This window comes from Equus caballus, chromosome 6 (assembly GCF_041296265.1).
Source record: "Equus caballus isolate H_3958 breed thoroughbred chromosome 6, TB-T2T, whole genome shotgun sequence".
NCBI classification, from domain to species: domain Eukaryota; kingdom Metazoa; phylum Chordata; class Mammalia; order Perissodactyla; family Equidae; genus Equus; species Equus caballus.
The window spans coordinates 59,441,890-60,017,978 of NC_091689.1; the positions used below are offsets into that span (position 1 = coordinate 59,441,890).

General features: G+C 37.4%; 2 long non-coding RNA genes across 3 annotated transcripts; both read left to right on the forward strand.

Moving 5' to 3' along the window:
- Positions 1–48,860: 48,860 nt before the first annotated feature.
- Positions 48,861–376,669, forward strand: LOC138924775 (uncharacterized). Its single transcript, XR_011439992.1, has 9 exons — positions 48,861–49,154; positions 69,863–69,914; positions 145,067–145,153; positions 145,287–145,391; positions 222,163–222,288; positions 321,181–321,394; positions 348,373–348,514; positions 354,182–354,279; positions 375,022–376,669. It is a non-coding gene; the product is annotated as an uncharacterized lncRNA (long non-coding RNA).
- A 2,222-nt stretch (positions 376,670–378,891) lies between these two features.
- On the forward strand, positions 378,892–459,758 carry LOC111773938 (uncharacterized). Of its 2 annotated transcripts, none has more exons than XR_002808676.2 (3): positions 378,892–378,965; positions 401,359–401,458; positions 459,644–459,758. It is a non-coding gene; the product is annotated as an uncharacterized lncRNA (long non-coding RNA). The 2 variants fall into 2 exon arrangements; XR_011439991.1 differs by lacking the exon at positions 378,892–378,965 and adding an exon at positions 392,646–392,856.
- Positions 459,759–576,089: the final 116,331 nt, after the last annotated feature.

The following is a 576,089-nucleotide window of genomic DNA, read 5'->3' on the forward strand; positions in this document are numbered from 1 at the left end:
ACTTTTGGAGGATTGTTACTTACAAGGAATTGGTCTATTTCATTTAGGTTATCAAATTTGTGAGTAGAGTTCTTCATAATATTTCTTTAATATCCTTTTAATTTCCGTGGGATCTGTAGTGATGAGCCCTTTTTCATTTCTGATATTAGTAATTGGTGTCCTCTCTCTTTTTTCTTAGTTCGCCTGGCTAGAGGCTTATCAATTTTATTGATATATTCAAAGAACCAGCTTTTCGTGGTGTTGATATTCTATATTGATCTCCTGTTTCCAATTTTATTGATTTCTGCTCTAATTCTTATTCTTTTCCTCTGCTTACTTTGGATTTAATTAGCTTTTCTCTTTCTAATTTCTTAAGTTGAAAACTGAGAAGATTGATTTTAAATCTTTCTTCTTTTCTAATATATGCATTCAATGCTATGAATTTCCTTCTAAGCACTGCTTTTGCTGTGTCCAAAAATTTTGATAGTGGTGTTTTCATTTTCATTTAGTTCAAAATATTTTAAAATATCTCTTGAGATTTTTTTCTTTGACCCATGTGTTATTTAGAAGTGTATTGTATAATCTCCATGTATTTTGGGATTTTCCAGCTGTATCTCTTCTTGATTCCTAGTTTAATTTCATTGTGGTCTGAGAGCAAACACTGTAAGATTTCTATTCTTTTAAATTTGTTCAGATGTGTTTTATGGCCCAGAATGTGATCTATCTTGGTGAATGTTTTGTGTGAGCTTGAGAAAAAATATTTATTCTGCTGTTATTGGATGAAGTAGTTTATAGATATCAATTGCATCAACTTAATTGATAGTGTTGTTGAATTCAACTATGTCCTTGCTGATTTTCTGCCAGGTAGTTCTGTCCATTTCTGAGAAAGGGGTGTTGAAGACTCCAATATGATAGTGGATTCACCTATTTCTCTTTGCAGTTCTATATAACTTTTTGGCTCACATAGTTTGATGTTCTGTTGTTAGGTACATACATGTTAAGACTTGTTATGTCTTCTTGGAGAATTGACCCCTTTATCTTTAGATAGTGCTCTTATTTATCCCAGATAACGTTCCTTACTTTGAAGTCTGCTCTATCTAAAATTAATATAGCTACACCTGCTTTCTTTGATTAGTGTTAGCATAGTATATTTTCCTCTATCAACTTCTTTTTTCTTTGCTGAGGAAGATGGGCCCTGAGCTAACATCTGTTGCCAATCTTTCTCTTTTTTGCTTGAGGAAGATTAGCCCTGACCTAACATCTGTGCCAGTCTTCCTCTATTTTGTATGTGGGTTGGTGCCACAGCATGGCTGGTGAGTGGTGTAGGTCTGCTCCTGGGGTCCAAACCCACAAACCTGCATCACCAAAGCTTGCTGAATTTAAGCACCATGCCATGGTCCCGGCCCCTCCATCCACTTACTTTTTAAAGATTGGCGCCTGAGCTAACAACTGTTGCTAATCTTCTCTTTTTTTTTCCGCTTCTTCTCCCCAAAGTCCCCCAGTACACAGTTGTATATTCTAGTTGTGAGTACCTCTGGCTGTGCCATGTGGGATGCCGCTTCAGCATGGCCTGATGAGTGGTGCCATGTCTGCACCCGGGATTTGAACTGGAGAAACCCCAGGCTGCCGAAGCAGAGTACATGAACTTAACCACTCAGCCACAGGGCCGGCCCCCATCCACTTACTTTTAATTTATGTGTGTCCTTATATTTAAAGTGGGTTTCACACACACACATAGTTGGGTTGTATATATAGTTAACCAACATATATTTGGGTCATGTTTTTTGGTCCACTCTGACAATCTCTATCTTTTTTTTCTTTTTAAGATTTTATTTTTTTTTCCTTTTTCTCCCCAAAGCCCCCCGGTACATAGTTGTATATTCTTAGTTGTGGGTCCTTCTAGTTGTGGCATGTGGGATGCTGCCTCAGCATGGCTTGATGAGTGGTGCCATGTCCGCACCCAGGATTCGAACCGATGATACCCTGGCCCACCTGCAGCAGAGCGTGCGAACTTAACCACTCGGCCACGGGGCCAGCCCCCACTCTGACAATCTCTATCTTTTAATTGGTGTATTCAGACCATTGACATTCAAAGTGATTATTGACATATTTGGGTTAATATCTACCATTGTTATTGTTTTTTATTTGTTGCCCTTGTTCTTTTTCTTCCAGTTTTTTTCTGCCTTTTGTTGTTTTAACTGAGTATTTTATATCATTTTATTTTCTCATCATATGTTATACTTCCTTTTATACTTTTTTAAGCGGTTGCCCTAGAGTTTGCAATATATATTTACAACTAATTGAAGTCCACTTTCAAATAACACTATACCACTTCAGGTGTAGTGTGAGTACCTTATAATAACAGAAGAATCCTAATTACTCCCTCTCATCCCTTGTATCATTGCTGCCATTCTTTTCACTTACATATAAGCATACCTAAGCAGGTATATACATAAGATATATACATAAGCATATATAATTGAATACACCATTGCTATTATTATTTTGAACTGTTATCTGTCAGATCAGTTAAGAATAGGAAAAATAGGGGCTGGCCCAGTGGCGTAGTGGTTAAGTTCGTGTGCTCTGCTGTGGTGGCCTGGGGTTCTCAGGTTTGGATCCTGGGTGTGGACCTAGCACTGCTCATCAAGCCATGCTGTGGCGGTGTCCCATATAAAATAGAGGAATATTGGCACAGATGTTAGCTCAGGGACAATCTTCCTCACACATATGCAAAAAAGAATAAGAAAAATAAAAGTGTTTATTTTACCTTTATTTATTTCTCCTTCAATGCTCTTTCTCAATGTAGATCCAAATTTCTGAGCTGTATTATTTTCTTTCTCTCTGAAGACCTTCTTTAGCAGTTATTGCAAGGAGGCCTACTGGCAACAAATTCCCTCAGTTTTTGTTTTTCCTGAGAATGTTTTTATTTCTCCTTCACTTTTTTTTTAAAGATTGACACCTGAGCTAATATCTGCTGCCAATCTTTTCTTCTTCTTCTTCTCCTCCTTTTCTTCCTCCTTCTCTCCTCCCCAAAGCACCCCCCAAAGTACATAGTTGTATATTCTAGTCGTAGGTCCTTCTGGTTGTGCTATGTGGGATGCCACCTCAGCATGGCTTGATGAGCGGTGCCATGTCTGTGCCCAGGATCCGAACCAGTGAAACCCTGGGCTACTGAAGCAGAGCGCACAAACTTAACCACTCGGCCATGGGGCCGGCCCCTCTGCTTCACTTTTGAAGCATAATTTCACAGGGTGCAGAATTCTAGGTTGGTGTTTTTTTTTTTTTTTTTTAAAGATTTTATTTTTCCTTTTTTCTCCCCAAAGCCCCCCAGTACATAGTTGTATATTCTTCGTTGTGGGTCCTTCTAGTTGTGGCATGTGGGACGCTGCCTCAGCGTGGTCTGATGAGCAGCGCCATGTCCGCGCTGAGGATTCGAACCAACGAAACACTGGGCCGCCTGCAGCGGAGCGCGCGAACTTAACCACTCGGCCACGGGGCCAGCCCCTAGGTTGGTGTTTTTTCTTTCTCAACATTTTAAATACTTCACTCTCTTTTTGCTTGTATGACTTCTGAGGAGAAGTTGGATGGAATTCTTATCTTTGTTCCTCTATAGGTGATGTGTTTTCTTCCTCCGACTTATTTTAGAAATTTTTCTTGACCTTTGATTTTATGGATTTGAAAATGACGTGCATAGGTGTAGTTTTTTTGGCATTTATCCTGCTTGCTGTTCTCTGAGCTTCCTGGATACATGACTTGGTGTCTGACATTAATTTGGGGAAATTCTCAGTTATTATTGTTTCAAATATTTTTTCTGTTCCTTTCTCTCTTTCTTCTCTTTCTAGTATCCCATTATGTATATATTAAACCTTTTGTAGTTGTCCCACAGTCCTTGGATATTCTGTTCTCTTTTTTTCAGCCTTTGTTCTCTTTGGTTTTCAGTGTTTGAGGATTCTGTTGATATATCCTCTAGCTCAGGAACTCTTTCCTCAGCTGTGTCCTATTTACTGGTAAGCCCATCAAAGGCATTCTTCATTTTTGTTACATTGTTTTTTTTATGTCCAGCATTTCTTTTAGGTTCTTTCTCAGGATTTCCATCTCTTTGCTTCCATTGCCCATCTGTTTTTTCATGCTGTCTACTTTATCCCTTAGAACCCTTAGCATATTAATCATAGTTGCTTTAAATTCCCAGTCTGGTAAATCAAACATCCCTGCTGTGTCTGGTTCTGATGCTTGCTCTGTCTCTTCAACTTGTGTTTTTTGCCTTTTGGTATGTCTTGTAATTTTTTCCTGATAGCAAGAAATGACGTACCAGGGAAAGGAAGTACTGTAAATAGGCCTCTAGTGATGTGGTGGTGAGGTGTCGGGAGAAGGAGGTCTCAGTCTTTTGTGAGCCTGTGTCTCAGGACTGGGAACTTCACAAGTGTTTCTGAGTCCCCCTCCCCCGGACCAGGTGGAACATGATGGCTGGTGTGGGCTGGAGTTGGGTATTTTCCTTCCCCCGGTGAATGAAATTCTGATAATCCTCGAGCAGGTTAGGCTCTGCTTAATAGTTTCCTCTAAGGGCAGGCCTTGTTAGGAAGAAAAGAGTGGTCTCATATATTTGAAAATGGTTCCTTTTCCCCTTCCTCTGCCAGACACAGATTTTTCTCCTATATTTCTTGTGAGAATCTGGTTGAGCTCCTGGAGGTACATCTCACAATATTGTGGGGGCCACCCTGTGACTGAGTCTCCCTGAAGTTTTTAACTCTCAGACTTGTGTGTAGTGAGCCTCCAGCAATTCATCAATTACATTTCAAGTTTTCCCACCCCCACACGGGTTCCCACAGTGGTTTCTGCTTGTAAGTCCCTGCTCCGGTAAGCCATGACTCAGTCTGTTCACCTGTCTGTCTCTCCAATCTTGAGACACAGGTTTGTCCTGTGCCCTCCTCTCTCTAAGGATCCAAAAAGAGTTGTTGATTTTTCAGTCTGTTCAGTTTTTCACTTGTTGTTAGGACAGAGTGACGACTTCCAAGCTCCTTACGTGTGGAACTGGAAACCCACTGTCATTATCGTCTTTTCTTGATTGTATGTCTGCTGTGAGTATTGTGGCAATGTATAACCCAATGTGTTGTTTGGCACTAGAGAAAACGCTTCCATAGCAGCATGTTCGATTAATGCTGTATCTCGTGTTTACTTTATATTCTGGGGGAAAAATGCTTTGTTAACACTTTGAATTTACCCTTATTCATCACAAAGGTCAATGCAGAGCCCTTGTTCTCTATTGCTTCACTGGATCTTTTTTCCTTTTACAAGTTTCTGGCTTTTTTCTCTAATCACTTTTATCTCAAGGATCATCTGTTTTTTATGCATCTCTTCATTTTATAAATTGACCCCCTTCTTATTTTTAGTACGGTTTGATCTCTTCTGTAAGCAGTTTTTGCACTTGGTTGGAAGGCTCCTTGAAACTGTCTAAAGAATTGCTTTTTCTTGTTTTGTATAGAGCATCTGATGAACTCTATACCATATCTCCTGGCTTTGGCTGAATTCAACATTTCATCCTTTAATTTATCCCAAACTTACATTTTCTGGCTTCTAACCATCTCTTCTTTTCTCTTAGATTTATTTACTTTATATTTTCTTTCATCATCAGCTAACTTTGTTTTTTGGGGGGCCTGTGGGAGGGCATTTTCCACAGAAAATCAAAGAAAGTTTTACTCCTTCATAAGAATAACTCCAGAGATCGGACTACAGCAAGCCATGTTGAACTGTAGATTTGGGGCCATTGTCCAGACCAATCACTAAAATTATACTCATCTTGCATTCAATTTAATTCCTTTCTTTGCAAAATTAGACATTACTAATATGTCGTGAAACTTCAGTGTTTTTCACATATAGTTGAACCCAGGGATGCTAAATCCTTGAATGTCAAAGGTAGAAGTATCCAGAGTTTACAAAGTACGGTGGTTTAGAATGCTAATTTTAGAATCGACTATTTTTATGACTTAGTATTAATTGTCATAATAATAGCTAATATCTATTGAATGTGCCCTCTTTATTGAGTACAGCTCTCAATGTTTTCCATGTGTGAACTCCTTAAATTTCGTAATGATTTTGTGAGGCAGGTAATGTTATTGCTTTCATTGTAAACATGAAGAGCCCGAGTCATATGGGAGTTTGGAAACTCCCTCAAGGTTACAATTTTAAAATGTACCTGGAATTTGTTTTAATCAGCTGTGGTAAGATGTGCAAACATGGAAATGACAGTCATGAAGCAAATTTTTACTCACAGTTCCTTAGAAACAGGAGGCACAGCACATCATGCAGGGCCACATGAGGAAGCACCAGATGGAAAGCATGGGAAAGAGCTTTTATTGTGGTGTCTTTGGAAAGGAATGGGAGAGGCAGGGTAAGCTGGTTTAGGATTGGGTAATTTGAATAATTTCAGTGGGCTGTGGGGCATAGGGACTGCTCCTAGTTTTCTGGTATCTGGCCCTGGGATGATTAGGGCAGAGGATTATTTCCCCCTGGCGTCTCAGAGCCAGACAGAGGGGTTAGTTCGGTTAGTGTGGGGCTCTGCATTCGTTGGTTTGCATATGAAAGGTGCACTTTGAATTGACTAGCCCAGGGAGGGGCAGTCTCTCTCCCCTTTTGGTGAGGACCTAGATGCTGGAGCATCAAGAATACAGAAAATAAGAAAATATAGTCAATACAGTCACTCAGCTAATAAATAGTGGAGCAAGGTTTCCTCAGAAATATTTTGATCTAGGATCTTCTGAAATCCTCTGGGTTGCTACTAATGGATTCTAGACAATTCTAAAATATGACAGATGGATTAAAATGCCTTCCAGTGTAATTACTGTGCTCCCACATAACTGAATGAAGAGCTTCAAAAGAGATTTAATAATGCCACTCTAAAGCTGTTATTTGACATTTATTGGATCCCAGCAGTGTACTCAGTACATCCTCATATACGAAAGTGGAGGCGGCAGCTGGTCCTACTTTGCAGACTTTGATTGACCTCCATGTGAGCATCAGCCTGGCCACGATGAGCAAAAAGCTAATAGATTCATGGCATTTTTAGGCTATGGGAACCACTATACAAAATAATGATCCTGACATATATTTCAATGCAAAGCTATAATCAGTTGTAAAAGGGCCTTTATCAATTAATTTAACTTACTTTAAGCTAGAATTTTTAAACATTTATGCTTTTTCCAGCCCTGTTCCAGATGCTGTAGGAAAAAAAAACCCCCTCGAAATTTGGTCTAATTTGTCCCACAATTTGGGGAACAAAGTGATCAGGGGGACAATAAATAAATGTCCAACTTTGGGTAATGCAGAGTAAAAGTACAATGCAAATTTAGGTAAAGGAATTCAGATCATTTTGAGATGAGGTTAATCAGTTTACTTAACATCTTTGAGTTTCAGTTGTCTTATTTGTAAAATCAGAATAATTATACTTAATTCCTAGCATTGTTGTGAGATGTAAGTGAAATTATGTCAAATACTTAGCAGAGTGCTGGCTAATAGTTATGTCAGTAAATAGGAGCTACTATTGTATTATACATAGATCTGTACACAAATGGAGTATATGTACATTCTATCTATCACAGATGGTACAGCTTCACTACTAAGATGTTATCTCTCTTTTTCCCTCCCTTCCACTTTATCTTCTCTTTCGTATCAGTAAGGGTAAACGCGTGTTATTCTGAAGGCTCTGGCAACCACCATTCTACTTTCTGTTTTTATGAGTTTAACTGCATTTGATACTTCATATAAGTAGAATTATGCCATATTTGTCCTTCTGTGACTGGATTATTTCACTTAGCATAATATCTCCTGCTATGGAAAACAGTATGGAGGTTCCTCAAAAAATTAAAAATAGAACTACCACATGATCCAGCAATCCAACTTCTGAGTATTTATCCAACAGAATTGAAATTAGGATCTCAAAGAGATATTTGCACTCCTATGTTCATTTCAGCATTATTCACAATAACCAAGAGGTGGAAACAACCTAAATGTCCATCAGTGGATAAATGGATAAGGAAAGTGTGATACACACACACGCGCAAATATTATTCAGCCATAAAAATGAAGGAAATCCTGTCGTGTGCTACAACATGGATTGTAGCCATGTTTTAAGGAAAAACTTCTAGGAAGAAGTTTATAGCTTTCTATCGTATTCTCAGAGGGATCTGAGATCCAAAGTTAAATATCACAGCATCAGGCCAGGCCTAACCTTCAACAAACTTGGGATAAGTTAAACTAGTCTTTGTCCTCCATGTTTGGGCCTACTCCAGATAATTAATGTGCTCATGACACTCCTCTCCCAGCCCCAACTTTAAAAAAGTCCTCCTCTGTAGTTGCTTTCTCCAGTCTTCTCTTTCTAGATGAAGCCCCAATGGGATACTGCTGTTCTATCCTTTGAAAACTCACGTGTCCCATTTTCTCAAGTACTACAGTTTGCTATGGAAATGAAAATGAACTGAGCCCAGATGTAGTAACTTGCCTTTCTCAGATGCAAATATTTCTATGGAATTTCAAGGACTGAAGCTGAAGAAAGAGAATAGTAGATTTGGGGCACAAGAGCAAATTAGAGTGGTGGAAGAGATTATGAGAGGGAAGCTCTTCTGAGCTTTTTTAGGTCATAGGACATATGCATCCTCCACATGCAAGACAAATCAGCCTACTTAAAAAACAAAACAAAACAAAACAGCCAGCCCTGATGGTCTAGTGGTTGGTTAAAAGTTCGGCATGCTCTGCATTGGTGGCCCAGGTTCAGTTCCCAGGCAGGGAACCACACCACTCATCTGTCAGTAGCCATGCTGTGGTGGTGGCTCACATAGAAGAACTAGAAGGACTTACAACTAGAATATACAACTATGTACTGGGGCTTGGGGAGGAAAAAAGAAAAGAGAGAGAAAGATTGGCGACAGATGTTAGCTCAGGGCAAATCTTTTCCAGCAAAAAAAAAATTTTAAGAAAAAGAGGAAAGAGACAGATCCATTTGACATCATCTAAAATTCATTTCTACATCTTTAAGAAGGTCTCTTTAAAATGAAGATTTTTTTTTTTTTTTTTTTTTTAAAGATTTTATTTTTTTCCTTTTTCTCCCCAAAGCCCCCCGGTACATAGTTGTGTATTCTTCGTTGTGGGTTCCTCCAGTTGTGGCATGCGGGACGCTGCCTCAGCGTGGTCCGACGAGCAGTGCCATGTCCGCACCCAGGACCCGAACCAACGAAACACTGGGCCGCCTGCAGCGGAGCGCGCGAACCTAACCACTCGGCCACGGGGCCAGCCCCTAAAATGAAGATTTTTTTAAGGAAATATATCCATTAATATAGTTGCCTTTCTTAGGACCAAAATTTCAGTGGTTAAGGGTTAAGGGCTGTTTTGGTTTTTCCTCCCTGTAAGAGCTTGTGGCTGGAGGTTTCTGTCACGTGTGACTGAAGAACAAATCTCCAGTGAAAGTTTAACTGTTTTCCTTTTTTTCTTTTTAACACTCCGGACATTTCTCATGGACCTAATTACTTCCGAAGCAGTTCTCTAGTAACATTACAACAAGGATTTGGTAGTGAGAGCTTCCAAATTTGTTTGACTTATAGCTCCCACCTGCCTTTTAATAAGTTTTGTTTTTTTAAGGGATGCCTTGCTCTTTTGCATGATCCTTATTTGTGTATATCGTGTAATGAAAATGGCTAAAATAAAGTTACATTGTTTGTGTGTTTCCTATAGATTTTAAGCATTGGATAAGCTCAAGTATATTCTGTGTAGAATAATTTCTTCGTAGAATTGAAATCACTTTCTGATTTAGAAACTAAAGAGAAGCCTGTAGTGATTGCCTTAAAGATTGATTAGGAGTAGATTTGTAGAAATAGTGCTTTCCATCCCAACTTTGTTCTTATTTTACTCCCATTTTTTTCTTACAAAACAGACATGACATTTAAATATTTCTCTAATGTTTTTGGCATAACCAACTTTGTCAAAGAGCCATATGGTTTATGCAAACACAAAGATAATCTTGGAACACTGACATATGTAAGCTTAATTTCAAAAGCTTGTGAAGATAGTGGGAAGCAGATGGGGAGTTGCCATGGAAATCAGTAACACGTAGAGGAAGAAAAATCTTACTTGGAGATCATTGTCATTTTCAAGGGAATGATCAGACTTGCAAGGGTTTTTTCCCACCCAATTGTCAGTAAGAAAAAGAGATGCTTTTGGGGGACCCTCAATACATTACAAGTATGCATATTTTCATTGGTAAAGACTTTTTGGTAGTGGGAGAGAATTAAATTCATTATTATTTTAAATTAGAATGCTCTCTTCCATTTTTTTCTGAATGAAATTATAAGTTTGGCTTATTAGTTTTTAGTCTCCATACGGAGGTTTTTATCTTGGTGTAACAGAAAATTTAGTCTCAGAATTACATAGTCTTTAAAAGAAGATGACTCAAGTGTGCGTTATGGGTTAATTGTGTTACCTGTCAAAAATAGAGACTTCAGTCTGGATAGCTCAATGAAAGTAATAAAAAAAATTGCATAGGCCAGATCCTTTATTAGAAATTATAATTGCTAGGCACTGTTCTTTACTATAGCTTAATTATAAAGAAAGTTTAAAAACCCCGGTAGGAAGTCATTTGCATTGCTCATTTTGCACCAGTGATTATTTACTACCTGATTGTTTTATATACTCATTACCATGCCCTTTGGAAAAGTCAATAACTAAATTCTAATTCTCTCTCCTCAGGGCAATTTTAGTTGCTGTGGTTCTGATGGAATAGACTCATGAAAAGTGGGAAAAGAATGAGAGTGCCGCGGGGGATTTAGAACATCAACATAACATTTAATAAAATGTGAAGTTGAATTGATGCTCTTTTTGACCTTGAAAATGGACTGTGAAGAATAAAGGGATAAATATCTAACAGTTAGTCCAATTTGCAGTAGGAATTCCTAAAAATTTGGTTTTTTGGCAAAATACTAAAATTACGCAATGAAAATCAATGGGATTTCAAAATGAGAATGCAGGAATCAGAGTAAAACCATGCTAAATTTTTAAAAGAATACAGATGGGTTAGCATCTAAATAATTAGTTTTTGTGTTTTCTTGGTAATTTTGGATGGCAAGTTGCCTTTCTGGAAATGTTTTGTCTATCATTGCGATTAAGAAATGGAAAATGGACTTCTGAGATCTGACGAAGTCTAGTCTCATCAGCATCAGAACCATGTAATGAGAGCAAAAACAAAACACAGACTTAAGAAGATGGGAAAGAGAAAACCCAGCAAGACTGGGAAGAACACTCATAAGCAGTGTGGCTGAATATTGAGAATAAATCAGCCTTAGGAAAATTGCAGCCTGAGACTGCAATTTGTGTATGGGCAGTCGTTTAGTTGGCTTCATCCCTGAGCTAGGAGTTCCTGAGATCTTTCATTTTTTTGTGGGCAAAGAAAAATGAATGCTTCTATTTTATGGCATGCTTTGGAAATTTTTAGAAAAATTAATGTTTTATTCAAGTATAATATGCATACAGAAAAGTGCACAGACCATAATGCATAGCTCAGTCAATTTCCACAAAGTGACGGCAATGTACCCAGAACAAGAATAGACTATTGTCAGAAACCTGTAGGCCCCCATGCCATAACCTTCTAGTCACTACAGTCCCAAATGTAACCATCATCCTGGCTTCTAAGCTGTCGAGTAGTTTAGCCTGCTGCTGAAATTTATATTAATGTCATTATAGAGGATGTACTTTCTCTATCTTTGTTAGCTGAATGTTGTGTGAGATTTATCCCTTTTGTTGCATGTAACAGTACTTTGTTCATCCTCAGTATTCTGTTGTATGAAAAGTCCACAATTTTTGGTTAGTACTAATAAAGCTGCTATGAACATTCTCATAAGTGTCTTATAGGAAACAGAAGTGCATATTTCTTTGTATACACCCCTAGGAGTGAAACTGCTGGAGCAACATGGTAATCATCTTTAGTGGAAACTGCTCAACAGTTTTTCCAAAGTGGTTTTGTGAGAGTATTGTTCCACTTGCTTCTCGTCCTTTCCAGCTCTTGGTATTGTCAGTCATTTTTATTTTTAGCCGTAATGGCAGATGGTAGTGATATCTCACAGTGGTTTTAATTTGTGTTTCAACTGAAGAAGTTGAGCAGCTTTAGATGTTTATTGACCCTTCAGATATCCTCTTTTGCAAAATGCCTGTTCAAGTTTCTTGCCCAGTTTTTCTATGGGACTGTTTTTCTTATTGATTTAGGAAGTTCTCTTGATTCTGGATATAAGCCTCTTGTCAGTAAGACATATTGCACACATCTTCTTCCACTATGGGGTCTTAATTTTCACTTCTTAATGATGGCTTTGATGAATAGATAGTCTTAATTTTCATGTAGTACAATTTATCAATTTTATTATGTTTATGGTCAGTGCTTTTTGTATTCTGTTTAAGAAATCTTTGTCTATCCAAAGGTCATAAAAATATTGTTATGATTTCTTCCAGAAGCCCTAACATTTTAGCTATCAGGTTTAGATCTACAATACATCCAGAACTGATATTTACATGTGGTATAAGATACAGGCTCAAGATTCAAAATTTTCATATATGGATATATACAGTTGACTCAGCAACATTGACTAAAAGCCATTCTTTTCCTAATTCACTGTGTGTTACCTTTTGTTATAAATCGAGTGGGCTCTGAAAACATTAATCAAACTATCAAGTTCCTTAAAAATTATCCAGCTGGGATTATGATTTGGATTGCCTTGAATCTATAGATCAATTTGAGAGGATTTGATATTTTTATAATATTGAATCTTTCAATCCATGAATATGATATATCTCTCCCTTCCATTTCTTTCATGCCAGTATATACAATTACAATTGATTTTTGTATATTGGCTGTGTGTGTATGGATTTTGTTAAATTCCAATCGTTTGTAAGGTTTTGGATTTTCTACATACACAATCATGTTATCTGCCAGTAAGGACAGATTTACAGTTTTATTTATTCCCTTTGAATACTCATACCTTTATTTTATACCTATTATTGTTTTCTTGCCTTTTTGCACCGACCAGGTCCAGGCCCCCCAGTGAAATGTTGGATGGAAGTTGTGATAACAGGTTTCTTGTCTCCTCTATCTCAAGGAGAAAGCTTTCAAAATTTTATTATTACATATGTTTTCTGTAAGTCTAAAAAGGTTTTTTTTGTAAAAATGTTAGCTTTATTATGTAAGATTTTAATTTAAAAATTTAAAAAATTTTTTAAAAATTGAGGTATGATTGACATTAACATTATATTAGTTTCAGGTATACAACACAATGGTTCAATATTTCTATACATCATGAACACCACAATAAGTCTACTTAATATCTGTCACCTTACATAGTTAAAATAAATTTTTTTCTTTTTTGTGATGAGAACTTTTAAGGTCTACTCTCTCAGCAACTTTTTTTTTTTTAAAGATTTTATTTTTTTCCTTTTTCTCCCCAAAGCCCCCTGGTACATAGTTGTATATTCTTCGTTGTGGGTCCTTCCACTTGTGGCATGTGGGACGCCGCCTCAGCATGGTTTGATGAGCAGTGCCATGTCCACACCCAGGATTCGAACCAACGAAACACTGGGCCGCCTGCAGCGGAGTGCGCCAACTTAACCACTCAGCCACGGGGCCAGCCCCTCTCTCAGCAACTTTTAAATATGGAGATATGCAATAACTATAGTCACCGTGCTGTACATTACATCCCCAGGACTTATTTATTTATTTATTTATTTATTTATTTATTTATTTTTAAAGATTTTATTTATTTTTTTTACTTTTTCTCCCCAAAGCCCCCCAGTACATAGTTGTATATTCTTTGTTGTGGGTCCTTCTAGTTGTGGCATGTGGGACGCTGCCTCAGTGTGGTTTAATGAGCAGTGCCATGTCCGCACCCAGGATTCGAACCAACGAAACACTGGGCTGCCTGCTGTGGAGCGCACGAACTTAACCACTCGGCCACGGGGCCAGCCCCAGGACTTATTTATTTTATAACTAAAATTTTTTACCTTTTGACCCCTTCACCCATTTCTCCTTTGCACCCACCCCCAGCCTTTGACAACCACCATTCTGTTCTCTGTATCTATGAGCCTTGTTTTTTCGTTTTTGTTTTTTAGATTCCATATATAGAGGATATCTTATCTCACTTTTCTGTCTGACTTATTTTACTTAGCCTAATGCCCTCAAGGTCGCAAATGGCAAGATTTCATTCTTTTTTTAATGGCTGAATAAGATTCCGTTGTGTTTCCATTCATCCCTCCATGGATGCTTAGGTTGTTTCTGTATCTTGGCTACTATACATAATGTCTCAATAAACATGGGGGTGCACATATCTTTTTGAGTTAGTGTTTTCGTTTTCTTTGGATAAATACCCAGAAGTGGAATTGCTGGATCATATCATAGTTCTATTTTTAATTTTTTGAAAAACTTCCCTACTGTTTTCCGTTGTAGCTGCACCAATTTACATTACCACCAGCAGTACACAAGGATTCCCTTTTCTCCACATCTTCGCCCACACTTGTTATGTTTTGTCTTTTTGATAATAGTCATTCTAACGTGTGAAGTGATTCTTCATTGTAGTTTTGATTTGCATTTCCCTGATGATTAGTGATGTTGAGCACCTTTTCATGTGCCTCTTGGTCATCTGGATGTCTTCTTTGGAAAAATGTCTGTTCAGATCTTCTGCTCATTTTTTAGTAAGATTTTTATTTTTAAGTGATCTGAAATTTTTATGATATCTCCAGGGAGAATTTTGCCATTTCTATCCCTACATGAAGAAAACAAATTGTTCCTAAGATCCTAGACAATATGTGCAAAGTTGTCTTCAGAGCTGTTTATATTCTTCATGAGATCTGAAATTCTGGAAGCTGCTATCAGGCTTAGGGTGGTAGCTGACTGTATTATTTGGCTAGCTTTTTACCCTAATGTGAATGTTAGGAAGAGGAAGAAGAGAGAGAGTATGTTATCTGGTCATGCTTTTTCTAGAATGGTAGAACTTTAATAAAGAACAAACATTAACTATTTATTTCTAACATCGAATATTGACTAATTATTAATGACGTATGTATTTCAAAGGTAACATCTGTAGCAACACCTAAAGTCTTGAACTGTTCCCTGCCTTTGCCTAGTCTGATTATAGTTCTCATTCTGCTTTGAGGTGAAACATGGAACAGTTGCTCTTTTGAAAGGTCATTCATGGTGGAAGATCCCTAGGCCAGTGCATGATTTCCAGATCTTCTAAAAGTTGCTACAACTTGAAGCTATTGTCTGTTACATATTGACAGACTTTTGGTGACATACTCTTGACTGGTGACCAGCTCTTGGTAACTAACAAGACCCTTTTTGTGTCTCCTCTTCCTTTTCGCCTGAGGCAGAAATTATTTTTCTCTACAACCAAGGCTATAATTTTTTCCTTCAGTGGGAAGATATTAGGAGTTTCATCTCCAAATCCATAACTCTCTTTTGTTCTGATTAGGAGATTTCTTTTCTGCTCACATCTCCCTTTTCCTTGCTGAGGTCTTGAAAGTGCGAATTTGTAGATAGAATATTTATTTCAATTTAGCGTACCTGTTTTTTTATGCACACACACACACACACGTATATCCACTGACTGGTTTAAGATTACGTTTTAATCCATTTCCTTTCTCAAACTATGGTTAAGAACCGCCTGCATGAGAACCAGTCATGGTTCTTGTTAAAAATGCAGATTTCATGGCTGTCCTCTGGAACTATGAATCAGCAGTTCTGGAGATGGGGTTCAGGGACTTTGTATTTTAGAAACATCATGCCAGTTAATTCTTGCAGACTTTAAATGTGAACATTATTACTTAAGTCACTTGTGTAAGCTTCTAGTGTATTCCAAATGTGTTATATATTTTTCTAACTTGCATTTCAGAATTTGATTTTTTTGGGAGAAGACGAGGAAAAGTGTTGTGGAAAATGTAGCTTAGTTGAAAGTCCAGCCCTGTGGGGGTGATGATGGTTTATCTTCATCTGTGCATGTGATGCTGTTAACCTCCTATCAGTAGGATGTGTCCTGTCTCTTTGGCCAAGGGTGTTAACAGGTGGTGCTGGTTCTGGTCCCTCTGTCTCCTTCTGCCTAACTTTGCTTGTCAGTCTATGATGGTGGAGCAGTGATTTATTTCTTTCCCTACTCTCTTTAAAGAAAATCCTTACGTTATTCGTACCAAAAAAATGAATACAAAATCTGTCTGCAGACTAAATGGAAAGTATTAAAAATAACAATTAGCAAGTAATTAAAAATTTCATTTTGATTAAAAGCTTTCAAGATCAAATGATATCAGAGGATTTCGGAAAAGTTCTCTCGCTCCTGTTTTCACTCTTCGGACTGCTTCAAGAAGAGGAAAGGAAGCAGACTGAGGGCTCTCAAGGCTTTGCTTTTACTCATTTTATGATGGTAGGAATGTCTGATACCCCACTAAGCTTCAGTTTCCTCATTTGTAAAATGGGAGTAAGACAAGAATCTACTTTATAGAGTTGTTAGAAGAATTAAATTAGATAATACATGTAAAGTGCTTGCCATAGTATGTGACACGTAGTAAGCCATAGTTTTTATTATCGTATGCAAGATTCGTGATGTGTCTGAATCAGAGGTTTAGGAAAATGCCTGTCTCAAGTTGCTTATGTGCTGGTTATGAAGACAATGCAGAGAAATTGTCGACGAAAATAATCCATAACCAATCTATAAATGAAAATTTGGGTGAGTTTATTCTGAGCTAAAATGTGAGGATCATGGCCTGGGGTCTTTCTTCCCGAAGGAAGAAAGGGCCCAAAGAAGTGGGTGGACAGAGTGGCTGTATACCCCCAAAGAGGATGTTTCACATATGATTGAAATGTCCTTTTTACAATAGTCGTGAGGCTGCTCTGTCGGCACAGCGATTGATGGACACAGCAGGTAGGTCTGCCATCTCGGTGAACACGGCAGGGTGGCAGGTCTGTTTTCTTGAGCTGGGTGGTCACAGGTGAGCTGGGTGGTCAAAGGTGAGTGCAGCAATCAGTTCCTAGCCTAAGGAAAGATGCTTATCCTTAAGGAAATGCCAATGTCGGGGGAAGTTGCACCTTTTTCTTAAGGGCATTTGTTCTTGCCATAGGAAATGTTTAAAGCAGACATACAATGCATGCTCGATGGCCATGTCAGGCCCTTTTGGAAAAACAAAGTCAGACCAAATTAGGTTTACACCAAATGGCTTCCTCATATACTCCAATATATCCTATTGCTTGCCATTTCTATTTGTCAAAATAAAATAATGGAGGACTCTAGGACGAGGGTGATGACTTTGCATGTGTGTACAGAGTCCTTCTGTTAATATCTTTCTGTGTCATTATTATGACCCCTTTTGATGGAGGTGATGTCCCTCCTATTTTACTAGTCAAGGAAACTGAAACTCAGAGACACTGAAATGTTCAATATCAGAATCTAAAAGCAGCAGAGGCAGAACTAGGCCAAGGATATTTGACTCTAACGGTAGTATTTGGCATCCTCTCTACAGTGCCATCCACTTCTCATGGCTGGTTATGATCTCCTTAGACATCCTAAATGCCCCCCCTGGTTTGGAGGTGCCAAGATATGATCTCACCTATTCTATTTGTCTAAATACCTATTGAATCAGGCAAGCTAGAGAAAAGGGCCATTTCCGGGCTCCTGAGAAATTGCAATGATTGTTCATTACACCCCTCTGTGAAAGGGCTATAGTGTGTGATTGGCATAAGAATCAGAAATTCTCCTTTCTCTTTTCAAAGAAACATTATTAAGGGAGAAATACATGTATTAATTACAAATCTTTTAAACAAATAAAATGACCAGTTTGGAAGCAGTTTCTTCTGATTGATCAAAACTATAAACACGAAGAGGCCCTAAGAATTGTCATTTAAGAGATTAGAAATAATTCCACATAGAAATTCATGCTTCGTGTTAGTGGTGAATCATTCCGTAAAAATCCAGTGCTCGAAATGGGAGGAAGTGAGAGAGAATAATGTTGTGCTCTTTTTGGCAATGAAAATTGCTGGTTCCCTACTGAGAAATACTCCGGCTTAACTCTTCCCATCTTTTTTCCTGTGAAAGTGTGTGAACTGGCTGCTGTGACGTGTGCCCAGGTCCCCTTTTAGGACTGAGGAACTTATTTAGCCATTGGCTGCCTTTGGCTGAAGAAAACCACCTCACCAAGTTCATGATCCCTTCCTGGGGGTAGCATCCAATGATAGGTTAGTACCAGGTATAAAGACCTAACCCCCTCGTCCCACTCAAAACAACTCTGAAGAGCTAGTCCAGCCTCGGAGCTCCGTGTGAATCAGCTGGTCTTTCTTGAGATGGAATCTCAGCCCAACTTCTCACTCTGCCCAATTCTGCTTTATTTCCTTACCCTGCAGTAAACACTCCTCAGTAAACTTCCTGAATGCCAATCTCTAACTTAAAACCTGTTTCCCATGGAATCCAATCCGCAATAGTGGAGAATTGAGAAGGCTTGTTCTCACAGCTGTAGAGTGGTAGTCACAATTAGTGTGCACAGTGGGTGTGGATACTAATAAGCCTAGTAGTAATTCTGAGTGTAGAATATTAAAGAGACTCTAGAGAATTTAGAAGTTATTTAGACCAGTGGTTCCTAAACTTGACACGCATATCAGAATCTCTTGAAGAGTTTTTTTTTTTTTTAATTTGACTTTCCAGATTTTCTGAATTATAATCTTTAGGGGCAGGATCCAGGATTAAAAAAAAATAATTCCCTAGTAATTCTGATGAAACCAGTCTATAAATTAGCATTTGAATGTGACTGACCAAGAAAAAATACTTTATTTATAAGACAGAAAAATTATAATTGCAAATGCCTATGCCCTAATTTTTGCTGTATGTGTTTTTAATGACTGAAGATCAAGGTTCTATAGAATAGGAAGGTGTGTAGAAAGTGCTGGGTAAATGGAATGAATGAGAGAACATACCTGTCATTTACATAGAGGTTAATGATTGCTACTCTGTGGAGGCACACGTGTCTAATAACCCATGGGACATTTAAGCAAACATGACTAGACTCTGTGACCAATACAGGGAAAAATTCCGACTAGAGCTGCTGCTACAAAACACAGATTGGTGTAGGAAGTAATAGTAAGTGTTCCATCATTTGAGGCTATTCAAGCAGAGTGGGGCCTGTTGTTCCTGCAGTGGGGATTTCTACACAGAGAGCTATGTTTAACTAGCTAGTCTGGAAGAGTCTATGCTGCAAGAGGCAGATGAAGAATTTATATCTTCAGAGAAGACAGAGGACAATTTCAGTGAGATTGCTTAAGTGAGGCCTGACAGCATTTAGCTATCATTTTCAGCAGATCAACCTTGAATTAGCACATGACCTTTGCTGGATCTCTAGTCAAAAATGAATGAATGCTGTGATATTTTTCTTATGTTTAAAACAAAACAAAAAACCCCCCAAAATCCCCCCAACTTTGGTCAATTTCAAATGGAAGGACGCCACAGGAAGGCTATGTGTGTGTGAGCGTGTGTGTGTGACACAGCATGAGTGGTCCTTCTCCTGCCCTATGCCCTGGACAGTTCACGTAGTCAGATTCCTCTGGGACTCTAATTGGAAGAGCAGAGCTGTTTTTCTTAATGAAATTCAATCTTTTTGCTCCAGAGATGAGCTCAGAACAGAAATAAGATTATATTGTCTTATAAGACAACTCAATATAGGTCACAATGGGATAAATTTCATATACTTAATTGAATCTTTTTATGAATGGCATTCCTTAATGAATTTTTAACAGAAGATATAGTGTTTTCATTTACTAGCAACAAAAGGGAGAATTGCTTCGTAAACATTTTAATAGAGAATTTATATATTGAAAGCTGTGCTACCTACTCAGGTGATTGTTCTGTGGATGTTCCCCAAAAGCAGACTGTCTATCAGTACGTAGCCTCAAAGTATTGTCCTGAAAGGGCTCCAGTGTTCAGAATCATGTGAATGGACATGTGAGCCTGTATTTTTAAAAAATCTTTTTTGAAAAGAAACCATTTGGGAAGGAATGCATTATCAGGGTAACTTTTGAAGTCACATATTCAATCATTTTGATTTGAGCTTAGTAATTAGGAATTGAAGTATGAGATAGTGGAAAGAATGATAAAACAATAATTCTGGTATTGATGTCATTCCCGTTTTCTAGATGTGTTGTCATTAACAAATCTCTTTTTTCCTGGACTACTGGCATTTCCTTATCTCTAAAATGTTGGAATAGGTGACCCTCAGGGACACTTTCAGTTGTAAAATAGAAGCTCATATTATCTGGGTAGGTAGTTTAGAACTTATCAGCAAACCTATTTTTTTGGTTCTACTACATGTAGACGAAAAGCCATCGATCCATTCTCTTAACCATTACTGCAGATAATGATATCTGTGTTGTAGAGTTACTCGGAGGATTAAAAATCAGATAATGTGGGGCCGGCCCAGTGGCGTAGTGGTTAAGTTCATGCTCTCCACTTCAGTGGTTTGAGGTTCACCAGTTTGGATCCCAGGTGCAGACCTATGCACCACTTATCAAGCCATTCTGTGGCAGGCGTCCCACATATAAAATACAGGAAGATGGGTACAAATGTTAGCTCAGGGTTAATCTTCCTCAAAAAAAGAGAGAGAATGTAGAGTCAGGCCTGATTGCCTAGTGGTTAAAGTTTGGCACACTCTGCTTTGATGGCCCAGGTTTGGTTCCCTGGGTGTGGAACTACGCCACTTGTCTGTCAGTAGCCATGCTTTGGTGGCAGCTCACATTAAAAAGAAAGAGGAAGTTTGGCAACAGATGTTAGCTCAGGGTGAACCTTCCCCAGCAAAAGAAAAACCAAAAAATACATAATGTATTTAAAGTAATGAACACAGTGCCTAGCTTTATCATAGAAAATGTACAATAAATGTTATTTTTTATTGTCTTACAAGTTATACTACATTAACAAATTTTTTCCCTAAATCTCTTTATTATTTAGACTTGTTAATTTTAGTGACAATAAGCCTATGTGTTTTCTAGGTCTAAATTAAGATTCCTAAGTGGATGTTTCAATTTTTTTGGTAGTTATGAATGATGTAAAATTATAACTAAAGTCCCCATTTTTCAGGGCTTTATTTGAAATTTAGTGGAATTTCTCTGATCAGGAATAAGATGTATTGGCATTTATGTGCAAATATAAAATGTTTTTATTTACAATTTTTCATTATAAAACTAACTTATACATGTAAGATAAAACTTAGGATATAGGGGGGCTGGGCCTGTGGCTGAGTGGTTAAGTTCGCGCGCTCCGCTGCGGGCGGGCCAGTGTTTCGTTGGTTCGAATCCCGGGCGCGGACATGGCACTGCTCATCAGACCACGCTGAGGCAGCATCTCACATGCCACAACTGGAAGGACCCACAACGAAGAATATACAACTATGTACGGGGGGATTTGGGGAGAAAAAGGAAAAAATAAAATCTTTAAAAAAAAAACAAAAAAACTTAGGATATAGGGAAAAATTTGACCATCAAAACACAATGACCATTAGCATTTTAGTATGCTTCCTAAATCATTTATTCTATATTTAAATTTTCTTGCTGAGGAAGATTAGCCCTGAGCTAACATCTGTGCCAATCTTCCTCCACTTTATATATGGGTCACTGCCACAGCATGGCTGATGAGTGGTGCAGGTCTGCACCCAGGATCTGAACCTGCAAACCTGGGCTGCCGAAGTGGAACACACTGACCTTAACCAATATGCCATGGGGTGGGCCCCTATATTTAATTTTTTAAAACTGAGATTAAATAATATGGTAGGTACAATTTCGAATTCTGTTTTTATTACTTAATATAAGCATATCTCATGTAGTTTAGTATCTTTACAAACATTTTAATGGATGCAAATATTTTAGCTGTTCTAAATTCTTATTAATTTTGTGTTTTTCTAATGATTTTTCTAGGCATACAATTATATGATCCACAAATATTGCTTTTGTCTTTAAAAACCTCACATTTTCCTTTTATTTCTGTTGCATATCATGTTGCATTGTCCAGAGATCAAGAATTGCAACTAGTTTCATATGGTTGAACTAAGACTCTACAGGGTGTCAGTGAGAGATAGTACACGAGAGATAAAGTGCAGCTGGATCATGACATGCCTTGAAGGTTATTCTAACAATCTTGGACTTTATTCTGTAGAAATGAAGAGATGTGTGAAAAATGAAATTAGATCCTTCCTTTACATTATTTGGGTCCATGTGGATTATGGTGTAGACATGAAAGGCAAATATGGAATACACTTAGAAGAAAAGAGAGAAGACTATCTTTATGGCCTCAACGTATGAAAGAATTTCTAAGACAAACATAAAAAGCATAATTTATAGATTCTTATCAACAAGTGCTCATTGAATGCCTACTAAGCCAAGGACTGCTTTATGTACTTGATGTATCAGTGGATGGAACAGACAAGACAAAAATTCTTCCCTTTATGGAATTTTACAGTCTTAGAGTTTATAAAAAATAAAAATAATATATAATAAATTATATAGTATAAGAAGGTAGAAAGTGCTGTCTTCTCCTGAATTGTTCTCTAGAACTGAGTCTTAGTTGTCTTTGTTTTTCCATCAATCTCCTTCCCTAGGGATCTTAATGCAGTTCCCAGGCAGGAAATACCATCTACGTGCTGATGGTTCCCACATTTTTGTCTCTGGCCCAGAATTCCAGGTTTATATATCCAATTGCTTACGCGACAACTTCACTTGGATGTCCTATAAATATCTTAAATCTGACATAGTCAAAACTAAGTTCCTGATTTCATTCAGCAAACCTCCTCCACACAGTCTTCCCCCATTCAATTGATATCAATTCCATCCTACTGCTTGCTCATAATTTGGCTCTCTGTTACAATCTGGTTCCATCTCCTTTTGTTTTTCCTAGCCTTATTTGGCTTCTTTTTGTTCTTAACTCTTGGGCAGACTCCCATTGAAGGGCCTTGGCAATAATTGTTTTCTCTGTCTGGAATATTCTTCCCTCAGCTATCCACATGGTGAATTCCCTCACTTTTTCTAAGTCTTTACTCAAATGCTATTTTCTCAATGAAGCCCATGCTGACTACACTATGCAACTGTCTAGCCATTGACCATTATTGCCTAGGTTCATGATTTCATTATTAGTTTAAAATGATGACATTCTAATTCTGTAAATTCTTCCCTGGTTATTGGTTGGAATACTTTTTATAAAAAGGAACAGTCCTGTATCAATTATTTGGCTAGCCTGAGGTATAATTATACAACAAAGGTGGGATAAATGCTTGATTCTTTTTATGAGAAAGACTTTATCTATCTATTGAATGCTGTTAATTACAGGATTATTCACATCCTCTATCAATTCTCTTCAAGTTATATTCTAATTTGTTCTGAATTTTATTTTTCTATTAATTTTTAACACCATAAACTAGTCATTATATTATTTGCATTTTATATTATTGTTAAAATAGTTTTAATATAAACAGTAAATGGATGATTTTGTCTTTTAAGAAAATAATTAATTCCATTTACATTTAGTGTAATTATTGATGTATTTAAATTCGTTTCTACCATCTTATTTTGGGCTTTTGTTTAGCCTACTCTATTTATGTTTTTCTTCCCTGTTATTGTCTACTTTTGAATTGTTTTTTTTCTTTATTATTCCTCACACCTCTACTATTGAGGTTATATAGACTTTATTCTAATCTTTTTGTAGTTACCCTCCTCCTGGACAATATAAAGACTTAGAATGTTCACATTTTGATCAGTATTTTAGTTCTATCTTAATATTTTAACTGCCACATTAGATGTTATTGCTATTGATTTATACAATGCTTTTTCAGATTCATCTCATGTTTACCATTTTCTTTGATTGCTGATATATCCTGCATCTTAGCCTTTCCCTAAGAAGTGTTTTTTTTCCGTAAAATTCTTACTTTACACATTCCTCTAGTGATGGCTATTGATATTAAACACTTTGAGTTTTTGTTCTTTTGTAAATACCATTATTTCAACTTTATTCTTGAAAGACAGTGCTGATGAAAATACAATTTTATCTGAAAATTGCTCTTAGCATTTTGAAGATATTCCACAATTCTTCTCACTTCCGTTGTTGCTTTTGAGGGAAAAGTGATCAGTCAGTCATTCTGTTGCAGGGAATCTGTTTTTTCTCCCTGATGGCTTGTAAGATCTTCTGTTTGTTTTTAGTCTTCTATAATTTCACAACAATGTATCTCAGTGTGGATTTCTTTTGATTTACCCTCCTTGGATTTGTTGCCTCTTGATTGTGAGGACTTATATTTTTTTCACTTAAAAAAAAATTCTGGGAGGCTTCCCTGGTGGCATAGTGGTTAAGTTTGCATGTTCTGCTTTGGCAGACCGGGGTTAGTGGGTTTGGATCCTGAGTGCAGACCTATACACTGCTCATCAGGCCTTGCTGTGGTGGCATCGCACATACAAAATAGAGGAAGATTGGCACAAATGTTAGTTCAGTGACATTCTTCCTCGAGCAAAAAAGAGGAAGATTGGCAACAGATGTTAGCTCAGGGCAAATTTTCCTCACACGAAAAAAATTCTGAAGAATTATTAGCTCTTGATTATTTAAATATTGCTTTTCCTGATCTCTCTCGTCTTTCTTGAAGTTTTAATTATTTTGTCTTATATACTCTACCTCTTCAATTCTCTTTTATTTTCCATCTCTTGGTCTTTCTTTGACGCATTCTTTGTATTTTCTTGGTTTCTTAATCATTTTTCCCCCATATTTTCCATCTAAGAAATTTTTCTGAACAATGTCTTCAAAATATTTTCGAGCTCTCTAATTCTCCCTTTAACTTTATTTATTCATATATTGTAACCTATGTTAAATTTCTAACTTAAAATACACTTTTGTTTTAAAAGTTTTATTTGATTTTCTCTTCAAATCTGCATGGTCAATTTTGATAGTCTCTTATTCCTTCATTTATGCTTTCAGCACACTATTTTATTTCTTATTTATATATATAAATGTATATATTTATAGTATTTATATATGTATATATTTATAGTATTTATATATGTATATATAGTATATAAATGTATTGTTTATATTTATTATTTATATTCTTATTATAGAATTATCTTTTATTCAGTATCTGAGAATTCTAATGTATGTAATCGTTGCATATCTTTATCTTCTTGATTCTGTTGATTTTTGCTCATAGTTGCATGTTTCTCCTTTTCTTTGATTGTTTTCGTTGTTGAGCTCCTAACGTTGGGATTATAGTTTTGGAAATTGAGAACTGGGGTTAAATGTGCTTCTCCAGTGATAATATGTGTTTGCCACTGCCAGGTGCCTGGGGTCACTACTGACTTAGGACTCCTTTAAACTTAATTTCAGTTTAGAGTTTGTCCAGTGACAGAGGTAATATAAATTCCATTCCTGATCTCACCCAAGTGAAGGCCTATGAATATGAGTTCTCCAGGAAGAATTTCTATCCTCCTTCCCCAAAGCCAAGGCTATAGCAGTAAACTTCTTATATATCCCTGTAATACTTTCCCCCTACTTCACTCACTTACATCTTTATGCAGGATTCTTGGATCTGATTCTCTACTTTGTAAAGAATCTAAGCTTAGCGTTCCTTCCCTTGTGTGTGAGACCCATTAAAACCTGTATCCAGGCCACCAAGGAACAATCCGGCTGGATTCCAACTTTTGTGTGAATTTTGGCCTCTTAGGATTTCTTTGTCCTACTAGCTCAGTCATATATTTTAAAAGATGGTTGAGCATTTTATTTAGCCATAGTTGACATGGAAGGAATAAAAAATCTTAATGGATGAGAAACAATGGAAACAATGTAATATTTTAAAGAACTACCTTAAAAAATGAGTTATAGACTCAGAAGATATTATGGGCAAGTACTTGAAACTATTGTGAAACTCCCTTCTTGTGTTCTGTAAAAATTTCCAGGGCATAGGAAAAGAATAACCCTAATACAAAACCCAGTGAAAATAGTTTCAGTAAAATTTGTGGGTCAGTTGCGTTTGTGCATATTGATTTAGAAATCTTGAACAGAATACTGTAAAGCAGTGTGTTGAAAAAAACACAACATTTAAAAGCAGGATTTATTACAGAAACATAAAGATAGTTGACTATCAGGGAGTCTAAAATTATAGTATAGTATGTCAAAAGATAAAATCTATATTTAATCTCAATAAATCTTGAAAAGATATTGATTATATCCAACATACATTTAGCATAAGTACTTAATAAACTGGGAATAGAAATATTCACAAATAATGAAGTATCATTATTTTGAAATCAACAATGAATATATTGTTTCATGGTAAAAACTTGGATTTAGAGCCCAAGAGAAAGTGTCAAACTGGTGATTTCATTTTGAGAATCACATTTTTTATAGTTCAAGATGGGGAAAAATGGGATCACTGAAGGAGAGGAGGATTTGAGTAGGAACAGAAAAGAATCAAGAACAGAACTTTGGGAGTGCCTATAATGGGTGGTAGAAATTGAGAAAATATGATTAAAGAGTTTGAGAACCTGGGCACTACAGCTTCTTGGAACATGTAACGAGGAAAAAATTTTAAGAATAAGACAAGGCCAAATGATGTAACTTACTGTAGAATGGTTGAGAAAGAAAAAGACTAAGGAAAAGTCATTGGATTTGGCTATTGGGAAGTGATCGGTGACTTTTCAGAGAGGTGTTTCAGTTGAGAGCTGTGGATAGAATATAGATTATAGTTTATTAAAATATGGACTCAAAATTTGAGTAGATAATCTACTCAAAATAAAGTAGATTATACTTTTCTCCACCTTGTTTGTTTGGAAAGAATAGGAGAGAAACAAGATGACATGTTAAGGAAAATAATAGACCTCAAGGTTTTGTTTTTGTTTTTTAAATAAGCAATGGTATTTATAGACTGAAAGGAAAGAAACTTTTGTATGGAGAGATTAAAGACTTTGATGGAATAATGTTTTGGATATTAATAAACTCAAAGGAAGGAAACTTTCAGATGGAGAGATTAAAGACTTTGATGAAATATTGTTCTGGAGAAGTCAGGAAACCATAGGGTAAAGAGCTAAATAGTAAGAATTAACCTTGGCATGGAAAGAGACACTTTATTATCTGAGAAAGGAAGAAAAGAGAAAAGTATGTGTGAGCACACAAAGAAATTTAAGAGTGGGAGGAAGTAGGTTAAGGGAAATAATGTTTAGCTTGATTTCAGTGAAATAAGATCATTTACTGAGACTAAAGAAAGTGTGAGTAGGCTTTTGGAGACTTGAAAAATGTAGGAAAAGTTCTCAAACTTTATTTGGGGATGTGTGATAAGGTGATCAGGAATGATTAAGTCAGCAGAATTAAGAGGTGAGCTGAAGTAAGGTTAATTTATAGATAGAAAGCTTAAAATGCAGTGTTGTCTAAAATTTATTTCCATTATGGTATAATTGTAAATGTGGCAGATCAGGTTGCCCAGAGAGCAAACTTTGAAACAGAAATTTGTGAACAGGGCATTTACTGGGGGAGTGCTCTTGGGATCAACAGCTGAGGGGAAAAGAGACGGGAGCAGGATTGGGAAAAAGAGCTAGTAGGTTGTGATACAGTCTCAACAAAGGCCACTGCTAACCCTCCAGGGTGGGTGCTCTGCAGAGCTGTCCTGCTTTGAGTTGAGGGCGTCAGGTTGCTATAAGCCCATGTTCATCTATCATTGATGTAGGCAGCCCCTGGTAAGGGGTTGTAACTTTGAGCAAGGAGACTCTTTAGCTGAGGGCACTTTCTAGAAAGGCCTGACAACTGAGGACCATTAGGTGACAACACTTCCATAGCAGGGGAAATAAGTCTTCAGTCCTGTAGGAACTGGGCTTCACATCATAGTATCCGTTTCAGTCTACCCCTTCTGTTACTCAAATCTACTTTATCATGTAACGTCTGGGAGTGAGTCCCCCAGATTCTGTTGGACCACTTTCTATGGGGAAAGCCTACAAAAGGACACTTAATGGGCTAAACTGTGGTCCCTATTACTGATTGTAGTTGATAGTCGTCAACCCCCTTCTCTTTATCCATTAATATGTTCCCCTCATCCTCAGCGTGCATCTCTTCTATTCTAGGTGGCTTATCTTTTAAGGTACCAAGACCTTCTTCTCTGAGATATTTGAACCCCTAGTCACCAGGCCTTTTCAGGCTGTGGCTGCTGCACTCATCCATTTACCTTTGAATTCGAGTAAAAGAATACCCAGCGATGTCCAAATGGATCACCTGGGTGCCAAATATATTCCTCCCTGCCCTACTTTGTCCTGATGATCAGGACCAATTCTTCTTCTTTTTTTCCCCCTGTTTTTTCTCCCCAAATCTCCCTAGTACATGGTTGTATATTTTAGTTTCGGGTCCTTCTGGTTGTGGCATGTGGGACGCTGCCTCAGCATGGCCTGACGAGTGGTGCCATGTGTGCGCCCGGGATCCGAATCAGCGAAACCCTGGGATCCCGAAGCGGAGCATGCGAACTTAACCACTCGGCCATGGGGCTGGCCCCAGGGCCAATTATTCTTGATAGGATGATGATGGCTCTTCTTGCATGCTACTTCTTTGGCAAAAAGATGCCAAAATGCTTAGTTATCAACTATATATATGAAAAATTTCTGGATCTCCTTTGGGAACCAGGACCTATAAGTTGACAGAAACCAGAGCTGCAAAGATAGGAAATGTAAATTCCACAAGTGGGTCACTGGGAGTCAGGGTAAGTGGAGACACTCCTACTTCAACTGCTTGGTTCTCAGACCCATGGGTTCTTTCTTTTGGAGACACAGCATCATTAATGGTCATCAACTTGGAATGTATAAGTTACATGATTGGCACCCCATCCTTAAAGAGTGTTGTCTCTGAACTGAAAGCTTAGCTGTAACTCTAGCAGCCTGTTCAGTTGCTTTACTAGGCTGGCAGCTTCTAGGTGGTTTGGTACATGGTGGTATGGTGGATCCCACTGCCACACCTTCTTTGCTATAAAATAGATCTCTTGGTCTGCTGCAAGCTATGTGGGATTCTGTGTTGAGTGGGTCAAATACTCTGAAAATATTTATATGGTGGTACTGGCTGATGCCCTGTAGTCAGAGAAGTCAAACCCATACTCATATTATGTTTCTGCTCCAGTCAAGATGAATCACTGCTCCTTCCAAAATGGAAAGGGTTCAACGTAGTCAGCTTGCTATCAAATGTCTGTTGGTTTCTTTGAAGAGTGGTGTTCCATGTTGGTGGAAATTTGCACATTCTGCAGTGCCAGTGGATAGTAAGCCTTGGTGAGTGGCAGGTGTCGTATTGGGACCTTCATAGTTTCCGTCTCTGCCACCATGACCAGTTCATTCATAATTCACTCATAATGCACCCATAATTCAGCACTGGGCTGGCCAGTGACAGAGGCTGGCTAAGGTCAGTTGGTTGACTAATTCTGCTTGGTTGTTGCATGATCTTTTCTATGCTGGATGCTCTTGGAGGGCACTACATGAAATGCAAATATATTCACATTTCATGCCCATTCCCATACGTATATCCATATGCCTTTTCCCCTGACCTCCTGATCCCCGTTCCTTAAATTTTTTTGCTTTCAGCCATTTTACCAATTGGCCAAGCCATTTGCCACTGCCCACTTCTCTTTCCACATGAAGTATATTACCCGGCACACTGCCTGCAGCTCTGCTCATTGAGAGGATTTCCCTTCCCTTCTGTCTTTTAAGATCAGCCTATTGTGCAGCTGCAGTCTATTTTTTACCTGCTTCCACATAGTGAGCCGACCTTTTGTGAACGAAGCTCAAGTTTTATTCCTCCATCGTAGAAGACAGCCACACAGCCATAGGTTGAACTGAAGCTTCAGTAAACAGTAGTGGATGATAGGAGGATCTGGGGCACAAGTAATGTGTCCACTGGCCTTGCTTGTGCCCAATCTTAGATGCACCATTTCCACCTAGCTCTCGCACAAGATGGCAAATAATACTGTTATCCATTCTTAGTGAACGAGAACTTCAGATTCTCCTTTCAGATGAGGATGAGAATGAAAAGAACATGTTCACCACATCAATGGCTGCATACCGTGTAGCTGGGGCATGTTATCTGCTCTAGCAGAACCCATATCTGGCATACCAGCTGCAGTCAAGGCTATTTGTTTTGAGTTTGTCAACCTTCAGGTTCTCTCTAGCATTTGTAGGAACTAGACTGGGGAATTAATGGAGATATAATGGGGACTGTCACCCCTGCAAGTCTTTAAGAATGCACTATTCTCTGTCATTCTCCTATGGATGTGACACTCACCAGTACATATTTGATTCCTCTGGTCAATGGAGTAACACTTGGGCCCTTCCATGGAGAATAGTTATCTGGTGGGTTTTCTGACTTACAGTTTGTCTACTCCAGCCTCCTTACTACTCTAAGCCATGTGATCCCTTCTTCCGCTGTCTGCTGTGGAAGTTCTGACAATTCTATTTCACTAAGTATGGGCCATCGCTTTCTATAAGCTTGTAAGAGCCATGCTAGCAGCATATTAATATCATGTCCAAGGGCACTGCCAGAATATTAACTCCTAAATTAATATTTAGCATATCAATATTGATAAGCTCTCCCATATGTTCTGGCCCCACCCCCGTAGATTCCTGTATTTATTCTCCTGGCTCCCATCAGTACCTGTAGGCTAGTCCTGCAGTTCCTTTGGGATATAGTCTCTTTCTCCTTTAGTAGGCTTAGCTCTTTCCTGATGGATAATGTTGTGACTCAACCCTAGTTTTTGATTTTATAGCCAGGGAAAGGAAGAGTTCTTGGAGCAGGGCCGCTTGTTTTCTTGCACGAAGGAGGCCTCCACATTGTCTTTGAGTAAAGAGAAAGCGTTTTTTCTTAACAGAGAGGAGTGGGCCACTTCGGCAGGCCTGGAGGACTCAGAGGAATCTGTGGATTCTGGATTTTTAATGCATCAAGCTGTATGATTCCCATCCCACATTTTTGAATCCCATCCTTTGGCAGTGATGGCTTTGACCTTGGCATAGTCAATTTGCCTAGATTGAGAATTTAATTTTCTTTGGAACTCTGCTAAGAACTGGACCTATTCCTCAGCTTTCTCTGCCCTCCATCTGCAGGAGATAAGATTATATTAATGTGCTGCCAAGGAGACCCTTTGGCTTTCAGACTTATCTGTTTATTCCCACCCCCCAAACCTCAGATTTAAAAAAATTGAGATATAATTCACATACCATAAAATTCACCCTTTTAAAGTTACAATTCTGTGGTTTTATTCTATTCACAAAGTTATACAACTATCATCACTATCTAATTCCAAAATATTTCCATCACCCCAGAAGGAAACCATGAACCCATTAACAGTCGCTCCTTGTTCCCTTCTCCTTCCAGCTTCTGGAAAGCACTAATCCACTTTGTGTCTCTGTGGATTTGTCTATTCTGGGCATTTCATATAAATGTTTTCATACACTATGTGGCCTTTTGTGTCTGGTGTCTTTCACTCAAGATAGCGTTTTCAAGGTTTGTCCATGTTATAGCGTGTATCACTACTTTATTCCTTTTTATGACTGAGTAATATTTCACTATATGGATATACCATATTGAGTTTTTCATTCATCACTTGGTGGACATTTGGGTTGTTTCCACTTTTTGGATGTTATATATAATGCTGTGGACATTCATGTACAAGTTTTTTTGTGGATATATTTTTTTAAATTCTCTTGGGTATATACATAGGAGTAGAATTGCTGATCATCTTGTAACTCTATATTTAACTTCTTGAGGGACTGCCAGACTGGTTTTCAAAGCAGCTGCATGATTTTACATTCCCAACCGCAATGTAGGAGGGTTCCAGTTTTTCCATATCATGGCCAACACTTGTTATTGTCTATCTTTTTGGCTGTAGTCATCTTTGTGGGTGTGCATGGTATCTCATTGTAGTTTTGATTTGGACTTCCTTAATGACTCATGATACTGAACATGTGCTTATTGTCCATTTGTATATATTCTTTGGAGAAAAATCTGTTTAATTCCTATGCTAGTTTTTTTATTTCGGTTGCTTGTCTTTTTGTTGAATCTTAGGTGTTCTCTGGATATTAAACCGTTATCAAACGTATGATTTGTAAATATTTTCTTCCCTTCCATGGGTTGTCTTTTCACTCTTTTGACAATGTACTTTGCACAAATGTTTTTAATTTTAATGAAGTTCAATTTATCTATTTTTCTTTTGTTGCTTGTGCTTTTGGTTTTATATTTAAGAAACCATTGCCAAGTCCAAGGTCATAAAGACTTGCTCCCATATTTTCCTCTAAGGGTTTTATAGTTTTAGCTCTTAAATTTAAGTATTTGATCCATTTTGTGTTTTTTTATATGCTGTGATTTAGAGGTTCAACTTTATTCTTTTTCTTGTGGCTATCCAGTTGTACCAGCATCGCTTGTTGAAGAGACTATTCTTTCCCTATTGAATGGACTTGGCACCATTGTCAAAAACCAATTGGCCATAAATTCATGGGTTTATTTCTGGAGTCCATTGATTTATATGTCAATTTTTATGCTGTTATTACCCTGTCTTGATTAGCGTATTTTTGTGGTAAGTTTAAAATCGGGAAATGTGAGCCCTCCAACTTTATTTCGCATTTAGCTTTTAATTAATAATTTATATGAGACTTTCATTATCTTTTTCTCTGGCTCATAAATTGTCCCCAGAAACTGCCATCTAATTTTATTTTTCTTAGAATTTATATTTCCTCAAGTTCTCCAAGTCCTGATACATTGCATCAGCTAGTCCATTTCCTTCCACTGGTGTATTATCCCAGTTCACCACTGGTGAAAGTGACAGTTGCACTGTCCACTTTGATCCAGCTTCATACATCTTCCTTAGAATCCAGTTTCATGCATCTTCTCTGGCTCCTTCTGGTACACATTGAATAAGTAGGAGGTGGGTATGGAGGACCTGAAGTTATCTGGGATTCACCACTAGTGGTAGGGTTCTCATTGCCAGTTAGTAAGAGAATATTCAAACACCAAAACCTCATCTTAGTATCTGCTTTTCCAGAAGGCTCCTGGTACCAACTGAAGCCGACTCTGAGACAGAGACCAGCATACAGGAAAATTATGAGGGAGTGTTTTGGGGCCTGACATTTGTTGGGGAAGGAAAGGAAGAAGTATTGAGTAGGCAGAGAAGTTGGACTCTGATGCAGTCTCCCATAGTCTCAGCCAACTTCACAGGGAGGTCAGAATCTGGGACCTTCAGAGTTGTCTTGAGTTCTGGTGAGAGGGCCATTCGACTTGTGTACTGACTGGTCATTTTATAGGGTTGTATTCGTGGGTGATGCAGCTGTCTTCAGCTGAAGTCAATTCCTGGAGAGAGCTACAAGCTGAGGATTATCTGCCAGCAGCACTTCCAGCCGCTGAGGAATAAGCCCTTCAGTCCTGAAAGGAGATTGAGTGCTTGTCACAGAGCCCACTGTAATCATCAGTCACCTGACAAACATAATTTCAACGATACGCCTGAGACATTACAGGCTTTCAGTATCAGTTTATTTTCCCATTGGAATGAAAGAGGGAATTAGAGAGCAGGAAAGCGTGAGGCACTGAAGGCAGTAGAGGCCCGCATGTGATGGGATTGTAGAGAAAGGTAAGGCTGCTAAAGGAGACGAAACACTTCTCTGCTTCCATGATTCTGTCTAGATTTTGCTTGTATTTAATCATGAAAAAATGGAACTAGAGGCTCTATTTAATTAAATTAATTTATTTTTTTCCCTTAAAACAACACAAACTTATTTTATCGCAGTTCTGGAGGCCAGAAATTCGAAATCGTGTTGTCATCAGGGCCTTGCTCCCATTGAAGTCTCTAGGGGAGGATCCTGCCTTGCCTCTTCCAGGTTCTGGTGGCCCTAGGCATTCCTTGGCTTGTGGCTGCATCACTCCCATCTCTGCCTCCATCTCTATCTTCTTGCCTTCTCCTCTGCCTGTTTTCTCCTCTTTTGTGTCTGCTTTGAGGTAGTTTTCTTCTCGTTTGCCTGGTGTGTAGTTATTGCTCATCCAGCCTTTAGACTTTTTTTCAGAGGAAATTGTTCCATATGTAGCTGTAGACCTGATGTGTCCATGGGAGGAGGTGAGGTCAGGATCTTCCAACATCACCATCTTGAACCAGAGCTGCTATATATTTTTTTATATCAGTCTTTGTGTTTTTGTTCTTCAGGAGCTTAGCAACTGTAACACTGGTGTGACTTTGCATGGTTTGCGAAGATTTATTAGTCTAAATAAAGGACCTTGATTTTCAGAGGATTTTTATTTGGGATGTCATTTTGTTGGAGTTCACTTATAGTGTCCATGACGTTTATTTATTGGTGTTGCATGTTTGGTTCTCCAGGATGCACACTCTGAGATAGTGTTTATTGTTAAGGATGTGCATTAGAGAGTTTCCTTGGGGTTAAACCTGTGGACAAGAGGTGGAAGAAGCAGGGTTGGACAGAGGAGGAGTCCAGCTGTGATATAGGCCCAGGCTGGCAGTCTCCGCTGACCCTATGGGGAGCTCTGGAGCTGAAAAGGCCTATCAGAGATGTCTCACATTGGCCCAAAATTTCCAGCCCATTATCAGTCATTGTACGTAGGCTACCCTTGGAAGGGTGTGACTTTGGGTGAAGGAGTTTTCTGTGGCCGAGGTGGAGGTGGTTCCTGAAGGGGCTGACAGTGAAGGCCACTAGGGACCATAAGGGCTTCCTAGTGACTTTCTTAGCATCACATGGCTCATATGAGGTAAAGAACCTAGGTTTTCTGACTCTTCCTTAGGAGACTTTTCCTCTTTTACATGCTGCCTCTCACGTCCTGTGACTACATAGTGGGCCAGTGCAAAGCTTGCCAATGTGTTCTCTAGGCCTTGTTCTTGGCAACAGTGGCTGAGCTGTGTGGACTTCTTGTGAAAGTAATACTTTTGAAAAACCTCAGGTGGCCTAGGTTTAGCAGGGTAAGCTCCAGGATTGGCTGACACAAAGCATTCCTGGCATGGAGTCACTGCTAATTCACCAACTTCTCCCAGACAATTTATTATAAATCTGAAGGGACACTGAAGAGGCCAGCTTGCTTCCCATTTTTGTTCATATCCAGGGTGGATACGGAGTTTGGCGTCTCACTGGCTCTTTTTGCTGCCTGAATATGTCAGTCTTGATCTAAAAATAGCCTGCAGCTTACTGAGGTCAATGTGGGTTGACAAGTGCTCAACTTCTTTGCAACCCTAAGTCAGTTGGAGAGGAAGATGAAGGGAATTATTAAAGAAAAGAAGAGATTTTATTTATCGCTTAATATACATGGCTTTGTCTGAGCTTCAGAAAATGAGTGATTGTTTTATGAAGTCTAGATTAACATAAAAGAGGTTATTTGTTAACCTTGAGACAGCAAAGAATTGTTATGCAGATGTGTAGTACAATGGGAGAGAGACAACGATTGATGGCTGAAGAGACAGCAAGGAGATAAAGCAAAGAACATGGTCTAGGAGTCAGAGCTCTGGAATGTAGTTCTGACTCTACTCTTTACTAGCCTGTACCTTTGGGTCAAAGTCTTGCTTTCTCTTGGTTTTAGTTTCTTCATCTTTAAAATGGGTCTAATGACATATTATTTGCCTTATTTCTTTGCTTGTTATAGGGAGCAAATGAAATAATAGATGGAAATGTGTGAAGTTCCATACACAAAAGAACAAATTTCTGGGGCCCTCTCTCATCAATTTCAAGACTTTGGGCAATTCTTGAGATGCTGGAATATATACAAAGTGGATAGTAGAGTTTGGAAGATCATAAATCCTGGAGGCCCTAATTGTCTTTGGAAGGATGGTTTAGAGGAAGAAAATCAGTTTAGCGTCCAAGAGTCTTGGCTCATCTATTCTTTTGAAAGTCCTCTGGAAATTGAGAATTCACTGGGCCTCTGTAGGTAGCTTTAGTCTGTTTGACCCTGTCTCAAATCTCTTGGACAAAATGAAGTTCTCTTGGAGCAACTGAACGTTCAGGAAATGAGTCAAGATGACCGAGAGCAGCCAGTGGTGCAACATGACGTGGATCCAACAAAAATATATTCTTTGTGTAGAAATTTGTTAAGGTTTGAGAACAATCTCACATCTCTTGTGAGAACTCACTTAGTCAAGTAATAATGAAATTTTGGAATGAATATTCTTTACAAACTCCTGATGAAGATACATATATGAGAATCCCGTAATATTTCATAGCAGACATAGCAGAAGCAGGACTCATCTGGTCTACTGAAGTGGCCTTCTGACTCATCTTCCTATGTCTAGTTTCTTCTGTTCCCATCCATTCTTCACACTGTCAAAAGAGTTGTCTTTCTAAATCTGCTTGTGCTACTTTTCCTGTTTAACTCTGTTGTTTTTAGACTAAAGTCCAAACTCCTCAGCCTGGTGTATACTAGAATCTAGGGTGGGTATCTTGCCTGCCATGTTCCTGGCTGTGCTTGCATTACCTAGGATAATTTCTAGCACATAGTAAAGTGCCTAACAAATATTCGTTTATGAATTAATAAAGGACATTCATGATTTGTCTTAATCCACCTTTCCAGTTACCTCTCCTAACTGCCTGCCTTAGCTCCACCTACTGAGGATAGGCTGCTCATTATCCCCAAAATTAGTATGCTTATCTCAATCCATGTCTTTGAAATACCTTTCTTGCTGACTGGAATAACTTCCCTTATCACCTGTGTGTCTGAAAAACATTCTGTTGATTCTCTAATATTCAGCTCAATTGTCACTACTTCTGTGATGACTTTCCTGGCTCTCATGGTCTCTTTACATTTCCATTCTACTTTGTTCTACAAAGGTCACACTTTGAATGTTATAGAGCAATTGTTTCCACTTCTGTCTCCCTCATGAGATCTTATCTTATTCATCTTTGTGCTATTCCAGTTCCTGGACATAATAGGTGCTTAATTAATGTGCATTGAATGAACAAATGGATGTATTTTATGATGAACCAGATAGCTTGATTTGTGTACCATGTTCTCTCCATGTGTTATAATTAAAGAATTGGAAGGAAAACTGAAAGGTCAAACAGTAGGTACTTTGCTAAAAAATATTCCTTTCATTTTCAGTTTCTGAGATGAGAACTAGCAACATATTTCATTGTCACAAATTTATGGGCTCAACTGCTAATCACAAGTTTAAACTCTGGTGCTAATGAGGTTTCTTCTTCCCATGAAATGTCCTCTGTCATCCTCAGAAAACTCTTCTGAGAGCACTGACTGCACCACCAAGCTTTGGTTCAATATTTCACACATTCTCAAAGCAGACAATTTAAAAGAAAGTAATAACTCAGCGCAACTTTTTATTTTCACCTCTATTGGAAAAACAATTTAAAATATTTGTATATAGGAGGTAGGACTTTGTGTAAGGGACTAGATTATGTAAGACAGTGGCTGAACCAAAATAACATGATTTAGTGTCTGACATAGTACCTAATACAATAACATATTCAATACTATTAAATTGCCTTGAAAATGAATTCTTACCTGTTTGGATCTTTATTGGAGAGAGATATTTATAGTATATGGTAGAAACAGAGACATATTTCAGTTAGGCAAAATCCTGGGGAAAATTTTTCATTTCATTTCTATTTTCTGTGTTTTCTGTGTTTCACGTTTACTAGTCTTAAATAGCTCTTTAGCTGTTTAGTTGGTTAGGACCTCTTTAATGATAGCCAGGATGCAGAATTGATTAGTGACTTGTTAGTATTGTGACAGCTGGGGACAAAACACAATGTTCTAGATCCTCAGTAATTTTGTATTGTCATGTCCATTTTGAGGATCAAATACCATATGTGATGCCAAATCACCACGTCGTGATTATTGTGAGATACCTGGAGTTAGTTTAAGACTAAGTCCTTTACTTTCTTACCACCTCTCTTGTTCCCCATATAGCAAGAGTTTAGTTAATTCCCACTTCTCTCAAAGTAGACTGTTCAAGTCTGCTGTTCCACTCCCAGTTTTCCTATTCTAGTCTACGTACTTGTATATAGGCTCTGGGTTATCTATGTGTTGCAAACTCTCTGTGCCAAGGGAACCCATCTCTGTTATGAATGCTCAAAGGTTGACTATATTCTCTCTCTGTTAACATCTTTTTGTTCCTGTTATCACAATTAGCACAATCTCCCTAATCAAAAAAAGAGGCACTTACTATTTCCTAAAGACTTTTTAGGAGCTTCTGCATGTGTCATCTAATGTAATCTACACAAAGATCTTATGAAGTGAATATTGTCATTCCTATTTTGTAGAAGGAAAAATGGGCTAAGAAAGGTTTTGTTATTTGCAAGACCATATTACTAGTATTCGTTCATTCACCAAATATTCATTGAGCTCAGTGAAAGGCATTGAGTTTACAGTTGCCAAGAAGAGTTCCTGGTCCTCACGGAGCTTGTATTCTAGTGGATGTAAGTTATAGAGCCTTGGACTCCAAGACTAAGCACCCTAGACTGTAAGCTTCTTGAGAGTAGGGACCATATCCAGGGACTATGTCAATTCAATTGTAATGAATTGAATGGAATTCTGGCAACTAGGGTTTATTCTTATCTGCAATCCCTTGTTTTCTCCTTAGTGGATGTTTGAAAAGGTGAATACATATGCATGGGTAGAATAAGTAGATAGCCACCTCCTAAACTGGCTTCCTTCAGTGACTTTTGTCTTCCCAAAATTCCCATCAGTGGTCACTTAGCTGAAGGCACTGTAATTTCTGGGTCCCCCTAATAAGCTTCAAATGTATATGGTATGGGAAATGCATAATCCAGTAACTTGTCATTAGTATCTCAGTACAAATTAGTTTATCAGGTCAGCAGCCGTGGCTATTTTGGCTGGAGGGTCCCAGGTCTAAAGCATTTACCAAGAAAGTAGAAGTCCGGGTAGGTTGTCTGACTGAGGCTATTTCATTTTTCTGCAGGGGAAGCCAGGTATAGTCTAAGTAACTAGGGCGAATCACAAGGCCTGTGACAGTAGTGTTGAAGACGTATTTGAAGGCATAGACAAAATGCTAAGGAGCTTTGGGTGATATATGGGAAATGTGTGCATGCTTGTGTGTTTGGCAGCTTTGTCTAAAGCACAATTCATGTCCAAGAGTTGTCACTTGCAGCTACTGAAAAAGTGGCACCCAAGTGAAACTTGTGTTTCTCTTTGGATTTGGCTGCTAAAAGACTATACAATTTATGTAGTGCTTTCATGTCATGGAACACCATTATAGTTCTCATGTTAGGTTGGGTCAACAACGCATTAGAAAGCTAGCACTGTATATTAATTATCTAAGAGGATGCTCTCACTCATGTATTACCATGAAAGTACTTGCTTCTCCATAGTGCCCATCTTTCACTTAAAGAGGAATCAAGGAAAGAAATGGAGGAAAGGTGTTTAATGGATATTTTTGCTTCATCTAAGCTGCCAAAGTAGCTTTGTGGTCTTAATTTAAAACCTATTATAGAGAAGGGATGCCTAGAGGTGGGAAATAAGAGGTGTTCTACACAGCTAACTAAACTAAATGAGATTGTGATTCTTAATGACTCTTGAGACAATGCTGAGGAGAATAAGGATTCTAATAGTTTTGAAAAGCAGCCTGCAAATCCAATAAAGGAGAAGAAAAGATTTCTCATTTAAAAATTTTTGGAACCAGTAGGATTTCCAGCTGCATGTAATTTCAGGAAGTGATGTGACTATTCAATAATACTTTGCAAGTTTCCTGGGAAATGATGGAGTAATTCTGATGAAATTAAAATGGCTGTTGAAATATATGCCATACTGTTTGCCAAGTGTTATTTCTTATCTGTTTAGCCATATTAATTCATTTTAAAATGAAGGTAAACTCTTAGTAAATAGTTTATATAGGCATATTTTCCAGGAGTGAGAACATATTGTCAAAATTTAGATCAACAAAGCCAACCAAATTAAATAAATAGTTATTGAGTGCCTCCTATGTGCCAGACATGATGCTAGGTATTGGGAAAACAAAAAGATACTTTTTTTCCCTGAGCTCATGGAGCTTAATGTCTGGTAGCAAAGATAGGTATTGAAACAACAGGGCACATAGACACATGTGAAATTACAACATTGGTAAGTGCTATGCAGGAAAGGTACATGGTGCTACAATGACATCCAGACCTTCTGGAAGTCTTTCCGTGAAGGTGGCGTTAAAGCTGAGACCTAAAATATGAATAGGGGTTAGCTAGGTAAAGACGAATGGCAAGAGTCCTCAGGGATGGTGGACAGCATCTTCAGGAGCTGGTGGTGGAGGGGAGCAGTACAGAATATTGTGTGGGGATGGTGGGAGGGGCACATGATACACAATAGGCTGGAGAATCAGAGGTTAAGCCCCATGAAGTTCGTACGCCCTGTGAAAAATCTTGTTCTCTGTTTTAAGAGCAATGAGATGCTATACAGGAGTTTTAATAGCAGGGGTGATACAATCATATCTCTGCTTTGGAAATATTAGTCTGGTTGCAATGTGGAACCTGGATTATGGAGAGACAAGAGTTCAGGTGGTGAAGCATTTATGAGGCTCCTGTAGAAATCCAGATGAGAAATAAGGTTAGCTAAGACTATGGATGTGGGCATACTTTGTAGTTTGGTGTAAAATGAATTCACAATACTCTTACACCAGATTCTTGTCTATACTCACACCAGCACACACATGTGAAGCTGATGGTTTGGAAGATGTTTGAGAACCTGTTCCTCAGGGTCCAGTGCTTGTTGTCTTCTCTTGCTCTACATCAAGGAAGACAAATGGGTTTTTAATTCGTGTGCCAGCTCTGGTTGATTGGTAGTGGATGCTGGAAGAACAATACTAAGAAAATGTCTGGAGTCACATTTGGGCTTAGCAAGAAAGAGTGCTCCAGTAGCTGTGGGATGCCTTTCCTGGGCACAGAGCTGAGAGTGGTGGCCCGTGTTTGCCTCCTCTACATGCTCTTGTTTCCTACCCCAGCTTCATTATCTATGTGGTGCTGATTCTCAAATCTATACCTCCAGGTAAGTTCTCTTTCTTCAATTGTAGATAATTTTGCCAGCTTTCCAGGGAGAGATGTCCTATAGTAACTCAAACTTGTGTCTCAAAATTGACTGCATTGTTGTCCTTTGTCAAAGCGATTGTTTCTGTAATGTTCCTTATTTTAGCTAACAGTGTCACCATCATTCCCAGTTCCTAAGCTAGAAACAGAAGATTCATCTCTGCCTCTTTACCTTACCTTACCTTACCTTTCCCTCTTACGTGCAGTTGGTAAAAATATTCCATCAATCCTGCATTATAAATATCTCTGGAATCCTGACTCTCCTCTATCCTGTTAGTATTGCCTTAATTCTTTCTGTCTCCAGTTTTTCTCTTAGAGATAAGTAAGTCAGTCTCCCAGCTGGTTTCTCATTATTACATTCTACCTCAATCCTGGTTATCTTTTATGCTACAGCTAGAATTGTCTTTTTAAATCTGATCATGTCATTCTCCTGTGGAAACTCCCTCCTTGTCTATAACATGCAATGCAATCTTTTTAGCATATAAGGCCTTTAATGGGTAGTCCTTGAACTTCTTCACGTCTTATCTCACTCTTCTCCAACCCACGCATTCCACTTGTGAAGCATACTGAAGCTCTTGCCACTCCTCAGACTTGCCATACTCCTTCATGACTTGTGTCTGCACACGCCATACCTTCTGCCTGGGCTGTCTTGCTCATGCTACTCAAAGTTGTATCAATCTTTTAAGAATCAGTTTAAAAATCGGATCCTTCTACTTAATCCAGTTAATGTCTCCAAAGATGAGTCTTTTTTGTCACCTGTTGGGGGTATAAATCTGGCTGCCAGCATTCTGGAAGCCTAGGGCTGTCACCATTCAGTATGTAGACTTTTATGTCATCCCTTTGATGGCACTTCATGTCCTCCCTCCATTCTACCTTTTCAGTGCCTTTTGGTTCACATTCTCCATAGTAGACTTCCTGTCTTTTTCCAAGCTACAGGAGTGGTACTTGCCCCAGCCTTCATACCCACTTTCATAAACACTTTTGGCCTCTAATTCCTGTGCTTTTCTGGGATTCTGCAGTGCAACTGGTCATAGGTCATATTCATTCTTCTTCTGAATGCACTCAGCCTTCTGTGATGTATTAAATTGGTTACCATCCATCCATTTGCTTTCCATCTTCTAAAATTCTAACTGTCTCATTTGCTGTTGTATCCATTCTATTCTTGTTCTTTAAGTCACTCTGTTTTTATTTATTAACTTTTCCCTTTTAGTTCCCTCTATTACTGGGGTTTCATTTATTCAATCTTCTATTTGTTCAGCCTACCATGTTTAATTAGAATCTGTGCAGTGTTTTTCTAATTATGCTCTTTGGGATATACTTATTTGTCTTTAACTGAGGGGTTATGAGAGCATCAAAGAATATTGGTGAATAATTCACAACATATATTTATTAGGGAAAGTGGCTTTTGGAATCCAGGCTTTGGCAGTCTTTCCAGCTCCATCACTCACCATGCCTCCACATGCACACTGTCATTCAATCACACCAACCTACCTACCTATAGTTTGCTGTTTTGATACAATTTTCTAAGGCTAATTGTTGATTATGTTCTCTGGTCTTGGAATGCCTTCACCCTAGCTAAAATTTCTCACTCTTTAAAATTTAGTTCAAGGGCCTTTTATTCTGGAAACATTTCCCTATCCAACTGCAGGGTGTGATTCATACGCTCTCTCTTTATCCTCCATCTAACTGCTTCTGCTGTGCTCTCAGAATGTCTTTTGCCTAAGATTTATCACTGTATCATAATATTTGGTTTTCTTGTCGAGTCTATGAACTAGGCTGAGCTCTTTGAGGACAGGGCCTGTGTTCATTCATACTGTATCTCCATTCCCTGACTACAAATGGGCATTCAATACCTGTTTGTTGAATTAATGGTGACATGGAACCCCACCCCTGGAAGTGATCTATTTTCCTTACTTCAGGAAGTCTGTCTTACCAGGATGCTTTCTTCGCAATTGCAACCGCCCTATGGACTCTACTGATCAGGGAATAATCTGCAGAGAATACATGTATGTGTAGAACATGTGGTGACCGAGGGCCAAGCGCATGTGCATGTTACTGTGGCACAGGGAAGCTCGGTGAGCCTTGAAAGCACAATTTAGAAATTTTCAATTCTATATACTGCAGGTGAAATACATTTTATGTTGAAACAAGTGGCTAATTATCGAGACGATTGATTATTAAGGCAATGGCTTCTTGTTCAATCTCTGTTGATGATGCAAATAGAAAACATAGCTAAAACTGTCATGCTCTGAAAAAGCCAGTCTAAAAATAAGTGATTAGTTTGAATGACTGGAAGCATATTTTGCCAGGATAAGTATTTACCAATATTTGAATAATGTTGGTTCACAATTTTTTACTTAGGGTAATGACATCACTCAAATCCCAGAGGAGGAAAATTTCGATCTGCTAGATATTTTTCTAAGCATTCCCTTTCTTCCCTCTTCTTCCTCCCCACACCTTCAATCACACACTTAGAAACCTACAATATAGAATGTCAAATAATTCAAGGGCCCAGGAGGGAAAATAGGGAGGCAATATAGTAAATTATAGGGTGCACAGGCTCTGGGCTTAGGTTGCCTAAGTTTGAGTCTCAACCTCAGTGGTACTAACTGTGTGACCTTGGAGAAATTACTTAACCTCTATGTACCTCATTTGTAAAATGCGGTTATAAAGATACATCTTAGCATTTTTGTAGAATTAAATGAGATAATACATGTAAATTTCTTAGAGAAAAGCTTAGCGTGTCATAAGCACTCAATTATTGCTATTATTCTCCTTTAGTCTTGAAGTCAAATATCAGTATTGATCCTTTTTCCAGGCATGATGCTAAATCTTCATTTTCCCCCCATTGTACAGCAGAAATTATACTGACCTATAATCACGTCAGTAACATAAAGAGCTAGTGCCAAGATCCCCTTTGTGTGCTTTGATTAATGCTTCATGGTATTCATAATCTCTACCTCCATTCTAGGATCCAGTTTTTAGCTCTCATTGAAGAAAGGAAGTGTCTATGGCCAGTGATAGAGCGTGACCTTTCATCAGTATCCTGCTTAATTCTTATATCAAATGAATTTTTTTCGGTTGCACTCTTTACATTTGAACTTAGCAACCTCAAATAGGAAAGTAGAAGTCATTAGGTTGGTCAACCTACAAGAGTTTCTGACCAAATATCTGTGACGCAGTGGCTGTATTATAAAAGCTAATACAAAATATCAGAATGGATTTATACAATCCCAGAATACTCCTGATGTGGTATGAGATGTCATGGACCTGAGCTGATAGAGTATTTTGTACATGAATAGCAGCTGTTCAAGGGCTTGAGAATAATTTGCTTTCTTAATTCGTATAAACCCTTCCTCCATTTTATTTATACTATACTTTGCTCAGTAAAACCATCTTTCATATATTATGTGAAAGCAAATTTCAGCTCTGTTTTGATGAATTATGATAAATTCCAAGAGTTCAGAGTACAAATTAGTATATATGTATGCTCCTGCATATGCACACCTATGCTTAGTAAAAAATGACTGCCTGTGGAGATTTCTCTGGTTATAGATGAAAACAGTAAACTGCTATTAATTTTTTTTAGTATAGTATACAACAATAAGCCGCTAAAGCTAGTATTCCAGAAGAAACCAATTGGATGTCAGATAGGCTGGTAGAATCTTTAATAATGGAGAGACTTACTGGACAAACACTTTAACAGGATAAGTCTATTAGGGAAATGTAATATGATTTCCCTATGAGAATTTTTTTCTGAATGAAATTACCAGGCCCATTAAGAAGTAGAAGGAAAGTTTAAATACCTCCTGAAGACTTTCAAAAACTCTTTGAAAATATTTTTAGAACATAACTATCAAAATAGTCACTGTAGAACTGGAGAAATGTTCTATAATGTAGAGAGAATTTGCTAAGAGGTAGAAGATAAGTAGTAAGGAGAAACAGGTACTTCTTTAGGAGAAGAAAATTAATGGTGTTGTGTGCCAAGATTTGGAGGAAGGAAGTGAAAGGGTGTACATACCCAGAAGCAAAGTAATGTAGTCTGCTTCCAAAAGCTGACTCAGTGGTTGAAGCAACTACTCAGGCATTGTCTGTGTTTCTAAGGGGTAAGAAGTGGAACACTCCAAGGGTATCGCTCTGGGATCATTAGGATGGCTTAGAATCAGATATCCTTAATAGAAAGGCTCCCTCTATAGTCAACAGCCATTGGAAGTGTGTCACTATTCCCAAGAATAAAATCCACCTTAGCTTAACTATACAAGAAGGAAACTTATTAAAGTATATTTGGCCCACCAAAGAATCTCTAATAGACAGGGTTTCTGGCTTAGCCACTACACAACCAGAAACAAGGCCCAAACCAGACCTTTGTGGCTACTCCAGCAAAGACACGAATGCTGTCACCACTTGGTGCAGACATTGCATTTTGTCTTACACATTGTAACTTCACTGATGTTACTGCACTGGACTCCGGAAGTTCTGGGGTTTCTGACCCTGAAAAGCCAGATGCCTCTGCTGCCATGCTCACTGAAAGATGGATTGCATCTGCATCTTCTTTCTTATGGCACTAACTGCCCGCACTGCAGTCCTGTGTGGGTGCATCATGTGCTTCTACCTAGCTGCAAGCAAGATGGGAGTTCTGGCTTCTGTGTTGAAGAGACGGGACTCAGAATGTGTGAAACGTACAGACAAAAGAAGAATGTTCAAAAGATGCCACATACATCACAAATGTTCACCAGAACCCCCAAAGTGATAGTTAGATGGCGTAAGGGAGGGGTGTTCCCAGCTTTGTATACCAATCATTTAATTAATGCTGTTTTGTATTAAAGTATATTAATAAAATACTGTAATATGAATATGTGCTCTGTATTTTAGGTTATGTCAAGAGTGCTGAGAGTGGAAAGAGAATATGGTGGAGGTTAGAAAAATGGTTGCACTTGATCCTTAAATCCCAATATGTGAGATAAAGGAACACTTGGGAGATCATGAAAAGGCGAATACCAACACATAGTTTACAGTAGTGAACGTGCAGCTCTTATTTAGAGAAACTTGACAGTTTTCTCCTTTGCTTTTTGTTGAACCATGTACCTAATGTTACCATAGCAATTATAACACTTTATTCCATGTATTTCCTCAAAAATCTGTCTCTAGTCTGTTTTGCATAGAGTCTAATACCAGCACATAGTAAGAAATTAAAATGTTTGCTGAATAAAATAATGGTATTAAAGTGCAAACAGGGATGTCTGGGGCATGCCCATGACTTTTTTGAGCCAGATATCATAATTATTAGCAATGTTCTTCCCAAACATACCTTTCGGTATTATAGTTGGTGAGAAGATAGACAGGCCAGTGAATCGGCGATGGATAGGAGCCAGGCAAAGTGAAGGCAAATACACTGTGTGATAGGATTTAGGCGAAGGAGAGCTGGGCATTTCTCGACTGGCCAAGAGAAAGACTCATTCCTTGGTTTTGTTTTGCCTTTGATTGGATGACTAGTGAAATGGTTATTTATATAAAGCTAGGGTAAAGCTGACCTGATCACCACAGTTAATCTTCTAGACAATTTTATTTACGCCATTTCTAAGAATGCAGTTGAACACCTTATATAGGACATTTTCAAATTCGAGGTAGAAGGGTTTTGATGTGATTCAGAGCGGGTTACATGTTCCAATGTGCAGCACACAAAACTAGATGGACTACCTGTTATAATCCCTTTGGGAAAGGATTGAAGTGTTTATTTTAGTTTAATATATTGGGAGACTAAAGATATTTTTGAATAAAAGGAAGCATTCTGCTTCTAACTAAAGCTTTGTTACAACCAATGAAATGATTCCTCTAGAACAGAGCATTATAGGATAAATTATTATTGTTTTATCAAAAACACTTGTTATCTAAATACATGTTATGAAGACCCACCTCTTGCTGGATATAACACAGATCTCAAACAAAATTGTATTTTTATTTAATTTCATACAGTAGAATATGATTTATCACAGGGTTGATGCCTAAAAGTTACCAAAAGAAAGCTACCAATTTCTAAGACGACAGTTGACGTTACTGCTCAATATATTTCATGAGGTCTTTTATGTAAGGATTCAAATGACGCTAAATTCCTGTTTGACTATAGTTCCAGGGGGAAAAAAACCTGTAAATAATTTAATGTGTTTTCTCTTGATAGAAAAAGGAACTTGCCACTCCTTTTTGCCTTAACATCCAGAAAATTAAGAGCCAGATAAATTGTCCAAGTGCTAATCTGTGTTCGACTGAGGAGCCTGAAAGCATTGCAGCCACTCATCCTCCCAAAGCATAAGTCTTGTTTATTCCCAAGTGTCTCACCTTGCCTTGGTTTAAATAAGATTATTTTCTCTGGTAAAAAACCAAATGTGTATTCACTGCAGAAAATTCGAAAAATATCAATTATAAGAAGGAAAAAAATCAATAATTTCGAATCCAAGTCTTTTTATATGTGTATTAGTGGCCATATATTTGCTAAATACATGTATTCACAAATATTGCCTTCATTAGGATCATACCTATCACGTTGTTTGTAAACTTTTTTATATCAAAATATATCAAAGGCACATATGAATATATCAAAATACATGTAAAGCATTTTCCAACTCATAAACTATTCTCCTAAAACATGATTTTTTTTGGCCGCATAGTATGTCATTGTAATGAGAGACAAAAATTAATTTTAATTTTATCACCTTGGTATAGGCACTCCTTTTTATTATTTCCATTATTTGTTGCAATTAACTTTGAGATAAACGACCTTATAAATAATTCTATGTTTATCCTAGAAATGGGGTTATTGGATGAATGGATATGGGTATTTGTATATTTTTAAGGATATATCAATATCTATATCATCTATATCTTTATCTATATCTGTATATAAATGTTGTATCATTTTACTTTTCCAGCAGCTGCTTATGTGAGCAGTAGGTTTCCACGCACTTGCAATAATTAAATTCTCAACTTCACTAGACTGGTGAATTACAATAGCTTGTTGTTTAAATTTAAAATTTTTTGGCTACTGATTTGTTGGCCACATATATATTCTCTCACACTGTTTCAATCGACAACCCTACTTTCTGGACTCAAGGTTAGAATTGAGTTTCAGTCTTGACTCTGCTATTAAACTTGATAAAATATAACCTTTTGATGTCTGTTTTTTCCTGTAGATAATCTCATATATTTTGATACTGACATGAGTTTGATATATTCAAAAAGCAAATTTGTGTTACTCCATTGTTTTCACTCCATACTGTCATCCGTCAGTCTAGAGGAAAATGTCTATCTTGGGCACCTGTTCTTTGTCATTTCTTGCTGGGAGTGGCAGTGCCAGCGCCAGCTATTTGGCTGAGAGATGAATTCCATCAACAGAGCATGTGGCAGTGCTAGCAGATATCAATTTTGTCCTCCATTGGATTATGTCAACCAAGTTTATGGTTTAGTGTTTACTAGTATATTATTGACAAGCTCTACTGGGTTTGGGTTTTCAAGACTTACAGTAAACATTACTCAAGTGGAGAAACCCAGTAGCTATTTCCAACTATGAAACACTGAGTCCATGATCTCAAGTGATTTGTAAAATGGTCTGCTTATCTTAGAGGATATCTTGAAAAACAAATGGGAAAATATTTTATTATGGAGTATAATAACAAATATAAATTATGCTTGGTCTGAATTTTGTCACTGTAGTTGATCTGCGGGGGTTTTCAATGTTGAGTGAGTATGAAGAGTGGCATGTGTTACATAACTAATTTCCTTCAAGTTGTCTATTATCATTAACTTGGTGTAAACTCACCATTGGTTTCCTGCATTCTTGTGGATGTGGTTTCAGAGCTCTGTCATTAGTACATTGGCAAAGTTGGTGGAGGCACACAAACCAATCTAAAGACGTTCTCAAAGAACCAGACGCAGGATGTGAGCTTTAGGCAACTGCCTTCGTATATCCTGGTACTGGTTATGAAAAAGCTGTGAAGATATGTCACCAATACTAGCTGAAACCACACTTTGATCATGAAATAGCTTTAATTCAAAATACAGACTGTGAGTAATTTGTAGTGTGGCTTACTCACACTACTCATCTTCGTACACAGAGGAAACAACACAATTGATGTCATCTTTCAACAAAAGGACAGTAAGTACATTGTTTTCTTTCTATACAGATTTTGTTTATGTCTATGCCTGAATTCATTTAAAGTATACTGGTCACTAGATTTAATATTTTAATAATTAGCTTTTCCAGACAACTTCACAGCATGGCATCACGAGAAAATAAAATGCCAAGAATCAGTGAATTGTTAAGAAATCTTTACAATATAATTGTTATGTTATCTTTACAATATAGGTAAAGCAGAAAATTAACAGGAATGCCAAGGAGTTAAGAACTGTGCTAGTTCTTAAAAACTGTGCTAGTCCCTCTCTTGGCTTCTCAGTCGTATTGAATCTCATCTATTTAGAAAGATTATTTTCTTCCAGTTAAATACTTTCTGCATAGAAAGTCTCGTGTACATTTTTGAATAAAAATGTTCCAGTTGCCTCATACATCTCCTTAGATAATTTCAGGATTGTGCTAAACAGTTATTCAACATTTCAGGCAAGGGAGTAGATTTTCCTGGGAGGATCTCGGGCTTACTGGGCTAAGAAATTGGTTGGAATTTTTTGTTTTTATGTGAAACATTCCCTGGGCAGCTCTATTGCTGTAGGGGGTTCCCTTAAAAGAGAATCTTTTCTGAAGGAGGCGTTGGGGGAGGATTAAGAAGAATAAGCGTGCATTTGGTGGCCCAGATGTTAACATCACAGCACCTCATAAAGGAGAGTCACTAAATGCTTCAGTCTGGCCTTCATCTGCCCACTGACGTCAATGCGGAGGCGAGAAGTGATGGTCATATCTGATATATGACTTTTCAACTTCACTGTGTTTTCTTTCTTCCTTCATTGAACTCTGTTAACAGACCTACACCTTAGTTCACTGCTTGCAAGCTGAGGACACTTTTGACAGTTGACACGACTTCCTACATATGAATACTCCAAATATTCTAGCTTTCTTAGAAGCTGTTAAAGAAAGACATTAGCTACTTACTCTTGGAGCTGATAGGTTTATAGTTTTTTGACATGGTAAATATTGTAGGATATAATTAAAAGAAGTATTTATTTAGTTCACAGTGGGTTCGTATATTTAGCATATATTACTATATTTTGTGTATTTTGGACATTAGGACAAGTGATTTTTCTATTTAGGCTCTGTACGTCAAACTATTAAGGAACTCAGAGTTTTCATGAAGCAGAGTGTAGACTCAAGTTTGAGAAAATATTTGTGGAGTAAAAATTTTATTGTACATATCAAAGTTAGAAAGACCCCAATAGACAATGGAGGCCAGTAGATGGCACTCTTACCTCTGTGCTTATATAAAGAGATGCGGTGACTTTTCCCACAGCTAGATCTCAGAAACTGTTGAGGATTGCATCTCCCTATTTTTATTCGAACACAGTTTTATAACAAAGAAAATAGTTATTTTTACTGTTATAGAGAAAAGTGGATGAATAGACAAAACCATTTCTATAGATAGTCTGTTCAATTATTTGTTAGCACGTGAAATAGTTAAGATCCATGTGGATGAAAAATGCACTTCCTACAAATACAAGTTCTATATTGTATCAGTGTCTTTTCTTTATTTATGACTCAGAATCTTAATATGATAAATCCAGCTGGGAGGACAATAGAATGAGAACAATGTCCCTCTTCTCCTTTGTTTTTGGGATTTCATAATATCTTGGAATCCTAGAATTTTAGTGCTGCAAGGAATCTTAGAGATCATCCAGTTGAATACGCAGAATTTTAGTTGAGGAAGCCATGGCTCGTAGAGTTTAAACAGTCTGTCCAATCTGAAGGTAGAAACGTTCACTTTCAAGTAAAAGCAGAAAATGAGCCTCACTCTCTTCCGAGCAAAGTTGGCACAATAACCTAACGCTCTATCATTGCATATTACTCCGCTATTCTCTGATGGCATGGAAGGCAAGAGCTTTGACCACTGGGCTTATTGATGGAGACTGATGTTTGCCATGCTTTCTCTGCTTTTGCTTTGCTTCATAAAATTTATGCACAAAGCTGCTAAGATTCTAGAAATGCACCTGAGATATCTCTAATTGTCCAAATCGGGCAAAAAAAGTATGGCAGGAACAACCTTTTCTCATGGTAATTACTAATTTAAAGAGGGCTGCACGTATCTTTAATCAATGTAATTTAACCAAAGAGGAGCATCCCGAGACCTAGGGTAACCTACATGTTGCAGGTATAAAATGTCAAAGCCCTGAGCCGGTTCACTAAGCTTGACTTCATGTTAATTCATTTGCAGTGGAGATGTTTGTGGAGTCAGGGAACATTCATAGAAGGAGTACAGATTAACAGGATAGGATTTCCAGTAGCCTAAGGCAAAGGAGGATGGTAAAAAGCCCTTCCTGCTACAGTCAAGGAACTCCAAGATTTTCAGCATGACACTGAGATGCAAAAAGCATCTCATTTCTTTATTATTTTGAAACAAATGAAATACGGATGGCTCCCCTTGCCTGCCTGGCTAGTAGGACAGTCAAACTCAAGTTGTTTTTTCAGGAGACCCTTCCCCTGTCCCCACCTCACTCAGAACAGCGAAAGAGCCAAGAGGGCTGAAATGAAGCAGAAAAATTGGACAAGAGGGCCTCTGTTCTCTGTCCTGCTTGATAGTCGCTGACGTGTTTAAGCTGGTGTTTAAGTTTGTGTAGCTTGCTGTTTAAGCTTGTGTAGCCCATTTGAAGGTGGTTCCCCATTGCTAGTCACTTCCTCCATGGGACATGGGCTTGGGACATTGACTTGGGACATTGGCTTGAGCCTCTGAGTTGTGTGTTGTCAGCATCCTGATAGTCACACAGAAGTTCTGGGGCTTCTTAGATGCCACGAGGGAGCAGTGTGCAGGTGTCTTCTGCTCCCAGCCTCCCACCTCCACTTGAGGCTGTCATCCCCAGCTTTCAGTCCCTGGAAATCTAGCTCTCTTCAGGGTCTTTTGGGGCAAAAACTTCCAAGCCTTCCACCTCTGAGACCGTATAACTCAATCTACCTTCATGGATCTGAAACCAAAACTGGCTTATTTTCTCCCAGGGAATTGAGAATACAAAGGCATATCTAGGAGAGGAGAAAAAAACTTTTAAATTCTTCTGGCCAGTGAATTTTCAGCAAGAAGGATAAGACAAATTTTAATTTCTCAGTACTGTGGCCTATTTCATAAGGCTACAGTTTATTCTAGCTGTAAGTTTTTAGGATGGGTGACAGTATCTGAGGAGGCCGAAGGAAAATTCAAATTCACAGAGGCTGCTGCTTCTAATTGTTTATACTCCCCCAGTCCCTGAGCGCCTGCTGGGAAGAACAGGTTGAGTGTAACTAGAACAAGTGTATTAAGACTGGAGTGTGTAGGGGAATAAAGATGGCTTGTTTTTCCCAGAGGAGTGGGTCTCTTCCACTCTGCCGCTAAAAAGAATTTTTGCTGCTTAATGTTCTATTGCCCAACTTAATTTCTTATCTTCTCAGAAACTCTGCCCTTCTTATAAAATGGAGTTCACACTTATTGCCTACTTACTCCTCAGGGATCCTTGAGAATTCCCTGGTTAATTTATGCTAAGTGCTTTATTCTAGTCAATAATAATGCTAATAAGGGCTATTAAGACATCCTATAGACGAGTGAACTCTCCCCTCCCCTCCCCCACCTTTTTTTTAGTTGTTCTTGATGTATCTCCTAGACTAGGATATGAGATAAATGAAGACTACTGGAAAACTTTCCAGTGAGGCAGAGGAAAAAATCATTTTGGATATACTCACCTACCTCTCTAGATGTTGGATAATGGCTGAATTTTGGGGGTGTGCTTCATCTTGTAGGTCAGTCCTGCTGGCTGTGTTTGGGAGTATCAGAGTGGGTTCATACCAGCTTGTGAGAGCCTGTCATGTGTTCCTCTTCCAAACACTGTGTTGGGGGCATCACGGTGATAGCTTGAAATCAGCCAAGGTGGGAGTATTTACAAGGAGGGGTGAAGACTACAAATGATAGCCGAATGATAAACATTTATCAGCACATCACTGCCTAAAAATCACATTCAAGCGAGTTTAATAAATAATTTATTTAAAAAAAATGATTAGGGGCTAGCCCTGTGGCATAGTGGTTAAGTTTGGAACGCTCTGCTTCGGTGGCCCAGGTTCGTGGGTTTGGATCCTGGGCTCAGACCTACACCACTCCTCAGCCATGCTGTGGAGCCCACTGATGTATAAAGTGGAGGAAGATTAGCACAGATGTTAGCTCAGGGTGAATCTTCCTCAGCAAAAAAAAAAAAAAAAAAAGACTGGAAAGACCTAGAGGTTTTTCATTTCAACCACTTATGAAAAGAGTGTCTATAGAGAGAGTCTGAGTGATTCATAATAGGACTATTCATTGCCTCCCCTTTAACATACATTGATAGTAATAATTTAAAATGCCGCTATATTTGTTTAATAAAAGTTAATTGCTTATGTGCCAATGATAACATATTTTTAGAGTGTGGCAAGATTTTCTCTCTAAAAAGAAAAATATAAGAAAGCAAAGAAGAAAATCTTCTGAACCAAAGTTTTAAAAAAATGTATGAAGAGGCAATAAGGAGTACAATTTAAATTCTATTGCAGGTAACCTCTACTTTTGGGAAGAGCTATTTGTACCTTCATGTTCTTTTTTCCCCCAGCTCTGTCAGAGATATGTCCTGTTAAACCTAAATTACTTTGACAATTATCACAGATTTTAAGGAATATTGTGCTAAGCCTCAGGGAATGCACACGGATTAAATGGAATAATTAATTAATGGCTGCAAAATATTGTGCTGTTGGAAAAAAAAAAATCCTCTCTTTTCCCAAACACCACCAATTCCATGAACAAAAAAAAATTCTGTGCTGACTCAGTAATCTTGTATCAGCATCAAATGTGTCTCTGTTTTCATTAGAACCATGGAGAAGGGCAAAGAAATGCCATTCTGTATATTGCTGTATATTTTCTTTATATTTCTACCATGTTTCATAGCAGGGTTACTAAACAATATGTATTGTCAGTTAAGTCTCTAGGAAGCTCAGGTGTCAAATAGTATTGTTGGAATAAAAAAAGAAAAGCCCTTCCCGGGAAGTTAAGTGAAATGGTAGGAGGCCTTTCTAAGATGCGGAACGCTGCATCCTTCCTGGTGCGGTTGTCTGCAGTTGCTGATGTTCACACTTCAAGGACTGTCGGCCCCACAGGCCATGGACTCATTAAGCAATGCTTCCAAGACCCTCAAGAAGTTATCCATACTGCCTTCTTATTTTAGAAACATCTCATGTTGGGTTTATTCAAATGTCTCAGGGTCCAGTGTGAACCACAGATGCACGGGAGCCCTGAGCTTCTATTCAGAGGGGAAGATGAGCGTTGCAGGAGCTCTCCACATGTGCCCTTTTGTACAGGTGGCTGGATCCCCTCCTCCATCCCTCCAGAGGAGGAGTCTGGTTAGAGTACCAGAAACTTATCATGAAGTTTATACTTTATAGTCATCTCTTCTAGTTCTGAAACGGGTATCCAGAAGTTATCCCCTCATTTCTTATATCTTATTGGAAGTGAAATTATGGATGTTTGAGGATTAGGGTCACATGAGTGACTGGGTTTGCCTGACCATGTTAGGTCTTAGAGTTCATGGATCTAGGCACAGACTCCTGAAGTCGATGTAGTGCGTAAATCTAATCTTACCTACCCAACACAATATGAGAAAAATGCTCAGAATTTCTGGCACACTATAACAATAATGCTCTGAATTTCTGACATCTGGCCATTTTTAAATTAATATATTCAGGTTTGATCATTATATTTCAATGCATTGGAATTTATTTTTGAAGGCAGTTATTTACAGTAATTTCTTGAGAGCAAACATAGGAATATGACACAAATCCATGAGAATTTAAAACAATAAAGAAACCACAAATAATAATACCTAATATTTACTGTCCACTTTTCCTGTGCCAGGAACTGTAACAAGGGCTTTTAAAGGATTATTCATTGAGAAAATCTAGGATCACACAACTTGTAAGTTTTCGAGCCAGGATATGAGCACAACTGCTGTAAGTCTGTGGGCTTAACTTTCTGCAACATAACTATCACTCGTACAAAATAATATAAATGGGCACCGAGGAGACAGCTGCAGAGTGATCTGAAGAGGGAAGACTTCTTGAAAGACATAAATTTGGAGCCAATTTTTGCCCTATATTCTTGTGACTCAGTGCCATGGGATATATTAACAACTTAAAGTACATAGATTTACCAATTTGAAAATCATTTAAAATTTTGGAAGGAGCAAATGCTACATGTACTAACTTAAATTTACAGGCACAAATAATATATCACCATTTTCCAGTCCTTCATCTCTCCAATGCATCAAAACACCACTGGCAGAATTTTCACGAACTGTCATTTCAGCTTAAATACCTTTCCACCATCACCTTCCCAAGCTTTGGTTTGCATATTCCTATTAGTCTCTTTTGCAGTGGGTCTACAGAATATTTTCATGATCTTAACCCTTATCATGATGTCTGGCTTATCGTAGGTTCTTATAGATATTGGTTGAATGAATTGTAGTGTAAGATTGTTTTATTTTAATGTTTTCAGTTCTCTTTCTTGTTTTCAAAGCTACGTTATTTTTATTAATCAAATTTTCTCATTCCAAACTCCCTCTACCTCCACCCCCCTGCAAAGAGGAAAAATACTACAGAATAGTGAGCTTTTGAGGAGAAGGATAGGAGGCATTACTAACAACCTTTCCAAGACTTGTGGTGAACGCAATTCTAAGACAGGAGACTGAACTCACATGAAAGATAAAAAGTTCTATTAAGACAGAAGGGCTTCCTGACTCTCGTTTGTGTTTAAGTGGTGTGTGTTGGAAGGTTGTTCAATCAATGGCTGCCAGATAGGATCTGTTGATGTTTTGACTCAAAGTGTTCCAAGGAGTGCCTGTAGAAGGGGTCAGGAATTAGCTAACTGCTTCTTTAGACTGGACAAATACACTTCTTTCTGGACTACACTCATGCTTTTCCCAAAGGGACATTGTCACATAATGTTTGCACAAGTGCTTCCTATTTGTAACTTTGCCAGAACTGTGATCTGTGTGATTTTGCTTACATACCCAAGACTCCTTGAGTTACCAACATTCAGACATCATTAATGACCTCAGTAATGCCATTTTGATAAAACGTTTACATCATTGCTTCTCTTATATCTTGCTCTTGACGCATAATGGAATATCTGTACTGCTTTTCTTCACGTCCTTCATTTACCATGTATTTGTTTCATGGGGTGTTTTTTGAGTTGTTAGTCTTCTGTACTTTTAATTCCCTTTTGGATAAATCTCAAATGTTTGGTTCACCAGGTCATAAGCCTTGCACTTTGACAAGAAAAATTCTCCTACGGGCACAACACTGAGGAGTTTGCCCTTTCAGAGGTCTCATGTAGTTCATCTCTCTGCCTCCTTGTTATTTTGGGAAGATTCCTTTTCTTCTCTTTGCTTCTATACAATGAAGACAGCCAGTTCAACTTGAAGAGGTATCTGCAACTGCTGTCATTTCTCGTACCATTTCCAGCTCATTTCTTTTCCACGATGGTTCTTTTCTAGGGGTTCAGAGTCACTTATTCTCTGGAATCAGTTACTTTCCTAATAGAAATAGCTTCTGTGTCAGTTCACTGTCAACTCATGGTCCCCTGGGTCCTGATATTGACTTTGTCTGTTCAGATTCCTGAATGACAACTTTATCTTGACCTCTGGGGTCTATGCTCCTTAACTTTGACCTTATTGAGCTTCCTGTTTTATGCTGGTATAGCTCATCTATATCTAATCTATCTCAGAAATTCCTATAAGAATGTTGGTCTGAGACTAGTAAAAGGGGCTTTTGTTCTTTATGCTTCACTCGGCTGTTAGCTCTTCCTTTTGTTTTGTTTGCCATGATCCTTCTTTGTTAAGCAGCCAGAAAAAACATTAAGTAGCTTTCTTTACTGTTGAATGTTTAACACGCAAATGTGCACGTTGAACATTTAAAGGGCTGTATACTCTGTAGCTGTATCCACTACATTATCCACTTCTTGCTTATCTTCTAAACATCCCCACCCCCAGCTTTATAGGTGCATTCTAATTACTCTGAAGTGCTGTTTTTCATCTCTGGCTGCATATTTGAATCATCTGGAGTTCTTAAAAAAAAAAAAATGATGCCCCAGCTTCCCCTTCTCCCCACAGACATACTGAATCATAGTCTCTGGCGTATGGGAACAGGGTGTTTTAAAAAATACTTCCTAGGTGATTCTAAAGTGCCGTTGTAATGGAGAACCATAGTTTCAGCCAATCACTGTGCTATGACGTTTCCCAGGTGGCTGTTGTTGGTTCACTTAAGGCAAGGATGCATCTTCACACTTAAGGGCAAAGCATACCAGGAACTTTGTGGCCCCAGTTGCTGCTGGCTGTCATCTCATGACCAGCCTGAGGATGAAATTGATGCTTTGGACAATAATGCATCAACTTTGGACTTCCTGTTATGTGAGAAAATAAACTTCTGAGCCAAGGACACTGGGATCAGAGAGATTAAATGACTCATGGAAGAAACCAAAACCCAAGTTATACAGTTCAGTGTTTTTTCTGCTCACTCTACAAAGATATCTCTCAAGAAATGGGTGAATACAAAAGAAATGAGAAAACAGTACCTGTTCCCAAGAAAGTCACAATCTCTTTGAGGGAGATAAAACACAGTTGTTGGAAACCTTATCAAACAATCATAGCAAACTCTGACGGCATGTTAGAGTTTACCTAGAATTTTGACATTTGTTATCTCTTTTTATCCTCTCAAGAAACTCTTAAGTAGGATGTTATTGTACCTACTTTACAACTGAGGAGATTCAGGCTTAGAGAGGATTTACTATTTGCCCAAGATTATCTAGTTGGTAACCTAGCTAGGAGTGGAACCCAGATCTTCAGACTCAAAATTCAGGGTCCTTTTTGCTATACCTCTAACTGTGAATGGTCTTTATGTTTTGGAATTCCACCATCTCTTCCTTACCTGGATATAGAGACACAAGGATTCAGGAGAGAGCAATGCTCTACTATCCCCGGAAGCAACAGTGACTTGGCACACACACCAATCTAGTATACATGGGGAGTTGAGGATTTCTCTTCTTATATCTGGAAGGTGGATGAAGTTCGTGGAAATTGTTGAGTTCAAGAGAGGGAAGTTTTGTTTTAGATTGGAGTCTAGGGTTTCTGGGGAGGGTTTAATCTAGGTTAAATGGCTCAAGATTGCCTGTAAATGGGAATTGGGTTCGATTGTGGGAGCAGGAGACACGCTCCTATTTTACTCCTATATTCATTTTATTGTCTGATCTTCTGCACTTTTGTTGCATTGTTTTCTGGATCCAATGGCCACATTCTTGATATGCACAGAATGTGCAGAAGTTCCTGTCAACTGTGTTCTGTAGTTTTCTACTCTTTCCTCCAGTCCACCAAACTCAAGGTAAACCAGTTGCTTCCATCTGTAAACCAGACTACTTCTGCGACATTTTTCCCTGACTTGCCACAGGATGAAAAGAACAGTCTAGCAATCTTCCCCTTGTATTGCTCAAAATTCTGGGAAGATAGTAAACCAATTAAATAGTGCAGCTGTACAAACATTCCAACTATAATCTATGAAGTTCAGATCATGAACACATTTTCATTGTCTTCTTTCCCCTTATGGAATCTCATTGTTTCTTTTAATTATATTTTTAAAACATGTTTATGTAAGATGGAATGTTCTTTAGCTAGTTAAAATAAATTGAAGCTACACTTGAAATGTCAAAATGAGTTTTTTGAGGGGGAAAGATTTTTGGGAGAAAATTTCTTAAGAATAAATAATAGTCTTTGGGAAAGAAAATGATTGAATTTCTGATCTAGTTTAAACTATGTCAGCATAAGATTCCCCTTTCACATTTCTCAGTAGTGACTTGGTGGAACCACCTTTTGGGAGAGGTGCCTAGCTTAGTAACCCAAGTCACTCTGCTAAAGGTATAATCATTGCAATGAATATTTATGAGCATTTACTATAAAGCAGAGCCTATTTCAAATACTTTACATGAATTATGGTTTTAATCTTCAAAATGACCTGATGAGGTACTTACAGTTACCATTCCCATTTTGCAGATAAGGAAACAAAGGTTTAGAGAGATGAGTAAATTGCTCTTTGTCATCTAGCAAGCAAATGTTTAAACCCAGGCATTTTGACGCCAGATCTATATTTTGAACCAGGATTCTTTATTACCTTCCTTCAAAAGGAGGCAACCCATTTAATTGATTTTCCTTTAAGTAACCTCTTTCTTCCTAGAACTCCTAACTGGTTGACCAACTAACTGGTCAATTAGTCTTCAAGTGACAGTGACACAGTTTTCCTTATCTCATTACCAAAAGGTGGACCAGAAGAAATCGTTTCCTGGAAGCACCTAGAGAAAAAGAAATAAGTTTCGCAGCTCGGTTTTAAACATATGGACAAAATTACCTGTTAAATGTTTTTCTTTCACTTCTTGACTGTTGAGACACTTCACTTTGCATATAATCAAAAATAGAAGCATCTGTCAAATGTTCCATATCCCATACTTTTGACTTTCCTGCATCCTTCTAGAAAATAACTCATTGAGTCTCAAGGACAAACTCATTCTTTTTTTTCTAATTCATACTTGTGACTCTCTAGGAAGTGACAAATTTTCAAATGAACTGCTCCAATTGGTTGCTAATTGTTCGTATACTCTGCTTGTTAGGAATGTAGCTTTGCTCCTTCTTGGAAGACAAGTAGTGTATTAGTGGTGGCTAATGATTGAAAGGAATACACTTCCCCTGGTTCTTGATATTTCTTTGTATAAATCTAACTTTTCCCAAAGCATATTTTAGATACTTTAGGGATGGAGGCACGGAAGATAAATGAGCTTTTCAAAGCTCATGCTTTTAGAGAGCCAGAGCTAGAGTCACTGTCTTAGCCTAGAACACTTTCAGTTAAATTTCTCTTCCTCTCATGTTAATTGTACTTTACTCATTGTAGATACCAGTCAGGCAAGACCGTGTGCTTTCATGTCTTCTGCCTCTTTAAGGGCTTGTCATTTATATATCCTTTTGAAGATGTACCAAATATAAGACCTGCTATGTTCTGAGGAGCTGAGGAACTCCTGCTCTAGCTTCGGTGGAACTCTGTTGATCACGTAACCAGGGGTGGTAAAGCTTTAACAAGCTGAGTCACACCAGCAAGATAGAGAAGAATACTTGGCAAACAGGGATGCTGGTTAGCCCCACCCTGGCCCTTTGTTAAGCATTGCTCCCTTGAGCTGTTATTCCTACATTTCATGGAGGAATGCTACAAGAAACATACTTATGAAATCTGATACTACATTTGCAGTGGGAATGTTGTCAAGGATGCTGCCTACAACATGGCTCCGTGTCCCATGAGGGAAATCCCATTTAACTCTAAGTGCTAAGGAAAATTGTGCTTTCTCTGAGGAATCATTGCATCATTATTCCTCCCTTTTAACAACAAAAAGTCAACTATAATTCCCTTTTCCCTTTGACTACCTTAGAGAGAAAATGAATTATATAGACACTTAGGATCTGAATACTTGTTTTACTCCCTTCCGACGCATGCCTTAAATTTTCCCAGGAATGATTTATTACTATGAGAGTTTATTATTTTACTATATGTGTTTTTGTTGAGTGTTGCTTAAAATTCTTTGTAAGATTTAGTTGGAGTATAAAATATCTATAAATTGATCTTGTGCAAACAACAACTGAGTGAGGAATAGGTTTTATTCTTTCTCTTGTTCTTTTTATATAGGAAATTCTTTTGTTCCTTCTTTTAGGAGGAAAAACTTTTTCTCTACCCTCTTAGGTTTAATGTTTGGGGGTATGTGAATTAAACTGACAAAAGACAGATTAGCAAGAGAAAAAACAGATTTTTATTCAAGTACATACAGGAATGTTCACAGAAAAATGTGACTCGAGGCAGTTAGAATTTGGGGCATAAAAGCCATTTTAATAGGGGAAGGGGAGAGGGTGAAGGGCAGTTATGGGAAAACATATGACTTTTAGGAAAGATAAATGGGCCCTTAGGAGAATGGATGGGAGATGTGATAGGTTTGTGACAATATTTGTTTAGGCAATTTCTTATCCTGGTGCCAACTTCTTGTCTCCTGTGAGAGGAGTCAATTTTTCCTGGTTACATAACTCCTAGGGAGGGGATTCATGTATGACAGATGAATTCTTTTAGGAGGCTCTGCTGTTAGACTGATAAGGGAAGTTCAGAAAAAATAAAAAACAACAAAAAACCTTCGCAGTGGTATATTCTAAATCCTTTTACTTCCAAAGAACACTGCTCTCAGAAAGGAAAATTAATCTGGGCAGACCACTGACATTGCAAAGTTTGTTTGTGGGTTGGACTGGGCTCCAGGTATGTATTTCTTCAGGTTTTAGTCAAATCTGATAGTTCAACACACCCTTTCTTAGCTAGTTGTGGAATTGTATCCTCTGGTAAAATTTCCTAAGTCCAGGGCTGACATTCTGATTTCTTCAAGCTGTCTGTTTCTCTACCCAATTCACCCCATAGATGTTCAAGATTATGGTAGTTCCTAATATCTCATTTCCTGTTTTTTCAGTTGTGAATATATTCTCCCTTCTTGCTTCAAATGACAAATTTATGCTCATTTTGTGTCAACCAACACTTCTTTTGAACAAAAACTAATGCTACTTTGCACTTCTCACATTAGAGTAAAGCCGCCATTTTTACTGAAAGAACCACATATCAAAAGGAGTCCTTTCTTTTTGGACTTTTACTTTGCCCTAGATTTGTTTTGTCTTTGGTCTAACTAGGTTCACAGGCTCCTAATTACTTTATTCCTGCCAAGATTAAGGAGTTAAGTAGTAAAATAGACAGAAGTTACTTCAAATACATAGAAGTTGCTGAACCAAAAATACATAGTATCTTATGAAAGTGTATTGTAAATATTGTCAAGTCCAAAATACTTCCCCAGTCTGTCTACTTCTGTGTGTTCTAATTGTTAACCTGGTTTTTACCAAATCAATTCCCATTGGTACTACAATAACTTCCTAACTTATCATTTTGCTAATTTTCTTGCATTGCTGCAACCAGTCCATTTGTCCTACAGTGTGGGTAATGTAATCTTTTAAAGGTAAGAGGGGTTATTAAAGGTCAAACCTTTTCATGGTTATCCACTGCCCTTAGAATAAAGGTCTAGCTTCTCAATGTGGCCCACAAAGCCCAACACAACTTTAGTGCTGCGTCTTATCTTGGACTGTTACCACCTGAGAGGAGAGTTGTCTGCTCCCCACAAGACATGCCAATAGTCAAGAGGCAAGGTGGTAGGAGAGAAAGGACTTTTTATTACAACTTGCCAGCAAGGGGGAAGATGACTGACTAATTTCCGAAAGAACCATCTTAAGTGGGGCATAGAATCTTGAAGCAGTTATATAGGCCAGTGGGTTATAGGGGAGGGGGTTAGGAAATGTTGAACCCCCTGGTGTTGCAGACTGGGAGTTGCCACATCAGATCTTTCAGTTGTCATGGATATCAGCATAGAATCTCTGTCCAGAGGCTATCACATTCCTAGAGAACTCAAAAGAACAAAGTTATCATCTTATTGCATCTGGGAGGGGCCATCAAATCTATAGAGCCTGCAAATCCCCTGAGACAGACCCTTACTAATCTAGGCAAACTAAAGCAAAGATTCCAAGGGGTCAGTGATTCAGGGTTATTCATAGTTCCAACATGGCTTTCTTCTATAAGATCGCTTCTCTTACGCTAACTGTGTTGAGCTGGTATTAGGGCTTTGTTTCTTATCATCTCCCCTTGCTTGTTGCTTTTCAGACACACTGGTTGCTCTTTTCTTCCTGCATTTCTTGCCTAGGGCTTTTGTACGAGGTGTCTCCCTTGCCTGCACTGTCTTCATCCTTTTCAGGAAGACCCTCTCTGACCACTTTCTTTAAAGTCACCCTCTCCCACTCTATCCACTTTCTTTCACGTTACCTTGTATTGTTTTCTTCATATCACAATCACTGTCTGAAATGATTTCTTTTCTTATTTATTGTTCATCTCCTCTACAGAATGTAAACTCAATAAGACTAAGACACAGTCTACTTTATCTTCTGCTGTGACCTTATTACCTCCCCTAATATGAACTCATTGACTATTTGCTGAGTGAATCATGTCAAATAGAAAAAAAAAGATTGTATCACTTTTTAAGTAGTTATGAGTGATTAGTTTTCCAATCAAATAGTAAATTAATGGAGCAGATGTGGAAAATTGGTTTTGAATTTATTTTATATGAATATTTTGAAAACAGTTTTACTCAAATGCTTGGGTGGGTTTTCATAGATATAGTTTTCAAAACTTTGCAATAAGCATAAAGTTTTAGAAAAGCTGGAAGTATAGTACCAGAACTATTTTTTTCCTGAATCATTTGGTACTATGTTGCTCACTCCTGAATACCTTCACGTGTATTTCTTCCTAATAAGGATATTCTCCTACGTAATCAAATTCAACCACCAAATCAGGAAATTTACATGGATACATTATGATGGTATATTCCTTAGAATCCATTTAAGTTTCATCAGTTGTTCCAATAATGCCACTTATAGCAAAAGGATCCAGTAAAATCACTCGTTGCATTCAGTTGTCATCTCCTTTTAGCTTCCTTCACTTTGAAACAGTTCTTTAGTCTTCTTGACTCTTACAATCTGAACACTTTTGAAAATAAAAGGCCAATTATTTTGAAGAATATCTTTTAATTTGGATTGTCTGATATTTCCTCAAGATTAGACTCAATTGTGAGTCTTTAACAGGAACATGCCAGAAGTGATGCTAAGTTCTTATTGCATCTTATTGTATAGCATATAATTTTGATTTGTCCCATTGCTGATAGTGTTTGACTTTTTTCTTAAGGCAGTGTCTGCCAGACTTTTCCACGGTAAAGTTACTCTGTTTTCTCTTTGTTTTAAGTAGGTATTTTGTGGAGAGGTACTTTAAGACTATATAAAATCTCTCTTCTCATCAAACTATCAATTTATTTAAATATGATTGTTTCCTATTTTATTCAATGGGTTATACTTCATTCCTGTTATGATTTGATATTATCCTCAAATTGCTTCCAATTTAAGCAGTAGAAGTATGAGTAGAAGTTTGTTCAAGCTGGTTTCTCTGTCCTTTTAATTTATCTCCATCATTATTTGTGCACATCTTTGCTCTCAGGTATAACAAGATGTTCCAGGCTCATCTGGTACTTTCCCTGCTTCAATTCTGTGTATAGTCAGCCATTTCACCAAGGAGGCTTAATTTCTGTTAGTGGGGAATGGTAATTAGAAACCAAGATCTGGATACTTGGTGTGTTCATTGTTATTGAGGTGTCATTGCTTCCAGGCACTCTCAATGGGCAGATCTAGGCAATAAAACTATATATAATACACATATTTATATCTATATTTCTGTGTGTATGTATATATATATATCTCTCTGTGTGCATCAATGTGTCTATCAAAAACCATATATTCACCTAATTCCTCTAATTCCCGTCTTCCCTAACCATATCCTAATCTGTCCCATTGGGGGAGTTTACATATGATGACATTATCAGTCTAACTGTACCCCAAGTCTAATCTGACATTCGATGGCTAACTAAAAAAATCCCATCCATGATGAGTATTGTACTCATTGTCTGAGAAAAGCAGTGGGTAGATGGGACATTTTGGGGCAACACCTAGGGGAAAAGATTGAGAAATGTATACTAAATATTAAATGAATGTATGATAAGTTTTCAGAACTATCTTACTTTATTTGTTAAAATTCGTAAGAAAGTAACATTCTTTACCCATCTTTCCATCTGGATTCAAGGAATCACTGCTTGTGCTTTTGCTGCCTTTTTGGCTAAAATAAGTTTCTTGATGCTCTTAAAATTTGTACTAATTTGTTTGCTTATTATATATATGTATTTATCATATATTTATATGATATATGAAATAGTTGTAAAAAATAGGGTCAACTTATGATCTGGAAGTAGGTGAAATGAGATGTTTAGCAATTTCAGCCTCCCTCATAAAAATCAATACCAAATCATCTTACAACTGGTAAAGGTTGAGCAGTTGAGGTGGAGGACAGTAAATATTTGGGTCTTCAGAAATAGGATACCCAGAGAAGTAAAATACCAACATGCCTGATGACTGGGTAACAAGTCCAAATACAATGTTAGTGTTTTCATAAACCAGTGTGAGTGCGAAGTGACCACAAAATATGGAAGCCCATCTTTATATTAGTAAAAATGGAAAAATATGGTAATTATGAGAAAAAAAGGACTGGCATTGGGACTAGAAAAGCTGGAGATACTGTAGTCTGATTCCACTGATGGTAGAGGATAATTCATGTTTTGAAGGCAAGGTAAAAACAAAACACCTTGCCAATGAAATATCCATTCTGGAGTTTAGTCTTGAGCAAGATTAAAGGTCAGTCAGTTGAAATGATTAAGGTTGTTAATTAATCTGAAGTCAAAACATTGTACCTGTTGTCCCTAATAATACACTCCTTTTGAGACTCAGATCTAAATGCTCACCCTTTTCCTGTCTTTTGTGCCACAGTTCTCCAGGAAAACCTTAAAAGCAGGTGCTTTTCCTGTTCCAACAGGAAAGAAAGCTAATGGGAAAAATTGTATTTTGCACTGAAGTTAAGTTTTTGTTTAACTTTTAATCTCGTTTTAAAGAAAGAAGCAAAAATATTTCTGTAAAAGAGGCACATAAGATAATATCTTAAGGATACTGAATGGTTTAATTAAGATTCACTGTTATTTCATTTTACTGATTTCAACCATGATATAGATCATTAGTTTTCTATTAGTTTTTTTATTATAGTCATATTGCTTTATAAAGTAATGCTATTAAACTAATGTTCTACAACATAAAGGGGAATTGGTTGATTCTGGATTTTGATGTTTCTGGAAAGATTGATTTTAGTAAAACTGTTCTTTTACTTCTTAACAGTACTATGGCTTGAAAAAATAGAGAAACCTGGTGGGAACAAATCCATCTTGACTATAAGCTAAGTTTTATTATCGTGAAAAAAGAAGATTCACTTCAAATTCTTTGCTTTTTAAAGTAATTTTTTTGTTGATCAAATGATGTTATAAATACTGTAAGTGTCATTATCTAGAGTTCAGGTGTTTTTTTCCCCTTGATATATGAAGATGGAGCAAAAGTAATGCTCTAATGTTGTCCCGGAGCCAATGACTGCATTGATTCCTGTCTACCACTAGATGTCTCTGTATAGATGCTCCTTCTTCCTTCAAAAGAGATACCAACAAAGTCAGACTGATGTTTGCTGCCCCTAAACATTACCCTGGTACTGACCAGAGGCTTTTCCCTTCTTTCTAGAGGATTAATTCCAGAGGACCAGACAGGACTGGAACTAAACAAAAACTGAGTAAAATTAGCCTTCGGCATTGGTCCAAATACATACATCTATTAACTACTCATCTTAGAAAATGTGAGAATCCTTATAGATATAATTTAGATTTACAGACAACTTTGAAATAAACATGCTAAAATGAAGAAGGGGTTGGGCTTGAATTAGATAATCAAAATGGCAGATAATTTAAAATTATATTTGATAATAAAATATGTTTGTGTTTGTATTTTGAATATGGTGTTCTGGGAATCAGTGAAATTTGAATAACAGACATACAGATAATACTAGTCCCCAGAGGAACTTGGAGTTGTTGAGATTTCTTATACAGCTTCTTATCCCATAACTCTTCTCTGTTTTCTGTACTTGACAAAGATCAACCATATTGGCTGCCAGCACAGTGTGACATGATAGCTAAATCTCAGCTTATTTCTTCATCAGTTTGTCTAAATTTTGGTTCTGTTTACTTGCAAAATGAGGAGTAACTGAATGTTTGATTCAAAGCATTCACAGAAATAGAACAAACAAGTCTAAAATTTGTATGGAATCACAAAAAAACCCCGAACAGCCAAAGCAATCTTGAGAAAGAAGAGCAAAGCTGGAGGCATCACACTTCCTTATTTCAAACTATATTACAAAGCTATAGTAGTCAAAACATATTGTATTGTATTGTATTGACATAAAAAACGGACACATGGATCAACGAAACAGAATAGATAGCCCAGCAATAAACCCACACATATATGGTCAATTAATTTATGACAAAGGAGCCAAGAATATACAATGGAGAAAGGATAGTCTCTTCAATAAATGGTGTTGAGAAAACTAGACAGCCATGTGTGAAAGAATGAAACTAGACCATTATTTTATATCATACACAAATATCAACTAAAATGGTTTAAAAACTTGAATATAAGGCCTAAAACCATAAAACTCCTAGAAGAATACATAGGCAGTAAGCTACTTGACATCAGTCTTGGCAATGATTTTTTGGATTTGACTCCAAAAGTAAAGGCAACAAAAGCAAAAATAAACAAGTGAGACTACGTCAAAGTAAAAAGCTTCTGCACAGCAAGCAAAACAATCAACAAAATGAAAAGACAACCTACTGAATGGGAGAAAATATTTGCAAATTGTGTATCTGATAGGGGGTTAATATACAAAATATATAAAGAACTCATACAACACAATAGTCAAAAAAGCAATTTGATTTTAAAAAGGGGCAGAGGATCTGAATAGGCAGTTTTTTCAAAGATGACAGACAGATGGCCAACAGGTACATGAAAAGATGCTCAACATCACTGATCATCAGGGAAATGCAAATCAAAACCACAATGAGAAATTACCTCACATCTGTTAGAATGGCTCTTCTCAAAAAGACAAGAAGTAAGTGTTGGTGAGGATATGGAGAAACGGGAGAAAACCATTGTGCACTGTTGATGGGAATGTAAATTGGAGCAGCCACTACAGACAACAATATGGATGTTCCCCCAAAAATTAGAAATAGAACTACCATATGATCCAGCAATTCCACTTCTGAGTATTTATCCAAAGAAACTGAAAATACTAATTTGAAAAGATATATGCACACCCATGTTCATTACAGCATTATTTACAATAGCAAAGGTATGGAAACAGCCTAAGTATCCTTGATGGGTGAATAGATAGAGAATGGAATACTATTCAGCCATAAAAAAAGAATGAAACCTTGCCGCTTGTGACAATATGGATATGAACCTTGAGGGTATTATCCTAAGTGAAATAAGTCAGACAGTGGAAGACAAACACCGTATGATCTCACTTAAATGTGGAATTAAAAAAAAACACCTGAAACAAAAATCCAAGCTCGTAGATACAGAAAACAGATTGGTGGTGATGAGAAGCTGGGAGTAGGGGGCGGTGGGGGGGGGGGGGAATCGGCAAAATAGGTGAAGATAATCAAAGGGTGCAAACTTCCAGTTATAAAATAAATAAGTCCTGGGCATGTAATGTACAGCATGGTGACTCTAGTTAATAATACTGTATTGTATACTTGAAAGTTGCTAAGAGAGTAGATCTTAAAAGTTCTCATCAAAAGAAAAAAAACCCTTTCTATAACTATGTTTGGTGACAGATGTTAACTAGACTTATTGTGGTGATCATTTTGCAATATATGCAGATATTGAATCATTATGTTGTACAAATAAAACAAATAGAATGTTATGTCAGTTGCACCTAAATAAAAAAAAGACTCTTGCTCAGTTTCAGGTTTTATGGAGTCATAAGACTGGATTGGAATAATAGTGATATTTCTTGTTAAACTCCTTGTTTTGAAATTATCAGAATCATTCAATAACTTTTTGGTAGTAAAATACACTCTTTGTGGAGTGTCCCTTTTACCATTATATACTGCCCTTCTTTTTCTCTCATTGCCTTTTTTTGTCTTTAAGTCTATTTTGTCTGATATAATTATGGGAACACCTGCTTTCTTTTGTTTGCCATTAGCTTGGGGTATCATCTTCCATCCCTTGACTCTAAGCCTGTGTTTGTTTTTAGAGCTGAATTGTGTTTCCTGGAGGCAGCATATTGTTGGGTCTTGTTTTTTAATGCATCCAACCACTCTACGTCTTTTGATTGGAGAATTCAATCCATTTACATTTGGAATGATTGCTGATATATGAGGGCTTAATGCTGCCATTTTATCACTTGTTTTCTGGTGGTTCTGCATTTGCTTTATTTCTTATCCTGTCTATTTTGGACTGCCAATTCAGTTTGGTAGTTCTCTACGTTGGTTTTCTCAGTTTTCTCTTTATTTATCAATTGTGTCTCTGTTCTGATTATTTGTTTTTTGGTTACCATGAAGTTTGTATAAAAAAATCTTGTAGATGAGATAGTTCATTTTCTGATAGCCTCTTATTTCCCTAGTCTAATCAGGTTCCATCCCTTTCCCCTTTCCCTCCTAAGTTATTGTTGTCACAACTTATTCCATTTTGTATTGTGAGTTTGTGGTTAAAATAATGAGAATATAGTTATTTTTGATGTTTTCCTCCCCTTTATCTTTAGTATTATAATTGTTTGCTAACTTGTTCTTATAGAGAGCTGCAAGTGTCTGATTTTGTCTGCCTGTTTATCTCCTTGCTCAAGACTTTGTAAACCCCTTATTTCTTTTTGGAGGAATAAGGGGCTTTTTGACCATTTCTTGTGTGGTGGGGTGTCTTGTGTTGATAAATTCCCTCAGCTTTTGTTTATCTGGGAAAATATTTCTCCATCACATCTGGAGGATATTTTCACTGCATAGAGTATTCTTGGCTGAAAGATTTTGTCTTTCAGAATTTTGAATATATCTTTCCACTCTCTCCTAGCCTGTAATGTTTCTGCTGAGACATCTGCTGAAAACCTGATGGAGATTCCTTTGTAAGTTATTGTGTTCTGTTTTGCTGCCCTTAATATTTTATCTTTGTCATTGACTATGTCCAGTTTTACTAACATGTGGCTTGGAGAAGATCTTTTTTACATTTATGTAATTAAGAGTTCTATTAGCTTTTTTTACTTGTAATTCCAGCTCCTTCCCCAAGTTTGGGAAGTTCTCAGCTATTATTTCTTTGAACAAGCTCTCTGCTCCTTTCTCCCATTCTTCTCTTTCTTGAATACCTATAATCCTTATGTTGCATTTCCTAATTGTCTCAGATATTTCTTGGAGAATTTCTTCATTTCTTTTTAGTCTTTGTTCTCTCCTCCTCCATCTGAAGCATTTCTATGTTTCTGTCCTCCAAACTTCTAATTCTATCCTTCATCATATCAGATCTGTTATTCAAGGACTGCAGATTTTTCTTTATCTCATTCATTGTGTTTTTCATCTCCAACATTTCCAATTGATTGTTCTTTATAGTTTCAATTTCTTTGTGAAGAATTCTCTCTGTTATTAATTTTGTTTCTGATTTTACTGTACTATGTTTCTGAATTTTCATGTAATTCATTGAGTTTTTTTATGCTAATTATTTTGATTTCTCTGTCATTTAGATTGTAAATTTCTGTGATTCCAGGATTGATTTCTGGGTGCTTTTTACTTTCTTTCTGGTCTTGAGTATCAATGTATTTCTTCATACTATTTGATGGGGTGGTGTTGTGCTTTTGCATAGTGATGGTATCTGGTTGCAGATTCCTCCTGCCACCACTGGGAGTGTGTGTGTCAGGAGCTGTGTATTCTGAGCCAACAGCAATCCCTGACATCTGTGCCTGTCCTTTGGAATCTATGCTGACAGGGCCCATCTGCAATTTCCAACTCACTGCTACTACTTTACAAATGCATGTGCATGCACTCTGGTGGGCGTCCCTTGCTCTGGCTGAGCTGGTATGCTGGGTGGGGAGAGAGGCACTTTCTTTTGCGTGGATGACCCTGGGGGCATTCTTGCTCTGCCATTGCTATCTACCCTTCTGGGGTGCTGGGTTGATGAAGACACACCTGCAATTGCTTAGCCTTCTCTTTGTGGAGCTTTCCAGTGGCCAGGAGGCAATTCAGAGAATAAAGGTGTTCCTGCAGAGAGCTGCCTCTCCCCCCTCTCCTTTCAGAGCCATGTGCAGCCCTGCGCCCTATGTTGCTGCCAAGGAGGGAGAGGAGATCCCCTTGCCTCCTTCTACTTCCTCCTGGGGGGTCCATCCAGCACCTCCACCGTCAGACGTTTGGTTGTGTGGGTCTCTCAGATGTCTATTGTGTTATATGAATGTCTTCTGTTGGTTTATGAATGTCCTTTCTGTTGTATCTTAGTGGGGAGGGTCTAAGGGAAGGGCTCACTCCACCACGATGCTGATGTCACTCTGAGATTGTCGCTGAGCTAACACCTGTGCCAATCTTCCTCTATTTTGTATGTGGAATGCTGCCACAGTGTGGCTTGATGAGGTCCACACCTTGGATCTGAACCCATGAACCCCTGGCTGCCAAAGCAGAGTGTGCAAACTTAACCACTAAACCACCAGGCCAGCCCCCGTTTGTTGTTTTGTTAAGGGCTAGTAGCAATTCAAATTTATCTTGTAGACTCAAAAAATGGTAAATTATGCTTGGGTTTATACTTTTGATTCATGATGCATTTTTGGGAAACAAAAAGTTGACTAATACTCATAGAAAGCAATGGCTTTCTAATTGTTTTAGCCAAATGTGTTCCTCAAATGAAATCTCATGTGGAAGCCAATATGTAAAACAAATTAAAGTGGAGTTGCTTGGTTTGAAAGAAGAAAAGGAAAATGGGGTCTGGTATTCTGCAGTGAACTGCTAAAAATCTTCCTTAACACCTGAGGCAGCCTTTGAGGCATCGCTGGAGATACAAATTGTGGAGAACAGAGCTGGCAAATCTCTTGTATAATGCAAAGGGTATTAGTTGGAGTTCTGGATTCATCCTTACAAGTAATTAGTTAGGCAATTCTAGATAAGCCACTTTATCCCTCCGGATCTTTGTTTTCCCTGTGCCGTAAATAAAGGCGTAGGATAAAATGGATTTTAAGGCTCTTTACAGCTTGCACACCTTTGGATTCTGGACCTAGGCCTCTTAATGAAAACAGGTACACAAAATATTAGATTGAGACTAGAATTTGGCTAAAGACTTACAGCTATGGGAAAATTTAATTTTAATTCAGTGGTCAATATATAAAAATCCAGAGAATGATTTTTTAATTTATTCAGTTTTTAAGTTCTAGAGCTGTAAATCTCTATTAAATATTAGCCGGGTACCAGCTTTGATATTTAAGAATTCTATTCTAATCTACTTCCACTTGCGGGAGTTAATTGACAGTGTATTTCTGGTGTTTAAAATTTTTACCTTCTTTTATAATCACTGAGCTTTAAATTTTATATCACAGGCTATAAACAGAGGAAGAAAGTTACCTTTTTGATTATTTTTGAATGACTTTTCATTTATGCTAACAACCCCACTTTTTTGATATGATGCAGTGTTCTAAGAATCACTGTGACAAGTGCAAGCAATGTCAGAGCCCAGGAAAGACACTTTCTTGGATGAACATTTCCACTGTGTGCTTCATTGAGGCTGCAAAGTGAAATATTCTGGCAGGGCACCAAAGCAAAGAGCAGATGGATGGGCTGTGGTCTGAACAGTAAACTGGAGACCTGGTCCCAGGTTTCTTCCTCATTATTGCTATACACATGTCATGCAGTGTCCTAGTGTGCAGGTAAGTGACACGGAGGTATGAGGATATTTTCCCTACTTACTACATTGAAAGAGGCAATGCTATTTTTCAGAACTTTCTTTCAAAATCTCCCTCTGGGTTTCTGTAGTGCTGGCAATGTTCCATTTCTTGACCTGTGGTGCTGGGTGTTATATGGATGTTTCCTTAGTGATAATTCATTGTGCTTTACATTTATGTTTTGTACCTTTTCTGTGTATTAGACTCCAATAATACTAATTGAGAAAAAAATAGTTAAGATAATATCAACCAGGTGCTAAAAAAACCAATGCAACGGATATCTTCCTTGTGATCTCCAACTCCTGTAGGAGTTCACATCCCTTCACTGTAGGGTCTTCTCTCTGCTTCTTAGATTCTTTGAACAATTTTGCACCTTGTCCTAGTTCCTCATTTTAGGAAATGTCTCAGTTGAAACTTTTGTTTTAACCCTTGTACATTCATTTTAACTACAACCTAGTGAATATTAATATCAAATACCATATTAAGCCTTTTACCTACATCATCTCAAGAATCTTCCTACAAACTCAAACAGGTTAAGAATTGTTACCCTCATCTCACAAAGGAGGACACAAAGGCTCTAGGGATTAAGTAATTGGCCCAAAGTTGCAGGACAAATACTCGGCTGTGCCAAGATTTGGACCAAAAGTTCTCTGATTCCAAAGCCTATGCTTTTTCCTGTAAGAGCATTTCACTCTGAGAAGGAGGACTCTTATGTGTGTGACTTGAGGATTGTCACAAAATGTGCAAGGGAGGTACAACTACAGGCCATGTCAGGTTTCCAAGTATCTCTCGTTTGCTGGGGTCAGAGTGCAAGCCTTTGCGTACCTCAAGTCTGGCAAACAAAGTCTGCTTAAAACCACAAATAATTCTCTGGGAGGTTGTAACTCTTGTGATGGGCAATGCTGAGCCTGTCCTAAACTAAATGAAGTAAAAGGGTGAAAAAGGAGAAGAGATTGTTCTCAGAAACTTACTCAGACACTGTGGTTGGTTGACACAATTTTATCCCGCAAAACAAGTTATTAGTGGTCTCAGGACTGAGACCATCTATTTGTGAGCTTTAGAAGGGTAAATAGTTTAGCTTTCTGTCATGGAGCCTGGCAGGGATTGCCCATTAGGCCAATTTAGGTAAACAGAACTTGTGCTCCAGATGAACCAGATATCTGGTCTGGCGATAGCAATGAACAATGGAGCTGGGGAGGACTAAGTGACTAATTGCTGTTTTGCAGAGTTTTCTGTGGTGCTGAAGTGTGAGACCTCACAGTAGCGATGTCCATGAGTTGGTTAACTCTCTCCTTGTTGAACAAAATGTGTAGGGTGCTGGTGAGTCTGACAGTAGTGTCCATGTGTTAGAACCAGATGTTCATGCATTGCTTCACTTCAGTTTCTTGGTGAACTCAATCCATTGAATTTAAAATGTATTCTGAAAATATTTCTTCTAAAATATGACTTCCAATTTTTCTCATTACACACATAATAAAAAAGCACTATAGATAATTGGAAAAATTAAAAAAGGATAGTATAATTATCTATGACTCCACCATCCTAACACAAACATTGTTAACCTTTTTCATTTTAATCTTTTTTTGATATAGCTGAGCTCACAGTGTGTAAGCAACTTCTTTCTTTTTCTTTCTTTGAGGAAGATTAGCCCTGAGCTAAAATCCACTGCCAATCCTCCTCTTTTTGCTGGGGAAGACTGGCCCGGAGCTAACATCTGTGCCCATCTTCCTCTACTTTATGTGTGGGAGGCCTGCCTCAGTGTGGTTTGATAAGTAGTGGATAGTTCTGCACCTGGCATGTGAACCGGTGAACTCTGGGCTCCCCAAGCAGAGGACACGAACTTAACCACTGTGCCACTGGGCTAGCCCCTGTTAGAAAGTTCATTGTCTTGTTTTTCACTTAACTTTGTAAGATAAGCTTTCTTCCTTGCGATTATAAAATTTGTTTAAAACGTATATATTTTAATGTTTATATGATGTTTTCATCATGTGGTTAAATCACAATTTACGTTAACATTCCCCCATTATTGGATCATTAGTTTGTTTGTGTTTTTCCTGTGCTGCTAAGGCTACAATAAACATATTTGTGTATAAAACTTCTTTTTGGCTATTTCTTAGGCAAAATTCTCAAGAGTAGAATTAGTAGGACAAAGGGCAAACATATTTTTAATTTTTAAATGCTGTTTCTCGAGAAATGGCAGAAATAGATGTGATGTAGAGATATCCATCAAAAATAATGATTTTCTTAAGAGCAAGTGGTTAGGATATAAACTACAGTTGCCATTTTTTCCTTCTTATATTTTCTTTTAAAAATAAGACCTAAAGTTAATAGAATAGTGTGAAACAACTTTACTTATTTTTAGAGTGCCTATTTTGAAAGATCGCAAATTATTTTATCACATTAATTCACGCAATTCTTTGAGGTGGCAAGACTATTATATCATAATTGAAAAAAATGAAGCTAATGCTTTTTTCAAATTCACTCAGCCAGGGTTTGACAGAGCTCCAAATAGAGTCTTTATCTTTTTTTTCATAAAAAAATATAACCTGCTGTGTATTTGTGTTATTAATATAACTTCTACCAGAAAACTATTTGTATAGCAAAGGGGAAAGTTATAGATGGCACAAATACTTATCCCCCTTAATAGAATTTCAGCAAAGAAGGGGACACGTAAAGATGAAATTTCCCCTTTTGAAAGTGTCCTAAAGATTTCATTTAAAGAATGGATTAGCCCATGCTGTTTTTTCTTCTTGGATACATTTAAGCATATTTAAAATTGGCTTTATTCACCAGTAATGCAAAGCTTTCTACTTGTCTTTCTTCTTCCATATTTTTTCCTTGAACTCTAGATAGATAAGTGTATATGTACATATATTTACAAGTGTGTATAGACTTTTGCAGTAAAGCCTTTATTCAATAAACATTTATTTTAAAAAGCTTTTCTTCTTTTTCTTATTATAGAATAACACCATATTCTTGTGTTATAAAAAGACCACAAAAATATTAAAACTAATAATATCAGGTTCATTGTGAAGATTCAGTATCTGAGACTGAGCACAATACTGTGCATCTCATAGATAAACAACAAATATTAGCTACTGGGGATAGTAGACTTGCACATTAATGCAGCAGAAAGCCAAAGAGGTAGGGAAGTCTAGATAGCAGGGATGGAGTTGTTGAAGTGAGTGGTCATGTGGTTCAGATTAGGAATCTAGAAGTATGTTAACAGGAAGGTAAGGTTGAGTATCTTTAATTAGGAGTGGAGAGAAGAGTGGATGAAAGGGGTCTTTCAATGTATTCAAAGCCTGTTCAAAAAACTTGATAACAGAAAACCTCCCTTGGGGAGTCTATAGTTATCAGCAAGACTCTGTTTCTTAAGGTGGATGGCTAGTATAAAGGTGATCATTTTATTATTTCTCCCTGAAACGTAAACAATTAGCACACTCTTTTACATATGTGGTAAAGGTATTTTATAGCAAAAATGTAAAAGAAGAAAGTAAATAAAAATAAAGTTACGTTTGTTTGGGGTTTTTTTGCTGAGGAAGATTCTCCCTGAACATCCATTGCCAATCTTCCTCTTTGCATGTCTGAGGAAGATTCGCCCTGAGCTAACATCTGTGTCAATCTTCCTGTATTTTGTATGTAGGTCGCCACCACAGCATGGCCCCTGATGAGTGGTGTATGTCCACACCTAGGGAGTGAAACTGGGCCAGCGAAGCAGTGTGTGCTGAACTTAACCACTAGGCCACTGGGCTGGCCCCCCAAATAAAATTTTTATGCTGTCATTATTAAAGAATAGAATGTATAATAATCATAACGTTATTTCACTTCACTGATAAAGAGAAGAAATTTGTACTTGGAAATCGGTATCTTGACAAATCTCTGAAATTTCCAGAAGGAAAGTTTTATTTTCATAATAAGATTTTCCAGTAGCTATTGGAGAGAAAAGATGGCATTGCACAATGAGAAAAGAAGCCCAAAAACAGCAGATGAAAATCTGCAAGAAAGGAGAACACAGGTTGAACGTATCTTACCAAAATACAGTGAGAAAATTTTTCAGAGTCATGAGCCAAAGATTACACAAAAGGGCAATTCATTTTTATATCTTGAGTTCATATAAAAATATGCTTCACTGATCATTAGTTAGTCTGTCCACGCAAATAAAAGTAATGTGTGTTGTCATTTTAAACAGAGGCAGTAAATCTCCTTGGGTGAAAACTCCTCAATGAGTTTTTACCATAGAGATTCATTTATGGAGGGAAGCTCAGGAAAAAAGATGTGATCATTTCAGGAAAGAAAGGCTTAGTTTGCAAAGGATGCTGCAGAGAGGATATTCTGCCATCTCTGATGAGAGAAGTTGAGAGAAGACAGTGTTATGTAAAGGGTAACAAAGGTGATGTTATAGAAAAAAAGCATTTTATGCAAATCAAAACTACAATGATATGTGACCTCACTCTGGTCAGAATGGCTATAATTAACAAAACAGGAAACAACAAGTGTTGGAGAGGATGTGGAGAGAAGGGAACCCTCATACACATCTGGTGGGAGTGTAAACTGGTGCAGCTGCTATGGAAAACAGTATGGAGTTTCCTCAGAAAATTAAGAATAGATCTATCATGTGATCCAGCTATTCCACTGCTGTGTATTTATCCAAAGAACTTGAAAATGCAAATGCATAAAGATACATGCACCCCTATGTTCATCACAGCCTTATTCACAATAGCCAAGACATGGAAGCAACCTAGGTGCCATCAAGGAAAGAATGGATAAAGAAGATGTATATATATATATACACACACACAATGGAATACTACTCAGCCATAAGAAATGATGAAATCTGGCCATTTGTGACAACACGGATAAGTCAGAGGGAGAAAGTCAAAATGCCATATAATCTCACTCATAAGTAGAAGATAAAAATAATGACAAACAAACAAATAGCAACAGAGTTTGGATGGGTGGTTACCAGAGGGGAAGGGGGAGGGGGGGAGGTGAATGGGGCGATTAGGCTCACGTGTGTGGTGATGGATTATAATTAGTCTTTGGCTGGTGAGCAAGATGTAATCTACACAGAATTCGGAATATATTATGATGTATATCTGAAAGATATATAATGTTATAATCCAATGTTATTGCAATAAGAAAGTTCATATTCTATTGTGTTCCTATAAAAGTATGTTAGACATCTCAATGAATTTGAAAAATAAAAAAAAAAGAAAACAAGCATTTTAGGAATAGAAATGTTGGTTTACGTATGTTCCTACCAGCCCATTTGCAGTGATTCTAGACTTAAAAATTAAACCTGATTATCAAGACAGTGGCCTTGGATGTCAGAATTTGCTAAAGAGTGTGTTACAACTCACCTGCTGAATCAACTAGTCTTGAAAATGGATGGTGCTAGACTGTCGGGCCCATAACTGGCTGTTGTTGGCAATTAGTGATGTGCATAAGAGAATGAATAAAATCAGAAATGAAAGAGAAGTTACAATTGATACCAAAGAAAGAAAAAGGATCATAAGAAATTACTATGAATAATTATATGCCAACAAATTAGACAACTTAGAAGAAATAAATTCCTAGAAACATACACTTTAAAATTGAATCAGGGAGAAATAGAAAATCTGAACAGACTGGTTACTATTAATGAAATGGAATCAGTAATGAAAAATTCACAGCAAACAAAAGTCCTGGATCAAATGGCTTCATATTTAAAAAAGAGTTAATACCTATCTTTTTCAAACTATTCCAAAGAATTAAAGAGGAAGGATCACTCCCAAACTCATTCTATGAGGCCAGCATTACTCTGATACCAAAACTAGACAAAGACATTACAAAAGGCGAAAATTAGATGCCAATATCCCTGATGAACATAGATGCAAAAATCCTCAACAAAATGTTAGCAAACTGAATTCAACAACACAACAAAAGGATTATACACCATGATAAAGTAGGATTTATCCCTGTGATGCAAGGATGTTTCAATATCCACAAATCAATCAATGTGATACACCATATTAACAAAACAAAATATAAAAATCATATGATCATCTCAATAGATGCAGAAAAAAGTATTTGACAAAATTCAGCATCCATTTATGATAAAAATCCTCAACAAAGTGGGTATAGAGGGAATATACCTCAACATAATAAAGGCCACATATGACAAACCCACAGCTAACATCATACTCAATGGTGAAAAGCTGAAATCTTTTCCTCTAAGATCAGGAATAAGACAAGGATGCCCACTCTTGCCACACTTACTCAACATAGTATTGGAGGTCCTAGCTATAGAATCAGAAAAGATAAAGAAAAGACATCCAAATTAGAAAGGAAGAAGTGAAACTGTCACTATTCGCAGATGATATCGTACTATATATAGAAAATCCTAAAGACTCCACCCCAAAAAAATTACCACTAATAAATGAATTCAGTAAAGTTGCAGAATACAAAATCAATATACAAAACTCAGTTGTGTTTCTATACACTAACAACAACCCATCAGAGAAATTAAGAAAATAGCCCCCTTTATAATTACATGAAACAAAATAAAATGCCTAGGAATAAATTTAGCCAAGGAGGTGAAAGACCTGTACACTGAAAACTATAAGACATTGATGAAAGAAATTAAAGATGACACAAATAAATGGAAAGATATACCATGCTCATGGACTGGAAGAATATTGTTAAAATGTCCATACTACCTAAGCAATATACAGATTCAATGTAATCCCTGTTAAAACACCAACAGCATTTTTCACAGAACTAGAACAAATAATCCTAAAATTTATATGAAACTACAAAAGACCCCAAATAGCAAAAGCAATTTTGAGAAAGAAGAACAAAACTGGAGGAGTCATAGTCCCTGATTTCATACTATACGACAAAACTGTAGTAATCAAAACAACATGGTTTGGGCACAAAATCAGACACGCAGATCAATGGATCAGAATAGAGAGTCCAGAAATAAACCCACACCTATATGGTCAATTAATCTATAGCAAAGGAGGCAGGAATATACAATGGGGAAAAGACAGTCTCTTCAATAAATGGTGTTGGAAAAACTGGACAGATACATGCAAATGAATGAAACTGGATGACTTTCTTATACCATATACAAAAATAAGCTAAAATTGGATTAAAGACTTAAATGTAAGACCTGAAACCATAAAACTCCTAGAAGAAAACATAGGTAGTAAACTCTTTGACATCGGTCTTAGCAATATGTTTTTGCTAAGCAAAAGCAACAGAAGCAAAAATAAATGAGACTACATCAAAGTAGAAAGCTTTTGCACAGTGAAAGAAATCACCAACAAAACGAAAAGGAACCTACTGAATGGGAGAAGATATTTGCAAATGATGTATCTGATAATTGGTGAATATCCAAAATATATAAAGAACTCGTAAAACTCAATATCAAAAAACAAACAATCCAATTAAAAAATGGGCAGAGGACCTGAATAGAGATTTTTCCAAAGATGACATACAGATTGCCAACAGACACGTGAAAAAATGCTCAATGTTACTAATCATCATGGAAGTGCAAATCAAACCACAGTGAGATATCACCTCACACCTTCGTAATGGCTATTACCAGAAAGACAAGAAATAACAAGTGTTGGCAAAGATGTGGAAAAAAGGGAACCCTCGTGCACTGTTGGTGGGAATGTAAATTGGTACAATAACTCTGGAAAACAGTATGAAGGTTCTTCAAAAAATTAAAAATAGAACTACCATATGATCCAGCAGTTCCACTCTTGGATACTTATATGAAGAAAACAAAAAACACTAATTTGGAAAGATATCTGCCCACCATGTTCATTGCAGCATTATTTACATTAGCCAAGTTATGGAAGCAACCTAAGTGTCCATCAGTACATGAATGGATAAAAAAGATGTGGTTCATATATACAGTGGAATATTACTCAGCCATAAAAAAGAATGAAATCCTACCATTTGCAACAACATGGATGGATCTAGAGGGTATTATGCTAAGTGAAATAAGCCAGACGGAGAAAAAAGAATACTATGTGAATTCACTTATGTGTGGAATCTAAAAAAGCAAAACAAATGAACAAACAACACAAAACAGAAACAGACTCATAGATAGAGAAAAACTGGTGGTTACTAGAGGGGAGGGGGGTGAAGAGAGGGGCAAAATAACTGAAGGGGATCAAGAGGTACAGTCACAGAATAAGTAAGGCATGGAGATGTAACACACAGCAGAGAGGATATAGTCAACAATATTATAATAACTTTGTGTGGTGACAGATGGTTACTACTCTTACCAGGGTGACCATTTTGTAATGTGTATAATTGTCGTCACTATGTCGTACATCTGAAACTAATACAGTATTGTATGTCAACTGTACGTGTATGAAAAGAGAAATGAACAAATAAAACAGGCAAAAAAATCCAACTCGATTAAATAATTCACCTTTACAAAATTAAAATTTTTCTTATAATGAAAATAGTGCTCATCAGCAAGGAGGGGGTTCATTACAATTTTTTTCTAGAACTTTCTCTGAAAATTTTAACCTGGGAAAGATTTATTCTTAGTATAAATCTTGATTGTTTTTAATCTTGTGCAGTTTTTGTATTCTTTGCCTCAAGACAGGTACTTGTTTACCAGTATGCAGGTAAGCTGCGTTTGGAAGATTAATAGTTAACTGGCAGGAGATGAAACCAGGCAGGTATAACCGCTTATTGAGAAATAAACTTGGAAACAATCCTGAAAATGCAAAGGGAGATCTTGCCTTTGAAAGTGAATATGACTCCGGGAATGAGCAGAAATGGCTTGCTGCAGGTGCAATGGCAGGCTGCTCTCTTATTTTTGGATGGTATCAGTTTGGAGAATTTGGCTTTTATCATTTTATAGGCAGAAAGGCCACAGGGAACATTCTGATAAGGCAAAAAATGTGCAACAATGTTACTTTTAAAATATCGAATCCAGGTGGTCTTTTGTTTCTACTTAAAATTCACTTAGAGTTGGTGCCCCTCTAGGAAACACCAATCAAGTGCTCTGCCGTGGCTGGCCAACTGCTAAACCCTTTAGTTCATTCGTTCATGCCCCAGATATTTAGTGATTGTCTTGTGTGTGGCTCTGTGAAAAAGCCTGGGAATAGAGCCAGCAACAAGACAATAATGTAGTCCTTACCTTTACGTAGCTTAGTTTATGATCTCTTGGGGCAGAAAGACATTAAACAGCTATGAAGGAAACATACAGGGTGCAATAAAATGATAAAAGAAGGCATCTAATCTACTTCGGAGATAACATTTTGCTGAGGCTGAGAACATAGTAGTTATAGAATGAATAATTTTTTTTTTTTTAAAGATTTTATTTTTTCCTTTTTCTCCCCAAAGCCCCCCAGTACATAGTTGTGTATTCTTCGTTGTGGGTCCTTCTAGTTGTGGCATGTGGGACGCTGCCTCAGCGTGGTCTGATGAGCAGTGCCATGTCCGCGCCCAGGATTCGAACCAACGAAACACTGGGCCGCCTGCAGCGGAGCGCGCGAACTTAACCACTCGGCCACGGGGCCAGCCCCACAATGAATAATTTTTGATTGATTCAATGCCAGTTGCATTATTGCAGGTCTAGAGTTTTTGAAAATTATTCAATTCATAAAGTTTTACTTGTCAAATTTCCCATCTTTTCTTAGCTCTCCAAATAACTAGTCTAAGAAGAAATAGGCATGTGCCTCTAAGAACAATCTAAGAAATGCCCCAAGAGTGCCAATCCAAGGAAAATATAACTAAAGGCAATAAAAAAGATGAGGTCAATGTGATAACTTTCTTTTTGGACTGCTGCCATATTTTTATTTTACCAACCATTATTTGAGTCTTGAGAAACATTCAAGCAGTGTCCATTGATGTGGTGGTTGTACAGATAATTGTATGTTCTGGGAATAATTTTGTGAACCTTATTCCCTCCACACAAATCAACTGTTTATATTTAAATGTATTTGGAATGAGAAAGTTGACCTGCTGGAATCCCAAATTTGCAACCTGTTGCATGAATTTGAGTACGTCTTAATCTCACTGAGTTTCAACTTTCTCATCTGAAAAATAGGCATCTTCCATTATTGCTGTGAAAATTAAATGAGATAATATATGCAAATTGCTTATTACAGTACCTGGAGCCTGATAGTTTCTTAACAAGCATTAGGCTTCCCCAGTTGTAAAGGGCCTTAGCCCATGATAGGTGCACAGTAAATGTCAATTTCTTCTTTTTCTAAATTTTATTAGTAAGGAGCAGTTATTCAATGAAGCATTCTTTTGGTAATTCCAGAGAAGAAGATAATTGCTCTACAATTATCAGGAGATAAATCAAGACTCCCATCCCAAGAAAAAGTATTTCAGGCAGCAGTAAGATATAAAGTGTTTGACATAATCACTGGGTACCCAAGTTTTAAAAAAATACTTCACTGTTTCATAGAAGTTGTTGGACAAATTATAGATTAAGAGTGTGACATATGAATACACAATAAACGGCATACTGTGTGCTGGGCCTGGCACTTGGCACAGATTATACATATATGTGGCCTATGGATTGTGAAAGTATAGCTCCCTTCGTCTTTTAAGTATTGTATCTTTATTCTGCATCAGAAAGTGCTCCGTTATTCCACCTTCTAGGTGGATTTTGGAACAGAGATAGGTTGTACTTAAGAGGACATGAAATTGATAATTACTCAAGTAATGAAAATCAAATAATAAACATAGTAATTCCTTCTTTTCTATAGAATTCTGTACTTTGCAAAGAACTTTCACATAATTAATGTTTTGACCCTCACAGCAATCCATTAAGGCAAGTATCATACAGATTTCTTCTTCTTCTCTTCCTCATCTCCCTCCTTTTTCTTCTCTTTTTCTTTTTTTTTCTTTTTAATGAGAAAATTAAGCCCTAGGGAATGTAAAGGACTTGCCCAAGGGCATATGGACAGGTAATAGAAGAACTGGGGACGTGAACACATGTTTTTATAGACCAGGCCAATTTATCCACTGCTTGCTCTGTCTAAGGTAAGCCAGTCATGTCCACTCATTTCCCACATGACTTCTTCACGAAAGAAGACTGTTCAGTTTTACTTTCTTTCCACCTTCAAAAGTTACTTTTATTTTGCCTTTGGCACATTCTCCACATGAAAAACACTGAGGACAAGGAAAGTTTGGCCATAATGCCCTATGGTTTAATCACAAGCCTGTGAATGCCTCAGGAGCAGCAGCTTAGACATTCCTACTCAGGGGACAGTGTTCCTTTCAGTTCTTGAAATCGGGCTGGAGTTACTGAGATGGGCAGTGAAGGTGGGCCTCTGTTTCTAGAAGAGGAACTCTGACGTAAATACTTCATTTACTAGGCATTGTAAGAATCTTAAAATGGTGTCATTTGTAGTGGTCATCAACAAGCAATGCTCTATTCCAGTTGTTTAATAATTTGCTCAACAATTACCTTGTTGCTAATGATGGTCTTGTTGGGACACAGGGAATTTAAGGTGATCTTATTTTCCCTTAGGAAAGAATTCTGCATCCAGATTCTTCCTAAAGAAAAAAAAAGGGTGTAGTCCATCATTTTCCTGTAAACTCTGCCCTCGATAGCCCTGATTTCCAAGGGTGCATTCTGAGTAAGTCTTCGGGTCAGTTTCCCCTTCCTGTTGTATGTGTTCATTCATTATTAATTTAGAACGTTGAAGTGATGACGTGGGTGTGGATTAACTATGCTTAGTTGCAGTTTTGTTTTATCCGTGATTTGGAATTCAGTCATTACCTTTCTCCACGTCATTAACCCATTAATCAAGAGTTGACTGCATGGATTTTTTGGTTGGAAAAATTAACTGCTTCCAAATTGTAGAGATTCTCTTTGTGACTTCAAATACTAGTTTCAAGTATCAAAGAGTGTCCAGGCAAGCCAAGACGTCCTTGAACAATAGAGGTCAGTCGGTGGTGGTAGCTCAGTCTTGTGGTTCTCTGCCTTGACTGGAAGTTATAAAGCTGGAGCCAGAACCAAGACATTCTGTCTCCTTCAGAGAAATCCTAAGTATAAATTAGTCAGAAATTAAATAAATCCTGTTTGGCAAGGGCATGAAAAATGTCCTAGAGTCTTGAATATATTTAAATGCCGTAAATGGTGAAATTTGCAGCTCATTAAAGATGAGGAAATGATTTAAATAATAAAACCCCAAACTTCAAACTCACTATTATTTTCTTTCCCACCTTCAATTTCCAGCCAGGAAATAGTGTCATAGAAAAACAATCTTGTGGTTCAACTCCCTGCGGCAGAAGAAGTGCATTCAAGTTATCTTAAACTAATTCCTTCGAATGAGTCTAACTGATTCTTAAAAACCTCTGAGGGACATTCGATAAACTCCTTTGGTAAATTCTAGCAATGTTTGAATGACCTTGCAGTTAGAAGGTAGGTGCTGATTTTTAAACTGACCTCCCTTGCTGATGTCAGAATATCATCAATGAATTCATTTTTGTGCATATCAGATATGGAAAGGATCTATCTTGAGACTACAGGAGAAGTAATTAAAACAAAACTTTTGGAGGCTAGTCCAGTGGTGCAGTGGTTAAGTGCACACACTCAGCTTCAGCTGCCTGGGGTTCGCCGGTTTGGATCCCGGGTGCGGACATGGCACCGCTTGGCAAGCCAAGCTGTGGTAGGCGTCCTACATATAAAGTAGAGGAAGATGGGCATGGATGTTAGCTCAGGGCCAGTCTTCCTCAAAAAGAAAAAAGAAACTTTTGCATTTACTAAGTTATTTCTTGGAAGAAAAGTTTTTTATCCTCTTATTGTTTCAACTATGTTGTAGGAATAGCTCTTAAGTTTGTCCATTTAGGATTCTGATTAAATAGGTTGTATTCATGATATGTAATCTTTATGCAGTAGTAACATTTACAGTGGGTGTTGGTTTAGAAGGATCTGACGGCACTTTCTATCCTGACATTTTTATGATTTTTTTAGTTATGACTGTGAATGATGGGGGTTATTCAGAAAAGCCCATTTTACCCTAAATGTTCTAGTTCTGTTTCTTGGACTATAAATAGTGCAGATAAGATTTGGACAAGTCTGTGAACTTTCCATTGACTTTGTTAGAACAGTGTTTTCCGCTGCTTATTCCTGAGAGGCAAAGTCAGATATGACATGAGATTGGCTCAGCATAAATATCGTGTATACTGAGTAAACACGAGAATGAAAGCCAGAATATGAGAAATGACAGACGTTTGTAGACTTGAATAGTATTTTCAGATTCATACCATGGGTGCCCCTCTACTTTATATTTGTTCCTTGGATGAGCTCAGCCATTTTTGAGGTTTTATATACCATTTGCATGTTGTAGATTTCCAGATTTTTTGTTTTTGCCTAAACCACTCTTCTGAGAGTGTCTCTACTTGGATTTTTTATGATCACCCTATATTCAACACATCCAAAATTGAGCCTTCCACTCAAATGCACCCTTTTCTGTCTTAGCAAATGGTACCACCATTCATCCATTCAATTGCTCAAGCAAGAGACTTTTCTCCATTTCATATACCTTTATTAGTTAGGAAATAGGTTTTACTCTACGTTACAGAAGGTTCCTATTACTAGTGGCTTAAACAAGATAGAAGTTTATTATAGCTGCACATAAAAATCTGGGTTGGTACTTGAAGACTAATATGGTGGCTCTATAACAGGTGAGACAAAGATTCCTTGTATCTCATTGCCTTGTCATGAGGGTGGCATCTAAGTTCCAAGCAGCAGGTTGGAGGAAGGGAGAAAGAAGAGAGCAAAGGGCATACATCTCTGTCTCATCAGAAAGGTTCCCATAAGCTGCTACATAATAGCTTCTGCTTACCATCCCATTGACCTGAATTTAGTCATATGACTGTATCTAGCTGCAAAGGGCAAGTGGAAGCTACAGTCTCCCTTCTGGGAAGTCCTGTGCCAAGCCCCAAATTGGAAACTCTATCACGATTGAAAAAGGGGAAAATGAATATTAAAGGACAACAAATATTTATAAGCGCACTTCCGTTCACTCATAAAACACCATCAGCTCCTCCATAAGGAAGATAACGCTCAAATTCCATGAAGTTACTCATCTAACGCAAAGTTCCTGATCTCTGGGTGTGCCTAGTGTTCTCCATCAGGGCCAGATGAAGCTTCTTGTGGTTTGGTAACCTATAAATTAAAAGTCATTCTATTTGACCAAGGAGCACTCAAAATCTAATGATAGAGGAGTAGGATAACTGCTATAAAATTTCCCATTCGGAAAAGAGGGAAATGAGACATACATAGAAGTCTCTATCCATCACAATTATCAAATTCTGCTGGACAGGAATTCTGAAGAATCTCATCCCTGGCATTAGAAATCTCCTTGATTAGTCTCTCTGTTAGGTCCTGGCTTTGCTTGCTGCGAGGAATTCCTTGCTTTATGTTCTCTGTGCCTTCTGACTTTGTCCTTTGGGAGGTCTTTTTCACTCCACGCTCCTTTGTAGCTGCACTGAGTACACACTCCTTGAGGATGTGAAACTTTCATAGTTCATTTCCTGCAGGTGTAGATTAGGGGGCCCAAGGATTGTTTTGTGGGCAGGAGGGAGGAGTGGAAAGATGCATAGGGGTGAATTTCCCTAGATCTTTTACTTCCTTTGTTAAATTTTATTTCTAAGTATTTTATTGTTTTTCATTCTGTTGTGAATGGGATAGTTTTCTTTATTTCTTTTTCAGATGTTTCATCATTTGTGTAAAGGAATGCAACTGATTTCTGAATGTTGATTTTGTATCCTACAACTTTATTGAAATAATTGATTAATTCCAATAGTCTTTTGGTTGACTCTTTGGGGTTTTCTGTATATAAAATATCATCAGCAAATAGTGACAATTTCACTTCTTCCTTACTTGTTTGGATGCCTTTGATTTCCTTGTCCTGCTTAATTGCTCTGGTTAGGACTTTCAGTACTATGTTGAATAGGAGTGGTGAGAGTGGGCATCCTTGTCTTGTTCCTGATCTTAGAGGAAAAGCTTCCAATTTTTCTCCAGTGAGTATAATGTTAGCTGTGGGTTTGTCATATATTATCTTTATTATGTTGAGGGGTGATCCTTTTATACCCAGTCTGTTAAGGGTTTCATCATGAAAGGATGTTGTATTTTGTTAAATGCTTTCTTTGCATTTATTGAGATGATCATGTGATTTTTTTTTCTGAGGAGGATTAGCCCTGAGGTTACATCTGTTGCCGATCTTCCTCTTTTGTCACTTGAGGAAGATTGTCCCTGAGCTAACATTGGTGGCAGTCTTCCTCTATTTTTTATGTGGATCTCTGCCACAGCCTGGCTGATGAATGGTGTAGGTCTACACCTGGAATCTGCACCCATGGACCCAGGCTGCCAAAGCAGAGGGCACCAAACTCAACCACTAGGCCACGGGGCTGGCCCCAATTATCATGGGATTCTTATCTTTCATTTTATTGATAAGATGTATTACATTTATTGATTTGCATATGTTGAATTTTCCTAGGAAAAGTGAGAAGAGAGAGAAAATGCGAAATGAGAGAAAAGAGCCAATGATGGTACATAATCCTGGGAACATCAATATTGATGAGTTAGATGGAGAATGAGGACCCAACAATGAAAAGAGAGAAAATGGTCAGGAATAGAAGGAGAACCATGAAGCCACAAAAGTGTGATGTCCTATAAGTCAAAAGAAGAGAGAATTTCAAGAAAGAGGATGTGTTACAAAACACATATGTTTTAGAGTGGTCAAAAAATATACAAATTAAAGTGTCCATAAGATTTAGTAATTAGCAGTTATGTGAGACCTTGCAAAGCAAGGACAGTTCCAGTGGAGAGCTGGTGGGCACAAAACCCCCCTGTGGTGGGTGTTGGAGTGTAAGGAGGAAAGAGAGATAGCAAGTTTGATAAAGATCTGGTGATAAAGAGAATGGGAGGTGTGGGGGGAAATCAGGAAGTTGAGATTCACTCAAATTCTCAGATATTTTTTAGGAAGGCAGAATTTCAACTTGCAAGATGATAGGGAAGATGTCATCATATTCTACTTTGTTCTCTCTCTTAGCTCTGGATCAGTTGATGCGCTCCATTATGGCAGGTGGCATTGACTGGGAATTTAGGGATTTTTCTTCCCTTCTAAGGTAGTTGGAAGAATGGGAGAGGAGAGCCTTGGCCAAAGCTCAGGAAATTTACAAACTGTGGAAGAAAAGGAGAAAGGCTTTGATACCCAGAAATATTTATTGAAGGGCATTACTTTGTAACAAGATCAATTAAGCATACCTATTTATTACGTGCAAGGCACTGTGCCTGGCACCAATACAATGAACCTTCCCTGAAAGAAGAAATTATCTCTGTAATTCACACTCTCCTGCAGTCAAGTTTAATGAAATGACTCTCATTTAAGTCCTTGATATAATGATCCACCCAGGAAAAATTCCCTTGGAACTTGGTAGTAGCGTTAACGGTGTCTTTCCAGAGAAACTTCACTTGTCTTTTCTTTTAGATAATAATACCAGATAACATTCTTAGACGTCTCCCGTGTGCCAGGAACTATGTCAAACACTTCACCTACTTTTCTCCGGACAGTCTCACAACATCTTTTTGAAGAAACTACGTAATTCCATTGGTGAAGTTAAATAGGAGTCTATTAAATTCTCCTTTCTTTTTAGCTGCCAGGAAGCTTCCAGCAAGGTTTTAAACCCAATCATAGTAACTGTAGTGACCTCTCCTTTTTTTCTTTTAGTGTAAAAGACATTTATTTTGCCCTAGGTTATAATCAGAACTCATAAGCATTCAGATAGGGTGACTCAATTTTAGTTCAAGCCTGCTAACATGTCTATGTCTGTATATCTATATCTATTTGACTATTTTTCACATGTTATTTTCTCCTTTAAACCTTTTTATCCCTAATAATAGTTGTACAGGAGTCCCCCTTTATCCACGGTTTCGCTTTCTGCAGTTTCTGTTAGCTATGATCAACTGTGTCCAAAAATATTAAATGGAAAATTTCAGAAATAGACAATTCAAAAGTTTTAAATTGCACGCTGTTCTGAGAAGTGTGATGAAATCTTACACTATCCTCTTCCATCCCGCTCAGGATGTGAATCATCCCTTTGTCTAGAGTATCCAGGCTGTGTACACTACCGCACCCTGGTCACTTAGCTGCCGTTTTAGTTATCGGATTGACTGTCATGGTATCACAGTGCTTTACTTAAATGTTTATTTAAAGTGCTTTACTTAAGTGTTAACTTAATAATGGCCCCAGAGCAAAAGGGCGGTGATGCTGGCAATTTGGATATGCCAGAGAGAAGCCATAAAGTGCTTCCTTTAAGTGAAAAGGTGAAAGTTCTCGGCTTAGTATGGAAAGACAGAAAAATAGTATGCAGAGGTTACTAAGATCTACGGTAACTTACATGACAGTAGATTGTTATAAGTGTTCTGTTTTATTATTAGTTATTGTTGTTAATCTTTTACTGTGCCTAATTTATAAATTAAACTTTATCATAGATATGTATGTACAGGAAAAAACAGTATATATAGGGTTTGGCACTATCTGTGGTTTCAGGCATCCACTGGGGTCTCGGAACTTGTTCCCCGTGGATAAGGGGAGACTACTGTATTCATCATTTTTTAGTGATCAAATATATTTTTGAACAGAAACAGGGTATAAAATAATTGAATTTTACATTTAATTGCATTCATATAGTGCTATTCTATTACAATTATGAGTTGAGCTCCTAATTTGGGTCTTAGAGTGTTAATATTTTCACTAATTAAATAATGACCCAAACAACTACTATAACTTATGCTCATTTAGGTCAAGTTTATCTCTTTATACATATTATAGCACTTGCAACCATATAAGACATTTTACATGTAAGTTTTTAGGAGAGAACTAGTAAAAAAAAATGGATACTTAAAATACAATTTTGAGCAAACAATTGTGAGAAAAAATTGGTACTTCATATATTAATTTTCCTGGTAGATTTTTTGGTCTGGGGAAAGCTTTTCTCTGATCCTAAACTTTGAACAATTTTCTTTGTTGTTTAAAATATGGAATTATGGAATTGTTTCTTTAAGCATGCATTTAAAATAACATATTGACATTAATTCTTATGTTCTGTAAAATTTCCATTCAGAAATTTCAATGAAATATTACATAACACAACCTTCAGATGACTTTCAGGCTGTCGATATGCACACAACTTATTTGGCCAACTGTAATTGGTCAACTTGAGGAAGTGTGATTTACCACCTAAGAGATTAAGAAACTAACCTTAATCTCCTTAAGTTTGTATTTAATTTCAAGACATTTAATAAAAATGAAATTTATAATATAGAATATTTTCTTCTATTAATCATTAGTCATTGTAATATAACTAAGGGTGAATAACATTATCACGTTTTCATCATCAGATTAGTTATACTTTTGAGATGTTGATTATAGAGATAATTGCCTTGAACTCCTTGAAGATTTTCCCAATTTAACATAAGTTGGGACATTTTTCTCAATATAGAATAAATTGGAGGGCATATGTACTGGATTGGATTGTAAATATTTAACACAATTCCATCAGTTAACCATTGGTTCGCTAGGGTGGAAGGCCTTATATCGGTCTCCAAACTGTAATTCCAGGGCTAAATAACCCAATACTCAGATCACTCTTTATTAACAAATGTATAAGCAACTTTTTCATATACTTACTTTGAAATAGCAGTAAAATACATGAACAAATAGCTCATTCCATTAATATTATTGAGTAGCCTCTGTATGTAAGGCACAGTGTTGGTACTTTAGGAATAAAAAGATTCATCAGACTTCAACTCTGCACTCACAGAGGTATCAGTTTAATGGGGAAGATTAGGCATTTTCACAAGATCCATAAAGCCCTAATATAGGAGCAGATGAAGGGTCTTGGGACTTAAGAATTTGTGTATCCTGAATCTCAAAAAATATTTGATATGACCAAGCTCAAAGTGACTAACCATAGAGTTTGGAGACAAATAAAACAGAAACAGATACAAAACCCCCACATGACTATGATAGAAAACATGTTAACATATATATATATAAATAGTTTATTGGACATTGTGAACTTGATAGGCTACAAATAGAAATGGCTTTATTTTCTCCAATCACTTCTGCCATGTCATGGTAAATTTCTTCTTGGCATTGCTTAACAATAACAGTTTGCACCTATCTCATATTTTCCAGTCACTTTCAATTATTAAACACTCCGTCTGGTCTAGTGTGGAGCATCGATCTTATATTCAATTCCATGAATATTTCCTTCTCTCCCCACCGCACCAGCCAGGCTTAGGCCCCAAAGAGGTTTCCCTTTCCTTTTCCAGGGAGTAGAGATGGCAGGATGGGGAGGGGTATGGTTCCCCCTGGGTCATCTCCTTTTCCTCTTTTTTTGGGTGGTTCTCTGACTGGTCCCTCAGGAATATTTGGAAAAATGAGAGGAAGTACAAGAGAAACTGCATTCTCATATTTTGTATGTATACAGGTTGTCTGTTGGTGTTAAGAGGGCAGCCTGGTCTTGCAGTGGCTCCCTCTGGTCCTTCCCACTACTAGATACGCCCGTTCATGTGATAGTTCCTGTACTGATAAGTATTGTTTTCTTGGGGAGGTGTTTGGTTTCAGAGTAAAGGGGCATCTTTGGGTTCCACTGGGGGCTGTGATGTCATCCTCTTTTCCTAGTGGGGGATCTGGCAGCTTCACAGCCCGTGTCTCTATCTCTGCGCTATGTCACATGGACTCATAGGAACCTCTGCTACTGCCTGAGGGTGTGAGGGGACTGTGTGTAGGGTCGTTGTCCAGCTTTGTCTCAGACACACTATGTCCCTTTCTGCCTTGTGATAACTGGTGCTCCTGCATGCCTCCTTTCTTTGGAAATATCTAGTGCAGAAGTGGACTATATATGTTCATATATGGCCCAAGAAACATATGTCATGCTCCCTCAAGAAGGCCATTGTTTTGCTGCAATGATAGGATCAGCATGGATCCACAGATTCTGTGGCCCCATAAGCACTCAGATGGTGAGCTCCTTCACTATAGGCAAGTGATTCTCTGGGGGTCCTGTTTCACTTGATTTCAGGGGCCAGAAACCCCATTCACCTTGAATAATTTATTCCTTATAACTTGGGTCATCTCTTCCGTTTCTTGTCCTTCTCTTGATTGTCTGCTTGTTTGAATTAGATAGAATAGCGGTAGGGTGAAAGATTGAGCGGCAGAACCAGCTTAGCTTCTGTTTAATCAACCCTGAGGTTGTGTTTGGCCCCGTTATTTTTGAGCCACTTAGGACATTTTACAATTACTTCATACATTTGTCCTCAATTTTGGATTCTGCTTGTTAATTCCAGGGCAATGGAAAAAAAGGATCTTGCTCAACATCATGTTACATAGAGAAGAAATTAAATGTCACCTATGTTTCCATACCTAACTGTGGATATTTCTGTCATTTAAAATTTCTTTTTTTATCTTTAAAATTTTATATACACTGCTTATTCAGTTTTTTTTGTTCTGCCTTTTTCCAGTTGAGATTGCTGTAAAAAATAATTTCCTCATGTTATTACAAACTTTTTTACAAAAATAATTTTCAGCATAGAAAACTATTCCATTATATATTTGACATTGATCGTTTCACTTGCTAATTAATCATTACTTCATTATTTCACAATTTTAAATCATTTAGATCGCTTCAGATAAAAAACATTGTAAATAATGCTGAGAAGAACATCTTTGGGCATACACATTTTTTCTCCTATATTGGCTTATTCGATTTATGTGAGCAATACTACCTACTTCATGAATACCGAGTTTATGTTCCTTGGAACCTTGGAAAACATTCTGTGTTAAATACAGCTGTAATTTGGTGTTGGTCATACTTTGTAAATGGTATCCCCTCTGATCCTGGAAGAGATCTTCAGATTCTTTCTTTTGGTTGTAACTAGTTTCTGTCTTTAAGCTGATTTTCAGTGGGGTATTTTTATTATTTAATATTTTTTTCCTGGTTTGGCAGCAAGTGATATATTTATTTATGCTCTGGGATTTTGGCAAAAGCTTTCTGTAAATCTTAGAATCACAACACCTAATTTGCATTCTCTGCCATGCAAGACCATGCTCACTTCTCTGAATCTGAACAACTTGGGAAATTTTGAGGGAGCTTCATGAGTGCCTTTTCTGGAAACCCTATTGGAGGCCCCTGATTAGGCTTCTTTTTTTTTAAACGCATTTTTCTAATAGCATAGTTAAACATTTATAATTTTCTGGAATACACCCAGGCCTTTTATTTAATAAATGCTTTCCTGTTAGAGTCTCAAATGAAATGAAACAAAATATTGGAAAAAGATAATGGTAAAGCTCTCTGTTCCTTGTCACAGCACAGGTGGGCTGGGCTGTGCAGCTTGTCAAGGAACTGAAAGAATGAGCAGAATGAACGTATTTCTAGAGCATGAACTGCACGGCAGTCCATCTCTGAAATGGACAGTTATCAGAGTGGCCTTTTTACTGCCCGTCTCTGCCTTTTAGAGCTGGAGAAAAAGGGAGGATCCTTTTTTTTAACTTGTGCAGCTTAGCATCCGCTAGAATTGCAGTTGCTGATTGAGCCGACTATATTCAGACGAGCCAAGTGGGTGGATCTTGGAAGCTGCCTGACCGAAGGGCCTCCATTCCTGAGTCAGCTGACTGCGGAGGGCTGTCATGGCCGGGCGTGGGTGGTGAACGGGAATGGCCTGATGATCGGATCTTTAATCAGGATGCTCGGCTAACGTCATTTGCTAGAACTGGAGGGAGACCTAAAATAATGGGAATTTTGCAACAGCGGGCTGGGTCCACAGGGAGAGGATCCAAAAAGAATAAACAAGAGGCATAAGGGGAGAAAACTGCAGGAGGTTAGAAGAATCAACAGTATGGCCCAAGTGCGGAAAACTTAGCAGGTTGTTTTCTCAGCAGTGCTTTGCGTTTCTCTTGCGGGGAGTGACACAGGAAAGGAGAAAGCCAAGTGGAGCTGTTTTACTGTCTCTTAAGATCTTTTGTGGATCATATGGATCTCTTCAGTTGAGGAATATTATCTTTCCATTTGATTTTGATAGGCTAAATAAACCATACTACTTAATGATTTTACTATACTTTTATGATGTCAGCCAGTTAAAGCAGAGCTCACTCAGTTAAGACAGCCCAAAACAAATAACCCTCCTTTGCCCACATTCCATTGAGGATCAGCTCAGTTCTTCTGAGCTTCTCCTTGTGTCTCATAATGAGGGAAGATAGCTGAGGAAACTCATTCATTGGAGGATTCTTCGATAGTTATGCCGAGAAGGGAGAAGAGTAAGCTAGAAGAAAGTATGTCCGAATCAAGCTGACATAGACGTGATGTCAGAAAGCTGATTAGGGACACTGTATTTGGCTTCTTGGATAGAAATCTGGGTGGTTTAGTCAAAGTCAGACCAGGCACGTTGATAAAGTACTTCCTCTGACTATAATCTCTTGCCCAACTTGAACATCTTAGATTATGGTCTAACCATGAATTTTAGAATAGGGATCGCCTCACACAGAGATGGGACACTACATACCCTGTCATGATGACTCTAGAGTAAGATATTTAGAAAATGAACAACATTATAAAGGGAGGCCCTTTGTTAAGTAGGGGTGGAGAGGATAGTGGAACTGGAGGGGGCCCGGGGACAGCGGAAGGAGAGCGCGTCTCCAGATTCTCCTGTTAGCGTGATGTGTATGTCTACTGTTACCACCGCCTTGACCACGCTGTCTGCGGCCATTGGAAAGGCAAATGGTGACATGAAACTGAAATAAAATTTAAGAAAGGAGAAGAGAAAACATTCGATTAAATTCTCTACAACATTCAAAGCAAATAAGGATTACATAAAAAATGAGATAAAAGATTTTACAAACCTAAACAAAGAAAAAGCTAAAAGAAATAAAGATGAAAGTTTTTATAGAATTTATTGAATTTAAAAATAAAATGGAGAAAAGACTTAAAAGTAATAAAAGTTAAAGAGAATGACCAAATCATGATATTTTTAAAGAAAGGTAAGTAAAACCAATAGAAAAAAGAAAGGTGAGAAAAAGACTGGTAGGGAATGCAACAAAAACGATTAAACATAAAAATGTGTGATTTAAAATAAAAGGTAAAAAAGACAAAAGTAAAAGCAAGAAGTGGGAAGATGAGAAAGATGGACGGTAAACATCCAATGGGGTAAGTAAAGCAGTGTAATTGAGCAGCAAGCTGAAACAGTGCTGAGCTGTAAAGTAGCGATGGTTTGTAAAAGAGAGGGTATAACCTGAAGAAAATAAGAAAGGAAATGTGCGGACCAACCAGCTAGAAGCCAGCAAGGGCCAGGAGTCCTTAGCAAAATTCTCGGAGTTAAAACAATTTTTTATTGCATGAGGCCCAATTTAATAGAGTCCATAGTGAGAAGAGAGAGGGATAGAGAAAGAGAAGTGTGCGCCCTTAGACTCCTGCCCTTCAGCACACCTTGGGCGCCAGAGCCCTCGTCAGCATTCTCGGCATTAGGAGTCCCGGGGCAGGGCCCTGGGGACCCACTGCCCCAGCCGGGCCTGGACTCCTGGGCCCAGCAGCCTCCACTGTAAATCTAGGTGAAGCACGTGTGGTTAATCTCTGATCATCCATAGTTATGGAAGAGAGCGCTGGTTTCTGTAATTTAAAATAATTTATATTTGGCCCTCAGATGTATGGATTTTTTAAAATTAAAACAAAAAAAGATCATCCCACATCCCACATCCCTTCTCTCATGTCTCCCTGCTGACACTTTCCTGTGTTTCATTCTTGACCTTTTTCTATGGATTTAAAACACACTTATACATATAATTGTATAGGATTTTGTACATAAATAACAATCCAGGCTAGCATATATGAAATGTTAGCAACACGCTAAGTACTGGAGATGGATTATACGGTGTCATGGGCTTTACACATGTTAACTCACTTGATCCCTGCAACATGATTATTTTGATCTTGCAGATGTGGAAATCGAGGCAAAGGAGATGAAATCACTTGTCCCAGGCCACCCTGCAAGTGAGGAACGGAACCACGATGTGCGCTTAGAGTCCCTGCGCTTAAGCATTATGATTTTCTGCTTCGCTCATTGGGATCATGTTGTAACGGTTTTCTATGCCTTATTTTTACTCTTAGCAATATTTCGTGGGCCTCTTTCTATGTGAGAACATATGGATCTACTTCATTCTTTAAATTGCTGTACAGTTTTCGGCTGTATATTCAAAACTTTATTCCCCATTTATGAGCGTTCAGGTAGTTTCCAATTGTGACTACTTGGCACATTTATTCCCTTTAATAGATGTTTATTGAGTACCTACTATGTGCTAGGCATTCTTCTTGGTGCCAAGGAATCAACAGTGAACAAAACAGACAAAGCTCTTACTGCCATGGATTTATTTCCTATTGGGAGAAACAGACAATAATCAAATACATGTGTCACCTATATGAAAACATGTAAATCTATCAGTTTATGATCAGGGCAATGAAGTTTAATAGAGCAGAATAAAGGCATATGTGGTATGGAGGGTGTCATTTTGTACGGTGTGACAGGGTGATTGATCATCTATTTTTTTCTCACTTAAAAAAATTTAATTTTGAAATAATTGTAGACTCACTGAAAGTCACAAAATAGTACAAAGAGATTCCTGTGGGCACTTTACCCAGCATCCTTCATGGTAATATCTTACATCACTGTAGCACCATACCAAAATGAGGACATTGACAGTGGTATAAGTACAGACCTTATTCAAAGTTGGTCAGTTTTTACATGTACTTATTTGTGTGTGCAGCTCTATGCAGTTTTATTACATGTATAGACTTGTGTGACCATCAATTATCTACTCTTAAGTTGTTAATTGAACGAAACTTCAAGGAACTGAGGGGCTGGGCCAGGGCGTATCTGAATGTAGAGTGCTTTTGGCACAGGTTAGTATGTGCAAAGGCCCTGAGGCAGGTGGGAAGCAAGTGTGGCTAAAGAAGAGCTTCAAGGGGGAGAGTGATCAGAGAGGTAGTGGGATAGAGGAGGGAAGTCAAACCATGCAGGGCCTTTTAGGCCATGGTGAAGACTGGTTTTACTGTGAGGGATATGTGTAGCTGCTGGAAGGTTTTGAATAGAGGAGTGATAGAATTAGACTTCTGTTTTAATTGGATCACTCTGGCTACAGTGTGGAAGCAACTAGACCAGTAAGGGGTGGGAGTCTATGATTATTTGCAGTTAATTACACCCTTCCGTCCCTAAGAGAGCATTATACATCCCCACTTTGTTGCCTCTTGATATGTAGTGCCACCTTGTAGGAATACTCCTGCCTCTCCCCTCCTCCCGTTATCCATCCACCCACTTGTCAAGATTGGACCACGTAACAAGTCAATGGAATGTGTGCAAGCATGACCTATGAAAATCCTTCAATCAGATTGCATGGTTCAGCTCAGCCCCTTGGTTCTTCTCTCTGCCATGAAAATAGTCGATTCAACTGGATTCTGGAATGAAAAGATATGAAGAAGAGCCGCAGCCTGTAGCAAATCTTCAGCCCATACATAACATACCTGGTGATAGACACAAGTTTGTTAGTATAAGCCACTAAGATATTGGGGTTGTTTGTTTTGCAGGAAAGTTGACTATACAGGAGTGTACTGCAATAGGTCAGGTGACAGTGGTTTGGACTAAGGTGGTAGCAATATTTTTGTACACATAAATTAGGATCTCTGTGGTATAATTGCTGGGTGGAAAGGCATGTGCATTGCTGGCAATTTGTCCTTCTAAAAGATTGTGTCAATCTATACACCTATTGATTGTGCAAGAAGATACCCATTTCCTCATATCTTAGCAAACAGTGGATGGTATCCAGCTTTCTCATTTTTTTAATCTGATGAGCTAAATATGTTATTTCACTATTATTGTAATAAACATTTGCTTGATCACTAGAGAGATTGAGCAGCTTTGCATATTTCTTTTTAGCTCTTCTTCCTAGCTAGCTAGATTCGATTATTATCCAATCTGAACATACTAACCTAGGGCTTCTCCCATTTCTGCCATTATTCTCCAGTTTAATAATACATTTAATTGACCTCTATGGTGTGATAAGTAGAGCCCTAAATCTTCTACATTTATTACCTAATTTAACTCTCACAATACTCTTATGAGATAGGTATCAAGACAGTAGATATTAACTGCCACTTTTGTGCATGAGGAATCTGAGGCCTGGAGCTATTAAGTGACTTGTTTAGTTATGCAGCCCGTGTTAGAGTGGGACTGGAGCCCAGCTCTACTCAGACTCCAGTATTTTTTCTAACTTTCACATGGCCCCTAAGCGTTAGCTCCACCCGGGCTCCTCATCGTTCCTTGAACAAGTTTTGCTCTCCCTGACTCTGGTTTGTTGCTCTTTCCTCTTGGCGTGGGATGATTTCAGTGCTGCCCAGGTCCTTTCCAGTTCCCACTCATCTTTATAGATCCTACATATTTCTTTCCTCCATTAAATTTTAACGTGAATTTAGCAGCTGAAAAATCTCTTTGGGAAGACAAAATAAGTCCTTGTGAATGTACTAAAGGATATTATACAGCTTAATTATGTAGCACAGAGCAAGGCACAAGGCAGGCGTACAATATTTGCTGAATTGTCTTGAACAAAACCCTTTTAATATTATTTTATGCAGATTTTTAGTCCTTTAATGTGTTGTCAATTTTTTAGTTTCAATTTTATTTGTCCATTCCCATTTTCTGTGTGTGTATGAAGAATACTGGCCCTGAGCTAACGTCTGTTGCCAATCTTCCTCTTTTTGCTTGAGGAGGATTGTCGCTGAGCTAACATCCGTGCCAATCTTCCTCTATTTTATGTAGGACACTGCCACAGCATGGCTTGATGAGCAGTGCTGGGTCCGTGCCCAGGATCCAAACCTGTGAACCCCAGGCCACCGAAGCAGAGTGTCTGAACACTGGGCTGGCCTATGTCCTCTCCAGTTTTTTTTCTTGGGTGCCAAGACCCCTCCTTGCGATGATGTAGTTTACCAACTGAGTGAGGAAGCCTTTCAATGTGGCACTTACTGCCTTGTGTTCTATTTTAGGTATCTCACCTATTCTGTGGCCTCTCATGTCAACAATCTGTACTTGTCCTCTCGTTGCAAGGAAGGGTATTGGCAGAAGGCACAGTATGGGTAAGAAACCTAAAGTAGAACATAAGGCAATCCATGCCTGTTGAAAAAGTTTCCTCATTCCATTGATAAAGTACATCACTGCCTCACACATGCTTTTCTTATGCGTCCACTTTCCATGTTATAAAGACATTATTGTCACAAGAGATTAATAAGGTATTATAGGCTTAAAATAGTTTCCTCTGACTTTCTCCTATTGAGTCATTTAAAAAACTGTATTTCCTCCCTCCTATAAATTTAGTTGAAAAGCATAAATAATAGGCTTCTAAATTTTTTCTTCTGTGGAAGTGTGTGTCTGTCTTTAGCAAATTCATATTTCTTCCCCATTCAATGGCAATAGGAGTGATTCCTCCCTCCCTCATTTCTTTGTGGTCTGTATGTGTCTCTCAAAATATGTGTTGTAACTTGATTTTCCAGTGTGTTGAAACAGACAAGTGTGTCTAACACGTAGTGAGCAGGAGTTAAGAAAATATTTTTATGCACAGAGGATGTCAGTGCCATCCAAAGTCAGGCAAGCAGTTAATTAAAACACATCAATCAATGCAAACATAAAGAAATGATCCAGCTGGGAAATTGGGCCAATTCAGAATTCAGTAAAATCTACTTATTTTCAATGTGTCTCTAAATTTAGAGAAAAATTTATGGTTGAATGTTTGCATAAAAGTGTGATGGGATATTTCTCTAAAAATATTGTCATTACCAAGATAAGCATTTATTCTTTTGTTTAAAGTTTACGTAAGGTAGGGCTTTGTGCTTTGGAAATAATACATACAGATCAGAATACTACAAGGGCAACAATTTTTTCTGCATCTGAACTCAATATGGGTGAAATCTTAGATTACCATGGTATTTTACTTTTCAGATTAGCATGGAAAGATTCCTTTTTTAAACAGCAAAGAGCAAAGATAAGCTCTGAAAGAATTCAGATATTTCTATCTGGTTGTTATAATGTTTTGATTTTCTTTTTTTAAAAGAATGAATATTAATTACAAATCCTCTGGTAATCAAAATACAAAAGAGGGGCTGGCCTGGTGGCATAGTGGTTAAGTTCGTGTGCTCTGCTTCAGTGGCCCGGGTTCACGGGTTTGGATCCTGAGTGTGGACCTAGCACCACTTATCAAGCCATGCTGTGGCGGCATCCCACATAAAAGATAGAAAAATTGGCACAGATGTTAGCTCAGCAAGAACATTCCTCAAGCAAAAAGAGGAAGGTTGGCAACAGATGTTAGCTCAGGCCAATCTTCTTCACACACATGTGCACAAAAAACATACAAAAGAAAAGGAAATATAATCAAATTTTGGTATATGGGCCTCACTATTGTGAGTCAAATAATGTTCTTACGAACAATGACAGCTTATTTATCTAAGCTCATTGTTCCTTATAATGACTTTTTGGGATAATTAAGGCAGACTCTATTAAGAATATGAATGGTTTTAGTAGAAAAATTTCTAAAGTACCCCACATCCTTTCTTTTCTGTTAAGCTATTGAAGATAAATTAAGCTTTTCCTAATGGTTCAGGGAAATCTCATGAGCATTCATTTTGCAGTTCTCAAGAACACTAAAGATAACACTAACAGTCATCATCATCATCATTTTCATAATAGCTAACATTTGTGATGCTGTAGGATATTGGGGTCAGGCATACTCTTAAGTGCTTTACTTATATTAACTCATTTAATTCTTATTAGAAAGCTGTGAAGTAAGTACTACTACCATTCTCAAGTTGCAAATGAGTTCACTGAGGCCTAGGCACAGAAAAGTTTAGTAACTGGCCTAAGATGTCTCAGCTCACAGTCCAGAACCTGTGCCAGAGCCCAACCCCTCAGCCTCAGGCCTTAAGACCTCTACGATAAGCGATAAGCATGGGCTGGGGCTCAATTCAAATTCTGGCTTTGCCACTTGGTAGTTGAGTGGGGAGGTAAGCAGCTAACTTTTCCAAGTTCCAATTTCCTTATCTTGAAATGAGGATGATAATGGCACTAACGTCGCACGTTGTCACAAGGAGAGAATGAAACAGTGCAGGCAAAGAGCTTGGCACTTTGGACTTCCTCAGTAAACACTAACTTTTGTTGTTGTTGCTCTTTTTATTTCTCCTGTTATATAAAAGGGTGAGAATTTACATGCACTCTTGTGACACGGAGAACTATTCGCACAATGAAAAATGGCCCTCAAATTACTAATATTTTGATTTCTTTTTGAATCTACATTTATGGTTTTTGTCCTTGTTGGTTGCCTACTGTCACTTTTTGATGTTTTCAGTGGGCAAGAATGTAGACTCCAGAAATCCCGGGTCCACCGTTGACTCGTTTGGCTGAATGTAGGCAATTTACTTCCCTTCTCTAAGCCACAATTCTTTTTCTATAAAATGGAGATCTATATTGTTAGTGAAACAACTCTACAGATTTGAAAATATGGTATTGTCCTTATGTGATAAGAATTTTGAGAAAATATTCTAAATCTTAAGATGCCCTCAATATAACCTTTCTACTACGTGATGTTTTGTATTCCTTTATTTCCAAATTTGTCTACTTCAGCATTTTAAATTCATTCAGAACCAACTCATTCATTCCTGCTTATTTTTCCCAAATGCTTGATTGCTTTTGAATGTCTCCTGTGTTTGTGTTTCATTTCTTAGTGCTGGCAGATTTGGTGTATCTGTTGCCATCAGTTGGGGTGGTTTGGCGGGAAAGATTTCCCCAAGGGAGAAACCATTCTCCATCTCTTTTGTGGGGAAAGCAGGTTGGCTTCTGTTACTCGTTTTTGACACATTAATATTGTTGAAATTGATTGTATGCATCTGTTCTTGAAATACTTTGATTCCACTCTATTTTCCTGACTGCTCTTGATTCAAGCCTATTTCCTCTGGTTCTTTATTGTACTTGCATAAAGCATATTGCTGCTCTATAGATATGGAATATAAGTAATAATGATTATTCCTTTAAAAGGAAAACACCACGCTGTTGTACTTGGGTGAATTGTTAGGTGTCAAAACAATAGGCTCACATCGGCTTTTAAGCTCTTCTCTGCCTATGTTAAAAGCTCCTAAGTTTATTAATCAGTCTCTTTGCTGGCCAGGTGAAATGGTATGGAGGATACTTGCAAGGAAGCTGCCGTGGAAACAGTGACGTCACAGGTAGAAATCATCGATGAGTATGAAGCATAAAATCTACCACTGGCTCTGTCATCTTTATGCTGTTATTTGCATAGTTCTTAGTTCTCCATTTTTATGCCAATTCTTATTCTTTTTAGTTTTTAAAATTTGGTGATTGTTTTATCTATTGACATTTTAGGCTTTAAACTTTTTTGAATATGTTATATTTTCATATGGTTCCAAAAAAAAGCAATATTAAAAAGATAACGTTGAGAAGTCTCACTTTTACCTGTTTTTGACCACTTGTTTTCACACACTTGTCCCATCTTCTTTTGTTAGTTTCTTACGTATCTTTGAAATATACAAATATGAGCAAAGATTAATATATATTCTTATTTTATCTCTTTCTTTACAATTTGCTTTTTTTTTTTTACTTAACATATCAGGCATCTTTCTATATCAGCATCTAGAGATAAGTGGATATATCACTGTTATGTAATCGTTCTTTTATAGAAACGCATTTGGTTGTCATTTTTTTGCTGCTGCAAACAATGCTCTGGTGAATAACATCATATGTATGTCATCTAGCATGGGGGAAGTTTATCTGTAGGTAAGTTGCTAGAAGTGGGATTTCTGGGTAGAGGAAAATTGCCTTTTGGGGTTGAGGTTAAGGTCAGATGGCTCTCCATAGGGTACTGTGCGCGTCAGTCAACAAAGTAGGCAGTGCCTCTTCCTTTCAGCTTTACCAACGGAGAAGGTTCCCAAATGCGAGGCTTTGGACCTGCTCCTAGATGAGAAATGGTATATTAGTGCAATTTTAATCGGAATTTTGTTTATTATGAGTGATGTAAATATCTTTGCATGGGTTAAGAGTGCTGGTCTCTTTCCCCTCAATCTCTAGGAGTTCTTTAAATATTAGGGAAATTAAACTTCTGTTTGTGATTTGGGTCACAAATATATTTTTTGCCAGTTTGTTACTTATTTTTTGGCTTTACTTAAAGTATCTAGTAGAAATTTTAAAATTTTTTCTATAATAAATTTGTCAGTCTTTTATGGCTTTTGGAGTTTGATTGCTGGTTAGAAAGCCCTTCTCTTGTCCAAAGTTACAGAGGAATTTATCCATGTCTTCTTCTAGTAATTTTATGGTTTCATTTTTTTATATTTAAATTTAGGATTGCCTTGGATTCAACTTTATTTTTTCCCAAGGTGGTGATTCATTGTCACAGTACCATGTATCTTAAAAAGCTGTCTTTTTCTCACTGATTTGAGATGCCGTATGTATTTGGGCCTGTTTTTGGGCTTTCTGTTCTGTTCCGTTGGCTTGTACATCAATTTCCATGGTTGTAATATAGTACTTTTTTGTGTATGAAATTCTAAATAGTTTTAAAAGTTGTAGAAGCCCACCAACCACAGGGTCCTGGGATTTTTTACATAAAATGCTCTGAAATTTGACATGCAAAGAAAAGTATTAAAATGAAATAACTGAGAACTGAACTCCAAAATTGTAAAAATAAGTAAAAGAAAACTCATGAAAATCTACAGGAAAGAATGAAATGAAAGCAAAAGAAATCTTTCTTTAGGATTTTGATCTAATTCTATATCTCCTAAATTCTCCATTGCAATTATAAAAATAGAACAAAAACTAGGATTAAAATCTCATTTTCAAAATAAAAAAATAAAAATGTTCCAATTATTTGACATTGTTTGTAAATCTGTGATATCTGGTGAATTGACTCTTCTGACTAGAAATGAAATGCTTGTATGGACGCAGTTTGTTGCCTCTCCTTGCTTCCAGCCTAGTCCTCCTCTTCATTTTTGGGACTGCTGCCAGTGTGATCTTTCTTAAATGTGATCATGCAAGTCTCTTATATGATGGTTCAGTGAAACGCCATTGGCTATGTGATAGAGTGAAGCTACTATGAATGGCAGCAAAGCCACCTAAAAGTCAAAAAAAGAATTTTTAAGCACCAACTGTGTTTTATACAAGAGTGATACATACAGGAAGGAACAGAAGAACCCTTGTCCCTGACCCCATGGAGCTTACGGCCTAATAGGAAAGACTGATAGTAACCAAGAGATCACAGTGAAGTGTAAGGTAGGCTATAATAGGATATTAGGATACCCATGCTGACTTGTAACCTCCAAATACCTGACTTGCCAACTATGACAAACTATTTGCAATGCCCCGAATTAACCATTGTTGCTCATTGCCATGCTTTTTTGCATTTGCAACATTTTCTTGAAATACCTGGATGCATTTGACTGAGTCCTTCATGACTCAATTGAAGCAGCATCTCTTCTGGTAAGTTTCTCATGCCCTCTGCCCTCTGCCGTGGGTAAGTCGGTGCCCTCCCTCCTTTGTGCTTCCACGTTATTCTGTGCATACTTCTATTGTTCATTTATCATATGGCATTGTAGTTGTCTGCTTCTCTTATCCTTTTCTCTAGACCGCGAGTTATCTGAGAACAGGGATGGGTCATCTTACTTAAATGATAGGAATATTGTGTATTGTCAAATCTTTTGAGGAGTTTTATTAAATAGAAGTGAGGCAGTAGCTGGAGGGAAGTGGGAGGTTATTATGTATATTTATTGGGCAATAGACATGATCAAAAGAGAGTGCAAATTTGATATTTACTGTGATGTGAGTTTCTTGCTCCCAGCACCAGAAAAACATGGCGATAACTATTTAATCTTACTTTCTCCTGTTATCTTGCTTTGTTTTTATTGAAAAGTTAGGAAAAGTTCAATTCTATCTATACTAGATTTATATTTAGTGAAGATTTATTAACCTCATTCCATGTACACATATTTTTTCATATGCAATCGCATTTATTCCTCACTATTATCCTGAAATGAAGATATTTTACAGATAAAGAAACTAATGACTACATATATAAAGTAACTTTTTTGAAGGTCACAAAGCTTGTAAGTGTCAGACATAGGATGCACCCCAGGTCTTTTTATACCATTGTGACTACAGGCTGGTGACCTAGTGGCTTAGATACTATATTCAAAGCATTCTCTGCAGTGGTTTATTCATAAAAAGCCTAAGATGTTTCAAGTGGTGGCTCACAGAGGTTGTTTTAGGGCATTCTTTTAAATATTCAAATTAGTTGTCTGAACAAAAGAGATCAAGTGATATTTTAAAATCAAATTTTCACCAAGAAAGTTATTTAATATGATTAATATTTGAAATTCAAAATAATCATGACAATAAAGAATATGATTATTTAAAACTAGAGCAAGGTTCTCTGTGGAAAAAACAAAACAAAACAAAACCCACAACTCAAGCATTAAGCTCCAAGGTAGTATTATTTAGGTGTAAGGGTAAAAGGAATAGATCTGAAGAATCCATTTCAACACATTCTTAATAAATACTTAGTATGATAATGTTTTGGTAAACGGAAATTTGATTCTAATGTAATGAATAGGATATTATGTATAAGACTTTGGAAGTAATTCTATTATAATAATTATTTAGATGCTTAGTGAAAAAGCCTTAATTAAAATATTGCGTCCCCTTTGGTTCACCACATTTTAGGTAAATGATGATGAAACCAGAGTCACATTCTAGGATTACTGAGGGAAATGACTAAGAGAGCATAGCCCAGTGTTCTATGCAGGTAGGCCTTCAATGAATATTTGCTAGTTAAATCATGGAAAAGAGGTAGAATTGCTTAATGTTGGAAGGTGGCAAGGGGAGAAGGTCAGTGAAGATACCCTAAACGTATGAAGGCAGGAGAGCATATTAGATATCTCCTGAGGTTCTGTGGATTCATCTCTCCTATCCCTCCATCCAATCTATCTATCCATATCTAACTATGTGATTACATTCATCTATTCAACAAATATTTTTCCTAAAATTAATAGCTATCATTTATTGAGAAATATGTACCAGATTCAGTCCTAGGTGTTTTATTTGTCTCTTGATGTTAAAAAAATGGAGTAGGTAGTAATAGGTCAGTTTTCTGGGTGAAGATATTAAAAAGTATATGTCCAATGTCATATGAAATGTGACAGAGCTGAGCGGTAGCACTGGACAGATTTTGGAGAGTTGTCCTATGTTTTAGGCAATGTGGGACATTGGTCTTTCAAGGAGCCTTCTGTTTGCTATATCTGCAGAACCCAGGACTCTATGACTCTTAACACTATCCTTTCAACCAACATTCTTTTTTCCCTCCCTCCCTCCCTCCCTTTTCAATATTTACTGTGTGTCTGCTATGTGTCAGGCCCCATGCTAGGTGCTGGAGATAGCACAGTGATCCATAATGGTTGAATCTTTGTTTTCACTGTGTGCAAGACGCTATGCAGTGCATGGAGGATACAAATATAAATATGCAAGTTCTGTTTCCAAGGAAATCACAGTCTACTGGGGAGACGACACGTAAAAGAAAACTATAAAACATGACAGCAAGTGAAATGGTGGAGATATTAGGAGGGTGTTATACAGAAACCTAAGAGAGTCATTTCGGGGAAATGTGGGTTCAAGTCAATGATTCTGGAGAAGGTGGCCCCTAATATAAATCTTAAAGAATGATTAGGTATTGACCAATTAAAGAGGGTGGGAGTATGAGGGGGGCATTCCTTGGAAGAGAGACAGTGTGAACAAAAGTAATGGAGGGAGAACCAGCAAGAAGAGCACAGTGCACTGCAAGCAGTTTCTTGAAAGCCATTTGGTGATGTAACTGATGAGGCTGGAGTGGAAAGCAGAGCTCTGGCACAGAAGGCTTGGGAGGCCCTGGTAAGGAGTCATTGACACATTTAAGCAGGAAGTGGTGTGGTTAGATAGATCATCCCTGGTGGAAATACACAGGGGAGATTTGAGAATTATGAGGTTGGAGGAAGGGAGGCGAGGTTGGAGCCGCAGCAGTGCTCCCGGTGAACGACCGTGAGAACTTGAACCAGAGTTGTCAGAGTGGAGAGGAAGTAGAAGGGGGAGACCGGAGAACCATTTTAAAGGTAGAATGACAGGACTTGATGAATGGTTAGATGTGACAATGACTGGGACAAAGACAGGTTCAGAAAAGACTATTGCTCTTCGGAGCATTCTGTGGAGAACATGGTGGTTTTGCGTGATCATCTCTGTTGAGATCCTTTTGCCCATCTTCACTGTTGTCTCTCCTCTGCCTTGGAGCCTAAAGCAGCACAGCCAATTGACAAAAACAAAACAAATTCCCCCAAATGCACATCCAACTCCAAAAGCATTGATGGATAATGTAGACTTTGGGGCTTCCTAATTATCCTTCCTTGTGCTTGTGTATTCTTAAATTTCTTTTATATCTCTAACATTTATTAAGAGCTCAGTATGTGTCAGGTGACTGCTTTAAAAATTTGCATGAATTAACTGATTTATTCTAACAACAACCCTATGAAGTAGTGGTGGCGTATTTCCATTTTCACAGAAGAGGCAACTGAGACACAGAGTGAGTAGGTAATTTGCATGAGACCCTCCCCTCAACCCCGAGTTAGTAGGGGCAATTGGACCTTGAACTCAAGCAGTCCACCTTCAAAACTTGTCACCTTAATCCTTATATTTCATAAATGGAATTGTTTTCTTAATTTCTTCTTCAGATTGTTCATTGCTGGTGTATAGAAACACAAATGATTTTTGTTTGATGATTGAGTACCCTGAAACTACTGAATTTGTTTATAGCTCTAGCGGTTTTTCCATGGATTCTTGTGGACTCCTGCTCAAGAATTTTGTTGTGATATTTTTTTTCTTTCCTAATAGGTTGCTATTGACTTAATTTAGAATATCTAGGACCTTAAAAAAATATCTTTTGTATTTTTAAAATGTTACACAAAATTTGCCTTTTTTTTTCGCTTGTGTTGTCTTGCTTAGAGCAGTTGCATATTAAAATAGAAAAGACATAAAGCTGAATAACGTCTCTAGTCACATTTTTAAGCGCTAAAGAAATAATGTGCCAAAGGCAGACAATACTACCATCAGTTAAGACCACCGAAAGGTTTTGTGAATTGATTTGTTTTGGTTGGAGAATTAAGTGGAGTTAAAGCCATATCAGTTGCTATGATCAAATGACCCTCATCCAATTAGGTAATTTAGGTAGCCCACTTATCCTGGCAAATTGTGGCTGCTCAGATCTGTTCCTGATTTGAAAGAAATGTGGCTGGTTAACTTCCTTTCATAGTAAAAAAAAAATAACTTGTTCCTCTCTCTCCTTGCTAATTTATGGTGCCTTTAAAGTCAGAGTTTATTCTTTGTTTCCCAAACGGGTCTTCCCTTGCCCTGTCCCAATTCCATTTTGAGTTTTAAAATTAATTTCCTTTCATTTTTATTATCCACTCATAAGACATATGTTGAATTTTATTGACTGTTAATGTAAGATACTGAGAGCACATTCTTTTCCCACCATTTTAGTGTCTGACCCAGACCAGTGCTTCCTGCTGTTGCAGTCTTGACCTTAGCCCCTTGGTTATGATGGATGTACAACAAATGGAGCATATCATAGCATCTCAGGACTCAAAGAGACCTTGGAGGTCATTTTCTGGTGGGAAATTGTAAGCCTCACTCCACACTCCTAGTTTCAGGATTTCAATGTATCTTTCAAACATTGACTCATATGGCTCAGTCCTTTTTCTCAGTGTCAAAATAGACAAATGGAGACATTCACATCCAAGTCAACGTAGAGGAATAAATAACAACTAATTACTTATATTTAGATACAATGCTTTGGCCGCTGGGTTCTCAAAGAGAGAAAGAAGAAAAGAGCAGAAACAAAAATTCACAATTAGGGAGAAGGCTTAGGAATCTCCATTGTATCTTTTCTAAAGATCTGTCACTGAATTTATGAGCATTTGAGCTCATGTCTAGTGTACTATGTTCCCTCTGACCGCATCATAGTTTAGCCCTTTACCCGTAAACTCGTATATAGAGGCATCCAAGTTGCAATCTCCCAACCCCCTCACATATTCTTACTGATACTGTAGTCTGTGACTTCCCAAGTCTTTCACATGTATTTTGTACTAATTTAAGATTATCTCTGCAGATTCATTTCTTTATACTTAATAAACTTTAATATTAAAGTGGAAAAATAATAATGTTCCTTCTTTTAAATTAAACTAAGTTACACTTTCAGATATCCTGGGCAAAAAAAATCCATTGTTGAGTCCATTGCTGTGATTTAATTTTTTTCCTTGTATTTTGCTCACTTTTCGTATTTTTGTTGAAATGCATTTTTTGCATTTGAAAGCCTCCATGACCTTCTTCCTACTTTTCTTGTTTCTAGCCACAGCTTATACCATAAGCACGGAGGGACTATTTAGTTTTAAATATTTAGTAATATTTAGTTTTAAAATAATGTTTTTATAAATGTACTCTCAATAATTTAAAAACAGATATTAGATTATTTCTGTAGATCTGGGACTTCAATATAAAGGGATAGATGTTGCATGTAATTTATTGATATTTCAAGATAACTGTTTTTCCCAAATGGCTTAAATCTCCTAAATGAATGGAGGGAAAAATGGTTTTTAGATGTTCTAGCTTATATGGCTCTTTTGGGTTTCAGCTACATTTTGACATTAAGATGGCCCAAGAAGGCTCTGCACGATGGGACCCTGTGGGCTCCCACTCTGGGCTTCAAGCTTACTCTCCATCCCTCGTACTTGACCTGCTGCTTCCTGCCTCTAGGCCTTTGCAGTACCATATTCCTTCTCCCAGGAATGCTTTTTCTTCACCATTATCCAAGTCTTCTCAAGCCTCAGGTCTCAGCCTGTATATTACTTCCTCAGGGAAGCATTGTCTAACCCTCCACTCCACCCCTCTATATTTGTTCCTCTTTGGTTCACAATCATAATAACTTGTACATTTCAGGAAAAGTACTTACTTGTATATTTTCTGAAAAGCATACTGAATTGTTTTGCTTTCCATGTTAGTCTGTAAACTCCAGAGGGGTTTTCTCTCCCCAGTACACCATAGGCTTGAAGAGGTTATGGAATGTGTATTGTTCATCACTATATCCCAAGCCCTGGCAGAGTGCGCAGACATGAATAAATACTTGTTGAATGAATGGGTGGATAAATAAACAGTTTGTGTACTTCAAGGAGTGATGAACTACAGTTTCTTCCTTGACTTCCTAAAATGATTAACACTTTTGGTGAAAAGGGCATAAGTGCAGCATGCAGACAAAAGTGAGAAGTAACCGGCCCCCAGCAGAGTAGAGGCTTGGGCAGTTATGGTAATGTTGACTTGAAATGTTCTAAGAATATGGAAGATCTTAGGGAAAATTCTCAGTTTGAATTTCTACAAATGTGATTTTTAGATTTGTATTGGTGGCATCCAAGACTCTACGGGTAATAGAAAAGTAAATACAATGTGTTTTTCTCTCCCTGTTATTAATATTATTTGGACTGTGACTTTAAATTTACCTAATTCATTCTTTGGTTCTTACTACATATTATTTTGTGTGAATGTGTGCCTTCTATTACAATGTATTAAGTTCAGTATTAATTAACAGCAATAACGTTCCAGTTCTGTTTGCTTCATTTGGCTTTATTTTAAACAACTCAGTGATAAATCCACACCAATGTTAAGGATCTGCCTCTGGGGCGTGGTTCTCTACATTCTGTCTATAAGTGCACGTGGAGTTTGGAATCTGGTGATATTGCACTCAGAGAATTTGGGACTGAGGGTCTTATTTTTTCAAAGGAGAGTACAAAGAAAACAAACATTTGTAGTTGAAATAGTCTACTTGGTTCAAGTGATGGCATTTCCTTGGGAATTGGGAAAGAAAAAGACTAACTGATAACCTTGATGGTTAATATTTGTGTCAAGTTGGCTAGGCCACAGTACCCAGCTATTTGGTCAAACAGTGGTCCGTATGTTGCTGTGAAGATATTTTTTAGATGAGATTAGTATTTAAATCAGTAGGCTTTGAATGATGCAGATTCCCTGCCTTAACGTGAGTGGGCCTCACCCAGCAGTTGCAGGCCTTAAGGGAAAAGTGACTGATTTCTCTCAAGGAAGAGGGAATTCTGCTAGTGGATTGCCTTTGAACTTGAGCAGCATCAACTCTTCTTTGTGTTTCGAACCTGCTGGCCTTCTCTGCAGAGTTTGGACTTGCCAACAATCATGTGAGCCAATTCCTTAAAAAAAATCTCTCTCGCTGTATATTTCTCTGAAGAACCCTGACTAATACAATAACTACATTTAAAATGACATCTCATCAGTTTGTGTGGTTTTCTTTTCGTAACTGTTGTTCTAAAACTTTTGACATGTTCAGTAGGCCCTTACACCATTCTGTGCTAGGGGAGCAGGTTGGATTATCATGCTACAGCAGAAAATTTTTTTCCCTGCTGGATTATAGAGGGCCTATGAGCTGTATCACAGAAAGTTTCTCCAAGTTAGCTTGGAGAAATGGGGAAAAAATTGACGATGAGAATCCTGTTTTCAGTTCTGTTTAAAGGAGCCTGCAGTTTGAGAGAGGCCATGGTAGAGAAATGACTGGCCCCACATGAATAACTGAGTCCTTGGTCATTCCACTCACTCCCAGTTAATGCCAGGCCGGGCTAATGGGAGGATGCCTCCAGAGCCCAGGCTTGCAGTCTGTACCCACCCCCTTCTCCATTAGCTGTCTTGCAGCTTCTCTCTTCCTTGGGTCTGTCCCCTGCTCTTTGTATCCCCACCCTCTGCTTTCCTTTATTCCCTTATGGTCCTCCTAAAAGACTGGAGATAACATAATCAAAACATTTACCTAATACTTGCTATGTCAACTACTGTTCTAAGTGCTTTATATGTCTTAGGCCATTAAATCCATATACAGACCCTGTGGGAGAGGTATAAAATTGTCCTAGTTTGCAGAAACATCAGGAATTTAAATAAATTCCCTGGGGCCACATACATAATGGCAGAGCATAGATTTGAACCAAACTAGTTTGAGTTTAGAGTTTATATGATTCAACTCCACACATTACAGTTAATGCTAAAGTGTAAATGGATAACCCTAATTAGTGTGCTGTCCTCTTCACTCAGGTCTGGATTTTATGATGGTGCCCAGAGAACAAATTATACAGGATTTCCAGATAGAATGAGAACTGGGGAATGTATAAAAGAGACACTCCAGCCTTTCACGATAGTCCTCCAAATATACTGGTAGATTGCATCTTCCTTCCCTCTTTTCATTTTTTTTTTTAATTGATAAATGATTTGCTTTTATTTGATTTGTAGCAATAATACTGTAATCTACCACTCTTTCCAGCCTCTGAATTTCTAACTTACAGCAAAGCTGGGATTTCAGAATTAAGTAGCATTTTATTGCTCGATGGACAGAAACGTACTAGCAGTCATTAGATGTATCTCTGTGGTTTTTGTCAGCCCTGTTAGCCTCATAAAAGAAAATAGAGACTTACTCATCAGTTACCAGGGAAGCACACTTTGGTTTGAAGAGATTTCTGCTGGAGATGAAGAATGACCAGCCCACATATTGCATATGAGAGCTCTGAAGTTAGAGAGGTGAGGTAATGTGTATAGGAGCGCATTACTGTTGATACTTGAATGTAATCTTAAAAGATGAATAGGGATTAACAAAGTGGAGAAAAGTAGAAAGAACATTCCAGGGAGGAGCGAGAAGACGGGGGTGTGTAAGTGCCTCGAGTGTTGACAGAATTGTAAGAGGTCTGGGGTGGTTGGAGGTGGGGTGGGTGTTGGAGGCAGAACAGGAAAGAGGGGCAAAGATGATGATATACATTACTCTGAAAATTAAAGGCAGCTGCTAAAGGACTTGGGGGAGGCCAAATGGTGACAATGCCTGTGGGGAAGACTAGTCTAGCAGAGACTTGGTAAGCGGGTAAACGGGGTGACAAGGTGAAATGCAGAGAGCTAAGAGCCCATAGTTGATGTGAATTTATGTGCTCAGTATCCCTTCCCCACTGTCTTGCTATCGGCATCTTCGTCTTCTTTGTCTGAGTTTTGCTCCTCTCTTACTCCATATGTTTTGAGGAGGCTTCCAAGTGCTGCCCCTCGCCCCTTCTCTTCAGTCAGAGAGAAGCATACATTTCCTAGGCACCGACAATGATGGCAACCCATCCCTGGACAGTCTGATCTGCCCAAGGATAGGCATCTGCCTTGTGTCAGATGAATCAGGTTCTGGGGTTAGGATTTTAAATATGCTAATATGGAAGACAGAAGCATTCTTTCTTTCAGGGTTCCTAAACAGAAATGATGGAAGCCAAAGTCTGCCGCTGGCCATTGTATTATTTTGCTAGAGTTGGTGTAACAAAGTCTCACAAACTGAGTGTCTGGTAACAAGAGAAATGTATTCTCTCACAGTTATGGAAGCTAGAAGTCCAAAATCAAGTTGTCAGCAGGGCCATGTTCTCTCCGAAGGCTCTAGGGGAGGTTCCTTCTTGTCTCTTCTAGCTTCTGGTGATTACTGGCCATCCTTGGTGTTCCTTATCTTATAGATGCACCACTCCAATCTCTGCTTCTGTTGTCACATGGCAGTCTTCTTACTGCATCCCTCTGTGCCCAAAGTTCCCTCTTATAAGGACATCAGTCATTGAATTAAGGCCCACTTTAATGCAGTATGATCTTGTCTTAACTTGATTACATCTGCAATGATCCCACTTTCAATTAAGTTTCTATTCACAGGATTCTGTGTAGACATGAATTTTTGGGGGACACTATTCAACTAAGTACGGCTATATTCCCTGATGCCTGGGTAAACCCATTGCAGTAGGGCAGAAAAAGGCCACAGCACACAGTGGAGCAGAGATGACAGAAAATTACCTCCATCCACCTTTTTGTTTTTTTTGCTTAGGCTAGATTGAGTTAGGTTTCTACCCCTTCCTACTAAAACAATTCAGATAAATACAGAAATTATTGGAGCATTCCAGGTACAAAGAGAAGCAGATCTGAGACATGGCAGTGGTAACAGGAATTGGTTTGAGAATTTAGAAGTTGGAATCAATGGGGCTTTCATTCTGTTTAAATGTTTGCATTAAAGGAGAGGATAAGTCTGTAATGATCCTTGGGATGACTGGGTAGATGATGGGGCCATTCTTTGAGAAAGAAAGTAAAAGAAAAAAAGTATAAAAATGCATGAAATTTGCAAACTTCCTTAGACTATTATTATTTATAAGTCTTCTGAAGACTTTGTGTCCTTGAGCGCAGGGAGCATATCTTATTCATTTTTATACCTGCAGTGCTTAATATTGCTTAATGTAATATATTGGGCACATAGCGGGTATGCCACATGTTTATTCAATTAAATAAAAATATCTGGGCCAACTGACCCATGAAACAATGCTCAACATCACTAATTATTAGGGAAATGAAAATCAAAACTACCATGAGGTATCACCTTACACTGGTCAGAATGGCTATAATTACCAAGACAAAAACAGCAAATGTTGGAGAGGTTGTGGAGAAAAGGGGATGCTCACACACTGCTAGTGAGAATGCAGACTGGTGCAGCCACTAGGGAAAACAGTATGGAGATTTTTCAAAAAGTTAAAAATAGAAATATCATAGGATCCAGCTATCCCACTATTCTGTATTTATCCAAAGAACTTGAAATCAATGATCCCAAGAGATTTATGCACCCCTGTGTTCATTGCAGCCTTATGCACAATAGCCAAGATGTGGAAGCCACCCAAGTGCCCTTCTACAGAGGAATGGATAAAGAAGATGTGGTGTGTATATATTTACAATGGAATACTACTCAGCCATAAAAAAAAGACAAAATCATCTCAAGCATCAACGTGGATGGATTGTGAGGGTGTGATGTTAAGTGAAATAAGCCAGACAGGTATAGACAAATACTGCCTGATTTCACTCGTATGTGGAAGATAACAAATACGTGGATAAAGAGAATAGATTAGTGGTTACCAGAGGGGCAGGAGGTTGGGGGTGGGCGAAAGGGATAAAGGGGCACATATGTATGTTGATGATAAGTATTAGACTACAAGGGATGAACACGATGAAGTGTATTCAGAAATTGATAAACAATAACGTACACCTGAAATTACACAATGTTATAAACCATTATAATCCCAATAAAATTACTTAAAAAAAAATTTAGAGCTTGAAAAGCAAACTCTCTCTCTCTCCATCCAATAGAACATATAACACACATTCTTCGGCCTGAGCATGTTTATATCAATACTCAGTTCCCTGTAGTATCTCTCATCGTGTGTAGAAGATTGTATGCCAAAGGTCACTGGAGTTGTATTCATATAACTATTTGAAAAAAAGAGAAAAAAAGTATATCAATGTCACCATTGGGAAGGCTGAACATATCTGAAATATGTTAGGATAAAACAGAAGATACCGTCTTTGGATAAACAAGTTTAAATATTTTGACTCCCCCGCTCACATTTCTTTCTTTAAAGTATATGATGAGAGAAACCCCTTGAGGCAAAAATCAGGTTTTACAGCTGCTTATAGCAACTCATAGCCCCATTACATATGACAGGGTCTCAATAAATGATTGCTGAAGATGTCTGTGTTTCGAAGTCATTGATAACGTGGGGACAAGGAATCCCTACTCTACGAGTGTAGTGCTTAAATGTTCATAATTCAGCCTGAACATCTCAAAATGCGCATTTGGACTCTACAAAACCTTGCGAGAGAGCTTGGAACAAATGCATTCAATGATAAATGAATATGTTTGTGCGTGAATTGGTCAACAGATTGAAACTGTCGTGGTTTTATTTTTTATTTCTGAGAGTGGAGGTAGGACTGCAGAAGGACATTAAGACCTTTTTCTTAACTTGTGAAGTCGGTGACACATTTGGCAGTCTGAAGAAGACATTTTGGATTTAAAACTCCACTAATAGTGCAGGGAAGTGTGCTTGCTATTTATTTTTGCACAACACAGTTATAAAGGATTTAAAAAATATCTATGGGTAAGCCAACAGATGAATTACTCTTTCCGTTCAGTTTGACCATAAAGAAAATAAAATAGCTGTAGGACATAAAAACCAGCAGTTGTTTTACCGAATCTGACAAATTTTATACTTTGTGAAAAACCACATGAGGTGAAATTAAACTCTTGCATCTACATCATACTGCTTTTCTTGTGCACATCATCTTGCAATTACTTGTCCCTTCTTTAAACCAGAAGGCATGTTTATAAAAGCCAAAATACATGTATTGAAAGAAACTTTTCCTGAATATCATGCATTCTAGCAAGACTTGAGAGTCTAGAAACTTCATGGGGTTAATTTAATCAGCTTGATTTGAGTAATATCCCACTCCTGCCCTACCTTTTAATTTCTTTCGCAGGTCTTAGCTTTTATTTTCTCTCATTTTTTCTATTGTATGAAGGGTTTTCCAAATTAAAATCTTTTTTTCTTTTTTATAATTTCCCTGAGGTTACAAATAATGAGCTAGGTAAGATAAAAAATTCTCGTGGGCAGCACTTTTTAAAACAAAATGACTTCATGCAACGAAATCATTCAAGTGCTTCCGGTTACATAAGGACTCTCTGGGAGTCAGGCACTTAATGAGAGACGTTAGCTTTCCAGGCCACTAAGTACCAATGAAGGAAAGCGCTGTAGTGAGTTACCATACAATAAAGGAGAATAATGCCTTGCAGTTTTACAGTACTTTTCTTCCAAAGAACTCACAATGCTTTTACATAGACCATTTCCTTCATCCTAAAAACAATTCCTGAATAGCATCCTGTATTAATATATTATTTGCTAGGCACCCCAAGTAATTCATTCAATGGGTGATTATTTCAGCTCCTACCATGCGCCAGGCTGTTACTGGGTTTACAAGCAGTATAAAGCTTCATACGTATCTCTGTGTATCAGTCTACTGTGCAGAGAGATCTGAGCAATTACTATAATAAGAGTGTGGCTAAGGGCTATCATAGGGGTGAGTGCAAATATCATGGTATCCCAGAGGGCAGAGTAACTGACTCTGCTTGAAGGATGAGGCTGTAAAGCTTAAAAAGAGAAGAAACTATTGAGCAAAGTCTCAACAATACAACAAAACAAGGAGGCAAATCTTTTTCTATCCAACTTATTTTCCAGCAGACACATTCTCTGTGCTCAACTTACTCCCAGAGCTATGAAAAATGGCTCAGGCGGGTGAGGAAAATTTTGGGAGGAAGTCAGGAGAGGATCAAAATAATTTGAGGACCTTTGAGAAAAAAATCAGACGTATCTCCCAGAGATTCCGCTTTTCCCTGCTCCCTTTTGTGAGCCGTTGTTGATGATGGGAGTGTGTGCCAGTTAGTTCATTCATGCTGTGCAGAAAAAGATTAATAACTTCTGCCCTGGAGAGTTATTTTGTCAATTGGAAGAATGAGCTTTATGTAAAGTATATTACTTATGAAATCCTATTCTTAGATTATTTGCTGTGGAAAATACATCTTTTGTGAATGGCATCTCAAAATCCAAAGAAAAGATGTTATATAAATGAGGAATAAGCAATTTGTTGTTCTTAATTGGCAGTAAATAACTTGTAGCAGAGTAAACTTCCTCCTTCTCTCTGGCAAGGGAGCTGCCGATTGGACTTTTCTTCCCTTTCTTCCCTGAAGAAGTTGCATCTGCAGTTGGCAGGATTCAACCAGTGGGAATTTAAGAACTGTAAGACTAGCTGTTGAAGGGAGTTATGGATTTTCTATCATTTTTATGACAGCTCTGGTTTAGGAGGAATCTTTCTTGGGGATGGGGAAGTTCCCCGGGTGAGCAATCCGAAAACCGAGGTGATGGTCCTGGGTCTGAAACTAGATCCCCCCGTCATTGAACCATCCAGAGCTTCATTTTCTTCATCTCTAAAATGAATTGTTTGCATTTGATGGGATCTCAATTCCTTCCAGCTGTAATATTTTATATTATCAGATTGTATGAATGAGATGAACCTTTTTACAGGCATTTTATTTTGGAATATTCCTTTGTTCGCGCAATTCCCTCTGTTAAATATTTTCCCCCTTTGCTGTGCCTGGGAAAATCCTATGCGTCTGTCAAGGCCCAGGAACAAATAAAAGAACTGATATTTTGAGTACCATCTCTGTGCTAGGTATGGTGATAAAGAGGGTGACCGTATGTCCAGGCTTTTGCCTCTTGCCCTGGTATCATTTTTAATAGTGCCTTCTCATACTCTCAAAAGTGTCCTAGGTTAGACAATGAATTATACGATGATAAGAAATAAACAGAAATACTATTAACAGATAAACAGAAATACTATTCTGGTGGTGAGGCTTGCAAAAATATAAGCAGTTCTCATAAAGAAAGAGAAAAATTAATGTCTGTGATTATTTTGGTGATGTTAGTTTATAGCAAGATGATAAGGGTTTTGCAAACATTACATTATGCAATTCTCACAGCAGTTTTATGAGGTGGATATTGTTGCCCCCCTTTTCCACATGAGAAAAACTATAATTTAGAGAATATTGAGGAATTTATTCAAAGCCTCATTGCTTCTAAGTGGTAGATTAATTCTCTCCTGGTGTTCTGACTTCAAGTGTTTTCACTGCACCTTGATCCTCAGAGTGTGATTTTTTGTAGAAAACTTTTGCTGACTCAACGCCCTACACGTCTTCCCCTGGAGATCCCTATGTTTGTTTCCACTGCTGAAAAATCTCATCGTATACATAAACATGTACGTGTCGGAGGCTTCTCTCATTGGATTCTGTTCCATCCTGAAAACAAAGCCCCAGTCTTATTTATGACCACATCAGCAGTGTTTAGCACACTCTGCTTGACTTCATGTTTATAGGCACCCCCGCTGTATTTATTCAATTGCTCGCCGACGAGGCATGGGAGGTGTACTTTCCAGGTCGGTTTCCCTGACCTGTTACCTTATGTGACTTCAAGCAAGTTTTACTTCTTCTGGGCCAGATCCTACTAACTCAGAGGTCATGAGGATTAGGATGCGTAATGTATGATAAAAAAAGGAATGAACATTTTCTAGAGTGCTTCTCTTTGTCCGGCATCACGCTAAATCCTTTAGAAGATGATGTCATTTAGTCTTCACAAGAGCCTGCATGATAGGGACTCTATTCGATTTAAAAATGTGAATGGCCTTACCTGTAGTTACAAAACTAGGAACTAGCAGGTGGAGGCAGGTTTCTCAGCCACCTACGTGAAAATGCCTTTTTAGCTTGTAATTCAGTGTCCAAAGAGAAGGGAGTAGAAATGGATGCTTGAAGGAGTCTTGGGAATTCTCAGCTAAAGGGTCTTAATGTTCAGCGCTAGGACTATGCGATACAGTGGTTGTTTCAGTCCCTTCATTTAGGGGCATTGCTCTCTGAACCTGCCTGCATTACTGCAGCAGAAGACAGGGACCAGGCTGAGTGGAGCTCTGGAGTCCTCTTCCTGGCTGTGCCGTTGGGTCCTGTTTCATAGCCAAAGACAATACTGTAGAAGGTTTGACCCTGTGCTTTGGAATGGCTAACTGATAATAATGCTCTCTGTACTGAAGAAGTAAGGTTTTTGCAGATACGTCCCAAATTGCATAAATGAGAGTTAACGTGTTTTCTGGGCTTGCAGAAGTCTTTCTTTAAAAAGTAAATATAAAAAATTAAATTTGAGTGGAACAATGATAAAGAAAAAAACCCTTTGGTTGCAATAATACTATTACTATAGAGCCAAATGCTGCCCTTTATCCAAAGCTACTCTTGAATGGTGAGGTTCTGCTGAGGTCACCTGGGGTGGGTAGCATTTGCACAGTGCTTTGTGTGAGGGTAGGTGCTGAATAAGAATTTATCACAAGAGAATAAGTCAATGAGTGCCAATGATTCAAATGGTTTGAAGATACTTCGTTCAATAACATTTTTTTCTTACTAGGGGAAAAGGTCTTTATTCTGGGATTCTTAATCTGAAGTCCAGAAATCACTACAATTCCACAGATGAGTTTCATGGAGCTCAAAAACCTCCTGCACATTTGCCAAATTGTACATATAGTCACTTTTGCAGAAAATAAGTTCATAATTTTTATCAGATTCTCAAAGGCATTCTGCCCTCATGCTTGCTTTAACTGCCTGCCTTCCAATATCATTCTAAAGATACTATTTGGGCATTAGAAGCAGATCAAAAGATGAGCAAAGGCCTTTCTTATACCTCTTAAGTCCTACTTGAGTTGGTATCTGTCTACTTAGCTACATCTAAGAGAGTTTCTTTGTTATGCATCAAGTACTATGACTACAGTTCTAGATGAGAACAATAATTTAATTGTGTAGGCTGGCCTGCACCATTCTCTTGATATTTGGCCTCACCTCTGAAATACTCTAAAATCATTTGAAATGCCATTGCTGTGGCCCTGAAAATTTTCTCTAGGTATTTTCTCTTTTAACCAGGTACTAAACTTTAGCTCAGTTGTCAGCCTCACCATAGATAAAATGGAATGTGTGGGCTGATTGCTCATGAATGAGTCATCCCCTTATAGCTAGAATTAGCTCCCTTAGCAAAAGGGGTGATGGGTTCAGTTGAGTGAAATTTGGAAGGTGCTAGATTTTAGGTAATAGAATTTTTAGTCTCTACCATTAAACACTTTAAACAGAAATACTATTCTGGTGGTGAGGCTTGCAAAAATATAAGCAGTTCTCATAAAGAAAGAGAAAAATTAATATCTGTGATTATTTTGGTGATGTTAGTTTATAGCAAGAAGTGGTCTATTTTTCTGTTCACTTTGGAGTTGAATAGGAAGTATTTTTTTTAAAAAAAAGCAACTTAGTGGCATATTTTTATCCTGTTTCAATTGTTAATATTTTGGTCTAAATATTTGTCTCTGGACACGATCAGAGGATTGTTTATCATTTTAAAGCCATTTCAGAACAGTATCAGGATTAATTAATAAGTTGATATATCAAATTGCTGTGGAAATAGTCAAGCTTGTTTGAGCTTTTCCCCCTCTGCATGCATGAGAAATCGTAAGAGTGTAAGAACGGTTGGCATCGATTGTTCTTTCTCGAATTCAGTTAAGCTTATCATGAGCTATGTCATGGCCAGAGCTTGACGTGTTGTTCCGCTTCCAGAAAACCATTTGCCAAGTACAACACAGTTCGGATGGTGGGAAAACTGTGGAGCATTCACATTTAACCTAGACTTCTCCCCCTACTATACAAGTTTGAAGCTGAAGAAAATATGCTGGTAAATTGCTGTACCTAACTCCAGTCTTTCCCACTGCTGACAACCACAAAACCAGAAGGAGCCATTATTGGGTCCTTAACATGGAGTTTTCTGCTCTGAGTCCGTTTGGAGCTGTCAGTTAATAATTTGAAACAACCTGTGAAGGGGAAGGGTGCCTGGATGGATAATCAGAAATGTTATAAAAACTATATGATGTTGCCTGAAGACTTGTGGCCTAGATATTTGGCCCCGAATACGAAGTCTCTTTCATCTTCATCTCATTTGGTAATTAGCACACTGACCCTGTGCAGACTAGAAGCGTAGAAAAACATTTTGAAAAGTGCAGAGGAAGAAGTAGGATTAAGACAAACATTTATATAACCAGGAAAAATGACCCAGGAAAGACGGGAAACCTGGTGACACTCTGTTTACCCACAGCAATGTTAAAATAGTTTGCAAGTGAAACAAAGCAGAGGCCCTTGAATAAATCACTAAGAAAGTATAAGGATGGACCAACAGCCAAGAGCACGTCACGAGCTATCCGTGTGACATGATTCTCTTCTATTACACCAGACAGATGCTTTCCTTTGAATATTGTCCCTTGTTCTCCTCTCTCCTGTTGCTCCCTTCATGCAATCCCCTGAAACTGTGGCTGCTGGGAATGGGGATTGGAAGTGGAAGAAAAACAGCTTAAGTTATTAGGAAAAGGGAGAATATCAGGATGTTTGGATATTGGGTCCTAATCAACACACAAACATTAGTGTAAATCAGAGACAGTTTTATAAACCTGAAATATATGAAAAAAAATGCGTAGCAGTTTCATGAGGGGCAAAAATCTCGCGTGTTTTTCCAGATCATGTGTCCTATGAGAAGATTTGCTCTTCCAAGTTTAGCATGCTTGGGGCTGGTCTCTGTCAAAAGCTGGAAGCACAGAAGCTATCAGAAAGTCAACTGAACTTTCTCAACTTGTACATAAGCGGCTTTGGTTTAGTGCCAGGTAGTTTATCTACAGGGGAAGATAAGCTCTTTTGCAAACAGGTCTCAAGAGTTTGCTGGTCTCACTGCTTGCCAGCCAGATGCTAAGAGCTCTAAGCTGGCATCATGAGCGATGCCTGCTTATATGTAAACCATTCCCGCCTGCTGTCGGGGCACTGCGAGAAGTCTGTGGAGTGACTTATGTGAGCTTTGCATTCATGCACGCGTTTATGAATAGAATTACTCCAGGCGGACATGAGTGAGACAAAGAAGCAGACAAGAGTTCCTTTTCCTCAAGAAGCTCATCTTCTATTTGAGAAGCCAAAAGTTAAAGAATCAAATCAATTGAGGAAGTGAAAAATTTGAAAAAGGTTCTGTCAAATGATAAATATTTGAAATAATACATGCTCTGAATTCAGGGAGGACAGAGACTGGACAGGCTGGAATCGGGAAAGTTTCTGTGGAAGATGAGACCGCCACACCACCTCTCAGTTACACAGTGCTTTATTGAAACAGGTGGATTTTACATACATGGTCTCTTATTTGAGTGTGACATTATTACTGCCATGTTAAGGCTGAGGAAGCTGAGACCTAGAGAGACAAAGTGCTGGCTCTCTTTCACACGAGTGGACAGGAGTCCTCACAACCAGGTTTTTCACTTAAAGTCCAGGACCAATTCTACTACCCTATGGCTTCCTTGATGAGTAGTTTTGGTTAATCCTCATTATTCTCAGATTCCATATCTGAGAATTCACCTACACACTAAAAGTTATTTGTAATCCCCAAATCAATACTTGTGGCGCTTCTGCAGTCACGTCCCGGCATGAGCACAGTCGTGGCAGATTTGACTGGCCCAATTCATGCGTGTTCCCAACTTGAGGTCCAACAAGGCAATGCTCTGCCTTCATGCTTCAGCTCTCATACTGTATACAAATGTCCTTTTTTCATGGTCTATTTAATGCCATGTTTTTCATATTTTTCTTGGTGATTTTTCTGTTTAAAATGGACCTCAAGCGAGGGGTTGAAGTGCTGCCTAGTGTTCCTGAATGCAAGAAGGCTGTGATGTGCCTTATGGAGAAAATCTGTGTGTTATATAAGCTTCATTCAGGCATGAGTTATGTAGTGTTGGCCGTGAGTTCCATGTTAAAGAATCAACAATATATGTTGAATCAAGTGGCTTTAAACAGAAACACACATCAAACAAAGCTAAGTGTTGATTGCTTGACAAAAATGTGATCAGAGGCTCCCAGGAACCTAACCCTGTATTTCTACTAAGAGCAATGGTTCAGTATTCACGAATTCAGTGTTCACGAATTCAGTATTCATTGGGATTTTATAGAACATAACTATGGCAAATAATGAGAATGAAATATGCTTAAATAGAGTGAACAGAAAGAGGATATTGAAGGCAAGGAGAATAGTATGAACAAATGAACAGAGTTGGGGAAATTCGTGACTGTTTAAAAAAACAAAGAATAGGTGATTCTAGTTAGGATCAAGGTTGAAGAGCAATCACAGTAGATAAAAACTAGATGCCAGATTGTGGGGATCCATTATATCCGGCTGAAAAATTTGGACTTAATTTTATAAATGGATTGGAGCAGGGATGATATAAAAGCCTCTTTGGGAGAAGAGTATTCAGCTGAGATGTTCAGGAGGACCTGGGCAGGGAAAAATAGCAAGGAGAGTTCTCTCGAAGCCTTGTCTCAGCTGACAGGGATTTATCAGGAGAATAGGAAACGGAGTCCCCTCCAGGTCTTGATGGTTGATCTTGAAGGCACAGGGTGAAGAAGGAGCTGACAGAGGTGAAGGCACCTGAGGAAACTGGAGGAAGTTCAGGGAGAAAATTCAAAATAACTAGGAAAGCAGTTTAGGAAATATCCTTAACTGAAGGAGGAGCCAGTGTAAATTTTGGAGTCTGTGTGTGGTGTGGTTGTGCTCCTCCATGTGTGTGAAAATAGGGCTCTGAGAAGACCAGGCAACCCCAGGAGTAGTCATGGAGACTGTTAAAAACAATTCTAAATTTGTATATTTCGTTTCAGGAGCTGGCTCATCTGGATCCCTACGTAATTTAACAGTTTTAGTATATTTCTAAGGCGAGAAGAATAAGACTATTCTTTGTTAGGTTTGTTGCCTTTCCTTAGGGCTATTATTGGGAGTTCACTGTTTTCCATTCAGATTCAAGTCTTACATCAGCACACACACACACACACACTCACACATTCATGTGCATGTGCGCGTACATGGTGTCCCTATGGCACTCAATGAACCTTGACAGTACAGAACTGGTACAAAAAAAGAAGTCTATGGCTACTTTGGAATAACAGTGGGCAATGTCTGACGTATTGAGAGCGCAGCTTCAGATTTCTGAGGCAGGCGTCCCCGAAGCAATCTCTGAATATTTATCTTGTAATATTTCCTTTAAAACTGACTTTCAAAAACAAGTGGAATGAATCTATTAGTGAATCACTGAGGCTTTATTTTGAATAGACCTGGATGTAGAAGCCTTTCTGAGTTTTTAATTTCAAAAGAATTAGGCATCAAGATAACTTAACATGACACTCATGTTTTTCCTCTTCAGCTGATAATTTTTTCAGGCTCGTCAAGGAATCTCAAACTGCTGATGTGAAACGATGCCTCTCCTGGGGACTTGAGTTTTGCCGTATCAAGTAGGATTCTTAAACTTGGGTACAATTTCCTCAGGGAAGCCGCTCCTTCATCCCCGTTTAGAATTGATCTATTCCCTCCTTAATCTTTCTCAGCATTTGCCTGCATTAGACGTGTCTTTGAAAGTTTGGTCCTGGGCCTAGGCATATGCTTGATACGGTAACTCCATAGGCTGATTGGATGTGTCTAGGGGAAGTAAATTAAGCATGTCTTTATGTGGACATAAAATTATGTGGACGTCTTTAGCAGAACTGAGACCTGTAAACCAATCTCTGAAGAATCTCATTATTTCCCATTTTCCTCTCCTTCTATGGCTCTTCCCTCCCAAAGAGTGAACTCCTATTCCTGTAATCCTGGGAGACTCTCCTCAGAGTCTGCACATTCCTTTATAATCTATGGGACTGACCTCTCATATATTTAGGTCTTTGGACTGTAGTTATTCCTAAACTATGATACTTTGGCTAGGCTGAAAAAACTCCCTGCAAAAAATGTAATTTATCAGTTGATGTGAATTCTCATTATTCAAAGATCTACACAGTATTTGACAAAGTATATCTTCTTTGTTACACAGAAGAAAACAGGAAACATTCATTCTTCCCTACGTGCAACCTCAAATGATAGTTCTGACAATGAGTAACTGTGACTGACGGGGCAAGCTCTTGGCAGGCTCATGGAAGAGAAAAGTTTTGACCTGTGCCTTGAAAGAATAGTAGAAATTAAATAAATTGAGGGGAGGAGGAGCAATCTAGACAGTTGAAGGTGTAAGGAGAGTTGACCAATGGAGTTGACCAGTCTGGCTGGAGTTTTACAGGAAATAGTTGAAACAATCTGACACATAGTAGGACCTCAGTGCGCATTATTGATTGAGTGAATGGTCATGTAGACAAACAACATTGGTTCCAATTGTGAAGGGTATTGAATTTCAGGCTAGAGAATCTGGACCTAATTTTATAATGAATGGGGAGTACTTATTTCCTGAAATATTGAAAATGAGATGAGCTATGTCCTTCTGTGCCCTCCTATGTTCTGTATTGTGTTCTGCCCATGTAGTTGGTAAAAAAAAAAAAAGGAAACAAACTACAAAGAGATAAATATTTATTTTAGTGAAATATTTATTTGTGATGCCACAAAAGCTTCTTATTTCCATTTAGTCCATGTTACCGTAATTGCCAAATTTTTGTTGGAGGGGAGAGACTAAAACAGCACAATAGTAATAAAAGCCCTAAAACTCCCAAATTGTGATTCTTCCAGAAATAGTGAGGTTGACTTTTTTTTTAATATTTCACATATATAGAATAAAATAATGTGCCCAGGGAGTGAGCAATATAGAAATGGTCAAATGAAAAAGAAGTAAAGAATAAAATATTTAGCATTGTATATGTAGATATACTGCTGAGCAGAGGTTTCAGATACTGTATAGATGAAACAAATTTCACAGTCACAGACTCGGGAGTAAGAAAACGTAATGTTAGATTGCTCTAATCAGCTTAATTTCTGAGTGCTATCCTTTTGATACAGAAAACTCTAGGATCTTTGAAGTAAACTCAGTCAAATTTATGTGTTGTTCTCAGTTTACCCAGGTTTGTATTCCACTTACCTTCCTGATTTACTCTCTCTTTTTCTTTCTCTTTCCTCCTTGGGTTAATTCTGTCAGCTTCAATCTCTGTTGCAACCATTGAGATGTCTCTAATCCTACTTTACTTAGAACTAAAGTCAGCTTTTGCCTAATCTCTCGCAGTACCAAAAGGTCATACTCTCACCCTACCAACATATCGTAGAAACCAGCCCTGGTGACTACTCTCCCTTCCTTCACAGAATGAAGTTTATACTCTTTGTCGTTGCATTCAACAGAATCCTCATCTGATAGAGGAAATAGCAGTGTCTCCCACCTTACCTCTTCATAGCTTAGAAGTCAAGATATCTATCTCTTTTGTCTCTTGCTCTGACTTGGCAGCCTGACTCTTTTCTCCTGTGTTCCCGACCTCATTTTTTGCTGTCTGTGTTACACCAGCTCTCCATGTTGTCAACTCCAGTCTAGCATTAGGGCCTCATTTTTCAGATTACTACCTTTACTTGATGGTTTGTGTATTAGTCTGCTCAGACTACCTCAGTATGCTACTAGTCTGTTCAGGCTACCACAGCAAAATACCACAGACTAGGTGGCTTAAACAAAACAAATGCATTTTCTCAGAGTTCTGGAGGCAAGAAGTCCAAGACCAAGGTGCCTGCAGCATTGGTTTTTCTTAAGGCCTCTCACTTGGCTTATAGATGGCCGCCTTCTTGCTCTGTCCTCACATGGTCTTTCCTCTGTGTTTATGCACATGTGGTGTCTCTTCCGAAATTTCCTTCTCTCATAAGAACACCAGTGCGATTGTATTAGAGCCCACTCTAATGGCCTAATTTTAACTTAATCTCCTCTTATAAGGTCTATCAAGTACAAATATAGCCATGTTCTGTGGTGGTGGGGTTAGGGCTTCAGCATACAAATTTTGTAGGGGACACAATTGAACCTGTAACACTTTGGTTTCAGAATTCTTGACCCAAGATACTAACCCATCTTTAATTAACTGTTCACAGAAGCTCAATTAAAAAGTCCTATATTTTTTCCATTGAAAATAATTCTTAATCTATGCCTTTACAAAGAGTCAATGCACTATGTTAAATACGTTACAATAGCATTAAAAGATTATACGTCAATTATTCAACATTTATAACACACACCGAAGACTAATCTATGATGTGTGATTGTAGATTTGCCCTTTCTTCCGGAGGAATTGATTATTGCCAAAAGAAGAAAACCAGATTTACTAGATTAATGCTGTAATATAGCACGCCAAATCCTTTTTTTCCAGAAAACAAATCAAATTAATGAGAATCTGGTTGGAACAATATTCATGCTTTAAAATGTTCACATGAATTAGCTGATATAATGTAAGAAAGAATTTGATAAATGATTTTTAAAGGCTAGATTGAAATTGGAAAAGGATCCCAAATCACTATGGGATGGGGAAGTATTTTCATATGTATTTACATTTTCCATTTAGGCTATTGAATAAAAAAACCAACCCTGAGATTCTAGATCAAAGGGACCATTATATGATGACTCTTTTAAGACTGGTGAAGGTCAAAAGCTGCTGTTTCACTTTTAGCACAGCCTGAAATCCAATTTGTCCTTTCTGTGTTAGATAAAGTGCCTCAGAAGGGGAGGGGGCACTTCAGACGTCACTAATGATAGGAAACATTATAACGAGAGCCACATTGACCAAGGGAACATTTTCATTAGACAGCTCATGACTTAAAAGCAGAACTATTTCATAACTCTTTTTACTTCTCCCCAGCTACCACTTTGTCTTCTCTCCTCACCAAAAAAATGCACGTTTTGAAGTTATTTCGCTATCCTGATTTTACCCTCATATTTAAAAAAAAAAATTTGTGACAGTTTTAAATTGTACTTTTGTGAAGAGTGTTTGATCTAGTGCAGGTTTTCCAATTGCTAAGTTCAGGAAATAAAACCTAAATAGCAAAAACCTTGGGTTATTTTTCTTGAACAGAACTCTCACTGTTCCCACTTTCCTTCTGGTTGAAAAGCAATGTAAGACCGAGGCCTGGAGAATGGGTGCTCGATTCAATGCCACCGTGTCTCCTTCTCTCAAAGGAAAAGAGGAACTTGGTATGATTTTGCTTCTTATATCATAAATGTTAACTTGAGTCCTAAAATAATAGGAGCTGCTCTTTTAATCTCTGAGGTTATGATATCACCATATTATTTGCAGTTACAACAGACGTAGCCAGGAATAACGCTTGCGTGAAACCATCTTCCAAGACTTGTTGCTGAAAATCCACACGTTTCCCCCCTGCAACCCCATTGTTTCCTGTTTGTGCTTCTTCCAAGGACTGGCAGAGGAAGCTTTGCAATGCAACAGAAAGGACCATTCCTGTCATCGCTGTTTCAAAATCCAATAGGAAGGAGTATTTTTCTTACTTTCTGGTTTTTTTTCCCCCTTCTTTCTCCCTCTCTTGTGGTTTTGGCTTTTCAAAAAAAAAAAAAACTTGGTTTTCAACAGATCCAAGAGGCTCAGATGAGATGTTCTTTCCTGTCAAACAGGATTCTGAAACCTTTTGAGGTTTCTCAAGGACTTGTCTCTATAAGCCGAAAAGTCTGTTCTCTTTCTTCACTCTTGCCAGAAAAGTAATTAGGCCATTTTTCTAATTATAGTAATCTTCCCCAAATGGCATATAACTTCAAGTCCAAATGCCACATAAATTGGCCAACAACATTCTGCCGTGAAGCACTTTACCAACACAGTTTGAACGTAGGAGTTTCACTTTGTGCGAAGGCAAAATGTGTTCTCTGTCCCGGTTACAACCCGGTTTTCTTTCTCAGTGTTTTGCTCAAGAGGTTCCACTATTTTAGTGTAAAGAGCATGGATGGCAATTGCTCCCGTCAATGGTATTTTGTGAAGAGTTGTGGCTGTGGTGGATAAATTAACCTCCTTTTGGAAAAAAAAAATGGTTATTTATAGTAATACTGAACAAGATTAAATTGTCCTCATGTTGTTATGTGGACGAAAAATCTCTACAGATAGGAAGAGTGAGGTCCTCTGCGTCACTCAACACAGAACTCGAGTTTTCTTCCCCTAAGAAGAATCTTCTTCTCTATTATGCTAACCAAGGGGAAATTAGGTCCTGCTCGTAAATTTTGTGCTTCAAAATATGCTCATGGCAGGTTAATTGCTACCTTCTCTTGTTCCATTTGTCAAAAACTTTTCCAAATAGCATATCCTCTAGATATTTGATTGTTTTTTTGCTTATTCACCCTGTTGGCATTAAGGGAAGGGTTTCTGGATTGGGGTATGGGCATTAGGGAGAAGTCTCTAGAAAATGGAACTGGGCACTGAAATGATGAAGAGTAAGGAAGGGTGGATTTCTCCAGGAAATGATGGAGTTATGGTGATTGAAAAGTGAAGAATAAAATTGGGTAGGAGTTTAAGAACACAAAAATGGAATCAGCATTGAAGGATGCAGTAGAGGATGTTACAGTTACTGAGTGATGTGTGGATGATGCTTAACTTTGTGGCGCTGGCCAAGACCACTTTATTTCCACAGAATAGTGCCATCAAACCATTAAACCTGGTGTTTATGGGGAGAAGAAAATGCATGAAGTGGGTATTTCCAAGAGTTGGACCTTTCCAGTCATTAGATTCCAGTTTACTATTGGCTCCATTTTGTTTGTGAAAAGTGCAAATTTCTGAGTTATTTTCCTAGAAATTATATTTAGTAGGTCTGAGGTGGGGTCTTGGAATCTGCGTTTTTGCAAGCTTTCTTGGTGGTTCTCATGAGGTGGATCTTAGACAACACTCTTATTAGTTGGTTACTCCCCCACACTAGTAGTTATTATATATATTATATATTACATTATTAGTTGCTTATTAGCCAACACTGTTGCTCTGGGAATTTTAAGGGACATAAGCTGGTGGATTCACTCAGAGCTTTGACAGCACAATTTGGAGCCAGTTCTACCAAGGGAATTCAAACAAGTGAATAATACCTTGTAGGCAAGAAAACTGTCGTCATACTTATGTGGGATGAATTAGAAAGTTTTTTTTTTCCTAAAAGCTATTCAGGGTGGAATAATGATCTGCTAAAGTGAAAATTAGGTTGTTGGAAGCCAAGCCACGATTAATTTAAGAGGATGATTCTTTAGATTTTTAGTAGGGAATAGTAAAGAGGAGTGGAGCTATAAACGTTTTTTAGGGGATGGATATAAAAATGTACATTTGAGGAAAGGATAAAATTTTACCATTAGGAAAGGTCTTAACCCTCATTACACAGGGACGTTAGAAAAATATTAGAATGAGTACTTGCCATTTCTGAAAGAAAAGACATTCTTTTGAAAATAAAATCTATATTACTTATTGTTATTTCCATAGTGCATCACCCCACTATACATGTATCTTAGGCCATTGTGTGAATTCTGGTGTGTGCTCCTTGTGATTTCGGGATAATCTCTCTTCTGGATTATTTACCTGAAGTGCCTTAAGAAGCCCATCAGGACAAGAAGCTCTTGTCAGTGAACCATGGAGTCTAAATTTCTTGATTGCCTAGAGTAAAGATGCTGGCAAAGAAATATTGGGTTTATTTAAATTTCAAATATACTTTTGCATAAAAAAATAACTCCCTAACAAACATTTCTTGTAACCTCGTTGTATGGTCACATGTAGTCAATTCTTCTGTGTAGAGATTTTCATAAAGATTCCTTTGTTGGCAATATTTTATGTTCAGAAGGACCCTTGTGAGCAGCCACTTTTTAAAAGGGTCATTTAACCTCATGATAAAAATGCTACTGAAGTCTAGGAGCCCGTTTCTTTCAGTAATTTCCCAATTCCCCCAATAGCCTCATTAATCACCAGAATACTCCAGTGAGACTGGTTGTTTTTTCATAGTATACTTGTAATTTGTAAAGGGTCAGAAGGAGATTTGAATATAAAAATATTTTAGTCTTATACTTTTGGAAAGTCAGCTTCAACTCTACTGTCTTCATGCCTAAATTACCTTGAAGGGCACTAAGGCAGTGTAGCAGGCTGAATAATGACCATTCAGAGATGTCAAGGCCTAATTCCCAGAACTGAGAGTGTTACTTAATAAGATAAAATGATTTTTGCAGAGATGATTAAACTAAGATGGGATGATTGTTCTGGATTATGCAGGTGGGTCCTAATTCCAATCACAAGTGTCTTTATAAGAGAGATGCAGAGGGAGATTTGATACACACAGAAGAGGAGGCAATGGTGACCACAGATGGAGAGATTGGAGTGATGTGGCCACAAGTCAAGGGATGCTGGCAGCTGCGAGACACTGGAAGAAGCAAAGAACAATTTCTCTCTTACAGCTTCATGTGGGAATGCAACCCTGTGGACACTGATTTTTGGCTCAGTGAAACTGACTTTGGACTTCTGATCTCCTGAACTGTGAAAGAATACATTTCTGTCTTAAGATTTTAAGTTTCTGGTGATTAGTATGCAGCCCCCAGAAACTAATTTAGACCCTGAATTTTCCCCAGCCACTCTTTCTCTGACTTATGCTCTGGTTTGCAGCATAACAGTCATCCAAGAAGCTTCTTAAAAATTTTAGATTTCTGGAGGAAGATCCAAGATGGCGGTGTGAGTAGTCCTCTTTGTCTCTCCCCCTTCAAATCTACAACAAATTGGACATTCATTGCTCAGCAAAGGATATCCATACAGCATCTCGGGACACCTGAGAGACCCACGCGGCTATACATTGGAAGGCGGTCGGACTTCCCTCTGGGAGGAGGTGGAGAAAGGGGAAAATTCTCCGACCCCAACCGAGCAGCCTAGTACCTGCAAACAGTGTGGCGGCCTGCCAGCTGCTGCTGCCTGCCCCACTGACTGCCGGGCGGGGCTTGTGACTGCCGGAGATATCCTGGGAGAGGACTGGGGCTGGGGGGTCCTCCAGCGACCGGCTCCGCGGACTGGGGGGGGATACCTCAGAGTTCCACCCTGGCAGCAGGCAAAGCCCCTACATGCCATTAGCGGAGAGGCTCCGCCCAGCATCCACAGCACCGGGAGGGTCCCGGAGAGGAAAATACCAGGCAGGGCAGCAGCTGGCCAGCTGCCACTGAAATCAAGGTCTCCAGCTATCCCCCAGACAGCGCAAAGGGCTCCCTGAGATCCTGGGGGAGAGGACTGAGACTGGGTGGAGCTCCAGCAACCAGGCTCCGTAGCCTGGGGGAAACCCTTCAGTCTCACAACAGCCTCAGCGAAAGCCTCTGCACACCGCTAATAAAGAGCACCCATCCAGCAGCCACAAGGCTAGAAGACCTCGGGACAAAAGTAGCATAGCTAGGTGAGCTAACCACAGACTGCAGAAGATGCCAATAGCTCTGCTGCGACCCATAGTGGACAAGTGAGATTTTGTGGGTGCCGACAGTGACGGAGCTGCAAACATAAGTGATCCTGCCCCTGGCCGCTGGAAACATAACACCGTGGCAGACCCCAAGGAGGGAGCACATCTAGGCGGTCTGCAACAGTAGGCACCAGCAGCCTGAAGCCCCCCCGTGACGGCCCCCACAGCTGAAGAGGGAACCCACAGGACCACTGTGACTATGAGGAGGGGCCCAGGCCCAGTTAGCAACAGCTGATAGGCTTCCTGGATAGCGCAGTATAAACAGCTTCTCCCTCACCACACCAGTGGAAACAAGTGGAAGGAGTAACTAAACTCTATCTCTATGCGGAGGCACAAATCTACACCATCAAGCAATATGAAAAAATATATTAAATCTCCAGAACAGAAGGAAAATAACAAATACACAGAAAACAATCCCAAAGAAAGTGAAATATGTAACCTAAATGATGACAACTTCAAAACAGCCATCATTAAAAAACTCAATGAGTTAAAAGAGAATTCAGATAGACAACTCAATGAGTTCAGGAGTTATGTCACAAAAGAGTTTGATACTATAAAGAAGAACCAAACAGAAATACTGGAAATGAAGAACACAATAGAGGAGATTAAGAAAAATCTAGACGCACTGAACAGTAGGGCCGATAATATGGAGGAAAGAATTAGCAATTTGGAAGATAGGAATATAGAAATGCTGCAGGCAGAGGAGGAGAGAGAAGTAAGACTAAAAAGAAATGAAGAAACTCTCCGAGAATTATCGGAAGCAATTAGGAGATGCAACGTAAGGATGATAGGTATACCTGAGGGAGAAGAGAGGGAGAAGGGGGCAGAATGCCTATTCAAAGAAATAATGGCTGAGAACTTCCAAAACCTGGTGAGAGAGATGGAACCTCATGTGTCAGAAGCCAATAGATCTCCAAACTTTATCAATGCAAGAAGACCAACCCCACGGCATATAGTAGTGAAGCTAGCAAAAGTCAGCGACAAGGAGAAAATACTAAGGACAGCCACACAGAAGAAATTAACCTACAAAGGAACCCGCATCAGGCTGTCAGCAGATTTCTCAGCAGAAGCTTTACAGGCTAGAAGAGAGTGGAATGATATATTCAAAAATCTGAAGGACAAAAACCTACAACCGAGAATTCTCTACCCAGCGAAAATATCCTTCAAATACGATGCAGAAATAAAAACCTTCCCAGATAAACAAAAATTAAAGGAGTTCATTGCCACAAAACCTCCCCTTCAGGAAATGCTCAGGAAAACCCTCATTCCTGAAAAATCAAAAAAAGGGAAGGGGCTACAAAACCAAGAGCAAAGGTGATAAATAGAAGGACAACAACACAGAGTAGCAGCTCTCCATCAGACCAGATTAAACCATGGGAAGAGAAACAAAGGAAATTGAAGAAAACCGGAAAACGAGACATAAAATGGCAGCGGTAGGCCCCCACATCTCAATAATCACTCTAAATGTAAATGGTCTGAACTCCCCAATCAAAAGACACAGAGTGGCAGGATGGATCAAAGAACAAGACCCAACAATATGCTGCCTCCAGGAAACACACCTCAGCCCCAAAGACAAACACAGACTCAGAGTGAAAGGATGGAGAACAATACTCCAAGCTAATAATGAACAAAAGAAAGCAGGTGTCGCTATACTAATATCAGACAAAGTAGACTTCAAAGCAAAACAGATAAAGAAAGACAAAGAGGGACAGTATATAATGATAAAAGGGAGTCTCCACCAATAAGACATAATGCTTATAAATATATACGCACCCAACACAGGAGCATCAAAATATGTAAAGCAACTCTTAACAGAACTAAAAGAAGACATCAACAACAATACAATAATAGTAGGGGACCTCAACACACCATTAACACCAATGGACAGAACATCCAGACAGAAAATCAACAAGAAAATTATAGAATTAAATGAAAAATTAGACCAGATGGACTTAATAGATATATATAGAACACTTCATCCAAAAACAGCAGGTTACACATTCTTCTCAAGTGCGCATGGAACATTCTCAAGGATAGACCATATTTTGGGAAACAAAGCAAGCATCAATAAATACAAGAGAGTTGAAATAATATCAAGCATCTTTTCTGATCATAATGCTATGAAACTAGAAATCAACTACAAGAATAAAGCAGAGAAAGGTGCAAAAATGTGGAGACTAAACAACACTCTTCTGAACAAACAATGGATTATTGAAGAAATTAAAGAAGAAATCAAGCATTATCTGGAGACAAATGAAAATGAGAACACGACATACCAAATCATTTGGGATGCAGCAAAAGCAGTCCTAAGAGGGAAATTCATTGCAATACAGGCTCACCTCACTAAACAACAAAAAGCTCACATAAGCAACCTCAAATGACACCTAACAGAATTAGAAAAAGAAGAACAAACAAAGCCCAGAGTCAGCAGAAGGAGGGAAATAATAAAAATAAGAGCAGAAATAAATGATATTGAAACAAAAAAGACAGCAGAAAGGATCAAAGAAACAAAGAGTTGGTTCTTTGAAAAAATTAACAAAATCGACAAACCCTTATCCAGACTCACCAAGAAAAGAAGAGAGAAATCTCAAATAAATAAAATTAGGAATGAGAGAGGAGAAATCACAACAGATACCAATGAAATACAAGGGATCATAAGAGAATACTATGAAAAACTATATGCCAACAAATTGAACAACCTAGAAGAAATGGACAAATTCCTAGACGCCTACAACCTCCCCAAACTGAATCAGGAAGAAATGGAGAATCTGAATAGGCCAATCACAAGCAAAGAAATAGAAACAGTAATCAAAAACCTCCCCCAAAATAAGAGTCCAGGACCAGACGGCTTCTCTGGAGAATTCTACCAAACATTCAAAGAAGATTTAATACCTATCCTTCTCAAACTATTCCAGAAAATTGAGGAAGATGGAGTACTCCCTAACACATTCTATGAAGCCAACATCACTCTGATCCCAAAACCTGTCAAGGACAACAAAAAGAAGGAGGACTACAGACCGATATCACTGATGAACATAGATGCAAAAATCCTCAACAAAATTCTGGCAAACCGAATACAGCAATACATCAAAAAGATTATACACCATGATCAAGTGGGATTTATACCAGGGACACAGGGATGGTTCAACATCTGCAAGTCAATCAACGTGATACACTACATTAACAAATTGAGAAACAAAAAACACACGATCATCTCAATAGATGCAGAGAAAGCATTTGACAAGATCCAACATCCATTTATGATAAAAACCCTCAATAAAATGGGTATAGAAGGAAAGTACCTCAACATAATAAAGGCCATATATGACAAACCCACTGCCAACATCATACTCAATGGACAAAAACTGAAAGCCATCCCTCTGAGGACAGGAACAAGACAAGGGTGCCCACTTTCACCACTCCTATTCAACATAGTACTGGAGGTGTTGGCCAGAGCAATTCGGCAGGAAAAAGAAATAAAAGGAATCCAAATAGGTAATGAAGAAGTAAAACTCTCGCTGTTTGCAGACGACATGATTTTATATATAGAAAACCCCAAAGAATCCACAGAAAAACTATTAGAAACAATCAACAACTACAGCAAAGTCGCAGGGTACAAAATCAACATACATAAATCAGTAGCATTTCTATACATTAACAATAAACTAACAGAAAAAGAACTCAAGAACTCAACCCCATTCACAATCACAACGAAAAGAATAAAATACCTTGGGATAAATTTAACCAAGGAAGTAAAGGATTTATACAATGAAAACTACAAGACTTTCTTGAAAGAAATTGATGACGACATAAAAAGATGGAAAGACATTCCTTGCACATGGATTGGAAGAATAAACATAGTTAAAATGTCCATACTACCTAAAGCAATCTACAGATTCAACGCTATCCCAATCAGAATCCCAAGGGCATTCTTTTCAGAAATTGAACAAAGAATCCTAAAATTCATAGGGGGTAACAAAAGACTGCGAATTGCTAAAGCAATCCTGAGTAAGAAAAACAAAGCCGGAGGAATCACAATCCCCGATTTCAAAATATACTACAAAGCTACAGTGATCAAAACAGCATGGTACTGGTACAAAAACAGGTCCACAGATCAATGGAACAGAATTGAAAGCCCAGAGATAAAACCACACATCTATGGACAGTTAATTTTCGACAAAGGAGCGTAGGGCCTACATTGGAGAAAAGAAAGTCTCTTCAACAAATGGTGCTGGGAAAACTGGACAGCCACATGCAAAAGATTGAAAATTGACCATTCTTTTTCACCACACACCAAAATAAACTCAAAATGGATCAAAGACCTTAAGATTAGGCCTGAAACAATAAGTCTTCTAGAAGAAAATATAGGCAATACACTCTTTGACATCAGTTTCAAAAGAATCTTTTTGGACACTATAACTCCTCAGTTGAGGGAAACAATAGAAAAAATAAACAAATGGGATTTCATCAGACTAAAGAGCTTCTTCAAGGCAAGGGAAAACAGGATTGAAACCAAAAAACAGCTCACTAATTGGGAAAAAATATTTACAAGCCACTTATCCAACAAAGGGTTAATCTCCGTAATATACAAAGAACTCACACAGCTTAACAACAAAAAAACAAACAACCCGATCAAAAAATGGGCAGAGGACATGAACAGACATTTCTCCAAAGCAGATATAAGTATGGCCAATAGACACATGAAAAAATGTTCATCATCGCTAATCATCAGGGAAATGCAAATCAAAACTACACGAAGATATCACCTTACACCCGTTAGATTGGCAAAAATATCCAAAACCAAGAGTGACAAATGTTGGAGAGGTTGTGGAGAAAAAGGAGCCCTCATACGCTGTTGGTGGGAATGCAAACTAGTACAGCCACTATGGAAAATAGTATGGAGATATCTCAAAAAGTTAAAAATAGAAATACCTTATGACCCAGCCATCCCACTACTGGGTATCTATCCTAAGAACCTGAAATCAGAAATCCCAAGAGTCCTTTGCACCCCTATGTTCATCGCATCATTGTTTACAATAGCCAAGACGTGGAACCAACCTAAATGCCCAGAAACTGATGATTGGATAAAGAAGATATGGTATATATACACAATGGAATACTACTCCGCCATAAAAAAGGACAAAATTGGTCCATTCGCAGCAACATGGATGGACCTCGAGGGTATTATGCTAAGTGAAATAAGCCAGACAGAGAAAGACGAACTATATATGACCCCACTCATAGGTGGAAGATAACATATAGACAAGGAGAACTGATCGGTGGTTACCAGGGAAAAGGGGGGGTCGGGGGAGGGCACAAAGGGGGAAGTGGTGTACCCACAACAAGACTAACAATAATGTACAACTGAAATCTCACAAGGCTGTAATCTATCATAATCTTAATAAAAAAAATTTTAGATTTCTGTGTCTCATCAGAGATCTAGGAAATCAGAATTTCTGAGAATGGGATCCAAGAATTTGTACATTTAACAAACTGCCCAGGTGATTCTGAAGTGCACCAGGTTTGATAAGCATTTCTCTAGGATGCTGTGTTAGTTTCCTATTGCTGCTGTAAAAAATTTCCACAAATTTTACAGCTTAAAACAACACGAATTTTTTCTCTTATGGGTCTGGAGGTCAGAAGTCCAAAATCAGTTTCACTGGGCTAAAGTCAGGGTGCCACCTGGGCTGGCTCCTTCTGGACACTCTAGAGAAGGAAAGTGTTTCCTTGTCGTCTTCAGTTTCCAGTGGTTGCCTGTATTCTCCATCTTCAAAGAGTGTAACCCCAATCTCTGCATCTGTCATCATATCACCTTCTCTGACTCTCACTTCTGTGTCCCTCTTATGAGCACCCACCCAGATAATCCTGGATAATCTTCATTTAAGATCCTTATCTTGATTGCATCTGCAAAATCCCTTTTGCCATATAAAATAACATTTGTGGGTGCCTGGGATTAGGATGTGAATATATTTGGGGGACCATTATTGAGTTTAACACAGGCCCCATGATAACATCTCGTGTAGAAACCATAGATGTAAATGAGGCTGAATAACAGTCTGTCATGCTTCATCCATTATGTATTCACCTGCCTTTTTTTGTGTGCTTATTTTTCCAAATAAAGCCATTTTAAGGCAAAACATTTATGTAGGGTCACTATTATCTTTGACACTTTGGCGGCAGATAGCAGAGCCTGGAAAACTGCTAATTTAACAATGAATGATGTCATTAAAATGTTACAAATTAATTTAAATCCCGAGGCAAGGGAGTGGCCAGATGGGGAGATTTTGACTTCCCACAAATCTTCATCATCCCCTTCCCCAATCACCCGCAAATAAACATATGTTCTAAGTTAAAACACACTTTTGGCTCTGCAAATGTAGGCTGATAAAACTTCACCTAAATAAACACGGGGCATTGCTATGCAAATATGGTTGTAAGACGAACCCTCAAGGGCCCCTTTTCAAGCAGTTTATCCTCCCTAAGCACTCCTCTGCAGAACTCCTGGGCTGTGTCTTTTGTACCTTATATTTACTGATAACGTAGAATTCTAGGCTTGAAGTAACTGGTAATAGAAGCCATAGAATAAGAGTATGTTTCTTCTTAAAAATATGACAAGTGTATTTCTCTATCACCAGTGATTTGTTGACCAACCAATGCATTTGTTTTTTCTTGAACCTGTTTAGTTATCTCACTCTCATCACTGCTGCTCTGATTCCGCCCTTGCCACTGCATTCCAGGAACATCACTAACTAATCCCCACCCAGTGGTTTTCTCTGCTCTTTTCCAACGTGTCTCTCTTTCTCCATCCAGTTACTCTCACTCTATGGACAGTATTACCTTTTAAAGCCACGGATCTGATCTCGTCCCTCTCCCACTTAAAATCCTTAAACAGTTGCCTACAAGATAAAAGTTAACACTAGATATGCCATTTGAAGATATGCCATTGGAAGGTTCTATGATCTCAACCTATTATTTCATTTTCATCCTCTCTTGTACACTTTTATACACCTTGGGTTATAGTCCAATTTTTATCTTCCTCTCGAAGAGTTATATCAGTTTTGAGAGGTGTTCTGGGGAAAACATTCTGTGATTAAATAAATTTGCAAAATGTTACATTTTTCACATCCTTCTGGGAACTTCAAAATGCACACTAGTGTCTTAAATGGTCTGAGAAGTCCCATAGCAAAGAAGATTGTTATTTTTTGGTAACTTTTTATTGAAGTAAGCATAAACATACTAAAGTGCATAGATCTTAAGGGTACAGGTCTATGAATTCTTGCAAAGTGAACACTTAGGATAACACAGGCGCTATCCAAATCAAGACTGAGACTATTTCCTGTACTCTGGAAGCCCTCTTCATGCCACCACACTATTCAGGCTTCTGTCACCATAGATGAGTTTTGCTTCTTTTCAAGCTTTATGTAAGTAGTATCAGAGTATGTTTTCTTTTGTGTCTGTCATCTTTTTCTCAGTGTCATAGTTGTGACATTCATCCATGTAGTCACATAATTCGTTGCATTGCTCTAGGCCAGGGGTTGGCGAAGCATCACCCACAGGCCTAATCCAGCTCTGCACCTATTTCTTACAGCTTCTGAGCTAAGAATGATTTTGATATTTTTCAAAATACATTGTTGTAAAAAATATAGAGAGAAAGATATGCAATGGGGAACATATATGGCCTACAAAGCCTAAAACATTTATTTTCTGGCCCTTTAAAGAAAAGGGTTGCCAGTTCCTGCTCTGTGATATTCCATTGTATGAATATATAATTTACTTATCCCTTCTACTATTTATGGGCATGTCGATGAAAATAATCCATAACCAATCTATAAATGAAAATTTGCGTGAGTTTATTCTGAGCTTAAACTTTAGGATTATAACCCGGGAGAGTCTTTCCACAAAGGAACAGAGCGCTTCAAAGAAGTGGGGATACACAGGGTGGTTATATACCCTCAAAGAGGGTGTCTCACATATGATTGAAATGTCCCTCCCACAACAGTCACAAGATAGCCCCGTCAGCACAGCACTCAATGGACACAGCAGGCAGTGGGTCTGCTATCTCAGTGGGCGCAGCAGGAGGCAAGTGCATTGTCTCAAGCTGGGCGGTCACAGGTGAGCACAGCAATCAGTTCCTAGCCTCAGGAAAGATACTTAATTCTTAAGGGGATGCCAACGTTGGGAGGGGGAGAGAAGTTGCACCTTTATCTCAAGGGCCTTTGCTCTTGCCATAGGGAATCTCTAAAGCAGATATACGATGCATGCTCAACGGCCTCGGTCAGGCCTTTTGGAAAGATAAGGTCAGGCCGAATTAGGTTTATACCAAATGGCTTCCTCATATACTCCAATATATCCTATTGCTTGCCATTTTTATTTGTCAGGCATTTGGGTTATTTCCTGTTTTGGATCATGAAAAATAGTGCTGCTATGAACCATCTTGTACACATCTTTTGGAGAACAGATGTACACATTTCTTGTTAGGAGTAGAATTGCTGGATGATAAAGTATGTGTATGGGTTTTTTTTCTTTTTGAGATATTGCTAAAAGTTTTTCACAGTGATCGTACCAGTTAAAAATCTCACATCAATATATGAGGGTTCCAGTTGCTCTGCATTCTCAGCATTTAATATTGATGGAGTTTAAAAATTTTATCTCTTTTATTGTGTGTATAGTGGTGTCTCATTGTGAATTTAATTTGCTTTTCCCTGATAAGATATAATACCTTTTCATATGCTAGTTGGGTACTTGAATAGCTTTTATATGGAGTCCTTCTACTGTTTTGCTCATTTAAAAAAAAATTGGTTTGTCTTTCCTTCTCTTATTGATTTGTAGAAGTTCTTTCTATATTATGCAGTCAAATCCTTTGTCAGATGTATATATTGTAAATATCTTCTCCTGGTCCTTGGTTTGCTTTTTTACTTATTTATGGTGTCTTATGATGAAAGTTCTTAATTTTAATGTAGTCCAATTTTTTAAATCTACATTATGGTTAGTTATTTCCTGTTTAAAAACATCTTTTCCTACCCTCCAGACATAAAATTATTCTTCTAGGTTATCTGCTAGAGGCTTGATTGTTTAATGTTTTGCCTTCAGTTCACAATCCATCTGAAACTTGTTTTTGTGTTTGGTGTGAGATAAGGGCTAAAAATTAATTTTTCCAGCTGATATTCTTGGTAACCCTGAGGCAGCAGAACCCTGGTTACTATGGAAACTGTGTTCCAGCAACAATCCTGGTGAGCCAAATCCCCATGGCCATCGCAGCGGTGAGAGGCTCAGGAGACCATTGCTAGGGGAATACACACCCTCCACAACATGGCCTGGCTTCCTTAGATCAACATGCTGCATTCCAGCCCACTCCCAATGCTGGGGCTTTGGAAACAAGGCCAAGTTAGTGCGTGTGAGACCTGAGTGGGGCTTGGATTCTGGAGAGATTCTCAGGGACTCTGGTTACAATTCCGTTCACTCAAGAACAGCTTCCCATGGCAACAGATAAGGCTCGAGGGCCAGAGGGCTTGCCTTACCTTCTGCTACTCTGATTGTTTAAAAAAAACAGAAATTAAAAATTAAAAACATTCATTTGTTGAAATGTCTGTTCTTTCTCCCACTGCATTGCAGAGGTACTTTTTAACATAAATCTGCTGGCCATGTGTGTGTATGTCTGCTTCCGAATTTTCAGTGTCATTCTTTAGGATTTTTACATCTATGTTTATGCGTGAGATTGGTCTGTAATCTTCCTTTCTTACTATGCCATTATGATGTTTGGTGTCAAGGTTATGCTGCCTTCATAAAGGAGTTTCTATTTTCTGGAAAAGTTTGTGTAAGATTTGTGTTATCTTTGTTAAATATTTGGAAGAATTTCTTGGTGAATTCATCTGAACCTGAAGGTTTTTCTTAATGAGACTATATAAATTATAAATTCAATTTATTTACTATATTTAGTAATATTCAAAATTTCTACTTGGTATTGTGTCAGTTTGGAAGTTGTGTTTTTCCAGAAATTTGCTTATTTCATCTAAATTTTCAAATTTATTGCATTATTCATAATATTCCCTTATAATTTATCTTACAATGTGTGTCAGATCTGTAGTGATGTCTCCTTTTTTCATTCCCCATATTAATAATTTGTGCTTTTCTTTTTTCTTGAACAGTCTTACAAGGCTTTTTTCAGGGAACTGCTTGGGCCACATTCACACAGTTTGATATGTCATTTTTATTATCATTTACTTGAAACTATTTTCTTTTTTTATATTGCTTCTTCTTTGACCCATAGGTTATTAAAAAATGTATTGTTTATTTTCAAAGCCTGGTTTACCATATGTACCTTTAATTTTTAGAGACATTAAATTAGTATATTTCTCACTTCCAAAACAATCCTGGAATTATAGCACACTTTGTTCTATTTATTACTACTGTACTCCATTTAACACTGTTTTCTTTTGTGCTATAATTGTCAAGTATTTTAATAAAAAATATTTTTTTCCTGAGTATAGAAAAATAGTTTGGTGATAATTTTCTTTTAGCACTTTGCAGATAGCATTCTGTTACCTTCTGATCTTCATCATTTTCACTGAAAATGACTTCATCAGTCTTGGTGCTGTTTCTTTAAAAGTGAGGTGCCTTTTCCTTTGGCGGTTTTTAAGAATTTTCTTTGTTGGATATGCCTAGGTATGCTTTTTATTGAATTTGAACTGTTTTGAGTTCATAATACTTTTTGAATCCATAGACTGATGATTTTATCAGTTTTAGGAAATTGTCATCTGACAATTTTGCTTTTGGTCTCTTCTCTCATTCTCTTTTTGAGACTACAGTTATACCCATTTTAGGTCTTTTTACTTTGTTTTGTATGTGTGTTATGCTCTCTTCTGTACTTTTCATTCTCTTTTCTCTATGTACCTTAATCTTAATATTTTTTTACTCACCTGTGTTCAGTATTCCTATTCTCTGATGTGTCTAATTTGCCAAATTCTTAGTTTTGGTTATTTTTCACTTCTAGAATTAAAATTTTATCCCTATTTATGAATTCTAAGAACATAGTCAGCTTCTCCATGTTTTTACTCTATTTTGCTGAACAAATTGATCATAGATATTTTTAAGCCATTGCTAACAACTCCCCTGGGTCACCTATGTATCTTTTTCTATTGTTTTTTCCTACTGTTTTCTATTGATATTTTTTATCATTTAGAAAAAAACTTTTTCTATTTTCTATTGTTCTTTTTCCTTTCAATTTTTAGTTGCATAATTCTGTTTCTTGACTTCTTGTTAATTTTTAAATGAATGCTAGACATTTGTATAAAAATTTTAGAAGTCCCTGATTATGTTATCTTTCTCTGGAGAGAATTTAATTTTCATCCAGAAAGCAGCTGAAATACAGGAAGATCACCTTGATTCAGTTGAGTCCCAATTTCAGTTTTGTCCTTATCTAAAAGTTTAGTCCTTCAGAAGTCTTAACAGAAATTCTGGCATATTTATCAGGACCTTTCTTTGTAGACAGATCCTCTAACTCAGATTTCCTTTTTCCCCAGATGATCCAAATCTCTACTTGCCTTTTAAACATCTCAGCAGCTTCTTTCTGTTTCTTTGGCAACTTATGCTGTACAGCTAAGGAGCTGGTAAGTCACTTGAAGTGGAAATTGCATGCAAGATTTTAGAATCACTACTGCATGGTGCCCTTTTCTTCAGGATCTTGGCCCCTCAAGTCCTGGCTGCCTTCCTATCCCTGAACTTCTATTTTTGTCTCTTTAGTCTAGTGACACAGCCACAAGTTCCAAGCCACTGCTTTTTATTTGGATTCTGTGCCTTGATCTGTGAATTGGCAAGTGCCCCAAAGGGACAAAGCAGCAGACTAAGGTAGGGCTCACCTCTGTTTACTTCTTTCCCTTTAGGAGGTTGGCCCCTCAGCTCTTGGTTGCCTTAGTTGCTTCCCAATGACTTCAAGGAGCTTTATGTGTATAATTTTTGTTTTTTGTTTTGCTTTTGTTTTTGAAGTAGGCTAGTTTGGTACAGCTATTTCATCCTAGCCCAAAAAAGCAACCTCCAATTATTAGTTGTTGTTTTTTCTTTCTTCTCCCCAAAGCCCCCAGTGCGTAGTTGTGTATCCTAGTTGTGGGTCTTTCTAGTTGTGGCATGTGGGACACCGCCTTACCATGGCCTGATGAGCGGTGCCACGTCCGTGCCCAGGATCCTAATCAGCCAAACCCCGGGCTGCTGAAGTGGAGCACACAAACTTAATCACTCAGCCATGGGGCCGGCCCCCAATTATTAGTTTTTTAACCCAGCATTTCTTCAACTTATTTTGACAATGGAAATCTTTTGTTTTTTTTTGTCATTTGAGTGAGCATTCCACGGAAGATTCTTTATGAAGCACTACTCCAACTGTGTCAGTCTACCATGTCTCAAACACAGAAACGTATTTCATGCTTTCGTGTTATTGCTTTTCTTCTCCCCCTACCTAGAATTGCGTTGCCCATACTTCTTTTGACTTCCGAAATCCTCCTAAACTCAACTTTCATTAAGGATTCTGTAATTTTCTGATGTAGAATAAAAAAGTTCCAAATACCATAAAATTTTTTGACATATAAGAGTCTGTGGAAAATTTGACTTTTTGTGAAGGTGGTATGTTTTCTTTTTATGGACAATGGGAGTCATGTAAATGATCATTTTTCTTTTTTGGCTATCAGGAATTTTACCTTAATAAACCTTAATAAACATATAATATCATACAGTTCATGTTATTTGTGTTTTTCTTAAGCTTTTACTTTGCTATCTCCTCTAATTTTTATTATTTATTTATTTATTTAGCTATATATTCCTATAAGCTTTTTCAAATACCTCATAAAACTATGCAACATATAAAAGTTCATGAAACAGTAAACAATGGCAAGCAACTGAATAGTTTTTTTCTCAAGGCCATTTCCATTAATTATGTTAAGCCTCATTTTGAAGCATTTATGACTTGTATTTTTTCCACAACTAAATTGTAACTTTATTGATGGCATAATTATTCCCTTACCTAGCACATATATTTGGGGAGTGGAACTTTGTTTTGATTCATTTTTGATGTAGGTTTTCAACAGTGGCTATGAGCAGAGCCTCTGAAGCCAGACTACTTGCATTTGCATCTCCCTTTATTTCTTAGTACTTGAGATTTCGGGCAACTTACTGAAATTTATCGAAACTCTCTATGCCTCGTTTTACTTATATTTAAAACAACATTTGTTAGCTGTAAGGATTAAACAAAGTAATACATATAAAATACTTAGACCATATCTGCACATAGAACTCTTCATAAATATTACTTAGGCAGTCTGGGAAATGTATGATGTCCAATTTTTATAGTCTAGTGTTTGGAATGGTGAGTTCTACAAAATTTTTTGAAGTTTTAGAAGGCTTGGAATGGCCCTGTAGTCATATTCAAATTTGTCAGCATTAAGAGGCAGGTACCAGTTACCATAAGAATTGAATAAAGATACAGTTGTATTAAAAAAAATTTCTTAAAAAAAAATTTCTTCTAACCTTTGCTGTAGTTTCCTCACCAGTGATACCACTTTCAGAACAAGATATGGGATTAGAAGGCTACCATTTAATATGCTATTCAGCAATGATTTATTTTTCATTATCTTGAACGTATTATAATCTATAAATGACAGGATTAGAAACTGCTGGGAGGGTAATGCTAATTTAACTACAAGTCATAACATATGATCTCTGTGTTACTGTTGGTTCTGATCACTGAGATTGTTTTTAAGAAATAATATTAATACAATGTTATGATCATGATCGGCCAGGGGAGCTTTCTTGAGCTTACCACTTTTTTTCTTGTTGTTGAGGAAGATTGGCCCTGAGCTAACATCCATTGCCAATCTTCCTCTGTTTGCTTGAGGAAGATTGTCCCTAAACTAACATCTGTGCCAGTTTTCCTCTATTTTATATGTGGGACTCTGCCACAGCATGGCTTGATGAGTGGTGTGTAGGTTCACACCCGGGAGCTAAGCCTGCAAACCCCAGGCCACTTAAGCGGAGTATGGGAACTTAACCACTATGCCACCAGGCTGGCCCTGAGCTTAGCACTTTTGTATGAATTCCTGAGGGAGATTTGTTTTCAAAAAAGGCAAGGCAAAATAACTCTTTATTATCAACTTGATTGTTGGATAGCATTGTAGGATTCTACTAGGCTAGACTGGAGGATTCTGGAGGGATCTGTTTTCTATACCAGTTGAGCCTAAAAAACATTGTAACAAAGCCAGCCAATAGGCCTTTCTTTACCTATTTTCCTTTACTCCCAAAATTGAATTTTGGAACTTCTCATTCCAAATGGGAAAAAGGACACACTTGCATCTACCATAGGAATCAAAGGAATGATGAGTGAAAGCATTGAGCACATGTCTAGAGCATAGCTGGTCTAAGCTGCTGGCCTGGGGTCATCCTGAGTAGAGAGAAGCCTTGCCAGTGAGAGTGAGTATAAAGATTTGAAAGGAAGCAAAATGGCAAGGTCTTCAGAGTAGCTTGTGCTCATCCCGTTTTGACCACATGTAAAGAAGAGTTTGGAAGCTGAGCCAAAGAAGTAGAAGCTTGGGCCTTCTCACTGGCTTTGTCAGCATTCTGGCTGCACTGATGGAAGAGCAAGAAGGGCAGAAAGAGTGAGATAGAAGATGTAGGGCTTGTTCTGATGGTGAGTGAGACTCGGGGTTTGTCTTAGTTTCCTAGGCTCCTAGAAGAAAAACAATCTAAAGAAAGGATTGCGCATGTAAGTGTGGTAACCTAACCTGGCAGCATCTCCAAACCCCAGAGCAATGGTAAAAACTTGTCCTGCATTTGACTGGTTCAGATTAGTATTCGGGGGAGTGTCTTGTCTTAGATCTGGAATCTTCACTGTAAAGGAGTGGAAAGGGAGTGGCTATTCAAGCCAATAGTTGTATAATTTTTTACATCTTATGTAAATGTCTTTTACGTAGAGTGGGGACTTCTTAGCAAAGCAATCAAAGTCCAAAGTTGATTAGCTAATTGCAAAAAGCCCAGATATACAAAAAGTGATACTAAATACCTCAAACATTATATTTTACCCCATTCACACATTCACACTTGTGCACACCTCTTCATTGAGCAATCTTTTGTACTGTCAAGTATTGTTTATCCATGTGCATCTATTGGTAGACATTCAAGTTTCTTGAATAAATCATTATGCATGGTCTCCAGTTTCTAATTTTCTTTTCTTTAAAGTGGAGTAAGCTCTGACATACAGTTTTAGAGCAATATGAGTTCAGAAGCTTTCTAAATATTTAATTTTTTCCTAAATTTCTACTGTTGTTTTACCCATGTTTAACTTAATAGAAATTATTATTTTTAAAATCAATTTCCTTCATCATATATTTTCAAAACACTTAGATTAAATAGAAATAGTGTTTTTCATATTTATATTGCATCACTTATAAATTTAAATTGCATAATTAGAATAAAGTAAAGTAGGTATAGGAAGAAACACAGCAGAATCTTTATAAGCATCAGTCGTCCTGGTAGGAGGAGAGGTGCCGGAGGATGCTTGAAATTAGATTATTAGGTCTGAGAATCCAAGGGCCCTTGGACAGTTCAGAGTGAATGGGGGAATGTTGATTAACATGTAAGATGTACATGCTTAGAAGGAACACAAGAGAGAAAGAATTTAATAATCTCTAAAGTTTTAGATGAGTTATCCGCAAATGGATACTGGTCATGAAACAGTTTTCAATTACTTTGTAGAATCCAGTGGCATTTTGTTTATACGGATTTATCTTGAAGCCATTTCTGCACACACACACACACACACACACACATACATATTTGTCTACACCTCTTGGACCTGGCAAAATAATCTCTGAGACTGGATCAATTTTGGCTCAAACCAGTTCTGGTCTGCTCTTGGGAACTTTTATTTTGATTTGAGTTAAAATAAATGGTGTTGAGATCATGGTCATCTGGTCTGTGTTTAGGGGTATAGTATAACAGAATGCAGCCAGGTATGAGAGCCTAGTCTGGGTAGTACCCTAAGAGGAAAGACGCGAGAGCAGGAGGACATCCATCATGCCTAGTGCTTGAATATGTATGTAGATTCACCACGAGCTTTTTGAAGCTTGTTCCCACTTTTTATATTTGTGTGATTATAGAGCAAGTAGCTCTCTCCATGTTATTTGCCTGTGATAGAAAAGATAAAAAACCTATAGGGTTTTGGGGTGATTTTTAATGCAATCTGAAGTTAAAAACAGAACTTTTATAATACATGACACAATGGAAAGCTTTTCTCAATGATTTCTTTCAGAATAAAAAGTTCTGACTGTCTCATTCACTTACTCACTAAGCAGGACTATAAAAGTCTAAAGCCTATAGGGGTTAGCCAGGTGGCACAGTGGTTAAGTTCACATGTTTCTCTTCTCAGTGGCCTGGGGTTCGCCGGTTCGGATCCCGGTTGTGGACATGGCACTGCTTGGCAAAAAGCCGTACTGTGGTAGGTGTCCCACGTATAAAATAGAGGAAGATGGGCATGGATGTTAGCTCAGGGCCAGTCTTCCTCAACAAAAAAAAGAAAAGAATCTAAAGCCTGTGTGAGTGGTAGCTTCCAGGGTATGAATATATAAGGTCATATGGAAGTGGAAATAGCAAAGGCAGCCAAAACCTTTAGTGATTTGTTTTTCAATTTCAACTTAGCCCTTAGAATAATGGTGCTGCAAAAGCAGCAGCAACAAATTTAGATATATTAGATAAAAAACAGAAAACAGAGTATGTCAGATATCCCTAAATTTCTTTATGAGAGTATCCAAACCATTGTGATAAAAAAGAGAGAGAGCGAGAGTGAACTGTGTTTCAATAGCTGAGAATTGAGCGTAAGAGAGTAGCTAGCAGTGTTTGTATGGGAATTGAGTTACTTGGATTGCTTCTGCAAAGTACTAAATAGTGTCCACTCTAATTTTCCTATATTTAATAATTTGCAATCAAGTCATTCATTCGTTCACTGAGTAAATATGTGAGCACCTTCTATCTGTGATATCACGCTATCCCAGGTCATCTAAAGTCTGATTAAACAGCTGAGAGGGAGAGGTAATGGCAGCAGGATGTGAGCATGGTCTAGGCAAATATCACAGAAGGGAAGAAGTGAATTGGCACCAGGGAGTCAATATTTCTTTTTGGCTTAATGCGACCTAGCATTACAGAGAAGGAGGAATGCTGTTGAAAAAGTAATCCTCTTATCAGTGTGCCTTGGAGTTTAAGTATTTACTTTTCCATCAGGAATTGAAGAAAGCTAAATTTATATTTTATAGCTTACAGCTTTTGGAAAGAGAAATTCTCCTTGAGCACAAGTTACCATGTCTTTTATTTTTTTCTAGGGCTCAGGTTCTTTGTACTTACTGTTGGTTGACACGTGCCTGTCCTCTTGTTGGAGTACGTGCCATATTACTGTATGTAGTTTAGAAGTAACAGGAACTAACTGTGAATCAACTTACACAACTGGAGGAAAAACCATCAGTCATGACAGCAATAATTAGAATTCATCAAATTATATTCGTATTCTGTCCTGTAACTTCTTTATCCTGATAGTCTTCAAAGCACATTAAGAGATAATTAGAGAAGAATGGTTCCATCCAAATGACATTTAGTTATAAGTCATTGAACCAGTAGATGCTGAACTATGTCACCTTCTCTGGTGGTTTGTTATGAAGATGTTGTAATGCTCACAAATATTGCATATGTATCTTTAAATGTGCATCGAGGTTTGTACTATATATTTCAATAGGCTTGGGAATTTTCCACATGACCTTACCTTGTTTCCACTGGTTTTAAGCAAGAAAAAATTGCAGGAAAATAACAGTGCAAATAGTCTCCCCATCTTACCCTGGAAATTTTCAAGTGTTTAGTCTTTACCAGTTGCCAGATACAAGAGTGGAAGCTGAATTTTATTTTTCCCTGATAGATTTGTTTAGAGTCAGCCCAGAAGCAACTTGCGACTTTTATTTTTTGGATGGCAAGTTCCCATGACTGTGAATTATGTGAAGTGTGAAAGTCTTGGGTGCTGAGGCCGCGTGTCCTGCTGCTGGGCTGAGTTTGCTTGACGTTACAGAGGAAATTCAAGCCAGTAAAGCAAATCAACTGCCCAATGTCAGGCTGAAAAGGGCTGCAAGAACCTAAGGCACACATAAAAAGCATCAAGGAGAGTGATAATGTGACTCAATTTTGATGATGAAGATACTAATCATAGAAGATGGTAAGAGAGCAGCACAAAACAGACACATGACGAGAAAGGAGCTGTTGGGATGGGAAGATGGCTGGGATTCTGGAATGAGAAAATGCATAAAGAGAGGCCAGGCCTTTGAAATGGTTGTCTACTTGAGATCTTACACATAAAAACATGTTTGTGGGAAGTGTCTGCTGCTTGTGAATACATTTGTCAGTGAACCAAAAATGCCCTGTGGGTTAAAGCATTTCCTCACCCATCAGCAGTTGAGGATAGCAAAGTTCATGTTTAAAAAGGAAATGAAGTTCAATAGCTGTTGGTATGTTTGAATGGGAACATACATCATTTTTGCAAAGCTTCAGTGATATTCTTTAAACTGACAGCAGGTCTGACCACATTTCCTTCAGTTTCCCATAATGAATGAACTTGTGAACTCCTTAGGCCCTGTCTGGCTTCAGACATTTCAATGGTGTTGGCTCCTTTCAAATCTTCAGCTTGGAGGAATTCTCATTAATTTTATTTGGTTTTATTAGGAAATTGTTGATTATTTTATCCAGTCACTCATTTTAGGGAAGAGCAGTGGAAAAAGTTACCATTTAAACAGTGGGACTTTTGGAATTGAATGATGCCAATCTTTACGCCACCCGGCCTTGATTGGGGTGGGAGGGAGAGTGTTCGAATGAATACTGTGAGTCATACATGAGCTACAGGACCAAAAGGTGAATGGCTTGCAAGTTTGACTGCAAATAGCTCCAAAGCAAAATTAAATTTGTATTTATTGTCAAAAGAAGGATTGTGTCTCGTGGATGCTCTGGAATGTGCTTTTTACCTTCATTGTGACAATTTGCAAGCTAACATCCATGAAGAACACGTTAGTTTCCAAGAAATTGTGTTTACATCTCTATGGAGCTAGCTCTTCGCTGTCTGAGCAAACCAAGAATGGCTTTCTGTTCCTTTCATTTTACACCTATATTCCATGTGATAATTAAATGTTTGGTAATTTCAAAAGATTACCAAAAATATTTCAGATATGTGTGGAAGTTGTTTTTTGTTCATTTTACACTTTCAAAATATACATTTATATAGCCTTTGATAATTTTCAGCATTTTTTGATATGTATTTTTATTACGTTATTCAATTTCACCACACAAATAATTATGTATTAGGAAGTTGTTAAAAACGAGACATCATATGAACACCTACTGCACCCTTAGGTCTTTACGTGGATTATCTTAATGTCTATAAAAACCTGAAGAAGTAGACATTATTATTTTTACCTTATAAACGACTACGTGACATTAGATGATTTGTCCAATGTTTTCAATACAGTAAATTTTGAACCAGGATGTGAACAAAGTCCTCTCTTTTCTCAGTGTCTATAAATAAAGATTAAAATAAATAACTCATAATCTCACCACCCAAAGGTAAACACTGGCAGCATTTTCTCATCTAGTCTATCAGATTTTTTCTAAGCTGAAACACATCTCTCACCCGAGTCCCCGTCCCTCACAGTTAGGGTTCCTGTTAGCAACAGAATTTTTCTCAGCTGCTTATGCTGAAGAGACCTCAATGAAGGATGATTTATAAGTGTGGGCAGGGCTTCCGGAGCCAACAAGGGAGGTTGAACCACTTGGCAACTAACACTGGTGGCTTATTACCTCCCTAGCCTGAGGGGGTCCGGGGAAAAATAATGTTATTGGAGCCCAATGAAAGCTAGTGTCCTGGAGGAGGGCTTCAGGCAGCAGCTGTAGACCAGAAGGGACACAACTCCCGCCACAAGTGCAGGGTGATCATGGGAAAAGAAAGAACCTTGTCTCCATCTCTTCTTTCCCTCCTTCCATTCTAGTCTTCTGTTAGTGCTTCTTGTTGGCAGAAACCAACTGCAACCCAGCCTTGAAGGGAGGCCAGGTGAGGCAGTCTGTAGGGGTCAGCCTCTCGGGGCACGGAATGGGGGTTGGGAAATTTGGGCCGTGCGAACAGGAAAAGCCAGCACAATATCTTACTATGCATAGTCATTTTCCATTTTCTTCAAATTATGATTTCAAAAAGGGCTTTACAGCAGTTTGCCACATGGATATGCCATAATCTTTACAAAGGAATATTTCGTTCATTTGCAAATTTTTTATTAAAAATGCTATAATCCCTGTAGGTACATTTTCACATGTATCTTTTTTCATTTCCTTAGTATAAACTCCTAGAAGAGGAAGTGGAAGAGAAAGACAATTTTATCTGCCATCTACCAACTGTGTGACTTTGGATAGGTTAATTAATCTCTGGGACTCAGTGTTTTCATCTTTTAAATGCGGCTAATAATAAGCCCTATTTCATAGGGATATTTTTAGGGTTAATTAGGTAATAAACGCAGAACACTTAAAATATTAAGACATAATAAGCACATTTTAGTATTCGTTATTATTGTTAAGGCTTTTAACATATCTTGACAACTCTTCTCTAATAAGTTTGTGCTAGGGCCACCTGGTGGCATAGTGGTTAAGTTCATGTGCTCTGCTTTGGTGGCCCAGGGTTTGCTAGTTCAGATACTGGGTGCAGACCTACACACTGCTCATCAAGCCATGCTGTGGCAGTATCCCACATACAAAATAGAGGAAGACTGGCAGATGTTAGCTCAGTGACAGTCTTCCTCAAGCAAAAAAAGAGGAAGATTGGCAACAAATGTTAGCTCAGGGCCAATGTTCCTCACCAAAAAAAAAAAAAACGTTTCTGCTAGTTTACATTCCCATAAGCAGTGTTTGAGGGCCCATTTCCTCATACTGTCATCATTTCTCTTAATCTTTGCCAATTTAATAAACCAGACATGGTATCTCATTACCATTTTAACTTTCAGTTGAGATTTAATTTGGAGATGAATTTATTTCCTTTGATGTAGAAGGAACTTCAAAGTAGTGTAATACTTTATGGTCATTATGAACATCAATCGTCCTGGTACTTTAGTTGTACAAGAGTGGTGGTTAATACAGAGTTCTGGTTTAGAATATTGGCTGCAGTGTCCAACAGCTTAGTAACTATGTAAATACGGTACACTAATGAATATTCATGAAATATTTATCCCAGCTAAATAAATGCACCGCCAAAGGGGTTAAATGAATACAAAGATTTTCCATAACGAAATGCTGGATATATAACAGATGCACAGTTCCAGTGTGGGATGGGCCCACTACTGTTTCCAGCCAGCCATCACACAGCTCGTGAAATCATCTTTGCACCTGCTCATGTGGTGTGCATCTGTGCTTTGTTGGCAGTGCCACTGGCATCAATGGAGGAGATGGAACTAAACGTGATTGTTTTATATCTGTAGCTGTTAGTGCATGGTAAGATACTTCTGGTGGTAATTTTATTTACAGCTTCCTCTTTATTGACCTCATATCTCCTCTCTCCAATTACTTATTCAAATGAATCACTATCACCATGAAGCAGGCTAAGCCATTCATCTACTCTTGAAAACAATCTGCCCGAAACTAGAAGTAGAGATTCTAGTCTAAGGTTTAATGATGAAATTTCAATGACTTCTCTTTAAATGTAAGGGATTAAGTACTTCAGATCTGACTCAGCTATGACATGCAAGCATGTGGTGAGGTGGTGGCCGTGGAGAAGAATGGTGTTTTCTTCTTGCTGGCAATTTAGTGATCAAGTTGCTGACGCACAGAAGTTACCTGATTAGGTCCGTGTGTTAATTTGCATGGTTGTGTCATATGATGTCTGAGGGAAAGGAAATCTATGGAGCACATTTTCATAGAAAAGGTAGGTTAAATAATGCTTTTATGGTTAGTTCTTCTTGTGTATCTTCAAAAAAATCTTCACCTAGCCTAAGATTATAAAGATAGTCTCCTCTTCTCCTAGAAGTTTATCACTTCAGCTTCCGTATTTAGGTTTATGGTCTATCTCAAATTAACTATTTGTGAATTGGATGAGGTAAGATCAGAAGTCATTTTTTTCCACACGTTATCTGGTTATTGCAGCTTGGTTTGTTGAAAAACTTTTTTCTCCATTGATTGTCTTGGTGCCTACTGAAAATCAATTGAATATATATGTGTGGGTATAGTTCTTAAATTTCTATTCTTTTCCATTGATCTGTTTGTCCATCAAAGTGGTTTTCAAAGTGTGGTCCACAGATCCATGGGGGTCCCTGAGATCCTTTCAGATGGTCTGTAAAGCCAAAACTATTTTCAGAATAATGCTAAAGTATTATTTGCATTTTTCATTGAGTTGCTGTTTGCACTGACGGTGTAAAAGCAATTGTGGGTAAAATTGTTGATACCTTAGTATGAATCAAGGCAGTGGTGCCAAACTGTACTCATAGTCGTTGTATTCCTCACTGCCACACGCTTAGGAAGTCCATAATGAAGCAAGAAAAGTTAATAATTTTATTAAAGCTGACTCCTAAGGATGCATCTTTTACGTTTTTATGGATAAAATGGGAAATATGCATAAAACACTTCAATTACATACCACAATTCTGATGATTGTCTAGAGCAAGGATTGACAAACTTTTTCTGTAAAGGGCCAGATAGTAAAGTTTTCAGCTTTGCACACCCAATCCTGCACCTAGACAACCCTGCCCCCAGCGCATGAAAGCAGTCATAGACAATATGCAAACAAATGACTGTGGCTGTGTTCCAATCAGACTTTATTTACTGGAACAGTTGTAAAGCTGGATTTGGCCTCTCCTGGTCATAATTTGTGGACTTCTAGTCTAAGAGAAAAGCACTTGTGCAACTGCTTGGTTTGCAAGCTGAACGAAATGCTTTTTTTTTTCTTCCTTGAAACACCATCATTACTGGAAAAAATGACTGACAGGCAAACTATGATTATTCAGATTTGAGTTTTTGGCAGATATTTTCTCAAAAATGAGGAAAGTGAGCCTATCATTCTGAGAAGATAAACTGACCGTCTTTATCGCCAGTGATAAAATTATAATTTTGCAAAATATGTATCTGATGCCATAAGCTTGATCACTTCCCAATATTTAAAGACTTTATTGGTAAGATTGGTGGTGATATTAATGAATGTGGTTTTTTTGATATTTTATAATAATGTGTGTCACCATTAGGAAGATATGCTAAACTTGATGAGTCAACATTTTCCAAATGACCTATGCATGATTTCATGAAAGCGTGCATGGGTAAAGGATCCATTCAAAGTGCAGACAGACCAGTGGACCATGAAAACTTCGTTACTGTGTTTTCAGGGTCTACATTGCAACTAACATTTAAAAAGTTACCACTTGTTGCGTTTTGATGTAGTTTCAAAGGAGAATATGTGTAATAATCTGAAAAGTCTGTGAAAATACTCCTCACTTTTCCAATACATATCAGTCTGTTGCCTCATTTTCTTCATCTACTTCAACCTAAGCAACCTAGCAAAGGAGTAAATGCAGAAAAATGCAGAACCAGATATGAGAATCCAGCTGTCTTCTATGAAGGCAGATATTAAAGAGATTTTTAAAAGGGTAAAACAATGCTAAGTTTCTCACGGATTTTTTTTGGAGAATAGTAATTTTTCATAAAAAAAATTTAATTTTTATTAGCATGTAATCGATTTATTATTTTTAAATGAATTAAAAATAAACTTTGAAGTTTTCAGTTTTAATGTCTAATATGGTAAATATTGATAAATATAATCCATATAAACAAAAGCTTGTTGGGATCCTCAATAATTTGCAAGAGTATATAGGAGCCCTAAGATCAAAATTCTTCAGGACTGCTGGTCTGTCTCTGCATCAGTATCCCACTGTCTTAATAATTGTGACTCAGAGTAAATCTTAAAGTCAGGTAGACAGTTCTTAAATGTTTTCATTTTTTTAAAGATTTTTTGGCCATATTAGGTCCTTTAAATTTTCATGTGAATCTTAAAATCAGCTTATCAATATCTTTTTATTTATTTTATTTTTCCAGCTTTATTGAGGTATAATTGACAGAACTGTAATATGTTTAAAGTGTAGAATGTGATGATTTGATATAGTATATATCATGGAATGGAGTTGATTAGCACATCCATCACCTCACACGGTTACCGTTTTTTTGGTGAGAATACTTAAGTTCTAATGTCTCAGCAAATGTCAATGATATACAGTGTTATGAACTAGAGCCATTGTGTAATACATTAGATCCTCAGACTTTACTCACAAGTGAAAATTTGTGCCGTTTTATCAACCTCTCTCTATTCCCCTCCCCTACCCCGGCCTCTGGCAATCACCATTCCACTCTGTTTCTGTGTTTGACTTTTTTTTTCAGATTCTACGTATAAGTGATACTGTGCAGTATTTGTCTTCCTCTGTCTGGCTTATTTCACTTAGCATAATGCCCTTCCGGTTCATCCATGTTGTCTCAAATGACAGAATTTCCTTTTTTTTTTTTTGAGGCTCAATAATACTCCATTGTATATACATATATACACCACATTTTCTTTATCCATCCATCAAAGGGCTTGTAGGGTTTTTCCATACCTTGGCTGTTGTGAATACTGCTGCAGTGAACGTGGGAGTACAGATATTGTTGGAGATAATGATTTCATTTTCTTTGGATATATACCCAGAAATGGGATTGTTAGATCGTACAGTAGTTCTATCTTTAATTTCTTGAGGAATCTCCATACTGTTTTTCACAGTGACTGCACTAGTTTACATTCCCACCAATACTGCACAAGGGCTCCCTTTTCTCCATATCCTCACCAAGATTTATCTGTCTTTTTGATAATAAGCATCTTAACACACGTGAGGTGATATCTCACTGTGGTTTTGATTTGCATTTCCCTGAGGATTAGTGGGGTTGAGCACCTTTTCATGTGTCTGTTGGCCATCTGTGTGTCTTTGAAAAAATGTCTTGCTCATTTTTTAATTGGGTTATTTGTTTCTTTGTTATTGAGTTGTACGCATTCCTTGTATATTTTGGATATTAACCCCTTACTGGATACGTGGTTTGTAAATATTTTTTTCCCATTCCTAGATTGCCTTTTCATTTTGTTGATGGTTTTTTTGCTATGCAGAAACTTTTTAGTTTGATGTAGCCCCACTCGTTTATTTTTGCTTTTGTTGTCTTTGTTTTTGGTGTCAAATCCAAAAAATCATTGCCAAAACCAGTGTCAAGGATCTTATCCTCTCTGTCTTCTTCTATGAATTTTACGGTTTCAGGTCTGACGTTTATGTCTTTAACACACTTTGAGTTGCTTCCTGTGTATGGTGAAAAATAGGAGTCTAGTTTCATTCTTTTGCATGTGGATATCCAGTTTTCCCAGCACCATTTATTGAAGAGACTCTCCTTTCCCCGTTGTATATTCTTGGTGCCTTAGCAAAATATTAATTGGCCATATATGTGCAGGCTTATTTCTGGGCTGTCTTTTCTGTTTCATTGATCTGTGTGTCTGTTTTTGTGCCAGTACCATACCGTTTGGTTATTATAGCTGTGTAATATGGTTTGAAATCAGGAACTGTGATGCCTCTCACTTTGTTCTTCTTTCTCAAGATTGCTTTGGCCATTTGGGGTCTTTGGTGGTTGCATACAAATTTTAGGATAATTTTTTTCTACTTCTGTGAAAAATATCCTTGGAATTTTGATGGGAATTGCATTGACTCTATAGATCACTCTGGATAGTATAAGTGTTTTCACAATATTAGATTCTTCTAATCCATGAACACAGAATGTCTTTCCATTTATTGTCTTCCATTTCTTTCACCAATGTTTTATGGTTTTCTGTATATAGATGTTTCACCTCCTTGGTTAAATTTATTCCTAAGTATTTTACTGTTTTTAATACTATTGTAAGTGGCATATTTTCTTAATTTCTCTTTCTGATAGTTTGTTGTTGGCCTGTAGAAATGTAACTGATTTTTCCCAAATATTTACTGATTTTTTTCCAGGTGCAAGGCGCTCCACTTAGGCTTGTACAGTTACATGTATGTGCACATGTTTTTTAGACTATTTTTGAGTGGAAGTATTGAGGGAAAGGTAAATGCAAAATAGTGAACATTTTGGGAGTTGACTTTCCTGTTCTTACTTTTCAAGTCTACGTGAGTAAGTAAAAATCAGGCATAGGTCAGGCTCAACTAGTAAATGAAGATAAATTTTTTGTGTGTAAAATATCTGGTCTAAAGATCTGTCACTTTGGCCATTTTCAGCTGGTGGTTTTCTCCCTATTTTACATGAATAACCCTTCCGTAAAGAAAATGTTGCTATGTCAAGTGGTAAAGAGCCAATTGTTAGTCTTAGACTTTTAAATTTTATTTTAAGAAGAACAACAAACCCTCTATACTTCCTGAATAAATACTTTATTCACTGTAGTCATGTTCTCTAGCTTTTATAATGTCCATTTTTTTCAGAATGTAAAGTAAGATAAAATTTGTAGAAATTGATCATAAAGAGAGATAAGCAGAGATCAATATTTATTAATAGGAAGTAGGGTAATAACTGATTGGAATACTACATGGGCATTAACAGTTATGGTGTATATGTAGATTCAATGATATAGAAATACCTCTAAGCCACGTTACTGAGTAAAAATGTAGGTTATGTACACTAGGACTGTATCATCTATGTGAAAAAAGTATATTTCTATATCTGTATATAGAAAAATGACTAAAATAATGTTTACCAAAATATTAATAAGGTCTGGGTAGTAGGATTTAAGGTTTTATTTTTAAACATTATTTTTTACATTTTGTATGTTCTTGTGATTTTCAAGGTCAGCTGTCATATTTATAATTCTCATTCTGCAGAAAAAATAAATAAATTTGCCAGTTTTGGATAGTTATGTCAATTGTTTTAGTTATTCATGTGTTGTGTTATATCTCACTTTTTTTTTTTAAGATTTTATTTTTTTTCCTTTTTCTCCCTAAAGCCCCCCCAGTACATAGTTGTATATTCTTCGTTGTGGGTCCTTCTAGTTGTGACATGTGGGACGCCGCCTGAGCGTGTTTTGATGAGCAGTGCCACGTCTGCGCCCAGGATTCGAACCAACGAAACACTGGGCCGCCTGCATCGAAGTGCGTGAACTTAACCACTCGGCCACGAGGCCAGCCCCTATATCTCACTTTTAATGTTAAATAATTCATATTATTTTGTTCTTTATACTCATTTCAATTCAACAAACTTTTTTATGCATCTGCTAAATGGTATAGTGGAATGTGTATGTGCATTGATTATTTTCATCTGAGTTAAAGTTCAAAATCCACCACTTACAAGCTGTGCAATGCTAGGCAAATTAGATATGCTCTTTTGGCCTGTTCCCTCACCTGTAAAATGTATTTCAATAAAATCTTTACAGGATTATTGTCATCAGAGATACTATTTAGAAAGCTGCAAGCGCGGTACCTAGTGCTAATTGGGTACTTCATAAATAGTATTATTTTTACTGCTACTGTTAGTACAATGCATGCAATCAGATGCCTACCACAATAATATGCTAAGCAACAGGAATTCAAAGATAAACACTCTCCGACTCTTGCCCTCTGTCTTCGGGAACTCATCATCTAAGTGAGGCGATAGAAACATAAGCAAAGCAGGTCTTGTGTCATATGACTCGCAGTGTGCTTGTGGAAAGGGATGCAAATAAAACATGTGGGCAAAAGAAAGGGGATTTCAGGCAGAGGGACCAAGCAGCCTAAGCTTTTTTCTATAGGTTTACTCTACCTCCACTCTCTCTCTCTCATCTCTCTTAGATTCTTAGATTAAATGGAGTGAACTTGGTAGGAAATATTTTGGGTTTTTATAACATATTAGCTGTATTCTTCTGTGTACAAAGTAAAAATTTCAAATTTGTAGGTTATTAATCTCTTCCCGTTACAGGGAGCCTGTACATGTTGTATTTCGTTAAAAATTGGATTCAGTAGCTTCTAAGTTCTCCTCCAACTTTAGTGATTTTTTATATTTTTATTCTGCCTATAAGTAAGCTACAACATTCAGACAAGTGATAAATTTTACACAAGGAAAGGTACTAGTATGGAGCACCACCTTCGCCTGCCTTTGGGAGCGCAATGCAGGTGATTTTCGTCAGATGCTCTATTTTGAGTAGACTTGATGACCACTCTTACGAGAGCCATTGCAGCAGTTCGGGAGCTCATTTAAGAAGATCCTTTTCCTTTCTGGCCTCTTTTGTGACTTACAAACTGAGTGTGCCTTGTTTTCCCAACCTAATCTGACCCTTTTCTGCTCTGTCATTTTTTATCTTGATTCAGGAAGAGTTGATAATCAGAAAAGGAATTGAAGAAGGCTTGTTGCTCTATCAGTATACTTCTGGAGTTGACTTGAGCTCCAACCTAAAGCAGCACTTGGTTTCACACTAAACCACTGGGCAGCTTCTTCAAAAAGCTGTCACATTGGGCTAGAAATTATTGAGAGACTGAACCTGGTATTGGAAAGATTCAGAATCACAAAGTTACTATTTGATTGGTGTCTCCTTGGTGACACTCTTTTTCTTTGATCTTTCTTGTGTTCTTATTACCTTTTTCTTAAGATGCTCTCTATCCTATAATATCAAGGTGGCCTTTACTTAGACTGTGTGAGGAGAAATTTGGTTATTTTTACCGAAGCAAGGACATGGTTAACTTCTCCCTCTATTCCCATAATTATTACTTTTTGCTTATTTTTACTGTAGGCTCACTCTGTTCTCTATAATACAGCTAAATGGAGAGAAATGTCTTTTTCAAGTAAATTTTAAAACATGTTGAGTTATAGAATTAAGCAAAATTGGTGATCGTTGGGAAAAGGGAAAAATTTTCCATTTGGAAAATCTATCTAGATCTGCAAGAAAATTCTGATCTGATAGAAAGAGTGAGAAGATAGCTAAAAGAGAAAATGAGCCCAAACAGGAATCTTATAATTAACAAACCTGAAACATACCTTCTTGCAAGTTTTAAAATAATGAATAACTTTCACCATCTTCTACTGTTTCGTTTTTAGGAAATGTGATGATAGAAAATACACAGCAGGAAAGACTAAATGGCTCATGAGAGAATGCTGTTTTCAGCCAAGCGTTTCGAGACTCAGGGACTTCAGGTAGAATGGAGCATATTCAGATATTTAATTTAGAGAGTGGATTTTTATTCTAACAGCATCCTCCAAAGGGTGAGACTCACTTGTTGCTTCTAATAGTCGAGGAAAAGAAATACATAATTGGAGAGGAGGGGGAGAAAGAAAAAATAAAGATTTCCAGAAGTAAATAAGCCTTAGATGTGCCTTTTTACTTAGGCATTACTGGCCAATGAGGAGATTGGAAGGGGTTAAGCAACCGTGTGCTACATCAAGCACCCCACATGGAGCTGATGAACATCTGTCATACTTTACCTACTTGAAATGGTATCTTTCTGATACAAAATATTGATTACATTAATGAAATTCTTGTGCATATGGCCAAAGAGGTGATTTCCTTACAAGATGTAAAAGAAGGTGGTTTTGCTTTTAATTGGCCAACTCTCCTTGGCATTTCTATGTGCGTCTCCTCCTCTGCCAGTTCTGCCTGAAACTATAATTGATTAATCAATAGGACACTTAGGAGAATATTCTCGTCCTGTATGCATCTGATGTTGATTCTGATCGTCTTACTTGGATGAACCTAGTAGTAGTGATCGGTCATTTTAAGTTGTTGACATAATGACATAGTTCGACTTATGGGAGTAATGAAATTAAAAAAGCAAAATAGCTTTTAGACTGAACTTGAATCTTTATCTCAGGCTTATACAACGTAGTGTCCTCGGTGCTTGTCAAAAATGCAAATCCCCAATCTCCAGGCCAGTTTCACTAAATTAGAAACCCTGGGGGTGGGCTCAGCCTGGGCATGCTCCCTAAGTGCCCAGGTGAGTGAGCCGATCAGGTTCCACACAGCTGGAAATGGTTAAAGGCTCTCCAATGGCCTCTCAATTGATTAGTTTCCTTCAGCCTAATTTGCAGCCATCTTAGCCAAGCCTTCATATTTCTTCCCTTTTCAACCCGGTCCCTCATTTTCCACCTGGAGAAGTCTCTTCTCAATCGCCTAGGCAACGGAGACAAGAGCTAGGACGCTGTCGCACGGGCCTAGCTTCTGTCAGAGAAGTGGAAGAGCTTTCTTGTATGCCTTATTGTGAGTCTGTCTTTTATAAAACCTATTGTGCTTCTCACATCAGTGGAAGCAGCATTCAGATGAAGGGTGAGGATTAGATGGTGACAGCAAAAAAAGGCTCCTCCGCTACCTCTCTCTTTATCCTTCTCCAGCAGTAATGTAACAAATGATATCTTCACATTTTAACCATGGTCCCGGGGAGGAAATTCTTACTGGTAGCTGTTGCCAGACTAGAAGTCACTTGCGCCAGAACATTTTATAGTCCTCCTTGGCTCCCTGACCACTCTTGAGAGGGAGCCAGCATTTTCCTCTATTTTGACTTTGACTATAACGATCGTTTCCTCACCAATAAGTATAACATTGTACACTGATCTTTTTAGTTGCCAGCAAATATCTTTGGCTCTTGTAATGCTAGTGAAGTATTCGTCTAGGTATTTTATGATAAAAAGTATAAATTAAATATGCAACTTGCCCATAAGGTGTTTATAGGCTAATAAGAGGTAAATCACACATTAGTAACTAAAACTGAATGGAGAAGGTCATTCATTGCAGTAAGTGGAATACAAGCTAACTTCTATGGGGAGTTCGGGGGAGGAATAAAGTATACTTCTAACTAGCAGCAAGGGATTGTGGGTGGCATCATGGAGGAGGTGATTTATGGATCCCACCTTGAAAGACATCTAGATGAGGAGCGCTGGAGATGGGCTTGTTGGCATACAGAGCAAAATGGCAAAGGCACAGAAGTGGGAAAGTGTGCGGGCCTTTCTAGGGGGACAGTGAATAGTTCAGATTGGTTACTGGAGCATGGGGTTGGGTTAAAGAGAACCTGGATGGTCAGGTAAGGGCGTTTGGATTTGCCCTTTGGTTAATGGAAAGGCTGTAAAAGTGTTTAAACTGGGAACGAGATTCTTTAGTAAGACTGTTCTGGCAGCAGGAAGTAAAAGTGACCCAAAGAGGAAGAGACTAGAAAGAGCAAAGACTTATTAGGGGTAAAGATTGTCCAACTTTAGTCTTGCTTTAAAATTAAACTCACCTGGTGTGTCTCTAAGATGTTTAAAATTCATGGAGCAGTCAAGGCATTAATTTTCCTGTGGAAAATTCCATTAATGACAGAATCTGACAAGGAAACATTATTAATGATAAAGTATTTGAATTTGAAGACTATATCCACATGATGTTTCTGCAGCTACTACTTTATTTTTCTTATGACATTTAATTTCTTAAAGTATTTTTACACTTGGTACAGTACTGCATCCTTGCTTTCTTTCTTTTTCTTTTTTTTTTTTAAAGATTTTATTTTTTCCTTTTTCTCCCCAAAGCCCCCCCGGTTCATAGTTGTGTATTCTTCGTTGTGGGTTCTTCTAGTTGTGGCATGTGGGACGCCGCCCCAGCGTGGTCTGATGAGCAGTGCCATGTCCCCGCCCAGGATTCGAACCAACGAAACACTGGGCCGCCTGCAGCGGAGCGCGCGAACTTAACCACTCGGCCACGGGGCCAGCCCCATCCTTGCTTTCTTTTAACAGCACGTCCTTAAGATAATAACAGCTTTCCATACGTTAGCTGAACCCAGACAGGGTACCACAGGTACACAGAGAATTAGTGACTTCCCTGGAAGTATCACTCAGATCTTGCAGCTCTTTGCCTGTCTCTCTTCTCATGGTCTTCCCTTTGACTATCCTATTCAAGTGAACACAGGCTGCTGGCTTACAACAGAAGCAGTCATTAATTCATGTATAAATCCTCTTTCTATTCAATTAGGGAAGAGATTTTTTCTTGTTTATACAACCATAGGGTCGACATTTTATTTCAGGAAATCAGACTCTTCAACTATCTTAAAATGGTAAAAGATGGTCTCAGAAGGAATGAAGGCATGATTATCTTCGGGAATAGAAGTGTACATAAAATTCCAATTAAAAAACTGTCCTGTCATTATATGAAAAGAGACTGTTCTGCTCCTGTGTTTTCCCACATCTGTAAGCTCTGTGGGTTTAAACACGCCTCAAACAGGGTTTAGCACAGGCGGGTTTAAACGCTGATGAGATGGTATTTGAAGTGATCTTTTTCTTCCTTGCTGCGCTTAATGGATTACTAAATTTAAGTGCTCGGGGCATAGTTTTGCCCTCCTTTGTGAGTACGTGGCTCTTATTGACGTCATTGGGAGCCCTGTGTCTCTGCAGGGCAGAATTTGGCACTTCCACGCAGAATATTTTTAAACTATAAAATTGAATTACAAAGGTATTGCATCTGCTTTTTATATAGACATTGTTTGCTTTATTAAAGAATGTTTCATAAATCTAGCCAATTCTGCAGGACCTACATATTTAGCTAAGCAAACTATTTTTAGAAATTACATAAAAAGGAGAGTGAACTTTTAATTTGAAATCAGGGTTGTTTAGGACTGGATTTAAAAAATTCAGAATGATACATAGTTGAAAGAAAGCTTATTATTAAATCATGCTTTTATTTTTAGCGGGTGGGCGGTGGAGCAAAATTTAGTTTTGTGAAAACACCAATGAAAATGGTAAATAGAATATTAAATAGATCCTGCTACCGACTGAAATACATCATTAGCTCTTTTATTTTTTTTGGTAGAATTGGTGGAATTTCATGGAGCGTATTTATTATAGCCAAGACAGGATAAAGATAACTGAGGGTTCTTTCCTCTCTCTTCTGGATCCCACATCAGCAGTCATAATTTTTATTTAAACCATCTCTCTTATACCCCTTCTCTCCCACCTCTTGCCACTCCAGCCCAGGAGTAGACTAAGTGCTTGTGGGGGCAGCAGATGGACAATGAGGCCCCTGGGTAGTGGTTACCAAACAAACTAGAACCATTCTACTTACTCTGTCCATGATTTGATGGCTGCCTTTGTCCCCAAGGTCCTGATCCTGTCTTGGAAACTTGTTTTCTGAGCAGGAGCAATGTCAACTTTTTATTTTTTACATGTACTTCTCATGTGTCTGTGTTATATTGATAGCGCAAGATCCTAGATAATGTGTCAGGACTTTCACATCCACAGGTTTGCAACCCTCTGCATCCTCGAAGTCATTGGATGTTGTCATCACTGACAGACTAAATCACAAATGCCTTGAAGTCATTCTAATGTTGCAAACTGCAATCCAACCCAGTAGACGTTGCTTTTTTGAGGTATTGAAATGTACAGAAAAGAACTCACGTTTAAAATCTTTGGGCTTTTGCTAGCGGTGCAGTTTTAGCTCTGTCAGCAGATTAGCACTCTAGCAAAGAACAATGTTCATAATTTTAAGGCATTTCTTTTTGAAGAAGATTATCCCTGAGCTAACATCTGCTGCCAATCCTCCTCTTTTTGTTGAGGAAGACAGGCCCTGAGCTAACATCCATGCCCATCTTCCTCTGCTTTATATGTGGGATGCCTGCCACAGCATGGCTTGACAAGCAGTGCATAGGTCCGCATCCAGGATCCGAACCAGCAAACCCCGGGCTGCCGAAGCAGAACGTGTGAAATTAACTGCTGTGCCACTGGGCTGGCCCCCAAAATTTTAAGTTTTAAGAGTATACATCTTCAATAAAACTCAATGACTATCACCTGGGGACAATCATCTATGAATTCCAACACAAAAACCTGGGGGAAATTGGTGCCCTTAGCAAAAATACTAACATAGGCCAATCCTGGATCCCGATAGGGATGCATTATCATAGGGGAGATGTGGGAATTCCCTGTGATTTTGTACTTTATTGTTTCAAGTCTACTTCTTTGGAAATTATGCCAGCAAGAGGACACTGGGGAGAGAGCCAGACATTTCTGTGATCCGGCGTGTTTGAATGTTGCTACGGTAGACATGAAAATAAACAATGACAACCTCCTGCTCCAAGTGGAAACATTTCTCCTCTCTAACTGAAAAATTATAGAACCCAACAGGACACAGTAGGAGATATAATTCAGCAGGGCCGGGAGCACTTGGAACCCCTGGGCTTATACATCATCTTGTTCCACCTCTTCCTTTTATAGATGAAGAAATGGCGAATGGGAGAAAGTAGGTGATAACTGCACAACTACGTAGTGACAGATTTGGGACTGAAGCCAAGTTTCCTGCTTCATTATTCCAGTGTGCTTTCTTCTGCATTGAGGTGATGAATTTTAAAGGTAGTTTGCTCCCCTTTGTCCTGCCCTCCTCCATGCTTCCCACACTCAGATTTCTAGCATATGTCTCTGGTGGTAAGGGGATGGAGCAGTGGCATTGCTAATACTTGAGCAATCTTTCCATGTGAGAGATTCTTCCCTCCCATTCCACCACTTTCCCCATTCCTGCTGTCCAACCACATCCTGATATGGCATTTGGGCTTGTCCTTCATGAGTAGTATCCACACTCTGGATTTTTTAAACACACTATTAAACACTTGCTCTGTGTTCCATTCCTTCAAAGCTCTTTTAGGTGACTTTGGAAAACCTGAAAAAGTTACATTTTAGTTCAACACTTCAATCCATTTATCCAAGGATTTGACTAAGAGGGGACATTCCTAGGATTCTGGCATGTTGGTAGAGCGAACTTTTGAGTATAGTTATCTTTTGGCATAACACAAGTTACAACAAAAGTGACTTTTCTGCTTACGTGTAAGTCAAATGTTGGCCCTGGTTTTCTGAGCTTTGATTAAACAGGAAGGGACGTATCTGCTCAAGAGCATTACAGAGTTTTAACATGAATGTCATTGGTGCATAAAAGCCATGGAGGACCCATGTGCTCTCAACCATTGTAATAACTGAAGGGCTTAACCCCAAACAAGAAGTGGATTTTAGGGCTGCAGAGACAAGGTCAACTTACAGATATGGTTTTTTCTTCCTTATTGAGATACAGCTTACATAGAGTGAAGTGCACCAAATGCAAGGGTATAGCTGATACATTTTTACACATGTACACCTCCTTACAACCATCTCCCACACCAAACTATAGAATATTTCCAGCACCCCGTTAGACTTACTCACGGAGACACTTGTTATAATTTTCTTGTAGTCCTTAGTGACACCTCTAAAGGTTTATTTGGCCATTGGTGTTGATTACCTTGGTAACCATATTTCTCCTCTTCTACTTCATTCTCTAAATTTAAAAATGTACATTTGTTATCAGTAATTATTAGGACAGAGAAGATGTCACCTGATCAGCTGATGAAACATGTAGCTTTGAAATTTCACAACCCATTCAACTGGGTTGGCGGTAAGAATTGGGCCTAATACTCCTCTAAATACTGTTTTATTCATTGTAGAGGACATTGCCTCAACACGTTTCTAGTAAATCTGTTGTCTTAGTCCTATAAAGCTGTTATAACAAAATGCCACAAATTGGGTGGCTTATAAAAAACAGAAATTTCTCTGTCATAGTTTTGGAGGCCAGAAGTCTGAGATCAGGGTGCCAGCATGTTCGGTAAAGGTACTCTTCCAAGTTACAGACCTCTCATTGTATCCACACATTGTGGAGGGGGGCTAGGGATCTCTCTGTAGCCTCTTCTATAAGGGTACCAATGCCATTCATGAGGGCTCTGCCCTTATGACCTGCTTACCTCCCAAAGGCCCCACTCCTAATACCATCCCATTGGGGATTAGGATTTAACATTTGAATTTTAGGGGGAGGGGGCTGACACAAACATTCAAACCATAGCATCTCTATTCAAAAATTCCATTACAGGAATTATTTAAAATATATAGCAGATATAGGGACAATAGTAATATCCTGACTTCAAATTTTACTTGCCTCCAAGGAACTAAAAAACTCTGTATCATATCTGTTATCATTGTCTTTCAGATGCAAGGAAGGTTTCAATGGGGAGAATTTAGTTGTGGACAATTGAAGGACTTATTTAGCATCATAAAGAAGGCTAGCCTAAACCATATGAGAATTTGGTTCTTTTGAGAAATGAAAATGTTTGAAATGTTAGAAACTGGAAGCTCATTCTTTTAGACTTTACTTGATTGTTCCAGGCCTTCTGCCAGCAATATTCTCTTGACTTTTAAAATCTTGGTCATTTCATTTAGCAATGAGAGAAGCACACTTTGGTGTTGACTGCATTTAAGATTTGTGCAAGAGCCTTTAACTCTCACTACTTCTGCTCTAGATAATGACTCATCTCTTCTAGGAATTAAGCAAATAGCGACTTCTGTTTCAATGATTTTCTAATAATAAGGAATAAAGTTTTGTTTTCTTTTCTATTGAACATTTCTTCTTGAAATGTTGCAAAATAGCACACCAAGGTATCAACATTTGTCTGGATTTAAGGCATTATTTTGTTTTCTATTTTGGGGATAATCTTTTCCTTTTGTCTTCTTTGCTTGAACTTTTCCCACAGAGAGGAGAACAGTATCTAATTTCATATTATGCTCATTAGCGTTTGAGAGTGTTAAGTAAATGAAAGGATTGTGTCAATAATGAAATGTTTTTGCTTCAAGCTATTTAGATTATACAATTGAGCTTTCTTAAAGCAGTAGACTTTCTTCGAGCAGAATTTAAGATTTTAAATTCCAGGTAGGATTAGTGAGGGTTGGGAACTGGTATTTCCAATAGTGAATGTCCTGATTGAATTCAAAGCTTCTGCTTTTTTGTAAGGCAGAAACTTTAGAGTATTAATATATAGATAAAAATGGAAGGCAAAGGTGCAGTGAAGTTATGCCATTCTCTTGCATTATTTTTGCGAAGGGAATGTTCTTATTGAAGGGTAGCAGAGTACGCCATCCCAAAATATGCCTCTTTGGCATAAGGGTTATTTTGAGTTGATTATTTTGAGAAAGCAGACATAAGAACACTCTGAAAACAGGGTGAAAGTTACCCTTTTGTAAGAGAAATTTACATTAGAAAGGGGGCCTAAACCAGGAAGAGAGCTATTACCAGAGATAAATTTTTCACCTGGGAGAATTATCTGTAGGACAGGGCAACCTTTGTTTACCAAACATTTCCTCTTCTCGTTTTCCCATGAACCACAGTCCCCAACCCCCCATGCCCTTTGAAGCTCCAGATCCCTATGGGTTTCCTTAGCCCAGGATGGTATATAAGCCTCAATTATCTGGTGGCCTTTGTGAGTCTCACATCTTTGAGGGGCTCTCATACATATGTATGTAATTAAAATTGTTTTTTTCCTCCTGTTAATCTCTATTATGTCAATTTAATTCTTAGACCAACCACAGAACCTAGAAGAGTAGAAGGGAAATTTCTCCTCCCCTGCAGTATTGTTGGGCCTGTTGACCTCACTGTCACAACCTCATCGAGTATGACATTCAAAAGAGCGAAGGTGAATTTCCTGCTATATTCTCCACTGGTAGATGTGAGATGATAAAGTTGTATTCATTTTGAAGAGTCACACTTGAAAAAGCCATTCATGGGCAAGGGAGAGACCAAGAAGATGAGAAAGTTAAAATCTATGTCATATGAAGTACTGAGGAAGGAACGGCACATATTCAGCTCATAAAAGAGAAAAAGTAATGAAGAGATGGCAAGTTATTTTTAAATATTTAAAGGGAAGAGGGAGGGCAATTATTTATGACCCCAAAGGGTAGTGCTAGAATTGATGGGTGAAGCTAAAGGGTGACAGATTTTTGACTCCCTTCAAGAAGATTATTTCTAATAATCACAGCATTTCTCTGATAGGATGGACTAACGTGGGGAAGAGAGGGATTCTAATCACAAGAAATACTTGGACATCTGCTCTGGAACCTTTGGTAGTCAGGAATGTTAGAGAGAGAGATAATTATTGATCTTTGATTGGATATTTATCTGGAATGACTTTTCCAACATGCTGTTCTATTCTTTTATTCATAAATCAACAAAAACCTGATTGATAAGACATGGCACTTTGGCCAACTTGCTGAACTCTCTGGTAAGAGTCATTTCCTTCAAGTATCAGATTTCTCCCACTACCGTGATTTTGAAGTATCATTTCCATTAAGATATTGTATCTAGCCAATATGAGTTTGATTTCGGTTTTCTGAAGTTTATTAATTTGAGGGAGAAGTATACTTTTGGAGTATAAATTTTAATTACTAATAATATTAACAAAGATCATACTTTAAAGAAACATTGCCAATGTAAGTTGAGAGTTTTTTTTTTTAACCCTGAAATAATGTTTTTGAAATACTGAGTCTAGTCATTCTGGTTTAAAAGTAGATTATTTGCGTTATGCATATTTCCTCTTTAAATCTCATCCTAAGCCAAGCTTTATTGCTGATAAGGAATGTAGCAGTGGGAATATAAGGAGTTTTGTCTTTAACTGTTTATTCCTTTGAATTTATGGTTTGGGAGAAGGGGAAAGAATGCTTCTGTCCCACAGAAAGAAATACTTTCCCAAGGTTTTCCAGAAATTAATAGTAATTCCCTAGAGAACTAGACGATGCTTTAGTTTTTTACATTTCATGGTATTTTGGAAAAATTGAGTATGAGTAGATTCATCTAAAAGATGATATCTGGAGTGAAATTCTGTCCCTTTACATTTAACAGTGGGAACTTTGAGTACATGGAGAAGGGAAGATCCTTTGAAAGAGAAGAGAAATAATAAGACCAATCTTATATAATCCAGTAAATGGAAACAGAATTGAGCATTAATTAATTTATTATAGTAAATAAAATGGGAATCAAGATAGAAGAAAATATTGTGTGTAGGGATAACAGAAGAGACTTCCTGTAATATGTAAAACTTGAAGTAGATCCTGAAGGGCAGCTAGACATTAGATGGGAGGAGTCCACATTTCGGGTATGTGTCTGAGAAGGAGGATGGTATGAGCAGAGATGGGTAAAAGCAAAAGCAGAGAAAGGAATCAATCTAACAGTTGTTGGTCCACCTTGGAAGAATAATCTCATGGAAGTGCAGATGCCACGTTGGAATCAGTGAGAAATAATGTTTTACTAAAAGATTAGGTCAAAAGAGAGGCCAGCCATGAAGGGACTTGACAATTGGGGAGCAGAAGTAGGTCTTGATGGGTTTGGCTTGGGTAAGGAATGCAGACATCGACAATTCTATTCATGACTCATCCTGAATCTTGTGCATTACTCCAGGCCGTAACAATTTCTGAAGGGCTAAAAAAGGGACAATGTGAAATATTGCGTATAATTGGACGCTAATAGTTGGGTGACTTCCATTTGCAGATCAGATAATATCTAATTCTTTGCTTTCAACATAATTAAAGGCAGTCTAATTGGGTAGTAAGAGGTATGAGAAGGTAAAAATCCAACACTCTTTCTAAAGGAAGAAATGGATAGATTTTGATATTATGTTGAATAGAAGAAGGGATACCCAAACTAGTGAATTGGAATCTGCAAGAAGATCTTGAAGTCTTCTGGAAATGCTCTTGCTCCTTTGAGTCTATTCTGCTTACAGCTCTTCTGATGGTTTCCCCTAGCTTTTAGGAGACAGCCTGAAGACCTGTAACAATTTTCTATCAGAGCACCTAAGTAATTTTACTGAACTGTCTTCCTGTATGCTATCTTTTTTAAACTTAATTTTTAAAATTAAAAGAAATTTTTTTAACTTTCTTACTGTATGCTATCTTTTTTATGTTTGCCTTCATAGTAGCCATATATCAAACACTTCAGAAATAGTTATTCACTGAATGAATGAATGAATGAGAGAGAGGGAAATGATAAATTTATTTCCCACTTCAAATTTTAGTTACTGAACCATTTTGGTTCTTATTCTATAATGTCTTTCACTTCTTTCTTCTTTGAAGCCAGTATTCTAGTTCACACCATCTTTATACTTCCTGATCTATAGTAAGGTCACCATTTGTCTCCTTACTTTGAACAGTTTCTCCTTCCACTGCAATCTGTGTATTGTTTCTTGCTTAGCATTTCTAAAGCACAGTTACAATTGTATTACTTTCTGATCAAAAACTGTTGTTGTCCCCCATTGCAGCGGTCTTCTACCTGGGTACATGTGCCCCAGGAGATCCACAAAGACTTCCCAAGAGATTTTGGGGCATAGATAGTTTTATGAACATTAGTTTCCAGATTCTCATTTTTTCAAATTTTCTAAGGATCTGCCTGTTGTGGAGATGGGACGAAAACTGTGGGTTTTCCTTTTCTATGATTTCTTTGATAACTGCCCTTTGCCCATCTAACAAAAGAAATGCCTTCCTCATTCATCCTGAATCTTATATACTTACATCCTCATTCATCCTGAATCTTACATATTGGCTCAGGTTTTGATATTTTTGAAGTGTCAAGAAAGGCGCAACTTGAAATATTGATGGTAATTGGACTCTAATAACATCCTTTTATTGATCAGATAGTGTCTACTTCCTTGCTTTGAATAAAATTAAGGTGGATCTAATCAAATTGTCAGATGATGGCTAAAAATAATTTTTGATGGTAAAAATAATTTTTGATGAAGATCAGTGTAATTTTTGACATATAACTCAAGAGTTGGAAGAATTGAGTGATATTTTTATAACAACTTGTTTTACTCTCACAGACTTATTTACATGACATGTATAAACTTCTATGAAAGCAAAACAATAGAAATAGAATTGATGCTGAATCTCTTTCTATAATAAGTGATGCATGAAATACTTTTTTTAAAAAGGCCTCATTTTTCTTCTTAAGGGATACATTTCCAATAGTATTTTTACCTTTATATTTAATAATCATTTATCAAAGTTTGTAAAATATTTGTTTTGATTGTGTACTGATAATCATGATAATTGTGATAACTTAATCTGAAATGTTTTTGTAAAAACACAGCCTTATGAAAACAGGAAGTAAATTAAACTCTATTTATATATCCAATTTTTTTTCTAGAGAAGTATGAAAACTTGATCAATAAAAAACTTCTGAGATTTTTAGGGTAAAATTCTATGGGAAAAAAGGAATGGAAACAGGAGTTCAAAAAAGAAAAGAAACAATGTAGAATTTCTGATTAATTAAGAAGAATGTATACATATATTTTTCAAATGGATGATTGTGAATTTCAATGGATACATTAAAAGAGTGATGTAACAAGTTTTTAAAAAATGTCAGTATTTGTGATAGTGTTGGAAATTACTTCCTTGCCTCTATTTAAACTTAAGACAGGAAATCATAATTGTTAAGAAAAAATTATGCAAGGAAGTATACAGTTTTTTCAAAATTCTTTTGGGAGTATTGAGCAAGGATATTGAAAGACCCTGGAATAGAACCCAAAATCTTTAGCATGGCAGTGACAGTCTCATCTATCTTTTCAACTTTCAATTTTATACTATTATTCCTCATCTACCTTAAATATTTCTAAACTCTCTTATTTTCTGTACTTTCTATTCCCGGAGAATGTTCTACTTTTTCCATTGTTCGCACCATTTCCTCCATGTTGAATGCTCTTCTCTTCCCATTTCCACTCTAAAAATCCTACCTACCTTTCAAAGCACTTATCAAATTTCCTTTCCCTGACGCTCTTCTTGGTTCTGTCCTCTGATATTCTACAGCACTGTTCCTTTATTTCTCCTATGGCGTTTTCACACTTTAGCTGATAAAACGGCTATTTGTCTTCATATCTTATCTCCCATGCTAGATTTTAAGCTCTTTAAGGGCACAGGCCATTTTTTGTTCTTTCTTTCTTTTCCTTTTTTTTGGTGAGGAAGATTGTTGCTGAGCTAGCATCTGTGCCAGTCCTCCTCCACTTTGTATATGAGATGCCGCCACAGCAGGGCTTGGTGAGCAGTGTGTGGGTCTGCACCCAGGATCTGAACCTGTGAACCCCATGCTGCCAAAGTGGAGTGTGCGAACTTAACCACTATGCCACTGGGCCGGCCCCAACACAGGCCATTCTTCTTTGGATCCCTGATGTTTCCTTACACGTAGTGATTGTTTATGAGATATTTACTGCTTGAATTAATGTGGTTCGTGGGAAAGAAATTGTTTCTTTTTTAAAATTTACTATAAGTGTCTATTCAGCCCAATTTTGGTTTTACTGTAATATATATATTGCTTGAAATGCTAATAAAAAGTAGAAACTAATCTTTGAAGTCGTCTCTAGTTTGGCAACTAAAAATATTTTTATTCCTTGTATTGGGTGAAAAGAAGTTTCAGAGATTGAATTCTGCTATGGGTATCAGGGTACAGAAAATTGGAAATCAGTATATAATCATGCCTTAAGTGACAAACTGTCAGGTAAGAAGAATACATTAATAAAAGATGATCAATTACATTGTGGTTTCTATTGGGTAAAGCAAAAACATCATCTGTTTCTCTCATATAACCTTGTTAGCCAAATAGAATGATTTACCCAGGTCGAACTGCCGCAGGTGAATTTCTCTGTAGTGCGTCTCACTCCTGTTCATACCTATTCCGTCTAATGGGTGTTCTTAAAAGTGGTATCTGCCTCAAATTCTTTTGGTTTTTCTCTTTATCTTGCCCCTCTTCTCCTTAATCCTCCGCAAATTTGCCTCTCTCATGTGTCTTTCTCCAAAGACCTTGTTCTGGTGATTTCCAAGCTGACTTCTATAACTGTGTTTATTGTTGATAATGTACTCTCTTCCTGGTTCTAGGTAACACGTGCTCATTTTTGTTCCCATTTTAATGCCTGCCTATAAAGAAGAATTGTAATAGTGGGACTGTTTGAAACAGTGATGGGATGAGGGAAGAAAGACTTTTTGGTGGGTTGGGTGTAGTTTTTGAAGGACTTACCCCTGTCTATCCAGAATACCTCATATGACCCTACCCTCAATTCACTAGGACTGTAGAAATGTTCTTAGATTAGTTTATGTGAAAATTATAAATTAAGAAATAATTTGTATTAGTCATCAATAATATAGGAACGTAGGAAGTAAGACTGTAATTTCATCTCTGTGATTATGTAAGATGATGGCATGCTGGGCATTAGCTAAAATACACTGAAGTTAAATCATAAGCTGATCTTCCACAAAGATGGCCACCATTACTTCCTCCCATCCCTGCAAGCACGTGCCCAAGGTGGGATCTACTTGCCCTCCTTTGGTCTTGGCTGACCTTATAACTTGCTTTTACCAACAGAATGGGGTGGAAATGAAAGTGTTTCAGTTCTGGGCTTGGGCCTTAAGAGTCCTAGCAGTCTCTGCTGCTCTTTTGAAGCCCTGAGCCACTAGGTAAAAAATATAGCTAGCTTGCTGGAGAGACCACATGGAAAGAGTGAGGTGCAGCCAACCCTCAGCTCTTTCAGCATCTCAGCTGAGGTGCCAGGCATGTGAGTGAAGCCATCTTGGATTCTTCAGTCCTAGTAGAGCTCCAGTTGACATCAGGTGAAGCAGAGATGAGGCTGTCTCTGCTGAGCCCTGCCCAAGTCACAGAACCTTGAGCACATAGATGATTGTTACTGTTTTAAGCTGCTAAATGTTGCGGCAGTTTGTTATATAGCAACAGATAACTGAAACTGATGCTGAGATAGCAGCCAGAAGAAAATATTCTGCAGGACTGAGGAAGAACAATCAGACAAAGTAAGGGCTCCAGAGTATAGAAAATGCCGGTAGAGATTCATTCTCTGGACAGATGGGGAAACTAAGGCTTTTATCTTAAGAGAAGGTTCTAAAACTGGGACCAATTATCTTAGCATAGCTAATGAGTGTCTTGTGTAAGAGGAACACTGAACCGAGTGGGAAAATACTTTGAGCAGCTTACTCTAGGTTGAGACAGCTCCAAAGATAACTTCTCTTTGGAAGCTCATAAGAAGAACTGCACAGATGTCTCTGGCTGTCTCAAGAGTCTTCTTTTCTCAGCACTTCATGGCTATGTGCATGATCCTTTTTTCCCATTTCATTTTTTCCTTAGGTTAAGGGATTGGGATGGGGAGAAAGGAGTTAATATTTGGCGACATAGGGAGTCCAGCCTTTGTCTATTTTTGTCAAATTTGGATTCTGCTTTTAGTGGCCGTTGGTAAAATGATTCACTGCAATGGAAACCTACAAGGAAATTCAGTTATTTGAAACCATATTCAAAACTACAGTAGTCTTTTAGAGGTTTCTGAAACCATAGCATATAGGGAACTGTCTATACACAGGGTCACTCTAATATATATGAAATTTGTGGCTCTCTTAAAGCAGTTAAATAGCAAACATTTTCTAACATAATTGAGGTTGTACTAATTTATTTAAAATATTAGGGCCCTAAATGCTTATTAAAATTGGTTCTAATTTTATGTTAATTCATAAGTCATTCAAAATTTATTGGTAGTCTATTTTCTTCTATTTTGTCTCTGTATTAGGATACTTGTGGTATAAAGATGAAAAAGTTGTGTTTTTCAACCTTGACTAGTTCCAATTTTGTATCTGAAATTCTTATATTCAAGTCAAAACAACTATCGGTGGCTTTTAGTATTCCAAATTGTTTCATATACTGATATTAAGGTCTCGTTTTCTTAATTTCCTAACCAAAATAATTTACTTCTAATTCTGTGAATCCAAACCTCATACCAAATAGCTTAACTACATTTTTTCCATCTATTACACACTTACTGCTAACAAAGATTCTATAATCTGGAAAAAATGAATTTGCACCAGATAATACAGCAGCTGTGTCTTCTGTTTTGTTGGTGACGTATTACTCTGTAACAAGGTCCTGCTTATTCACAAAAGCATTTAGACATATCTAGTGATAGGAAAAATCTAAATTAATTTAAGAGAATGTCAATTTTTTTGTGAAAAGAGAAACATATTTTATACAGAAAGGTCTGAAAGGGAAGAAATGTCTTTTTGGAACTTGATGCACTGTAATGAATTTAGATTAGGGTAATGTTTAAAAAACAAAATAAGATGCAAATGAAAAGAAGATGCAAATGAAAGTAAGATGTTGTGCAATTGGGTTGCTTCAGACATCAAAAAGCCTGTATTTCTGTGTTGCTCTTGCCCATATTGAGGAGCATGTACTTGTTTTGGACAAAAGTTTTATTGGTTGGGGTAAGGAGCAACATAGGTGAGGAGAGACAGAGGTTACTAGACAGTGAGGTCCCTGAGGGCAGGAGCGGTGTCATTGTCATCAACATTCTCATTTACAGAAAGCAGCTATTACATATTTTACCTTATTTGTTTCCAATACTTACAACAGCCCTGCAAGGCAGATGTGATTGTTCTCATTTTCCCAGTGGTGAAGCTGAGCCTCGGAGATGTAAAGTAACCTGCCCAAAGTGACAGCCTAGAAATGGTAGATTTGAGATTCAGACTCAGACTCTTGGAAGATTTGGAGTTGAAACTCAGACTGTATGGCCTTACTTCTCAAATACCGTACAAAATTATGAAATAAAAAATGGTGGACATTCTTTAAAAGCTTATTGAACAGGAAAAAAACCTTTGTGACAGGAAGGTTTGCAGGTTCTATAGGCTTTGATTAGGGGCACACAGGGTTCTAGAGAAATAGTAGCAATAACAGGTAACTGTCAATAGCTTTCACACTGGATGGGTTCCAGCTGTTGGGACCATAGTTGGAAGAATTCCTAAGCCTCTCTCAGTGAAGCTTTCTTGACCATTAGGTACGTGCAAAGGACTGTGGCAATTTCAGGGAGGCAATTGAGAAAGAGGCATTTCCTTTGCTAAAAGGACAATGGTTTGGCTTATTTCTTCTCATAAATGTAATTCAAAAATAATGGCATTGGGACAAGAGATAATTTGCATATTACAGTAAATAAACGGGGTGGCTGCCTTAGGCACAGTGATTTTTCCTTGGTTTCAAATTCCTTGGGAATTTGGTTTTCTGCCCTGTATTTTAGACACTTGTTCTGAATGGGACTAATCATCTTTTTATATGAATTTGCTTCACTTTCAAGCAGTAATTGGTAATTGTTCAAGGGTAGATAGCCAACCTAAGTGGTCTGATCCAAGATAGGGTGACCATAAAATTTATTACTCATATGGGGTCATTTTTCCCCTGACTTTTTATTTTGAAAAAATTTAAACCGACAGAAGCATCTAAAGGTTAATAATATGAATATCATCTATTGAATCATCCACATTCAACAATTGTTAACATTTCATGACATTTGCTCTGTATATCTCTTTCTCCATCGATGTAGCCCCCCCTTTTTCCTGAATCATTTAGAGAAAGATGCAGAAATTATGACATTATTCCCTTAAATTCTTCAGTATATATATCACAGAGCAAAGGCCGTTCTTCTACATAAGCACAGCACTACCATCACACCCAACTGTTTCCCAGAGGTTCTCTAGGGTCATGCATTTCATTGGGTTATTGTGTTTTCTAGTCTCATTTAATCTTTTAAAAAGTCTTCTGTGACAGTGACATTTCTTGAAGCATTCACGATGGTCGTATTATAGAATTCCCACAATCCAGATTATTCTGTTTGTTTCCTTAGAATTAGCTTCAGATTAAACATTTTGGCAAGAGTACTACATAGATAATGTTCTGGAAATTGGGACACTTCAGAGAGTGGAAGCTTAGTCACTATGCTGAGACAATAGGTATGAACTGGGATACTTGGCTGTTCTGATAATAGAACCCCACCTGCAGTCAAAGTGGGTAGTCCAGGAATGGGCATATGACCTAAACTGGGCCAATCAGAGTCCTTCCCTGAAATATTTTATATTGATCAGAGGAAAGAAGGCTCTTTCATACTGGTTGTGAAGCTGTTTGTCTGAAGTTGGGAAATATTGAAATGTAGATAGAAAGACAGAGAACAGAATATGTGAATCCTGATGGCATTGATCCTCTGGTCCAGTTCTAAGTTCTCTCTAAAGTAGGTTCACCTCTGCTCTTTTAAAAGATTTATTGAACATTTATTATGTGCCAAGCAATTTTCTAAGTGCTTTACATGTATTTTATCATGTAATTCTCCCAACAGTTCCATTAATTAATTTTTATTTCTGTTCCCATTTTATAGGAGCTAAGGAAGGGAAAACTTACTTCACTCACCAAAGATTGCAGAGCTAAAAAGGGATGGTGCCAATATAAGGATCCGTAGCACACGGTCTCAACCACAGTGTTGAGATGCCTCCCACAATGATAAGACTCCACCCTCTGTTTATTCTTGTGCTTAAACTAGTTAGCTTGGATTTCTGTCTTTGGCAATCCTAAAGTCCAGGTTAGTACCCGTAGGAACTTCAGTTCTGCAGGAATTGAAGAATCAAATCCGTTCTGAAAAGATGAGATCTGAATGGATAAAGCCCCCTTCTTAGGCCCTGTTTTCATTTGTCTTTCACATACAGGCCTTTATTACTATTAGGGTTGTGCTCTTGATTAAGAGTTTTCCAACAATTTGTTTATAGGGGCCTACAGAGTGTTACTGTAATGGGTACAGTAATAATGAAAGAATTTTGGCAAAGAAGCTTTGATAATAGTGTTTAGTCAAATCAATTCAAATCTCTTTTTTTTTTTTAAAGATTGGCACCTGGGCTAACAACTGTTGCCAATCTTTTTTTTTTTTTTTTTCCTGCTTTATCTCCCCAAACCGCCCCCCCCCGCCCCCCGTACATAGTTGTATATCTTAGTTGCAGGTCCTTCTAGTTGTGGGATGTGGGACGCCACCTCAACATGGCCTGACGAGCAGTGCCATGTCCGCGCCCAGGATCCAAACCCTGGGCCACCGCAGCGGAGCGCACGAACCCAACCACTCGGCCACAGAGCTGGCCCCAATTCAAATCTTTAGGACGTCAGTTAAGAGGAAATAATCCTCCACACATTGAATCTTTCACTGTATTATCCCTTTCAGAGCAAATTGTTTTAAGAGGCTCTCTTCTTAATGTGTTGGATGACTGTGTAGTCAGTTTTCAAATACAAAAGAGAAGTTAATAGAAAGGAAGTGGTCTTCTTGATGACAATGACAGATGACAGACTATTGTGAAATTTTAATATGTAGCATGATTAGTTGTAAATTTCTTCCATGTTTGCTGAGGTAATTTGCAAATAAGAGATGAGTCAGATCTTCCATTGGTATCATAGTACATTAGACTGACAAAATCCACTTGTTAACAGAGAGGTGGTTTAACTTTGACTTACATTGTTGTTAACTCTTAAACATAAAATAGAATTCATTCAATTCTTAAGACTCCAGGTATAAGTTTTAGGATTTTTATGTTTTTTAAAATGAAACAAGTTCTATGTTATCCACAGGTATAAGTTACTATGACCATTTTTATACTAACTATCCATTGTTCCTGTGTACTGAGGGCCATTGTGTGTCAGTCACTGCTATGAGTATTTTTCACAGGTAAATTTGACATCGGAGTTAGAATAAGATTAAAGAACAGTGACAAGTTTGAGCTAAAGGAAATCATTTTTCTGTTGATAAGCCAGCTCTCTTCAATCTTTGTGAAGGAGCTGCTGTTACCTCTGTTTTACAGAAGGAGAAGTTGAGCCATCAGGTTACTTGTTTAAGGTCAATTAGTAAATGGTGGTTCTGAGACTGGAATTCAGGTCTTTCTCACTGCAAAGAACAAGTTCTTCCTTTTATCAAATGCTGATACTCAGGAAAGAATGAATGATGTTGAATGAATAGAAGAAAATAATCCTGAGTATGTAGGCCAGGATTTGAGGTGAGCTTTGATCTACAATATTTACCCAATGTAATAAATATGCTGTATGTGTAAACATACATAAATATGTATGTTTAAAGGCAAAACAGTGTGATCTTCCAATTACTTAAATTCAATATAATTTATTCCCTTTCTATGTAAAGAAAACCAACATTAATGCTGATGTCGATAAAGAAAGAACTGTCTTTCAACAAATATAGATTAGACTTTGGTATATTGTAATAGCACTGTATTGCCATAAAATGTTAGAGCTTAGGATAATTTTGAACACATTATTTTCCAGCTTCTCTCATTTTTAGAGGCATAGAGGAATGAAGTATTAGGGTGCCAGGTTATATATATATATTTTTTTTTTAAAGATTTTATTTTTTTTCTTTTTCTCCCCAAAGCCCCCTGGTACATAGTTGTATATTCTTCGTTGTGGGTCCTTTTGTTGTGTCATGTGGGACGCCGCCTCAGCGTGGTTCGACGAGCAGTGCCATGTCCGTGCCCAGGATTCGAACCAACGAAACACTGGGCCGCCTGCAGTGGAGCGCGCAAACTCAACCATTTGGCCATGGGGCCAACCCCGGTGCCAGGTTATATTTTTAATTTGTAGTGACTTTTCCCCCTGATTGTAGGCTGAGATATTTTAGTCATACTTGATTTCTTTTGGGGCTTATTTCACAAAGGCTACATTAATTTTCAAGAGTAGATTGAGTTATTTTTTGTACTCATGTCACATGTATGTTTTCTCTTATCTGTTTTCCCCTTGATAGAAACAATTTGTCTTTCTACATTGATTCCATGAGAAATATACGTTTATTAACCTCCCACACTCTCCCTAGTACATATCTAAGCAAACACAGATTTCATCTTAAACTAACCCCTCAAATGCTGCTATCAGAAAAGACATTTTAAACCGTCATAATAAGATCTGGTGGGTGACAGCAGACTTGGAACAAAGCTAGGGTATGGTTCAACCATTGTTAAAAGTTCATATTCCTATCATTACATTCCTCTATCTAATTCCCATAACCAGTCAGCAATGATAGATGAAAATATGAGCTATTTCTTTGCGTTGGCAAAAATCACAATTCAAGAAGACATAGTTTCCTTGGTTATTTTTAAAGTATACTGTTTACAGTGCTTGATATGGTTAGATGAAAAAAAAATCCACTGAAACTTTTTTTTTTGACTAACATAAAAAGCTTTGAAATGTTTAGTTACATAACCCTAATGAAATATTTTCTTCTGTCTTCATGGGTGCAGGTTATTCTGATGGGATCCAGAACTAAATGAGATATAAACCTCAAACAGGTTAAACATTCTGCAAGATTGTATGTATTTTTCAAACGTGTTTACAACTGCTATGGATTCTCTTCCTAGAAAGTTGTGTTATATGTATGTAGATGCACATGATGTATTTTTTTAACTTTTTATTGAGATTATGATAGTTTGCAACCTTGTGAAATGTCAGTTGTACATTATTGTTTGTCAGTCATGTTGTAGGTGCATCACTTCACCCTTTGTGCCCACCCCCCCTTTCCCCTGGTAACCACTAATCTGTTCTCTTTGTCTACATTTTTACCTTCCACATGTGAGTGGAGTCATACAGAGATTGTCTTTCTCTATCTGAATTATTTCACTTAACATAATTCCCTCAAGGTCCAGCCATGTTGTTGTGAATGGGACAATTTCATCTTTTTTTATGGCTGAGTAGTATTCCATTGCATATATACCAAATCTTCTTTATCCAGTCATCAGTTGATGGGCACTTAGGTTGCTTCCACGTCTTGGCTATTGGAAATAATGCTGATGCACAGGATATTTTACTTACAATTTGTTATTTGTGAACCTTCTGATACTCATTCAAGGATCCAGATTAGACATTCAATGGTCCATTTATAATTTATGCAGTTGCATTGTAATTGTTGGATAGCGTATTTTTAAGTCACTGAGGTTGACTTATATTAGACACCTGTTGGGATTTTGGCTCAACCGTGATTGGAGTGAAGGAATACCTGTGTCTCCTTTGATGCCGCTTCATTGGTGCTAAGTACAGGGGAAATTCTCAAAATTATTCCCCATGATAATTGCCTTTATTGAAAAATAGGTTATTAATGACAATAAATCAAAACATGGCATTTCATAATCCCCTGATTCACTTGCCACACGTAAGAGCATTTCTGTTTTTACTTGAGTTTTGGGGGAGGGCTCCTTTTACTCCATCAAGCTCCCTTTCCCCAACCCTAATCTCTTCCCTCTGCCAACAAAGTTGGAATTTTCTGCCTATCTTTGTAGTTTTTCTGTACCTTTCTTACCTTCATGAAAAAAACTTTATATCAGTGAATGGAAGAAATTGAAATTTGCTGTTGCCTACAAGTCCTTAGATAGAGGACTACATTATTTCTCTATTTCTTTGGGGTAGAAATGAGTATTTGGTGAATAAAATCTGGCATATGAAACTGGACAACAACAACAGCAACAAGAATAACACCACCACCACCACAAACTTGAGAAATTAAAGAATTTATTCATGGTTCCTCTGAAAATTACCTAAATTCATCCATGCATTCACAGTATTAAGAAATAACATGAAACAATAACTGAATAATTTGTAAAGATCACTTCCTGAGTTTAAGAAGACCTCAGACATTTTTACTCCCACAAAGGCCTAAATTATTAAAACACCTTGAAATTAGCCTTGTGGATAATGTTGATTACCTAAAGGAAAAAAATCACATACAACTATTGGCTGCGAGCGTTGTTTGTCTTTGCAAGGCAATGTATTAAAAGTTTGGGCATGTGAGAGAGAGCTGGTACAGTTACATACCTCAGAGTGTGCTGTGGATGGTAGATTGTTTGCAAAGAGAGCTGAGGACCAATGCTGGGTATACGAATTAATGATTTAGGGAAGCTTTTCAGACATACAACCAAAATTCCTGATGGAGTATTTCAGTTTAAACTCTACTGAATTTGGGTACTCCCACAACAAAATCTTCAGTCCTGCTTCTGTTGGAAAGAATTATTAAAGAAATTTCCAGTTTAAGTTGAAATGATTATGACAAGCCTGTCTCATAACTACGTGGTGAATGTCTAGACTTAGCTCTAATTGGTCTTATTTTAATGGATTTATTGTTTAATTGCTTGTGGGAATGATTTATTCTTTCACAGAACTGAGATTAATGGCAACTGGCGGCTTTATTGGCATTGCTATCAGAGAAATGACCCAAAGTCTCAAAATAGAATTGAGAAGACAGATTCTAGGCACAGAGGAATGTCAGACTAATATAGCTTCATGAAAACTGTTTTAAAAGTGTTGTTACTTCAGTGATTTTGTAACATGTCCATTAATACCATTTTTAATTCTTATTTTTTAATGTATAGGGTTGAGACCATACTATAGCATATGAATGTAATTTCCTTTTATAGAGTGCATAAGACTGATATTTTAAAAATGGATTTAAAAACCCCATATTTAAAACTATTAATTTCAAACCACAGGCTTTCCCATATCCTCTGTATAATAATATATTTTGGTAGAAGATTGGAAACCTGTGTAGAAGAATAATATATGTTGAGTACTCAGTTTTGTTAGATTGCTCTATGCTATTTGTGTGTATTTGCAGTGCATATAATGTCTGTGGAAATTTTGTGTGGCATTGTTATTTGCATATTTTCATCTGTTGGTAGATAGACAAAAACTGATATCTCCTCTGGATAGTCATGTTATTGCTGTGTGTTCTATGTCAGGTCAGATTTTCGTCTAACTAGCTTTGGAGGACAGGAGTTAGTGACGACTGCCATTCTGCATATTGTATATTTTTCTGGGATCTATAAATTCATTGTTACAGTACAAATAAATATTGTGAGAGGCCTCATATTTTCCAGATAGTGAAGTTCAATGATGTGAGGGAATACATTTAAGTGTGAAAAACATAATTTATAATATATAAGAAATTGTATAATAGCTATTTGGTATTACAGAATGAAAACTCAAGATTTCAGTGGACAAGAACCTAGATATTACCAAAAAATATAATACTCTTTTTTTATTGTGAACTAGAGTATGTATGTAGAAAAAATTATAAAACAAATACTTGTTATGTTAACAAATAGTTCTGTGAACACTGTGTAGTCACCATTGAGGTCAAGAAAGAGAAGCTAGCTAGCTCCCCGGGACCCCCAACCCCTTTTGTCCCTCTTTAATCACAACCCCAACTCTTTAACGTGAAGGTATCCATTCTATGGTTTTTTTTGCCATAAAACTATAAAGAAAAGAAAGGAGATGTTAACATCTGCATATGCATTTCTAAAAACTACATTTTTATTTAGCTGTTTTTTTTTTTTTAAAAAACCCTTTGTTTGAATGGACTCATATATTCCTTTCTGTCTAGCTTGTGTATCCCAATATTACATTTCTGAGACATATCCATATTGTTTTATTTGGTATAGTTGTGTATAATTAATTCATTTTCATTTTGTATAGTATTTCATTATAGGGATATACTACAATTTGTATATATCCTGCTATTGGGATACATTTGGTGTCCTTCCAGCTATGAACATTCTTGTAGTTTTCTAGTGTACATATGTACCAGTTTCTATGGATGTGGAATTGTTCATCAAAGGGAATATAAATCTTCAATTTTACTAGATAATGTCAAATAATTTTCCAGCAGTATATTCGGATGTATCCAGCAGTATAAGGATGTTGCTACATCCTTACCAACACTTAGCAGAATTAACTTTTTAAATTTCTGCTACTCTGATGGATATGTAATAGTTATGGAAATTTGCATTTCCCTGATTACAGTTAATCATTATAATTATTGAAATTGAAATCATTTTTTATGCTCTTTTGCCATTTAGACTTTTTTTATTTTTTTGCCATTTTCCCTAGTTAAAACTTTTGCCAACTTTTCTATGGTGTTGTCTTTTAAAAGTCAATTTATAGGAGTTTTTATATTCTGGATACCAGTGTTTTTTTGTGTTTATATACTGCAAAATTTTTCTCTATGATTTGTAGTTTTATTTTCCTTTTTAGTTTTTTAGATAAGATATTCTTAATGTTATGTGGAAGAATTTGTTAATCACTTTCTTTTTCTTTTTCTGAGGAAGATTCACTCTAAGGTAACATCCATGCCAATCTTCCTCTAGTTTTTAGTATGTGGGCTGCCAGCACAACATGGCTGCTAACAAAGTTGTGTAGGTCCACATCTGGGAACCAAACCAGGCTGCCAAAGTGGAGCATGCTGAACTTAACCACTAGGCCATGGGGGCTGACCCTGTCAATCACTTTCTTCATGGATAATTTTGTCTTTTATTAAAGAAATCTTTCCCTGCTCTAAGGTCATATGGATAAGTTTCTCTATTAGTTTCTAAAGATTTATAGTTTTACCATTTTCATTTTGGTTTTTAATCCATCTGTGATTACTTTTAGTAGATTCTGAGAATAAGAGTCTGATTTTATTTTATTTCACCTGAATATCCAATTTTCCCAGCACCATTTACATAAAAAGCTGCCATGTCTTTACTGATAGTGCCACTCTGTCGTATATGAGTGCCTGTGCCGATGTGGTCTGTTTCCCAGCTTTCTGTCACTGGGCTAGTACCATGCTGTTTTATTTACTTGAGCTTTAAAAGAAGTCTTGATGTCTGTTAGAGCAAGTCTCCCTAACTTCTTCTTCTTCAAAAATGTTTTGGCTATTCTTGACCTCTTGAGATTGTGTATATACTTTAGAATCAGCTTGTCAACTCTAAAAAAATGACTATTGAGATTTTTATTTACAATTATATTGAATCCATACAGCAAGGGAGGATATATATAGAGAGAGATTTAAGTCTAAATATATAAAGTATAGAGATTTCAACCCGTGAACACGTTTTCTATTTCCATTTATTTAGTGCTTTTTAATGTTTCTCAGTTTCATAAACTTCTCTGCAGAAGTCACACATATTTTCATAAATTTATTCTTAGGTACTTCATATTTTGAATACCATTGTAAATGATATCACTTTAAATTTTATTTTTGTAGGAGTAAATTTTTATATTGATTTGTGTATCCAGGAACCATGCTAAATTCTCGTTAGAAATTATCTGTAAGTTCTTTTGGATTTTATATATGCACAATTATTTCTTCTGCATATAATGACAGTTCTATTTCTTCCTTTCCAATTCTTGAACAATTCTATTTATTTTTCTTGCCTTATTTCACTGACTAGGACTTCAAATGCAATGTGAGTTATAGTTATAATAGTGGGAAATTTTATTTTGTTCCTATCTCAAAGGAAGTGGTTTTGCCATTAATTATGATAAGTACCAATAAGTTATGTTTTATAGATTACCCTCCAACTCAGGAGTTGGCAATCTACGAACCATGGACCCAATCTGGCCCGCCACCTGTTTTTGTAAATAAAGTTTTATTGGGATACAATCATGCCCATTCATGTCCTAAATACTGTCTCTAGCTGCTTTCGCACCACAATGGCAAAGTTGAGTAGTGTGACAGAGGCCATGTGGCCTGCAAAACTGAAAATATTTAGTATCTGACTCTTCAACAAGAAAATGTTTGCCAACTTCTACTTTACCAGATTAAGATATTCTATTCCTTTTGGTTAAATTTTTTTTTTACTATGAATAAATATTGGATATTATTAAGTACTTTTTCTGCATTTCCTGCATTGAGATAATATGATAATGTAGTGAATTAAATTAAATATCTTTCTCATGTCAGGCTAAACATATTCTTGGAGCAAATTCTCCTTTGTTAAAACGTACTATCCTTTTTACATATTTTTGGATTTAGTTGCTGCTATTTTGTGGAGGATTTTTGCATTTTTTCTTTTAGTTAAGTTGACCTGTAATTTTCTTTTCCCTTACTGTTCCTTTTGGTTTGGTATTAAAGTTATGGTAGCCTTTTAGAATAAGAGTGAGTTATATTTGAATAACTGGCCAATGGAACCATTTGCGCCTGGAGTTTAGTTGTGGGAAGACTTCTCATTATTGATTCAGTTTCTTTCATGGCTGTAAGATTATTCATATTTCCTCTTTCTCCCTGAGTCACAGTTATATTTTTCTGGGAATTTATCCATTTGTCCTAAATTTATGTTTATTGTCATAAGCTGTTCATAATATCCTTTTAATCTCTTTAATGTCTGCAAGATGTTCCTTTTGTCATTTCTAATGTGAGTGTGTCTTCGCTTTACTTGTTCACTAGTGGTTTATCAGTTTCATTTATCTTTTCAAAGGACCAGTTTTGGCATTGATCCTCTGTATTGTGTGTATGCTTTGTAGTTCATGAATTCTCTGTAAATACTTAGTCCTTCTTCTACTTTTTTTGACTTTAATTTGATGTTCTTTAATTTGTGGAAATGAATGTTTAGCTCATTGTTTTCTAGCTTTTCTCTCTTTTTCAATAGATGTCTTTAAAGACTATAATTTCTTTAAAATAAATAGATGCTCTTAATTTTGATATCTTCTAATTTTCTTTCATTTATACTCTTTTCTGATTCCTAACATGGTTCTAACCCATGGAAATTTTCTGATACTTAAAAAATACTGATTTATAGATTAATTGCATTGTGTTCATAATGCCTTCCCTGTATGCTTTTCTTAGAAATTTGTTGATAGTTGCTTTATTCCTATATATATGGTCAGTAAATGTTCCATGTGAATTTTTAAAGAATGTGCATCCTGCGGCAGATAGATGCAGTATTTATATGTCCATTAAGTCAAGTTTGTAAATCTCCTTGTTCTATGGTTCTATATCAATTAATTAATTGATTGCTTGCTTGTTCTGTCAATTATTGACAAAAGCATGCTACAATTTTCCACTAAATTATGGATTTATCTAGATTTCTTTGTCCTGTTAATTTTGCTTTAAATATTTGAGGCCATAATATTAGAGGAAAACTAGAGAAGAAAACAAATGAGGTTTTCTAGTAGAACCCTCTGGAAAGCCTTAAAGCAGAGGTTGAGGATTTAAGATGATGTTCCTAGCCCTTCATAATTGCTCACAGTGCTTTCACATACAGTCTTTCCTTTCATTATTTTCAGATCTTCGAATTAAGACAGGCATTATTAACCAAACCTAATGATACTAAGATGGGAACATCACCCCAAATCACAGACTACTTAACTACTGGGTCAGGTCCCAGAGTTTCTCAACTCATTTCCGAAGCCTGTTCTACCCTCTTTCCTTCAGACACTCTGATCTAGGCATTCTGGATTTCTTCCTGTGTCTTTAACTCACCAAGGACAGTCCCCTCTTAAGTCATTTTGTACTTAATGCTCACTTTACCTGGGCAGGCAGACCTCTTTTCATATATCAGCTCTTCAGAGACGCCTTCTCGATCATTCTGATCACTCTCCATTCTGTTAGCCTGTTTTATTCTTCAGAGCATTTAACACTATCTGACATTACATTAGTTATCATCCCTCTCCTATAGTACACAAGCTCCAGCACACCCGAGTCTGTATTGAATTCACTGCTATATTTCCAGTGGAGTGGCTGACACGTAGTAGGTGTTGAATAAATTTTGGTTGAGTGAATGAATGAGTGAATTAATCTTTTCTTAAAATAAGGATGTTGATCCATCAAAAATAGTTTGATTGATCAAAAAATAATTATTGAGACTTTCTGGGTAAAGGAATACTTTTCAGCATAGTACAGAGACACAAGCAAGAATAAAACAAGAGGGCTGACTTTGGTTTATAATCCAGTTGGGGATACAAGCTATATACAAATGATAGAATCTGAAAGTGACATAAAAAATGGTGATATAAGAAACATCACAGGACCATGAACAATCAATAACCAAATATATTATTTAAACAGTGTGTTGTGAATTCAATGGGAGGAAGTACCATTAGACTCTTAGTATTATAGACCCCAATAGAAATTTAAGAGTGTGTGACCTGGCTACATTATTGATTCTTCAAGGATTGCCTTTTCTATTAAAGGAAGCAGATAAGGAGAAAGGAGAAGTTATAGTCATTGAGAAGGGAGATTAGCAAGACGTAACTTATTCCCTCTACCAGGCTATGAGTATCTCTAGGGCAAAGACTGTATCACATTTGTGCCTCCTCCCTGGGTATGTATTTGATATTCTGTTAAATTTCAATGCATGAATTTGAGAAATAGATTCAGGATAAATGAAGAACAGGTAATGGGAGTTGACAACAGATGTGAATAAAAGGACAGAAAGAAGTTGGAAAGTGTGTCTGTATCTCTATATACATATCTATCTAGCTATCGTATATCTCATTGGTGATTGACAATGGAACATTAGGATTTAGGCATCTTCTAGCCATAGTACTTTGTAAATGGACTGGTAAATTTAAGAGTAGGTTTGTAGATTTATATACCATTATATCCTAAACTATCATTTTGCTGTTTTGGCTCCATCTTTTCTCTGGCTGAGAGACAGAGACCCTAGAGTAGAGAACATGCTAAGAGAACACTGGTCCCCCAAAAAACCAAGAATGACATTCTTTTCATTAGAATTTAGTCTCTTCTCTTGCTTAACCTGGACATGTCTGTCTCCTAGTTTTCTAAACATTGTAGTTAAGAGAATTTCTGTACTTAGAATCCAAAGTCATATATTGTAAAAAAAAATCTAGTGAAAAATATTCTTATTAGATTTTCAGTGGCGTGGTAGGTTGAAAGAGGATTTGTTTTCTTCCTTATTATTTCTTAGTCTTCATTGCTTTTGACTGGAAGATTGGTAGTTCCCAGAAAACTAATGATTCTTACATATTTTACACCTTAAAATAAAATTCTACCTACCAATTTTTCATTTTGAACTAAATCTGTAATAAGAATTCCATCATCAATTTCAGCAAACTCGACAACTTGAAATATTTTCGTTGGTTGAACGCTAAATTATATATTGGCGTTAAGACAAAATTTTCTTTAAAAACTGTAAGCAACTAAAATACTGTACTTATTCTTCTTCTAAATTAACCATAAAACTCTCTCCGTTTTTATTTTTCATCTGATCTAAGGACATAGCTAGAACTGTGAGGACTGCTGGTTCCCTAGGGAGAAACAGATGCTTATTGAATCCTGAGTGTCTCCTTTCCTATTTATCCTATTAATAAATGTACCTTTCGTGTTAAGGTTCATCATCCTTTTTATTTCCATTTATATACCATTGCCTTGCAATTTTTGTATTTTTTGTGAGGAAGATTGTCGCTGAGCTAACATACGTGCCAATCTCCCTGTATTTTATGTGGGATGCTGCCACAGTGTGGCTTGAGCAGTGGTGCTATGTCTGCGCCTGGGATCCGAACCTGCGAACCCCAGGCCGCTGAAGCAGAGCATGTGAACTTAACCGCTATGCCAGCAGGCCGGCCTGTGCCTTGCAATTTTAAATCTTTGTCCCAGACTTCCCTCAAGATTTCAACTTACTTTTCCAAGTTCCTGCTCACTGTAATTGTTTGGATATTTCACAGATGCTTTAAATAACTCAACTGAATCCATCTTCTTCTGAACAGACCTGCTGGTTCCTCGTCCACTGTGTTTTTATCTTAATTAATGCCACAATCAAACACCCAAGGCACAGTTGGAAATGTGAGTTTTTTCTTAACATTTTGTAAGTAGGAAAAGTTGCTAGTTTTTTCCTTAAGTATTTTTTTTTTTTGAGGAAGATTAGCCCTGAGCTAACATCTGCTGTCAATCCTCCTTTTTTTTTGCTGAGCTAACATCTGTGCTCTTCTTCCTCTACTTTCTATGTGGGACGCCTACCACAGCATGGCTTGCCAAGCAGTGCCATGTCGACACCTGGGATCCAAATTGGCGAACCCTGGGCCACCAAAGGGGAATGTTCAAAGCTAACCGCTGTGCCACTGGGCCAGCCCCTTCTTAAGTATTTCTTGAAGTAGTTTTCCACCTAAGTATTTCTTGAATTCCTTCCCGTCATCACCTCACCCAGCTTTACCACTTACTTGCTTTATTACTATATTGCTTTATTACTTGTAGGTGAATTCCGTAACTATTTTCTCCTTCAGTTTCCTCATCTGTAAAATTGAGATAGTAATAGGTCTTACCTTGTAGGATTTTTGTGAGAATTAAGTGAAGTAATACCTGTTAATTGCTTAAAAGAGCACCTAGATCACAGCAAGTGCCACAATATGTTAAAGCCCTTCTTGTTATTTTTATTATTGCAGCTGACACAACTACGTTCAGGTTCCGATGTGCTGCTGTCTGGGTTATTTCATCAGCCTCCTAACTTTCCTTAGGCATCTATTCTTGTTGTCAAATTTGACTTTGACGATGCCTTCAGGTTACTCTGTCTAAATCATAAAGTGGACCCTTTGGATGTGTTGCTTAAAATCTTCTGATATCTTATCCAAAGGATAAAGTCCATGTTTCTTACCCCAGCACACAAAGACCTTCCATGAATTGTCCTGGTCTACTCCGCCTCAGACCTCACCATGCTGTCTCTTCACTTTCTTTCTCCACTAATTCTGACCTGCTAGAATTGCCCTGCCTGCATGCTGTGTCCTGTTATAGAGCCTTTGTTTATGCTTCCTCTACTCATGGAATGCTGTCTCTTCTCTTTTTCCCTCTTCCTTTGGCTAAATCAGCTTTGAAGGCTCCCCAGGCAACTTAGTTCCTCCCACAGGCATTGCCATAATCCTTGCACATAGGTTGGGCTAAGACTATACCTCCTAGGTCCCCTATTCCTCTCGGACAGGGAAGTAGTCTAAAAATCTTTGCTTCTCACATGTTAAATCAGATCATATCTCTCTGTCGCTTAAAACCCTCCTCTAGCTTCTCTTTGTGAATAAGACACAATCTAAACGAAATATCATGTTCTCAAAGATTCCAGTCTTTGCCTGTGAATCTGTTGCCTATGATTCTCCAGATCACCGCCACCTACCCCTAGCTAGTCATGATCATGCAGCCACACTGACAGCCTTCTGTCCTTTAAACATATAGAGCTTTTCCCACCTCAGGGTCTTTGCAATTGCTGTTCTTTCTGCTTGGATGGTCATTCCCCAAATAGTCACGTGGCTGGCTTCTTCTTATGGAAATCTCAGTTTGAATGTTCCATCCTCTAAGCGACTTTCACAAGTCCTAGCTAAGATAGTCTTCATCTCCTCTGTTCTTTTACCTAGTTACACTCTATCCCATTGCTGCTCTATAAAAAATAGCAGGATTTGAAATTCTTATGTTTTTCTTTGATGACATGTTTATTTTCTGTCTCTCCCACTAGAACGTAAGGTCCAATGAGGGCAGAGACTTTATCAGTCTCATTCATTCTGAATCCACAGTTCCTGGAAGTAGTAGGTTCTTAATAAACAATTACCGAAAGAATCAGTGAGTGAACAAACCAATAAAAATGTCTCAGATATCTATGTAGCAGAGTTCAACAAATAGTTTTTGAATTATGAATAAATGAATAAAACAATTGGAATTTGGACAAAATTCTCAATATAATTGCTTGTAAGTTCTCAGGTTTGTTATTGTATTTTCTTAATTATTTTTACTGTCTAATCTTTTTATTTACATGAAGTTGAGTCAGAAATCTAACTTTACAATTAATCTTGTAGTGATTTTTCTTGGGTCTCTGTCCTTGGTGATCTTCTCTTAGCTGACTTCCAATTATTTTTTTACTTTGAAGGTTTTGCTTTTAAATACTCCAAACACCTTTTTACCCTCAGATTTTGACTGGATGTGCTTTTCCAGCATAATTAGTTTCACTCTTGATCTTTCTTTCCATGCATGGAAAAAAGAACATCACACAATACTGCTGTAGTCATGTTTCAAGCACAGTGTGGTTTCCTCTCAACTGTTATTGTATTCTAATCAATTCTAGATGTACCTTTCTTACTTGGTTCAACTAATTATCCACTTGAGTATACGTATGTGCAAATCTCAAGAAAATAACATTCTTATCAGCATGTGATGTCCATAGCTGGTTATCTGCCAACACTATAGAAGCCAAAAGTTGACATCCTCCACTTCGCCTTTCAGTGCTCTTCCTCATTCTTTTTCATATTTCCCGGCCTTGTGATATAACCCAGGTAAAGACTTCCTCCCAGCTATGTGCTAAAAAATTTCTTTCTGAGATGAATGAATGATATATAGGGTCAACCTTGCCTAAGATATTTGCATTTTGATTGGAAATTTCTGAGAGATAGAATGCTGCCCAAGGCCAAATGAATATTCTATTGATAGCATTTAAGGCACAGATACTTGGTGGTATCTTGGCACATGAGACTCTTCCTGGAAATCTCAAATCATAATGAAAATGTATTTATAGAGTTGGCCCACATTTTTATCCATTATGAAGTCCTAAAGCTTGCAAAGTTTAAAGGCATAGCCTCATTCTGGTATCTTGCTTCTTTCTCTAGTGTACCAGAAGCACAAGAAAGATGATCAGAGAATTAAGAAAAAGAAGAAAATACCGAATGAGATTAAGAAGGAAAATTTGGGACAAAAACCTGGAGGTGTCCTTCACACCAACACCCCCCTCATCCAATGTATCACAATGGACTATATATCTATTTAACCCCAAAAGGTGTCTTGAACTGATCGATTTTCGCCCACGCCTTCACCGCCTTCTTGCTTTAGTCTAATCCGTCATCATCTCTCCATGTATATCTGGAAGAACTTCCTAATTGTTCTCCCTCCTTTTACTTTTATCCCCCTGCAATCCATTCCGCACACCAGTAATTGCAGTGATTTATTTAAAATGCTAATAGGATCATGTAGTTTCCTTACTTATCATCTTTCAAGGGCTCCTTACTGCACTTAGGATAAAATATAGACCCATAACCTTGCCTTTGGGGCTCTGCAGATTGCTGCCCCTGCCTCTACCGCCAGCCTCATCTTGCACCATCTCTTGTTCCTCACAGCCAGCAGGCACTACTGCCCTCCTTTCAACTGCAAGCACAGTAGCACTGAGCTCTTCACTGAATCAGGACTGCTACTCACGCTGTTATTCTGCCTGGAGTGCTTTTTACTCAACTTGTCCTTCAGGTTTATTATGCTGATGTACATACCTTGGTGGCTGAATGTCTGGTGGCCAGATAATTGAAAGAGCACACTATGAGAACTAAGATTCTAGAGGCTGGAATATGCATGTCATTTTGATTGTATGTGATGTATACCTGTACATATGGCATGGCATCCCCTTGAGTTTTAGAACAGTACTGATTTCATGTCACTTCATTTTTTTAAAGAAAGTTAGTTCTCTAAATGCAAAATCACCTGTGATTTAAATTTCCTGCTTTCTGAACTCATTCAGCATATAACAATTCACATATCAGTTTTTTAAAAAGGTAAAAAGCTCTTATCCTACCCTGGGCTTTCATTTTTGTTTCAGAATGTGGACATGTTGTTTGTGCCAACAAAAGGGAATTCAAGGAGCCAGATGAGAAAGGTCATTAAGAACAGACTAGAGCAAGAAGCTGTTTCCAACCCTCCACTGGAGTGAGGTCTAGTCTCCAGACAGAGAGAGAGAGAAGAAAGAAGGAGGAGGACGAGGGAGAAGGAGTGGGCATAACAGGCAAGTTCACTAGCAGAAATAATGTGCCTTGGAGGAGAGCAGCCTTTGAATGTCTGATAAGAGGTGACCGCTTATTAGCTGTTTGATCCTAGACATGTCAGTTAATCTGTCTGGATCTCAGTTCCTTTTCCTTGTAGATGAAAGGACGAAACCCCATTAGAAATACTTGCCTGCTCTATGATCCTTTGATTCTTGTTTTCTCTATAATGGTGGAAGCACGAGAAAGAGTATATCTGAGCAAAAGGGATAGGAAAAAGATGGTTAATTGTTACAGAATAGAAAGACTAAGAAGAAAGGCATGGATGGTAGCTATGAAGGGAAAGTATATGAGAAAATAAAGATTCAGATCTTTCTCCTTGCCCAGCTTATTTATTTAACAGATATTTATTAGTACTTAACGTAGCATTGACGATGTGCCAGCTATTGTTCTAAGGGCTTTAAAAAGTGAACGCATTTGATACTTGGGAGGTAAGTACTGCTGTTATATCTTATAGCTGAGGAAACTGAGGCACTGAGAGGTCAAGAAACCTAACCCAAGTCATATAACTAGTAAGGACCACGTCACACCCAGGCAGTCTGGCTCCAGGGTCCAGGCTGTTATAATGCTTATTTTCCTGTTAGAATTTACCATACATTTTGCTCAATGAAAATCTCTACATCAAAGACGAAAACTTATTGAACTGTAACAAAAATAATAAATCACTCCAGACGTATTTAGGCTAACACATACCCTATTTGTTTCTGTGTAATTACACTTTCTCAAGAGCCTGCCACATTTGGCATCACTGTTTTCTTACGAACTCTTCAAGCAAGACTAATGCAAAATGGAGAGGATTGTTCTTTGTTCAGCTGCAAACCAGGTGGCACAAAGCACAGAGAAGAAAGCCAGGCTCCGGAGAACGTGTGAAGGGAACCAACCGACAAATGAAAACTCACGCAGAGCTTGCCTTTAATCAGGAAACATTTTCATTCAAACGCTTGAAAACTTTAAAAATTTTTAAGTTTATATTCTATAATCTTTCTACCACTCTATTGAAAAAAAGCTCCAAAAAGGAAGATTTTTAAAATAAAACAAAATAGTTTGGTTTTGTCATTTGGAAACATTTCAAGCTCAAGATCTATGTTGATCTTGTACTGCAGGAGGCAGCATCTCATTAATAAAACAATGACCGTGGGGGGTTTTTCCCCCTGTTTTTTCAGCATTGTGACTGTGATTGTAATCGTCTCATCTTCTAACAGAGCTTGGTTTCTCTTCAGAAAGTAAAGAACTTTCTGGGGGCTGGTCTGGTGGTGTAGTGGTTAAGTTCGTGCCCTCCACTTCGTTGGCCCAGGGTTCGACAGTTCGGATCCCGGATGCAGACCTAGCACCACTCATCAAGCCACGCTGTGGCAGACGTCTCATATATAAAGCAGAGGAAGTTGGGCACAAATGTTAGCTCAGGGCCAATCTTCTTCAGCAAAAAGAGGAGGATTGGCAACAGATGTTAGCTCAGGTCTAATCTTCCTCAAAAAAAAGAAAGTAAAGAACTTAAAGTTTTCATAAAGGAGTGGATCCAAGGAAGGTTGCTAATTCACTTATGTAAAATTAAATCCCACTCCTTTCCTGTTCTTTCAATGTATTGTTAAATTTAATTTCTTGTACTTATCATATTTAGAGTTTAACACCTTAGAATTGGAAGGAAACTAGATCATTTTCTTGATTTAATTCTCTCATTTTCAGTGTCTGTAAAAGTGGTTCAATGGCTTTCCCAAGACATCTGGTGGCTTAGCTAGGGCTGGCTTCCAGGCTTTTTACTGCTGGTTCTGTGCCCTGCACATGATACCAAGCTTCTGTGTTTGCTTAGTTCCACGTTCAAGCCCCAGTAACACACTCTCTTTCTCCTCCCCAACCAAAAACACACATCTTCCATCACATCTCTCTTTATTTTCTTTCTTCTAGTCCAATTTGTTTTAGAAGAAGATAAACATGAGTATCTGGGGAGTTAATGTTGATGTCTAGAGGGCCATTCAGATTTGCTAAACTTCAAGCAGTGGAATTTCTAGAGAGCCATCCATCATAGGTGCCTTGCGGGGTATGCTTGCAGAGAGAGAAGTCCTGACTGCCTGGGGCTGAGGCTTCCCTTATGCCAGACTAGCGCAATCATGCTGTCAGTGTTTGTTAGAACTCAGCTTCCTGCCTCTGGTCCTGCTGCCTTTCTGTCCCCTCCCCCGTCATCTTCTTTTTATATTTTATTAACATCATTCTTTCTATATGTCTAGTCTTAAGAATTAGAATTGATATCCCAGGATAGACCCTGGATTCTTTCTCCCTCCAGAGCCCATTTTATAAATTCCTGCGTTTGCTTCTTTTCTGAAAAAACAAGTCTTACATTTCACCCATGGAAGTTCATGCAGAATGCCCCCATCCATAGTCATCTTGCCTGTCTCTAACCTAGAACATCTATATCAGTAGCTCTTTTGTTACTGTTTAATGTTCAAAGTCTGGCCTCTCCAACTAGATTGTAACATTTGCAGGATTTATTCACGTCGGTCCTGCTGCTAGAGTGTAGGATCTATCCAGGGGATTAGCTAACTCAAGTCCCCTGCCTCTTCTAATCCTCCTTGCTACCACATTGTGGTACCAAATTACCCCGTGGTGGTTAATTTGATTTATCAGATTTCGGGATGCTGATTAAGCCACATTTACCAAGGAGTTAATATTTGGTAAAAGGTCACCCATGAATATGGCCTTTTTTTTTCTCTTTCTTCCATGTGGCATGCTGACCGAAAGGGCAAGTTTGGCCACCTGGCTCTCTTTGTTTGCAAGCTGGAGTAGCTGCCTGATAATAAAGTTTAGATTTTGGGTTAGGTGGAAGGAGAACTTTCCCCTTAGGCCTTAAACCCAGTTCACCATAGTGTTCTGCACTGGGGTTTCAGGCACAAGCTGAGCCAAAAATAATATAGTGTCCTTTGATTTTGTCTTTGCATCTTTGCTTCCATCTCCGTGAGATTCTTATGGAGAGAGAATGTGTCTGATGCAAGGTGGGATTTGGGCATTTTTAGACTATTTTTTAAAAGTGAACAAATAAAGATTTATCTAACTTTTTTTTCACATCCCCATGTTGTATTTATTTTATAACTGGAAGTTTGTACTTTTTGATCCCATTCACACATTCCCCCCTACCACACCCCATGCCTCTGTCAACCACCAATCTGTTTTCTGTATCTATGAGCTTGGGGTTTTTTTGGTTTTAGATTCCACATGTAAGTGAGATCTTACCGTATTTGTCTTTCTCTGTCTGACTTGTTTCACTTAGCCTAATGCCTCAAGGTCCATCTGTGTTGTTGCTGATGGCAACGTCTCATTCTTTTTTTATGGCTGAATAATATTCCATTGTGTATACATATATATACCACATTTTCTTGATCCATTCAGCCATAGGTGGACACTTAAGTTGTTTCCATATCTTGGCTATTATATTTGACTTGTTAATGAGAGAGCCAGAAGTACGGTAAATTTGGTTCAAAGGAGTATAGTACAGAAAAATATTTATAGTCACTCAAAGAATGAATACTGAATAAAGGATTGCTAAATTAGGTACAAACTCAGTTAATGTCCTAGAAAGAAATTAAAGTATAATATTAGGAGTTAGCTTTTTTTTTTTTTCCCCAGACAGGAGTCATTTTCATTTTTACTAGATAAAATCTCTACTAGACAAAATTTATTTTTATTGTTATTGAACAAGAATCATTAGTAACCTTGTAAGTTCTCTACAAGTTAACATCCATCCACACAGTTGTAAAATATTCTAATCAATAGTAAATAGTAAGTCAAACAAAGGTACATACCCTAGAGAATTGAATAAACCTTGGATGTTAGACAAGTTCCAGCATGATATCAAAAGAAAACATAGTCATCCATTTACCTATTTCTAAATTCTGGATATTTTTTTCTTAATAGTCCCAATTTATAAGCATAAATTTATAATCATAAATAACCTCCAAAAATAATTCTTTATCACAAAACATCCCCCTGGTCTCATTGTATTTTGGTCTGATTCATTTAGAAATATATGTAAGCCACCTTGTAGCACGATCAGTAAGTATAGAGACAAGAGTGCTAAGCTACTACTAAGGCCAGAAAATTAACTTCTCTCTGGAGACTTCATAAAGAATCAAGATTATACTTTTAATAGGTTTTGTCCAGAGATTTTGGATCTTCTTTTAAGTGAAATTTCAAGCATATGCAAAAGTAAAGAGATTATGTAATGAATTCTCCTGTATTTATCTCCTAACTTTAATAATTATCAATCCATGGCTAATATTTCTTCTATAGTCAAACCACTTGCTCCCAATACTAAATAATTTTTTAAATTTCTTATGTATTTATTGAGGCATAAATGAGTACAATAAAATGTGCATGTTTAAAATGTGCATTTCATCATTTTTGTCATGTGTATAGACCCACAAAATCATCACTAAAATCCAGACGCAAAGCGTTTTCAGCATCCTCAAAAGTTTCCTGTGCCTCTTGGTAATCTACCCTTATCTGTGTCCAGGAAACCACTTATCTGCTTTCTGTTATAGATTGATTTGAATTTTTTATAAATTTATATAAATTCAATCATATAGCATATACCCTTTTTCTTTGCTTGGCTTCTTTCACTAAGCATAAGAATTTTGATGTCCATCCATGCAGTTGTGTATATCAATAATTTAGTGTTCCATTGTATGGATATACCACAATTTGTTTATCCCTTCACCTGTTGGTGGACATTTGGGTTGTTTCTAGTTTTTGACTGTTAAAACTAGAAAACTGATAAAGCTGTTATGAATATTCCAGTGCAGGTTTTCATGTCTTGGATTCTCTTGTTTAAACACTGAGCAGTAGAATGGCTAGGTTGTATGAGAAGTAACTCATTTTAATGTTTAGTTTTAATTTAATTTTTAAAAACTGCCAAATAGTTTGCCAAATTGGCTGCACTATTCTATACCCCTACCAGCAGTGTATGAGAATTACAGTTGCTCCACATCTCACCAAAACTTGGTAAGATTATTTCTGTTTTTAAAAATGTCATCCTAATGGATATGTAGTTTGTAACTTGCTGTAGTTTCAGTTTGCCTTTCCCTGATGATTAGTGATGTTGAGTATCTTTTCATATGCTTTATTCATATATCTTCTTTTGGGAAGTGTCTGTTCATATCTTTCATCTACTTTTTACATTGGATTTTGGTCTTCTCATTATTAAGTTACAAGATTTCTTTAGATGGGCTAGATCCAATCCTTGTCTTATGTATGGGTTACAAAATTTTTCTCCGCATTGGTATTTTGCCATTTCCTTCTCTTGATATGAAAGATATTAAGATATCAAGAACAAAAGTTTTTGATTTTGATAAAGCCTAATTTCTCAATTTTATTATGGTTTGGGCTCTTTCTCTTCTAAGAAACACTTGCCTACTCCAAAGTCTTGTAGATATTGAAATAATATCTATGTTTTCATTGTTGTTGGATTCCGACTTAATTCTGCTATAATCAGAGAATATGCTCTGTCAGATTTCAATCTTTTAAAATTTACTGAGAACTGTTTTATGGTCTTATACCCTATTTTGGTGAATATATCACGTACATGTACACCTGAAAATGACGTGTGTGCTGCATTTGCTGATTCTGTTAATATCAATTATCTCATGGTAGTTCATGGTGTTTTTTCAGATTACCCATATCTTTCCCGAGTTTCTGTCTAGTTATTTTATGAGTTGCTGAGATGGGGATGAGAGTTAATATGTCCAAATTTGATTATGGACTTGTATGTTTCTCTCTTTAATTCTGCCAATTTTAGGTTCGTACATATTTAAGACTTCTATATCTTCCTTTATTATCATTTGTATCTCTGTTGATACTCTTTGCCTTGAAATCTAACTTACCTGATATTAATACAGGTATTTTAGCCTTGTTCTGACTTTTGACTTGGTATATATTTTAAACATCCATTTAATTTCAACTTCTTTGTTTATACATAAACTCTGTCTCTTCTGAGGTTAATAATAATTTATCAAGATATCTTGATTAGAGCAAGGGAATGTATATTTTGCAAAATTCTTCTAAGGTGATTCTGATAATTCTCTCCCTAGATCCTGAAGTTAGAGCATGACAGTTTTTTTTTTTTTGGCAGCTGAGATTTTTTAAAAAATTTTTTTAATTGTAGTAACATTGGATTATAGCATTATATAGCTTTTGGATATACATCATAATATATTTCGAATTCTGTACAGATTATATCATGTTCACCACCCAAAAACTAATTATAGTCCATCCCTTCACAGATAAGCCTAATCACCCCTTTTGCCCTCCCCCCTTCCCCTATGGTAACCACCAATACAATCTCCATTGCTATGTGTTTGTTTGTCGTTGTTTTTATCTTCTACATATGAGTGAGATCATATTGTATTTGACTTTCTCCCTCTGACTAATTTCACTCAGCATAATACCCTCAAGGACCATCCATGCTGTCACAAATGGCTGGATTTCATCATTTCTTATGGCTGAGTAGTATTCCATTGTGTATATATGCCACATCTTCTTTATCCATTTGTCCCTTGATGGGCACCTAAGTTGCTTCCAAGTCTTGGCTATTGTGTATAACGCTGCAATGAACATAGGGGTGCAAGTATCTTTATGCCTTTGCATTTTCAAGTTCTTTGGATAAATACCCAGCAGTGGAATAGCTGGATCATATGGTGGATCTGTTCTCAATTTTCTGAGGATACTCCAAACTACTTTACATAGTGGCTGCACCAATTTGCACTCCCACCAGCAGTGTACAAGTGTTCCCATCTCTCCACATCCTCTCCAACATTTGTTCTTTCCTGTCTTGTTAATTATAGCCATTCTGACCAGAGTGAGGTGCTGCCTCATTGTAGTTTTGATTTGCATTTCCCTGATAGCTAATGATGTTGAGCATCTTTTCATATGCCTGTTGGCCATCCATATATCTTCTTTGGAGAAATCTCTGTTCATATCTTTTGCCCATTTTTTAATTGGCTTGTTGGTTTTTTTGTTGTTGAGCTGTATAAGTTCTTTGTATATTTTGGATATTAACCCCTTATCTGATATATGGTTTGCACATATCTTCTCCCAATTTTTAGGTTGCCTTTTCATTTTGTTGATGGTTTCCTTTGCCGTGCAGAAGCTTTTTAGTTTGATGTAGTCCCATTTGTTCATTTTTTCTTTTGTTTCCCTTGCCTGGTCAGACATAGTACTTGAAAATATGCTGCTCTGTCTGATGTCAAAGAGCGTACTGCTTATGTTTTCTTCTAGAAGTTTCTTGGTTTTGAGTCTTACGTTCAAGTCTTTAATCCATTTTGAGTTGATTTTTGTGCAAGGTATAAGATAATGGTCTACTTTCATTCTTTTGCATGTGGCTGTCCAGTTTTCCCAACACTATTTATTGAAGAGACTCTCCTTTCTCCATTGTATGCTCTTGGCTCCCTTGTCAAATATTAGGAGTCCATAAATGTGTGGGTTTATTTCTGGGCTCTTCATTGTGTTCCATTGATCTGTGTCTTTTTTTGTGCCAGTACTGTGCTGTTTTGGTTACTATGGCTTTGTAGTATATTTTCAAATCCGAGAGTGTGATACCTCCAGGTTTGATCTTTTTTCTCCTGAGTCCTTTGGCTATTCGGGGTCTTTTGTTGTTCCATATAAATTTTAGGATTCTTTGTTCTATTTCTGTGAAAAATTTTGTTGGAACTTTGATAGGGATTGCATTGAATCTATAGATTGCTTTAGGAAGTATGGACATTTTAACAATTAATTCTTTCAATCCAAGAGCATGGAATATCTTTCCATTTCTTTGTGTCTCCTTCGATTTCTTTCAACAATGTTTTATAATTTTTGGTGTACAGATCGTTCACCTCTTTGGTTAAGTTTATTCCTGGGTATTTTATTCTTTTTGCAATTGTAAATGGGATTGTATTCTTAATTTCTCTTTCTGCTACTTTGTTGTTAGTGTATAGAAACGCAACCGATTTTTGTACATTGATTTTGTATCCCACAACTTGACTGGATTCCTTTATTGTTTCTAAAAGTTTTTTAGTGGCTTCTTTACTGTTTTCTAATTATAAAATCATGTCATCTGCAAAGAGTGACAGTTTCACTTCTTTTCCAATGTGGATCCCTTTTATTTCTTTTTCTTGCCTGATTGCTCTGGCTCTGACTTCCAATACTATGTTAAATAAGAGTGGTGACAGTGGGCATCCTTGTCTGGTTCCTGTTCTTAAAGGGATAGCTTTCAGTTTTTCTCCATTGAGAATGATATTTGCTGTGGGTTTGTCATATATGGCCTTTATTATGTTGAGGTATTTTCCTTCTATACCCATTTTAGTTAGTTTTTATCATAAATGGATGCTGTATCTTGTCAAATGCTTTCTATGTATCTATTGAGATGACCATGTGATTTTTATTCTTCATTTTGTTAATGTGGTGTATCACGTTGATAGATTTGTGCCTGTTGAACCATCCCTGCATCCCTGGAATGAAACCCACTTGATCATGATGTATGATCTTTTTAATGTATTGTTTTATTCAATTTCCTAGTATTTTGTTGAGGATTTTTGCATCGATGTTCATCAGTGATATTGACCTGTAATTTTCTTTTTTTGTGTTGTCCTTATCTGACTTGGGTATCAGGATAACGTTGGCTTCGTATAAGGAGTTAGGAAGCCTCCCCTCCTCTTCAATTTTTTGGAAGAGTTTGAGAAGGATAGATATTAAATCTTCTTTGAATGTTTGGCAGAATTCACCAGGGAAGCCATCTGGTCCTGGGTTTTTATTTTGGGAGGTTTTTGATTGCTGTTTCTATCTCGTTACTGGTGATTAGTCTATTCAAATTCTCTACTTCTTCTTGGTCCAGTTTTGGAAAGTTGTATGTTTCTAAGAATTTATCCATTTCCTCTAGATTATTCAATTTGTTGGCATATAGCTTTTTGTAGCATTCTCTTATTATCTTTTGTGTTTCTGAGGTGTCCATTGTAATCTCTCCTCTTTTACTTCTGATTTTATTTATTTGAGCCTTCTCTCTTTTTTTCTTGGTGAGACTAGCTAAAGGTTTGTCAATTTTGTTTATCTTTTCAAAGAACCAGTAGAGCATGATAGTTTTAATCTTGTTTAGTTTGATTGCTTATGGCAAAAATGAGAGGACACAGAGGATTATTTCCTGAAGGTGATTGTGAACTTTCTTTTCATTGCAAGAGGAATAGAAAATAACCTGTCCCAAATAGTTAGGACAGTGATGAGGCAGAACACAGTGCATTCAATGAGTTCCTTGAGGTCCTTTTTTTGTTTATGAGTCTAAAAAGTCATAAAAATAGTTATTTCTGAATGCATTTCTGCTAGGCAAACACGTAAGAAGCCACAGACCTATGGCCTCTTGATTTTTCTTGAATGAGGGTGTAGGATATAACCATGCCAGGAAAGGCGTGAGGTCTGAGGTCAAAATTATTTGGATTAAAATGCAAATGATATAAAACTTTAAGTTTGGGGGAATTGCTAAATTAATTGATAATGAACCAAGACCTATGTTCTAGTGACAGAGTTGCCCTGGCATTTGGGACAAGTCACTTGTCCTCTGGACTCCCCAGATTGCTCATCTGTAAAATGAATAGGTTGGACTAAAGCATAGTTTTCAAATGATGTTACAGCAGGACTCTTGTTTGAATGAAATAGGAAAAGGGGAATCTACTTTGGTTGAAGAAGGGCCAGTGTTGCCTGCTAAGCTCTCCCCACTGTTTTTAACTTGGCTCCTATGGTGTCCTCAGAAAGAGGGCTTCCCTCATCCACTCTGACATTACTGGTTTGTGGACCACCATTTGAGAACCGTTGCTCTGAGTTTCCTTCAATCTCCAAAATTCAATGAATCTTTTGTTTCTGAGTTGGGTACGCTGTAAGTTTACTTTAGGGTGGATGGAAATTCCACCATTGATTTCTGTTCACTAATTGACAAACATTCTTGAGGAGGAAGTTTCTCCACTTCTGAGTGATTCCTTAATCTGTGTGCTGCCTCCTTCAATATTTACTTCAGCAATTATCTCCTCTCTTTCCTGTTTCTCTTGATTTTCATTGGTTTCTTTGACATGCCCACACTTTTCACACTGCTTTCTCTCTTCCCTCTCTCCATGTCCTTCTCCCTCTTTCTCTCTCTCACACACAGACACACCAAAGCAAGTAAACAAATTAAAAAAACCCTCTCCACTGACACTTCATCTTCTTTTAGTTATTACTCTGGAGAAAGAATAATACTCATTTTCTGTCTCCATTTCCTCACTTATTCACGCCTTGATCCAGGCAATTTAGCTTTCATTATCACCCTTACATTGAAAGTTCTTTCACTAAGTTTACCTTTTAATTGTCAAATCTAGTGAAGTTTTTCTGGTTTTCTTTTACTTAAGACTTTGGGTTATTCAATTCTCTCTCCTCACATTTTTTAACCATAAACCTACTGTCTCATGATTTATTTATTAGTTTCTTTTGTGCACTCTTTTTCTTCTGCCTCCTTTTAATATGTGCTATTTCCCTTTGTCCTTGGCATCTTTTCTTTTCAAATAACTCATTTTCTTTGGACAATTTTATCTGTGTCCAAGGCTCTCTCTCCCACATAACTGTTGACAATTCTAAAAATCTGTACCTCCCATTCAAACCTCTGTCCAGACTTCAAGACCTGTTATCTAATATGGGTGGCCCAAAAGGCACCTCAAACTCAACATTTCGGTCATGGAATTCACCTTCTTCCTGCACATACTGTTCTAGTTCTCAGTTTACTGCTTCTCGGCTCCACATCTACTCTTCATTGACTTCTCTGTGATAATAGAGCTTGACCCTATAAACATATCTCCTTTGCCAGCTGGCTTGATGTTAAGCTTTGTCAGAAGAGAATGCTGCAGGGCACTACAGGGGGAGGGGGTTTCTCTTCCACAGCTCCTTCCCTGGATAGGTTCCAGCAGCACAGTATGGCCAGCAGCCAGCAGCACTTCCCCATGGCCAGCTTTTCTGAGCACCCCAAGGGTAGCTTTCTGGTGAATTCAGCAGTATGGCACCTCCCCATGGATGGCTTCCTCCAGCATCCCAGAGACTGAAATCTCAGTGTTCTGCTGGTATGACATCCCAGCAAAATACTTGGTCATCCCTGGACCATGGCTGCCCTTCTCTGTCAAGTTTTGGAATTCAAACTTGGTGGGAAATAGGGGCCCCTTCCAGACTTGTTGTTTCTTCAGGTGTTTTGCTTGAGCCCTGGAGGTAGTGGCTACTCCCTACGTTGCCATTTCTGTAGTCTTTAGAGTTCTCTTTTCCTCTTAGTAGGTCATTTCCCATTTTAGTTAATATGTCAGTGTATTAACCTTTTTCTGTTCAACTAACTCTATGATTTCTGTCTCCTCGTTAGACCTAAACTCATACACACAACTCCTTCTTGCATTTAGCCTCACAGAGACTATTGCTACCAGCACTCCTTCTCATTCCTAATATCTATGAATAAACTGGTCCAATTTATTCACTTTATTAAATCTGTTTCTTATGCCCCTTCTCCACTCTACCCTTACTACTTCTGTTCTTGTTTAGCTCTATATTATCTTTTACTTGGACTGTTACATAGTCTTCTTGATATCCTTGCATCTTCTCTCAACCCACTTCAATTAATCATGCCGTCATTAAAATTTGCTTTCTAATACATCCATCTGATGTTCATTCTCCCTCTACTCCTCTATATGATACGAAATGCCGTTCATGATCAGATTCCTACTTGACTGTTTGGACTTCTGTTCCATTTCTCCTCTAGCATGCTCTTTTGCTCGAATAATGCTTGTAGTTCTTACAACATTTTACGACTGAAATTCTTCTTACTCTCTGTCTGGAAAACTCCCGCTACTGTGAGTCTTCCTTAACTTTCCCAGACAGACACGGATAATTCTTTGTCTGGGATTCCACCATATTTTGTAAAATCGTCCAGTGAAACAATTATTTTTGGGTATTATAATTGTTCCTGGGGCTTTCTTCTCATTCAGTTTTGAGTAACTTAAGGAGAAAGCCTTCTGTTTTTTCTATATTTGTGTCCTAACAGTGCCTGGAGTCTTTTAGGCTTTTAGTAAATAATTGCTGACACAATAAACGAATAATAATAATGGCATTTTTATAAAGGGAATTTCAAAACCCTAATTAAAGTTTCCTAACATCTTTTATAGTAGATTGTTTTGACCCAAAGTTCTTTAGGGACTAAGTGAAAATAAAAGCAGTGGTATCTTCTAAAAATGGTGTTTATTACTTTTCTTTTCCCGTTAGCTTTTGTACTCCTAGAATGCAAAAGAGAGAAAAAGGAAAGCAAAAGGGTATATAACCTCTCCTTTACCTCTTGGCTTACATCTGCAGATTATGAAAAGGACATTCCACAAATGATAGTAGAATTCTAGCTCTTTGGGCTCATAGCTATAGCTAAAAGAGGACATCATGTGTCACACGCTGTGCCTGTGGCCTATACATGTATTGTGTCTCTCACCGCCATTGTACGGTAGGCAATTTTATGCTTTCTGTTTTACAGATGGAGAAAGTAAGGGGACACTCAGAATTTAATGACTTATCCGCTGACACTGTGAATAAATGGGGAACTGGGACTTAGAATCAGACATTCTAATATCAGAGTCTATGCTTTAACCATTAAGCTATAAAGCTTAATGGTAAAGTAAACACATGCTCCAAAAGTAGGGATAAGCCTAAGGACTGTCACAGTAGAAGCTATGTCTGTGAAGCTCTTTCACTTTGGAAAGTCTTGTCCAAATTTTATATGCTGAACTGAGGTGTAGTTGTGTCGCATAGTCGTTAACCGGAAGACAGGATTATTGGTCCCAACGCTGGGGCTGTCCACCTGGAGTGGCAGTCCTATCTTTTTTATTTACCATGGAGACCCCCACCATCTTCTTTACTCTGGTCATCTTGTCTGACAGATGACGCATACTTAGCAGAATTCGTAAGTTTACTTTCCTTCTCCTGAAAGTTTTTTATCCCCCAACACGTATTTAACATCTTTAGTTTTCAGCCTTTTCTGTCGTCATCCCGGGCAATATATATAGATTAATTTATGTATGTGTGAGTGTGTGTGTATAAAACTTTAAAAATAATATATTTTTTCCGAATTTAAAATTATATATATATATTTCCTACTCTAAAAACTCTATTCACACTAATTAATATGCTCAAACTAAATCTACAGTATTTTTGATAAAGAAGTGGAATGGTTACAATGTGCTATGGATAGAAAAAAAGGCTAAAGTCCCCAATTATAAGGTCAGTCCCTGGGTCACCAAAATCTATTACTGTGTTACAGCTCATTTTGACTAATATAATACTCATTTAGTATTTCTCTTATATTAGTTTCATATATTGTGCTTATTTACTTCTCTAGGGCATATTTTATGCTAGATAATAATGATTCCACTTCAATCTTATGAGGACCTTCAGGCATGCATGGAAATTGTGCAATATTTACTGGTCGGCTCAGTTGTTTAAAGCTCTGATAACGAAGTCTTGAGTTCATACCAACATGAACCCATTTGTTTTGCTTGATAGCACCATGGCACAGTGGATAAGAGTGGGCTCTGAAGCTAGCCTGACTGTTTTGAATACTGGCTCTGATATTTACCAGCTATATGACCTTGGGCAAAATATGTAACTTCTTTGTGCCTCAGTTTTCCTCTCTAAGATGGAGATAATGATATTTCTTAACTCATGAAATTATGAGGATTAAGTAAGTATTGATATTTTTAGAAGTCTTGGAACATTTCCTTTTTTTTTTTTTGAGGAAGATTAGTCCTGAGCTAACATCTGCTGCCAATCCTCCTCTTTTTGCTGAGGAAGACTGGCCCTGAGCTAACATCCATGCTCATCTTTCTCTACTTTATATGTGGGACGCCTACCACAGCATGGCTTGCCAAGCGGTGCCATGTCCGCACCTGGGATCCGAACCAGCGAACCCCGGGCTGCCAAAGTGGAATGTGCAAACTTAACTGCTGCACCACTGTGCCAGCCCCTTAGAACATTTCTTGACACTCAAAAATGGCTAACCATTATTATTGTTGCTATTATTGCAATTATTAAATAACCAGAAACTATATTTTTTTCAACAATATATTTAATACTGTTGCTACTTTTCTTTCCACATTCGATGATGGTGATGATGGTGATATGGAAAACAACCATTCTTTGCTTTAGGCTCAGTCTCATTTCTGATATCTTGGCAATGGCCCATAGAGTCCTTTACCAACGGTGAGGGGAAGTGAGGGGAAACAAGCTAGAGAGTGTGGATAAATCCATATGACCTAATAACTATTACTGGAAAACCAACTCAAAGAGCACAAAGGGGCAGATGTGTATTGTTTTTGAATACAAAGGAATTTTTTTGTTCTTTGGAACAAATTGATAGAATAGCCTTCTGATTTCTCTGTCGCCCCAAGTCTTTGGGTAGTATACTTCTTTTAATGTACTAGATGTTTTCTATTTTCTAATTTAGAGAGTGCTGGGTTAGAGCATTCTACATCTCATCATTAAGAGCCTTTCTCTCAGCAAAAGCTTCCTCATTATTAGAAACACTTCTGGGCAGTTAGGAAAGAAAATTGCACGAGTTCATCCACTTGACAAGGGCTTTATTAATTTTTTTTGAAAAGTTATCTAGAGCTGTAATCATTTAATTACTTGACATTTGTCAAAAAATTGCTGATTGGCCTTCTAGCAATTCCAGATACTTTAATGACTGACAGCAAAGCAAGCAGAAAACCAGCACAACATCTGTCGACATGAAAATTACTTATTTGATACAAGCCTTTCAACCAGCATTCACATAGACCATTCTAGCACAGGAAAGAGAGTTTATGTAGAATGGCTATGAAAAACAACACATAAAAACAAAAACAGCAACAAGGACAACTGGACTTGAGAAATTTCTTCATAATGTAAAGAGAGTAGGAAAAGTCTGTGCCCTTTAACACATTAATGCATGTATTTGGTTCAAATGTGGTCTTTAGTACTTTATTAATTTCTACCACCTTAAAATATTTGACGTTATAGAGTTTTCTTCTTTGTATATTTTCAATCATCTCCAAATGATAGGCCTCTTGAAGACTGAAGGAATCATGTGGCTAAAATATGTTACACTTCCAGATGGCAGTGTGGGAGGATTACAGAGAACATGATGGGTCCTGATTCTCCATAAGACCCACTTGCCAATGAATGGCAAATGCAAAGCATATTTTTTTAAAAGGTGTTACCATTTTCCATTATTTACCTAGTAAATAGGTCCCTCCTTCCCCCAGGTAAAAAATCGTTCCTTTTAGTAACTGATACAAACGATAGAAAAGTCTTGCTTTTTGACATCTGCTTAGGGTATTTTTCTTAGAGTAAGAGATGTGTATGTTATGTGATATGTGTGTGTATGCACGTATAAGAATGGGTCTCAAACTTCATGTGATTGAGAATTATTCAGGAAGCTTGTTAGAAATTCAGAGTTGTAGATCCTATTGTCAGAAACTGACTCAGTAGCCTTGGTCTAGAGTCTGCAGATAATTCTGATGGAGGAGATCAGTAGACCACACTTTCAGAAAAACTGATTTATGGGCTAGGGGGGAAACTGAAGAATTTCAAATGGAAAGAGAAGTGATCATTTGACTGTTTCATGGAAACAATGCCAGGTCCTAGGGATACAAAGATTAATAAAATGCCTTCACAGAAGGGGTGAACTTTGAGGGCCCCAGCCAGTTTCTTGTAGAGTTATTTAGTAAAAGCAGAATAACTCCAGGGCCTCTCCCGTAGGATTATTAAGCAGTGCTCTTCAGCAATATTCTTACCTCTTCTTGATCAAGGTCGTGATTAATTTAAAAGTTGTAGGCATTTTATATGTGTAACACTCACACGTGTTGAACTTGAATGAAATCACTGTAGGTTGACTAATAAATTTATGTGATTTTATTATCCATATTTTGAGTTAATGCCTCATTATGCAAATTTATGCAAAGTAAAAAAATAATATTTTGAGCCAAGAACACTGCTCTCCTTTATAAAAGAGTAAAAAGAATAAATGAAATCAAGTTCAGGGAAATGAACATCAGGGAAACATATGAATGTCGCATCTGCTCTCCTTCTGGAGAAGCTTCTCGCAGGAGCTCTTGGCACGCAAAAGCAACCTGAAAATTCAAAGCGGTATTCCTTGGCTTCTTCAGAGTTCAACCAGCATGCAGAGTTGAGGACTGATTTTCCTGTTGGCTGAGGACCAACATCTTGATGTTTTAAACCTACTTTAAAAATTAAAGACAGGAAGAAAAAGAACTAATGAGCAAGTTTTCGTAGCCTGGTGAACAACTTGCCAGAAAAGTTTGTAGTTCTATTTCCTGTCTTTTAGGAAAAGAGGTCTAAGAAGGAATGTTCTTCTCCATTTTCTCTGCCATTTACTGTAAATATTACATATTTATACTTTTTATTTGAGAAAAAGATCCTTTGACTCTTAGTCTCTTTATGTCAAGAAATGTAAATTTCTAATCTAATTTCATTCTACCTAAACCAACTGAGATATAAGTCAACTTGACTCGAAAATAGCCCTCAGTAGATGAGCTTGCTCTTCAATGTGAGTCACAGCATCATTTTCATACAGAGTATCTGTCTGCTTATTAGTCAATCGAGAATAATTTGTTGGTATTTATTATAACGTCAATTCTGTGACTGACACGATGTAAGTATTTGTCTTCCCAACTAATCTACGCTTAGTTGAACAGGAATGTCATGAAACAGAAAAAGTAACTAACGGTTTATGAAAAGAAGTGGCAAATACTAAATGGATGATGTAGATGATAAGAAACCCTCTTGCTGAGAAGAGAAGAAGGCCAAAGGAGCTCCAGGGATATCCGAGGCTACATGGTAGAGCAGCAGAAAGCTCGGACCTCACCTTGAAGGATGAATTGGAATTAGATATGTAGAAAGAAGTTTGCAAGGAAGGCGGGGGGTGGAAGAAGGGGTGGAAGAAGATGTTCCAGATGGATGAAAAAATATGAGTGAGGCTGAAATGTTTTAAGTAGAGAGCAAAAAATTAGAGATGAAAACTTAAAGTGGGAGAGAATAAAGTAGGGGCAGACTGAAGATGTTTGGATACTATGCTAGTGAGTTTGGAATTTATTCTCTGATAATATAAAGATTCTAACGATTTTTTGAATAGTGGAATGATGAGTTTACTGGTGTTTCAGGAATGTTAATCTGGGAAATCACATGCAGGTTGCATTTGCCTGTAGCTTTTGGAGTTAATTGCTCCTCAGCTGTGTCTCTATATTATACGTATCCTTCATGGTACACTGTGAAACAGCTACTTTAACATATACAGTAAATACTGAGTGCTTACTGTGCTCCAGGCATCCTTCTAGATACTGCAGTTACAGTGGAGACACAGTCCTTGCTCTCATTAAACTTACATTCTCATGGGGAAGACAGACTGGGATAAAATAAATATACAGACTATAGCACAGACTCAGGGAGTGGTAAGTGTTGTAAAGAACACATAGAAAATTCAGAACTAGAGAGTGACAGGGTTGGAAGGAGACGATTTGGACGAAGGTCATCAGGGAAGGTATGTCTGAGGATGTGGTGTCTGAGTATAAACCAGAACAAGGAGAAGGAGGAAGGCATGAGAAGAATCAGAGGTCAGGTATTCCAGGCTTTTGATTTTATTCTATGTGCAATAAGAAGGAATTGTAGGGCTTTGTTTTCTTTATTTTTATTTCTGTGTTTTCTTTAGCAGAGTGACATAAACTGATTTACACCTCAAGATGGCTCTGATGGTGCTTTTGGAGAATAGATTGTGTGGGGAGGGGGCTGGGAGGATGCAGGGAGACAAGAATGGAAGCAGGGAGATGAGTTTGGATGCTATTATAAAGACTCAATGCAGGGTGGTGGAGAGTGGTCAAAATAGGGAACTTTGTAAAAAAAAAAAAAATAGGGCCAATAAGATGCGCTGATGGTATAATTGGAAAGACTTGTAACTGTATCATGTAAAGTGGGATCCTTTTGAGCATGGAAGGGGACATTTTTAATAATTATGCCAGGACACGTACAAACTGGGACTATCTCAGGCACACTAGCACATATGGTGTGAGGGAAAAAAAGGGAGAGGAACCAAGAAAGCTATGTAGGTGAAGAGTAACAGGGCCACATCTACTGTGAGGAGGGCCCTGGACACAAATTTTTGTGGGATCCCTGTGTATAGAAAAAATTTGGTTAAAAAACGTATTACAAAATTCATGGGTCTGTAACAGGTATAATGATTTATTGATGAAGATTTAGAATAATGAGTCGAAAAGAAGTAGTTAGTTCTTAGTTTATTGTCCAGGAAGTGTATGCGTCGATTCTTCCATAGTGTTTAGGTACCATCTCATCCTGTTGAGGTTCAGGAACCATCTCCTTGTGTTCTTTATTGTCCAATGTCCCATCTCTGGCTAATTTCTATTTCCTACTGTATTAATTTCCTGAGGCTGCCATAACAAATTGCCACAAACTGAGTGGTTTAATACAATGGCATTTATTCTCTCAGAGGTCTGGAGGCTATAAGTCTGAAAGCAAGGTGTTGGCAGGGCCGTGGTCCCTCTGCAGGCTCCGGGAAGACTCTCTCCTTGCCTCTTCCTAGCTTCTGCTGCTCCTGGAAATCCTTGCTGTTCCCTGGCTTGTAGCTGCATCACTTCCATCTCTGCTTCTATATTTACATAGCCTTTTTTTCTTTGTGTATCTTCTCCTCTTTTTAAAAGGGCACCAGTCATTGGATATAGGGCCCTAATCTAGTGTGACCTTATCTTAACTAATTACATCTCTAAAGACCCTATTTCCACATAGGTTGCATTCTAAGGTTCCAGGTGGAAATGAATTTTTGAAGTACATTATCCTGACTACTACACCTACCATGAGAAAAAGGTAGCAATAACATATGGATGGTGATGGATAAAAACTAGACTATTGGTGATGAACATGATGCAGTCTATACAGAAACTGAAATATAATAATGTACACCTGAAATTTGCAATGTTATAAGCCAATATTATCTCAATAAAAAAAGCCTTATCAAAAATTAAAAGGTAGCAATGCTGTTATTACTCAAAATGCCATGGCTCTTGGGATCCTGCTTGTATTGAAACTAAATTTGTCTTCTTGCCTTTGCCTGCAGCTCCCTCCTACTATTTATTTAATGCTGGTTAATCATTGCTGACCTTCCTGCATCACCCTCTGTAGACCCTGTGAATACTGGTTTCCAAAGACCCTGTTAAAGTTCTTACTGTGCTTTGTTGATGATCACCACAAATGCAAGTGTTACTCAGAGAATGCAGGAAAATGTTAACAATCATCCTCCATTTTTTAGTCATGTTAAATTTACTTCTTAGGATTACATAGTGTAAATTTAAAATACCATATCTTCCAACTATATCTTCTCTTGAACTCTTTAGGCTGTTATCGTTGCATTTCTAGCATATGACAGGGCCATGAGGCACCAAGGTCAGAAGTGAAAGACAAACCAGCAGAGAGGACTATAAAGAAGTGGCCAGTGAGGCAGAGGAAAAACCAAGGGAATACCGTGTTCTTAAAGTCCAACAAAGAATGTGATTTAAGAAGAGAAGTTTTTTAAGAGATCAAATAAGATGAGAATCAAGAATTGATTATTTTTTTGGCAAAATGCAGATGGTTGGAGATGGAGACAAGAGCAGTTTCAGTAGAGAGGCGGAGAGGAAACCTTGTTAAGTGGGTTACTAAGAGAATGACAGGTAAGGAAGTGGAGAGGGCACATATAAGCAATATTCAAGGAGTTTTGCTATAGTAAGAAATACAGACAATAGAAATAATGTCTCATATATAAGACAATATAGCAGCTGGAGAGGGGCATCGGGTTAAGGGAGAATAATTTAAAGATGGGATATATTACAGCAGGTTTAAATTTAGATGGGAAAGAGTTAGTAAAAAGGGAAAAATTGATATAGGAGAGAGTGAACGAGGATGGTTTCACAAGCTTGTGCTTCAGCTTGTGTTGGCAGGAGAGGACGCAGCCAGAGTACAGATGGAAGAGTTGACTTTAGAGAAGAGCAGTTGTTGTTGATCCAGTTTTATGAGAGAAGGGAGATTATAGGCACAGATGTATGTAAACTGGAATAAATGGGTGGTGGGAAATGGCATAATGCTCTTTCGATTTCTCTTATTTTCTCACTGAAATAAGGGAGATGGGTGAGGAGCTGGTGGATGTTGGAGGAGAAGGAAGGTGTGAAATAGTCAAGTTGTTGAGGAGAAGAGCAAACTATCTTGTAAAAGCTAAATGCATTGCTGAGATAGTCAAAAATGTAAAGCAAGGCAAGTCTGCATGGTTATAATTGCTAATAAGATTGTGTTGTGTTTTTCTCCTCCAGCTAAAGGTTCAGCTGCTCTGATGCAGCCATGGAGAAGGAAGAGGAGTGGGGTTAAGCAGGGTTTGGATTTTGCCATGGGGATATGGCACAGAAAGAAAGGGGCAAGCGACTGGACGTGTTCGTGATCAGTGATTATGTTGATAGCTCACAGTATCTAAGCTGGGCAAATAAGGAGAAAAGGGAGAGTAGGAATAGAGTGATGGATAGAAAATAAATAGTAGACTCACTGGAGGTCACCATGGGGTTTGCATACCTGCAACTTCATCCATGGCCTTCTTCCCCACATTACTTCTCATCACATGGTCACAGACTTGTAGCACTCTGGTCTCGTGAAACTCTCTGCTGCTCTCCCGGATGGATCAGGCTGTTAGGCACATGCTCTTGTGTGTTAGCATATGCTTGTCTCTCAGTTTAGAACCCCTTACTCCATTTTTTATCTGACTATTCTTTCTTGTCTTCTAACCATCGCTTCCTCCATGGCATACCTCTAGCAGTTATCACATGGTCTTGTAGTTACTTATTTACTTTAGTTTGTTTCCCTAATTGAAATGTGAGTCTTGTTAGAGCAGAGACCATATATTATTCACATTTATATCTGTAGCACAGGGCTTGGCCACAACCAATAAATGACCTATGTTCCTGCGTCTCTGACAGAAATGAATATTTGGGGACTGCTGTAAGGACATCAGATGAGGGACCTTTTCTCACAGAATATTTCATTTCCATTCTCATCCCCTTCCCATTCTAATACTCTTGGGAGTTCCAGAGGTATATGCTATTTCTTTGAGACTAAAAATTTTTAATAGTATTTTTATGTAGTTTCCTTAATTGTTTATTTTCTTTATTTTTTGTTTTCATATCAGCATTACCATTTATAAACAGTAACAAATGAAGTTTGGCTAGATCCATGCTCACCTTTGTTGTATATAAAGGGGAAAGAAACTTCTTGATGACACCTACTTTGTTCTTTGTGGACAGGTAGGTGAGTCAATTAGAGCATGTATAATAAGTACAAGGTTACAGACTAAACTTCATGAGAAGCTGGTTGACTTCACGGCATTATTTTATACTTATCCACCCAAAATTCCATCCACATTTGTCCATAATGGTGAGGAAATGTGAGTGGATTATGCTAACTCCAGCAGCTCTTCTAGAAGAATCCCTCATTGACCAAGCTCTGGTAACTTGCATTTCTCTTGTGAAGGGCAACAGCTTGCATTATTAGTTAAGAGTTAAAAAGCCTTTTAAAGACAGGTAAAGAGAGTCTCTTAATTACCCTGTAAATTTCTTTTTGGATGTTGCAAACACAAAATGGAAACAATCCTGAGACTATCTTCTTTACTAATTTTGGGTAATTGAACACAAAGTGATTGCATAGAAAACATGAGAGAGCATTCACATAGCAACTCTGAGTTAATTAGGTTAACTAAGAGTTAATTAAGAGTAGCCTTTAAAGATGGAAATAGTAAACTGAGCCAGAGTGATTACCAGTCAAAAGTTTTGTGGGACAAAGAAGGAAAACAAGAGATTAATAATTAAATGTAATGTATAATCATGTTTGTAATGAATATATATGTCGAAGCTCACTAGAGCAAATATTGTAAGGATTGTTTTCACCCAGAGGAAAAACATTTCTAAATCCTAGCTAGGATCCACTTGTTTTTTTGGTGAAGAAGATTGGCCCTAAGCTAACATCTGTGCCAGTCTTCCTTTATTTTGTATATGGGTCACTGCCACAGTGTGCTTGATGAGTGGTGTAGGTCTGTGCCTGGGATCCAAACCTGTGAACCCGGGCGCTCGAAGTGGAGCACGCTGAACCCAACTACTATGCCACTGGGCAGGCCTCCAGGATGTATCTTATAAGCACTATTACATGCCAAACAAAATTACAGTGCAATCAATTCATTTTAGCAGTTCCATAGGGTTTATTGTCATAGAGTGTCTAGTAAAATAGAGACATGGAATTGTAATAGGTACTATTATTATTTTGTCATTTAATGACATTAAAACTAAACAAAGAGCTTGAAATTCAGAAATACTGTTTGATATTTTTCCTAATTGATCTTGCTGTCATAGAAATAAAAAGAAGGACAATGTTAGTGGTGAAAATAAAAAATGTTATGTGCTAGAATAAAAATATTCTTCCATGGCATAGACATGTATTTCATTCCTTACAAGGATAGAGCAGAGATCTTCTTCCTCTTCCTCATCTTCTTCCTATTATTATTCTTATTATTGAAATAAATCAGGCATGAGATCTTTTTTGAAACGCAAACGCATCAATTAAAAGTTGTTACTAACTAATTTATACCCTCTAATATGCCAAGAAAATCTTGGCCACTCTGGGAATGCTTAAAAATTTAGGAAGTGGCTGTATTCGTAAGGATGCAATTTACTATTAAAATTTATTAAATTAGATAGTATTTTAGTGAAAGTAGAGAATTTTTTTGTTATAACATACATGAAGATGTCCTTAAGCATATCCAATTTTTTATTTTTTATTTTTGTGAGGAAGTTGGCCCTGAGCTAACACCCATTGCCGATCTTCCTCTTTTTGCTTGAGGAAGATTGTTGCTGAGCTAACATCTGTGCCTATCTTCCTCTATTTTATGTGGGATGCTGCCACAGCATGGCTTGGCGAGCAGTGCTAGGTCCGCACCTGGGATCCAAACCTATGAACTCTGGGCCACCGAAGCAGAGTGCACGAACTTAACCACTACACCACTGGGCTAGCCCCCCAATTTTTAATTTTGGGGTGGATATACTAAAATTTCTCTAACAAGGCACAGGTATGAAACTTCAAACACGAAATGGTTAAAAGCATTGATGGTTAGAATCAAAGTATATTCTATTTTCCAGAATTCTCATGAATAGTTTAGAAATGCTATCACAGCACATTAAATGCTATTATACTGATTATTTATCACATGGTTAATTATGCCTAATGCAAAGTGAGAGTTTACTGCAACTGATTATAATTATGGATGTAGTTGGCTGCAGTTAGAATTTGTAATGGTGCAAGGTCTATATTTTAGCTTGCTGTGGGAAAGGGAAAAGCTTTGGTAATGAATTTATAGCAATAATTAGGTCACGGATTTACTGCTAAAAGCGTTACAGTTAAGCAATCCTATATATATCTCTCCAGACTGAATGCATACACACATATTTATCTGCAAAACATATACTCAAAGACATTAAATTGCTGAAGCAAATTGGTTTTCTTTTGCTACTTGATTTTTGTATCATCATTTTGAAGGTTCTTTGAGATTACTGAATTGAGAAGTATGGCTAGAAGTCTTTACATATATTCAAACTTGCAACACTGATTGAAATTGTTAGTAGACTCATATCAAACTGAGTTATATATTTCATTAGTCCAGGCATCTATGCCAGCGAAGGTCTAAGTAAGCCTATTATATGGAAAGAGTTACAGAGGAGTGCATCTTAAATTTCCTTAAATTTTCCTTTCATAGCACAATAAATGCTTCCCATAAGGATGTCAGTACATCCCTTGTCCTTTAGCTTTTCTGTAGTCAATAATAGTAAATTTTTTAAAAAATTGCAGTCTAATATCTCTAATCCTATTATAATAATTTTATCCTCTTATATGCAGGCAGCAAATTCACCTCAAAATTTACGTCATGAAGTACATTTGGAATTTTAATTTTGGATTAATTTTAATTTTTGATGCACGATTTAATGAGATTTAACATTTTTATTTCACATATTTAAGTGCTTAAGTTTTGTTATGGCATTTTGCCTTTTACCCTATCCTGTTTATTATTTTGATACTTGACTTGGATAATGGAAAACATGGTTGAGAGATGGGAACAATGGCTAATATTTCAAATGGCAAAAAAGAATTCAAAGATAGTACTAGGCAGGAATCACTAGTTTGTAATGCAATGAGAATAAGTTTAAAGTCCAGTGGTTAGTCTAAGACTAACAAGAGTATAATGGAGAAGTCTTAACTTCACAGCAAAATGTCAAAAATGCCTTTGGGTTTTAGTGGACCACAAGTTAAAAAACTAAGAAGACTCAACTTAGGTCAAGGATGGTTTTATGAGACCCTTGGCTTTCTAGTGTTTGACCATGTCTCCTGGCCTGTGTTGGAACCTGGGTGCCACAGGTGCATTGCTAATCTGGAGTCCATCATGGTGAGATGAGGAGAGAGGAGGTGGAAGGCCTTCCACGGGGGGTGAAGTGAGCCTGGGCAGATGAGGGAGGGATTGGTAAGACCAGGCCTCTGAGGGAGAGCTGGGGTCACTGCAGATGCTGTCTGAAGAAGAAAAGACTTTACGGACACTCAACTGTGTGCAAAGAGTTGAAGGCTATTATTTAGAAATGGAAATAAATTTTTCGATGTTCTGAGGAATCTAGAGGTGGAAGTAATAGGAGCATTCATATCACTTCAGTAAAAGAAGCTTTTCCCAAGAACGAACCAAACAACGTTAGTACTGTCTACCTCACAGTTAGTGGGTCCCTTGACACCCAAAGTATGCAAATAAGAGCTAAATCTTTAAGGAACTTTACATAGAGAAGAGCTTGGCTCTTATAATCTCCCAAGTCCCTAACTTCTTTATGATCTTTCAGGACCTCTGGGCATTTTGGGAGGTATATTTTGTTACTGTGTTCGACCACACGTAACAGCATTCTGAAGTTAGTCAATACTCCATTTAGAAAAAGAGAAACAGAATTGTGAACTACTCAAGGCCAAAAGTATATAACAAATGATGGAGATTTTTAACTTGAGATTCCTCTGTTTAGTCCTGTATACAATGCAGATTTCTGCTGGTGATTACTGTCCCTTGGAACATTACAGTTTACACAATTGGGTAGAAATTATGAAACACAGGAAAAGAAAGAAAATCCAACAATGTTAGGATCCACGTGAATTTTAATGATTTATTAGCATATGCACAAAGCTGGAATGTTAAATATGGCAAATTGATTGATTTGAGGCAAACTTCCAAGGGAGAAAAAATATTACTTTCTCTTTCTCCTTCAGTTAACATCTGCTAAAGAGTGGAGATTCCAGAGAAAAAGTAAGAGAGGTTGAGTCTGCGCCAGGGACATGAAGGAAATAAGCTGCCTGGGAATCAAGAACAGAGGATGGAAGGGTGGCTGCAACATGGTGAGCACGAATGGATTTTGGTTCTTTTGAGAAAGAGGAAGTAAAGTGAATTCTTGTTGTTTCTGCAGTTGGTGGCAGTGGTGGGGTTTGGAGCTGTGAAGAGTCACCCTTGCAGCCTAAGGACAAGTGGAAGGAGAGAAGCAATGAAAACTGTACAGCCCAGAGAATGTCAGGGAAGCGTCATCTGAAGGGTGAAGGGTCAAGGCCTTTGTGGCACAGATAGGCGCAGCTGAGGAAGCGGTAGTGGGTAAAGCTTGCATGGCAGGACTATCTATAGGAAAATGTGTGAGTGAAGGTACCAGCTGGTGGAGAACCTCAGGCCTAAGCTATATGTGGTGATGTTTCTGGCCACTGACATCAGAATTAAAGAAAACTTGTGAGTCTTGAGCTTCTTGGGGATCTGTTGGGGAGCAGGTAACTGAGCAGAAAAGGAGTAACAGGGGAGTCCTACAATTGGTTTACTACAGTTTACATGTAGCACTGTGTGTGTATGTGTGTGGGGGAGTACCCTTTAGAACAATTGCTTAAGGATGACTGAAATAAAAAAACCAAAACAAGCATTATGAAAACAATGGAGCAAGTGTCCCCCTCCAGTCCATTCTTTGGAAAGTGTCCCCATCTCCATTAGCATCCAGGCATCCCTGTTGACATCTCTTCCTTCCTTGTATTTGGTCCTTACCACAAGTCTATTTTTCATCAGTCCCTTTGCCATGCTCTGATTTAGGCCACATCATCTCTTGACAGGATCATCGCCACACCTTCTAACTGGCCTTCTTTAACTTGTTCTCCATCCTGCAGCAAAAGTGATCTTTTAAAAAAGCAAAACAGATCGTATCATCCTTATTCTTAATGTCCTTCAGTGGCTTCCATTTTCTTCCAAGGGTAAAGACGAAAGTCATTACCATGGCCTATAAGACGCAATGTGATCTGGCCTCTTTCTACTCCTCCCATCTCATTGGTGCTACTCTCTGTTTTATTCTCTGCCTCCTGTAATGTGGGCAATAACTGCTATGGGAGCAGCACAGATGCAACTCAACTGGAGGACATGGAGAGATTTGGGAAGAGGGAAGACCTTAGGCAAGTGGGGAAACAGGAATTGAGAGAGATCATGAGTGAGTATACCTAGGATTTAAAGGAAGAGAAGGGGCCAGCAGTACAACCGTGACCAAGAAACATGGGATTCCCTCAGGGTTTGGCTCTTCAATAAGGCCTGGTTTTGGTATCAGTTGCTCTTGCCCATAGGTTATAGGTTGAAAATGCTATGAGGCCCTGCCTATTCCCAAGGATCACGGAATTCCTCTCTGACTCTGGTAATAATTCTGCAGAGGAAAGCATTAATCAGAGGTAAAGCCTGAAGTCCTTCATGAATTTCCATCAAAATTGAGTTTTCAGAAACCAAAGCTCCTCACAGTGGTATTTGGGTAAGTGATAGCAGAGCCAGCAATTCAGTATTCCAAAGTCCAAATCAGATGTTTCTGGATGGCTTTCTAGGCAGTGATTCAGTAACTCAGGGTTATTCCATCCCATGGCTCTTCCATTTTCCTGCAAACTTAGAGTCCTACAGTTTCAACCAGCAGGTGGGGAAAGAGTGGCAGGGAACACACACTTGCTTTTGAATCACTTCAGCCTAGAAGGAACTCACTTTGGCTCACATTTCATTGGTGAGGACCAGTCAAATGATCCTATTTAAATACAAAGGGCCCTGGCTGGGTAAAAGTACTCTTAACTTATACTTCAACCTCAAAAATTTTAAGAAACAACTCAACACCAAGAAATCATTGGTAGAAAGCTGGCCGTCTCTGCCACAGGCAGGGCATGAAAAATCATATTTTGTGTGTTCCTTTCTGTCCATTATCCTGCCTTATTGTTTTTTCTCCTCAGCGATTATTACTTAGTTTAATTATTTGTATGTTTGTTGAATAAATCTAACAAAAGTTTAACTCTCTCTGGTCAGAGCGGAGAGGCTGGCAGGATTTCCCCTTCATGGCAAAATTTGCTCCATACACTTTTTATGTGCTCCATATAGTTTTTATCTGCTCGATGGCTGAGGCTTCCCTTTTCCTCCTTGTGGTAAGGCTAGGGTGGTGGGAGATCAGAGAAATTCTCATTTGCTTGAGATCTGTCTTGCCCTCCCACTTTGACTCAAGTCCAGTGATCTCACGACATTTTGTAAGTATCACACACATGGTTCAGGGTCATGATGGAAATATCATTTACAAATATGGATTTTTGTGTGTGAATATTATTTAGTAGAAGGTAATGTTGAATGTATAGTCTTATTTTGTCTTATGCATGATATAAGATGTTTACTTCTGTAATCCACTTAAGATGGGCAGAAAAAGTCTTAACTAAAATGTTTGAGGTTGAAGTATAAGGTAATAGCACATAAGGGAAAATGATCTATTCTACTAAGTAAGAACTGCCTTCCAATGCAGGAGGCCAGATGAGAGAAGGTGAGTGTGGTGTTCCTACAGCAAAGGTTAGGAGGAGGACACAGTCTGGGGGGATGCAGGGCCTGCTAGCTTTCCTCTGACTTTCATTGTTCCCTTTCTCCACTACATCCAATTAGGTAGAAAAAACTTGGAGGAGACCACCTCTTCCTTCACCAGTGCCAAGAAGGACAAGCTCAAAGAGCCACGTGTCTGTCTGTCTTTCTCTGACATTGCTTTAGTTCTTCCTGTGGGAGCCATTAGAAGGAGAGAGAAGCAATAAATCTCCTTAAGAAGAGCAAATAAATTTTCTGTCACTCTGTTTGGGGTCGGGGAGAGGGAGGGAGTAGCGTGTCTGCTATGAAGGAAAGTTAAGAAATGCTGACTCATGAATTGGAATTTTATGAAAATCCTATGTACCTGTCTGGGGTGGCATTTTGGGGACTAGTGCAGATTAAAGTAATGTTTCTCTGAGATATTTTCCCCAAATTAGAAACAGGTGAAATAATCTTGTCCTGCTGTTGTAATCTACTTTCGCCTTTAACCCAGTCTCGTGGAGGCTGTGTATTTGCTGTAAGATACATGGGCAGAACAGAAGATTATCCCTGAGATGTAAAAATAGCAAGATTAGGCTGTGACATCAGGACGGTTCTGTGTGAATTCAAAGGCTATATATGTTTTTAATGTAAGATATATCTGCTGAGGGGAGGCCATCAGAGAGTTGCGTGTACATTCTGAGGGTTTTATTATCCTTCAGAACACAGAACTAGTACCAAGTAGTGGAAATGACTAGTAGGAACACTTTTGTAAATACTACCCACTAGAAAGATCGAAACATAGAAAGCTGTCTCAGAATAGAATAGGCCATCTTGTATTTTGGGGTTCTCTGTTATGCTGCACAATGGTCAGGGATTAAATATTTGCATTAGGATTTCAACTAGATGACTTTTGAGAGACCGAATATGCAGACAATGGCTGGACCATATGTAAAAATTGACCCGCAGTCTGCAGCAAGGAGCCCCAGAAACCAATCCGTTGTCTACACACTTCTAATGATTTTCTGATAGTTAGATTCTAAAAACCTAAGTAACAAGAGTTCTGAAGACAAATCAGTGTACCACTAGCTCTTCCCAACTTCTCAGTATCATTACAATGTCACTGTCGCCAATTTTCAGGCTCATGGCATTGGAGGCAACAATGGTAGTGGAAAGAGCCCAGGCCTGGGTGAGAGGCCTGGATGTGGCTCCTGCCTCCAACACGTCCTGTGTGACTCTGACCATGCCTTCAAGACTCTCCCCTCCTCCTAAAATGGGAGTAGTACTGCCTCAGTGTTGCTTTTTGGAATGAAAAATATAACGTATGGAAGAGTAAAAGTCAATGCTTAAAGAGCTTTTTAAATATCGTGTTTGTTTTCAATTTTGTCTAACACGTGCTTCCAGAGCACTTACCATGTGCCAGTCACTATTCTAAGTGCTTGACAAATAATAACTCACTTCATCCTCATAACATTTCTATGAATATTATCCCCATTTTAGAGGTGAGGGAACTGAAGCTTGAAGGGGTTAAGGGATCTTCCAAAAGTGACACAACTAGTGAGTTTTCTGGTAAACTAGGAGTACAATTTTCTCTTTGTTCTTCTCATACCTCATTCATTATAAGTTCTCAGATTATTGATGGAAAATATGCCTTGCCTGCACCACTTTCCTTTTGTTTATGTACCACTTTGTCCTAGGTTCTACCAACCTTTTATTTTTTTGCTTCTTAGTGAGGAAGATTGGCCCTGAGCTAACATCTGTTGCCAATCTTTCTCTTCTTTTTTCCCTCCCCAAAGCCCCAGCACATAGTTGTATATCCTAGTTGTAAGTCCTTCTAGGTCTTCTATGTGGGATGCCACTACAGCATGGCTTGATGAGCCATGTAGGTCTGCACTCAGGATTCAAACTGGCAAACCCCGGGCTGCCGAAGTGGAGTGTGCAAACTTAGCCACTACGCCACTGGGCCAGCCCCTCTGCCAACCTTTTGTTTAGAGGGCCACCACATTTTAAGTTGTACTCCTCATTTTTAGTCTCTTTTATCAAATGGGAATAAAAATAAGATCTTTTAGGTTTTTTTCCATTAAAGGAAACTTGTCAGATACTTCCCAACAGTACTCAATTGCCCTTGTTATCAAACTCCAAACTTTGTGCCCCCAAACCTTCTAACAATTGTGACTAAAATGCATTGATTTAGCATGTGCTAGGCTTTGTGCTAAACACACTACAGAGTCATTTAATCCTCACTGAGTGGACGCTATTATGAGCCCCACATTTCAGATGAGGATATTGAGGCTCAGAGAGAACAAATAACCAACTAGTGCTGGTGGATTTAGGATGTGTGTAAAGTCTGAGAGTCCAGGCTCCTCACTTGTGTTTCATTTCTCCCTCACTGCCATTTATTTGCTTTGTGTTGATTAATTTCATGTAAAGCTACTTATTTTCTTTCCTGTTCCACTCTCTTAAGGCTGTTTAGGATGTGTTATGTTTCGTTCTTGAGTTCCTCCTTCTCAATCACTCGCTCCTCTTCTCAATCAAATCAATTCCCCAACCATCAACACAGTTCTCATCTGGGCTGCTCTGTGGATGTATTCTGCCCAGGCTAATGCTTTACATATACCTTCAGCGTTGTTTCCAGGCGTTTTCCCCCAGTCTTTTATCATTTAATTTACATCTGATCCTTACATAGACACTCTGTTTCTTTTGTTTGTATCTCCTCATGCTAGTCTGTGCTGGATAGAAAATTGTAACCTTAGAAAAACCTCTGCCAAGCATGGGGAATATTTTCATGAATCCTTGTAGTTCTAAATTCTACATTCTAAATTCATACCCAGTCCTGAGAATCAAGAGCTAGGAGACCTTTGCATAGCAGGTGCTGTGAAAACACTATCATTAATTTCTACCAATTCTTTTTCCTATGAGCGAGAAAAGCAGAATTACTTGGCTTTCCTTTAAACTAGGTTCATGTCTTTATCTTACTCATTGCCTGCACTTACGTTTTAGTACTTGACTAGGAAAAGAGCACACTCTGCCAATCACAGCCCCTTCTTTTTTACCTTGCTTTTGGACCTTCAGTATATTCTAATCACAGTGTTTATATAAGCTGCACGGTCATCTCATTCATTTACATATAGCCTCATCCTCACATAAAGGTATCCATTTATGTATAGTTCTACAAAACACCGAACTGCTGGCATAGATGCATAGATGTGCACAGTCATTGGATGAAGGAGGAGGTGGCCAGTGAGATGAGAGGATGCAATGTTTAGGAAGGGAAGAGAGTTAAAGTAGATCCAAAGAAGCCTACTTCTATCCTTCCTCTTAGAATTGAGCTCTCCCCGGGCCCCATGTTTTATCGTTTTAACTTAATAGCACATTCATTCTAGACTATTTTGTATGAGAGTTCTATGTACACCTCTCTTTTATAAAAAGGTAATTTTGTAGATCTGTGCTGTCCAATACAGTAGTCACTAGCCACATGCGGCCATTGACACTCGGAGTGTGGCTAGTCCAAATTGAATGCACTGCAAGCCTAAAACACACTCCAGATTTGGAAGGCTTAATAAGAAAAAAAGAATGTAAAGTATCTCATTAATAATTTCTATGTTGAACACATGTCAAAATGATAATATTTTACATATATGTGGTTAAAATATATTACTTAATTTTACCTGTTTCTTTTTACTTTGTTAATATAGCTAGTAGAAAAATTAAAAGTACACATCTGGCTTGTACTTGTGGCTCTCATTATATTCCTATTGCAGAGGGTTGCTACAGATGGCAGTGGTTGTGCGGTTTTCAAACTTGAATAAAACTTTGCATGATATTTTAAAGACATTGATCAATATTTGTTGAAATTGAGAAAGTAGATTGGGAACTTGATAAAGGTAAATGAGTGATGAGTAGCTCAAAGAGTTTGGTTAACTCAAAAAGGTTAAAATTTGCTGCCAGACACACAAGAATTGAGGTATTATTAAATACAATGAAGTCATGGAGGCAGGAGCTCTATTACGAACAAATGCATTGATAGGAAAGAATTCGTATTGGTAGGAAAAAAGGTGTGATAATGAAGACATTCTTAAGGGAGTGAACAAATATTTATTGAGGACCTATTAGATGCTAAGTCCTGTTTTAAGCGTGAATGATATAAAAATGATTCCCGTATTTTACTGTTTTCACCCTCCAGGAGCTAGGATGAGGGTAGAAAGGCATACAATTAATTACTGTTCAGTGAGGTTTCTTGTCAGAGTAGACAATATTTGCCATAACGCCATATATAGAATACAAGCTAAGTTTTAGAAAACCTTGGGCAGCCAAATGGCAATTAGATGAGAATTTAATCATGTGAGTAGGAGGTAAGAGTCCCACAAAGGTTGTGCTGAAGTTCTTACTGTTTGTTTTGCTTGGAATAGTTCCATGGATAACAGGCTTGAAACGGAAGGGAATTCTGGAAGTATTATCTGTGAGAGTTTTTAACTAACCGTTTATCAACTGCACTTATGGCAACAGAAAATGTGTTAAGTGTGGATGACTAAGAGTGCATTTTAAGCATTGGCCAACCTTCTAACTGCCTAACAACAGGAAAACAAGTACCTGTGGGATATGCCAGGCGATCCGTCTGTCTGCTTTGTTTAGGTTTATTTGGTTTTGTTTGGGAGAAGAACCAATTCTCAGGTTAAAGCAGGTGCATCAACATGGCCTGAGTAATTGCTGTGCATGCAGTAACCAAACTCACTGCGTCTCTGTTATGTTTTCCAGCAGCAAAGATGATGTCCTCAACCATGTACCCAGCAGTGACGGCACCATTATCTCCTTCAGTTTGATGCCCTTTCTAAATGCAACCTTTCATTTGGTGACATTTCCAGAGTGGAGTGTAGGGAACTTGTTCATGTGATACTCATTAAAGTCACACGGCTAACATTTCTGCCCACTTCATTTGTGAGAACCAGATAGAGAAAAACACTTTGCCTGCTTTCAGAAGAGACATAAAACAGAGATCTGGACCACTTGTGGGTATTGAAGCACTCCTTTGGTCTCATGCTAGAAGTAGTTTATTGGCTGCAGTGTCCTGACAAATAGAATATTGCCTAAACTATGCTCATAAAGAATTTTTCTTTGTATTCATAGTTTTGAATCCAAAACTATCATCCCATATACTGAGTGATAACCTAGGTGAGTGAACGTACCTTATTGACTTAACTTATTCATAGAGTTGCTATGAATACATTTCCAGTTCAACAAAAACATTTCTTATTGCCTAGTATATACTTTTTCGCATTACTCATGTAATCTTCAGGTTCTATGAAAGAGGTGCTATTATTCATATTTGACAAAGGAGAAACTGAGACTCAGAGACATGAACTTTAATGGCCCCTTGTTGCCTACATAAGTTGTGAATTTCTAATTTGACCCCAGGATTTTTGATACTAAAGCTAATGCCATGCAACCACTCACTAATTGCTAGGAAAGGAGGGCTTGTTGGAGAAATCTTGACTCATGTCAACCCTGACATTCATTTTCTCAGTGACCTAAATATGTCAGTTAACTTTTCAGACCACTTAAAAGAGAGAAAACAAGTTACTCCTCTCACTGAAGAAGGCAACATTTAAAAAATTCCCTGTTTGTAAAATAGAGAATATAATGGCTAGAATATATTCCTGAAAAAAATTCAGGAACAATAACAATATGGGATGTGACATAAGGTAATATAGATTTTCTTTTCTGCAAGAAAACACACACGCACACACACACACACACACACACACACCCTACTCTTTTGAACCTGATAGTATACTATATGAGTTTTTTTAACTGAAATGCTTAAGCATACCAAAATAAATTGTTGTGAAGTAGTATGCTAAGCACATTAGATTTCCCTAGAAAGCATGCAAAAGCTTCCAAACCTCTACAAAATTCTCATTCACCTGAATGGTCCCAAATAGTTGACTCTTGCCTTTGGCACCTGTCTAATTTCTATTTTAGTGCCCTTGTTCTAGCTGGAATTTCTGTCGCAACCAACTGTTAACCAGATGTCTCCATCTTATAGGATCTCTTTCTCACGCAAAAGTGTTACCCCAGTTCCTGGCCCCATAAGACATTAACCATAACTCTGCTCAGAACAAGCCTAACACGTTCTCTTTAGCTTACAGGAAACCACAACGAGAGGAAGGGGAAGATGGCTGAGACATATAGTCAGAACCAGTTAAACTGGTTGAAGGCTACATGGCAATCTGACTTGACCTGACATAGACCCTGCCGTTTATTCTATGCTCATTGTAATACATTACCATGCATATAACACACCCACCAGCACCCTGACAATTTACACTTGCCATAGCAATGGCAGGGTATGACTAAATAAGGAAAGAAAAGAGGTGGCACCCTTGTTTCCCCGAAAACCCTGCCCTCTTCCCTGTATACTATGAATGTTCCTCCCCTTCATTACCTTGACCCTTTATAACAGCTGCTTACTTGCTCCAAGAGCTGAAAAGTCGATTTGTGAACATATTTCCCACTTCTCCATTCTTTGGCCATTGAATAAAAGCTTGTTCTGTTGAACACTCAGCTTCAGTTTCGTTTCAAATCCGTGACTTAGAATAGACAAGAACCCTCCAAAGAAGAGATGGATTGTGGGTACGAGGCCCAGCTGTGGACTCCTTCTCAGAGATCCTCCAAATGTGGGTCTGAGTTCCACCAGAGTGAGATGAAAGTGGTAATAAAAGTAATGTACCACTCAGGTGTCATTAGTTAATAAGAGTTTATAAGTAGAGTTTACAATTAAATAAAATAATCATGGGGTCAAAAATCTGGTTAAATAATTCGATAAACATTGGTTACATTTAAAAAAATCTAGGCTCTGAGATGATGAGCCCCTGGGAAATAAGAACATAAACAACATGCATCCTGCCCTCAAGTAGGTCAAAGTGTTGTGGGTGGAGAACGAAATGAAAACAAACACTATATGATAAACACAAAAGACACAGCTGAGAGGAGGGAGTAATTCATTATAAAGAGAAGGTTGAGAGGACTCATCAAAGACTTCACAGAAATATCATCCAAACCATGTTTTGAAAGACGATTGTGAGAAAGTTCTAGATGGAGGGAAATAATAGGCAAAAGCACTGAGGTTGAATATAGTGTTAGGCTGTAAAACCCAAAGGCATAAATCTCTAATAATTTTTAGGTGCCCTGACTCTTGTGAAGGAGCTCTATTTGGGTAGCTTGGGTTTTGTTTTTCCTCAAGCCTCCTCAGATTATTTTTGATTAATAAATAGGAGAGTACAAAATATTTTGTAATATTCCATTGGAATTTTTATTGCTAAATTGATTTCTACTTAAAAATTATCAATATACATTTATTGAATTTGTGTAATATATAGCACTCCAAAATAGGAATTAGCCTTAATTAGTTATTCTTTATTATGATGCTGTTGAGCTTGTCAAAATATCTCCAGATAATCTGTTAAAGAAAAAGTAAATTTATTAGAAATTACTGCGGTAAGAGTGAACACCACCTTGACAAATCTTAGCAGGGTCTCTGAAGGGCAAGTCAGAAGAGGAATATTGGTAGGGTGTCGAGGTCCGGGCTCATGTTCTTTAAGGGAGAATCTTTTAAGACAGTGAACTGGTTGGGATTGGGCAAAGTTTGTGATATAATAGGCTTTATAAAAAATAGGAAAGATTAAAGGAGAAGGTCCAAATTCTCCCCAAATCATAAGAAAATATTCAGTTTACTCATCAATTTACATCAACTTATTTATGTACTACAAATACAAATAACTTGCAATAGTACTCTGAAAGTATCTTCCAATTTCTCATTGTTAGGAACTAGTAAAATCTTTGGCCACCTGGGCTAAAGGAGTTATCAACATCTGATCTGTTTCAGGTTTCCTTCTTTTGTCACCCACGCTTTGTTATTCTGTTTTATTTGTACTTTGCTGTTTTGACTTTGACATGGTGTGGCCGAGATAGTCACTTCCTTGAATCAGGACACATATTACTGCTTACAGACAATTCTCAGGATATAATTGCTTAAGATCAAATTTTCAATGCAAAGTCATAATCATCTGTATTTAAACACATCCATTACTCAAAAATGGCCAAATTCCCTTCCTTGCGAGTATTACAGCTAGTTAACATCTCTAATTCTGTTGGATCTGTTGTATCATTGAGGAAATAGATGAGTTTCATACTGTTGTATTTTTATAACTTACTTCATATTTAAACACTGACAATGTGATACATAATGTGTATTATCTATCCCTTAAGGTGGTTAAATAGCGTTTAAAACACCTATTCAGGAATATACACTGCAATTAGACTAGATTGAAAGGTTCTGATCCAGTGGTTCTCAACTTTTATCTATGAATTGGGATCGCCTTGGGAGGTTTATAAATGACTGATGACTGGATTCTATACCCAGAAACTCTGATTTTATTGGTTTGGGGTGTGGCCTGGGCATTGGGGTTAGAATCTCTCCAGAGGTTATTCTAACATGTGGCCATGGTTGAGGACCACTACTCCAACCAGGCCTCAGGAGTCACAAGGTTGCTAAGCTACAACTATTTTTACCTGAGGTCAACTCTAGAGTACTTATAAATTAGCATAAGTGAAATTGTAAATTACTTTTCATTGATGAAAGGAGTGATATTCAAGACATGTCGATTGGCTGGAAATATGATATAGCCACCTCAGCCTTGATCAAACAGGACGTAAGAATCTAGTGGCCTGAGCCACCTCTACCCTGATTCTGAACTCCATCAACCTCACATCCCAAGATCTTTGGAGGTTTCTCTTACCTGATCCAACTAGAATATTAGCTGGCTTCTTCTAGTAGAGCATCTGTTTCTAATTAAACCTCCACGCAAAGTATTTGTTGTCAAAGTGCCAAAAAGGAGAGGGCTGGGACTTTGTTGAACAGAAGAGTTTGTATAATTTTGTTCATGGCTGCTAGCTAAAAAATGTTGGTAGGTGTTACCAGCTTCAGTATAAGACCTGTTTTCATTATAACATACCTCCCACAGGTGAAATTGCTGGGGAAATAGACCCATAGCCCTCACTTACCTCTAACCATTGGAGATTGCTGACATGTACCAAAAACCCCCTTGATGGTTGTAAACAAAAAAACTTAGGGAACTTTGCAATATGTACACTCTTTCAGTGGGAGTTGTTTCCAGATTAACTTCTATCTCTAATGGAATTCCTCTAAGTAGTGGTGGGGACACCATGAAACTGGAACTTCTCATGTAACAATATTAAAATCTGCTTTGGCTGCATTTTTATGTCATTTGGACTGTATACTTACCCAATGATCTGATAAGTACTGGGAAAAATGTCCTACAAATTTAACATAGAATCCTAACGCTTCTATTTTGTTCACATGGTAAGTTTATTGAAATATCATCTATATAGAGTGAAATGCACAAATCTTAAATGTATATAGTTCAACCAGTATTGAAAAATAAATACATCTGTGTAAACACTCCCTTATCGAGATATAAACCATTTCCATCACCCTAGAGAGTGTACTTGTGGCCTTTCCTATTTAATAACACACCTTACACACATGCCGGTGATCACTAATTGATTAGTTTTACCTAATCTAGTACTTTATTTTAATGGAATCATTCAGCAAGCACTCTTGTGTCTGGCTTCTTTCCTCAGCATAATGTTTTTGAGATTCATCCACGTTCATTTTTATTGCTGAGAAGTATATCATAGAAGAAATACCACAGTTTGTTTATCCGTTCTCCTGCTGACGGACACTGAACTGTTTCCAGTTTTTGGCTGTTATGACTGAAACTGCCATAAACATTCTTATACGAGGCTTTTGGAGGACATGTGGTTTCATTTCTCTTGGATAAATATCTATGAGTGGGACTGTTGTGTCATAGGGTGAATCTATGATTATCCCATTTAAACTTCCACCAGCAATGTATAAGAGTACTAGCTGCTCTGCATCCTCATCGGTATTTGTATTTCATCTTTTTTATTTTAGCCATTCTAATGAGTGTGTAGTGGTTTGTCATTATAGTTTTAATTTATATTTCCCTGATGACTGATAATATTGAATACTTTTTTTATGTACTTATTGGACATTTGTATGTCTTCTTTTATGGAATGGCTTTGCCTATTTCTTAATAGGAATATTTTTACTATATTTAATAGTAAGCATCATTCATTTCATCAATTTGTTATCGACTTGTGAAAGTTGTTCATATATTCTGAATTTAAATATTTTAATATTTATATGAGGTGTGAATATTTTCTCCCAATCTATGACTTGACTATATTCTTGGTAGAGTTTTTTTGTTTTGTTTTGTTTTTTAGGAAGATTAGCCCTGAGCTAATATCTGCTGCCAATCCTCCTCTTTTTGCTGAGGAAGACTGGCCCTGAGCTAACATCTGTGCCCATCTTCCTCTGCTTTTTATGTGGGATGCCTGCCACAGCATGGATTAATGAGTGGTGTGTAGGTCCACACCCGGGATCCCAACCGGTGAACCCTGGGCCACTGAAAGTGGAATGTGCGAACTTAACCACTGCGCCACCAGGTTGGCCTCTTGGTAGAGTTTTTTGATGAAAACAAGTTTTTGATTTTGATAAATAAGGTTTATCAATTTTTCTTTTATACCTAGTTCTTTCTCTATCTCATCTAAGAAATCTTTGTGGTTGAAAGATATCCTGCTATATTTCTTCTGGAAATGTTTAACTTTTACATTTGAATCTTTGAGCCATCGTGAAATAATTTTTGCATATGGAGACTTTCATTTTCCTGTTGAGTTAGTTTGGTACTCTTGATAAAAATCGTTTGACAGCATATGTGTGGGCTAGCTCTTCTATTTTGAGAGACAAGTTAAACAGACATGAAATAATACAAGAATGTGAAATTGAGTGATAAATTGTGTGCTCAAGACCCTCAACAATGAAAGTTTTTTTCTGATAGCATAGCAGCAGACAAGCATCTGTCATACTTTCCTCAATTTCTTGTTAAAATAGGAAAGAGGAAACATCATTGAAACACATAAAATACCAACAAAAATAGAAAATAAAGCAAAAGTAAAATGCCAAAATCCAGGTCTTTTATATTAACTGAAGAACCAATCAAAATAGTTTGTCTTGTTGTGGATCTTTTCCCATTCATTTTACCAGGCACTTGGTGGACATTTTTATTCTGGAGATTCATGGACTTCAGTTATAGAAAATTTTCTTGTATTATTTCTTTGATGATTTTCTCCTCATCACTGTTTTATCTATCCTCTTTCTGGGTAATCCTGTTAGTTGCCTGAGGTATCTCCTAGATTAATCTTCATTATTCTTATGTTTTCTCTTCTCTTATTACTTAGTTGGCTTTTTTCTTTTTACTTTATGACTTTTCCACGACATTATTATCCAAACCTTCTTTGATTTTTATATTGCAGAAATCCTACTTTAAAATTTCAAGAGCTCTTTTTCAAATTTTTCCTTCTTTTAAACAATACTCCTATTTCATTGATACAATAGCCTTTTTAATTTCTATGATAATGTCACATTTATTGTCATCTGCATTGTCTGTCATCTGCATCGTCTCTGTTTTTTCCTCCCTACTTTATTTCCTGTTTATTCATTTTCCTCACTATATTTTAGCATGGATTCTTTTTTGAATATTCAATAATCCTTAGCTGCCCATTCATTTGAGTAAGGAACAAAAAAGCTGGTTAGAAGATCTTTGTGTAGGGGTAGGCTGGTACACTGGTGACTTTCATTCTAAGGCAGTCAGAAGACTAGTTAGCTTTGTCATTAGGGGACCCTAAATGTTAGTTGCTATGTATCTTTCTCTATTTTCACTAGAAAAGGGTCTTGCAGTCTCCTGCCTAGGACATTAGTCCAGCTGCTGCTATCCTGCAGCCAGGTGGGAAAGTCTGGGGGAGTAATCCAATGGTTCAATATGCAGATTCAATCACCCATTTTCAGTGTGGCTTCTCACACTGGCCCTTCTCTATGCCTGGAGCTTGGGGCTATATTGTTAGGTTGTCCACAGAGCAAACCTTTAGTCTCTTGCTTTTCTTCTAGAAATTTTGTATTTTTTGGCTGTGGAACTAACTGCTTCTTGTACAGATTTTGGAAGAATCGCCCTGCTGTATACCATTTGGTTATTCTGGCCTCCTCTGGTATCTGATTTTTGAGCCGTTCTGCATTGTCACCTTTTGTTTCTCTGAGGTTCTGCAGGGACCCTCACCTGGCTTTTCATTTGTTTCCACCTTTTGTAGTCACAGGTTTGACACTTCCCTTTTTTGCTAAGTCATTGACCATTCTTTTGTCTATTTTGATATTTATACAAATAGTCATATTACACATTTCCTTACATTGAAGATGGAATTGATTTTGTGTTTCTTGATTTTATGGAATTTATGGAATTGGAATTTTATGGATTTTATGGAATTGATTTGATGTTTCTTCTTCCCCTCATTATTGAAGAGAAAAAAGTGAAAATACTCATCTAATCCACTGAAAAAAATACTCTCTTAAAGTAGTATAACTACAAAAGAAGAAAACACACATATACTACATTTCAATCTCTTTGTCGAAACAGCAAAACTACTAAGATATTTGCATCAAATTTTACATGATGGAAGAAGTCTGTAACCCATAAATGGAGATGAATATAAATGGGACTTGTTTGTTTCTGATAAGTGTTGAATGACTGATACGTATGGTGACCATGAATGTGCTAAGGTCCTAACTCACAAGAGAATAACTTCTTGATTCCTATCTATTTCTTGGATTAGATATTTTGTATCCCTGTTGCATTTTTATACTGTATCTCATATTGATAAGCATTCATATCACCTGTACTTCTACAAAAATAAGTAAAAACTGTTACCTTCTTAGGATATTAGGTGGCAATAAAGGTTCATTCTGTATTGTACATGTATATACTGAGACAACCACCAGAGACAATACCTGGTGACACAGAAGATTAATTTTATTTTTTAATTTTTGGTGAGTAAGATTGGCCCTGAGCTAACATCTGTTTCCAATCGTTCTCTCTTTTTTTTTTCTTCCCAAAGTCTCAGCACGTAATTTTATATCCTAGTTGTAAGTCATTCTACTTCTTCTATGTGGGATACCGCCATAGCATGGCTTGATGAGCAGCGCTAGATCCATGCCCAGGATCTGAATCCATGAACCCCAGGCTGCCAAAGTGGAGCACATGAACTTAACCACTCACCCACTGGGCCAGCCCCCAAGATTAATTTTATTTTTGAAAGTGGATTCCTTGTTATATCACGCTGTAAAGTAATTATTGAGCTACTTCAAAGATTTTTCCACTTTATTAAACACTTAGTATGTATTATCCTTCAAATATGCTATAAATCAGTTTCAATTAAAAAATACTTTCATGTTAGCAAGTGGATTTCGTTTCACAATTTACAAAAGGAAGAGTCATTTTTCTTTTATTTTACTTAAAGAATTTATTTAAATCCTAGGGAATTTGATTAGGTAACTGCCTATGAGATATGGATTTTTTTTTTGCTGAGCCATCGGCCCTTTACTTCTTATCCTAGTATTCATTAAGAGAGTTATCTGACTTGGAGGATTTCTTGAGAGCCAAACACTGGCAATGTCTTCTGCAAATAACAACCGAAGCTGGTGGGGTGGGAGGCTAAGCAGATTGTCAATGGAAACTTTTTGGAATGATGTCAAAGAGATGCAGCAGCAATCATTTTACGCTGCTGCCAGTATACACTACACCGTCAAGCTTCCATCAATCAAGACAGGAAGATAAGCGTGCACAGCAGTATTAAAAAACTAGCAAGGCCAGCACCCTTCACAGCACTAAATGGGGTTTTCCCCCTCTTTTCTAATGCATCTCCCTTAAAACATTAGGAGGTACGGTAGGGAAAACCACAGTATTTAAAAGGAGACCGTGCAAATATGGCTGTGAAGATCCCATGCTCCAAAGAACAATTAGGTCAACCTAATTTTTCTTGCATGATGTAGGTTAAATGTAGGTTAAAAAAAAAGACTCCTGCCAAAGAATGATTGAACTCACCTTAACAAGCATATGGGACGGATCGTTAATACGCTGTGTCTGTATCCACAGCTATAAACAAAAAATGAATTAGAGGTTGGAGGTTAGATGATTTAAGATGAGGAAAAGCTACAACTAGAGATAATTCAAATGAAACAGTATGTTGTTAAAACATGCCATATATCACTTTAGACCGTTTTTGTAATAGATAATAACAGTGTTAAGTTTATTTTGGAGAGTAAGAGGGAAGAAAACTTGCTCAATGATCATGATGGTGCAATTATAAGGACTTATTGAAATTTTCCTTAATTTAAGATGTTAGTATACCTAGCAATTATTCGGAGGATTATGTAAAGTAACCGATTCAGTTTTCCAAGAATTTTTAAAATTTTTACATTTTGTCACTATGTTAAGAGAAATTCAATTAGCTTAATGTTTTGCAGTAAATTTTATGAGGATTTTATGTTTTGTTTTTGTATGTGACGATAATTTAGAGTACTAAATGGTCTTGTGTGTGGAAGTCATTATTCTGCTGATTCCTTAAAGGAATAAGAAATTTACAATAACTTGAAATCAAGTTTTAATTAAGTGTGGCAAGTTCATTTAAAAGTTTTCCAACATAGTAGGCGCAGCCATTGAATTTTGGAGAATGAAAAATATACAGTAGCGAGAAATCAATATTGGATTACTATTATTTAACTGTGATATTTTCCTCTCCGTGGAAGAAATTTTAGTGATTTAAAACTCAGTACAGCTACCAGCATTGCCCATAAGAGCAGGTGGTGCAAGAGCCACCTTCCCATGACCTCTGACACAGAAAATGGTCAAGAGTAGCGATTTAGAAGAGGCTTCTAGACAAAGAAATTTAGAATTACAAGAAAATTGAGAGACCATCTCTCAGTCAATACTACCTAGCTTTTTTCTTCTAAAATAATATAGTCTTTATCTATTTAAGTGATAAATAAAATTAACCACTTTTTGATGCTAATATTTACCCTTACCACATACATTCTAATAAAGGGATCCTAAAGAAGCGTAACATGCTGGCTCTTTAAGGTTATAAATTTTATCCCTCAGGGAGAAATATCTGTCTTCCTTTCAAAGATTCACCCTTCCACCTGTACTATCCTTTTCATCTGTTTATTGGTATTGCCTCCATTAATTAGCTTCTCATTCTTAGACCTACTCACATCTTCAATCTCCTCTCATCAACTTTGAGTTCTTGTCCTTGTCTTTTCATTTCCTTTCATTATTAAAACTCTCAGAATGATCTACTCTTTTTGCATCTGTTTTATTTCCAACTCATTGTGAAACTCCTATAATCTTAATTCTATCCTCCAATATCCAGCAAAAACAGTCTCCTAAAACTCCCACTTTCTATTCACCAAATCCAGCGACTACTTTCTGCCCTCATCATATTCTGATGTGATTTAGGAACACATTCAAATCTTATCCATCCCAGGGCATTAGCCTGCTACCTCGGCTTCAAGCTCCTTTCTTGCACTATCTCTGTACCATCTTCACTCTCCTGCGGTCCAGCCACTCCTGTCACCCCCTGCAAGTGCACAGTTATGCCCTGCTATGTGATGCTGTCCTCTATCTGGACTGTCTTTTCTTGTCCCTATCCCTTACATGACTCTGAAATTTTATTTTATTGATCTTTGAATTCCAGTACCATTTTCTCCAAAAACATGGCCTTCCATCCTTCAATTCAGAATTAATGGGCCTTTCTTGTGCACTTTTAGATATTGTATTTCATTGTAGCTCTTCACACATTTATTTATTCACTATGCTGAGCCACTAAGACATATAATATCAAGAGCTCATACTCTAGTGAAAAAAGCAGATACTCAAAAAAGATTTTAAAATGTAATTAAGTAGTCTTGTAAGGGTATGGACATTTGCTCTGGGAACATAAAGGATGGGCTGACAAAATTGTCTCAGGGAGCTGAGAAATGCTTCCTCAAAGAAGCCAAGCATGAGTTGGTGTTTGCCTAGCAGGAATATGGGAAGGATTTTCCAGAGACTTCGTTCATCTATTCAGAAAACTTGTACATGAAACCTGATATGTGCTAGGCATTGTGCTGGACACTGAAGATAAAACAGAAAAAAAACCCAAAACCAATAATGATAAAAATACCATTGGTCTCTTAATTTTTTTCTAAAGAAAACAAAGAACATCAAGAAAAAATATTTTTCTACACCACATTCAAACATACTGAGGTGTCTACTATGTGCCTTTTATGTGCTAGAGTTACATGTACTGGTATGTAGTAATAGGCATTGAAAAATATTTGTTGAAAAACTGAGAAAATGAATAAATAATATTTTCCCATAAGCAGCTAGCAGTCCAGTGGTGACTATAGCCATACATTTAAACAATAACTATTTTGAGAGGAAAAAAAGGTTAATAATAGCATCAACACAAAAGTCCTAACCTAAGAACCTAAAAGTCCTAGTTAGCACTGAGGATCAAGTAACCCAGCCTTGGTATAGCCAGAGAAGGCCAAAAGAAGGAGAGTTTGAATAGAGTTCTAAAGAAAAAGCATGAGTTTATCAGATAAAGTGTAAAAAGTTCATTTAGAGGCAAAGAATCACTAATACCATACTATATTCTGGAAAAGTTAACAATGTGGTATGACTGGAACATAGGGGGCAGGTGTATGAAGATTTGCGGAGAGTACATTCTTGGTTGACGTTGCTGTTTCTCCTTTGATCATGGATCCTGACTTTTGAGCAGTTGTCTCTGTCCTCTTGCCTTGGAGCCCCAGATGTCAGTGAGTAAAGGTTTAAGGATGTTAGTAGATTTATATTTTGAAAAGACCAGTATGATTGTATTGTGGAGACTAGATTGTAGGCTGGAAAGGAAAGATTCAGGAAAAGCAGTTAGGCAACTCTTTTGTATAATTTATGCAAGAGATATATGTAGTCTAGCCTGGGGTGAAACCACTGCAAATGTATTTAGGAGATAAAAATCAACAGGGTTGGTGTTGGGTAGGATGTGTGGGCTGAGGGTGAGGGAGATGACAAAGATGCCTTTAGTTTTATGGCTTGTGGACCTGGATAGATGGTGGTACCACCACTGAGATAAAGCATATAGGGGAAGGAATTGGTTTGAGGAGAAGACCTTAAGTTCTGTATTGGGCATGTTGGTTTTGAGGTGTTTTCTGCATCCTCAGAGAGAAGTTTGTAGGTAGCCGAGATCTTGATGGCAGTGCTTTATGTTCAGAGACTATAACTTGTGGTAGGTGAGGTGTCCATAATATGAAAGTTCCCCCGTCAATGCTTTTTTCTTTTTTTTTGCAATGAGAGAATACTTTTTAGCACTGGTGCTAAATTATGGTTACTCTACATTGGGCCTTAAATATTTCTTATATTATGTAAAATATTTTAGTTTCATTATAAAATATTGGTACATGAAAGGAATTTCCCTTTGACTTAGCTCTTGTTTTCCATTTGTTTTGAGTGCTACAAATAAGAAAATTAATTACAAAACCTGTTATAATTAGGATTAATCCAAGATTATGATTTCATGAAGCTTAACTAGTGAGGAAAAGAAAACCTTTGAGAAGTTGGGGGTACACTAATTAGGTATTTAATCTGGAGCAACTTTTTTTTGCCAGTTTGAGTTTTTTAATTCATAACGCAAATTCAGTAAGTGAGAACCATAAACAATGTTGAGTAAACAACAAGATATTGTCCCTCTAAAGTAAGGTATCAGAAGTTTCTCACTGTTTTTGATTGCTTCTCGTCAAGAATGCTAATCTTTTACAGACCCAGAGCCCACAGTCTCTAGTGACGCAGTTTGAAGATACACAAACATAGCCAGGCCAAAACCAAGGAAATCAATTGCAGAGAGGTATCTCCTGGTTGGCAAACAGCATGGACATTCTAATATTTGTTGCCAACAGTTAGTCACCTGACTCCTTTTATGGGTGGCTACCTGGTGACTGATGTCTTGGCAGGAGTGCTTTATTCTTATTAACCACATGTTAAGGAGCCACAGGACACAGACACTGTGCAGAGCAGATTGTGAGAACTAAGATGGATGAAGTGCTGGGTAAGAGAACGGTGACAAGGGTAAACTTATCACATGATTATATCTGAGGACACACTGTATACAATGAGTGTATTTATTGAAGGAGCTACTGTTTAATAATGCCCTCTGCATTCATCATATCTTTCATCCACTTCCCTGCAAAATGTTTTCTCACACTATGGAGTGAGTGTTTCTGGTACAATTATCTTTTCTTCCCTAATGCCACAGGGAAAGGATTTTCTGTGTGCCCTGTGGCAGTACATATATTGCCCTTTCTCTTCTGATTTCTCAAGTACTCTAGTACTACACAACCCTGCTGCTGCTCGCAAAGGGGAGAGACAGCTTTGACAAAGACAACCAGGATGACGAATGGAATTTAATTTATGCGACATTCATGTAGGGTGAGTCCTCTGGGTAAATCACCATGGTAGCGCCCCCCTCCCCCTCCATGCTATGTTCTGCTTGGCTGACTCAACTCCCTCTGAGAAGCTTGGCACTTAAGGTTATGTAAGCAGTACACTGATGTTCAAATATTCATCACAAGAATGGTCACATGAAAAAGAAAACAAAAATGGAAGGAGGAGTCTGGGGTAAAGAGTTAGCCAGATCAGCTAGGAGAAGCTGAAGAATAGAACAGGATTTGGAAACCTAATTTGGACTTAGGGATTTACTCCCTGAGGTGATGAATAAAATGGATTTGAGCCATGTGTAGACTGCTGGAGTACTATTGGTCAGCTTTTAGCTCAAATTGATTTCAGCCCCTCCCCACTGCAACTCAATGAAGCCAAAGAAAGTTATTTTATTTCATCGTAGAAAAATAATAGTCTCTTCTTCTCTTTATTAAAACTTAGCTAATTATTATCACTTGACCCATATTTGTCTTTCTAACTGATGTAGCTACTCATTTCTATTGTAAATTGCTAATGATCCAGGCAGGTTTTGCCCATGATCAGAATCAGAGCAGACAGCAAATGCTCAACCGTGAGCACTAAAGAATTATTGAAAAATTTGGGCCTGTCTGCAGAGATGATTTAGGAGAAAATCGATTTTACTTGTTTTCTAATAAGGAAAATATTCTAGCTATGATGCTAAGCCCTTTATAGACCAACAACAAACAAATACGTTAATTAACAAGGGACTGTAGTCTGAAATGAAAAGTTTGTGTCATGCTGTGAGCATTAATTTCACTTTATAGTCGATGTCACCAAAGAACCATCAATTGAATGAAGAATGATAAATACCTCGGTATGCTAATTTTCTTCCTTTGACTAATTGATTGGGAAATATAGATGAACATTATTATAATGCTAAACACTCTTTGGGCATATCAGGACTGCTATATTTATTGATAGAGAGGAGGAATAGTCCTAGTAAACTTTAAATTTGTTGGGAAACTACTTCAAGTCTTGGTTTAACTTTTAAATTTGGATCGGTTTCTACTGTTGACTTAGAGCCATTTTGCCTGTTCATATAAAATGCTATTTAGTTTATAGGACAAGACAGTGTATAAATATAATACATTTTCTCATGAGCTAAAATGACAATTATTCTCCCACTATACACAACAGTTTTGACTATTTTCAATTCAGGGGAGATAAATGTTGGCTATCCTTTTATCATTCTTTTAAAGCCCTCGTATACACTCCTTATAAAGATGACATTTTCAGGAGAGGTAAAAAAAAGTTCACTTGGAAACAAATGAAAACAATGTGCAATTATCATATCAAACACTTCATGTATTTTTATACCGATAGAGAACTGTGAGCAAAAAAGAGGGACAAAACATAAGGCTATTTTGCTCATATAAAAATAGAATTGGATGTACTGAGGGTTGAAATGGAGCAGGGTGTCTCCATCGCCACCATGCTAGTTCAGGCCACCCTTATCTCTTGCCTAGACTATAATAATTGACTCCTAATTGTTCTTCCTGCTTCACCTTTTGTCTTTCTCTCATCCATTCTCTACCAAAGGCCAGTGATTCTTTTCAAAACTGCAAATCTGATCTGATCATGTTATTCCCCACATCTCATCCCTTCAATGACTATTTGCTGCGCTTAGGGTAAAATTCAAACCCTTTGCCATTCCAGCAAGCTCCCTCATGGTTTAGCCCCTAACTCCTTCTCCAGTTTTATCTCTGGTCCCTCGCCTCTCACTGGGGTCCAGTTACATGAGTTGTCTTTCACTTTTTCACTTCTTTCACTTCTTTATTCCCGAAGTCAGATTGTCCTCCACGTCACCTTCTCCAAAAAGCCTTTCATGACCGCCATTTCTGAAGCAAATTCATGCCTCCTCAACTGCTCCATCCTCCCACTGCTATTTTTCTCTTTCATGGTACCTAGTCAGATTTTATAGCTCATTACAATTTTTTAATAATTATATTTATATGTGTTTGGGTTTTTTCCCACTAAGCTATATGATCTTAGAGGGCCTCCTGCAGCCTTGATAGTAAATATTCAGAAAAGAGGGAAGGATTAGGAGAGAGAGAAGAAAGTGGTGGAGGAGAAGACAGGAGAGAAGAGGAACTCACACAGAATGTTTAGTGAGTAAATAATTGGCTACAGTTTTTTGTGATATCTTCAACACACTCAGTTTTAAAAGTTTGCTGATGGAATAAACCACAGAATTAAAGGTAGCTTTAAAAGCCATTGAATATATATTCTTGAATATCTTCTCAGAAATGGAAATATCAGAAATTAAAACAAGTGAAAAAAGATAAATGATAACTCAAAGCACATTCAAACAAAGTTTGAAAGAATCCATCATTGTGGATGCTTATCTGATTCAAATGTGCAAACTTCTCAGAGTTCAGTCATTACTCACAATTAGGCTGACAGCAGAGTTCCCAAACATTGTCTGACCACCATCTGGATCAACACTTTCAATCACTCTCTGGAATTTCATTTAGTGCTCCCAGGCATTTTGGTGGGTTACTTACTCATTTCTGCAATTCCGATTTAAAATAAATTGCGGAGTATGATCAGCAGATCCTTTTAAAGGAATTTTCTCAGGGCAGACTAGGAGAAACTATTGTGCCATTTTGTCTTTTAAAAAACTCATATGATAAATGCCCCATTGAATTTAGCATTATCATGTAACTATTTTGGCAAACATGTATGCTGCGTTCTCAGACTCACTACAAATAACTCTTGGTTTAGTGCCAATTCAGTGCATTTTTCATGGCAAGAAAGGACTATTAAAATGGAGTTTGCTGATAAACAGGCAAGCAAGTGCCTCTTTAGTTTTGTATACTAAAATTATCATTGCAAAGCATCTAAAAAAATACACCAGATAACAATTCTGGGAAAGTCTTATTTGGTACCAAGCAGATGTTAAATAATGTTTGAATTCTCCAGTTAACGGTTTTAAAAAAATCTCCTTTAGTTGATTTTTAGATTTTATTTTTTCACGATACAATAATCGTTAATCTTTTAGCCCTTTTAAAAAATTGGTAAAAATAACTTTATGTATGTGTCAATAGCTGCTATTCTCTTGCTAATAAAGGAATATCTTTTTCACGGAAATTTATTTCACTATTTGCCCTCAAATTATTATTTTTATGTTTATTGTGGTTAAATAATTTGCTCTCTAGCTGATTGAGTAGGGTCTCGAACTGTGGTTTTCTGATGCTTCTATTTCCATACTTGTTCTGTAGCAATACCGGGTTTGAAGATATTTCACATTTTAGTAATACATTGTAGTTATATCCTTGTGCTTCCAATTTTCTGTCTTCTTCAAACCTAATTGGCTGCCAGTCTTTTCCAATGAGAGTTAATAGCTAAACTTCTCAACTAACATTCAAGATCTATAGTGTTTTCATTGATTTATCTTTTAGCTATACTTATCCACAGACCCCCAACTTTAGATCAATATAAGCAATCCCTTCTGTTTCTACACTGTGGCTGGCAGCACCAATGGAGAAAAGTCACACAACTGTGCGAATTGATGCCACTACAAATTTATGGTTTCCGATCTCAGCTGGCCCTGCAACTCAGGTCGATAATCCTTTTAACAATCTCTGGTCAGTTCCCATGTCTATTACGTCCACCAGCATTCCAGACTTTAACCACTCTTCTCATGCCCTTTTTGGTCCCCTCAGCCATGAAAAATGACCTTGCCTACTACCTCAAAAGAAGAAAAAAAATCAGTTCACAAAATTTTAACTTTTAAATTTTTCTCTGTTGCAATATAATTTCTATTTTGAGCTCCTTTTCCACTGGCGGTAAAAATTTAAATCTCTCAGCCAAATAGCGAGTCCCACTGCCCCCTTACTTTCTCCCTGGCATGTGACTATTGTGACTATGGTGGGCGGTGGTGGAGGGAATAAAGGGTTTTCTGCTCTTTGATGTCATTTGGCTGCAGAGACCTCTGAGCCATCTATCCCTCATCTCATTCTTGGTCATTGATTGATGTGGGCTTGCATGGAGACCTTTGTTTCTTTGGAGTCAGGTTATGCTCCACTACTGCTGTGCAACTCTTGGGCTCACTTGGGCAATGTTTTTTGTTTCTCCCATGTAGCAAGTAGGAATGTCTGCGGGATTGCCTGGGGCTCCATCTGCTTAGACCTACAGTTCTCAACCCTGGCTGAACATAAGGACTGCCTGAGGAGCTTTACAGCTGAGGACTCCCAGGGTGGTGGTTCTCAGAATGTGGTCCAGGAGCGGCAGTATTTGGCTCCACCTGGAAACTGATTAGAAACTGAAATTCTTGGTACATCCCAGACCTATGGAATCAAGAACTTTGTGGGTGGTATCCAGATATATAGTTTAAAAACCCTGGAGGTAATTCTTTATCTGCTAAAGTTTGAGAACCCTGCCCTGGATTAGGGTCTGAGTTAGTATGGTTCCCAGGTGATTTCAATGGTTGGCCAGGAATGAGAAACGGTGGTCAAGGCATATCAGGCAGCCAGGACTTTCTTGGGTTTTGCCACCTCCTCAAGACTCTGCTGGGAAAATGGATGTTAAGTTCTATCTAATTTAGAATGCAACCACTGAACCACCAATGCTCCCCAAGTACTATCTGGTTTAGAACCCACACACATATCTGGAGTTTTGCTACCTCTCTGCATTAGCTCAGGAAACAAGGTACAAGGCCCTTCTCTCTCTATCCTGCCAATGTCCTACCATTTTTCTTTTGACTCTTTTCCTTCTCAGCCCAGATAATCCTTTTCTTGCCTTGGAGAGTGGGGGTGAAGAGAGGGAGTATCACCCTTAGTCATGATGTTTTTCTCCAAAATGTTTTTTTGTTTGTTTTTTTTTTTTGGTGAGGAAGATTGGCCCTGAGCTACCATCTGTTGCCAATCTTCCTCTTTTTGCTTGAGGAAGATTGTCACTGAGCTAACATCTATGCCGTCTTCCTCTATTTTATGTGGGATTCTGCCACAGCATGGCCTGATGAGTGGTGGTAGGTCCACACTTGGGATCCAGACCTGCAATCTCCAGGCTGCCAAAGTGAAGTGCATGTACTTAACCACTATGCCACCTGCCAGCCCCCAAAATGTTTTATTTTTTTAATTTAATTTTTTTTTAAAGATTGGCACCTGAGCTAACAACTGTTGCCAATCTTCTCTTTTTTTTTCTATTTTTTTCTCCACAAACCCCCCCAGTACATAGTTGTATATATTTTAGTTGTGAGTCCTTCTAGCTGTGGCATGTGGGATGCCACCTCAGTGTGACCTGACGAGGGGTGCCATGTCTGTGCCCAGGATCCGAACCAGTGAAACCCCAGGCTGCCAAAGCAGAGCGTGTGAACTTAACCACTGGGCCACAGGGCCAGCCCCAAAATGTTTTAATATAAGACATGAGTCCTTCCTTTCTGTTCTCCTAAGGATCTAGGATTTTGACATTCAAAAGCTAGGCAAGAAATCCCCCCTCCTACATCCTCTCCTTTCTGCTGTCACATCACAAACTCAAGTGTGCAGGGAAATTAATTTTTAAAATTTTTCTACATTTCAGTTAAATATTTAATTTGTGCTTTCATTTCCTAAGGTGGTAGAAAGTTAATCTCAATCAGTCAGTTCAGGAGTCCTCCCATACTTTACCCTGGGTTGCATATAGGTTTTTTGGAGGGGTTGGGGGGTGGTAGAAGGGAGCTTATGTAATGCCAAGTTGTTGTTAGGGTGGAGAAAGCAGCAAACCAAAAGGAGCTGTGTGGAAGGAGAATGATGAGTATTTCCTCAGGGATCTGCATGGAATGCTGACATGGGACCAGATGGAGACGTCACTGTCTCGGTGGATGCCTTCAAGGCTGGTGAAATCGAAGCTTGTATTCTCTCACTTTTCCCCCCAATAACTTGGAATTTATTAGAGTCCAGAGCTGCCCCCTGAAAAGGGGTGTGTGAGGAGTCACTGAATTGAAATGTATTAAGTTTCTATGACTCTTGGCAAACTCTACAGCTTAAAATAGAAATTCAGTTAAGTAAGAGAAAGGTGAAGAAAATTACATTACCTGGGTTTGTTGCCTGAGGTTTGTTCCTGGTGTAGCTCTCTGCAGTAGTCTTCATCACATTAACTTTTGAAAAATCAGCTCAGTAATTTATCTTGAAATAATTTCAAATTTATAGAGAAGTTGAAAGTACATGACGATGACGTCCTGTGTACCCCTCACCAAGATTCCCCAATTGTTAACGTTTAACACATTTGCACCGCACCCCCTTTTCAAAAAATAGCTCCATTGCTATTAGACTTTTTTTGAACTATTTGAAAGCAAATTGCAGACAGGATGCTCCATAACCCCTAAGTACTGCAGTGGGTCATTTCCTTAAACATGGACACCCTCCTGTAGAACCTTTATGAAACCCTCCAGATCAGGAGATTGTTGATACAATTCTACCATCTAACCCACTGATCCCATTCACATTTCTCTGGCTGTTTAACAAATCGTCTTTCCATTCTGCCCCAGCATCTCATCCAGGAATGTATATTGCGTTAAGTTTTTATCTCTCTTCAGTTTTCTCCAATGATACAAGTGTTCCTTCTCCCCACATCTTTCCCAGTTTTAAATTATCCAGGCTCTACATTATAGCTATCACATGTCACTCAGCCTGGCTCTCTCCAATGTTTCCTCATAACCAGACATTCATTCATAAACAGACAGTAATTTTGACATTCGAATATGTCCCAGATATACCAGTAGGAACCGTATTCAGGTGGCTCCTGTGTCTTTTTGATGTGTCACCATTATTCTTTGAGCACGTTCTTACTTTCTGGCCCCAAAAGATATTCCTACCTTATCTTGTACTTTCCTGCCTCAATCCCGGAATCAGGTATTTCTCAAAAAGTACTGGTTCCAAGATCTGGGCTCTCAGTATACCCGTTGCTAGTGGAATGCCATTGCTACTCAGCCCTCTTAGCATATAAAGCTAGTAAATGTAAGTCTATTTATACTGTTTCTATATCTATTTGAACATGTATATATATTTAAATATATGTATACATGAGTTCATATAGATACATCTAATTTCCAGGAGGCACTTGAGTTCTTTCTAGACTTCCTTCTTTCTATGTACGTAAGTGCATTTGTCAGTGAGAAACCTGGCTCTTATTATCCTGAATAATTTACTTGGCTCAGTATCACCAGTTTACCAACCATTCCTGCCACCTCCACCTCCAGGCATCCACTCCATGTGCCCAGCCTCCTGAGATGTCAGCAGGCACACTGCTCTAACTGAGACAAATATATCTTCTGCTTGGGTTCCTCCCTTCCCCCATGTCTCACTTCCTCAGGTGCCTGTGGGAACACCACCTCAAGTCTTCCTGTGCTCCCACCTACCCTCTGTATTGTCATGCAGTAGGCCTGCTGTGGGGGATGGGAGGTAAGGGAAAGTGGTAAGGAAGAAGCTCAGATTCACTTCAACCATTTTCTTACAAGTTGTTTCCTCCCCTTCTAGACCTGAGATTCTTGAAATTGAGGACAGAAATTGAAATTACATTGACTTTGTATTCCCTGTCTCTTGTGAATTGCTTTGCATGCAGTAAGCATCAGTAAATTGTTGATGAATTAATGAATTGGTCTTTGCATTCATACTCTTGACTCACTTAGGATATTTCTTTTATTCCCACTCAGGATAGTCATCTGCGAGATCTTGCTGATAACTTTCTTTCAAATGTTGATTACAGGAGCATACCCTGGGTTTAGATGCCTGGAGCAGCTGAGAGGATCATTATGGCAGAATGGAAGGATGAATGCTTCATATGAGCTTCAAGCTCCTTTCATGGTTTCTTTAATGAGAAGTAGGTTCAGAGTCCTTTGGGGTCTCCTCTAATGAGGAGGCATAAGGGGCCAGCCTTAGGATAATATCATTCCTGATTCATTGATTTTGTTTATTTCAGCGAAGGATCGAAATATTTCTGCTAAGTTCTTAACTTAAAAAGCAATAGTTTTTTGATATTTAGCAATTTCTGCTATAGCCATAAATTGTACACATTATTGTTTTGTGCATGTTAAACTGTCCTACGTAATAAATTAGTTGAAAATTTGATCTTTTATACTAAATCACAACTTATTAAGGCCAGAGACCAAGTTGTGTTCATTTTAAAGTACACCACAATAACTCTTACCTTTGTCTAATACTTAGAGTAGTGCCTGAAAATGAATAGATACTAAATAAATACTTATTGAAATAAGTAAATAAATTGCACTTGTATGTTCTAGAATATTGCTGATTTTCGTCTATCTTGCTATGAAAACTTAGGTGATAAATATAATTTAAGTGATCATTTAATAAAATGGCTGATTACCCAATCTAGATTATCTATATCTTTGGTTTCCATCCTCTACTTTATTCTAATAAATTCTAGATATTTCTGTCCTATTTAATTGCTGAATGAACTTCTGTTTGTTTCTTACCTCAAGTAGAACCATCCATTAGGGAACGGTACCATGGGTAATTGTCAGATTAATAGACAAATCTGCTGGTATGGGAAAAAACTCCAACACCCATGGTACGTTGGATAGTAAAAAAATCTAGAACTTTAAATTCTCTTAATATTTCATTTGTTTGGCTTTAGATAAGAGAAAAAGAACTGTGATTTTTATGTTTAAATTAAAGTTGATGGCAAGAACTCACACCATAGGTAGGATGCTGTATTTGGCACATGTTCTAGCCACTCCTACCCATGGAAGATATTGTTAATTAATTATGGCATTCTTCCTTTCTGATCTTGTGCTCTACCTCCGAAGTCTTCTCCATATAATGTTCCAGACAAATACTACCAATCAATTAGAGTTGATACTCAAATTAAACTTTTTGGTAGGCCTTCTGTAGAATTTTAGATCTACAAGTTGTCTCAGTCCCACCAGACTTGTATTTCTTCCCCATCAGATCTAGAATAAGTATCACTAAAAACCCTGTGTCATAGGAACATCTCATTTTTCCTGTATAAATAAGTCCACACTAATGTCAACTTTCTAACTTCTAGAAGTTCCAGGCTTGGAAAGCTATAGATAGCAAAGCTTTTGGTGTAAAAAATTATCATTCTTCTTTATCTTTCCCCATTCTCTCCTTTAATACAATGTGTGAAAATTCTACCATCTTGATTCAATATAAGGCTTTCATATTTAATCATTCCTAAAGTTGAGCTGTGATAGATGTTGGCTAACAGTATTCACAGTAAATCTTATTTTTAAATGTGTATTCTGACCATTGAGTTGATTATGCAGGTATAAATAAAAAAGATGTTTAAACATGCTCTGTGGCTTTGCTTTTTGACTTGCCTTTTGCTAGCATCTGGGGTCAATCAAACCAGCATGCAGCTGGGTAGACGTAAAATATGTTATGCATAACGTCTCATCTTTTGCAATATTGTATGGAAACGACTCTTCCATTATTTATCATCCTGATCCAGAGAAAAACAACCTCTCAGAAGTGATATTCCTGACTCTCAGACCATAGTAAAAATAGATAACATCACAAAGGATTTGTCCATTTAGGTCAGGCTGACCAATCATTAGTTAAAATCAGTCAGTTAAGTTGTATTAAGTGTTTACTCAATTGAGTTTTGAGAACTTTTCATGTAGTAATGGCTATTCTTTCTAACTAGAGGCTAGTTGTAATCAATAGCCAGAACACTGTTCCATAGTAGGGTGATGAAGTAAATATAATGTCCTTCATCTACTTTAATCAGGGTTCATGACGCTATAGAGGAGACAGCTCCTCATAAGAACATCTGGCAGCCAGAGGGGTAATGTAGGTTGACTTCAGATGTGAATGTTTGGAGTTACTTAGTTGAAACAACACAATGTGTCAGCATTAGCCCACATATAATTAAAACAGTTCCTGTTATGTGCAGGGAAACTGAATGACTGAGAACCACATGTTAGCCTCCATTTATGGCTAGAAGCCCAGAAATGCCAATGGCAACTGCGCGTGTTGACTGGAAGAGAAGATGTGACCTATCCGTTGTATTTGAGGTCCAAACCTCACTTAGTAGGTCTGGCACACTTTAAAACATAACTTGTGTGTTGATGGGAATTTTTGTCTTTAAAACTATAATAATGCCGACATTCAATTTGTTCTTGCTTTCATGAAAAACAAACTAGTGAATAAGGCTCTACATGCTCCTTTTACCCAAAAAGTGAGGTAGAATAGGAGGAATTAGATCATGGGCTTAAACTTTTAAAAGTCAATATATGATGAGATTGACAAAAACAAATGTTGAGGCTTTTGAAGATATAAACCACGATAAAAAACTTGAGGTCTTTTCTGGTTCATTCTGTCTGGAACAAGATTCTCTTCTCTGCTTGTTTACTGTTTATTGTTTAGTTTTGTCTTTTAGATTATTTTTGCCCTTACCCATGAATTTTTTTCAGTCAGTTAGTATTATTTTTGGCTATACATAATAGAAATCTGACTATAGTTTCTTAACAAACAGGATTTATTTTGTATATGTCAAAAGAAATCTGGAGCTAGGCAGCTTGGGATGGTACAAGGGCTTGAAGGAACCATCAAGGGACCAGATTTCTTTTTTTTTTTTTTAATGCTATCATCCCTCATGTGTGCTTTATCCTGGAGTTCACAACGTGATTGCTCCATCTCTAGGTATCATGTTCACGTTTCAGGGAGGAAGAGGGATAAAATTGAACAGAAAGGCATGTGTTAACTGTGTTTCTCCCTCTTTAATCAGGAAAACAACAGATTTTACAGAGGCCTTTCCCAGTAGACGTCCCCTTACATCTTGTTGGACAGAACTATGGTCATATGGCTTTAGCCTCAAATCAGTCTTTGAGCGACATGGGCATTTTTTTATTGGCACATTGCCATCTCAAAGAAAATTATAATTCTGTAGGTAGTGATGAAAGGAAAATAGATATTACATAGGCAACAGGCAGCATCTGCCAAAGTCGTTAACTACGCTCAGCTTTGGAACATTCTTGCTTGTTTTTTCTATGATGATCTCTTTGCTCAACCAAATCATTCTTGATGCTTCCACAAGTTCTCTTTCTGAACCACAGATCTGGTTAGGTCATTCTCAATGCCTTCTGGAAGCAATCTGGATTCCTTTAACATAATGTACCTGATCTGACTCTGCTTCCCTTTCTAGCCCCTCTATTTTTTTTTTTTTAAGGTATGCTTTTGGGTGAGGAAGATTATCCCTGAGCTAATCTTCTCTTTTTTTTTTCCTTCCCAAAGCCCCAGTACAGAGTTGCGTATCCTAGTTGTAGGTCATTCTAGTTCTTCTATGTGGGTTGCCACCACAGCATGGCTTGATAAGTGGTGTGTAGGTCCACGCCCAGGATCCAAACCAGCAAACCCTGGTCTGCTGAAGTGGAACATGTGAACTTGACCACTCAACCACAGGGCGCACCACCCCCCCACCTCCTCTTCCTCCTGCTTGCCTGTATGTGCTCTATGCACCAGGCCTTCTAAACCATGTGCAGTACTAAAAATTCCAAATAGTCTTTCCTGTCTCTGTCTATTTGCACGTACTGCTTCATTTGCTTGCATTATCTGTCCCTCTTGAGTCTATAGTGAAATAAGTACCTTTTTCTTGGCAAGGCTCTTCACCATCATCACCCCTGACATGTGGGCCCAGTTTGCTACTGCTTCCTCTGTCCCCCTACAGAGCTTTAAACATGAATCTATTATGCTCTCTCTCACTCTTTTTAAAGTTGTTTATCTGTCAACCCCACTATACTGTGAGTTGAAAGAGGGATCATATCATGTTTACTCTTGTCTTATTCGTATGATTAATGTGGTACCTGGCATAAGGTAAGCCCTCAGTCACTGCTTCTTGGATGAGTGAATGAATGAACTGATCAACAGTGTACATCACTATTTTAAGGATCTCTGCCTCCATCAAAAACCTCACACTCTATAGTAAGGGCAGAGTAAATCTACACAAATGTTCTGATGAATGTGTTCATCTCCATGTAATTGTTATGATATACGTTGTATAAACAACTTTTTCTGTAGGGAAATATCTGGTGTAAGTACCATATAATGCTTACAAGACGTGTTCTGCAATGTTTGCTATAGCACATGCTTAAAGATGTTAGATATAATATTTAGGACCCACAATGGCCATGTAGAACATGGAGAATGCAATCCAAGGCTGACACCACTAACGTCTGCAGAAATCCACAGGCTGCACATCACTAGCCCAGGAAATGCATAAGTATTTGCTTTTCTCACAGGAATTCTGAAATGACACAAAAGAGATTGGGCAGAAATTGTACAGTTTACTCTTCCACTTAGAGAAAGTCAAATATTTATTAGATTTTCATTAGGTAGTTATTTATATACATTTTTAGATATTATGATGAATTATGTTTTTAAGGAACTATACCCAGAATTATTAAAGTCTTCCATGTCAGATATTACTTTGAAATATTTTTGCCTTTGCTGTTTTAGAGAACAGCCTCATATGTTTTTTCTTCTTTTATATTAATTTTTATAATTTCCTCCAAAAATATTTCTCTCTATGTGCAGTTGTTTGTGTTTAGTTCAAGGAGTCACTGCTGCGTTTTCATTTAGGGATGTGTATCTCTTGCCTAAATTCAGATGAGACAGTAATAACAATGAGTTCGAAGTTTCAGATTTTTACTGTTGGAGGCCATGTTTGTGAAAACCTTCAGAGGAAGGAAACTAGAAGGATTAGTTGTAGGGGAAGGAAATTCTATCTTCAGATTCTCCAGTTTCTGGTGACAATGGATGCATGTGGCTCACATGGACTTTGAGATACTGCCTCAGGAAGAAAGTTTTGGTCTGATGTGTTATATTTAGTGCTCAGGTGTCTGTGAGGAGGATAATCCTTCTCTCTCTGGCATGGAGCATAAACTTGACTTCAGAAGAGAACATAGGGTGGGAGACAACGGAGTTCTCTTTCTTTTCCACACATGAGTAGTAGCATCCGATATCTGGAAAGAAAGAATTAAGCAAAATGTTTTACGTTATGCAACTTAGCTTTGCCAGGTTTCAGAGCTATTCTTTTTCTTTCTTCTTTTAATACAACAATTCAAGTCATTCTAGCCTAGTTGTATTTCTTCCTCCAAATTCCTATAGTACTTGGTCTGTATGATAAGTCTAGTCCTTTTAACAGATTGCTTTATATTGTTTTCTAGTTGTTTCAGATTTTGTCTTCTTGATGCTATTAAATGTCAAAGACAGAACAAGGCTGGCTTCAGAGTGGACCTCTTTTCTCGAACACATCCATTCATGGGACTGAGATAGACATTGCATAATGATTTTAATGAATAATTAAATTTCAGGATTTTAAAATGCTCCTTTATTTTTTGCAGTCTTTGAGATAAAGATTGCATTTTCTTCACTAAACTTTATTATTGATTGTATTTTACAGAGGAACAGATATTAGAGCTATTTGCCTTTAATTGTATACCTAATGTTAGAAATGCAAGAGGCTTCAATTTTCTTGACTTTCTAAGCTAAACCAAACTAGCATCAGCCTTGAGAGTTACATGCGTTCTCTTGAGCAGATCTCTGGTGCCAGCTCATTGCCAAGACTGGTGAATATAGGCAACCCTGCTGTGGTTGCTGCCAGACATGGTAAGATGAATGTGCCTGGTCAAAGCTTGAGAGTGGCTTGGTGACATTCCATTTGCAAACAGGTTGCTGGTGCTTAAACTTGATAAATACACACACACGCACACACACACACTTTAGAAGAAAAGTAAACTATGGCCGATTCTATTTCATAAAGTAATTTTCAAGTCAACAAACAACAAGGAAAATTTGGAAAGCATTCTTTTCTGGCCTTCATTTCATGACACGCTACACGAGGTATCGTGGCTTTCTGAAAAATTCTGTGATTGAGGTTTTCCCTAGTCATTTATAAAGCATATGGTTGTAATATTTATGAAAATGCCAATAATTAGCAATACCTTTCAAACACATTGCCAACAATTAACTTAACGCACATCATGATTTCAAACTAAGTAGACTAAGAATCCAAGGTGGGAAAAACAAATAACACTCAAAAATAGTGTACTTAACATTAAGAAATTATCGAACTAATAAGTAGAAAGTCCTTCTAAGCTGAGTAATCTTGAAATATTCGTAAGTGCATAATTACAGTGCTTTCTGGCATACACAATGTAGCCTTATTTATTACTATTGGACTTCTGGTAGCTTGAAGATAATTTCTGTAAACATTTGCCTTTATTTTGATCCTTACAAACATGAGAAGAGTCAGATCAAGTATTAATATTAATATCTCTATGTGCAAATGGAGAGAAATCATTTCCCAGAATCAAACAAGGAGAGTTATTTAATTTTTCGATTGTTTATTTACTCTGAGTCTTGCTCTCTTTCGCTCATTCCCCCTTTCCTTAATTTTGCTATCTTAGTTAGAAAGATTCCTCTTCTAGATAAAGATAGATTCTCTGCTTATTGCTTCTGCCCCATTGTTTATGCTTTCACTATTGAATGCCCCTTTCCTCTTTACATCTTAATTTCCTCATCTTCAAAATGCAAACGATAATAATACTTACCTCAAAGGCTATGAGAGGAGGACATAATATAAAATACGTGCAACACTGTCCACTGGAATACTGTCATTAATTTTCACATTTGCTTCGCACTCGTACATACCAGGCATGTGTGGGACATGCAAAGTGCATGCACTCACACACACACCCCCCAGCCCAATTAGCTATGGTGCTCTTATAGCTGGGTAGAGCCAAGCCTCAGTTTATCTACAGGAAGTATAACAATGGCACCTGCAGCAGTAGTTCTCAAACCTTTTGTCTCAGAACCCCTTTACAGTCTTAACAGTTATTGAAATTCCCCAGAGATTTCTTTTTTTGTGGTTTGTATGTATTGATATTAAATATTAGAAATTAAAACTGATGTTTGTATGTGTATATTTATTTAAAATAACAATAATAAACCTATTACATGTTAACATAGACAACTTCTTTTAGAAGGCAACTGTATTTTTTGAAACAGGAGAATTTAGTGAGAAAATCTAGCTGAGGAATTCTGCAATCTGTTTTCTGTCCTGATAGAGGAGGAGACCGTGAGGCCTTGCCTTGGCTGTGACACATTGAAACACGCATAGACAGATCACTTACAAATTTGGCTGTCTGATTGAGCACACACTGCACAACTATACAAATAGGGCGGGGGGAACTTGTAAACGGCAAGATACGACTTATTTGCTCTGCTAATAAATCTCAAGGAGGCCTTCCTTCCATATACTTTTTCTTTAATATTCTTTAACTGAATTTTAGATTATAATGCAGATTATAAATATAAAGTTACTAAGACATGGTGCTTCTATGAATCAATGACACTAGGAATGTGATGGGAATATAAAAATGGAAAACATTTTACTGTAGTAAGTTATATTTTAACGAAAGTCAGACAGATTTTGGTCTTCTTATGACCTAATAATAATGGCTTATATTTACATAGTGCATGCCAGGCACTGTTTTAAATACTTTCCACGTTTTAACCCATTTTAATCTTCATAATAGCCCAATGAATTAGGCACTATTATTACTGCTTCTGTAACCTTGGATAATTTCTTTAATCTCTCTGTGGATAATAGGAGTTGCCTACTTTGCAGGATAACAAATGTAAAGAGTCTAGCAGATGCTCTAGCACAAAACAGATGCTTAACAAATGGTAATTATTATTATTGCCTGTCCCCTCTGTAGTTTTCAGTATAGAGTTGCCCAAGCTTTAAGTGCTCATGAAAGCAATGAACAGAAAGGAGAACAGAAAAATCACGCACAGGTTTTTCCAACCTCTTTTTTTCTGCTTAGCTCTTGATTTTTTTAAGATCTGTATCTGTAGCATTGTGCTTATTTTCCCAACTCTTAGTATAAACATATCTTGACATCTGTGTTGCACAATCGCAAGTACCAAAAAAAAAAATCCCTGCATTTATTTCATTTATAGAGACCAATCTTTCCTTTGAGAATATAATTGTTAACGTTTGGGATAATTCTTGAGAATTTCCACAAAGCTGCTTGTATTTTAAATATTTTTCAAAGACATATGTGCATGTTTGCTTAAGCATATGCTGTACTTTTCTTTATCAAAAGCTGTTGATTAATATTTACATAAATATATCATGCCAAAAGATCAGTCATTTTTTCGTGCTGCAGATATGCCTGGAAAAGATCATTTTGTTTCCATTTGGTCATGTTAACTATTAGCAAAAGGATGGCAAAATCTGTTTGTTTGACTTCTGTGGATATAGGTATACCTATTGGTAGGCAGTACACAACTCTGTAGGTCTTAATTTAGACTGAATTTATGTTTTCAAAAACACCAAATCCCCAAGGAGTTTGTTTGGTATTTTGAGCTTTTTTTCTTTTTCGTGGAAGCTTAGCACTGAGCTAACATCCGCTGCCAATTCTCCTCTTTTTGCTGAGGAAGATTGGCTCTGAGCTAACATCCGTGCCTGTCTTCCTCTACTTTATATGTGGGACGCCTGCCATAACATAGCTGGATAAGCGGTGTGTAGATCCATACCTGGGATCCAAACCGGCAAACCCCAGGCCATTGATGCAGAGTGTGTGAACTTAACTGCTGCACCACTGGGCCAGCCCCTATTTTGAACTTTTTGAATGGCCAAAAATTGCATGCAGTCCTATCATCCATGCAGAAATTACATATTAGAAATAAATAAATAAATAGAATTAAATGATAGATTTGGTTTGATTTGAAGACCTGGTATCTCGTATTTTTCAGGTTTAGACCTCAGAATCAATTTTACTAAGTGTCCAAGCCCTCCTTCTTCTGTTCTGTGAGGACTCCGGCTGCAGTGCCATGTGGAGCGCATCATTACCAGCCGACCCTGTGTCTTTGTTCATTGATCCCATCTCTTATGAAATGAAACATACATTGCACTGCCAAACATTCAATGGTCTCTCAGTTGGGCACTGGTTTAAATTTCCAGCCTTTGCATTGACTACCCACTGTACTATAGCCAAACAGTGTCAATCTTTCTCATTCACATAGTGGGCTTTATGTCTCTGTGCCTTTGCATTTTCTGATTCTCATCAAGATTATACTTCTGTAAAGTCCATCTCAAATGGAATATATTCTTGAAAGGTTTTCCTTACTCTTCTCATGACCTGATGTGATTTCTGCTTCCTTTAAACAAGTAGATCTATTTTGGTAGAACACTCTTCTGGCTCTTCTTGTATTATGCCTCATTACATAATTATTTTCTTGTCTGATTTCTCCTACTAGATTTCAAATCCTTCCAGAATATAAGCTATGTGTCTTCTCATATTTATTTTAGCTACAGGGTCCAGTGCAAAGCTATGCGTAGAATAGAGCACAAAAAAGATATGCCTAATTCAGTATGACCTAAACTTGTCCGATATCATCATCCTGTGAAAATTCAGATTCTCGGGCACTTCCCTGAGTAATTCTGATTCACTAAGTTTAGGTGGAGGCTCAAGAATGTATACTTTTAGAAGCTTTCCAAATGCTTCTGATGATTAAGTAAATTTGAGAAACATCGGCTCAATTGAATTAAAATTAATATTTATGTCTCCTGATTACTATTTGAAAAGGAATATTTCTCAGAAAGGCTAGATTCTTAATGTGTTTATTTATTGAAGAAAACATTTAAACTAGTTCTATATAGGTAAATAAGATGTTATAGTTTGTTAACGTCTTCACTATGAAGTTCTCTATAGCAAATGTTCTGTGTTTTGTTTTCTTTTGATTTTCTTAGTGTTTATGAGATGGCATTTTGCCAATTTGTTGTCAGGATCTGAGCTGGGAAGGCAAAAAATAGAGGAGGAATGTTAGGGCTTGGGGAAAAAGACTATCAGCTACCGGGGGAAATGTCTGAAGACTGTTTTTCTAGACTCACACTTGCCCTGTGGAGCAATGTGCACCCTTGAGTGAACTCTGATTTGGCAGAAAGGCCCACGGCCCTAGGTCTCTCCCTGACCTCCACATGGCAGTTCTAAGCTGCTGGCGACTGCTCTGTAGGGAGAGCCCATAATGTCCAGCCCTCGAAGTGATTCCTGCAGGCTTTTCTCTTGATGCTGCAGCCAGCACCAAGAAGATGCTGGAAGCTGCACCTGCCGATCTTAGTGCTGGCACCGGCTGCGTTGGCTAAAGGCGTGAAGAGGAGGAATTTGCTTCTTTCATGTATAAATAAAAGTGTTCAATAATTTAAGGCAACAATGAGAACTTCCTTTATAGAAAAATATTGCCAAAGAAAACTCTGGGATTAATGAGTATAAATGGTCTCCTAGAAGTGAATTTTCTGAGTATAACTTGCGTAATGTGTTTGGAACCAAATCTGTGGGGGTGAAAGAGACTGTCTTAATTTAATTGGCCCTACTGGCAAGGATGCTGTTAATGAAGCAGATGTCTTTCTCTCAGCTTCCCTGAACACTTTGATAGCAAGCAAAATTTCTTTCCTTTGATCAGAAATAGGGTAGTTAATACATCTTCAGGAATTGGGCTGCTCAATTTTCTAACAAGGTTTGGATGATTATTTTTGTTAGCACACTTTTTGTGTGTGTGTGAAAAAGCAGTCTCTTGGTGTCTTATGCCCTGAGCAGTGTATTCCTCATCCTCTTCAAAGACTCCTAAGGAAAGGTAAAGGGTCTGAAACCCATGGGGATACCTCCTGATTGAAGCTTGTGTTTGAATATCCTCGATAACGCCTCCAGTCGGGATGAACTGGGATGGGTGGAGGTGGAAAGGGCACCAGCTTTACAAGTAAGTCACTCCACCTGTTTGGGACACAGGAAAAGAAGACAGTGCTTAATTCTTTGAAATAGTTTGAAAATTCAACGCTGTAACATTTGCAAAACTGTCTGACAACTATTTTGTGCCAAATGGTAAATAAGATAATCTCTGTACTCAGCACCTCAGAAACATGGGAGAAGATCAAGATAGAAAAATCCAACACAAGGTCTAGAGAAGGCACCTGTATGCTCAGAGTTCTCAGGAACGGTATCACCAAGCCTCACTTGATATGAACAGAAAGCCATCCTGGAACACGCAGGGCCTTGCAGAAGGGAGGTGTGGTGCTCTACCCCAGCTAAAGACTGAGAGCAAACAGTCCTAACTTCCATGTGAAACATTTGCAGTACTTAAAATAAGTCATGAGTAAAATAAAAGTAAGAGAGGAAACATTTTAGAATAACAGAGTATGATGTTTACTGCATAGAAAAAAACCCATTAATGCTTTATAGGTGAATTTTAGCTTTTCAGCAGCTTCCAAATACTCAAACAATTCTGCCTTTGCATATAAACAAATTATTTATCATGCTCGTTTTGCAATTTTTTTTTTTTTAGGAAGATTAGCCCTGAGCTAACATCTGCCAGCAATCCTCCTCTTTTTGCTGAGGAAGACTGGCCCTGAGCTATCATCCATGCCCATATTCCTCTACTTTATATGTGGGACGCCTGCCACAGCATGGCTTGCCAAGCCGTGGGTATGTCTGCACCCGGGATCTGAACTGGCTTGAACCCAGGGCCACTGAAGCGGAACTGCGAACTTAACTGCTGTGTCACCGGGAGGCCCCTTGTTTTGCAATTTTTTTATTACTTGTATGCTTCTGGGCCACTTTCAGAATAGCTTTGCCTCGAGACAACTCTAGATTTTATAAGGGTATGATGAATAGAGTGCTACCAATCCAGAAAACTCAGGACTAATATAACCACAATTTGTCAATTAACAACAAGGCAAGACCAGGATTTGGGTGTAGAGAGCGAGCCAGGGTCATGTGATGGTAGGGTTGGATTTTCTTTATGGTAAGCAGAGAAAGGACCCCCAAGGATGTCCAAGACCCAATGCCTGGACCCTGTGTGCATATGTTACCTTGATATGGGAGATTATATTGGATTATCTGGGTGGGTCCCATGTAATCACAAGGATCCTTAATAGTGGAATAGGTAGTCTAGTCTGAATAATGCATTGTAAGAAGGACTCAACCCAGCGTTGCTGGCTTTGAAGATGGATGAAGGGATCTATGTGCGAAGGAATGCAGGCAACCTCCAGAAGCTGGAAAAGGCAAGGTAACAGAGTCTTCTCTCCAGTCTCCAGAAGGAATATAGCCCTGTCGACATCTTAGTTTTAGCTGCCAGATCCATGTCAGACTTCTGGACTCCAGAACTGTAAGATAAGATAATAATTTGTGTTGTTTCAAGCAACTAAGTTCAAGTTAATATGTTATAGAAGCCATAAAAAATTAATTCACTGACTTTACTTAAAATTTTGATATTTTGCTCATCATGGATTTTTTTGCATTAGTTTTGAATTTTTTTTTAAAAAAGATTGGTGCCTGTGCTAACATCTGTTGCCTATCTTCTTTTTTTTTTCCCTTCTTTCTTCTTCTTCCCAAAGCCCCCCAGTACATAGTTGTATATTCTAGTTGTGAGTGCCTCTGGCTGTGCTATGTGGGATGCTGCCTCAACATGGCCTGATGAGCGGTGCCATGTCTGCGTCTAGGATCTGAATTGGCAAAACCCTGGGCCGCCGAAGCAGAGCCCACGAACTTAATGACTTGGCCATGGGGCCGGCCCTACAGTTTTTAAAGAACATTGTATTACAGTATTATTTATCTTGGTTATTGAGGTTTCTATACCCAAGGCGAGTGTCTCATTCGCTTCCCTCTAGTCTTGGTCCCTTGTTTTTGCCCCCGGGCTGCATCAGTGCTTCAGCACGGGTAGTGTTGGTGCTGGTCTCTTGAAGAAAAATGATCAGCAAGTTTGCACGTCATGTCTCCTTTCGCTTATCTTTGTCCAAACTGAAGAATGTCTTGTAGTCTTCTCTGAGGATTTAACTTTGACGAGCTGTCGTGAATGAATATTAGCAGCCTCATGGCAAAGAGTATATATGGGCAAACTGTCCTGTGGAATATCTTTATTATTCTTGGAGATCTTAAAACTGAGTGTGTTTCTGACATTGAATTTTATGGCTCTTTTTATCACCTGCATGAAGGACCTTTTTAACGTAACTCAATTTCAATGATTTACTTACTTTGTCTGCAAATAGTATCTTCTACTGTAACCTAGGTTGAATTAGGGTTAAATTCCAGACTTGTGTCATAACCTGTCATCCTATAACTAGAGAAAGATCCAGCTCAGTTTTTTTTTCATTTAGAATAAGAGTATATGGTACCATAGTCCAATACAAAAAAATAACTTGCATGGAGAAAACAATAACAATAACAGTACCGTTTATAGAGCAAGTATTGAATTTTCACATAATTCTCGAAACAGCTCTGCAAGGCATGTTCTGTTATCTGCATTTCCCAGATGAGGAAACTGAGGCTCAGAGAGAATAATAAGTATAGCTAAGATGTCAATCAGGCTTACTGTATGCCAGCTCCTTCTCTAAGGGCTTTGCAAATATTAACTCATTTAACCCACAACAACCCTAAGAGGCATCATGTCATTTTACAGATGAGAAATTAAGGCATGAAAAGGTTAGGCAACTTTCCTAAGGTTGTATGCCTATTCAACGGAGAGGGTAACGTAATTGGTTAAAGTTGTACTAGTGGTCAAGAAATTGAGGAATTCAAGCTCAGATCTGGCCTATTTTAAAATGCCATGCTCTTTTTACTAGAACCTTAGACTGGAGTCACACTAACCTAACTGATTTCATGACCTTGGTCACACTCCTCGCCTTCCCTGTCATGATCACGTCACCTTTCCTTTTTAGCAACTTCCAGGCACAGCCCTGGTCAGCTTCCTGGGAGAGGAGTAGAGAGTGGCTGCACCACTGCCCAGGGCTCACAGGACGGACAGGAACACCACACCCGGAAATGCCCTCTGCCTAGCACTCCCTTGCATGCTCCTAATCCAGGCAGTACACGTGGCAAAGGGGTAAACTGCTTTTCTCAGAGAGGATTTACAATCCCGACAGCACGGCTTAGGCAAATCTTTATTGCCCTAGTGCCTTGGGAAAGGTATTATCTGACCAGGGTGGGTAGTTGATAATGCTGTTACATCAATAGAACCTACCATAATGTTAAAGTACAGTCAGAATTTGTTTTACTCTACTTAGCAACACTTTGGGATATCTTTAAGGGGACACTTCAAAGTGAAGGTCATTTGTAAAATTAACTCAGAATCTGATGATTAACTTGTGAGATATCTTTTACAAGTTACATTCAAACATGAAAGGCTTTTTTGAGTCTTAAAAAATAATTGGTTAAATTTAGGTGCTTTTTTTAATGATGCATTTGAAATTTTTCTATTCCTAATTGATTATAACCTTAAGTTGCTTTTGAAGGGTGCGTTGTAGGAATGAAAAATTTTGTCAATTTATATTTTAAATTAATGTAAAGCTAACAATGACCATGACCTTGTCTCTGAGGTCAAACTCTTGATAACATGTATCTTAGGACACATACTTAATTTTATAGACATCAAAATATTCATTCATTTGGATGATTCTGTTTTTACACATTTAGCATTTATTAATGATGGACAGAAGGTATCAGTTTTATACCTGAATGTCATCATGATGCAAAGACTGAAGAAAACTATTGACCAGGAGTCCAGAGACCTGGTAATTGTTTCACCCGTCACTAGCAATGAAATTGTATTTCTCTTGGTCTCAATTTTCCCTTCTTTAAAATGCAATTAACAAGGGGCGGGCCCGGTGGCACAACGGTTAAGTGTGCACGTTCTGCTTCCACGGCCCGGGGTTCGCCGGTTCGGATCCCGGCTGCGCACATGGCACCAATTGGCACACCATGCCGTGGTAGGCATCCCACATATAAAGTAGAGGAAGATGGGCATGGATGTTAGCTCAGGGCCAGACTTCCTCAGTGAAAAGAGGAGGATTGGCAGCAGTTAGCTCAGGGCTAATCTTCCTCAAAAAAAAAATGCAATTAACAAGATATACCCTTCCTACTTTATAAGGTAGATTTAAGAATAAAATGAAATAAGGTAAAGATAATTTGAAGACAAATAGTGAAGCATACTCTACATAATTTAAACCAATGAGATTTATTTTTATGGTAGCTCTTTTCAGGGACTAAATACACTAATTTCGTATTCACATTTGGTCACGTCATAATTTGCATCATATGTTGTGTTTTCGTATTTGTTATGTGTATTGAACAAGTGACTATGAAATGAAAAGCATCTTATGCCAGGAAAATGATGTTTTGAGAAGTGTCCTGAACTAGCCTTCAGGGTCTGGGCTTTAACTCTGTGCTGTATATCATCTAGTGACTAGATTGTAGCCCGATTATTGTTAGAGATCATTTTGCCTCTCAAGGCTTTAGTCTTCTCATGGATGAAAAACATGGAGATTGTACAAAATAACGTCTAAAGTCCGTCCTAGATCTAGTCAGTCTTTTCAAGTGCCTTAGAGTTTAAGTGTTAATGTCATTTTTGGTTATCAAGGAGCATATTAACGCATGAATGCATTATTATCTCTATACTTTTACTTAAACATATAGAAAGAGGACTGGCAAAATCATACATTTGAATGCACAGTTCCATAAGACTCATTCACATCATTTAAATTTGGCATTACTTCCTTCATTAGACTCATGTTTAGTATTATTATTTAAAAATAGCTAACATTTATTAAGCATTTCCTTTGAGTGAGGCACTTGGATAAACACTTTTTATCCATCGAATTAAATAATCCTAAAAATAACCCTAAGCAGCAAGTGTGATGATTAACTCTATTTTAGAGATGAAGAGATTGAACATGAGAAAGGTTAGATAAATTGTCAAGATCACACAACTACTACCAAATATTTAGGGTTTGAGTCCAGACCTTTGTTCTAAATTATGTCGTACAAGAGAATAAATTCTAGTTCCAGGTATTCTGTGAATTATCTAATGATAGAGGCTTTCTTAGACTAATCAAATAGCAATTTTTCTGTCCTAAGATATGAAGGGCTATATTTGAACAACTGGACCAAAATTCCTCACCCGAAGATTTGACTGAAGAAAGAATTTTGAAATCCTTTGGAGTAACCATGATACCTGTTCTTTCGCTATAGTAGTTTTAGATCTTCCAAATTATTCTTTAAAAACTCCTATCTTAACTGAATAATTGTAGTCAAATATTGTGATAAGCATGATAAAAATGTTTATTCTTACTTTATATGCCACATTTGACATGGGCTAGAAGAGAGCCGTTATGAAGCAAAGTTCATCAAAGTGGACAGGTCACATGACTTTTTTTTCTATGACAAAATTAGTGATAAGCCATTAGGTTAATTGATTTTGGTCTTCATGTCACTTGACTATGCAACCACAACTTTAGGCACGTATATTAGAGTAAGTTTTTAACACTATCCAGCAGAGGGAGATGGTATAATAGTTATTACATTGCCATTTTTAATTTCATATTTTTCATAATTTTCTATAGCATCCTAAATCTGGGATAAGCAAATATTTTGATACTTTAAAGACTATGGAAGTTGATATGAACTTAGTTCTTATAGGCAGTTAAATGTAACTTTATTTGAGTGGAATAAAATTAGTAAAGTGTTTTAGATGTACTTGTAGATAAAGAGAGAGATCCTAAAGTGCAATCGTAGGGAAGTCTGAAAAGGACCCCCTTGATGTACAGCATGGTGACTCTAGTTAACAATACTGTATTGTATGCTTGAAAGCAGCTAAGAGGGTAGATCTTAAAAGTTCTCACACATACAAAAAGGTAACTATGTGAGGTGAGGGATGTGTTAACTAGCTTTATTGTAATCATTTTACAATGTATACATATATCAAATCACGTTGTACAACTTCAACTTATACAGTGTCGTATATCAGTTATGTCTCAATAAATCTGGGAAAAAAGATGTCTCAAGAAAAACAGGTTGTAATTCTTTATTTTAGTGTGGACTCTGGCAACGTATGAGGACTTTTAATATGTAATCTGCATTTATTGGCTTTTTCTTTAAAGGTTGCAAAGATAGATTTATTTTACAGATGTGTGTGACCCATATACAAGTTTCAATAAACTTCAAGTTGTATTTAAAAAAGGAAAAATATTGCTTTACTATTTAATAATTTAAAACAATTAACCACATCCATCTTATGGTATCATAAACAATGTGGAAAGCTCTGCTTTAGGCATAGATCACAAGCATGGTGGCGATGTGGTAGTCACTGGTGACTGGGATGGTTTCCCTTTCACAATCTGGAAAATGGTTGCCCCAGTCAGGATTCTTTATGCTTGAAATCAATGATGAAATGTAATCAAATGGTAGATTTGGGCTAATAGTAATATTTCTCCACTTTCTTCTCATAAAAATCTAAATATCTTGTCGAATTTGTAACTGTTCTTGAAGCAAAGTAATATTGAAGTAAAAATGCCAGAATTTAGAGTTGTAGAAAAAGACATCAGTATGTTTAACCAGAGAAAGAAAGAACCAACTAAACTTTAAAAATATTCCTAAACAGGAGTTGGAAAAAAATTTTTTTTTTAGTTTTGATGAAGTGAAAATACCACAGATGATATGGAGTAGCTCATAATTTTTTTTCTTTACCAGTGAAGAATTGTTCTCATTCTTGTCATTTTCTTGGTGTCTTATTTCGTAGGCAGATTTTTAATATAAAGTCAAGATGAATAATTTAAATGTTTTCTTGAATGGCAGTGAGGATATATGTCATTTAAGAAACTGTAAACCTAATCAACCCAATCACAACCATTTAAGCATTTGGTTTGAAAGAAACATATTTTGAGATAAATTCTCCTCAGTCATCCCCTCTTTTCTTTGATAAATGCCTGACACCTCTTCAACCCCAAATGCAGCAAAACAAACATTATCAGTGAATAGCCCTCAGTGTTGGTCTCCAACTGACCTTGGTGCAGACTGCAGACTGCCTCTGAATAGGGGCCTATGTAACATCTAGAACATCCTAGAAAAATGTTAGTGGGGATATAGGGCCTGGGCGATACCTATGATAGATACTCGAAGGCAGGGGCTAACAAATTCACCATATCTTACCTGGTACTACAGCTTGAGCATTTTATTATTCTTGAGTTTATGTTTCTGTACAAAGCTGCTGTATAGAACACTGATTCTCAAATTAGGGTCCACTGGTCCCTAGAATTTCACCAAGATAGTAAGATATTTTTAACATGATCTACATCTGACTGTCCTTTACTAAACTTCCTGGGCTGATTCTGCAACATTGAGCTAACTTCCAGCAGCATCCACAAAAGATCTAATCACCTTAGACGTGTTGTGGTGGTGTTAGTTTTAATGAAAATTTTTGGGTTAGTGGAAGCGTTTATATCATATAGCAGATAAGATTTCACTCAAGCATGCTCATCAAACATAATTCTTCCAGGGCCTTTTTTTCTCTTATTTCAACAACCAGAAACTCTCTCTCATATCCTTCACCCCTAAGAGTGTTTATTTTGTGTCAGGAACAAATTAAATTAAATCCATTTCTTTCCTGTTGAAAAATTATTTCTATTTTTATGCTACTCATTAACTTTTCATTAAGTTTATGCTTTTCATTAACTTTATCCTTTTTATTCTGTTTCAGTGTTTCTTGTACTTCCTGGTTTTAACCAATAGTCTAGTATGAAATATATGAGTAAATATTAAATATATAAGTAAAATCTATTTAGCCCTACGTTTATTGGCTTAGCCTAAGGATAACTAGAAATTAAGTAACTGGAAGGTTTTAAATCAGTGTCCAGACAAAACAAAACAAACCCCATTAATTTTAAATGTGAATCCTCTTTGTAAGACTAATTATCTTCTCCTTATGTGTAAATTTCAATGATTTCGCCATTTTCTATTACACTTTATGTTTATGTCAATCTTGTCTTCAGTTATATGTTATTTTGCCAATTTAAAAAATGAATTAGAATTTTTAAAACTCAACAAAACATATTATAGTTTTAGTAAATTTGATTTAGGATATGTAACAGGAAAAAAATGTTTGGAATATCTAGATCATTCTGGAGGATAATTTGTAACAAAGAAATTGGCATATGCAAGAGGACTTCTGAGAATGCTTAAGCATAGTCTTGTTCAAACTCTGATGAAAACTTTTTGGTTGTAAATGGTTTTCAGTCTTTTCATTGTTTGTGAATTTCTCCACCTCTCTCTTGTTTCATCCTTTTTGTAGTCGCATAGCACAGAACAGTTGTCTTACGGCGCTTGTAAGTACCAGTTAATTAATGAATGAAGCCCTCAGCGGATATTTCAAGTTGATTTATAGCGCTTTCTTTTTTCCTTTGTTTTATTTTTTTAAGCAATTGTGGAGCAATGTCCAAGGAGCTTCCTCTCATCGTTCATAAACATGGTTTCCTTAAAATGTATTAGAAAGAGCAAATAACTAGAACGCAAAAGACTCAGGGTCTAGGCTTTATTCCACTAAACATCCTGCCTCTCTCAGACTCAACTTCCTTTTCTGTAAAATGAGAATAACAGTGCTTGGCCTGCCTTCTTATGTTAGGCTGAAATGGACTTCTTTGTAAATTCTAAAATGCTTTATTATCATAACGTCAAATTAAGGGAAGCATATTTTTCATGCTTCTCTGAACATTAAGATAAACTTACACAATAATTTCACATTCTTGATACAAGTCACAATTTTTCACCCTACATACTTAACAACAATTTCCTGTAAGCTGCGGATTTTGAACTGTTTAAGGAGTTTTGCCATCCTATCCATCATGGAAGCACCATAGTCTTATCAAATTTGCAAGCAGATATGTCCGATTTCAGATTCTGGCTTCACCACTTATTAGGTATTAGACCTTGGGAGAATACCTTAATCTTGTTAAGCCTCAGTTTTCTTTGGAAAGGGGATGATAACACCTACTTGATAAGGTTGTTATGACAATGAGATATGCTTTTAAAAGCACCCCACACACAACAGACCTCAATGAACGGTGGCTGTTTGGTGAGGATGATGATGATAATGCAAAGTAAGAGGAAGGCACCTGGCCCGGGCCATCCAGTTATTAAGATGATATGAACAACTCAATGGAATGGAGTGGAGACAGGCAATGGGCAGTTAACAATGTTATGAATTATTACAAATTTTCTATATTAGTTAGATTTTCCATGCCAAATACATATAAATTAAGAAATGTATTCCTTTGTTACCAAGGACAACTTTCAACATGAGGAAAAACATGAACTGAATTTGTCTCTGACTTCATTAAAAATGATTTCAAAAATGTTTAACCTGTTTAGAGTTTATACTTGATATTATCATATATAATGCTTAAGACATCTGTTTCATTCAGAGGCCAATATATTTGTGGTCATTTGTAAATAAAATTAACCAAGAGAGGAACATGTTAATCTTTAAGAACTGCAATAACTGGCAAGTGACATCATGAACTGAGTATCTCATTCTTACAGTCAGAGGTTATCTTTTTTTCCCCTCTGGAGATTTTCATAATGCTCAAACATTTGTAAACTAACCCAAATAATTTTTCTCAAATATGGGCAATATTTGCTCTTTTGGGAACTTGCAATCCTCTGGCTCTTGTCTTTGTTTTCCTATTTGCCTGTCTTTTGAGGCATTTTAACAGTCATTAGTGTGACCATGAAATGGTGGGGAGGAAACATACGAGATCAAAATTAAAATCAGTCTGACGGCCTCATACATCAACCTGAGTCATCATAAGGCTTTTATAAGAAAATGTAAAAGCCTAAAGCTTGTTTGACAAATTCTGCAACTAGTTCTAGCTATAAAAGAGAGATTTTATAGGGTGTGTGTTGGGAGAAGAAATGAATGACAGAGTTACCTGTGAAATTGTGGGGGTGATATTTCAAATTCCATTGGTTACCTTCTCGGATACTGAGAACCTCAGGGTCAGAAAGAAAAACAAAGAAACAGAGATAGAGAGAAAGAGAGAGAGACAGACTTGAAACTTGTTGGCTGTTCTGGGGACGTGATGTTCCTGCAGGCACCCTCTGATGAACTCAGTCTTTGCCAGGCTAACCCACAGGATTTCCTGAAGTGAGGGGCAGAAAACCAACACAGCAGAAGTAAGATGGGTAGCGAAAAGCACTCCTGAGAAATAAACAGGGAAAAGCAGGAGAAAATCCACAACGCACGGAGCCAGCCAACTATGCTCCGTAAATATGTGTTGAAGGTGTGAAATGAATGATTTTGCAACTTCAAGGAGACCAGATAGAATGGAGAGAGAGAGAGAGAGAGACAGAGACCACAGAAGAGGAACTGACAAATTTAGAAGAAAAGGGACACGGGAGATGGGAGACACAAATTGGAGGTGTAACCTTAAAAGTATAATAATGCAGCATCGTAGGAAAGCAGAGGGAATTCATAAATCTCTGGCAAACACATCCAGGATCAAATAGTGATCCTGACCGGACTGTGGGAGGAGGTGTCAGTGGTCATAGTTTAGGTCACAATTGCTAGAAGGCAATTGGAATTAGTTGTAACCCTTGATTTAAATGCTTAGTAAATTCATGTCTTGTTTTTTCCGTAATATATTATTAAGTGATAATAAGCAAGCCTTTTTCTTAGTTCAAATTCTAGTCTAAGAAAAAGTCAATATTTGTATCAAAAATAGGGAGACTGCAGAGTATTTTATTGTTCTTAGTACCTACTTTCTGTTGCAGTGCTTTTTGAGTGTAAGATGTTCAATTAATATTTGTTGAATTGAACTAAATTGAGAGAGAAATTTCTGAGTTTTGTCTTTCTACCTTTGGCATCTGTGTAACTTTTAACTTTGTGCTTAGCTTGCTGACCGGCTTACTCAGTGTCGGGGTCAGCCCGGTCAGATGCTCACTGTGGGAAGTTACATAGTTTGGAACCCTGGAATGTGTTGTTTATGCTAATGAACACACAGCGATCTTCTCCCACACAGTGAGATTGCCATTCGACCGTCAATTAGCGCTTGTCCCAGGCCTGCTCTTTATGTATTTAAACTCTCAAGATACATCCTGAGCTCTACTTCTGAGGACTGGTGAGCTCTAAATATGAGTCAGTGAAGTTTGTTTTCTGTTTTAAATCACATCCTCCATATTCTACTTATCTAAAACCAAGCATAATGTTTTCTTTATTCCCTATCTCCTAGATAGGATTCACCTGCTTGCCAACAGTAAGTCATCACAGCCCAGTAAACAATATCCCTATTTAGCTTCCTGTCATTAGTTTGTCTGTTTTCTGTCTGTCAGAGGTGTCACATCGCAGACAGATCGACCTTGCTACGGGATTCTTTTACCTTTGATTGAGAAGGGGGGTTGTATAGGGAAATTCAGGAGTGTGCTTTTAAAATTATTTACGTGGATAATTTAAAAGCACTTTAAGAATCTGTTAACAAAGGCTATGAATTGTACTAGTTGAATATTAAAAGTATTTATATATTAGGCATGGTGGGTCTTTACTACTGTGCTCTTTCTTGTAGAGTGGATTATTTTTGTTATATTCACTCAAAAAACATTTATTAAGTAGCTACTATGCACTAAGTTTTGAGTTAAGAAGTAGAGATTAAAAAATGAAAAGAGAAATTCAAAAGATATCTTGCACATGCTCCCACAACCAAGTAAAGGAATCTGTCTGCATGTTGTTTTTTTCCAATTACAATGAATAAATTGTATATAATTCTATCGAAGGCTATCTAGACCCAGTTCTCTTTCTGTACTCAGGAACTTTGCTCCTGCTATAGCACCCCCCCCGACACACGCGCGTCGTAAATTTCCCTTTTTATTGCATCATATCTATTAGCAAACAAATATGCTGCCATATCTCTTACTTTTAGAAAACCCATTCTAGACTGCTTGTCTTGTTTCACTTTAAAACTTGTTAAAAGATAATTTTTTTAAGAAAATGTAAAAACTTGACTCTTCAACAGATACAGAGTGAACAAATACTAAAATTTTTATTTAGCTTATTATTAATGAGAGAATTGGTAAGATACTACAAGCAGTCAAAGAAGAATCAAACCACCTCATACCAATTAGGACGGCTACTATAAAAAAAAAAAAAGAGAGAGTCTGGCCTGGAGGCATAGTGGTTGAGCTCTCGCACTCTGCTTTGGTGGCCCAGGGTTCATGGGTTCGGATCCCCAGCATGGACCTATGCGCTGCTCATCAAGCCATGCTGTGGCAGTGTCCCACATACGAAATAGAGGAAGATTCGCACAAACATTAGCTCAGGGTGAATCTTCCTTGGGCAGAAAGAAGAGGATTGGCCACAGATGTTGGCTCAGGGCCAGTTTTCCTCACCCCCCTGCCCCCACCCAAAAAAGGAAACCAGAGAATATCAAGTGTTTGAACTGTATGTGCTGTTGGTGAGGATGAAAAATGGTGCAGCTGCTATGGTGTAATAGTACTTCAAATAAGTAAAAATAGAATTACTGGGGCCAGCCCGGTGGTGCAGTGGTTAAGTTCGCACGTTCTGCTTCTCAGTGGCCCAGGGTTTGCTGGTTCAGATCTCGGGTGTGGACATGGCAATGCTTGGCAAAAAGCAATGCTGTAGTAGGCGTCCCATGTATAAAGTAGAGGAAGATGGGCACGGATCTTAGCTCAAGGCCAGTCTTCCTCAGCAAAAAGAGGAGGATTGTCAGTAGTTAGCTCAGGGCTAATCTTCCTCAAAAAAAAAAAAAATAGAATTACCATATGATCTAACAATCCCACTTCTGGGTCTATACCCAATAGAATTGAAAGCAAAGTCCTGAAAAGAGATTTGTGTACCTATGTTCATAGTAGCATTATTCATAATAAGTGGAAGCATATTCAAAAGGTGGAAGCAACTCAAATATCCCTTGATGGCTGAATGAATAAGCAAAATGTGGTATATGCATACAATGGAATATTTTTCAGCCTTAAGAAGGAAGGAAATTCTGACATATGCTGCAACATGGATGAATGTTGAGGACATTATGCTAAATGAAATAAGCTAGTCACAAAAAGATAAATACTGTGCTTTTCCACTTATACAAGATATCTAGAGTAGTAAAATTCATAGCGACAGACAGTAGAGTGGTGGTTGCCAGGGTTTTGTTTGGGAAGGGGTGGAGTTATTGTTTAATGGGTACAGTTTTGCACGATGAAAAGAGTTCTGGAGGTGGATGGTAGTGATTCTCAACAGTGTGAATATATTTAACACTACTGAACTGTACACTTAAAATTTGCCAAGGGGCTGGCCCAGTGGTGCAGCAGTTAAGTTCACATGCTCTGTCTCGGTGGCCTGGGGTTTGCCAGTTCAGATCCCGGGCGTGGACCTTCGCACCACTTGTCAAGCCATGCTGTGGCAGTGATCTCACATATAAAGTAGAGGAAGATGGGTGTGAATGTTAGCTCAGGGCCAGTCTTCCTCAGCAAAAAGAAGAGGATTGGCAGCAGATGTTAGCTCAGAGCTAATCTATCTTCCTAAAAAAAAAAAATTTGCCAAGAGGACAAATTTTTATGTTACATGCATTTTGCCACAATTAAAAATAAATTTAAAAATGTTTAAAAAAAGGAGAATTAAAGAACAGACATATTTATAGATAAGAAATATTTTAATAAATGTGCAAATAGAAGCAAAACTGGCTTAATCTACAGTAGAGGAGGGAAGTCAACAGAGCTTGCAGGGGACAGAATTCATTTGCATGTCCATAAACAAGAATCATTTTTCATTGCCATCAGTTATCTACAATTTAGAGAGTAGTAAAATAGCCCCCATAGAATCAGAGCTAGATAACCCGGGAGAAAGTGCTCTAAACAATGCCGTTTTCCACTGAAGCACAAATTTTTCTCCACAAGCTTAACTCTTAGAGTAGACAACACTTGTGGTCTTTCTTATCTATGGTAGACTAAAAATGGCCACAAAGTATTTTCAACTCCTTCCATCAAAAGATGGAATTTATTTCTCCAGCTCTTGAATCTGACCTGTCCTTGTCACTTGTTTTGAACAACAGAATGTGCCAGATGTGACCTTATGCATGTTCTGAACATAGATTCCCAAGAGACCCAACATCTTCCACTCCTTCAGTCTTGGAAAGCTGCTGCCGTGTAATTAAGTCTGAGCTAGCCTACTAGAGGCCACATAGCCCAAATGAAACTGGCAACCCACAGAACTGTGAACTAAGAAGTCACTTTCAAGCCACTAAGTTTTGGAGTGGTTTGTTACGCAGCAAATGCTAACTGATACACCATTTCAGTAAATAACACCTCAATTTTTCAAGTTCTTCACATCCCAGCTTAGAGTTGCCTTTACCTATTCTCCTTTTCTCATGTTCAGCATCTGACCTATTAACAAATACTCTCAACTCTTCCCTCAAAATATATCCAAAACCTGACTGCTTCTCACTACATTGGCTTGTTTTAAAAGTTATGTTAAGGAAAAGTTAACATAAAAATTTCTGTTTATGATCCAGCAAATCTTTTCCTTTTACTTGAAATATACGTATTTTCATTATAATATTTAAAACACTGTACCCTAATTATTTTTTTAACTGTCTGTTTTCTCCAAAAGACTGAGCATTTCACAGACAGCAACCACACCTTCCTCATTCAGCCGCACCATGTGTTAGTTCTGTGTTGGAGGTGTTCTGCCAGGTACATAGTAGGCTCGCAAGGAATCTCTGCTAAATGACTGAATGGTTTAATATAAACGATAAAAAATAGTCAAATAGAATTAAAAGCCTCCTGAAGATTTTATGCATTTTCTTGACATTGATTTTCCTAAAACTAGTAATGTTAGCCTATCCCTTAGGAAGTCTTTGCATAGCCTTAGGGATATTCTCATTTCCTTTCCTAGCTTCTGGTAGTTTTTTGAATGTTTCTCTCTTACACAGATTCTATGTTCCTTTAAGGATTCACTCTTGTTTCTCCTATGTCACTGAGTGTAGTAACTTAGATAGAGTAGGTGTTTATAAATGTTTCTTGACTATCACTGAATTTAGCTCTCTAAACTCAGTATCAGTGAAGAAAGGTTCACTAAAAGGACTGTTTTCCAAATACTTGAATCCCCATATTAAAAATAGGAAAGATACATCAGCCGAAAACACACACACGCACGCAATAAAAACAAGCAAGCAAACAAAAACCCAAAAAAGCAAACCAAAATATTTTTTAATTGGGGAAAATCAAGCTTTTTAGAACACTAGGCTTCTTTTAAAAGTGCCAAATACATGTTCTTGATTAGTGTGTTTTTCTTTTCATCTTGTCTCCTCATTTCAAGAAACGATATTAGGGTTAGAAGAATTCATTTCACTAATATTACAATCTGCAGGACTTTGGGCTTTTGGAAATATCTAATAAATTCTGAAAATTGGAGAAAAATTAGTTTACTCTTTGCAAAGTGTGATTATCTCTTACTAAGAAATACATGAGTATAAAAATTCTTTAAAGACTGGGCAATAGCAAACTTCCTTTTGACAGAAACAGAATCACATGAAGTCTGTATTTTTCAAAGTGTATCATTATAAATGCAGTTTAATTTCCAAAAATTATGAGTCCTATATTTTGGCTCGTCCTGGGCATGCCTAGGTTTTAACTCTGCGAGTTTCTGCAAGCACTACAATGTCTATGGAAGTGGTCTTCCCGCACGAGGATCTGGACCCATGGAGGCCTGCAAAGGCTTTCCAAGGGCTGTTCTTATGCTGAGAGTTTTGAGGTGATCAATATCCCAATTCTCAATTTCCAAGTGTACTCTTTGCTAAAATTAATGGAAAAACCTGTGAGTTCTTCGTTGATAGACTACAAGCTTTCTCTTCCTACCTTCTCCCCATTCACATTCTCCTTTTCCTACCTTACAAAGGCATACCTCTCACACATCCTGAATTAGTGTATTGTGCCAGGTTGTAAAATCCAACTGAGGTACAAAGGACGATTAGACTTACAGGGGTTGATGTTGAGAAAGGAAATGACTCTGGTGACTAGGTAACACACAAATCCTTTTGCAAGATGTAGCAGTTTCCAAATCTTTGCTTTCAAATAAATAAAGTAAATAAATAAATGAATAAATATCCTACTCAAATTGTTAACTGACTGATCTCTATGATTTTTGTCATCCAACTTACAGTTTAAAGATTTGACATTGCTCTCACAACAAATCTTCCATTCCTAACTACTATTTTTTAAAATTGTAATTTATTTATTTATTATTATTATTTTTTTTTTGGTGAAGAAGATTGGCCCTGAGATAAAATCCATTGCCAATCCTGCTCTTTGTGCTTGAGGACGATTCTTGCTAAGCTAACATCTGTGCTAATCTTCATCTATTTTGTATGTGGGATGCCACCACAGCATGGCTAGATGAGCGGTGTGCAGGTCTGCACCAGGGATCTGAACCCGTGAACCCCAGGCTGCCAAAGCGGAGTGTGCAAACTTAACCACTAAGCCACCAGGCTGGCCTCTGTTGTACTATCTTTAAAGTGTACAACATGATGAGTTGATATGTGTATATGCTGTGAAAGGATTCCCACCATTTGAGTTAATTAACACATCCATCACCTCACATATTTACTTTTTTTGTGTGAGAACACAGAAGTTCTACTGTCTTAGCAAATTTCAATTATACAATATCATATTATCAACTGTAGTCACCATGTTATACATTAGACCCTCAGACCTTCCAACTACTTCTATGTGAACAAGTTTTTCAGTCCTTACATTTATAACAGTTAAAAATAGGAATAAAATTGATTCTGAATCTTGTATTATTATAGCTGTAAGAAATTTTTATTCACAGAAACATAAACTGATCTTTGTTAAAAAGTATTACTTATCTGAACAAGAGAAACCTTTCAATGACATTGGTTTTAGATTTAAGAATTACCTAATTTGTAATATGTTATTTTGATTATATACTATTAAAAACTATAGTAATTTAATTCAGGACAAATTTCTAACACAACTTTATGGCCAGAGGATATAAAATTCTAAATTTTATATACATTTATGATAGGGTTATAAGTAAAATAATTTTAAGCTTAAAATATATTAAATAGAATAAAATTTGGTGGGGGATGAACAGAAACTAGAATTCAAAAACCAAAAGGAACACTATAACACTTCTGTTAAAGAAAATTTTTTTCATGTATTCTTAAAGAGGATAATGGGTATCAAATAGCTGTGGAATAATTCAGAGTATTAAAAGGAATCAGTCGTATGGAAATAAATGCTTTAGACCTTCGATAAAAATTTGACAGTTTTGGGGACAAAAGCTGCATCTTACTCAACTTTGTATCCTAGTGCCTAGCCAAGGATCTGGTGCAAATCCTAAAAAGCATTTAGAAACTTCTCTTCACCAGCATCATGCTCCCCAATGCTCATGTCTGATCTGCCCGTCACTGGGAGACCAATGTATCAGAGAATACTGGGTTATCCCTGTGCTCATTCTGCCTGCTTCCAGCTACAGCTCTGCAACCTTGATCTTGCACAGACCTCGTTACTGGTTTTCCATTTGTCTGATTATTCTCCAACAGCACTTTGCAGTGTCATACAACACAAAACAAAACCCCCTGCTTTAAATGTTGGCTAAATTAGTGAAAATGAGTAAATAAAAATGAATAATTGAAAGAAAGAATAAATGAATGAACAAACATGACAACCTCCAAAGGTACTCAAAAATGATATTGCCAGGCTGGCCTGGTGGTGTAGTGGTTAAGTTTGCACACTCGGCATCCGCGGCCCTGGTGTTTGCAGATTCAGATCCTGGGCATGGACCTAGTCCCGCTTGTTAAGCCAAGCTGTGGCAGTGTCCCACATAAACAGAGGAAGATGGGCACAGGTGTTAGTTCAGGGCCAATCTTCCTCACACATGAGGAAAATGATATTGTCATAACTCAGCTTTGAGCTGGTTACATAAGCCACCTCAGAGCCAGCTTCATTTAGATTCTTCAGTTTTATGTTGTATGGGTTTCCATCACGTCTGGCTGTCTCTTGTAAAGACTGAATTTCAGGAAAGGCTAGATAACACACTCTGATTTAGTTTTACAAAATTAATGCAGGGGCCGGCCTGGTGGTGCAGTGGTCAAGTGTGCACATTCCACTTTGGCGGCCTAGGGTTCACTGATTCAGATCCCGGGTGTGGACATGGCAACGCTTGGCAAGCCATGCTGTGGCAGGTATCCCACATATAAAGTAGAGGAAGATGGGCATGGATGTTAGCTCAGGGCCAGGCTTCCTCAGCAAAAAGAGGAGGATTGGCAGCAGTTAGCTCAGGGCTTATCTTCTTCTTCTTCAAAAAATTAATGCAATTCCAGGAGAGGAGAAGACTACTGAGTCTACAAAATGAACTTAAATATTTTTCTTTTTTTAATTAGGAAAATAATTTCAAGATCCGTTTAATAACAAAACCAGAAAATTACATATGGGGTGGGAGAGTTAAAATAGTTACTAGTTTATATTTTATTATATAGTTTTTGAAACCATGTTCTGTTGAAATTTATGCCTTTCGCCTAACAGAGAACTATGTACATAGTTATAACTGTTTTTATTTGCTACCAAAATATCAATACCAATTTGGAAAACAAATCTTTTTTTTTTTTTTTTACTATTTCTTTAAACTATAGTATATCCAGTATTCATAGAAATGAGATTAAGAGAAATGTCTTCCCTGTGGCAATCAGGGAAATCAAGATAAATTTATTCATGTGGAACTATTTTAGAAAATTAATGGCAAAGGAAAAAGGACAAATCAAAATTAGCCTATTTTCTTTGTAAAACAATTGTATACAGAACAATACATAGAAAATTGATAGATAAAAATAAATATCTAAATAAGAATTTTTTAATTTTTTAATAAAAAACGACTCCTTATGAGATGATTATAATAAAATTTATGGTCTTCTGGAAATCTGAAGCACAGGGCCTCCATCGATTATCTTTTGATACAAGAGAAAAGGAAATGATGGCCCTATGTACTCCATATAAATTGAATGCAAAACTAGTAGCTTTCATCAGAGGAAGATTCTGTCTCACTATGTCTCATTGGGATCAAAGGCATTTGCAACCTTTGTTTATTTGTGTCAAAAGTGGCATGTGAGATGATTTTCAATGGAAGGGTGATGGTTACCACACTTGGGAGTCCTGGAAAAATTGTAGGTGGGCGATACCTATTTTCAGCATTCTCAAAATTTCTTTCTGAAAGCCTGTCCTCAGGCTAAGCAGGACAATTATCCTTCATCCTTCAGGCTCCCCTTTTCCTCTGTGTAATTGATTTGGGGTTAGATGTGGAGGTAAGCAATCTATTTAAAGTTCATCCTTCTATTAATTTTGTGAAACCAGATCAATAGCTTTCATTAAATACTGTGATACAAAACATCTTAAGGATCCCTGATCTAAATTGTTGCATTTGTGTACTTATTTTTAATCAACTTTATTGAGCTATACTTTACATGTAATAAAATTGACCCGTGTTAAGGGGATAGTTCAATAAGTTTTGACGAATCTCTACAGTTGTGTAACTCCCACTAAAATAAGACGTAGAACATTTATATCCCCCTGCAAAGCTCCTTCATGCCCTTTTGCAGTCAGTCTCCTTTCCAACTTCCAGTCTCTTGCAGCCAATGATCTGCTTTCTGGCACTGTTTTTGCCCTTTCTAGATTGTTCTATAAATGGAATCATATTGACTGTGGGCTTTTGCGTCTGGTTTCTTTCACTCAACATAATGCTTTGAAGATTAATCTATGTTGTTGCATGTTATCAGCAGTTTGTTTCTTTTTATTGCTGAGTAGTATTCTAGTGTATTGATATCCACCTGTTGATGGACTTTTGGGTTGTTTCCAGTTTGCAGCTATTATAAATAAAGCCTCTGTGAACATTCACATTCAGGTCTTTGCATGGAAACGTTTCTTTCTTTTTTTTTAAAGATTTTATTTTTTCCTTTTTCTCCCCAAAGCCCCCTGGTACATAGTTGTATATTCTTAGTTGTGCCATGTGGGATGCCACCTCAGCATGGCTTGATGAGCGGTGCCATGTCCACGCCCAGGCTTCGAACCCGTGAAACACTGGGGCGCCGCAGCGGAGCCCGCAAACTTAACCACTCGGCCACCAGGCTGGCCCCTCCATTTTTCTTAAATGAAATTGCTGCGTTGCATAGTAAGTGTATGTTTAACTTTACAGGAAACCTTCAAATAGCTCTTCTGTCTCTCTCTCTAATTTAACTGCAGAATGTTTTAGACGAAGAGAATCTTTTTTAAGAAAATATGTGATAGAAATATTTTTGAGGAGGGGATCTTTACCTCATCATTTCTAGTGAGCAAACTTCCCCTACAAGGTCAAGAACTAAGCAAACATAAACAAATGTGGACAACAGGGAAAGAACCTGGTGCACTACCAAGACAGGCTGCCAATACAATCTTGAAGTATTGCCAATATGCCTCTTTGGAGACAAAATTAATGAGACTCCATGTATGCAAAATAACCATTTTAAGACTACCCAGAAAGCAATAAAGGGAAATAGCTATATAAGATTTGGTTAGGAGTACCACAACCTAGGGAAGAAATGTAAATTTTTTTCTTTTTTTTTGGTGAGGAAGATGGTCCCTGAGCTAATATCTGTGTCAATCTTCCCCCACTTAGTATATGGGATGCCACCACAGCGTGGCTTGCTGAGTGGAGCCTAGGTCCATGCCTGGGATCTAAACCTGCAAACCCCAGGCCACTGAAGTGGAATCTGCGAACTTAAGCACTACGCCACTGGGCTGACCCAGAAATGTGAATTTTATGATTCAAAGAAATATAATTTTATTGTAAAATGTAATCTTTGTTTTTATAGCCAAATTGAAATATTCATGCCTTAATCCAAAATTTGGCAAAAAGAACTGAAGAAGATAACATAGGAAATTTTAACAAATAATTCACCCATTGAATACAAGATATTCATAATGAAATAATTATCCACTTAGTTGGTTTCTTAAATCTTTCTCGTGCTTCCTAGATGTGCAAGGAGACCTTACATGAAGTGTGTCCTCTGAGGAGCTGCTGTTTTTATTTTCATATTTGTTTGAAGTGAGTCTTCTTGCTGCTTCTGTAAGAAACCATCATCAATTGCCTTGTTCAATATTTTAAAAAGTGTTTAAGAAAGAGGCACATATAAGAGGGATTTGTTTTCTGGATCCTTATGCTAGCCTTCAGCTCAAAACAATCCGTGTGCCAAAGTGGCACATTTTGGGGTGGCGTTTTCTGCTCCCTCTTACTATGTTCCCTCACTAACATAGGAACAAGGTTTAAAATTGGTAGCTCTGCGGCTTTTAAAATATGATATGAATACGGCTGTTGGAAAAAAAATGTATGAAAGATATACTTCAAGGCCACCACTCTGAACTTCATGCTGTTCCCCTGCACAAATTGACTACTCCATAAAAGCTAAAACATTAGACTCCTTTAAGCTTAAAGCCAAGGCCAAGCAACCCTGCTGGTTCTGCCTTGTCTTGAGTGAAAAGGGTGTTGTCATATAAGATGCTGTTCAGTGAAATGGTGCATGCGAACTCAGGGGGAAATGTCAGATCAAGTGTTATTCAAGTTCTTACACATACACCATGTTTCCCTTCTTTCGCGTTCCTTATTCAACCTCAATCCCCGTCATCCAGGTTTTCATAACCAGGGTTCCTGTAGTTTGTACTATAAAAACAAGAGTTCCCTTCTTTTCCCCCCAACTACAATATTGTCTTAGAATGAATACGCTTTTCCAAACTATACATGCTTCCCTGGAGAGTCTGATCTGTCACTCTTTCTTTCCTCCATCCCTATGGAAAACTTTATCCTTGCAGGCATGGAAGAAATAAGCAAATGAAGCTACACATAGCTAATGCATGTGGGTAAGTCTTCTAGACAGGTCTCCTGAATGATGACACAGTTCACTCATCAAACTAGAAGACAGCAAAATGGAAGCTCTGTTGATGTTTAAGGGATTTCCTTTGTTAGGTGGAGAACTAAAATTTTTTTAATAAAGGAGTTCTCAGAGGGACAGTGGGTCATAAAGTATGTGCATTTCTTGGACCACATAACGTTTTATTGATTGAATTGTATGTAGGGATTTATAGTAACTGTGGTTTAACACTCCTTTTAAAGTCTTTTATCACTGGGATATCAATGGAAAAAATGGGCTGAAACACTTTCAGAGTTTAATCAATTACCTAGGTAACAGGGCAGGGGTAAATGGGATAAATGGGGAGGGCCGGGGCATTAATGAATAGTACTTCATGTAGAAATGAGGATTAACAAATAACATCTTGACTATTTTGATCACCAGGCTGACATATATAGTTGTACAGTTTTACACTGCACAATTGTAGGGGGGGCGCCATTCACATTTGTAGTCATTATGGATTTCTATATTTATAATGGCAATTTTCTAGCAGATATTAGAACATTGTCTTGAGAAAGTGTCAGGTTCTTCTAATTTTTGCAAAGATGCTTTTAGGTTAGTTGAAGGATTGCCTAATAATTATTAGAGAATCTTGCTACCACTACATACTTACCTTGTGTAACTTGGACAAAATATAATATATCTGAACCTCAGATTCCTCATTTATAAAACAGTTAAAAAAATACTCCTAAATGTAAGAATTGCTGTGGGCATATGAGAATATATGTGGGAAGTGGCCAGCACAGCAGCTGTAAATGGAAGGTATTATTATTATTATAAATATTATTACAACATTCTGATGATTTGTTTTAAGGTAATGAACTGATATTTTCTTTATATTGACTTTACAAAGAGTTAAACAAAAATCTGAGTTTGTGATTTACGTATAACTAGTAATTGAAATCTAATGAAAACACTCACTAATGATAGTTTATAAAAGAATTTTCAGGGCCGGCCCTGTGGCGCGGTGGTTAAGCGTGGACGTTCCGCATCAGCGGCCCGGGATTCACCAGTTCGGATCCCGGGCGTGGACATGGCAGCGCCTGACAAGCCATGCTGTGGTAGGCGTCCCAAATAAAAGTAGAGGAAGATGGGCATGGATGTTAGCTCAGGGCCAGTCTTCCTCAGCAAAAAGAGGAGGATGGGCAGCAGTTAGCTCAGGGCTAATCTTCCTCAAAAAAAATAATGATAACAATTAAAAAATGTAAAAGAATTTTTCTAATATGAACTTTTTGTTTCCATTGTGATATTGAACTTCAAAATATAATTATTAAATCTGTGCCTGACTTTCAAATATGTTCTATATTCAGCTAATTAAAAATGTTATAATAGTTAAATGTTGTGTTCGCCTTATTAGGAAGGATGCTTTCATGTTCATATTATTATGATTACCATTTATTTAGTATTTCAGTATAGAGGGCATTTATATAATCTACATAAATTAATTTTCTTTGAACTCAACAAGTTTTATTACTGATTTACTGATACCATTGCCCTAAAACATTACTGGGGCAGAAAACGAAACCATTTCTTCAGTCATCCCAATCTGACATAGCCCTTGTGGCCTTTGCATATCAGATGACCCCCCAATCCCTGGCCACACTTGATTGGGCCAAGATGGACTGTGACCAAGCTGAGACAATCAGAGTCACTCTCTTGGTGGTTTTAACTCAGAGCCCAGAGACTGAATGAGACGGCAATGGACATTCTAGCTTTAGGTTAAAGAGACTTGGAGACAGGAAAATAAACTCCTTGAAGGCTGCTGTTCTGGAGAAACAAAAAGTAACTGCATTGGAGAAGATAGTCCAAAAGAGAAGGAGAGAAGTTGCCCAGCAGGGGGGATACCGCCTTAAGAGTTTTTCATTTTCTGTGTTTGACTACTCTGAGATAACTGAGCATTTCACTTGAGCTGGTTTGAGAGAATTTCTATTACTTTCAACTGAAAGATCTGTCAGACGTTTGTTTTGTTCCAAGGAGGATTTAAGACGGTTAATAGGATTATGCGTTTGCGGGTCTTTTCAATGAAACATACACACACGCTATCTTTCCAGATCAATTGGAAGAGGATCATGGGGCCAGAACCCTCTCTCCTCTTGTTTCTTTTTTTTTTTTTTTTGCTAGTTAATGATTCTACATTTTCTAGGAGATGAAGACTCACTTGAAATCTTTCTAGTGGTTTCTAGATCTTCACAATGTAAAATTTGGAAGACTATTAGGAACAATTTTTTTTTTTAAAGATTTTATTTTTCCTTTTTCTCCCCAAAGCCCCCCAGTACATAGTTGTGTATTTTTAGTTGTGGGTCCTTCTAGTTGTGGCATGTGGTACGCCGCCTTAGCATGGCTTGATGAGCGGTCCCGTGTCCGCGCCCAGGATTCGAACTGGTGAAACCCTGGGCTTCCGAAGTGGAGCGTGTGAACTTAACCATTCGGCCATGGGGCCGGCCCTATTAGGAACAATTTTAGCTATCTTAAATGCTTAGTTTTGATTCCCATGGATAAGGGACTGGAGAATAGGATGGTGGCACCATTTGTCTGAAATCACTGTGTACAAATGTACCTAGACTGTCTTGTGTAGCAATCTTTATAAGGTACATGATAAAGCTTCATAACTTTGCTGAGCAGGAAAACTAGGGTAAGGAATGCCTTTTTTATCCCCTAAGAACTGAAAATTTAGAACTAACAATTATCTTCTGGCTTATATTTTGTGGAATTCAGTATATACTTTTTCTTTACTCATTAATGAAGCAATTGATCAGATCTTATAGTATAACACAGAGCATTCCATCTCCATATGGAACTCACATTGCTATCCTTATGGGAAATTTTCTAAGGTTAAAAATTTCATTATGAGAATAATAAAATGAGGGGGCTTCTTTTTATAACAAAATCTTTCTTATACAATGGAAGACTGTAGCCTGGAAGTAGAACAGATCTTGCCACTTGGAATTCAAATTGAAAACCACTGACTACCATGATAAATAGTGTAAGACGGTGCTTTTATTGTGCACTATCTTTGATGAAAACCACATACTATAAAGACCGTGCACTGGGTGATCATTTGATTATCTTGTGTCTGTTGATCCTCACTTGTCCCCTACAAAAGGAATTATGAATTGTGCATGTGGCAGTCATTCAACCTATCACTAAATGCAGCTACTTCTGGGTAAAACAGAGCAGCTGTTTGACATCTGCACCCAAACTTACTTTTACAGGGAGCTAGACTTGGATTATCCAGTTGAAATAGCCAAGTAGTCTGTTCTTGTGGTTTGGGTTATTGTATATTCTGCCTTTCTCTCCGCAAAACAGCCTTATTTTGTTGGGTTTTTTTGCCAATTCTTTTCTAGCAAGCCTCATGGTAATGGGATTTTATAGAATTCCAGGACACCAATCAAATATTGTCAATTATATTTTAAGACTTTGAAATTTTACCTTCGCAAAAGAACATAAGGAAATTTGAAGAAAAAATAAAATCAAAGTTTTCCCATTATAAAAATTATTGAAAGATGAACAAATGTATAGAATGCTTTGGGGAGGTGAAAAATAACTGATTCAACAATATTATATAAATGGGAAAATTCTGAAGATAGAAACAAGCATGAGACAATTAAATGGAGAAGGATTCCGTGTACTCCATTATGACTACAGTGAGAATATAATTTGATATTTGAAGACCAAAATGCTTTTAAAAATCCATGGTCATATAACATCATTGGATTACTTGAAGGCATTTCAGTAACCCGCCCTGTTAATTTACGTTGCAAACTATTACTAATTTAGCTACTTGAGGGTTAAACATTGGAATTATAGAGGAATTTTCATGAAAGGCCATGTTGTGTCTTCTCTAAATGCAGGATAACTCACATGCCTGTAAAGGGGCCCCTGACCATTGGAAGTCTTAGCAGACCTCAGTAAAGACCAGGAAAAGATCAACTATACTGAGCACAATGCTTATTTATATGCAAATTGTCCTTCTTAAAGTGCCTGATCCCAATTTGTTTATTTAAGTAGTTTAATCAACACCCTAAATGCCTGCAGCCTTGTTCAAAACTATAACTTAAGTAGTGAAACATTGTATAAAGTGAAGCATAAATTCATACCATATAAAGTTTCAATTACTGGAGGTAATTTTACATTACCCAATTCATTAATTCAGAAGTCCAAGCCAACAGGCAGAAAAAAATAATTGTCAAGGGAAAAGAAAAAAGAAAACTTGTTGATTTATTCAAGGTCATTGAGCACATTGGTAGTTAAGGTTATTCTTTTATCCCTGCCCCCACTTCTCCAATAGCTCGATTCTGATTGATCATCACCCGAAACCCAACCTACAATGGACCTCCCCCTGCAGTTGAGCAATCCTTTTGCTCTCCATAATTCTAGGACATTGATGATAATTTGCTACTAGGTGTATTAAGAAGTCATTTTTATTTCAGTTTTTTTTTTTTTTTGTATCTTCAGGTGTGTTTAAATACAATAGAGGTGCATTCCTCCTGATAATGGCTAGAGTGGAAAATATATTGAATCAAAATAATAAAAGATTTAGATTGACAAAAGTTGGGGATAGGGATAAGGAGAAGACAATATACTCTGAATTTTTTTTTAAAATGAAAAAGAAATAAGGAAAGAAAAAGAGAGAAAGCAAACAAGCAGCAAACAAGCAGCACAAAGTCATGTCAAGGAGTGAAAACACATCTATCTTGCTGGCTAAAAATTAACAGGTATCATAAACCCAATGACAGTTTTCTTTGATAAAGTATCAACTCAAGCCCAGTAAAAATAGTTGACCATGTCATGCTTCTGCTTTTTTTCCCTTTTTACCCTTTTATGTAATGCCATTCTTTCATTGTGATGGCGTTACCTGTAGTTAAAAAAATTTATGGCTAAATAAACTAATTAACGTTAACAACCATTTCGTCATGCGAAGGCTGAGGACTGTAAATAAACATCAAAAGAGGCAATTGTTCTTTAGATGACGTCTGTTTATAATAGCAGGTAAGAATTACGCAATGCATTTCAAATAGAAAATGTTTTATTGCCATCATTCTGTGTTACCTGAGTTACGGATGTGAGCGGTGTAAAGTTAGAGATTTGCGGAGAAACAGTCGGCACTGCGTCTTAGAGGATGATGCATTCTGAGCTACCACTTAGAGTAAAAGAAAAATGTAATTGTCAACCTGTTTTCAAAGACATTGATCCATATTTGACTACAGTCAAAAAGGCCAACCTAATGGTAGACGCAACCTGGCATCACAACAAAACTGAAAACATAGTACATATATTGTGTATATTTATAATCAAAGAATTATATAGAAAGTTACTATGGCCACTTCTAACTTGAGCATTCTATGACACTGCTAAAATTTTTAATGATATGTTTGCTTGTCTTTTGATTGTTAGTCTGCCAGATAATTGACCTATATAATATTTAATTTTTAGTCTGAGTATATATCATTAAAGATAAAATTTTATGAAACTTTTGGGAAGAGAAGAAGATAAATTTTTAATATGGCATTTAAAACAGTGACTAATAGGCAATTCAAGTTTGCAGTAGATAAAGAGAATATTTTAGAAACTATTTTTTTTAGGAACTACAAGAACAAGCAGAAGGTAGGCACTATATTTCAAACTATTTCTTTGTTTCATTGGTGACTGTGACATTAATAAAAAGTGTTTTTCCTTAATTCAATCACAAACTCATAAATCCCTATTCTTCCTTGTTTAGTATATATTTTACGTACTAACTCTTCTTAGTCATTTAAAAAGGTTTTTTCTAATAAAATTATAGCAACACCTTTATTACCAATTAATGGATACATTTAATTATCCTCCCGAAAATTTGTATGTTGGAGTCCTAACCCTAGTACCTCAAAATGTGACTACGCTTGGAAATAGGGTCTTTAAAGAGGTAACTGAGTTAAAATGAGGTCATTAGGGTGGGCCCTAGTCCAATATGACTTGTGTCCTTGTAACAAGAGGAAATGTGGACACGGACACATACAGAGGGAAGATGATGTGAACATGAAGCGATAAGGTGACAGTCTACAAGCCAAGGAGAGTGGCCTCAGAAGAAAACCACCACGCTGATGCTTTGCTCTCAGACGTCTAGCCTCCAGAACGATGAAAAAATAAATTTCTGTTGTTTAAACCAACCAGTCTGTGGTATTTAGTTATGGCCGCCCTAGCCACTAATACATGACAATACCATAATGCCCTCTGGGAGAACAAAATTTGCCAACAGAAGACTATGCTTTCATTATTCTTATATTTGTTTTTGGTCTTCTGCCTTCTCAATAAGTCTCAAGGTATCAGTCACAACCTATCACTAAAAAGTGCTTGAACAGTAAAATATTCACGTGGTGCAAATAATTAAAACTCTCAAAACCTTTGTGGTTGTTTTAACTTCTGCATTGCAAGTTGTCTTCAGAGTTTTCTCTCATGGGAAGATCATGGTAACTGAAGTCAGAGGACCAGGGTGCTATTTTAGGTTCTTTCATTTGTCAGATATGACTTCCCCTTCTGTCAAAGGAGAGTGATGATAATACTATATCAGGTAGCCGTGAGATTTAAATGAAATACTTCATATGGAAGAAGTACTTTATAAATGGAGCCGTGTTATACAAACAGTAGTTATCACAACCAGAAGTCTGATGTCTGGTCAAGTGTTTATTGGCAAGTAGAGATTTCTTGTACCAGCTAATCTATCATTAGTCAGTAATAAGTTATTTAAAACACTGATAGCTCCATGTTAAATCAAGACTTCAAGATATGTAGTTGGGGCTGGCCCCATGGCCAAGTGGTTAAGTTCACGCGCTCCACTGCATGTGGCCCAGTGTTTCGTTGGTTCGAATCCTGGGCGCAGACATGGCACTGCTCATCAAACCACACTGAGGCAGCATCCCACATGCCACAACTAGTAGGACCCACAACGAAGAATATAATACAACTATGTACCGGGGGGCTTTGGAGAGAAAAAGGAAAAAAAAAATATGTAGTCATTCTGGGGAAGACATATTTTGACAAATGGAAGTTCTAAATTCATGTTATGAAAAGGATGGCCTATAGTTTCTTTCCTTCTTTCTTTTTTTTTTTTTTTTTGGTGAGGAAGATTGGCCCCGAGCTAACATCCATTGCCGATCTTCCTCTTTTTGCTTGAGGAAGATTGCCCCTGAGCTAACATCTGTGCCAATTTTCCTCTATTCTGTATGTGGGATGCTGCCACAGCATGGCTTGATGAGCAGTGTGTAGGTCCATGCCTGGGATCCAAACCTGTAAACCCCAGGCCACCAAAGCAGAGCACATGAACTTAACCACTATGCTACTGGACCATCCCCTGTAGCTTCTTATAAAGTTTATTTAAAGACTAAAGAGATAAGAGTTTTTCCTTCCTCCTTCAACTAATAATTTCAAGTTATATTTTACAATAGCTGATATGGTAAAAAAATCTGTAAATTCAAGTGCAATTATTTTTTAAGATTTTATTTTTCCTTTTTCTCCCCAAAACCCCCTGGTACATAGTCGCATATTTTTAGTTGTGGGTCCTTCCAGTTGTGGCATGTGGGATGCCACCTCAGCATGGCTTGATGAGCGGTGCCATGTCCACATCCAGGATTCAAACCAGCAAAATCCCGGGCCACCCAAGTAGAGTGCGGGTACCCAACTACTCGACCATGGGTCAGCCCCTCGAGTGCAATCTTTATTGTTGACGGTGGTTAGTTTAGGCATACAAGGATGAGATATGACTCAAATGTGAGTCCATTGCATGGCATGCCTATTTTCCCTTTTCTCAGTTACACTTTATGAAGCAGTGTGAAAAAAAAATTAAAGAAATTATCTACAGATTATATTATACCTGGCTCTAAATGCAAATATTTTCAACTGTGCTGGTGTGTATGACACCTAATGGCAATTGCACAGTGGCAGCACCTAATGGTGCTTAGTGCCTCTGTTTATCTGCCCGATTTGTCCCAGGGACTTATTAACTGTCTATTTGTAAGATCCAGTCTGGGGCTTTGAAAAGGGGTACAATCTTTCCTTTTAAATCAGTTTCTGTTCTAATTAACTTTTCTGTTCAACATCTCTCTTTTTGCATTTTAATTTCAGGTACATGCCACACCTAATTTTACGCCTTCCTGTATCTGTGCATTTAAAACCCTCTCAGTGAACACTGACTTAGTAGAATGAGATGCTGCCGCTTTCAAAAGGCCAAAACGTTTAAAATGATATTAGTCTCTACAGGAACAAAAGTCCTCTATGCTTCTTAGGAAAAGCTGAGGGAACAATTTCACAACAAAAGAATCCTTTAAATTGGATTTATTTTGATGATATTCAGATTTTGGGTTTTTTATGCTGTTTTAGAATCTGAAAAATGAGGAATTCCCTATCTCTTTTTTTTTAAGTTCTTCTTACTATTTTTTTGTGTGTGTGGTAAAATGTACACAACAAAAAATCCACCATTTTAACCATATCCTTCTTACCATTAAGCGCTGCTTTTATTCTCAAATTTCCTGTCCTATTGAGGAAACCAGCTTTATCTAAATGAAAAACATAATCTATACTCTAATCCAGTTAGTCCCAGGCGAGGGCTCCCGGAAAAGCCGGTCTTCTTTCCTCGTGCTCGGACGAGAGCTGCAGAGTTACACACGGGATCTCAGCCGTAATCGCTGTATTCAGAACTCAGCCAATAAATTGCTCCGCGCTCCAACCAGATGTTTGCCTTTTAGGTTAAACGCTCCGCTTGTGGACCATTTTTCCTTCCCTAGAGGAAATATCAGCAGGGTCATAAACTAGAAAGTCGCTTCTGAGCATCCAAGACCACACCCAGGAGAGGCAACAGAAGCCACAGGGAGTGAATGTGGAGAAGTGGAGATAAATTTCTTCATGAAATACTCCCTGGTTTTGTTTTTTTTTTTTTGCCACTTTCTATTTGAGATTGCTTGAGATACTATAGTATAGGAGTGCCTGTTTACATTGTTATTCTTAAAAATGTTTGTTGGCTGGTTTATTTAACATGTTTCAGGACAACAAAGTTTGAGACAAGGGCAAGGAGACTCTCCAAAATGCTGTTTGTAGCGCAGCGCACCCTGAAAGGATCACCCCCTAGACTGTTCGGGAATGGAGACACTTCAGGTTCTCGAGATGAGAGAAATAACAACAGCAATTGTAAGAACGTAGTAGGTCTTCATGACAGAGACAGAGGCACTTATTAGAGTATTATTCTCTGAAAAACAAGAAGAAAATACGACTGCTCCTTCATTGAAAGTGAAATGCCAACAGAATCTCATTTTTTCCTTTCCCTCCCGTGAAGGATTAGGCTTTTCCTTCTTTAAGAAGAAAGTATGTTGCAGCCTCATACAAATGTGAGTTCCTATTTTTAGATCGTGGCATCATTTTTATTGTGTGCGCAAGTAGTTTATAGGTGCATCTTCTCCCTTTCCAGACTGATATTATCATACATATTCCTCGGAAATCAGTGTCTCCACTCTACTCGGTTGACTGGAATGAAAACTTTATATGCCCGTGTGAATGGGGGAGAGTGGAAGGAGAAATGCAGAAAATGGGAAGGCATTTTACAATTTACCAAAATATGACAATGAGTACATCATTTAAAAAAAAAAAAAAAGAGCATTATTTATATTTCCTTAAGGAAACTTTCCCTAGACTGAAAAATCACAGAATTTTATGAGAAAAGAATTTCAATAATTGCTGTGGTAAAAATGCAATGTTTTGGACTTTTTGCTGGGTGATTAAAGTCCTTTATTTATTCTTGTCCTTTGGTCAGTTGAAGGAAAGTTTCCAAAGTTTTCATTCAATTTGTAAGTTTTCTGAATGCCACCTAAATTCAGGACTCTGGGTTTATTTGCAGATATTTAATATACCTGGTGACTGAAAACACAGTTTAAGTTATTAGTGAAAAAAAATAAATGGAACTCAGGAATTCAATAATTTCAGAATTTTCATTTTTTTTTCCCGTTTTTATTACAAAAAAGTAAAGTATGGATCTCTATAGAGCAGAAGAATCTGGCGCAATGTTTTAGATCTGAACTGGCAGAAGGAAAGAGTGAGGATTCTAAAATTGCAATCTTTCTGCTCAAGCAATCATCTTAGAGGATGAGTGTATGATTAAATCAATACAATTATGTATTAGACTTGACTTCATCTTGCTTTTTCTAAAATGCTACCACTTCTTTTTTAATCTACTAATGGATACATGCTAGATAGAAAATTTAATCAAATTTTTTATCATAGAATAGAGATTAGTCAGAGAAACGAGACATGGATCATTGGAATCAGATGGGTACTTAAAAACTCTTTCTGTTAATCAATCAGTCCATCAGTCAATTAATTATTTGTTCAATTAATACATTGAGCAAAGACTTACGTTGCCTCCTGTGTGTCAGGTAGGATGCTGGGAATACAAGGTAAGCGAGTATTATTGTTGCTTTCAACTAGTGTGTGCAAGGCCCCACACTAAACCATTTACAGACGTGCTCTCCTCTAAGCGTCATAACTCTACTGTGAAGGAAGGATTATTGTGCCATTTCACAAACGAGCAGACTGAGGTTTGCCTGAGGCTGCTCAGTTAACAGGCGGCAAAGCCCATCTGACCCTACACCCATGCGAAAATTTCTGAACCAGAGGAGGCCTTGAAAATCATCTTCTTAACTTCAAAACTCAGTTTTCATTTAATTTCCTTTGCCTCATTTTCTAAATAGGTGAATTACTAAGCCTTATTGATCGGTGTTTCTGGAGAGTCTGCATAATGTGAAGATAACACCCGAGGCTTTGCACTTGGCTTTTTGGGTCAAATTCTTGATCCTCTATTAAGAATCTGGGCAAATATTGAGCCTTCTGTTCTTCTCTTTCCTGTTCTGTAAAATGGGAGCATTAATAATGCCTACTTCTGTCAAATGGGAATAATAATAGAACAAATAGAAAATAAGTTAATAAAATAATAGCTAAGAGTGGCCTTTGGCCTTAGACTGCTGGTGTTTTGATTTCAAGGTCTGTCGCCAAGTAGCTGAGCAACCTTGCACAAGTCACTTTAATCTCCGAGTATTAGTATGTCACTATATTGCTAGGAATGTAGTGCTATATACATGTGTTAGTTATTTCATATATATATACATACATGTATATATATAATTAAAAAAATTTTTGTTTTTCAATTTCCTTTTAATCTTAATATATAATGTCCATTTTCCAGTTCAGGACATAGATGTTAACCTCTTTTTAAAATAATCTCCTAGTTTCCTATACTTGTGCTTTTATTTCTATTATCATAACCATTCTAGCTTGATCTGTAGTCAGCTCTTGCATAAACTGTTGCAATAGCCTGGTCTCTCTGACTTGAGCTTTTCCTCTCCTAAATTCATCCAGTGTACAACTGTCAGATTAATCTTCTCAAACACCACTTTCATCATTTATAAACTAAACAGAACTACTCATATGAATCATGCTTTTCCATATCATGTACTTGCTTTTTCTTTTACTTCTTCTTTGACTTTCTTTCTCACTAATTCTACTTGGCCATATCATGTTTCTCTTTCAAAGCTTGCATCCATCCAATGCCACCTTCTTGAACAGGCAGTCTGATACTGCCAGCTCTTTCTTCTCTCATCTCTGACATTACTCTACCTCTCTAATAGTAGAGATAAAACTCTCACCTTTGTATTATTCTTATGTAATAACTGGAAGTCAGGAGAGTGTCAAATGAGCTAGAGGCAGGAGTAAGAACTGGGTTTGACTGGCAAAGTATCTTGAGAAGTGATTTTAGTTGTAGAAAGACCTCAGAGCATCTCAGGGATGAGACCAAGAGATAACAAAATTACAGTTCATAAGAATGTGTGGGGATATGCAGGAGTTTGGAGCAAAGGCTGAGTTGTAACGGTGGAAAAGGGAAGTTACAGGATAGAAAAGGGCTTAGCACTATAATGAATGTCTGGAGCCCTAGCAGAAGAGAGGAGGATGGGACTGAAGGAGGAGAGAAGACAGCGACTAAAAGACTTTTAAACAAAATCAATATACAAAAAAAATCTTTTGCGTTTTTATACACCAATAACAAACTATCAGCAAGAGAAATTAAGAAAACAATCCCATTTACAATTGCATCAAAATGAGTAAAATACCTAGAAATAAATTTAACAAAGGAGGTGAAAGACCTGTACTCTGAAAACTGTAAGACATTAATGAAAGAAATGGAAGAAGATGCAAATAAATGGGAAGCTATTCTGTGCTCAAGGATTGGAAGAATTAATATTACTAAAATGTGCATACTGCCCAAAGCAATCTATGGATTCAATGCAATCCCTATCAAAATTTCAATGGCATTTTTCACAGAAATAGAATAAAAGACCCTAAAACATGTATGGAATCACAAAAGACCCAAAATAGCTAAAGCAATCTTGAAAAAGAGGAACAAAGCTGGAGACATCATGCTCCCTGATTTCAAACTATATTACAAAACTATAGTAATCAAAACAGTAAGGTAATGGCGTAAAAACAGACACATCAATCAATGGAATAGAATAGAGAGCCCAGAAATAAACCCATATTGACCTATATGGTCAGTTAACTTATGACAAAGAAGCCAAGAATATACAGTGGGGAAAGGACAGTCTCTCCAATAAATGGTGTTGGGGAAACTGGACCCTATCTTACACCATACACAAAAATCAACTCAAAATGAATTAAAGACTTGAATGTAAGACCTGAAACCATAAAACTCCTAGAAGAAACATAGGTGGTAAGCTCCTTGACTCTGGTCTTGGTGACGATTTTTTGGATTTGACACTGAAAGCGAAGGCAACAAAAGGAAAGATAAACAAGTGGAACTTCACCAAATTAAAATGCATTTACACAGCAAGGGAAACCATCAACAAAATGAAAAGGTGACCTACTGAATGGGAGAAAATACTTTCAAGCCATATATCTAATAAGAGGTTAATACTGGAAATATACAAAGAAGTCATACAAGTCAATAGCAAAAAAAAAATCTGACTAAAAATGAGCAGAGGACCTGAATAGACATTTTTCCAAAGAAGATATACAGATGACCAACAGGTACATAAAAAGATGCTAAACATCATAATCATACAGTAAACACAAGTCAAAACCACAGTGAGATATCACCTTACAGGTCTTATAGTGGCTATTATCAAAAAGACAAGAAATAACAAGTGTTGGCAAGAGTGTGGAGAAAAGGGAACTCTTGTGATAGTAGGCACCCCACCCACCCACCTCCGACCCTCTTGGATTGGTTTTAAGATTGCTCCTTAATCACCTGTGTTATCCATTAATCTAGGGTCGTCAGATAAAAACAAAAACACTTGAGATATAAGATTAACAAATACTGAGATATGTTTCTGGGAGAGCTTGCTAGAGGGTAATGCTTTCTCCCTAGGTAGCTGAGTCAGGAAGACAGACAGAGGGTAGCTGAATTATCTTGGCAGATTTGGAGGGTATTTCCCCCCTAGTTTGGTGATTTCCAATCAAATATACCTAGATCCCTAAGTAATTCATACCTTTAAGATTTCCTCAAAAGCTAATGAACTGCATCTGTTTACCCAAGATAAGGCTGGGTACCCATGCATGGCCTATCTTAAATATCAAATTTCTATTAAGTCAGTGTGGTATTAATTATGTACACATGTATCTTTGATAAAATGGAGAGATAAATGATTACATAAAGCATCTAGTCTGTAGCAGTGGTTAAAAAAAGGCAGGAGGATGGTCCTCGATTAATGAAAAGTTTCGGAAACACTGCCCTATTGTGAAGTTTCTAGAATTTTTTTTTTCTTTTAAAGATTGGCACCTGAGCTTACGTCTGTTGCCAATCTTATTTTTATTTCATTTTATGTTTTCCTTCTTCTCCCAGAGCCCCCCAGTACATAGTTGTATATTCTAGTTGTAGGTCCTCTGGCTGTGCTATGTGGGATGCCACATCAGCCTGGCTTGATGAGTGGTACTAGGTCTGCGACGAGGATCCCATCTGGTGAAACCCTGGGTTGCCAAAGCAGAGCACATGAACTTAACCACTAAGCCACGGGGCCAGTCCCTAGAATGTTTAAACTGAGGAGGAACTTAGAATAATTCGATCCAATTCTTTTCTTTTCTTTTTTTTTTTGGTGAGTAAGATTGCCCTTGAACTAACATCTGTTGCCAATCTTCCTCTTTTTGCTTGGGGAAGACTGTCACTGAGCTACCATCTGTGCCAATCTTCCTCTATTTTATGTGGGATGCTGCCACAGTGTGGCTTGATGAGTAGTGTTAGGTCTGCACCTGGCAACTGAACCTGCGAACCCTGGGCACAAGTGGAGGATGTGAACTTAACCACTACACCACCAGGCTGGCCCCCAATTCTTTTTTTTAATCAGACAAACTGTGGAAGGGAGGCTGATTATCTTGCCTTGATTTATACAGAGGTAAGGCTAGAATTAATGTGTAGGTCTCTAATTTTAGCCATATCCTCTGTATTACTCCATGCTACTCTAGAGGTTGTTTTAACATAGGTGTTAGTATCTAAAAGTTCAAGACTTGTGAAGAGCTGTGTTGTATGAATAAGTTAGGCAGTAAAGGGTGGACACATACCAGCTTGATTTGGCATCCTATTAACACTCAACGGTTGGTGAGACCAGGGTTTCTAGGTTCTTGCTGCTTGGCACACAGTGTAGGTGAACTCTTGTAGTGATGCAGGAGGAGAAGCAAATATCATCGAGCTGGCCATGGTCCCACTGACACAGTTTACTTATGCTCATGTGACTAGAGAGACAACACCCACCTTACATAAGTTGTTGCTGGTTTTTAAAATGGCGATGGTCTTTCTTACTCCCTAGTGAATTTCTACTTAATACTATAATTATCACCAATGAAGCTTACATTTTTTTTTCTGTTTGAAGTCCCATTAAATTTTAATAACATATAGGACTGTAACTTATATCAAGTTGTTAGCAAAATTCTGTTCAGTCAATGGATATTTGAGCATCTAAGTTTAATTCTTGACATCCTCCATAATTTCATATACAAGAAAAAATTTGAAGTAAACAGTGTCTAGTATGTGCTAATGAATGTGGTTGGGAAATTGCTAGAAAAGGTTAGGAAAAAGGAGTTCTTTATCACATTGTGTAATTCAAAGGCAAAAGGAACAGCATGTTCCTCCTGAGATGGAGACCTCCTGTTCCTTTTCATCACATATACCTGATTTCAGCTAAAACGTAACACACATTGAGTAAGGCCAGTGCCTATTTTTCTTCTTCTTTTAGATTTATGCCTATATTTCTAAAGTTCGTATTAGAAGGAAAAAACAGGAAATAAAAGTAGTTTGAGTCCTCAACAGTCTGAAAGGAAATGGCAAAGCTACCCAGTTCCATATTTCATGGTTTCGACAAAAGAAAACATTTGGTTTTTTAATAATATCTTCTTAAGAATATTTACACAGTCGATTTAACATTATATCAGTTTATGCCCTTTGTACATTTTAGATAACATTGTTGACTTTCCTTTGACTCAACATGAGGTGGACTTGCCAATGTGTTGGGCCCATGCAGGCAGACATTCCCTCCTCCGTCCCAACAAAGCCATTTATTAAGCAGCTGCTCTTATTAGTTTACAAAAGACTTTTCAACGCTTTGTGATTTGACTTCACCTCTCAGTTAGGTTTGAGGAAAACTACATTCCTTAGATTCTTCTCTGTTAACTCTCATTATACCAACTGGATATGTTTGGATCATGTTGTTTTGAAAAATTGGACAAAACCATACTATAAATATAATTTCCAATATTAAAGCATAGTTTGATATTGGATACAGAAAATCTATGAAATTTTGAAAACAAAGGCCCTTTGTGCAAGTCATGCTCTGTAGGCAGTTCTCTAAGTCTCAGAAAAAGTAGGACCCCAAACAACTTTTGTGAACTGAATCTAAGTCTGCCAGGTTTTCCATTCAAAGTGGGTACATAGCCACCTTTTTGACAATTAGATATTGTTGGGTCAGATAGACTATTGCAGAGAGCCAATAGATTGCCTGTCCCACTTCTGGACTGCTGCCAGCTGTCTGTTCCCAAAGCCCAAACAGTCTTGAATCAAATTCATTTGCACAGTAGCCCGCCCTTATTCAATAGGATACGTTCCAAGACTCCCAGTGGATGCCTGGAACAACCATAGTACTGAACCATAGATCTATGATTTTTTTCTTACACATACAAACCTATGACAAAGTTTAATTTATACATTAGGCACAATGAGAGGTTAACAACAATAATTAATATAAAATAGAACAATTATAACAATGTACTATAATAAAAGTTGCCACAGATCTTAGTAACCTCTGCGTATGATTTCTTTTCTTATTAAGTCAAGAACTTTCACTTTTTCACTTATAGGAATCACTTTATGGCTTCTCTCTGGCATATCTGAATTGCCAGTGTCACTACTCTCATGCTTTGGGGCCATTATTAAGTAAAATAAGGGTTGCTTTAACACAAGCACTGTGATCCCACGACAGTCCATCTGATAACCAAGATGGCTACTAAGTGTCTAAAGGTGGGTGGCACATAGAGTGTGAATATGTTGAGCAAGGGCATGATTCATGTCCCAGGTGGGTTGGAGTGGAAGAGCACAAGATTTTATCACACTACTCAGAACGGTGCACAATCTCAAATTTATGAGTTGTTTATTTCTAGAATTTTCCATTTTATATTTTCAGACAGTGGTTGACCTCGGGTAACTGAAACTGCAGAAAGTGAAACCCCAGATAAGAAGGGACTACAGTATCTTGCTTTTTTGGTGCCCAACACTCTCAGCACAGAATGAAAATAGTTTTTATGGTCAAAACAAGTTGGGGAAAACAAATGAGCATGTACATAATACCTGATATCCTATTGTTTTTAGTCACAGATTATATGGACCTAAGTTAGTTTTATTAAAAATATTTTGATGTTAGTTACACTCAGATAGGAAAGATACTCTCAGGTTCCCCCTCGTAGTAAAATAAAATACATATTGTTGAATGTCTATGGTGTGTGTATAATTTTGAAGAATGTATGTACAACATATACTCATCAATTTATGCATGATTATATATTAAAAGATTATTAGAAAGCAATTATTTCAAACAAGGACTGCATTTCCTCATAGAAAGAACAATATGAACACTACTTAGATTGTCATGACAGCCTTCCAAACCCTGTTGACTTCAGACTATAGCTGCGTAGAGCTTGAGATGGTAAATTAACTCACTTAGGCTATGAGAAAACAGATTCTGGGTTACAAAAGATTGAGGCATAAGGACTATGTCTGTTCTCGAAGTAGCCTGGCAGAAGAAATGGGACCTCCTGTTTCTGTATCCTTTTCACCAGACTCATCAAAGGGACTGAGCTTGTTGGGATTCCAGTGATAATAAGGAAGGGACAGAAGATTGCACAATCAGATGTCCCTGGTCCTGGCCAGGTGAAAAGTTTGGTGATTTTTAAGGGAATTGATTTCCAGACCAAAGCAACTATCAAATTTCGATGAAGTGGGGTTTCCCTGCTAAAATCGTACTAGCCAATTGATATAATACAGTAGATATGAAGGATCATGTTACCTAGGAAACAGTATGAAAAAACTTTTAAACTATTATCACAAAGTCTAGTTATATCTTTTGTTTTCATGCTTTTTTAATGCATAGAACATAGGATATGAAGTAGTTACAGGAAAACCAAACCATACCAAACACTAAGCCAACACCAGCAAGGAGGGCAATTCATGGGGAATGGGTAATACAAAAAGTGTCATGAAGTTTCTGACTCAGTTTCTTGGAGGTCTTCTTTCTGCCCCAACTTGCCCCTAATCAGATTTCTCTTCCCATTGAAGGGAATAGAGTACATCATCCTTGGAACAGGGATGGTCAGCAGGATGAATGCTTGGAGAATCCAAAGAAAACCTGAATATTGATTGTGGGAAACAAAGGATACCTACATTATGGAGCAGGGCTGTACCGTTGAGCTGACTAAAGAAAAATCACTTCAAGATAGTAAGTAAGTAATAACATAGGAAGGCACAGACATTTTGCAAATCATATAAGAGGTAGATAAAATGTCCTTTGTAGTTGATTCGTAGTGATTTGCATATAAAGTTAACTTTAAGTAGCATATAAACAGAGTAGGAGTTCCTCTCACAGTAATAGGGGTCGTGAAAAAAGGAAATGTTACTTCAGTAGAGACCAAGGGACAAGAATTGCACAGGGCACGCAGAACAGGATCAGCAGACATGAACAGAAGAACAAAGGCCTCTAGAATTTACCCAGAGAACATTCTCTTAATCACTCTGGCTGAAGGCTTTCAGTGGTTCCTGACCTGAGCATGGCTGGGAATGTACGCCAGAGCTCCCTTGGAGATTGCAGTATCAATTTGTGTTGGCATTAATGAATTCTAGGCTTTTCCAACCATTCTCACTAATCCTTTCTTCATAAATCCCAGAAATCCAGACTCCTAATGAAATTGATCTTTGAACTAGGCTGCTTCTATATGTCTCTTATGGTTAGGATTTTGAGACCCAGAGTAGGAAAAACCAGGTGTGTGGAACTCAAGTAGAATTTTGTTCTAAAAAAATTTGGTGTTGGCAGTCTTTATTACACTCTACATTTATTTGCAACCTTCAGCGCTGTGTTGTTGGCTCTTATCTTCTTATTACTGTAATAACCATATCTCTATTTGTGGACTTATGATTAACTTGGCTTTTATTGTAACTCTGAAGTTGTGATTATTCCCTCCCCCGTTTCTACCTGAGTTTCCATAGCTATTACCCAATAATTCAGCTGTATCCTCAACTTTTCTTGATTTATCTGGACATTAGAGGAAAGAAGACTATTTATGTCTGAGTCATACAAGACTTGCTGACTACACGGCTGGATCCCTCCAGATATTGCTATAAAACTAAAGAAGTATGAAGTGGTGGAGATCTTAGAAAATGCTAGTCCAATTTCCCACCAAATGAAGAAATCCTTTTATAGGACCTGCACTTGATTGTGTAACTGCTGTTTGAACAGTCCCTGTGACACTGAGTCTCCATTGTGGGCAGATGGCTTTTTTAGGGAAGCCTCTTCATATGTTCTCTAAGGTACTTTCTGTGCTTTCTCAAAGTGGTCCTTGTTTAGCATCTTGGTACTCAGAATAAGCTTTTCACGAGACAGGCCTTCAAGTATTTTTAGATAATTAGCATGATTATTCTTTTCTTCTTTAGACTAAACACCTATGAGCCCACAAATCTCAGCTGTCTAGACATTTATTAGTCCATTTGACCTCTTTGGAATAAAGGTCAGTTTGTTAATGTCCCTCTTCAAGTGGGTACATCTGGACTGTTCTCCACAAGTAGCCTGACTTTGGAGATTACAGTTAGATGGCCCCTCCCCGTCTCCACAAACACCTGGTTCCAGACTCTGTATCCATTCATATCGTCTAACAGCACATTTTTGTGTTCTTCACAGCCTTATCACATGTTGTGGTCAACTGAACCGCTTGGTCTTCTTTCAGAGCAAATATTTTCAAGCCTGTACTATCATATCCTGGAATACGTAATTAAAAAAATTAAAACCATGGTTTTTTACTATACATGATGCGTTGCATTTCTTGGTTTCATTACAGTGTTCCAGTTGTTACAGAGCCTACTGAACCCAGATGCAATGTATTTGCTATCCCTCCCAGCATGGTTTCACCTACAAATTTGATGAGCCTGCCTCTGTGTCTTCTTTCGAGTCACTGTTAATAGCTCATGAACTTGGCTTCCCTCTAGGTTATTAGTCTATCAATCAGGGTGTGCCCATTGGCTTAGTTATTACAAAAAAAGTGTTATCATTGACATTTCTTCATTTCAAAACAGATGTCAAGAGAGTTTCCATCAAATCACTTTTTTTTTTTCTGATGAGGAAGATTGGCCCTGAGCCAGCATCTGTTGCCAATCTTCCTCTTTTAGCTTGAGGAAGATTGTCGCTGAGCTAACATCTGTGCCAAACTTCCTCTATTTTGTATGTGGGATGCTGTCTCAGCATAGTCTGATGAGCAGTATGTAGGTCTGTGCCCAGGATCTGAACCTGCAAACCCTCGGCTGCCAAAGTGAAGTGCATGAACTTAACTACTATGCTGCTGGGCCAGCCCCTCAAACACCTCTTTTAATTCAAATTATGATTATCCATGGCATTTCCCTCTCCCCTAACAACTTTGTTAAAAATGTTAATGAGGTTTTCATGACTCTTCCTTTGGAAGATATACTGATGCCACAGTTTTTGTGTGTGTGTGAGGAAGATTCGCTCTGAGCTAACATCTGTGCCAATCTTCCTCTATTTGGTATGTGGGTTGCCACCTCAGCATGGCTTGATGAGTGGTGTCGGTCCACGCTCTGGATCCAGACTCGTGAACTGAGGCCACTGAGGCAGAGCACCACAGGGCCAGCCTCTCATAATTTTTAAGTTCTAAAATTGCAAGCATCCATATCAAACTTACTGAACTTTAGTTTATGGGATCTATCCTTTCTGTTCTTAGGAATCTGTCCTTTCTTATTCTTAGGATAACCAGGAAAAAGAGATTTCTGACACTCCTCCCATTCTCCCATTTTCATATCCAGACATTGGTTCTATAGTCATATCTGTGCATTCCTTCAGTTCTCTGGGAAGCAATTCAGGTGGGTCCAGAGAAAGGAATTTATTTAAATTAGATATTCTCTGACTGTTGTTTCACTTTCATCATACTTTAGTTTGTTTTAAAACACATTCGTTAGGCTGGCCCCGTGGCCGAGTGGTTAAGTTCGTGCACTCCACTTCAGTAGCCCAGGGTATTGTAGGTTTGGATCCTGGGCGCCGACATGGCACCGCTCATCAGGCCATGCTGAGGCATCGTCTCACATAGCACAACCAGAGGCACTCACAACTGGAATATACAGCTATGTACTGGGGGCTTTGGGGAAAAGAAAAGAAAAGATTGGCAACAGTTTTTAGCTCAGGTGCCAATCTTTAAAAAATAATAACAATAAAATAAAATATATTTGTTTACCACTTTCTAGACTGAAGAGTATTATCTTGATACAGAAGGTGGTAACAAAATAGAAGATGAGTGATGACTTTTCTGTCATTTATTAACATAATGTCTTCTTTATATAGTTCATCTCTTTTTTCCTTGAGCATTACCTTGTTATAAATTTAAAATTACCCATATTTTTATCCTTACTTTTTTTCATGATTTCAGGTTTTCTGGATCTTTCTAACTCAGAAACAATTTTGGTAGGTCTTTGACATACTACTGTATTTATCCTTGCTTATATGTCTGCATCTATATTTTATATCTTTTCAATGTCTCATCAAATAATTTTCTTTCTCATTTTACTTTTTATTTTTTATTTATTTTTTTTTTAGGAAGATTAGCCCTGAGCTAACTGCTGCCCATCCTCCTCTTTTTGCTGAGGAAGACTGGCCCTGAGCTAACATCCATGCCCATCTTCCTCTACTTTATATGTGGGACGCCTGCCACAGCATGGCTTGCCAAGCGGTGCCATGTCCACATCCGGGATCTGAACCGGCGAACCCCAGGCCGCCGAAGCATAACGTGTGCACTTAACTGCTGGCCCCTCTTTCTCATTTTAAACATTCAAAATTATGTTGATAGACTGTGCTGCGTTCATTTTTAAACTTCTGGCAATTGAATCACACATTTTTCTATCATTTCTTTTTCTTCCTCAGTTTTTGGAGTCTAGCATATGTGTAATCCTATACACAATATTCATTTATTTTTCGCTTTTACTTTTACTGGCAGTACTCTCAGTTCCAAGATAACACAAGCATGCATACCTAAGGATTCTATAATTTTCTCAGAAATGACTCTCTTTTTTCAGAGGTCAACTCACTTTGCTCCTGAGGCATCAGCAGCACTTGGGCAGTGCCCTTGCTGAGAAGTCTGGGTCCCAGTTCCGTGGTGCCCCTCTCTTCAGCTGTCTAAGGGGCCAACACCAGTCAAATAAACAGCAGCCCCAGCTCTGCAGGGCCCCCCCTCGAAGCTTCTAAGTTTCAATAGCCTCTTCCTTTTGTTTCGTCAGATTTAGGGAGTAGTAGCTGTCTCCTGGAGTTTCTGCTTCTACAATACCTCACAATCCTTCATATTAAATTTCCTCTATGAAAATAACTGGAGGACTTCTATTTCCTGACTTGTACCCCTGAGCGATATGAACACGATTGACACAATCACCAATTCTCTTTCCATTTCTTCCTTCCTTGTCCTAAGCCACCACATTCAAACGAAAGTCGAAGCGAACACATCATCTATCTTCATAGGCAATCAGCTTTGTATCTAGAATGTTTTGCTTGACTCTTAGATTCATTCTCAAGTACATCCACAGTGAAAAGCATCATTGGAATCAATAGGCTTTGTAACATTTGTTAAACTCCATCGATGCAGCTTCTGCTCTTTTCCTGTTATCTCAATCGTACTGTCACCAAACTCATTACATTGGCTTCTATTGCATGACCTCTTTGAATTAGTTTTCTTCTGACTTTTTTCCTGCATTATTTCTTTGTTTATGTCAAGGACAATTTATTTTTAAGATGCTGCAAGAAAAAAGTGCATGTCCTTAATTTATGCACTGTATTCTCAAGCAGGGATAGCAGTATGCACGTTACTGGATAGGACTGGACATCAGCTCAGGAGGCAGCCCTATATGCTACAATCTACAGGATACTGAAACTGTTCACAAGGTTTGTACATCTTCTAATTCTCTGAAGAATCTTAATGCGGTAATATTTCTCTGACTGCTTACCCTTACAAAATTGCCTCTAGGTGTGCCACAATCAGTGTTTGTTCACAAGATGACAGTGAAAGTGATAACCCTAGGCCAGGGCAATGGTTCTCAAACACTTTTGTTTCAGGAACACTTTATACCACTAAAAATTATTGAGGACCTCAAAAACTTGTGTTTATGTGGATTATATCTATCAATATTTACTGAGGAAGAAGTTACAATTGAGAATTTTAAAATATTTTAGTTCATTTAAAAATAATAAAAATAACAGAAAACACTTTTATGAAAATAATTATATGTTATTTATGCTTTTTGCAAATCTCTTTAATTTTGGGCTTAAGAGAAAACAGCTGATTCTCTCGTATCTGCTCCGCGTTCCATCTTTTGTAATATGTTGTTTTGGTTGAAGTATATGAAGAATCCAGCCTCACACAGATATCCAGTTTGAAAAAGAAAGAGTATTTTTAATAGCATTTAATAATTGTGGGCGTTCTTCATTGATATTACACCAAAGCTCGACAAGTGGTTGTTTCTTAAAGTTTAGTTGCAATGTGGGATCTGAAAGAATATTAATGAACTTTGTGTACTCTGTGTATTATAGTCTATTGGTCTCCCTTGTACTTTAATCCATGCTTGATTTTGTAAAATGATATGTTAGTCATTTGGAAACACTTGATTTATTGAGTTATTGCAGTCCTCTTAAATGAAGCCGTATTTCATGATATAATATAAAAATTACTTTCATTAAAATAGCCACAAAGCTCATTTGAAAACTCCTCAAGTATTGCGAAGTTATCAAACTCATGGTGGCAAATATGTTTTGAAAATTCTAATTTTTTACCCAAAAACTTGAATTTTACTCTTGGCAACAAGCCTGTCGATTGTTGTCCTTGAAATGATTGCCTCACTTTGTTGATTTTGAAGAAATTATCAGCCAAATGGCTAAATCTGCATGATGATAGCCTGCCTGCCAATCATTCTTTCATGCAAAAGTGGTGTTCCACAGAAAAAAGCAGCTAGCTCTGCTTGCAACTCACAAAATTGCCCACGTGCTTTTACGTGAGAAAACCATCATACTTCATTGAGTAGCGGAACTGCTTTATGTGGACCACCTATTACGTCACATCGAATAATCAAAAAGACACAGACCAAAGGGGCAAGATTTTTAAAAACTAATCATTTTTACTGTTTAATCAAGGAAATTTTTAATTGAAACCATTTTTTTAATTGAAAGTGTGTAGAGATGAGGTTCTGTGCAATGGCCTTATTCAGTGCTGAGACACTAACAATTTTGTCCGCCTTTGCTTTTGACCATCAGTGCAAATGTCAACACAGTGAAAGAGGCAAATAACAACTTAGTGTAATTATAAAATAGTTTTGATCTCATGAACCCCAAAAAACCTCTCAGAGACCCCCAGGGGTCTTCAGAACATACTTTAAGGACTGCTGCCTTAGAGCAATAATGTTGATTCCACCCACTATTCAAAAACTCTCTTTTAAAGATAAATTACTAATTCATATCATTGATTTAAAACACACACACTTTTTTCTATTCCCAATAATTAGTTTAACCAATTTGAAGTTATTCACTTTTAGTAATAGTGACATTTAATACTATATTCTAGGCTAAAATGGCAGTGAATGGCCAAAGATAGGAGAAAATAGCATATGTATTCATTGTGGTCTCTTCATAAAAAAAAATAACTCTAGAAAATTGCCTTTTCCTATATCACGTATTGTGGACATACACTTTGCACTGGAAACTAAAGAGTTTTATCTTTTTCCTTTACATACATTTATTCTCATCATGTTTGCTTCTTTACCATTTAGCAACTCCACTTGTGATGTTTTGCTATTAGTAAAATTTTTCTAATCTCATTAAAATCATGAGTTCATGATAGTAAATGCAGTGCTTTTGAGTCTAAACAAAAATGTGCAAGTTTCACTTCATTATATTTATGGTAGGTGGGAGACACAAGTAATATTTTCTCATTGTGAGAAGTGCAGTCAGAATCCATGGTCTTTCTCAAAGATGTCGGTGTCACAATCCAACGTACACATCAGGATAGATGCGGAGAGGGCTGATGGCCACTCTGAGTTTATTATAACCAGCGTTTCAATATATACATAGCTTACATCTGTTAAACATACACAGGTGTTCTGGATGAAATAATCAGCGAATGCCAAGAATTCTTAGTGATTTCTCAAGGGGCCCTCCCTTGGCCTCTGTTTTGATATTATCATGTTATTGCTGAGCTTGTATATTTTATCTCGGAGCATGCAAGGCCTCCTAGGCAACGGCTCCTTCTGCTCCTGATATCGTGTCTCCATCTGTGCCCCCAGGCGACCGCTGCCTGTCTTAGGTTGCCTCCCCCTGGAGGTCTTACCGATCATTGGCTAACCGGCCTTCTCACCTCCGGGTCACAGTTTGTTGGCAAGCTTTTTCCAGTGATTATTAACCCTTCCTGTGTCAGGGGCGGCTACAAAAGAAAGAAAGAGATTCTCTTTACAAAATGTAGTAAAAACTGAGCATCTATTCTGAATTGGCAAATCATCCTTTCTTGACACAGATACAAACTACTGCCATCTTAAATCTTATGTTCCTCAAGGAAAGCGTGCCAGATCACTGTCTTCCTTTCTTTAGTCTCATTCTGACATACATAAATCCAGTGTGTTCACGCTTTCCAGAAGTTTCTACACATTTTTCAGAATAATAGTAATGAACAGTGGACTAGACTATTGACAAGATGTGGAATGTTGGTATAGGAGCTCTAATTTCTACGTGCTATGCAATAGCACCATGCAGGAGGATACAATCTTCCCAGAATCAGTTATATTTTAGATGAGAGCAATCTTAGTAAATCTGATAAGTTAACAAAAATAAAACCCTCTGGTTACTTCAGATAAAGTGGAAGGAAAACAAGCTCTCTCAATTTCCTCTGAATTTAAGGAAAAGTCACGGAGGAATCGTTTGACTTTGCAACTTTATGATCTGCTTAGATGAATTTTCAGTACTTTACATATTTTCATCCTAAAATTTTAAATCATCGTTAAGGAGTTAGAGTGACCATACATGGTTCACATGGAGAAAAAGTTACAAAGTCTTTAGGTATTTGTGAATCTTGTTAGGAACCCAACTCTGGGTTATAAAACGTTTTGGCAGATTTCTTCAAAGTAGAACTTATTCTTCAAGTAGAACTGATTATTCTTTGTTTCTTTTGCTGACCCCAGCACTATGCAGCATTGCCTAAAGCTGTCAATGTACAACCAAGCTGTGGGCTGATGGAAAACAACGTCAGCCAAGAGATTCACCGAGAATCCAGGGAACAGAGCTGGGGCTCCCCTTTGGTTCAAAGGCATCGGGAGAACCATCAGTTCCAGGGGCAAAATTGCAAACTCTAGCAAGCCAGATAGAGAATTATGATGGCTGACAACACCGTGTGCAGTCTTTATCTCTCCAAAGTGATGTGAGCCCTCTTTGTTCATTTTTATCTTTTTGGAAATGCCCAGAAGGTAGTATTTGAACACATCCATAGTATGATGATATGTAGCAGTAATATGGTGTTAGATTGCATAGAAGAGGTTAAACAGCTTCGTGACAGTCTCTCCTCGATAGGCATCTTTCTAAAAATTTCACTTTCCATTAGTTTCTATTGTTTTCACTACCTTACGTAATCACACTTCCCATCTTTCCCCGTTTAGAGAGAAAAATAAAGAAAAATGCTTCTTTGCAAAATTCTGTTGCTCTCTCACTTTTTCCATGTTGAGATGGCAGCCAGCTGTCAGCAGAGGCTGCTTGGTGCTTTAGAAATGTGTGTCCGCAGAACACATTGTATCCCCGGGTGCCAGGGCAAATGAAAGGAGAAGCCATGTGGGTGGTTACGGGTTCCGCTAAGGAGAGAGGAGTTACGTCAGCACTCCCTTTTCTATCCTTGCCCATCTATCCCTTTCCTTCCTGCCTTTCTCTTTTTAGAGATTCTCCTTTCAGATCCCTAGGGCTGGTGCCACGGAACTGTGAACTAAGCCGTCATTATATTAATTGTGAAGTCCCACCGCAACTCCTAATCTGCAAGGAAGAATTAGAATCTGCCCCTTCTTTTCCCTAGCGCGGTAATTTTCAAACTTTAGCGTGGGGTGTAAATCATCTGAGACTTTGTTGGTCCTGGGTGAGGCAAGGGATCTTCATTTTTAATAAATATAGGGTAACTTGGACCGAAGTGATCCCAAGACTAACTTTGAGAAACACTTAAAAAGTTTGTTCCCACCCCCTTCCCAGGGCACCATCTCATCTTGGGGGTGGGGTAAGGAGGAGTTGAAATATCTTCCCAGGCGAATTTGATTTGGCAGCCATCCTGCTTGACAATCTTTTCTCTAGACCAAGAGTCCTCAATCCTGTCTCTACCATAGAGTCACCTGGGGAGGGTTTTTAAAAAAATGCTGTTGCCCAGAGCCAGCCCTGATGGCCTAGTGGTTAAAGTTTGGTGCTTTCACTGCTTTGGTGGCCTGGATTGGTTTCCTGGTTGTGGAACCACACCACCTGTCTGTCGGTTGCCATGTTGTGGTGGTAGCTCACATAGAAGAACCAGAAGGTCTGACGACTAGGATATACAACCATGTATTGGGGCTTTGGGGAGGGGGAAAAACAAAGAGGAAGATTGGCAATAGATGTTCACTCAGGGCAAATCTTTCCCTGTATTAAAAAAAAAAAATGCTATTGCCCAGATCCACCCCCAAAGATTCTGATGTACAAGGCATTGGTTTTTTTTTTTTTAAACTTTCCAAGTGCCTTTAATGTATACATTTAGAGTAGAGGTTCTGAAAGTGTGGTCCTTAGCTCATCATCACCTGAGAATGTGTTAGAAAAGTCGAAATTTTAGACCCACCCCAGACCTGCTGAATCAGGAATTCTGGGGATTGGAACCAGCAATCTATCATTAAAGGAGACTTCCAGGTGATTCTAAGGCATGCTAAAACTTGAGAACCACTGCTCTAGACCAAACTTCAAAGTTAAAGCAATGGACATTTAGACAATACTATTCCAGTGATTGATAAATCAGCTGTTTTCCTTCTCCTTCATATTAGTATTTTTTTTTTTGCACACACATCTTAACAAAGAATCCAATGTCATTTCTAGCATAAAGGTTTATTTGCTATAAGAAGAACATTTAATAAATTAGTGAGGTAAAAGAACAAAATACCCCTGAGGGATATCAAACCCGCTAACTTTGCTGCTCATTACTACATCATTTTTTTTTTTTTTTTGAAGAAGATTAGCCCTGAGCTAACATCTGCTGCCAATCCTCCTCTTTTTGCTGAGGAAGACTGGCCCTGAGCTAACATCTGTGCCCATCTTCCTCCACTTTATATGTGGTACGCCTGCCACAGCATGGCTTGCCGAGTGGTGCCATGTCTGCACCCGGGATCAGAACCGGTGAACCTGGGGCCACCGAAGCAGAACGTGCGCACTTAACCGCTGCACCACCCGGCCGGCCCCACTCCATCGCTTTGAATCAGTATTCTTTTAAAATAAATATAAGAGAGTCAAAGACGAATAAAAGGCTGAAACACAGAAGGTGAACCCAGATTGATAATATTTCTCCTTTCTCCCCCTAATATTACACAGAAAGGGTAGAAAATATAGACTTAAATACATTAAGAAACATTCTAAATGTAATGGACTCCTTTCAAATTCACGTTTTGGAGTTTAACAAACAGAGTAGTGACATTTATTTGGCAATCAGGTAGTAAGATTTTTTTATGTACTGGGCAAGATTTTTCAGAGATTTACAAAGATCAAATTATTTAATCTTTACACCAAGGTTACAATGTTTGATGCAGGTACAGCTATAATATGGGTGAGGAAAATAAGATGGAGAGAGATGAAGTAATTTGCCTAAGATGCCACAGCTATGAAGTGGCTGAGCCTGTGCTTGTAACTGATACATTATTTACGGGGGAAAAAAAATCACAGATGCTGATTAATTCTTTAACATTTTGAAACTTTATTTTGCTCAAAACCACTTTTTCTTTGTGACCTCAATTTTTCTTCCCATTTCCCTTAGTATTTCTTTTTTTGCATTTGTTTATAATTTTTTGTTGTTTCTTGGGGAAAACATTTTATATCACTTCTGGTTATGACCTGCAATATGAATTTTCTGTTTTTAATCAGTTTGGGAAAGTAACTGAAAAAAAGCTGCCATTTCAATCACAGGATGTTTTGAGTCCATTGCTTTAACTAAGTTGAGATATTTGGATAAGTAAAGAGAGGTGAACATATTTCACTTTCAAATTTTCCAAGGCAGCGTTAGCAGCTTCCTCTGCTCCTTTTGAGAAAGATGAATTTGGCGATTTGAAGGAAGTCTCCACCAAATTTAATCCTTTTCCCAGGATTTGTTTTTCATATTATTTATCACATTGATAGGTTCCTACATATTGTGGGTTTGGCAAAATCTTATGTAGAAGGGCCAGAAAACGAATCTCTTGATCCTTCTGTGTCAAAAAAGCGAGAGAAGCCCAAGCTGTCAGGTGTCAGAAAAAGTCTACACCTTATAAATTCTTGGCCCAGATTTGTAAACCTAGTGCTTTTGAATAAACCTTCAATTTTCTCATTTCTGATTAATGGTGTGGTGGTTTCTTACACCACAGCCTGTATTTTTCAGAAAAAGAAAGGATGAGAACAAAGGAGGGTGAGAGAAGAGTGTTTGTTTTAAAAAAAATCCTAAACTGTGTACATAATAATTATGCGATATATTGAAAGATCAAAACAAACTAGATAATATCTAATAGATAACATAATAAGACTTATTTCTGCTTTTTTATACAGGATTGAGGATGGAGAAATTTATTTGGAGGTCTGATTGCAGTTAGTAAGAGTGTTGACTGATCTAAGGAACCTATATTTTCAAACTCGCTCTCAGTTTTTATCCCTTTAGGTTTTAATTTCTTCTCACCCTTGGGCATACATCTACAGGACAGTGTAGTGTTTCAGACTAAGCTAGTTGGAGGGCCTGCCTTTTGTACAGATCCTCAGGTCATCACTACTCTCTCTCCTGGGTTCAGTCCTCTGGTGCTGGTGACAAGTCACTTGCACATCTTGGTATTGTTGAAAGAGCTTGAGTTCTGGAAGGTATATTGGCTTGAGGGTAAATTGTGATTCTGACAACTACTCGCTGTATGACTTCAGAAAAATCACTTGATTCCTCAAACATTCATTTTCTTCATTTGTAAAAATAAAACACAAACATCTGGAGCTGGCCCAGTGGCATAGTGGTTAAGTTCGTGCACTCTGCTGGGGTTCACAGGTCTGGATCCTGGGTGCAGACCTACACACTGCTCATCAAATCATGCTGTGGTGGTGTCCCACGTATAAAATAGAGGAAGACTGGCACAGGTGTTAACTCAGGGACAATCTTCCTCAAGCAAAAAAAAGAGAGAGATTGGCAACAGATGTTAGCTCAGGGCCAATCTTTCTCACCACACACAAAAAAAACCCCCACAAATGTCTACTTTATAAGCTTATTATGACTAGTCTATGATTAATAACAACAGCAGCAATAACAACAACATAACAGAGCATCGCAATACCCAAACCCTCTTCTGAAATGCCGACAACAATATTCACTCAACTAATATGAGCTGGTTTTCCCCTTAGACTTCCCAAACTGCTGGCAGAAGAATCATATAGATATTTGGCCATGTCACAGAAAGTTTTCTAAACATCAGCTATTAAGGAACAACCTCTGAGCTGAGTAAGGTTAACATTTTTCCCCAAATATGTATTTTTGCAACCCCTGTTAATTTCTAATGGGAGTTGTGCAAATATCTCAAAGGACCGAATCTGGCCTTCAATCATGAAAATCTGGGGCTCTGTACTCCTTTAAGTATGTTTTGGTATGACATTGGCTGTGTTTTGGGCTAGATCCACACTTCTCAGGGCAATGTGGGACTACACACCTAACCTCAACAAATGCAAATAGCTAAAGGCCTGCACATTGTTAGGAATTCTAATCGAGTTTTATCCATAAAGCTTTTCGTGGTACTATCAACATTTCATCAGTAGTTGAACAATCTGGTTTTTATCAATTCAGAAACACAGCTTATCTGGAGACAGCCAGAAAGGGAGCAGAATATCTCCAGGAAAAAAATTATACTTCCAGATTAATTCTCTCTTGGAAAACAAAAATAACAGGACTTAGTAATTCCTGGTCGAGGGATACAAACACTCGAGAATCAGCCTTATTGGGGAGAAGTAAAAGGATACCCAGTTTATGGGTTTCTTTCCCTTATTGTAAAATGGCACTTGATAAAGTTGCACCTGGGACAGACTTTTCCTAGACATGCTTTACGTTCAAAGTGACAGAAAAAAAATGGTTAAGAGGTTTTTTTTCCTGTTCTTTTCACTAGTTGTTTTCCTATTGTTTTGAAGTGTTAAATGTTAGCTATTACCATACATCTGCAAGTGCAGAGTATAGAAGATTAGCTTTCTCAGACCAGCCAAAAATTCGGCAGTGCACCCTGATGACCCACATCTGTTCTCTTCTTTCAGCCAATTCCGCATAATGTGAATGAGTCAGAGAAAACCACACTGGTTCAGTCAACAGCAGCTCTTTCTCTTCATTTTAATAATGTCCGGGACTTAGAGCTGGAAATGGCTTAAAAACATGTAGCTGGTTCTTTCTCTGCCCGAAGGCAAGCATATGGTAGACAGTACTTTCATCAGGAACCATCTCCTAGAAAAAAGATTGTACAACTTCCTTGAACGCATTCAAGTGTCTAGAATGCACAAATTATTATTTATCCATTCTCTCTTTTGCCACTTTATCTAAATTCCTACTGCTGAAACTTGCATTTATTTAATGTCACCCTGCTGTCAGCCGAGAGGGACTGCCACTCTCCCTTCTTGTAGTTTAATATTGTCACTGGCTAGGGAGTCTCAGAGAGCATAGCATCTAAAAAATCATGGTGGTATATTTGCGGTATAAAAGGCAAAGCTCATATTGACAGTTATTTATGTCTGTACAAAAATGTATAGTGTCTGCTTATGTGAACTCCTTATGTGTCCTTGGAAGCTCTTTTATACTTATGAGTACACAGTGGAGATTAACAGAGATTTTGCCTTGCATTTTTTCTGCTCCCTGGAAGTAATGGAACACTTCACTAGAGTTTATGCTCCTTGATGTGACATAATCCCACAGTGTAGAAGCTTTGTTGCCTAGAGGAGGAATACCTCCAACATCTTTCCTAAGGGCAAAAGTACAACCCTGAAGTCATTCATTTATTTTCCTGCCCAAGACTCTCCTTTTTTAGAAGGCTTCAAATTGTTTAGTGAAAGAAAAAAAAAGTATTCTGAAATGTGGATACAATAAGAGTATAAGGAGAAAAGGAGGGAGTTTTCTTTTCCAAAACACACTTCCTAAATTTAATAATAAACTTGCCTTAACAAACACACACAATATAACAAGTGTGAAAATAGTGACACCTGATAATGAGAAGGGATGGTCTCAATTGGGTGAGAAGATATAGTCTCAATCACTTTTTCCTGTGCCTTCTGCTTCCTATGTCCAGCATGTACCTCAACCCCCTTGAGTAAATTATGGGAAGTACTAATGGAAAGTAAAGAATAGATTGAAAATGAGGCCTGTGTACCAAGAAAAGAGTATGTTCAGCTCAGGTTCCACTCTTAGGAGCAATTACACTGAAGTCTTCATTTCCTTGCCATTGGGCCTTAAAACAGGTTATATCACAAGAATAACTTTGCTTTATTCTGCATAGTTTACTCTCAGGAAGGATCTTTCCACAAGTTGAAAAAAGGTAGCTGTTTCCCTCACATGCATCCTTGCAGCATCACGATATCAAAGGAAAGAGAGCTTTTCTTTGCTGACATTCCCAGAAGTAGTCCTGTGATTGCGGCTTTATTGTCCTGATTTGAGTCACATAACCATTCCCGAATATTTCAATGGTTATGGGATATACCTGAATGAGCCCAGCTTCTCTTGCCCTGATCAGCTCAAGATGGTAATGATAGTTGACAGCTCGAGAGGAATGAGAAATCTGCCAGGTAAGGAGACCCCTGGACAAAGAGACTTCCAAGACTTGTATCCCTCCACCTGTGAGAAGAGTTACAACAGAGTCCAGAAAGCACTTCTACTAGAGTGTAAGGCAAAAAACCTCCTCAGCAAACCATTACCACTGGCCTAATGTGTGGTTCTGGGTTCCCAAATTCTTGTTGCATTATATTTAGACCATCTCCCTTTTTTGGTGTCTATGCCAAGGCTATAGAACCTCCCTTTCTCTGTGGCTACATTGCAGGAACTGTGAACTTTCCATTCATTCTATGTGAGGGCTTTCTCCATGCAGACAGGCTTAGCTCTGGCCTAGAATGTGAGGTCAACCTCGAACAGATAATTACCCATAGGAAAGTCAAAATACTCTTACCAGAAGAAAGGAAACCGGGAAGAAAAGGAAAGATATCTGTGTCAGTATGTATTAAAAATACTATTTGAGGGGCTGGCCCGGTGGCGCGGTGGTTAAGTTCACACATTCCACTTTGGGGGCCCAGCGTTCACCAGTTCGGATCTCGGGTGCTGACCTAGGCACCGCTTGTCAAGCCATGCTGTGCTAGGTGTCCCACGTATAAAGTAGAGGAAGATTGGCATGGATGTTAGCTCAGGGCCAGTCTTCCTCAGCAAAAAGAGGAAGATTGGCAGCAGATGTTAGCTCAGGGCTAATCTTCCTGAAAAAAAGAAAAACATAAAAAATACTACTATTTGATACTATTATCAAAGCTAATGTATTTTTGATAATTTTTTATTTTATGATGAATGGCAAAAGTGGAAATTTTCTGTGTATAAAGATATTTGTGACTAGGGAATCTTTTTATTATAATGTATACAATTCTTTATGTAACTATTTAATTCGCTAGAGGTTAATCTTTTTAGATTTATATCTACTTTTACCCATTTGTTTATTGTTTCTTTTGTTCATGAGGCAGGGTTTTCCAGAGAAACATAACCAATAGGATGTAAATATCTGTAGAAAGAGATCTATTTTAAGGAATTGGCTCACACAATTATGATAACTGGCAAGTCCCCAAATCTGCAGAGCGGGCCAGCAGACTAGAGACTCAGAGAAGGGCTGATACTGCAATTCAAGGTCAAAGGCCATCTGCTGCAGAATCCCCTCTTATTCCTGGAGGAAGTCAGTCTTTTGTTCTCTTCAGGCCTTCAGCGGACTGGATGAGGCCCACCCACATTATGGAGGGCATTCTGCTTTACTCGAAGTTCACCAATTTAAATGTTAATCTCATCCAAAAACAGCCTCACAGAAACATCCAGAATAATATTTGACCAAATATCTGGGAACAGTGGCCCAGCCAAGTTGACACATAAAATCAACCATCCCATATTGTAAAGTACTGTGCTTTGGCAAATCAAGTTTTATGAACTTGTGGTTATTTTCACGATCCAATGTTTTGCGTACCTTTTGGAATTTTATGTTAGATTTTTGTGACTATAAAATTTTCCTCCCTATACTTCCCCACATAAGAAATCCATGGCATGTATTTGCTGTACAGCTGAAGTGAATTCAAATTAATGTTGTTATAAGAATTTGTTGAAAATATTATTAGGTGACTTCTTGAGATTTTTAAGAGAAAACTTGGGATCTTATAAAGCCAAGGCTTAGAACATGTTTTAAAAGCAGAAATCGTTCAGGTTAGTAATTTTTCCTAAAGCAGAAAACACTAAAGACATTGAAAATGAGCAGGAAAAACATGTTCCATGTTTTCTAAGGATTAACAGATTGTAAGAAAGGGAGAAGGTAAGCTTTATGGTTCCCATGATGTTTGATAATGGCCAGCTAAGCCTATTCATTCATCAAGTACAGGACAAAATGCCCCTTTATACACTCATTCACATCGCTTCCACTTCCTGCATATTTTCAGCAGGGAAATTTGCTATCTGAATCCATAGTTGCTGTTCTCAATATATTTCCTTCCAGAATTCCGGAACCAAAACAATCTGGCCGTTTACAACTTGGAATGAGTCCCAGGTCTTAGATTTATTTGTGTTTTATTTATTGTTTTCTTTAAAAGTGTCTATTCAATTTGTGAATTCTCATTAAAGAGATGGGGAATATGTAAAGAATTTAGACACAAGCCTGGTTAAGGTGAAATGTTGTGAAAATTAATGTACCTTTGTGCTTGCCTACTCTGGGTACCAGAATTTTGGCTACAATAATTTACAATATCTATTTACAACAGTACTTGGAGAGGTCTTGAAATTCCTGCTTGAGGGAGACAATGAAACATTAGCTTAAAATGACTGAACATGTGCAATGGATTGGAAATGACATTTGTTTTACTATGGTGTTAAAAAGATAATGCTACACAACAGGGAATGGTTCTGATATTGATTTCCCATTCTGTCTTCATTTTAGAACAGGTGAAATTTCCTTAACCCATGTGGTTAAGGGTAATATCTTTGTTCTCATCCAGATACAATATACACCCTTACATACTCCTCATTATTTATTTATTTGGTGAGGAAGATTGACACTGAGCTAACATCCATTGCCAATCTTCCTCTTTTTACCTGAGGAAGATTGTCCCTGAGCTAGCATCTGTCCCAATCTTCCTGTATTTTGTATGTGGGACGCCACCACAGCATGGCTTGATAAGTAGTATGTAGGTCCGTGCCTGAGATCTGAACCAGTGAACCCTGGTCAGCTGAAGCAGAGCATGCAAACTTAGCCACAATGCCACCAGGCTGGCCTGATACTCCTCATTCTTAAATTGCCATTTCTAAGTACAAACTCATGCTGTTCCGGATTAAGATGATGGAGTCAATTTCTGCTTCTCAGTCTGCCTTATGCCTCTCACAAAGTTTACTTCAAGCATCATTGTCAATTTTTTCGCTAAAAAGGCTCATTTCTCCATTACTCTTGGCAAAGTTTCTCTTGTTAATTGCCTATTATCCTGGGGCTGCTTCTTATTCTTTGTCAGGCCCTGTACATTGTTGTCTCTCATTTCTGTGCTTTATGTCTGTCTTTTGAACAACTACCTCTTGATTAACCATACTCCTAAATTCTGACACCAATTCTCTGACATTATCTGGGTGTCCCACGCCTGGGTGAATTGGATTAGATTTCAATTCTAATACTAACCACCTAGAGTTAGTACTGACAAATTAAGGGTATAGTCCTTCACAAGACTACCTCTACTTCAGACACCAGCCATAAGTTTGGGTGTCTCCAAGCCACCCTTACTTCTGCCTGGCTGGCTAAAACCTTTAGGACTTCCCACAGTCCCCTCAGATGTGATAATTTGTAGGACAACTCACAGAGCTCACTGAAGGAGCTATATTTATAATTGTGGTTTCACTATAAAGGTTACAGATCAGGAACAGCCAAATGAGGAGAGGCATAGGGCAAGGTCAGGTGGTAGGAGGAAATGCAGAGCTTCTATGCTGTCTTCTCCTGGACTTCAGACGCATCACTCTCCCTGCACATCAACGTATTCACCAACTGGGAAGGGCCATGGAGCCTCAATGTCCTAAGTTTTTAGTGGGGTTTCATTATGCAGGCATGATTGATTGAGTAAATCATTGGCCATATGATTGAACTCAATTTTCCACCTCTCTCCTTCCCAGAGGTTGAGTTGGTCTAAAGTTCAACCTTTTAATTACAGAGTTGGTCTTTCTGGTGACCAGTGTCCATCTTAAAGCTATTCAGGAGCCTACTAGGAGTAACTTTATTAGCATAACAAAGACGCTTATCCTTATCACTCAGGAAATTCCAAGGATTCTTGAAGCTCTGTGCCAGGAAACAGGATGAAGACCAGATATATATATATATAACCACAAGTACATTGTTCTCATTTCTTTCTTTCTTTTTCTTTCTTTCTTCTTTCTTTCTGTTTTTCTTTCTCTCTCTCTCTCTTTCTTTTTTTCTTATTGAGGTAAAATTGGTTTATAATGTTGTATACATTTCAGGATTCTTCCCATTTCTGATCTCTGTTTATGATATCATTAGGAAAAGTTAAATTGGCCCTCTTTTGGTAAGAAAATCTTGCTTGGGTTCCAGTCTAAAAATAAATTCTCCCATTAGGTAGAAACATGGATGACATATTTCTGCTGAAGTAAATAAACATTTTTCCTTAACAGGTCAAGGACTTACTGTTTAACCCTTTCATGATCTACTCTCATGTGAGATGCAAAAGTACTGTTAAAAAATTAATTATTTATGTTTTCTTTTAGGATTTTCATGTTTTCAATAACTCACAAGAAGTAAAACTTAACTGGCATTTAAATATTTATTGATCCCCTCTTACATGCAAGGCACTTTGGATGCGCCTTAAAATGAAAAAACTGGGTACCTTTTCTCTCTAGTTCTTAAATATGAGTTTAAGAGCTGAGTAATAATAGATATGTCAGCAGTTTTTAAACTTTATTCTCTTCCAGCAGAGCTACTCTTGTTGAAGACTATACCCAAACTCTTCACAGAACCTCAGGACTTAGAGGAACACAACACAAAAAAATCACCAGCACAAGATACATCAGAAAGGATTTCGCAAGGCAAAACACAACTGACTACAATAACTAGAACAGATGAAGTGCTCTGAGATTAGAGAAATGAAAGCCCACAGGATGCTGGAGTCCTCTGCGAAGTCTACAGTGGGTAAGGAAAAATAAGTAGAAGGGTGGAAAGCCTTCTGCGTAGGGAGAAATAACAGAAGCAAAAAAGTAGGCAAGTGGAATATATCCTTTGAGACACCGTAGCTTACTCTCTATTTTAGCTGGAGCTTGAGGTATGTATGGATGAGCAATAATTGATGGAGCTGTATTCTGTCTGTTCGGCAAAGGGAGGAACTGAAGGTTTTTAAGACTTGTAGGACAGAGTGGGACTGTAGGTTGAATAACAATTTCAAAAGGATTTAAAAATCTTTAGGCAGAGGATAAGGATTCCAACCAGGAGTGATAGAAATGGGAAGAAAGGTATCAGGACATGTTTAACTTTGAAAAGGACATAGCCACAGGGCTTAACAAGTGGAAATGAAAAATAATTTAGTGGAAATACGAGAAGCTTAGGGAAAATATAAAATCACAATTGGCTGAAATCAGAAGTGTTCTTCAAGTGAAACAGGAATCTATTAAAACGTGAGAGGCTCTCCTTTTGTAACGAAATTTTTGAGTTTACAGACTACTTGGAGAAAATCACAGGAATTGAATAATTGTTCACCCATAAATTTAAGTTAATGAGAACCTATGATGACTTGAGAATGTCTTATAACAGTAGTCTCTTTGATGATGTACATTAATATTAAAATCTTTACTTAATATCAATGTTACACACGGAAATAAAGACATGACATTTGCAGTACAAAAGAAGCTTTTATGTCCAGTACTTTGTGGAGTGCTTAGAGCATTGAAGCAACATCTGGACAATACTTGCTTTATAAAACCAATTAGGTAAGCAAACATTGACTGCAATGACATTTTAACAGCTGAAAAACATATTTCAAAATAAAACAGGAAGGCAATTCTTGTTTTAAGGTAAACATTTTCAAAATGAACACTTTTTTCAAACATTGCACAGAAACTACCCAATAGAGTTCAGCCTACTGAAATCTTTTGCAAATTGCTCCATAGTTGGCTACTGTATCACTCCCCTGTGTAGAGGCAGTCTACAGGAAGCCATTGACTCAAACACTTTGGTCAAACACTCTTTTCAAGGCACTAGCCAAGCTTTTTTTTTTTCAAAAGCAAAAATGTTTTGCGGGTGGACCCCTTGATGTCCTAAACACACTGCAGTCTGTGGCTTCTTTTTCCCTGAAGTCTGAATAAATTGAACAGTCTGGTCTATTTACGGTTAATTACTCGAGGCTTAAGATTAATTGCCATGTTTTCATATTATTAATATTATTCACAAAGAGCTCTGCTGGTTGGTTTACACATCCACCAATCAGGTCCCACCAGTAGTCAGCCTGCCAGCCGATGAGCACAGGAAGCAAGTACAGGAGAGACAACCAGCTCACTGGATGTTTGTCATTATTTTCATCCTCAGAGGCATTTTTTTAAGGATGATAGAAACTAATTTTCTTTCTAGAAAAGTTTGAGATTGTTGTTTACATACAGTTATTATGTACCTGATAACTAAAGAACATTTTTCTGAGTTTCGAACTTTGGCTTTTAACTTCCTATTAGAGTTTTATGTTTTATTTAGAGTTATTTAAATTTGGACGTACAAACTGGTTTGATAATTCTGAGTGACTTGACTGATAGGTTAAGCACAAAGTAAATTTCTCTCTGAATGCTTCCTCATTGGCTTCTCGATGAGAACATCCCAGCCAGACTCCTCCAAAACTCTCTTGTTTGTGAATCCCAAAATTACTTTTATAAATCTCTATTAGTCTCCCTGGAAACATTCAGTATGTAGAATAAGAAACTGAAATTTGTGAAGGTTTTATGGTAAAGTAGAGAAGCGTTACATTTTAGGAAATATGAAACGATTCATATACATGTATACATATGAATTCTATCTCCAGGTAGTTATGGGTATATATAAAATGCAAAATTATTGGCTACCATTCTCTGATAAAATAGGAACAATGTTGGCAGTAGATTGGGAGTCAGGAGATCCGAAGTCTGGCTCCATATCCATTTTCACTGTCTGTACCTCTAATTTGGTTCTCGATTCCTTTTAAATAGATAAATTTATATCTTTGATCATTGTTACTAAAGCTCATGTATTATCATTTTATTTATTTTATTTATTTTTACTGAAGTATGGTTGACATACATTATTATGTTAATTTCAAGTGTACAATGCAACATTTATATACATTATGAAATAATCACCACAATAAGTCTAGTCCATTCGCAGTTTTTACAATATTATTGAGTATATTCCCCATGCTGTACATTACATCTCTGTGACTTATTTATTTTATAACTGGAACTTTGTGCCTCTTAATTCCCTTCACCTATTTCATGCAACCCTACACCGCCATGTGTTATCATTTTAAATATATTTGGACTCAAGATAAAGACTGAGAGTTAAATCCCTTCCCATAGTGATCTGTTTAAAGTCATCATGCAGATTTAGTAGAAATAACTCTGGCAAACAAAAATGCTAGCCTGTGGTTTCTTTTCTTTTTTGACAAAGTCCTTTAGAAGTTTCAGGACGGAGGGGAAAATTTGGAAGTCGTAGAGGTGTCCCCAAACAGGGTTAATTTGTGGTTTTTCAATCAAAAAATAATTTTACTCACTTCTGCACAAGTCCTTTTCTCATTCTAGCATGTCATTTATTTGCCAGTTTGCAATCAACTGCTACCTTGAGCACTGATATACCCTTGAAAATTCAACACGATGAGTAGTAATTAATAGTTAAATAAGCAAAGTAGGAATAAAGGGGAAGATGGAACCAAAGAGAGAGAAGGAACGAAAGAGAAGATGAATGGCTGAGGTTAATTTCAACATCTACTATGTCCTCGTGATATTAGGTATTAGGTATGAATTACTACACTTGCTCAGAGGAGCCAGTTGCTGCGACATTACACGTTTTTTTTACACCAGTCTAATAATGAAAATGATAATGATAATAATGGCAAATACTCTATTGCCTCAGAAAACCTTTATACTGGTGTAAAAAAAAAAATCCCCTTAGTTTGGTAGTGTGTATAAAGTACTTCATAAAAAATGGTAAACATTTTGCAAAGGGAAAATATGTAACTATAAAATCTCCGAGGGAACATTTCTAATGTAAGCAGACATTAAAATGTTTGCTTAAAGCAAATTCTATCAAAATGACCTACAAGACCGAAATCATTCCAAACCTACTTTTCAAGGAATATGGTGTAGAGCGAGTGGTTCTCTCTTTCTGGTGAGAAAGAGGCTTCATAAAGCTACTATATAATCAGAAAAGTAACATCAGCTGGGGGACGAAAGTTTCTTTCTGAAATTATCTGAGTCTTTCTGGTTCACTGTTCCTCTGATATTTTAATTGTGGGATCACAAGAGAATCCCAGGCCACAAAAGAGAAAGTTTTGCTGGTTGTGCTATTGATTTAGTGTTTGGAATACTTGCTGGCTTTAAAAATAGCAATAAAAATTGGTTTGCCAACTTTTGATTGCTGGAAGCAATGTGAAATTTGCTAACTAGATTATTAAAAATCTTACCTTTAGACATTATATATTTTTCAACTTTAAGAAAGCACGGGAATAATACACGAATACACCTGTGATGAGAATTAAATAATCAAAAATCACAGAATAGGAATCAAGAGGGCTTCATGAAGGAGGCGTGGTTTGAGTAGTAGCTTGAAAGATGTATTTAAACAGGCAGGGGATGAAGCCATAAAATGAATATAGGTATAGTCTTGAAAAGTTGAGTATATAATCAAAGAATGGAAAGTCCTTTGGTTTGGCTGGCTTGTAGGGTGTGTGAAGGGATGTAGTCAAGCTTGGGATGGTTGCTTTAGGCCAGATCATAGATGGCCTGAAATGCTAGATTAAGGAGGTTGAATTTATTCTGTCAAAAATAGTTTCTCACTGATGATTTAAGTGATTGATTTTGAGTATGAATGATTTTGAGTATGTGGAAGAAGAATGAGGATGAAAGCTGTGTTGTGAATCTAGTTCTTAATGATCCCACCAAACTGCTATTCTTGTTTTTTCTAGGACAATTGTGAAATTAAGATACAGACTGAAGGCACACACAGCAAAGATATTCACTTTATTAACTCATAATAAAGCAAACACTCATTTCAAGAAATAGTACATTAACCATATCCAGAAGCATCCCAATCACCTAAACCTTTCCTGTTAACTAGAGATAACTATCGTCTATTTTATGATAATTCTTTTAGTTTTTCTTTTCTTTATATTTTAGTCTTCCTGTGAATTACTAGGCAATGTTTCGTATTGCCTGTTTCGAATTTTATATAAATGGAATTTTAATGTATATATCCTTTTATTCAATAAGATGTTTGTAAGACTCACCCATGTTGCTGTGTGTAGCTCTGTTCGTTCTTTTCCCATTGATGTATAGTATTACATTGTATGAATATACTGTAGTTTATTCATCTAAGTTACTCTTGATGGGTTCCTTCCAGTTTAGGTCTAGATTTGTGTACACGTGCCTGAGTTTTTCTAGAGCATATATTTAAGAGTGAAATTGCTGAGTCACGAGGGTATGCATAGATAATACCCAAGTGTTTTCCAAAATGATTGTACCAATGGCACTACTGGTGGTCTGTAAGAGTTTCCATTGCTCCCCAAACTCAACAGCTTTTGGTATTTTCAGATTATATTTGCCAATCTGTTCTCACTGTAATTTTAATTTTCATTCCCTGATTACTATTGAAGTTGAGCACATTTTCATATACTTTTTTTGCAGTTTGGATTTCCTATTTTGTGAAGTACAAGTTCAAGCCTTTTGCTTCTTTTGCTTTTGGGTTACTTTCTCTTAGTGGTTTTAGGACTACTTTATATATTCTAAACCAAGTCTTTTGTTCTTATTTTATGTGATTTGGACATATCTTCTAGAGTTTCTCATTTGTGTCTTCACTTTCTTTATGAATTCTTTGATTAACAGAAGTTTTTAAAAAGTTATTACATTGATTAATGGGGAGATGTTGGTCCGAGCTGGGAAACTAATATACAGCATGGTGATTATAGTTAATACTGTATTGTATACTTGAAAGTTGCAAAGACAGTAAATCTTAAATGTTTTAACTCCAAAAAAAAAGGTAATTAGATGAAGTGTTGGATATATAAACTAATCTTATTATGGTAATTATTTCACAATATATACCTATATCAAATCATTGCACTGTACAGCTTAAACTTGCACAATGTTATATGTCAATAATATCTCAATAAAGCTGGGGAAAAAAGTTATTAAATTTATTAAAATTTTCCTTAATGGTCAGCACTTTTTGGGTTAAGAAATTCTACTCTACCCCAAGGTCATTGTGTTAGTTTTTCTATTTGCTATCATAATAAATCATCATCAACTTAGTTACTTAAAACAATAAAAATTTGTTACCGTGTGGTCAGAAGTCTGGGACAGGTCTCACTGGGCTAAAACCAAGGTGTCAGCAGGGCTGTGTTCATTTCTGAAGGCTCTAAGAGAAAATCCATTTCCTGTTTTTTTCCAGAAACTAGAGACTTCCCACACTCCTTGGCTGGTGGCCCCTTCCTCTCTCGTCAAAGCCAGCCATGGAGTTTGAGTCCTTTTCATATCACATCATTCTGAGCTCCTCTTCTGCCTCCTTCTTCTGCTTTTATGAGCCTTTGTGATTATAATAAGCCCACCTAGATATTCCAGAATAATCTCCCTATTTTAAGGTCAGCTGATTAGCAATCTTTAATTCCACCTGCATACTTAATTTCCCTTTGTCACATGACCTATTACCAGGTTCCAAGGATTAGGACATGGACATCTTGGAGAAGCCACTATTCTGCCTACCACAGTCATGAATGTGTTTTCAAAATATGATCTAATATGTTCTTTGTCTTTCTTCTTATACTCACTTCATTCATCAGCATGTATTTATTATCTACCATATATATGAGGCAAAATACCAGGCATTGGGGATAGCTGAGAATAAATAAGACATTCTATTCTCCCAGTCTAGTGGGGAGAAACAGACAGGTAGAATGGCAATTGGTATATAGCATTATAAACCCTTGGTAGGTGTTTCATCCAGTCTTATTGATCATGGAAGATTTGATGGCAGACAAGGATGTGTCTAATCTGAGATTTGAAAGATAAGTGTTTTTAGTGAATGAAGGAGCTAATGCAGGAAGGAGTAGTGATTTGAAACAGAAAGAATAGCACGTGCACATGCTTAGAGGTGACAAGGAGAATAGGATGTTGGTGGCATTGCAAGTGGTTTACTGTGGCTGGAAGGAAAGCTGAGGTGGGATGGGGCTGGAGATGATTGAGATGCACTGGATAATTAAGAAGGGGCCAGATCTTACAGAGCCTTGGGAAGGCATTTGGTAAAACTTGGGGAAAGTATTTGTACTTTACCCAAGGACAATTAGGAATTTTAAAAGGAGTGTTGGCAAGTACATTTCCATTACAGTATAAAAAGAGACTCATTAAGATATGAGACATCCAGAGACTCTGCCTTAGTAACCAAAAGCATCTTATTGTGATATGAGTCTTTAGGGGTACAGTCTGAGTGATAGCCACAGGGTAATGCCAGGATATCTGAGAACTGAAAGTAAGTCACTTATCTTTAAGCCAAATTCAGCCATTGTGCTTAATGACCTGCTAGAGCTCCAAGTTCTAGCAGTAATAAAGTAAGTGACCTTTTCCGTTATTTGTTTACACAGAACTCCTAGCTCTTTAGAGATTCATCTAGTAAAGTCTATTTTAGAAAAGAAGAAATTGTTTTCTAGTTGTATTAGCCTTAAAGTTTATCAAGTCAAATTCTTTCTTTTATGAGAGTAACTTGAATATAATAAGCAAAATTCACGGTTGATATAATGCTTTAACATAAAAAGCTATTAGTTGGAAAAAAATAATCAACATTTTTTGGTCTGATTCCATCATACTAAATTCAACAAATTTTTATATAAATTTCTACTTTTTGCTTTTAGTTGCTTAATGTGACTCTTCGTGCAATTAATTATTCCAACTGCAGTTCAGTCATAGAGAATATTCTTTTGCGGAATATCCAATATCTTTGTTTTTCTAGCTTTATATATTCGTTTTATTTAACATATTTATTGAGCATCTATAATGCCTGGACCTCCCAGCTTAATTAAGTAAACCAGAGGGATAGTAAGAGCCAGAACAGCATTCAGGAATCATTAATGCATTCACTGAAAGATATAGACAGCAAGAGAGAGACTACCACAAACCCACATTCATTACCACTCATCTACCGTCCATCCTTTGTGACTTATCTATTATATTTATTTATCTCTACTATTCCTGCCTCCCATGAGCAAAGATAATTGCAACTTTTGCTTTTATTTTTTTTAACATACCATTGTGCATTCCAGTGCTACTTGCATAGTTAGGAAAAACTTTTAAATGACCATATACTAAATCATGTTCAAAGGTAGGTCTTAGTCTTCTCTCTCTAGACTTAAAAAAATCAAACTGTGAATATGTTTCAAGATTTAAATTATGGAATTCTGTATCATTACATCACTTACATGTAATATATAAAACTATGTAGCTCAAAGCAGTTTTTCTCATATAAAATGAATATTTAATACTACGTAATTTTCAGACAGCTTAATTCTGTGAATCACAATCACAGGCTAATCTAGTTTAATTCATTTGCTCAGTTACAGAAGTATGTATACACGTGTAAAATGATGTCACAGTGTGCTTTAAATTGTGTCATTCATGATTCTGTACAGTTACATTATGTGGAAGCTTGTGAGCCCGAAGACCAGAGTTTAAAGATATAGTTTTAAAAGCTTTTAAGAATTTAACAATTTTTAAAATAGAATGTTCTTTATTATATTGGACAAAGCCTTTCCAAAGTCAGACAACCTTTCTGTTTGCTGAATTTCTGCTCCTTGATATCCCAGCACATGAAATTTACAGACCTTTCAAAATAGGGAAGAATTGGAAGTATACTTACAATTTATGGCTTTTGCTTGGCAGGATAATTATTGTTCTGTTCTCTGGCCTGCAATATATGTGATAATACTGATAACACTAAGCTATACTTTTCCAATAAAATTTTTTGTTACTTTGCTAAATGACTGCGTATTGAAGGAAGGGAAAAAATAAATAAATAAAACTCTCCAGCATTTGTTTTTTCTTGGAATATTAATGTCATTCTTGGTCAGCTCAATTCTTTGTGACCATTCTGTCCTATTTACTTAAAGTGTAGAGTGTGGGAAGGGGGAGTCTGTCTAGATGTTATCCATGGGCACAGAAAATACAAAAATGTAAAACATTTTAATCTCTATATCTAATTGTAGTAGAAAATAAATCACTGAAAGCAACGTGAGAAATATTTCAAACCCAATCTAAAATAAAGAATGGTAACAAGAAAACAGGAAGCTGCCTGGAACAGGATTTAGTAATAATTCAAGGCATGATTTAGGACTTGTCGTCCCGGCTCTGGAAGGACGGCCTTTCTCTGCATGTGCTTTCAGGTCCTTTAGTGAAGACTCTGTGCCTTAGTTTTATCTACAAAATGTTAACAGGATAGACTCGTTTATATCTACAAAATGTTAACAGGATAGACTCGTTTAATTTCTTTGAGCCCAGTGGAGGTCTGGCGTGCTCCACAGAATTGATTGATAAGCTATACGTACTAATGGAGACACGTTGATCCTATTTATCATACTTACTCACCTGGCTGGGAAACACTATAATCAGATCTCACACTATGTTTGATCATATAGGAAAAATGTAACTTTTACAGTTATAAAGGCCCTTTTATATATATATATTTTTTGAAGAAGATTAGCCCCGAGCTAACATCTGCCACCAATCCTTCTCTTTTTGCTGAGAAAGACTGGCCTGAGCTAACATCCATGCCCATCTTCCTCCACTTTATATGTGGGATGCCTACCACAGCAGGTCTTGACAAGTGGTGCCATGTCCACACCTGGGATCTGAACCGGCAAAGCCAGGGCTGCTGAATCAGAACGTGCGAACTTAACCACTGTACTGCTGGGCCGGCCACGGCCCCTTTATATTTTTATACTCAAGAAATATTTTTACCTCCTTAAAATTTAATTTACAAATTGAGTAAATTCTCTATCCAGAGTGTTTCTTTCCATGGATTCATTATTCAAATAAATATATTTAAATTCGCTTGGTTATAATTAGCCATAGTTACCCTGATAGCAATCATGACCATAACTGCTGCAATATAGAGAGTCTGGATCATTGAGAACCAACTATCCAGAAAGATGGGAATTAGCCATCAAAAGAGCATAATTTGCAAGATAATACCCAATTTTCTCTTTTATGTTGGCTTTGCAAATCAGTGCTTACTTTATTTTGGTATGTAAAAATAAATTAAACAAAATTTTAAAATTCTATGACGATGCAAAATCAGAGTCCTCAAATAAGACCCTAGCCACATATCCACAGTGAATTGGACCATCGCATTTGCCTCGTATATTTTATAAAGAGTTGTCCCCAAGGTGTACAGATTATAAAATCAGTGTCCTTGGTTCTAGTCACAAGATCCTACCAGATAGAATACCAAAATGACTTGAATGCTATGCCTCCAACCTATTTAATGTGTCTGGCAATTAATTACACATCTGTACAGGGCACTCACCATGATTCTGACCATATGAACTTGAGCTGCGTAAAACACAATCCCTCCTCTTTGCAAGTTTAGGGCACTTTTGAGAGACAAAAATTTAAGTGACATTGCAAAACGCATTTTGTTTACTAGGTTTCTTCTGTCTATGTCTTTTCTTATTTATTCAGAATGTCCTTTAGTCTTAGACCCTCATGCCTGAGCATAGAACAGGGCTTCACTGGGCACAGCTTCAGGCATATGATTTTTGATAGTCGTTATGCCTTATGGTAGTTGATGTTGTTTTGCCTTCCTTTGGAATATAAGATATATTCCCATAAAAGTCATATTTAATATTTGAGCTCAATTCTGTCTTGGATCCCAATTCACAGAATAACAAGATTTAGAGAGTATTATGTGTCAGATCTCCCTAAGAAGATTTGAAGTCAAATTTACAGGAACCAGTGTAATAGAACAAATAACATTATCCACATTCTGTTTAGCAATGCCTTATTATTTTAAAAAAACCCATATGCTATGAGACTGTTCTTAGGAAACTTAATATGCTGTCTTTCCTTAGGTTATTCGTATGTAAACTGTGGATGAAAAATTTGAAACTTCTATACTCTTCTATTTACTAGCTAGAATAGATTCTTCCAGAATTTAAATATTTTATAGATAACTTTTATATATAACTTTTCTCATAGTTATTTGGATTTTAAAATTGTACCCTTTGTGTGAACTACCTCAGAGAATGATGACAATGAAAATCACTTCCACCAATAGCACACGATACACTGTAAAATCGTCAGTAGCATCTTTTAATGACTCTCTTGATATCACACTGGCTTTCCACTTGAGGTAGGGGTCTGTCAGGGCAGATAGATTTTGCAATGGTCCTTTGAAACCAGCAAACTTGTAAGCAGAACTGGCATGTTTTTCCGTCAGAAAGAAGTGAGCTCAAATATCTCTATTGGCTTCAAGTCTTTGAAAGGTTAAAAGGTTCCACTTGTCCTTATATATTTATTGGAGGATATTTTTCCTCCCCCAAATATGGAGGAAGCCCAATTTCATTTAATTCTTAAATATAAATTCAGATAATTTATCCATATTTCCAATTTAAAAAAAAAAAACAGGAAGAGCGTTCCCTTATTTTCAGATTTCTGTGTCAGAGTATATCATAGTACGTCAACCTCATGTGAAGACATAGTTATGTAAGCTTTTCTTTCAGTGTGAGTAAATTCTATTTAGAAATCATTCCATAATATTTGCGTTGAGAATATTATCTTTAACAAGTAGAGATCAACAAAGAAATCATACAGTTTCTAGGAACAAAGTTTGAGTCTGCGAAGTATGAGTACTTTTTTTTAACTACTATGCAAACACATCCCCTGGATGGTAATGTCCCTTTGCTTTCACAAGATCCCTTTGAGCTCTCTGTGATACTGTGATGGTGATATAAGCCCATAAAAAAGTAACTTACTTTTCAGGGTACCTCTTTTTATGGCGATGATTAACGATGGCCCAGTTAAACATATTAACTGGAGCTCTGAGAAAGATTGTAATAAAACGTATGGCGGTTTTGGGCGAGACTCCTCTTGATTACCTTTAACTCCCCATGTGACAAATTCTGAGGAAATTCAGAGAAAACAGGAATGTGTGAGAAAAATCTCAAAATGTAATCCTGCCCTTACTTCCTAAAGGCATCAATGAATGGCAGCAAGGCTTAAATATGTCACATGTTCGTTGTAAATTGGATGTTACTTTCACATGTAGTTCCGGGGAAAAAAATACGTGAGAGAAAACGAGACTTTCTTCCTAGTTCCTATTAAAGTCAGATACCAAATCTAAACAAAAATCAAAGTTAAATTTTAAAATATTGTTCAGGACCTAGTTTCTGTCATTGATAATTTTGCTTCAATCTTCAAAATCCATCCATACCTCCCTCCTTCCCTTCTTTCCTTCATTCCTTCTTTCCTTCCTTCTTCCTCCCCTCCTTTCCTTCCTCCCCCTTTCTTCTCTTCCTCTGCTCGCTTTCTTTCATCAGACATTCTTCAGGTGTCCATTAAATGCGAGATACCAGTATAGAAGGATAGTAGGACCCCGTCCCTGCCCTCATGGAGCTTACGGTCTAGTGTTGGAATTGAACTGAACGTAGATGAAATGTCAATACATAATGACCAGAGCTCACGTGAGGTTGGAGAGATGCAGGGTGTAGGGAGGATGAGGCGGGAGGGGGTGGAACCCTATTTCAGACAGCAGGAATAAATTTACACTTAATTTTTAAGCAGGTGAGTTTTCAGAAAGACATTTCCCAAACTATTTTTCTCACTTTTAAAAAGAAAACATTAGTTCACCCAAACGGATTTTAGCTACACTGAAAATAACATATTGATCGCAATTGCTGTATGTTCTCATGTTCAAAATGGCAGGAGTCGCTTCTTCCCAGCTGATATTTCACAAGATGCCAAGCTCCTTTTCCAGCAACAGACTATCTTGGAAAGGAAAACTTAAACAGCTGTTGGTTCTGTTCTCTGCTAGCATCCCGTCTCTTTTACATAACTTGAGGAAAGGATACAACTTCATCCTGTAAAGCTATAGTTACATTGTTGCTACTTTCATGGTCTGTTATCCCAAATAATTAAGACTTAGGAACAAGAAACCCGGTTCCATTCAAAGTGGTCTAAAGAAAACGCCAGCTTAACGTCAGTGTGACTGGAGAACATGTACGTTTCTGGAAATGACAGGGTAAAGTTAAACTGCATTTTCTGTACTTTGATTAAACACAGCGTGGGGCGACAAATTTAGTAAAAATATTTGGACATGGGCATAGTCATGTGCAAAGAGTTAAAATTATTATGTGGGTCATTTTTAAAAAGCAGTATATCCAGTCTCCTTAGGATTTAAAAAGTTGCCGGAAGTTGTTGCATAATAACCTAAATTCTTGACTCTACCCCACCTGGTTATTCCAGTGGTGAATGTTTAGGGCACTGGAGACGGGGAAGGGAGGTTGGTAGGATAAGAGAAAGTAAGTTCTGCCACTGAATTATCCTGTTTTACTGTAGTTGATTATTTAAATCACCTACGTCTTTCTCTGATATCTATCTACTTTCATTTGTGGAGTGATTTCCTTTCCGGCAACAAATACGTTCTTTCTGGATCATGTTGTTTATTATTAATGCCTAAAAACCACAGATCACAGTCTGGCTCTTTACACATCTGGGTAGTCGGAGAGACACTAAGCTGTGCTCCTATAACACTGTTATTTCTCCTTTTATTACATTTATACGATTCTGTTGTAATTGTTCTTTCTTATTAAGGCTAGGTGCCATGTGTCTTTTCTTGCTTACTTATGCATCCCAGAGCCTGAAAGAATACTTGGCAACCATAAATTTCTCTTTACTGAATGAATAACTAAATGAGTGATTGACTGAATATGTAACCCATAGACAAAAAATGTGCTCAGAATATATACAGCTTTTAAATACCTGTTCATTCATTGTCATGTTTTTGCAGAAATTGTTTTATATTATTTTTACTTGTGTAGTGGCTTATGCACTGAATTTCTATTTTGCAAACTTTACATTGAGTAGATTACACTTCTTTTCAGGAGCATATTATTAAAGATTATGGCAGATTTTATTTCCCAATAGATCCTATCCCTACGTTTTTCTTACAATGTGACATTGACATTCCTCCAATGAGAGGTGAGTTCTATATTCTCAGCACTGAATATGGGCTGGGTTTGGTGACTCGCTTCTAAGGGACAGAAGAACTGGAAGTGACAGAGTGACTTCTGAGAAGCTAGGTCACAAGTGGTGAAACAGCTGCCATCTGGCTCTCTTCTCCCTCTATTGAGATGTTTGTCCTTGGAACCTAGCCACCATGCTGTGAGATAGCCCAGGCCATGTGGACAGGCCATAAGAAAGTGTTCTAGTCAACATTCCCAGTGAAGGTGTTAGCCCACAGCCAAACATCCACTACCAGACTTATGAGTGAAGGTGTCTGCAAATGATTTTAGTACCTTGGAGCCTTCCAGCCAAGGCTTCAGACATCAGAGAGCAGAGAAAAGCCATCTTTCTCTGTGTAGCCTGTTTGAATTCCATGACGCTGTGAAATGGTTATTTTCTGCCACCACGTTTTGGGGTAATTTTTTTATGCAGCCATAGTAACTGGTAGAAAGATTTAGCTTTTATTTTTGTTTCATTTGATGAAATTATTTATTGAAATATAATTCATATATCATAAAACTCACCATCTTAAAATGTACATTTCAGTGGTTTCAATATGTTCACAAGGTTGTGCAACCATCACCACCATCTAATTCCAAAACATTTTCATCACCCTAAAAAGAAACCTCATACCTGTTAGCCATCTCTCCCCTTACCTTCTTTCCCCTAGCAACCTTTCATCTACTTTCTTTCTCTATGGATTTGCCTGCTCAGGACATTTCCTATGAGTAGAATCAGACAATATGTGGCCTTTTGTGTCTGGTTTCTTTCACTTAGCATAATGTTTTCAAAATTTATCCATGTTGTAGTATGTATCAGTACCTCATGCCTTTAAATAATATTCTAAGTATGAATATACCACATTTTGTTTCTTCATTCACCAGTTGATGGGCATTTGGGTTGTTTCCATTTTTTGGCTACTGGGAGTAATGCTGCTCTGAATATTCACGTGCAAGAAGTTTTTTGTGTGAAAATATATTTTTAATTCTCTTGGGTTTATAGTAGGAATGGTAAATTTATGTTTAAATTTTTGAGGAGCTGTCAAATTATTTTCTGAAATGGCAGTACTCATTTACATTCCCATCAGCAATGTATGAATTTCTCCACATCTTTGCTAATACTTGTTATTTACTATTATATAATACTTGTTATTATTATTTTTATTGCCATCCAAGTGAATGTGAAGTGGTATCTTCTTGTTGATTTGCATTTCTTTAATCATTGAATGATGTTCAGCATCTTTTCGTGTGCTTATTAGCCATTCATACATCTTCTTAGGAGAAACTTCTTATTTAAATCCTTTACCAATTTTTAAATTAGGTTATTTGTCTTTTTATTGTTGAGTTGCTTGGGTAGGTATATATTCTGGATTTTAGACCCTTATTCAGATTTGCAATAATTTCTCCCATTCAATGTGCTGTCTTTTCATTTTCTCAGTAGTGTCCTTTGAAACACAAAAGTTTTTGATTTTTGTAAAGTCTGATTTATCTATTTTTTCTTTGCTTGTGTTTCAGGTGTCATATCTAAGAAATCATTGCCTAATCCAATATCATAAAGCTTTCCCCTATTCTTTCTTCTAAAATTAGATCTTTGATCCATTTTGAGTTAATTTTTTCTATATAGTGAGAAGTAGGGGTACAAATTCATTCTTTTGTCTGTTGTTATACAGCTGTCTCAGCGTCATTTGTTGAAAAGACTATACTAACCCCATTGGATTGTCTTGGCACCTTTATTGAAAAATCTATTGACCATAGATGTAAACGTTTATTTCTAGACTCTACATTCTATTTCATTGTCTGTCCTTATGCTAATACCATACTGTCCTGATTGCTGTAGCTTTGTAGTAAGTGAAATTGTAAAGTGTGAATTTTCCAGCTTTGTTCTTCTTTTTCAAGATTGTTTTGGCTACTCTGGGACCCTTGCATTTCCATATAAATTTTAGGATCAACTGGACAATTTCTGCAAAAAAGGCAGAATTTTGATAAATACTGCATTGAATTTATAGATCAATTTGGAAAGTATTGCCATCTTAACAATATCATCTTCCAATCCACATGCATAGAATGTCTTTCTATTTATTTAGGTCTTATATAATTTTTTCAACAATGTTTTGTAGTGTTTTTTTGTTTTGTTTTGTTTTTTTTGAGGAAGTTTAGCCCTGAGCTAACTACTGCCAGTCCTCCTCTCTTTTGCTGAGGGAGCCTGGTCCTGAGCTAAAATCCATGCCCATCTTCCTTTATTTTATATGTGGGACGCCTACCACAGCATGGCGTGCCAAGCGGTGCCATGTCCTCATCCGGGATCCAAACCGGCAGATCCCGGGCCCCCGAGAATCGGAACGTGCGAACTTAACCACTGCGCCACCGGGCCAGCCCCTGTTTTGTAGTGTTTAATGTACAAATCTTACACTTTTTTGGTTAAATTTGTTCCTGTATATTTTATTCTTTTTGAGGCTATTGTAAATGGAATTGTTGTATTTATTTCTCTTTTGGATAATTCATACCAGTACGTAGAAATGCAACTAATTTTATATATTGATCTGTAACCTGCAAACTTGATGAACCTGTTTATCAGCTCTAACATTTTTTTGTGGATTCCTTACGATTTTCTATACACGAGATGATGTCATCTGCAAACTTCTTCGATTCATCTTTTACTTCTTCGATTCCAATCTGGGTGTCTTCAATTTCATTTTACTGCCTAATTGCCCTGGATAAAACCTCCAGTACAATGTTGAATAGAAATGATGAAAGCAGACATTCTATCTTGTTCTTGATCTTAGAGGGGAAAGCGTTAAGCTTTTCATCATCAAGTATAAAGTTAGATGTGGGTTTTTCACAGACAGTCTTTATCAGGATGAAGAAACTCCTTTCTATTCCTAGTTTGTTGAGTGCTTATATCATGAAAGAGTATAGGATTTTGTCTAACGCTTTTTCTATGTCTATTGAGATGATCATGTCTTTCATCTTTTATTCTATTATATGATATATTACAGTGATTGATTTTCATATGTGGAACCAATCTTGTATTCTGAGGATAAATCCCACTGAGTCACATTCTAAAATGCTGCTGGATTTGGGTTCCCAAAGTTTTGTTGAGGATTTTTGTATCTACATACATAAGTGATACTGGTCTACAGTTTTCTTTTCTTATAATGTCTTTGTGTGGTTTGGTATTGGGATGATCCTGGCCTCAAAGCATGAGTTGAGACCTGTTCTCTCCTATTTTTGGAAAAGTTTGGGAAGAACTGGAAAATAACATTGGACTCTAGGTGCCTCAAAATGTTGTTACAAAAAACAAAACCAAAATGAGACATAAGCTATATATTTTAGTTTCCTGTTGCTGCTATAACCAATTACCCATCAACTGGGAGGCTTAAAACAACAAAAGTTTATTCTCTCCTAGTTCTGGAGATGGGAAGTCTTGAATCAAGCTGTCAGCAGAGTTGCACTCCTTCTGGAGGGCTTTAAGGAAGAATCCATTTCTTGCCTGTTCCAGCTTCTGATGGCTGTTGGCTGTCCTTGATTTGTGGCTGCATCACTGTAATGTCTGCCTCTCTGGTCACATTGCCTTCTCTTCTTCTATTTGTCTCAAATCTCCCTCTGCCTCTCTCTTATAAGGCCATTTGTCATTGGATTTAGCAACCATCTGATATTCCAGGTGGATATCCTCATCTAAAGATTCTTAATTTAATTATGGCTTCAAAGACTCTTTTTCCACATAAGATAACATTCACAGGTTCCAGGAATTGGAACATGGACATATCTTTTGGGGTGCTACCACTCAACCCACTACACTATATAAGAGTATTTTGTGAACTGTAAAATGATATAAAAATATATATATATTATTATATATTATAAATGTGAAAAGGCAAATGTATGGATTTTCTGTTAAAGGAAGATTCCAGAATAATTAGTATGAATAATACTATAAATGTTTCTAAAATTATTCTTTTTCTTTTGTGTTTTTTGTGTCTCCTCCTATTTCTCTTCTCATATGTTTAATCCCTCATGATATAGTCGGGAATTTGATCCAATGTTTAACTCATTTTCTCCTCATTGAAATCAATTTTTTAATGTTTAATTTTTTTAAATTCAAGAGCAATACAATCTAGTTATTAAAAAAAAGTCAAGCATTATAGAAGTATATGCAGTAAAAAGCAAAATTACATCCTTTGACCAGCATGCACATTACCTTTCCCCACCCTCTTGCCCATAATGGCAGACTTTCAGACCCAAGCTGCTTGTAGAGGAAACCAGTTTGGCAAATATTCTTCCAGACCTTCCTGACTTTGATGTACATCCATGTCATGCATTTAAAAGATTATACAGTGTTCCAGAGCATGGATAAACTTATGTTGAAATATTTTATTATGATAGGCCTTTAAATTATATTCAACTTGTTAAAACTGGTCATCTTTAGCGTATATTTAGTCAATGTTTTTATTTTTCTTTCTGTGATCGACCTGTTTGTATACATGTATACATGTATCCAATGGGTTATCTTTTTCTTATTGATGTCTAAAGATTCTTTGAATTAGGGTTATCAACTCTCTCTCTAGGGAAATATAGACTAAATTTAAATTCTAATTCTATCACTATTTCTGTATGCTGCCTTCCTATTAAATTTGAAAGTAAGGTAAAATTTTGTAAGTTCTTTAAACTTAATATATTATGGCCCTTTTAATTAACTCACCCTACCATATATGTATATCAATGCATATTTTGTGGTTGTGATCGATGAAATACATGGAGTCAAGTATTTAAAAATATCTGGGTTCCTTGATAATTTACATTATCTGGAATAACTATAAGGGGGCAGTTCAATTAAATAATTACTGTCAGTCTTTGGTAGCGGATGAACTTGGGTATTCTCAAGTTATGTAACACTTAATCTTGATAATAACCCTATAAGACAGATCAATTCTATATTATTTTAAAATCTGTGAAAGCTGTTGGACCTAAGAGAAGATATATGAAAAGAATACAGAAGTCCATTATGATCAAAGTCTTCAGAGTTAAATAGGAAAGACATTTAGCTATCTTAAGAACCAAAGAAATGCAAAATCCGTTCAAGGAGGTGATAGATTTCCTAAAGACATCTAAGGTGGCAGATCTCCAAGGGCACCAGTGAACCCAGGAAGAATGAAATCTCTGTCACAGACTATCATCAGGGCTCAGCCTGTTCCAAGAAGACCAGTCACTGTCCAGATCAAAATCACTGGCTATTGTGGAGATCATGCAATTTCATTTGGCTGGTGAGGGGGCCACTCCTGCCCTCCACAAACACACCTTAAATTGGTTGGGATGGTGTAACACTTCCTTTAGTGAGTAAGTATATTTCAACCCTAAGAAATTTACAATTAAGTTTAGAAATATCTGATAGAATTAAACCTGTAATATTAATAAGAAATCTGTTTGTGTTAAGAAATCTGTTCATATTTACAGATGTTTAAGAAAATTTGGACTTTGAAATAGTACATCAGCCTTGGAATTCTCTTTTAAAATTTTTGTTAAGTGTGTAAACAGTATTAAAATATTTAAAAAACATAATGCATATAAAGCACCATAATTTAAAGTTTTTTCATTAGCTTTATAAAAACTACTTAAGTAGTTGAGAAGGTGCATCAGTCAGACAAATGAAATATTTAAAAAAGAAATTGAATACATTTAATTTATAGATGCAGATTTTAAGATGTTTAATTAAGTTTTTAATTGAGACCAAATATTGCTTAAATGTCCCTTAAAACTTGGTAAGTTATAAATAGAATACTTTGTAAGCTATACTTTAAGCTTAAGGTAGAAATGTATTCATAATTTTAATTAATTAGCTGCAGTGTTCAAAACCAAAGCAAATCTCTGAATGAGTTTTCTGTCATAAAAGCTACATTATTGGACATCAGAAAACTCACATTTAACAAAAATGAGAAAGACATAAAACTCCGGTGAAGGATTAAAGCTCTTATCCTCTTTCCCTTGAGGAAATGTTGTAGGAAGAATACGGTTTATGTAATCAGTGATGAATAGCAAATAAATGTCACTTATTCACATGGCATGTTACAATGGCCGCCCCATCTCCTACTGCAGTCCTGGACCCAGCTTCAAACAGCAGAGCCTCTGCTGTTGCTTCCACAGAACCCAGAAATCTTACGTGGCTGCGTTTTTTGTTACTGGTTTATGGTGGGACGCAAGTCAACTTTCCTCTCCAACCTAAAAACACTGTTCCTAAGTATTCTGTACTGCAGATCTCACACAAAATGTGCTAAAAACCATAGATTTATAATCAAGTATTGTGGTATAAGTTGATTATGCAGTTTTTGAAGTTTTAAAGTTATAAAATTCGTTATAACAGAGGTACAGTTGCAAAGATTGCATTTCTCTATTAAAATAATCACAGAAGACTAATTTTTAAAACATGAACTGTGAATATTTTCATTTTATCTACTCAGTTGGCCCTCGTGGAAGAAAGGATGCTCACGACTGCTAACACAGAGTCTACAGTGTTTGCAAAACATCTTTTGCATTATATATGTACCATGTCAATATATTAAATTGCAATTTTTGTAGGAAATATGGTCAAATACAGGAGATTGCATATGGTTCAATCTACTAATTAAATAACTCCATGCTTACTAGTGTCTCTAAACAGAAAAGTAGTCAAAATTGTTATAATTAATTAGTTTTTAAACTGGATTTGGCACTTGTAGTTATCTTTAGAGAACATTTTGAATTGCACAGTGTTTATTGTTACAATTGGCAGACTAGAATGGTAAGATAACATCTTTTGCAAGCTTAAATGGCCCAAGAAATTAAATAAAAAATTACTCTTCTATGTAATCATTGTAAACTTGTAAGTCTGTCTCTGTGTTAGAGTTAGATATAACTGTGAGTGTCAGAAAATCCAAATTAACACTGGCTTAAATAAAAAAGAGCTTTATGTCATTCATATAAAATGAAGTACAAGGATAACAGTCCAGGGCTTGTGTGATGGCCCCACAATCTTCAGGAACTATGGTTTCTTTACATTGTTGCTCTGTCACCCTTAATAAAAGGCTACTACCTCATGGGTCAGTATGGCTGCCTGAGCTCCAGTCATCAGGTTTTCATTATAGGCAGGAGAAAAGAAGAAGGAGGGAAGGAGGGCATGCCCACTCACATTGCAGAAGATGCCCATCAAACTTTGTTTACATTCCATTGGCCAGTATTAAATTACATGCTACACCGTGCTGCAAGAGGAAGCTGGAAAATGTAGTCTTTATTCTGGGCAGCCATGTGCCCAGTTAAAATTAAATGTTCTACTATAAAAGAAGAGACCGGATTTGGGACATAACAGACTTTTAGGTTTGAGTTCATAGATGTACTTCATGGGGATTGTCAATCTCCGACCGTTTATGTCAAATTTTGTAGAGAGAAAGAGGTGTAGCTTTCACCAGATTCCCAAAGTCTTTTATGATGCAAAAATGTTTAAGAATCAGTATCTCATATATAATTTTAAATTTGTATTCAGTTTTAAATAAACAATGTACAGATAATGTCTATTTCTCATTATGCCTAATGAATTTTGTTGCTGTCAATAGTAATATACCTAAGTTTGTATTAGGTACACAAGTACTCTATGAAAGATATAAAGTAGATTTTTAAAAAATTAAAGCCTGAAAAGTAAAGAAAGATCTTTAAACCCTGGAAGAAAACGTTAAAAAAAAAAAAAAGGAGCTTTCACATGTTCCTTGCTTATCAACTATTATAACAGAGAATCTCTGCTTTTTGTTTCCTCCAATTTATAACCTAAGTTGGATTTTAACTCAATATATTTAGTAATCAAATAAAAACACATTAAAAGAAAGAACTATTATTTATTCACCTTTTGAGTCAACAAAAAGATGAAAAAAGTAATAACTAATATTTGTGGGAGAATATAATTGATATGATCATTCTGGAAGACAGTTTGGCAATGGGTACAACATAGACAAATATTTTGATTAACAGGATTTGTCCTATGGAAATAATACAAAAGAAATAAAAATATATAAAAGAATATATTTATCAGAGCATTTTTAAATAGCAGTCAAAAATTGGAAACCACCCAAATATCCAACGATAGGAGAATAGTTATTCAAATCACCATATATCAACAAAGGAAACATACGTAACTATTCAAAGACAATTACGAAATTTTTATAAGTAGCATTGAAAACTATAATAGCACATTAAAGTAAAAAGAGACAACAGAGAATTATACATAAAACCCTATTTAAACAATAGCTGTATAGTAATATACAAAAGCAAAAAGTTGCATTAAAACATAATTTTTTCTACATTTTATTATTGCGGTAGATGACCTTTATAACTGAATTATATGTGTACGTACGTTAAAATAGAGGGTCACTAAGGCACCAGATATACCTTCAAGGAATCTTACATAATTTCATTTAGTATCTGTACGACTAACAAAAATACCTAAAAGGGAGCATTTGGGCCTTCAGAAAACTAAGTGAGTCAAGTTGACATATTGTCCTTATGTAAATTAACCTCAGTGTTCTACTCAGCTGCAAAAGTTTTAATCCTGTGAGATTCCAGGCAGGTGTTTTGGAATTCATCCATGGATAGAATTCAGTTCATGCTTTGATCCTCTCCACACTTCTCATAGATTCTGCTCAAATAAAAAAGTTCATAATAAGTACTTTTAGTCTTTTTTTTAGGCTTTAAATTTAAATTTATTAAACAGAAGAGAAAAACAAAAAACAACAGGGAAAAACCCTTTCACCACTCATTCTTACATACACTTTTTCCTCCCATTTTTTTTACTGTGTTAAAATGCACATAGCATAAAACTTACCATCTTAACCAATTTTAGCTGGATAGTCCAGTGGTGTTAAGTACATTCATTCCTGCACACACTTTTAAAACTTGTACTGGAAAGATTTTCTATGAGCTTAATACTTTGTTAACTTAGCAATTGGTACAACTAGAAAAGAGTAAGTGTCAAAAGGTTTGAATCTGTAATTTCCCAAATATTGAAGTGATATTCATCTCCGATGCTGAAAACTTGCAACCATTTCAGAAAGATGTCTCTGATTCCTTCTTGAAATGACCAGGCAAATCCTCCAAGAGCAGTCATTCTGTTTTCGCTAACTCTTTCTAGAAGAGCAAAGACGGAGTTGAACCTTTTTCAACCATGTCATTTAACATTTAAGTGCCTACCACGTGCCAAACATTGTGTTAGGAGCTTTTGTACAGAAAGCACTTATTATAGTAACAATCCTCTGATGTAGGTGGCGTTACTCACATTTTACAGATGAGGAAACTGATGCTCTGCGATTTTAGGAGGCGTGGCTGAGACATGGAGGAACTGGGTTAGAATCCAAATCTTAGGTCTCCATGCCCACTGCTAGTTCTACCCACAGCTTCCATCTCAGGTGCTTGTAGCATGTCTCAAATCCAGATGTAGAGACCACACATGCTAACTCCCAAAATGCTGCATGAAGAAGAATGTTCCAGATACAACTTTTTATCTTTTCTTCACTGATTTTAACTCTTTGGCATTCATCACTTAAAAAACGCCAACTCCTGAGGGTGGAGATGGGTTACATCTTAATTATTTTATTCTAGATACAGTCCCTTTCTGGATCATGCTATTGGTTCTAGTAGATTTTTTCCTTGTTTGATTGTGTGTCTGCTAAACTAGCGCATAAAGAGCAAGTCTGCAGTAAATAGGTATAGGTATAGTGTATAGAGCAGAGATAGCTATATCTGTAGCTGTATCATACTGTAGGTGGACAGACAGACACAGATATACAGAGCAAGAGTGTATCAAATAGATAGAGGTTTAGTAGTGACACAAGAGTTGAGGTGCCCACAAATGGACTACAGTTCTTTAAATTCTAAAAGGACTAAAGTCTTAGGGCTATAAGGATTCTTCAGGACCTTAAATCAGTTGAAGAAAGGTTAGCGTTTTAAATAGCTCTGCGTGTGTATATACAAATGTATATACACAGCTTTGCTGTTGGGACCTTATGCTATGAATCATTCTGAATAATTGACTCTTCCAGTTAGTTAAGGGTTGGATCCTTTTAAAAACAGCCTTTTCTTTCTTTCTTCTTGGTTTATTTGTTTTTACTGTTTTGAACAAAAGTCTAGCATATACTGCATATTTCCTTGTGTTCTTTTAAGCTAGCGTTTTTCAGTGATTGTGATATATATTGATCACTGAGCTAAACTCATCACCTGCCCTGTCATTCAATCCTTGTTCCCAAACGATGAGGTAGGTACTAGCACCATGATTTCACAAAAGAACTTGAGGCCTAAAAAAGTCAAGGAACTTGGTCAAGTTCTCGTAACTAGTAGGAAGTAGTGAAGCCGGGATTGAAATGGGTCCTCTGATCACTTCACCCTAAAACTTGTTTAATCACTTCACTACTCTCTGAATAATTGAAGTCTTTGTGATGATTCTACCTTCTAAAATTAAATATTGAATTGAGATCATCAATTCATAATAGAGTGGGAACATAATAGATTGGGAGCATCTGGGCCCAAGACTATAATACTACAACGGATATATATGCATATAGTAGTATTGTAGTAACATGTATATATATATATTATATATGCATTGTGGTATTGTAGTCTTGATCACTGAATACAGGTACAAATTGTCACTGCTTGTAATGGGTCATTTAGTGGCCTAAGACTACAATGCTTTTGGGATTCATGACACTTGATTTTTTTCTTTTCTATGCCCTTGTTTGTTGAACAGGTAGCCTTTTGTGGTAGAAAGCATGTGGTTTGCAGAGTTGGAGAGATGTATTCAATTCCACCTCTGATGCATACTTGCAGTGTGGTCTCATTTGCTTCATCTGTAAAACGGTGTAGTATTGCCTACTTTGAAGAGGGGGAGAGGAGACAATGTGGCTAAGTGTCTAACACGGTGCCTGGTGCGCAGTAAGTTCTCAACCAATGGCACACTATTATTATAGCATATCGCTGCTGTCAGGTGGCTAACCATAATTTCTCACTGCTATCAGCATTCCTGTTATATCTGGCTCTTTCACTAATTTGTAGAGTCTAATCTGTTTGAGCTTAGATAACAGTTCCTGTATTGGTAACATAGCAAAACGGACTTGTGCAAGATATTGGCACTGAGATGAGGGTGCAAAGTCAAGCCAGGAACAAAACAGGGGTGGAAATGCTGAGAAAAATATGGACAACATTCCAAAGCACGGTCCATGTAGTTGAAACAGAATCAGGGACGTGACTGGGGCCAGATATTGGGGTGGCACAAGAAGATACCAATGGGAGAGCCAAAGTCCGTGGCTCAGTCTGGGGTCACACGCTGACAGGAGCCAAGCAGAAGAGAAAGCACAGGGGCTCTGGAAGACAGCACTCCCACGGCCTGCCTGGGAGTCCTTCTTGTAGCCAGCAGTTTGTGCTAATGCTCCTTTCGAAGGCCCGGACCTTTTCCACAACAAGGATACTTTCATCTTTTTTATAGGCGCAACTCTCCAAGACAAGCATCTCTTAATCAGAATATAAAGGTTTTAGATCCGAAGTTAAGGTGCACAGACTCTGAGTAAAAATTTAGGGAACATTTCTTTAAAAAATGAGGAGGAATTTTAATGTGTATATTTTGTTTGACTGACTTAGATCTCTTTTATTTACCAATAGGTTTTTGACTAAGTCATAGATAAATGAATTTTCTTGACTGCATTGACGTATGAATACAGTTGCCAGATAAAATATAGGATGCCCAGAAAAATATTAGATAAGCAATGAATAATTTTTTAGAATAAATATCTTCAAAATATTGCACGGGACATCCTTATGCTAAGAAATTATTCATTATTTATGTGAAATTAAAATTTAACTGGGTATCTTGTTTGTTTGCTTTTCTCAATCCTAAAACTTTATATATGTATGACTGACGATAGTAACATGAATAGTAGTTGGTAATTATTGTGCAATTCCGGGAACAGTGATCCATTTTAATGTGCACTATTTCACTTCCTAAACAACTGATACATTAAGTACAGCTGTTGTTCTCATTTTACCCGTCGTGAAACTGGGGTTGAAAGATTCATTTCTAACAGTTTGCAAATGGCAGAACTAGAATTCAAACTCACATCTGTCGGATTCCAGAGCCTTGAGTAACACACGTACCTTTTTATTAATTTACATCCACACACATGATCTGAGTATGTGACTCGGAAGGTAAATACATGTGACCTGGCTTTCTGTGATATTTGGATATTTGGATTCTGGCTACAATCGTCATTTGTTGTATCTTACATTGTATTCATAAAATGCAGCCGTTTTATCTCTCGGCATGGTTTTTTTTCTTTATTAAGGGAGAAAACCCGTTTCCAACTGCTCCAGTTCAGGCAGATGTGTTATTGAGCTTTCTCAGCAGGTGCTAGTTTTCCTGTGCGGTTTGAGGCTGTGCTCGGGGGCCTTCTCATCACTCTGCTGCTGATGGTGCCTGCAATGCCTCATAGCCAAAATTTCACTTTCTTATTCATTTTTGGTACTTACCTAGCCTTGGGAACTCTGCTGCGGCAAACATGCGTTTAATGTGGGTAGATTGGCCACTTTCCAGGAGGTAATTGTTGGCAATTCTCTCTTGCTATTAAATATTGATTATTACAAGTAGGTGAAGCTAATAAAACCACTTAAGAAAATGGATGTCATGTTATCACACCTAATGATGGACATCTATAGCTATGTTGGTGCCCAGCCTTCCATGTGTTTTGGGATTTGGGGATTTTTGCCTATTTACCACAACTCTCCTCTTTTAAATAGTTACTTAATGACGGGAAACCAAATTACCACCACCTAAATTAGAAAACTCTATTGTTAACAAGGACCAGAATTGAAAAACTGCAATTTACATCCGCTGTCAGCTCTGCTGTTGTTATTAACTTCTATTGGGGAAACACTCTGATGGCATTTACTATAACATGACTAATGGAATTATATAAAAGACTTTCAAGTAATATCTTCAAATGTATTGTTTATTGCATTTAGCATTAAGGATTTATGGCCTTGAGCTTGTTATCATTAAATAAGAAATCATTATCCCAGGAGATGCTATAGAGAAACAATAGTTTGAAGTATTTTTTAAAAAGAAGTCATGTTAGCAAATTCCTCCAAAAAAAAAAGCAGTGGAAAAAATTAATCCATTAAAAAAAGGTCTATGCCTTTTATCTGGATGATATACACACTCACTCATGTCCTTTTATATAAAAGTCAGTCAGTATTCTAGTTATCATTTTATTGCTATTTGCCTATCTTTAAATAGACCACAGGAAAAAGAAATCAAGATTTTACTTCTTGAATTCTGGTTTCATATTGGAAAATATACACAACTGAAACATATTATTTTCAACTAATTAAGTCCTGTTGTACAGAAACATTCAAATGATTCATTGGAGTTTTCAATTTTCATCTGGATGTTTGGGTTTTATGTCAACACAGTCACAGCTTGAATTTACTGTGATAAACTTGGGCAGGATGCAACTCTCTCTCATATGACATCAAAGTGTTGGATGAGAAATGAATGTATTGGTTTCTTTGATGCAAAAATTTGACTGGATCTGAGACAGCAATTGTGAAATCTTCAAAATGAGGCATCAAAGTATAGACTTTGGGAACTCATGATAAAAGGAAACTCAATTCTCAAATTCTTCAGGTACGAAGTAAGAAAAGCATCTTGAAACTTGTGAGCATGATTATCAGGAGGCTGGAAGACATGGAGTCCTACTATGATTACCTCAAACAGCATAGAACAGTTTAGTAGCTTCCTGGAGGTCGTCACTTGCCTTCATTTTAAGGTACGGTTTTAAACTCTGAAGACAATGGTGTTTGCACACTAAAGCACAGGACATTTAATTTTATCAGGTGAACTTGACACAATCCACTACAAAGCAACACTTTTTAAAATCAATGTTTAAAGAGTTTAAAGAAAAAAAGTTACCAACTGGTGCCAGCATCAGAAAATTGAGAATAACAGGAAGAAATGCTGGCTACAAGTCAGAGATAGTGTCAGAGCAGTATTAGCGCTTTGTGAGAGTTCGTCATCTTTTCTGCCTTTGTGTTTAAATAAAGTCATTATAAAATTGCAAATTGAAGGAGAGAATTGTATAGTGACACAGTGTGCTTTTGGTCCAGCTTCACCAGTTGTCAATACGGGACTGATCTTTTCATCTGTTCTGTCAACTATTTGTTTTCTCTCCGTCCCCGTTATGTTGAATCCCTGATGGTATGGTGTTTCTTCTGCAAATATTTCATTTCTTTAAGACAAAGACTCTTACAGAAACCCGTAATTCTGTTATCACATCTTAAAAATAACATTAATTCACTAGAATTGTCAAATATCCAGTTCACATTTCTCTGGTTTTTTTCCAGTTTATTTATTGTGGTTTGTTAATATATCTATCTTTTCAGTTTCTTTAATGTAATTTCTAGCACAAAGATGGTCATGGATATATTTTCTTATATAGTGACCTTGGCTTTACTACTAAGTTGGTTAGAGTAAAACACAATGTTTTAAGACTGATATTTTATCTATATAATACCAAGTAAAACAGTCAGTTTTATGATAGCTGAGTCTAAGGATTGTTTACTAAAAAAAAAAATTTGGTTAATTTCTTCCTTTCTCTTTTTATTCAAATATATTCTTATTGTGTACATGTAGGAATAAGTGGTAAATATAAATTTAAATTTCATCATTTTTAAAGTTATGATGTTGATAGATATCTTTTAAAAAACAACTTTCAGATTAAAATAATTAAAACCATAATCTGTTGCTATTGATATATGTCATACTAATTACACATTTTCTCCTACTTATATCAAGATCTTTAACTGAGTTCCTAGTTTATCTTGATTACGAATCAAGATTCTTTTTCTGAACCACAGAAGTTGAATATAAAACTCAGAAAATATTTATGTACATCAATTAGACGTAATTTATATAATTAATTGTAAATGAGACTGCAATTGTTATAAGTCAGTTAAAAGCAAAGTAACCCACTGATCGTTTTATTTATTTTGGTAAAAAAAAAAGAAATCATCATGTTACACTTTGATTTTATTCTATGTACGCACTTAATTTAAAAATGCCTTTTGGCTGAGTAGCCTCTACTCAGAAGAAATGAGCTGGGATTTTTTTCTCCTTGAACTATTTCATTCATTTATTCAGGGCATAATTATGAAGATGGCATTTAAGAGTACCCTTTATTAATGATGCTTCCTTATTTGCTAATGAGCTTGAAGGGTGAGAATTGGAAGTAGAGAATATTACTGTTATTATTGCTTAACAGTCACCTAATTTACTTAGACCAACAGAGGTTTTTTATTTGTTTGTTATAGAACATGTTAAACGATGCAAACTATTTTTCTCTTTTCTGAATAAACATGTTCTCTTAATTATTCTGATTCTCCAATAAACATATATTTTTGCTTTGTAAAGGAAATGGAATTGCAAATTATGTCTTCAGTTGAATTTTTCTAATGCTCTTAGCAATTGAAGTTGCTTTCACAAGTATATTTTCTGCTAAATATCTGAACAGCAAATAATACACAGAGAAAGTAGTGGTCCATGCCATTCTATGGCTTCTGCCCTGACTCTAGGTCTCTGGGCAGAGTTCCCACGGGCAGTGGTAGGTCTTTACTCTAGGAACTCAGCTAATGCTTATATGACACTTAATATGTGTTTATATGCGTTAATTTATTTAATCCTCACAACAACTTGAACAGGAAGTTACTGTTATTATGATCTGCATTTTACAGATGAGCAAACTCGGGGATAGAAAGATTAAGTGACTTATTGGAAGTCACACAGCCAGTTGTGATGGAGCTGGGCTTTGAACCAAGGCAATCTGGCTCCATAGATTTCCCTTTATCCATGACACTGTGCTACATAATAAACAGAAAGCATATCACCGGTTGCCTGGGATTGGAAAGAGGGTGACTGCCAGAGGGCAGGAAGGAGTTAGGTGTTTGGTATAGTGGAAATACTCTGCATCTTAACTGAGGTGGTGGCAACACGGGAGTATTCATTTGTCAAAACGCATCAAACTGTACACTTAAAATGGATACATTTTACTATATGTACATCATACTTCAATAAAATTAATTTATAAAAAAGCATTAAGACTCACTTTATGGTACACCATATGGTAAATTTGGGCAGTTTTTGAGTGCATTGTTCTCCAGATGACCTAACTGATATATAGAGAACAACGTACTTAAAAATTACCAAATACACATCCCTTTGAAATGCAATAGAATGGTTAGCACAGTTTACCATGTGGCAGGTCGGAAAGCGAGTCTGTCACTATAGATTAGTTTCAGATCTTCTGTATCCCTTCTGATTTTGTCTGCCTGCTCCATCACACACACATACAAAATTAAACTGATTGTGATTTTGTTTCTCCTTTTCATTTTGTCATTTTGTGTGTATATATTTTCACCCTTTTTTATTAGGTATATATAGATTTTTTAGCACTGTTGCATTGGCTACTGGATCGATCACTTCATCATTAAGAATAGTCCCTCTTGATTTCTAGTCATGCTTTTTGACTTAAAATCTTTAAAAAATTTATATTAATATACCACACATAGTTAATATTTGCATGGTATATCTTTTTCTGACCTTTGCTTTACCTTTCGTTCTTCTGTATTTTATAAGGATATGGGCTTATATTTGTTTTTGATAATCTGGGAATATTTCATTAATTTTCATGTAATTACTGATATATTTGGGTTTATATTTACCATCTTTGTATTTTTTAAATTAGTTCCACCTGTTTTATGTTCTTTTTTCCTTTCCTTTATTTTCTTCTTTTTGATTTATCAAATTCATTTTTATTATTCCTTCTTCACTTCTGTTAATTTGTGAGTTACATATTATTTTACTATCTTTTTACTGTTTACTTTGAGATTACCATTTGTATCCCTTATTTAATACAGTCGAGTTATGAAATATGTTTATCATTCTCCAATAATGCTAGGAATTTAGACCATTTAAATTCTATTTACTCTTTCTGCTTTTTGGGTGTTATTGTTATAATTTCGATTCTACATATATTCAAACCTAAAAGAAATGATTAAATCAGTCAATATTAATTTCTATTCACTACATATTTGTCCTTTTTATTCCTTTTTATTCCTCGTTGAATCTCTATGTTTCCCTCTGGGGTCAACTTCTTTTTACCAAAGAAACCCCTTTAGTTTTCCTTTTAGTGCAGGTCTCTGGCAATACATTTTCTGAATTTTTCTTTTTCTGAAAAAGTCTTTATTTTGCGTTCATTTTTGATAGATTTTTTTCCCCACTGTGTATTGAATTCTAGGTGGGGAGATATTGACTTTGAGTACTTTAAATACGTCATATCGTTGCTTTCTAGCTTTCATCATTTCTGTTGAAAATTCACTTGTTAGTCTTGCTGCTGCTTTGAGGAATGTATCTCCCCTCGTGCTGCCTAACCCCCTATATCTCTGGGTGCTTTCACCTTTTCCCTCTGTCTTTGTCTCTTAGCAGGTTGACGATGATGTGCCTAGATTTCATCTTCCTTGTTTTCAACCCGAGAGTGTGCAGAGAGCCTCATGAATCTGCCGTTTGATGACTTTCATCAACCATTTTCTCCTCAAATATTGCTTTAGTTTGATTCTCTCTCCTTCTCCTTCTGTACTTCAATAACATGTCTGACGTTTTAATTATTTTTCTTCTATACATGTGTTTGTCATCTTTTTTACCCTTCTGTGCTTCTGTATGAAAATTTTTGATCTGTATTTCAGTTTGCCAATTTACCATTATTCTCTGTCTAATCTGCTGCTATGTCCTGTATCAAGTTTGTAATTTTAATTATTGTATTTTGCATTTCTATAATTTCCACTTGACTATGTTTTTTTTTTAGATTTAAATACTCTAGTGAGGGACTGGCCCCATGGCATAGTGGTTAAGGTCACAGTGGCCCAGGTTCACAGGTTCGGATCCTGAGTGCAGACCTATACCTCTCATCAACCATGTTGTGGTGCCAATCCACATATAAAGTGGAGGAAGATTGGCACAGATGTTAGCTCAGGGCTAACCTTCCTCAAGCAAAATTAAAAAAAGAGGAAGATTGGCAACAGATGTTAGGTCAGAGTGAATCTTCCTCAGCAAAAAAAAAAAAAAAAAAAAAAAAAGCTAGACAAGAAGATATTGTGATAAACATTTAAAAATGAAATAAAGTGGCTCAACTTCTTAGAGAGTAGTTTAGAAAAATCACTCTAAAGGCACATATTATTTGACTCAGAGACTTCCTTTCTAAGAATTTATCCTACAGAAATATTCCTATAAGTCTTCAAAGATATATGTACAAAAATTTCAATCCCAGAGTCATGTGCAAAAGCAACTAAATAGAAGCAACTTAAATATCTATCAATAAGAACCTAATTAATAAATAATAGTATATTTGATACATGAGGCAACACGGATGAATCTTGAAAATATCATGCTAAATGAAAGAAGGTCAGATATTGTATAATTCGATTTATATGAAATATTCAGAATAGGCAAATCTATAGAGACAGAAAGTAAATTAGTGTCTGTCAGGGGCTGGGGACAGGGAAAGGATAGGGAGCTGATAGCTAAGGGATATGGGTTTATTTTTGGGGTAATGAAAATGTTCTCAAATTGATTCTGATGGTGAATGCACAACTCTATAAACATACTAAAAACCAGTGACTTGTCCACTTTACATGGATGAATTGTATGATATGTGACTTTCATCTCAATGAAGCAGGAAAAAATGGTACCACCAAATAAATAAATAAGTAAGTAAAAGCATATTGGTACAATGGAATATCACATAGTCAGTAAAAGGAATGAGAAATGCATTGTTGAGGAAAGGTATCAAAAATACACTGTTAAGGGGGCTGGCCCCGTGGCCGAGTGGTTAAGTTCGCGCGCTCCGCTGCAGGCAGTCCAGTGTTTCGTTGGTTCGAATCCTGGGCGCGGACATGGCACTGCTCATCAGACCACGCTGAGGCAGCGTCCCACATGCCGCAACTAGAGGGACCCACAACGAAGAATATACAACTATGTACTGGGGGGCTTTGGGGAGAAAAAGGAAAAAAATAAAATCTTTAAAAAAAAATACACTGTTAATAAAAAAGCATGTTACAGAATAATTTGTATATAGTACTTAATTTTTTTCATCACAAGGATAAGTAAACCTAGGCTTCTTCATGCATAGATAATTTCTGAAAACAAACACAAGAAATCGTTAGCAATGCTTGCTTCTAGAGACTAGGACCGGAGTTCAAGAACGGAGAAAAATATTCTTTTTACTCTGCATTCTTCTATACCATTTGAAACTTTTGATGAAAATGTATTTACTTTTTGATCAGTTTTTTCAAAATGTCTTAAAATCACATGGTGATACGAACTTTCAATGTTGCTTTAATATTAATTGATCATTTATTTCCTTTATTTATTATTATTATTTCTCTAGAAAGAAATTTCAGTGGTCCTCATGTATGTGAAAGAAGCCTGATCTAAAAACGTAAAAATCAGGTGACATAAATGGAGAGACATATTCAGAGTTTCAAGGTAAGAGAATGAGATCTGTTGCTCTTGTTCCAGTTTACACACATTGCTAGACAGTGTTTGAAAGTTTGGGTGTTCCCTTGGGCTTGTCTGTTATTGTCACACCTGAGTACCTTCTGAGAGCTGAGCATTAGCAACCAATGTCTTCAAGGGACTAAAGGTTCCAGTAAAGACATCTCTTGTTTTTATTGGAGTCCTAGCTATGAAAGAAAGTTTTTCACTTATTCATTTATCCAACCAACATGTATTGAGTGCTTGCTTATGCGAAGTACCGAGCTGGGCGCTGGTAAGTAGTGGTGAATAATAATCACACCTACATTTCTTGAGTCATTAACCATTGCATAATACTAAGCACTTTACATGTATTATCTCATTTATCCTCACAATAATCCTGTCATGTGGATACTATTCTTATGCTTTTTTTTTTTCCTGAGGAAGACTCACCCTGAGCTAACATCTGTTGCCAATCTTCCTCTTTTTGCTTGAGGAAGATTCAACCTGAGCTAACATCTGCTCTAATTGTTCTCTACTTTTTGTTTGTGGGTTGCTGCCACAGCATGGCTGATGACGAGTGGTGTAGGTCCATGCCTGGGAACCAAACCTGGGTTGCCAAAGTGGAGTGCATTGAACTCAACCACTAGGCCATGGGGCCAGCCCTATTATTACAGAAGAAATTAGGGTTTAGAGAGATTGAGTGGGTTTCTCAAGATTACTGAGCTAATAAGCAATGCCCTTGGGGTTTGAACCCAGAGAATATGATTCCAGAACATATGCTTCTAATAATGTGCTTCTAAACATTAAATGCTGCCTTTAAAAGTTCCAGTAATCTTGCTATGGGAGAAGGGCACTCTGCCATTCTGTCATTACTGCATGGCAGGCAGGAATAGTTATTAATATTACTAACATGGAGGGGCAAGACAGATGTTTTTCCTACCCTCATGATAGTTCTATTTTTAATTTATTAGGAAACTCCATACTGTTTTCCAGAATGGTTGCACCAATTTAAATTCCCACCAACAGTGCATGAGAGTTCCCTTTTCTCCACATCCTTACCACACTTGTTATTTGTTTATTTGTTGGCTTTTTGATAATAGCCATTCTGACAGGTGTGAGGTGATATCTCATTGTGGTTTGATTTGCATTTCCCTGATAATAAGTGATGTCGAGCATATTTTCAGGTGTCTGTTGGCCATCCATATGTCTTATTTGGAAAAATGTCTATTCAGATCCTCTGCCCATTTTTTAATTGGATTGTTTGGTCTTTGATATTGAGTTGTATGTGTTCTTTATATATTTTAAGCCTTAATCCCTTATCAGATATATGATTTGCAAATATCTTCTCCCTTTTAATAGGTTGTCTTTTTGTTTTGTTGATGGTTTCCTTCACTGTGCAAAAGTTTTTTAGTTTGATGTGGTCTCATCTGTTTATTTTTGCTTTTGTTGCCCTTGCCTTAGGAGACAGATCCAAAAAAATATTGCTAAGACCGATGTCAAAGAGCTGACTGCCTATGTTTTCTTCTAGGAGTTTTATGGCTTCAGGTCTTATATTTAAGTCTGTAGTCCAATTTGAGTTTATTTTTGTGTATGGTATAAAAAGTGGTCCAGTTTCATTCTTTTGCATGTAGCTATCTAGTTTTCCCAACACCATTTATTAAAAAGAGTGTCCTTTCCCCATTGTATATTCTTGGCTCCTCTGTCATAGATCAATTGATCATATAAGCATGGATTTATTCCTGGGCTCTCTATTGCCCCGTTGATCTATGTGTCTGTTCTCCTGCCAGTACCATACAGTTCTGATTAATATAGCTTTGTAGTAGAGTTTGAAATCAGGAAGTATAATACATCCAGCTTTATTCTTCTTCCTCAAGATTGCTTTTGCTACTTGGAGTCTTTTGTGATTCCTTACAAACTTCAGGATTATTCCTTCTAGTTCTGTAAAAATGCCATTGGTATTTTGAAAGGGATTGCATTGCATCTGTAGATTGCTTTGGATAATATGGACATTTTAACAATATGAATGTTCCCAATCCATGAACACAGTATATCTTTCCTTTTATTTGTGTTCTCTTCAATTTCGTTCATCAATGTCTTATAGTTTTCAGAGTACATGCCTTTCACCTCCTTGATTACATTTCTTCCTATGCATTTTATTCTTTTTGATGCAGTTATAAATGGGGCTGTTTTTTAAATTTCTCTTTCTGATTGTTCATTATTATTGTACAGAAATGCAAAAGAGATATGTATATTAATTTTGTATCTTGCAGCTTTACTGAATTCATTTATTGGTTCTAATATTTTTTGGTAGAGTCTTTAGGGTTTTCTATATATTTTGTCATGTTATCTGCAAATAGTGACAGTTTTACTTTTTCCTTTCCAATCTGGATGTCTTTTATTTCTTTTTCTTGCCTGATTGTCATGGCTGGAACTTCCAATACTACGTTGAATAAAAATGGCAAGAATGAGCATCCTTGTATTGTTCCTGAGAGGGTTTTAGCTTCTCATCATTGATTATGATGTTAGCTAGTGAGTTTGTAATATATGGCCTATATTATGTTGAATTTTATTCCCTCTATACCCACTTTGTTGAGAGTTTTTTATCATAAATGGAAGATAAATTGTGTTAAATACTTTTATCTATTGTGATGATCATGTGATGATTTTTATCCTCCATTTTGCTAGTGAGGTGTATTGTGTTGATTGATTTGCAGATATTGAACCGTTCTTGCATCCCTGGAATAAATTATACTTGATCATGGTGTATGATCCTTTTAATGTATTGTTGAATTCAGTTTGCTAATATTTTTTTGAGGATTTTTGCATCTATGTTCATCAGGGATATTGCCCTATAATTTTCTTTGTGATGTCTTTGTCTGGTTTTGGTATCAGGATAATGCTAGCCTCATAGAATGAGTTTGGGAGTGATCCTTCCCCTTCAATTTTTTTTTGGAACAATTTGAGGATAGGTGTTAACTCTTCTTTAAATGTTTGGTAGAATTCAACTGTGAAGCCGTCTGTTCCTGGACGTCTTTTTGTTGGGAGCTTTTTGATTACTGACTCAGTTTTATTTACTAGTAATTGGTCTGTTCAGATTTTCTATTTCTTTCTGAATCAGTTTTGGAAGATTGTGTGATTCTAGGAATTTAGCCACTTCTTCCAGGTTGTCTAATTTGTTGGCGTATAATTGTTCATAGTAATCTCTTATGATCCTTTGTATTTCTATCATGTCAGATTTAACATCTCCTCCTTTATTTCTGATTTTATTTATTTTAGCCCTCTCTCTTTTTTCCTTTATGAGTCTGGTAAAGGTTGATCAGTTTTATGTTTTCAAAATACCAACTCTTAGTTTCGTTGATTATTTCTATTGTTTTTTTGTCACTATTTCATTTATTTCCGCTCTGATCTTTATTATTTCCTTTATTCTATAACTTTGGGCTTTGTTCTTCTTTTTATAGTTCCTTTAGCTGTAAGGTTAGATTATTTATTTAAGATTTTTCTTGTTTCCTGAAGTAGGCCTGTATTGCTATAAATTTCCCTCTTAAGACCACTTTTGCTGGTTCCATAGATTCTGGAATATTGTGTTTCCATTTTCATTTGTCTCAAGGTATTTTTTGATTTCCTATTTGATTTCTTCAGTGACCCACTGGTTATTTAGTAGCATGTTATTTAGCCTCCAAGCGTTTGAGGTTTTTTCCAGTTTTCTTGTAATTGATGTTTAGTTTCATACCATTGTGGCTAGAGAAGATGCTTGATATGATTTCAGTCTTCTTAAATTTATTAACGCTTGTTTTATGGCCTAACATCAGATCTATCTTGGAGAATGTTCCACGTGCACTTGAAAAGAATGTGTATTCTGCTGTTTTGGTATGGAATGTTCTGTATATGTCTATCAAGTCCTTTTCATCTAGTGTGTTGTTTAAGGCCACTCTTTCCTTGATGATTTTCTGTCTGCATGGTCTATCCATTGATGTAAGTGGGGTGACAAGGTGGCCTACTATTACTGTTTTACAGTCGATTTCTCCCTTTACGTCTCTTAATATTTCCTCTTTGAATTTAGGTGCTCTTGTATCGAGTGCATAGATATTTACAAGTGTTCTAACCTACTGTTGTATTGATCCCTTTATCATTATGTAATGCCCTTCTTTGTGTGCTGTTATAGTTTTTTTTAAAGTCTACCTTGTCTGATATAAGTAATGCTACCTCAGCTTTCTTTCTGTTTCCATTTGCATAGAATATCATTTTCCTCCCTTCACTTTCAGTCTCTGTGTGTCCTTAGATCAGAAGTGAGTCTCTTGCAGGCAGCATATATCTGGGTCTGGTTTTTTATCCATTCAACCACTTATGTCTTTTGACTGGAGCATTTAGATCATTTGCATTTAAAGTAATTATTGATAAATATGTATTTACTGCCATTTTGTTAATTGTTTTCTGTTTTTTTGTAGTTCTTTTCTGTTCCCTTCTTCTTCTCTTATTCTCTTCCCCTGTGATTTGATGACTTTCTTCACTTTTGTGTTCCTTTCTCTTTATGTTTTGTATATCTTTTGTAGATATTTTGTTTGTGGTTACCATGAGGTTCATATATAAAACCTGTGTATATAGCAATCTATTTTAAGTTGATGGTTGCTTAAATTTGAACACCTTCTAAAAGCACTACATTTTACCCACCCTCACACACATTTTATGTTTTTTTGTTGTATTTCATATCTTTTTATTTTGTGTATCCCTTAACTAATTGTTGTAGAGATAGAAGATTTACTACTTGTCTTTTAACCTTCAAACTAGCTATGTGGAAGCTTGATCCACTGCCTTTACTATATGTTTGCCATTACCAGTGAGATTTCTTTCTTTCATAATTTTCTTATTTCTAGCTATGGCCTTTTCTTTTCCATTTAAAGAAGTCCCTTTAGCATTTCTTATAAGCCCAGTTTAGTGGTGATGAACTCCTTTAGCTTTTGCTTGTCTGGGAAACTCTTTGTCTCTCTTTTCATTCTGAATGCTAACCTTGCTGAGTAGAGTATTCTTGGTTATAAGTTTTTTCCTTTCAACACTTTGAATATATCATACCTCTCCCTTCTGGCCTATAAAGTTTTTGCTGAAAAATCAGCTGATAACCTTAAGGGGGTTCCCTTGTATGTAACTAGTTGTTTTTCTTCTGCTGCTTTTAAGATTTTCTCTTTATCTTTTGACATTTTAATTATAATGTGTCTTGGTGAGAGTCTTTGGGTTCATCTTATTTGGGACTCTCTTTGCTTCCTAAACTTTGATGTCTGTTTTCTTTACCAGGTTGGGGAAGTTTTCAGCCATTGTTTCTTCTAATAGGTTTTCTGTCCTTTTCTCTCTCTCTTCTCCCTCTGGGATCCCTATAGTGCAAATGTTAGGATGCTTAATATTGTTTCAGAGGTCCCCTAAGTGATCCTCGTTTTTTTAAATTCTTTTTTCTTTTTGCTGTTCCGATTAGGTGATTTCCACCACCCTGTCTTCCAGATCACTGATACATTCTTCTACACCATCGAATCTGCTGTTGATTCTCTCTAGTGTATTTTTATTTCAGTTATTATGTTCCTCAGCTCTGATTTTTTAAAGAATTTTTCTCTCTCTTTGTTGAAGTTCTCACTGTGTTCATCTATTTTTCTCCTGAGTTCAGGGAGCACCCTTATGACTGTTACTTGTAGCTCTTTATCTGTTAGATTGCTTATCTCTGTTTTGTTTAGGTTTTTTCCCTGAGATTTTGTCTTGTTCTTTCACTTGGAACATGTTCCTTTGTCTCTTCCTTTTGCCTAACTCTCTGTGGCTTTTTTCTATGTATTAGGTAGATCAGCTATGTCTTGTGGTCTTGAAAAGGTGGAAGGTATATGTAGAAGGTGTCCTATGGGGACTCGTAGCACAATCCACCCTGGTCGCCAGAGCCAGGTGCTCAAGATATGTCCCCTGTGTAGGCTGTGTGTGCCCTCCTGTTGTGCCTGAGTCATGATTGCTGAGGGAGCTCTAGTGTGCAGGGCTGGCTCCCTAGGGCAGAAGATACTTTAAGGGAGTGTTGACCAGGGTGAGTCCAGAGGAGAATGCCAGAGTGGGGCAAGTGGTGCCAGCAAGGTAGATGGAAATTGTGATAAATGGTGCCTCCAAGGCCAGGCCAGCTAGGTAGAAGAGAGCAAAAAAAGTGGCACCTGACAGCATTTCCATCCCCAGAGAAAGTTCCAACAGATCACTTCCCCTTCAGCAGATGCCCTAAAATTAGTCGATGAATCTCCTTCACCTGTAAGCCAGGCTCTTCTTAAACTGCTTCCTCTGCACTTGGGACTCAGAGCAAGTGAGTGTGTGTGCACACCCTGTAAGAGAGGCATCTCAGTTTCCTATAGCCCTCTAGCCCTCCCAGATGTAAGCTCCACTGGGTTTCAAAGCCAGAAGTGATGGGGACTCATCTTCCTGGTGCAGATCCTCTGGGCTGGGGAGCTCAGTGTGAGGCTTGCATCCCTCACTCATTCAGGAGGACCTCCATGGTTGTGATATCCCCCCTACTTGTGAGTCACTGCGCCTGGGGTATGGGTTCTGACTAGCCTGCATCTCCACCCCTCCTACCCATCTCAATGTGGCTTTTTCTTTATATCCTTAGTTGTGGAAAGTCCATTCTGCTTGTCTTCAGGTCATTCTCAGCAATAGTTTTGCTATATGTAGTTTTAGTTTTGGTGTGTCTGTGGGAGGAGGTGAGCTAAGGATCTTCCTCCTCCATCCTGCCATCTTGGTCTAATGCCCCATCAATATATTTTAAACAGAGGAATGTCATGATTTACATAGCAAAAATAATACTCTGACTTGTTAGTGTAGAGTGAATTAGAAGGTGAAGGCTACAAATAGAAACAAGAAAGGCTACATAATTTGTGAGGTACAGTGCAAAATGAAAACGTGAGAAGCTTTGATCAAAAATCTTTTTAAATTTCATGACGGCAATAGCAGAGATTTAAGCAAAACACAAGTCTCTTCCAAGCATTAGGCCCTGTGCAACTGTGTGGGTCTCATGCTCATGAAGACTGTTCGGAATAGGCGCCTAAGTTAAAAGGCTCATAGAAAATTCTAAAAAAGAGATGATGATGACTTAGACTAGGCTGATGGAAATGGACATGCAGAGAAGTACATGCATTTAAGATATATTTTAATAGAAGGACAGAATTTTTAAATGCATTAAATTGTGGTACATAATAAAAGAAAGAAGAATCAAGGATGACTTCCAAATCATAATAGCAGGAATAAAGGGAATGAATATTTTCTCCAGGTGGCATGAAAACAGAAGAAGCAAGGGTTATACAGATAAAGTAATGAAGTGGAAATGGCCATGGTGGATGGTGAAGCTACCTGTACCACTTGTGAGAAAAAAAGACAACTTCCACTTGAAAGGGCTGCAGTGGAAGCTGAGCTCATAATGAGATCCAGATTTTAATTAAAGCAAGAGTTTGCAAAGATTTTCATGCAAGAGATTCAGGATATAGGTTTGTTTGCTGATTAAAATGTGGGAATCCCAGAGGGTACAATGTGATGGTGATTTGGATGGCTAACAAATGTGGCTAAGGCAGGATGATATTCCTTGTGACCTCATCCTGAGTTCTGGCCTTGATGGTTTATCAGTGATGAGCATGGTGATGAGGATAGTAAAGAGTGTGTCCTCTCAGATTGCTCTCAATTCTATTCCCAATTACATCTCAATAAAGTGGCTTGTAATACTGAAGCAGAGGAAACACTCTATTTAGAGAGTCTGATTACTCCCAAAATCCTAGAGGAGGTGCTTACCTAGGGCAACATTGGACCTCCCATAGTGTCTGAGGCTTTCATATTATCTTCCTTTCATAATGGTTTACTGGTTAGTGTCTCCTGGACTTCTGAAGAGCATGCAGTGTGTCCAAAGTGTATTTTCAAATCTATCCTTAAGATAATTTCAAATAGTCCAAATTATTAATTTATAATCTGATGGAAACAAAACCAAACAAGCTGGATTAAGGTTATTTTTTGAGCTAGAAGTACACCTTTGAACCTATAAATTATCCCATAGTAAGAAGGCAAAATCATACCAACCAAAAGCGAAATTAAATATGCAGATAAAATGCTGGTGAAATGCTATTTTGCATAGATCTAAATAATGTAATTTGCCAGTTTTGTGAGTCAGGCAGATGCAGTTCATTTTGAAGCAGCCTTTGGGTCTTTTCACATGATTTGGCTATTCTTAGATTTCTGAGTCATTCTGTCCTCCATGCTAGTCATTTTTCAATTCCATATTCTCTATTCATGAGGGAGATACAACATTAACCAGTCCAAATTTGGCTATGTGGCTTAATACTCTGAACAAACAGGTTATATATTCATTCCTATTCTTAGCAATACCTTGGGACAAGTTGAATGTAAATAAAATATTTGGGCAATACACGCTAACACTGTAGAATTTCTAATAAGTGGTGCCAGGAAACCTTGGCATGCACATTATTGCATAATTGTTTTGATTCGATTTGGTTGTCCTCTTAACGACTAAAATCCCAAAGCAGTAGGAATACTTATGAAAGGAACAGAAGTGTGGATAACATAGAATGAGCCAAAGGACCCTGCCAACATTTTATGCAACAGAAGCAGCATATCTTAAAGACTAATGCAGGAGGTACATTGATATCCCTATAATAAATTTACTGGAAATTAAATTCTTTGACAAACTGAAGATAGTAATAAAATCTCAATCCACGTGTCATTAGAGGAGCTCAGAAGTGTAGGTATAAATAGGATTATAAAGAGGGTGAGGAGAGGAATCTGGGATTCCACCTACATGGGTTGGTGAATACAACAGAGGAGGAGGGAGAGAGCCCAGCAGAGAAGTTAAGGATTCCTGAAGTTTTATTGCAGTTCTCTGATGCCCACTTGATGAAACTGGCTGTTCACTAGATTGCTCCTTGAGGATAGAACCTCTGCCTTCCTGTCCTTGTGTCCGTCATTGCCCTACAGGATGCCTGGCATGTAATGGACTTTCATCGAATGTTTTTTGAACTGAAAGAAACTTCAGTGGGAGTAAAGCAGGCCCATACCTACTCTTTCACTATATTGTGTTAAGGGAGCTATCGTACTGTTAGGGCTGCCTCCTCACCCCCAGCCAGCTTTTAGCCCTGTGTCTCAGCAACTGCTCTGCAAACTCTAGTGGAAACAAAAACTTGAGTCTGTCCCACTTTTCACTTCTTCTTCCATTTTTTTTTTCCATTTTCCATCAGGAAAGTTTAGGGAACCGTATATGCCTTAGCTGCAGTATAATCCTAGTCCTGGATTTGTGACCTCCCAGGTGGAGGAACTTTGATGCAGCTTGTCTGATAAGGGCTATAACCCTGGCTTAGGCTCCAGACCATCTTCTTTGTCCTCAAGAACTATAACCAACACAGGATAATTCCTGGCCCCCTCAGCCAGCACTCCTTCACTAAAGTTGAGCAAGTAGATATTGAACACCAAAATGCATCATGTGTATGCAGTTTTCTGCTGCTTCATACTCAGTAGATGCTACTACTAAGAAGCTACGTTTCAATTCATATGAAGATTCATATTTCATGCTTTTATGCATGTTTGGAACCATTTTCTTTGGTATTTAATTCCATTACCCCCACTCCCACTCCCCCAGGAAGCCAGAAGAAAGAAGTGTCCCACATATCATAGGAGAAAATTCCAAGAAAGGAGGAACGATCTATTGATTCTCAGGCCACAAGGAGCTGAACTTATGAAATAACTTCAGAAGAGTAGTCATTGGAGCTAGTGATGAGGTTGATGGCGTTCTTAGCAGGAACAAATTTCAACATACTGCTGGGAACAGAAGCCAGTATTGGGAGGGGTGTGAGGTAAAGAAGCAGAGGCTGAGGGCAGCTTACATTTTCAAGGAGCTTGATCAAAAAGGGAAGGAAAGAGAGGGATTGAGACGATGGAAGGATTTGGGATAAGTAATGGAAGATTTTCTTAGGGCAGATCTAAATATGGTTAAAGCTGTAAGAAAAAAATCCGTTTTGGCAAACTGAATACATGGATAAATAGGAGCCAACTAGGAGCAGACCATAAGGTGGGTGCAAGAATCAGGAAGCAGCCAGCTGGGTGGGGGATGGGCAGGGCTGGCCTCTGGGCTGCAGACCAAAGGAAAGAGTCCTCGGAGAGGGGAAAGCAAATGAAAGGCAGGCAGATTTTTCAACTTTAATGACTCCAAAGGGAGAATCCTGATTCAAGGCAATAGGAGAAAAACAGAGTAAATAAAGCTTTCATGAAAGGCATTAAAATGAACTGTAGGCAGATCCTGGAGAAATTGCCTGTGTGTTGGGAGCAAGGCCACCACTCTTCTTACAGGGCTCCTGTTGACCTGCAGAGAAGGAACAGTTAAGGGTGCCAACCTGATTGGGTAAATAAAGCTGTTGAAGATATTGGAGGAAGAGTTTGTAACAGAGAGAATAAGATCCCTGACGACATGAGGTGGGTTGGCATCCTGACCACGCATTGAGTAATTAACTTCATTAACATCATGCAAACCATACATGAGATTCTGAGGCAAGAAGGAGATTCACCTTGAAGGCACGTTCTATATGCATAGATACATGAGCTCCAGGGGGGAAATTCAGCCTGCTTTAAGAGTCTGAAGGGAAAATACATATGTGCATTTAAAAGTGCATATTGTGTTTCTAAAAGACCCTAATTTTCTTAAACGTTCCACAAACTATGGTCAAATAGACTTCATATGATATTTGTGTTTAAGTGATCTTTAGTAGTTTTCAAGTGGTGCTTATTCTTTCCAACTGAAAAGATATTTCTTAACCTGATTTTCTCTGTACTGGCCCTCCAAAGTGTTCCTCTTAATTTCCGTTTAAGAAAATCTCTACATTTCTGGGTTTGTATTTTCTTTGGATTTAAGTTAATCCTTCAAGAAGAGCGTTAACTCTCTCAAGCTACTGGAAGTCCACTTTTTGGAACTGCCACGTTTACTATTTGGGAGTGACTTTGGCACCAAGGAGAACTTGGCTCAATAAATATTTTCAACAAAATTACTAATATAATAAATTTTAAATGGAATATTGGAAATAAAAACCTAGATTTAAAAAATGATTCACTCTTTAAAGGCAGAATAATTCTATTTGTGATTTATACTTTGTTATTTCGTAGTGTTTCTCTGAGAAGCCCTAGTATTTTTTTGTGCCTGTTTATAGTAACTGATTCCATGAAATCCAGTATTATTTCAGATAAAAATCTAATATAATGATGCAATAATTTGATGAAATTAAATTTCTGGATTCAGAAAGAAAATAAAGTGAGTGGGGAGGATACAAGTAAGAAATTGACAAAATTTACACTAATGATTATTTCCTCTTCTTTTCACGTCCCTTTTTTGGATTAAAAAGTATTTTAAATCTTAGAAATAGTGTCAATTGCAATGGATGCTTGGTTGGTAGATATTCATTGACTTGAGTTATTACTCTTCTGGAAATAGTAATTTACTAAGTGAAGTTAATGGTCTAAAACAGTTAATCAGACTTTGAAATGAGCTCTCCAAAATCATAAGATTTATTCAAAATTTTTATTGGAACCTTCTAAGCGTCTCTCATATTTACCAATGCCGTTCTACTTTTTGTCTCTCTAGAACTGCATAGCAGATTTTCCTTATTTTGTAAACTTTGACATACACATATATAGAAAAAATGTTATGTATTTATTTTATTCTGTTTCCAAAAATATTTTTACTATTATGCCTGAAAGTCTCAATTAAGGATCTGAAAGAGATAAATAATGATTTGGATTTTGAAAAAATGCTGCTCTTTAGAAAAAACTGAGCTCTTGTTATCTGCTAATTACATTGATAACTTGGAAAATGAGCAGAGAATTCATATTTTTAGTCTTTCACATCTTGAATGATATCTGATTTATGTTTCATGCTAGATCAACACTCCAGGGTCTCGCACTCATTCCCACATGTGTTATATCGATGTTGACATAATCCCACCATCTTATAATAACTATAAAAGATTCTATTTATAAGGACATTTTAGAAAATCAGCAAGCTATAAATCTATTTGATTGAAACACATTATAAACTATAGTTATTGTGCCATTGAATTAATCAAAGTATCAAAAAGAATTACAGATTAAAAACTGCCGAGCCGGATTCTCTTTCCAATCAGAATGGAACTAAGAATGTTTTCAAGGATGTGAAGTGCATAAGAACTCTCTCTCCTCCTCTCCCTTAACCTCTTTCCTATTTGTCTCCGAGCAGAAAATTATCCAGTAGGCGCTAGTAGTCTATGTAGCTGTTTAGAGAAAGATTTATGCCTATTGACTTCATCAGGACTGGAGGTAAAACTTTCCTCTGGAGGAGAGCAAAGCTGAAAATAGAAAAAGCATGAATTCTATCGGGATGGATTTATTAGCTCAATCAACAAATTAAATTTACCTATTTTGTATTAACTATGCGTTCAATTCTGGACAAAGTGTGCCAGTGCATATAAGAATTATAAGCTAACTTACTGACCATATACTTGCAATTTATTTGGGCAGATGAATGTGATAGGATAATCTACAAGTAACTAATATATTTCTCATTCTGTCTCCACCTTCATTTGTATACCTTAGACCTGCAATCCAACTCCATTTTGGCCAGTTAGACATTATTCAAAGAGAGAATATTATTATTCTCACTGAATAGCTGTAAGACAGGAAAAAATGGAGAGAAGAAATGACTGGGCAGAAGCAGCTGCCTACCGCACCAGCATATAAGCTGAGATTGCTAACTGTGGAGGGGAAGAGAGAGTTAGAGGGGAAGAAAGAGAGAATGAGAGGTCTTAGAAAACATGGAAAAGGGGAATATTACAAAATACCTTACTAAATTTAGGAATGCAAGGCTGAGAATAGAGAGGTTGAAGGTCTCTCTCCATATGGAATGTTGGAAAGTATTAGCCTCGTAGATGTGCCCTGGCCATTGAGTGCCTTAGGTCGTAAAGAGGTTGTTTGGAGAATATCAATGGCAGAGTGGACGAATAACAGCTGGGATAAGCTAGGCTGTTGTGCTGATCTCAACTGGGCTTACTCATGCAGCAGCAGTCATCTGGTGGCTTGATTGGGGATGGGGGTGGGGGTGTAAGGCGGCCTCACTTAGGTGTTTGGAGACTTGGTGTTGGCTGCTGCCTATGATCAATGGTCTATGAAATCTCTCCTCTTTCAGTAGTTGGTTCCAGGCCTCCTCAAGAGTGTGAAGAAAAGGCTCCATGACTTCTTAAGGATTAGGCTCTGGAACTCATACCACACCACTTTTATCACATTTTATTAGTCAAAGCAAGTCAAAAGGTGAGCCTAGCTTCCAGGAATGGGGAAATAGTTACCATTACTTAATGGGAGGAGCTGGAAAGTATTTGTGGTCATATTTAATCTACCACAGTCCACTCTCTGTCTACAATTATTTGTGTTATTCCACAGGCAAAATCTGCTTATCCCTCCCACAGAAGTTTCATCTCTTGGAGTGCTTAGATCTGTGCTATGCAACACATTGGGCACATGCCACATGTGGCTGGTCCAAATGGAAATGTGCTATTATTTAAAATATACACAGGATTTCAAAGACTTAGTAGGAAAATGTGAAGTTTCTTTTTAATACTTTTTTATATTGATTGTATGTTTTCTTCCAGCTTTATGGAGATATAATTGACATATAACATCATATAAGTTTAAGGTGTACAACATGATGATTTCATGTATGTATATATTGTGAAATGATTACCACAGTAAGGTTAGTTAACACAGCCATCACATCACATAATTACCATGTGTGTGTGTGTGTGTGTTGAGAACTTCTAAGATTTATCCTTTTAGCAACTTTCAAGTATACAATACGGTAGTGTTACTTACTTTACATCCTGAGAACTTATTCATCTTATAACTGGAAGCTTGTTGCTTTGACTACCTTGACCCATTTCTCCCCACACTCAAACCCCACACCCACCCCTGGCAACCACCAATCTTCTCTCTGTTTCTATGAGATTGGCTTTTTTAGATTCCACATATAAGTGAGATCGTATGGTATTTGTCTTTCTCTGACTTATTTCACTTAGCATAATGCCCTCAGGGTTCGTCTATGTTGTTGTAAAAGGCAGTATTTCCTTCTTTTTTATGTCTAAATAATATTCCAGTGTATATATACATATCCCACATTTCCTTTATCAACATCCCTTGATAGACATTTTGGTGGTTTCCTTGTCTTTGCTATTGTAAATAATGCTACAATGAACATGGGGTGCAGAAATCTCTTGGAAATAGTGTTTTCATTTCCTTTGGATATATACCCAGAAGTAGAATTGCTGGATCATATGGTAATTGTATTTTCAATTTTTTGAGGAACCTCCATTCTGTTTTCCATAGTGGCTATACCAGTTTACATTCCCATCAACAGTGTACAAGGGTTCACTTTTCTCCACATCCTTGCCAGCACTTGTTACCTCCTGTGTTTTGGTTTTTGCTTCCCTCTGGATAATTTCAAATGACCTATTTTCTAGTTTGCTGAATTTTTTTTCTTCTGGTTAATCAGTTCTGCTGTCGAAGCTCTCTATTGGATTCTTCATTTCAGTCATTGTATTCTTCAGCTCTAGGATTTCTGTTTGAGGTTTGTTTTGTTTGGTTTTTTGAAGGCTCCTATTTCTTTGTTGAACTTCTCATTTTGTTCCCCCCTAATTTTGTTTAGTTATCTGAGTGTTCACTGAATTTCATGCACGATTATTCTGAAGTCTTAGGCATTTCATAGACTTCCATTTTCTTGAGGTCAGTTACTGGAGCTTCATTGGTTTTATTTGGTGGTGTCATGTTTATCTGATTATTTGTGATCTTTGCTTTCTTGTGTTAGTATCTGCACATTTGACTAAGTTCTCTCTCTTCCAGACTTTACAGGTTTGCTTCAGCAGGGGAAAACCTTCACTATAGTGAGCTTAGCTTAGAGTACTAACGGGGTTAGCTAGTGAAGTCCTTGGGCAGGTGGAGCTTGCTATCAGGGTCTTTATTTGGGTAAGGCTACTCCCCATGCTCTGAGGTCAAGGGGGGATGCTACTGGCTGGGCTCCACAATTGGGTGGGCCTGATGGCTGGGCTCCACATTCAAGGACTGCCACTGGGTGGGCTTCCTGATCAGCTGGAGCTGCTGGCTGTGCTCTGCATCAAGACAAATGTCAAACAGCATACTGCCTGTGTTTTCTTCTAGAAGTTTTATGGTTTCAGGTCTTACCTTTAAGTCTTTAATCCATTTTGAGTTAATTTTTGTATATGGTGTAAGACAATGGTCTGCTTGCTTTCATTCTTCTTGCACATGGCTGTCCAGTTTTTCCAACACCATTTACTGAAGAAACTTTCTTTTCTCCGTTTTGTGTTCTTGGCTCCCTTGTTGAAAATTAGCTGTCCATAGATGTGTAGGTTTATTTCCAAACTCTCGATTCTGTTCCATTGATCTATATGACTGTTTTGTGCCAGAACCACTTTGTTTTGATTACTATACATTTGTAGTAAATTTTGAAATCAGGGAGTGTTCTTTTTTGTTCTTTTTTCTCAGGATTCCTTTGGATATTCAGGGTCTTTTGTTGTTCCATGAAAATTTTAGGATTCTTTGTTCTATTTCTGTGAAAAACGTTGTTGCAACTTTGATAGGGGTTGCATTGAATCTGTAGATTGCTTTAGGAAGTATGGACATGCCCATCAGAATGACTATAATTAATCCAGCAAGAAATAACAAGTATTGGAGAAGATGTGAAGAAAAGGGAACCCTCATACACTGCTGATAGGAATGTAAACTGGTACAGCCACTATGGAAAACAGTATGGAGATTCCTCAAAAACTTAAGAATAGAAATACCATATGATCCAGCAATTTCATTGCTGAGTATTTATCCAAAGAACATGAAAACATGAATGCATAAAGATATATGCACCACTGTGTTCACTGCAGCATTATTCACAATAGCCAAGACTTGCAAATAACATAAGTGCCAATCAAGGGACGAATGGATAAAGATGATGTGGTGTATATACACAATGGAATACTACTCTGCTATAAAAAAAACCATGAAATCTTGCTATTTGCTACAACATGGATGGACACTGAGGGTATCATGCTAAGTGAAATAAGTCAGATGGAGGAAGTCAAATACTGTATGATCTCACTCATAAAGAGAAGATAAAAACAACAACAAACAAATACATAGATACAGAGATTAGATAGGTGGTTACCAGAAGGGAAGTGGGGAGGGAGGAAGGCGAAGAGGTGACAGGGTACAGGTGTATGGTGATGGATGGTAACTAGTCTTTGGGTGGTGAACATGATGTAGTCTACACAGAATTCAAAATACAATGATGTACACCTGAAATTTATATAACCTTATAAACCAATGTTACTTCAATTTAAAAAAAAGTATATTGTTCACAGTATTGATGACAAGAAAAGATTGCACTTGAAATCAATCTAAAAAATTAACTTCACCTGTTTCAAAGTTTTTTTACTTTTTAAATGTGGCTACCAAAAAAATTCAAATTACATATATCTTGTGTATTATATTTCTATTGGATAGCAAAGATTTAGAGCAGTAGTTGTAAAGTCTTTTCTGTAAAGGGCCAAATGAATATTGTAGGCTTTCTGGACCATAAGCTCTCTTGCAACTATTCATCTCTAATACATAAACAAATGAGCATGACTGTGTTCCAATAAAACTTTATTTACAAAAACTGGTGGCAGGCTGGATTTCATGACACCTGATTTATATCACTAACATTAAATGTAATTATTGGCATGATTGGACCAGTGTGCCTATTTTTTTGGTGTTTTTTTCTTTCTGTTTTTGTTGGTTTTCTCCCTTCTATTGGATTATTTGAATTTTTTTATTAGCATTCCATTTTAATTTATTTATTGGATTTTTTATTATATTTCTTTATATCACTTTCAGTGGCTTTTATGGATATTACAATATATATATTTAAACTCTTAAATCTAGAGAGAGTTAAAAACACATCTTAGATCTTTTGATATTGTCCCATAGGTCCTTGGGTGTCTGCTCTTTTTTTTAATCTTTTTACTCTCTGTTCTTCATATGGATAATTTTTATTTTGTTGATATGTCTCCAAGTTCAATGACTTCTCTGTCAACTTCATTCTACTCTTGAGACCATCCATTGAAATTTTTATTTCAAGCTTTGCACTTTTCAGTCCTTAAAGTTTCATTGGTTTCTTTTTTATAATGTATGTTTTCTATTTCTCTGTTGTAACTTTCTATCTTTTCATTCATTTTGTATTTTCCTTTACTGCAAGGGACATAATTATTATAGATGCTTTTCTCTTGAGTATGGGCCTTTGTATGTCAAGTAATTTGGATTTTGTTCAGAACATTGTGAATATTACGTGTGTAGATTCTGGCTGCTGTGAAACTCTTTTGAAGAATGTCATTTTTGTTTTAGCAGGCAATCAACCCACATAGTTGCACATTATCAGCTTTGGCTCAACTTCTGCAGGTAGTAGTCCAAATTTTTGTTCAATTGTTTAAGTTTTTGATACCCTGATTTGAGTCCATCCTGTGCATCTGTGGTTCAGAACCTAGGGTAAGACTTATGTGGATTCATACACAGAATTAGGAGAAAAGCTTCTATGGCTCTGTCTCTTCTACTCTTCTGCCTTCTGGGGCTCCTTTTTAGGAATCATTTGGCAAAAAAGATAGTGGGGTTTCTGTCTGAGTTTTAGGTGTCTGCACTGTGCCACTCTCCAACTGGGATATAGGGAAAAAAGTGAAATTTACCTCTGTAAGGATTGCTTCTCCAAGTTTCAACTCCCCTCTCTTTATTTATCAGAGTCTTCAGGTAGGTTTTTTCTCTTTCCTTTTTACGTTATCAGAGTCCTTAGATAGTTTATTTTTTCTTCCCAGAGTTTTTAGTTGTAATCAGTAAGAAGGATGGGCTGTAGAAAACTTACACTGCCATCAGGGAGCCTCCATCAACTTTCTTTTGACTGTTTTTCTTTTTTACCTTTCTTTTTATTAACTTTGTGTGTTTTCATGTTATAGATGTCTCTTTTGTTAAAAACAAATGATTGATTAAATTTACTTTGAAAAATTTGTCATTTAACTATAGAACTAGTCCGTTTACATTTAATGTAATTACTTGTATAATTGGATTTGTGTCTCCTGTCTTATTTTCTACTTTTTACTCACCAAAACTGTTCTTACTTCACTACTTTCTCTCTTTCTCTATTGATTAATTTTCATTATTCTGTTTTCCTCCTAGTTCGGAAATTATTTATTCAGTTTCTATTCATTTAACATTAAACTTCAAATTATAAGAGCTATATTTAACTATCAAATCTACTATTAACTGGTTCTTTTACCACCCTTTTGGACAATGAAAATAGTTTTTAATGCTCATTTTTATTGCTTTATAAAGTTCGTATACCTTTAGCCACATTTTAGTGACCTTTTATTTCCTCTGTATTTTTTTATGCATTTCTGATTTTTCACTAGGAATCATTTTATTGTGACTGAAGCACATTCATTGAAATTCCCTATTGGTGGCGAACTACATTTTTTTCTTGTTTTAAAACTGCCTTTATTTCTTTTTAATTAATTTATTTATTTTGAGGAAGATTAGCCCTGAGCTAACATCTGCTACCAATCCTCCTCTTTTTGCTGAGGAAGACTGGCCCTGAGCTAACATCTGTGCCCATCTTCCTCTACTTTATATGCGGGAAGCCTACCACAGCATGGCTTGCCAAGCAGTGCCATGTCCACACCAGGCATCTGAACTGGCGAACCCCGGGCTGCTGAAGCAGAATGTGTGCACTTAACTACTGCGCCACCAGGCCAGTCCCTTCTTTTTTATTTTTAAAGTAACCTTTTTCTGAGTATACAATTTAAGGATGGAAATTATTTTCTTCATCTCATTAACAATATCATTCTAAAGCTTCCTCTGTTGTGATTGAGAAGTCAACTGTGAGTCTTTCTGTTCCTTCTTTAAAAGTAGTCTATCTATTTCTTCTGACTCCATTTGATATTTTCTCCATGCTTCAATTTTTTGAGTTCTACTAGATACATGTAATTATAGATTTTTTAATTATTATGTTTGGCATTTTTTGGGTTTCTTGAATGTGTAGATTAATATCTCTACTATTTCATGTGCAATTTCACCTACTATTTAATAAAATATTGCCTTTGACTCATTTTATTTCTTCTTTTTAATTCTCCTGCCAGCTTTTCTGTATTTTCTATCTTTTTGTCTATAAATGCTGGATAGTTCTGGATAGTTTGTTCTGCCTTATTTTCAGTTCACTAATTCTTTCTTCAATCATAGCTAATAGCTGTTACTAATCCACATAATTTCAGTTAATTAATTTCTATTCAGTTCTTTCTCCTATCTATGTCATTTTTTTTTTAAGATTTTATTTTTCCTTTTTCTCCCCAAAGCCCCCTGGTATGTAGTTGTGTATTTTTTTTAGTTGTGGGTCCTTCTAGTTGTGGCATGTGGGACACCACTCTAGCATGGCCTGACGAATGGTGCCATTTCCGCTCCCAGGATCCAAACCTGCGAAACCCTGGGCCACCAAAGTGAGAGTACGCGAACTTAACCACTTAGCCACGGGGCCAGCCCCTATCATGTCATTTTCTATACTTTCTATTCCCCTACCAAAAATTTTAATCTTGTTGTTTGCTTTAGTGGGCATTTTAAGTATAATTGTTTTATGATTTGAGGTTGATAATTTCAATGTCATGTTTTTGTTTTGTTTCATTTTGTTTTGTTTTTTTGAGGGAGGAGTGTGTGTCCATTTCTTTGTCTATTGTGTGTGTTGTTTTTCACTCATGGTATTATCTTTCCTTGTGTGCCTAATTTTATTTGACTTTGTGATAATATTATATTAAAAATTGTTTTACTAATCATCAGAGAAATGTAATTAAAAACCACAATGAGATATCATTTCACAATTGTTAGAATGGCCATCATGAAAAAGACAAGAAATAACAAGTGTTGCTGAGGATGTGGAGAAAAGCGAATGCTCGTGCACTGTTAGTGGCAACGTAAATTGGTGCAACCACTGTGGAAAACCAAATTCTTAAAATCTAGCAATTCCACTTCTGGGTATTTATCCAAAGAAAACAAAAGCACTAATTAGAAAAGATATATGCTCCCTCATGTTCATTGTGGCATTATTTACAATAGCCGAGACATGGAAATAATCTAAATGTCTGTCAGTGGATGAATAGATACAGAAACTGTGGTGTACACACACACACACCTGAATATTATTCAACCATAAAAAAGAATGAAATCTTGTCATTTGTATCAACATGGATGGAGCTTGAGGGCATTATGATAAGTTAAATAAGTCAGAATGAAAAAGATAAATACCATATTATATCATTTATATGTAGAATCTAACAAAACAAACAAACCAAAAACAAGGAATCTCAGCTCATGGATACAGAGAATAGACTGACAGCTGCCTGAGGTGAGGAGCGGGAGGTGGGTGAAATAGATGAAGGAGGTTGAAAGGTACAAATTTCCAGTTATAAAAAGAATAAATCACAGGGATGGATACAGTATGGTGACTATAGTTAATAATACTGTATCGCATATTCAAAAATAGCTAGGAGAGTGGATCTTGAAACTTCTCACGACAAGAAAAAAATTTGAAAGAAAACAATTGTTCGGAAAAAATTTTTGATGCCTTTCCTATAATATCATCCTTAATAGAGGATTTTCCTTTGTTTTTTCCAGACACACGGGAGTCCTACCAGTCCAGAACCACTTTAAATGAAGTTCAAGAGTTGAGTTTTCTTGGACCAACAGATGATGGAATGTTGGGCTGCATTTTCAAGAGAGGACTTCTTTACTTCCAGCTTACTTTATGGGTATAATCCTTTGTAGTGGGTAAATTATCAATGTTCCCCCTCCTAGCAAGTTCCTAATTTGACTTCTATTTGCCTAGTCCCACAAGGCCACCAAAATCACTGCTCAGCCTTTCAACTACTCCTGCAGGAATGGCCAATTCTCTTAGGATAAGTATGCCTTGAATGCCTTAGCTTATATTTCTGATGTCTTGTCTTCTTCCAGATCTTGGTCCAGCAAGTTCCGGGGTATCTTGTACGCTCTTTGATATCTATAGTCCTGTGTTCGTTCTTGATCCTCAGGTTTACATGTGGAATCATTTTGCTACACTTTTTCCTCTTCTTCAAGTTAAGACTTACATTTACAACTCCAACACATATGATAAAATTCAGAGTGTTAGGAAAATATGGCCATAGTGACATCAGTATCCAAGTTCACAAGACTATGTTAATTAGAGAGCCTTCACAAACATCTTAATTATGCACATCTGCTTTCCATATGAATTAAGATTTCCTCCTAGGAATTGTTTACAATGTTAAACATAATCTATGCAAAAAACCTGAGATACTGAGATGTTCAGTTTCTTTAGGAAAGCGATGAGTAAAGATTTGTAGTAAACTATCATATATTAAAATTAGTATCTAAATTCAGAATTTTAGGCATTGTTATCAGCCCTTAATGAAAGGTTTTAGATCGATGCATGGTATAGTTTTAGATAGTTGAAGGAATTCTCTTTCCCTTTTGGAATTAAATCTATTTCTTCCATGCAAAAAGAGCTTAAATATAAGATTTCATCCTATTTTTAAAAAACTTTCATTTAAATTCTATCACAGTAGCTACAGATCAAGTAAATGGAATTTTGAGAGGAATTTTTACTATCTACTCCTAATGGGCAAAATATTGCAGTGCTAGCTGGACAAAGCAGAAAACCAGGAAGCTACTTACCATAATAACAAGTGAGGATTAAGATAGGAGATTGGACTTGCCACTACTTCTGAATATCACGTAGGGTGAACTCTAAAGACACTGTCTCTTTTAGCACTGCTTTAGCACGAGATAGTCTTGCATGAAAGTATATTGTAAATGTTACATGATTCCCAATATAGTATCAAGCTGCAGTCCTGGAAAAGCTTCTATTTATATCTGTTAGGAACAGCTTTTATCAGGAAATATTTTGGCCTCCTGACCAGTCTTCTCATAACCTCCATGAGAGTACCTTCTCTGAAGTGACACATGGGACCTAGGGTTTACTTGTTAAAATGTATGTGGGGCTGGCCCTGTGGCCTAGTGGTTGAGTTCGGAACACTCCACTTTGGCAGCCCCAGTTCGCAGGTTTGGATCCTAGGTGACCTACGCCACTCGTCAGCCATGCTGTGGTGGTGACCCACATATAAAGTAGAGGAAGACTGGCACAGATGTTAACTCAGGGCTAATCTTCCTCAAGCAAGAAAAAAAATGAAAGAGAAAGATTGCCAGTAGATGTTAGCTCAGCACTAATCTTCTTCAGCAAAAAAATAATAATAGTAAAAAAACAAAATGTATGCTAGAATGATTTAAAATATATAATTAGGGCATAAAAAGGGGGAAGATAAAATTACTACCAACTATTGTAGAACCCCAAACTGGGAGAGCTGAACCAAGACACCACATTCATTTAAAACAAATCTTCCTCTGCAGTGGGCTCTTGAGAGCATTCAGCCTTGTGTTTCTCTTGCTTGGATTTGGCCAGTTCCTTTAAATTTTGCCTAACTGTTGGGTCTCTTAAATAAAACCGAAGCCAGCTGTTGAGGTATAAGGATAAGTTTGTTCCACAAAAGTCATGTCTTGACTTATCCACAGTAAGAAAAAAGTGCACTATTATGACACTTGGTTGGGTCTATAGGATTTAAATAGAATAAAAGCTATCAGTCAAAATGTGCTAGTTCTTTTTCTTTTTTTAAAGATTGACACCTAGGCTAACAGCTGTTGCCAATCTTCCTTTTTTTTAAAGGATTGGCACCTGGGCTAACAACTGTTGCCAATATATATATATATTTTTTTTCTGCTTTATTTCCCAGCCCCACCCTGCCCCCGGTACATAGTTGTATATCTTAGTTGCAGGTCCTTCTAGTTGTGGGATGTGGGACACTGCCTCAACGTGGCCTGACCAGCCGTGCCATGTCTGCACCCAGGATCCAAACCCTGGGCCGCTGCAGTGGAGCACACGAACTTAACCACTCAGCCATGGAGCTGGCCCCCTCTGCTAGTTCTTGATAACTGCATTTTACAAGAAATGTAAGCAGAATTCATTTAAGATAAACACTTGTACCAATATTTGTTACCAACTTTTCCCCTGTACTGATCTGTGTTTTTATTTCTTTTAGAATGCACGGTTTAGGAATCACAGGTCTTTATAATTTGGGGATGATTTGAATGGAGGTGTAGGAATATTTAAAAGCTTAGAATTTTTGTTTCATCAAAAATGTTTGAAATGAAGCTTTTAAAATATATCAAAAGATAAGAGTGGAACAGAGAATGGAATTATCCTTGTGGGTTTTCACAGTTAATCAGGATTGAAAGCTTAGCAAGAGAAAAGATGCCAAGAGAATAAAGAGTTAAATTCTGAGCCCAGTTGGATTGAACGTGCATGTGCTAGAGATTTCCAGGGAAGAAGGTGTGCGTTATGCATGAAAAACAGTTGGGAAGAGGCGGTAAGCAAGAGAAACCACTTGGGAAGAAGGGTTCTGTGATATATGCACCAGTGAAATTTCAGCATGTAGAAAGTGTGTTTCCGTTCTTAATCACGTGAAATGAAAGATTGGTACTCAGGTCCAGTTAAACTCTCTCAGGTCTAGAGAATGGGTAAGTGTGATTATTTTTTCCTTCCCTGTTCATCTTCTGCCTTAGTGACCTAACTGGACTGAACTACAACATTTTACATTGTATTAAAAGCTTTCCATGTTCCAGGCGTGCTTTAATGTATCAACTCTTCAAATTTCTCTAACAAACAAACCTATGAGGCAGAAACTCTTTAGAGATGAGGAAACTAAAGCACATGAGAGGTGAAGTTCATTACCTGAGACCAAATGGCTGTAATTGGTAGCCTGGCTCCAGAGCCTGTTTCTTCATTACTTAGATCAGACTCCTGGCTACATACCCTTCTCAGCCTCAGTGACTGCGAGACCACGTAGAGGCTCTTGCTGCACCTTCTATAATTGCTTAGAATCCCTAGAACACTTAAGATTCAGAGAATCTTTTGGCCATAGTGAGCCAAACTCACTTGCCTTTATGTTTTCTGACTTAAAAAAACAAAACAAAAAAAACTCCCCTTATATTCTATTTTAAGGAAAAGACGTTTTATAGATAACTGTAAAACAACTGTGGTGGCCTAGTGGTTAAGATTCTGTGATTTCACTGCCGGCCTGGGTTCATTTCTGGGTCGGGGAACCACACCACCCATCTGTCAGTTGTCATACTGTGGAGGCTGCATGTTGCTGTGATGCTGAAAGCTGTGCCATCAGAATTTCAAATACCGGCGGGGTCACCCGTGGTGGACAGGTTTCAGCGTAGCTTCCAGACTAAGACAGACTAGAAAGAAGTATTTGCCACTCTCTTCCAAAAAAATTGGCCATGAAAACCAAATGGACAGCAGCATAACGCTGTCTGATACAGTGCCAGAAGGTGAGAGAATGGTGCAAAAAGACCAGGCAGGGTTCCGCGCTGCCGTACACAGGGTTGCTAGGAGTCAGAATTGACTCCACGGTACTAACAACAAAAATAAAACATCTCATATACTGCTATGTTCCGGGTACTATTTGATACATTCTGTCATCTAATCCTTGAAGGAATTCGAGGTTAGTATCATCATTTCCATATTAACAAATTTTAGTGCAGACTTGGGATTTAAACCCAGTTCTTTCTGATTTCAAAGCAAGTGTTCTCTTGCAAATTAGTACACAGAAAAGTTAAGATTATATTGATCATAAATGCTGAGATGTTTATAATATTGAATACCTCTGGGGAAGCTATCCACATAAGGCTGTACCTAGCAGTAGAATATGACAATAGGCAGTCTGAGGAAATTCTCCTGCTGGCAGGCTGAAGAACCACTCATTTAGAGATAAAGAACTATTGTACAATTCCTGTACAAATGGTATTTCCATACCTTCTGCTATCCTAAGAAAAGAACAAGAGGGTAGACTAGCCTACGGTTAAACTCTATAGACAAATATCTTCTGCCCTCTGAGGTAGATGGCATTTCTGATGTCACTATTCTCTCAGTGAAGAGTTACTCATAAGAGACACTAGCAGTGGTTTTAATTATGCTCAGAAATGTACGATATTGCACATACACACACACACACACATGGAAGCACTAATGTAGCAAAAAAAAGAAAAACTCAAGCGAGTTTCAGAAGAAGATTGTTTGAAAACAAAGGAGAGTCAATATACTTGGCCTCCAAGCATGCAGTTCCCTAGAAAGTTGTTGGACAAAAGTGAGGAACGACTCTGACTGCGATGAGAAAGCGGGGTATGAATTGTATCAGGTTAATTTGGTGATAGTAACTCAACTCTTATGCAAATGGAGCAAAATGGAGCTGAAAATAGAGCTGCGAGAGCCGTGAAGGCAAAACTGATTATGAGGCAAGACTGTTAGCTTCTTCATACAATATTTGTTGCCAAGATCATAATTAGAGACTTTCTGGATGGGCGACTGCCTAGCTCCATCAACAAATTCCTAGCATTGCATCAGGATCACAAGCCAAGTTGTGATAAAGCCACTGTGCTCTTGCTTTCTCAGCAGATAAATGAGGTGCAAATGCAATAGGGAGACCTTAGAACTCACCATATTTTTTCTTTTCAAAATATATGGTATCATCAGAAGAAAAGGACAATAGCAGTTACTAAGCAAGGCTATCGGGTTTCCCCAAAGGCTCTTAGATCTGGCATATGGTAGGCATTTAATGTGTGTGAAAATATTGGTTGTTGAAATGTTTCACAATGGTATGACTAGTTGTAAAAAAATTAATGTTTCTCTGTACTTGCTATTAACTATAATCAATGGAATCAAAATCAACAAGAGGGTCCAATTTTAACCTATTCTATGCCAGCTTGATTAGAACGGAGCCAGCGACCTGGAAGTAGCTTATAAATATATACTCTCATATTAAGTATTCTTACCACACAAAAAGAAAACAAAATAAAAACAAAGTAAAAATAAAAGGGACACTATATATATACATATATTGGTTAAATGGAAAAAACTCAGGAGGCTATAAATCAATAATAACATGACCTTCTGGGAACTGCTATGTTGTACTGTACATTAAAAGTTACTTTTCGGGGCCAGCCCTGTGGTGTATGGGTTAAGTTCGCGCCCTCAGCTCCGGCAGCCCAGGGTTCGCAGTTTCAGATCCTGGATGAGGATCTACGAACCGCTCATCAAGCGATGCTGCGGCAGCATCCCACATAGAAAACAGAGGAAGATGGGCACGGATGTGAGCTCAGGGACCATCTTCCTCAAGCAAAAAGAGGAAGATTGACAGCATATGTTAGCTCAGGGACAATCTTCCTCATAAAAAAAAAGAAAGAAAGAAATAGGAAAAAAAAAGTTACCTTTTATCCAACAGGCCTATACATTAGGTACCATATAGCAGTAATTGTTCTGGGATTATTAAAAAACAATTAAGACAGTAGAACTTTCTTTCAAGAAATTATATTCTAATGGGACAAATAAAAACAAATAACCTGGACACGAGTTCTGAGGGAGCACAGAGGAGGTGCATGCAATCCCGGCTGGGTAGCAGGGAAGGAAAATACACGGGGACGTGTCTTAAAGAATGCTGGGCTGAGCTATGTAATGTTATAATCCAATGTTACTGCAATTAAAAAAATAAATAAAAGAATGCTAGGCTGACAATGAAGGAGAAAAGGGTACTCAAGGTAGATGGGAGAGATGAGAAAACAGACAGAATTTTAAAGAGCCTGATGTGTACAGGAACTTTTCATAATTTTGTATTTCTTTATTCCAAAGTGCAAAAGCAGGAAAAAGCAAAAGCTGGAGAGGGATGAAAAGAATAGTCATGGAGGATATTTTTACCATTCTAAGAAGTTTAAATTTTATTTTTTAAGGTCATGAGAAAGCATGAAAGGGTTTTAAATAGTATGGTCAACATTGCTGGCTTTGTGATTTAGATTTGTGGGCCTCTCTGGGTGCAGTGGAGAATGTATTTGAAAGGACAAGACTGGAGACTCTGACTGAGCAAGAAATAGAAAAGTAAACCAAGCAAGTCAACACTTTCCCTAGGACACTGAGAAGAGTATGTTGGCTAATATGACACAGAACTCCACAGCAGGTGGCACTTATTAAGAGAGATAATAGCATTCCATCTTTTCTATGTGTTTGAGGTCTGGACACTAGACAAAGGTCACTGTCAACTTCCTGAATTATTCATAAACCTTACTTACTTTACATTAAGTGACACATATAAATGTCTAACAATATGGTACTAGAATTTACCCAGTCTGCTCACGTAAATGCTGGCCATACTAAACTGTTGTCTGTTCCCCACTCATGTGAATATTTACGCCTCTGCTCACATTGCATTCTTCACCTGAGTGTCCTTCCTCTCTTGTCTGCCTAGAAAATGCCAGAAATTTTTCAAGGCTAACCTCTTCTGACACTCCCTCCATAAAGCCTTCTTTTTCTCCCTTGACCATTCTCTTCCTTGTGCCACACGACTGCATATAAATACTTCCATTGTAATCTTACCTCTTACTGCTTCCTTACTAAGGGTCAGACACAATGCAAAATACTTTTCACAGACATATAATCTTAAAATAATCTTACAATTTATTTCAGATTATAGATGGAGAAACTGAGAATCTCACAGACATGGGGTAACTTGCTCAAAGTCTGGTGGTTAGTAAGATAAGACCAAGGCTTGAATGTAGGTATGTTGAACTCCAACATTTATGTGATTTTACTAATGTCAAACTATTTTATTTCTTTCTCATATTTTATACTGCAAGAAATTTGAGAACCAAAATGTCATCTGTATATCCCTATGATGCCTGCAAGTAAATAGTGGGTGTCAAAAACTATTGTTCAAATGAATGAATGTTTAGAGCAAGGCCACTGTGTGGGGTAGGTACTCCAGTGGCTAGAATTCCACATAACTGAAATGGGGCAACATCTTGTCAAATCAGCTATTTTGTACACTGAAGCATAATATCTTCCAAGGCTATCCATGTTGTTGTAAATTGTAGGATTTCCTTCTTTTTTAAGACTGAATAATATTCCATTGTATATATGTTTCACATTTTCTTTATCCATTTATCTGTCAATGGATATCTGGGTTGTTTCCATAGCTTGGCTATTGTGAATAATGCTGCAGTGAACATGGGAGTGCAGATATCTCTTGAGATCCTGATTTTAATTTTTTTGAATATCTGCCCAGAAGTGGGATTACTGGATGGTATTGTAGTTCTATTTTTTATTTTTTTTTTGTGGACCCTCCATACTGTTTTCCATAGTGGCTGCACCATTTTGCATCCCTATCAACAGTGTAAAAGTTTCTAATTTAGTGTCATGCTCAGGGAAATCAGTCAGTCACAGAAGGGCAAATACCACGTGATTCTGATTATATGAAGTGTTTAAAATAGTTAAGCTCATAGAGACAAAAAATAGAATGGTAGTTGCCAGGAGGTGGGAGGAGGGGGAAATAGGGAGTTGTTATTCAATGGGTACAAAGTTACAGTTACACAATATGAATAAGTTCCGGAGACCTGCTGTTCAACATGGTGCCTATAGTCAACACCACGGAATTATACACTGAAAAATTTAAGAGTTACCTCATGTTTACATCTCATGTTGAGTGGTCTTGCCAAAAAAAATAGAACAAAAACAAAGCCAAAACAAAAGGACACCAAGGAAACTTTGGGAGGTGATGAATATGTTTACTACCTTGAGTGTGGTGATGCTATCATGGGTATATGCTTATGTCTAAATTCATCAAATTGTATACATTAAACGTATGCAATGTTTTGTATGTCAATTATATCTGAATAAAGCAGTAAAAAACACCTTGAAGCTAACATGAGAAAATCTGATTTAGCTATAGAATTTCATGAAAGCAGGAAACAGGATAATGGCATCTGATCGAGGAGATCTTTTGAAGGACAGGGATGTCTAAAAAATGGTGAGTTTACCACAAACATTCTCAAGAATCTGAAAATATTGGATAAAATCACTAAGAGAAGACACCAACTGTGGTAATAGTGTAGTGAAAGTGCATTTTGCCGAAAAATGTTAAAATTAACTCATACATTTATATGAATTATTATATAAATATTGCTATACAAACATCAATTTATTATGTCAACATTTAAATGCTTACTATATGGCAGTTGTAACTGAGTCTTCTGCCTGACAGTTTATTCTATGACAAATACAAATACGATTCTGCTGAATAAATGACAGTGCCTACTATGTAAACAATCACGTGTATGACTGCGCCTACTATATGAGTCACATTGACCATTAGAAAGATAAATGTGATAGATTTCTTGCCATTAAAGAAATTAAAGGCTTGTAAAAGATGTCAGTCTTGTAAAGTAATAGGGGCACTAAATTTGGCTAGAGTTGTGTCATCACCATCCTGAAGCTGCTGATTGAAGCCAATAATTTGGGATGGGATTAATGTTGGGCAATCAATCACAAAGGAGAGACTCACAGAAGGCTTCACAGGGGAAGCACCATTTGACCTGAAGAGACTGGGGAAGCGAGGCGCGTTCAGATAATTGGAGGAGCTGAACAAAGTTGCGGAAACATAGAAACCATTGATACACTGAACAGTGGGTGGTTTAATATGACTGGAGAGTAGAGTAGAGGGTGTGCTGTGTCAGGAAGGTCTAGTGGGAGATAGGCAGAGATTGGACCATAGAGAACAATATATGGCATCCTAATGAAATTAAACCTTATCTTGTTAGATGTCACTCAAGAATTTTAAGGTGTGTTGCATTGTGTGTGTGTGCGCGCGCGCGCGCGTGTGTGTGTATGGGAAGTAAGTTTTGCCTTATAAAAAATTTGTCTGTGATGAGGAGGTTTGAAGATGGAGCATAAGTGAGAGAAAGAAGAGAACTTTAATTTGGGAGAAAGATAAGGAATTTATCTAAGACACTAGAAGTAAAAATGGAAATGAAGTGTTAGGTACCAGGTATGTTAAAGAGGTGAGCTCTGCAGGTCTTAGGGACTGATCAGAAATGTCTCTGAGGAACAGGGGGCCGATTCAGTTGGCTTCTGCACTCCTGACTTGGGTGACTTGGTAGATTAGGTTTGTGAATGAAACTGGGACCCCTCTCCCTGGTCTGCTGGGCAAATCTAGCAAGTGAGCTGCATAGGCTTAAAGTCAGTACAATAAAACTCAACGTTGTACTGTGAAAGAGCCACACAGACCTCTTAAGCCTGTGCCTAAATGGCCTTGCAACCCGTCATCTCCTCACTGAAGATGCCAGCAGGATGGATCAGCAACAGAAAGAGATAATGGGTACCTCACTCTCACGTTTCCCAACTACATTTCTTAGAGACTGTGGAAAAAAGTGATGACCCTGGTCCTTGCCTCCCTCCCCACATAGATAACACCAACGTTACAAGCCTTGTTTGATGTATAACCAAAAAGTTCTTGTTATCCTTGAACTAAATTACTAGATGTGCAAGCCATTTCCTGCTTATACACTGCTCTGTTAAAAGGTATATGAACTGTACTCAGAGCTGTAGACCTTGGAGCAGGTCCTCAGAATAGTCTGTTGAACTGTTTCCTGGATTCAAATTCCTAACCTTGATTATCGAATAAACTCCTTAATTAACCTTTACCCAGACTCTTTATTTCAGTCGACAGGTTGTTGTTCACTTACATATAAAATACAGGAAAAGAAGCAGGTCATAGGTGAAGGTGGGGGAACAAAGCATTGATGTAATTCTGCCTTATGTGAAAAGTACAAGCTTTCTAGTTATACAGATCTGAGTCCACTTCTAGGTTGTTGTTGGCGGTGTGACTATGGGCAAGTTGTTGAAGGAATCAAATCAAATTGAGAGAGCTATCAATTGAGCTTCTTTAGGAATAGATACAGGAATCGAATTACCTAATGAAACATTGAATAATTGGGGAAGAATTAAGGTTAATAAGATTTTTTTTTTTATTGAGCCTTTCGCTCTAATTAGTATATGTCCACAATCGAATTTCACAAGCTATCTCTGTAGACTAGTATTTAGGGAAATCCAATTCCAGAGTGTCAATCTTAGGAAACCTTAATTAATTAGCTATTTGGCACAGTATAAAATCACTACTGTCTATGTTAATATTAGCAGATTCGTGTAATAAAACCATGTCTAAATAAATCAGTATAATCTCCGGAGGAGTAGTAAACAAATGAAATATGGTCTGAAAAGATATTTTACTTGTCATGCAACATAAACTATGACTATGCCCCCTGCCCTCAAGTGAAGACAAGGCAGATGAACAAAAAATAGAAACCTGCGGACAACAGTAAAAGGAAACCAGGAAGTTACATTCTTAAAATGATTTTCCCCTTTTCTAGTGAACCATGTAGAATAGGTAAAAAGAAATGACTATCTTTCAAAGATATTTATACAAAAAGTCATGGCAAAGTCAACATTTAAAATAGCCAAAACGTAGGAATTTGTCCTGGAAGTCTACTTGATCAGGCGAGAGCAGGTAGTGGGGTTCTCATTAAGTACGTGATTGCCGGATAAAGACAGCTTCATGGGAGAGCAGCTTCATTTTAATTGGAACAGGCCTCTGTGGAAAAAGAAGTACGTCACTGAAGTTGTTTTCTAGATTATCCGTGACTTTGAGGCTATGCTCCTCAGTGAAGCAATCGTTTTCTTATTTCATTAATTCTTCTTAAAAATAAACTTACTCTGTCCTCTCTGGAAACAAAAACTACAAAAATTGTGTTTTCAAGGGGAAGTGAATGTGTGTGCTATGAATTCATTTGTCTGGAAGGCTGGAAAATGTTACTGAATGTGGTGAGCGTTTATCAATTTCAACAACAACGAGAAAGAGCGCAAGATCAACAGTGAGTGAAACCAAATCTCTTAGGGAAGAGATTAGATTTCAGCACCTATTTGTGACCATGAACTTGCTACAAACAGAATAATAAGTCTAGTACACAGTGGGTCTTCATATATTTATGGAATGAAGGCAGTATTTTGGAAAATAAAGTGCAACATTAAATTAAGCTAAAATGTGACATTGAACTATTATTTATTCACAGGAATCTGTTCTTTGGCTGTTATCCCATTTATTCAGTCCTGATTTTAATCCAGCCATTAGTCATTGCTGATCTCATGTTTCAGAATTTACAGCATATCTGGTATGATACATTAGAAAGACACTGCATTTATAATCATGCATTTATGTCAGAAATCTGATTAACTTATCAAATACTGAAAACGACTTGTCATTTTCCTTTTGTTTCAATATGTAAAGCCTTTTTCCTTACTCCAAATGGTAAAGGCTATAAATCCGATCTGCTGTGTGGATATAGGAATGGAATGTGTGTGTGTTTTACAGGTTGAATAAGTTCATGTAACTCTTTATATTTACAGATTCCTTTGGGCTCTTAAAGAAGGAACGTTTTAAGCCATGATTTTCTAGTGAGGTAACATTTTTAGGAGGAGTGAGACTCTGGTCTGTCCGATACAGAGTCAATCAATTATGTTTTGTCGAGCAGTTTTTTTTAACCACACTGATCCTACCTCTGGAGTTAGGACTTTTATTTATTTATTTATTTTTAATTTTTATTTTTTTTCGGATGTGCATCATATTTCAAATTCTGGATACATTACATCATGTTCACCACCCGAACACTAATTATAGTGCATCCCCTCACATGTGACCCTAATCACCCCTTTTGCCCTCCCCCCTCCCCCCTTCCCCAGTGGTAACCCCCGATCCAATCTCCAATGCTATGGGGTTTTTTTTGTGTGTGTGTGTCGTTTTTATCTTCTACTTATGAGTGAGATCATGTGGTATTTGACTTTCTCCCTCTGACTTATTTCACTCAGCATAATGCCCTCAAGGTCCATCCATGTTGTCACAAATGGCTGGATTTCGTCGTTTCTTATGGCTGAGTAGTAGTCCATCGTGTATAAATACCACATCTTCTTTATCCATTCGTCCCTTAACGGGCACCTAGGTTGCTTCCAAGTCTTGGCTATTGTGTATAATGCCACAGTGAACATAGGGGTGCAAGTATCTTTATGCCTTTGTGTTTTCAAGTTCTTTGGATAAATACCCAGCAGTGGAATAGCTGGATCATATGGCAGATCTATCCTTAATTTTCTGAGGATATGGAGTTAGGGCTTTTAAATATTGCATCATCCCCACACTGAATGTTCTCAGTATTAAACATGAAATTTAATGAGATAATGCATAAGTTTCTAGTTGGTCAACTATATCACAGTCATTCTCCTTGTTTCTAATAGAACTATCTCATTCCCCGTGACTCATGAGTTCCCACTTCACATTCATTCAAGTTTATTTTCCTTTTAGGCTGCATTATTCTTTCCTGTCAAAAAAGCTAGGCAAAATAAAAGCAAACAGTGACAATTTCGTTTTAGCATGATTCTTAAATCAGAAAGTATGAGGGACATTTAAATGAGGAGGAAAAAATATCAACTTTGATTTGGCAGTTGTTTGACAGAATAGGAAAGAGCATTTGAAAGGACATGGGCCTGTGAAATCAATAGTCACATATTTTTGTTCCCAGGTTCTCAAAATCTTATTTCTCAGAGGCAGGAATTGAAGATGAACTTATCAAAGCAAGTGGTCCTTGCTTTCTAGCCTATTAATCTCATGAAAAACGTGGGCCAAACTTAAATTACAGAGAATCTCCCAAATATTTGGATTCTTTAGCCATTAAGATGCTTTCCACCTGGAAATTCTGTGATTCAGTAGAATTTCAAGGGCAGTAGAAGCCCTTGAAATTGGTCTGAGAAAGAAGAGATCTTTATGCCTTATATATGATATATCAAGTTAATAGTAAATAGCTGTTTGACAAGGGGACGTGCTTGACCACGATTATATCTAGAACTATCTTTGAACAACCAAGGATATGCTGGGATTCTAATATATCTGTTTTGGAATCAAATTAAACAGTAATGTGACTATAGATATATAAATCTGTGGTGACTATAGAGTTAGATTGTAGATCCGCTGCCTAAAGTACAACCTATGAAGGAAAAATTACTTAGCTAAACTTAATAAGTTGGGAAAATATTTGTCGGTGTTGACACTAAGGAATGAGAGAGACAAGATGGAAAAGGAATCTTCCCCTCCCTCCCTCCCTGTGATATTGCGATATAATAAGAAATATTTATATTTGGTCTTCCTCCCTGGTTCCTGGTACAGAGCTCCTAAAACTTTTGGAATTTCTTCAGTGACAAGGGTGAGAGGAGTGTCTTTTGTTATTCACAGCAAACCCTCTTTGACCACACCTGAGTTTATGCTAGTGAGGGGACTCTTGGTGGGCCTCTAGCTAGCTTCAGGATGAAAGCTGGTTGCCAGAGGAATCAACCATGTGATTAGAGTATTGGAACTTTCAGCCCCACACCCCTGACCTCTGGGAAGGGGAGAGGGGCTGGAGATGGAGTTAATCACCAATGGCCAATGATTTAGTCAATCATGCCTATGTAATGGAACCTCCACAAAAATCCTTAACAACAGGGTTCATCATGGTGCTGGGAAGGTGGAGTGTTTGGAGAGGGCCTGGAAGCTCTCAACCTTCTCCCATCCCTTGCCTGTGCATCTTCCATCTGGCTGTTCCTGAGTTGTATCCTTTATAATAAACTGGTAGTAGCAAGTAAGCCATTTCCCTGAGCATGAGCTGTTCTAGCAAATTATCAAATGTGAGGAGGGGGTCCTCTGATTTCTAGCTGGTTGGTCAGAAGTCTGGGGGGCCTGGACTTGTGACTGGTGTCTGAAGTAGGGGCACTCTTGTGGGACTGCGCCCTTAACCTACAGGGTCTGCACTAACTCCGGTACTTAGTGGCAGAATTAAATTATAAAACACCAAGTAGGTGTTCAGAGAGTTGGAGAATTGGTTTATGTGGGAAAAATCTCTACACATTTGGTATCAGACATGTTGTAAGTAGTACCCTCCCACCACTGCACACATCCAAATAATAACCAAGTCCTGCTAATTCTTCCTAAACATTTCACGAATCTGGCTTTTCTGTTTATTTTCCATCCCTACAATCACTTTCCTGGTTCGGTCCCTTATCACCTCTCCCCTGGACTATGCACAGTCAATACCAATTCTCACTTCTCATACATCACCTCTTTGGTCTAGAACATTTCCTTCCTCCAAATTAATCTTATCCTGTGTCTGATTAATCCCTTTGATCCTGTAAATCTCAATTCAGGAGATTCCTCTGAGACTTTGTGTCAGGTCATCTGGAAAAACTTCCTATGTCCTGGGGAAGGTTAGGGCCCCTCTTCTGATCACAATATTATGGGTGGGGCACTCTCCCTGCATTTACTACATTGCTTTCTACCCTTGTTGAGAAGAGGGAGCCTGTCTTAGTTATCTCTACATTCTTTGGACATAACAGAGTACCTGCTCTATAATAGTTGTTCAATAAAATATTTCTTGAGGGTCAGAAGCTTGCTTTGACTTTCCACTCTATAGCATCACTAGAGTTGCCTGGGCTTCCACACGTACTTCTTACCTTTGTCCAAGACATGAGCTACTCAGGAGATGTCTTCCACTCAGGTTCCATTGTCATTCATCTCTACACGTCATTCTAAAGCATATATTTGACCCTATCATTTCTCTACTTTCATTATTTTCCTATAATTTTCAAGGAAGTTTCAGGGTGAAGTTAAAATTCTGGTTACTTAATATCTTTGTATCTGGCCTCTGCTTATTTTGTTTACCATCCGCCCTTCTCCACGTACGTCTTTGGCACAGATTTATAGGATTACTTGTACTTCTTAATAATCAACATGTGACCACACATACATCTTCTCTTTTGCCTGACACACCTTCCTCCCAATGCCTCCTTCCTTTGTCTAAATCCTGCCCCTCTTGGGGGCCGGCCAGGTGGTGCAGCGGTTAAGTGCGCACGTTCTGCTTTGGCAGCCTGCGGTTCGCCGTTTCGGATCCCAGGTGGGGACATGGCACTGCTCGGCAAGCCATGCTGTGGTAGGAATCCCACGTGTAAAGTAGAGGAAGATGGGCACAGATGTTAGCTCAGGGCCAGCCTTCCACAGCAAAAAGAGGAGGATTGGCAGCAGATGTTAGCTCAGGGCTAATCTTCCTCAAAATAAATAAATAAATAAATAAATAAATAAATGAAATTTAAATCCTGCCCCTCTCTTAAAGTATCAACTCTCTTGGGAAAGACTTCCCCAAGACACCTCCACTCATATTACCTCGCGATACCTGAGTCACTTTTCTCATTGCACCCCATGCTTCTTCTAGGATGTACCTATTACAATTCACTATTGTTGTCAGTTTCTGTTTCTGTTTCCTTTCTATAAGTATAAACTTCTTAATGGAAGGACCTGTGTCTCCTTGGACCTGCATTTTTAGCTGTAAGTGCAGTATTTGGTGTTTAGTATGAGATCAATCGCAAAGGAAAGAAAGAGAAGGAAGAAAAAGAAAGAAAAGCAGAGAGAAGGAAAGGCAAGAGGCATGTACTGATTTCCAGATGTTTAAAATCATTCCAAATAATAACCTTATACACAAGGGTCTCAGTCGCTGACTGATTGCCATCCTCTCTGTTTCCACAACACTTTACAAAATAAAAATGAGTTTTACAGTCATAATTTATTTGATCCTTACAAATGTATAGGTTTTGTTGATATTTCCATTTTAAAGCTACCAAAAAAGAAACTCAAGAAGTTCATGAGCTAGGAAGTAAGAAAACCAGGATGTGAATCAGTCTGATCAACATGAATCCAGATTTTCTGATACCATACCCAGGACTGGCTACGTAATTTGTGGGGCCCAGTGAAAAGGGAAAATGCGGGACACATTCAAAATTATTAAAAAGTTCAAGACGGTGACAGCAGAACATTAAACCAAGCTCGGGACCCTTCTAAGTGCGGGCTCTGTGCAACTCTACAGGTCGTATGCCCGTGAAGCCGGCCCTGACCATGCTTTTCCATAATTCTGAGGTACTCGTCTTTCGTATGCTAAGAATGGGGTTGGCAACATGTTTATCATAAGCAAACTCTGTATGTTGGACTAAAGAGAGAAAGAATTAATGTTGAACACAAAGCACTGGGGATAAGCGTTTTGGATACCATCTCATTAATCCTCACAATAACCTGCACCTATACCTCCCTTCTTTACAAGACTTGATTTGCTAAAATGGTAAATGCTCTTAGTGTCGTATTGGAATTGCTCCATTGGCAAAATAAACATTTTTACGGTGATGTAATATAAATTTCTTAAAAGCTTGACTTCACAATTTAAAATTTAAATACATTTTAAGATGTAACATATGTGCCTCTACCTTTAGATAAAAGAATTAGTATATAGAACAGCAAGGTAGAGATTAATGTTCTGAGTATAACAGAAGACACAAGGAAGCCAAAACCCAGCTTGTTGTGTGTTGACTGCTGAAATATGATCAAGATGAACATTTTTCATGGTTTAATTGATTTAATTAATTGAAAATGAAGTAATTGATTTTTAGAAGGTGTTTAAAAAGTGTGGTTAGGGATTGAAATTTTCTAAATTGAATTCATAAATCTTTGATAATCCTCAGACAGAATAAGGAAGTATTGGTAGAAACAAGTCTCCTATCAATCATACAAGGTCATATGAGGTTAAATCAAGGAGGCTGCTGTTTGTAACCAGATGTTAATGCTCCATAAATAGTAGAGTGGCTCATAGTAATATAGAACCTAATGTGGAACTATTTAAAAACATTTTTTTTAAATGCAACCTATTTGTAGACGCTCTTCCACCATATTGGGAGGAAACTGTGAAGAGTTAAAGGAGATCCTCCTAGGGAATCTCACCAATTATTAAATGGCCTGTCTATTGATTTTTTAGCACTTCTCTCCACTGTAGCTAGGGGAGCAGTAGATGAATCCAAACTATAAAGCAAAGTGTGCATCTGAGACTGACAGATCTAATAAAGGACTGATTCACTATGTCTGCCAAGGTCGGCTTGGCAAGGGCTTTCGATCCTCGTAATACCATTTCCTAACCGTTGTTTGACTGGGTATCCTTTCAGAAGCATGGCAATGTGCCTTCCTGTCCTTCCAACTCAATCACTCAGCTTTTCCTTCTTGACTGTTATGATGCAGGCAATACTTTGAAAGATTTAAATATGCATTCTTTTTCAGCTTTCCAAGTATATGACTTTTATTCTAGTTGGCCCAAGAATTCATCAAACCTGGAGAAGATTAAGACATGTTATTGCAAAGAGGATGATGTAATAGCTTCTGACATGGAAAATAAGCTTTTTCAAATTCCTTAAGTTTCCTTTCAGTGTATCAAGAACACTGTGGATGAAGAAGGGAAGAAGTCAGTAATTCAGTCAGAAATCTGTGTTCTTATTTTTTCTTCCTTGGGCTGCTGCTCAAAAACATAAGAGAAAGTAAGTAAATGAAGGTGAATAAGGCCAGAATTGGACTTTGGTGGCTGCTTCTCATTTGAGACTCAGAGCCTTGCAAGTTATTCCTCTCACGACCTGATGAAGTAAGTATTATTCTTCTTCTCATTTTGAAATTTGAGGCAAGTGGAGATGAGTAATTTGCTCAAGATCATACAGATGGCACAGAATCTGGATTTGAACCCAAGACAGCCTGACTAACCATTCTTAACCACAGTACCACACTGCCTCTGTGTACTGCATTGTACACATAACAGTGCTAAAATTTAAAAAAAGAAAAGTTAATTAAAATGATGAAAAACTGGAATAAAGTCAGTAAAATTTTAATATTTTGCATTTATAGAATAAATGAATTTCTGATCATATTGTTATTTAATGTGCTATTGGGGTATGACACTTGCCATGCTGGTGTAGCAGTCTATTAAAATCTTAAAACTTTGAGCAGATATGGAGATTTAATTTGTAACTTGAATTTCTCTGTTGTCTTGCTAAAAAAAATAGTTTGAGCTGTGTTTTTGCTCAGTTGCATCCAAGCCAAAAGTACACTTTATTACGTGAATCTCTTGAACAGTTTTGTTATCATTGATAATCACGAATGGTACTATAATTTCTGTTCTTGACGTATCAAGCACCGTAAACTTCTACATTAGATGTGTGATTTCCTCAAAGTTTCAGAAAGTGAATTAATTGCAACAACAGAAATGTTCGTTGAAGCTCTTTCAGATAGGGTACTTTGTTTATATTCTAGCCATTCCCTTAGAGATGGTATAAATATTTTATAATTGTTTTGGGAACAAAACTTTTTATATAGAGATATATTTTGAGTCTTCGTGTTATTTAATCCCACCATCCAACAGAATATAAACTGTCTCATCTAGATGTTATTTTCACTTTTAGGTGCTTGGCTCTTTATTTACATGTTTTAAAGGATTATTTCATAGTATTTGAACTAAATGAGACCTTTCTGACATCAGCTTTGAAAACCTGCTGGTTTGGTCCTCTTTTATTTAGTTTTTTGTAGACTTGATGTCTGTAGCCCGAGACGTGCTTTTGCTTGTAAACCTATAGTGTTACCAGTTTAATGACGCAACAGTTCAAGTAATCTTAACCTCCTCGAGTTAAAATGCTCTCAGGCAATTAAGCAGCAGTTGTAAATCATTCGAATTTGGAAAAATAATCAGTGTCATCTGATAGTTCTGTGACACACGTTAGATATATTTTTAATGTCCAAGATCTTGGTTAGAAAATGAAGGTGAGCCCTCCATACAATTTTATGCATAGATAGCATCAAGCAGGAGAGAAACAAAAAGACTGGAGAATATGTGAATCCTGATTGCCCAGAAAAATAAGAGGAGGCAGAATTTAACTCTGAGAAAATCAATAAAAGGCAACATTTACATTAATTCAGTTACACAAATTGTGAAACACAAGTAGCACTTTTCTTTTTACTGTGATTGCATGAAGTGAACATATTTTCAACATCTCATTTGATAAAAACAACTAGAGGTTTTAGGCAACTTAACGTGACTGAATTAACCAAATGCTCTAATCCAGTAGTGCCCCCTTATCTACCGGGAATACATTCTGAGACCCCCAGGGGATGCCTGAAATGGCAGATAGTACCGAACCCTACATATACTATGTTTATTCCTATACCTACGTACCTATAATAAAGTTTAACTTATAAATTAGGCACAGTAAGAGGTTAGCAACAATAGTTAATAATAAAACAGAAAAATTACAACAACTTACTGTAATAAAAGTTGCCATGGATTTTAGCAACCTCAGCATATGATTTTTTTTCCTTATTGAGAACTTTCACCTTTTCACTTAAAGGAAGCACTTTACGGCTTCTTTTTGGCATATCCGGATCACCAGCATCACTACTCTTGCACTATGGGACCATTATTAAGTAAAATAAGGGTTACTTGAGCACAAGAACTGTGATACCATGACAGTAGATCTAATAACTCAGGTGGCTACTGAGTAACTGGCAGGTAGTGTATACAGCATGGATACACTGGACAAAGGGATGGTTCACATCCTGGGCACGATGGCGTGAGATTTCATCAGACTACTCAGAACGGCGTGCAATTTAAAACTTACGAATTTGTTTATTTCTGGAATTTTCCATTTATATTTATATTTTATATTTTACGCCAATTGACCCTGGGTAACTGAAACCACAGAAATTAAGACCGTGGATAAGGCTCCCGTGGTGCTTTTTCCCCACCTAGTTGGCATTGACTGCCTGCACTGAAATATTTGCTGTCTCGTCTTTGTAGTTTTGCCTTTCTTCATACAGATATTTTCACTATCACCAATCATTCACTATTTTGGCCATGGTTGATTCAGTTTCTTTCCAAGTATCTACGATTATGTGCAAATGATGTCAAAATAAATGTTTGTGGTTCAATTTTTCAGAAAAATGTCCAAAAGTTGGACTGGTAAATCATGCTGTTGTCAATAATACTCATGTGAAATAGCTGAAAATTTCATCATCTTCAATAAATAGTCAGGATGGCAAGAATCATACAGGATCTAACACAGATTGTTAACTTTATGAAAATAAGTTATGGACTATGCACCAGTTAGGATTAGGTTTATCTGCAACTGATGGAAATCTTCTAAAAACAGTATCTTAAACAACGTGGAAGTTTTCTTTCTCAGGCAAACAGACTCTGAGTGTTACCTGTCCAAGGTTGACCTAATGGGTCCATGATCATCAGGTATCCAAGTGCCTCCTCTCTTGCTGCTGGGCCATAGTCACCAAATGTCTTCAACCTCACGGTCCAATATGGCTGAATAAGCTTCAGTGTCTTGTCTACGTTCTAACCAGTGAAAAAGAACTCAATAAGGGCGAGGTTCAATTATGAAGGAAGAGAAGAGAAATGTATACTGGGGGACAATTTCCATCTCTGCCACAAAAAATATCAACCCAAGTTATCTCAAAGTACCAAACTTAAAGGTACAATACTAAGTTTTAAAAAATATTGATATTCATATTTTCAATGGTAAAGCTATAGAGCATTCTGCTGCTTGTGCCAATGATTTTACCAAACAATTTAGACATCATGAGACATTTGTAATGCAAGGTGTTTTTAATTGGGAAGAAAGCCTTGGAGAAATTTAGAATACAAGAAATATATGAAATGTACTTTTAAATTATTGTGATTTTAAAGTATATTTTGTGGGAAAACGGTGATCATAAAGAATTGAAACTTCAGTCAGAAGAGGTTGAAGAAAAGAGTGCAACTAAATTTTATAGTTAAAAGATTGCATTTATTAAAAGAAATTGTTTAATATTAAGAGGATCTAGCCCTGGCGGTCTAGTGGTTAAGATTTGACACTCTTACTGCCACAGCTCAGGTTTGTTTCCCAGTCAGAGAACCACACCACCCGTCTGTCAGTTGTCATACTGTGGCAGCTGCATGTTGCCATGATACTGAAAGCTACACCACCAGTATTTCAGATACCAGCAGGGTCACCCATGGTGAACAGATTTCAGCAGAGCTTCGACTAAGATAGACTAGGAATAAGGTCCTGGCCACCCACTTCTGAAAAAATTGGCCGTGAAAAGCCTGTGAACAGCAGCAGAGCATTGTCTGATACAGTGCCTGAAGGTGAGAGGATGGTGCAAAAATACTGGGCTGGGTTCTGCTCTGCTGTCCACAGGGTCACTAGGAGTCAGAATCAACTCAATGGCATTAACAATAACAACAAGTATTAAGAGGGCATGGCAGCACTATGAGGACAGGAATTTTTATTTTGTTCACTGGCATATTGTTAGCACCTAGAATAGTGCCTCCAACAGAGATGGGGCCAAATAAATGTTTGTGGCATTATTGATTAATTGATTAAATTAGATTGAAAGGAAAAGAAGAAATATTTCATCATATGAATTACAAGTAGGTTCCCATAAAAGAGAATACATTCAATACTAAGTGAAAAAATACAAGAATGTCATCAAGCATAGAGAATGAGGCCAATCTTTCCTCAGCTTGTTTGACAGCACACTATGAGAAAACTGTGCACGGAAAGAACAACTTATGTGTACATGAGACCCATTGAAAACGTCAAAATATATCCTAACTTGAAAGAAGCTCATCAAAGTAGGAAATATGACTGGGATCAACTTACATAAAGGTGTAAAAACTTTTCTGCAGCAAGTCACAATAAAATATATGGCCTGGTCTGCAACAGAAGCATGAAATTGTGGGAAATTTGATGAAGTACCTGTGGAATTTGAAGAAGAAAAGCACAGAAGTTTGTGCACTTACCGTTATGCAGGTTGTTTGAATTTATAAGAGAGAATGTTTTGTTAAGTAAAATAGTTGTGAAAGGGTCTCGTTTTTGTCACGTCTTACTATGGCATCACTCATGAGTATGCAAAAAGATGAACAATTGTTCAGAATATGTAAGCAAAACAAAGGCATTAGAAGTGAGCTATGAAAGTCGTAGACATGAGTTGACGTCTGCTTCATCTCATGTTATTGGTGTAATTGAGCCACATCTGGAGATTACTGAATCTTCACATGCGCAGGTGACTGGGGAGTCAAGTCTTTGGCTGACAGATTCCCAATGAGAAATTATAATTTCTTTAAATTACTTTTTAAAAAACATCCTGTGCTGTTATTAGAATTCTTTCTCATAAGCAATAAAGTAAATTACATTACAGACCTTTTTTCTTTGCCTTCAAAAGAGAAGTATTATTTCATTTTTTTGTCAGAGAGATAATAAATATTTTTAGATGTCTTTGGGAAGAAGAGAAAAAATGTATCACAAATTAATCTCTAAAGCTTTCAAATACACACGTCTTCTCTTCAAAAGAGGCAAAATGTCATGCATAATGAATTTGTCTTATTTCCTGGAATGAACTCTTCTACAAGGCAACACTAGGATGTTCTTTTGGAGCAAGATTTTGTCTGTTTTGTTCACTCTACTCCCTGGACCTGGAACAGGACCTGGAACAGAGTAGATGCTCAATAGACATTTCATGTGTGATTCATTGATTGAATAAATGACTGAACAGCTAATTATATGCATATGTAATCCTAGAACTCCAATTTTACTAAAATTCTGCAAATCCTAACTTCATCTATGAGTGTATCAACATAATCATTTTTTGCTTCTGATGTATTTAATATGGTATTCACAATAACGCTCAGAGTTGGCACTTAATGTTTTGAGTTGGACAATGGCTATAGCAAGAGCAAATGAGTTATTTCCATTCCACTTTATCTTTCAGATTACTTAAAACATACCATGGAGAAAAATAATATTAGTGGCTAGCATTGATGGATATCTGGAATAACTGGTAACCAAATTGATGGATTTGGAAGGGCTCCGTGGCACTGGGAAGAGATTTGCCACATCAGCGGAGAGAAACTGATGCTTCACTAATCACATCCCTAAGAACTTATTGCTGCAATTTTCATATATTCCCATTATTCCCATTTTAGATTTTAGCCTCTCACTTCTAATATACACTACTTTGGTTATATCAGCACCACTGCTGGGAATGGCGCTAGAGAAATGAATATTATTTTATTAAAAGCTTCCAGTATTATTAAAGTTAATGATCCACTGGAAAGATTACTTTGACCTTTCGCATAAAGCTTTTGCTTTGTTTTGTTTAAAGTCCTTACGGAGAGTAACCACCACTCCCAGTTCCAAGGAATCACATTCGCTTCATAGACAAACCTGAATTCTAAGCAATAGCGTTAGGCATCTCGGGAGTGGGAATATAATTCTTGTTTTTAATTGATAGGGGAGTTAAATTACATAATAGGACTGAATGGCCAGTTTCTAAAAAGTACTTTACCAATTGACCTTAAAGAAAACCCAACAGAGTTGTGGTGCAGCTCTCTACTGAAATTATTCTCCCCGAGGAGACCAACGGCTGCTTTGCCAATTTTCTTCTGATCGAAAAGTTTATAATGCCCCTGTTAATTTTATAGTATTGCACCTCCACTCTTCTCTTGAGTTTTGTATTTTTCCTTTGTGCCCTTCACTCCTGATGTTTTCACTTTTATCCTTCACTTTTAGATCTGCTTTTTAATCAGTCAGTATTTGTTTATATTCAGTTTCTGTCTCCCCCTACATCATTTTTGGGTTTGGGGTGTTCATTTCCTTACTTGACTTCATCTCCCATCTATGATGTGACTCTACTCTCCGTGATTCATGATCCCCTCCTGATTCTAGTGTGGCTTTGCTCTCATCCTAGAATGGAGAGGATGGCATGGCATGCACCATCCTGTCACATTTCTATGTGACATCTTCTCATGTCACATCCCTACTTGCGATCCTTTAATACCTCCTCAGGATGTTGTTGAAATTCCTTAACATTTCCTACAAGACTTTCCAAGATAGAGTTCAGCCTCACCTCTCCAAGATCACATTTCTTCATTTGATCCCTAGCAAGATTGAAATATTTTTAGTTCTCCAATCTATTCTGCTCTCTCACCTTTCACATGTGCTTCTCCCTGTGCTGACAATACGCTTCTCCATGATGGATAATGCCATTTACCCTCAGGGCTTAGTTTATGTGTCCTGTCCCTCTAGAGACCTTCACTGTCATCACATGGCTGGTAGGTGGTCCAGTTACCTGCTCCCTGGCCCCTTGTACTTACGACTGTCAGAGAACAACTTAACCCCTCTATTTTAATTACCTATTTACTTTATTGCCCACTGATTTTAAATTTCTTGAGGACAAGCCCTGTGACTTGTTCACTATTTTATGTGTAGAAAAATGCCAGCACAAATTAAGGAGGCAATAATGTTTTCATAAATACAAATGTCTGTATTTTGTCTTATTTAGCATTGTATTCTAAGGACTCAAAATCGTTACTATTTTTCTTTCTAATTCCTCTAGATTTCTATGATTTTTTTCCAAATACTTGAATTTAAGTTTATGGAATAGAAGGCAAATAACTCATTTAAGGCTGTTTTAAATTATGATTTAAAATATAAAATTACTTTTGAGGGTCACCTTGACCATCTCCTGTAAATTTTGGATATAGGTCACTCATCGTCATTAGTTCCTGAATGGTGTATAATTGTAGGTTTACATTTCTGGTCCAATATTTAAGAGACTGTTTTTGAGTTGTTAAATGATTGGGATCCTTCTGAAATATTTCTTCTATAAATACATAGTTTTATTCTTTTGAAGAGAGAATGTAGGCAGCAAGTTTTTGACACTTTGAAATTTGTTTAGGTTTTTTGGCAAAATATGTATATATATATATATTTTAAGGGTCAGGTGCACCAGTTAACTCTCTGTTTAAAGGTTTACAAAATTTGATAAATAGGAAACTCTGAATTTTATTATTCTAATGTTTCATATCATTATATATATTCTATATAATTGGTTAAGGAGTGAGAAGTGTGTATTAAATTGTGCCTATGTCAAATTATCACTAAATGCCCCAAATTTTTCTTTATGTATTTTGATAGACTTCATGAGTTTCATCTCTTGTTATTTTAATGATCCTCTTCCATCCATGTTAAAAAATCTACTTTCTATTCTACTTTGTTCAAATTAATACAACTATTTGTCTCATTTTTCTTGATGCTGCCTAATACACCGTCATGCATTGCTTTATGTTTCACCTTTCCATGCTGGTTTGTTTTGGTTATATCTCTTTAAGTAGAGATCGTTTAATTTGGAGTCCTGTGAGATGTCCCTTCCACCTTTCCTCAAGGCAAATGAGAGGGGATTCAAGGAAGCCCCTTAAAGAGGTTGCCTTGCATGCTGGGGTCTGGGGTACAGAGGTTGCTGACAGAAAAGCCGAAAGACTGGCTGCCTTGGGAACAGCTTGTATTGCCAGATGTCTTTGCAAGGAAGAATTTGCATGGGCTTCCTGGGGTCTCCTGAGGGCCACACGGAAGAGACATACTTGGAGCCACCTTGCAGGGGCCATAGGCTCTTGAGAGAGTGGACTAGGCCTCAGAAAATCAGGATGAAGTCATGAATCTCTAGGCAGGGGAGACCTCACTTGTGTTAAAAGAGCAACAGCGGGAAATCCTGTGACCAGTGTTGGAATCGCATAGAAAGTACGAACCCACTCCATGAGAAAGCGTCAGGCTTAAATCCCTGCCAAGCTCAGAGGAAACCAATGCCAGATTACATTGGTGCCTGTCAAGTGAGAGCTCTCTTGGACCTTACTGCTCTCTAACACACCACCCCCAAATCTACAAGATCTAGAGTCAGCCTATTGATGGAGAAGAGGAACAATGCTATTAAGAAGGGGGTGACCAGAGCCCTCCTCACACTGCAGACTCTGAGCTATTCCTTAGCCTGAGCCAGGAAGGGGGAAGCTTTAAATGACGTTTAGAGTCTTGAGTATTACTTGGAAATGGTCATTTAAATACCCAGATTAAACATTTTGTGACTAAAAGTGGCCAAGGACCTGTTATTTTCTAAGAGTGATCAGAAAAGTCATGGGATCTGCTTAGATTTCTTTGAAGGGACAGAGAATTAGATTTGAATGACAACGAGGGAAAAGAATAAAGTTTCCTCTTACATTCTGAGGGAATAATCATGGCTCTCAGTGATGTTATTGTTTTCCCTCCATGTGTTTTCCTAGCTCGCTGATTCTCAAATGTTGCTGGGTACCAGAACACCTGGAGAACTTAGACAGCACACAGAAGAGCAGGCTGGTTGAAGGGGTTATACCAACTTCCCAGGTGAGTCTGATGTCAGTCAAAGTTCGATAACCACAATCTCGGATATATTATATGGGGAAAGCGGATGAGCCCATATGCAAATGAAATCAGAATCCCCTCTGGAAGCTATCCACAACTCTGGTCATTCCTGTGTTTCTCAAATTGCCGATTCTTCCTGTCTATGTTTCAACAACCTTATTCCTGTTTCTCATTTCTTTACATCCTGAAAAACTAACGTCCTGCTCACCGTTCCATAATCAGTCCACCTCATTTTGTATCGCTTTATCATGATTAGGATGCTTCATATTCTCTCGTAATCCTATGCATCATCAGGCAGTACGATGAAGGCCACAGAGAAGAACACTGGCCTTGATGCAGTGGCATCTTAATTAAGGGAGATTTCCCCTCTCTTTCTTTAGATTTATTATCTTAATTTTTACCGAATATCCTTTCATGTAAGTATAATTTATTTTACAAAACCTATGTCTTGGACAATGAGGCTTTTTAATTTTCCATTTCAGATAATAATATTTTAGATAATACATTTGCTGTATTTATGGATGTCTCAATGAATTGTGTATTAGTTTCCTGTGGCTGCTGTAACAAATTACCACAAACTTGGTAGCTTAAAACAACAAAAATTTATTCTCTCTCAGTTCTAGAGGCCAGAAGTCCAAAGTCAGTTTCACTCGGCATAAATCAAGGTGTTGGCAGGCTGTCGTCCCTTTGCCTCTTTGAGCTCCTGTGGCTGCCAGCATTCCTTCGCTTGTGGCCACATCATCAGCATCTTCAAATCTCTCTCTCTGCTATGTCTTCACGTTGTTTTCTCTTCTACGTGTGTCTGTCTCAGAATTCCCTCTGCTTCTCTTATGAAGATACATGTGATTCCATGCAGGGCTCACCAGATAAATAAGGGTAAGCTCTTCCTCTCAAGAGCCTTAACATAATCGCATCTTTTGCCATCTATGGTAATATTCACAGGTTCTAGAAATCAGGAAGTGAATATATTGTGAGGGGCCATTTTTCAGCCTATCACAAATTGCATTGCTGTAATATTACAAAGACTTCTGTATATTATTTTACTGTGTGAATATACCAGTTTACTCATGTTGATGGGCGTTTGGGTTGTTTCCAGCTTTCTGCTATTGCAAGTAATGCTATTCTAAGCTTCTTGTCCCTGTCTCTTGTTGTACATATGCATAAGCTTTTCTAGCGTATATGCCTAGGAATAAAATTGCTCGTCACAGGCGCATATGAATGTTCAAGTTTTGGGGGTAATGTCAAACTGTTTTCCAGAATGGTTTTGCTAGTATACCTTTACAATGACAATGTAAAAGAGATCTTGGGAAGCTGTGTCCTTCCTGATTCTTGACATTGCCAGCTTTTTAAAGTTGTGTAAATTTAACGACTGCAAAGTGGTGTCTCATTTCAGTCTTGATTTACCTTTCACTGGTCAGTAACAATATTGACTACCACATAGTTATTGCCCTTATGCATTTTATCTGCAGTTAAACGTCTGTGTCTTTTATCCATACAGTTTCTGCTTTTCTTATTGATTTTTTAGGAGCTTTAAAAGATACATCCTTTAAAGGAATCTTTTGTCGTTGCAAATGTGCAAATGTTTCCTCCTGCATTATAGCTCTTCCCCACCTCCTGCCTCCACTTTCCTTAAGGTGTTTTAGATGAACAAAATTTCTCAGTTTTGATATAGTAAAACTTATTTTTCTTTGTTTTTGGTTTTTGTAAATTAAGAATCTTTCCCTACTGCAAGATCTTAAAATATTCAACTATATTTTCTTCTAGGAGTTTTATATTTTTGTTTTTGCAGTTTCAATCCTCATTCCATGTAGAATTGATTTTTTTATTATGGTGTGTGTTAGGGATCAAATTTGACTTTTTTCCACAATGGATAACTTTTGTTTCCAACTCCATGTATTCAATAGTTTCTCCTTTTCCCACCTCTGGATATGCCAAATTTCCATACTGGAGTAGTTCTATTTCCAGGCTTCTGTACTCTATCTGTTCCATTGGTCAAATTGTCTATTATTATGTCAACCATTGTTGTAATTATCATGGTTTCGTCATAAGCCTTGATTGTTAAAATTTCTTTAAATTATTTTTAGATTAAAAAATTCCTTTTAATATGATCTGTGGATGAAGTATATTTTGTATGAGGCATTATCCATTTTAAATATTTTCCTTTTTAAAAATGTATTTGTAAAAGGAGTGAAATAAATTCTGAAACCAGTCATTTATTCAATATTCTATATGGAAGAAATAAAAATATCTTAGTATTGGTACCTTTAAGATATTATTTCTAGAGTCAGTATATTTTATTTTTTTTTTTAAAGATTTTATTTTTTCCTTTTTCTCCCCAAAGCCCCCCGGTACATAGTTGTATATTCTTTGTTGTGGGTCCTTCTAGTTGTGGCATGTGGGACGCTGCCTCAGCGTGGTTTGATGAGCAGTGCCATGTCCGCACCCAGGATTCGAACCAACGAAACACTGGGCTGCTTGCAGCGGAGCGCACGAACTTAACCGCTCGGCCACAGGGCCAGCCCCTAGAGTCAGTATATTTTAAATTTATGAACCACAAATTTCAAATCCCAGGTTTCCATTCACTAAGGAGACTGTTGCTGCCTGTTTGTCCAAGTATAAAATGGACCTGAGGCAGCTCATACCTCACAGCGAATTTTTGGTAATAAAAATGACAGATTTAATATTTTCCCATTAAATGATATTCACTTATTCAGTATTCACATATGCTTGAAATTTTAATCTATTCTAGATAATTGAGCTCCAGCACATTAGCAACATTTACTTTTCCTTAGGGGTACATTCAAAGTAGTTTCTGATAAATTGGTTTGCCCGGAGAAGATTCTCGTGGTGAGAGGAAAATTACTATAACTTGATGACTGCACTTTTACAGATCCAGTGACACTTGAAGGAAGACTAACTAGTTGAGGATGACAAAGAGTATGGCTGCAAGTCCTTAGTGTAAACATGTTCTCTAGCCTTCCCTATACTAGCACAGCTTAAAAACTACACAGCTCTTTTTGGACTTAGCTGGCACCAGCTCTGAAACTAATTGCTGGGAACCTAGACCTCCACTGAGGCCATTTGTTTGAACAAAGGTTTTTGAGGAGTCAGGTGATAAACAAAATTCTGATATGAAATATCACACCTTAAATCCATCCTCTAGATTTTTCCCAGTTCCTCAGTATAAAGTTGAGATAGGTATCATTAACAACCAGCTCAATCCCAATATCAGCATCCTGACCAATACAATAAGGCCCATTTAGTAGGAATAGCCAGATGGAAACTTCTGGAGATGCCATCCCCACCAAAATAGTAGCAGCACTGCAATTCCCATTGACGAAATGACTTCTACGCTCTCTGCCTGTTTCACTCAAGCCGAGTTCAGAGTCTCAGATGGAAGCATCTGTTTGGAGAAGCTGAGATTCTGTGCCCACAACTTAGGTGCTGGGAGTGGGAGGCAGAGAAATGCCTTTTTGGTCTTTTTGGGTTCCATAGTGGGACATAGTTCAACAAAATGCATATGATGGGGAATTCTCCAAATATACAAAAGTAGTTCAGTTTCTAGGCAGGCAAAGAAACGCAAGTATAATTTGCCCCAAATCACAGAGCTAAGTGAAAGATCTGAATTCACTGTCCAATTCCAAATCTTTCTACGCTTCAACACTGTAACCCTTATTAACTAAAAGACCAATGGTAGACATTGTGTATGATTAGGTAAATAATCTTAATACTTTGGATTTACATTATTTCTCAACAAACAAATTCTGAACTACTTTAACACTTGTTTGCCCTTTAAAAACTTAGTAGTTTGAACAAATTTATTACCTTATTTAATAGATGACCAAACTGAGATAAAGAGAAATTAAGTGACTTCCTCATGGCCAAACAGTCAGTAGTAGATTTATCATTATTTGTTTTTCCTAACTCTGGTTCAACCCACCGGTGTCCATTGCCTGCCCCCTGAAAGGAAAAAGATGTGGCTACAAGCTAAATACATTGAAGGTGAATGATATGTTTTCCTCCCCAAAATTTTATGTATGATGCAGGGGTTAGTATAAGGAAAAATGAAATGTAGGAGGTATAGCAAATAATGGATTTGGTCAGACTGCACTATGAGAGGATTAGAACTGAGTTAAATTATAATAGCTTTAAGTAATGCAAAGTCCAGCTTAAATGGAAAGGTGCTCTAAAAACTTCTTGGCATATTTCCACTTTAATAATCCAACACCATCTGTGAAAACAAAATGGTATTATATGCCTCCACCAAATGGATTATGTGTTTCTTAGCAGACACCTGTTCAGAGCTCTTAGGTATTAGGTGACTCAGGGATCTAAAACACATCCATATCTATCGATTGATCCTAGATATTGAATTTAAATGTCAGGAAATACAGTGGCAGTTTTAGAGGAAAAATATAATGAAAAAATATAATATATTTAGTTTTAAACTCTTTGCATTTGAGATTATCAAAAGCGAAGTCTTAATTCATTTGTACAGAACATCTAACTTATGAAATGCTTTCACACTATGATCGCACAGTGATGCAGTGGGACAGTGCAACTGTGTGGTCATATGTTATGGGCTAATACGTCACAGAATCAGGGAGGGCCCCTCTATCCACTGGGTTGCACAACTCAGGGCCTCTCTATAAAAGGTGTCCAGGCACACCCAACTGAATGTGGTGGCTCTATATTCATTGCTGGAACTTAGATATTGTGAAGTCTAATTTAGAGTTTTCTTTCCCTTATTATGTACTCTTTAGGGTCCAAAGAAGAATTCAGAATGAAGATAAATATAGTCTTGAATTTTGTTATAATTTAATTTGTACTGTAGAAATACATTGAGCTTTGAAAAACACATTTAGTGATTCAAGAAGAAATAGCAAAAATTAAATAGCAGGGAACACTAACTGCAAGCAAATGTAGCCCACACTCCAGTAATACTTTAGAATGTAAAGAAATCAGAATCACCCAGGACTCAGATATGCAGGAGAATGTTTTTCAAATTTGGGTTTGTGTGCATGCACGTACCGACACACTCGATAGATGGTCAAGGACTTAGGAGCAATTCGGCATCTCTTGAAAGGGCAACATATTTTGTGGTAAAACTGTCTGAAGTAAGAAATAACACTCATTATGTTTCTTGAGTGCTTGGGGTCTGTAACAAGCATATTCCGGTGGATATGGGTGTAGAGAAATGCATGAAGAGAAATAAAAGCAGGTGTGGGCAGATGTAGCTATTCTTCTGTTCTTTATGACAAGAGGAGAGGAAAGGGGTATGCTAGGGCAGTCCAGAAGAAACAAAAAAGTGGATGGAAGTTTCCTCTAGACATTCCCTTCCACTTACCTTACTGGGAGCCCCACCACCCAATACATAGTCTTGTGAGGAATGTCTGGGAGAAATGACTTTGAGCTAACCTAATAATGCTACATATGTAAATATCCTCCATTTAGGTAATATATTTGTAATTTGGAGCAGTGATGTAGAACATATTTTGGGCTAGGTACTTGAGCACATCTAAGCTTAATAAAAAAGTAAGAGAAAGTAGAAATGGCCCCTGGTCCTGGAATATAATTGTCCTTGTTTGTCAAATCTCATTCATGTTTTAGCAAAGAGAAGAGACATATGGAGATAAGTCTTTTAAGGCCAGAAAAATGTTTGAAAATGGCTATTTTAAGACTTTTTACTCCAATACAGTGTATCCTGGCCTTTAGTGTTTATGGGAATCACCTGAAACAGTATAAAAATATAGATTCTTATGTTTCACCCACAGAAATTCTGATTCAGTGGGTCTAGGGGAGCCCCGGTATTTTAATTCTTTATTCAAGCTTCTAGGAGATTTTGAAGCAGATGGTCTTGAGAACATGTGGTGATCCCACATCCACAAAATTCCTGTTTTGTTCAGCAGGAGCTAGGCTCTCAAGTGTGTGTGCCACAGCTCTAAGTCTAATATTTAAGACAGAGGTGGTGAACTGAAAAGGGATTGATTGCAAGGAGCGGAATAAAAATGTTTGTCTGTATTGTGACAGCTGATCAGAGGAGGACTTGCCTTTGAAAGTAAAAAAAAAATGAATTACAAGAAACTGAATCTTATATTCTTTTGTCCTAGTGGATTGCTTTTCCTGTATTATTTATCTTTTGAAATGTCTCCCTTGGTCATATCATTAGCACTAACGGTTGGCAGCTGGGGATTTCAGTGAGGTGCTTTGTCAATTACAAGTGTTGGAATGTACAGAAATAGATAAAATTTGGGGTAATGTAAACATCCATCCAAAGAGATAGTATTTGAATGTGTCATTTTAATAGAATATAGAAAGATGGAGATATTTTTGTACCTCAACTTCCAAGGCATGTCTATTTCTACTATAGATTCTCTGAGGAAAATATGTTTAGTATTTTTTAACTATTTGCTTACAGTTTATAAGAGAAAAGCACTGCTTCTCAGAGAGTTGAAAATAGTAACTAAATATAAGGTTACCTCATAGCTTTCTGGACACTAGCTGTGAAAGAAGAGTTTTCAAGCAAGTAATAGGCTATGGATTTGAATTTATTGACTTAATCAGAACACTACTAAGTAAGAAAAAAAATCAACCAAACCAAAAATACATAGAAAACTATTACAATGTGACATTTTCTTTATGGACAAGAAAACAGGACAAGAGTTTTTAAGAATATTACTGTATATACCATTAAAATTGCTTCGAAAGGAAATTCAGAGGAATAGAATGGTATGATGGTGAGATAAAAAATGTTAAAGAATAAAATGGAACAAGGTCCACTGCAATATGTAGCAGGGGGAAATGGAATGTGTGGTAAAAGAAAAACAAAGTAAATCTAAGAAATTAGGCCAATAAAACACCAAAACAATGATTGAGAATGACCTTGCAAGTCCCCACAGAGAGGTTAAGGATGCTCCTGAAGATAAGAACCCGTGGGGCAAACGGACCAAGCTGATTCCAGGGAGAGGCCTGGAAGGAGAAAAAGGGAAACACTGGGGAACTACAGAGCTGGGAGGGATTTAAAACATCCGTCACATTCAGCCTAACACCTCTCCTTTAAGCTGATAGGATACTGCCACAGGTATCACCTAGAAGGCCCTCTCTGGTCCCTATTTGTGATTCACAGGAGACATTTTTAATAATCTCTCTGGACCCATCTTTTATATCTAGTACTGTGTCCTGGTCTTAAACTTCATTTTTTACTACCCTATTCCTACCTCTGCCTCATACCCTGGACTTGACAGTTATACTAAGGCTTTGGCTATGACTACGCCCTGCTCTCCACATTCAACCAGTCCTCCTTGGTATCCCCACATCCTGACACAACTTCAGCTCTTCACAGCCACCCCCACCGCCATTTGCTTTTGCCCCACGACCAAGACTTACATAACTTCAACCTATTGATTTGAAAGCTAGACAAATGAAGCCCTACAGAAGTTAGGTAGTTACCGAAGTCACTCAGCCAGTCAGGAGACGTTATCCAGATCTATTTACATCCATGACAGTTCTATTTCTACCTCCAGTTCTCTCTTCAGTCCTAACATTGCCTTAATGCATTTGGCAGAAACGTTTGTTTAAACTCTGGTCCTCCTCCTCGCAATTTTGTTTTCTTCAGCTCACCTAGCAGCTATTTCAGGTGGTCAAGAAGGGAGTCCAAACAAGTCTCTGTAACCTACTCATCATGATGGTAATGTGATCCCTTAGAAACCCAGTCCAGCTCAAGTTGACCTTCAAGGTGATTTGTGACCTTGCTATTCAAAATGTAGTCCATAGACCAGCAGCATCAGCATTACCTGGAGCTTGTGAGAAACGCAGAATCCCAGGACCACCCCATCCACTTGCATCAAAATCCATATGTATCCTTTGCATTGATTACATTGATATTAAGGGAAGAACGAATACACAGGAAGCTCATCACTTTGAATTTTGCTAGGAAATGTATTACAGCAGTAATTTTCCCCCACTCTTTTTTTAAAACTTATTTTATTATTTTTGCTGACTGTTTTTTCACAGCAAAATTGAGAGGAAGGTACAGAGTTCCCATATACTGTCTACCCACACGCATGCACAGCCTCCCCTATTATCAATATCCCGCATCAGAGTGGTCTGTTTATTACTATTGATGGACCTACATTGACACATCATAATCATCCAAAGTCTACAGCTTATATTAGGGTTCACTCTTGGTGTTCTACATTCTATGGGTTTGGACAAATGTATAATGACGTATATCCATCAATACAGGATCATGCAGAACACTTTCACTGCCCTAAAAATCCTCTGTTGTCTGCCTATTCAGCCCTCCCTACGCCCCCAAACCCTGGCACCTACAGATATTTTCCACTGTCTCCATAGTTTTGCTTTTTCGGGAATGATATATAGTTGGATTCATACAGTATATAGCATTTTTTTTCATATTGGCTTCTTTCACTTAGTAATATTCACTTAAGTTTCCTGCATGTCTTTTCATAGCTTGATAGCTCTTTTTTAGTGCTAAATAATACTCCATTGTCTGGATGTACCACAGTTAGTTTATCTATTCACCTACTAAACGGCATCTTGACTGCTTTCAAATTTTGGCAATTATGAATAAAGCTGCTATAAACATTTGTATGGACATCAGCTCTCAACCCCTTTGAGTAAATATCACGGAGCACAATTGCTGGATCACATGGTAGGAATGTGTTTAGTTTTATAAGAAACTGCCAAACTGACTTCCAAAGTATCTGCGCCATTTTGCATTCCCGTCCGTAATGACTGAGGTTTCCTGTTGCTCCACATCCTCCTCAGCATTTGGTGTTGTCAATGTTTTGCATTTTGGCTGTTCTAATAGGTGTGTAATGGTATCCCCTGTTTTAATTTGTATTTCCCCGATGACATATGAGGTGGAGCATCTTTTCATATGTTCACTTGCCATCCGCATGTCTTCTTTGGTGAGATGTTTGGTAAGGTCTTTGACCCATTTTTCAATCGAGTTGTTTGTTTTTTTATTGTTGAGCTTAATTAAGAGTTCTTCATATATTTTGGGTAACAGTCCTTTATAAGATATGTCTTTTGCAAATATTTTCTCCCAGTTTGTGACTTGTCTTCTCATTCTCTTAATATTGTCTTTCACAGAGCAGAAGTTTTAAATTCCAGTGGAGTTCCATTTATCAATTATTTCTTTCATGGATTATGCCTTTGGTGTTATATGTAAAATGTCATTGCCATACTCAATGTCATCTAGGTTTTCTCCTATGCTATCTTCTAGGAGTTTTATAGTTTTGTGTTTCACAATTTCTAGCAAAGTTTTTAAATAATTTCTTTTATTATTTGCAATACCCAAATAATGACACGTGGGCCTTTCTTACATTACGTGGGCTGCTTGAGTGAAGGTTTCAATCATTCTTCCTCTTTTGTTAGGTACTTGTTACTGTGATTCATGCCACTGGAGGATTTAAATGCATTCTGACTCATTAAAGGGAACAAGTTTAGGATGTGCCAAATATGTTGCATGTTTTAAAAGCCAGCATATGCTTATATGCATAAACATGCTTGGTGTAAACAGTCCACAATGCGTGGTATTCCTCCTTTGTTCAGCAGTAACTAGGCCCTTAAAAATGTGTGCTCCACAGCTCTAGGGTCTAAAATTTAAGAAGGAGGTGAGAACTTGAAAGGAACTTCAAGGAACCGAATAAAAATGGTTGTCCATATTGTGAAGGCTGGCAGAAATCGCCCATTTCAGTTTTCTTCTCCATCATATCCCACATTTCATAAGGACAATTTGGGTTCATAATTAGCCACTGTCTTCTAAAGCAGAATTGCCTTTTAAGATGATTATGTCTATTTGGCATCTGGGGAAGCATGAAGAGCTGAGAAAGCATGAAGATTCCTGATTCAGGTCTGGCCGTGCTAACTTCATATGCACATTACAGGCAAGAAATTATGGCCTTCAGCCTCTGCTCGAGGCCGAGGGGAATTGGGTGTCTGAAGCAATAAAGGCAAAGGGGAAGGAAGGCCTGTACAGAGCACGTTTGATATATGCATCCAATGTTTTGAAACTCTGGGCAGACTATCAAAGTGTAACTCTATATGTAATCGCAAAGAAAGCATAAACAGAGCATTTCCTTTTTATTACCATTTTTACTTATTTCTCTCCAAACTATAAATACTAAGAACATTTTCCTTCCTTCGAAGTTATAAAATTAAATGTCCTAGATGCTTCAAGTGTAAATTATGCTGCAATAGACTCCTAAAAGTCCAATTTAAGTGCTCAGGATCTTATTCTGGGTTCTAGCAATAGAAAATATCAAGTTTCCAATAAACTTCAAAGATTGATATTTTGTGTACTGGAGGGATTAGAGTCATTGCCTTTTATGCACATGGTTAGCTTTCATTAGTTTTAGCTCATCTCTAAAATTTCAGGAAGAATGACTAGTTTCACAGAAATGCTACTTGACTTAGATGGTTTGACCAATCGAGGGGAGACAACGCGAGGTAGGCTGAATGGCGGGGAGGTGCTGCGGGGGTTGGAACTGCCTGGAAACCAGAGAAATGAGAGTTGCTTTTTTGTATGCTTTGACAATTACTGTTCCAATTGTTCCACTTTTGCAGTTCATAGCTATAGAGACTTCAAGAATATATATATGAAAAAGTGTCGCTCCAAGTGACTGTTTAAGCCACATGTGCCTAAATTTTCAGCAAGACCATGCACTCAAAATCAAGCCTTGAGTGTACCAGTTAACAAAAAATTAAAAAATGAAGTTTTGTCCATAAAAAGTGTTTCGCCAGCTACGGAAGACTTGGATGCAAGACACCGTGGGCACTGCATGGGGATTGACTAGAGAGCAGGTTTTGCTGTCAAGCTCCTGATTGCCTGATTCAGGTAGAAATGGAGAAGCATTTCCAAGCCCTCAACTTGGTTTTCTGCTATACATCTATTATTTTCTGAACCAAATTCTTTAACGACGCTAACTTCTAATCCCGAAAATAATATATTACCCTGGTAGCCCTGGAGGTGGGCTTCAGGGTACGTATTACTCCAGCCTACTCTCTTATGTTTCTTTCTTTCTTTACTGTGCCTCAGTATCTTTAACACTGGACCATTGATAGTGTCCAAATTGAGGTCTCAGTTGTGAAGCTGGGAGAGTTAACAGTAGGAACCAGGAGAAAAGACATCGTCAAGATCTAGAGAAGTGCCAAGGATCAATAATGGAATGGCAAGATTTTAAGGAGGGAAGACAATAGTGAACTGTCAGCATTTGGGTGATGTTTCCATGTTCAGATGTGATAGAGTGGTACAGAGTCCAGAGAAGGATGAACAGACAACCAAGAAATCAACAGGCATAATGATGATAATACTACATACGTTTACTTTATGCTGCTAAATTCACCAGCTACTTTCACACTTCATCCACCTTGACCATGCAGTCACATTTCATACAGTTGACTCACTTTTTTAGAACCACAAGCCTTCTGGATGAAACTTTGCATACCTTATTTATTTAATATTCCAGAGAAGACTATACTGGCTCCTATTTTTATCCCCATTTTCCATATCGAGGAGACTGAGGCTCAGAGAGGTAAAGTAACTCTTCCTGTGTCACACATCCTGGTCTCTCTGATTCTAGAATCCTAGATTTTAACCAACGTACTTTGCTGCCTCTTTTATACTGGATTGACAAGGAAGTGCTATATAAGGATAATGAAACTGGATGTCTCTATGAAATATAAGATTAGGCTTAAAAGAATAGTTAAGTAAGAAATCTAGGAGCACAGAAGCTTGGGGTCAGATGTGAAGTGTTGATGATGACAAAAGAAAAGAGAGGGTGACTGAGATGAGAGGAGAACATTGAGGAACATGTTTTTGCATGCTCTGTCCAGTTGGTTGTTGATATGTCCTAGAATGGTTTTCTCAAAATGGGTGTGTAAGATGAGCCATTGAAATATGAAGAAAATGTGAGAATGTTAATCTAATAATAGTTAAATAATATTTATCAAAGAAGAAAGATATTATTTTACTAATATTAAATAAATGGATTAATCCTGGCTTCTTCACTTAGATGTACGTGAGATGATGATATATAATCTACATTTCCCAATATATTCTGAAAGAAAAGCAGAAATTTCACATCATAGAGGGAGTTGACAGCATTGCACAGTGTACCTGTGCCTAGTGAAGTAGATTTATGGATTCTAGTAGCTGATCTTAATTACACTGACCTTTCCCCAAGTTGACAGGTGGTTCTAAAAGATTCCTGCAAAGAAACAATGGATTGAAAAAATTAGTAACGCAAGAACAAACAAAGGAGACAATGGAAGAGCTGCTGCCATTTCTACTCCAAGTTGTCTAAGTGCTTGGTCAGCACAATATAAAGTAAAATAGGGATCATTGATCACGCTAACATCTTCATACCCCATTGCTCTCATTGAGAGCATTAAAATTTTGTACATTAAAAAATGAAATAATATGAATGTGTCATTTTATGTTCTCTTTTGGTCTAGAATTAAGCTGTGGCCTTGGAGGGAGGCCTGACAGATGTGGGATGGGATGGAGCATTTCACTTGGGATGGTCCCATGGGCAGGGGCAGCTTTGGAGGCAGATTTTAGGAATCAGCATCCTTGGTCCAGCAAGTGGAGTAGGTGGTGGAAGTGGCCAGTGAGGAGCAAGCAGGAATAACACACAGCACTTCTCATATGCGGTGGGCTGAGGAGCTAGGCAGTGGTCCTAAGCACTATGGATGCTGTGAGTGTGTGCTTCACAGAAGGTCAGCAATGGATTGTCTGAGGAGAAATTTGGATTTCTATTTGTTGGGTGGGGCAAATTCTCTATTTTCCCCCTTCCACAGTCTTTGGAAGGTAGAAGGGAGGGGTAATGGATTGATTTGTGTCTCCCCTTTCCCTCCAAAGATATGTTCAAATTCTAACTCCCAGTACCTGTGAATGTGACCTTATTTAGAAATAGGGTCTTTGCAGATGCAATCTAGTTAAGATGAGGTCATACTGGATTAGAGTGAGCCCTAATCAAAGGAATGGTGTCCTTATAAGAAGAGAAAAATTTGGGCTTTTGGGGTTTTTTTTCCAGCTTTACTGAGATACAGTTGACATATAACATTGCCTAAATTTAAGGTGTCCAAAGTGGATTTGATGCACATATTTTTTCAGAATGATTTCCCCCACAGTGTTAGACATAATTACCTTTTTTTTGTGTGCGTATGGTAAGAACATTTAAGATGTATTGTCTTGGCAACTCTCAAGTGTACAATACGGTATTGTTAACTACAGTCACCAGGCTGTACATTAGATCCCCAGTATTTATTCATTTTATAACGAAGTTTGTATTCTTTGACCAATCTCCCCATTTCCCACACTGCCAGCCCTGGTAACCACCACTCTACTCTCTGTTTCCATAAGTTTGGCTTTTTGAGATTCCACACATGAGTGATACCATACAGTATTAGTTTTCTCTGACTTATTTCACTTAGCATAATGTTCTTAAAGTCATCCACGTTGTCTCAAATGGCAGAATTTCATGAATAGGAAAATTTGGGCACAGAGATAGACATGCAAGGGAGAATGCTGCAGAAGATGGAGGCAGAGATTGGAGTGAAGTACCTATGAGCCAAGGAACATCAAGGGTTGCCAGTAACCCCCAGAAGCTAGGAGAGAGCTGTAGAACATTCTCCCTCAGAACCTCAAGAAGTAACCAACGCTGCCGACACACCTAGATTTCAGATTCCGGCTTCCACAACTGTGAGAGAATAAATTTCTGTTGTTTTAAGCCCCTTAGTTTGTGATAATTTGTTATGTCAGCCCTAGGAAATTAACAGAATGGTAGAGATTAGCTTTGTGTTTTGATAGGAAGTTAATTGACTTGCCCATTACACATCATTGTTAAAGGGCAGAATCAAGGCTAGCTACATGAACTCGGACGCATCACTGGGCTTCAATTTCATCTAGAAAAATAATGTTAGAAGCTAGAGGCAACTTAAACTTTCCTTAAACTTCTTGAAGTCAAAAAAATATGCGCTTAAATGTGCTCCTTTCCCCCTTCCTTCCCTCTTTAATAATAAACCAATTAATTATTGCACACTGCTCTGTTTTTAGCAAGAGTTAAAACAACATAATTGTTGTTTATGCTCCACCTTCTGGAGCAGCAGTTCTAAAACCCTAGTGCACATCAGATCACCTGGAGGCCTTGGTGAACACAGGGCTGGGTCTCACCCTCCAGAGTTTCTAATTCAACAGGTCTGGGAATTTGCACTTGTAGCAAGTTCCCAGGTGATGCTGATGCTGTGGTCTGTGTACCATACTTCGAGAAACACTGCTCTAGAATATGTTTTCTAAGCATCTTCTTCATTTTGGTTTTGACCTGGGACACTGCGATGTTCTTGTATGTTAGTGCAGTTGTAACCTGTAGCAAGACAGGGTTTGCAGATGTGTTGCAGCTGCAGATGTGTTGGTCAATTGGATGGCAGAAGATGAGGGCATTATCTTCTGATTGCTTCTATTATGGAAGTAAAATAGGGAGTCATCAGCTGAGAGTGAGGAGGACAGGGAAAAGCACTGGATGTTTGAAAAAAAAAAGTAATAGCTGTTAAATTGTCACCATGGAGAGGGGGAGATTCAATTGATGAGAAAATATGGTAAGTTTTCTGTGCAGTTGTGGAGGTTCATGGTTAGCGGTTTAAAGTGAGATGGCTTGGCAGTCTGGATGGTTTTAGTCAACCACATGTGCCACTCATGTGCAGTCATGAGGTATGCAGAGATTTAACCTAACTAGAGTTGGGGTTTTGGCAGGTAAATGCAATGGAGGATGGATGTCAAAGAGCTGAAATTATACTCAAGGAAATGACCTTAGCAATGGACCATGGGAAGTGAGGCCTAAGTAGGTAGTGAAAAGGTGACCAAGTTAATGGACTGCATTCAAAGTTGGAATGAATGATTGTTGGAACTGGGGTATCCGAAATAGAGAAGGCAGTAGTTAGATGCTTAGATTGAGATTTTTGTAGGTGGTTGAGTAGTATTAATCATTTAGCTGCATATAATAGCAAACCAAAGACTGGCTATATGGATAAGTGTTAAATTTAATTTTGTCACTCATCAAGAAGTCCCCAGGTAAACAATCTAAGGCTGGTGCAGTTACTCATTGTTGCCATCAAGGACTCAATTTATATCTCTCTCTTTTCCTCTCTCTCTCTTTTATATAATGATGGATGCAGTTTGTTTGCATACTTATTTTATTTTATTTATTTTTAGGATTTGTGGGTGTATGTTCATGAGAGTTATTAAACTAGATTTTTTCCCCTTTTTTGTAATATCCTTTCTAAAGTTTTGATTTAATAGTATTTAATAATATGCTGACCCTACAAAAGAAGTCAAGAAGGTATTATTTTCTTTTCTCTGGAAGGATTTGTGTAAAATTAATATAATATTTTCCTTGAGAGGCTGGAAGAATTCCCTGATGAAGCCATTTGGGTCTGGAGTTGTCTTTATATAAAAGTTCCTTAAATAAGGATTCAAATTTTCAAATAGATATAAAACCATGCAGATTTTATATGTTCTTCTGCTCATTTTGGTAAATTGTGTTTTTCTAAAAATGTATTTATTTATCAGATTTTTTGCCATGAAGTTGTTTGTGGTCGCTTAGGATGAGTTGTGGTTCCTGGACCGACAGCATCCATATCACGTGGGAAATTGTTAGACTTGCAAATTTTCAGCATATCCCCGACCTATTGAATCAGTTCCAGAAAGGGGCCCAGCAACCTGTGGGCTGTCGGGGTGGCTTGGATGCATGCTAATGTTTGAGAGCTGCTGCTTGAGGTTAAGATTTAGCAGCATCTCACAACTTTGGGATGTAGCCTTTCCATTATCAGTTTATTCTAATTTTATTCTTTGCATTTTAATTTTTCACCATGATTTCTTTTTTGACGTGTCACTTAAGTGAGTTTATTTAATTTTTTCTTAACATTTGTTTTATCTTTTTTTTTTTTTTTGGTTTCCAACTTAATTTCACTATGATCGGAAAGTATATTTTGTAATATGTTAGTCTTTGGAAATTTGTCTGAAGTATGGCCCAGCACACATTCTTTTTCGGTAAAGGTTTCGTGTAAACCAGAGAAGACTGTGAATTCTCCAGTTGTTGGGCCCAGTGTTCTACGTATGTTAACTAGGGCACGTTTGTTAAGCACGTTCAAATCTTATATAAGCTGTTTGTTTTATTTCTTTTTAAGACAATTATTTAAAATCTCCCATTATGATTGTGGATTTCTCTTTCTGATTTTAGTTCTGTTAAGTTTTACTTGTTTTAAGACTGTGTTATTCAATGCATAAAAATTTAGAATTGTTTTCTCTTCTTAGTTGATTGACAATTTTATCATTGGAATGGCCCTCTTTATCTCTAATAACGCATTTGCCTCAGGTCTACTTCGTGTGATCTTAAGGTACCCATGACAGTGTTCTTTAAGTTACTGTTTGCGTGACTTACCTTTTCAAAACTTCTTTCTTTTAAATTTTGTGTCTCATTATATTTAAAGTGCATCTTTTGAATGCAGCGTGTAATTAGGTGTTGGGTTTTGTCAGGTTTGAAAATTTTGTCTTTTAATTGAAGCATTTATTTTCTTGTTCATAAATTTACCATTTATATCTGTTTTCTGTTGATTTCACCTGCCCTACTTTCTTTCTCTTCTTATCTACTTTGGATTACTTGATTTTTTTTTTCCTAATTTGATTTCTTCTTTTCTATTAGCTTACTGTTTTTCATTTTTAAAAACTCTACTTCTAGTGATTAACCTATTGCAGCAGAAATTCTTGACAACTGAAACTTCCTTATATTGATACTTAAGCAACTTCAGAAAATCCAAGGACTTTAACTTCTATAATTTCTCTTCCTCCTTCCAAATTTTTGCACTACTATTATCATTTATTTAATTCTACAAACATTTTAAATTCTACAAGAAAATATTATTATTGTTTCATATAGTGTTTATTTGGATAGATATGCTGTATATTAACCCTTTCTATTGCTATTTATTTTATTTACTTAAATCACTGCCACCCAGAAGAACTTCCTTTAGAATTTTCCTTAGAGCAAGTTTGCTGTGAACAAATTCTATCAATTTTTCTTTCTTTGAAAATTTTAAAGATTTAAAAGATCAGTTTTTAAAGATAGTTTTGCTGGGTATAGATTTTAAGGTTGGCAATGATTATCATTCAATAATTTGAAATGCATTGTATTTCTTCTGGCTTACATTGTTTCTTTAGAGAAGTCAGCTATCATTTGGTTGCTTCTTTAATGGTAGTATGTCTGGTTTCTCTAAGATTTAAAGATTTTCTCTTTGCACCTGGTTTTAAGGAAATTTACTATGATGTGTCTCAATGTGGTGTTCTTTGTACTTATCACACTTGAAATTGTTGTATTTCTTTCATTGGTGGCTTCTATTTTTCCAGGGACCTTGACTCCTCAAATCTTTCCATCCATGCCTTTTTTTCCCCATTTTATCCTGCTTTTCTCATTGTTCTCAGACTGATGATTGGACTGACAGAAGCTAAACCATATTCAGAATGGAAGGCTTAGGCATTTTCTGTTTTGCTCTATTTCTCTCAGTATATTAGCTTTGAACCTTAGGTTCTTATACTCTTCACTTCATGGCTTCCAGTTGGCAGCTGCACCTCCAGGTCACCTGTCTGTGTGACAGGCAAGAAGAAGAAGCAAATGAAAGAGGCAATACCTGTGGACTTTCATTTATATTTCATGTGATCACCATGTGGGAGCCTGGGGAAAAGTGTTTAGCTTTGCACTGTCTACTGTAGGTGTGTGCTACAGGCTAGGGAGAGTTGGAAATGATCTTAGTTAGCCAACCATCACTATCTGCCACGGCAATTATCAACAATGACAATATCTAGGTCTTAACGATGAAACTAAGTGGCTCAGGTGGGATAGCAGATAATACGACTGAAAGCAAGAAAGTCAAGGAACTGAAAAGCCAAGTCTAAAATGGACATTTTAAAAGGATCTTGAAATCTGCAAGAATCAGATGTAATAGGGAAAAGAAAACAGTGACGTGCTTCTAATACCTTCAATACTTATGATGGTAGGTTACCTGAAAAAGAGGATTAAAGGGTGGCGTTATCTGATAAATGTGTTTATAAGCATCTGTGTGTGTTTTGAAATGTGTGTGTGAGAGAGAGAGGAGAGAGATGTGGTCCAGGACAAGGAAGACACCCACCACATATTTCTACTTGAGGACTCTGCTTCTCTTGCAGCTCTCTTAAGTGGAGGCTTCTTCAAATCTCCACCAATGCCATTGAAATAGCATAGATTCACTTTCTTTTTTATTGCTACTTTTCTTGTGTCTCCCACTTACCCCCAAATTCACTAACTTTAAATCCCTCAAACTAAACCACCACATCTTATCTCACCTTATTGGAGACAACTGCAGAACCCCTCAATTACTCTTCCTTGTTTCTTAAAGGTCTAAATGTCAGGCTCAAGGGCCTGTCTCCAAAACTACTGCTCTCATTCTTTGTAGTGATTTCAATATCTACATAGATAACCTTTCAATGTACTGGGCTCTCAATTCCTGAATCTCCCTTCCCCTGTTGATCTTGTCCTCCATTCTACCTTAGCCATCTACTGTACACTTTCTTGATCATAATTTAGATCTTGTCATTACCAGTAACCCAAACCTCTTCATAATCTGCTTCAAGTGTTCTGTTTTCTAACCACAACCTTTTGGTTTACTTCTTTGATTACTCCAACTCTAAAAATTATTCTACTTCAGCGGAATCTACCCTTTACACTGTCCCTCTTTCCCCAAGAGTTCTCATTTTTCTTCTTAGCCAGGATAAATTCAATTGTCATTCATTACAATAAATAATGCCCTTATTTTTCTGTCCTTCTGTTGTGCTTACCAGGCCTAATCCTCAACTCTCTGCTTAGTCAGGACATGTCCAGGTGAATATGGCTGAAAAAAATACAAAGCCATGCTGACTAGTCTCACTTTTAGATTCGTGACCACAGGACCTCATCTATATCCTTAGAGCTGCCCACAGTCTTAAAACATTTCTCTAAACTGTTCAATCCCTATTATGCTAGATTTCTTTTTCATCTTTTCTCTGCTCAAATCTCCAACACTTCCTCTCCCACTTCTTTTAGCTGATGACCTTGCTTCCTAATTCACCAAGAAAATAGAAGCCATTGGAAGACAACCTCTGCATACTCCTAGTACCACATTTACCAGTCTACCTGCATCTGTGCCCATTACTGCTTTTCTCCTGTTACTGTGAAAGGATCTCCCATGCACCTACCAGAGGCCAACATTTCTACTTGTGCACTAGATCTCAGCCCCTTTGCCCAAGGGCTTCACTACAGCAAGTTTTCTCTCTTTATTTATAAGCATTACCATCAGCATAAAATATGCCAAACTCTCTCATTTAACAAAATCAAAACAGGGACCAGCCCTGTGATGTAGTGGTTAAGTTCGTGTGCTGTGCTTTGGCAGCCTGGGGTTCGCAGGTTCGGATTCCTGGCACAGACCTAGCACCACTCATCAAGGCATGCTGTGGTGGTGTCCCACATAAAAAATGGAGGAAGATTGGCACAGATGTTAGCTCAGGGCCAATCTTCCTTACACACACACACACACAAAAAAAACAAAAACAAAACTTTCCTGGCACCACATTCCTTCTATCAGTTAACTTTTGCTGTATAACAAATTACCCCCACTCCCCCAAAAATGTACTGGCTTAAAACAGCAATCTTTCTCCCTTGAACATACTCCACTCAAGACTTAGCGCACCGCTTCATAGATGCATCTTTTGCCAGTGTCACTAAGGACCTCCATGTGAGTAAATCTACTAATCTATTTTCAATCTTTTTCTTACTTAACCCTTCACAGTTGGCTATATTTTTATTTTCCTTTTTGAACACTTTATTCTCTTAACTGCCAGGATATCACATTCCACAGATGTTTTCATATCATTGAACACTCCTAAGTTTTCTTTTGCTGGTTACTCCTCAGTTTCTAAAATGGAAGTGACCCAGGATGCAGTCCTAGGACATTTTGCCTCTGTGTACTAACTCTCTTTGTGATATTCTTCAGTTTCATTGCTTAGTCTATATTCTGTTCACTCCCACATTTATATTTCCATCCTGGACTTCTCATTTAAATTCTAGAAACTGTTTTCAAACTGTTTACTTTTATATGTCTAATAGGCATTACAAACGTAGTATACACGAAACAAAACTTCTGATTTTCTTCCAAACTTACTCCTCCAGAGTATTCCTCTTCTATCAGCTAATCCTGTTTGACCTCCCTTCAAAAACACCCAGAATTCAACCTTATATTAACAGCTAAATTGAGACCACCATCATCTGTTGCCTAGAGTATTGCAACACTCTCCCAATGGCTTTCCCTGCTTCTGTACTTACCTTCTTTTGGTCTATTCTCAAAAAATAGCAGTAATCCTTTTGAAAACTAAGTTATATCTCATTAACAATCTGATCAAAACCCAACAAATGTTTGTTTAATAAATAAATAAATGAATACCAGGAAGGTTGAATGGACTTTCAAATTTATTGGACAATTGGATCAGCTGTTGTCAGAATTACAAATTCTTATCCATGGCTAATTAAAATTTTTTGTTGTTGTTGGGCTGGCCCCGTGGCTGAGTGATTAAGTTCACCCGCTCCACTGCAGCAGCCCAGGGTTTCGCTGGTTCGGATCCTGGGTGTGGACATGGCACCACTCGCCAGGCTGCGTTGAGGTGGTGTCCCACATGCCACAGCTAGAAGGATCTGCAACTAAGATATACAACTATGTATGGGGGGGCGGTTTGGGGAGATAAAGCCGAAAAATAAAAAAGATTAGTAACAGTTGTTAGCTCAGGTGCCAATCTTTAAAAAAAATTTTTTTTTGCAAAAGCTGTTTAGTAGAATAGATATGACACTTTATCTTGAGCAAACATTACAAATATATTTTCTGAAACTATAGTTTGCCTATTGACTTTTTCATGACATTTTTTAACCTATAAAGTTTTAAAAATATATATTAATCAAATATATATCCTTTTCTTTTTTAGCTTCTGGGTTTCTTGATTTAAAAGTGTAATTGCAACTCTTAGATTGTGTGTACAAATTTTCTCCAAATATTTATTATTACTTGGGGTTTGGCATTATTTTTTACTTCATCTGGAATTTTTTCTTATATATAAGTAGGGTAAGGCGTAAAGATGGCCAACTCTGCCATCATCATTTATTACACAAATTATTTTTTCACACTTAATTTTTCATGTATTTATTTCTGATCATATTGGCTTTATCTTTGTTAACTGGCACAGCAAGTTCCTCCTCAATATTCTTAGAATTGATGATTTTCTTTGCTACTTATAAAATTTATTCTTTATGTGACCCTTCAGATACTTTTATCAAACTCTTTCCCAGTCCCCCAAAATAAGTCAGTTGGGGTTCAAATTGGAAAGACATTACATGTTTATATTAATTTTGAAACAATTGATATTTCCCATTCAAGAACATCTTTTCTTTTGTTCAGATCATATTTCGTGTCCTTCCATAAGACTTCATATTTTAGTTTTGGCACTATTATATTGGAATTTTTTACCATTTATATTTTTCTTAGATAGTTATTGCTAACACGAAAAAACTATTTTGCCTTGTATCCAGACACCTTACCCTGTTCTTTCATTAAATATATGACTGTTTATTCGATTTTAAAATATGCTATCATATATTCAACAAAACAGATCATCATATCTCATTTTTCCAACATTTAAACTAATTGTTAAATTTTACTTGGTTATTGCATTCAATAAAACCTCCCCCAAAATTTAGATAATGACGTTAGTAGCAAGGCTGTCTGGGGTACTTTTTTCGTGCATCTAATGAAAATGATCCTAGCACATCTTTGCTCAGACTGATATTTGCATTTTTTAATTTTTTAGCTAAACGTCTTTCTCCTATTTAATTTAGTTCTTTTTATTTATATTTAGTTTATAATATTTTAGTAAGAATGGCTGTTTATCTTAGCAATTAAGCTTAAGAATGTATGAACATGGTTACATTATTTTTCTATTTTCATTTTTGATGTGATTAATTACATTGATAGACTTCTTGATATTGAACTTCTTTTGAATTCTCAAAATAGACCTTACTTTATCATAAAATATTATTCTTTTGCTACAATGCAGAATTCTATAATCTAATATTTTGCTTAGAATTCCTGCTTCTATATTTGTTAGCAAGATTGGTTTGTAGTGTTCTTTCTTTTTCCTTCTTCCTGTTTTCCTTTCTTGCTTCATCTCTCTCTTTTTTTTTCTTTCTTTTCATACTACACTTATCAAGATTATGATAAAGAGAACTGAAGATTTTTACATCTTTTTCTATGGTCTGAATATTTTGTTATAATTCACGCTTAAGTAATTTCTACATCTGTCCGTTTAGACTGTGTCATTTTGTCAAAAGGTTTAGTTCTTCACTGGTGGACGTCCTCTTATTTAACCAACAGTTCCAGAAGGACACCAGAGAAAAATCAGTCAAGAACTCAGTCTTTACCTGAGTCAGGTAGCTTCAGACTCTCAGCTCTCTGTCACTTCTTTAAAATCAACATGAGCAACGTGGGGCCAGCCTGGTGGTGTAGTGGCTAAGTTTGCATGCTCCAGTTAGGTGGCCTGGGCTTTGGGGGTTCAGGTCTCAGGCATGGACCTAGCACCGATCGTCAAGCCATGCTGTGGTGGTGTCCCACATACAAAATAGAGGAAGATTGGTGCAGATATTAGCTCAGGGACAATCTTCCTCAAGCAAAAAGTGGAAGGTTGGCAACAGATGTTAGCTCAGGGCCAATCTTCCTCTCACACACACACACAAAAATCAACATGAGCATCAGATTTCAACACTCCTGGTCTGATTCCTAAAAATACATTGTATCCCTTGACCTTGCTGTGGATTGCCCATTTAGTGTGCTTATGTAGAAACACTCAAACTTAAGCAAAGTTTACAATGTTGCTTAATTCTCCCCTTTCAGAATAATTTAATGTTAAGCAGGGTTCAGGCAATTAAATTCTCTTTCAATGTTAATTTAAAAAATACTATTAATCACACTTATGTAAGAGTAACAAAGACTTTCAAGAAATAACATTCTCATTTTCCACTGAAACTGTGCTTAGATTTCTAGTTATTAGTCCAAAAGGACATTCTTCTCCTCCTCGAAATCTCATCACCATTGGAGATTGTACCACTCTCTCCTCTGGAATTATTTCTTCCTTTTTGTCTGAATTTCCTCATCCCTCTTATTTTTCTCTTTTGTGCATTGCCAGATCTTCAGCCTTTCAATGGCACTTAACTGCTGGTGTTCTTTACTTCTATGCTAAGCAATCTCCTCTCCAAATTTTCCTCGTGTTGTTATTTGCATCCATATCTCCGTTCATTACCCCTATGCGTTTGCTAAGTCCCAAGTGGGTATGTCTGGCTCAGATCAATAAGCCCATGTGTCCTCCTGCATGTTGGACATTTGGATTTAGCTTGTAAGAACCTCGAGCTCAATATGTACAAAGCAGAATGCATCCTACTCTTCATCTAGCTCAGCAAATCACACAACCTTCTAGCTGCTGCTGAAGCCAGAAATCTAAATGCCAACCTTGATATTACCTTTTCTGTCAATTACTCTGTGCTGTCAAATCATTTGCTTGTCCCCACTATCCCCGAAATTACCTTGTTTCATGCCACCATCACCTTCCTCCATGCCTCCAGTCAGTTTTCCACTTTCTGGAAAGAGTGACCTTTCTAAAATCCAAAACTGATCCTGCAACTTCCCTGCTAATGGTTTCCCACCAGCCTTTGGGTAAAACCCAACTTCTTAATGTGACTTAATTTCCCAACTGACTAGCTCCTGCTTAACTTTGGAGCCCCATTTCTCATCATTCCTCTCAACTTCACCACACCTCAACACATTTTCTTTGCTTAAATCACACTTACTTTTTAACTTCGTCTCAACAATTTTTGCCTCTAAGTGACCCCCGCCTCTCAATTCCTTTCCCCCTGTCCCTCTTACCTCCTCCCATCCTAGATTGTCTTTGGTATCTTCCAAACTCGTTCTACTTTATTAATAATTTTACGTAATTAACATAAAACATTATAATTCAAAAGAATTAATGCAGTTATGTCAGTCCCTACTGCCAAACTCAGTTCCCTGCTAATTTTTCATCTTTCCAAACCATTTGGTGCTCAGAGAAGCAGAAATGGCCAGCTATTGAGAAAGGCTTTTCTTAGTGATCATAAGCCCGTTTGGAAAGGGGATGTGGTTTAGAATTTTTTTCCTGGTTAACTTAATGAGATTACCTAGCTGGCACCTCATATGTGGTAGGTAAACATAAATGGTCATTTCTCCCTTCCCCTTCTTTTGTAGGGCACCCACCTCTCGTTACTCCCATCATTCCCTCTACGGCATGACTTCAAGCTCCTATATTGTGCTCTGACTTTTCTCTGCATTTGCTCCAATTGCTTATTGTCGCTCTTAAAATGTCACTTCTAGAACTAAAGCCAGAGCTCCAGATGTGGTGTGACCATTAAGAGGACTGTTACCTCCATATATTTAAACGCTAAAAAGCTACTAATGTGCCTAAGCTTATCTCATTTTGTATTTTTAGCAATCATATCCTATCGCTGCCATATATTAATTAATTTGCCCAATTCTTTTTCATCTGAAGTCCTGTTGTGGTGACTTTTCTTCACATTAGTTAGGAATACTGCCTCTGGAGTCAGTTTTTGTAAGTTCAAATCCAGGCTTTTCCAATTGTAAGATGTTTGACTTTGAGCAAGTTATTTAATAGTTGTAGTTTGATCATCTAAAAAATGGGGATACTTTCAATACAAGCAGTGTAGAGATGTGAACAGTACTTTTATAGACATAGACAAATACAGACACATATATAGGACAACACTTTATAAAATTCTCATCACAGTTCTGGAACATAGTGAGCCTAAATAAATATTAAATATTTAAGTTTCTTAGCAGCAACAGCAGCATTATCATTATTATGTTTTTAATTCACTGCTTGTGCAATTATTTTTTTCCTAAAATCCAGATCTTGCATGTGCACATTTTGAATTTCACTGTCTTTCTTCTTGTACCTAGCCAGACGGTTTTTAAAATTTGGCTAACTTGTTGCTTAATGTCATGTCTAAAGTTCTAATGTCAACAGTCTTTCATTGTGAGAGATGATACTGTTTTCTCTCAGTTATTGTATCAGTGGAAATGCTTCAGATCTTTCTAAAAGGTTGGTGTAGGTAAGATTAACTGGAATTAAGCTTATATTGAAACTAACAATTATTCCTGTGCTCAGATTTGATCAAGCATTTGAAATTAAAATTTTCATATGTTTATATTGGTGATAGTTATGCTAAGTATCAGCAAGAGTGGATTTGCTGTGTTAAACCAAATACATATCTTTATACCTGGAATGGAAGATCTCCTTTATGTCATTAGTTAGAAAATCTAAGTTGTTTAAGTAATTGGATTTTTGAAATGACTTAGTATCAGCCTATTTTCTTCCTCTATGTATCATCTAACTTTATAGTCAATATGAGAAAGGAGTCTCTTCAAGGTGAAAATAATATAAACTTTGGATTTCATATTTTTGTTCTTAATATATTTGTATCCCAAACAAAGGATGAGAAATGAAGTAGGAGAATTCTACTTGACGATTTGTTTAAAAACAGAAAGAAAGAGGTGCCCCAGAGGAGACTAGCGTGGCAAACAATTTCTAGAGCAATGTCTCTGTTTGCATGTGAGCCTGTGTGCAGACAAGGGTGTATTTTTAAATGCGTACTCTGAACAATAACATTCCTCAAAGCAACATCTTCAGACTCATTCCCAACATAATTGTTCTGCTTTTGCTGATAAACTATTTGCTTAAAATTACTCCTTCTCTCTTCTGGCTGCAATCTACTTCCCAGCTTCTTCTTGATTTCTTCAATGACTTCCGAAGGATTAACATGATTTAAGTCCTTGTTCTTCACGAATATAATTATAGGACTAGTTTATTCCCTCTTCCTTGTAGACAAAATCATACACATGGCTAATGTTTTGACCTATTCTTATAAACCCTGCTGTCTGTGAAGTAGGAACCCTCCTGACAAATTCTCTCTTTGGGATAGAAGGAAATTTTGTTGAGTCAATTATCTGGATAAATCACCTTATATTTGAGTTTTGCAGTTTTTATGGGTAAACATTTTTACTTGGAATCACTTTCTTGCATAAGTGGTAACACTTAGGATTCAAGCAAGACTTAATCTCATCATTAGTACTGTATGTAGAGAAGAATGCACTTTAGGAATTTTGAAAATGTTTTTTTAGTACAGCTTCTTTGATAGAGTGTTTAATATCCCATATACAATTCGAAATAAAAAATAACACAGGAAAATAGGTTAGACAGATTTAAAGTAAAAGCACAAAACACAAGGGAGTCCATGTGAGGATAGTCACATGAATATATCTTAGCCAGAGTCCAGAGATGATCTTTCTGTCCCAACTGTTTTTTAAGCTTACCGGTAACATCTTCTATTATTAAAAATTACTTATTGGACAATGAGATGAGAGAACTCTAAATGTGGACTCAGGTGCCAATGGATGTTAGTAGCATAAAATGGAGACACGATCTGACAGAACAATATTGCCAAAGAAAGAAGGGAAATTAAATTAGATGACTTTTGCAGTATAAAATAGACACAGTTATCTTGCTAACAGGGAGGGTGGTGATGAGTTTTTTGTTGTTACTGTGTGTCGCTTTTGCTGCCGTTCTTTTAGAAGTCTCGATTGTGGTTCCTTAATATCTACTTCCAGAGCAAGTGTGTGTTGTAGAGGTCTGTATCAAAAGCAGCTTAAACCGGGGAGGTGGGGGGGGGGGGGGTTGACTCTGACAAGGAAGAACAACCTTTCAAAGGATCAAGTAACTTATCAGGAAATACTGAAAGTGTGTCCTGTGATTTTTTTTTTCTCTAACTTTGGAATTCCACCAGCCTTTTTCTGGAGGGTTAGGCAACAACCATATTTTTTCAACTTTGTCAGCTATTTAACACCTATTACAGACCACACAACTTTGAGCCTTGAAAGAGACCTACAGGAAGATATAATTTAATTCCTTTTATAGCCGAGGGAAAAGAATGAGAGAGAATAATGACTTACCCAAGATCACAAAGCAGTTACTTGCAGACAGGTTTTCAAGTCAGATTTCTGAATATCCAGCCCAATGTTCTCACCATGTTTCCCTGGTAGGCATTTACATGTTATTAGGTTTTGTTTTGTATTGTCTAGATAGTATTCAGCACAATTCTAGATGCTCAATAAGTGCTTATTGGCTGCATAAATGAAAAATGGCCCTGAGGTAGCTAAGTCAATATTCCATTTTGTTGTCATAGCTTTCATTAAACAAATCCTGTGATTATTCCTGGACTCTATTGCAGACCACAAATCAAATGTGTCTAGCAAATAGAATTTTTTCTTTTACCTCTCCCAGCCAAATTGATATTGAACTTTCTTGTGCTTGTTCAACAATTCTGGTGCAGTGTTTAAAAAAAATTATAAGTTATATTTTGGGGTTACAGGCTTCAGCCCGGGATGAAGAAAGGAGATAACAGTAATCTGTAGAGTCGAAGAATGTACAATTCTGGGAGGTCAGACATAAATCATGGTTCCTGTTCTCAGGAGCTCTGCAAACCAAGATGCTGAAGAAAGGGCAGATGGCCTCTGAATCCAGAGAGGAACAAGTAACAATGACCGGTTGAATGCTTATTTATGAAATTATTTGCTTCCTGATAGAAAGATGGAAGACAAAATCAGCAAAATGATCTGCACGTGAGATTGATTTCAGTGTGGGGTGTTAGGTTACAGTGGAGGAAGGGTTTAAAAAAATAGAATAAATGCAATACCCAGGAAAGTTGTTGGCATCGTGAAAGAATATGAGTTCTGAAATAAAAAGGCCTAAACATGAAATGCTTCTTTGCCCCCCACTTGCATTATTCACCCTGCCAAGCCTCACAGGCTCCTGTGTAACCTGGAGGGAAGACACCTGCTCTGTAGGGTTATTCTGATGAGTAAACAGGATATTGGGGAAGCACCAGCCTTTACAGGAATTCCTCATGTCTGTGCTGATTGCCTCAGAATTATTTTCTGTGTTTTAGATATTAGTGTGAATGTGTGTTCATTACCACGCTGAACAGTTTGACTCTAAGTTTCTGACAAATGACCTTCTAGCGGTACTGCAAAGGTACCAAGGAAGTTTAACCTTCTCGAGGTTAAAATAAAACTTTCATAGTGGTTCTACATATCTTCAGTGGAAATTACAGAAGAAAAAAAATATGAAGGAATTAGACATAATTTTAAACTACTTTGAAAAGATGAAGTAAAGAAGGTAGCTTGAAAAAGTCGTGCCCAGAGGCAGGTCACCACTTGAAGGGAGGAAAAACACAGTTGCCAAGTACCATCCTGGGCAGAGTATGGAGTGTATCCAAAGCAGTAGGGCACGCTGAAACATCCATGCGGTCATTTCCCTCCCTCCGTCCCTCCTCCTTCTCTCCTCTCTCTTCTTCCTCTCTCCCCTCTCTCTCTCTCCCTCACACTCTCTTCTCCCTCCTCTCTCTCTCCCCTCTCTTCTTCCTCTCTCCCTTCCATCTCCATTTCTCTCTCTTCTCTCACCCCTATCTCTTCTTTCTTCCCTCTCCCCCACCCCTCTCTCTCTCACTCACTCATTCACTTACAGATTTGATAAAGTTTCTGACTTATTTGACAAAGGATACAGCTATTCGGCTAAAATCAGCAGCCTCAGAGAGTGGGCACAAAACTAACATGCCTTAATGGAGCTTCTTGAGACCCATCAGAATCTCTGATGTGGGAATGCAGTGGCCAGGAAGATTCCATGCATAAGGAACAGTCTCGCTAGGTCTGAAAAGCCTGATTTACAGCTGAGCCACAGTTCTTTTCCACTTGAGACTTACAATGTTCTTCAAGATAATACTATGGAGACTTAGTATTTCTATTAAAGGGGATATTTGCAGGCAGTGGGAACCTCCTGGTTCTCAAGTCCACCCTAGTATCAAGACCATGTTCTTGTCTCATAAAGAGTGAAGTTAATGTTCAGGCATCCCTGATTGGTTTCTCTCCTTAGGTCCAGAGATATCCTGCATAATCCATTCCCCACAGGGACAATCTGACTCTGATATTTTGGGGTATCTTTTTATGGAATAGATAAATTTCATAATGAATTAAATCTCAGGACCAAGATCTTAAATCCATTCCTGATTTTTACAGCCAGCAATCTTTTACACATGTGCTTTTAACAGGTTTACCTGTCTATGAGAAGAAAGTCACCGTTGTGCTTATTACCTGCTGGAAGAACAAAACTGAACATTCCACTAACATCATTTGTACTAGTCAGCAGGCAACGTTTCAAAAAAACAAATATATTATCCTTTTAGCAAACTTTGTACAACATTCTTCTTTTTAATATCATCAACTCGTTCCTCTTTAGGATGCCTGAAGAGCAGCCATCACTTCATGCTGGCTTTTTTTCTTTTTTTTTTTAAAGATTTTATTTTTTCCTTTTTCTCCCCAACGCCCCCCGGTACATAATTGTGTATTCTTCGTTGTGGGTTCTTCTAGTTGCGGCATGTGGGACGCTGCCTCAGCGTGGTTTGATGAGCAGTGCCATGTCCGCGCCCAGGATTCGAACCAACGAAACACTGGGCCGCCTGCAGCGGAGCGCGCGAACTTAACCACTCAGCCACGGGGCCAGCCTCTGGCTTTTTTTCTTTTTGGCCTCTTTGTTTCCACGGTTCTCCTAAGTCTTCCTTCCCCCCTCCTTCCCTCCGTTCACACTTCCTCCCTCCTGCTCTTTCTTCCTTGTTTCACATGATTCAAATATCAAAAATATAAAAAGTTATTCAACGAAAAATTATCCTCCCACAAGTCCTCTATTTGCTCAATATCCCCCATGCCCAAGGTCATATCTATTACTTGTTTCCTGTTTATCCTTACAAAGAATTTTTGTGTAAATACAAGTTAATAAAACTGTAGATTTTCTCTCCTTTTTAAAAATACAAGTGGTAGCATATTACACACATTTTTTCGTTTAACAACAGATTTTTTTTAATCTTTTGCTATTGAGAAAAAAGTTGTGATGAGTAACCATGCGCATGCATCATTTTCCACACGTGCAATTATGTCTTAGGAACTATTCCTAGAAGTAATTTTGATATTACCAAAATGGTCTTCACAGGGCTGTGCCAGCTTATACTCTCATTGGCAATTGATGAAAGTCTCTATTTCCCCAAATTCTTACCAACTGAATGTGTCATGAACTTTTGGATTTTTGCTACTCTGAAAGGTGGGGGGGGGGGGGGGGTACAATGTTTAAATTTGTATTTCTCTATTATTAATACTGTTTTTTTTTTTTTTTTTTGGTGAGGAATTTTGGCCCTGAGCTAACATCTGTGCCAATCTTCCTCTATTTTTTGTATGTGGGATGCAACCATAGCACAGCTTGATGAGAGGTGTGTAGGTCTGTACCCGGGATCCAAATCTATGAAGCCCAGGCCATCAAAGTGGAGCACGCGAACTTAACCACTACGCCACTGAACTGGCCCCTAAGTTAAACAACTTTGTATTTGCTTTCCTGTGAACAGTCCTATCAAATGCTTCGCCTAATTTTTTCTATTGGATTATTGATACTTTCTTACCAATTGGTAGCTCTTTGTATACCAGGGAGATTAACTCTTTGTGACATAAAACAGGAAGACAGACTTTTTGGTTTGCCATTTGAGTTTCTGACTATGCTTATGATATTTGGGTAATGTATTTTTTTTTTTTTTGCTATGCAAGAGATTTAAGTTTTATGTTGCCAAATGTATACATTTTCTCTTACAGTTTCTAAATATTATATTATGATTAGAAGGATTTTTTTTTCCAAGTCTGAACTTATAAAATAATTCTTCCATGTTTTCGTCTATGGTTTTGTATTTCACATTCAAATATTTAATCCATTTAGAATATTTTCTCTGGTGTAGAGCACACATTATGAGATAATTATCCAACTTTACCTTCCTATTTGGCTACCCAGGTGCACTTGTTCCTTGGTATTATTAAAAAGTCCATCTTTTGGAGACTTCCACTCTTGGGAAGATGGAATAGATGTACTTTTCCCTGTTCCTCCCCCTAATGACAACTAAAAACCCTGGGCATTGTGTGTAAAACAAGCATGAGAAGACTCTGGAAAGTGGAGAGAAGACCGCTAGGGACATTGGGACCCAACGAGCAACTCAGTGGTGAGCTCCTTGTGTTTTGTTTTTGGCTCCTATAACCCAGACTTGGAACTGAAAAAGCAGGAAACTCGGAAATGTCAATAGGCACAGACAAAAAAGGCCCCAACAAAAGCGCACTCTCTCTAGCCAAATGACCCAGACAGCTGCCGCCTAGCAAGACAGAAAATGTTTAGACAATAACCCCTCTATGCTAGCCAAACATCACAGAAAAAAACCGTGGTCCTACCTCCATACCAGCAAAGGCTCAGGCTCCCCACTCCACACCTTACCCATGACCCACAGTGTCAGAGAAGGCCCCACAGAGAATCAGGAGATTCACCTCATCCAGCAGTAAGGAGTCCACCCCTCCTCTATGGTGTCGGTGGAGGCTGTGAGGGACTAATAATGAAACACTTATGACCCCCCCCAGCCAGGGTGGCACCAGCCAGGGCTTAATGTGGAGCCAGAACTCCCCCTGACACTTCCAGTAACACAGAGCCCCGCCTCCCCTCAGGTGTCAACAGAGACAGATGGGAATCTGGACTTTACCTACACCAGCAGAAGTGGCTCCTCCACTCCCCCTGCCCCTCGCCTGAGTGCTGTGAGAGGACTTTAACAAAGACAGAAGGTTTAAATAAGATCCAGAGTCTCATACATAATCCCCAAAATGTCCAGGTTTCAATAGAAAATCACTTGTCATACCAAGAACCAGGAAAATCTCAACTCACAAAAGGCAATCAGTAGATGCCAACAGTAGTACATGCCAATGACTGAGATTTAAAAGTATATGACAACATGGGGCCGGCTCAGTGGCGCAGCAGTTAAGTGCACACGTTCTGCTTCTTGGCAGCCTGGGGTTTGCTGGTTTGGATCCTGGGTGCGGACATGGCACCGCTTGGCATGCCATGCTGTGGTAGGCATCCCATGTATAAAGTAGAGGAATCTTCCTCAAAAAAAAAAAGTATATGACAAGATAATTTTATCATTTTAAAGCAGCCCTCATAAAAATGCTTCAACAAGTAATTATGAGTATGCTTGAAACAAATTAAAAAATAGAAAGTCTTGGCAAAGAAATAGAAGATATAAGGAAGAGTTAAATGGAAATCTGAGAACTGAAAAATATAATAACTGAAGTTAAAAACTCAGTGGATGGGCTCAATAGCAGAAAGGAGGGGGAGGAAAGAATATGTGAAGATAAATATAGAACAATAGAAAGTACTCAGTCTGAAAACAGAGGAAATAGGCTGAGAAAAAGTAGCAGAGCCTCAGGGACCTGTGGGATTATAGTAAAAGATCTAACATTCATATCTTTGGAGTCCTGGAATGAGAAAGGAAAGATGGCAGGACTGAAAAACACTTTAAGAAATAATAGCTAAAAACTTCACAAATTTGGCAAAAGACCTAAACCTCCAGGCTCAGGAAGCTGTGTGAAATCCAAATAGGATGAGCCCAAAGAAGTCCACGCCAAGACACACATAATCAAATTTGTAAAACCAAAAATCAAAAAAAATCTTTAAAATAGCAAAATAATTTCTATGGGGTGAACTTCTTACCAGAAGCCATGAAAGCCAGAAGAGGTGGCACAATGTTGTCCCCAGAATTCTTTTTTTTTTTTTTTTGAGGAAGATTAGCCCTGAGCTAACTACTACCAGTCCTCCTCTTTTTTGCTGAGGAAGCCTGGCCCTGAGCTAACATCCATGCCCATCTTCCTCTACTTTATATGTGGGATGCCTACCACAGCATGGCATGCCAAGTGGTGCCATGTCCGCACCCGGGATCCGAACCTGCGAACCCCGGGCCGCCGAGAAGTGGAACGTGCGCACTTAACCGCTGCGCCACCCGGCCGGCTCCTGTCCCCAAAATTCTATATCCAGCAAATATATAATGTGTGGCTGTAGATTTATTTAATAACATTTTATCATATTAAGGTGAGTTTACTTAATCCTGCATTTCAAAGGATCATTTCCAAGAGAGAATTTTAATTGTCAAACTGTGTAACACACTGTGTTTAAGGCTGTGGTTCTCAAACTTTTTTGTCTGAGGACTTGTTTACAATCTTAAAAATTATTGAGAGAGCCAGCCCTGATGGCCTACTGGTTAAAGTTTGGTGTGCTCTGCTTCAGCATCTAGGGTTCAGTTCCCAGGTGCAGAACCACATCACTTGTCTGTCAGTAGCCATGTTGTGTCAGTGACTCACACAGAAAAAAATAGAAGGACTTACAACTAGAATCTACAACTATGTACTGGGTCTTTGGGAAGGAAAAAAAGAGGAAGATCGGCAACAGATTTTGGTTCAGGGCAAATCTTTCCCAGCAAAAAAAAAAAAAAAAAAAAATTCATTAAAAGAAAAATTGTTGAGAACCCAAAAGGGCTCATGTTTATGTGTGCTATACTTACCAATATTTCCTGTATTAGAAATTAGAGCTGAGATATTTTTAAAATATTTATTTTCTTTAAAAATAACAATAAATCCATTACATGTTAACATAAATATCATACGTTTATAAAAACAACATTTTCCAAACAAAAATTACTTATGAGGAGATTAACATTGTTATACATTTTGCAAATCATTTCAATATCTGGCTTAATAGAACACAACTGGGGTCTCATATATGTTTCTGCATTCAATCTGTTGTGGTGTATTGTTTTGGTTGAAGCGTGTGTAGAAAGTCTGGTTTCACACAGATAGATAGCTGGAAAGTTCCAATTATTTTCATAGATTTTTCAGAAAATTGTCAATATCCTTTTTTGACACTTCACTAAAACTCAGCAAGTAGTAGTTTCTTAAATAGCGGCGATGCAGAATCTTAAACCATATCAATGGAGTTTTGGTATTTTGTCTCATTAAAATCTATTTTGCACTTCAAATGGATCTTTTGTCTATGCATACTTTTGTAAAATCTTGCATTGGTCATTTGGAAAACACTGATTCACTGAATCATACAGATCTTCCAAATATTGACATATTTTATCAAATATGTAAAAGACACATTTACTGGCATCATCATTGTTCTCATCAGAAAAATCTGTAAGGATTAGAAAGCTCTCAAGCTCAAAGTAGCAAATACAACTTTTCCAAGATTCTAATTTTTGCTTTTTGGTGGTTTTCCTTGAATGGATGAATTCACTTTGTTCATTTTAGAAAACGCGTCTGCTAAGTACTAAAATCAGATTATCCATAGCTTGCCTATTATTCTTTCAAGGGAAATGGTGTTTCATGAGAAAACCAGCTTGTCCCACTCACAGCTGAAACAATTGCACAGGTAGCTTATTTTGAGACAATCATCACTTCCTGTGCAGCAGAAGTATTCTCTGTGCCTTCCATTTTGGTGTACAGAATTTTTAAAAAACATGTCTTCTAGGGTTGAGGTATAACAAAATTAAGAATTTTTACCACTGCAACAAGGACATACTTAAGTACAGCTGAAAGTTTTGGGGTTTTTTTTGGAAATATATGACAGCAAGGAATGCAATGACTACTTTACAGTTAGGCGTCACTGCTTTGATTTCTTCTCAAACGCAAACAATTTTACCCATTACAATTTGGTAGCATCAGTACAAATGTCTGCACAGAGAAAAGGGCCAATAACATCTTAGCATTCTTACGAAATATTTGTGAGCTCATGAACCTCCTCCAAGTTTTGCCAGGACAACCTGATTTCGACAGACAACACTCTGGGAACCACTGGTCTACTGTTTTCTTTAGCCAGTTTCTATTCACTCTCTACTATAAACCAGGAAAAAATTAATGTATTTCTCCATCTCTCTCTCCACCAACTGACTTTAGTCAACAGTGCTATCTTTCTTCATATTTGCTTTTGTACTGTTAAATATGCTTAAGCATCTATTAATTGATCTGCTAGCGTTAAATTATATCCTTTGACTCCAGAGATTACAGATGAGGCAATCAGCAAACCTCCTTTACCTTTAACCTTTGTGTAAATTTTGTTTTCCTGAATATCTTGTATTCAAGGTGCTCGTCATTCTACAAGCTTCTGCTGTTAAATAGTGCCGTGAACCAGGGGCCCACTCTGCTTTCTCCTTACAATTTTTGTCTGGCTTCCTTAAGGATTCTTTCTTCAGTTTTGAAGTCTAGTATCTTTGAAAGGATATCTTAGGTTGATCATTCTGTTTAATCTTGCTTGGTACTTAACATGTTCTTTCATTACATAAATTCACATCTTGGTTTATTTAATAAAATTTTCTTGATGATAAGTTTATATTTTGTTCTAGTCCGTTAATTTGTATGTCTTCTTTGGATCTCAGTCGTATATATATTGGAACTCCTTCACTTTATCTTCTTTTTCTATCATTTCTCCTCAAAACTTTTATACTTTTGATTTCTCTTTTAAAATTTTTTTCCGATTTCTACTCTCTATATCCTATGCTTTGTTTTTCATGAACTTAGAGGAGCACTTTATTTTCAGGTCAAACGTATACAGTTATAGGGATCTTTCTTTTTCTTAAGTCAAGCTCAGCAAAAACCTAAAACTATATACAGTCCTAGAAAAAAGGAGGCGGTGGTCAGGAGTATCTGATATCCCGGAAAATTTAATTCCGTACTTGTATCGAGACATCTCAATTCCAGAAACTTAGAGCAGATCTAGAGGCTTATCTTTCTCTGTCCCCAGTTTTGATGGTGATGGTCGCAGTGATGGCGGGGGCATTCAGTGTGTTTGAAGCAGCAATTCTGGTAGGTTTCTCAGCTTTGCAGATTCAACTTTCACTTGTGTGTGAAATCCAAAGATGTAGTCTTGTAGTCATAGACCCAAACTTTGGTCTCCAATCCAGTTTACCTATAATAAAGCCAGTATTTAGATCTGTCAGACTCTTGCGTTTATCTCACTTGTTTCTGAGTTTATCTGGGTATAAGAAGCAAGGTGAGAATGATATTCTAATCTTTAAAACTCCTGTCCAGTGTAACTTCTTCTGCCCTAGCCTCACTTCCATCAGGAGGAAAGTGAGATTTAAGGAGTTAACGTATATATATCTCCTATCCCAATACCTAGCACAGGATATTTGCTTAACAAATATTAGCATCTCCCTCTTCCTCTCCCCAAATATTATACTTTCTCGAAGAGAGACAGCTTCTTTAGACCCAGCAGTGGTTTCAGAAGTTGAGCTGTAGAACTTTTTAAACAGATATTTGCTGAATATTATATTCATACACTGTGCTAAATTCTTGGAATCCAGAAAGAAAAGATGTTGTTCTTTCCCACAAAAAGCTCAGGAAGAGTATATGTACATAGAAAAAGGACAAAAAATTCGCTATGCAATATAGTAAGTGTTTTCACCACAGTACACCCAGAAAGCTAAGAAAAGGAAGAAGGACATCTAAGAGCCTGGAAGAGGTGGAGAAGCCTTCTCAGAAAATGTAGAATTTGGGCTGCAGGAGGAAAATATCATAGAATGATGTGAGAACGTTAAACCATTCAAAGAACTAGAGGTAATTTAATATGTTGGGAAAAAAGGATGGGCATGGGGCAATATAGAGAGATGATGCTGGGAAAGTAGGCAATGGTTAGTCACCAAAGAACCTTCTATGACGTCATTAAGCTATTTGGACTCCATGCTGAAGTCACAGGGGAGTCAGAATTTTAAGCAGAAAAGGAAAATAATCATTTTGGTATTTCTGAAATTTCACTTGTTACAGTATGACACATAGACTAAAGTGGGAAAAAACCAGAAGCTGGGACATTAAATATAAATCTATTGGGGAGTTTGGGGAAAAATATTGGACTAAGGCAGTGAGAATGAAAAAGTAGAAATGAATTTGTAAACTATTAAGGTAGGATAATTGCCCAGACTTAGTGATTATTTAAATGAATAAGATGAAGGAAGGAGAGAGAGAATCAAGAATTCATCTAGTTTTCTGAACACAAATGGCTCAATTGATGAGGAAAAGTCTTTTGGTGAAAAAAATTAGGAAAAGCTTTTTGGTGAAAGATGATAAGGTTTTGAAAGTGTTGGACATAATGCTTTTATTTGCTTTGTTAATAAGCTTTTATTTTAAACAGACAATTTTACAGATTTATACATAATATATATATACATTATATTATAGATTTAAGTTTATAGAAAAATTGCAGTTAGTACAGAGTTTCCCACATCCAGTTTTTCCTATTTTTAACATCTTACAGTAATATGGTACATTGGTCACAAATAATAAACAAATATTGATACATTATTATTAACTTTGATCCGTACATTTTCAGATTTCCTTAGTTTTTACTTATGCCCTTTTTGCGTTTCAGAGTTCTCTCCAGGATACTGTAATTACTTCTAGTCATCCTGTCTCTGAGTAACTCTTGACTGTGACAGGTTTTCAGACTTTTCTTATTTTTGATGACCTTGAGAGTTTTGAGAAATACTGGTTGGGTATTTTGTAGAAGGTCCCTCTATTGGAGCTTGTCCGATGTTTTTTCCTCATGATTTGACTGAGGTTAAGAGTTTGGGGGAAGACCACACAGGTAAAGCACCATTCTCATGACATCATATCAAGAGTTTGTGCTATCAACAAGACATCACTCTTGTTACTTTTGATCACCTGGCTGAGGGAGTGTTTGTCAGATTTCTCCGCTATAAAGTTACTCTCTACCCCTCAACCCCCCTTCTATACCACACTCTTTGGAAAGAAGTCGCTATGCATAGTGCACACTTAATGGACTGGGAAGTTATATTCCATTTCCTCGAGGACAGAGTATCTACAGAAATTATGTGGAATTTTTCTATAGCACATATTTGTCTCTTCTCCCCAATTTATTTGGTTATTCAATCATTTACTTATATTAGCATGGACTCCTAGATATTTATTTTACACTTTGGTTTACAATCCAATACTACTTTTATTTTTTTGCTCAAATTATGCCAGTTTTGGCCATTGAGAGCTCTTTCAGTTGACACCTATATCCCATTGACATACCCACATCATTGGTTTTTTTTTTTTTGAGTACTTTTTTGCTTTCTGGCACTGTAAGATGCTTCAGGCTCTTTTGTTTATTTTCTGCCCCACTCCTAGAATCAGCCATTTCTCCAAGAATCCCTGGTTTCTTTTATAGGAGAGCAAGGAAATGTATACGTACACTAACCCATGGGAATACACATATCTGTAAATATTTCTATACAAGCATACTGCATTTTATTGTGCTTCACAGATATTGCTTTTTTTTTTTTGAAATTGAAGGTTTGTGGTAACCCTGTGTCGAGCAAGTCTATCAGAGCCATTTTTCCAACAGCATTTTCTCACTTCGTGTCTCTGTGTCACACTTTGGTAATGCTCGCCATAGTTCAAACTTTTGCATTGTTATTATGTTTGTCGTGGTGATCTGTGATTAGTGGTCTTTGATGTCATCATTGTAATTGTTTTGGAGAACCACGAACCGTACCATATAAGACAGCAAGCTTAGTTGATAAATGTTGTGTGCGTTCTGACTGCTCCACCGACAGGCCATTCCCCCATCTCTCTCTCTTTCCTCAGGCTTCCCTATGCCCTGAGACACAACAATTAATAAGGCCAATTAATAACCTTACAATGACCTCTAAGTTTCAAGTGAAAGGAAGAGTCGTACTTCTCTCACTTTAAGTCAAAAACTAGAAATGATTACACTTAGTGAGGAAGGCATGTTGAAAGCCAAGATAGGCCAAAACAATTGTAGGCCTCTTGTGCCAAACAATTAGCCAGATTCTGAACACAAAGGAAAAGTTCTTAAAGGAAGTTAAAAGTGCTTCTCCAGTGAACATACAAATGATAAGAAAGTGAAATAGCCTTATTGCTGATATGGAGAAAGCTTTAGTGGTCTGGGTAGAAGATCAAACCAGCCACAACATTTCCTTAAGCCAAAGCCTAATCCAGAACAAGGTCCTAACTCTCTTCAATTCTGTGAAGGCTGAGAGAGGTGAGGAAGCCGCAGAAGAAAAGTTTGAAGTTAGCAGAGGTTGGTTCATGAGGTTTGAGGAAAGAATTCAGCTCCATAACACAAAAGTGCCGGGTGAAGCAGCAAGTGCCGACGTAGAAGCTGCAGCAAGTTCTCCAGAAGATCTAGCTGAGATAGCTAATGAAGGGGCCACACTAAACAACAGATATTCAATGTAAATGAAACAACCTTATATGGGAAGAAGATGCCATCTAGGACTTTCATAGCTAGAGAGAAGTCACTGCATGGCTTCAAAGCTTCAGATACAGGCTGACTCTCTTGTTAAAGGCTAATGCAGAACAACAAAGCCTGGATGACAGCACATCTGTTTACAACATGGTTTACTGAATATTTTAAGCCCACTGTTGGGATTTAGTGCTCAGAAAAAAAGATTCCTTTCAAAATATTACTGATTGACAATGCACCTGGTCACGCAAGAGCTCTGGTGGAGATGGACAATGAGATTAATGTTGTTCGCATGCCTGCTAACACACCAGCCTTTCTTCAGCCCATGGACCAAGTAGTAATTTTGATTTTCAAGTCTTATCTATTTAGGAAATAATTTTGTAAGGCTATAGTGGCCATAAATAGTGATTCCTTTGATGGATCTGGGCAAAGTAAACTGAAAACCTTCTGGAAAGCATTCACCATTCTAGGCGCCTTATTTAAGAACGTTTGTGATTCTCAGGAAGAGGTCAAAATGTCAACATTAACAGGAATTTGGAAGAAGTTGATTCAAACCCCCATGGATGACTTTGAGGGTTTCAAGACTTCAGTGGAGGAAGTAACTGCAAATGTGGTGGAAATAGCAAGAGAACTAGAATTAGAAATGGAGCCTGAAGATGTGACTGAATTGCTGCGATCTCATGATGAAACTTTAATGGATGAAGAGTGGCTTTTATGGATGAGCAAAGAAGGTAGTTTCTTGAGATGGAATCTACTCCTGGTGAAGATGCTGTGAAGATTGCTGAAATGACAGCAAAGTATTTAGAATATTACTTATACTTAGCTAATAAAGCAGTGGCAGGTTTGAGAGGATTGACTCCAATTTTGAAAGAAGTTCTACTGTGGGTAAAATGCTATCAAACTGCATCGCATGCTACAGAGAAATCGTTGGTGAAAGGAAGGGTCAATCGATGTGGCAAACTTCACTGTGGTCTTATTTTAAGAAACTACTCAGCCACCTCAACCTTCAGCAACCACCAGACCGATCAGTCAGCAGCCATACACATCGAGGCAAGACCCTCTACCAGCAAAAAAGATTATGCCTTACTCAGATGATGGTTAGCATTTTTAGCATTAAAAAATATTTTTTAATTAAGGTGTACATTTTCTTAGACATAACACTATTGCACACTTCATAGACTATAGTATGGTGTAAACATAAGTTTTATATGCACCAGGAAACCAAGAAATTTGTGTGACCCACTTTATTGTGATATTGGCTTTATTTTGGTGGTCTGGAACCAAACCTGAAGTATCTATGAGGTATGTCTGTATATCATATTCAACAGTATCTATATTAAGCTAACATGAGTGATTGTCTAATACCACATGAATCATTCTAACCTTTTCCCCTTGCTTGTTGTCTGCAACAGTGACAAACTTGGTTCCCACCCTCTGCCATCCATTTACGTAATTGTTTATTTTAGTAAATATGTATAGTGGTTTCAGAATAGTTAACCTATACCCCTTTGGGAAACAACTTTATTAACCAGAAGACATTGCTCATGTGTAGTTCTTAGACTCACAGACTCAATTTATTTCTAAAGTTATTTAGGTCAGCACTTTTTCCCTCCCATCCACTTCAATAAGACTGCTTCATGCATTTGTAATATAGTTAGATTCTTCTGTCACAATCTGCATTCAATCCAGATTCCTCAACTTCTTAATTTCAACTTGCATTAATTAATGTTTACTTTTTCTGCTGTAGAGTTTTATGGGTTCTAACAAGTGCATGTCTATATCCATCATCACAGCATCATACAGTACACACTAGTTTCACCATGCTAAAAAATCCCCTGTACTTCGCCTATTCAACTCTCCCCGTAACCCTGATCCCTTGGCAACCACTGATCTATTTACCGTCTCTATAATTTTGTCTTTTCCAGAATGTCATACAGTTAAAATCATACAGTATGAAGCCTTTTCAGACTTCTTTCATTAAGTTTAGGTTCTTTCACTTGGCAATATACATTTAAGCTTCCTCTCTGTCTTTTCCTGGCTTCATAGTTCATTTCTTTTTATCACTGAATAATATTCCATTGTATGGAGGTTCCACAGTTTATCTGTCCACCTACTGAAAGACGTCTTGGTTGCTCCAAGTTTTTGATGATTATGAATAAAGCTCCTATAAAAATTTACATGCAGGCTTTTGTGTAGACATAAGTTTTTGAACCAACTGAGTAAATACCTAAGGGTGCGATTGTTTGGTTGTGTGATAAGACTAAGGTTAGCTTGTAAGAATGTTCCAAGCTGTCTTCCAAAGTCACTGCAACATTTTGCATATTCCACCAGCAGTGAATAAGAGTTTCTGTGGGTCCACAGCCTTGCCAGTCATAGGTATTGTCAAGTTTTTAAAATTTTTATTTTATCCATTTTAATAGGTATATGGCAATATCTCATTGTTGTTTTAATTTGCATTTGTCTAATGGCAAAAATCGACCATCTTTTCATATGCTTATTTACCATCTGTATATCCTGGTGAGGAGTTTAATCAGATCTTTTGCCTGTTTCCTGGGGATTGTTTGTTTTGTTATTGTTGAGTTTTAAGGATACATTGTATATATTTTGAGTACCATTCCTTTACCAGATGTGTTATGCCAATATTTCTCCCTAAGACAGCATCTTTTCATTCTTTAACAGTGTCTTTTGCAGAAAGGAAGTTTTTAATTTCAATAAAGTACAATTTGGCCTTTTTTAAATTTCGTAAATCATACTTTTAATATTTTATCTAAAAATTCATCACCAAACCCAAGATTGAATAGACTTTCCCCTGTTTTCTTCTAGAAGTTTTATAGTTTTGCATTTGACATTTAGGTACATAATCCATGTCAATTTCGATGTAAGGTATAAAGTCTGTGTCTAAGTTCATTATTTTGCTTATGGAAATCCAATTGTTCCATCACCATCTATTGGAAAGGCTATCTTATTCCCAATGAATTAGCTTTGCACCTTGTCAAAGATAAGTTGACCCTATTGGTGTGAATCTGTGTCTAGGCTTTCTATTCTCTTCTATTGATGTGTGTGTCTATTCTTTCACCAGTACTATGCTATCTTGATTATTGTAGCTTTATAGTGAGTCTTGAAATCAGCTAGTGTGAGTCTTCTAACATTGTTCTTCTTCGGTATTGTGTGACTCTTCTAGGTGTTTCACCTTTCCATTTAAGTTTTAGAGCCAACTTGTTGATATCTGTAAAATAATTTGCTTGGATTTTGATTTGAATTATATTGAATCTTCAGATTAAGTTTGGCAGAATTGACATCTTAACAATATCATGTCTTCCAATCCATCAAGATAGAATCTCTCTCCATTTGTTTAGATCTTATTTGATTTCTCTCATTAGCCTTTGTAGTTTTCTGCATATAGATCCTGTACATATTTTATTAGATTAATACCTAAGCATTTCATTTTTGGAGGGCTTGTAAAAGGTTTTTTTTTTAACATTTCAAATGTTAATTGTTCCTTGTTAGTACATAAGATGACAATTGACTTTTGTATATTGAACTTCTATCCTACTATACTTGCTTATTGGTTTCAGGAGATTGTTTTGTACATTCTTTGGCATTTTCTCCATAGACAATCATGTCATCTGCAAATAAAGAATTTTACTTCCTCCTTTTCAATCTGTGTGCTTTTTCTGTCTTTTTCTTGTCTTATTGTACTGCTGGAACTTCCTGTATGATGTTAAATAGGAGTGGTTCGAGAGGATATCCCTGCCTTGTTCTTTATTTTATTTTATGAGGGGAAAGAATCTAGCCTCTCACCATCAAGTATGATGTTAGGTGCAGGTTTTTTGTAGACGTTCTTCATTAAGTTGAGGAAGTTCTTTTCTATTCCTAGCGTGCTGAGAGTTTTATCGTGAGTTGGCTGGATTTTTGTCTAATGCTTTTTCTGGGTCAATTGGCAGCATCATATGATTTTTTTCTTTAACTTGTTAATATGGGAGATTACATAAATTGATTTTATCATTTTGAACTAGCGTTTCATAACTGGAATAAATCCCACTTGGTCGTGGTATATAATTGTTTCCATACATTGCTGTGTTTGACTTGCTAATATTTTGTTAGAAGTTTTGTATGTATATTCCTGAGAGATATTAGTCTGTAGTTGTCTTGTCATGTCTTTTTCTGGCTTTCTTCTTATGGTAAATGGCTGACCTCATAAAATGAGTTAGGAAATGTTTCCTCTGCTTCTATTTTACGGAAAAAATTGTGGATAATTGGCATTATTTTTTGTTTAAATGTTCAGGATAATTCACTAGTGAAACCATCTGGGCACTTGTGCTTTATTTTTTGGAAGGTTATTAATTATTGACAATTTATTTAATAGATATAGTTAAGCTTATTCATTTCACCTTTTGTGAGTTTTGGTATTTTATCTTTCAAAGAATTGGTCAATTTCATTCAAATTATCAAATTAATTTGCATAGAATTGTTCATAGCATTTCTTTGTGATTAAGTCCATGAAATCAGTAGTGATGTTCCATGTTTCATTTCGGATATTGATAATTTGTGTTGTATGTGTGGGCATGTATGTATGTATCTGTCTCTGTCTTTCTTTTTGGTTAGCCTGTTAGAGTTTTAGCAATTTTATTGATCTTTTTTAAACAACTAGCATTTGGTTTTGTTTACATTTTCTATTTTGTCCCTGTTTTCAATTTCATTGATTTCTACTCTAATTTTTTTTTTATCATTTCTTTCATTCTGCTTGATTCAGGCTTGAATCGCTTTTCTTGCTCTAGTTTCCTAAGGTAGGAGGTTAGATTATTGATTTTTAGATTGTTCTTCATCTTACATATAGGCCTTTAATGACATAAATTCCCTTCTAAGCACTGCTTTTGATGCATCTCACAAATTTTGATAAATTCTATTTTCATTTAGTCCAAAATATTTTTAAAATTTCTCTTGAGAATTCTTTAACCCATGAGTTACGTAAGAGAATGTTGATTAATTTCCAAATGTTTAGAGGTTTTTTTCCAGCTATCTTTTGGTTATAAATTTCTAGTTTAATTCCATTGTGGTCGGAGAGTATACATTGTATGATTTCTATTCTTTTGAATTTGTTAAGATGAGTTTTATGGCCCAGAATGTGGTATATCTTGGTGAATGTTCCATGTGAGCTTAAGAATATATATTCTTCTATTGTTGAATGGAATACTCTATAAATGTCAATTAGACTAAGGGAAACATGAGGATGTTCCTGAAAAGAAACTGAGAAAGAATATGATATTAGGTGCTATGAAGCTAGTAAATGAGTAATTCAAGACAGAAAATGAAATAAATCAGGATCCAAATTACTGACCTCATGTCACTGGCCTATTTCCAGCCTGAGGATTTAAAAAAAAAAAAAGATAAGTGGTGGAGTACTGAGATTTTCAGAGTTGGAGAATGGCAGGTGTATTTATTGACAATGATGCATTAAGAGAAGAAGCCATTGTGTGGGTATGTATGTGTGTGCGCGTTTGTGTGTTTGAGGTGATTTGGAAAAGAAATGTGTTCCAAAGGTTTTTAAAATACTGGCTTTCCTTGATATTTGTGATAGTTAACCTAAATAGTACCTGGGGCTACAAACTAAAGAATGGTTTTTGATCATTCCCAGACCTTAGTGCCCATCTTTTGGCCACTGTCAGATGGAAATCACAAATTATCAGATAAAGTACAGCAATAAGATTTCATATTAGTTCATTGTTTCTGCTATGGTGCTGGATACAAAACTCTTTTCCATCATGACTTTTTACCTCTGGGCCCTTAGCATTCTTCATCTCTATAATCCCAATCCTGTAGTATTCCCCCACTCCCAGCTCCCTGCTCTTCCCCAGCCTTATTGCAATTAGCCTCAATCCTATTCCTTCTCTAGCAGTTTTTCACACCACGCTTTTTAACCATCTTTCCCAGTACTTTAGGTAACTTCCATTTTACTGGCAATCAGTTTTCTCTTCCACTTCAGCCCTTATTTTCCCTTTAAATAATCTTTCCACCTATTTAATTAAACTGGTACTTGGACTTCGCCTGATTATGCCACCTTTCGGGGACGGCTACTCTCCATGACCATTGTCTAACCTATAAAATCCATACCATTTGAAGATAACTGCCATTTACCCTCCTCCTCTTTATCACAGTGCTTTATGTGCTGCCTCCTTTTTGATTTCTCAAGGACGTTAACAGATAAGTCACTGTAATCCACTCTATTCCGTGATGCTGGGAAGCTTTAGTGTGAGTGCAATCAATCCATTTGATATCAAAGCCCGTCGTTCCCATGACCGCCTCTCTCTTAGTGATCTTTCTTCTTCTCCATATTGGCAACCCACTTGTTTGGCTACACTTTAGAACTTATTATCATCCAAAAGTAATTTTAAACAAATTTTAACATCTGAAGTTCTCCCGGCCTCTTGTGTTTCTGCCTCTGCCATTACTCCGCTTCCACCGAGATTCTCTTCATTTCATGTCAACCTCCAGTGCCTTGACTTCGTATTCATTTTCAAGTATATCAGTCTCAGTTATATTCACTTTTTCCCCCACCCAGCTTGGGCTCCTTGACTTACTATGTCAACTCTATTCTCACTTGCCCCTTTGCTATCTTGAGCCTATCTCTTCCGCTCTGAATCATCAGCCTAGGAAAAAACAAACTACTTCCTTTGTCCTTCCAAGATGCTGACAGTTGGTGGCAAACATCACCTAAGCAGGTACCTAGTGCCATCTGAAATCCCCTAGGGCTGCTCAACAATCGTTTCTCTTTTCTTATCTAATTCCTTCTTGCCATCCCTGTCCCTTTTTCCATGTACATGTTACACATTCTAATCTTTTCTACTTTATTCAAGTCCCTAAGCATTACTCACTTATTCACAATTGGTATCTTCCTCATTTCCTAGAGATAACTACTAAAATGCCTTATATGGCTCTATGTTTACTCACATCTTTGCCTTCTTCCATCTTTTGCCAGAATGAATCACTTCTACTTCCTCTGATTTCCATCCCTTCAAATGTTGTCTCAGTAATTTTAATACTAATACTTATTATTGTTAACTGTCAATTATTTAATTTCATCCTTGAATCTTTTATTTATTTATTTTTTTGGTGAGGAAGATTGGCCTTGATCTAACATCTATTGCCAATCTTCCTCTTTTTGCTTGAGGACGATTGTCACTGAGCTAGCATCTGTGCCAATCCTCCTCTATTTTGTCTGTGGGATGCCGCCACAGCATGGCTTGATGAGCAGTTTGTAGGTCCATGCCTGGGATCCGAAACTGCAAACCTCAGGCTGCTGAAGCAGAGCACGCAAACCACCACTATGCCACTGGGCTGACCGCTAACCTTTGAATATTTGATTTCTTTTGTCTCTTGATTCTTCGCTTGAGCCTATAAAAGTATTGAAGTATCATTTTGTTTGAAAAGAATATTTCTTTCCATAATCTTTCCTTCCTTTTATAATACGTTCCCTTTTCTCTTCTTGAAAGTGTGACCTACATTTCCTGGTGCCACTGAAAGAGAGAGAAAATTCTGACGACAGTGTGCAGACTGGATGAGTTGTTGACAATAGTCGTCCTGGTTTTCTGTCATCCATCATCAAGTCTCCAGCAATCTGGCTTTCATTCTTACGATGTTATTGAAACTAGACTCTTCTTGATAGTTTTCATTAAGCTCCTAATTTGAAAACATAATGATGAGAAGGTAATCTTGTTTTGCTGTTGTATGCTTATTTTTCCTATCCTTACAGGTTCATGTCTGGCCATAGAGCATAATCACACATGCCAAAGATAGAAAAAGACTGTGTCCAATCAAGTAGAAATTTAAATATCACTGCACTTGACTTTTCTGTGGCGGTCACTTTAACATACCTTCTTTCTCAGAACAGAAGAGCAGAGGCCTAAGGGTATGTATTGGTCAGGGTTCTCCAGAGACATAGCACTACTATGAAATGCACATATATATTCAAATGTTTATGAGATTTATTAGGAGGAAGTGGATCACAAGATTATGGAAGCTGAGAATTTCCACCATCTGCCTTCTGTAGGCTGGAGGCCCAGGAGAGCCTATGATCTAAGTTCCAGTACAAGTGCAGAAGATGGATACCCCAGCTCAAAAACAGGCAGAGAGAAGAAATTCTTTCCTTCTTTTTGTTCTATTGAGGCCTCAAACAGATTAGGTGAGGCTCCCCCACATCTGGGAGGGCCATCTGATTTACTCAGTCTATGGAATACAATAAAATGTTAATCTCACCCAGAAACACCCTCACAGACATACCAGAATAATCTTGAACCAAATTATCTGGCCATCCCACACCCTGGTCAAGTTGATACTTAAAATTAACCATCCCAGGGTAACACAGACCTGGGCTCAAGTCCCCAGCTCTGTCACTCACTACTCTTGACTTCAGAAAACTACTCTTAATTTCAGTTTTCTCTTCTGTAAAATGTTCATAACATCCTTTCCCAGAGTGGCCGTGGGTATTAAATAAGTGTGTAAAAACGCCTTGTTCACAGAGTGGGCACTGAGCAGAAGTTGTTTCTTTTTTTATCCCCTGCTCTTACCTCTCCCTTTAAAAAGGATTTGCTTCCCATGATATCTTATCATATTTTGTCCGCTCTACTTTTTAAGTAAACAAAGAGTGACCAGTGAAGGGATTCTGCCATCTCCCCTGAGATAATCTTTCATAGATTAAGAGATCTCATTGCCATGGAATGTTTCCTGATCTTTGGCCGAAAGTAAATAGCCTCACTAGTACCATATATAGAAAATTATGATGAGCATGGTTTGTGACTTGATACTTCTCCATAACCATGGAAAAAGAAAACTTAGGTTTCATTTTAAATCACTGTCTTGAATCATAATAATCTAATTTTTTTTTTTGGTATTTATTTTCTCTTCTTTTTTCCCATCGTGAGAATTAACTTGTATTTCCCTAGGTGAATTTTAAATTCATATGCAAATTTTTAATCATTCTAAGTAATGTTTTAAAATATCTCTTTCTTCTGATCATCGTAACAACTCTACAAAGTATCTCATATATTATTTATCCCTTGTCCTTGGTCTTCACTAAAGCTCAACATTATGAGCTTGATTCTGACTGAGGACTAACGAAAGCCATTTCATTATTTTATGCTGTAAAGTGAGTAAGATTTTGCTACAAAATGTTATATTTTGACCATCATTTCTCAGTCAATATTCACTAAATATACATTATTTCTTCTATCCTCATTAATCTAACACTCAAAACAATTCTGACTTTATGGAAGTGTTCTTTCACTTTAAATGAGAGAATCTTCATGAATAGCTTTATGCTATGTCAGTTTTTACATAGCTTCACCATATTTCCCTTTCTTTCTGTCCTAAAATAAAATCCTTCATGAACTTATGAGTAAACAAGCAAAGTGAAATGAGATAATTATTTTGTGACCTGATCAATGGAAATAAACACCCTGGATAATTCAAGCCCCATTTCCCACTTTTTCTTTAATAACATTTACTGAGAAGTCACAGTGGATTTTTAGGTAATTGTCTCAATCTTCTTCCATGTGCCCGAGTAAACACAGCTAATGGGTCTGTTTTACATAATGAAATGTTATGGAAAATTCAAAACATAAGCCTGGCAGGGACTTTCAGAGGTCATCTGGAGCATCTGACTTCCTCTAGCAGGCTTCTTGTAAATCTTTCTGTAAGAGAGAATGTCTGTGTCTAGGTTAAGATTTGCAGATGACACAAGGCTGAGTGATCTAGTAAATATGATTACAACTTAAAACAATATGCAAGAAGTGGACATGCTCTATCTGCGTTAAAGCATGAAATTAATAGGAATAAATAAATTCTGTATTTGACCTCAAATTTCAATGGCACATGTAGAAGCTGTGGAACAGGAGTGGAGAGAAATAACAAGGTATAGTGAAGAAGGACGGTGGCTGGGTCAAATCTTGTACTGTGGCCATGTTCAGAGCATTAACTGATGTGCTGGGTCCTACTTGACCTGAGGCAGTTGCTTGTGCTCCCAGTCTGGTGGGAAACGGATGGTCATCTACTGCTTTAGAGACAGTCGACTAGGGAGAATAAAGGTGTCACATACTTAGCTTACATGTTCAAATGACACTATCTAATGGAGTATGAACTGGAGAGCAGCCTTTTCCCCTAACTTCCTCTCTCAGCTACAGAGAAGCAAAGAGTTCAGAGAGAAAAAAATAATTTAGGACTAGGAGCATTGTGCAGACATATGAGAGATTCCCCATGAAATCCAGAGGATGAATTAAAAATTTGTGCCTTGACCATCCCTTTGGAAACCAAACGTAGTTGAGATTGTTTATTCTGTTATTCTTATTGCTGTCTTAACTGCAAGCCAAGCATTATCCTCCTCCACTCCCCCACCAACATTGGGAAGAAGTTGGGAGATTGTCTAAATCCACCCTTGATTACTATTCCTTTGAATTATGTGTTCCATCTACCCCACTGCCATTCTTGTGGGACCCGACCTCTGGTGATTTTACTCCTGATCTTGTCCTAAATTAACGGATAGTAGAGCTCCTAGTTGCAGCTATTTCTATGCAGTGCCTGCATGAGGGCACCTCTAGAACAGGAGTGATCATGGGGTAAGCTTCCCTTCTCTTAAGGGCCCTGTCATCTCCTTCTCTTTACAATACCATTAGGAGAAGTTGTATGGTTATATCAGACTTGGCTGAATGGCTGAGTTAAACAAGAGAGGATATTTTAGATCTGGTTTTTGCATCTCCACAGATTTGCTCTGACCCATTATGCCCTGAGTCCTAGCCACTTGCTCAGTAGACAGCTCCAGCTACCTCCCTATTTGCCTTATTACTAATGCTGCCACCTGTCTCAGCCTCTCAGGGAGAGGTCTGAGCTTTGGCACAGCCTCCATCATGCCCACCAGGGTGGGAGCCACAGTAGCTTTGGCACCCAAGTCTAACCTAACTGGACCCATGGAGTCTCTGCCTCTTCATACCACTTTCCAATTCAGATGAAGCGCATCAGTGCTGGGAGTGCGACCTGACTTCCCGGAGTGGCCAGGTACACAAGTGGAAAATGCAGAGGAGTTAATGCTCCATGGGATGAATTGAACTTGGATGAACACGGGGTAGGAAGTTTAAAAGGATTATACCAAACGTTCTCCTTTCTTCAAATTCGTGACCTTCTTTCTACCCCTATGGTGTTCAGCAGATGAATTTTTACCTCTCACTTCATGGAGAAAATTCATTAATTTGTTTTTAATTTTTCAGATATCTGAGGACTCACTATTGGTACTTACTTTTTAGCGTGCAATAAACAGGAGCTATATCATATGAGAACTCCCTCAGTTTTCTATTACCAAATCTACAACGCTGGTTACATTTACTTCCAGCCTGCTTTATGTCCCCTTACATCTCATTGACCATAACTGAGACCCATGGCCACCTCAGCTGCAAGACAGGCTGGGAGACGGGGCACTTGGAAAGACAGATGGGATTATCATGATTGGCTTTAACTGAACAATATTCATTGTCTGGGACTCAGGACATTGTCTCTATATAATGAGGAATTTGTTTTCAAGAAAGCTTGTAGAGCTGTCCCTGTAGGTAACAACCAAGAGGGCATCTGTGGCTGAGGACTTGCTTTCCCGTTCCATTTTAGCAGTATGCTTTAATCATGGCTCAGAGTCATTGTTCCACCAACCCTAGCACAGCACCTTCCATATATTTCTCCATATATTTCTTCCATATATATTTCTACTGTGTTAGGCAGTATTTTGAATGTTCCAAAGCTTGAATAATTGAAAATCCTACAGTATAAGTCAAAACTCCAGCAGGTTTTTACACTCAATTGAGAAAGATAAATGTTTCAGCATATCTGCCCTCAATTTCTTCTCTCTCTCTAGATGAAAAAATAATTTCTCAGGAATTTGGGAGACTCTTGCAGTTAAGAGTGCAAAGCAATTTCTAGATGATGATGTAATGAGGAAATTTTTAATGCTTCTTCAATTTAGTAAATCCTTATAATGCTCTATGTCTAGTTTCTCCCTGTAACCAGCAGTTCAGAAGTAGGCATTATGAAATTGTAGCTCAATTGTGGCAAGGCCTCCTCAATGATTTTCTGTGTATTCCAGTAAGCATAATGGCTTGGGTCTATTTGACCACAGGTATTTATATTATTTTTCCCCAGTTTGATAATCATGGTAAAAATTTATTTCTGGATCCAACCTAGCGTGAATATTGTAATCTGAGATATAGCTGAGTATTTAATGCAGATCTGAAATCTTGGGAGATAATTCCTCAGGGGTAACTGCAGTGAAACTAGGCACCCTCAATGTCTGGTCTTCAAATGGAGTCACATTAAAAGGAAGCACAAATTACTTCCAGAATCCTTGAAGAACAATGCCAGTCTTCAAGGTAGAAATGTGAAGGGAGCATGTAACGTACTACATAAAGTAACTCTCCTTAGACACCACCCTGCCTGTCTTCAATTTTCACTCTCAAATGGCCAGTAGAAAAATCCTCTCTTTGTCCATGGCCAACAGAGCAATAGATGCCCCATTCATCTTTGCATTTTCCACAACAAACATAGACACAGTATCATCCTAAGCATCCACTGTTCTGAAGTCTCATCATCCTCCTGATGGTACTTCCTGACCTTGCAAAATTCTGAGTGCAATTATGTTCATAGGCAACTCTCCTAGATTTTGACCAATAAAATTCTCAGCCTTGTTGCAAAAGCCACCAAGACACTGATACCTGGTGCACAGGCACAGTTGCACTGAAAGAGAATAGACAGCCTCCACATGAGTGTCATAAGATGGAACTGGTGGTGTTGTAGGTTGAGAGACGGACGAGACATTGAGATGGAGTTTGGGGTGCAAGACTGTATTAGGGACCAACACCTGTGAAGGGAAAGGAATGGAAGTAGGATTGAGTAGAGAAGTTGAACTTCGAGGCAGGCCCAACAAAGCTCTGCCGACCTAGTGAGGAACTCTGGCATGACTGCTGCCCATGGGGGTGTGCCCTGAAATGGCCATGGTTCACTCAATCTCACTCAGTCACCAAAGGTGGGAAATCCCAGGAAGAATGTGCCATGGGAAGGACATGACTGAGGCAAGGCAGCCCTTCAGCCAAAGCTGACTCTGAAGGAGCTGAAGCTGGAGACTGCTGTCCACCCTCTCTTCAGCAGAGAAATTTAAGAACTTCCTTGAAGGGGAATCTGGGCAGCACATCTGGTCTACCACAGTCCACCTTTTGTGCCATTTAAATCTACTTCTCCATATAGGGTCAGGGAGTGGCTTCTCCAAAATTCCAGTGGATGACTCTTCCAAGGGGAAATAGAGAGGAGGGAGGTTAGTGAGGCAAACTGTCACTGGTGCTACATTGGGTCTCAGGACTGCAATGAATACTCATGTCTCACTCCTTCATTACTCATTCTACATTTCCCTCCCCATCAGCTTGTCCTTGCTGACTTACCTGGTGGCATGACCCACACCCTATTAATCTCAGGGGCCCGAGTCTCTTGTCACTATGCACTTCTCAGGTCAGGTTCACTGTATTTGTCCATTTACGTTCAAAATTGGGCAAAGTACAAAGAGGCACCACGTGGATCATCTAGATTCCACATGTGTTCCTCTCTGTCCCCACTGATTAGCAAAGCCTTTCTCCTCCTAATTATCAGGATCAATTACCCCTACCAATCAGATCACCACCTTGTCCCGATTTTCTAGTCTTTTCCTTTCAATGCCCCTGAACAACTGGCCAGGAGACTCATCACTGCCCATGAGCATATATATATTCTAACCAAATTCACTGCCCCTTCCACAGGTACCCTTCCAATTGACCACCAGGGACAGTTTTAGCAATTAGATGGTCACTTTGGAAAAGGCGCTGTGTTCCATCTGCCATCAGGGCTCCTCATGGTCAGCCAAGTGATGAATGATCAGCTCCCAAATCCCATTTTCTTGATTGCTCATTGGACCACTACTAATACAAACGATCACAGGTTGGGGTCTCTGGAAGCAGACACTGAGATAGAGTTCAAAAGGCAAGTTAGGAATTAACATCTGTGAAGGGAAGGGGAAAGAAGCCAAATCTGGCAAAGGAAGAAGTTAAATTGCAAGGCAGAGCTGTCACAATCTTATCAACTCTGCAGGGAGCACTTGAGTGAGTGTAGCCCATGAGAGTGTCTCATATTTAGGTCAAGACAGCTGGCTTTTGTACTCTTACCTCACTCAGTTACCAGCCTGCCCAGAGAAACGCGTGACTTCAGACAACGGGGCTCTTTTCAGCCATGGCCAACCAGGAAGGAGCTGCAGCTGTAGGTGGTGGCTCACCACGCTCCCTTCAGCTGGTCAGTAAGTTCTTCTTTGAAAGGGTTCCAGTGGTGCATCCGTGTTTCCATTACAGTCATGCTGGGCAGAGAAAGTTTTCTGCAGAGGCTAGGAAGAGAAGGGAACATTGGCTGAAGATAGTGAAGATAGGAATTTTCTTTTTCACGAATTCAAAGTTCAAGAGGATAAAATCCAGAGCCTGGCTGAAGGAATGGAGTGGAAATTTGAGTCAGGAAAAAGCAAGTCCAGAACCTCGCGTGTATTAGAACACAGGACAGGAGAGATCAAGAGAGAGGTTTCCAGTTTGGAAGATAATGAGGAAAATAGGAACGAGGAGCATTGTGTGTCCCCACAGTCTCTAAGCCGTCTGGCCTCACTGATTTTAGTGGCAGCCTTGCAGGGAGGTGTGGGGGTTGTTTGTGGAATTGCACCTTCTGTTTCCTCCTGATGGGAAAAAGACAATGGCAGCAACATGCAGCTGCGAATGAGCCAGGGGTTCTCGGTCCTGCATCATATTTAAACTCAGGGCTGGGTGCTAATGTTTGTGTGTCCATAGTTTAATCCTCTTAGCTGACTTGGAAAGACTTAAGTCTGAGACTCAGCAGAGCCTGTCAGAGCTGATGGGATAATGTAGAAAAGGTTTGCCATTCTCACATACAAGATACACCAGTTCTCTAGAGTCTTAATTTTAACACACGGCTTAACATCTCTTAGGTCAATCTACTAATTCATCAGAATGAAGAGGAATGAACAGGTGCACTTTTCTTTGTAGTAAAAAAGTTAATAATAAAACTGCTAGCATGCGCTGTCTGCAGAACCTGAGATCATTAGGATATGTACCATGAAGCTCACGGCCAGAAAAAGTGTTTCCTTTGTTTCTTTCTATTCTTAGGATATCAGACATCATACAGCCATAAGTATGTACTTCTAAAGGAAAACTAGTATACTGTTCTACAAATTTCCATGTTCAGCTAACAACATATAATTTATATCTTGCTATGTTAATAAATATGTCTAAATTATCATCTTTAACGACTACTTGTATTTCACTATATATTTTTGTCACAATTCATTAACAAGTTTTCTGCATTTGGACACATTTTTTTTTTTGATTCTGTGTGTTAAAACAAGTTTTTGGTGACTCTCTTAGTCCCTTTATGCTTATGGACCTACATAATTATTTCTTTACATTAAATTCCTAGAAAATGAGTAGCTGAGTCAAAGAATCTAAATTATTTTAAATTTTAAGTTACCAAATTGTTCTCCAGGAAAGTAATGTGAATTTGTATCTAAGATAAGGACATGTAAGAATGTGCTATACCCTCACCAATATTGTATTTAATTGTTTATTCATGTTTGTCAATCTCACAATTGAAAATTATATCCCCTTGTAAAATGTTTTCCTTTATTATTACTGAAGTTACTTTGTCTTGTGTTTATTAGAGATTTGTTTTCATTTTTTTTGTGAAATTGCCTCCACATATCCTTAGGCCAGTTCTCCATATGTAGTTTTGTCCTTTTTTAAAAAAGCTTTTTATATATCAAAGACATTTACTCTTTATCTTAGTGTTATATATTATCTTTTTTCACTATTTTCTTATGGAAAAGTTTGTATTTTAAGTCAACCTTTTAAAATTTGAATTTTTCAAATTCAAATCAAACTTCCTCTCTCATTTATAGCTGTGGCCTTATGCGTAAAAAGACTTGCCATGTTCTAACATAATATTGTTTCCTTAACATATATTTCCATAACATGATATTCCATATATTATATATAACACATATATTTTCCATAACATATGTTTCCTTTTAGTATTTTTATATTCATCTTTCATAGTTAAAAATTTTACTGCATCTGAAATTTATTTTAGTGCCAGATGTCAAGAAGATGTCTGAACTTACTTTTTTCCAATTAGGGAAGCATTTGACCCAACAGCATTTTTCGAAGAATGTGTCCTTTCTCATTGATAATTAGTGATTCTGGTCTTTGAGTACTCTTACAGTAATCTGTCTCTGTATTCCACCCTTAGAATCATACTGCTTTAATTATTATAGCTATATGATCATTTAATACCTTAGATACAGAAGAGTTATTAACGCATTTTTTCTTTCATGTTCAATTTCTCATTAATTTTGCAAAAATTTTGCCATTTTTAAAAATTATAACTCAAACCAGCTTAAGCAAAAAGCTTAAGCTCTTGGAATCTAACAAAGTTTTGGCAACTTTGCTTTGAGAAAAACATCATGGCAACTAGTCTTTAATAAGGGAAACTGGAGGGAAATCCTCATAGCCTTTCCCTCCACCTTATGGCTCTGCCTCTCTCGACAGGTCAGCCTTACTTGTCGCTATTCTTATTTCCGTTGTGGGAAACATGGCCGCTGGCAGCTGAAGACTTATTTTAAGGCCTCAGTCACCAGATTGAAATTAATCTCAATTTTCGTCCCTGGACTATTGAAATTTTCTAACAAGGAACCAATTAGCTCAGCTTGGGTTCGACATTCACCATTTTACATGGTCCAGATAGGAAAGTACCTGTAAAGACTGTGAGACTCTTTGCAGGAAATTTTGTAGTGATTTCTGGAATGCATTAGTAGGCTTACAAATTATAAATAAACTGTTTGGAAGTTTTGGTTAGAGTTGTGTTTGGTGAAATATTTTGACCAAGAAAATACAAAATAAGAACACTTTTGCTTCTTCTTGTTTTAATGGTATAATGAACATTGGTATTGAGTTTGCTGTTTGAAAAGTGGATCTGCACGAATGAAATACATGTTTGGTAATCATTATAAAAGAATGTTCTTGAACTGTGTCGATTTGGTTGGAAACCCAGCAGCTTTTTATGACAATGGGCAGCCATGACCTGGCCACATCAATTAGGCATCGAGATTCTACCTGTAGTGGAGACAACACTCTACATAAAAATCTGGGAGATAGAAGGAGGAAATAGTGAGGTGATCCTTTTAATATTTTATTTTATTATCAATCATTATTATTATATGATATAATAAGCAAGAAAATTCAGTTTTGTTTAACCCAAAGAATGAGCTTTCATCGTGACTACCATTTTTATCACCGTTATATGATTTCTTTACCTTCAGCAAGTTCTATGTAGCTGTCATAACATTTATTCACGGTCTAGTTTATCTTTTTCTTTTTTCTTACATTGCCTATCTCATTTCCTAATCTGTCAGCTTCTTTAGGTCATGGACTTTCTTATTTATCTTTAAGTATTTAAAAGCAAAAACCATGTTTAAACATATGTTGGTACTCCATAAATATTTTTATAAATAACCTATGAATTACACTATCTGCAAGATAACATAAAAATACCAGAATTTAAAGTGGAATAGAAACTAGGTTTCATTTTTATATGTTCAAAAATTTTACATAATTATATTTTATACTAATTTTCCTTAGACTTCTGCCTCTTTCTTTGCTCAGTTCTCCCAATTATTCATATGCTAGGCACCTTGTAGATACAGTAATTCATAACCCATTTTTTTCTGTTGAACTGAACCATTCTTTTTCTCCCTGAGGTAGTTTTATTTAATTGAAAAACTAAGTTTTGCATATTAATTAATAGATGCTATATACAGAATATTATTTCATAGTGGAGGAACAGTTCACAAAGATGTTACATGCAATATTGCCAACTCAATGACAAATGAAATGAGTAAGCAAGTTTAGGCATATAAAAGCTTTTGGAGGGACTTATATGCTCTGTGAACACAAATGCCCTCAAGATTTACAGTCTATGAATTCTGAATTTAGATCCAGCTCTTAGAGTGAAACAGATAACCCAAAATACTCTTTTAGGGGCCAGCCATGTGGCCAAGTGGTTAAGTTCTCGCACTCCACTTCATCACCAGGGGGTTCACAGGTTCAGATCCTGGTCGCAGAGCCCGGACTGCTCATCAAGCCGTGCTGTGGTAGCATCCCACATAGAAGAACTAGAATGACTTACAACCAGGATATACAACTATGTACTGGGACTTTGGGGAGAAACAAAAGAGGAAGATTGGTAACAGATGTTAGCTCAGGGCCAATCTACAAAAAATTAAATTAATTTAAATTAAAAAGCAAGTTATTTAGAAAAATACTCTTTTATTTATTCATTTTCAACAGTTTTATTGGAGTACAATTGAAACAGAATAAATGCATATGGGTAAAATTTGTTAAGTTTTGACACATGTATACACTTGTGAAATTGTCTGTTATCCCCAAAGTTTCCTCATGCCCCTTTGTGATCCCTCCCTTCTGTCCTTCCCATGGCCCTTTCCCAGGCAATCACTTATTTGCTTTCTGTCACTATTGATTAGTTTTCATTTTATACAGTTTTTTACACATAGAATTTTCCAGTATAAACTCTTTGTTTTTGTTTGGCGTCTTTCACTCAGAATGATTGTTTTGAGATTCATCCATGTTTTTCATACATTGTTCATCCATGTCTTATTATTGCAGAGTTTTATTCCATTGTATGGATATACCACCGTTTGTTTATCTATTCGCCTCTGTATGGACATTTGGAGAATTTCCAGTTTTTGGCTATTACAAATAAAGTTGCGGTGAACATTCACATGCAAGTCTTTGTATGGAAACCTACTTTCTTTTCTCTGGAGTAAATACCTAGAATTGGGACAACTGGATCATATGGTACGTGTTTATGAACTTTTTAATCAACTGCTAAACCATTTTTCAAAGTGGTTGTACCATTTTACATTCCCACCATTGGTGTGTGAGTTCTAGTTCCTTCACATTCTCTCTAACACTTGGTACGGTTGGTTTATTAATTATTTCCCTCATGACTAATGATGTTGAGAATCTTTTCATGTGCTTTTACACCATCTGTATTTGTTTCCTGTGGCTGCTGCAATAAATCATTGTAAACTTGCTGTCTTGACAAAACAGAAAGTTCTTCTCCCACAGTTCTGGAGGCTAAATGTTTGAAATCAGTCATTTTAAGCCAAAATCAAGATATTAGCAGAAATTGTAGGGGGAGAATCCAATTTCTTAATCTTTCCAGCATCAAGAGCTGCATTCTTTGAATTTCTTGGCTTATGCCCCCTTCTTCCATCTCCAAATCCAGTGGCATAGCATCTTCTCTCTCTGACTCTGCTTCCCTTTGTTTCGGTCACATGGTCTTCTTCTCCTCTATAGTCAAAGCTTTGTCTGAAGTCTTTTTTTTTTTTTTTTTTTTTTTCCAAACAGGTAACACTCACAGGTTCCAGAGATTAGTACATGAATAAATTTTGGGAAGCCATTGTTCAGCCTAACACACCATTCATTCTTTCTTTTTTGGTAAAGTGTATGCTCACATCTTTAGCCCATTTTTTGTATTGGGTTATTCTCTTTTAACTTAGCTTTGAGAGTACTTTACATAAGTCCTTTATGACATATATGGTTTGCAAATATTTTCTACCAGTGCGGCTTGTCCTTTTATTATCCTAAAAGTATCTTTTGAAACCTAGACGTTCCTAATTTTGATTGTCAGTTCATACACCTTTTCCTTTATGGATCATGCTTTGGTATCCAAAGAAACCTTTAAGTATGCAAAGCCACAAAGACTTTCTCTTATGTTTTCTTCTAGATCTTTTATAGTTTTAAATTTAAGTCTATAGTCCATTTTGAGTTAATGTTCATGTATGGTACTAGGTATGGATCTAAATTTATTTTCTTGCATATGGATTTCCAAATGTTTGAACAGCATTTCTTGAAAAGCCTTTCCTTTCTGCATTGAATTGTCCTTGCATCTTTGTCAAAACTCATTTGCTTATCTAAGTGTGGGTCTATTTCTGGGCAGTCTATTCTGCTTCATTGGTGTATTTGTCACTCGATGCTAATGCTATGTTATCTTAGATTATCATAGCTTTATAATAAGTTTTGAAATCAGGTACTGTGGGTCCTCCAATTTTGTTATTTTTGAAATTGTTTTAGCTATTATATGTCCTTTATGTTTCTTTGTAAGTTTTATCATGTTTATCAAATCCTAGCAAAAAGTAAAACAAAAGTAAGAGAAATATCTTGTGGAGATTTTGATATGATTGCATGGAATTATAGATCAATTTGAGGAGAGCTGACGTCTTAATAATATCAAGCCTTCTGACCTATGATCTAGGTATATCTCTTTAATTATTTAGATTCTCTTTAGTTTCACCCACCAATATATTTTTAGTTTTCAAAGTCCAAGCATTTATTCCTGTGTATTCTTTATCTGTACCAAATACCATTAAAGAAAATTCAGTCATGACACTGATATCAAAACCTTAAACCTTCTTCCATATTTCTCTCAAAATATATTCTATTTGATGGAAGTACATATTTCATCTTTTGGGGTGTATTTCTATTGTCAATATGTCCTTATCCAAATAAAGTAACTGTTTTCTTATCCTTGATTTCCACAGCATTTTACACAGTCTATTTCTCATAAGAATGTCAACATACTAAATATATATTTCTAATTTATCTTTACATCACATATTTTATGAAGTTAATTTGGTAGTTCAATGGTTTAACAACTTTTCCAGGTTCACAGCTAGTCAACAACAAAGGCAAATGTGGAAAGGTAATATCTATTTCTTTGAATTATAGGACCTCTGATTATATTCTAGTAAATGAACTTTAAATTTTCCGATTTTTAAGGACCATGAAATAGGGCTTTAGAAAATTTTCCATATACGTATAGCCATTATTTTAGAAAATATAATAAGATTTTTAAATTTTGTAACAATATTTAAAGTATAATTGCCCAAAGGCACAGGAGCTAAACATAAACGTGTTTTTAGTCCAAATCCTGTAGCAATTTACTTCATTGTGCTCTATTTGTGTCACATTGCTGTGATAATGAAGAGCATTTCTGTAACTATTTTGCACTTCAAAAAGCATTAAGAAAAAATTTTCTGGGGCTGGCCCCATGGCGGAGTGGTTAAGTTCGCGCGCTCTGCTGCAGGCGGCGCAGTGTTTCGTTAGTTCGAATCCTGGGCGCGGACATGGCACTGCTCATCAGACCACGCTGAGGCAGCGTCCCACATGCCACAACTAGAAGAACCCACAACGAAGAATACACAACTATGTACTGGGGGTCTTTGGGGAGAAAAAGGAAAAAATAAAATCTTTAAAAAAAAAAAAAAATTTTCTTCTCACTGATTCACAGAAGTTATCACACAAAAAGCCTGTAATAATTATCATGTTACTTATCAAAGGGCAGAGCCCAAGGTTATGCCCCTGTGGACTAGTAGGTGGTTTTGAAGGAAATGATAAGTTGTGTAATCATCCTTCTACTTGTTTTATTACAATGTAGGCTTTTTTCGCCAAAGAAATAAGATAAATGGAAATGGATACTACCTAATGGCTAATTAGTTTAAACTAGTTAAATACCATCAATTTCAACTGATTTCAATGACTATTTGCAACATTTAGCTCCTTCAGAAGTACAGTTTTAGCAATTCAACAGAGCTGAATATTTCAATATGCCTTAAGTTTCAAATAATGTGACATTATGCATTTGAAAGAGATTGAATTCTTCTCACTAGAAAGGCTTTCTATTTTGTAAATTTCAAGGTAAATACCATTTTAGGTTGCAGCACTTTATGATGATTTTTAAGGTAATGCTGATTTTATCTTTAATGCAGAAAACGACTCTTGCTGAGTTGACTAAGCTTTTTGTTGTCAAAGGTTATTACTATTTTTACCCCACCCTGGTATGCCAGTAAATATTTCTCAGTTCATTATCATACCCAAGCCTTTATAATATCGCTTAACACAGGATGAAAATATTTGTCCACTTTTGGTTTGGATGTTTGTGAGCATGAATGATTGTGGGGAATCAAATATAGTTGTTAAAAAGGGTTTCACTGATGAATAACAGAATCCCTCAGAGGGATGGGTACATATATTTTTAATAGATGCATTTATTTGATTACCATTAGCCATTTGTAGTTTGTTCCAGTTGCTCCTTGCTAACTGATTTAAAAAAATAGCTATTAAGCCAAGACTTCTCAGACTTTCTGAGCAAGATTGACTTCTGTTTAAATATAAATTCAAAATACTAAATTATGTTTTTAGCATTCAGCTTATTTTGGGGTTAAGGATGGACTAACTTGGATTGCTTGTTATGTTGCTTTTTACTAAGTTAGGAGTATTTTAAATACATGGCAGAAAACCTACTTCTAAATGACCTAAATGGCCTATTATTAAATAAAATTATTTTTAATAATTAGACACTGCATTTATTTACATGTATACTTGAGAGTCCCTCTGAAAAACTAAATTCCCACATTTTTACTTTCCGACAAACAGTGATGGACTTGTTCTAACCGGCTTTGCTTGAGTTTCTCTCTAAGTTGCTTTCAGGGCAAATGACTTGAATCGCTGTGTTGTTCGGGCTGATAGTATATGATGATTTAACCCTCAGAGCTCCAGCGCTGTGTACTTTGGCTTCACTCCAAGTCACCATGAGATATACATAGGGCATACTTTGTCTTTGCTGAAATCATGAAAACACTGCAATTTCAGATTATGTGCTATCTGCTCCAAAATAATAAACTACCCTATCTCTTGCCTTCACTCATGAGCCTATAAAGTGTTCCCCATGATTCCTTTAAAAGTAAATTGGGAATGTGTTCTGTCAGTGAATATTCATTTCGGTGGATATTCATATTAACGTGTGGATCCGGGTGCTGTTGTTACATTCATTTTAGAGGTGGATTTTGACAGGAAACTAGCAATGTTTCGATGTGAAATTTAGCTCTAATTTCCCACAGGTAATTCTTCCTGCCTCTGCTTTTTCTGTGAGAGTGTAAAATTGAACACACAATTACTTATTTGTACTCAAAGTTGCTACGGGAAGTTTCAAGTCAAGAGCTTTTGTTAGTGTTTGAAGCCAAACTACGTGAAAAGTAAATTTTAAGGTTAACAACATTTGGAAGCCCTTTTAAAAGAAATATTACAGCTATATTTACAACTATCAGGCTTAAATCACAGGACTTGTCTTGCTGGTGGAGATCTGAGAGATAGGAACACATGCAGCCTCCATGTAAATCAGTTTAACATAAATAAGGTTTCAAGATGTTTAAATTCAGTTTAACTGGGTTTTTCAGTTTTCAGAATATCAAATAGTCTGTATAACAAATTATTTCATCATATTTCTCCAATGTTTCAGTAGCAAGAAAACCAAGGAATGCGAAACATTACTTTTGAAGTGTAAAAAATCGAATTGAATATATATTACCAGTTTGAACAAAAGAGATTTTTTTTTTAAGTTTTAAGAGTTTGTTTGAGCAGAAATCGACTTGAATCCAGCAGCACCAAATCAGAAGGGTTTAGAAGTGCTCCCAAGATAAATATTTCTAACTTCTATTTAGAATGTTTTATATGTATTCAGTAACATTTTTAATAGCCATAATATTTGATATATTTTGGATGTTATATTTTAAAACTATTCTAAGATCATGTTGACACACATAAATATTTGTGTGTGTATAACATAGATATCACATATCTTTTGATTAATCATTTTGAAAATTAATTCATAAGCTTAGTTTTTAAATATGTGTTTTGGTGACTATCATTGGTCCATAAATACTAATTTATACATTTATATATGAGTAGATACATGAAATATATGTGCTTTGTTGCAGAGGGTTTTCTTTTAAAAATATAGAGAAATATATAAAACTAACAAATTTCTTCTAAGGAGCATAGCATTTTTAAAAAGAATATAACATAAACTGTCATTCAATTTATTGAATACATATTAAGTCCACTTTTCAAATGAGACACAATGAGGTTATATGGTTTCCTCATGATCTCTCATCCAAAGAAAAAAAAGAATAAAAGGGTGAGTAAAGCAGAGTAAAAGAGAGAATAAAGCTTTTGTTCAGTATACACTATGGTTCTCAGTCCCCAAATATCTGGGTGACCTTCCAATACTCTAGAGTTCAGTATCTGAGTAGAGGCCTCTACTTCCTTGTGAAACCATCCACGGGAATTGACCTGGTCCTTTATCTCTCTGGTCCTTGGGCCTCTGGGCATAGCATCAATGGTCAAATAAAATTCTTCAGGCCGTGGGGAACAGAGTCAGTGCTCATAGCCATCTCCCCATCTAACAACCTTAGACAATCTTTCATCAACCAGAAAAGTAGCATCACAGATGCTAAAAGAGAAAAAGATTTTCTAGGAAAAAAAAAAGAATTCAATAATGTCAACACAGTAAAGAGATAAAGGAAAAGGAAGAAGAAAAAAGCCATGCGACTTGCTGACTTGAGGGTCATTAGCAAGAATTTTGTAACTTTTCCACAATAATGACTTTTCAGTGATAAACACTATTAAACATTTTTGATTAGCTTGCTGGTGCAATTTCAGTAGACTAGAGCAGCAAAAGATATACTAATAGTTATACTTGATGGGCAGAAACTGGAAGTATGTGTTAAACTACTTGTTTTATAAGTTTTGACGAAAAGGAAGGAAGAAAGAAGAAAAACTAAGAAAGACAGATGGTTCATTTAATGAGTACCTAAAAGATGCAGGAACAAAACATAAATTGAAGAAATAGTAAAATAAATAGTATCTACTTTAAGACCAAAAATATTTTTGATATGTTTGTACTTGTTTCTCACTGAGAATCCAGTCAACTATTGGGGGAAGATATACATATATAACACAAATAATTCATTTATTCAAATTCATTTTTTGATAGTACATAGAATAAGAACAGAAGCTTCTTGGATTATATTCCCTAGCAATTAGTAATGGAATTTTAAGCCAGCTAAAGGGAAGACTATTCCTTGGAGATTTAAAATCTTGCAAGTGAAAACCCAAGACCAAATAATCCATGCATATATACACTTCGCTGAACTCCAACGAATGCTATTGTTGGCAAAAGCAATTCTGATATCAACAAGAGACTTCTCTCCTTGATTTTCTCAGAGATTTTTCTCTCTAGAGATTTGTATCTCAGAGACCTAAACCAAAAGTGAAAGTAGACTTAATTCATTCTGTATTTCTTTACTGTCTTTTTTCCTTCTTTTCAGCCCCACCACCAAATATTTATGTTCTGGGCACTGGGCTAGGTGCCAGAGAAAAGAGATGACTAAGACACAGTCCCTGCTATCAAGAGATTTACCATCTAGTGGGAAAGATAGAATAACTAAATACAAGAAATAAAGTGTTGTAGGCGTTTTGATAAAAGTATGTACCTCTAGGGAAAAGGAAAGCAGCACTTCGTTATATGTAAGGGGATCTGACAAGTCTTCACAGATAACATGATGGGTGTGGTGATTATGAGCTTGCACTTGCCAAGTGGACAAAGTGAGAAGAGTGTTCCAGATAAAGGCAGCAGCACAGAAAAGTAGAGAGACTTGAAATGATAGGTGCATGCAGGATGTTATAAATAGTTTTGGTATAGCTAGAATCTAAGATGTGAATGTGGGAATTACAAAGAGAAGGCACCAAAGAGATAGAGTAAGGCAGCTTTGAATAACTTTATCATTGCAGAAGTCTGGAGTTTGTGCTGTAGAGAATAGAATCCTATAGAAGGATTTCTTTTTATTTTAGTAATTTCCTTCTCACAGCCACATAGAAGGGAGTTTGCAGAAAGGTCCATGCAGAAGGAAAGGGGAGGAGAGAGACCCTTGCAATAACCCACACAATGGTGAAGATCTCGACTCAAGCAGTAGCTACAGCAATAGAGAGAGAGCAATGAGCACAAAAGGAAGATAATTTAAGGAAGTTGTATCAACATCCACTGGGTGGGAGAAAAAGGGGCTGTCGAGAACTGTGTTTTCAGTATCCACCAAGATGAGAAGGCAGGTAGCCAAAATCCTATACTTTCTTATAATAATGGTTGTGAATCAATGATCATTCATTAAATAAAAGATAAGATTTTTCTGTAGTTCCTCTATATGGCAGAGTGTCTTTTGTAGTGTTTTTTTCTCCTTTATTTTTCTCACTCTCTCTTTCTGTCACTTTTTGTTGTTGTTCTTTGTACATAACAGAGTTTACGCTGGGAAAGGGAGTTTAGACCAATTTATATACCGCCTGCACTGTGTCACCGAGGATATGAAAAGAAAATGACCTAATCCTTGGTCTTGACTTGAAGATTTCACAACATAATAGGGAGAACATATAGGAACCACTACAATATAATAAAATAAATTTTATAACAGGGGTAAGTATGAACTCATAGGAACACAGAAGAAAGCAAACATTTGAGGTTAAACATGAAAAATGAATATTTTTCCATGGGAAGGGGGAGCCAGACAGAATGAATACATTTTGTATTCAAAATTTCAGACAAATAAAGGAACCTGATTTGTTGAAGGAGGAATAAATGGTTCAGAATGACCTGGGAAAAAATGGTGAGAGATGAAAAAATTTAAAGTAGTCAGGACCTAGGTTATGGAGGGGCATTTAAGACAAAATATTCAAGAGTTATGATGACCTGGGTGAAATCACATAGTATTTGTCTTCCTCCATCTGACTTATATCACTTAGCATAATACCCTCAAGGTCTATCCATGTTGTTGCAAATGGCAAGATTGCATGTTTTTTGTCTCTGAGTAGTATTCCATTGTATACATATACCACTTCTTCTTTATCTATTTATCCATTGATGGGTACTTGGGTTGTGAATAGTGCTGTAATGAACATAGGGGTGCATATATCTTTTCAAATTAGTGTTTTCATGTTCTTTGGATAAATACCCAGAAGTGGAATTGCTGGATCATATGGTAGTTCTAGTTTTATTTTTTGAAGAATCTCCATACTGTTTTCGAAATATAATGATGTCACCTGAAAAGAAAAGAGTCATAATGTGATCAGAATTGCATGTGCAGAGAAAGGAAAAGGAACTAACATCAGTTAAACCACATGGGCTAGCCCTGTCATGAGTGCTTTAGGTATAGTATCCCAGCTTGATGCAGTGAGAAGAGCACAATTCTGAAACTAAAGAAATTTGGGTTCAGATACTAGATCTTTTTTATTAGTTTTAAGAGTTGGACCAATTAAGTTCTTTGAACGTCTATTATCTTCATAACGTTTAACACTCAACTTGTATCACTGTTATAAAGAATAGACATTAACAGTAAAGTGTATGACAAATTAGGTGTAGTTCTATTATTACTACTAATAAACACTATCAGAGCTGAAATTCAAAGCCGTGCTTGATTCCAAAGAATACATATGACACAGCCCCTAATGAATGAGAGCATTGCAGGCCCTAGGCCTGCTTGGTTTAGCAGTGCGTCTGTGACTCATTCTGAGTCCACCAAAGTTAATTATGTGAGTATTATATGTGAGATATGGTCAAACCAACTTTCTTTTTCTGCTAGATTTAGAGCACTGAGAATGTGAGTCTAGAGATCCTTGTCACCTTTCGCCACTAGAAAGCATGAACTATCCAAAAAGCCAAGCCAAAATAGAAGGAGGTAGCACCAGAAAAGTGACAGAAAGTCCTAGTTCAGCTATACCCAAAGTTAGCTCTAACTATGGACTTTTTTAGGTAAAGGAGCTAAATAATAATAATAACCACGGTAATAAAAATAACTTTTCTTTTAGTTAATCCAGCTTGAATTAAGTTTTCAATCACTTGTATCCGAGAGTACTGACTAATAAAATTGGAATTAGCAACATAGAAACTTCTTTGGAATAGCTATAATGTAAGGATGGAGGGAGTGTAATCAATAAAGGAAAGAAGTAAATAATAGGAAGTAAAGATAATTGCTGGCTCTGGAAGCTGAGCTATTGAAAAAAATTTCAAAGGAGAAGGTGCAATAACTAGAGTGGAGGCAAGGTTGAGGAAGTATTTATTCCTAAAATGGGAGAGACTTGAGCATGTTTAGAGGCTAAGGGAAAGATGCCAGTGGAAAGGAAAAGATGCCACTGAGAAGAGAGGAGATAATTAATGGATGAAAGTCCAGGCCCAGGCAGGATGTGATGAATATTTCTGTTACCATGAAATCTCTAATAAGGTCTAGTGTCTGCTCTGATGGTAAATTTGACTAAAAGTGTTCAATTGTTTTGATTTTTAGTTTTTTTTACTACTTCAGCATGTCTAGTTATATTGTTTATGAATCCTCTAATCTCTCCTATTTTCTTAAATCATATGAAATCTTATAAGACCCCACTCTCCCACCAAAAACAAACACACAAATAAACCAGACTAAGCTAAAACTCCCTACTCAAATTAGTAGAGATTTTCATGGGCAAAGAAGACCCCAGGACAACGGGAGGCATCTCAGCAATGTCATTTTGCCGGTTTTTAGGTTCTGTTCTACCTTTTTTCCTGCAGTTTTGCACAATCTGATGCACAAAAACAATGGGAAAGAGGATTACGTCAAATGTATGAAAGAAATGGCAGGAATCCAATGGGAAAGACATGCCCTCCACGTTTGGCAGGAGAGCAGGGGGGCGGTGGCTTCGTAAAGTGATGAGTCACACTTGAACAGAGGCTCTGGAAGGAATTAGTTCGAGAGGAGGCTGGAGAGCTCCCTGAAATGTACGAGTGCCTCGGGCCATCAGCAATTTGTGTGTGATCACAGCCAGACAAAGGAAACCCTGAGATCCGCAGCCTTTCTTTCTGAAACCTGCAGGGGAAATTATCCCCAGCTTCTCATGCCTCTGTGCTGGGGAGAAAATATCAGCCCTTCTTCCGCTCTGGTGAGAAAATATTTCAGGAGCGCCACTTTGTAGAAAACTTTATCTTGACCCAAAGTATATAGTATCGATTTTGAATATGGTAACTAGACAAAGCTATGACTCTGAAGGAAAGATCGGTCTGCTCAAAGGTCACCGGGCCACAAAATTAATGAGCTTGAAAAAGACAGGGCAAGAGATGGATGAGAGAGGAGAAACCTGTTTGTTTAATTCTGAATCCATCAACAAAAACAAGAAGGCATCAGACTGGCTGCAAATATCTAGCATGTGGACAGACTCCTAAAATAACCAAGCTAAGAACAAAACTAATAGGTATCAAACTCACCTATTAAACAATATTGTAAATATCAAATATCGTGTATCAGGAATCAAAAGTTCCCAATTCTTGTGGTAGTATACTGCTTAATATTTCATGCCTTGAGCGAGGGTTGGCCAGCTTTTTGCAATGATAAAAATAAATAAATATAAATATCTATATACACAAATAACAGCTCTTCTCCTGATCCTGTTTGTGGTCCTGTTTCATGGCTGTCATTTAACTTTGAAGAGCAATAGTAAAATTCCAGTTTTACAATAATGAATTACATGTCAAGCTTGTGATAGAGAATAATATGACCCTTTGTTATATTCTTGAGTATTCAAAGATATGACCAAAGAATAAAAACATTAGGCTTGGGGGGTACCAGTGGTGCAAGGGTTAAGTTTGCACACTCTGCTTCAGTGGCCCAAGGTTCTCAAGTTCAGATCCTGGGCACAGACCCGGCACTACTCATCAAGCCATGCTGTGGTGGCATCCTACATAAAACAGAGGAAGACTGACAACAAATGTTAGCTCAGGGCCAATCTTCCTCACACACACAAAAAAAAGGAGAGAGAGAGAAAGAAAGAAAAGTTAGGTTTTTGTGGGCTGAATTATCAAAATGTGACCTAAATCCCTACAAATTGGTTTTTAAGTGAGGGGCCATAAAACCAATAAAATTCTCTGGTAGGTAATGCAGCTGAGTTTGTCCACTGGTTCATAAAGTATTGGTTCATAAAGTGGAGCACTTTGTTTCTAAAGCATTAAATGATAGAACAAGGAGCAGAGTATTGGTTCCAGACCTTCTAAATGGATAAAGAACAGCTAGTGTAGAGGCAGTCGTGCAATAAAATCAGAGTATGCCGAAACACCAGCTAATTTCTAGTTGTTATAATATAAAGCTTACTTTTTTCGTTTCAAAAGACCAAAAGTACCTGAGATGAGAGGGGAGAGATAACCCTCCCAGTTCTGGAACTTTGGGTGAAGCACAGCGCCTGTACAACCCAACTGTGATCAAAGGACTTGAACATTTCATTATTCCATGTTCATTTGCTAAGGAGAATAACCTTGACACTAGATTAACTAGTAGAAGAGAACTGAAGTTTCCACCAACTGTAAACATCTCCACCGTGTGACTAGAATGATGTTAGTAGAGCCACTGATCAGAGGCCAATGGTGAACCTGTGAAGAGACCTCCTCTCGTAGCAGTGGAAGCCAGGGGGCTTGTTTGGCTTTGACTTTTAAAAATTGCTAGAGAAGAGTGTTCTTTGTCTTCTGCCATTTGAAAGGAGCTGGAAGCTGTAGGTACGTGAGAGCTGATTGTCTCCAGTCTCCCAATGCATGAAAATTCTTGGCCCTTTGCCTGGCTTACTTTACAGTTTGTATTTCCTCATTATTCTTCTTTTTCTCCAGTGTCCTGCCCTAGAGAGCTTTTGCTGAATGTGATTTTTCTGCCTCTGTCTTCAGAGTTGACAATGCAGAAATCTAATAAAGAACATCAAGACGCTGCCCTCAAGGATGTGATAATAGTGATTTTTGCTTGGGGATCACAATCTATTATAAACGAATACTCCTGAGGAGGCCTTTTGAAAGAGTCCAGTACAATATATTTTCCCCATTCTATAGACCTAAAAACTGAGGAATATTTTAAAAAATGGAAAAAAATAGCAATCCTAATGGTCAGGTGCTAAAATATTATGGTAAATAATAAGAGCTGACAAAGGCATATAGTCTGTTCCCCAATCTTGTGTTAGGTGCTAGTCTTTTTAAATAGGTCAATTCTAATTCCCACATTAACTTTGTAAATTCAATGGCATTGTTTCCATTTGCTGCTAAGTCCCAGGGCTAGGATTTGACCTCAAGCCCATCTCCTTCCAAAGCTTGGAATTTGTTCCATCACACAGTGCTGCTTCCCAATTTAATAATAATTTTAGGGGTTGGCCCTATGGCCGAGTGGTTGAGTTTGCACGCTCCACTTCAGCAGCCCAGGGTTTCGCTGGTTCAGATCCTGGGCATGGACATGGCACCACTCATCAAGCCACGCTGAGGTGGCATCCCACATAGCACAGCCAGAAAGACCTACAACTAGAATATACAACTATGTACTGGGGGGCTTCGGGGAGAAGAAGAAGAAGAGAAAAAAAGAAGAAGATTGGCAACAGATGTTAGCTCAGGTGCCAATCTTTAAAAAATAAATAAATAATAATTTTATTACATATTTAAGTAGTACATTAAGTTTTCAAAAGCAGTTTATTACCTATTACTTTATCCTCATAAGAATCTTTTGCATTCAATAGGGATTATTCACTTTTTCTTACACATGAAGAAACTGAGGTAAATGGAGACCCTCTGACCAGCTACAAAGGTTAATCACATTATAGGAAATAGAAGTCAGGGCTTCTGCATGGAAATGCTGTGTCATTTACACTAGATCACATGGTCTGATTTTGTGTGTTTATTTTGGGATAGATCCAAAGCAGTGAAGGTCAATGATATACATATCAGGATTTCCAGAAATCATCACGTAACTTTATATGACATTACTAAGGCCGTAGGTAAGAGGTAGTCTTGTACACTGTGGAGAAAAATGCAATTGTAGGTTCCCTGAGAGCAGGAACCCTATATCCCCAACAACTAACAGAGTTGCCTGGCAAATAGTAGATATTCAATGAATAGTTGCTGAAAGAATGAAGAATCACTTCATAACATTTACAGATTAAGAGCAAGCTTGTTAATGAGGATAGACACATAAAAACTGAATGGACAAATTTGGTTTATAGTTAGAATTATAAAGCTGCAATGTTTCAGCTTGTCTCTGAGGCCCACTGATAAAAAAGAGAGAGAATACCCCCTCTCAAAAGGCTTCTCTGGGAAAATATGGTCTGAGAAATATTTTTTAATTTGAATATGTACATCATACCAAATTCATCTATACAATGAATATTCCACTAGGCTTACCAATGGTCTATCTCTCTTTGGATACACTCAAAATGGCCTTATACTCCTAAGAATTTGTTAATTCTTTCAATCAATAGTTAAACAAATTTTCTTGAGTGCCTACAATGTGTTAGTTATGGTTCTAAATACTAGAGATACAGCAGTAAACAAAATAGAGAAAAGTTCTTTCCTCTCCTGCCATATATTCTAGCGTAGAAAGAGAGAACAAACAAAATGTTAAATATCAATGTGTCAAATGGGGATAGCAACAATGAATAAAAATAAAATATGGTATCGAGTATGAGTGTGTGTGCAGGTGTGCGTGCACAGTTTAAAGTACAGTGATGTGGGAGGCCTCACCCATAAGATGACATCTGACCAAAGATACTAAGGAAGTGCAAGAGATGTAGATGCTTAGTTGGGCGAGAAAAGCATTTTTGAAAATGGGCCAGTAGGTACAAAGTCCTAAAGGCTGCAGTGTGCTTGTATCGATGGAGAAGAGAAAGAAGCCTGGTGTCGGGACAGGGAGCACGGTACCCAAAAAGTTGGAGAGGTAGGATGGATATAAAACAGAGCCTTATAGATGATTTTCAGGGCTCAGAATGTTCTCTGCAAGGGAAACCATTAGTTGGCTCTGAGCAGAAGAATGACATGATTTAATTTATACCTTATAAGGATTACTCTGACCACTTACTGTATTATGAATTGTCCAGGGGCAAGGGTGGAAGCTATTACAATGATCCAGGTGAGAGATGATGATGTCTTGCTGAGATGTTGGCAGTGACGTGGTAAGAAGTGGCCATAATCTGGACGTATATTTGAAAGCAGAATTGCTAAGGTTTATCAAAGAACTGGATATGGGGTAGAAGAGAAAAATTTGTCAAGATTGACACAGAGGATTTTGGCCTGAGCAACTAGAAGGATTGAGTTGCCGTTTACTGAGATGGGAAGGACTTTAGGACGAGACAGGTCAGGAGATTAGGAATTCAGTTTGGAGATGTAAACTAGGTAGTTGGATGTATGAGACTGGAGCTCAGAGGAGATGTCCAGGCTTGACAATTTGAGAATAAATTGGAGAATCATCAGTTTATAGATAGTATTTAAAGACCTGAGTCTGAATAAACTCTCCTAGGGAAGTACTGTTGATAGATAAGAAGAGTCCAAAGACTAAGCTGTTTCAAGATGAGCATAAACGAAGACTGAGTCCACACTCCCATGTTCTCTGCAGCAGTATTCACAATAGCCAACATATGGAAGCAACCTGAGGGCCCATCAACAGATGAATGGCTAAAGAAGATGTGGTATATAAACATAATAGAATATTACTCAGCCACAAGAAAGAAGGAAATCCTGCCGTTTGTGATAACATGGATAGACTTTGAGGGCATTATGCTAAGTAAAACAAGCCAGGCAGAGAAAGACAAATACTGCATTGAATCACATATGTGGAATCTTAAAAAAAACAAAATGTAAAACTCATAGAAACAGAAGGTAGAAAAGTTCTTGCTGGGGGCTGAGGGAAAAAGAGAGAAGAACAAAAACACAAAGACTGAGAAAGAGAACCCAGTGAAGTAGGAGGAAAAGCAGGAGAATTTAATATCTGAAAGCCAAGTGATAGAAGTGTTTAAAGAGGAATGATCAGTGGTGCCAAATGCGGCTTAAAAACCATGACAGGGAACTGATCAAAAGCTTTAATGATGGGATTATTTCTGACCTCAACAAGAGCTGTTTCAGTGGAGGGATGAGGCCAAGTAGCCTGATGGGATTGAATTAAATAGAGAATGGAGGAGAGGAATTGAAGGCAGAATAAATACACAATTTTGTATTTCAGGAAGAGCAGAGATGGGACAGTAACTGGAGAGTACAGAGGTGACTGGAGTGAGGATAGAATCAGGTTGCCTACTCTGATGGCCTGAAATCCTAAACTGGCTGGGTTCAGGGAAGAGAGAGGGAGCATGGACGGAAGTGCCAACATGAAGAGCACCCATCAGCCTCCACATCTAGGGATGGGAGGACTGTGGGAGAGAAGCTAGCCAGCATGTGAAAAGTCTGAGTAAGAATCTATGCCCTGAGAGAGGGGCATTCCTTAGTTGGAATAAGAAGGTGAAGGGAAACTTCACTGACATATTTGAAGATAGAGGGTATTTTCCTGGTGGCTGACCCTTTAGTCCAGAGAGCCTAGTGGAATGGTTTCGGGATTTGGAGAATGACTGGAGATGAGGTTAGGTTAAGAAATGTACAGAGCCACGTGGGTTTGAGGTCCCAGAGAGGGTAATAACCTAGGAGTCAAGGGCTTCTTGTGATTGATATGAATCACAATAATAGGCATAATAGAATGAAACTTGATAGTCTTAAAGCAAAATTATAGGGATAAGGTTGTGAGTATGGGAGATGACAGAGGAGGTGATGAGAGTATTGCCCAGAGTATGAAGAGCTCTGAGGATTTTGTTGCATGGTTATCTGTAAATACCAAATATTTGCTTCTTTTTCTAGATGGTAGATTTTTAGACTTTTCTCTGATTCTGACTTTTCTCTCTGTAACTGTGCTACAGTAATCACTAAGCAAATATTTGTTGAAAAAAGAATAGAATAAATACACAGTATTCCAGAAGGTGATAAAGTGCTGAATGAGACTTCATCCTAAACGGGTTGGAGTGGCTTGTGGTAGACCAGCACTTCTACTAAGAACGACCTAGAAAAACCAGAGAAAATGATGATCTGTTTGATATCAGAGGCTGCTGAGGAAATGACACTGGAGAGACAAAGTGGGGTGATTTGGAGTGAACCAATCGTGTGGCTGATCTTCTCGTCTGGACAATGGCTTGATTCTGAGGCTGCACAGGCTTGAAGACCTCAAACTCACTGGTGTTCAGCATCCAATATTTCTTGAAATGTCTGGTGATTCCTGCTTTTATGGCTGTACAGTCACCTGAATGAATAACCATAGGTCCCTTTGGGAAAGATCCAAGGGAATTGCCACATTATATACTTCCACGGTTACAGGGTCCTTCCTCCTAGGGGTCCCTAGGACCGAGGTGATGGGTTCCAAATCTGACAATTTCTTGGGTCTGATAACCAAGGAAATTGTGATGTTTTATTGCAGCAGTTTCCCTCTTCTTCCTACCCTTCCATTGCTGCTCTGTTGTTTTCTTGTTGTTGTTGTTACTGATTTTGAGTAGAACGTTTGCTGGCTGTCCATTTCTCTTTCTCACAGGGACATCACACTTTGTTAATTATCTACACAGTTCCCTGTGGGTCAGCCTGCTTGGCTCCTCCCTGGCTCATCCTCTGACATTTCTGGTACTCTGATAATTACAGGCTCATCTTAACGCCTTTTCTGCTCTCCGGGAGCTGGGCCCTTTAAGTTTTGGCTGCTTGGTTGCTCTCTGATGCCACTATTTAATTTTTTATTGTATTTTATCAAACTTTTTGAGTTATTCTAGATGGCAAATTTAGTCTGAGTATCAGCACTTCAGTCAGAGATGAGTCATAGAATATTTAGTTTAAAAAAATATGAATTCATATCCTTTGCCCCTTGGAGATCCACTTTCCTCTTTGATCTTCACACTCAAATCCACGCATCCAGAAGCAAATTCCCTTTTTCTTTCCTAAAGAGAAAATGCATTCTCTGAAATGTTTTTCTCACCATTGTCTTATGTCCCTGCTAGACTGTGCTTCTTTTATCCTAAAATCAGATAGACTTTGGCAGTTTGAAATATGATCGTTCAAATTTCTATGTTGGCGGCAAGACATTAGGTATGATATTTTAAAACATATTAATAAAATGTATGTATGTTTGCGTGTTGGGAAGGAAGCTGGGGAAAGGTTGTGGAGGCATCTTATTCCTTAGGGACTGTCTTCCTGGGAAAACCTGGTGGGAAACTAACATTTTAATTAAAACTATGATTTTCATTACATCAAATGTACTGTTTATCTTATGTCTTTTCTTGAATGAAAAGATGACATGTTTTATATTAGTAGCAAATGCCTTAGAAAAGAAAAGCATCAAAGAGATGGGGTATACTTGAAATTTTTTTTGAGTATGATTTATGAAGGAAACTGTGTATAAGTATACAGTTAACATTACATTGCATTTCTGAAAATCTGAACTCCAGAGGAGTCTTCAGAATTAAAAATTCTTTGCTGTGAATCTGTGTTTTATATACTTAACAAATAGTTGCTCAGGTTGTGTATTTTATAAATATGCTTTTTAGAACTTTTCTTTGGCATCAATTTTTATTACTATTTATTTATTGACTGATATTTTATTGCTATCTTTTCCTATTTTCAACATCATGCACTATATTTTTCAGGATAACAATAAGAATTAAATTATTCAACATGTTAAATTTCTTTAAAAACTATGAATTAATAACAACTCTCATTTGTAATGTTTTTAATCTTCAAAGCAATTTTGTGATGCAAGTCTTGTTCCCATTTCACAGATATGGCGATTAAAAGTGAGAGTTTTAAAAACCAGCTTAAAGTTACATGCATGTAAGTGGAAGAGTCAGGAGTTAAAAAAATTTTTTAGCATACACACAGCTGCTCCCAGTGATTTAATCAAACACCAGTCTAGATTCTTCTGGGAAGGAATTTTGCAGATGTAATTAAAGGTTCTAATCAGTGAGTTAATCAAACAGGAGATGATCTTGCATGGGCCTGAATTAACCAGTTGAAGGCCTTTAAAATATGCTCAGGTCTTTTCTGAGTACAGAGGCTCCTGTCTGTGGACAACAAACTTCCGCCGCTGCCTCTGGGGTTCCAGCTGGCTCCCGATCTTCCCTTCCTGACTGCCTACCCAACAGGACTCCCTTTGCTTCACCAGCCCCCACAATTACATAAACAAATAGACATGTGTTTGCTTATAGATATAATCTCCTACTGGTTCTGCTTCTCTGGTTGAACTTTGACTAATACACTTTCTTTCACTACAAATCTAATACTTAAATTGAGTCTGAACTTTGGTCAAATTCAGAATGGAAATGTGGGAAGGGAACGGAGAGTTTAAAAATAGGATGGAGGGAGAGTGGAGCCAAGGACAAGAGTCTTTATTATTGTATCTTTATGACTAGATATTGAAGCATATTTTTTAAAAAGAATGCTTTTCTTGTCATTCGAATGACTCATGTTCAACAACTTTTGACGTCTTTTCTAAAATTGCATGATATTAAGTAAATATAACGAGTAGATATCAGGATTGGATTCATAACTCCAGGAGGCATGACATCAGCATTTTTCAGTGTAAACTCTTGTATTTGAATCCAGAAATGTTACATTACAGGGCAGAAGTTTTGCTGCTAGATTTGTACGTGAGAATTCTGCCAAAATGAGTGTAAATTCTGTACTGTTGAGTACTTTTCTGCAGAATGTTCTCATATAATTTGCTTAATAGGATCTAAGTGAATAAGAATTTCTCTTTTAATGAATGAATACTGGCATACAAAATATCTAATAAAAATACTTTTATGGATCGAATGTTTGTGTCCACCCCAAGTTCATATATTGAAGCCCTAATCCCCAGTGTGGCTGTATTTGGAGATGGGCCTTTAATGAACAAATTAATGCTAACTGAGGTCATAAGAGTAGAGCCCTATTCTGAGAGGATTGATGTCCTTATGAGAAGAGGAAGAGAGAATGGAGTGCTCTCTCCCTCTCCTCCAGCGCACAAGGAAGAGGGCATGTGAGCCCACAGTGACATGGCGGCCACCTGCCAGCCAAGAGAAGAGGCCTCAGAACAACATTTACCTTGCTGGCACCTTGATCTTGGACTTTCTGGCCTCCAGAACTGTGAGAAATAAATTTCTGTTAAGCCACCCAGTCTGTGCTATTTTGTGATGGCAGCCCAAGCAGATTAATAAAAATACTAACCATAAAAGAGAAGATTTCGTTCAACATTAGTTAATAAATCAATTTTATGTACTTTATCTCAAAAAGCATATACTACAAAAACATTTTTAAACTTTTGATTTTCCTAGGACCATAATTTTAAACTATATTAAATGCATGCAGAAAATGTAGTAAGCATAATCGATTTGGAAGAAAAAGATAGTAGGTTTTGCAATCTACAGCAGTTCATATAGGATCCATCTGTTTGTTGCTCTGATCTGAATAATGAGGGAGACAGTCGATCTCTCTCTGTATTTCTGAGGTTGTTAGCTGTATGTTTGCTGTGTGTTTTAGAAGGAAGTATGCATGATACGATCTAGTGCCGTCACTAAGAGAATGTGAGAATTGAAGGAAAAAGACCCAAATCATCCCTTTCTCTCCAGGGACCATAGAGCGTTCTAATCAAATTCCCACAGGATGGAGAATCTCAAACCTTTAACCACTTTTTTATGTCCGGAGAGGGTATTAAAAAAAAAAAAAAGTGACTCCTTAGAGTGAGAAGTTAACTGATCTATTACACTGCCTGTGAGGCTGTGATCTTGTCATCCATAGGAGGTACAAGACCAGTTTCCTGGAGGTATTTGTGGACTTTGATTCCAGATCTGAATTACAACTGTGGCTCCTTGGTGGGCTTATAGTTCTGATTAAATTGGATTTATTTTCAAATAGGACACTCCATACAGGGTCTTGGCTGCACAACCGATTTGTGTGATGATATCGCAAATTTTAGAAAGATACAGATCCCTATGAACCTTTGAAAATAAGTACATTGCCATTATAATTAAAAATTTAGTAAAAGTGTTTCTAAGTGTGAGAAGCAATCTTACAGATTTCTTGTAGAAAAAAAAATGCCACTCAAAGAATATTTCATTTCAGTTTGCAAAAGCATAGTCTAAAAAACTGATGGTTAGAGATAGAAGAATGCTAAGAAGCTTTTTTATATATTCACCAAAAATATCAACAATATTCCCAACAAAACACACATAACCGCACAAATAGATTCCCCCTTCAGTTCATTCAGCTCTATGTAATTAATTATCGTTCCTCTTGATCTTACATCAGCAGTTTGCTTTCATGAAGTTGTCTGCTTCTGGAATAAAAAGAACTCCAGATTCAGCCCTGCAATGAAATCCTCATAGTCGTCTAAGCCATGTCACCTTGAGCTCCAAAGCTAGTACTAATGAGTCTATTTCCTTAAGTATAAATAGTTAAGAACACCTGCTACACTTCTTTCCAGGCAACATTGACATTGTTTTTCTTTGTGGAAGACCAAATTCTGGCCTGTAGCAGAAGCTTCAGATAAGCATGAAAGGAAAGCAGAAACTGCCTGTTGATGATTTAACTGAGAGGCTGTGGTTAATTTATTACAGTAACCGACAATATCAGGATGGAGAAGGGTAATATTCTCTACTGAGATACGTGCATAACTGTGTCATTACGATTTGATCGATGTTTCCCCTGAGGGCTGAGGAAGGGTAAGATGATCAAGCTTTCTTTTTTTAATAAAGAGGAGAGAGGCACGTGCCTCCCCACGTCTCCTGCCTTGTTTGTCTCCTGAAGCATTATTGGCTTGACGAAAAGCCCAACCTTTTGATTTGACAATGCAAGGTCTTAGGTCTTCTGATCCTTGGAACTGCAAAACATTTACCTCCAGAATTAGCTCAGGGGTCTCTCTCAAGGTACATAGGAGGTAATCACAGGTGCACATTTTATCTCCCAAGAAGATCTGAGAAATTTTAGTTGTTATTTTTCCACTTAAGGGTATACATACACGTGAAATTCTGTCCAGACTTTGTAGACACTTTCAGTCCACTTTTACATGCAGGTAAATCTGATATGCGTATTCACTAGTAAATTTTGTTTTCTCTTTCTCTTCAGTATTGATATGGAGGGTCTTTTGTTGGTTCCCTAACAGTCTTCAGAAATTGTGATGTTCTCTATGTGATATGAGATATGAGATGTTACCCTCCTTACAAGCTAACAAGTAAGCCTGTCACGGTTTCATGGATGCTGGCAGAACACACAAAACTCCTGGGTCAGAGACAAGGAACTTGTAATTACTCACAGCAAAGCAAGCAGCGTGATCTTCACATTCGCATCAGCTGTCCTTGCCTACTACTTTCTAGAGGGACCAGTGTAAAGGAGCCAAGTGGATGCTAGGCATACAGTGAATTTGCACCATAGCTGGAGTTTGGGAAACCCAAATCTTTTATAATAGGCTACAAGAAATGAAATAAAATTTGTTTCAGAGGGCAACATTATCTTTTATCATACCGGCTTGAAAACAAAGCTGTCCCCTGCTCTGGAGAGAAGCACAATCTTCTAGATCTGTTTGCTATACAAATATCCTTGGAAAGATAATCCAGAACAAAGGTAACCAATGCCTTTGCTTGTAAGATATATAGAAATGCAAGAAATTCACGGAGAATTGTCTTCCAATAATGAAGAGAAAATATTCTTCACAGTGAGGGCATTGTAAACTTCCAGGGCCTGCCTGCAGGGTGTATGGTCTCTAAAACACATCTATATTAATAAATATAAAACATACTTATATATTTTATTATATATACATATTAAAAAATTACCCACACAAAATTAACTGTCTGATAACTGAAGTTTCAGTATTGTAACTTATAAATTATCCAGGACCACAGATTGTATAAAGGGACTTCTCAATAGACAAATTTTAAAAAGATTTTATGGAAATATTAGCTTTTCTGATTATTAAACCACTATAATAAGATGCTCAGGAAACTCAGATTAACTAGTTCCTTCAAGGGAAAACAAATCCAAACATTATAAAAATACTTTTTTAAATTTTTAAAGTTTTACTCCATACTGACAGAGCCAGGAAAATTCTGGAGATTTTTTTAATCCAAAACGATCAGACCAGTCTGATTTGTTCAAGATTCACCTTGTTTACATTAACTTGGTTTCTTATAGAAAAAAATGCCTCTGACCTAGCAGTTTTGGTAAACCAGTTTTTCAGTTTGGTAAAAAAAAAAGATTTTCCTTTCTTTTCTCTTAGAAAGATAGCGTCTTTTAAAACATCAGAAGTTTTGTGTATTTATTTTCTGGAAATATTAATTATGTCCATAATTATGTTTCTATATCAAAACAGATCTCATTTATTTTTAGAGACTCTGTATTTAATACAGTAATACCCTCTGGAGTAGGAGAATATTTCATACTCACATAATGAGAAATAAGGCCTTTTCTCAATTATAGAGACAGATGCAGACACAGACTTTGCAGCATCAGCCTACGACTCTGGCCACAGGTCAAAATTCAACACAAAAACACACACACAAATCATTGGTTCAGATCCCAAAGTGCTGTTCTTCTTTCCAATGAGCACGAAATATTTTCTTAATCGATTTGAACTTACAAGAAGACAAATAGACTAACGAAAAAGACCAATAACTCAGATTATCATCTTCTCTTGCCTAACAGAGAATAAATCTATGTCTCTACCCATTAGAGATCATTAAATGATCAGACCATGAAAACAGACTTTTATTCTTTGCTGTCCTACACAAACCAGAAGCAGAACCAAACCTAGTCAAGAAATAGAAAGTAAAGCCATAAAATGAGAAATTAAGACAGTAGAGAAAGGAGCTAACAAAGTTAATTTCTATTGCTGCTTGGATGTGCTTTGCTTGAAATATGAGGTGCACTTCTTGGGCAACTCATTCTAATTGGTTTAGGAAGATGGGTCCACCTGGACATCCCAGTGAAACTGCCAAAGCTTCCATAGTGTAATTTTTTAAGAGTTCAAAATATGACTCTCATATAAAGTGAGCACATGTTTAACTAATTAACGATGAAACTTAGAAGGGACTGGGGTTCAAAAATATATAGAAGAGATAAGAGTATGCATGGTGACTAAATGAAAGAAGGATGGACTAAGATTGTGAAATTACATGCAAAACTGGTGTGATGGATAGTTTATTTGTCAATTTGTCTGGGCCAAGGGATGCCTAGATCTTTGGTTGAACATTATTTCTGCATACTTCTGTGAGGACATGTGTGTCTGCTGCCACCTCAGCAGAGGGAGATTTTAATAATCAAGTGGATAGGATGACTCATTCTGTGGATATCAGTCAATCCCTTTCCTTAGCCACCCCTGTCATTGCCCAATGTGCTCATGAACAAAATAGCCATGGTGGCAACGACAGAGGTTATCCATGAGCTCAGCAACACGGACTTCGATTCATTTATCATGGAAAGGGCAAGTGTTTTGTTCTTGCTGGAATGGACACTTACTCTGGATGCAGATTTTCTTTTCTTCATGCGACACTTCTGTCAAAACCACCATCCACAAACTTACAGAAAGCCTTATCCGTTCATCACGGTATTCCACACAGCATTGCTTCTGATCAAGGAACTTCCTTCACAGTGTGGCAGTGGACCTATGCTCATGGAATTCACTGGTCTTACCATGTTCCCCACCATCCTGAAGCAGCTGGCTTCACAGAACAGTGGTATGGCCTCTTGAAGACTCAATTACAGGGCTGGCTAGATTCAATACCTTTCAGGGCTGAGGCAAGGTTCTCAGAAGGTCCATATCCTCTAAATCAGTGCCCAATGTATGGCGCTGTTTCTCCCATAGCCAGGATTCATGAGTCCTCGAATCCAAGGGTGGAAATGAGAGTGATACACTATTACTCCTCGTGACCCACTAACAAAATTTTTCCTTCCTGTTTCTATGACCCTATGCTCTACTGGCCTGGAGGTCTTAGTTCCAAAGGGAGAAATGTCTCCACCAGTAAAACACAACAATGATTTTATTGAACTGGAAGTTAAGACTGCTGCCCAGCCTCTTTAGACTCCTCATGCCTCTGAATCCACAGGCAAAAAGGAAGTTACTGTGCTGTCTAGGGTGACGGATTCTGACTACCAAGGGAAAACCGGACTACTATTCCACAATGGAGGTAAGAAACAATATGTCTGGAATACAGGAGAACCCTCAGGATACCTCTTAGTATGACCATGCCCTGTGATTAAGGTCAATCGAAAACTACAATAACACAATTCAGGCAAGATTACTAATGGCCCAGACCCTTCAGGAATGAAGGTTTGGGTCACTCCACCAGGTAAGGAATCAGAACCAGCTGGGGTGCTTGCTGGAGGCAAAGGGAAACAAAATGGGTAGTGGAAGAACATAGTTATAAATATCAGCTATAACCATGTGACCAGTTACAGAAAGGAGGACTGTAATTGTCATGAGTATTCCTCTTGATTTTGTCATGAAAATGTTTGTATGTGTATATGTACATACATATATATATGTTTTATTCCCTCTCATTTCTTTATCATGTAATGTAAGATGTATTGACTTTGTATCTTAGCATTTAAGTGTTGTTAATTTTATATGACAGTGTTTAAGTTATGGGATGTCAAGGAGAATGGTAAACATCACTCAAGAACTTTATCTCCTCTTCTGGGGAAGGGTTGAATGTGTTTCTGGTTGTATCAGGGTAAATGGAATTATGACCTTGTTATTGTCTTTATTTGGAGATTAAGTATGGTTTAAAGAGATGTGTATGAGTGCCGAGTTGACAAGGGGTGGACTTGTGATGGTCAATTTTATGTGTCAACTTGACTGGGCCACTGGAGTGACTAGATATTTGGTTAAACATTATTTCTGGGTGTGTCTGTGCAGGTGTTTTGGATGAGATTAACACTGGAATTGGTAGGCTGAGCAGAGGAGGTTGCTCTCTCCAATGTGGGTGGACCTCATCCGATCAGGTGAAGGCCTGAATAGAATAAAAGGCTGAGTAAGAAGTGATTCTTTTTCTCTGCCTGACTTTGTCTTTGAGCTGGGACATTAGTCTTCTCCCACCTTTAAACTTGGCCTCAGACTGGCATTTACATCATTGGCTCTGCTGGCTCTCAGGCCCTCAGGCTTGAACTGTAACTATACCGTTGGCATCCTGGGTCTCCAGCTTGCTGGCTGCACATATTGAATTTCTCAGCCTCCAAAGTCATGTAAGCCAATTCTTAATAGTAAATCTCTCTCTCTCTCTGTATGTTTGTATATCTATCTATCAATCTATCTATCTATCTATCTCCATCCTATTGGTTCTCTTTCTCTGAAGAACCCAGACTAATACAACTGTTTAATGATGTACAAGTCAAAAATAAATAAATCGAAAGCTAAAACTTTGGGGTTGTAATATTTTCTGTGGACAAGAACGATGCTCTTTGACAGGAAAAATGTATTTCCCTTATTATTAGCCAAGAATAATTTGCATTGCTATCAGATTTCTACAAGTTAGCATGAACCTTTTCAGAGTTTTAAAATAGCCTAATCAAAAGTAAATAGTAAGAAAAAACAGGCTAGATACCCTTAGATAATTAGATAAACCTTTAATATGAAAACTAATTTCATATTCAGCTCAATCCAAACTGGCCATGAAGAGGAAAAAATACCCCAAATAAAATAATTCCTTTTTGATATTCAAGTTATATTATCAATGTACACTTGATCTAAGTTGGGTATTTCTGAGCCTATGTTACTATTCATCTCAGTAGAGCACAGCTTCTCTACGTGAGAGCTTAGATTCTGAAAAAGTATGTTAAGTATCTAGAAAACATACAATAAATTAGCATTTTTTTCTGTCATCTATCCCCAGTTCCCCACTGTTCCAAAGTCTTGTGTAACTCCAAATTTTACAAACAGAATTAATTTGTTGAATTGTAAGAAGTTCCCTGTTTATGATTTAAAAACTCAATATTTAAATCCACACTGAACAGTCTCCAGTTCAATGAATATCACTAATTATGTTCATAAATATTTAAATAAATTTTTGGTTGTTAAACTCTTTTGGACAAGATACTCAATTCCACCAAATCAAGAGTGGAACATATTTAGATTACCTTTTGTTTTTTTTTTTTTGGTAAGGAAGATTGGCCCTGAGCTAACATCTGTTGCGGATCTTCCTCTTTTTGCTTGAGAGAGATTGTCCCTGAGCTAATGTCCATGCCAATCTTCCTCTGTTTTGCATGTGGGAGACGCCACAGCGTGGCTTGATGAACAGTGCTAGGTCTGTGCCCAGGATCCGAACCAGCAAACACAGGTCGCCAAAGCAGAGCGCACGAACTTACCAACTATGCCTCCAGGCCAGCCCCTAGATTACTTTTAAATCAAACTTTTAAAATGTAAAATTTTAGAAGAGTTTTCTTTCTTTGAAAATAAACGAGATAAATTTTAGATTTAGACATGAGTTTTTAAAAATTTTCGTAAACATTTTTAATTTTCTAGGAAAGGCAACACAAGTAAATTTTTGCTCGAACTCTGAAAAAAACAGTATGACTTCCTGATCAAATGCAGAGAATATTTTTGCTGCGCTTCCTTTTGAGTCTTTGACACTATTCAGTGGAATTCCTTTCAGCTGACAGTCTGTATTTCCCTCCCTCCTCCTGTTGGATCCACCTAGTGCCGATGTTCTCAATCTTGGCTGCGTGTAGAATCACCTAGAGAGCTTTTTACAAAAATATGTGCGCTTGGGACACACCCCACACAGATCAGAATTGCTGAGGTAGGACCCAAGTATCCGTATTTTTCAAAACTTCTCCAGGTGATTCAAATGTACAGCCAATGTTTATAAATAGTGATACAGCAGATTTTCCAGCTGCTAGATAGCCTATTTCCCTTAAAGTTTGCAAAGACTTTAAAAAAAATTGCTATTACTTTTTAAAATAAAAGGCTTAAAAATATACTCATAAAATTCTTATTTTACTTTAAAAAAACATGTTTTCTTCTGCAAATACTTGGGAAATATAGCAAAAACATATGTTTTTTTGTTTTTTAGTTTTTTGAGGAAGATTAGCCTTGAACTAACTGCTGCCAATCCTCCTCTTTTTTCTTGCTGAGGAAGACTGCCCTGAGCTAACATCCACGCCCATCTCCCTCTGCTTTGTATGTGGGCCACCTACCGCAGCATGGCGTGCCAAGCAGGGCCGTGTCCGCACCCAGGATCCAAACCAGCGAATCCCAGGCCGCTGAAGCGGAACATGTGAACTTAACCACTGTGCCACTGGCCGGTCCCAAAAATATCTTAATAGAAGGTAAGGGCATGTCCCAATGATCAGAAAGTATACTTTCAATCTGGGTGTACAATAAACCAAACTCTCATATTTGTTCACATGAATGGCTTTATACAGGTCAATATTACTTCAAAGCTGGAAGTAGTCTTTCTCATAGATGGATAATACATTCTTTTCTGGAGGAAACATTTTTTGTTTTTAATTGGACTTTACATTATGCAAAGATAAAGCCAATATCCTATTCTGGAATGAGAGTTTCAAGACAATAAAATCCTATTTTTTCAAGAAAAAAAATTGTAAAGAATTCTTTTTACTCTTGGGAGAGTTGCCAGAAAACCCACCACTACTGCCTTTTTAGGGGTATCTAAGATGGTTGTCTGGATTCCATGGTACGAAGATACAGGGAGGGAGGTGTGGTGGTCCTTGTAATGAGAGTTGGGTGGAATTGTCTAAGAGTAGCCTGGTCTAAGAACGCTCAGAGTTCTTATATGTTTAATCCAGCTTCAAGTGTGACGTGTGTGTGATGTCTTTTACTATGTTCTTTTTTCCTACGCAAACCTTTAGTAAAATCTTGTTAAATCATGTTGGCTGGTCTTAGCTATACTGTGGGGAGTTGGGGAATATTCTGGGCCCATGCATGGAATGGTGTACCAAAGTGGAGAACAGCAACTGCCTGAGGGAAGATGTTTCCAGACAGCAAGAGGAGATGCGGAGTAGAAAGGGGACAAAGTCTGCTGCAAGGAAAAAAGCATTGTGTAGCAGTGATAATACAATAATGTTGGAACCTGTAAGCATTCCCAAGTAATTCTAGAAATATCTAGGGAGGAGGAAGTGTTCCAAGACCAGACATCCAGTTATTGAACATGGATGCTATTTGTGGTACAGTGAAGAGAGACTCCTGAAAGCTGACAAAGAAGAGAAAATTGGGTTGTCATAGGGGAAAAAAACCCAACTTTAAAAAATAACTATTCATTCTATCAGTCAACCAGCATTCATTAATTATATTAATTGCATATATTTCTATATATTGCATATTTATTAATTATATATGTAAACTAGGCCATCTATCAAAAATTATTTTCTTTAATGAGGTATGGTATTAGAAACTATATAGCAAGACACTTTGCCAGGCACTACTCATACAAAGCTAGTAATCATTATCTGTAATGTCAAGTCTTCAATGGACCATCTTAAAAAGAAACCAAACAGGTTGTTCTATATGAAGTATGCATTTTTATGTTTCTATTTTACGGAATTTTTGCTTAATTATTGTTTTCATGTATAGTATTTCAATTCTATTTTTGGATGCAATTATGTAAAAGAGATTTGTGTAGGGGTCGATCCGTGGAGAATCCCTTTCAGCGGGACACAGCATAATGAGAGAAGGTGAAATAGGGAAAGCAGCAAGGCAGCTGAGGATCATCACAGATCAGCAGCGGAGGAAAACCCAGGACACGGAAGCCATCTGGCCAGAGGGAATTTAGTAAATCCTCACACGGAAGTCCAGCTCTTGTGAACCCTAGTTACAACTCACAACAGAAACGTTTGAAACTCTCTTCATCAAATGAGTGATTCAAGGTTCCAGGAGAGGAAATTCGGCAATAATGTCTTCACACATGCTGGGAATTTTCCCTTCTTGAATATCTTCAGCTAAAACTAAAAGTGAGCTGTAGTGCACTCATACTTATAGGATATTGTCAGTATACATGTAATGAGTACACTTTTGTCTGGATGAGGACATTTAGAAAAGTGAAATTATAGCCAAAGTGCTCATCACACAGCTGGCATTTTTGTTGTCATGCTAACCCTCTAATGCTTCAGACATTCATGTACATTTCTTTTGTTCTTGATGTTTACCCTTTCTCTTCCTCCCAGGCTCTTTTTTTCTTGTACTTCTCCCAAGCTGGCTCAATTTCAGAACTGACTTTCTCACTAACTTTTCCTGTAAAAAGTGGATAGTTGTGAAAGAAATGATAAAATTCAAACTTACTGAGTTATAGATTTCTAGCACCATCTTTTAGCTGCATCTGAAGATGTAATCCCGTTGGGTTTACGATTTGAAGTCCTAAGGCTTCTTGGGTTCCATGAAAAATTACATTCTTTCATTCAATAAATTTGCTTCTTGCAAATTGAGAAATTACAGGACTATTTAGGAAGTTATTCTTTCTCTCTAAAATTAGATCGCAGGTTACAGATTTATAACCCAAAGGATAAATGGCCCCAACATGGGTTGTACGCTGCACCCAGAATTATTTAAAAGGTTAAGTAAGCAAAGGTCACATCAAAATCTGGATGTCTAGTTCCTCTAAAAATATCAGAAGATGTGGTAACACAGGGCCAACATTCCCACATTATTACAATTGGCTGGAGCCCAGCACCAGCTGCCCCTTTTCTTTTTATCTTTGTTTTTTTTGTGAGGAAGATTGGCCCTGAGCTAACATCTGTTGCCAAGCCTCCTCTTTTTGCTTGAGGAAGATTGTCGCTGAGCTAATATCTGGGCCAGTCTTCCTCTATTTTGTGTGGGATGCCACCACAGCGTGGCCTGACTAGTGGTGCTAGGTCTGTGCCTGGGATCCAAACCAGCGAACCCAGGCTGCTGAAGCACAGCATGTGAACCCAACCACTACACCACTAGGCCAGCCACAGCTGCCCCTTTTCAATGCAAATGTGTTCCTCGCTTTACCACAGACTATGCCTGGTTTACTTGACTTGTGTAAGTTACCTGTCTGACCCCCGTAAGCATTTGAGTGTGCAGTCTCTGGTTCATAGGACATTGTCTATGGAAGTAAAGTTTGTCTTTTAGAGCTGTACGTGTGTATGGTTGTGGCTCAATCGTAATACTAGAATTTTTTTTAAATCTTGGAATCACACCGGTGAGGTATACCAAAAAGAGGATGTGACTTACAAGTACCCATGCCTGCAACTTGACTGTAACATGCAAAAATCAACCCCAGACTTTTTCTGCTGGAATTGAAATACCAATGGATACCACAAACTGTCCTACTAAGGCTTTCTTCTCTCCCAACAACTTATCCCCAACCCCAACTCCCACAGCACCCTCTTCATTATTCTAGACCAGCGATGTCCAATAGAATTATATATATAGCATTAGAGCAAGCCATATATGTTTTTAAAGAATCACATTAAAATAAGCAAAGAAAAAAAAAAACCCAGGTAAAATTAATTTTAATAATTTATTTTGTTTAATCCAGTGTATCCAAAATATTATCATTTCAATATTCTATCGATATATGAATTATTAATTATTTTATATTTGTGTGTATGCTAGGTCTGAAATTTGGTGGATATTTTTCACTTAAAGTACATCTCAGTTCAGACTAGCCACATTCGAAGGGCTCAGTAGCCACACATGGCTCGTAGCTACAGTACCAGATAATGCAGTTCTGCGTGAAATTGTTCAGACTTGGTGAAATAATCTGGTGTTAGGAAATTTGAATCAAGAGGCTGTTTTACGAATAAGTCCATATCAAAGGGGAAGAGAGTAATGCCAGGACGTGGGATATGTTCACCAGGAAATTTCCTATGAAGACTTTAATATCTCAGAATCTTTTACCTTGTAATATTTATAAAGCATACATCTTTAGGTTTATTCCTCACACACTAGCCTTAAGTTGTCTCACCCAGGAATAATGTACAGCTTTATGTTGTGGTGTTGTAAGAAGCAGAAGAGAAAACCAGAACAGAAAATTACAGCCATTCCCTTAACCACACTGCTGCTGTAGTTTGTGGAAGGGAGCAGCGATCTTTGGAAAAGGTTGTACTGGAAATTGGAGAATCACTTGGAGGAGCTTACAATCTAGGAGCAACTTCCAAATCAAGCCTAGGAAGTCAAGAGGAAATACATATAAACTTAGTCTATACTAGAGAAAGCTGGACCTTAGAGTGGTGAAGGGGCAATAAATAATGGAAATCCTTCTAGACGGCAAGATACACTATTAATTTGGAGGGAAGGGAAAGGAATGGAGGAATGTTCTTAGGAAAGATGTGATCATCTCCACTTTAATTATTATTATTATTTTTTTGGCCCTTCATTTAGGGCTGGAAGAACAAATTTAATAACACCAAGTAAGACGACTGTGGGTAGCAAAGTTTTTACCCTGACACTGTTTAATAGCCAAAAGGAGCACTTTGCTGAGTTAGAAAGGAGTTTTCTTAATTTGCATGAAGAGTTCTGAGAAGTTATTGATTGGTTAAGGTTTAATACAAGTATGACTTCAGTTGGATCATAAAAATGGTCAAGACTTGAATAGACATAAAGGAGGAGACAGGGCGTTCCTGGAGCAGAACAGTGTACAGAGTAGAATGGTCAAGTGGAATAAAGAAAACCAAACTAAACTACGCAACAGTGACAAAGAGGGCAAGATAATAAAAGGCTTATTCAGGGAGGTCAGCAAGACACACAGGGAAGGCTTTTATCTGCCAGTGGTCTGGCCCTTAGGATATCACAAAAGGTGTAACTGAGGCATAGGAAGTCATATAATAAAGCGTCTTGAGTTTTATTATAAGCAATCCTAAATTTTGCCTCACTTCTGCCTATTCAATTGATGGCATCCTAGACGTCTTATGATGTACATTCTGCCTGTCTTTGTTACCTTCAATTTTGATTTTTATCAAAATTTTTGCAGCGTATCTCTTTTTTTTGTTTGTTTTTCTGGTTTTTTTGTTGGGTTTTTTTTGTAGCTTGCTGATAAACATCAAGAGGAGGGGATCATGTGGGGCCACCTTGGTGGCTGGCTGCCACAACCATTGATGACTATCACACTTCCCAGGACGCCATTCTGTTCATACAGGCCAAAGCCAGCATTGTTCTCTTTCCATCTTTGGCCAGCTTTCAGCTCCATGTCTTTACTTGAGAGTTTCCACCTCCCTGAAATGTCCTCCTTTCTCTTCTGACCATATCCAAATTCTACTCAACCTTCAAGGCCTAATGCAAGTTTAAATCATTGATGGCATAGTCAGTACACATTGACTGTCAACACATGGAGCTACTACTCATTTCTCGCAAACTTAAATGCCCTGTTTAACTTAGTAGTATCCTATCCTTTCTCATCCTATAAACTGTTTGCCTCCTACAGCTAGATAGTAAATTTCTTATAGTCAGAGACTGCTTCTTATTGTTCCCTTCCTATTCAATACATGCTAGTTGACCTATTGATTAATCGATTCTTTTAACCAGTACTTAACTAGTAGTTGTTGAGCACTGACTAAGTTCATTAGTTACGGGGCAGAGACTTTAGCATAATGAATAAGATCTTTTATGACTCAGTCCTCAGTCTACTTTTCAGATCTCCTGACCTTCAACTTTGTATATACCTTTAAACTCTAGCCTTGCTGAACTTCTCAACAGTTTCTGACTTATCATAGCTTATTCCTTCCATGTCTTTGCATTTGCTGTCCCCTGATCCCATGGTACCTACTGCAAGACATTTATTAAGCTAGCATCAGTGTCCCCATTGTGCTTTGTTTATGCCTCTTCTTTCAGCAGATGGACCAGTTGGTCTTGTCTTCCACCAGATTGTGAGGTCCCAGTCACTTTTCTTATTCATCCTTGTATACTCACAGCATAGCAATCTACTAGCGGGAGGCAGATTTTGCATTGGTCCAGGAATTATCACCAGGATAGAATAGTACAATGAGATGGGAAAAAATCCTACATGCTTAAAATCTGAGGGTAGAGAAGCTTTCAAGAAAAATGGGGTGGTCAATAGGAGTAAGAGCCTAAGAAGTGTCAGAAAAAGTGAGAATGGAGGAAAGACCTTTGAATTTGACATGGAAAAGACCATTAAAATCTTTCTTGAGACTGATTCTTAAAGAAGCAGAGGTAGGTGCATGGGAAATAATAAAGCACTGGTCCTGAAGAATTGAATATAGCTCACGTGTTAGAACATTTTGGCAGTAAAACGAAAGAAAAATATAATGGCAAGTAAAGATGTCAGCATTGGCATAGGAAAAATATTTCCAAGATGGGGGAGATTAATTTGTTGATTTTAACACCTCCATAAACTTTTATTAATAGCCCTAGCATGACTATTTGTTTCCACACCTTTTAAACAAGTAAGGAAAAATATGATTACATTGGAATAAATGGTATAAGGAAAATAATACTTAAAACAAACATTGTCATTCCCTGCTATGCCACCTTTTCTCTCAATATAGCACACACAATACAGTCTGAATGACTATCATTCCACATAGAGTTCTGTTGATGAAATGTTACCTGATAAAATATTTCTTGTTTGCTTTAATGGTTCTCATTAAATTTAGCTCATCATTCAATACTTAAATCTCACTATCTCTATGAGGTCTTCAGAAATGCCTCTAGTCAGGACCCTTGTGGAATTAACTAGTATTCTCACACCATTTATTTAAGTTTCTTAGAGCATAAATAATGTAGTCACTTGTATCATTGTTTTTAGTAGACTTTTTTTAGAGCGGTTTTGGGTTTCCAGAGGAGTTGGACAGAAATTACAGAGGGGGGCCGGCCCAGTTGCACAGTGGTTAAGTTCGCACGTTCCACTTCAGTGGCCCGGGGTTCACCAGTTCAGATCCCGGGTGCAGATATGGCACTGCTTGGCAAGCCATGCTGTGGTAGGCGTCCCACATATAAAGTGGAGGAAGTTGGGCACGGATGTTAGCTCAGGGTCAGTCTTCCTCAGCAAAAAGAGGGGAATTGGCAGCAGTTAGCTCAAGGCTAATCATCCTAAAAAGAAAGTACAGGGGTTCCCAAATACTTCCCCTCTCCCACCCGCATTTCCTCCCACTATTAACATTTTGTATAGTGTGATACATTTATTAAAATTGATGAACTAATATTGACATATTATTAACTAAAGTCTGTAGTTCATATCAGGGTTCACTCTTTGTGTGGTGTAGCTCTATGGGTTTTGCCAAATATACAATGCCATATATTCACCAGTCCAGTATCATACAGATAGTTTCACAGCCCTAAAAATCCCCTGGGCTCCACCTGTTCATCCTGCCCTCTCTTCTAATCATTGGCGACCTTTCTCACCACAACTCCTGCCTTTTTCAGAATGTCATGTAGTTGGAACCATATAGTATAAAGCCTTTTCCTGTTGGCTTCTTTCACTCAGCAATATGCACTTAAGATTCTTTTTTGTGGTTTCATAGCTCGTCTCTTTTTGTTACTGAATAATATTCTGTTGGATAGCTGTGCCACAGTTTGTTTATTCATTCAGCTATTGAAGGACATCCTGGTTGCTTCCAAGTTTAAGCAAATAGGAATAAAGCTGCTATAAACACCCACATTCAGGTCTTTGTGTGGACATAAGCTCTTGACTCACTCGGGTAAATATCTAGGAGTGGAATTGCTGGATTGTATGGTAAGAATTTGTTTCATTTTGTAAGAAACTGCCAAAGTGTCTTCCAAATGGCTCTGTTATTTTGCATTCCCACCAAGAAAAAGAGAGAGTTCCTGTTGCTCCACATGCTTGCTAGCATTTGGTATTGTCAGTGTTTGGGATTTTAGCCATTCTAGTAGACATGTAGCAGTATCTCACTGCTTTAATTTGCCTTTCCCTGATGACATATGACATTGAGCATCTTTTCATATGCTCATCGCCATCTGTATACTTACTTTGATGAAGTGTCTGTTCAGATCTTTTGCCCACTTTTTAATTAGGTTGTTTTCTTATTGTTGAGTTACAAGAGGTCTTTGTTTATGGGTAGATCTTTATCAAATATGTGTTGTACAAATATTTTCTCCCTGTCTGTAGCTTGTCTTTTCAATCTCTTAAACTTATATCATATTTAATTAAATATTATGGTTGAGCATAAGGTCCCATAGGGTGGGATTTTTGTCTTAGGAATCTTTGTGGTTAAATTTAATTAACTTGGCAAACCCAGTAATATCCGCATCAGACCTGCTCTGGCTGCTGTCACGATTTCCTCAGTGAAGTATAGAACAGTTGAGAGCCCAGTTTTCAATGTTTTCCAATAGCTCAGGTATTCAGGGGTGTATTTTAACAGGAAAGATGATTATTTTCCCAAGTGTGTGTAAATAATCAAATAAGAGCTCACCATTCTAACCTGGTAGGTGACCGATATTTAACCTGCATATAAAACTTTCTCACCATCTAGTTTACAAGATTAATATAATTCTGTCATAGAAACCAAAAGAATTCTTAACTTTCAGTTTATCTTTTTCGTGGTTTCAATGGTTTCTGACAAAATAACTGAAAATATCTTAACACTAATGTAACCCTTTTAAACAACCAAACTACTGAGTAAGATTTTGTGGTGCACAGAAAATGACAGTAGTTGGGATAAAATCCCAGAGAGTAAAGGCAAAGAAAAACATGATAAAGTCTCAACAGAAAGGACTGGCAAATATTTTGCAAAATGTTAGTCCTCTGGGCTTTACTAACTGGGTGGTAGTCCAGACCAAGAACTTGAAGTCACCATCCTGGACAAAATGGACCAAACTTAGGTTAAAAGTTACAAATTTAGATGTCAGTTTATTAATTTCCTTTCTCATTCATGAAACATAACCCAAATAACAGCAAATTATATTTTTAACTACCTTGACAATATATGATAATAATTTTCATTGTACAATAATAATTTTATTATATATAAGACTATACACTTCATTTTAAAACATTTCCATTTTTATTAATTCCACAACTGGTGGTGGGATAGATAAGGCAGTCATTATTTCTAGGCACTTATCTCACCTATTGGACACCTCCACTTGAAGGTTCCATGAATCTCAAATTCAACATGATCATTTTTTTCCCTGTCTCCCAAATCTGTTACATTTTTAAATTCCCTGCCTCGTCTAATGACATTAGAATGTATCCTGTTTCCCAGGCTAGAATCTTCAAAGTTATTCTCACCTTCTAACTTCTGGTCTCCCCTACCCGCCAGTGCATCCACCACCTTACCTTCTAGGGTCTAAATCAGATACCAATCACCAGGATGAAAATTTTGGCTAATGCCCAATTACCTACATGATGAAATGTAAACTCCTTTTCATATAATGTAAAGTATTTTATTAACTGACTTTGGTAAATTTTCCCAACCTCATGTTCCTCTGTCTCCCCAAATACACTCAAGACTGATGACATTGAACTCTCACATTGAATTCCCAACTCAACTTGTTCCTTTGATTTTATGCCTGCTATTCTTCTGCCCCTTCTTCCTAACTCAAATGTTTCTTTTTCAAATGTTCCTGTTTCTTTAACAATTGTAGTGACATGATTTATCTTTTCCTCTTCTGTATTCCCACACCATCTTATTCCATTGTATCATGGTTACTTGTGCGTCTTTCTGCCTAAACCATGAGTTCCTTGAGGATGAGAACCAAGCCCTTTAGTTTTGCGTCTCCATCACCTTGCACAGCACCTGGACAGAGTTTGCAGTTGACAAAATTTGAACAAATGAAAGGCTGAATGAACAAATCAATGATTGATTTGCTAAAACTTTGTTTCCAATGTCAAAAAAATCTTTTCTGCCTAAGTAGAGAAGAGCTAGGATGTGTTATTTTTTTCCCGAGTACTACATATTTATTAGTTGGGTTTTTTTTTTAAAGAAAACACTCATATTATTGAGTATAAAGTACTTTGTTGTTTCAAAAGTAGCAAAGATGTTTGAGATCTAAATCCCACCTTCAGTGAGGAATAGAGACTCTGGTAGACAGATCCAGAAATAACTGTGACTCAGGTAGAACGTAGTAGGTAGTGTGGGAGAGATTTATAGGAGTTGAAAGGAGGACAAACTTGCTTTCAGCTTCATAAAAACACCTGGCATTTGCTTCAATTATTAAACGATCAGTCCATTTTAGACAAGCAGAGGTGCAATGAAAGAGCATTTTGTAAGAATCCAGCAGAAACAAAGGACCAGAGAAGTTCTGTTCGGCTACCAATAGGAATGGTAAGGCAAGGTGAACATAACTAGACTGTGAATGACGTTAAACATCAGGCTAAGGAGTGTGAAATTAGTTTCATAAATCACGGAGAGCTTTTGGGGTTTCTGGACAGAGGTGTGACATGAACTAGACTATCCTCTGGGACGATTAATTTGGGAGCAGTAGATAAAATGTTTTGGAGAAGGCGTAGACTGGCGGTGGCGAGAACACAATAACAAGGTGTGAAACAGTCTTCTGTCCGACATTTTACTTCTTAGATATAGTAGATATCTGTTGCTTTTGCTGGTTGGCCTCCATTCTTGTAGCAACAGAACCCTAACGGTACCTCTTCCGTCTTAGCTCCAAGGATGGAGCATTTGACCTAGGTTTAGCCCAGACAGTTAGGGCATTTTGTTCCCTTCCCTTAGCTGCAGTTATTGGGAAGAACAATGACTTAAGGCAAGGGAACTAGACAATTAAGCTCAATTCTGGACTTAGTTTTAAATTGGCCAGAAAGCAAACGATCTTCTGTTGCATTGGGTATTGCAAGGATGTGAGCCTGAATCTGACCCTCCCATTGCAGCCTGAAAATAAAGGCAGTGCAAGACACATAAAGCCAAGTGATGGAGCTCAGTGATATTTTGTTCTGAATCAAGCTTGGCCTCTGTACCCTTGGAGGCATGTTAGTTGAGGTCAGTTTGAGCTAGGTTTTCAGCAATTGGAAGAACAAACTTTGATATTTTTGTGTATCCGTTTGTTTTGTCACCCCTCCAGATCATTGCATGGTATCAGATTTTTTGGATGAGGCTTTTCAGAGGTTTCTTTCCATCCTTCCATCCCAAGAAAGAACTCAAAACAGTCACAGTTCAAGGCTTAGCCACAGGCGACAGTGGGATTAAGTTGAGCCTGTTTCATGAATAATAGTGATTAATAGATAACTAATGATTGATGAAAGTAAAGAGTTATTTTGACTTAAATAACTTATGGTATGTGAAGAACGTTTGCAAGCCGTGAAGCATAATACAAAAGTTAACTGTTAATACTCAATACCATTTTTATATTGGCGTAATATTTATTGCCTCATTCATTGCCTCCTGGAATTCACAAAGTCTTTCTGTACTCCTTCTGTGCACATTTGGTTTTCTCCACGGTCACTACACTGACTTTCCTTGTTGATCCCTCTGTTGCTTAGGAAAAAAAAAGAAAAGAATCAGGTAAGACCCATTTCTTTAGAGAATCAGAGTGAATTCATCTTTTCTAGGAACCCTTAAGAAAACATCAACCTAACAATGGAGGCCTTTATTGCTGGATGTTTTACTGAAGATTTGTCCTCTTAGACTTTGGGTTTCTATTTGATTGGCAGTTTTAACACGATCTCCACCTTTACCTACTATGCCCTGCATTTCAAAAGTGATTCCACTAACAAATGAAACAACTTCTAAGGCGACTAAGAAAATTAAATTTGAATTTGAATTTACACTTCACAAAAACACAGTTGTTGAGCGATACCAACAGTGAAAGTAGAAGGTACATAACGGAAAGGAAATAGTCTCCAAACAAGGATACTGGCCGTTTACAAAGCCTTATATAAATATTCCTTTTGGATTACTCAAAGCTCAGAGCTTTCATTCTTTGAAGTTTGAAATCAGCCAGATATTTAAAATATATTTTTCAACTTGGGAAATGTATTTTTATTACACAGTTGAAATATTTTCTTTAAGCACAACTTGTCACATCTATTATTTAAGCTCTTTAAAATTAGCACTTCCTTTCTCTGATGGAATATTCCATTTCCTCATTTCTTGTCGTTTCGTTTATTTAAATAAAAAATTCCTTCCTCTGAGTCCCCTGAAGCCCTTTATAATGGTTTTTTTTGTTTGTTTGTTTTTTTGCCACTTGGAATAATCTGCCTTTTACAATATTTACTTACGTTCCTGCTGTATCTCCTTCTCTCTATTACTAAAGTCTTTAAGACCAACTCCTAGTTTCTTCATTGTATAGTATTGTGTACTTTATTCCCTTCACTACTTAGACATACTTAGTCTCAATGCACATGGAATAGAAAGGAAGTAAATTGCCGATTTAGTCTATAATGTTTTCTTCTAGCAATTATTTACTTATTTTGTTTGTAGGTTATTTTTATTTCCTCCCCTTCCTGTCAGAACACAAGCTCCTCAAGGGCAAGAGTCTTTGTCTGAGTCAGTGATATATTCTGAGCATCTAGAATGGTCCCTGGAACGTAGTTTACTCCATAAGGATTTATTGAAGAAATGAATGTATGACTAAATCAATAAACAATAGTGAATAAGAACACTTGGCATTTTAAAAGCGAAAAGTCACTATTTTAATAAACAAAAACTATAATGCAATCTCTATTTCCTGGATTTGTAACTACAAAGCTACCATCAAGAATAAAAGTTCTTTGGTAAAACTTACAAGATGACGTAGCAACAGGAAAACAAAAGGAAAGCTTTATTTTTAAGCAACTTTATGCATCTGAGTTTGTTCACAATATGCCTTCTTTGACATTTCTCATTTGACATGTCTTGTCTCATTCTTTCCTCTTCTTTATCTGCATCATCACATCTCTCTGCCGTAATTCTTCTTAATGTGTTGCTCTGGTCTCTGAAATCCAAGAGCGCAAATGGACCATGCCATTCTCACAGGCTCTCCTATTCTCAGAGCAGTTGCCTGTCGAAAGGGAGCTTTCATCTGTTACAAGAGAAAGAGGGTAAAGAAGAATAGACATAAGTAAATGGTTCTTGTTCTAACCGGGCCCAAATGAAAAAAAAAAATCACAGCTGACGAAAGGAAAACCCTCTTTCATCACAGCACTCCGGGGCCAGGTCTCCACAATGAGAATGGAACTTTCAATTTGTGAGGGTCTTTCTAAACCATGACATTTATTCTAGAAACCCTATTCCTCAAATCAGCTGATTAGATTCCTTTTATTTGACAAAACTAAATTAATCCCCATAAATAAAGGTATTAATATGTTGGAAATTTGAGAAAGAATTGAAAATGTACAAACAAGCAAACTTACACTTGTTTTAGCCATCTGAAAAAAAATATTCCTACTTTAATAATGACATTGGCTAAATTAATTTCTTAAGTTATATGATAGAAACCATTCATTGCAGCTATCTAAAGCATTCAACAGGGCTTTCTATGACTCCTCAAAATTCAACAGGCACAGGAATTGTTTGGAAATCTTGTTACAATGTAAATTCTAATTCAGCAGGTCTTGTTTGAGGCCCGATATCCTATAGGTCTAACAAGCTTCCAGGTGATTCCAATGATGCTATTGTTTACAGACCACACTTGGAGTTAGAAAGACTTTAGTTACAGGATTTAATTTGCAACCTCTAATTGTTTTTGTTTTTATCTTTCTACTATGTTTTACTTTTTTTAAAAGAAATATATTATTTCTTTGTTACACACTTTAAAATACATTTCATCTGACAAAATTTTAGATATTTAATCTCTTAGATTCTTTTCTTGCCTGCCAAATTGAAATGAAAAAATAAATAAATGGCATAACATATTCTAGAGTTAGATGAAAGGAAAGATAAGCTTGTCTCACCTTCTTGTACTACGGGTGCCCCAGGTAAAGACAAGGAAGTTTAAATGAGAGTCAGTCACTGGCCTAGCTGAGTGGACTTTTCCTCTCTTGTCTCCAAACTTATGACAATTTTAGTGACACATGTTGCATATAACAGACTTAGTCGTATGTTTTCCTAAATGTGCATGGTTAAAATCTCCCATTTTTCTCCAGTCAAATTTTTACCAAGATATTCTACTTGCCTTAAAGTCAAAAAATTAAACAGGTTCAGCTTTTAGTTTCCAGTGACTAGCTAGTGAGGTAAAAATGTCCATGTTCAGCAACGTTGATTAGAAATATTTCTCTGTTTAGTGTTCAGTTTTCAGGAACATTATTTATTTATTTATTTATTTTCGTAAGGAAGATTATCCCTGAGCTAACTTCTGTGCCAACCTTCTTCTATTTTATACGTGGGATGCCACCATAGCATGGCTTTATGAGCAGTGTAGGTCTGTACCTGGGATCCAAACCCGTGAACCCTGGGCCGCCAAAAGAAGAGTGTGTGAAGTTAACCACTATGCCACCAGGCCAGTCACTTCAAGACCATTTTTAACTATGACCATAATGTTAATGAATTTTTGGAAAGACCATTGGGGAATTTTCTCTCTAAAGGACCACCTTCATTCTACTGAATATTTTCAGGTTAGTGATGGGGGTAAAAGATGGAATTTAGAGAGATTAACTCAGGTTAGCATTCTAAATTGCTTTTGTGTAATGATGCTGAAAACATATGGATTTGAACAAATATGATTGTAATTGAACAAATATCTTTATGCTCTATTCTTGCCTGGAATTTACAAAAATACTATTCAACTATAATTAGTAGTCCCAATTTTGTGAAGTTATATCCTCTCTAGCTTGTCTTTTACATAGCCATTAGTTTTTTAAGACAAAATTTAAACCAGTTACAAAACATATCATCTTATAATTGTTGAAAAATACAAGCACATTTTACTGAAGTGTACATTGAAGACATAGGGAACTATTTTGTCATTAGATCTGTGCTGATTTTTTTACATTGAGAAGAAAATATTGCAATTTGTTGATTTGGTTGCCAAGAGTAACCTTGACATTCGCTAACAAAATGGTTTTTTATTTATTGTATTTTTTTACCTACCTAAACTAGGTGAGCTTGGCGTTCCTGCAATCTTTCTCCTACTCACAAAGGGTACCTTTTACACTCTGGTTATATGACTTCTCTGTTTAGAATCCTTTAATGGCTCCCCATAGCTTTCAGTCCAAAGTTCTAACTCTTAGCTTCACATATTATGGTCTTTATTGTCCTAATTCCTGCCGCCCTCCCTAGGCTCATCTCCTGCTCTTCTCCACCGTCTAGCTATAATGAGCTGATTGCTCAGTGTTTAGTGGAAGCATCAGAAGAATTGAAGTTTTCTTTCTGCAATCACCCTCCTCAGCTATACTGTGTCAAACTTCCCCAACCCACTGGATAGTACATTACAAATTTACCAACTTCTTTAATACTCTTGATTATTTAAAATCTCTCCATTTTAAAGCCAAAGTGCAAGTATTTTCCATCTCTTTTACGGCCCTCCTCCAGGGCCCATGACTTTTGCAGTTTAGGAGGATGATTTGCTCCTTTACTCCCCTTCCCACGCCCTCACCTTAGAGTGGAAAGTGGAAGCGACAAGTGCTCTGGGACACCTCCTTTCTCTCCTGTTTCCTGGTCCAGCTCCCCACCCAGTGTGCTAGGTTGTCAAGAGGGAGATAAAATAGTGTCTCTTCTTTATCAGACACTTGGACACTTTTGTAGTTTGCTGTTGGTGGTCGCTGCTGCTTCCCTGGCTAACGATGACAGACTATCACGGCCTCTCTGTGGTTGAAATTCAAATGCTTAAACCCTTCATCAGCCCTCCTGGGAGCCTTCTAACTTGACAATTCCCAGATGTGAGATAGCCAGCTCCCCCGGGCCTCTTCTACCCACTTCTGTCAGTACGCCACCAGCCTCGTGCTGCTCAGGCCCCCACCCCACTCCATCATTTTGGTCTGGCACCGGACAGATGGCCCAAGCAATCTTCCACAGTGTTTAATTCGTGCACAAGTAACTGACACATTCTTATCATGCTAAACGGTTGGCTCAGAGGCTGTTCTATGCTGCCCACCTCCCCTCCTCTGTACCCTGGCATCTTTTTCCTGTTCCCTTGTTCCCACGTTCAAGGAGGCACAGGTGGGAAAATGAAGAAAGTCGTGGTCTACACACATTTCCAAGCAGGCAGTGAGATACGAGTCTCTCTTTCTTGCCAGACAACCCTAATCTCTACAAAGGAGCTCTTGGAACCTCTTTTCAATGGACTTTTCTTCTGTTGGAGGATGGGAACTATCCTCTCTTCCTTCTCCAAAGGGGAAGGGAAGAAAAATCTGTTCCTATGAAGACTGCTTTCCCAACTTCTCCTCTGTCACCTCTCTGGTTTTCTTCTTTTTTTAAATGCAATACCTCATTGTCCTCATAGGCTCTATTGGCTGAATCCAGAGCCCAGAAAAAGCCCCACCCAGCGTCAGATCACATGATTAAGTGAATCTGTACATCCTGGAAGTAGCCATCCTATTTTAGGCCTGCCTACTAACCACTCTGTCTCTATCTTCCGTTTTATAGTTGTCTTAAAAAGGTTTCCCCTTGTATCACCTTCTCACTGAATATGTCTTAATTCTAGCACAATTTATCTCTTCTTTTCTGTGCACCAACAACCCAGTGACTATCTCTGTGAGCACTAGTCTAACTGTGATAACCTTTGATTTACTTGCCTTTTTTCCAGAAGGCTCTAAGCTCCTTGAAAGAAGGGATTATTTCGTAATGGATTTTATATCCACGGCATTGAATACACAGATTATTGCACAGATTGTGAGAAAAGCATGTGTGTTAAATGAATAAATAGATGAAATTTTATTACATTTAATTATCCTGTGTTGCCACATATTTAATAGCTTGAATAGCAGTGAGATAATTAGATACAGGTAACTTTCATGATTTTAAAAAATCTTACAGAAAAGCGAATTAATGATGTGTCAACTGTGTACTACTGAGCAATAAGGATACAAAAATCTACCAAGTGTAAATTATCACATTTTTATGGCTATCTTTTTAAACTATTATTTGTGGTTGAAAAGAAAGTGTATTCATAAAATCAGGAACACAAAGTAATAAATCACAACCAGCACAGTTTTTGAAACCCAAAGCTCTTGAATCAATTAAGTTCTGTCAGTTATTATCTGAATAAACTGTCCCCATACCTCTCTGAGCAGAGATTAGTGACAATTTTATCTGAAAGAGATTGTTTCAAGGGTTAAAGGAGATAATGTATGTGAAATCGTTTAAAAGCTACAACAGATTATCTAAATAAAACATTATTTACTATTTCTGATATTTCAACATCTCTAAAAACCTGGGAGTATTTTACTTTTACTTTGTAAGTTTGGATAATTTGTTGAGCATAATTCTGCCATATATAATGGTAGATAACCTGGAGAAAAATTACTTAATGTTCTTGATTAATGTCAGTGGGAAGAAACAGCTAAGACTTGTTCCTGAAATTGTGCTATTCCTTTTCTAATCAAAATGATTAGTGGTTTTTCTTATTGTCATCGGTCATACTCACAAGGCCTACTGTACTCGGGGTTTTGGCGTAACATCTTACCTAATTTGAAGATGAGCTAGTGGGTTAAATTTTCCCTTCCTAGTGTTGGGAGTACTAGACACCATCTTTCTGAATAATTTTTGAATACTTACTATGATAGTAGGTAAACCCTAAAGTTGCTTGGTTGATTATAAAAAATACTAAATTAATCCTAAAAGTAACTTCTAATTCAGTGAGAAACTGCAACTTCACGTGTTCCAGGAGAAACTTCAGTAAAGGCCTGTTTTAAAGGCGTTCTCTATAAGTAAAAATGCAAAATTGGGTTTGCAATAATTAAATCTGAGAAATATTTATGACTTTTCCTCCCTTCAGATAGCCTCCTCTGATATTCCTTTCATCTAAAGAAGTGGAATGGGACATAAGTCCTTTGAAAGATGCTTTCTTATAATTCTGAATCTTAAATTTGTCTTTCAAGTGGGTTAACAATCAAAGCTGTTTTAAGTAGAAACAAGATGAGTCAAATGAATAAGTTCTAGAAGTTTTCCTACCCTGGAGAGAGCCATTTGGCTTCCCCCCACACTGGATTCTATGTACTTTAAAATGCCCCTGCAGAGATTTCTAAACCAGAGAAGAAATGTTTTCCTTTGGGTCAGTTTTATGAGCAATATGGTCATATCCATGCATGTATATAAAAAACAAAGAAAAATCAGATGATTATTTCATATTTTCAGTGGGCGGTCTTTTCTTAAGATAACCTTGACTGTAATCATTACGGTTACCTGACTAAATGTGAGACACTGAGGTGAAGGATTCCAGAGAATTAGAGAAGCTACTAAATTTATAAAGCTAGAAGAAATATCTTAAATAAGGCAGGCCTTCACAGTACAATGGAAGATTGACAACCGAGCTGGAATAAACCTAGTTGTAATGCCAAGAATGACTCAGATTTCTTTTAAGTATACCTAACATTATCCTGGAAGGGAACAGCTGTCTAATATCCAATCTGTTCATTTATTTTTATTTTTTAATTGAAATTGCAGATTTAAGGACAGGCCGAGTGAGTGTGTGTGTGTGTGTGTGTGTGTATAGCATGTCTCTGCAATTTACTAAAACAGTCTAATTCAAAGTAGCCTCTTTTGAAATATTTTTCATAGACTATTGATTACATAAAATATCTCAAGATGAAGCTGACTTTTCCAGGCTATTAGGAACTGGTCAAATAGGAGGAAAGGGGTATGTTGTTTTTATTGAAGGATAGTTGACATACAATGTTATATTAGTTTCAGGTGTACAACATAGTGATTCAATATTCATATACATTATGAAGTCATCACCACAATAGCAAGTCTAGTAACCATTTGTCACCATACAAAGTTATTACGATGTTATTGACTGTATTCCCTATGCTGAACATCACATCCCCATAACTTATTTATTTTATAACTGGAAGTTTGTACCTCTTAATCCTCTCACCTGTTTCAGCCATCCCCCCACTCCCCTCCCCTCTGGCAACCACCAGTTTGTTCTTTGTGTCTAAGAGTTTCTGTTTTGGTTTTTTATTTATTTTATTATTTATTTATTTATTTATTTATTTATTTATTTATTTATTTATTGCAGAGAAAGATTTTCCCTGAGCTAACATCTGTTGCCAGTCTTCCTCTTTTTTTTTTTTCCTTCCCAAAGCCCCAGGGCATGATTTTATATCCTACTTGTGAGTCCTTCCAGTTCTTCTATGTGAGCTGCCACCGCAGCATGGCAACTGACAGATGAGTGGTGTGGTTCTGCAACCAGGAAACAAACTAAGGCCACCAAAGCAGTGAGAGTGCCAAAATTTAACCACTAGGTTGTCAGGGCTGGTTTTGTTTTGTCTTTAAAATTCCATGTGTAAGTGAAGTCATATGATATTTGTCTGTCTCTGTCTGATTTATTTCACTCGGCATAATACCATCTAGGTCCATCCATGTTGTTGCAAATGGCAAGATTTTATTCTAATTTATGGCTGAGTAATATGTCATTGTGTATCTATATTTATATATATAATGTTGAACATCTTTTCATGTGTCTGTTTTCCATCTGTATGTCTTTGGAAGAATGTCTATTCAGGCCCTCTGCCTATTTGTAACGGGATTGTTTGGTTTTTTCATATTGAGTTGTATGAGTTCTTTTCATATTTTGAGCATTAACTCCTTATCAGATATGTTCTTTGCAAATATCTTCTCCCATTCAGTAGATTGCCTTTTCATCTTGTTGATGGTTTCCTTTACTATGCAAAAGCTTTTTAGTTTGATGTAATCCTATCCGTTTATTTTTGCATTTGTTGCCCTTGCCTGAGGAGACATATCTAAAAATATATTGCTAAGACCAACGTCAAAGAGTTTACTATGTTTTCTTCTAGGAGTTTTATGGTTTCAGGTCTTACATTTAAGTGTTTAATCCACCTTGAGTTTGTTTTTTGTATAAGGTATAAGAAAGTGGTCCAATTTTATTCTTTTGCATGTAGCTGTCCAGTTTTCTCAACATTTATTGAAGAGACTGTCTATTCCCCATTGCATATTCTTGCTTCCTTTGTCATAGCTTAATTGACTATGTAAGCATGATTTTATTTCTGGGTTCTCGATTCTGTTGCATTGATCTATGTGTCTGTTTTTGTGCCAATACTACACAGTTTTGATTGCTATAGCTTTGTAGTATAGTTTGAAATCAGGGAGTGTGGTATCTCCAGTTCTGTTCCTCTTTCTGAAGATTGCTTTGGCTATTCAGGGTCTTTTGTGGTTCCATACAAATTTTAGAATTATTTGTTCTAGTTCTGTGAAAAATACCGTTGGTATTTTGATAGGGATTGCACTGAATCTGTAGATTGCTTTGAGCAGTATGGACATTTTAACAATACTAATTCTTCCAATCCATGAGCATGATATATCTTTCCATTTATTTATGTCATCTTCAATTTCTTTCACCAAAGTCTTACAGTTTTCAGAGAATAAGTCTTTCACCTCCTTGGTTAAGTTTATTCCTGGGTACTTTATTCTTTTTGATGCAATTGTAAATGGGATTGTTTTCTTAATTTCTCTTTGTGATAGTTCATTGTTATTGTATAGAAATGAAACAGATTTCCAAATTTTGATTTTGTATACTGCAATGTTACTGCATTCATTTATTAGTTCTAGTATTTTTTTGGTGGAGTCTTTAGGGTTTTCTACATACAGTATCATGTCATTTGCAAATAGTGACAAATTTTTTTTCTTCCTTTCCAATTTGAATGTCTTTCTTTCTATCTCTTTTTCTTGTCTGATTACCATGGCTAGGACCTCCAATACTATGTTGAATAAAAGTGGCAAGAGTGAGAATCTGTGTCTTGTTCCTGATCTTAGAGGAAGAATTTTCAGCTTTTCACCACTGAGTAAGATGTTAGTGGTGGTTTTGTCACATATGGCCTTTATTATGTTGAGGTATGTTCCCTCTGAGAAAGGTATATTTTAAGTGAGTTACTCAGATGTTTCACCACTATTATTGACAATTTCAGGCGGGGAGGAAGGATCACCATATTTACCGTCTTGGTCACACAATTGAGAAACTTCTTTTTAAACAGTGGTGACCATGAAGTCACGAGGCAGCAGAAGCTAATGGAAAAGGCCATGCTCATTTCCCTTGCTCATTTCTCTGTAAGTGTGGAATAAAATAATATAACAAATTAAACTCAAAATTGGGAAATGGTGATTCAATACAAGCTTTAAAAAATATCTTCTCCTCTCCTTTTAATAATCTGCACTCAGTATGATTTATTCTCCCATCCTTTCCATTTTTTTTGAAGTTGGAGAGAAAAAGAATCATGATCACTTTGAGCAGTCCCAGCTGCCTCTTCCTCCCTTGATTAGCATCATCTTCTTATCACTCTACCATTGTCATTTCTAGCATTGTTTGGTACCACCATATCCCTACCACTGACCTTAATTCACTCTCTTTCTCCCAAGCACCCATTCCCTCTTCTATGTCTTATTTTGCTCAATGGCAATTCTCCCATATTAGAAACCTCTCTGTCATCCTTGACACCATCTTACTCATCTTTCGTATTTAGCTTACTGGCTACTCCTCCCAAGCAGCTTGTGTTCTCCACTGACACCCATCTTGGATCTTAGCACCTCTATTTGCTTTCTTAAAGAAGATCTAGGAATAAAGCTTCATAGAGGAGTCGCACACAGTTCATAACATTTTCTTAGGGTGTGGGGAGAAAGAGAGGAGAAAGTGAGACCTTTCACTATACAACAAAGTTTATTAAAAACTCTTATTATATATCTTTATCTTTCTCAAAATTAGGGGTCAGCGGTTTTCACTTGCCTCCCTGCTTTAATCCTCTGCCATCCCCCCATGAAAGAAAATGCCCATGTAGTTTTCACTGCTTAGCCTGGGTCCAGCAATAAGTGAAATGCAGAGGAGATCAGGCCCACCTGTAACCTGAAACAGCCAAGCCTAGCCAACCTGCAGACCCTTGAGTTAAAAAATCAACCCCAGACCCAGGAGCTGGAAATAAACGTTTGCAGTAATAGGACAGTGAAATGCTGCGTTGTTTTGGCAACAACTGACTAATACAATATCCTATGGACTTAAAAGTTGGTCTGAATATGAACAAGCATCAGATTAAGTAAAACAAAATTAGAAAGAAAAAGAAGCAGAGAGAAAAGAAACACAAAGAAAACTTCCCAATGTTCTAGGCGCTTTACATATTTTATCTCCTTTTATTCTCACCAATACTATGATATACTTATTTTTATCTCCAATTTATAAAGAAGAAGTAAAAGGATATACCCAATCTTAGCAGTAGCTACCTCTTGGAAGTGTCTTAGATATGTGTGTATCTGTGGATGCTGCTGGATTTTTATCTATTTATGTACTTTTATTTTATTTTTTTACAATTAGAATGCATTGATTTAAAAATATTTATTTCTAAATTTAAAAAATGGAAATGTGGAACCTGAGGCTGGGTGGAGTTGAGTGACTTCCCTAAGGTTACACAGACAGTAAGAATCAGAACTGGGACCTAATTCCGTGGAGTCCGTCTACATTTACTTGTGCACGTGAAATTCAGTTCTGCCTTTAAGGCGTAGCTATAGACGGGACAGAGAGATGGATAAGTAACTGTCAATCACTCTCCTGTTCCTCACACTGATTGACCTCTTTCCACCTATCCTATCTCCATCCCCTCTTCTTACAGAAAATCTTCTTATCTTGGAACCAAAGTTGTATTCCCCCCTTGCCCAATTTGTTAAGTTGGAAAACAACATTACTCACGCTTCACATATATCAGAGGGTTTGTTAGAATCCCAGGGGCAGATGTGCTCTGAGATGTTAACTCTCCAGCATCTGGGCTGCAGATGACCCTGTAAGAAGGTGCTGACTGAACATTCGAAGATTCCGACGTTGAATAAACATGACTTAGGGAGCTTGTTCCATTCATTCATTTGCTCTTAAGGACCATGACCCTGTTTTCGTTAGCAGTTCTGCCACGGCATTTATATTCCACATCTTGCTTGTTAACATCTAAGAATAGAATTAGGGTATTAGCAAAACTGAGAGTGTTTTCTCATTCCATTTCCCAAGAATATATAGGGTGTGAAGATGAGGATGTATTTTCCCATAATATTCTTCTTTGGCAAACAAACCTAGAGATTAAAAGCATTCTTTCAGGCTTTCATCTCTAACTTCAGAAAGAATTTCTGACATCTCCACTATTAGAACAGCAAATGTAGGCTCATCCTAATACACGAATTAAATCAGAAGCATCTGCAGAAGGAAAAAGACAGCATCTGTTAGAGTATGTCACATCGTCCACCATGAAATATTTGATTCCTCCTTCCAATGATGGAAGAACTAGACCCTAAAACATCTCACATCTGGTAACAATTTCCCCCAGGTGACCAAAGGAACAACGACACTGATGAAAGCACAATTTGCTCCTGCTACAAGACCACAGAACGCATGAAAACTGACTTACTGAAGTCTGTGATACTCAAAGCATTATAAGTGGGTACTAGGACTTTTAGAATTTAAATAATAAATATACCCCAGAGAGAGGCTTTTGGCTGTCCAAAAGGAGTTGGTGATTAATCGTTTTAATATGGGGGCGATTGCAATCCTGGCTTTAAAGGTGAGATTGAAGAACATTTCCAAATACTTATATACATCGAGCCAAAGTTCTAGTAAAAGTAAGATGCGTAACTTTCCACTATGGAGTATGACTACATAGTCAAATTTACTTGCAACATCTGTTTGTGCATATAGTCTTTTAACGACAGTCCTAATAAATGATACCAAATCACTAAAGAACAGGGTTCATATTTGATTTTGGAATTCAGGGTCGAAACACATTGCCTATTTGTTTTTGCAATATATAATCAATCTTTGTAATAAAAAGAAATGTTTTAAGAAGTAAAATAGTACAATTGCATCTTTCCTTATGTTTCTCATTTCCTAATAGATGCGTGTGAAAGATGGTTTTTCTCCCTAAGTAGCTCTGGTGTGTTGCTAAGTTCTAGAGAAGGAATGAGATTGACCAGGAATTGGTGCAAATCCCATTAAATGTGACTTGTTTTAATAATTGATTAGGATATGTTGATAATAAAGTCAAATGACTTAGTGCATATTTATCTCATATGCCAGCATATTGTCCACATAAAGTCCCAGTAATATGGACAAGGTGTTAAAAGTGTTATACCAACAAAAGTAAAAGTATGTAATTTGATACAAACCATAAGCATTGCTTTTAGTTAGAATTTAGTTTTAAATTATTTTGACATTTAATATGCAATTTGGGTTGTATTTCTCTCATCAATAGCACAACACAAGAAGCACAGATGGATAGAGTTTTAAAGATAAAAGAGAGTCAGCCCAGTGGCGTAGTGGTTAAGTTCACACACTCCACCTCGGTCGGTGGCCCAGGGTTCACTGGTTCAGATCTTGGATGCGGACCTACATATCACTCATCAAGCCAAGCTATGGCAGCATCCTACGTAGAAGAACTAGAAGGACATACAGCTAGGATATACAACTATGTACTGGGGCTTCAGGGAGAAAAAACAAAGAGGAAGATTGGCAACAGATGTTGGCTCAGGGCTAATCTTCCTCACCAAAAGAAAAAAAAAAGATAAAATTTTCCAATGATAGAAATTCAGAAAGCTTCTTAGAGAGTAAAAACCAAGAACTTCTTTATGATGATATACATCAATTGCTAATTCACAGAAAAGAAATAAAGTTTCAGATACATATTCTTACCATTAGCTGTTTATCTAAGCCTCTTATTTTATAGGTATGCCATGCAAGAATTTGTATCTTTTTATTCCTATGTTTATAGTGACCAAATAAATAAGACCAAAACACTTATGTATCTGTGTAGAGATAATGTATATAACTAATTTTATAATTTAAATTGTCATAATTTCAATGCCTTAGACAAGAATTTGTTGACTCTCTTTTTCACTAACAGTTCAAATTATTGAAATGCCCGTTCTTAAAGAAATATGTGTATATTTAATTCATAAGATTTAATGGAATATTCTCCAAAGCTAATATTTTTTTAAATTACCCATTAATTTTAATATCAATTGAAAGAAGAGACACTTGGAAGAAAGAATATGTGGAAAGGTATATTTAAAATCTTCAATTATTTGAAGGCATTTCAAGTCAATTCACTGTTAGATTTGTCTTGCATACACCCCATGAATTAGGTCCAGGACCAATATAGGTAGACATAATAAGTAGTCATATAATGGCATACTTAAAGGCAAAAAGATCCTAAGAGAACATCTAGAAGATGGCGCAGTCTGCTTCTAAATGTGGAATTTTCCCTGAGTGGAACTGTGACAGCAACTATGCAACCTCTCAGCAGAGATGTTGCAGAAAGATCCACAATTTCGCTCTCATGGGGCTTTTGGGGTGGAGTACGATGATTTGTCAAGGCATTGGAAGCTAGCAGCCCCAAATACACTCCCAAATTTAGGGACCCTGCATCCTTCTGATGTTGAAGTTCACATTACACTTATGCCTTCCGAGAAGTTATTCACAGCATTAAATGACGTAGGAATGTCTTATTGATTATGACCTCTTCTAAAGGACCCAGCTAAAAGTGTAAATCTCCTTCAAACATCAGAGTAGAATGGACTCAGAGAAAACAAGCCGTCACCTATCTGAAACCTGTTAAAACTAGTGAGTTCATGGAGTGAAACTTTTAATAACTGATAAGGAATACTGAATAAAAGGGAGCTGAATTAAGACAGGTCAGGGTTTATTCGATACTGTACAAAGAAGAGAAAAAATATATCAAGTATTGCTATCTTTCAAGCTCATTTAAGGGTCAGACCATCTCGTATTTATATCTAAGCTCAAGCACAGGACTATAGATTATACAAACCAACCTCTGAGTAGACAGATTTTATTTTATTTATTTCTTTTTATTCATTTATTTTTTTCTAATTGCAGTACCATTGGATTATAACATGATATAGCTTTCGGATGCACATCATAATATATTTCGAATTCTGTTTAGATTACATCATATTCCCCACCCAAAAACTAATTATAGTCCATCCCCTCAAACATGAGCCTAATCACCCCTTTTGCCCTCCCCCCTTCCCCCATGGTAACCACCAATCCAGTCTCCATTGCTATGTGTTTGTTTGTCGTCGTTTTTATCTTCTTGAGTAGACAGATTTTAAAAAGACATTCCCTCTGGGCAGATGAATTAGAAAAAAGTACCCAGCTCAGGGGTTGCGGTCCTACAGGGAGCAGCTTGGTGAATAGAACCAAATTTCAGACCTTAATTGTCCCTGATCCCAACACCTTTGGGTGTTATACAAATTGCACATCAATCTATGATGGCCTGTGTTGAGTAAATTAATAAGCAAATGAGTAAATAAGTAAAAAAACAATAGGGGCTTCTGATTGTTTGACAGTTTCTAGGAAGAAGCAATACTAGGGTAAGTTGGATAAATGACCCCAGAAGACTATAAAGCTCACTTTTCCCTGTTCAGTGAACACCAGAAAGCTTTCTGGTTAATTATTCGGTTTTCACCTCCCCTGCTCCTGGGAGCCCTGCAGAGCAGGCATAAGTGTCCTGATTGCTGCAGCGTTATACTCTGGCCATATATACATGCACACCTTTTTCTCCTTCTTCCCTGGGGATTTCAGGAGGGCACTGCATGCCCCACGACTTCTACCTTATCTCATGCATTGCAGTATTCCATAAAGTGTATTAAATAAATGTAGGAGATCATTAAATCAGGCGTTTGAGAATTTGGTTCATGCCAATCAATCTCCCACAGACTAAATGTTTGTAGGTGGCTCGAAACAGAGGTACAGAATGTGCAAAACTAGCACCGCTTCTGGTCAGAAGTGCCTCCGACAGTTCATTGCTACCCTGTGAAGCTCTACCTGAAAACAGCTGATGGGTCACGCATACCTATGGGCAAAGTTCCTTTTTATCTTGGGAGGCATACCTATCAAGAGATGCACGAAGAATTCTGGAAAAGATGGCAAAGGCACCTGAGTGGTCAATGTAAACAGCGCAAAAACCATGTACTAAAGCTAAGGCCTGTTACTCAAAATCATAACATGCTAGGTTTCTAATCTCTCAGTGCCCAACAGCAGAACAATATGGTAAAAACAAAAAAAAGTATAACAGCTAAAAGTGTAACAGTCTGAAAATGAGTAAGCTATTGAAAAATTATTTTTTTAAGTCAAACGTAATAACTCAAAAGGCATAAGGACCATTTAATATACAAGCAACAAGCCTAATATCTCAATGGCCTCCAAGGATATCCCCACCTTATTGGAAAATTCTACTATCATTCTGATGGTAATGACGACGCATGAAAATATTTTACTCTGTTCACTTTGTTCAAAAAAGCAGAAAATTTGTAATTTCTCCAAAATGGTTAAAAGATGAAATATTTCTCATCGTCAGAGTAATGTTTTCTTACTATAATGAGAATACGTGTGTTTTGTTTTGTTTTGTTTTGTTTTGTTTTGTTTTGTTTTGTTTGAGGAAGATTAGCCCTGAGCTAGCATCTGCTTCCAATCCTCCTCTTTTTGCTGAGGAAGATGGGCCCTGAGCTAACATCTGTGCCCTTCTTCCTCTACTTTATATGTGGGATGCTGCCACAACACGGCTTGATAAGGGGTGCATAGGTCCACGCCTGGGCTCTTAACTGGCAAACCCCAGGCCCCTGAAGCAGAGCGTGTGAACTTAATGACTGTGCCACGAAGCTGGCCCCAGAATACGTGTATATTTTGATAGTCAGTTGCAGAAATCACTTCATTGTGACTTGGCACACCTGCAATTCTCCAGTGAGGGAAGTAGTCGATAATAAAGCTGCTGCATGATGAATCCTTACCCCAAGGAGAATGTCCCTGATAATAACCGTTTTAGAGGTCAGGGCTAAGATTAAGCTGGCATGTATTTCTATTCTAGTCCCAGCTAGATGTGGCTGGGATCCATCCTACTAGGCTAATGTCTAGGCCGCGCCAGTCGTGAAACATATTGAATATCATCCCTCCTGTGGCAGGCCCCCATTTCTGTACCAACAATACCTCCACCCTTGACTTAGCTCGAGCTTCTCAACAACTCTCCACACCTGGCCCAAAGTTAACAAGGGCACCAATAACACCCTGAGAGTCATGTTGTACTCAACAGAAACGCTTTCCATTCTGCTACTTTCCAGCCGTGGTAGCAAATGAGCCTGACTTTGCCTGAGTTTCCTCATGTTTTAAAACAGCTTTATTGAGATAGAATTCTCATACCATATGTATTAGCCAAGTTTCTCCAGAGAAAAGAACAAACAGGGTGTGTGTGGAGAGAGAGAGATTTATGTTGAGGAATTGGCTCCTGTGATGGTGGAGGCTTGGCAAGTCCAAAATCTGCAGGGTAGGCCAACAGGCTGGAGACCCAGGGAGGAACGGCGGTTGAGTCCAAAGCCAGTCTGCTGCCAGAATTCCTTCTTGCTTGGGGACGTCAGTCTTTCTCTGTTAAGGCCTTCAACTGACTGGATGAGGCCCACCCTCAGGGTTACCTGCTTTACACAAGATCTACTAATTTAATTGTTAATCTCATCTAAAAAATACCTTCGCAGAAACATCTAGAATAATATTCGACTAAATATCTGGGGACTGTAACCTAACCACGTTGAGACAAAATTAACCATCACACCGTAAAATTCACCCATTTAAAGTGTATAATTCAATGGTTTTTAGTACATCCACAGATATATGTGACTATCATCACAGTCAATTTTAGAACATTTTCATCACCCAAAAAGAGAAACCTCATATTCTTTAGATATCATCCACCTATCTCCCCATTACCTCCAGCCCCAAGAAACCACTAATCAACTTTGTGTTTCCGTATATTTGTCCACATTGGACATTTTATATGAATGAAATTATATAATATCTGGCCTTTTGTGACTGGCTTCTTTCACTTAGCATAGTGTTTTTGTTTCATCCATGTTGTAGCATATATCAGTACTTCATTCCGTTTTATGGCCGAGTAATATTCCATTGTATGGATATACCACATTTGTTTATCCATTCATCTGTTGATGGACATTTGGGTTATTTCCATTTTTTGGCTCTCATGAATAATGCTGTTATACACTAGTTTTTTTGTGGACATATGTTGTTATTTTTGGGGGCATATACCTAGGAGTGGAATTGCCAGGTCACCTGGTAACTCTACATTACTCGTTCAAGGAACTGCCAGGCTGTTTCCCAAAGTGACAGCACCATTTTACATTCCCATGAGCAGTGTATAAGGGTTCTGGTTTTTCCATGTCCCCTCTAGCACTTGGTAGTGTCTGATTTTTTTATTCTAGTCATTTCAGTGGGTGTGAAGAGGTATCTCTCATTGTGGTTTTGATTTGCATTTTCCTGATGACTAACGATGTTGACCATCTTTTCACGTACTTATCGGTCATTTGTATATCTTCCTTAGAGAAGCATCTGTTCAGATCCTTTGCCCATTTGTTAGTTGAGTTATTCATCTTTTTATTATTGAGTTATGAGTTCTTTATATATTCTTGCTACCAAGTCCCTTATCAAATATATGCTTTGCAAATATCTTCTGCCATTCTGTGGGTTGTCTTTCCACTTTCTTGATAGTGTCCTTTGAAGCACAAAAATGTTAAATTTTGATGAAGTCTAAGTTATCTATTTTTTTCTTTTATTAATCATGCTTTTGGTATCATATCTAAGACTCCTCTGCCAAATCTTAACAATATTGACACTTTCAATCTACAAACATGGGATGTTTTCTCCATTTATTTCGATATTCTTTAACTTTTCAGCCATGTTTTTTTCATTTTCAGAGTACAAGATTTGCAATTTTTTTTGTTTAATTTAGTCTAAGTATTTTATTCCTTATGATTTTCTATAAATTACCGATGTTACTACTGAAATTGTTTTCTTAATTTCATTTCAGATTGTTGCAAATGAATAAAGTTCCTTTGGGAAGAGATTTAGGAGTTATCTGTTTTATGGCCTACTTCTTTCCCAGCCAAAATCTCTGAACGAGGGCTCTGGCTCTGGGGATGGGGACAATGGCACAATTCTCTCTGACTAACACCTCACTTTGGTTGCTGAGTGCCAGTGGAGAAGGGGCAGCAGCCTGAGGTTTTCTCAGCGGACCTCTCCTGGGGTAGAACTACCACCTTATGGGCCCAAGCAAGGATGAAAAGGGCCCCAGGAGTCTCAGTGGCAATGAATCCAAAGTAAAGCCTCCATTCCATGACCGGGGGCTGGGCAGAAGGCAGCCCACCTCATGACATCACCTGGAACTTAGCCTCAGGGACAGGTAGCTGGAGACAGGATGACAAATGCTGACACCCTGCCCCTCCCCAGAAGAAAGCCCTCCAATGGCAGGCTGTCCCGAGAAGGAGCCCTCTGCTCTTGGCTGCCCCAGGCTGGAGTGGAGTCCTTGCTTGCTGAGCTGGAAGGGAGAAGGTCTTGGTTCAAATGCTATAGACTCTTGCTTTTCTAACTGAATTTTATAGATTTTCTCGAATAACTGTTTGTTCGTTTGCTGTATTCTTTTAGGACCATTCCTAGAGGCTTTAAATGACTGGTTTTTTAACTAATTTTCACTGAGGGGTGCTTCTATGAAATCCCTCATGCTGTCATGCCAGACTTTCTTCATTTTTAAATGGAGATAATAGCTCCTATTTCATCGGGTTATTGTGAGGATTAAATTAGTTAATACATGCAATGTGCTTGGGACAACACCTGCTGCAGAGTAAGGTACTAAGTAGTGTTACCTATTAATGATTGTTTCTATCATTGTTTTATTGACTATCATCACGATTACCATGGACAATACAGTGGTAGGTTACAAACATAGGCCCTGAAGCCAGGATGCCAGCAATGTGTCTTTTTTAATATAACATGTGCATTTTTTTTAATGGAATGAGAACTCAAGAACATACCTGCCTCCTTCCCTACCCAAATAAAAGCTAGCACCTGACTATGGTATCTAGATGATTCTTCTCACCAACCTTTTCTCCTTTGACTCAAATATTACCTTGAGTTGTACTCATATTTGTTAACAAACCATTTTAAATTATATTTATACATTTTTTTGTTTCTTTTGAAGATTTAACCAAGGGGTTGCAGACTTGTGACCCCTCATCCCAAAGTATCGATACATAATAAAAGCCAATATTTTGGAGCATTTATGATGTTCTAGGCACAATTCTTTGTTTACTAATTCATTTATTTCTTATAATACCCTATGAAGTGGATACTCCTGTAAAGCCCATAATTTTAACCTATATGCTATATCCCAGTCACATAAGATTACATACCTATTTCTGTGTTTACATACACGTGTAGAGAGATTTTCCCCAGTGTGTGAATAGAGGTTACCTCTAGGTGGTGGGATTTTCATGATTTTTACCTTGTCCTTCTGATTTTTTTAACTGTTTCCCTTTTATTTTATTTTTTAACAATGAGCATCTATCCTAACCACAAGGAGCAAAATAAAATCCTAGTGCAATTCTGCAGGCAAGAGCAAAGCTGACTTAAGCTCTTTATGATAAGTGGCGCCTAGTGACAAGGATAATTAACTGGAACCTTTGTAGTATACTATTTTGAACCTTGCTCTGACTTCCATAGGCTGTTTTGTTGTGGAGAAATTAGAAATTAATCAAAATAGTTTCTATTCATGTCATTAATTATATTTTACGCAATCTGTCTTGGGGAAAATTCTGTGCTATGCACTTGTTTCTCTCCTTTTTTCAAGCCTGATCAAAGCTGCAGCCCTGAGTTCATAAGCACCTACCACATTTCACTTTGCCGTTGATGCCTAACATTCAAACTTAATTTCTGGAAGGAAGCACACAGCCTCCTTAGGGATTCTTTGCTCCCAATGTGACATCAAACCCTACACTCTTCCTAAATAGCTACAGAAGGCAAGCTCTGTAGTACTTGTTGTTATCCCTTTCAAGTAAGATCAAAAGGCTGAGATTTATTAAATATGAAAAATATAGAGAGTACATTCCATTTATATTTGTAAATTCCAGTTGCATTCCTTAAGTCATATAAACACCTCCTAACTCTTCCCTTGTAAGAAGGGTGGCCCTGGAATAATAGTGTTTGCATCAATTTTGTTTGTACTAGGTGAATTGCATAAGAGCATTCAAGTTGCCTTGCTCTGCAGTATTACAATTTAAATTTCTTTTATTTTATTATTTTATTTTTTAAAGATTGGCACCTGAGCTAACATCTGTTGCCAAACTCTTTTTTTTTTCTTCTTCTCCCCAAAGGCCCCCAGTACATAGTTGTATATTCTAGTTGTAGGTCCTTCTGGTTATGCTATGTGGGACGCCACCTCAGCATGGCTTGATGAGTAGTGCCATGTCTGTGCCCAGGATCCGAATAGGCGAAACCCTGGGCCACCTGAAGCTGGAGTGTGGAGCATGCAAACTTAACCACTTGGCCACGGGACTGGCCACTACAATTTAAATTTTATATTGTTTATTTTAATTAAAAAAGCTTATTTATCCTCAAAAAAAGAAAATGTATAGAAATAAATCATTCACATCTTTTGTATAGACTACAAAATATGCTGCTGATTTTTTCTCCTTTTTTCTAGTTACTAAAAACGTAACTAAAGCATAATTTTGGTCTAGGGCAATGAGACAAAATGCCGACTGATTTCACGTAATCTCTAATGTGAAATAAAACAAAATGAAAAAATTTTCAATTTTATAATAGCTGAGCTAAAGCTACTTAAGAATGTGATGACAATTTTTAATACAAGCAAATCAATGAGTATTTCAGATACTTATAATTTTTCTTCATTTCTTGTTCTCTCCCTCATTGGCCATTCTTCTTTTTGCTAATGTGATATAAAAATGAACATATTTAATTTATGTCAAAATAGATGCCTGTTGTATGAGTTGTATGAGTGCTTATATATTATTAGAATTCTGGATCCAAGGAAAACATTTAGATTGAGCCTACCCTGAAAAATAGAATTAATAATTTATCAACTGGTTGTTTTAAATTTTTGAGCCATGAGGACTCTGAAATACAAAGTAAGATATAAATCCTGAAACAAGCAATCAGGCTTTGGCAAAGAATTTTGTCAACATGACCCAGATGCATGATATGGTGCTAAATATATACATAATTTTTTTTTTTTTTTTTTTTTTTTTTGGTAAGGAAGGTTTGCTAACATCTGTGCCAATCTTCCTCCATTCTCTTTGTGAGGCCACAGCATGGCCCAACAAGCAGTGCCCAGGGATCTAAACCCATGAACCCCGGGCCACCCAAGCAGAGCAGGAGAACCCAACAACTACACCACCAGGCCAGCCCTGGTGCTAAATGTTTTAATCAGCAAAAAAGGAAAATTTTTCTAAGAGAAAAATATTAAGTTAAATTATGTGATTTTGTCTATGTATTTCAGAAGTGATAGTCCAGTTTTTTAATGAGCTTGGTTTTTCCCCCAAATTTATCGCTAATTTATCTAAATCCTTAAAGCCAGCCCTGATTGTCTAGTGGTTAAGATTCAATGCTCTCACTGCCTTGGCCTGGGTTCATTTCCTGGTCAGGGACCCACACTACCCATCTGTCAGTTGTCATAGTGTGACGGCTGTGTGTTACTGTGATGCTGAAAGCTATGCCACTGGGATTTCAAATACTAGCAGGGTCACCCAAGGTGGACAGGTTTCAGCGGAGCTTCCAGACTAAGAAGAAAAACTCAGCCACATATTTCTTAAAAATTGACCGAGAGATCCTATGAACAGCAGCAGAGCACTGTCTCTTACAGCGGCGGGAGTGAGAAGATGGCGCCAAAAGGCCAGGCAGGGCTCCCTCTGCTGTACACGGGGTCGCTGGGAATCGGAGTCAGCGCCACAGCACTGACGACAAAATCCCCACAGTCATAAAGTTGTGGAACTGGGCTTCCAACCAAATATAAGAGTAAAAATGTTAAAAACAATCTAAACGTTCAATACCAAAGGCTTGCCTAAACAATAAAAGATAAAATCATGCAATGGAATATTATCCAGCTATTAAAGGCATTCTGCAGACATAGAAATCGTGGGAAAGCCAGTTAAAAATTATATGGAGTAAAATTGCATTTTTGTTTTAAAAACAACCATATAAAAGAGCATACTTCAATATTAGAACTATAGCTTTTTTGGGAATTATATGTGTTCTTTATTGTTTTTGCCTATTTCTTTTTTTAAGCTTCTGATTTTGTTTCACAATTGAATTAGTTTGCTAGGGCTACTATATCAGTATATCACAAACTGGGTCGCTTAAACATAAACATTTATTTTCCTACAATTCTGGAGGCCAGATTTCTGAGACCAAGGTGTCAGCAAAGCTGGTTTCTTCTAAGGCCTGTCTCCTTGGCTTCAGATGGCTGTTTCCTCCCTGTTGCCTTCACGTGGTCTTCCCTCTGTGTCCAAATTTTGTCTTCTTATAAGGACACCAGTCCTGTTAGATTAAGGCCCACTGGAACAACCATTTTAAGTTCATTACCTCTTAAAGACCCTGTCTCCAAAAACAGTCAGTCACCTTCTGAGGTACAGGCATTGGGACTTTAACATATGAATTGGGGGGTAGAACACAGTTTAGCCCAAAACAACAATGTTCATATATGACTTTTACAAAGAAAAATACAGGGACTTCATTTTGATAAGATAAAGACCGGAAAAAACAGCCGTTTCTCTCAACATTCCTACTTTAAGCTAATTCACTTGTCTTTTTGTTTATAAATCAGTCTCTTTGGGGTTTGGTTGTTAAGAGTCTGTCCTTCCAAATCCTGATCCAGTCCATCTAACTATTAAAGCTTCGGCCAGATTTTGTGTAGTGATGACACCACGAGGAGCTGCCCGATTGCAGGGCACTTCTTGAGGCAGCGGCTTGGTCCATTTGCGGACAGTTTTTGAGCTGTGACAGCTTCCTTAGCCTCTTGTTTCAGGCTTTCGTTTTATTAGCTTCTTGTTTCAATTTTCTTGATACAAAGATTTTTAATTTAATGTTAACGGAAGTAACAACTCAAATCTGAAACTTTTTACAAAGAAACAATAGTCATGTTTTCTAGACCACAGCAAGTAAAAGGAAAAATGAAATCAAGGAAAATTTTTTCAGAAGCCAGCAAAGACATAGTTTCTCTTAATACTGTGCTATGTGGATACCACAAACAATGGAACCCTGAGAAAAAGATGGGAAGGTTCTTGTAATCATAGATATCTGGAAACTTCTTGACATAAATCTCTTCTGGAAGATACTGCCTACTTTTTGTTTAGTTAAAAAAAGATGAGGGAGGGGCCTGGCTGATGGCCTAGGAGTTAAGTTCATGCACTCTGCTTCCTCAGCCTGAGATTCACCAGTTCAGATCCTAGGCACGGAGCTACAGACTACTCCTCAAAGGATGCTGTGGCAGCGTCCCACATACAAAATAGAGGAAGATTGATGTAGATATTAGCTCAGGGCCAATCCTCCTCACCAAAAAAAAAAAGAGAGAGAGAGATTTTCAAAGGAGGAACCTACAGGAGCAGCAGTGAATACAGAGAAAACTCATGACATGGGAACACCGAAGGGAGGAGAGTTCAAATTTATCTGCTATAATCAAGGACTATGGACCACATTTATTTGCATATTTTCTAAAATATGTTCGAAATAAAGGTCTAATATAGATTGCCAAAGAGTATAGTTTATATAAATTCATAAAATTCATTTTTATTATACATCTTTCACAAGGGTATAGTAGTTTGTGCAAAGTAAGTGGGAAAATATTTTTATAACACTCTATCAAAATCTTTTGTGTCTCTTCTTTTAATGCCACATGCTAAGTCTTATAGTATTTCCAGGACACTTTTTTTGTTGGAGTTAACGTGTCTAAATTGTAAATAAAAAGATTTTAGGGGTTAGGAAAAGGAAATATGCCAAACTAGGCCTTGGTTTCTCATTAACTTCATCTATGCTTATGAAATCAAACTTTCTTATCCTCCAGACAAAATAGTCAGTTTATAAAAATATATACTCATTAGCAACTAGTTTTATATCCATCCAGATGTAAGTTTGTAATTTATAATATCAACTGAATTCAAATGAACTTGAGTCACTTAAAACATATTTGACAAATTAAAAACATCATTAAGGTATGACTTCAATACTTTAAATCCTCAATCTAGAAAATATTTAGAGTTATCTTGAATATACATTTGCTTTAACAGAGAAATATCCACAAATGGCAAAATCATTGCATGTAAACAAGAAAAGAGAGCAGATATGTCTAAAAATAATTCTAATATCAACTTTTTTTTTATTTTATTTTTTATTTTTATTTTTTTCCTTTTTCTCCCCAAAGCCCCCAGTACATAGTTGTGTATTTTTAGCTGTGGGTCCTTCTAGTTGTGGCATGTGGGATTCCACCTCAGCATGGCCTGATGAGCGGTGCCATGTCTGCACACAGGATTTGAACTGGTGAAACCCTGGGCCACCGCAGCAGAGAGCACAAACAACCACTCAGCCACAGGGCCGCCCCCTCAACTTCTCTTTTAATATTTCAAGTCCTGTAGATCTTTTTTTTGGTAAAAAAACCTTTCAAAGCAAATCTCATCATTTGTTTTTCTTCCGCATATACACAGTGCAAGCATTTTCTTTATTGCTCTGTACATACCGCTCTCATTAAAATGTTCCTGTCTCCCTGTTAATTGTTTGAATGGCTGGGGAAAAAAAAGAACAATGACTCTCCCTTCTCACCTCCCCAGTGCCTAAGGAAGCATGTCACTCAAAACTGGACGATCTTTGGGAGTATATTTTATTTGAAAAACTTGTGGGTTTCATCAAAGCCACACTCACAAAGTAGTCAGTGGGTGGCAACACAGATTCTTTTCTAATTTAGAAAGGACCTGGATAACTGGCACTTCTGGGGTTACAGAAATACCACTTGGCAAGGATTATGATAAGAAACGAATCACTTAAGGGTAATTGCAACCTCCTGATGCCCCCATTAGCTGGGTAGACTAGACCTTGCAAGATTTTGAAATCACCTTTCAGAAAAGAACTGGGAAATTTGCAAATGAATAAGAAAGTCGGCCCCCTGGCAGGATCAAAATGCTTTCCCTCATCTGGCGTGAAATTCTTTCTATGGTTGCAGCTAATTATTAAACCACAATACAATCCTAATTTATGACATATTTCTGGACTATTATATGAGATAATTCCAGATTGTGCTGTGGTGGTTGAAACTGAGTGAGGCAGCAGGGTGGCCTTAAGAATTAGTGAATTCTTAAAAAAAAAAGGGGGCTGGGGGTGGGGCGGTGTTGGCTGGGGAAATACGGATTGTCCAGAAGCTCAGTATTGCATGTGAAAATAGTGTTGGGGGAAGTCAGGAAACCTGAGAAAGTGAGAGGCTGAATAAGAAAACAGGCTCCGAATTCTTCTGGAAAGAAAATTATTACATTCTTTTATTTTATTTTATTCCTTGGAAAGACAGGCGATACAAGCACTTTTAGCCAAGGGTGAAAATGAGAACTCTTTCAGTTTCCTTTTGGTGTCTGTTTTATCCATGTCTAGAGCATTTTTGAACATTCAAGAGAGACACAGATTTTACTGGGGAAGGATTTCATGATTATAGATGTAAATAAAGACAACGAAAGTCTGTTCTGACTTACTTGGGCAACTATATTCTTGGTGATTTATGTGTTTATGGTTTCCTGGTGTTTGGATGTACACTTAGGCAAGTTAATCAGAATCCATTTCTTGTATTGTATTCATTCCTTTTAAACTCATGTGAGAGATTATAAGCTCCACCAGAGCTAAGAGTTTCCTCTAGTTTGTTCTCTGCTGTTTACCCAGCACTTAGAGCAGTGGCTGACATGGAGTAGCTGCGCAATTACTGCTTGTTGAGTGAACACACACAGGGAGACAAATTCTTACGTTCAGTATAAATTGAATGTTTCTAAAGTTAATCAACCGGTTATTAGTATGCATTTACTCCACTAACTCCATAGGTTATTTTAACTAATCTGTACCTATTAATGGCTTAAAATCTGAAAGAGGAGACAAACTGCATACATGCCACGATCCGATATCAGGGGTGGGAATTATCTGATCTACAGTCACCATATTGTCACTCTCTAAACACCAAGGGAAATGGAAATGCCAAAAAATTTCAAGTTGTCAACAGAACAAATACTGCAGAGAGGTAAAAGAAGATGAGGTGGAGAAGGGGCATGGCGTTTAGCTTTTAGGAGAGTCAGAGAGAGGCCCCTTATTACATGCGCTGACAAAGAGCCTTTTCTCGGGAATCAAGCTGCTTCACTTCCAGTCTCAGCTCTGCCACTCAGTAGCTCTGTGCCCTCTGAGTGCAGCAGTTTCTTCATCTGAAAGATGAAGGTGGTAACAATACTCCCTAACTCACAGGGTGCTTTTGAAGATTGGACGAGCTAAAATATTCGTAAGGTGTTTACAACAGTGCCTGCCATGTTGGAGAGACGATTACATGTTACAAATGTCAATTATTGTTATCAAAACTGTTGGGAAAGGCCCCAGATTTTAAGAGTTTTAGAAGGAAAGGATAGTGAAGCTTCTCTATGCCAACCTTCTGCCAGTGAAAGGACCACTCGATTTAGTTATGCAAGTCTAAGGGAAGCAATGATATCGTACTTAGTAACTACAGCCTTGTCAGCTTAGGCAGCTTCTGACGCGACTTCCGGTGATACTCACACCTGGAATTCACGCATGTGTGGAATCATCTCCCCTGAGTGTGGGCTGGACCTAGCAACTGGCTTCCAATAAATAGAATATGGCAAAAGCAGTAGGATGTCCCTTCTGTGATTACCTTACAGAAGACTCTGACTTCCATCTTGCCAGCCCTCTCTTGGGCTGACATTCTCCCTTACCCTCTTGTTCTCTCACTTGCTCTATGAAGCAAGATGCCATGTTGTGAGATGCTCTAGGGAGAGGCCCATGCAGCAAGAAAATGAAGGAGGCCTCCAGCCAACAATGTGTGAGAAACCAGGGCCTCAGTCCAACACCCTAGAAGAAACTGAATCCTGTCAACAGCCAAGTGAGTGAGCTAGAAGCAAATACTTCCAGTCAAGCTTTGAGATAACTGCAGCTTTGCGACAGAACCAAAGTCAGAGGACCTAGCTAAGCCATGCCTGGATTTCTGACTCACAGGAACTGTGAGATAATAAATGTTCCTGTTTTAATCCATTAAGGTTTGGGGTCATTTGTTATGCAGCAATAGATAACTAATGCACAACTGTGAGAAATACATTTTATGTCATGACTCGTGCACACACACAGACACCTGTATACACACTTATATAGCTAAAGCAAGAGTTTCTTAAAACAATACTCGTCTTGGGGCTGGCCCCGTGGCCGAGTGGTTAAGTTTGCACACTCCGCTGAAGGCGGCCCTGTGTTTCATTGGTTCAAATCCTGGGCGCGGACATGGCACTGATCATCAAACCACACTGAGGCAGCATCCCACATGCCACAACTGGAAGGACCCACAACGAAGAATATACAACTATGTACTGGGGGGCTTTGGGGAGAAAAAGGAAAAAAAATAAAATCTTTAAAAAAAACAAAACAATATTCATCTTTACTTTGTATAATGCACTCAGATATTTTCTATTCTATTAATTTTTTAAAATAACAGTAGGGACACTAAATTTATTTCATAACTCACAAGTTGGTTGTAACAAAGAGTTTGGAAAATGTTGATTAAGAATATAGTCCCTGAGTTTGTAACTCAGCTTGACCACGCAGTAGTTGGATAAGCCTGGTAAAGTTACACAGCCTTACTGTGTGTCAGTTTCCTAATCTGAAAATAAGAAAAATATAGAATACAAGATAGTCTTGAGTATTAGACTAGACAACGTGTGCAAAGCATTTAGCACAGAACCTTCACACATAGAAAAGACTAACTTTAGTTACCTAATATTTTTTATCGTAATGAAACTTTCCTAGCTATTCCCTTATTTCTGGGACAGAATTGGTAATTCTAACCACTTCTATAGCTTGTTGAAAACGATCACTATAGCACCTTTTCCAGTCTATTGTAATTATTCTTAAATATTTTAAAATAATTATTATAATTATTTTTCTATCATTCTATCTCCCACTTCCACTCCATTCTTACTAAGTTACGAGCTCCTTGAGAGCAGGTACTATTTCTAATTATTCTTTGTCTCTTTAATACATAGTATAATTCTTGATACAGAATAGGTGTTCAATAGCTATCGATTGAGTAAATGAATTAAAAATGAATGAATAAATGCTTACCATCACAACATAGCCCATTTAGTTTGTCAATATCTGTAATTGGTAAAAAGCTGTACCTTATAGCAAGTTAAAAATATGCTTTTTATATACTCATTTTCCTGTCAAAATTGGCTTATTATAAGCCTGGTTCCTCTCTCATGACACTTTTCCTATATTCTCGCCTCAATTTTCATGGAGAAGAGCTTTCAGATGGCAGAATAGGATTTATGATTCCAAATCATCTCTGAATGAAAAAGTCCCAAATTTCTCAACAATGATCACTATCCCAGGCATCTTTCTGTAGGTGTATCACACTTTACTAGTGTTTCTATTAAAATCTGAAAATTAGAACAGGTGAAAGCAGACAAATGTGACATGTAACTCTCATTGGCCTGGTCTTACATTACAATTCTGCCAGTATGTTCCAAATTATTTTGGCCATTTTTTATAAAAACATAATGCCCATTCTTACAAATATTTCCATTTTATACACACACAATTATTTTTTAAAACGTAGGTTCACATTTTTATTTATATCTATTCTTGCAGTTTATATTCCTTAGAAAGCCTTTAGAATCTTGATTTTTTATTACTGAATTAACCATATTTCTCAGCTTTCTCTCACTGAAAAATGTCACAAGCATACCTTCTAAGCTATATTAAAGTAACTGGCAAAATTATTGAACAAGATAGGGCAAAGAAATGTCTCCTGACACTATAGTGTAAGTTGATGTTGAGCTCTATTAGTCAACACTCTGGCTAGAATTCAATCAGGACAAATTATTTTATATTTAATTATATCATGCATGACCACAAAGTCATTATGAGAGTCTATTCTAATTGTTTTGATTTAATCTAGATATTCTAAGGCTATAGCATTACCATAGAACTTCTATTTTCTACCTGTGTGGTCAGGCTATTAAAAAGCAAGTGAGTTCTCCGTGCCATAACTGGTTCTTAGGAAACCTTTGCTGCATTCTAGGCATTACCTTTCAGCAGAGCAGAAAACAATTTCTAAGCCACACTAAAATTTTAAAGACCAAAATTAAAGCTCAATGGTCTGTATCTTGGGGAGTTATTTTTATGTTCTTTCTGACCACTGGGAGAATACTTCTTATACTCTAGTGACTGCCACCTCTTTTTTATACTTCTGCAGAGATCTGACGGTATTAGAAAGTAACATGTGTAAATTCTTTCCAATAATTTCATGTCAGAATGTCACTTTAGCTGAAATATTTTTGTTTGCCCATTTCATTTATTGATGTCAACTACTATTCAAGTAATGACTTCCATTTCCACCTATAGTGGAGTTATTTTGTAGCAGAACAACGTTCCTGAGAAGAACAACTCAGAAAACAAGATCTATATATTATATAATAGGATATATATATCTATTATATATATATAATCTCAGAGAGAAGGAAACCACAAGGCGAAAAATGGTGAAGAGATAAGGCTGTGAGCGGCAAGTATCTTCTCTTTGGGCCGTTTACCAATGACTGAGTTAGTGAAATGTCAGGAATTATAACAGAGGGCCACCACTAAAATGGAGAGGTGCCATTGGAGTTTTTGGCAATTTCCCAGAGCAAGAGAGAAAAAAAATAGAGTTCTAGGATGCCAAAGAAGTCAGAAATTGAAGGGAAAGATCACAGTAAGAAAGGAGGTGCAGAGAAGTTAGCCTGACAGCTGATGGTTTCTTCAAAGCAGAAGAGAATTTTCAGTCATCTTTCAGTGATGAGGAGAGAAACAAATGGTTTAGGACATGCCAAGTTGACAGTCTCAGTAGGGACCTATGAAGCAGACAAAGCTTTGTAAAGACTGCTACCTAACTTTAGGTTGGATTAGTCCCAAATTAGATGAAGGTGCCCTGCTCCCACTCTCACTGTCTACCAGATAATAGTGAGCCCACTCTGGCAAAAGATATCATCATCATAATAAGATATATCATTGTAAGCCTCTCCAATTTTTATATACAATGTACAGCATTTAATTAAAAATAGCCCAGCACAGGGGCCGGCCTCATGGCATAGTGGTTAAGTTCAGCACACTCCACCTTGACAACCCAGGTTCGCGGGTTCAGATCCCAGGCACAGACATAGACCAACTCGTCAGCCATGCTGTGGTGGCAACCCACATATAAAGTGGAGGAAGGTTGGCTCAGATGTTAGCTCAGGGCTAATCTTCCTCAGCAAAAAAAGAAAAAAGTAGCCAAGCACATATAGAAACAGGACAAAGAGAAAACAAACAATGGAAACAGCCCTATGGTTGACCTAGTTATAGGAGTTATCAGAAATGGACTTTAAAGTAATGATGAATAGCATATTCAAGAAAATAATTGAAAAGAGAGAGAATTTTACTAAACAAGTTGGAATTTAGTTTTTGAAAGAATGAAGTGAGAATTTTAGACTTCAAAAATTATATTGAGAACTCAAAGGATGAATCTAATATCAGATTTAATACAACAGACTAGAGGTTTAGTGAACTAACAGATAAGTCAATAAAATGTATTTGGCTTAAACACAGAGAACAAAAAAATGAAAAATGGAGCAAAGAACAGAAGATAAATATAGAACATGATGAAAAGCTCTAACATGTAAAACTGAAGACCAAGTATTGCCAAAACGATCTTGAGAACAAAGAATTAAGCTGGAGTAGTTGCATAATCAGATTAAGACATTTAAAAACTGTTGTAATTAAGACATTATGGTGTTCTTACAAGGAATACACAAGTATACAAATGGAACAGAAGAGACAGTCATTTAGAAACAGAGCTGTCATATACAATCTCTTTTTTATGATCAAAATAACATTTATTGCAGCAAACAATGAAAAAAAATTTTTAATAAATGCTGTTGGATCAGATGGATATTCGTACAGCAAAATATTAAATGAGATGGGTTACAAATTTAAAAGTATATAGTGAAATAAGCGTTTTTAGAAGGAAAATGGAGAAAATCTTCATGGATTTGGAATACTCAACATTTCTTGAACAGGACAAAAACTCACAAATATAAAAACAAATCAATAAATTGGACTCCTACTGTATTCATCAAAAGATGTCATTAGAGAGTGAAATGGCAAGCCACAGATAAAGTGACAGTATTGGTAATATGTATGTCCAATAAAGAATTCATGTCCATAATATCCAAAATATGTAAAGAACTCTTGCAAATCAGTAAGAAAAAGGCAGACAATCCAATAGAAAATGGTCAAGGAATATCATAAAAGAGGCCTATAATTATATGAAAAGGCTCTCAATCTAATTATATATCAGAGTAATAAGAATTAATAGTGCAATGCTATACTGTATACCTACCATACAGGTAAAATAAAATAAAAAAAAAGAATACTATGTGTTGGTGTGGATATGAGCAATTGGAAGTCTCATTCACCACTACTGAGTCTGTAAATTGGTACAAACACTTTGGAAAACTGTTCAGTAGTATCCACAAAATTTGAACAAAGAACGCCCCTGACCTAGCAGTTCTATGTGTAGATACAGGACTATCAAAAATGCGTACATAAGATTACCAAAAGGCGTGTAAAGAATGTTCATAACACATTATTCTGAGTACTGGATGCAACTCATATGTTCCTTAAAAATATAATGGTAAACAAATACATTGTAATACATTCATGAAATAGAACACTATACGACAATGAAAATGAATGAACGGCTACACACAATGTAAATGTGTGATATTGGATCTAATAAGAAATAGACATTTGGTCTTTGTCCCAGTTCTGGCACAAGAATTTCTAAAACCCTTGGAATTTCCCAATAGATACGAGTGAGAGGAGTGTCTTTTGTTCTTCGTAAGAAGGCCCTTTCAACCATACCTGTGTTCATGCTAGTGAAATGACCCTTGGTGGGCTGCTAGGTAGCCTCAGGATGGGGACTGGCTGCCAGAGGAACCAACCAGGATGAGAGGGTTAGAACTTTCAGCCTCACCCCCTGACTTCCGGGGAGGGGAGAGGAATTGGAGAATGAGTTAATCACCAACAGCCAATGATTTAATCAATCATTGCAATGAACTGAATGCTGTTGTCCCCACAAAATTCATACGTTGAAATCCTAATCCCCAGTGTGATGCTATTAGGTGGTGGGCGTCTTTGGGAAGTGATTAGGTCATAAGAATGGAGCCCTCAAGGATGACATTAATGCCCTGAAAAAAAAGACCCCAGAGAGCTCCCTTGCCCTTCGGCCATGTGAGAACACAGCAAGAGAGCGCTCCATAAACCAGGAAGCAGACTCTCACCAGACAGCACATCTGCCAGCACCTTGCTCTTGGACTTTTGCCAGCCTCCAAAGTGTGAGAAATACATTTCTGTTTTACGCCACCTCCCAGTCGATAGGGTTGTGTTATAGCAGCCTGAACTGACTAACACACCTACATAATGAAACCTCTGTTGAAAACCTCCGAACAATGGGATTCAGAGAGGTTCCAGGCTGGTGAACAAGACTTCAAAGTGCTGGGAGAGTGGTACCCCCCAGAGAGGCCAAGGAAGCTGTGCAGCACTTCCCCCATACCTTGCCCTCTGCTTCTCTTCATTTGGCTGTGCCTGAGTTGTATCCTATGTAATGAACTGGTTGTAGTAAGTAAACTGTTCTCCTGAGTTCTGGGAGCTATTTTAGCAAATTGTCAAACCCAAGGAGAGCTCACAAAATCCCCAATTTATAGCTGGTCTGTCAGAAGCACAGAAGGCTGGGGATTTGTGATTGACTTCTAAAGTGGGGGTAGTCTTGCGGGACTGAGTCCTTAGTCTGTGGGGAGGCACTAACTCCAGATAGTGTCAGAATTCAACTGAATTGTAGGACACGCAGTTGGTGCCCAGAATGTTGGAAAACTGGCTCATCTGGGGAAAAAACACCATACATTTGGTGCCAGAAGTGAGAGTAGAAACAGGTCAGAAAATGACATGCAAATATTGTTCGTCGAAATAAACTAGACACAAAATAGTGCACACTATATGTTTCATTTGGAAAACAGGTGAAACTAATCTGTGTTATTAGAAGTCCACACTGGTTACTTTTAGGGAACCAGGAACTGGATGGGGCAGGAGGGGTCCTTCAGGGTGGAAATGTTCTGTTTCTTTATCTGGAGAGTGGTTATATGGGTGTGTTCACTTTGTGCGAATTCATCAAGTTGTTCCTTCAAGATTTGTGCACTTTTCTTTATGTATTTTAAATTTCGTTGAAAGATTTGCCTAAAAATTCATTCAAATATCCAGTGACTCTTTTGTTTTTAAAATACATTACATTTCACATGGAAGATGCGTAGAATAACGTTGAAAATGTTACCCGAACTCTTTGGCAGACTTTAGAAAGATCCAATTTTCTGTCTTGTAGGTGAAATATAAGCTCCTAAAAATGAATGAATGAATTACTTAATCACTTAATTAAATCCAAATATTTTTATTATGTGTCTATTTTGTTCTTGGCATTGTGTTAGAAACTGGGAATATAATAATGAGTATAATAATGAGTTGGAAAACGAAGGGCATTTTGAAACCTGAGAGCTGGTGTGTTTCAGTTTTTATCGCTGCTGTAAGAAATTACCTCAAACTTCATAGCTTTTAACAACATAAATTTATCTTATTGTTTTGGAGGTAAGAAGTTCAAAATGGGTCTCACTGAGGTAAAAACCAAGGTGTTAACAAGGCAGTATTACTTCTGGGGACTTTAGGGAAGAAATCTTTTCCTTGACTTTTCCAGTTTCTAGAGGTTTCCTGCATTTCTCAGTTCATGGCCCCCTTTCATCTTTAAAGCCAGCAAATGAATTGCTCTTCCCTGCTTCTATTGTCGCCTCTCCTTCTGTAACGCCAACTCTCCTGCCTCTCTCTTTCACTTATGAAGGCCATTGTGATTACAGTGGGCCCACCCACATAATCCAAGATAAGTTCCTCATTTTAAGATCTTTAATTTAGGGGCCAGCCCCGTGGCCGAGTGGTTAGGTTTGCCTGCTCTGCTTCAGCTTCCTAGAGCTCACCAGTTCTGATCCTGGGCACGGACATACATCCCTGTCATCAAGCCATGCTGAGGCAGCGTCCCACATAGAAGAACTACAGTGACTTACAACTAGGATATACAGCTATGTACTGGGGCTTTGGGGAGGAAAAAAGTCTTTAATTTAATCATATCTTCAAAATCCCTTTTGCCGTGTAAGGTAACAGATTCATAGGTCCTGGGGATTAGGATGTGGACATCTTTGAGGGGCCATTATTCTGCCTACCACATGATACTAAGAAATAATTCTTAAAGCTAACACATAAGTCTTTCCTAATTGAATTTGTATCTCTAACAAGAAAGCTCTAAGAAGAATGGAGATAAAGTCTACGTAATTTCTTTCAAAATACATCATGATGCTGGCTCATCACGCTTTGTGCAGTTGGAGGTGGGAGGGGAATTCTGGAGAAGCACCCTCTTTAAGTTCATCCATCTCCTGATGCATTCTGGCTGGATCCGAGGAGTTTAAGGCCTTTGAAATAACAAACGTGTATGATCCCTTCCACCACAACCTTACCTACTTTCAGTTTTAAATTTTGATGATGACCAAGGTGCCTTTGCTTTTTTGAAAAATGTCATTTCCCTTCATGGAAAACAGGGGAGCCAAATAAGAGCTGAGTGATTCTGCTTTGACACTGTCTTTGTTATTTACACACCATCTCTTCCAAGAAGTGTGTCAGCTGTCTGCCTGTCCGTTCCTCGTACTCTGCACATACTCTCTACATAGCTGCCATTCTAATGTGCTTGCAGCTCCCCAGACGGGCCACATCCTCTCTCAATTCCATGGCTTTGCACATGCTTTCTTCATGTCTAGAAATTTCTTTCCCCTATTTATTCATTTGACTAACTGCTGTTTATCTTCTAAGATCTAGTTTAGGATTTATCCCATATAAAAACGTTTCTAGGCCCTTCTCCTCTTGCATCTAATCTGAGTATATAAACATATATGTGTTCTGATACAATTCTAAACTTTCTCTCATCAAAGCATTTCTCAAACTGTGCTTTATTATATGTTTACTTTTCTTATCTTCATCCTAAGGGTAAGTCCCTTTAGGGCAAGACCCTGTTTTATTTGCCTTTTAAACTCTGGCATCCAGATAATGAATGAATGAATGAATGAATGAATGAATGAAAAGCAGTAAGTTAATTAGACTTAAAGTTTGTTTAAGATCTGGTTCTGGTTAACCTGTGCAAGATTGGACTAAATTGATTAACTACTCTGAGCCTAGGCTTTCTCTTCTCATGAGGGTAATAGCTCTTCTTTTTTTCCTTGTCATTGTGAGGATCAAATGAAATAACATAGGTAAAAGTCCATGTCAACAATGAGGTTTCACAGAAACCTGTTAACAACTCACTGAGCTGGGCAGAGAGAACACAAAGAATAAACTATATTCCTGCCATTGAGGAACCTGTCACGAATGTCAAGGAATCAGGGGAAGGAATTATCTCCTTCTGGTGTGAAGGGGAAGAACGTCAGAGAGAGATACAGAGAGTGATTTGAGCTTGGCCGTGAAGGCAGATGAAGCATTTGCTTGGTTTGGAATTATGAAATGATGAGATTAATACAAATGAAAAGAAACAAAAAGTGCTATGGGAGTGCAGAGAGAGAACTGCTAAATTTTGTCCATGGGAGTCAGGGAAAGAAAGCTTCACAGGAGAGATGACATTTAGTGTAGGTCTAGAAGGACAGATAGTGTCTTTCCATCCTTCAAAACCCTAGCAGGATGAAGGAAATTCTAGGCAGCCACCAGACTAGACGACTAGGCTCGTTTGGCTACAGCATACGGTGAAGTGTGAGGAATGGCTGCCAACTCCCAGAGGAGGGTGTTTCCAACCCCTACTTGAAGGTATGGTCCTGGGTCAATAGCAGCTGAAGCCAAGAAGGGCCTAGAGGATGACTGAATGACAGATGGGGCAAAGACGCGTGAAGACTGATGTCGGCCCAAGGCAGAGGACCAACACAATTGCCAAAAGGAAATCTGAGAGCAGAGACTAGTAGCCAGAGGTGGATGAATGCCATGATGTCAACACAGGGGCAGGGCAAGTTTTCAAAGGCAAAAGTCCAGTAGCCCAGCTGGGTTTGAAAGCGCTGGGTGAGCATCATCAGGGACAAGATTTAAAACAAAGACTGACTAGACAGAAAAGAGAATCTGTGAAGGTCAAATCGTTTTGATAGCGCAAGGCAGGGGGTGCTGTCATTTCTAAGAGCCCAAAGAGGATTCATGGCATAAGAACCTTCAGTTTTAGCTACTGGTAGATGGAATTGCTCTCTCCTCTGGAGCAGAGAAAGACACCCACGTTACTCACCTATCCTTGCGGCAGTATGTGCGATTATGCCAGTGGCAGGAAAAAAAGCTGAAAAGATTAGAAAAGGTATCAGATGGAAGGGCCTAGGATGCCAGAGTGAGGAGTTTGTCCATGATTTGGAAGGTAATGGGGAGCCATGGAAAGATTTTATGTAGGGAGGCCACATGGTTGAAGCTGAACTTTAAGAAAATCATCAGAAAAGGTAATAGCATAGCTAGTGATGTTTTCCACAAGTAGAATTTAAGTTATAGGAAGTCTAATTGGAGACTTTCATCTATTCATTTATGAAGAATAAGTCATCCATATGGCAAGCATGCATTTATTAAACCTGTTTCATCTGACTTGCAATAAGGCTTAGAGGATGCTGTTTTATGGACCACCTTTCATCATGAACATGCTCACCATTTTGTTGCTATGTGTGTGGATGGCAATGGTGAGTGTCTGTCTGAAGAGGAAGCAGAATTAGCATTTTTAGAAGATTCTACAAGTGCACTCTGAATGTAATGCAGGCAGGTTTATAGCCAAAATGTGGTCATGTACGCTGCTTATACCTGTTATGATGTTTTAGAATCAGAAATAAATGTAGTGGAAAAATTTTTTACACCTGGATATGCCAGTTTCTGAAATCCCTCTAAGGCTCCCAGGATGGGAATCTTCCTTGGTTATGCCCTGTTCTGTTCCCTGGGAGGGGCTTTCCAGTACATTTTTCTCCGGTGGCCTTTCTTCCTCTCTCCATATTTTTTTTTCTCACTATCCGCCTGGCCCTTCTGAAGTGAGCATTTGAAAATACACCCTTCTTGGAAGCTAGAAGCATTCTCAGCCTGCTATCTGCCTGTAGAAACATAGGGACTGAAAGATAATTTTCTGTTTTGAAAAGACTATCTTAGCCCAGACCCATGGTAACTATAGCTATAAACTCTCTTAAAATGATTGGCCTCTTAGGGCTGGCCTGGTGGCATAGCAGTTAAGTTCACATGCTCCACTTTGGTGGCCCGGGTTTGCTGGTTCAGATACCGGGCACGGACCTATGCACTGCTTATCAAGCCATGCTGTGGCAGGCTTCCCACATATAAAGTAGTGGAAGATGGGCATGGATGTTAGCTCAGGGCCCATCTTCCTCAGCAAAAAGAAGAAGATTGGCAGCAGATGTTAGCTCAGGGCTAATCTTCCTCAAAAAAATAAAAAATAATTGGCCTCTTTTATATTAAATTCCAGTTAGCTCATGTACTAATAGCTACAGTTCTTTGTTCTTTTCCAGACACAGTTCTTAGATGTTATATATATATTTATTATTATACATAATAAAAATCCAAGAATGGATGAGACAAGTATATCTTTGTTTTGATTCTTACCACAATGACAAGTTTTTATCAGCCTTTATCCTCAGAGCATTTCTTAATTTTATTTTTTTACTGTTTAGTCTTGAGAAATGACAGTCTCTTCCATTTATATAAGACTCTAAAACTGTGGCCTCCCTGTATTTCCTCTCATTTCTATTTGCAGATCAGTCTGCTCTTTTCTAAGGTCATGTCTTTCTTGTATCTTGCCGTTAGCAGACAACAGCAATGAACAACGGCACTGACATTCCGTTCTCCAGCTTCGCCCAGAGCTACAAGCATATCAGATGCCCGGTCTACCTTCTAAACTATTTCAATTGTGCGTAGCGTGGATTGCCATCTTTCCATCTTGGAAGGTCAATCTCCTCCCTATCAGTCCCCTGGTCAGTGCCACATATTATAGCTTGTTTGCTACATATCATCGCATTTTTAGGTACTGAGTCCTCTATTAGTCAGGATAAGCTAGGTTATGCTTCAGTAACTAATCACATCATCTTAGCGACCTCTAATAACAAAGGTTTATTTTGAAAAAGGAGTCAGAAAACTCATAACTGTTGAGTACATAATATGTCCTAGGTTCACTGCCATGATCTTTACAGATCTTTACATGTATTGTCTCATTTTAACCTTTACAAGGTGTTAACAAGTGTCTCCGTTTTCTATATAAGATAAACCAGGTTTAGAGGGATTAAGTTATTGTTCAAGAATACACAAATAGTATACGGTGGTACTGGGATTCAAATCCAGGTCTATCAGACTCTCAAACTTTTGCTTTTTTAACTACCTGAGAGAAACTGAAATAAAAGCACCCTCTGCCAAAATAAAACTAGGCAGGTCACATCTGTTACTGACCACAGCTACTGCACGTGAGAGAGACTCTGCAACTCTGAGATAGGCTGATTAAATTTCTGCCTTCCTTATTCTTTTACCTTGTAGTAACTAAGGGCAGGACTCAACAACCATTTCTGAATATCATATTAAAGTATTCTCTAAAGCTGCTTTTTTGAAAAATTAAGTGATTTGTGAGAGCTTCTTTGTGTCTTTTCTTTCTCCCTTTTTTTTTTTTTTGCCATGAAAGAGCATGCCTACAAAATGAAAGGAAAAGTATAGACTTGCCTTTTGTAACGTGAAAAATCATCTCTCTGAAAAGCAGTAGTGGAATAATAAAATAGCATTACTACTTGAGAAGTGATAGTAATTGCACAGAAAAATTTGCTTGCTAGAAAATTAAAATATATAAGTGTTAAATAAAAGCCTGGATGAGATTGGCAACTGAATTGCAGAGAGAAATGGAAATGAGTGCTTGAATGAAGATGTCCTTTTTTGGGCGGGATTAGCATTTATGTATTTATTTCTAATCTATTTTGTTCAAACAGAATTTGCAGTGGTTTTCAGAAATATAGGACAGGACAATTCGTTAAAGTACACAAGAAAACGAAAATTAAAGACAAGGAGAAAATCGAAAAATCAAGTAAGCCATAAGTTAAGACAACGAAAAGCACACCAGGGAGTCTTAAGTCTTTTTAGAGCTGTCAGTTTAACCATTTTAGTTCTAATTTAGACATTTCAATAAAGACCTTTACAAAACAGAAGAGAACTTAAACAGAACTCTCCTTGTAAGGAAACTGATCTGACTGGATGTCACAGGAAACTAAATGCATTCCACGCACTGAAGTTGTGAGTCAAAGCGTGAATATCTGATGGCTTTTCTTGGGCTCAGATCCAATCAGTTGCTCGTCACCTTCGCTCCATCTCCCCTCTGATCACGTGTCCCCACTATACTTCCTGCTGAAATTAACAAAGATATCTCTAGCAAGGAAAATAAGTGTTCACGGATGCTGAATTTCAAACTATGTTTTCAAATCTAGACATGGTTTCAGTTAGCACAAAGATAGAGATGAAAAAAAACAGCTATATCGTTAATTTGGTGAGAAAGGGACCTTGTTCACAAGCATAATGAAAGCAGTCCTTTTCCGTAATTTGCCTAACTTAATTTCAGGTTTAAATGAACCTTAAATATACTTCATTGAAAACATGTCCTGCCAGTGCAAGCTGTCTGCTTCCTCCCCTGAACTGCTCTATCATTTACCATGTAAACCATGCTAGTACTAGCATATGCTATCTTTAAATAAAACTTGCCATTTGCACAAATCTGACAATTTACAAAATACTTTCACATCCCAAAACACATTTTTGAATCCATGAAAATCCTGTGAATGTATCAGTAACCCCATTGGACAGCTGAGGAAATAGGGATCAAGTGAGATACAGCAATCTGTCCAAGTTTTAAAACCAGAAGAACTAGGACCCTTCTCCCACAAAATGTGGTCTTTCCAGTGAACTGACTATGTCTTGTACAATTTTTTATACGCAACCCTACGCAAAACGTCTTATGCAGGGTAGTCATCCAAAAAGTTTCTTGTGGATGATGTTGATGAGCAGTTCCAAGAGTCTTGTTCCAAAGCAGGCTTGGAAAATCTTCGTTAGCTTTGAGATGTGCTTCAATTGTATTTAAAAATATAGTGAGCTGAGTCTCCAGAATTTCTCAATATTAAGACGCCAAAATGTTTGCTCGCTCAATCTTCAAGCTTCGTGCTGTAGGTTAAATAAGCCAACAAAATGCCCACTCGCTTCAATAACTTTCAAGCCAAAAAGAATCCATTTTTTAGATATATCCATTTTTTTATTCTGAGAAAAGTAATTGGGTGCTGCTGGAAACAGAGAAGCTATCAAAGCCAAACTTACACACTCCATTGGAGAATTGAGTGTAAAAAAGTACTTTTTGTTTCCATATACCAAATAATTATGAGTTCAGTAGTTAACATCTTTGACCACGTATTTTTATCAGAGGTAACTGATTTACAATTGAAAGGGAAATATCTTTGTAATAAAAGAAATATAATTTCAAGTCTTTTAGCAAAATTTAAAAACTAATTTCTCTGCTCAAAAGCCTCAAAACTACTCAGCTCCTGAAAAAACTCCACAGCCTCAGTAGAAATAAAACAAAGTGTGTTCTCCCTGGGGTGTTAATTTATGTTCAAAGAATCACCACAGAATGGGGCTCAAAGATTCAATCTCCGTTGGCATCCTCCACAAATGCAGCATCTCTAGAAATAAAATCAATTGAAAAGTAATGAGTCAACAATGTGGTATTGAAAGTTTCCTTCTGGAAATTCCTCAAGGTAAATTATGTTGTTCCTCAGAAAGTGCCATTTTAAAGGAATATACTTATTTTTCTTCTTTGCATTTCATTTGCTCCAGACACTCATATAGGTGTTGCCATTGCCATTGAAATGGCTCCTAATAAGAACCTTCTGTACAGGGGGCAAAGGTATATGCAGAGATGGGAGAAGAGCAGCTTCCAAGAGTGACACCCGTGATGGTGGTGGTGGCAGTGGGAGTGGTAGGACTTTCGGCTAAATAGCTGAATATAATTTCTACATGGCATTGTTTTATTTAATCCTCATGAGATGCCTGAGAAGGAACTATGGCAAGTATTAGTCCCATTATATAGAGGAGCAAACTAAGGCCCAGGAAACTTAATCACATCACCCAGATAGTCGGTGAAGTCCAGGCTTGCCTGCTAATCCAGTAAGAGTTCCATTTCATAAAATTATGTCTTATTTTAGGGTTAAGCTTGAGTAAACGGATTTAGCAATTTAGGCTTGTGGTAACAGAAGTGAGCAGCATTAGTCTGTAACCCCTATTCCTGTTCGTACACAGATCTTCTCTTCATTCACACATTTAACACAATTTTAATGATTACCCATCATGCGTGGGGCACTCTATTTGGAACTGGAGTTATAATGATAAGAAACAAACATGGTCTCCCTTCCCATGGGACTTACAGTCTAGTAGGAAAGAGAAACATCAAAGAAATGCTTCCACACATACTTGGTGACATTTATGTTAATTTTGTTGGTAAGGTGGGAGAGGAACATGCCCAATATTTCCATCATAACGTGACTCAGTCTTTATTAAGCACCAGCCGCATACACAGTATAACGGATTTAGAAACAAAATTAATTTTCCTCATTTCTGTGGGCCTATTTAGTCACCTAAAAATGTTGACTAAATTTATAATTTCTCTAGTTTTTGTTGATGCTCTTCCACAAGACTAGGATTGTGGTATCTTTTCTTTCCAAGACTGTCCTATTGGAAATTATGTGTAAAGAATATATAAACGTTTTTCTTCCCAAATTTTCAATTCTGGTGGAAACACTTAGTTTCCCTAGAGAAATAACAGTTGGGGGCTTAAAGATCTCCACTGTCATTGCCAATGCTCAAGGTGAGAGTTTTATCCTCGCTTTTGTTCAGCAATCCTGATGAAACCATACCATGAGAAACATCGTTGAACTGGGAGGCTGTAAATGTGGGCTAATGTTCTGGCTCCTGTCACAGGCACAGGACTAAGGGTAAGTTATTGCCCTTCATTGGCCTCAGTTTCCTCATCTGTAAAATGTGGTTGGACTAGATCTTTAAATACTCTTGAGACATTTATGCTCTGTGGAACAAACTAAGTGCTAATGAACTTCAGAATTTGTTTAGATCTAAGAATGCGGCTCATGTATTTAATGGACAGATTATGGGTTTCAATTGTTCTTTGAATATGTCTTATATTCAAAAATATAATGGCTAAATATAATAGCCATTGAAGAGGAGAGATTTATTTTAAATTTGAGTTACCCCATATATAACAGAAAGCAGCTAAGCATTTTTAGATCACTTATGTAGTTTAGGATCAAAACCACCTGATACCTTTCACTCCAGTCAACAAATAGCCATAGTTTAGTTGGCAATTGGATGTTTAGAAGCTCATGATGAGGTTTCTTTTTATAGCCAAAGAGTTCTGAATGCATTCTAGTGCGGGAGCATGATAGGGAGGCTATTCTCTCGCTGAGTTTCTCAAGCTTTTCATGCAAATCCATACAAATTAGCTTGTACCGATATTCTGTGACATTTCTGTGGAGTAATATGAGCAATTTGGGTTAAAGTATGTGGGATAAACTAGACGAAGCGTATTAGCATGCAGTATTAATGTGAGCTCTCCTTTCCCTTTGGTGACATAAATGAACAATTTGCAAGCACATTATTACCTAGCCAAGTTAAGAATTTTCCATTCTTCTTTTTTTTAAACTCCCTTTAAAAGAATTGATGTCTGGCTCGGGACAATTAAAAGAGATTAGCACATATGGCTGAGTGGCATAAGTCAAGAAGTTTTAACATTTTTATTTAATTTAATAACCATACTTAATGCCTGTAGTTTTGAAAGTTTAGCCAGAGCTTAAATTAGGTCAGATTTTATTCTTTTATGTTTGCTTTTTTGCTCTCTTTCGCTTTTTCTCTGAATGTATGTGAGATTAAAAAAAGTGGAACATTTCTTTTATCTAAAAACTCCTATAAGCTTTTATGGATAGCCCTCCCACTAACAAGAACAAGAACACCATTCTAAAAAATAAATACCAGCAAATAAATTAAATATGACAGGCACTTAAGACTGAGGAACAGAAAGAAATTGACAGCAACTCTCAAGTTCTTGTTTGATTCTTCTAGTTAGTCTTAAATAGTGGTTAATTAAAAATTTCTGAATCAAATGAGACATGGTAGTGACTTCACAATACAAAAAAAATCCAAATTAGGAGAAACTTCTCCTAACTAAACAAATTCTATTTCCTTCCAGACTTAGATCAATATAGCATTTGCTTTCCAAATTAAGTTTTGTATATTTGAGCTATTGGATTTTTACCAAGCTTGAAAGCAACTCATTAAGTGAGCTAAATTTACGGAGTCCTGTTATAACGTTAATTTTATTTGTGTTCTGATGAGAAAACTAGGCATATTTCTTTTATGTGGCTAAATTTTCCATTACTGTATATGCATGTATGTACTTGCACTATTTTAGAGCCAAAAGAGTATTTTTGACCCGGAATTTTTTTTTTTTGCCCCTTACACCCTAAATTCCTCCTTTCTGTCTCCATTACATTTTCTTTCAGAACCACAGTACGATCTTGTTTAACTCTTAAGTGGACACCACCTGGATGTCCCACAGACACCTAGATCTCAGCTTCTCCAAACTGAACTCATTCTTTCCCACCGCATTGCCTTTAAGAGCTCTTATTTGCTCCGTTATTGGGGTAACCATGTCAGAAGCCTCCCCTTATCCTTGCTTACTCCCTGCCTCTCAATCCCTGATGCAAATGATTACTGAATCCTGTCAATTGTACCAGAGAAATGTCTTCGAACCTTAAGCAAGCCTCTTGCTGTTCATTTCCACAGTCACAGCTGTCGTCCAGGCAAATCAGAGTCGCTTTGTAAAGGAGCAATGCCACTGTTTATTAGCCATGTGACAAGTTAAATCCACTAAGCTTTAGTTTCCTCAAATATTAAGTGGAGGGTGAACTTACCTCAGAGCGTTGCTTGGAGACTAAATGAGGTGATGCATATAAAGCATCTAGTAGATTTCTGATGTGCGCTATCTTGAATCTTAGATACATGAGGGATGGAAAAGAAGGGAAGGTCGTACTCTGAATAGACAGTAAAAAGCCGTGGAAACTTGAAACAGCGGAACCCATTTAGGGATAAGAATTGCTTAGTTAGGTATCAATAGTTTTCCATATTCATTGCTATTAGATAAAGAAATTGGACTGAGGACTTAATAATATAATGTTCATAGCTAAATAAGGTTGACTCAGTTTTTTTTAAAATGCAAAACAGAAGAGAAGAGCCGATTCAGCACACAGGAAAATTAAATACCACCCTCAGACAGACCCATACAGACGTTTGTATGCTAGGAGCACTTCGTAGGAAAACATCCCCAGCAAGTGGTTGACTGATCAGGCATTTCCAGCCCTGAAGAGAGAATAATGGTGGGCAATGATTACAGCAGCTACTTTTGCCACACTGTATTTTTGTACTTGTTTATTTACAATATTAAAAATTAAAGTTTCACGGTGGCCCTGTAATCTCGATCTAAAATTACAAACAATGATAAACCTCAGTCTGGGAAAATTTTTATTTTAGTCTTTCAACCAGGCTTCACTCATTTGCAGTGATTATTTCTTTCTTCTGACCCATTTCAAAAGGCTGTTCCTTTTATCTTCCATCCATTTGGGACTAATTGTATCTGCACCTGCCCAGAGGGAAGGAACAGTCCTTTGGAACCAGCACTGTAGGACAGTAATCAGGACTTGTCTGAGACAGGCAGTGTCCAGGAGCTACTAGAAGGCAGAGGATATTGGAATTAGAAAGATGTTTCTGACATTTTTTCCTACCGCTAAGAGAAAGTCAACAGTGTATCCGCATTTTTGTCTCCTTGCCAGGTCAGCTTTCCTGGGATCAATATTAAGAAAGAAAAAAAAGTTTCCATTCAGTTTCTAACTGAAGCTGTATTTGTCTTCAGGTGACGTCGAGATGTTCCATTCTTTGTGTAACCTAAATGAATTAACCTTAGGCTTTCCTGTCGCTGTTTAAAATAACAGTCAGTTTCTAGCCATAGTTGGATATGTCTGTTTTCAAAATAGAACTACGAGGAGACACGGCTGCTCCACGGATTGTCCCTTACAATCTATTCGGGGTGTCACAGCCAGTCCATTAGGATAGAAATCTTATAAGGGCTATTAAATTTGTCGACCATGTTTAATAGTCTTTCCCTTTGGCTTATGCTTATTTAGAGTTGTTTATGATTTTCAAATTTTGCTGTTTCTACCAGGGCTTGTGTGAAGTTGATATCATTTCTATTTCTTTTGGGTCTTTGGAAGATGGTTTATCTAATTATCTTTTCAAAATAGTTATTTTTCCATGGTATCTTACTACGGTTGACTAGCATCAGTTTAATACGTAAGAATAAGTAAGAAAAATTCTGCCAGGTTAGTTAGAATCCTGAATGGCATGGAAGTTGATAATTAAGGGTAGGTTTCAAACACAGCTCCAGGAAGTGTGAGGGATTGGGCTTGGTTTCGTCTGCAATGCAGTAAAATCCAGTGACAGTCCCATATATGTTCTGGAACTTTGGCCCTTATTAGGCGGTCGTGAAATACTAGTAAATTATTCCCATTGATTACCACAAAGCAAGTGCCAATAGTGGGAAGACTAGAGAAGACAGAATGTATTGTTTGCTTTTGCATATTGGTTTGTGAGAATTCTTTACATATTCTGGATATAAGGTTTTGTGGGTTTTGTGTGTGCGTGAGGAAGATTCGCTCTGAGCTAACATCTGTTGTCAATCCTCCTCTTTTTTTTGCTTGAGGATGATTAGCCCTGAGCTAACACCTGTGCCAATCTTCCTCTACTTTGTATGTGGGATGCCTCTAAGCATGGCTGATGAGTAGAGTAGGTCCACACCTGGGATCGGAGCCCTCAAACCCAGGCCACCAGAGTGGAGCACACGGAAATTTAACCAAGGGGTCACTTGGGCTGGCCTCAGGATATAAGGTTTTTTGGTCATGTATTTGGAAAATATTTTTCCTGGCCTAGCTTGTTGTCTGTCTTTTCGTGATGTCTTTTGATAAGTTCTTCGTCTTAACATATTTGAATATACTAATCCTGTCCTTTACGGCTCAGACTTTGTATGCCTTATTTAAGAAATGCTTCCCTACTCTGATGTGTTCTCATTAAAGTGCTTTCATTAAAGTTTTTTGAAGTTCTGTCTTTCACAAGTAAGTTTGAATCTGTATAGAAATGATTTTTTTTTTTTGTATTTGTGAAAAGCAGAATTCAAATTTTATTTATTTTATGCGGATGGAAAATTGTTACAGCACTGTTTGTGGGTAGTTCATTCTTTCCCAACTGACTGGGAATTCTATCTCCATCATACATCAGACAGCCATATATATAGGCGTGTGTTTCTGGGCCTGCCTTCTACTTGGTACCATGGGTCTGTTCTATACCAGTACTGCATTGTCTTAATCACATTTTCTTAATGCTGAGTTTTGCTTCTAGTAAGGCACTTCCTTGCTCCTCCGTCTCTTCCTCCTCCTCCTCCAATCTTCTTCTTCATGAATATTTTAGCTATTCTCCATCCTTTGTTCTTCATATAAATTCTAGAAACAGCTTATCAAATTTCAAGCTTCTCCAATCCCAAATATGGGGGTGATTTTGATGGGAATTTTATTGAATTTATTAATTTATGCAGGGAGAATGACATATTTTTTGTCTTTTGGTCTAAGATCATGATATATATTTCCATTTATATGTATCCTAACTAATTTCTTTCAATATGATATTCTTTTACTTCCTATTTATATTTATTTATGACTATCATATATCTTTGGTTCCTGTTAAAAATCCTATGCTTTTTACTATACTCTTATTCTAATGATCTGTCTGCAGAAAATTGAGGTTGTCTATAGGGACAATTATATAATCTGCAAATAATAAAAGTTTTCTTTCTTCTTTTTCAGTTCTTATACTTTATTTTACTTATTGTGTTATACTAGCTAAGACCTCCAGTATAGTAGAATTGAAATGATGATGGGGCCATCAAATACTTCTTCCTGACTTTAAAAGGAAAGCTTACCAATTACTAGAGTTGGCTTGCTAATAGTAATTTAGGATTTTTGTATTTATGTTCAGGAGTGAGGTTGGTCTTTACTGTTCCCTATTTTGATATTTCTTATTTGATTTTTGTTCCAACATTATTCTGCCCTCATCAGTTGAGCAGGAGAATGGTTTCTTTCTTTTTTCTTCTGTGGAAGACTTTGTTTTAAAATATATTATGTTTTTGAATGTTTGATAGAGCTCACCTCTAAAATCATCTAAGCCTGATATTTTATTTATGGAGAGAATAGTTTTTACTATTGCAACACTAATGTTTTCTATTTTTTCTTCAGTTAGCTTTGATAGGTTATATTTTTCTAAGGTTATTTTAGTTTAATGAAGTTTTAAAATTTATCGGCAAAATATTGTCCAGGATATACTTTCTAATCATTTTAATATCTGGTTCATATGCAGGTAAGTCCTTTTTCTAAATTTAGTATATGCAATAATCTCTTCAAAGAACTATATGTTGGCTTTGTTCATCCTTTCTATTTATATTTCTTTTCTGTCTCCTTAACTTCTGCTCTTATCTTTATTATTACACTTCTGATTTCTATGGAAGTATAGTTCTTTTTTTTAATCTTAAATTGGATAATTAATGAATTGTCAGGTTTCTGTTATTCAATATAAATATTTAAGGATATACATTGCCTTGTAATACTACCTTACTTCTATACCTCAAGCTATGATAGGTAGGATTACTTTTCTATAAGATCTAAATTTTTTAGGATAGTTTAGATTTCACAGGAAAATTGAAGGGAAGACCCAGAGATTTCCTTTATTTCCCCCTGCCCTTCCACATACATAATCTCCACGATTATCAACATCCCCCACCAGAGTGGTACATATGTTACAATGATGAACCTACATTGCCACATCATAATCAGCCAAAGTCGATAGTTTACATTACGGTTTACTCTTGGTATTGTACATTCTACGGGTTTGGACAAATGTAAAATGACATGTATCTATCATAAAAGTATCATACAAAGTATTTTCACTGCCCTAAAAATCCTCTGTGCTCCACCTACTCATCCCCCGCACTGAAACCCTGGCAACCACTAATATTTTTACAGTCTCCATAGTTTTCCCTTTTCCAGAATGTCATATAGATGGAATCACACAGTATGTCACCTTTTCAGATTGGCATCTTTCACTTATAATATGCATTTAAGGTTCCCCCATGTTTTTTCATAGCTTGATAGCTCAATTTTTTTTTAGCACTGAATAATGTTCCATTGTCTGGATGGACTGCAGTTTATTTAATTCATTCACCTACTGAAGGACATCTTGGTTGTTTTCAAGTTTTGGCAACTATTAATAAAGCTACTATAAACATCCCCGGGCAAGTTTTGGTTTGGACATAGGTTTTAAACTCCTTTGGGTAAATACTAAGGAGCATAAATGACGGATTGTACGGTGAGAGTATCTTTAGTTTTGTGGGAAATCATCAAACTGTCTTCCAAAGTGGGAGTACCATTTTGCATTCTCAACAGCAACGAAGGAGAGTTCTGTACTTCCACATTCTTGTCAGCATTTGGTGGTGTCAGTGTTTAGGATTTTGTCCATTCCAGTAGGTATGTAGTGGTATCTAATTGCTGTTTAAATTTGCATTTCCCTGATGACATATGATGTGAAGCATCTTTTCATATGCTTAATTGCCTTTTGTATGTCTTCTTTGGTGAGGTGTCTGTTAAGGCCTTGGTCCATTTTTTGAGTTGTTTGTTTCCTTATTGTTGAGTTTTAAGAGTTCTTAATATAGTTTGAATAAGAGTCCTTTGTTGGATGTAGCTTTTGTAAATATTTTCTCCCAGTCTGTGGCTTGTTTTTTCATTCTCTTGACAGCATCTTTCACAGAGTAGAAATTTTTAATTTTAATGAAGTCCAGCTTACCGTTTCTTTCTTCCATAGATCGTGACTTTGGTTTTATATCTAAAAGTCATTGCCAAATCCAAGGTCATCTAGTTTTTCTCATACGTTATCTTCTAAACATTTTATAGTTTTGTGTTTTACATTTATATCTATGATCCATTTTGCTTTAATTTTTGTGAAGGTCTGTGTCTACGTTCATTACTTTGCATCTGGATGTCTAGCTCTTTGAGCACCATATGTTGAAGAGACTATCTTTGCTCCATTGTGTTGTATTTGCTCCTTTGTATTACCTTTACTCCTTTGTCAAAGAAGAGTTAACCATATCTGTAGGGGGTTATTTCCAGGCTTTTTATTCTGTTCCATTGATCTATTTGTCTATTCTTTTGCTAACACCCACCTGCCTTGCATACTGTAGCTTTATAGTAAGTCTTGAAGACAGATAGTGATGGTCCTCCAAACTTTTCTTCTCCTTCGATATTGTGTCAGCTATTCTGGTCTTTTGTCTCTATATAAATTTTAGAATGAGTTTGTTGAGATCCATGAAATAACTTGCTGGGATTTTGATTAGGATTACATTGCCTCGATAGATCAAGTTGGAAAGAACTGACATTTTTACCATATTGAGTCTTCTTATCCATGAACATGGAATATCTTTGCATTTATTTAGCTCTTCTTTGATATTGTTTATCAGATTTTTGTAGTTTTCCATATATAGATCTTATGTATATTTTGTTAGATCTATATCTAAGTATTTCATTTTTTTGGTGGGAATGTGAACGCTATCATGTTTTTAATTTCAAATTCCACTTGTTGATTGTTGGCAAATAGGAGAGCAATTGGATTTTTGGGGATTTTCCAGTTATATTTCTGTTATTGATTCCTAGTTTAATTACACTGTGGTCTGGTCTGAGAGCAGACACAGTATGATATCTATTCTTTTTTAATTTTGGCCAGAATGTGGTCTATCTTGGTGAATGTCCCTTGTGAGCTTGAGAAGAATGTGTATTCTGGTGAAGTAGTCTATGGATGTCAATTATTTTTTTGTTTGTTTGTTTTAAGATTGGCACCTGGGCTAACAACTGTTGCCAATCTTTTTTTTCTTTTCTGCTTTATCTCCCCAACCCCCCTCCCCCACCCCTGTACACAGTTGTATATCTTAGTTGCATGTCCTTCTAGTTGTGGGATGTGGGACGCCTCCTCAACGTGGCCTGATGAGCCGTGCCATGTCTGCGCCCAGGATCCGAACCCTGGGCCGCTGCAGCAGAGCATGCGAACTTAACCACACGGCCACGGAGCTGGCCCCTGGATGGCAATTATATCCAGTTGATTAGTGGCATTCAACTATGTCCTTACTGATTTTCTACCTGTTGGAACTGTCCATTTCTGAGAGAGGGCTTTTGAAATCTCCAAATGTGATAGTGAGTTGATCTCTTTCTCTTTGCAATTCTATTAGTTTTTCCTTACACAGTTTGATGCTGTGTTGTTAGGTGCATACATGTTAATGATAATTATTATTCTTTTATACTCAATATTTTCTAGTTTTCATTTTTATTTTTCTTTGTGAGTTATGAAGTGGTGTATTTTTAAATTTTCATCTGAATGATTTTTTTTTTTTTTAAGATTGGCACCTGAGCTAACATCTCTTGCCAAACTTCTTTTTTTCTCTCTCTCTCTTCTTCTCCCCAAAGCCCCCCAGTACCTGGTTCTATATTCTAGTTGTGAAGCCCTCTTGTTGTGCTATGTGGGACGCTGCCTCAGCATGGCCTGACGAGTAGTGCCATGTTTGCACCCGGGATTCGAACCAGCAAAACCGCAGGCTGCCAGAGGAGAGCATGCGAACTCAACCGCCCAGCCATGGGGCCGACCCCTGAATGACTTTTAAAATTATCTTTTTTGATGTTGTATTAAGTACATTTTTTAAAACAGAATATGATTTCTAAAATATTTATTCTTTGAAATTTATTGATGCTTGCTCTATTGTGTATCACTTGCTCAATTGTTCCTGTATCCTTGAAAGAACATATATTTTGCAGTAGAGGGTTACAATTAATTATGCATATCCATTTGAGCAAACTTTATAATTGTATTTTTCATATCATCTCAATCGTTATTGATGTCATTTCTGATCTATCAATTATTGAGGTAGTTATATTAATTTTCTAATATGGTGGTAAATTTATCAATTTCTTCTTCTTTTGTGTAATTTGAAAATATGTTATTATGTCCATACCAATTTAGAATAATATCTTTGTGAGACATTGAGTGTTTTATCAATAGGAAGTGGCTTCAGAAAGATACACACAAGTAGATAAAGCTGTTATGTGTTGTTTTCTAAATACATCCAAAAGAATTGTATATCACATCAATATATGCAACTGAAGGTGGAAACAATCCAAATCCCCCAGAATAAATTAAAAATATTTCAAGGCAAAGAGGCTAGTATGGCTAATTCATGAGTTACAGAGAACTTTCATCACACAGGATTAACGTTAAAACCCAGAGTCATAGTTTAAAGGTAGTGTTTCATTTTTCTTTCTTAGTAGGCTGTAGGCTCTCTAATTCAATGACATATTAGATTAAGTGAAACAAAATAGCTGGATATTTAAATCTGTTCTGCCCATCTTTGCCTTTTTCTAGAAATTTTAGTCTATTTCCATTTGTTCAAGATAGTTATACTTGTAGTCGTTGATTGGCCCATTTATCTCATATTTTCAACTCCTCCCTTTTAATTCTATTTTATTTGTTTATTTAACTCACAAGTTAGACATTATTATTGTTCTTTATAGTCAATGTTTGGTCAGGTTTGCCCACTTGTTTCTCTTTTCTCTGTTCATCAGTTCTTGCATCTCGTATCTTCCTTCTTAAATCATTTGCCATAGTTCTAATGTACGTTCTTTAGAAGTTCCCTTAGCAATGTATGTTAGTATTAAACTTTGGGGGTTTTGTTTGTAGAAAACTGTCCTTATATCACTCTCAATCTTGGAAAAGTATTTCCCTGGGAATACAATTCTAGAGTGATAGTTACTTTCTCATTTAAGGACATTGTTCCTTTATCTTTGACTTATTTGTTACTGTGTGGAAGTTAATGGTTAGTTGTAATTCCTGTTATTTCACAGATGATCTGCGATTTCTTTCTGCTTTTAAGATCTTCCTTCTTTGTTCGTGATATTCTGCAGTTTTATAATACAATGAGAAAATTGTTTGTTTATCCTCCTTGGGATTCACTGAGTTTCCTAAGACTGAGTTCTGATATCTTTGATCAATATTAGAAATTCTCAGCCTTAGTGTTTTTGAATATTGCCTCCTTCCCATTCTCTCCAGTCTCTCATTCTGATAATCCAATAAGATATAAACCACACCAATTTACTATATCCCCATAAAAGTTAACCTCACTTTCATGTTTTCCATCTCTTTGATTCTCTGCAGTACATTCTGTATAATCTTCAGTTCTATCTTCATGCTTATCAATTCCATTTTTACTTGTGTCTAATCTACTATTTAACTCATTCATTGTGTTCTTAACAAATTCATTTAATTTAATACATTATGAATTCCTAATATGGGTTATCGTATTTTCTATTTCTAGAAATTCTATTCAGTGTTTTCAAATGCTCCTCATCATTTTTCAAGTTATTTGTTCTTTTGTCACAGTTCAGTATGCTTTTTGAACATGTAAAACATAGTTATCTCAGATTTCTATATGATAATTCTATAAATTTCTTACATGTTTGATCCTGAAACTTTTCATTTTAGCTGACGTTCTCTAAGTAGCTTGCTTCTTTAGTTATTTTGTGATTTTTTTTCTAGTCATAAGCTTATGTTTTTTGGACCTTTATCTATTGGAATTCTTTGAGGTTGAAGTTAATTAGTGCACTTGGGGGTTTTTTGGCAGTTGAGGGCACTAGCAGGATAGCTTTAAAGATTCAGCTTAAGGCTTTTTGATTCCATCAGACATTCTACACTGTACTCACGTGATGGCTGGTTTATGATTAGCAGCCTCCCCTCACCTCCCTGCCCTCCTCCGCCACCACCATCCACAGCAAAAGCTGAGGCAGGCAAAAATTTCTTCTTTCAGCAAGAATGTTTTTAGTTAACCCATTGAAGGGATTGCTTTGGGGGTCCTGGTTTATACAATAGTGTCTCTGTTTTGACTTCAGACATTGGGGGTGCCCCTGGTTTTGTCTCTTGCCTGTCACGTAGGACATTTAAAATTCAAGCTCTACCCCATCGAGAATTTTCAGATGCCCCAAAGGCAAACACCTGTATATCTTGCATCTAGGAATTCATCTTACTTTCCAACTAGTTTATGCATGCCTATGGAAAGGTGAGTGTGTGTGTGTGTGTGCACGCGCGCACACGCGTGTGTGCTTAGTTAATCCAGACTTTTTTGTTGTTCAGTACTGGGAGTGTTCCTTCAGGCAGCTAAACCACTATATTGCCAGAAATAGAAGATAGACTTCTAGGAGAATTTCTACTATCAGAGTGAAAGAATTTCTTGACTCTCATAACTAAAGAACTAAAAAAGTTCTACATCAAGCTCAGAGTTTACCTGGAGAGATTTCTTATGTAAGAGAGGATGGCTCTGGAACAAATGGGGCTCTGAGAATGAAAATGAGGACATAGAAGAAAATCAGAAGATTGACTAGAGAATTCTGAAATTGGTCACATTCTGAGTCTTTCTACCTAAGAAAGGAGCTCCTCCTCTGGCCCTTCTGCTGCCGTCTCCCCTCTGCCTCACTCGCCAGCTCCTCTTCTAGCTCCAGGACACCATCACTTCTTTACCTGAGATAATTACCTTTCAAAGGGAAGCCAATTCCTACCTCCCACTTTATCAAAATCTGATAAATTTGTATCCCAACATGCCTTTGGGTGTCAAATCCAAATTTACACTCTGGAAGAGAAGTTCACATGCAAAAGAATTACAGAGCTCTGTTAGTATATGGTAGAAACAATCTCAGGAATATGCATGGAAATGAAATTTTAGGGTGCTCAACTAAGCATGTAAAAACATAACTTTGATCCGTTTGAATTTGCCAATAATGATGCACTTACTGGAAAACCCAAATTCCAATACTTTGTTGGGTGGACTAACACAGATTTCATTTAATATTGATCGAAAAATGAAAATGAGAGTTGAGAAATGAATAAAAAGCATAAAATAAGATGGAAAAAATAATTGAAATATGTAAACGTATATAAAGACTTAAATTTTCCTTTTAAAAGACAGGAATTATTAGACTGGATTATTAAAATTCTATCTATATACTGTTTATAACAGACACACCTAAAACACAAGAAAAACTGGAGAAAGAAAACTTGATCAGTGGGGCCCTTTAGAGTCTGGAGGCAGTTTCTACCACATTTAGTGTCCTGCTTTGACCCTTTTACCAGGTGACCTGACAAGCTGCCAGCTTTCAGTGGTGCCAGGAGCAAAAGAAGATTCTCCATTAGCCAGACTCCAATTCACATTGCTCCGCAACTAGGTCCTTATGACTCAGCAGATACAATGGCACCCAAGGTCTCTGCTAATCAGGATGCTACATGGACTGTAGCAAGCCCCACAAGACAGTCAATGTCCCTTGCAATTCTTAAGCAAAGCCAACCTCTTTATGGCAAGTAACTGCACTTCTTTTGATAGTTTCTGGCTTGCCTCCAAGTTTGGGTGTTAACTGAATAATTGAACACAATATATTAAGAAAGTCTGGGACTCAAACTGACTATCACGAATCAGATACTACCTAATCTTATATTTATTAGGTCACTAATTCAGACATGGTCAATGTCATTTAATCATTAAGAAGAGTATTTTTTAAACTGTTTTGTTTAAGAGCCACGGTAAGAAATATTGTCATCATCTGTACCATCCCCCCACAAATACACTCACACATACATATTTAAAAAAAATGTCTTGCAAAACTAAACATATCTTTATTAAGGGTAGTACACCATGATTTTTTAATTCTACTTAATTTTCAAATTCTGGTTGCAACCCACTAAATTGATTTCACGACCCACTAAAGATGATGACACACAGTTTGAAATCACATCTCCAAGGTCTGGTCTTGAAGGTACAAGCAAGTTTTAGAAACTTCAGTTGGCCCACTTAGTCCTCACTGCCAGCATCTCATTCAGTCTGTACCTGAGGCTCCCGGGGAGTTCCTCCGACCAGACGATGAAGAAGAAAAAAGTGATCTGGAAGCAATAATTCTGCATGCTATGTCAATAAACAGGCATAGTAAATTTCTAAAGTGGGGAGGATTTTGTAATTCTTTTTACCATAATCTCCACCCCATTCACTGTTTTAAATGGTGAAAAATCTATACCTTGATGAAAACTATCATCATTTGCTATCATCTTCTAGTAACTATGTCCTTTTAAATTAGACTGAAAACAGGAATATTAACTTGTTTTTTCGAGTAAATAACCTAGTTTTAGGGATGTCAGCTTATGTGCTTTTACAATCATCATTACATATTTGCAATACCATGTAGAAAATAATTGTCTTCTTAGTATCAAAAATTTTTCACTGGAAGGGGCTTTAGAAATCACTTTTTTTTTTTAACTCTCTTTTCATTGATTAGAAGACTAAGATCTGTAGAGATAAAGTGACTTACTAAGGTCACACAGTATGGAATACTAGAACCAAGGCAACAATTCAGGTCTTCCAATACCTCAACTAGTATTCTTATACTCTCATTGTTTCAGTGTGTCTGATAAGCGAGCTTCTCATTTATAATCCATGTTCTGCACTTGGTAAAGATAAGCACTTAGCTTCATCGAAATTTCTCTAAGAGGTCAGTAAATCAGTCACAAACTGATTCTAATGATCTTTATGCCCTGCTCAAGTACTATTCATATCCAGAAAGAAGGAAATAACTGTGGAATAGTATATTCTTTTATCATCCCATGTAATCCTGATAATGTTACTGGTAAAACACTAAACATTAATATTTTGCTCAATAAACTTGAAATATATCTTCTCTAAACACAACAGTGTGGGAAAATGAGGAAAATACTAAATTGACTTTGATTATTACTCTTTTTTTGTAAAATGTCATTTGGAAACCAAATGTAGCATCTTTACCCAAAGACTTACATGCATAATGAAATTTTAAATACTTTTAGAAGTCTTTAATTTTTAAATTAAAGTACTCTAAGGATGTCACCATTTAGCATAGGCCCTACTTCTTGTAAATTGCTCGTCTCAATGAAAGTAAAGATAAAGTAAAACTGAAAGATCATCAGGTATATCAGAATGGAACTCAAATTTATGCATCATGGACTCAGACACTTCAGATACTTCTCCATCTTCTCTGTGTTCTGCCCACTTTCACTGTTTTTTCCATTTTTTTTTCACATAACGTATCTGTGTCCAGAAAACAATTGAAATATCTGGATACTGATGGTTATTCCAATATCCGTTATCATGTCGTTGAATATCCCTGCCACTTAGTGAACAGGTTTACTGGAAGTTTTCCTCTCTCAACCACCTTTCTGCCGGAAATAGCAGAATGGAGAGATATTTGGCAGTTCACAAAGTTTGGTCTCAGTTATGCAAAATAGCAGTCACCAACTTTATTTTTATTGCTTTATGCCATAAATGTAATATGATTCAATGACTGCTTGCTATTTTTACCATTTCTTATTTTTTTCTGATTCTTTACAAATTTATATTCTGTTGTGCAATACTAGAGTTCTCCATCATTACTGGAATTGTTCACTTAAGTGTTAAATCTGCCTCTGGCAAACCAAGATACCCAGACATTCTTTTGTACAAAAAAATTCAATAACATTTGGTCTTGCTATTGTATAGTCATAAAAATGTACATTTGCTAACATGTCTAAAACCAAAAGAATTAGGATTGGACAACATGAACTTTATCAGAATCATCAATTTCATAGTTACTATAAAGGGTACCGAGCGTTCAGCTAAGATCTCTGTGAACATCAGTTCAGTTAATCTTCACCAACATCATTAAGAGAGAGGTGCCATTAGCGTTCCATCCTCATTTTTGTGGATAAGAAAGCTGAGGCATAGACAAATGTAGTTTGTCACCCAAGGCACAGTTGCTGCTAAGAGGAGGAACAAGGCCATGAATCCAGCTATATCTGCAACTAGCGCCTAGCATACACGGCTTCACATAAATGAAAATTAACCAAGACGTATATTTTTAAAAATCAGTAGACTATTTTTATTAATCTTAGTAATTTTATTTTTTTAATAAAACTGCTTCCAAAAAACAAAGGCAACTTGTATGCCGTATGTTCAACTATGACCAAATATTTCGTGGTTCCCCTTAGTTGTAAAGGATGGGCTTTTTCCAAATGAGAAATGCTGCCTAATAATTGGAAAAATTATTGCAAGTAAGATTCAAAGCAGGAGTCACAAACTTAGATAGCGGCCAGCCAGGTAACATAAGTGGGTGAGTCAGAAAGGTGAAGGGTAGTCGCCAACTGTAGAACACAGCCTAATGCAATGGTTCTCAAAGTGGGAACCCCTGACCTGCAGCAGCAGCATCACCTGGGAACTTGTTAGAAGGAGAAATTCTTTGCCCCTATAATAAAATACAAGGAAATTAGTGTCTTTTTTCCCCTGTTAGACATTGCTTTCACCTCTTGATTTTTATTAGATTATTATTTTATGATAAAAAGCTTATCTTATAAGCTTAGTTTAGTAATTCAGTTTAGTAATTATAATTATTTTCCTTGCTTTTCCTATAAGTTGATTCTAAATACCATTTATAGCATCATGATTATATAGATTCACAGCAGATTTTATCTCCATGATTGGACTCAGAGAAAAGGAAACAGAACCGCATATCTTTAAATCTGGGCCACTTAAAATAGAATATTCATCACAGGCAGGAGATTTCCTTTTTTTCTTGCCATCTTAGCTTTTCCTGGGCATATTCACCTGTCAATGTTCTTGTAACCCACGTCATCTTCTTTCTTAAGGTCTCTTATTTTCTACTTGAATAGACTTTTTCTTACTATTTTTTTCATATACAGTAAATAAGTGAATAGTTTTTCAGTCCTTACATATAAACAAAAGGCGTTTATTCTGCATTAACCAAGAACTGACAGTTTGGTTGGGAATGCAAAAGTGGACTCACAATAATTTCACCGTCACGATTTTGAAGACGTCATTTCCTTATCTTCTAGCAGAAAGGATTACTGATGAGAAGTCTGATGTTAACTTAATTCTCATTATTTTTTTTGTTTCTTTGTGTTTTTATTTGTTTTTTGCTGAGGAAGTTTCGCTCTGAACTAATGTCTGTTGCCAATCTTCCTCTTTTTGCTTGAGGAAGAGTGTCCCTGACCTAACATCTGTGCCAATCTTCCTCTATTTTGTACATGGGACGCCACCACAATGTGGCTTGATGAGCAGTGTGTAGGTCCGTGCCTGGGATCCAAACCTGTAAACCCCAGGCCGCTGAAGCAAAGGGCATGAACTTAATCACTACGCCACTGGGCCAGCCCCCTTATTGTTTTTTTTCTTTGAAATATTTTAGCATTTTCTCCATCCCCCACCCCCATCCATCTCTCAGAGTTATGGATGGGAGACTGACTGAGAGCATGCTGTGAACAGATGCTGTATGTCAAACATCAAGACCCCCTTAAGGATATATGGGCAATGAGGAGGCAGGTCAGCCAATACCCTTACAATATTCTGTACAAAGAGGGCTTTATGCTGGCAGTGGAGGGGTTAAAGTATTTTATGCCTAGGTTTCTTGGTGTATTTTTCATCCCCTCTCCCTTGTATTTCTTGTTGCAGCTCTGACGTGCCTTAAGTTCCCCTTTGCACCTCTCTCAGATCCAAACCCTAGGAGTTGTAATCCCACTTTATTTAGAAAGACGTTCTTGAAGTTTTAGCCTAAACCAAAAGCAATCAGTGCCGGCTGCACGGAATACACAGGCAGCGGACGAGGGTAAGGGCCACCATTCCCTCAGGTGTTCTGAATGTGGTCAGATTAATTTCTATGGTCTCCTTCTCTTTGCATTTGTTGATTCTGAGATGGGAGTGCTTTCAGGGCTCCCTCGTGACTATTTGCTCTTGCTCCAAATGTTTGAACTGTTTTGTTTGTTTTGTTCTTTTCTCACGTCTCTGTCCAGGAGATCTCATCTGCTTTGCCTTTTTGGGTTTCTTTGTCAATTGGCGGCCATTTATTCTCCGTCTTCAGGAATTCCTCATCGTTGCTGGTCTGTTGATGGGATCTTTTCTTGTACGTTATTCTCTCTTACAAAATCTGAAGCCAGGTTAATCCAACTCTGCTGGCTATTGGACCAAAATGGACCACTCTCATTTTATAACAAACTTCTGAAATTCTTATGATGACCTACAAGACTTTCTCCAGTCTGGCTCCTGGACCTCTCAATGATACCTTTCATTCTCCGGCTCTCTTACTCCCTTCTGCGACACTGGCCCTCCGGCATTTGCTAAACTTGGCCAGCTTGTTCCCATCTCCCAGGCCCCTGCAGTTACTCTTCCCTCTCTCAGGAATAGACTTTCCCCAAATGTTCTTAGAGGTCAGTGCCTTAGTCCATCCAATTCTTTGTTGCATGTCACCTCTGCAAACCGGTCTGCTCAAAAGTCATTTCTTATCAAGAGTCATTTCTCTTTCCCCTCAATCCTGTTTTATTCTTCTTGATAGCTCTTACTTTCTGATAGCATGCTATATATTTATTTGTCTAACTTGTTCGTCACTCTATATCCTGCACGTGGAACAGTACTTGGCATTAGCAGGAAGGGGATAAACACCTGTTGAGTGAAAGAATGAAACAATAATGTCCATTATAAAATCGGACATGTGGATATGAAATGTTTGTGGTAAGTCTACTTTTTTTTACCCTGAGGAAGATTTGCCCTGAGCTAGCATCTGTGCCAATTTTCCTCTATTTTGTATGTGGGTCACTGCCACAGTGTGGTCGCTGAAGAGCAGTGTAGGTCCACACCGGGGAACCGAACCCAGGCAGCTGAAGCAGAGAGTGCTGAACTTAACCACTAGACCACAGGGCTGACCCCCCTAAGTCTACTTTTTTATCTATTTCAAGTTAAACACCAAAAAATTAAAAAGTAAAATTACCACTGCAGGTAGAGTTTATTTCTTTATTCATAAATACAGCAGTAGCTAATACATTAAGTTTAAAAATCTTAAAATCTGAAAACACATATTGATAAATGATGGTGAAATAGCTTCTCTCATTGTTTCTGAAAAGGTGCCATGAGGATGCACAGCTTAATCATTAAACACAAGAAGATGAAGAGACCATTGCCCACTCCCTTCTGTATAGTTTATTTTCTGTCCCATGTATTATTTATATAGTGCTTATCACCATAGCATTTATGCCTCATTAGTAAAAGGCAGGCGGAAAAGGCAGGAGGGGAAGAGTTACACCCTCTGAATGAGTCATTTGAAAGCATTCTGCCCAAGAGAAGGAACCTCAAACTGGAATGATAACTAATGTCCTAAGAGACCACAGACTGTCACTTGACCTATCTGAGCCTCAGTTGCTCATTTGTAAAATGACAAATTTGAAAATGGGTGACATTTAAGGTTTCCTTTAGCTCTAAATGCAATTCAGTAACTCTAAATATGGCTAGTTTTAAATACATTTCTGCAATATTTTTCTATATTCATTTTCTATTATATCACAGCTGTCATCGATTATGAAAAGACACTTTTTAACTATGATAAACATAAGCATACAGCATGAATATAAAACATACATAAGGAAACAGTACAGTTTCCATGCAATGCCCTCAGCCTTAGCTTTCTAACATGTAAGATAAAAGTGGGAAGACGTATAAGGTAGTAGTTATCAACTTGGAAACTAAAGCCACACTGGCTAGGTTAAAATCCGGGTTGCACCATTCTAAAGAAATGACCTTGGGTGAATCATTTAACTTCTCTGTGCTTCCATTGCCTTATCTGTAGGCAGGTAGGTAAGGCATAGATTATACGAGAATGAAATTAATGTATTTGAGTAAAGTCCTGAGACTATTGTGTGGCATCTAGAAAGCATTATTGAAGTATTTTTCTATTATCATCTAATTCAAAGGGTTAATATGGGAATTAAATGAGAAAACACATTAAAATAACACAATAGCTATCAGAAAGAAATTCATAACTCCTACAAGTATTTATTGAGGGCTTCCTCTGTGTAAGTCACTGGTCTAGACACTGGGGACACAATATTGGATTAAAATTCCTGCTCTCCTGGGGTTTGTACTCTAGTGGAGGGAGACAGCAAATGTACGAATAAGCAATTAAATATGATGTTTAAGGTAGTGAAAATTGCCAAGAATGAATAATTTTGGAAGAGAGAATGTTGGGGGTCCTATTTTACTTAAGATGACCAAAGAAGTCTGGTCTGACAAGACCCATTTTTTTCCCAAGTTAATTCCTATGATAAAGTAAACCAAACTTTATAAATCTAGAGTGTCAATGCCATTATCATTGTATTTCATTAAAATGTATCACATTATAAAGTGAGAATTTGCATTTGCTATGTCATTGCTATTATTTTGATAAAAATTAGGGGAGTAACAAATGTCTTTTTTGATAGTTCACTGATGCATTTAGAAAATATGCTCTCATTTTAGTCATTTTCAGTAAAGGCATTCACATAGAGTTCATCCTATGAAGAGTAATTTTTAAACATGATATATGTGATAGTAATTTTCAGTGTTCATAATAATGATAACTTTAAAATGCATATGTAAGGTGTGCCAAAACCTGAATGCCATAGGGCACTCATTAGGAAACTGAGGATTACAGAGCTGTCCAAAGTCATAACAGCAACAGAACAGCACTCAAACACGAGTCCTTGATTTGAAAGCCGAATTCTTTCCACTACCCCACTTCCCCAAATAATAATATATTTAATTGGCTGTGTTCTGCAGTTTCTTAATTCTTAAATACGTATTACTAGCCTTTTCTTCCACTTATTTTCATTCCTGGGGACCAGATTGTACAAGAATTTCATTTGCTGCATTAGTGGACTTGCACTTCTCATCTTTGCCCTCAGATGAGAAAAACATAGAATTCATTATTTTTCTTATTCAGTATTTCATTTATAATTTAATAGTTTTTTCTTCTACAGAGCTTCTAATTCCATGGTAGACAATTTACTCAATACACCAGTGGAACGCCAATGAGCAGTTTATCAGGATAACATGAAACCCAGCAGTTCTAGAACAATATGTTCTACTGAAGCGCTGAAAGCTACTCATCCTATGAAAACCATAAAGAACCACAAACGTGAATTGGTGAAATGACGAAGATTCGTGCTATGTGAAGACACTGATTTTTATACTGGGGCAACATCTGGAGCAGCTAGTGGTGATCAGGTTGCTCTTAGTCAACCGTGTGACACTCCAAAGAGATTCATGCATAGGACAGCTGAGCAAAAGTAAGGGGTAGTGGTTGAAATTTTTTATTCAAATATTTGCGTATTAAATTAATGAAATATTTTGAAATAACAAGAATTTTTCAGTTCGATGAGACTGACTAAATGGGAAGGCATTATTTTAGAAACATTTTAAAATACAGCCCCATTAAGTCATTCTTTCTTTTTAAAGATTGGTACCTGAGCCAACATCTGTTGCCAATCTTCTCTTTTTTTTTCCTTCTCCCCAAAGTCCCCCAGTACATAGTTGTATATTCTAGTTGTGAGTGCCTCTGGTTCTGCCATGTGGGATGCCACCTCAGCATGGCTCGATGAGCGAGCGGTGCCATGTCCGCGCCCGGGATCCAAACTGGTGAAACCCTGGGCCTCTGAAGAGGAGAGTGCGAACTTAACCACTTGGCCACAGGGCCAGCCCCTGAGTCATTTTTTTAAAAGAGTATTAAATGACGTTTTGTTAACTTATTATCTTTTCAAAGTTTTTACAATGTGATTTTCTTTGTTTAGAACAAAGAAGAGAACAAAGAAAAAAATTCTGGCGTCTTACTCTCCTAAATACTATGGTAGAAATAGAAAAGAGGACATAAGTACTAATCCACACAATCATTTTGTAATTTATGCTTTCCCAAAAAGTGTTTACAGACATCATCTCATTTGAAGTCCACAATTACATGTAAAACATTGAGAAGAGTGCCTGGTACAAAGCTAGCTGTTAATAATGCTATTTATTACTATTTTCCAGCAGTGCCTCAAGCTCGATATATCTGCACTGTACTCCTTACTCACTTACCCACATCTCTAATCTCTTTCTGCTCTTTCTCATCTGACTTGGTGAATGGAATCACCTGGACACTCTAGTCTGAAACCTAGGAGACATCAGCAACTCTGTCTTGCCTTTCAACCTAACCACCATGCTCTCCTCTAAATTCTCCATGGAAGAGCATTGACTTGGGGGCTCATAATTTTTTTGCCAAAACTGTGCAATCACCTCTCTCTTAATCTAAAAGAATCCCCATCCCGGACCCCCTTACAATGCAATTCCTACACAGCTGGGGGAAGTGATCCAGTCATGTTGGCACCTAATTAGCCTTAAATATTCCCCCAATGATTTTAGCATAAGACAAACTCTCTCAGCCTCAGCCTCTTCCTTGACACTTCTCACAGGCCCAATCACGTGGTCCTACTATTTGCTTCCTCCATACCAAATTACACGTAGTTCCCAGAATACGCTATGTCTTCTCAAGCCTTCCCTCCCTTGCACAGCCTACTTCATCAGTGAACACTCCTTCCTTTTTCTTAGCCTGGGAAGCCTCTCCTTATCTTTCAAGCCTTGGGCCAGGCAGGGATGCTCTCGGGTAAGTGACCCTCAAAGGTTCTGTGCCCATATTGCCTGGCTTATTTCCACCATGCCTTCATCCATTTTCACCAGGATTCATTTGTTAAATATTTATTAAAGGCTGAATTTCAAAGATAAAAGACAATCCATGCTCTTAATTTGCCTACTGTTCAGCAAGAGAAAACTAAACAATTACCATAAATGTTCTATCAAAAGTAGGCCTTTTTAATGCTGATTCAATGCTATTGTCCTGCCCTAACCAACTTCCCCATAATGCCTTTTTTACCCCAAGGCCCCATTTTCAAAAATCTACTTTTCTCTCTTCCTTTGAGGTCAGTAAAATGCTTTACGAAGTTACCCCCACTCTGAGCAGGATGAGCCAGGCTCCCTATAAAGGGGGTTAAATCAAGGACATTTGCCGTCTCAACCTTGCCTGCTGTGTAGCTGGCTGATAGCTCTAAACCCGGAGCCCTCCTGACTACTTTTGTCTCGTTTTTAGTTTTTGTATGCACCCACGAATCACCGTTTCTTATCTAGACCCAAACCAGTGACTGGACCTTCTTTCTTTCCTTCCTTCCTTCTTCCCTCCCTTTCTTCTTCCTTTCCTTCCACCTATCCATAAAAATTGAGTACATACTATGTACCACACACTCTATTAGTTGCTACAGTAGAGTGGTGAATAAGACAGAGAAAGTTCTGGTTTTCATGGAACTTCAAGAATCTACCAAGGGACAAACATGAAATAAAAATTATTTATTCACTTATCTATCTATTTATTTATAATACTGGTAAATTAAAAAAAAGGAAGAAATGATTTTTGCTAATGGATTTCTTGGGAATTTAAAGCTTGTGGGCAGTGTTTGGATAAAAGATGGCTTCTGGTCTATTTTCTAAGAGCGCTACTGCCCAAAGGTGCATCCTGGTAAAGGAAAATCTTCTAATCTTTACTTCCCCCAAAATACTTTACTGAATTTGTAGCATTGGGGAGAAAAAGGCAATCTGATTAAACCAGCTGATATTCAGGTATTGAAGTCCTACCAACCTACGGCCAACACACACCCATGTGAATAAATGCAAAAGTGGCTTGAAGAATCTTCACTTTTCATATATTCATGCTCTATTTGAACTGCAGAGAGTTGATTTAATAACACTAATTCCTGATGTGCTCTCTCAGTTGCAAACAGACACCATCAGCCTTCTAAGGAGGGGCATTGCCTTAACTACAGGGCCTAGTTTAAGTGTGGCCAGATCTTAGTTGGTATCTTTTAATGTATTGTAAATATACTTTTAGTTTGCATATGAGAATCATGTAAATTGTTTGAGAATTTATTGAGAGGACAGGAAAAAAAAGGATTAGGAAGACAAGCTCTGGAGTCATCCTGGCCCTGTTACTCACTGGATTTAGAATCTTGAACAAGTAATTTAACACTGCGTTACAATCTCTTCATGTGTACAATGAGGTAAAATTAATGGTATTGGTTTGTTGTTAGGATGAAATATGTAGATACACGCAAAGCACTTGGCATAGGACCTGGTACATAGAATGTGTTCGATAAATGATAAGTAAACCTTCTTATAGACTAATTTTAATTCCAAAGGTGACAATTAAGTCATTCATCTTGTGCACTGAGAAAGAGAGAGTAACAAATTTGTTACTGATATCCTAAAATGAGCTTCTAACACAGTGTGGTACACAGAATAATGCATGCCCCCAAGATATCCAGATACTAATTCTTGGAACTGTGAATAAATTACCTTAAGTGGCAAAGGGAACTTTGCAGATGTGATTAATAATCTTGAGATGAGAAGATTATCCTGAGTTATACTGGTGGGCCAGTGTGGTCCTTCTAAGAGGGAGGCAGAAGGGTCAGAATGAAGAGAAAGAGATGTGATGATGGAAGAAGTAGAGGCTGGAGAGGTGCAAATGCTTGGTTCCATAACCCAAGGAATGCAGGCAGCCTCTAGAAGCCGAAAAAGGCAAGGCAAGGGACTCTTTCCTGGAGACTTCAAAAGGAACCAGCCCTGCTAACATCTCGACTTTAGCCCAGTGCAAATGATTTGGAACTTCTGACATCCAGAACTGTAAGATAATAAATTTGTGTTGTTCTATGCCATGAAATTTTTAGTGATTTGTTAGAACAGCAATAAGTAACTAATACACACAGATTGGCCTGAATTGTTTTTTCTCTTTTTCAGGCAAAGCAAATTTCTAAAATTAAAAATGGAAAAATATAATTCAATATGCAAATATGTGTTGCATGCACTTTTCAGGAGAAAATCATAGTTAATTTTGGTCTTCGTCACTTGAGCAATTTTAGAAATTTTTCTACTTTAACTCTCTGGTTAGACCTAGATAAACATGTTAGATGCTCTTCCTTGCTTATCTTTCAACTCAACCTTGTTAAAACTGATAGGGACTGGGTATTCTTACTAAGGATTCCAAATTTTAAATTGGACATTCTGCATGAAAGGATGGGTCAGCAAAAAAAAGTGTGTGTGTGTGTGTGTATATATATATATATATATATATATGTGTACATATAGAGAGAGAGAGAGAGTAAAGAGTAAAAATAATTATACTCTTACTATTATTGAGTGTAATTTTTCCTAAATACTACATTAAAAAAATACCTGAAACTTCTTTCTGCTTTCAAAATCCTGTTTCTTAAATTTGATATTGCCTCTCTCTACTAATTTACCACTTATTATATGCCAGGCATAGTACTTTCAAAAGACAATTTCTGGGAATGATTATTTGTGTTATAAAATGAACCAATACAGGATTTCTTGAAATAGAAACTTCCCCTAGTGCATTTCTGAATGTTTCCATTTTATAAATGTGCGATTTATATACACAGCTTTCTTGAGCACAGCTGTTGCATAAAGTAAGGAGCATCTTTGTGTATATAATGTCTGTAACTGGGCACGTTTCCATTCATCAACCATAGTGTATGCATTTAAACACATGTCATTTAAAAAGTAGAGCAATTCCTTGGTTTATTTTGTTTCAGGAGGCTAAAACTGCTGTGTTGAGATACCAAATGCTTACTCACAACTACTTCTATCTCAAACATGTTGCTTTCTACTCATGGAACAAATTCAAGGTGATGTTTCCAGACCCGAAAAAGACAAAAAAAGAAGAGAAAAGAAAGGAGAGAGAGAGACGAGCTTTTATCATTTAGGAAAAGGAGTTTTACCTTTATTTAATTGTTTGTTTGTAAGAAAAAATAGACAAGTAATCTTCTTTAAAAGATGCTGCATTACTCCCCCCACATATTGCAATACAACAATAAAAATTTAAAGATGAACTTAAATATCCACCTGATTTTTTAAAATATGTATTATGTCATAGTTTCAGAAGTCAAATCAGAATGAGACACGTTGGTTTTTAAGAATGTGAATATGTGTGTTTGTAAATTTTTATCTTTTCTCTGGTTCTTTAATGTTCCCTATGCAGACAGCACACTTACTTGGCCTTTGGTAAAACCCACAAACTGCACAACTGTTGCAGGTTTCCAACAGCAGGGACTTGTCACTGCTGGATAAAGATTGCATGGCACGTGCCAGCTCAAACATGGACATTTCCTCTCTCTGTTTTCCTGCTCTCAAAGGCCAGCCAATCCAGGGTGAAAACCCTCAGACCTGGCACTTGTGATTTAGAATCTCAGTACAAATTATGCTTTCATTCCAATGCCTCTGCAGGTGACAGAGAATAAGCTGCCTTCGCTCTAGGGCAGGACTGCAGTGAATATGTTCACAAGTGCTTTTCTTTTAGAAAGAAAAGTACTTATCCATGCACGGCAGTGTTTGGAAAAACTGGTCGTCAGCTACTCTTAAAAGCAGTGCTTATTAAGTTTGAAACTGTAGTCAGAGAGTAAAGAGGAATGTGGACTCTGAGGATGGCTCCCTGTGTGGATTCCATCTATAGTACATCTAATAAAATTAGGTTTTCTTCCACTTTCAACTTCTCTCTCAAATACGACCTTGTATCTCCAAGTCTTTGAAGTTTTCTGATAGAAAAACTTAATACTAACTTTAAGGGGGAAACCTCCAAGGCGTAGACAGTTGTTTTCTTTTTATACACTTAACAATACTTATTAATATTGTGGTAAGCATTTGTGAAATGGGCAAGGAGGTTTCATGTGTGTATTAGCCTTCTATCACTGCATAATAAATTACCACAAACTTAGCAGCTTAATATAACATTATTTATTACCTCACAGTTCTGTAGATCTGAAGTCCAGGACAATGTGGCTGGGTTCTTTGCTTGCAGTATCACAAGGCTAAAATCAGTGTGTCAGTTGGGCTGAGCCCTCATCTGAAAGCTCTGGGCTGTTGGCAGAATCTAGTTTTTTGTGGTTGCATGACTGAGGTTCCCATTTTCTTTGTGGCTATTGGCTGGAGGTCACTTTCAGCAACTAGAGGACAGGCTCAAATCCTTTTCACATGGCCCGATCCAGCTTCAAATCAGCAATGGCATGTCAATCCTTCTTATTCTTCAAATCTCTGGCTTCCCTTCTGCTACCAATTAGATAAAAACTTCTGCTCTTAAAGGGCTTGTGATTAGGTTAGGCCTATCTGGATAATCTTCTTATCTTAAAGCCAACTGATTAGTAACCTTAATTACATCTGCAAAAACCCTGTTGCCAGGTAGCATAACATAATTATAACAATAACACCAGGGGGTGGAAATCATGGGGGCCACCTTAGAACTCTGCCTACCACAGTGGGTGTCCTATTTAGCTCACCCTTCCTATTTATCACCATCTTTTATTGTCTTTGAACTATTTTGTAACTCTGTAAGTTCCAGAACACTGATAACAATGCAAGTAATTCTTATCCATAGAAATACAAGTAAAACGTGCCTGACAGAATGCAACTGATTGTTGACCTATAGATAGACTACTTTTGCATCTATTTGTAAATTCATTTCAGCATTCCCTATTGCCTATATATGTATGATTCCTTAAACTTTTGTTTGAATTATTTGTGACATCTTATTGGTTCCCTCATTAAATAATGAATTAAAATATTTGACGTGTTCATTTTATACTTGAGTTATGATTTTTCTTTTTAATATAATTGAGCTTTAAAAAATATTTGTTATATGTTACTTATTCTAGTGGTTCATTAGTACACAAACTTAGATAAAGTCATAAGAAGCTTGGTCTTTAGAAAATTGAGAAATCTCCTAGAAATGAATGGTATAGTTGAGTGGAAAAGACATTACTCTCTCAAGTGAAGCTTTCTGATAATACCTTATAGAAGATATGGAAAAATTTGTCTCAGCTTCAGCAATTACATATGTACTTTTTTCATAAGGGAAGAATACTTAGTACATACGTTTAGTAATAGTAACACAAGAATGATCTCCTTGAGCTTTCCTTAAATGAAGGAAAGCCATGAATGGATCAGCTTACTACGAATCCCAAGAGATAAAAGCATTGATCTTGAACTTCCCATATTGCTGAGCAAATGAATGGACTCATTCATGAAGCTGTCCCTTTGTTATACTCCATATTATAATTTACAGCTGTATGGATCTGTGACCAATATTCAATCGTTATAGCAAAATTTGTACTTGCACTTCATTTGGTAACTATTACATAAACACTGCTGTTTGCCACACTTTATCATTAAGTAGTATCTTTACAGTACCTTGAAATTAGGTAACTAGTACGTACTACTATAAAACAGACATAGGTACTCATCCTCAAAAAAATTTTACGCAACCTAAGTGCTCATTGTTGAATGAACGGATAAAGAAAATGTGATATATATACAATGAAATATTATTTAGCCATAAAAAGAAGGAAATCTTGCCATTTGTGACAACACAGATGGACCTTGAGGGCATTATGCTGAGTGAAATAAGTCAATAGGAAAAGATAAATACCATATGATCTTGCTTATGTGCGGCATCTAAAAAAAAAAAGATTGAACTCATAGATTCAGAGAACAGATTGGTGGTTGCCAGAGACGGGGTGTGGGGAGTGGGCAAAACGGGTGAGGGTGGTCGAAAGGTACAAAGTTCCAGTTATAAAATAAATAAGTCATGGGGATGTAATTACAGCGTGATGACTATGGTTAATAAGATTACATTACATATTTGAAAGTTGCTAAGAGAGGAAATCTTAAAAGTTCTCATTACAAGAGAAAAATTTGTCACTAAGTGTGGTGATGGATGTTAATTAGACTTATTTTGGTGATCATTTTGCAATATATACAAATATCAAATCATTAAGTTGTACACCTGAACCTAACATAATGTATATGTCAATTATATCTCAATTAAAAAGAAAAGAAATTTTAAAAAGAATGGGATCATCAGTTAACTTGACTGGTATATTTTTATGTATCTCTGATAGATAACCAGATCTATTACACAATTGATTATATTTATCAATCATAATAGGCCCAGCATTCTGAACTTAATAAGTTTCACACAAACATTTTGCTCCATTTGTTTCAGAATATCCCAGATTATGATGAACTTCAATAATAAAACAGAAAGGTTTTTGTTTGAATGCTAATCAGTACCCAAAACCAGTATTTTAGTTTGCTAAAAATAATCTCTAATTAGGTAGGTAATATTATTAGAAATTATCTTTATACATAAAAGTGATGATGTAACTGTGGAAGGGAAAGAAAGAAAGACAGTTAAATTTGCCTTACCTTATTTCTAACTTCATATTCTGTTATTCGATGCAGGCAGTAATGTACCAGATGTTTTCTGGGAAGTATGTTTTAAAGAAACAAATGTCTTAAATTAGAGTCAATGAGAAGTAGCTTATTCAGTAATGGTATCTTAGTTAAAAGCTTCATGAACTTTAGAAGGAAAGCATAAGGCTATACTAGGCCTTCATGCTTTCTGAGAAAAAATAATTCTCATAGGAAGCATCCTGCCATGACTCATTTACAGCTTTGCACCCGTGAGAAAGGAGGAAGAGGCTGATGCTGAACTCGGTACTAAATGGGTAAAATAAACTCATATTATAGACTTGTGGGAGATTTTCTTCAGCATGATGAATAATTAGTCATTTCCACATTCAGTGAATGGTGAGTTCTCTTCACCCCTTTTACGGTCTGTTTTTTTAATAAAGCCACTTGGCCAAGCAAGATCAGGCCGTTGTGTGAAAATCGTGAAGCGTAAAGCAGTACTTCTAGACTCTGCAAGTAGAATCCTTCTCTGTAAGTAAATTGTATAAATTGTGCTTGTTTTATTTGTACTACTATAAAACAAACCCTTGAGATATTCTCACGTTTAAAAGTGACCTAGTATGATGCAGAATATATTTATAAATAAATCCAACGAACAAATAAAAGGAATGAGAATATTCCAAAAAATCATTGGCAACTGGCTGGAAACTTTTTTTCAAATATGATCTAAAGCTGTGGTAGGATACTCTTCACATATAAATATTATACCTTTCCAGGATCGTTTTCCAATACCTTTGAACAGTAGAGCTCTCTCACAGCCACGTTGAGCTGTACTTTGGATTTCTTGCTTTGATGCATTCCTGATTTTATTGGTGCTTAAAGGCAACGTTTGGATTTTATTTATTTTAAAAGCATTAGAGAAATATTTGCAGAATGACTGGATTTATAATAAATGCTTCTAACAAACATATCAGTTAATAAACCAGGAAAACAGCACTCTTATGGATTCACTTAGAAAAACTGATAGAATTGCTCAGTTGACGATTCTTAAACATGAAATATTTTTTGAAACTTTTAAAAAGCTTTAATGGTTTTTCACACAAGGACAATCAGGTTTAAAATACATGACACTGTTCTGCTAGATTTCAACAAACGCAACCATAGAAACTTGTTTAAATATACACCACCAAATGGAAGCCAAAAAGATATAGGCTGGAGATTGACAGGGCCAAAATAAGCAGTCACGAGGGGAAGAATTCAGTGTGTACTCCTGTGGCCTACATTATGACAAGCAATTATGGGACCAGGGTTTTTAACTAAATTGATAGTAGTACTCAACTTAGCAAATCTTTCCTTTGGCCAGCTCAGACTTTTTAAGTCACTTAAGTTTTCAAGTCCTCCTTAACCTCCAAAGCACAGTTAGTTAAAGTTCAGCTTCCTCCATGAGCTCTTTCTGACTAATTAAAATTACCTTGGTGTCTTCTCACCAATGAACAATCGGTATCACAAATTTTCTATTTGTGTATATGCTATGTTCTACCAGTTTCAAGGGATGCGTGTGTATGTGACATGCATGTGTATTTCCGTGTACATATAAATCTTGTCTCCTGTGTCTTTGCACTTCTCCATGTGGGGAGCATGGCCTCCTGCCTTTGTGTTTCCCACACTGCCTAGTGCAGAACATGTTATTAAGCATGAAATGGTTCCACTGTAAAGCTCCAGGCTGCTGTGGCCAAAGGGGTTTTTAATGGGGTACACAGGAAGTGTACTAGAGTCCGTGTTTTTGCCTAGTGGGGGATTCGTTTTCAACTTGGACCTAAGCTGGAATTTACTCTCCCAGCCAAAAGCAGTAGAATATACACCGCGTCCTTGCAACTGCTACGGCGTTGGCAGAACACAGAGGCAGTAGACAAAGAGCACTCAGAGAAGACAGAAAGTTGTCGGGCTGCTCAACGAGAGACAGAAGCCAGTCCCTGGATAATAAATACTGGCAGTAGCCGGTTAGCTGACAGCAAGGAGCGAACAACCTTCATACTGAACTATATACAGTTTATGAAGACACTATATTAAAATCTGAAGCAACCAAAGATAGAAAGTGAGACTTTCTACTCTTAGGAATAAGGAATTTGGTACAAAGAAGTAATTATCCCAATATAGGAGAGGTAGGGGTGTAAAGAAGAGGATATGGATGAGAAATTGATCGCAGACGAAGAAAATTCATCTGTGCTATACCTGAGTAGAGACGCGACTAGTCTCACTGAGCTAAGAATATAGAATTGGACAGGAATTTCCAAACTTTACTCAATATTATTTCTAGTTTGTTGCATATACTTATCCTTAATGTAAGTAAATTATAGTGCCATTCATATTTAATACTTTTCTCCATTTAACCTTGAGATAAAGAAACTCTCTAAGTATCATTAACAAGAGAAATCTGAACGTGGTGACTTGCAGGCATGATTCTGGCCTCTATGTTGAACATAACAGGGTAGCATTCTTTTTTTTTTTTTGAGGAAGATTAGCCCTGAGCTAACATCCACTGCCAATCCTCCTCTTTTTGCTGAGGAAGACTGGCCCTGAACTAACATCTGTGCCCATCTTCCTCTACTTTGTATGTGGGACGCCTTCCACAGCATGGCTTGATAAGCGGTGCCATGTCTGCACCCAGGATCTGGGCCAGCGAACCCTAGGCCACCGAAGCAGAATGTGTAAACTTAACTACTGCACCACTGGGCTGGGCCCACTAGGGTAGAATTCTTTGTAGAAGACTGTTATAAGAACAATTCTTACCAGGATACAATACACAAATACCTGGCTAGGCAAATATGGCTGTTCACTAAGTACCTGCTAATTTAACCCCAAATATCATGACTATAGGAAGTTCTTCTTTTGAGTTTACCTCTAAAATAAAACAGGATAAAGCTTCCCAATAATCTGTGCATATAGAAAAGGAAAAAGAAGGATGTGGTTGATAAGATTAGAATTAAAAAAGAAAACAGCTGGCTGTTAATGAGCCTTAGAGGTGACATTTATCTTGGTTAATTGACCTAGGCTCAGAGTTGGATCAAAATAATCTTGTCAGTCACCCAGAGTTTTTGAGCGTCAGGGAGGCTAACTCTATTTTCTAAACTCATAAGAGTCTGAAAAATCCGACTTTGTTAATTTACTATGTTATAACTTAGAATTCTCGGGCTCAAGTGACAAAAACTCGACGGTCAAGCTGACTTAAGCAAAAAGGGAATTTATGATTCAAATAAGCAAAACAGTTTGGAGGTTTGGCTGGCTTGATGTCGAGGCTCCAAGAATATCACAATTACCTGGTGCTCTATCTTGGCTTGATTTCCCTCCACATGTTGGATTCATGTTCAGACTTAATCTCTCTTCTCGATTAAAAATTTACCACTGCAGCTCCAGACATCTGGTGTGGGAGGGAAAGCCTCTCTTTCCCAGTTATCCTGGATCTTGTTGTCATGACCCCCACGGGGTCACATACCCATCCATGAACCAATCACCAGGCCAAGGAGGTGGGATGTGCTGATTCATGTCAGCCAGTCCGAAGCTGAAGGTGAGGTCAACTCTACCTTGATCATGTGGCCGGAGAGGAAGGATTAGGTATTCCTCAAAGGAAATGCTATGTATTGTTATCAGAAAGTAAGAAAGATGCTGGGCCAAAAAAGGCTATTTCATTATACGATGAAAAATACAACTGAACTAGATATTCTCCTCACCCTAACCAGCATATTCTTTTCCCCTAAGCGAGCTTAAAATGGGGATACAAATATCAGAATACTTTTTGGTGGACGAGGAATTAGATTGAAGGAAGTTGGTTATACAATTCAAATATTTTGTGGCACCAACCTGTGGTATTCATCTTCCCATTGATTGGACATCTAGTACGTGATCTGGGCATTAGTTGCTGAGGGCCGCACCGCAGGCCCAGGTCTCGTCTCCCATACCTGTTGTATGGTGAGAATTCTAGCTGGTTAAGCAAAAGCAGTTTTAAATGTGAGGCAACACAATTTTTGTGTTGCGTTAATCCAATTTTCAACAAAGATTAATTTTAGAACTCTAATATAGAACTCTACTCTCTGTTAGACTTCAGTGGACTCTATTGACTGGCCCACTGCCTAGAACATGGCACTCAATTATTGTTATTTCTCCTCATTTTTCTTGAAAATAATAATAGTCTATTTGCTAAGTGTGTAACTTGAAGCAATTCATTTAATCTCTCTGGACTTCAGATTTATCAATTGCAAATGAGACTATGTAAGCTCCATCCATCCTTTCCATATTCTCCATGACACTTTACACTTTCTCGATAAAGTGGATCATTAAAGTGTCTCTCTTATTTTGCAAATTGTACATATTCGTGTTGTACCTTTGCTAAATTATATATCATATCAAATGAACTCCAAATCCCAGTGACTTGGAAAAACAGATTTACTTCTCATTCGTGATGCATGTCAGCTGGCGCTCTGCTACATATCATCTTCATTCAAGCAGCCTCTAACCAGGAAATGTCAGTCTGATGGCGAAAGGAAGGACACTGGTGGAACCCATGCCCTCTATAGATCACTTCTGCTCCAGTTCCATTGGCCAAAGCAAGTCACATGGCCAAGGCAGGTATCAATGTGATAAGAAGTGAGCTAGTCTCACAGAGAAGGGCAAGCATATGGCAAAGGGCTGGAAGATGTAATCCTCTCACAGGGAAAGGTAGGGAGGACTTGGGGAAAACAACACAATCTGCCAGGGTACTCACTGCTCAAGTACATTAAAAACTTAAGTTATGTTGTCATATATTGTCTGACCTTGACTTATTTCTTATGTGAAATAAGACATTTAAAAAATACATCATAGTATTTTATAGTGCTACATTTATAGTAAACCCAATGGGCTACCTAAGAATATGGGACCACTCCAAGAAAAAAGAATGTCAGTAGAACCAAATCTTTTCAGTGCAAACTAAACTAATTATCAGTTCTTTGCAATTCAGTAGGTTTTGGAGTGGTAATGAAACCTGTGGAAAGGAAAAAATAAATATGAGTCCTTGGTTTGGGACTTGCTCTTTACTCTGACTTCTCCCAATTGCCTTTCAAATGCTGAATTTGGGGGCACAAATGATTATCCCTCAACGAATTGAATATTCAATATTCACCAAGCAGGTGACTGCTGCAAAATTTTAGTGGATTTAACATAAGTAAACACTATATGAAATTGCAGTATTGATGGGGTCTTGAGGTTCTCTTTCCTCTGAAAGATTGATGTGACGTCCAGGTCAGTCCAATGCAATAGTTCTCAAAGTGTGATCCACGAGCCTGCAGAATTGGCACTACAGGGAATTTGTCAGAAATACAAATTTGGGGTTCCACCTTTCTACCTAGTGAATCAGAAACTCTGGGGCAGAAACCCAGCCAAGTTTTCCAGTTGATTCTGAAATGCACTGGAGTTTGGAGACCACTGGTCAGGGAACATTCTTAAGCCTCTAGGACTTCAAGCCTGACTAGGTGGTAGGAAGGTTTGTGAGCGGTTAATGGCACATCAACACCTTTGCCTTTCACCTGACCAAATCTAGCGCGTTTATAATCTCCACCTGAAACAACGTCTCCTGTACAGCCTAGGGGTCTAACACTTCAACTAGATCGTTGACACGGATTAGCGAGAGAAATACTTTCATATCACTGCATATTTGCTTTAAAAATATGTTTTAGCTATTTGCCTCAGTATGCCACTTTGACCAATGTTATGTGATCTTGAAATAAAAAACCTTGTCTTATTTTAGGGCCTGCTTTGCCAAAAATATTTATGGCTTTCCCAACTCTGCCAGGATGGGAAAGCTGCAGAGGTTTGGTTTATAGCAAGCCGGCTTGGGTAGGTCAAGAAGGCCTGTGGAAAAATCTGAACTGTGCCTTTTTCCCAAACCAAATTCAGGCCATGGTCCAAGAAGAGAGAAATAAACACTCAGGTGAAGAATTCATTTCTTCTGGAATATTTAGAAGATCTTTTCAAAGAAGGCTTGATTTGGGATCGAAGAAATACAATAAAAATAAAGCTTTAGTGGGAATTGGTGAGTTTAAAATTTGGGATTGGATAATTGGGTAATGCTTTATTCCCAACCTGTTTGAAATCTTCAGATCATTTTGGGGTCATTCCTCTTAGTAATCTATAGTTCTTTACTCACTTTGGCACAGATAACGTACTGACCGAACCTACGATTGTTGTTATTTTGATGAATGTTTCTTAATATAATTGAGTGTTTTCATAGATTTCTTAAGGAAAACATTTGTTTATTTTAAAGCATGTTGTTTTTTCAAATAAAAGAATGACTTCTATAACTAAAAATTTGATGCTTTCTTTTTTTTTTTTTTTTTAAAGGATTGGCACCTGGGCTAACAACTGTTGCCAATCTTTTTTTTTTTTCTGCTTTATCTCCCCCAACCCCACCTGTACACAGCTGTATATCTTAGTTGCAGGTCCTTCTAGTTGTGGGATGTGGGACGCCGCCTCAACGTGGCCTGATGAGCAGTGCCATGTCGGTGCCCAGGATCCGAACCCTGGGCCACCGCAGCGGAGCGCGAAGTTAACCACTCAGCCACGGAGCCGACCCCTGATCCTTTCTTCTTTGAAGTGTTTACACTTTATGCGTTTAGATGTTTGCCTGAGATTTTTGCCTAGTCACTGTGATATTTTGCGCAGTTTCTTTCTTTAGAAGAAAGTATTAACTGGGGCAGGACATAAAGATATGGTGTTGTATTGAGAGTTAACATGAAAG